General features: G+C 41.8%; 55 protein-coding genes and 1 non-coding gene across 90 annotated transcripts; 25 read left to right on the plus strand and 31 right to left on the minus strand.

The window, feature by feature from the left end:
• Positions 1-5,704: 5,704 nt before the first annotated feature.
• On the minus strand, positions 5,705-8,652 carry LOC122617124 (zygotic gap protein knirps). The gene is made up of 3 exons (XM_043792832.1): positions 8,381-8,652; positions 7,569-7,646; positions 5,705-7,335 (listed from the first exon to the last, which is right to left on the minus strand). The coding sequence occupies exons 2-3, from the start codon at positions 7,644-7,646 to the stop codon at positions 6,130-6,132; spliced, it is 1,284 nt and encodes a 427-aa protein (XP_043648767.1). The 5' UTR covers positions 8,381-8,652; the 3' UTR covers positions 5,705-6,129.
• Positions 8,653-26,514: 17,862 nt separating this feature from the next.
• On the minus strand, positions 26,515-33,004 carry LOC122616627 (cysteine-rich motor neuron 1 protein). The gene is made up of 6 exons (XM_043792157.1): positions 32,870-33,004; positions 30,856-31,356; positions 29,276-29,406; positions 27,352-27,548; positions 27,160-27,287; positions 26,515-26,964 (listed from the first exon to the last, which is right to left on the minus strand). The coding sequence occupies exons 2-6, from the start codon at positions 31,200-31,202 to the stop codon at positions 26,946-26,948; spliced, it is 822 nt and encodes a 273-aa protein (XP_043648092.1). The 5' UTR covers positions 31,203-31,356; positions 32,870-33,004; the 3' UTR covers positions 26,515-26,945.
• LOC122616376 lies at positions 27,782-29,043 on the plus strand. The gene is made up of 3 exons (XM_043791812.1): positions 27,782-27,841; positions 27,897-28,217; positions 28,707-29,043. The coding sequence occupies exons 1-3, from the start codon at positions 27,782-27,784 to the stop codon at positions 28,860-28,862; spliced, it is 537 nt and encodes a 178-aa protein (XP_043647747.1). The 3' UTR covers positions 28,863-29,043.
• Positions 33,005-44,380: 11,376 nt separating the features above from the next.
• Positions 44,381-58,318, plus strand: LOC122616621. The gene is made up of 3 exons (XM_043792151.1): positions 44,381-44,634; positions 51,042-51,367; positions 56,417-58,318. Exons 2-3 carry the CDS (start codon positions 51,283-51,285, stop codon positions 57,484-57,486), a joined length of 1,155 nt encoding a protein of 384 aa, XP_043648086.1. The 5' UTR covers positions 44,381-44,634; positions 51,042-51,282; the 3' UTR covers positions 57,487-58,318.
• On the minus strand, positions 51,512-53,338 carry LOC122616620 (putative gustatory receptor 77a). The gene is given in 3 exon segments (XM_043792150.1): positions 51,512-51,673; positions 52,150-53,295; positions 53,297-53,338. Coding segments are annotated over 3 exon segments (1,350 nt in total).
• Positions 58,319-79,676: 21,358 nt separating the features above from the next.
• LOC122616624 (vacuolar protein sorting-associated protein 26C) lies at positions 79,677-81,001 on the minus strand. Its single transcript, XM_043792153.1, has 3 exons — positions 80,849-81,001; positions 80,025-80,793; positions 79,677-79,966 (listed from the first exon to the last, which is right to left on the minus strand). Exons 1-3 carry the CDS (start codon positions 80,906-80,908, stop codon positions 79,845-79,847), a joined length of 951 nt encoding a protein of 316 aa, XP_043648088.1. The 5' UTR covers positions 80,909-81,001; the 3' UTR covers positions 79,677-79,844.
• On the plus strand, positions 80,956-81,574 carry LOC122616628 (coiled-coil-helix-coiled-coil-helix domain-containing protein 7). The gene is made up of 3 exons (XM_043792158.1): positions 80,956-81,115; positions 81,172-81,270; positions 81,326-81,574. Exons 1-3 carry the CDS (start codon positions 81,071-81,073, stop codon positions 81,437-81,439), a joined length of 258 nt encoding a protein of 85 aa, XP_043648093.1. The 5' UTR covers positions 80,956-81,070; the 3' UTR covers positions 81,440-81,574.
• A 4-nt stretch (positions 81,575-81,578) lies between these two features.
• LOC122616625 (distal membrane-arm assembly complex protein 2) lies at positions 81,579-82,590 on the minus strand. Its single transcript, XM_043792154.1, has one exon. The coding sequence runs from the start codon at positions 82,509-82,511 to the stop codon at positions 81,660-81,662; it is 852 nt and encodes a 283-aa protein (XP_043648089.1). The 5' UTR covers positions 82,512-82,590; the 3' UTR covers positions 81,579-81,659.
• A 304-nt stretch (positions 82,591-82,894) lies between these two features.
• Positions 82,895-88,309, plus strand: LOC122616618 (serine/threonine-protein kinase PITSLRE). Of its 4 annotated transcripts, none has more exons than XM_043792147.1 (4): positions 82,968-83,093; positions 83,153-83,350; positions 85,325-87,569; positions 87,656-88,309. In XM_043792147.1, exons 2-4 carry the CDS (start codon positions 83,286-83,288, stop codon positions 88,187-88,189), a joined length of 2,844 nt encoding a protein of 947 aa, XP_043648082.1. In that variant the 5' UTR covers positions 82,968-83,093; positions 83,153-83,285; the 3' UTR covers positions 88,190-88,309. The 4 variants fall into 4 exon arrangements, 2 of the variants coding, with proteins under 2 accessions (XP_043648082.1, XP_043648083.1); XM_043792148.1 differs by adding an exon at positions 84,131-84,498 and having other exon boundaries at positions 83,008-83,350; XR_006325917.1 differs by lacking the exon at positions 87,656-88,309 and adding an exon at positions 84,131-84,515 and having other exon boundaries at positions 82,895-83,350; positions 84,628-85,463.
• LOC122616622 (peroxisomal membrane protein PEX16) lies at positions 88,248-90,099 on the minus strand. Its single transcript, XM_043792152.1, has 3 exons — positions 89,970-90,099; positions 89,535-89,671; positions 88,248-89,473 (listed from the first exon to the last, which is right to left on the minus strand). Exons 2-3 carry the CDS (start codon positions 89,644-89,646, stop codon positions 88,554-88,556), a joined length of 1,032 nt encoding a protein of 343 aa, XP_043648087.1. The 5' UTR covers positions 89,647-89,671; positions 89,970-90,099; the 3' UTR covers positions 88,248-88,553.
• On the plus strand, positions 89,996-93,159 carry LOC122616626 (peroxisomal membrane protein PEX14). The gene is made up of 3 exons (XM_043792155.1): positions 89,996-90,253; positions 90,312-90,614; positions 92,526-93,159. The coding sequence occupies exons 1-3, from the start codon at positions 90,143-90,145 to the stop codon at positions 92,952-92,954; spliced, it is 843 nt and encodes a 280-aa protein (XP_043648090.1). The 5' UTR covers positions 89,996-90,142; the 3' UTR covers positions 92,955-93,159.
• A 596-nt stretch (positions 93,160-93,755) lies between these two features.
• LOC122616619 (mRNA (2'-O-methyladenosine-N(6)-)-methyltransferase) lies at positions 93,756-98,994 on the minus strand. The gene is made up of 5 exons (XM_043792149.1): positions 98,830-98,994; positions 95,612-97,460; positions 95,422-95,547; positions 95,223-95,351; positions 93,756-95,163 (listed from the first exon to the last, which is right to left on the minus strand). The coding sequence occupies exons 2-5, from the start codon at positions 97,444-97,446 to the stop codon at positions 94,494-94,496; spliced, it is 2,760 nt and encodes a 919-aa protein (XP_043648084.1). The 5' UTR covers positions 97,447-97,460; positions 98,830-98,994; the 3' UTR covers positions 93,756-94,493.
• A 152-nt stretch (positions 98,995-99,146) lies between these two features.
• Positions 99,147-100,915, minus strand: LOC122617186 (trafficking protein particle complex subunit 12). Its single transcript, XM_043792919.1, has 4 exons — positions 100,585-100,915; positions 99,935-100,519; positions 99,700-99,875; positions 99,147-99,641 (listed from the first exon to the last, which is right to left on the minus strand). The coding sequence occupies exons 1-4, from the start codon at positions 100,894-100,896 to the stop codon at positions 99,260-99,262; spliced, it is 1,455 nt and encodes a 484-aa protein (XP_043648854.1). The 5' UTR covers positions 100,897-100,915; the 3' UTR covers positions 99,147-99,259.
• Positions 100,916-101,846: 931 nt separating this feature from the next.
• On the minus strand, positions 101,847-106,069 carry LOC122616979 (homeobox protein SIX6). The gene is made up of 4 exons (XM_043792596.1): positions 105,414-106,069; positions 103,901-104,295; positions 103,319-103,836; positions 101,847-102,134 (listed from the first exon to the last, which is right to left on the minus strand). Exons 1-4 carry the CDS (start codon positions 105,571-105,573, stop codon positions 102,029-102,031), a joined length of 1,179 nt encoding a protein of 392 aa, XP_043648531.1. The 5' UTR covers positions 105,574-106,069; the 3' UTR covers positions 101,847-102,028.
• Positions 106,070-110,618: 4,549 nt separating this feature from the next.
• On the minus strand, positions 110,619-111,717 carry LOC122615795. The gene has a single exon (XM_043790915.1). The coding sequence runs from the start codon at positions 111,696-111,698 to the stop codon at positions 110,685-110,687; it is 1,014 nt and encodes a 337-aa protein (XP_043646850.1). The 5' UTR covers positions 111,699-111,717; the 3' UTR covers positions 110,619-110,684.
• A 145-nt stretch (positions 111,718-111,862) lies between these two features.
• LOC122615794 (hydroxyacylglutathione hydrolase, mitochondrial) lies at positions 111,863-113,446 on the plus strand. 5 transcript variants are annotated; one of them, XM_043790911.1, is made up of 3 exons: positions 111,863-111,971; positions 112,138-112,368; positions 112,516-113,446. In XM_043790911.1, the coding sequence occupies exons 2-3, from the start codon at positions 112,170-112,172 to the stop codon at positions 113,361-113,363; spliced, it is 1,047 nt and encodes a 348-aa protein (XP_043646846.1). In that variant the 5' UTR covers positions 111,863-111,971; positions 112,138-112,169; the 3' UTR covers positions 113,364-113,446. The 5 variants fall into 5 exon arrangements, with proteins under 5 accessions (XP_043646846.1, XP_043646845.1, XP_043646848.1 ...); XM_043790910.1 differs by having other exon boundaries at positions 111,911-112,083; XM_043790913.1 differs by lacking the exon at positions 112,138-112,368 and having other exon boundaries at positions 111,934-112,083.
• Positions 113,447-113,676: 230 nt separating this feature from the next.
• LOC122615793 lies at positions 113,677-120,089 on the plus strand. Of its 2 annotated transcripts, none has more exons than XM_043790907.1 (6): positions 113,677-113,796; positions 113,858-113,958; positions 114,030-114,796; positions 114,876-119,271; positions 119,337-119,792; positions 119,852-120,089. In XM_043790907.1, exons 1-6 carry the CDS (start codon positions 113,770-113,772, stop codon positions 120,087-120,089), a joined length of 5,985 nt encoding a protein of 1,994 aa, XP_043646842.1. In that variant the 5' UTR covers positions 113,677-113,769. The 2 variants fall into 2 exon arrangements, with proteins under 2 accessions (XP_043646842.1, XP_043646843.1); XM_043790908.1 differs by having other exon boundaries at positions 114,873-119,271; positions 119,857-120,080.
• Positions 120,090-120,298: 209 nt separating this feature from the next.
• LOC122616435 (protein ST7 homolog) lies at positions 120,299-122,709 on the minus strand. Of its 2 annotated transcripts, XM_043791886.1 has the most exons (3): positions 122,664-122,709; positions 122,258-122,604; positions 120,299-122,192 (listed from the first exon to the last, which is right to left on the minus strand). In XM_043791886.1, exons 2-3 carry the CDS (start codon positions 122,394-122,396, stop codon positions 120,718-120,720), a joined length of 1,614 nt encoding a protein of 537 aa, XP_043647821.1. In that variant the 5' UTR covers positions 122,397-122,604; positions 122,664-122,709; the 3' UTR covers positions 120,299-120,717. The 2 variants fall into 2 exon arrangements, with proteins under 2 accessions (XP_043647821.1, XP_043647820.1); XM_043791885.1 differs by lacking the exon at positions 122,664-122,709 and having other exon boundaries at positions 122,258-122,656.
• A 397-nt stretch (positions 122,710-123,106) lies between these two features.
• On the plus strand, positions 123,107-126,913 carry LOC122616964. Its single transcript, XM_043792569.1, has 6 exons — positions 123,107-124,370; positions 124,420-124,901; positions 124,972-125,651; positions 125,711-125,921; positions 125,980-126,126; positions 126,184-126,913. Exons 1-6 carry the CDS (start codon positions 123,245-123,247, stop codon positions 126,334-126,336), a joined length of 2,799 nt encoding a protein of 932 aa, XP_043648504.1. The 5' UTR covers positions 123,107-123,244; the 3' UTR covers positions 126,337-126,913.
• An 11-nt stretch (positions 126,914-126,924) lies between these two features.
• LOC122616965 lies at positions 126,925-129,604 on the minus strand. Its single transcript, XM_043792570.1, has 2 exons — positions 129,456-129,604; positions 126,925-129,362 (listed from the first exon to the last, which is right to left on the minus strand). The coding sequence occupies exon 2, from the start codon at positions 129,355-129,357 to the stop codon at positions 127,078-127,080; it is 2,280 nt and encodes a 759-aa protein (XP_043648505.1). The 5' UTR covers positions 129,358-129,362; positions 129,456-129,604; the 3' UTR covers positions 126,925-127,077.
• Positions 129,605-129,708: 104 nt separating this feature from the next.
• LOC122616966 (cAMP-dependent protein kinase type I regulatory subunit) lies at positions 129,709-145,588 on the plus strand. 7 transcript variants are annotated; one of them, XM_043792574.1, is made up of 6 exons: positions 139,003-139,099; positions 140,148-140,307; positions 143,843-144,202; positions 144,268-144,642; positions 144,715-144,851; positions 144,929-145,588. In XM_043792574.1, the coding sequence occupies exons 2-6, from the start codon at positions 140,299-140,301 to the stop codon at positions 145,011-145,013; spliced, it is 966 nt and encodes a 321-aa protein (XP_043648509.1). In that variant the 5' UTR covers positions 139,003-139,099; positions 140,148-140,298; the 3' UTR covers positions 145,014-145,588. The 7 variants fall into 7 exon arrangements, with proteins under 7 accessions (XP_043648506.1, XP_043648507.1, XP_043648512.1 ...); XM_043792573.1 differs by having other exon boundaries at positions 139,008-139,099; positions 144,712-144,851; XM_043792571.1 differs by lacking the exons at positions 139,003-139,099; positions 140,148-140,307 and adding an exon at positions 129,709-130,412 and having other exon boundaries at positions 144,712-144,851.
• LOC122616969 (histone-like protein 18C) lies at positions 130,497-131,672 on the minus strand. Its single transcript, XM_043792579.1, has 2 exons — positions 131,238-131,672; positions 130,497-131,153 (listed from the first exon to the last, which is right to left on the minus strand). The coding sequence occupies exons 1-2, from the start codon at positions 131,526-131,528 to the stop codon at positions 130,776-130,778; spliced, it is 669 nt and encodes a 222-aa protein (XP_043648514.1). The 5' UTR covers positions 131,529-131,672; the 3' UTR covers positions 130,497-130,775.
• Positions 145,589-145,733: 145 nt separating the features above from the next.
• On the plus strand, positions 145,734-147,896 carry LOC122616968. The gene is made up of 2 exons (XM_043792578.1): positions 145,734-147,440; positions 147,505-147,896. Exons 1-2 carry the CDS (start codon positions 147,131-147,133, stop codon positions 147,873-147,875), a joined length of 681 nt encoding a protein of 226 aa, XP_043648513.1. The 5' UTR covers positions 145,734-147,130; the 3' UTR covers positions 147,876-147,896.
• Positions 147,897-149,028: 1,132 nt separating this feature from the next.
• LOC122616970 lies at positions 149,029-149,835 on the plus strand. The gene has a single exon (XM_043792581.1). It carries the CDS (start codon positions 149,308-149,310, stop codon positions 149,509-149,511), a length of 204 nt encoding a protein of 67 aa, XP_043648516.1. The 5' UTR covers positions 149,029-149,307; the 3' UTR covers positions 149,512-149,835.
• Positions 149,836-150,020: 185 nt separating this feature from the next.
• LOC122617077 (COP9 signalosome complex subunit 3) lies at positions 150,021-152,477 on the minus strand. Its single transcript, XM_043792762.1, has 9 exons — positions 152,308-152,477; positions 151,946-152,194; positions 151,624-151,886; positions 151,371-151,565; positions 151,126-151,302; positions 150,707-150,838; positions 150,464-150,646; positions 150,326-150,393; positions 150,021-150,263 (listed from the first exon to the last, which is right to left on the minus strand). Exons 1-9 carry the CDS (start codon positions 152,360-152,362, stop codon positions 150,248-150,250), a joined length of 1,338 nt encoding a protein of 445 aa, XP_043648697.1. The 5' UTR covers positions 152,363-152,477; the 3' UTR covers positions 150,021-150,247.
• A 343-nt stretch (positions 152,478-152,820) lies between these two features.
• On the plus strand, positions 152,821-154,518 carry LOC122616654 (zinc finger protein 16). Its single transcript, XM_043792188.1, has 4 exons — positions 152,821-153,182; positions 153,236-153,761; positions 153,819-154,196; positions 154,254-154,518. Exons 1-4 carry the CDS (start codon positions 152,884-152,886, stop codon positions 154,386-154,388), a joined length of 1,338 nt encoding a protein of 445 aa, XP_043648123.1. The 5' UTR covers positions 152,821-152,883; the 3' UTR covers positions 154,389-154,518.
• A 726-nt stretch (positions 154,519-155,244) lies between these two features.
• Positions 155,245-198,602, minus strand: LOC122616653. The gene is made up of 20 exons (XM_043792187.1): positions 198,413-198,602; positions 194,320-194,506; positions 171,483-172,229; positions 167,057-167,193; positions 165,512-165,699; positions 165,346-165,449; positions 165,031-165,282; positions 164,512-164,642; positions 163,337-163,519; positions 162,190-162,219; positions 159,104-159,295; positions 158,625-159,034; positions 158,351-158,566; positions 157,964-158,297; positions 157,641-157,907; positions 157,403-157,586; positions 157,141-157,347; positions 156,882-157,083; positions 156,721-156,814; positions 155,245-155,375 (listed from the first exon to the last, which is right to left on the minus strand). The coding sequence occupies exons 2-20, from the start codon at positions 194,321-194,323 to the stop codon at positions 155,346-155,348; spliced, it is 3,912 nt and encodes a 1,303-aa protein (XP_043648122.1). The 5' UTR covers positions 194,324-194,506; positions 198,413-198,602; the 3' UTR covers positions 155,245-155,345.
• An 11,564-nt stretch (positions 198,603-210,166) lies between these two features.
• Positions 210,167-210,533, minus strand: LOC122617648. Its single transcript, XM_043793575.1, has 2 exons — positions 210,416-210,533; positions 210,167-210,359 (listed from the first exon to the last, which is right to left on the minus strand). The coding sequence occupies exons 1-2, from the start codon at positions 210,495-210,497 to the stop codon at positions 210,190-210,192; spliced, it is 252 nt and encodes an 83-aa protein (XP_043649510.1). The 5' UTR covers positions 210,498-210,533; the 3' UTR covers positions 210,167-210,189.
• Positions 210,534-210,676: 143 nt separating this feature from the next.
• On the plus strand, positions 210,677-211,131 carry LOC122617574. The gene is given in 1 exon segment (XM_043793486.1): positions 210,677-211,131. A coding segment is annotated over 1 exon segment (297 nt). The 5' UTR covers positions 210,677-210,797; the 3' UTR covers positions 211,095-211,131.
• A 7,758-nt stretch (positions 211,132-218,889) lies between these two features.
• Positions 218,890-219,258, plus strand: LOC122617962 (glycine-rich protein DOT1). The gene is made up of 2 exons (XM_043794031.1): positions 218,890-218,998; positions 219,035-219,258. Exons 1-2 carry the CDS (start codon positions 218,929-218,931, stop codon positions 219,256-219,258), a joined length of 294 nt encoding a protein of 97 aa, XP_043649966.1. The 5' UTR covers positions 218,890-218,928.
• Positions 219,259-243,370: 24,112 nt separating this feature from the next.
• LOC122615625 (fringe glycosyltransferase) lies at positions 243,371-267,585 on the minus strand. Its single transcript, XM_043790643.1, has 7 exons — positions 267,260-267,585; positions 261,478-261,882; positions 254,426-254,474; positions 253,147-253,249; positions 245,194-245,332; positions 244,186-244,360; positions 243,371-244,123 (listed from the first exon to the last, which is right to left on the minus strand). The coding sequence occupies exons 1-7, from the start codon at positions 267,389-267,391 to the stop codon at positions 243,888-243,890; spliced, it is 1,239 nt and encodes a 412-aa protein (XP_043646578.1). The 5' UTR covers positions 267,392-267,585; the 3' UTR covers positions 243,371-243,887.
• Positions 245,332-246,677, plus strand: LOC122615626. The gene has a single exon (XM_043790644.1). It carries the CDS (start codon positions 245,416-245,418, stop codon positions 246,556-246,558), a length of 1,143 nt encoding a protein of 380 aa, XP_043646579.1. The 5' UTR covers positions 245,332-245,415; the 3' UTR covers positions 246,559-246,677.
• A 6,654-nt stretch (positions 267,586-274,239) lies between the features above and the next one.
• On the minus strand, positions 274,240-275,211 carry LOC122618242 (seminase). Its single transcript, XM_043794520.1, has 2 exons — positions 274,571-275,211; positions 274,240-274,498 (listed from the first exon to the last, which is right to left on the minus strand). The coding sequence occupies exons 1-2, from the start codon at positions 275,172-275,174 to the stop codon at positions 274,281-274,283; spliced, it is 822 nt and encodes a 273-aa protein (XP_043650455.1). The 5' UTR covers positions 275,175-275,211; the 3' UTR covers positions 274,240-274,280.
• Positions 275,212-275,364: 153 nt separating this feature from the next.
• LOC122618239 (nardilysin) lies at positions 275,365-278,735 on the plus strand. Its single transcript, XM_043794515.1, has one exon. It carries the CDS (start codon positions 275,449-275,451, stop codon positions 278,623-278,625), a length of 3,177 nt encoding a protein of 1,058 aa, XP_043650450.1. The 5' UTR covers positions 275,365-275,448; the 3' UTR covers positions 278,626-278,735.
• A 142-nt stretch (positions 278,736-278,877) lies between these two features.
• On the minus strand, positions 278,878-279,911 carry LOC122618240 (seminase). The gene is made up of 2 exons (XM_043794516.1): positions 279,224-279,911; positions 278,878-279,156 (listed from the first exon to the last, which is right to left on the minus strand). Exons 1-2 carry the CDS (start codon positions 279,879-279,881, stop codon positions 278,936-278,938), a joined length of 879 nt encoding a protein of 292 aa, XP_043650451.1. The 5' UTR covers positions 279,882-279,911; the 3' UTR covers positions 278,878-278,935.
• Positions 279,912-279,999: 88 nt separating this feature from the next.
• LOC122618241 (seminase) lies at positions 280,000-281,074 on the minus strand. Of its 2 annotated transcripts, XM_043794518.1 has the most exons (3): positions 280,402-281,074; positions 280,311-280,349; positions 280,000-280,237 (listed from the first exon to the last, which is right to left on the minus strand). In XM_043794518.1, the coding sequence occupies exons 1-3, from the start codon at positions 281,009-281,011 to the stop codon at positions 280,017-280,019; spliced, it is 870 nt and encodes a 289-aa protein (XP_043650453.1). In that variant the 5' UTR covers positions 281,012-281,074; the 3' UTR covers positions 280,000-280,016. The 2 variants fall into 2 exon arrangements, with proteins under 2 accessions (XP_043650453.1, XP_043650454.1); XM_043794519.1 differs by lacking the exon at positions 280,311-280,349 and having other exon boundaries at positions 280,402-281,072.
• Positions 281,075-281,121: 47 nt separating this feature from the next.
• Positions 281,122-285,190, minus strand: LOC122618236. Of its 8 annotated transcripts, XM_043794507.1 has the most exons (10): positions 284,942-285,177; positions 284,490-284,878; positions 284,339-284,424; positions 284,172-284,273; positions 283,824-284,111; positions 283,546-283,753; positions 282,048-283,492; positions 281,809-281,980; positions 281,408-281,752; positions 281,122-281,348 (listed from the first exon to the last, which is right to left on the minus strand). In XM_043794507.1, the coding sequence occupies exons 1-10, from the start codon at positions 285,078-285,080 to the stop codon at positions 281,217-281,219; spliced, it is 3,306 nt and encodes a 1,101-aa protein (XP_043650442.1). In that variant the 5' UTR covers positions 285,081-285,177; the 3' UTR covers positions 281,122-281,216. The 8 variants fall into 8 exon arrangements, 7 of the variants coding, with proteins under 7 accessions (XP_043650442.1, XP_043650443.1, XP_043650444.1 ...); XM_043794508.1 differs by lacking the exon at positions 284,942-285,177 and having other exon boundaries at positions 284,339-284,392; positions 284,490-284,676; XM_043794509.1 differs by lacking the exons at positions 284,339-284,424; positions 284,942-285,177 and having other exon boundaries at positions 284,490-284,676.
• LOC122618235 lies at positions 285,088-289,073 on the minus strand. Its single transcript, XM_043794506.1, has 9 exons — positions 288,853-289,073; positions 288,406-288,797; positions 288,270-288,355; positions 288,116-288,217; positions 287,533-288,058; positions 286,042-287,483; positions 285,810-285,981; positions 285,412-285,756; positions 285,088-285,357 (listed from the first exon to the last, which is right to left on the minus strand). Exons 1-9 carry the CDS (start codon positions 288,977-288,979, stop codon positions 285,226-285,228), a joined length of 3,324 nt encoding a protein of 1,107 aa, XP_043650441.1. The 5' UTR covers positions 288,980-289,073; the 3' UTR covers positions 285,088-285,225.
• A 146-nt stretch (positions 289,074-289,219) lies between these two features.
• LOC122618238 lies at positions 289,220-293,043 on the minus strand. The gene is made up of 9 exons (XM_043794514.1): positions 292,829-293,043; positions 292,381-292,769; positions 292,237-292,322; positions 292,077-292,178; positions 291,499-292,015; positions 290,113-291,401; positions 289,886-290,057; positions 289,489-289,833; positions 289,220-289,419 (listed from the first exon to the last, which is right to left on the minus strand). The coding sequence occupies exons 1-9, from the start codon at positions 292,977-292,979 to the stop codon at positions 289,288-289,290; spliced, it is 3,183 nt and encodes a 1,060-aa protein (XP_043650449.1). The 5' UTR covers positions 292,980-293,043; the 3' UTR covers positions 289,220-289,287.
• Positions 293,044-297,101: 4,058 nt separating this feature from the next.
• LOC122616889 (carboxypeptidase B-like) lies at positions 297,102-298,285 on the plus strand. The gene is made up of 2 exons (XM_043792474.1): positions 297,102-297,847; positions 297,902-298,285. The coding sequence occupies exons 1-2, from the start codon at positions 297,102-297,104 to the stop codon at positions 298,254-298,256; spliced, it is 1,101 nt and encodes a 366-aa protein (XP_043648409.1). The 3' UTR covers positions 298,257-298,285.
• A 12,073-nt stretch (positions 298,286-310,358) lies between these two features.
• Positions 310,359-318,406, plus strand: LOC122617280. Of its 3 annotated transcripts, XM_043793075.1 has the most exons (4): positions 310,359-310,447; positions 310,724-310,906; positions 310,982-311,179; positions 317,071-318,406. In XM_043793075.1, exons 1-4 carry the CDS (start codon positions 310,369-310,371, stop codon positions 317,223-317,225), a joined length of 615 nt encoding a protein of 204 aa, XP_043649010.1. In that variant the 5' UTR covers positions 310,359-310,368; the 3' UTR covers positions 317,226-318,406. The 3 variants fall into 3 exon arrangements, with proteins under 3 accessions (XP_043649010.1, XP_043649009.1, XP_043649011.1); XM_043793074.1 differs by having other exon boundaries at positions 310,724-311,179; XM_043793076.1 differs by having other exon boundaries at positions 310,724-311,175.
• Positions 318,407-319,317: 911 nt separating this feature from the next.
• On the minus strand, positions 319,318-344,516 carry LOC122617278 (mediator of RNA polymerase II transcription subunit 13). 4 transcript variants are annotated; one of them, XM_043793072.1, is made up of 14 exons: positions 344,361-344,509; positions 342,092-342,665; positions 337,884-338,199; positions 331,187-331,280; positions 331,038-331,121; positions 330,181-330,629; positions 329,430-330,111; positions 328,162-328,590; positions 326,421-326,601; positions 325,747-326,330; positions 320,910-325,686; positions 320,732-320,846; positions 320,557-320,672; positions 319,318-320,495 (listed from the first exon to the last, which is right to left on the minus strand). In XM_043793072.1, the coding sequence occupies exons 2-14, from the start codon at positions 342,158-342,160 to the stop codon at positions 320,112-320,114; spliced, it is 8,280 nt and encodes a 2,759-aa protein (XP_043649007.1). In that variant the 5' UTR covers positions 342,161-342,665; positions 344,361-344,509; the 3' UTR covers positions 319,318-320,111. The 4 variants fall into 4 exon arrangements, with proteins under 4 accessions (XP_043649007.1, XP_043649005.1, XP_043649004.1 ...); XM_043793070.1 differs by lacking the exon at positions 328,162-328,590 and having other exon boundaries at positions 344,388-344,516; XM_043793069.1 differs by lacking the exon at positions 328,162-328,590.
• LOC122618689 lies at positions 330,848-330,989 on the minus strand. The gene has a single exon (XR_006326059.1).
• Positions 344,517-345,087: 571 nt separating the features above from the next.
• On the plus strand, positions 345,088-347,300 carry LOC122615938 (all trans-polyprenyl-diphosphate synthase PDSS2). Its single transcript, XM_043791125.1, has 3 exons — positions 345,088-345,834; positions 345,890-346,079; positions 346,312-347,300. Exons 1-3 carry the CDS (start codon positions 345,491-345,493, stop codon positions 347,116-347,118), a joined length of 1,341 nt encoding a protein of 446 aa, XP_043647060.1. The 5' UTR covers positions 345,088-345,490; the 3' UTR covers positions 347,119-347,300.
• Positions 347,301-347,521: 221 nt separating this feature from the next.
• Positions 347,522-348,620, minus strand: LOC122615940 (methyltransferase-like protein 22). Its single transcript, XM_043791126.1, has one exon. The coding sequence runs from the start codon at positions 348,495-348,497 to the stop codon at positions 347,673-347,675; it is 825 nt and encodes a 274-aa protein (XP_043647061.1). The 5' UTR covers positions 348,498-348,620; the 3' UTR covers positions 347,522-347,672.
• A 442-nt stretch (positions 348,621-349,062) lies between these two features.
• Positions 349,063-350,816, plus strand: LOC122616597 (DNA-directed RNA polymerase III subunit RPC5). 2 transcript variants are annotated; one of them, XM_043792116.1, is made up of 3 exons: positions 349,063-349,181; positions 349,241-350,311; positions 350,373-350,815. In XM_043792116.1, exons 1-3 carry the CDS (start codon positions 349,149-349,151, stop codon positions 350,727-350,729), a joined length of 1,461 nt encoding a protein of 486 aa, XP_043648051.1. In that variant the 5' UTR covers positions 349,063-349,148; the 3' UTR covers positions 350,730-350,815. The 2 variants fall into 2 exon arrangements, with proteins under 2 accessions (XP_043648051.1, XP_043648050.1); XM_043792115.1 differs by having other exon boundaries at positions 349,134-349,181; positions 349,223-350,311; positions 350,373-350,816.
• On the minus strand, positions 350,809-351,535 carry LOC122616599 (cancer-related nucleoside-triphosphatase). The gene is made up of 2 exons (XM_043792117.1): positions 351,405-351,535; positions 350,809-351,341 (listed from the first exon to the last, which is right to left on the minus strand). Exons 1-2 carry the CDS (start codon positions 351,445-351,447, stop codon positions 350,818-350,820), a joined length of 567 nt encoding a protein of 188 aa, XP_043648052.1. The 5' UTR covers positions 351,448-351,535; the 3' UTR covers positions 350,809-350,817.
• A 277-nt stretch (positions 351,536-351,812) lies between these two features.
• Positions 351,813-393,567, plus strand: LOC122618449 (IQ motif and SEC7 domain-containing protein 1). 3 transcript variants are annotated; one of them, XM_043794894.1, is made up of 7 exons: positions 376,911-377,142; positions 382,146-382,839; positions 386,950-387,501; positions 388,902-389,347; positions 390,051-391,351; positions 391,414-392,251; positions 392,403-393,567. In XM_043794894.1, the coding sequence occupies exons 2-7, from the start codon at positions 382,499-382,501 to the stop codon at positions 392,843-392,845; spliced, it is 3,921 nt and encodes a 1,306-aa protein (XP_043650829.1). In that variant the 5' UTR covers positions 376,911-377,142; positions 382,146-382,498; the 3' UTR covers positions 392,846-393,567. The 3 variants fall into 3 exon arrangements, with proteins under 3 accessions (XP_043650828.1, XP_043650830.1, XP_043650829.1); XM_043794893.1 differs by lacking the exons at positions 376,911-377,142; positions 382,146-382,839 and adding an exon at positions 351,813-352,571; XM_043794895.1 differs by lacking the exons at positions 376,911-377,142; positions 382,146-382,839 and adding an exon at positions 366,597-366,679 and having other exon boundaries at positions 392,403-393,566.
• LOC122618450 lies at positions 383,987-384,407 on the plus strand. Its single transcript, XM_043794896.1, has one exon. The coding sequence runs from the start codon at positions 384,103-384,105 to the stop codon at positions 384,349-384,351; it is 249 nt and encodes an 82-aa protein (XP_043650831.1). The 5' UTR covers positions 383,987-384,102; the 3' UTR covers positions 384,352-384,407.
• Positions 393,568-393,738: 171 nt separating the features above from the next.
• LOC122616903 lies at positions 393,739-450,784 on the minus strand. Of its 2 annotated transcripts, XM_043792491.1 has the most exons (8): positions 450,460-450,784; positions 418,532-419,284; positions 408,062-408,257; positions 397,550-397,808; positions 396,886-397,130; positions 396,586-396,813; positions 396,375-396,526; positions 393,739-396,300 (listed from the first exon to the last, which is right to left on the minus strand). In XM_043792491.1, the coding sequence occupies exons 2-8, from the start codon at positions 418,664-418,666 to the stop codon at positions 394,366-394,368; spliced, it is 3,150 nt and encodes a 1,049-aa protein (XP_043648426.1). In that variant the 5' UTR covers positions 418,667-419,284; positions 450,460-450,784; the 3' UTR covers positions 393,739-394,365. The 2 variants fall into 2 exon arrangements, with proteins under 2 accessions (XP_043648426.1, XP_043648427.1); XM_043792492.1 differs by lacking the exons at positions 418,532-419,284; positions 450,460-450,784 and adding an exon at positions 408,392-408,496.
• Positions 407,144-408,048, minus strand: LOC122616904. Its single transcript, XM_043792493.1, has one exon. The coding sequence runs from the start codon at positions 407,955-407,957 to the stop codon at positions 407,250-407,252; it is 708 nt and encodes a 235-aa protein (XP_043648428.1). The 5' UTR covers positions 407,958-408,048; the 3' UTR covers positions 407,144-407,249.
• Positions 441,804-442,537, plus strand: LOC122616895. Its single transcript, XM_043792480.1, has 2 exons — positions 441,804-442,040; positions 442,364-442,537. The coding sequence occupies exons 1-2, from the start codon at positions 441,804-441,806 to the stop codon at positions 442,535-442,537; spliced, it is 411 nt and encodes a 136-aa protein (XP_043648415.1).
• LOC122616905 lies at positions 443,223-444,431 on the plus strand. The gene has a single exon (XM_043792494.1). It carries the CDS (start codon positions 443,751-443,753, stop codon positions 444,051-444,053), a length of 303 nt encoding a protein of 100 aa, XP_043648429.1. The 5' UTR covers positions 443,223-443,750; the 3' UTR covers positions 444,054-444,431.
• A 606-nt stretch (positions 450,785-451,390) lies between the features above and the next one.
• On the plus strand, positions 451,391-453,040 carry LOC122615854 (islet cell autoantigen 1). The gene is made up of 3 exons (XM_043791007.1): positions 451,391-452,111; positions 452,194-452,433; positions 452,495-453,040. Exons 1-3 carry the CDS (start codon positions 451,530-451,532, stop codon positions 452,906-452,908), a joined length of 1,236 nt encoding a protein of 411 aa, XP_043646942.1. The 5' UTR covers positions 451,391-451,529; the 3' UTR covers positions 452,909-453,040.
• Positions 452,997-455,816, minus strand: LOC122615853 (dnaJ homolog subfamily C member 2). Its single transcript, XM_043791006.1, has 3 exons — positions 455,384-455,816; positions 455,127-455,272; positions 452,997-454,659 (listed from the first exon to the last, which is right to left on the minus strand). Exons 1-3 carry the CDS (start codon positions 455,641-455,643, stop codon positions 453,119-453,121), a joined length of 1,947 nt encoding a protein of 648 aa, XP_043646941.1. The 5' UTR covers positions 455,644-455,816; the 3' UTR covers positions 452,997-453,118.
• A 500-nt stretch (positions 455,817-456,316) lies between these two features.
• On the minus strand, positions 456,317-487,372 carry LOC122615801 (adenylyl cyclase 78C). 3 transcript variants are annotated; one of them, XM_043790929.1, is made up of 25 exons: positions 487,172-487,372; positions 482,243-482,346; positions 475,825-476,185; positions 468,038-468,476; positions 467,678-467,975; positions 467,051-467,355; positions 465,808-465,949; positions 465,493-465,674; positions 465,217-465,418; positions 464,472-464,605; positions 464,313-464,402; positions 463,749-463,910; positions 462,151-462,287; positions 460,833-460,973; positions 459,926-460,484; positions 459,759-459,854; positions 459,558-459,697; positions 459,282-459,436; positions 458,500-459,176; positions 458,349-458,444; positions 458,047-458,227; positions 457,570-457,973; positions 457,281-457,509; positions 457,075-457,220; positions 456,317-456,939 (listed from the first exon to the last, which is right to left on the minus strand). In XM_043790929.1, the coding sequence occupies exons 3-25, from the start codon at positions 475,866-475,868 to the stop codon at positions 456,826-456,828; spliced, it is 5,073 nt and encodes a 1,690-aa protein (XP_043646864.1). In that variant the 5' UTR covers positions 475,869-476,185; positions 482,243-482,346; positions 487,172-487,372; the 3' UTR covers positions 456,317-456,825. The 3 variants fall into 3 exon arrangements, with proteins under 3 accessions (XP_043646864.1, XP_043646862.1, XP_043646863.1); XM_043790927.1 differs by lacking the exon at positions 487,172-487,372 and having other exon boundaries at positions 456,317-456,941; positions 457,076-457,220; positions 482,255-482,333; XM_043790928.1 differs by lacking the exons at positions 475,825-476,185; positions 482,243-482,346; positions 487,172-487,372 and adding an exon at positions 470,583-471,098 and having other exon boundaries at positions 456,317-456,941; positions 457,076-457,220.
• Positions 487,373-487,587: the final 215 nt, after the last annotated feature.

Raw genomic sequence — 487,587 nt, forward strand, 5'->3', positions numbered from 1 at the left:
CGTATCAGTTAACCACACAATAACCCGGCGACCGTTCGCATAAGTGTTGCTAGCTGCTGAAGAAGCCTTAAGTGTCAGCTCAGGTGATTGCTGGCTTGAAGTGCAGCGATTCTGCAGTTCTAAAAAGGAGGCATCGGTGGAAATGCGCTGAGGAATGGCACCCAAGAAGGTCGCACACGTTGCAATCGAAGCACTGGTGCTGTGGTTGTTTTGGTGGCCCAAAGCTAGATCGAGATCCGTCCTAATGATGTCAACCCTTTCCACAGCTAGGCCTGGCCCAGAACCACCAAGCACTGGACAGCTGGCTTTGCCCCATTAGACTAATTTAACGAGCTGTAACATAAATTCCCTGTCTCCACTCGATCGGTTGCAGCTAGAGCTCCTGCTGCGGTGGTCGATACTCAACGATACTCAACGATACAACGTGCATCGTGGGTTTTCCCACTAAAAATTTTGACTTTTTGACTTCTTTACGAGCTATCAAAATCACTTGTGGCCCAGCCTCACGCAGACCTTTAAATCTAATTTCGTTTTTCAAAAATAAATAAGGGTAACAAGATAAGACGAGGCACTAAAAAACAACAACCAATAATCAGGCAACCGGATAGGTCATATACACTCAAAAAAGTACTCATACCTTTCTGTGGAAAACTCCTGAATATTCTACATTCGTATTGTACCTTATCAATTTTATTTATATGTTTATGAATTAGCGTCAAAGGTTTTAGGGTGACTGTCATATGTTATTGAAAACAATTTGTCGTAAGTCTTCTAATACACAATTTGTATAACCACTCGTAGCTGTACTGAAAATATTTGTACTTTTACCTCAAGCTATTGATAGAATTTTGTTAAGTGTTCTTCTCGCGATAAGGATCAGGCCCCTGAGTTGATTTGAGCTCGAGTTCGTTAGGCGTTTTGTCCTCGTAAATGTTCGAGGTGCTGGCTGCACAAATTAATATTGTGGATTGTGGTGTGCGGTCCTCCGAGTTCGGTCGTCGGTCCTCGGTGGACATGGGACCTTGCTGGTGGAGAGAGGCACGCTGTCGGGGGCCAAACACAGCGAAGGTGAAGACAAAAGGACATCATCAGGCGGCCGAAGCAGAACAATGGGCAAATTTGTCGTAAAGAAGCAGGCCCCAGAGAGAAAGTCCACGAAAGGATTTATGCAGCTGTAACCGTGTCTGGGTTAGGTCAAACTGGTGATGATGTTGCTGATGATGATGCTGGTCCCCTTGCCCGTTCTCATCATGATCATTTCACTGGCAATGCAACCTCAACTTTATCGTTGGCATGCGTATGCTTGACCTGTAAGTTCACTGGACACGCATGCGCCTCGAAAAGCAAAGGAATCATTTGAAAGACCTGCACAGGAATGCTCGAAATGCAATTGATGGTCGAGGAGTTACCCTACAATTATTCACATACTCTCAGAACACATTTTAATCAATTTCTTTGGCTTATTTTGAAATTACGATTCAGCTATGGTTGCGTTATTTCCTGTAAGTTTATTCAAGTACATAAGTGACATAAAGGTTCCGATTTCGGCTCATCTTGGTATTAATAAAGTCAAGTTGTATGACCTAACTTGATCGTTGAACCCCCTTCGGGCAATATACCCCAAGACAAGTGGTCACCAAAAATAAAAAAAAAAGGATTGAAACAGATACCAGAAGACCGGATCAGCCCGTACCTTAATCGCAGCACTTTAATCGACACGCAAAGTTCGTTTAAGTTAAATAAACGTTTAAACGAGAACACGGCGCGCGAAGGGAATGGCAATGGAAAAGCACAGCCAAAACCAAAGGCACCAGAATGAGAATGAGAATAAGACTGGGAATGGGAATGGGTCAGAAACAAGCGAACGGCATGCGCTACACGCAAAACTTGTCCGTGGACCAAGACGAGACCCCAAGGAATCAGAAGAAGGGCCTCCAGTCGGATGAAAGAAATACATATATACAAAGTACAAAAGGAGGCAAAATCGGAATGCGTGCCCCGGCTGGGTGTGTACGAAATGTTTAAATTAAGGTGCATATCAAGTGCACCAGATCACTAATTACCAGCGCCAGTTTTAAGCCAACTCCGAGCCGAGAATCCCTTTCGGCCAAGTCCGATCTCGTGTGAGCCAAGCGCCCCCAAAGCTCGAAGTTTGTTTTTCCATTCGATGCGTCCGTAAGTCCAGCTGAAAAGGGGGTTAAAGGTGGTGGCGGCGGAATCCAAATCAATAAAGATGAGCCTCCGATTGGCAGTGTGCCATGTGATTGCCCAACTCGGGCTCTGCGTTCTCCCCGGCTACATTAAGTGGGTTAATGTCTTGCTGGGTGGAAGAACAATGGAACTGTCCGTCATCCGATCGGATCTTGGGATAGCACTGAAATGCAGTCGGACTACGTTTAAGGAAAGAAAGACAAACTGAACTCTTTCACCGCCGAGGTCAAGTGGAAAGTGCAACACATCGCAGTTCATTAATTGCAACTCTCTTAATATATAGATAAAAGCCAAAAAGGATTAGAGAAGTAAAAGTTGTTATATACGGTTTAGCAGTACTAGAACAATCTTTTAGTACCAGAACCACTTTTAATGTAAGTTTTAGTTTTGCTTCCTCAATCCACGACTCCTTGAAAGTTAATGATCTCGGCTCTTCAGTCCAACTGGCAGCTGAAGATATAAATATGATGCGGTATGTCATAGTTTGTTTTGACTATTTGTCAGCGAGTTGCGAGTCTACGAACACGCCCCTTACCCTCTAGAGAATCTCGGCGGTAATTAAGGCCGCTACCGGACGCAAAAGCTGTTCAGGCATTGACTCTGTTCAGATTGCTGACTTGCCTTTAACAAAATTTTATGCAAATCTTTGCATAATTTCTCATTAAAGACATGTTTCCACCATATAATGTGTCAATAATATTTGCGATTTTTTTCTATATTGTTTCTTCAATTCCATTGTCAGCGATCGAATGCAAATTGGGAATTTATTTTTTCAGCGCGATGCCACTTCACTCCGGCTGCAATTATTTAATTTAATAAACATGTTCTTACTGCGCGCGTATTATATATGTCTTGCATGCATTAATTTGAAAGCTTCAACCGACGGAGCATTAGCATTGCGAACAGTGATAAATAATTAAATGCGAATACCCGTAGAAAAAGGCATTTGCAGGTGCTTGTCTTGAACTATTTTTAAAGATGTGCTCAGCCCGAGTCGCAGCTCAAGTCCGAGTCTTTGCCCATATCGCCACGAACTCTATTAGTATTGCATCTATCATAGATCACCAGACAAGCACACTCTTACACATGGGACACTACATGGGGTCAATAAAGCATCTTGGAAGTCCCCTTTGGCGCCAGGTAACTTGATCTAGCCCGCTTGTCTGCGGACATTTTCGATTGGCGCCTGCATTTTGACAGTCAATAAAATTTTGAAATGTTATACTTTCAGCCCATTTTAATGCTGAATCGATTTTATTTCCCTCCGCTTGTCTCATTCTTCTCGTCTTTCTTGTCTAAATGGCTTTTTGATTGGAGAGATTTGGGCGACGAGGCAAATGAACCACTTTTTCAGTTTGACAGCCAGGTGAACCCCAAAAACGAAAGTCTTGGGCAACGAACTTGACGAATGATATCGATATACCCTGGCATCGGGCTAAAAAAACTCAAATTAGCCGAAAGCTTTGATATTATTGAGGGCGTGTGCGTCTTAACAGTCATACAGAATGCTGAACTTGTTACAAGAATTTTATCGAATGCTAAACAAAAGACTTAGGAAGCGAACTTGATGTGACGCCATATCTAGACGTTAAATCCAGCCTATAAGTTCGTTAAATGAGATTTACCTAGCTTCTTTCGAGGAAAAGTCATCCTAATTTTGATCTCAATTTAGTACTATTTATAAGTAAGCTCTATTGGGCAAAAGGAATCAAGTAAAGTTTGGTTGCTCGAAAACGAATTTTAAATTTGCTGTAACATTTTATTTCACAATTATTTAACATTTTTTATTTCTTATTAAACCGCGAAATGAGCGGGCATATTATTTTCAAGCTGAACTAATAAATTTGGACTTGCTGTTTTAATTTTATGTGAAACCCACTTAAGAGTATATTGACTCCCATGGTTGGGGTTTATTGTATTTATTTTATTTCGTGTGGCTCATTTTACTATGACTCTTTAATAAACTATAAAAATAAATTTAGAAACAATGACGACAAAACACACGTCGGAATGCGATCGTCCGCGATACAATGGCGTGCGCTGCTCATCTAGCCGCCCCTCCGCCCCTTTTAGCCCATATATAGGCCCCATCATGCATATTGATGATATGCTGTTCGCCCATCTCTCCGATTCGGCCCAATACGTTCCAATCCCACTTGGATGGTTTATTGTCACTGACGCCTCATGGGCATTACTTTTGACGCAGCCAATGTCGAGCAGCCAAAATGACGATATTTTGCATCCAAGAAAGTCGGGGATCCTGCATAGTTCTCGTGCCGCGGTCGACTGTCCCATTCATCATCGGGTGGATAAGGCAGTCAGTCAGTCAGGCCGACGCGTCGGGCCATAAACAAAGTGCGGCCCGATCGGTCAGTCAGCCGCCTAATTAAGTGATTAAAATTCTGGCCATCAACGGGGCGTATGACTTTTGTATGTGTTAATATAAAGTTTATTATTTGAAGCAGCACGTGGTCGCATTGCCAGGCAGAAGGCAGAAGGCAGAATCGGCACTGCCGGAGATATCGAGTCGGCCCATATCGGAGGAGGCACAGGCATAGGCCTAATGCTCATGACCGCAGCATATAAAACATGGGGCGTAGGGGGCCTAGCATCGAATTTCTGTGCGTAACATTTGTGGCATTTTTAATTTACTACACAACTACTCAACCGCCTTACAGCAATCGCGACTGCAATGGCCGGGCTCAGCAAAGCACTTAACGGCTGCTATATCGGTTTTATTATCGGCCATCGCCGATCGACTTGCAACCGAATGTTGATTGAATTTATGCCAAAGCATTTGTTTTCCGTCTTTGTTTGGTGTTGCCATTGACAGGCCACGCCCATTTTGACCGTGGTTTTCGAATATCGCGCCAAAGACACCGCCGATCAGATAGATACACTCGTATGCTCGCATGTCCGAACAGAACTGATTTTGAAACAAGAGCGGTAGCTGAATACGTAAATAATTTATTGGCTTTGATCCTATAGGAATGTGCGGTAGCCGACGAACTTTGTTGACAGCTAGCAGATACATCCGAAAGATAGTTTTCACCGGGCTTATGGTCCATAATAATGTGGCTAAGTGGGGTATAAAACCCAGAGAAGTTCGTTTTACTTTAAGGTACGAAGAGTATTTGAGTATTTTATAAATGGGTTTTTAAGTTATTTAAGCTGCATGTTTTGTAATTTAAATACATTTTGCAATGAAGTCACAACTAAAATTAAAACCTGGAAATGAAAACAACACCGAAGTAAACCGTGTCTTTGAATTAATGAGTGTCAAGTCCACATTGTAAAGAATTTAGTTCAATACGTAAGTAAATACTTCGTTAATGTATTTAGTATTTCTGTGAATTAAAATAGAAAGTCCTGAAATACAGCCAAAAGAATTAGGAACCACAAAAGTTGAGTTTTTAATAGTTTTTATTTTTCTTTGTATAAAACTAAATGCCAATCATTAGACATACCATAACTAGGACAAAATAGAATAAAATACTTAGAGACAATAAAGATCATTCTTAGACTTAACAATTTGTATGTACAATAGCATTTGGAGGGTGGGAATGATTACTACTTCTACGGCTCTACCGCCGGCTAACTTTAAAATACAATTGCGAACAAGCTCAAAGATATATTTACAATTTTAACGTTTTCATAAAAATAATTTTTGGATCTGAGCTCAATAGGTGAGTGTGTGTGCGTGTGTGATGGTGATGGTGTAAAGGTGTGCGTGTGCGTGTGCAATGCAACTACCTGGTCAAGCTGTCTCTTTCCAGCAAAACCTGTCTGTCCCTATCTCTTTCCACGTCCCTAAGTGTGAGCGAGCACACGAATAAATTTACATATTCTTCAAGTAACAAAAAATAAACAACGAGGGTTTTTGGGGCGACTCCGCCCACTTGTTTTTTCGCCGTGTACTTAGACACACACGAATATTCCCCTCATGGCACTGGCCGCATTGTGGGCCACCGCGAAGCCACCGAAGTGAGTGGCCTCTGCACCACCCAACTTCTGCCGCTTGACTTCCGCATGGGTGGTGGTGGTGTTCGGTGAGTGGGCGCCGGAGTGGGAGGAACTGTTGCTGCTGGTGGTCAGGCACTCGGCCTCCAGTTGGTAGAACTTCCGGCGCGGAGGCGCCTCCACTTCTTGATCCTCCGAGCCGCTGTCGTTGAAGCTGTGCACGGAGCTCCTTGAGGTCTTCATGCTCAGATCCATTGGTCCTTCTTGGGCGGAAACAGTGGGGGGATGCACTGGCGCAACGCTGGTGGTTTCGCCTCCAATGGAGCACACCGAAACGGGCGACAAGCTCTGCATCTTGGCCGCGAAACTCAGGGGGCTGCTGCTAGTCGGCGTGGTAGGCGTGGCGCGGATGGCAATGGGATGCAGGAGGCTTCCGGATGACTGATGGCTATGCACGGACTGAACGTCCTCCTCCAAGCAGACATCGATGGGCGACTGGCGGGCCGAGGAGGTGGGCTGCACCACTGGTGTCTGGCTGGCGGGACTAAAGCGGTTCTGCGACTCAACGGAATCCACGCTCTGGCGGTGCTTGTACATCTCCTGGCGGTAAGCGGCATCCGCAGCAGAGGCCGCTGCAGCGGCAGCACTGGCGTGGTAGCCGGGGAAGAGGAGGGGCGGGGGCAGCTGGAAGGGCGACTGATGGGGTACACCACCCATCATGCTGAAGAAGGGCAGGGCGGCGGATGGGTCGGGCAGATAGCTGGGATAGCCCAGCAGAGGCATATGTGGATGACGCGGCACCTGCTGTTGCTGCTGCTGATGATGGTGGTGCAGATGGGCGGCCATGTCTCCGAATCCGGGTGTGTGTGGCGAGCCCACCGGGGAGGAGGCCGACGGGGCACCACCCACCGATACGCCACCCGCGGTAGGCGCCTTGCCCGCCGCTGCGGCGGCCTGTTCGTGCTCCTGCAGCAGGCAGTGGATCTTGAACCAGTTGGAGCGACGTCCGTAGCGGGATCCTCCCTTCGACATGCCCACGTTGTAGCACTTCCTCAAGCGGCACGCCTTGCAGGTGGTGCGGTTCTTCTTGTCGATGATGCACTTGCCCTCGTTCTTGCACTCGCTGATGGTGCTGATGTTGTTATAGGATCGGCCGAAGAAGGACTGCAATGGAGAAGGCAAGAAGGTGGGTTAGTTAAATGGTATGCAACTGATTAAAGGAAGCGCAGAAATTCATTCAAGAAACTTTGGGCAAAAGTTATACACAGCGATCTCAATCGCCGATTGCCTGTTTGTTGAATGTGTATTTACAAGAAGTAATTCCCCTAACCCCTTGGGGCCTTCGGAATACCTTCTGCTAGTTAATTTGTCAATGGATTTTTTAAGACACAACTTACCTTGCAACCCTCGCAGGTGAAGGCGCCAAAATGGAAGCCCGCCGCCGGCTCACCGCACACTTTGCATGTCTGGTTCATCTGGAAGATAGTAAGGAAATCCCGCGTTAGTAAGGGCTTAATCCACTGGTCGAGAGTTAAATGTGTAATCCACAGTGAGGCGAATGGTACTGGACACTAACCAAGTTGAACACCATTTTGGAATGATATTTGTAGGAATTTTGTATGATTTTCTCACGATCGCTGTGAGGATCTGCTGTATGATCTGTTCGCTTGAAATGCTGCTGAGCAACTGATGGTGAGCTGTAGGCGGCCCAGGATATATATAGGAAACTGAGGAAAACTAGACAGGATGGGCGTTTTTTATGATCACAACAGGCCAAAAAACTTAAGCTGCCGGATTATGCAACCCTATGCGTTCATTTTCATTTTTTTCGCGCTGTCCAGTCATAAAACTTAGGTAGATTTTCTTTTTTATTCGAAGTCATTACGAGTGCTGCAAAGCAGTGTTCCCTAAAAAAATGCAGCAGCAGTCCAGACCTTGACGTTCGGCCATAAAAACTCACGCCGATTTTTCCCGAGTCAAACAAAAAATAGAAAATTCGGCTTATGAAAATTGTGATTTTTTTTCCCGCGGCCTCGGGCCGCAAAAAAATAAGGAGAAGGTGGAAATGTGGCCGTTAGTTTTTCGCGAGAAACAGTAAAAAATAAAAGTAGTGCACAAGGGATCGTAAAATTTGCCGACGGCCGCGACCCAAAAACAAAAACCGTGAATTGACTTTGATCTCTTGTTGTCTCCCTCGCTCAGAACTTACCTTTTTGTTTTTTTTGTTTGTTGTTGGATGGGCACTAGGTTTATGACCACTTTTTAATTGCAGCGATTCGCGATCGTTGCTGCACGTTTTCTCACTTTGGCAGTTTGTGTGTGTTGTTTTTTCGGGGGTTTGCAAGCACTTTTCAATCAGTCTGTGTGATTCAGGTTTTCAGCACTTTGATTATAATTTTCGATACGATATGATGTGTGGTGGATGGTTTGATCGTCGAAGCAACGCGGCTTGGGAACCCTTGATGTGTGTAACTGACACTTCGGCTACTAGCTGACGACTGATTTCTGGCTGAGAGGTTCGACTGGCAAGAAGCGTTTCTGTGTTTCGCCTACTGGCCGAACTCTTTGGCTTATGTACTCGCACTCACACAAAAGCAGACTTACCAGTTTTCAGCCCCAGCTCTCTGATAAATCACGGCTAAAACCACCACCTTTAAGACTCGGATCGAGTGAGAGAGCGATCGAGCACGCACACATGCGCATTGAGCTCAAACCGCACTTGAGCGAAATGTTAGCAGAATGTTAGCGCTCTGTTAGCGAATGAATAAGAAAACACTCACTCATTTCAGATCTCGCGCTCTTTCTCTCGATTTTGAGTCCCCTGTAATCGGGCAATTTGCATGGTTTATTTATTTATTAAAGATACTCGCGTGCTAAGGGCGGCGGGATTTCTCACTCACTCGAACACCACACACACCACCTCAACTTAGCCGTTGACTTCATTTTTAACAGCTGCTCATTTTTTTGGCATGGGCGGAGCCGTATTGGCCGCTCGAAATCGAAATGGTTGGAGGCCAATTCGCTTGGCGTTTTCTTGTCAAAGTCCGCCGCTATTTGAATACCATTAGGGTTTCTGCGAATGCATATAACCGCCTAGTTTGATTTTAATAAACTTTAATAATTCCCTTATACTGTGTGATTTACAAAATGATTCCCGATTCCAGCTTAGCAAAAAATACAAGTTAATCAATAAAAGATCAGCATTGATTCATACCTAAAAAATTGATAGTTGAGCAATTGCAATTGCGTCCGAAAAGTAATAAAAAAAAAAGAAAACTGTTTAGACGGGTTTTTTTCTGGATTCAGAATGAGTCATATAAAATCGTAATGGATTTGCAAGTGTATTCTAAAATAGTTGTTGTTTGTTATTTTAGGATTTATGTTGAAATTAAATAAATAAATTGATATAAATAATATAATATATTTATTTCATTCTTAGTAACGAAATATTTCGCATTAAATTAAATTAAATACATAATTTTCTCAGTCTCTCCTTTTCCTTCGTTCATCTCAATAAAAAACAAATACCAATCGAATTTAATTCTAACCCTTTTAAAAGTCAACTTCCAGCATAGTTTCTCCTTTGTCCTAACAAAGAGCCTTATGACGGCACTTAACTCTTTTTATGAATATTTATTGTTGTTTGCTCGGAGCCAAAGTAAAAAAGGAGCTACCTGTTTAACCCTTTTATGCCGCTAACCGAGTGCTTAACCCTTTTATGGATGTGCATTGTACGAAAAGGGTTGTTCAGAGCAAAAGACAAGAGCCTTGACTTTTCCACTCCGAAGTGTGGCTAGTATTATAAAATATAATACTGCAACCGATGTACTAAACTATGTTTAAGCTACTCTTAACAAAAAATCGTTAGCAGATTTCCCAGAAGACTTCGCATTTGACTTTCATTTGTTGCATCAGGGAGAGGAATTCCGCGTAAAAACGGGGAAAAACGCACAAAAGGCTTGTAAAAAAGTCAAAAAGTAACTAGAACCATCCTTCGAATCCGGCATCTCGATTTTTTCTCTCAGCCACCCACCTTTTTTCTAATCGATTCATTTTTATTGCCCACCGTTTTTTCTATTTTCTCACACCATAAAAAAGGCTCGTTGTCGAAAATTCCTTTCAGAAAAAGCAGTTGAGGCGTTTTCGCGAATTTCCGCGCAAGCCAAATGGGTAATTTTCCCGGGGTAATTAGTTAGTCCGAAAGGAGAGGAAAAAATGAGGACAATGTGACTTTAATCCGGTTTAATCCCCGGCTTAAGTTTTTTGCCGGCCAGCAATGCGTTCGCATCTTTCAAAAATAATAAAAAAAACCGAGCCGAGTGTCGCGTCCGCCGTCATAATTATGATCCTAGGATAATCTGCAGCTTAGGTAAGCTGATCCCGCGATTAGGTAACGAAATCGCTGGCTTAGGTACCACAAGAATTGGCCTAAAAAACTCAGCCTGCGTTCGAGCCACGTTTGCACGTTTTGGGCCGTGCGAGTCATAAAGTCAGGCCGGTCGGTCGGTCGTAACCATAAAAATTGTCGAGCAGCCGATGGTTATAACCCGAGCCAAACAAGAGCACCCAAATTCCACCCATCCATCCACCCATCCGCAATTTTTTAAGCGGAAAAGGGATAAAACGGCTGCCTTTCGGCATATGCGTCACCTTGAAAGACAGCGGGTCTGAACCAGAACCTCATATAAAAAAGTCAATTGTCGCGGCAGAGTTGCGTAAAAAATGAGAAAATTTCTCGGGAAATAGCCTCAAGATTACCTATTACCAGGAGGCTAAAAAATGGTCGATTGGTAAAAAACACAATAAAAAGTAACGCACAAATCTGCGATGACTTTTTGACTTTTCAACTTTGGTTCAATTGCCCAATGTCGTAAAAACGCAGAAGCTGTCGGAAATGGCTGCTACTAAATAGTGTCTAGGTATGGAAATAACCCCTTCGGATCCGCACTGTTCCGGATTTCTGGCTATATTGCTATACGAGTATTAGCATTAAATACTCAAAATGCCAGAGAAGCCACGAGGCCCCCGTTCGCATTTACATACATAGTTTTGATTGCATCATTTTGGCCAAATGACTGTATAACCAGCACATATCAATCAAATCGACCCCAGAGTTCGTCCGAACTTGTTCGGACTCAATTTTCGGACTCGTGTTCGCTCACAAAAGTAATTTGCATATTTTTGATTTAACAGCTCGGACTTAGCATTTTGTTTTGCCATCTTTGTTATTGTAATTATGTGCAAGGAATTTGCATTTTCGATATCCTACACAACGGGCTGGTCGTCCGACTGGCCCGGTCCACAAAGATAAGACTAAGCTGGATTCTGCTAAATATTTGATGGGCCACCTTTCAATTAGTAAATTAATGGCTTACAGCCCACAGACTTAGGCATAATGCCTCAGATAATCCAATGAATCACATCACGTTGGATAACAACGGAATCGAGCCCTGGACTGAGATGGGTTCATTATCTCCGATGACTGTTCGAGTTTCATTTTATAGTAAAAATAGCTTTGATGACCGGCGACGGGCGACGGCAGGAGAATCTCGACTTTTCGTTATATAAAATGGGAGGCGAAAAATATTTATCACTCACAACGGATTTTCTATCTGACATCGGTGTAAATTAAGAATTGTTCAGTTTAAGCACTATTATTATCCGGTCTGACTCGGAATGTGCTGGCGATTGATGGTAGTGACTGATCGTATGACTTTTTTCATATTTTTCATATTATACATCATTTGAAAAAGAGTTGGAAGTTGAAGTTTTTGGTTCACTATTTTTATACCCGTTACTCGTAGAGTAAAAGGGTATACTAGATTCGTTGAAAAGTATGTAACAGGCAGAAGGAAGCGTTTCCGACCATATAAAGTATATATATTCTTGATGAGGATCAGTAGCCGAGTCGATTTGGCCATGTCCGTCTGTCCGTCCGTCTGTCCGTCTGTCCGTCCGTCTGTCCGTCAGTCTGTCCGTCTGTCTATCCGTCTGTCTGTCCGTCTGTCCGTCCGTATGAACGTCGAGATCTCAGGAACTACAAAAGCTAGAAAGTTGAGATTAAGCATACAGACTCCAGGGACATAGACGCAGCGCAAGTTTGTCGATTCATGTTGCCACGCCCACTCTAACGCCCACAAGCCGCCCAAAACTGCCACGTCCACACTTTTGAAAAATGTTTCGATATTTTTTCATTTTTATATTAGTCTTGTAAATTTCTATCGATTTGCCAAAAAACTTTTTGCCACGCCCTCTTTAACGCCAACAAAACCGCCAAAAACTGTATGTGCTGAAGACTCACCTTCGCATTTCGAATAACTGAGTAACGGGTATCAGATAGTCGGGGAACTCGACTATAGCGTTCTCTCTTGTTATAAATAGTTTACTTCAGTTGTAGCAGTTTCAACAGTATATTACAGTTTTGGGTACACCCCTCTCAAAGTAAACATACACATCGATATTTTTTATGCATTTTATCATGTTTATTTGTTTTAGCAAAATACATTTTTGTAGGTTTGCGAAATATTTTTTAGTCGAAGCAACCCCACTTCTTGATTGGAATAATACTATATATATTAGATTTACATTTTGCACACATTCTCGAAAAATTATAAATTCAGCTGGGGGCTAGGAAAAGTCAATAAAACTTGTTTGGCTAATTTCTCATGGCATCTGGAAGTTCTCGATGTCTTTGATATGCGGTTGGTTCGGTTTCGCCTGACAAATGTCTTGTGTTTAATTGTGTTTCAGTAATGTCTTCATTACGCTTTCGATGTTCCTCTCACCTAAAACTCGTTTCGATGGTTTAGCGGGCTTTGTATATGATATATGGCCAGCGTTTATTGATTCTCTCGGCGGGAATTCTTCAGCTTATCACGGAATCGGACAATTGATATTGTATTGGAATTATGAAATTATGAAATTATGCAAATTCCCAAAATATAGTTATTGATGGCAGCACGAAACGCGAACAACGCTGGCGCAAAGGGGTTGAAATCGCTCCTAAGACTTTTGGCAAATATGAGATTTATAATCGAGTGTGACAGCATAAATAATAATTACGCTACAATTATGACAGTAGGGTTTATCCGACTGTGCGCGGATGGAATGGGAATAGTTCTGATCTAAGCCTTTCGCCAAATCTGCGAGTTTTCCGTTGGAGTTTCCCTCAGTTTTAGTTTCAGTGCGAGTCTGGCTTGGACCAACGCCAAACTTCCCACGGATCACAGTCCGGAGATCTAAGATCACTAACGATATGTTAATGCAAACCGAAGTACCCACATGTTTGAGATTAAACTCTGCTCCGGGACTGGGCAAAACCAACGAGCGGAAGTCGGAGCTGCGGTTTGGCAATCAAATTTCCAGCCAGGCGGGAAATGCGGCATATTTTCCAAAGCGCTTCGCGGTTTTTCACACAGTTTCCGTCGCTGGCTGTGGCTGGCTGATCTCAATTAAATCCGCCTGACCGGCGACTCGGGACTTGTTTGATCGGATCCTGGCTTTGGAAATTTCACAGATTGCACAAGTCGATGAGACAGCGACCTCGCAGGACTTCTGCGGCTGACTGCCTGGCACAACACCGACCCGTAATCCTGGTCTAATGCTCGATAATCTATCTAAGCCGCAAGCAAGTTAAGCTAACTGGGAAAAAACGCAGTCAATGAACAGCCTGCCGGAAATTCCTCGTTTCACTGAGCATCGTGATCTCGAGCGATCCGTCCTACGAAATCGCCCTTACTACGAAGCCAGATTAGTCAATATGACTTTGGTTATACCCATGTTGGTCTATAAGATCATAATTATCGCGGCGAAAGCAAGCAAGCTGCGAGAAAATAATATGAAAATAATCATGATCTTTCTGCGAAGGGAATTGTAGTACCAAACGCGATTACATAACTTCCAAAAGCAGTAACTACATTTCTTTTACTATGCGATAAATACTCATACTTATTATGGCGTATTATATGCTTATCCTAAATTAGATTACACAATTCAAATCTATGGAACAAAAGTGATAGAAATTGAAAACAAAGTGTGATTGCAATAAAGCTTTCCAATAAATATATAGAATTTTCTTCAGATTACAAGCTCTTTTCCTATTTCTGGCACGATCGGCTCGATCATCAAGCCCAACTTTGATTCCCAGACAATTGCAACCAGTCCGTGGCCCACACACATTAGTTTCCTGGAAACATATTTCAATGAGTATAAATATGATTTCTCCTATCGATTTTAATGATCGCACATAAAAAATCTGACCGGATACCCCGGTTCCACCCCCTCTAACTTTTTAATGCTTAACTTTGATCACTGAGGGAAACTAAAGGGTTTCCCCAATGAGCCATGATCTACAGGCAATGTCTTGAGCTGAGAAAAAGTGTGACATTTTGTCAAATCAATATGTTTGAAAATCAATAATACGTCAAAATTATGAGGTTCCCCTTTTAAAATTGTTTTATTATTAATAAACAGATAATGCTTACTTCCTTAAATGCCTGAAATACCCAACCTAACATTTTCGACTGTCCGTGTTATTTGTATATATGTATTTTTCCAGTGTAGGGAGTCATCTGCCGTTCCATACCAACAAGTGCAGCAAACGCCCCAAAAGCGGCGGCAGCGCCAGTCGTCAACGTCATCGTTTGCTTTAAGGTTGAGTACAAAAAAAGTACTCAGTTATGCAAAGCGCATTTATGCAACGATATTCACCCAATGACGGGGAGGGGGAGGGGTTGATTGGGGAAAGGGTTGCCAACCAACGTCGACCATTGACCATCGAACGATCACTTGAAATACGCCTTGGCATTCAGAACGCGCTGCATTTCCTGCCCGCCAGGGGGTCAAAAAACTCGCCCACACTTCATAGACCCGGCTAAAAACTGTTGAATGAAATTGCGTAGTGCACTGAGACAAAAGACCGTTTCAAGAATGAATAAATAGAATGCATAGCTTTAACTATGCACACACCTCCACATTGCCGCAATGCTAAAACATGCTACAATTTTGTATGTAAGTTGTGGGTTAATGTAAATTGCCACTTTAGTTTAGTAAATGTGTTTTCAAGATAACTTATTCTATGGTTCCTTAAATTTGCATGCCAACCATTATTACTGGCCCTTTTTTCTCTATGTGCCTGCCCTCAGTAAAGTTTCGCCTAACTGTTATACTATTAATTAGCTGTGTGCCCTTTGGCCGATTTAAAATGCACCACGTCGACCCGTGATCGGCAATAAAGACGTCTGGCTGGCGCCGGTGGCTAGAATTTAGGGGTCTACATGCGATTACCCTTCGATTTCCCAAGTTTGTCGAGTGAGTGAGTACTAGACACCCATGCCCAGTGCCACTTCATTCATGCTGATCTGTTCCATTTCCAATTAGCTGCACGTTCGCTATGCTAATGACTGCATTTTCCATCTTATCATGTCCTTCCGCCAGCTTTTGTGGCCAAGACGACTCGGCTTTGCAGCGGCACTTTGAGCCGGCTTTTTTGACAAACTCACATGTCATTTGATTTTATGTTCACACGGGACAATTTATATGCTAATTTGCAGTGCGCATCCGCATCAAAGGAGAGCCGTTGACGGTTGCCTCTGATGAAGGTGTTAGAGAAGTAATTACGCTGCATTTAAATGCTCAATTAGTGCGAAGACAGTACCGCATCGGCCGTCTTTCGGCCCACAGTGAAGCCCCATTAGGTGGTTCTTTTTTTTGATTCTGCACCACCCCAGCAGAGATTTTCCCCTCATTGATTGCTGGAACCGCGCACATGTCACAAACGAGCGCATCGAGCTTCAAACGCTTGAAATGTGGTTTCTTTGCGGTTCAGCATCGTTATGCACCCACCAATGTGGTTTCGCAGGCCGCATAGATCTTGGCTAAGTAGGGATAGAAAGAAGCGGTTGTCGTAGTTCCAAGAAGCCCTTAAAATATGAGAAAAGAACGAACCAAGATCCATGGCATTCCGCAACTCTTATATTAGCAGGTTGCATTAGTAATGATACCTTAGTTTTACTTTGCTGTAAATATCAGGAATATTAATATCATTATTCCACTTATTTATTATCATTTTCATATTTGGCTTAAAAAAAATACCCCGCCTGTCAGGGGAAAGTTGGCCTTACTCTGATCACATCTCACTTTCGCTAGACGCACTCTAAGTCCCTTATCTCTGCAGCTCCGTTTGCGCATCTCGACCATTTGGCGATCTCCTTCCTCTCAGTACCTTTCCAGGTCACTTAGTCGTAAAAAGGAATTACAAAAACTAAACACTCATATCTAAGTTATTCAGCACTAAGTGGTCTCACCTCGGCCACATCCCCATCCCCATCTTCGTCCTCGTCCACTGCGAAATGCTTTTGTCACCGACTTTCCCAAGGCCCCAACTGGTCGCATTCGCTGCGATCGAAGAGTAAACTCCTAAATTATAATAAACGTGTAATCGTAATGTGTGCTTATGAACATAATCTTCTGGTGATTTCGCATGAATTAGCGATGCTAAATGTCAAAACGAAACGATATCAGTGCAGTTCAAAAGCATCGCAGTTCGGCGGTCCGCCAACCGGTATCCCAATCTCCCTGGTCGTCGTAAAACCTGAGAAAAAGGAGGAAACCAATCTGACTCGGCGATTGATTCAAATGTGCATGCGAACGCATTTCGCAAATGCCAAACACACATAAAATCCAGAGTTGACTTTCTGTAAATGGTGCACCATGGACATATACTGGCCATCGTAGATGGAGTCTGAAAATCGAGCTGGTGCTTAAACTGCACGGAAATGCAAATTAGTTCAGTTCCACTTTTAAAGGAAATCAAAATAGACTTTTGGTGTCAATGTTATGCATTTTGGGCTGCAAACTGATCTTCGTTATTAGGGTGTATTTAAAATGTAATAATAGATTTAAATGTTAATTTAATTGAATATTAAGATATTGATTAATATTGACGGCAATACGCATTCCCTTTATTTGTACATCATGTATTTACAGACATCACTAACTTCACATTACTTCTGTTTACTACAATACCCCATAATATTTCTCAGTGTTTGGCCACCTGGGAATGGGAACGCGGCGGGCTTTTGCACTTGTTCTGGCAGCAGCGGGCAAATAAAAACCAAATTTGCATAGCATTTTGTACACGGGACTGTGCCTGATAAACTGGGCTGCTCCAGGCAGGTGGCCCAGGTCCCATGTGGCCGATGCCCCCGATCCTCCCGAGGAGCTGCCACTAAAGAGGAACATTTTGATGACCGCGTTGAACTTTTACGACACACTTTGTGGCTATTTATGCGGTCCATCTATAACCGACTTGGGTGGTATATCGAGCATTTCGGACCGCCACTCATTAGCCGCGCTGGCTATAAATATTTTGATTTGTGGCAAATGCAGATTTCCGCTCGAGCAAATGCAGGTACGAAGGGGGCATGCGATGACCCACGTGGTGGAGAGACGTTTTAATGAGCCAAAAAGGGGAAAAAGCCAGCGAAAAGTAAAGAAAGGAAGTAGAACCCAGTTGAACTTTGACTTGGAGTCTGTTCAAGTGTTTAATGGCCCTCGGACGACGCGAGGGAGTTGCCCAGTTCCAGATGCAAAGTGGAATGCAAATCTTGTGAAAGCGATCGCGCCAAATTGAAAATCATATTTGTCTTGACTGGCACTGCCCCTCTTTCTCCGTCAGCATTACAATCGAAATGTGGAACAAGTTCAATGGAAAGGGCCTTAGGTAAAAATTGCGCAGCCTCACTAAAAGAAATCTATTCCCATCAAACGGAAGTCGATTTTTTCAGAGTTTTAGAGAAAGGATAACAAGTTTACGAATAACCAATAATTTATAAATCATTTTGGTTTTCTTATCAACGCATGCAACACATTTAATTAACCAAACGGTCCACTATATTTTTTAAATTGTAAGAGTCTTAAATTATTCGTTGCCTTTGGTTTTCGTTCCCTTCTTTGTAGTGTAATAATTCAAAGCCAGGCCAAGGCGAGTCGTAGTCACAGGCTATCATCAAGCAGCCGGCCACATCGATCTGGCCCAGAAGCAAAGTCAAACTCAAACCCAAAAGCGAAAACTCAAAGGCAAAGCAAACCGCACCCGCACCACCAGGGCAACAAACAAAACAAAAGGAAAAACAAAAGCAAAAGCAGCAGAGCACCACTCGTGATCATTGTTTGATGTCTGCTGGATTTTGCCATTTGTGCCACGCCGTGTGGGTGTGGGTGTCTGTGGGAGTTGAATGATCTTCGCCCAGGCGCTTTCCCATGCCCCAAACCCCAAACCCCAAGTCCCCATCGCGAGCCCAGTTCGAATCCTACTTTCGGGCAGTTTTTGGAGCGAAAAGATCGGCAATTAATGATCCCGAATGTGGTTTATCTGGAGGCTGTCAAGTACTATATACTAAAATATCCGCCTGCCGCGAGATCATCTTCGTGTGTGAAGGCATTCCGAACCGAAAGGATTGTCAGCTCGTTGGCCTCGTGGTCACCTGGCTTTAATTTGAACCCCAAACCCAGACCCAAACCCAAACCTAAACCGAATGCCAACCAGAAAGCCCGAATCCGAATCCCGAAACGATAGCCACGATTCGATAAGTTTTTCTCACACACGAACAAAGCAGCGAACAAAGGGAAAAGTGGAAAGTCAGAGGCGATTGCAAAGATCGCTGCGATCAAATATGTTATGGAAAATTGAGCACATACCGCAAATCGAACGGGAGGAAGAAGAAGGCACTTCCATTGGCGAGCATTGGCTCACTTTGATTTGTTTATTTCGAAGCCACTCGAAGTACAGTGGAGACTATTCACAACGCTCCTGCCATCTAAGTTGATGGCAAATATTAATTAGAGTATAAAAGCATAAACACAAGCACAACACAAGCCCATTGATATAGAGTATTTGTAGCCAACGTTCAAATTAAAAGTGTCTAAAAATATTTCATTATTGAAGTATAATTTAATTTTAATTATACAAGCAATAACTTAAATCCAATTTAGATGGATAATTAATGTAACATTTATTTTATTTGTTTTTTCCCTAAGGTCTCAGCATCATATTTTATTCCAAAAATCCCTCCCCGAAAATGCATCTTGTAGTGTAAGGACTGTACCTTCGCTCGCAATCCCACTCCAACGGCACACAGCTCCCTGGGCAGCAGTTTTCCGCTTGCTCCGGCTGCTTTTCTTGGCCACATCTTGACCTTTCACTGGCTCCGATTTGCCGGAAGCGCTCACCCAAAATATATCACCAAGCGAATATCTACAAAATGATGATTGGAGCAGCTCCAGCTCCAGCTACAGCTTCAGCTTCAGCATCAGTATCAGCATTTTTGCCACAGCTCCAACAATGAGAGGGCACAGCTATTGTGGACTGGACTTGTGAAATTGTAAACAATATCTGTAAAAATAAAAACGCCCAACGCCGCCGAATGCACCGCCGAATGCACCGCCGAAAAAACGTATAAAAATGCCCATTGTTGTCTTACAAATGTAATGCAGTCGAAGTCAGTCAGTCAAATAGCCCGGGGCCATCAGCTCGACTCCTCCGATTTCGGGGAGCATTTTTGGAGGCTCTGCAACCTTAGGAAGCTAGAGTTCGCATTTTCGGGGTTGGGCCCCATCGAACTTGAGAGCTGCCCACTGAGGGTCAAATGCGGTGAACTAGTTAAATCATTTGAATAATCACCGAGCATCGGTTTCGAATTGAATTTGGGTTGCAACGGCATTGTTTAACATCTTCATGGCTGTGGTAGCCCAACGGAAGGTGAGCCCAATAATGGACCAAAGTTCAAGTATGTTGTGGAATTAAAGTCATAGAAGCTCCTCAATCTCAAGCTGATTCCAATTTAAATATGACTTAACGGAAATGTAATATATTTTCTTATAAAAGGTATTTATTGGAGGTAGTCAAATTAAATCATGTACCACTTCCTTTATAATTTGTTGTAACTACAGTAAAACTAGGGAAATTGGTAACTCAACCAAAAAATTCTTAAAATAAATATATGCTAAGATTGTACGTCAAATAATGGTAATTCGAAATAGAGCAATCAACCCTCCATTTGTCACCTACATATCTGGACCCAGAGAACCCACTGCTCACACGTTCCGATAAGATCAAAGGGAAATTCCAACGGATGATAGACAAGTTGTGGCCTAACCATAAAATGCCGTGAATTACTCTATTCCGATCCCGAAGAGGGGCTATCGTTGCGAGCCATCTCGTTGGCCAGTGGGTCCGGGCAGAATGCATCAACGTGCACTCCTTACAAATTATGTTTAATTAAAATTTCTGTATTAAATATGACACAATGCTCCGAATTCCAACGCGAAGCGTCTGGCCAATGCTCAATGTCCAATGAAAGGGGATTCGAATGCGAATGCGAATGCGGACTGTAATTATTATATAGCACCCGGGATCAGATCCATCCATTCCACGACCGTTGAGTGCAGCATTTATGATTTTGTTTTATTTATAAAATGCCCAGCGATCGCTGGCTGCAACCGATGATGATATTTACAATTTTCCCTGCTGCCTCTTAATATCATTTTTTCCAATTTCATTTCGTATTTTTTTCCCTCTTACATTTGTCGCATAGTTCGGATCTTGGCCAGGTTCAAAAGCATCCTTTGTCTTTGTCTGCTGGCCTTTACCTTTGCCTTTGCCTTTTGGCGGGGCTCGAAGGTTTCGCGCCCGGCGCAACAGCATCGGATGTCCATATCTGGTGTTATGACAAATGCTGTATGTAATTATTGGTCGCTCTGATCGCCAAGTGTGTGTATATATATGTATATCCCATAGCATCGATCTTCCTCTTCCCGGGCAGCCGCAAAAAGATATCAAAAATGTCGCATATTAATAACGCTCTCCATTGGCGGACGCAGGACACGAAATGCGTTTTGTGCCTTAATTAACCCTTTTTAAATTGGGCATAATTAGGGTGGAGCAGGTGCACTGAAAGAAATAGTTCAAGGTATTTTTAAAATATCAGCACAATATTTTATAGTTATTATTTGATGTTACAGAAAAATGTACGGTGAAGTATAGGATTTAATTAAAAAATTTAAAGAATATAAGTTTGAATAACATTCTACAATTAAAAGTTCTGTAGGATACAGGTGCAGCTTGCCTAAACTTATGTAGGTAATTTATATATTTTGAAATTTAAATTATTGGAAATATAATCTAAATCATTTTTTGTAGTGCCTCTGACATCCATCGTGTCATCATTATATCATTCACATTCGTTAATATTTTTGAAATATTTTCGCGTAATTTGTTGATATCAATTTACACACAGCCGCTCTTCAGTCTTGCCCATAATTATATCATTTCGATTGATCGATGCGCATCGCTCCTCCGCCAGCCCTATATGTATGTACACTACATATCGGGGGCCATAATGGGATGCCACAGATTCCGGACAGATTTCTCATTGTTCTCAATATGAGAGTTATTTAGTTGCTGGCAGTGTACGATCGCCGCAGCTCATTATTACTGGGCTCCAGTTAGATGACTTGGAGAGGAGAAGAGGAACCCCATTCAGCACAGCGGGTGTGCCTCGTACAATATGTAATTAAAGATCTCTCCCCCCACAGATTCCCCACCCAATGGAACCCCATCTCGTTCTCTTAGCAGCAGACAGGTGCAGGTGGGTTTCGTTACTTGACGATGATAAATGTGTCGCATGAGCCAGACATAAATGGTTTGATTTGGTGGCAGCAGCCCCATCTCGAGGTCCTCCCATTCCATCACAAGTCGTCGGCACCATCGCCTTCGGGCATCGGAACGCCTCGATACCGATACCGAGAGTATTTAAAGCAACTTTCACACTACACTCAATTGTCTGTTTTAGGGCCAAAGCTCCCTAAAAGGCCAGAACAAGCGCAAACTCAACAGGCAGGAGCAAAAACTAAGAAAACTTATAAAATCAAGTCGCATCTCAGGAAGGTACTACTTCAACAGTCGCATACCCTGGAGAGCTCATTTATTATATGTTCATTTATTATTTTATTTTATTTTATTTATTTCCGTATATGTTTATTCTATTTATCTTCGTTTTACAAAATATTAATTTGCGTAACAGGTATACTTAGTCAGGGTATCATCACTAGCTAAGCATAGGTATTTCTCCACCGTTTTTATTTGTATGCTGCACAAATTTGGACACATGTTGCATGGTAAATACGAATACAACGTAAAAGGATACTTTTTTCACCGGTTCTGATGCCAACTCGAATCCCGCAAACGCCAATAATTTATAATGCGCACAATAAAATGTTATCAAACAAAAAGTATATATACACAAACAAGCCCAAGAGGAATCTGCGCAATCGGGGCCACAGGAGGGACAATCGAGAGTCGACAGGCTGAACTAAATGCCGCACGCCTGCGCATTCTGAACACAGTGAACTCTGCAAAAAAGTACAAAATGAGTAAAAGGGTGAGGAGGGTGAGGAGGGGGAGGAGGGGGAGGAAGAGGAGGATGGTCCTTCGTGGCTGCGATGATATATGAAATCATATAACAGCAATCGGCAGGCCACTACAACAGGAACCACAGATCGCATAAAGTGTGTGTAGTTTATTAAGCGCGCCAGGAAAATGACACAAAAACCACATTGGCCAACTTAGTTGTTGTGGCTCTGCGCCTTTATAATTTATGGGCCTTCAGCGAGTTGGCTTAGAGAATTTGCCACAGTTTATTTATGAGACACACAGCCCGCGCGAGAGATCAATGCCTCAATAGATATGGAAATGAAGTCAACTCCATCAGCTTTGATGTGCAAAACAATCGAAAGACGAAAGAATGGCTCGAATTAGCAAACGAAGATGGATATTCTCAGCAGCAGTAGCCAATAATAATGATCCTCTATATCATTTCACTAGGGGAAAAGACTAAAAATTCGGATTGGTAGTAGTATAAATAGAAATTTGGACAATTATGCTTCAATCAAATGAGCAACTCAAGGCGATAATAATCGAAATATAATGTTAAAAAATATTAAATGATTAGCAGCAAATACTTCTAGGTAAGGAGGACGTTTGCATTAAATCAAATAAACTTAATCAAAACATCAAAACCCTCCCTCGTAAATCACTGTTCTATTAAAACATCGTAAATCAAATCCATAAAATTTACAATAATTCAGACCGTTGCCAATCATCAAAAAGCTGCTCCCTCCTTCACTTTTGCATTCCAATAAAGCACCTTCGTCACATGATATTCGAAACAAAGGAAAAACAAAAGAACAGAATAAATAAATAAGCCAGAGCCATATTTAAATAATTTGGCGAGGCATTCAATCTATATTTAAAGCGAAAATTGATCATAAAGTTTGCAAGGCACGTTTCGAAATTAAATCATTTTAGTTGATCATAAGCAATGGCTTCGTGCAGTAAAAACAAAACAGAAACCACAAAAAAATCATCAAATCAGCGGCCATCTCGGCTTTTAAATGATTTTTATAACACTTCTACATGGCAGCTTTTCAATAAAACAACAAAAAATCAATGAATTTTATGGCGTGGCAAAAATTTAATGACATCAATCGAACTCCCTCCCCATTGTTTCGCTTTTCTAATATACAAAAAGGCTTTAATGGATTTTTTGTTCGCCTCGATTCGGTTTCGTATTTCCATTTATTTAAGCATATAAACGTTACCATAAAAACAACAAACATGGGCTCCCTGAAATCGTGTTAAAAGTAGACTAATGGGTTTTAATTTAAGCCAACGAACCTTGTAAAATGCCAAGCTTTTCTTCCCCCTGCAAAAACAACGGAAAAGTCAACCAAATAATTGAATAATTGTACGCCGGCCAACGAGTGAGTGTGTGTCTTTAATGAACTTTCTCCGCCGTTCATTCAAAATTAAATCACTTTACGCACTTTAGACTCCGCCTTTCCAGAGCTTCGATAGCGCAGCTCCGAGATTTTTATCTCCATTCAAAGCGGCGCCTTAAACAAACAACAATTTGCCCGTTTTTTGATTTTTTCTATTTTGTCTACACTCAAACGCATGTATCTTGAAGATACATTTGCGTGCCAATGGCGTAATTTACCACTTAACATATCAATTGTGCGGCTATTAATCAAACAACAGACGAGCCGGGGCTTGGGGCCTCTGACTCCGACTCTGACTCTGGATTCCTGCTTTGATTTGTACGCATCGGTTGTCAAACAAGTGAGACAAAAGCTGAAAAGATGTATAAAACTTCACGCACATATGTACCTAAAAAATCTGTGAATCAGTCTAGGATTTTATACATTTTATTTGGTCTCTTTATTTAAATTCTTTTACAAAATTGAAGGTACAGAACTTGTATTCGTGGTTTATCATTATTTATTTCATTTTATATTAGTTTCAGCAATTATAAAATATTATAATTCAACTAAAGTCTTCTAGCCAAATAAATACGTTTTTCTAAGTGCACCAACAGATATTTCTCATATCGTAAATGTCCATCAAAGTCCACAAGCAGCGTGTCAAATCATAATAGGAGCATAAAGAGTAGAATTTTTAACACCTCACTCCTCCGCACTGGAGTTTTTTTTGTTCGCTCCCTGGATACTGGATACAGTGGCCCCCCCTCGTTCCATTTTATTTCACTTATTTTGTATTCAACCCGGTCTCATTGGCAGTTGGACATCCCATCAGAGGGCGATCGATCGATAAATGCTGCGGCATTCCTCCGGCACTCGCCCCGAAAACTATTCCATTGAGGCTGTCAGATGACGCCGTCTAATTGCTTTTGTTTGCTCCACTAAGGTGCCTAACGAACTCGAGTGCACGGAGCCACAGAAAATATAACAACTCAATTCGAAAAGCGAAACAAATATCTCGAACTCCTTCACTTGATAGGTGGCGATGAGGCTACGGAGTGGCGGGAAAACACTTAAGCGCCAAAGTGTATCTTTGATCTTTTCAAGATGAACAACTGACCCCACTCGACTGCTGTTGATGGCCGATTTTTGGGGCAGAAGGGCTTGAAATTGGAATTGGGGCTTTAGAGCGCTGCTTTATTCACCAGGTTGTTCTAAAGGCTTGGAAACAGAACCAGGGAGTTAGTGGTTCCCATGTACTAAGTAATTTTTAGGTATCTTGGATAATTAATTATAATTAAAAGTTATTTGCTCATTCCGAGAATTCTTCACTTATATGTTACAAGTTACTATACCAAAAAAATCTTATATCAATATGTATGTTTTTTGGTGGCATAATGTTACAAACATTTTTTTTTAAATGCATTACATTTATATATTTTAATTTTTATTTATTTAGGTTTGGAAAGGCAGATTCAGAATGTTGCATTTGTGTAGCTTTCATAAACAATAAAAAAGTAATTTGATTAGCAAACGAGCAAATGATAAAAGTCATTTAAAGTATTTATTTCGTAAACAAATCTAAAAAAAACAAAATTAATAAACACTACTTTACTCCTTTTTGAAATTCCCATAATCAAAATTTTAGCCGATTCAGCGCACGAACTTGTGCGACACCTAGCGCCTGGCAGCCAAAGCCCTGAATTCTACATGTACTACTTGCACGCTTTTTACACCGTCTTAACATGTTGCATACTTTACAGATAATACAATTCTTAGGGTATTACACATTATGTAATTATACCTCCCATGTAAGATATATGTAAAATATAAAGGTTGATAATAAAAGGTAACAAAATGTTGTCTTATTTTATATGCCAATAACTGAATTGGTTCGGATTCGTTTAAATTTATTTGAATTTCTTCGCCACTTTATTTTTTTAAATTCATAATTTTATGGATATCACTAGTCGATCTGGCCAAGTCCATCTGTCCGTCATCCTCTCTGTCTCTATGAACGCTGTGAACTTTAAAAGTTAGAAAGATAGGATTAGGAATTCAGTCTTGTTATACAAGTTTTGCAACGCCAGTCTTACGCCTGCTAACCGCTCAATACTTTTGAAATGGATTTTGGTTCTATTTTATTATTTGTTTCGCCAACTTCTACTGATTTTTTACGAAATTTCTACCATGCACTTCCTCTTTCATAGTTACAGGTATCTGATTGTCGAGAAAATCTACTATAGTGTTTTTATACAGGCTGATGTTGTAACAGAAAGAGGTTTTTTAGGCGGTGGTTTTATCTTTCATGATTAAAATTATCGCAATGATCATGGTCGGCTGATAAAAACACATTTTTAGTTACTTACGGAAAAAGATTGTAACCAAAAAAAAGAGATTGCTTAAACCATTATAAGATAGGTTCCAAGGAGATATCCTATTATTATATACCAGTAAATCCCATAATGAAGAAAAACCACTTTTGCCTTATTTTCTGACCACTTATATATTTTCGATGCTGTTTCTGTTAGCAAAATTTGTCATTCGGCTTTATTGTGTATTGAATGGCTTGACTTAGGCCTATGGGAAATTCCAACACCTTGCACATTTTGTAATTGTTATTTTTTTAAAGCAATAACATTTTGTAAATGTTTTCCATTTTTTGTTTTGTATATTTTCTTTTCGGGGGCAGTAGGAATAAAAATTGCAAATTTATACATACGTACGCGCGTTCTAAAAACAATAAAGTAACAAATGTCTTAGGATGCATACATTTTGTCTATTTCTCATATGTACTTTTTCCTCTTGTATATGTATATGTTGTTGTATATGTACGTTATTTATAATAGCCATATAATTAGTTAGAAGTAAGCATACTATCTGTACAGAGATTTCTCATTTTGTTTTATTGAGTTAAGAGCTGAGAGCGTGGAAAATCGCAATGGAGTCTTCAGGCCTCAATCCTTCAAGATGATGCTGAAAGCAAGGGAATTTCGCCATTAAATACAATTTTGAGAAATCACTACAGCTTTGAAAACGTTATAAAGCCATCAAAAAGTGTGCAATAAACCAATCGAGTTCCTAGGTGAACAAATTTAATGCGCACAGAATAGAAAGATGCATACTTTTGGACACCTTTGTATATGATTTCAAGCCCATGGATATAGTTACATTCGTTTCCTTAGAGATTTTCGCTTTCTGCGCAGTTTTTTGTATGTGAATTTGCTCGGTGAGATTTTGTAGTCTTCATCGAATTCCTGTTCGAGTTTTATTAGGTTTTGTAAGTTCAGCTGGCAGTCCTGGCGGGAAACCAAAGCGTGTTAGAAGGACAATTTGTGTAGGAAGGACGATTTGTGTACCAACCTCTAGGTTCTTAAAGTGCCAGCGAGAATCGTCGGGGGATCCTCCATCGCTGGTCAGTTCGCTGAGACAGGTGCGCATAGTTGGCCAGCACTGGCAGCGTTTATTGGTGATCTCGCAGCCCGGCTCCAAAACAATCGAATCGCTGTCGGAACAATTATCGTGCTGACTGTAGGTCAGTGCGGTCAGGTGCTGCAAATCTATTTGGAAAAACAAGCAACACAAACACGATTATTAACACCAAACGGATGAAAAGATGAAAAGAGAAACATTTCTGGGGCGTATTAATCACACATTAAATGGTAATTAAGCCCCACAATGAACTTTGATTCTTAGCGCATTAAAAGAGATTATGGTGGCTTTTATTTATTTTAAATTATGCGGGGCCTATATAAGCCGACCCAACTCTCAGTTTTCGCTTTAGTTTGGCATAATGCTTGCCCGGTTTTCATTTTTGGTGATATTTCTTCGCCTGCAATTGGGATTGGCAAAGGTTTGTTGTAATTGCCCCGCATAAAAATTAAAAAAAAGAAAACTTTACCCGCCAGAACAACTATGACATTGTAATCAAATCACTGAGCTGCCAAATTATAGCCAAGACATATGTCAATAGCTTAGAATGTCTACTTGTGCGACAAAGGACTGGCGTAGTATCGGCAAAATTTAGTTTAAACCAAACCATCGAGCACTTTGACGTACTGGCAACATTTGATTTGATGAAAAAGGATAAAAGCCGCATGAATATAGCCGATATTAAGATGGACGGATGCAAATACTTGGGCTCGATGTACCAAAACAACATCGTTGGCAAATTGTTTAAAAGGCTCAAATCTGTCAGCAATTTACCAGCCAACTGTCCGGTTTTAAAGGTTAGTGAAATATACATCCTTCAACGCTCTTTGTTCAATTACTATAGTTTACCCGTTCAAATTTGGAAATGGTTTAGGATAATATTTCTATGAAACATTAGCTTTCCATTTACAATTTGAGAACTTCAGCTCTTAGCAAAACATGTTTCGATGACAACAAGCCAGGAAAGCAATTTAATGAAATAGCACTTCCGCTTGTTTTTTAGAGCTAGCCAAACTTTGCCCCTGTCCAGCAGGATGAAGACAAATATTTTCCCTTGAGATACAACTTTCAATAAATAAAAGCAAATATTTGTCAACATTTCGTGTGGTGGCACTCTTGTCCAACGAAACTATTTAGAATTGAACAACATTTTGCAGTTATTTCATTTACCATTTACCATCTACCATTTTCCATTTTCATTGCAAATTGCCGCACAACCGGGCCGCATTAATTCCCCAAACACGATTATACACAAAACCCCGATTCGATGCCATCAAATTATGCAGGGAAAACTGTACGAGATCCGCAACTATACATTCATTTCGGACGAATTCCCGCCAGGAGCTCCGCAGTCCAAATGGCAAGTGCGAATGAAAATGCTGAAGAGCTCCGCACTGGTTGCGGACATATCAATTGAGGGCGCTGTGGTCTATAATACGTGATGTTAATGCATAATGGATGCGACTAAATACGAATGCTCCATAACCATATCCCGCTTGCTGGAGCTGCCCCCTGTCCCTATTTATTATTTTTGTAAGTGCTAAATGCACACTGGAAAAACTACACTCTTTTGACTTTTCGGTTTTGACTTCAAAACGTAGCTTTCTTCTGCCAAGCAATAAATGAAACTGTACTGCATTAATAGCTCATATACTCACTGAAGTTTTACTGTCCCAAGACAATACGATTTATAAGAAAATTACAATTAAATGAAGTTGAATTTCAAATTATTGCAAGGATAAAAGACTTTTATTATTATCTATCTGTGAGTATTATTATGTTATCTGTGAGTAGTTAGTTAGGAGACCTTTTCTGAGTGCACATTTGTAGTGTATAGATAAAACTAAGGACTCACCCATGCACACGCCCAATCCGCTGCTAATGGGCAGCTTGGTCACACACTGCAAGGGCGGCTCACATTGACCGGAAAATCCGCCCGGGCCGCCGCAGGATTCGCCCAAAGTTTTGGCGCATATGCGGCAACATCTGCGAATAGTTGGAGGTATATGACATATAGTATAAATGGATGTGGGCATAATCCTCGCAATGGACTATGGATAGAAGGAATCCCAGTGGTAATTGATTAGATTCCGTCTTCGATTCGATAAGCGTTAACAATTAGTTAACACTCTGTACTGAGAGTGAGATGAGGAGAAGGAGCCATCTGTGTGCCTGATGTGAATTCCAATCAGTACATTACGTGACTCACGATGCGAAATGGTTGGGAATTTAGACGAGACGCTCTGATGTCTGACGCTCTTAATTATATCAATGCCAATTATTAAGATCGTGGTGAGCTTATAAATTTGTGACCATTTCATGCTCAGTTAAGTAATAGTTAGTATGGAAACGTCACACCTCTCTCCGAAACCATTTAACTAAACTATTTAAATGAAATAAAAAAATGAGGTATGATGTAATATTTATGCGAATAATGATCTAATATGTAATGTTATAGCAAAGTTTCGGTATTTGTAGTGAATAAACAAGAGAGAATGCTTTCTGATACCTGTTACTCAGCTGGTGGAAGTGCGAAGGAAAAATTTCAACACTAACTGTTTTTTTGTTAAATCGATGAAAATTAACAAGACTAATAAAACAACAAAATTGCAATAGACTGCGTCTATGTCCCTGGAAACTGTAAGCTTAATCGCAACTTTCTAGCTTTATAGTTCCTGAGATCTCGACGTACATACGGACAGACAGACGGACGGACAGACGGACATGGCCAGATCGGCTCGGCTATTGATCCTGATCAAGAATATATATACTTTATATGGTCGGAAACGCTTCCTTCTGCTATGTTACATACTTTTCAACGAATCTAGTATACCCTTTTACTCTACTAGTAACGGGTATAATAAGAAGTTTATTCAATCATAAAATCATGTGAGTTTAACACTTGTATAAGTTGTGAATATGTATACCTAAAATAAAAACGTTGATAATCCCGTTGGGCAATCATCCAAGTTTTAGGATTACGCGCCATTAAATTGATTTCTGTTGTTTTGGCCACCATGGTGCATCCAACGATAATGTTACGAAAATACAGCTTTTTTGTGTGAAATGCAATCAAAACAACGAAGCTTTGTGCATTAAACCTAATTCAGAGTTTGCCTATTTATCTTGGAAACCAACATATTGGTAAAGGTACAACCCGAAATTAAAACATGTGTTAATTGGTTTGATTACATCACGATTTCCAAAAAAGGTTAACCAAAACAAAATGTAGGCCCTATAAACAAAAAAATTAAAATTAAAACATTAATACCAAAAGTCACAAGTTTACCAGATTACCAAACCAAAATGAAAGTGTAACAGAGCCAGACCGCTGGAATAAAGCCTGATATCAATTTTCCCATTGGCTTACATACAAAATGGATGGCATGTGCAGGCCGGAATCGTTTTAATTGGAGCTCTGGGAGCGGGACTTACTTGCAGGGATCCCAAAGCATTAGTCCTTTTCCGGGGCAGTCGGGTGAGCGGATCACGTCGCACTCCTTCGGATTGCAGTAGCATTTGAGGCCATTTACCACGTGGTTGCTGCCGCCAGATGCTGCCATAACCAGGAGCAGATAGCACCACAAGTAGATGAGCAGCGCGCTCACGTTCAGGCGGCCAAAATAACTTCCGTTCGAGCGCATCCTAAGCGGAAGCTTGGCATTGTTGTGCTGCTGTTTGGCATCGACCCCCTTCTTCCGCTCCCCCTCTGACGTCCTTGTGCGTACATCCTGCTCCAGGACCACGCCCCTCCTCCCCACGCCTCTGGCACTTCCGCCCATTTATAGGCAATTTTTATTGCGCCCTGTTGGCTCTACGGTGCGTTCGCGTTCCACTGCCTCCAATGATGACGATGTTGTTGATGATGAGGATGCCTGGCAAGGATTCTGGAGCTGGATTTGACTGCGGGACCGGCGCAGGCAATTTGCATGTTGACTGCAAAGGGCAAGAGCGTTCTTAGATGATTAAAATGCCATAAACTGCGGACAGGACCTCTGTGCCCAATCCCCAAATAGCTCCAGAATTGGCGTTTTACAATTGAAAATTTGCGGAAATCGCTCGCCGGTCTAATTTCATTAAATTTTCATTGACGTCTGCCTACTGTTCGATGGTCATAAATTTGTAAAATGGTTCCGCAATTTCGGTAAATTGAAATATCCTAAAATGGCGACACTTTATGCGCTAATCAAATTATTCATGAATAAGAACACTTTTGAACTCTGATAAGCAACATTTAATTTTAAACACCACTCATAAATTCCATTTTCTTTTTCTTTAATGTAAGGGAAGGGTTTCGAGCGTTAGAATAAATTAAATACGAAATAAAGTGCATAGTTTTCTACCAATTTCGTGTTGGGCCATAAATTAGTAATTAGAGGCTTACATAACTTTTAGATGCAATACAATTTAAATTAACACGGTTTTAATTAAAATTAAGCAAAACCAATTTACTGTTATGTAAAATGCATTTTAGCAATCTTATAAATTTGTGATTTAAACCGATTGTAATGCCAGAAAAGCTTTGTTAATCAAAAAAATTGTAAAGGTCAATGTGGTGCTTCCAATGTGATGCTATATCCACAGAAAATGTTTTTTAATTGACTATGAAAACTTTCACAGAAACTTAATCAGATTCAAATTAAAAAGTCATTTTTGAAAGCAAGCTCGACTTATTTGTCCATCAGTTGGAAAAAGTTTCCCCAGCCGTGCTCCCAATTAAAGTTTTCCCATTCAACTTGATGACACCATCGACATTTTTTTTAATCAATGTCTGCTCAAGCTGGCTTCAAATCGCACTTCGGCGACTTCGCAGGCTTAATTAACCAAAACGTGGTCAGGGCCAAAATCAGAGCCTGGAAAATGAACCGCTGCCCATGCAGCACAAAAAAGGAAAAATACATCGAAACAGAAAACAGAACTTTGGAAATTAATTTCAACGAATCCCCAAAAAGTGTGCCACATGCCAAAAAGTTGTTGAAAATTCAACACAGAAAGAGACGGAACGACGCCTTTGCGAAAGAGACAGCATGAGGGGGAAATCGAATTTGTTGGAACACATGCCTAACTAATTTGTATTTAAACGTTTGATGTTCTGTGACTTCTACCACTCCACACTCATACAGAAGCGTACAGGGCTAGAATATATTGTCGGAATTGTTGCTCACTTTATTTGCTGGGAAATCAATGGAAAAATAATAAGCTTTCGGTAATTGCAGCTCGGTTTTGATCGCTGTTTTGTGTATTTTCTCTATTTTTCGGATGAGTAATGCTTTCACTTTGCCTTGGCCGAAAGAACACTCGAAGTTATTGCCTTGGCTGTTGTTTTTCCAGTTGCCTGTCAACCACTTTCAATTTGGCATTCAATTGTTGTTGTGTTTTTTTAACAACGCCACTGACACAGTCACAAATTCTCCTCACAAACACACACTGCACACAAACAGAAGCACACCTCGTTACACCTAACGATAGACGTTTAGGACTAGCACTCGATGTACTATATACGCTATAGTAGTGCCGTGGCCCTTGTTGTTGTCGCTATCCTGACGATAAACTCTCGGTTCCGACGCTTTCCAATGAATTTTTCATGCGCTTTTGTCTGCCGCACGCGGCCATTTAAGGCGAGAGACTGAACTAACCTGCTGCCGCCGTCGCTGCACAGACCATTTGCCAGTTAGAACGGACATATATCGCTCCGATTTCGGGATTTTCCAGTGTTTTTCTTCTTGTTTCTGGTGCCCACAGAAGAATATCCCCCTATTTCCTCTCACCACGCAGGCGCTTTCGCCGTTGAGCCTGGAAGGCACTGTAATCAGACACAACACGCGAAGGACCCTCGTCGTACTTCTGAATTTCGGGTTCACACGGTGGCTGTTTTCGGAATAATCCCGGTAAGAGATTGAGGAAAATTTCCCACTTTTATTTGAAACTGAATTCTTCGGCCTCAAGCGCTATTTAACTCAGAAATTTAACATTTATTTACTGTATATGTGTTTATAGATGTTAGCGACTATTAAGGTCTCGTTACAATATAATGCGCAGGTATTTAATCATTATTTTGTTTTATTTTTAAATGCTTTCTGTCGACCTAGATATCATTTGTTACATTTGACTCATTGTTCTAGGGTACCCGTCCTATAACAAGGATTGAATTAGATGAATATCCATTCAAATAGTTGAATACAGGGACCAGTATTTTTAGATCCCAACTTCCGATGGCGCATAAACAGCGCATTAGCGAACAGTTCTTGATGATAATGGCGCGACGAGAGCAAACAGCGGATGCAGAAACATCCTTCATATAAAGTCATTTTTGTTTATTATAATTACAAATAAAGAGCAGGATGCAGGGTCTTAAGACTAAGCTGATTTCGGGAAGGGCGTAGCCGAGATTCTCTGACAGGGCCTATCGCGAAAGCGGGCTAATGGCCAATTTAAAAGTATGAAAGTCAGGTCGTTTGTCTTGTGATTATTTTGTATACGTTTTTTTAAGCTGCTCGCAGTTTAGGCCGCAACTGTGATGATGAGACAGCCGTAGCCGTGTCAGCTGCTAATAAGCATCGCTCTAAGCAATTTGCCTCCAATAAAAGCCACACACCGCACAGGCCTATCGAGTGAAGACCGCATCCCTGCCATTTTAGCCCCCCTTTCTGGTAAAAAGCAGGGCAAAAACTTGCAACTTTTCCAATTAGCGTAAAACAGACGTTTGAGTCCAAAAGTACACGAGAGAGTTCAAGTCCGAGCTGCAGAGATGTGGGTGGGTGCCCACGTACGCCACCCTCCACCCACACCGAAATTTCCACCGAAGATGAGTCCAATGCCACAGTAAATGTTGCGTAAAACAACTGCGGACCCGGGCTGCCGAATATACCCATTCCCGGAAACGCCACTGAGCATCCACCCAACACCCTCAGATTTACAATTGGGCAAAAGAGCAATCGGGAATTATGAGCGGGCAAACTTTTTCAGCAACAATAATGGAACGTAAAGAAAACGCTCAACCCACCAAACGTAAAAAATTTAAGAAAAAAAACTAAACCAAAAATATGAAAATTTCGGTGCAGAGTTGAAAAAAATTGGTAATCAATGCGATGTTCCAGTGGGAGTCAAAACATCCGGTCAAGACGAAAAAGTTATATTTTTTTAAACAACATGTTGAATGCCTACAAAAAGTTCCTCTTTATAATTTATAAATGCAATGGAGTTTATAAAAAGAAAATGAAAATACAGCAAACAAGAACATATTATAAAAAATAATGTTAACAAAGCATTATTTGTACATATAAATAGTTTGAGCTACAATTATATACTATCAATTATGGGGTTCGCACGGTAGGGAGCTTCATTCCTTTACTCCTGAATTAATCTTGATAATATATTCGAATTAAAGTTTCAAGTTATAAAATTTACTTACTATCTTTCGATTTACATGTAGGTGTTTAGTAGTGCATCTAAAGCTTTTCAATTGAAATGCAATAGTACGTCATTTAATTTATAACCGTTTTTTCCTGTGCGGTTCGATGGCCACGCAAAAAATATGGAAAACTTATGCGCTCAACTTGATACGCTGCAAAAAGTAAATGTGCAACAATGGTGCGTGAGAGGTGGGTGGTGAATTGGGTGGTGGTAGCAGCAGCTTAAATTGTAAGTGCCCCACCCCATACAATGCAGAATTTCTGCTATTAATTCTTGAACAATTGCCAGAGGCAAAAGTTTGCTTCAATGGTCGGGGAAAAAAGAACGAAGACTGCAAGTGGAAAAGAGACTTCCCGCAGTCGGTGCACACATTTATTTTCAATGTTTCATTACTTAACAACTTTTTGATGACAGTTTTATTGGCATTTAAACAAAAATTGAAGTGTTCTCCTCAGCCATACATATTTTCCACAATTTTTGTTCTCTTTGCTGGGTTTTTGTTTTCTGAGTACGTCATAAAACATTAAACACGAGAAAAACGCACACAAAAAGTTTTCTACGATTGGAGAGGCTGCGGCTGGAAAATGAAACCATCAAAGCCGGGCGGAAAATGGCGATGGAAAAGGAGATTTTCATGTTTAAATCCACGCTGGGTGGCTTGTAATCTGCATTATATTGAGGTATTCAACTTCTGATAGAAGCAACACGCCCTGCAAAAGTTGGATAAACTTTAATGCACAAACACAAAAATGTGATTCAAATAAAGTTGCACAGCCTGAGTATGCTTCAGAAACATCTAAATGTTAACTTCAAGAGGGAGAGATAAAATCAAGACAAAGTAAAAGATTTCAATAGGAGATATAAATTGAGATATTCTGTTGAAGTACAATTAAAATCCGTCGGCATTTTTAGGCTCTATTTTTTCATTGATTTAATGATACCTACTTCAAACACATGAACTATTTTTCATCTCCTAATGCCAAATGTATTCTACGCACTTGAAATGGAGAAAATAATAAAATAATTGGATGTGGTAAGATTGTTGGTACTTTTGTATTTTAAATAAATCGTTTTGCCAATGCAAATCTTTGGAATGGAAATACACCTTTTTTAGGTAAAAGAAACAACATATTTTAAGTGAAGAATTAATAATTGTATCCCGAATATATTCATTTTGTGTAAATTTAAAAACTTTTGTTTCTGATTGTCCACTAATCAACGTTGATCCTCAGCCCGCTCGTATCGTCTTCGTGGCCAGCCAATTAACCACTATTTCGTAATAAATTTGAATTACAAATTAATGCAAGCCAATCCTGGCTGGGGAAAATATAAAAACCAAATTTACGCAACGCCCCACAATTTATTTTGAGCCATTTTTTAAGGGATTTCTTCGAGGGTAATTTGCGTGTTTTTTTCGCCGCTTGGATATTACTGTCCCCGGATTTTGAGGGTTAGGAGTCTGCGGATTGGGGTGCAGAATGTCCGCAACGGCCGAGTAATTTGCCACTCGTCCGTTTTAAATTACATTAGTAGAGTCGCGCACAAGAAGTAGGGAGTTTTGGAGGGATAGAGTTCTGGTCAAATGCATATTTCGCGTTTCAATTACTTTCGCGGAGGGGGAAACGCTGAGGGCGGCGGATTCCGGCACTAGCGGATATTTTTACTCCCAGACAACCGCAGTTTGCTTAATGAAATTTGCATATAAATTGCAGGACCCAAAGTTGGAAGTTGAAGGTTGATTTCGATTATTTGATGGGCGACTTTCATGGAGTTCATCGCAACGCAAGCTCGCCATCATCATCCATTGTTCCATCTTGTTTTTTACCCGACCTCGTCCGTTGTTGGCTTCTTTCATTCCGCACGGGATTTATTCTTTACTTTTTAGGTTGTCAAAATGTCGACTTGTTTATCTTTTACATGACGCAACACTGTGGCATCGCTATCATCATCATCATCATCATCATCATCACCATCATCATCGTCGCCGCTCCGTTGCAATGTCATACGGATCCGGAGCGTTGTGGCATGCCGCACGCCAAGTGGAGCGCACTGCTGCAAAAGTATGCAACTGCATTGCCAACCACCCCCCCAAAGCCACGCCCCTTTAACCGCCCCAACAGCCACGCCCCCTTGTCGCATAACCAGGCCCTGGAAAATGAGTGAACTAAAGCTGGCTGGCTGAGTGGCATTTAATGCACAGCTAGGACACAAAGTCGGGGCAGGCGGAGTTCCCTTCAACCGCAGAAATGACAGCACACGCGGAATTTTGGCTTTTGCACGTGGCCTCGAATGACAGTTTTAGACGGGGAAATGTCCTGGCAGGATATCTGCCTTACCTTTACCACAAAATATGATCTCCGGATTAAGAAGAGCTACTCTTTTCAATAAACTGAGGAATTCCACATCTTTTAAATTCACTAATTTTCAACATATGCTGGAAGGTGAAAGGATGCGTAAAATGCAAAGTTATCAACAAAACTCTTCATTAAAATCCGACGAAACATATTAGAGTCCACTGCTTCAACAGTTTTTTACACTTTTATTTAAAATATAAAGAAAGGGAACCTAGCTAATTCACATGACTTGCTAATGCACACCAAGACTTGCTGAAATGAGAGAAAATTACAATAAGGCAACTTGCCAAAAACTTCGCCTGAATGCAAAAACTAAGCCAAAAATCCGCTTATGCTCGCTGTGAGGAATCGCTGAGAATGTTATTTTCTATCGCATAAAACACAACCATTGGGGCCATTTTAAATCAAGATTTTACGAGGCTTTAAGCCAAATAACACGCTCGCCTGCCCGAAAATCCTATTGTGTCGACCATCAAACGCAGGTGTTCTGGCCAGGTGAACCAGTCTACCCGAGGAGGAAGCGCTAGCGCCCCGGTGGCATCAATATTTGCCAAAGGGTTTGGCTCCTGATTCCGCTTTTCCGCCTGCTGCTGATGTTTCCGTTGCCTGCGGCACACTCCGTAATATGTAATGTGTAATATAGATGCCATCGCCCATCTCCCAGCCCATCCGCTCCTTTGTCAACTATGTCATATTTCATTTCGCACAAGTCTTAATACCTTAGATATGCAAACACACACGGAGGAGCCACAGTCGGCCAGGCCGGAGCACTTAATGTCGAGCCCGTTCCGTTGATTTTGCGAGCACATGCAGCCAAAAGCCCACATCCAACATCCAACATCCATATTCCCGCACCCTGCATCCGTCCGCATCTCCGGCATTTGTACGCTTGCTCCAGTTTTGAGCATGCAAATTCCGGGCCAGCTCCTTCATGCCTGGCCACACATGTCGGCCAGGCTCCGCCCCCTTCCCCGGCCACCCACTACACTGGCAAAAATTGTCTTTGTATCTTGAGACTCCTTGAACTGGGAGTCAGCTAAATGGGAAACATGTACCAGACCACTGCGCAGATAAACATTCTAATTTAATGCCTAATTGGCTTTTTGCTACTCCTTAAGTACTCTAAGTATACAAGCAATTGTGATAATTACTTAATTTACATTAGCCTTGAACACGATATATTTCACTGGTGTCTTGCTTATTAAAATATAGTGAAGGAAATATTAAGCTATTAAGCTAAAAAGGAGATTGATCGAAATACACATGTGGAAAACTTCTTTTTCCTCAGTGCGTACTCTCTTATTCTTGAAGAATCCTTATGGTTAGTCAACATCGTCATCGACTCAATGAGCAAATGAAATTTATTTCATTATAAAACAGGCCACTTTTCAGGAGCCGTGGACCAAAGACCGAAGAACTAGACCAGACGAGACCAGTCCAAGCCAAACCAGACCAGACCGCACAAACATTTGTTTTAGCCTAAATGCCCCGCCCATTCCAGTCGCCGCCCTTCGCCGCATGGCCAGCCGCATACCAGCCAGCCGCAAGAAAATTTTATTTTGAAATATGCTTTCTGAAATTATTTCGCTCTTATATGACAGGCGGGTTGAAAGCAAAAATTGCAATATTAATTTTGTGTACAACCTTACAAGGGGCAAAAGGCCAATGCGGAAGGCGGACCCTTGCCCCGAGTATTCCGAGTTTTCCGGGTTTTCCGGGTTTCACGGCTTTTCCGCCCCTCTGGACTGGGAAAACAATGAGCCAGGAGTCCATAATGGAAATTGGTGGTAACGGCCCTTCGGGGTCGTCTTCTCCATCCGGACTTCTCCATCCTCGCAGTTGTCTTTGTCAAAAAATACGGAACGGAGTCAAGGCGGAACGGAAACAGGTTCCGGAAACGGTTAGACAAGCGACGGAAAGACGTAGATCCTTCTGTTAACTTTATTATTGCACTGCAGTCTGTGTGCGGCTGGATTCAGAGATGCTGGAGATGGAAGGAAGGGGGTTTTGCGAACACTAAATTTGTTCGGACAAAAGTGTCGCCTGGGAATTAAGCTCATCAAGGCCTGATGTGCCACCAGGATTCAAAGTCCGCAGCTAGAACTCATCCAATTGCGAAAAAGCGAGCGATAAGACCACAGCGGACAGTAGGAAATCCGACACTCCATTTTCAGAAGTACTCCTTTGGGCATTGGGATTTCTATATGCGTATTTAAGATAATTTCAAATACTCTATTAGCACTTTTTATATACTTCGTAAATGTATCACAATAACTTAAAATCTGATAGGTAGACTTACAAAAAAAATCAGGCCCGAAACTGTGGTACATTTTAAATAAAAACAAAAATTTTTTTATTAGTAAACAATATACATTTTAAATACATAGTAAATACTAGAATGATAGAAGTGCTCTATTCCCAGCGCCGTAGTTTTCACTTTCCCGACTTCCCACAACGTTTCTAGATAGGGGGAGGAAACATTTATTCTGAAAGATGGCGGCAAGAAATGCTGGAAAATAAGTGAAAACAAAGCAGACAGCGAAAAGAACGCAAAAGATGGGGCTAAATCTGGTGTTGGCATTGGTTTGGCTTTCTGCGAAAAGGTAATCAAAATAAATGAGCGACGCTTTTTTGGAGCGCTGATGAAGAGCCAAGCAAAACCAAGGGGAAAATCCGTGCTGGACCGCAGAATATAACTCGTTAGCCGTAAATGATGGCCAAAAGCAGGGCAGGTAAGGGGGCAGTGATGGGCGAAAAAGGGACCACGAAGGCGGGCTCCCTCGAAATTATGAATTGTTTGTCTAGTAGGTGTCAGGTGCTTACCTTGTGCATCTAGCCGTAATCACTTGGGTAATCGCTCAAATGCACACACAAAATGATGTTGAAATTTTCCCCAGCTTTTTTTTGCCCGCACCTCTTCTCCATCATCGTCTTATTACACACTGTCACTGTCAAGTGTCTCTTTTATCCACTGAGACTTTCCCGCCAAGTTCAAAATGGGCGGCAAAAAGGTGGGTGGCCATGCGCTTCGGCTTGTGACCTTGGTGTCGGCCCACATGGGAAAAGAGTGTGCCACCAAATAATTGATAGTAATGGTTTTCTTAATAATTCATTGCATTAGGGTGGCAAGGAAGTTGATGAGATGGTATTTAATTAATGTGAAATTATTAAGATTGAAACACAATATGTATATTAAAGAGATGTTAAGTTTTTTTTTTAATACACTTACTATTAAACTATTAAACGATTTTAAACAGAAGAAAAGACAGTGCTATCCTCTCATATATTGAATACAAAACATCTTTAATTATAGGTAATGAAATAAGATATATTGAAATTCTATTACTACAAAACCGACTTAACATTTTTATTTAGAAATTGTACGAATCTTAAATAAAATAACTTCGTTTCATTTTTCTTGACTGAACTTTTTCGTCCTTTTACCGTATTTCACATTAACAATCCCTCTTTCCCATTTTTCTTAGGGTTTTTAACCTTTTCAGGCGCCTCACCCCGCAAAGCGTTTCAACTTTCCCCTTTTGGCTTTATAACTCACTCAAGTAAAGTTCCTTTCCAACGATTTCGTTGTGCCGCACATCTTTTCCCTTTTACATTTCCCCTTCATGTCTTTTCCCACTTTCACTCAACCAAGTTAAGTGGAACACGTTGATTTGCTGCTTTTAATTTGTGCCCACCTTTATGTAGTCAAATTCATCTTGGCCCACTTAAGTCCATGACTCGAACATTTATTGTAGGCAACATTTTCCCTTCCTATTCTTTTATGTAAGCTCCTACTGATGAAAAAACTGAGACTTTACTAACAGATTTCTTGACACCTCGAAGTTTCATAGAGTTCCGCCCATAAATTATCATTTGGCAGCTACACCAGCTCCATACAACACCGAAACTGCCACGCCTCCTTCTTAAACATCCTGTAGGATCCCAAAAAGACAATTTTGGGTTGGGAAAGGCCAAGTCAATGGGGTTGGATTGTAGGGGATGCACATCATTATATGCCTCTCACTACCACAAGTCGTTGGCTCTTATCAGCGCTTCCTGCGGGCCGATTTAGCAAAAACAGTCGGCTAAATGGATCCCAGTTAACTTGGACTTGGCACTAAGAAAAAATGTACCTTCGACCAATTCTTTCCATCGGCAAAGAAGAGCTTGTTTATCGCTTGCACAATAATGCTCAACGAAGATAGAAAATGTATATTATTTATATAAAATGTAGAGCAGTCTACATTCATCAGCAAAATATTTTTAGGTCTACAAATTATTTGCTGGAAATGCCGATACGGGGCTCATTTCGACATTGGACTCTGTAAGTATTTTTAGAAAAGAGAAAAAAAGAAATTGAGGTTTTTTGCATGAGCGCTTTCTCGGGCGTTTAAAATTTTTCCTTTTAAATATTTTTTTTGTGATAAGCATTATTTGGAATCCAAAGTGTTGAAACAGAAATAACTTAAGATCTGAGACTCTATTGATACCGGTAACGTACACTAGTTAGCCTGATCTCAATGTTTAATGCAAATCGAGTTTGCTTTAATATTTTCTTGCAGTGTCATTCCGAATCCCCGAAGTTTGAAACAGGACTGCGAACTGCGGCTAGAAACTCTGCTTTAGAATGATTCTGAGGCGTTGGCGACAGAAGCTGACACGTTCTTTAGCCCCTTATCATCGTTTATTGTTGCCTCGTATTTTATTTTTGGGAGTTTTCGGGCTGCAAGGCGCAACAACTTTCGCCCAGCCTTGGCTCGTTATTATCCTATTAGGATGTGACGGCAAAAGTTTTCATCCAGCGAAATACACAACACCAACAGCATCAGTACCACGCCAACTGCGTGCTTTCTGCGTGGCCCACATGTCGTATACATAACGCTTTTTATATACTTTTGCCGTTGAGCCGGCTCAAAGACATTACAAGCTCGTTAAAGTGAAATCAATGTGGTTGTCTCCGTGTTTTTGCTGCTATTGCCGTGGCTGTTCATTTTGATTCCGTCCGCTGTCCTCTTTATTTAGCTATGTATTTTTATTTCATTATACGGATTTTGCCTGCCTTTCTGCTGTTATCTGCTGGCAGTTTATGCGACAACAACACTCTGGCTAACTGACCATGAAAACGGCCACAAGGAGTGGAATGCGGCAAAGCAGCAGGGAAGCGACAGACTTAAGTAAAATATACCCGCACTCACTGCAATGTCAGAGAAAATCTAATGGCGTCGAAATAAAGAAAAGTGTCAGATTTCTTCTCTGGCTTCGCTAACTTTTCTTAAGCGAAAGAAAATAGAAGGGTCAGTGTGAGTTGGTACTTGGAACTTCTACTACCAGCAAATAAATTCCATTGAATCTGTGGAAATCATAACAAAGAATCACAAAAATCACAAAGAAAGAGAGAAAATTAAATTAAAAAATAAATATTTGTCATATTTAAAACAAATAAGATTATTAATTAACTTTTTGGGTAAATAAATAATGCCACACACAAACAAAGCCTTGCAGCTTTCACATTTCCTAAGATCGAGGTGTTCATACGGACTGGCGGACGGACATGGCCAGATCGACTCGGCTAGTGATTCTGATCAAGAATATATATGTACTTCATATGGTTGGAAACGCTTGCTTCTACCTGTTATATACTTTTCAACGTATCTAATATACCCTTTTACTCTAAAAGTAACGGGTATAAAAAGGCAGGTATGAAGATATTTGATCGTTAATTTCAGATCAATTTAAGTTGTGATATAGTGTCATCAAATTAATGACAGGGTAATTAAGTATATATTAAATGTTTTGGGGTCAGCATGAAATGTTTTAACCTGTTAATAATAATGACGGCGTTTAAGGCACCTCAATATTATACTGATGCATTCATCTATATAATTTTTCCCGATCCCAATTTTAAACAAATTATCTTGAATGAAAAACAAAAGGCAAACAATATCAGACGTAAACATTTCGACTTGAATAAGCCACTTAATATCATCCAAATTCCGCATTCCCCCAATTCAAATAACTTCCAGCCAGATCGAATCAATACATTTATGCCAGATCTGTTAATATGCAAATCCAATAATTTCAGAAGCAGTATTCCCTTGACATTGTTGTAGCTTACCAGAAACCAACCTACGAATGCGAATCGTAAAATTACTCATTCGGCAACGCGCCGCTCACTTAGCAATTAGTCACCTGAACAATCTGCAAGTACAAGCGGATTATACCGACTGCCAAATAAATGCAAGCGAAGATCTCTGCAGTCGGAAGCCTTACACTGAACAAAAAAGTTACACACAAAATAATCGAAAATCTTTAAATGATAGATATCAGAATGTAAATACATCTCAGCACATCAAGGTTTTATAAAATAATTTAAATAGCATATTTTTGTTTTATTATCTGTTATATATTATTATTATACCGAATGAAATCATTGTCTCAAGTGCATGTAAAAGTAAATAAATTGCGGCATATTTTGCATTTTACATTAATCCGCAGCTCTGCTGATTCGATGGGCGTGAGCGGGTGTTGTCATGATATTCCATTTCGCATTTTGCATTTCGCATTTAGCACTTCACATTTAACATTTTGCATGGCGCACACGCCTTGGCCTGAAAAAGCGGAATGAAGGCAACGATCTTTACGCTCTTCGCCAGATTCTTCGGTTTCCCAGATACGAACCCACATCCACCACCAGCCCCCACCCCCAATTAATATGCGTGTGATCGATCGCCGCTGCAGTTTTTGCGAATTTGCGTATACGGGAATTTTCGCACGTGATGCACTCGCCGAAATTCCATCTGCTCACTTGCTCTGAAAATTTATGACCTGTTGTGTTTTGACGTTGATCTATGCTTTTTGCTTCCAATCAAGCAGCTTTCAGAGAGGGAAAGCTTCCAGAACGGAGACAATTGTAGATTGTAGAGAAGACGTAGAGGAGAGCGTATGAAGACTTGAAGAGCGAAGAGTAGAAGAGAAGAGTGGTAGAATGTAGAATGAGAAGCCGGCTGCCGGCCAAAGATCAACAAAAAATAAGATTTAATGCATGGCTGCGAAGAATGCGGGCCAAAAGAGAGTGAGCTTTTTCTCCCGATCGGGAAATAACGCTCCATTCTCTCCCCCAAAACCCCAAACGCTCTCCACAAGCTATAAAGTTTTTGTGGATCGAGCTTGGAAACTCAGTTGAATTTCAGCAGTGATCGCGAAAGCCTCATAAGCAACAAAAACGCAAAATTCATGCACCCACAATTAATTTTCGTTTTGTGAAGTGAAGTGAACAGAAGCAGTGCTAAAAAAAAGAAAAAACTAAAGCTAACCGAGCCCAATAAACGCCAGAAAAATAGAAAATACATACAAAACAAGTGTAGTGCGAATAACTAAGAGCAAACCATGTGAGCAAGCAGAATTTATGCTCGAGTGACAAGAAAAAAACACGAATTTTACGTGGCAGGTGTGTAGAAGCGCATTCCGCAGATTGTACATAATCTATATAATATAGGCACTGGGGGAATCTGCGACTAAGTTGAATTTTTCGCTCCCCTCATTCTGTACGCATTACCTTCTTTATAATTTTTTTCCTACCGCCGCCGACGATTATATAAGCCAGCATAGAGAAGTAGAAGGGTAATGACGGTAGCGTTGTTGGCCCATACAAACACCCAATATGGCTATACAAACAAACACCGACACGCACATTGGGACACGTCGAGCGTACATAGATAAGATAGCATAGCTAATAATATAACCAGGGGAAAACTGTACAATAACGTCATTTATAAAATATTTATGGATTTGGCGTACGTTTTTTTTCAATTTCTTCTTTGGATTTTGGCTCCTAAGCAATTTCCAGATGCTCCTGCGCAAGGGTATATTTAAACATTATTCGCACGCATTTGCTAAATAATAAACAAATTATAAATAGGTAACTTAATAAAAAGCCCGATAGCGAAAACAGATGAAAACGGCCAAAACGGCAAACACCAGATGAGTAGAATACACAGGGACAAATAGTCGGCGCGACTGACTGACAGATCGTCAAATGCTGAAAGCTTTTCGTATTACTCTATGCTCGATGGATGTATCTTTGTATCTCGGCATCGTTTATCATGCGTCTCACTCCCACTCGCTGGCTGTCACTCGGCCTGGGTCGCGTTTTTATTTGTATTTAATTTTTTTGTATTTTTTCCGATTTTTTCACTTTTTGTTTACACTGAGAAATCAAGGTTAAAAGCGCAAAGCCGCGTGCGTAAATGGACAGAAATTAGGCAGAGTTGGTAGGGAATTTATCGCAATGATCAAACAATTTGATTTCATTAGCCATATCATGTCATGCCAGTACCTATACTATACAATTCCCCCTGCCCTGCGACACGCACAGTCCATTAAAGACTTATTTAAGCTTGGCAGCCAACTACTCGCAGCAAAAAATACAAATAAAACGAAAAAACGAAAAAAAAAAAATAAAGAAAGAAGCCGGCCAAGCTTTAAAGAGCCGAAAGCGAAAAAGCAACGCCGAATCCGAGTGTATGAAAACCAGAGCAAATAAATAAAAGCCGGAGGGAAGTGCTTACGTGACGGAGTCGAAGTTCCAATGCCCTGGGGAAAATGCTTTAAGATCTGCTCGACAAGAGTTATTATCCCATATTTCAGATTTTCAAGGCATGCCTTAGCATTGTCTTCCCAAAAAATGTACCAAACTGCATCATATTTATATCTTCATAATAAATTAATCAAATATATAATTTAATGGGTGCAGAAAAAATGAGCGGTGCTCAAGTTTTGATAGGTTTTAAGTCTCTGCTAATTACACAATCATGCAAACTTATTTATGTTTACAGCTACGTTAAAAATAACTGTTAAACAATTCTGCGGTTCCCCGAAATAAAAAACCTAAACCTAAAACAAATAAGCAACGTCGCAAAATAAGAAACTAGAGTAAATAAAGAGAATCCGGAATATGGGAACCAGCCTTCTAGATGTAGCCGAATTTTACATACTCTAGAAAAAGTTGAAGAAGAACAAGTGACATGGATTTTATTAATCAGAAAAGAAAAGAATTTAAAAAAGTATGAAACAGTACCACAATTATACATTGGTTGAACATTAAAACAGTTTCTTTTCCATTTACTAAGGATCTATGTAAATCTACTTCAGTTTCAGTATAGAACAGTAGTTTTACGATACCTTCAACGTAAATTCAAGGCAATGCGAAATATTCCTCTCTTTCAACTCCACCCATCTTTTCAATCCTTAAACTCGTTAAAGGCTTAATAGAAGCCCAATGGCGCACCAGTTGCGGTTCAAAGCGATTCCCTTTAGCAGCCCAGCGAAATGCAAATGGAAGTTCAGCAATGGATGGGCAATCCCAATTGCCGTGGAAAACTTTACAGACTCCACCTCGAAAGAGTATTCTGGGCAAAAAGCGAACGGCAGCGGCATCGGCATCGAGCAAACTCAGAGGTCAGAGCGAGGCAAAAGCGACCAAAAGCATAACAAAACCGTCGTGAATCGAGACGAGACGACGACTTCAACCGGGCGGACTACACTGCGATGAAATCCGATACCGTGTGGCGTCAATTGGGAGCCACTTCGATACATCAAAAAAAATTGTGTGCTTCTGTCAGCGCTGCGAAGTCGAATGCAAATTTGAAGAATACTTTGCATACAATTTGTTTACATTCTGTAGAAGGGAATCCTATCCGTGAACTTGGATAACTCGGATAATTTGGATACACCAAAGCAAACATATTACTATGTATAAGCTACTCGAGATTTGACACAAAATGTGAACTAATATAATACTATTTAACAAGATGATGTTAAATATGTTTGTCTTGTCTTTTACCTTATTAATAATACAGTGACGGAATATAACACAAACAAACGAACCTCAAATGGAGCATTAAATACGAATAAGCATAATAATCCCATAATAGGTATTTTTAATTTTATTGCACCGGGAAAAATGGAAAAAAACCAACCTAACTTTTATGATTCGAGCGAAATTCCTACATGTAATTAAATTCATTTAATATTTTTCATATGGTCCGTAACGACGTATTTGACTCAAGATGAGACTGTGACGTAAAAACTATAAATTTCCCACTAAATTCCACAGCAGAAAGCTGATTTATTTAGCATTACGCATAATCACTTGACGTCATCGCTATCAACATTTTAATTGACCATTTACGATCTCACAAGTGCAAACTAATATTTGTAATCATAAATAGGCAGTAGATACAAATTGTACTCTACATTGATTAAATTAAATATATAATTGCGTTTAGATAGGGGCGTTTTTAATACAACAAACAAAAAATTGCTTAGACTATATTACGTTAAATCTACAGTCAACCTTCTTTAACAATTTTCACTTAACGAACCACAACAAAATGCTGTAACAAGCATCTTGCATATTAATTTATAAAGGTCTATGACTAAAATTGTTATATTAATGGAGCTAAAATTGGCGAACGGGCATACTTTGAAAGCTTTACATATTTCAGTCGTTTACTTGAAATGGTTAGTTTCTTGGACTTCTTTGGTGTGAAATACTTTTATTTTTTATCTAACAGATAAGATATAGATAAACTGGCCTGAGTTTTGAGAACTTTTCGAGCTGTGTACTTTTCGCTTAAAGTTTCACCAGCCAGCTCCGAGTTGCAATGCGCCGGAAGAGGTGAGGAGCTTTATGGCAGTAGCGGTGGCTATGGCAACAGAAAGAGCCAAACTGCCCGCACATGAGGTTCGCTCTTAGCCCCACTTAGCCCCCAAAAACCCCTCTCTGGGCCCCATAGTACCCATTGTAATCGCTCCGCTCCGCCCCGCCCCGCCCTGCAGTCTCCCTCCTACAAAACGTACCTTTCAAGTGCGGGCTGCCGATGCTGCTGCTGCTGTTGTTGCCGATGTTGTTGTTGCTGATGTTGCTGCTGGCTCATCAAAAAGCCAAAAGTTGTTGAACGTGAAATTATTGTACGCGAACATGAGCAAATACCAAGGCAGATGTGTGTGTTCGCAAGTATTTATGCACACAGAGCCCGTCGGGTTTTGCATGTGTTGCCTTGCCGCGGCAAGATAAACAGCTGAAAAGAAAAAGCTAAAGCTGGAGCCAAAGCCAAAGCTAAAGCCGAACTGGAAGCATCGGATAGATGCATCAGATTTCGCATTCAAGTGAAATTTATGGCAATAATAAAGCTAAACTAGCGTTCGAGGTAAAAAGATGATGAACTATGCAGAACCGAGTACAAAAGGAACTGGAAGTTGCCATTCGTCAGCGTTTCATACTTCATTTGCCGTTGCCAACTCACAATCAACCATTCAGCCAACAACCTCCCACTTTTCAGACCCCTTGACTTTATGCGGGAAAAAGTTACTTAGCTGCTATCACAGTTTAGTCATCTACACAAATATGCGATTACCGCACAAAGCGCAAGATACAGATACATAGAGTCAAATACTGCTATATAAGCTGTACAAGATATAAGCTCAAAAGAATGCCCGAAGGTGATCGTACAGTTAAACGAGTCTACATGTAAGCAGTTCTCTCAAAAGTAAATATCAAATTTAAAAAGTCTTTAATTTCTAAACATTCTAGACAGCGCGATTTGGCTGTTCGATTTGTCACAGAAATAAACCATCTTATCTTCAAAACGGAACAGTGATCTATGCCATACCTGTACATATATTCGATTTAGGTAAAAAGTTATAATTGTTCTCAGGAAAATATGTACATTAATCCAACCAATGAAGTTAATATTTCAGCTTATTTAGCTTTGGTAGACTAGTTACGTAGAAGCCCCATGTATTGATGCACTCCAAACTTCAACAAATTTGGAGATGAAAATTAAAATGTCATATTTTGTAGTATTGATGCAGGGAAAGTTCTACCCAAAAATGAAAGTCTGGAGGCGAGAGCGTAAAAAAGAAAACAAGTGACAACAGGAAGCTGAGATTAAAAGATCCGACAAATACGACCCATATAAGATAAGATCTGTTTGGTAAAGCCAACGAGACGATAATTAAAATTCCTCTAGACTCAAACAATATCTGAGCTGATTGTTGTCGGGCCAACTTCTCGGAATATCCCATTCAGTTCTGTTGCCATTTATATATCCAATTTTCGGGCTACTTGTTCGCTCGATTTTCCCTATATATTTCATTTTCTGTGGGTTCATTAATCTGGAATTGTTTATGGCTCCGCATAGCCAAATAGATGATGTTTATGGGGAACTCTCTTTGGAGCGTCAGCACACTTCGCAGGTTACTGAACCTGCAATACTCGTACTCTCGTTCGGATGAAGCTCGTCCAAAGCAAACAAATTCCCAGAAATTTCTATGGTCGCTAGCACTCTGTTTTCACATGTACATAAGTACATACATATATCGCAGTTCGATATGTAATCAGCAGTGGACTTGTAGACGAACTTACTCGGGAGTTATTCTCTTACATATGTATGCATGTACATACATACTTGCAACAGGAATCTGGCATCTCGGCTTTATCGGCCAAGTGGAAAACAACACCACAATTAAGGCGTTTTCCTCGAATTTTGTCTACCTGCCCCTTCTGTGAGTAATGCAATTGTGCAACTGATAAGATAAAGCCGAAAGGCTCTCATTTGCACATTTGCTCTGACGACAAGCTGCTGTTTTCACCCATCGGAAATTCGATGAAAGGAAGTTCAGTTTCCCCAGAAATTAAACGGAGCTTCTGTGCATTGGGCACACAGCTCGTATCTTATAAATCTTCAGCCTCGTTTAAAGGAGACTGGATGGATACGTTTAGAATTTGATTGAATGGATATGAAAAGCAAATCATCGTCGGGCATTCAATACCAATATAGCACTGTAAGAAAATGCGGCGGATCTTTTTAAAGATCTATCAAATATTTTGTGATTCCCATAATAAATACCAGTATAATCACAGGTTTTAGTAAGACCCAACTGTTAAAGAAAACTTAAGGTCTACTTCAAGTGTGATGTGTAGAGGCAACAAACGTATAATTATTTTTGCTCAGTGAGCACATGCAAAATTTGTTCGATTTGGACACGTAGGCGGACCTGGACAGGTCTTTTATGGACCTGGGACAAGCCAGCAGTGACCGACCCCCATTTCCCCCATTTTCACCCTTCTCGAAAATGTGGGGCTGTGTGCCTTTATCAGTGCCTTTTCAGTGGCGGCCCATTCAGCAAAGCCAGAAAACACGCACAAACATTTTCAGTTGCCGGGGAAATGGTGATCCCGACCCTCGCTGATACCCCGCACACACCCATACGTCCCAAAACTGAGAGACCCGGCACTTGGTCATTAAAACTACTCGCAGAGCCAAAAAAAAGGTTGCTATTTTTAGCAGTGACGAACCGGCAAACCAAAGCAAACCAAATTAAAACCAATCCGAAACCCCGAAAGAATGAGAGAGCATTTGGCTGTAGACTCTAGAGGCACCTTCTTATTAACGCTTCGAGTGTTTACTGCCTTTCTGCCCTGCTTTTATTCCCCTCCGAATGCAATTAAGTTAGAACTCGCATTTCATCGAATGTGAAAAATAACAAATCAAATCTGTAGAGCAGTTATAGCGAAGGAAACAAATTTGTAAAATGGGAACTCGATTTATAATGGCATTCCGATTGCTTAGTCTCTGTATTATTTTTTGAGGTGACAATTATTTGAAGATTTTCAAAATCGACCAATTTAATTTGCAATACAATACATATAGGTATTTACTAAAGTCAGCTATGACTTAATATTAGTAACATAAGTAATAGCAATAAGCATTAAACTTAACTGAAGAAGGCACAACAAATATTTCTGCACACGACAGTGTACTCTAATTTTTCGTTTCATTCTCTTTTCAGTCGATTTGCCGAGAAGATGCCAATTGATTTTGATTTTCGCAAATTATAACGAGACATTTATATGATTTGATAGCTGGCCAGAAATTCGCAAACGATTCTCGGCGACCAGGCAAGGTCATATCGATTGTCATCAGCTGCTGTCGGCACTCCCCACCCATCACCCACACCCCACCACCAACCGCCCACCGAGTGACACCACCCAACAGCCCACTGAAAAGCAAATAACTGAAATAGCGCAAATATGCCATACTTGAATGCGCCAAGGAGGTGCTTGCACCAGATGCTAATAATATATGTGCTAATATTTGTTTCCAGTGCAACGACACGTAAGTAAAGTCACCCCTTCCATGGGATTCCGTATGCTATTACTACATATGTACATATATGTACATACATACATTTACCCAACCTTAACAAGGGAACAATTTAATTTATATTTATTTATGGCCATTGTCTGGGGAGTTTGTCAGCTATTGGTTTAGGACTTTATCAAACTGTATCAGTATCATGAGGTATTCTAGTATCGCACCCACGATGCAAAAGAGTAACGCATTGTTCAGCTTAAACAGTCCACAGGCGCTGACAGCAAATATATGCTCCACATTCTTCAGATACAGGCCGTAGTAGTGCATCTGGGGAATAAGATACATTAATTAAAGTCTGGCTGAAGATAAAAATATGACTTGCACACAAACTGCTTATCATATGCTACTCTTTGACCCATAAAAGACGAGAAAAATGAGCTGTAATTTCTTCTTCTATTTCTTTTCTACCGACAATGATTGGTGAAATTATTAGAAAAATCAACCTTATTATATATTCATAAAAATTAATGAGTATACAAAACCCTTATGGAACCAACGTCGGTATTTCTCTTTGTAGATTTTTAAGCTTTATGCTTGCTTCGAGCACCGTCGGAATTATTTTAGTATTCCAATCACTTTCGATAACTATTTTATGATGTGCGATATACAATCAACACCTGCTGAATATAAATGGCACTTATTAAATAGAAAGAAATAAATACTCGTATACATTCAACTATTAGCATATAATAACACCAAATTGTTGCAGCATAAGCCGATATAGTTTATATAGCTCAACTTACAGTGTGCCTGAGTTGCTTCACAATGCTTCTGGATGGAAAGGCCAATCCTCCGCGTTTGAGGATTTCCCTGGTACAGTTAAATCTTCTCTCTGAGTAGTATGTGGGTAAAATAACCAGCAAAAGATTGGTGAAGAGCCCCAACAAAAAGACGATAGCGAAGTAGTTTAACGGAAACGATCTTCCATATTTTCTCAAAATAAACTTGCTGTACTTCATGAAGTATGTGAAGAACAGGTGAATCATACACTCCAAGGGCACATATCCCAAAAAGCAGACGGCCTGAACTGCGCACAATGAGCATATGGACCGGTGAAGCTTCAGCAATTGCTGATGTACATGAAGTAATCTCCACAACTCGAGGGCCAACCACTTTTGTTGGCCTTTGTACAGCTCCTGCCGGTTGAGCCAAAATCCGGCACTCTGGGCACTTTCAAAAATATGCTCGGCATCCACCAGAATTCTGGCCAGCAGTAGATTGGAGTGTCGAACGAGGTGACCCAGAAAAAGTAGCGCTAATGTGTACATCCCCAGGGAAAGCTGCAGGATGGCCTGGCATACGGTTATGAAAACCAAACAGCAGGCGTACAAGAAGTTCCTTCTCACTTCCGGATCATCCTTGAGTACCTGAATGGGCTGAGCCAAGGCGAACATATAGGAACTGAGTAGCACCACCACTTCTAGCAGGTGTCCCCTGGTGGCCAAACAATCGATGGAATCCTTCAGTTCCCGAGTGTGCATCAGTCTCCTTAACTGCCTTCGACACTTCAGCAATCGATTGAGACACCCAATAATCTCCGACTGCTTGGAGCAGTGTATCCACAGAGTCATGAAAGCGCAGACCAGAAGCAGGACATATCGATTAAAGCCAATCATTAGTAGAATTCGGTTTTGGCGCAGAAAGGCCATCCTTTCGAAAATGCACCAAAAGGCTATGGGTGAAAAACAGCCCACAAAGATCAGCATCACCCAGCCGTGGATGCGAAGATAGAGGCTCTGTCTGACCCTCTTAATGCCTCGAGGACTCCAATTGGCGGTGGCCATTAGGCCAAACACCCTGGTCAGACTGTACAGTACACCCAGGGCCGACATGCCCAGGAGTAGAAGCCAACGCGGCATCGCTGTGACTCGAATGTGTCCAGGTTGGGGACGAAACTGCTAGTGCTAGTGGGTTACCCAAAGGCAATGGCATAATCGAATCACAGCCACGGGCAGCACTCAAGGCGATGCACTCGGAGAAATTGTGTGTCACTTTAGGAGTAATTTGAATATTTAAGAACATTTTTCTTATTTTTGCAAATTGAAGTTGGTATTGAAGCTTTCTGCGATTAATATTGTAATATATGCAAATATTAAAGACAAAAAAATTGTATCTTGGTTTTAGCTAAGCTCTCACATTCCATCTAAAAATGTATCACACTAGCTTCTTGCTAATTTTCGCAACATTATGAAGTCTAATGGTAAGGGAAAACTACGATTTATGAACAAATTATTTCCGAGTGTGGTTACGCCAGCTATTAGCCTGATTGAATTTCGTTTAGCCAAGGCGTTCACTCAGCCAGATAATCTGTCCAGATAACACACTCAGTGAGCAGCCCAATAGTGCCACAACAAAAGGGTTTCGCCGATACATGGATGCATGGATGCATGGATGGATGGGTGGATGGGTGGATGGCTGATTGGCCAACAAGACGGGGGAAATCCACATTGGAATACTAGGATGGAAATTAGGCAAAATCTGAGAGTTTATGGTCTGTGGCTCACTTTCCACCGGTAGATGGATGCAGAATGTATCTCACAGAATCACTCAATTTTCAAGTGGCTTCATGTGTTTGCGCCTTCCATCTGCCGGTTCTCACCTGTAAATGGGGTTAAACTGGATTTGCAATCAGTGCCGAACGCAGATAAAGCTAACAATTTAAATTCCTGAAACAGTTGGCCCAGTCTCTCTTTATCCCTCTCTCCCTCTCTCCCTGTCCCCTGTCGACTGAAGATCTCGTATCTTCGCATTTGTATCTGTATCTGCAGGCCACAAAGCCAGGACGCTGTCGCTGGATTATTAAAAAAGTTTTTCGCTTTTAAAGAGTTTTTCCCCCTCTTGGCTGTTTTTTCCCCTTTTTTTTGCATTCGTGCTACATGAAATGCAAAACACTCGAGTGTCTATATGTGAGAGTGTGTGAGTGTGCGAGTGTGTTTTTGTACTTCCATCTTTTATGAAAACTTTCCACGGCTGTTTATAAGTTTCTCACCGAAGACCCAAAGTGGCAGCAATAGTGCAGGGGAAAATATATAGAAAAATAGCCATCCATGTATGTACACGCCTGTGTGCGCTTTTGTCCTCCTGCTCGCATCTTGTACATGGCTGTAACCCTGGTTCCAGATTCTATAGCTTCTGGTTCTGGCTCTGTCGCCTGCTCCGACTTTATCTGAATAGGCAGCCAAGTGTGCGGTTTGGTTTTAATCTAGGTTAGGTGGCCGGCTAGTCTGACAGCTTGCTCCGCAGCTCGCTGCAAATTGCTGTGCAATGTCCTCGTCTGACGGCTAATTCATTCACATTTTTTTCGGTTCTCTCCAACAGCAAAATAGGTATACCAGCAATTCAAGCCTTTACAACATATATTTTATAACACATGCACAAGTAGTTTCACTTTTTACATACGACACAAGCGTTTTGTTTTCGTTCATTATGGCTGCCGAAAAGGAAAGGGTATTTAAGATTACTTTGTTAGAAAACAACAGAATTTAAGTTAGTCGAAGTAAAATCCGGTCGGGTTCTGGAACAACAGCAATGAAATGTGAAGTTTTTTATTAAAAATGTAATTAACATTTTTTAAATAATTGATAAATTATTATTTTCAAAAAAACTAGGAAGTTGGTTACGAAAGTTAAAAATGATAAACTCAAACATTCTGACCATAATAAATACGGAATCAATTAAGAGCGAAACCAAAATCCCGAGTTTTTGCACATATTTTAACGAAATCAAGTTGAGCAGCTTTAAATTATTTCCATTTTTTGGACATGCCTCGTTGAAATCTAACCTCCCGCCGCCAAACTTCAAAGTCGAACTGCGGATACGAGGGCGGCTGACAACTGTCCCAGCTGTCCCACTGATAACACGACAGCGTCAGCGAACAAATGCGAAAAACAACGAACAAGTAAAACTTTAATTAAATAAAGTGTAAGAAGTTTCTTGAGCTCCTTGAAAGCAGCCGCCGTAGACCCACCAAAAGTCCACCGACCCACCAAACAATCGCCAGCCCAAAAGCATTCTGCTCCCCCGACATCAAAGTGCAGGGCCCGAAGAAAAACCGAAAAAGTTTAGTTTTTAATATTCGACAGGCTGCGGAGGTTCTTGTGCTTAAAATCAAGTAGATTTTTCCAGCCAGATATTTACTTTTGTCCCGACCCCCGAAAAGGGAAAATCCGAGGACCAAAAAGTCAAAGGGCACGGAACAGAAAGAGAAAGATGGAAAATTCCCATTATATGGACGAGTGAAAATGACAAATTAACTTGAACAATGAGCGAACACATTTCGCAGAAAGGAGAAAACTCCAAAGGAAGGAACAAAATGAATAAAAAGGCGGTTTAGTCTCGCCTATAGAATAGAAAATTAATGGAAGGCAAACAGGTAGACTTAACAATCAATGGCAAGTGGAAAAACTTTAATTGGCATAAGTTTACCAGATTACTTCTATACTCGGCAGTTCCGCGCCAATGAATCACCTGGCTGGGTAGGCAATGGACATTCGATCCGATAAGTTGACCTTAATGCATTCCGTTTTTTATTGTATTGTTCTGTTGGCTCTGTAAGAAAAGGGTGTATAATCAGAAAAAAGATGTGGGTGAACATCTGAACATATTCTCCAAAGTGACAGGATGAGAATTTGATTTCTCTTTCGCCTTTTCTACAATCAATATTAAACGAGAACTAAACTTAAATATTAAATATAATTTGAACAAGGCTTGAATCAATTTTGTACCACATTTATGTTTACCCAGACACAAAAGCTACACCTTTGCTCAAAGCTTACCTTTGTGTACTTTTAAAATCAGCTTACCAACCGAGCATCTCTTTTATTTTCTAGTGGGTAAATTTAAGCACCGCACTTTGCCATAAATAAGACAGCACTGCTTGAGGTGACCTCCATTACCCACCCACGCATTTCGCCCACTCCTACTTAAGTACACCTAAGCTGCAACTGAGACTTCATGTTTTATTGACCACCACTAACGGCTGCAATTTCTCCACCCATAATTTCGTTACAGTTGACCAGGAGCTCTTGCCGGATTTGTGTGAGTCGGTTAAATGCCCGCCGGATGCCGAAATGCAGTGCCCGGCGGACAGTTCCATACGCCACAACCTACTTGCGGTGGACCTGATTAAATCGAATGCGGTGGAGTTGCCCATCGGAGGTGAAGTCGCGTCAGCCGCCGAAGGGGTATCCTACAATAGAGGTCTGATCTCTGATGAGGATTACGTCCAGTGCTGTTTGAACCGGAAGTGCATATGCAAGACCTGTTACATTCCGGACTGTCCTTTGGATGCAGACGACGACGTGGTGACGGTCGAACTGGTGCCGGAAAATAATCAAACGCCCGGAGAATGTTGCGGCACCTACGAGTGCCATGCGGAGCCGAATTGCACGGTGGTGCGGGACACGGACTTCCACTGGCTGAAGCAATGCCAGCGATGCAAGTGCGAGTCCGGACTAAAGATATGCCACAAGTCCTGCGATGAGAGGGCCGAAGGTGTGTGCCAGTCGAAGATTTCGGGCATGTTCTACAAGGACGGAGAAACGTGGACGGAGAACTGCAAGACGTGCGAGTGCGAGAAGGGGGAGCCCAAGTGCACGATGTCCTTTTGCGGCAACCTAAACTGTCCCAGTGAAAGGCAGGTGATGCTGAAGGACACCTGTTGTCCGGTTTGCTGGCCCAAGTGTGCGCCGATGCCGCACGAGAAGCAAGACGATGAATCCTACGCGGATTATGTCGATGAGTCAGAGACGCCAGAGGTGGATTCATTGCCGCCGCTGCTGCCTGATCCATTCACCACTCAGCAAAGTGCTGAGCTGATAGCCACTAGCACCACCACAAGTAGCAGCAGCACAACCTTAACCACAGCTGCACCACTGGCCACCACAATAAAGTGCAACAACGCCTTTGACCAACCGAAAGTCGTTGAGGTAGTAAACCAAAACAACTATTATTTCTACTGGCTGCTGCCCTATTCGGTTATAGCCTCCATTGCGATTGTGGTAATGAGCTTCTATATTTATCAGCAGCGTGCCAAGAAACGTTCCTACGATCCGGTCTCCATTCTGGACCACAGCATCTAAGCTTGAGACCTTTCGAAATACTAACAATACTACTAAACTTAAAACTAATTTAGCTCTAAGTATTCCGCCTTTTCCAATTGCACGTTGCTAGCTTTTTGAGTGTGGCCAGATGGGTTGGAGGCGAAACAATGCTTTACTTCCAAGCCTGGCCACTCTTAACTAATCAGTTTAACCGCTTATATGGAATACCAAATACCCAAGCCTTTCTAATGCCTCTGCCTTTATTTGTTTGGTATTGATCTCATTTTAACTTTTTACTTTTCACTTGCAACGAAAACAAAAAATTAATCGAATGAAAACTACACGAAAATATAAGCAACGAACTTTAGCAGCAACAAAATCAAAGTATTCTTATGAAATTACGCAAAAATATTAAATTACAAACGAAACAAGAGTTACTATTTCTAAACGAACGCAAATGATGTATGTACATACTGTATGCCTTCCTCTTTCCATGGGAAGTCAACTTTTTAAACTTAAAGCTTGATTTAAGAGAAATATAATACCAAATCATGTTTAAAGCGAGTAAGCAAACACTCGAAATTATTCGAGACACGTCTTAGATATTAGTTTTAGCTTCTAAATTAGGAAGTATGTGATATATATGCTAATTAGCCTATGTAATTTTTCAACAAAGGCATGCTGCTGTTCAAAAATATGGAAAACAGTATTGCAACACAAGACCCGAAAGCCCCTAAACGAAATGTAAGGCATCGCAATCGCTGAAGGAGGTTCTACTTTAGCTAATGTCATAACGTTGCCACTTAAATGTATACTATAAAATCATTATTTAAATTTATGTTAAAAAATAAACCGAAATTGGTATGCAAAGCGATGAAACCAATAAAAATGATTGTTGTTCATTATAAAAGGGATCATAATTTATGGGACATTGCATGATTGGTGTACTGAGAAGGCTGTAATGGAGACTAGACTTTATATTCTAACAATTTTACTCTAGAATACAGTTTTATTTACATTTTATTCACCCAAACCAATTGACAACTCATTAAAGATCGGCCCATTTTATACTGAATATAGGCAAAAGGTCGCGAATCTTTCTAGCTGTCATAAAGTAAAGGGCAATCATTTCAACAAATAGCCCGCAAATGTACTTTATTTGTATACGGTATAAAAAACTTGCCGCAAAAGTTTTGTACTCATTTTAAATTCGACCTTCAGAACCGAACGAAGACAGAGTGGCAAAAGGTCGCTCCTTGGCAAATTGTATGCTAAGCATAATGTCAGGCCCTGATATGATTTATAATATGTAATAAGTTCCAGGGCAACTTGAAGTGGGTAACATAAAATACGCAAAGGTGGGGCTGCGAGAATGGGTAGAAGTCTGAATAGACCCTTGGAAAAAATTCGAATATGCATGGGAATTGGGTCTTTGGCGGCTCCTTGTTGGGCCTTCCCGTTTTGCCTTTGTTACGTGGGCGAACCACTTCACGCAAATGGAAGCCCCACCATGTCATACATTTTGTTTAGATTTTTATCAAATACTAAAATGCCATGAACAACGTACATACCTAACCGTACACTCAAAGAAACAGTTCGTTTGAAATTTAAACATAAAAATGAGTCTTTATGTAGCATAAAATATTTAACAAAGACTCAATTTGTATAAACATTGACAAGAAATTTGCACGGATTTTGGATTTTAAAAGAAGGTTATCAGCTTTGGGTTCTATTTCACAAAATCGGTTAAGCATTTAGTTTTCCTGGCTCAAAAAAAACTTATCCCAACAGATATGAACTTAATAGGGATTAAGATAACAACGATGAATATATTTGTTTGGGCATTTATTTGTGTAAGTAGTTGCGTTGGTGGCATAGTGATTTACGGAGGCATACACCTAATAAAAATGCCACTCGAAGGAGGATAGTGGCGTACTGCATATTGGTTCGATTCATCTAAAGCAAAGCTAAATATAACGCCCCACTTGAGCCCCCTGCCCCATTCGCCGCCCTGGAAGCACGTGTAAGACCCAAACAACTGCAGCCGTCAAACGTTTTGTAAGGATAACGCAGCGGGCAAAGGACAAGCAGATGAGAATCGGGTGGAGGGAATATACATATAACAAAGGGCCAACACAATAGACTTCAAGAGTTTGGATGACACTTTGAGTTATTTTGTTGTTGATGCTGTAAAAGCACGAAAGCAAGACCCAAAGATATGGGAGGGTAGATTTATTGAAGCTCGGCCGGAACAGCGGCAAAAAGCATCTGGGATTTGAGGGGCCTTCGATAAGCGAAAGGACAAGCGCCCACGACACAGATTCGCCTTTGAGCCGCAAAGCAAAAAAAATAGAAAGTATAAAGTGGGTGAAAAAGTATACTGTTGAAATTTATATCTCGGCACCAGCATTCAACAGAGCAATAATCTAGGACCAGAGGAGAACTGGTTTAACCCATCGATACTGTGCCTTTAGTTCTAAGAAATCGTTATTTTAAAATACGAAATGTAACTTCCTTGCTATATGTATGTACCAGTCTAAAATATAATGTGTACGTTGGATTATGTTAATTTAATCAGTGAGCTAAATGTATTTATTCCCAATAATAATTTCCACTAATGTCATTTACAGCATTTTCTTCGTAAAAGGACCAACTTAAAAATGCTGTAAAACGCGTTCTGCAGATCTAGTTTTAAGTAACTGAAACTAAAAACACTTCCTTAAATTTAACCAAACTCGATTCATATTAATGTGCCTTATATTCAATTGAACTCCGACAGGTCGGTTCTCACCCACTGGTCAAAAATCGGTTAAAAGAGGAGAAACACTAAAAAGCATCGGAGACATCAAACTCATGTCTCGAGAACAGCCATTGGCAAACATTGCACAAAAACTACACAAAAGCGAGGCGGAAAGGAGAGGAAAACCGAAAAGAGATTGGAAAGTGCAGACAACAAAGCCGTCCAACAGGAGAAAGAGTTGAAAGGAAATGGGAAAACATTTTCACCAGTCAAAGGGCAATGGAAAAACTATTAACTGAAACAACCGGTATCAAGCAAACAGTAAAGTGCTATTGTTTCCTGGAACGCTTTAATTGGTGCTTAGCCATCAAAACTTATGCTGCCGACTAACCGAAAATAATCACATCTCAATTAATTGTTGGTTCACATTATTTAAATTTAACTTTTATTTAACTGCCACTGCTTTTTCGTACTCCCGTAGTCAAATAAAATTGAAAACAAACCAAATCGGGACAAAATGGTATTGGCATCTATGTCTCTGGAGTCAACTTTCTAGTTTTTATAGTTCCTGAGATCTCGACGTTCATACGGACAGAAGGACGGACATGGCCAGATCGACTCGTGATAAAAAATATACAGTCCGAAACACTTTTTTCTGCCTGTTAAATACATTTCAACGAATCTAGTATACCCATTTACTCTTCGAGTAGCGGGTATTGTGCATTCGAATAGAAATCGGAAAGCAGTCGATTTGAATTCATGTTTAATGGAAGAGCCATCAATTCAGATCAAAACTGGCCGTCATTAGAAAGAGAGGCATAGTCGAATAGAGAAAGAGATGGGTAGAGAAAGAGAGAGAGAGAGAGAGGGAGAGCAGCAGGACTTGTCAGATGCCATAAATGCAAATGATTTATTTATTCAAAAAGGCTAAAGCCGAAAGCTAATAAAATCATCAAAGACACCTTGCCATTGATAGTCACAAATGAGTCTGGCCAGGGATCTATTTGAATGCATACATATAAAGATTATGTGTGAAAATGTATACTTGCTTGCTGGCGGATGTTCGAAAACCTCAATCCATATATCAAAAGCACATTAGCACGAATTTGAATTGGCAATTGGTATTTACATGGCGAGCTGTACATACAGATGACAAAACCCCAAGCACATGTCAAAATTAAATAATGTACGCACGTTTGCTGACTCGTCCTGCCTTTTCCATGGCCTTCCGCCCACTTTTCCATACCACCTCCCACTTGTAGACACGGCATTGGCATTGGCTTTTATTTGAATTCAGTGCGTGCGACTGTCACTTGTCTGTTGTCTGTTACATTCGCCGTGTAAACACAACCGCAGGCAATTTTGGCAATTTGCGTCAACAGGCGAAACACGGAACCAAAACCTCACCCAACCACACCAAATACGAGCTCAACCTATGCAGTGGAAAAAAGTTCAATGATTATTTCACATTTTATTGCATGAACTTATTTTGTTGTCGATCATAGGGTTGTATTTGCCTATCCCAAATAACGAAGATTTGGAAAATAAAATGTTAATTATAACCAAAAAGGATTAAATATTCAAAAAAGCTAAAATACAAAAACTGGGGATTTGATTTAAAATTTTAATAAATTTCGAGTTCATCTTCAGAGCTTTCTCTTGTCTCACAGAGTATCTATACCTTTTCCCTTCAATATTTCCTTATAAATGGAGATTCTCTGCAGATATTGTTGTAGATATTTTTTTCCGTGCTCCAGCAAACCCCGAAACCCGAAAACAGATCTGGCGGCCAGGAGACAAACGTCTCGCCTTGGCTTAAGTCGAGAGGTAAATATAAGCCATGGGGGCTTTTGCCTAGACGGGCCAGATAAAGGGGCTATGATGGGGAAGGGGAAAGGGAAAGGGAATGGGCAAAAAGCGGGCTATGTAAAGTCGCCTGCACCCAAGAAAATGTTTGCTTTTGTGCCGAACAGGCAGCACACAAGGGCGGTACATATAAAACAAAAGCCCGAGAAGAACAAAAGGGAGACAAAAATTACAAAATACTGAAACAAACACAGGATGGACTGGCAGGCGAAATAACAGGTGAGTAGCTAGAATACCCTATGGATATTTTATTAATATATAATAAGCAAGGTTAATGAGATACAGAAGTCTTCCCTTTACTTTACACACTCCCCTGGAGCGCTTCGTCACTGCAAGAACTATAATAAAGATTATGAACTGTAAATACTATCATATTATTATCTAAGCAATATCGTACGAGTCTATAAAATATTCACTATAAAATAACCAAATTGGTATTCCCCGACGTATTAATTTAATTGCAAATTGCACTTAAAAATTAATAATTAAAAATGTTTCTGTTGCAACGTTATGCAATTCTACTATTCCCTCGATCCCATGACTCCTGACCTCATTTTACAGGGTGCATGAGCGAAAACACAATAAATGGCACAGATACAAAAAATTTGCCATCTCAAACATAAACACTCACACACGCGCTAACAGTTTCACGTAGACCAACATACTGACACGTGCACATACATATATATCTATATGTATATATAAAAAGAGAGACATGCAGTAATGTTATATTATGTACCAACCATATATAAATATTTGTGCAAGGTAAGCGGAATATTTTATATTTGCCAACGCTTCGCGACGTACCAAGTCGGGAACGAAATGAAAATCCGCCACATTACGTATACGTACGTATACGTAACCTATCGAGGATGCTTTGCTGGTTGGGGAATTCGGATTCGGAGCGGTGGAATGGCATGCGGAAACCTTAAAATCGGTTAGCGCAAGCATCTGCATGCACCGCGGAAATAAATCAAGAAATAACATTTACACGTTCGTTTTATGTTGTATTTGCCACGTAACAATAAAAGACTCAACCCCCAATCTCCACTAGACCAATTTCCACACAGTCCAATCCCCATTCGCGTCCCCATCCTTCAAAGCACGTAAACACCCACTAGACAGCCGTAGGATGGCAGTCCGGGAAGTTCTGGGATTTCACGAAGAGATTGGGGGACAAAAGGACGACGGCCAAATGCTGCAAAGCCAACCAAGACAATGCCACAAAGGAATTATTTACTACGTGATACAACACTGAAGTCATTCCCGGATAAATGTGCTCTGGTGCTCAGTTTCCCGCCACTGGTTTCTCGGTTCTCGATGGTTCTCTTCGAGCCCAGTGATGGTAGCGTGATGGTCGCCTACAAATGTTTATTTATTTACGCACTTCAGTTACGGCCACTTTGAAATTATAAAATCGTGTAATTTTGAATTCATTAGCTTGGTTACTTATTAGCCAATGGGAAATACAATACAATCACAATAGTATACTTTAAATATTAAAAACGAAATTATTATTTCTTTTATAATATTTTCAATCCTTAATCGTTAGATCCTTACCATTTTGTGTGTTATATTTATTTCAATAAAACAAAAATATTTAAAACTCTTTCACTAGCCTTACATGGTTAGCATAGTTACCTACTTCGATCGAAAATAATATTTTTGCCTAACCAAAAGAAAAGCACATAAAACACGTCATGCTGCCATAAATTGTTTATGAGCTAAAATCGAGATTCTGTTCCTCTTGGTTATGCAAATATTTTTAACGACACTTTGATTAGGTAAAATATTCACATTTCATTGACATTTTTTGTCGGTGTGAGTTGTCTGAAAATCACTTTAAATCGTATTTCTCCTTTTAGAGGCTCTCTAAATTAGATTAAAATCGATTTTAAATGAACTGTAAACTAAATGAAAAGCTTTTTGACATTCTATGTTATTTACAAATATCAGTATTCGTAAATAAGATTCCTGCATTGGTTTGACACTTGCATTTAATTCAACATTTATTTTACACATACCGATGTTGATAATAGGTTTATATAATTATAATAATGCCACTAAAGCAATAAGGTATTCCATTGAAATCCGATTTTATGATAACTTCTTACTAAGCTTACACATATTTCCATAAAATAAAAATTTTGATGATGATACAAAATTCCTTTCTTTCTTAAACAGATCTAACTTTTTTAGGAAAAAATGTAAGCCACCAAAACAAAACTTACACTTTTTCCTACCCAATAAATGGAAAATTTGCAAAATTACAAACTAAATGAATACTTTATGAAGTCGTTGCCATCGGGCATTAACTCATACTTCAAGGGGCGTTGGGCATTAAGCTCCAATCACGCTGTCATCCTTAGCCCGACTTTCGAGTGCTAAAGGGAGTGAAAGTACTATTAATACATAAAGAAAGCATTTCTCAGCCATAAGCGCCGAAAGGCCATCGTCACGGCCATCCTCATCTCCATCGCCCTGGCCGTAGCTTTGGCTATAGCTATAGCCATGCTATAGCCATGCTATAGCCGTGGCTATCTGGCGGATCGGACAGGGGCGAAAGGCACGCGGCGCATTAAGCAAACGACCGCGGCGAACGTTTTTGTTGTCGGGCAGCTGCAGAATCGCAATAATAAAATTTTGCCGCAGCTGGAGTGCGAGGGCGGGAAATTGGCTTTAGGATGAGCGGTGGAAAGCGGACGCCTGCACCACCAACCGAAACGGGGGGGAAGGAGGTGGGAAAATCTCCAACGCAGTTGCCATAGGAGAGTGGAAAGCCGGTCGGGCTAATCAGCTGTGCGCACGCTAAGTAAGTTTATTAGCCTATTATTTTGAATTGGGTTTCGTCTCGCATTTTTTGGGCCATTGTCCGTTTGCTGGTCCACTGCATCTGGCTGTAAGCTGAGCTTCATTATAAGGCCACCATTGTTCGGCTGCTGCATTGAACGGGAAAATTGCACTTTGAAGAAACTTAAGCTCGGCGAAATTACAGAAAAAGATATTAATCTTTAATATGAGCCATCCTCGGGAGAGTATTTTCTCGAAAGCCATTAGTGATAAATAAATAAATATAGAAGTTCAATTTTGTGATAACAATAATTTACAACATTTTCGACTGCCAAAATTATGTCTTTAAAACATACAAACACTAGGATCAAAGCTTTTCTGGATTTGATGGAGATTAAATGTACAACATTCGTATAATTGCACTGAAGATAAAAACATAAAGGACGAACATTACCAGTGTTAACAAACAAAGCCAAAAACGCTGAAGAAATCGACCCATAAAATATCCGCGAGTGGCGGATATGCCGGGTCCGCTGAACAATTTATTGCATTTGTGACCTTTTTTGTGGGACAATCCACAAGAATCCAGGAGAGCTGAAAAATCTGAGAAAACCTAGGCGCCAATTTCCAAGAAGACCATTGAACTTGAGCAATAAAAAATGCCCCAAAAATATTTGCGATCTCGCAATATTGTTAACACATGTTTGGCAGAAAATGGTTTTGGACATTTTTTTTCAGAGAGAAGATATTGCAATGTTTCGTTTCCCCTTTTCATCTATCGAACATAGGTCAAGAGTTGTATAACAAGAATCTATCAATTAAAAGGAAAATATATACAAGTGTTCAATAGAAAGCGTTCAACGAATTCGAATTTCTGGGCCAATAAAAATCAAGTGGTTTTGTACCAGAGATGAGGCTTTAGTTATATACTCTGCTAAAGTAACTATTAAATAATATACAATTAATGTGTTTACACACTTTTTAATATAAATGTTTGAGCTGGTCCACATAGAATTGTAATTGGTGTAGACTTAATTGATATATATATATATATTCTGTATTGTATAGGTATACGAACCAAGTGCCCATCTCTATAAAAAGGAGACAGGGAATCCGGTTAATCCATTGAATGCGTTTGTCAACCAAGGCCGTTAAAGGAAATAAACACGAACACTTTCGCCCATATAGAGAGCCACTTGTCAGTACTAATTGACAATAGAAACTGAAACAGGTCGTCAGGGAAATGGAGGGAAAGTGGGTGAAAGCGTGAAGTGACCAAGTGGGTGGAGCTTTTCAGAAATCTCCGCCCGGGGCACGAGGACAAGTCGACCCTTGTTGAAACTCAATCAAACACCCACGTATCCGCTGGAAAGTTCAAACAATGAAGTTCCTGCCACTTTCGAGAAACGAAAGTGCTGCTGATTCTGATACTAAGGCCGATGTTGATGACGATGCGAATGCTAAAGCTGTTGCCTGGCCCCAGTTAAATAGACAATTTTGCACACAAATCCATTTAATCTGGAGATAAATAACATTTAGGTCCGGGCTCAACAGCCAGTCCGTGCTGAATGTGAGACTCTATATCAGCACTTGGAAAAGTTGTTATATACAAAGTTCATAATGTTTAAGGAAAAGACGAAGTAAGAAAATTTGTTCTCGGTAAGCAAGGTTTAGAATATTTTACTTTGTTTAAGAACATTTTAACCTAAACAAAGTTTAAGGTTTATTTTTATACAAGGTTTATTTTTATAAACCTGAAATATGAATATATATTAATATAATTAGGTTAAAACGTTAGTTAAACTGATTAAATCGTAAAAGCATTGTTAATTAATTAGTCTCAACAATGTTGCGAAAGAAATTACTTTAGAAAGATTGGCTCTGCTTAGCCGTACTCTATGTTTTAGACCTTATTGGCGAAATAATGTCGTACTAATTTTTGTAGTGCACCCGAGAAGCCCAAAAGGTCCTTTCGGGAGGCACTTAACGCACCCAGAATTCTTACGCAGCAACCTAATGAATCCCCCGCAGATCCTGCGGTCCGCCCACAAAATGGTTGCCCAGGACCTTCGGCTCCGTTGCGTTTCCGTTTTCCCTTCCTTCCGCATCCGCATCGACATCCATATTCGCATCCGCATCCGAATCCGCACGCATCGATTTGTGAGGCGGCAATAAAATCCACTGTGATTAGGTTAAAACTGTTGACTTTCAAACAGGGCTCTCTCTCAGCAGACTGTGCTCGGTCTGCTGATGTTTTGCCTTTCCATTGAGGGCGAATCAAAGTGGTTAACCCCCCCCTGGAAGCCCTTCGAATGACTGGGTAAATCGAAAGAGATAAAAATACCCAAATAGCATTTGGTACCAGCATCAACCGAAATGTGATTTTGTCGTACTCCCCCCTTCGTTCTTCGAATCTTGCCATCCGCCCCTCTGTGTGACACTCATTTATTTAATGGTTTTAACTTCCAATTTTCCAATTGTCAGGCATGCAGTGTGGTGGCCATTAACCAGGACCCAAAGAAAAAAAGTGCCACAATGGAAAGTGCTTTTGAATAGAGAGTGAATAGTTAGACCACGTTAAGAGCAAAGTTTGACTGCCCTTTTAAAGTGAGAAAGTGAAGTATTAGGTTTAATTACAAAAAAAAATGTACTTATTTTCCATTTTGCCGACATATAATATTTATAGCCGTTAATCGTAAAGTAAACATACATAAGCTTTGTTAAAAATTATGTTACAGGGAGAAGGAAGTATATATTTCCTTGATTAAGATCACTACTCGAGTCGATCTGGCCATGCCTGTCTATCTGTCCGTCCGTATGAACACCTCGATCTCAGAAACGTTAAAGCTAGAAAGTTACCTTGTTACCTCTGTGAAATAATATGTACAGAAATTCACCTTAGAATTTGTATAACGTATTATATTATATAATAACTTTTTATATAACCTTTGGATTATTATACCCTTTTGGAGTATGTATTAAACTGGCTAATAAGCTTGAACAGCACTTTATCTATTAACAAATAATGCAATTATATTAATGTGGCAATACACAGCACACAAGCCTTCTATTCGTTTCTAAGTAATAAAATTTATGGCATTCATTATAGTTTCTTTTGTAAGTAATATATCATGAACGTGGAATTCTATCTAGTCACTATTGGGATTGGCGTTATTCGGTAACTTTTAACTTTTTTAAAACAAAAGGTTGATTCGAAATCAAATCCCTTATGTTGTACCGCCCTTTAAAAAAATACCTACAATCTAATACTTATACATTTGTTAATTGTCTTTTAATTGTGCAAGAAATATACTTCAAAAACACATATACCATAGGTCAAGAGCTCCGATCACCATTTATGAGCTTAATTATCAGATTATTGTATTAAAAAATCAGCACAACAAAAACAAATTCATTTAATTCAAGGAATATAAATGATAATTTTAGGTTTGTTACCAGGGGAATCTTAATTGATTACCCTCAACGTTCCGCTAAAATAAATAAATACATTTTCTTTTACTTTATGACACCGAAAGTACTCAAGTTCAATTCGATTTGGATTAGACCCAAACATATTTGCAAACCAATTTCCATCAATTGTTCTGCATCAGTTAACTATTCAAATAGCATTTAACCGTAATCAAGCGAGCACTGCTTTAATTATACAAATACTAAACCGTTTACTCTGACTTCATTGCAGCACATCCATCAATAGCAAGCAATTTCTAAAATTTAATTCAAAATACGATTGAATGGGAGTGTTACACAAGTGTTGAGATCTACAAAATTAACAAATCAAACGCTGCAAAATATTCGTTATACCTTAAAAATGCTTAATGTGCTGATTCTGCACTTGATTTGTGCCACTGGAAACGGAGGAAAAATCAGAAATGGATAAAAGTCCTTAAAAGCTAATGAGTTTCAAATAAATATAATAAATGTGTGCACGTGTGCGAGGATATAAAATGCAAAATCAGTAGGACAGGATAGACAAAAAAAACACAAACAAATGAACAAAATGGCACACTAAAGTTTACAAATGCAAATAAGATACTAAGCAAAGTCAGCAGCATCAAATATGTCATATGGCCAGGAAAAGAGACAGCAGCATGCGACAGACAGAGATGGAAACGGAACCAGATAGACAGATTCAAATGAAAGAAAAGGGACGGGTAGACGGCAAGTGAAAGGGAGAGCACGAGCTGACAAACGAAAACATTTATGATCGCTTCGTCCGTTTGTTGTTGACTTTTACAAAAGAATGGTAGAATATTTTTTAGCTATATGTGAGTATGCAAAATATTCCACGGCATTCAAACGCACCGAAAAAAATCCACGATGTCTAAGCCAAACCAAAAAAAAACTAATGTAAAGAGGAATTAATAGTGTTTTAGTAAGAGAATCTCTCCTAATATTGAAATAAACCAATGCAATTACAATAAAGATTAATGAAATCTAAACTAACTTAGTTTTTTAATCTTCTATCTTATATTTACGTTTAAAACAGCAAAATATTTGACGTTTAACCTTTGAAGACATATATTTGCTATAAAATCCTGATTTTTCCCGTGCACGTGTTTGGCACACGCATACACATGTAGCTACAAGCTGTAGCTCAAACACAGGAAATGTAATTTGCATAAGAATAACACACAGACATGGGGGAGGGAAATTGGGGAAAGCAGGAGGCGAATCGGGGGAAAACCAAGTGAATGTGGCTGCCAGGATATAGAGGGGCATATGGCACACATATTGAAGTGTAGTCTATATGGGATGCGATGGGCGGGGCCTGAAGTGTCCTTTAACGAGATTTGCATCTCATCATAATAATGTAAATGACGAAGAGGGCCAACAGAGGAAAATGTATAGGGTAAGCAACATTTTGGGCTGGCCGCAGCACAAGTTTGGCCAAAAGGGTTTTCTATTTAAGGCGGGATTACATACATTACATATCGCAATGAGGCCCATTCACTTTGGCTCAACGGAGACGAAGCGATTCAATTAGCTTAACCACTTTGGACTTAAATTGGAATTTGGCCGGCAGCAACAGTTGAAGTTGCACAATTAACTTTAATCCTGGATAAAACCCAATGTATTTGGCTCATGTGCCACAGGCCGAATTTAAAGGAATTTTGTTTGCTCCATTTTAAACTACAAATTTGTCTGTGCTCTACTCACTTTATGGTATTGAAGTAATTGATGTTTTCAAATAGTATTTTTTGTTTGTTTGCTTTCAATCCGATTTGCAACATTTTTCATTGTGTAGAAAAGTCAAACTCTCAAAAACAGACGTCTTGTTGTCATTAAGAGAATGGCAAAAAATAAATCGATGACTGCAGCTGAGTTTCAAGTGGAACATTTTAAAAGTGTGTTTTAAATATCTCGTATTGGAGGCATTTGATTGCTCTTAAGTAATTTAAACAATTTTATTTTTATAAAAAGCAAATTGTTGACTTATATGAAAATTACCGTTTTATTAACCCAACTTACTCTATTATATCTCTATATTATGGCTAGTTTTATATCAACCATTTCTTGTATGCACTTTAAACTTATAGATAATTCGGCTTTATTCTTTATTTATTATTTTCAATGTAAATATTTAAGCTAATTATTGTTTAAAACTCCTTCTCGGGATTCTTTTATTGTCATGGAAAAGGATTCACTCTGTTTTTGAATAATCAAACAATATTGCTGTTTTAATAAATTATTCCCATTAATGTTACTTAGATACTACATTTGTGATAAAATTACCTATTTGCATGGAAATGAGATATGTATAAGAAAACGAATTAGCTTTCAAAACTTAAAAGAAAATTGTTCAGCTTATCTGGCGACTACGAAGTCATTAAGATATAAATTGTATGTGATTTCAAACCTATAAATTCCTTTTAATAAAGCTTTAAATAAAATGTTGATAATACGGAAAATAAAGCTATATTAAACCTAATTAAGTTCTGTGACATTTATTTTAAGTCTGTCACTATCCAATCGAAATCTCTAGCCTGACTCCCAAACACAATAAAATACAGAGATCATATCTCATTGCACTTCATATCTTTTTGATATAACCTTTTGTTCGTTGTTCTTCGGACGACAAAATCGACTAAGTAGGTTGAAATTGCTACAATTTCAAGTTCATCTCTCCGATGATTTTTTCGATGATTCTTCAAGTAGTTCCTTATTGATGACCATCAGTCGGGAATAGTTTCCCATCAAGGAAATCCCTCCCACAGAAATTCCTCGAACAAGCTTTCAGCATTCCCATTTCGCCATGGATGCCAATCATTTATCCACTTTCGATATCATTCGAGCTTCAGATTAATCCGGCATTTGTTTCGGGATATTCTCCTAAAAGTATCACCTTATTGATGACCAATGGGGTGGGGATAGTTTTCGGTGTCTAGAGAACCCTTTAGTTTGGCCCGTCACCTACGGCATGGCAATTTATTCCTCAACACTCCCGCTTCGAAAGGCAGGGCAAAGTTTTGTTTCTCGGTTTATGGGCAATGGCTTCCAGCACTCCGGCATCACGGCAGCACGGCATCACGGCACTACGGCACTTCGGCCACGTCCAATATCCAACCATGCACGCAAAAGTTTGCCAAAAACTTCTCTGGAGTCTAACAAATTCAATTTGTCAGGCCTGGCGCGCCTCGGAGTGCGGCTAATCCATTTACAATTTCAAAGTAAACAAACAAAATGTATCCTCAGCTCGAGCTGCTCGGCATCTGAATCTCAGCATCAGCATCAGCTCGACGAGACATTTAGCCCCGGTTTGAGTTTGAATTTTCGTTGGGATTTCCAATGAAAATGCAACGGAAAGTTTTCTACCAACAGCCAGCAGCTTCATTCGGTAGTTTCTGCTGTTCTCCCTGCCTACTTTTCACACACTCGAACCAAAATACTTAAAACGTTCTCTAAAACAAAAACTAACTGGGAACATCAACAGTGAGTATTGGCAAATTATTTTAGCAAACAAGGTACATTTTACGCACATCCTAGTGTTCTTTTTCAAAGTGCTTAAAGCAAAGAAAACTTATTTTCGTTGAAATAATTGGATTTCCCACCTGTCTCTTGGACTTGAAGGAAATTCATCATAGTCCTAGCGGAATTTAGCTTATCTAATTGAGGTAACTATTTCCTAAGTATATACCGAATTAAGACTTAGTTTTAGTTTCGAAATTAAACAGTTTATATAATTATTGATTGTGAATAGTAGTAGATTAGTAAAATTAGTTGAAGTTTGGGAACGTTTTAAGCAAACACGAATGCCTACATATCTAGCTAATGCAATTTTTCGCAGTGCAGGTGAAACCAACGACACGGCACTTGAGTAAAATAAAAAGACCCATTCTTCTTACGCTTTTCGCCTTTGCCAAAATAAACAGTCAGATGGTGGAAGGCTCCGGAGAAAGTTTATTTGCCTTTAAAGCTGCAGTTGGTATCCTTTAATATTCTACTACATTTTTTGTTTGCCCCTGAATTGGCCCAAACAAAAGGAAAACTGTGTGGCAAACTAAAGCTTTGCGTTTCTGGTGCGAAATACTTATTCAGTGGGCGTGCCAGAGCCGACATCCTATATTTCAGTTGGAATTGGTTTTTAAGGCTTAAGTTCTTAAGTCTTCAAAATCACATTTAAACCTTGATTTATGAGTTGTGAAGAGGGAATTTATGAATACTGAACGTTGAGTAAATATTGCTGGATTTAGCTAATAGCTAAAATTTGAATTGCTCGCATTTGGGGCATTTGAAATACGCTTACACACCCAGGGGCTCGCCTCGATTTGTGTGCCAAATTTATTTGAATTTAATCAACTGCTTACAATTTAATTGCTTTTCCTGGGTTCATAAATGAATAGCTGTTCTTATACATTTGGAGAGAGTTTACCTATTAAAATGCTAACAGTTAAATATATGCAATTTTTATTTCTCCTCCGACGTCAATGCTCTTAATTAAGACTAAAATTGCTCGAAACCTAAGAGAAACAAATCGGTCAATTAAATATCGCGCATACGAACCGTGAACACGTTTTCCCCTTAACCTGAATTTAATTAAAACTGACCCAGCATTTAATGACTTCCGTATGCCACTTGCAGTATTTATTAAAATAACAGTCTTTCATAGCTCATAGTCAAGGTGGGTAGGAGCCTACTTTGTAAATTGTTCAACGTTATGTAGTTATGTAGTAGCGCATACGCCCCGTGGACAAGACTCCTTTTCGATTGCCGGGAATTAACCTGAAAATTCAATTCAACGGTTCGGCATCCAGCAAGAAATCTATATATAGCTATGTACATATGTATATATATTCCGAAGACCCTTAACGTACATACGTATGTATATGCGCCTCTGTGTTTTCCCTGTATTTTCGTGTAATGCCACCGGCGGCAATTTCTTGTACAACAATTTGTGAGTCTGCTGCGCTCAGCACTCACGTAATGAGCATAAACTAAAGGCACAAAAAGGCCAACACCCACACACTTACAGGGCCCACTAACACCGAGATGGCTAAGAGAATATCGCACTGCCGTGCACATAATTGGTGCAAAAAGTTGGAAAATTATCACGGAAGCAAAGCCGAAACACGTACATACATCACCGTCGGCGGACGCGAGATGGCATAATGTGAGAGGGCACTTCCTCTGATCCTGCACTTCCCAAAAGCCAAGAGTTTACTTTTAACTAGATCAATAACTGGTTATTTGTAGGCAGTTTGTATGAAACTAAAAGGATAGGAAGGAAATAGGTCAAAAAAGCTTGTTTTGAATTCCTGTCAGCAACATATTTTTGTTATCCAGTGTTCAACCGGTCTGGCCGGTTTTATTAATGTAAAATTCAAAAATAATACGTTTTTGTTCAGTGTTTTCCCATCACATTTTCACGTTTTTAGGCCATTTTAAGGCGGAACACCTTGTGACCCCGGCTGAGCCTTAAATAACCATCGCCGGGAGCCGGGTTCACTTGCCCTTTGGGCGGCCAACGGCCAAAATTTATTGAAGAAAAGGCGACTGAACTAATCCCCGACCCTAATTACTCATAGAAGCCGTGGGTTACAAACCTTGTCCAACAATTACATCCGTGCAAAGTCCTATCCGATAAATAAAAAAAGCCGGAACGGAAGGGCGGAAAATGTTTCACTTTATGTTAAACTGAAGAGTTTCCGCTTTCGGGTTTTTGGGCAAGCAATTAGCTCGGGCATAGTGATTACAAATTTGAAAAGCTTAGGTCAAGTTGATTACATGACGATTGCAATCTTCAAATGTTGCTTGTATTTACTGAGTCTGGACAAATTTTAGAAATGCTTTTATTTGAGTAAAGACAATACATTAGTCTGCAAAGCCTATGTGCACTTAAATTCATCCGGTCACTGTTGCATTAGTTTATTATAAAAAGTAAGATTGTGATAATTATATAAAAATCCGTTGATTAATCGTGAAAAATGGTATATTGAACTCCCTTTATTAGTGATTAGTAAGTTACCCTTATTCAATTGAGATGTATCACTCGGCGACACGTTAGCTTACCTAGAATAATGCAAAAAGTAAACAATTTCATACCCTTTTTTCGCAGCAGGCAAAAAGTTCATTTCGTTTGCCCCAAAGACATGTTGATTCACATTTAATTTAGTGTAAAAAGCAACTTCTTTTTCATTATTATTCATGTTTACCAACTAATAAAAAGCAAAACGTTTCACTTTACGCCGAAACTGGGGAAGACTTTGAGCCCCATGGGCGACTCAGAATTACACTGGCCAGCAAGAGTGCTATTAAGTGAGCATGGTGTGTGTGCGCTGGCCATTAAAAAGTTTCCTTTACCTCGACCGCCATTCCCCGCTTTTCCACTCTCCGGCTGCTTCTGTTATAGTACTTACTGGGTGGATACTGCTCCCGATTCCGATTCAAATCCTGGTGGTGCTGCCATTGGCACCTGTGTGTTGCCAGTTTCCAGTTGCCAGTTGCCAGTTGCCGGTGCAACTGAAAATACGTTTGCATATGAATTTTTCAAAATGTTTTTTTCCGCTGACCTCGTTTACGGGTCAGAGCAGCTATGAAAAGTTTGCCCTGCAAACTAAATTGCCGTTTGCAACCGGAGGAGGGAAGACACGGTAGCCGGCTTTGAGTTTTCCTTTCTTTCTCCTCGTTTTTTATATTTTTAACATTTTTTCTTTTTGGGCAGCACTGCGCTGAACCCACTTCTTGTTTTTTTTCTTGCCCCTTTTACACAGGCGGTGCAGCATATTGAAATGCGATTACAGGGGTGCCCTGGTGGCTCGTGGATTCATGTTCATTAAACATGCATAAACTCACACTAGCGAACACCCACTTACACAGGCACAGTGACACGGACACGGAGAAAGTGAGACGGAAATGGCTAGGAGATAGAGATAGCATAAAAGTGTACGCTTGGAAAAATAACTGAGAAGTAAATTGAATACCTATTTAGTAAGGGATGACCAGAGGAAAAAGTATTAGTTTTAGCTGAAACCACACTGAATATGTGTTAAATAAGATGTATTAAATAGAAGTTAATAACAATACTTTAGGATAAGATATTTTATTTGATCTCAATGGTCTTTTGTTATCAATGAAAGCTTTTAAAAAATACCTTCTTTTTAGTTAATAATTCTCAGAACAACAAACTATTTACAGTGTAGGAAAGACAGAACTCGTAGGCAGGACTCTAAGAAACTAAAGCATTTCCAGAGCAGATGTCCCTAGGCACATGTAAACAGTTTAAATTTTCAATGCTATGTGCTAATTTAAAATCAATTACATGACGTGACGACGGCACTTTCCCCAAAAATTCAACAACAAGACCTCCAAATCCCCCTGCTAAAATGTTCAAGTGCTGGCAGTGAAATTACAAACAATAGGCAAGCAAATAGCAATTGGAAATGCGTACAAGTCAGCCATGTTTGGCAACAGTTGGTGTGAAAAGTTTGTGCCTGTCGAAAGAGAATTTACTTACGACAGAAAGTTTCTGCCAATACCAATACCAATACGGATGGGAAAACATCAAAGCCCCAGGCAACGGCATCTATTCTATTGGCAACCGTTTTCACCACACTGAGGAAAATTATTCTACAGCATGAAAATGATAATAAATACGGGATGTATTTTAAGTGAATGCACTTGAACAATATAAGATAATAAGGAACGGTTCCCATTTTATTATTTAAATTATATTATTATAAACATTTTTCCCTTTTGCAATCCATGTAATTCGGTAAAGAAGAATGAAAGAAAGTTTTATTTCAAGATAGTCGACATAACAATACCTGGTACTATACGAACCTTTCAGTACCTGTTACATTCTTTTCACCAAGATCATTATACCCTCTAATTCTATGAGTAACGGGTGTAAATATATAGGCTTCGGGAAAAACTTTTCTTGGTGCTACATTTGGCGACTCAGCAAACTGCCGAATTGAAGCCATCTTTCTGTGGTTGGGTGGGTTTAGTGGTTTCAGATGGTTTCGGGTGGTTCTTGGGTGGTTTCCCTTCAAGATGAGGTAAACTTAGTGCCATGTCTTCTTGCCTCTCCGAATTCAGACACACATATGTACGTTTCCCTGAAAGCTGGGGAAAATTGAGACCGGAGGAAAGCAACAGTTTTTCGTGCACTCAAAAAAAACTTAAAATGTGGTGGGACAGATAGCTGATGAACAAGACCGATCCTTTTTTGTTGATGTCACGATGAAATTTAATATAAAAATTTAAGAAAACTTGATCAAAAGGTTAATAAGTTGAAATTAAGACAGGAACAACTCATACATTTTGAAACTGAAATAGACAGCGTCATAAATAATAAACAAAACATCATAACCTACGCATTCACAAAATCAAATGGGCACTTTCTTATGGTCCGTAAGAAACGAAATCAGCTGGAATAGCATTATTATAATGGTAAACATAAGATTATACACCCTTTCGTAAACTATTTTTGCTCCATTGATTTTCATCAGAGTGTTTTTACAACCGCTTTTTTATAAGTATTTGCGATTCAACAGGCCCACATTTTCCCGGACACTTTCCATTCCTTTTCTTTTTTTTGACTTAAATAAATACATTCAAGTGGATATAGCGGTGGGTGTCAGTGCCACGTTCTTTATGGTAAAAAGTTCAGGCCGTCAAAGAAAAGTCGAGTGGAGTCGGCTGGGTTGGGTAAATATATGTGTTTGTTCAGACACACTCGCACAGAAGTACGTATGTACATAATTTAGTGAACTTGAAACTTGCCTCCTTGTCGTCCTGCGGCATATATATGTGCATACATACAAATACACATATTTGTATATCGGATGTCAAGGAGCTGGCCCCTTCAATAAAAGCAAATCGAGGAGGGATATAAAGAAGGAGCTGAGGAAAATTTCATGCTAAGTAATTTATATCGGCGCGTACAGTGGTTGCCAAAAATCTGAAGGCCAGGATTCTTGCTCCATTTAAGTTTATTTAATTAAAATTAATTGCTACCGCCTTGCGCAAAATGAAATTTTCTCCAATAAATTAGGTCCGCAACTATTACTCATAAATTAAGCAGGACACCCAGAAAATTTTAATTGAATATTTTCCAAAAGGGAAAGACCAAATCGTGGCAAAATATTTAAGCTGCAAATTGCCATTTCAGACATGAATATATGTTGGTGAATCTCTTAATAATAATATATTTAGAGTTACCTAAGCCTATAGCAGTGTTATACTATTATTATACTATATTATATTATTATACTATCTAGCTAGTATACGATGATGTTTTGCAGCCTATTGTAAGGAGATATGCTAATCTAATTCTTTGTGGAATATTTTCTCTTAAATTAAAAAAGGTTTGTATAAAATGCCACAGGACTCGTGTGTACATGTTGGAGGAACTCACGAAACATAAAATAAAATGCATTATGTGTGTATGACGGCAGCATCAGCAAGAAAGGCAGTATCAGCTTATTAAAGATTTAAAAAATTTCCATGCAACTCATCGGAGAGCAGGAAATTGATATGCACTTACCGGCAACACGAAAGTCAGAGAAAAGAGTAAAAATATAGTGAGATATGGGAATGAACCTAGAGAAATTGCGATTCTGTGGGGAAAGTAGATTAGCAGCTGTAAAGTATGCTAAGAATAATACTGGAAAGAAATGAAAACCTAACTCGAAAGTACTACTGCGAAAACATGTAATATGAAAAGTAATACTGTCGTACTATAAGATCTGTAATTTTATACTTTTAAATCTCAATTTAATATATATATCGCAATCTAGTATATATAAGCAATACTACAAGTTTTGAAATACTTCATCGAAATAAACGTTTAAATTAAAAAAAAGCCAACATAATTTAAGATCTTAAGCCCCACAAGGTGTGTTCTCGGTGTAAAAAAGAAGGATCGAGTAGAATGTGAAGACAATATGGACAGACCGGAAAGATAGTAGGGTTCCCCATTTTATCTTTTCCATTGCTTTTTGTTTAGCCAGCTGCGTGTAAATTGAAAGATAATAACGAAGGCGGAACAGGATACGGGAAACCAGGTGAGTGGAGTGGCAAAAATGAAGCGCAGCAGAAAGAAGTACCAGAATGCCAAAGAAAATACATTCCCCAACCTCACATCAATCACACATGGACTCTGATTGAAAGCAAATCGCAGGTAAACAATGGATATAATGATGATGGGAAAACGTAATCGATACCCTTATTCGTTACTCCTTCGAGCATTTGATTAAAATTTGTCGAGTTACCCAGTGTCAAATCAATCAATTTCAAAGACAACAAAATAATGTTTGACATTTAATATATTTTAATTGAGCTCTTGGTCGTTCATATATAAAACAGGAAAGGAAATCTCTATGGAAGGCCGAAGCTTATAACGTCATGCTGTAATTATATATTTCATAAAAATAATGGCACCTGGTGTATACAACGAAACTATGGTTTCTTTTCTAATATGTTAAAATATTTAGATTAAAATTTTCCAACCTACGTATTTGGTATACTCATCAATTGTGGTCAATTTAAAGCAGAATTATATATTTTCGAAGAACTGGAAACAGCAAATTTACATACTTTATGATGAAAAAGAACAAAGGTTCCTTTTTTTATTTTCGGTAATTCCAATGGCAGCTATGATCCATACTTATATACTACCCGCAATAGAAAGATAGAATTTTGGGAAATGCCGACAGCTTTAAAACTAAGAGACAAATTAACATACATTCATTATAGAAAATATAAGAGATTTAAATAAATATTTTTGTCTACGAGTAGTACATCAACAATATAGAATATTTCCAAATGCATTTGATGTTGCGGTTTTATTTCAAAGTTTAAGCATAATCGTTGATTTGTAAGTAATAATATTTTTATAAAAATACATTCTCTAAACTTAATTTTTGATCTTAAACATGATAAATTTAGGTAAGCAACCAACAATTTTTTTCATTGGAACAACAAGTGTATGTGGTCGGTATGTGGCTCGAACTTACCGAAAATTTTAGTGATTGGATACTTTTGGTTCACCACCACAGCACCGCAGAACTTTTGAACGATTACCTCAAAAGCAATTTCATTTTATGACACTTATCAAACGCTTCACGCAACATAAAGCAGGCAGACACTATATAATTCTCGTTATACATAAGTGCAAAAAAAATCGCATGCGAATTAAACTAGTCCAATCTGCTATTCACCTGGAAAAGCAAAAGCATCCTTGCAGCTGGCAAACTATCAGCTGATTGTGTAGGCGGGATATTTGAGTGTCATTATTATCTAAGAATCCTTATGGATATTCTTTTTTTATTTTATTGTACATATATTATTACTGATTATATTATACTGATTATATTATTTACTGATCATATCAAATACATCACTTATTTCAGAAGATTGTTATACTAAATCAATTTATATTTGATACATTTTTGAGATATATGTATGTATATTTAGCTTAAAAAAATGTATTACACTTTTATGTTCATAAACAAGCTGCCATAATGCGAAGTTTTTTCGTTCAGCGTCCTGCGGTAGTTACTTTGCTGGGCAGAGGACCTGCCGAACGTTTTAGGACTATTTTGAAGTTCTCGCTTACCGTGTAGTCCTCTTTAAAAACAACAAATAGATTAAGTTCAAACTCTGAAAAGAAAAAAAAATAATGCCACGCGTAATAATAAATAACCAATACGATTCTCACCGATTTTAAAATTCTTGGTGATCAACGTAGGGCAGGTGAATAATCTTGGCAGGACCAAATGGATGGGTAGTTCTAGCTTGGGCAGCACATTGCCATCGGCTATTTGAATGGTCTGTATTTCGGTGGCATCCTTGGAGTAGCCCTCGTCGCATCCACAGGTTTCCACACGCACCAACTGCATCTCAATGGACTTAATGGCCGCCTCCGTGTGCTGGACCGTAATGCTGCCAGTAATAGCAGTTGTTACGCAGAATTCGCTCCGGTCCAGACGCCCTGTGATGAGGAATCTCGGCATGGACAACCTCTCCTTGGCGCTGGCATTCTTCTGCAGTGAATCCGGACTCAAACTAAAAGGAACCACTTTCTTTGAATCCTCGCCCAAAGCCAGTGGCTTATATTGCACGCAGAACTGCTGGATTCTGGTCATGGATTTGCCCAGAAAGTTCCTTTTTACAGTGCAAGTTAGTTGATAATTCACGTTGATGAAAACACCGTGGTATGTTTCATATAGAACTCGCGGTTCCTTTTTGCACACCAAAGGCAGTTCAAAATGGAACTCTGAACGGCCGGCGCTCAGTTTCCCGGGCGCAGATAACTCCAGACTATTCTGGAGCAGATTAATGGGTTTCACAGAGTTATAGAAAGCATCGAAAAGACCAACGGTTTTAGCACTTAATTGGAGATTAACGATTCCCTCCAGGTACAATATAATTCCTTCGTGTTTTGTCTCCTGAGAGCACTGAAACTGCACGCAGCCCAATAGCATGTCCTAGGGAATATATATTTTCGTGAAATAACACTTTAAGGAGCCTGTAAGTACTTACATTTTCATGGTAAACCTTATTCTCTCTCTTTAATTTAATATCGAAGAGTAGTGAACCCATTTTAATCAGTAAATGAAAACAAATATAACAGCTGATGTATCCTAAGGCGATCTGGCATCCCTGGCATCAGCTGTCCAGCAAGTGGACAGTCCCGAAATCGGGAAAACGAAAACAATCTCGTTTTTATATAAGTTTAGTTTAAACATTAACATTTAATAACAAATGCCTCGCAATATAAATGCTGAGAGGGATAATCCCTGCTTAAAGGTTTGTATGCTATTTGTATGTATCCATAATTCCTTAAATATATATTTACAAAATAGGAACAGGAGCTTTCATTCAAATGCCTCAACAAAAACAACTTTGATCGCGACAAGTGCGAAATATATTTTGCCAATTATAACAATTGCAAGGAGTTCTGGGTGGGTTCTTCAATAAAAGTGATCGTCTTATGAACTAAATTTTTTTCTTTAATAGAACAAAGTAAAAAGCGAAAGAAGAGCGAAGGGAATAGCTCCATATTTGCCGCCATTGGAAGAACGCGATGCGATTAAAGCTGAATATATGAAAGGGAAGCCCCAGCAAAGCTGATATATCTTCATATTGAATACTTTTTGCATATAAACAAGCTACACATCAGGGAGGAAAGCTTTAACAAGCATTAGACGTCCTGTTGGAATCTTTAAATCCTATATTTAAAAAGTCCCTTTTAAATGAAGATCTAGATTCATATTTTGTTATTAAAAACATTTATATTCACCTAAACTTAAAAATCGCATAAATCCCTTATATAGGCTAAACAAATTTAGCCTTAGCTGTGAATAGCATCGGCGCCAACAATTTTTAAAGCGGGCATGGACTCCTCCAACATGACTGTGACCAATTCCAATTCCAGAGTCTCCTTGGGATCATCCAGGATCAGTAATTTAAGCTGGGGAAGACGATATAGGCAGGCCAATCCGTTGGTGGTGATTTGGGTGCCCGAAAGGTCGAGCACTTCCAGCTGAGGGAAGCCACCTCCCGAAATCCTATCCAGACACCAGTCATCAAAAGTTTTTACGTTGTGAAAGGACAGGAACTTAAGGGAGTCCAGGCAGCGTAGGTTCTCCAATCCCTCGTAGTAGAGTTCCATGTTATCACACCTTAAGGCCTCTACTTTATAGCGAGGATCGAACTTATTAGGCAGATTGAATTCTCCATCCTTGGTGGCTCGGCGCCAGTGGGTATCGTTGATGAATTTGACGGCCCCGCCGCGGTACAGTATGAAATGTGCCGCAGCCAATTCAGCGCCCAGAATCTTGTGTCTTTCCGGAACAAACTGCTGCATGTGTCGCTCAATGCGCTCCTCCCGGTTCTCCCACCACTGTCGTATGTTCCTCGGACTCAGATCGATTGGTTTCTGCATCATCACGATGAAATCTGAGGTTTGCTCCGCATTGGAGAACAGCTTTAGCTTGCTGCTCCAATCCTCCGGCCGGTCGCCAATCGGAGTGCGCCACTTAAGTTTCTGCTTATCCGCTGCCAATTCCGCGCGGATCCTCTTCACCGTCGCACTGACCTCCACCTCCTCACCCGGGTACGCCTGATTTGTGGGCACGGTGGATGTCGTTCGAATGCCACATCGCCCTAAGAAGGGAAATCCACGCGACACGCGCTGCAACATCCTTCGAGTGTGATTTCAATAAATAAATTTTTGTGGGTAAATGTACCGGAGATGCGCATATTATATGAACAGCGATGTGTCACGATGTTTCACGACGTGATCCTAACTATACGATAGTTAGGATAGGCTTTATTGCCTATCTGCTCATTTATTTATTAATTGATATCAAATGCATTAAGTTGTTTAATACCACAGGAATACAGAAAGCTAAATGTTATATTATGTATCCAACTCCACTAAACTATATGTTGCTTTTACTCACGTTACGTTTAAAGATGAAAGAAAAATAAGTGTAAATAAAAAAACACAATATTAAATCACACAAATATTGATTTAACAGTCAGATTTAAAGATCTGTTAATAAATTGATGGTTTAATTCAAGTATGTTTGTGACTCACGAGATGCGCGCGTGGAATCACAGCAGCTGACGCATCAGCTGCTAGCACTGAATTTATTGCCGAGTTGGCAGTCCAAGCTGATGCGACGCCATTTTGCTTTTGCGTGCTGTCAAACGCTGAATTTCACATTTCCACCACAAGAAAAAAGAAGAGAAGAAAGAAGCGCAGACGACCATTGCTGAAGTGCGTGAGATACCACCGAAAAAACGAGCTAAATCACTTAAATGCTGATTAACCGCCAGCCAATCTGTTAAAACCAACGGCAACTAGGCGAACGCCGCAGAAACCTGCCGACAATTACGTGAACCAACGCAAGGGCACCCGTGCAATTGGCATTTTAATTGGCGACTTTAGCTGCGAACGGCGCGCCGAAAAATGGTCAATTCATCTGGCAGCGAGGATGGCCAGCTGCGAAGCCCCAACGATGGGCATTATCACAGGTGTGTATTATCCTTGGGGTCCTGGGCAAACTCAGAGATTCGGTGTTCTCAATATGCGATTCATGGAAAATTGTTGCTGCATACATACAAATAGGCGTACATATACACACGGGTGCTGGTTGCGCGGCGGGAATTCCGCTAGAACTCTAGCCAGATATCTTGTGGTATCCCGCCGTTGACATCTCTCGCCTATTCATACAGCTGCGGTCATGATAATAGATAATAGAGTATTTTAAAAGAATACATCAAATAAATTTTAAACAAATGATTGGACCTACCAAGCTCGATTACATAAAAAGTATATATCTAAAATTATTAATAGTGAATTTATCTTATTTTTCCCTTTTTAAATGGCTCATAGAACAATTTAAGTACTTCCCAATCAATTCAATAGTGAGGAAATTTAATTTAAATAATCCGTAAACATGCCTATGACAAATCCAACTATTATTTTGACCACACGTGTACCAATAACTGTTGCATGTGTGTATGCAGAGGGTGGACAATTTTCCCCCACCATATTTATTAGTTGACTATAACGAATAGTACATGCTAATTTTTTAATATTGATACGAAAATTGCGTTTGTAAAAATAACATTCGCCTCTAATATATATGTACATGTATTTCACCCCAACATCCCTTTCGCGCTTGTTTGCTCTCCTTGATAATGATAACAAAAATACCAAACCAAAAGAAAACCAAACCAATTTATGACGATTTAAAATTTATTGATTTTATTGAACCGTTTAATTGACTTGAATTTTTTCGTTGCAAATAGGCCAAAAAGTGTGTACTTGTCCCATGACCGAGGCGCGCGATGGCCAACAACAAACCTAATAATAATCGTAATAAAAATAAAAAAAAAGAACCAACAAAGCTATTTAAAAAAAATGCAAAATTAAAACGAACGAAAAAAGTACAAAAAGTATGTGCAAATTCGAGTTTAAAACTGTGCACCTGCAGTGTCAACGGCAGATGGGACCAAATCTTCTCAAGCCAACCTACACTAATCTCGCTTGACACGCCGCTGGCAAGTTAAATGTGTTCCGAGAACCGAATACCGAAAACCCGAGAATCGGGATAGAGATCCGATAAGCTCCGAACCGACGGATCGATCGATTCGATCCCTCTCATGTGCTGCTGGCGGTAAATTGTAATACTCTGTAATAATCTCAATTGAATGAAACACACACAATATTGTATTTATACTACTTTGCTAATGCCTCTTTCCAAGTCCTGTCTCAATATCTTTCGTGTCTCTCTGTCTCTCAAAAGATAACTACTCCCATTCCCAGCAGGTTGCGCAGTCGGTCGTGTAAGTGTTTGCATTTTACAGCCCTTGGTAGCTTTGAGGCTCCGAGCTTCATGGAATAGTTACGGGATCCGGCATCAGGTAAGTACTCCATTTGATCGCACTCAATGGTGGGTCGATTTTCATTTTAGTGTTCATATACATTCATATTTACACAATTTATAAAAGACTAAGCGTAGAATTACTATTATCAGATCTACAGACTTCCTATTCGAACATACATTTTTTAATGACTCTATGATTACTTGTCTCCATGACTTCCAACGATGTTTATTTGCCCTCAAATCGACTCACCAAATTTTACTCGTTGCTGCTCAAATATGGAACAAAAACACCAATTATCTGAGCAACACCGAAACGATTGCCTCGAATAAATCACTTATGATTCGCTATACTGCACCACAGTTTTTGTATCTAATCTCGAAAGAATTCCAGAGCTAACGTGGACTCGAGCTTTTAAGGTCTCCAAGGGCTAGTGTAAAATGTAATCCTAACTCCGACTGCATCAAAACACGCAACCTGCAACGAGCAACATGCAACACGGTCATAGCAGCGCCTGGTCTACTGGGACTTCGGCAGGCAACGGTCCAGAATCATCAGCAGATGGGACACCACTTAAAGCACGACACCATAATTTTGAACTTTCTCTCTTTCTTTTAGCCGAGGCGAGGAGGATGAGCACGAGGGGGACGCTGATGCATTGTACATACAACCACCGCAGGCCAGCCGAGAATCGGGATCCGGTTCCAGGCGAGAGAAGAAGAAACATTCCCGCGAGCGTCGACGCCACAAGGAACGGGAAAATGTGGGCGGTGCTGCACCAGGACCAGAACGGGATCATCGATTTGACTATCGGAGCCGGGAGGAGCACTACCACCACCACCATCGCGAACGGAGCAGCAATGTGGCTGCAGCTTATGCGAAACACCACCTAAGTCATGCCTACCATTACCCCCAGCCGCCTCAACAGCAGCAACAGTCCCTACCTCCGGCGCCCAGCTATGCTGCCCACCATCATCATCATCACCAGCATTTAAGTGGAGCTCGAGCCGCTCCCCGCGATTATCATTCCTATCCATCGGGCTATCACTCGAGCAGTCGGCACGGCGACTACACTATGGAGGAGCCAGCGCGTCGCAGTAGTAAATATGCGGAGAGCAAGGATGCTGAGAGCCTGGAACAGGATCTGCGTTCCAGGCTACTAAAAAAGCGGCATAACTACGTTAAGGACTATGAAACGGAGGAAAACTTTGAGCATCGGGTCGAAAGAAGTGATCGGCGGGAAGGAGGACGCAAGGAGAGAGAGCGGACTGGGCGAAGTACCCACAAGCAAAACCGTCACGACCGAGTCATTGAGCTGCTGGACAGTCCCGGACAGGAGCACCACCATCAGCACAAATCGCATCGCAGCAAGTGGCGCGAGGAAGTTGAGGTCAGCAGACAAAAGATGCCCGAGGACTTAGAGCTGTTGGCTCGCAGAGAAAAACTTCTTGCCGCTGAACGGGACAACCGGCAGCGAAAGCAGACGGCTCGTGAGGAACTGGAAGCTCGGCGAGAGTTGCTCCGCGAGCGAAACGAGCACAGCGATGCACTAAGTCCAACAACAGTAGCTGCAAGCGTAACCGCTGGTTTGAACATTCATGTAAAGAGGAAGTCCAAGCCTGATAGCTATGAGAAGGAAATCAAACTCAAGAAGCGGCGGGAGGAAGATATCGAGGTTATCCGAGATGATGACGATGAAGAGAGCGAAGAGAGCGACTCAAATGAGGAGGATCCCGAGGAGGACAGCGCAACAGAATCTGGAAGTGAAGACAGCTATGCTAGCAGAAAAAAGAGCAAGATTAAATCCAAGTCACAATTGGAAGACGACGACGAAGACTTACCCTTGCCCGATAGTCCACTTAGCGTGGGTGACCTATACAAGTCACCCAAACAGCGTCAGCGATCTCGCTCTGTAAGCTCTAAGAGCAGCTCCCAGTCCAGTCGAAATAGTCGATCCAGATCTCGTTCTAGAAGTCAAAGCAGCCTGGAGGATGAAGTAGATCGGCGAGTCGCGGAAGCAGCTGCCTCACCCAGCAGCAGCACGCGCAGCGAGGAACGTGGAATGACCCAAGAGCAGCCTGAAGAGAAGCCCGAGGAGAAACTCAAAGAGAAACAAAAGTCTCTGGAGGAGCAAATTCCGTGCGATGACAAGGGCGTTCCACTGCCCAACTATTATCCCGGTGTACAGGGCTGCCGCTCTGTGGAGGAGTTCCAGTGTCTAAATCGCATCGAAGAGGGAACCTATGGCGTGGTATATCGAGCCAAAGACAAAAGAACCAATGAGATTGTGGCTCTTAAGCGTCTGAAAATGGAGAAGGAGAAGGAGGGATTTCCAATAACATCACTCAGGGAGATCAACACTCTTCTCAAGGGTCAACATCCGAATATTGTGACCGTTCGCGAGATCGTGGTCGGATCAAACATGGATAAGATATTTATTGTGATGGACTATGTGGAACACGACCTGAAATCCTTGATGGAAACGATGAAGAATCGTAAGCAGAGCTTTTTCCCCGGAGAAGTAAAGTGTCTGACTCAGCAGCTCCTGCTGGCGGTGGCCCATCTCCATGACAATTGGATATTGCATCGTGACCTGAAGACCTCCAATCTTCTCTTGTCCCACAAGGGCATTCTTAAAGTGGGCGATTTCGGATTGGCCAGGGAGTATGGTTCGCCGATCAAGAAGTATACCTCACTTGTTGTGACTCTCTGGTACCGTGCACCGGAGTTGCTCCTTTGCTCGCCGGTTTACTCCACGCCCATAGACGTCTGGTCGGTGGGCTGCATTTTCGCCGAATTCCTGCAGATGTTGCCGCTCTTTCCGGGAAAATCTGAAATCGATGAGCTTAACAGGATCTTTAAGGTAAGATATGAATGGTTTTGACATTACATTAATTTTTAAAATCACTTGCTGAATGATCATTGACTGTCAATTTATTGTTCTTTTAGGAATTGGGCACTCCGAACGAAAAGATCTGGCCCGGATACACCGAGCTACCCGCCGTGAAGAACATGTTGTCACAGAACTCTCAGTTTACCGAGTATCCCGTCTCTCAACTACGCAAGCACTTCCAGGAGAAGACCTCTGAAATGGGTTTGTCGCTGCTGCAGGGTCTGCTGACGTACGATCCGAAACAAAGACTGAGCGCCGACGCGGCACTAAAGCATGGCTTCTTCAAGGAGCTGCCATTGCCCATCGATCCCTCCATGTTTCCCACGTGGCCGGCCAAGAGTGAATTGGGAGCCCGCAAGGCACAAGCCTCATCCCCCAAACCACCGTCCGGTGGCTCGCAGTTCAAGCAGCTAGGTCGCGATGAGCCCATCGCTGTGGGTCCGGGAAACAAGCTCTCATCTGGGATTATCACTGGCAACAAGAAGAGCCACGGAGCTGGTGGATCGTCGGCTAGCACGGGATTTGTCCTGAACGCTGGATTAACGCAACGCCAGTTGGCCATGGGACCGGGATTCAGTCTGAAGTTCTGATTCTGTGTGTTTTTAGCCCATTACGATTACAATTAATTGTTATGTATAGTTAGCGATGTAAGTGAAAAATTTCGTTTAATTGTATGTGTAAAAATATTGTTCCATATATAATTTAAAAAGCCATACAAAACAATTGATGTATAATTACTTTTCATTTCAAGAGCGGCAATCCCGAGTAGGAAAGCTGACTATAAACGTTGTGGAATTTAGTCACTAGTTTTCAACTTGAGTTTTAGATTTATTGTTCAATTTTCCGGGTCTAAAATTCCAGAGACCACAAGTCAACCCTCTACACTCCAAATGCATCCACACCTGTAACTTTAAAACTTAGCCTAGGGGAATACTTTCGCTCTATCTGAAATGCCTAAGTAGACCACAGATAGAAGTAAGTGGTTTGCCACGTGGGAATGTAATCTTTAAGGGGTTTAGCCACCACCTTAGCAATTGGCACACTTGTGGCCACAAAGTCGAGGATCCGCTCCAGTCTGGATTTGGTGAAGCTGTCATAGAACGGCGATCGGACCATGAAGTACATGATGTTTATGCATCGCCTGCTCAGCTCAAGTTTTTGTTGCTTGGACATGAGGTCGCGATGCTGACGGTACAGGTGTATGCTATACAAATCCATGGATAATGCTACCATATACTGTTTCCAACTTCTCTGTCCGAACAACCCCATGGCGACCAGGTGGATTAGCGGCTTCGATATATACAGGTATTCGGCTTGCAGGAGTTTCCGCGGAATTTGCGTTTTCACCGCTTCATTGTTGTCTATATGAAGCTTGAAGTCCCGATATTGCAGGGGAGGAGCACCCTCCACCTTGCGAATAACACGGCCAGATCGCTTTAATTGGAAGGTGATTGAGTGCTGGGAATGCAACAAATCGTTCGACAAGGATACAGCCCCATCCCCAGAATTTTTTCTCTGCTTGCCGACGGCCCTTCGATTCAGGGCGGCGATGGGCGGTGAGGTTATTATATCCGAGGTGGAGTGCTTCAAGATAAAGAAACGGCCCGCTGCCTTGAACGCCTGTATTAGCGCTATCACCAGCCATTTGCCGGATTGACCGAAAAGCCGGCGGGCTGATATCTCGATGAAAACCTCGCTATATTCAAGTGTCGTCAACGTGACCTTTAGACGGTAGCAAAGTTTAGATTGCAGCTGGATCACAGAATTCGCCTCGGCATTGCGTGCTTTTTCGATGATCCGATCGTTATAGAACACCAGCATATTGGACAACGTGTACACCAGCTCACTGACCACATTTGATGAAGAAATACGACCTGGAAGCCGGACCAAAGAGATTAATCTATACGGTCTATGTAAACAAGAATTTCACCTTACCTGCTATAAAGTAGGATACCCACTTGGCTGTTGTCTCGAAATCTCCCACCACATCCGGGTTTTTCGCCACCCACGCCTCGTACGCCTTTAGCATGCCCTTCAGAGTGTCCATTATATCCAGAAATTATTGCCTGTTTCTTTAAATAGTAAATAAAAATTAAGAGTTTCGGACTGCAGGTAATCAAATCGGTCAGCTGTGGGTTCTGGGCTTTTGGGCAAGGCGTTAGTGCGTTCATGCTAGTACAAATTGAAGGTGACGCAATGTACATACGTATGTGTCCAGACAGAGAGACCGTCGATTAAATGAAACGCTCTTTGGAATGTTAAAACACAGAAACTTACATTGCTAGATTCTTTTTAATTGGAGCATTTCTCACCCAATTCTTCAGAAAAATAAATTTTCAAAATTCTTATTTTTATTACGTCACAAAATACCTGAATTTGATATGCCCACCCCTTAATTAACGCGTTTGTGACTTCAAGACACCCAAGTGCTCGGTCACACTTTTGTTTTTGTGCACTTTGCAATCGAATTGCTCGTGAAAACGGGTTCACTTCGTTTTCGTGTGGATTGGCTAGTCAAGATTGAATTAAGAGTCGATATACAGATGTCCAGCAACAATACGGATACTGGGGACACCACCATCATGGCGACGGCTACCTCGGTGCAGCACGATGTCGAGGCCGGCGCAGATGAGCAATTGCCCCGAGAATCGCTGGTAATATTTGTATAACCCCTCAAGTTTGCCTAATCTATAATCCAACTAATCGCCGCAGATAACCACTGCAGTCAGTTTTCTACAAAACACTAAGGTGCGCCACACGACACTTATCCAGAAGCAGCAGTTCCTACGGTCCAAAGGTCTCACTTCTCACGAAATCCAGTTGGCCTGCGAACGGGCCGGCGTTTTCACCCAAGACCCCAATAATCCCAATCCCAGCCCGAACACCGTGATCAGCATTGGATCCCAATTGCAGGCGCTGCAGCCGCAACCGACTGTCTTTGCCCGGATCAGGGAAATCACCCATTCGGCAGCCCTGTTTAGCGGAGTTATTTATGCAGTCTACCTTTTCTGGAAGGTGAGATGCCGTGGGTTCCCTATTTTGGGGATTTTATTAAAAACGTATTATCTTTACTCCATTAATTTGACTGTGAGTTTAAAGATATTGCTAATGCTTAGCTGCATATATACAGTTGCGAAAAAAATAATAGCACCACCATAACGTATTTTGTTCTCGATTAAATAAATTAAGGTTGAGGTACCGATAGTACGAAATACTGATTTTTCGCATAATGCTAGATATTTTTCCTATCCAAAAATGAAAAAAAAAATTTGAATTGTCCATACCTTGATTTTTAATAATTTTTTTTGGGCGGCAAGGTCTAAAATGAGGCGAAAACAAAAATAGCACCACTATCGATTTTTTCAAATATTCAATACTTGTCGGCGGTTTGTTTTGGTGAAAAGCACATGGATATAAAACTTGACATTTCTATTACTATATCCAACATTATTTTTGAAACATACCTTAAAAAAAATTATTAAAATGGGACGAGGAAAGCATTGCTCTTCAGATAAGCGTGGCATGGTCAAAAAACCAATTTCTGAAGGAAAATCACACAGAAATATTGGTCTAATCCTTCAATTCTAAATCAAAATGATAGGAAATGCAATCACCTACAACAAGAATCCCGAAAAACGTGGGAGAAAACAATCATTGGGCACCCATCTCTTCAAAAGGCTAGTGCCCGAGGGCAAGAAGGATCCATTTAAAGCTGCTACCGAACTGAAAAAGGATCTCAACATATCCGCAACAGTGCAAACAGTTCACACATGTCTCAGGGAACATGGATTAAAAGTCTGTAGTCCCAGAAAGGTCCCTCTTTAAAATGGGAGACACATACCCAAGCGCATTAAGTTCGTCAAGGAACATTTAAATTGGTCTTGCGAAAAATGGAGGAACTTCTTATGGTCAGATGGAAGCAAGGTGGTTTTTTTTGGTGGTAATGGATCTTAATCGTATGTAAGACGACCTAAGAACACCGAATATAAGCCAAATTACACAGTAGAAGCAATTAAACACGGAGGATCCAGTATAATGGTATGGGCTTGTTTCTCGTACTATGTAGTCGGGGCTATACCATAATATACCATGGTCAAAAACCATCTGGGATCAACATGTGTTTGTGGATATTTTGGTGACGATGATGCTACCCTTTGCCGAATACAATTAAAAGACTATGATCCCAAGTAGACCAGCAGGAAAGCCAAGGATTCGTTCCAAAATTAATCTGTTCCTGTTTTGGATTGGCCTGTGCAGTCCCCAGGCCGTAATCCCATCAAAAATTCTTGGTCAGATATGAGAAAAGCAGTTGTAGCTTTAAAGCCAACTAACAACGAATAACTTTGGGTATAATTAAGGAGTCCTGGTGCAAAATATCCCTAAAACGGTGCCAGGACCTGGTTGAGTCCATGCCAAAACGTTCCGCAGCTGTTATTGCTAATAAAGGATACACTACCAAATATTAAATTAATGGGATGGGCGTAGTTTTAATATACAATCACTTGTTATTAAGGAATTTTTTACTGTTAAGTTTATATTTTATGTTTAAAGCATTTTTTATGAAGTGGTGCTATTATTTTTTTCGCCTAATTTTGAAACTTTTCATAAAGTTCCTTAAATAAGTTAAGAATTCATAGAACAATTGCGATTTTTTTTTATTTTCTAAAAAGTGAATTGTTTAACCTTTCTAAAAAGGTATTTCAGCTCCTTTTAAACCCTAAATTGTAGGTAGGAGACTTATTCAAAGTTTTACTGGGCCAGTGGTTCTATTTTTTTTTTCGCAGCTGTACATATTTGATGACACTTTTACGACACGACGTAGGATTTACTTACGCATTTTTTGGAAGTATTAGGACGCATAAATAAGTTTTTCATCAGTACAAAGAACATTTTTGTTATTAACTTTTAAAACCTGTATAACTACAGAAATACATTGCGCCTTACCTGTTTGGCAAACCCAAGAAGAAGGCGGTCGATGAAGTTCTGGACGACATAGATAAGAAGGTGGACCAACGCACCAACGACCTCAACAAGGAGATTTCAGCGGTCAGGGATCTGATCACCACCCAACAGAGGGAACACTCCCAGCAGCTGAACCGCGAATTTAGTAACTTCCGCAGCGATCTGGATGCCATTAAGGGCCTGCTTTTGAACCGAAAGCAGTTTGCCGGTCCTGTGGCCCCGATTGCAGTGCCATCCATTCCCGCCTGGCAATTGGCCGGCTCCCCGCATCACCATCACCGGCACAGCGGGTCGGACGACAATGAGAAGGGCGATGATGCTGGATCCGGGTCGGGCTCATCGGAGACCGAGGTGGTAACCAAGAATAGTGACTCCAGCTTGGAGATCATGTAATGCAATCAGAATACGAGGTTGACTATATAGACGTAGTATATAGTTAGCTGTAAATTGAGTTTTCCCTTAAATGCCTTTAAGAATTTTTGGTTTTCTTGCTTCGCGTTTATAGCATTTAAGTTATCTTTATAGTCAACAGCTAATCCATATCCAAAAGTACATACACAAACTCACATATACACACTTATGCGATACGATGTCTATACAATGTAATAATAAAAAAGTTTACATAATAACAGGTTTGAATTGAAAGAAACTGTTTAATTAAGCGCAAAAATGCTTTTGTGTAGTTTTTTGTCTATCGGTACATACGGGGTGGGGATAGCATATCGGTTTAGACAATAAATTTCGACTTAGACGATAATTGGTTTCTAAAAAAGTTTGCCGAGTGCGACAATAAATTTCGACTTAGACGATAATTGGTTTCTAAAAAAGTTTGCCGAGTGCGACTTTCTATAAATTGGCTAAATTCCCTTAGGTAATATTTAAGATTATGTTGAGCGGAGATTCTCAAATTGCAATGTAGCTCTTTAAATACTCCACCCAGATCCTAAACGGATCTAAATTATTAATTTATTGTGCGGTGCGTAGTTATGGTTTTGTTTTAATTACAAATTTGGTTCTCTGCGCATTCCGTATTTCTCTTTTCCTTCCATCATTAAATTTCCTTCACTACTTACGTTAGTTATCGATTTGTACATACGATAATTTAGTATTCAAATAATGGTTTGCCATTTTCTTTGAAGTTAATGTATTCTAGTAAGTTAATAGTCTCACAAAAGATTGTTAAGGGCGTAATAGTTCATTTAAATGTGTTCTTTATTTCTTTTTTTGTTTTGTGAATGGAAAACCATTGCGAAATACCCTGAAACAAGGATAGAGAACTGTACCCCTACCCATACTAAGTATGCATTATTAGAGTCTTTTGTTGGGTAGCGTGGCCCTTGTTTGTTGGGTACAATCGTATAAGATAAGCAACGGCCAGGCCGGGATTTATCAACTATTTCAAATTAAATATAACATATTTACAATTAATTATACCTTGCGATTGAGGCAATACCAGTTGCCGAAGGCCAAGCACTCTGTACATTTGAAAATTAAAGCTTTGACAAAAAGTTGAATGTGTAACAAAATATTTAGTGTTTTAAAGCCTGTTGTGTGTTTAACCCAAACGTAATTTACAATTTGGACAGGCACAATTTGATTAGCACCGAGCGATGCGTAAAGTTACAAATTATTTTTTTTAAATAAACTACAAAATATTGCGTGATATATGCGTTTTCCTGATTCCAATGATACATTTTGAAAACAGAATAAGATAGTTGTACTTTTTCGGAAAAATAGAAATTACTATTCCTTTAGCTTCCGTTTTTGATTAAATTAGAGTAATCATCCGTCTACACAAAACTAAACCTCGGAACAGGCAGCATGGCCGCTAGTGTGGCATTAAGCCCAATTGGTTTCTTCTTCCTCAAATGTATTCCTAATTTATCCTAACAGAAAGTGCACAGAAAATGTGAATCCCAAAATGAATCAAATCTAGACAGAGTTAATGACAGCTTGCGTGGATGCAGAACTACTAATGCTATTGGCCTGGCCAAATGCAGATCCCGCTCCAGCACCCGATGTACTAGTCGTTGCCGTAATGCTCACCGCTGCCGTTGTAGCGGATGTCACTCCATCCGGATATCCGCCCGAAGCAGGAGCCGGTGAAAGGGACATCGTCGACGACGAGGGCGAAGAGCAATCGCTTTGCACACTCATTGTGGGCGAGGCGGCAACCAAATTACTGCTATTGCTGGTGTTGCTGATGGTCATCGGAAATTGCGGCGGCGGATTCCCGGTGGGCGTGTGCGGGGACAATGGCGACATTGAGGACGATGTTGCGGTCAGCGACGGACTGCTGCTTGTGCTTGTTGTAGGTGCTGCGGATGAGCTGTTGCTATTGACTCCACTGATCGTACTAGAGTTGGATGTTGGAGCTGTGGATGCGGCGGATGGTGGCGTCGATGGCGATTGCTGGCTAGAGCTTACCCCAGATGCTGCCGCCGCAGCAGCTGCTCGTTCACGCTCTCGATCTCGTTGTGGCCTGAAGGCCTCGCGCAACGCCTCCACGCGAATTTCGTTAGGTCCCCATCGTGCGTATCCGGCGCTATTTTGCAACCACACCACCTGGGTGCCCTGCATGCACTTAATCAGCACATCAGACCTATGGGACATTAACAGTGGTAAATAAGGATGAATGAGAACGGCATAGTTTTAACCCACTTTTGCAACATGTGCTGATAGCCGTGCCTGTACTCGTGTGCCATGCCCAATACAACCATTGAACGGCGCTTATACATGCTGTCGTCCAGCTTGGAAATGCTCTTCCACTCTGGCAGGAACACAATAAAGCTGTATTAAGTAAATCAAAAATAAATTGTATTACACTCGTAGGCAACATAAACATGACATTTAAGTTCACCTCAGCGGTTCCATAGTGTCGGTGAGCAGTTTGTCGATGTGTAGCAATGAAGCCTCAATCAGCTCCTCGCAGTGGGGAGGATTCACTTGGAAAGACCCAGAAACGGGCTTGAAATCCAGAAAGGGGCTATAAGGTCACACATCAATTTCACTTAAATACAGCTCTTTAAACTCATTATTTGACTACATACCCCCTAGAACCGAAGTAGGCATCCGTGTCGGCAAACGCGGAGCAGTATTGTCGAAAGTAGGAATTGAATGGCGAGGCGAAGCACTCGAAGCTTACACCAAAATGCCGATGTAGGCACTCGAACACTGGCACTGGCAAGGCTGCTTGCGTAAGCTCCGCCTCCTGGGAGGAATTCAGGGCATTGCCCAGGAAAGTCTGGTACCTCTTGAGCAAACACCACACCCGGCCAATGAACAGATCAAACTTTTTGTCGTCGAAACAGTTGTGCCGGTACAGCTGTTCCAGCTTCTGCAGATAGGTGAGATTGATGTACTGAGCATCCGGCTGATTGATCGTGGCGGGCGTGTACTTGATGATCATGTGGTCGCGATCCTGTAAGTACTCGATCGTCGGCATCCGAGGCGATGGGACGGCAAACTGTATGGGATAGCACCACACTTTCTTTAGATGTGGCGGCGGCGGCGGAGGCGTAGGTTCCGGTATTCCGTGCTCTTTGAGCAGCTGCAAATGGCGCTCACGGATCTTGCGGGCATGATCAGCCGACAAATGATAGATTTTCACGCACAAGGTTTCCACGGAACTCTTGACGGTCTCAACCAAGTGGGGCTCACATTGCCGTTTTAGGTGGGCCAGACGGTCCTGAAAATCTTCATAGCTCGCACCCACGGTACGTCTTAGCCATTGGAATGTGTCCTCCACATTCCACTTGACGACCTTCTTGGATTCCGCAGGGGCCGATCGGGATTCTATTATCTGCTTTGCTGCCTCTGCGTAGCGGGAAAGCTGTTTCCTGGCATCCCCTGTGAACTTGGGCTTTACTATCTTGATAGGTATATCTGACATGATCTCGCGGTACATGGAGCTGGATATCTCCGGCAGGCAGCTACTGGGCAACAGTGGGTCGCAGCCGGTATCTATCACCTTACGTTCCATCAGCCAGCGGTTGAAGGAATCTCTGGGTGCCTTTATATTTTCTCTGCGCATGCACAGATCTTCGTAGGTCTTTAGCAGCTTCATGGTGAAGGCTGCCCGTAAAGCCTCTACCTCAGGATGCGGTTGCGGCAGAAGAGTTGGCGGTCGCTCTACGATCACGGCATTGGTGCACACCTCCAGGTCCCAGGGACCGGCCAGAACAAACTTCTTCATTGGAGGTCCCCCGCCCATATGATGCTGATTGGGATGGATGTGCATGTCGTCCGACGGCCGCCGCTTCAGGTGATGATGCTGCTGTTGCTGCTGCTGGTGCATATTGGGGGTCATCGGCGTTGGACCTCCTGCATGGCAGATACCCAAAGGATCGGTCAGCGGATCAAAGGGTCTGGTGCCGGGCATCTCCCACAGCGATTCGCCGGTGACCTTGTTCCAATAGTATGGTCGGTTTTCCCTTTTGGACCAGAATTTCCGCCATCCCTGGTTCACTAGCTCGGCGGTAAGCTCCTCGCCATAGCCCCCGGGTCCCAAGGTAGGCGGACCTTGCGGCGTATGAGCCATGCTCTCCAGCGGTGAGGGAGCATGTGTTTTCGTAGGCGTCGAGGGTGAGGAGCAACTGGCCACCGGTGAACTAATCGCGCCAGCACCCAGATTGTCCGGTAGAATGGGTCCCGTGACCGTGGGAGCTCCAGCCGTGGGTGAAGGTGACATGTTGTTGGAGGCACTCGCCGTCAGCTGATCCCAAGCACTCTGTGCGGCGGAGGAGGCGGACGATGAGGATGATCTTGAGGGCACGGGAGAGGATCCCATTCCAGGAGTTCCCGTCGACGCTATCACGGAGGACAGCAAGCCCTCCGTCCCCGCGCCCAGGTTGTGTATGTTGTTATTGTTGCTGTTAGCTGCCATGCTGCGAAATATTTCTGCAAGAATGAGGTAAACAAAAACAAATGTTTACAATCGGAGATGAGAGTGAGAGCACAGCCGCGAAAATAAAAGATAATCAATGGCCGGTGATGACGAATTGGGTTTTCGGAAAATAGCTAGTAATACGCTTGATTAATATATTTGATGACTAATCGGCCAAAACAATAGGTGTTTTTACTGATGCAAATTAATGATTTAATAACATTGGTTTAACACGCCCGGATAATCTACATTTATGTTTTATACAGCGTTATGTTCTTTAATATTTTATATGTACTATCTATTAATTCTCAGCCTAATAACATTAATCTTAATTTTTGAAATCCCCTTAATTATGGCTTCAACACTTAAGCTTAGTGTTTACCATAAGAAGACTTTGGAGACTTAAAAAGTTTATGGTCAACTATACTACAAATGAAGGTTAAAACACGCTAAATCCCAGTTTGGCTAGAAAATAGCCAATGCGACACTGTCACGATGGCAGATAATGAAATGAGCGCGCGCCGGAATCGAATCGAAGAAACCAGAACCACCACCAGAGAGCTATAACTGCCGTTAGTCAGCCAGTCGACAACAGCCACTCAGCGGAGCGAGATCGGGGGCACGCTAGAGTCGGACGGTATGATGCGTGGGGATCGTGGGGAGTAGTAGAAACTAACACTAAAAGTTGAGCTGATGAATCCCAAAAAAATAACAGAGCGCCCTTAGCCAGAAAACAGTTATCCATGCCCAAACAAACGAGGCAAAGAAGGAAAGAGAGGCGGCGCGCATGAGCGAGAGAGCCAGAGAGAGCGAACCAAAGCACGAATGAGAAATCAAAACAAATTGCAAAAGAATAGAGATTTTCTGCCTGGGTTATGTGTATATGTTTTGACGAGCGTGTACCAAGCGTATGCGCACCGCCACAAGCGGAATAAAAAATATACAAAATAATTTGCTGCACTCGCACACACACACACTAACACACCTCCGCTGACACACACACCCGCTATAACTGCAGGCATTATGCACGCCATATAAACAATTGCGAAAAAAGTTACACTTGGTTTCGTGGCCCTCGACGGCTACGTCATAGCACTAAAATAATGGCGCGCTTTTTCAGTGCACCCACAGAAAGTCGCTAAAAATTAAAGGAAAATATAATATCAATCAGGGAAACTTTGCAACGCGCAATGCCAGGCGGAATCAGGCAACTCGTTGCTCGACGGGGTAAATAAACAACATTCTGGGTGCAACGAAAATTTCTCTACACTTTCTTTTTGCACCCACCGAGGCACAGGCACATCAATATTTTCCATTTTATATACTGCCTGGGCATCGTGTGGCCGCACTGCTTTGAAACTCCCTGAAACGCCTTAAACTCACCTAGTTTCAACTATCCTAGTCTGATAAGCACGCGCTACGTGTTTGCAAACATTTAGGCGTGCTCTTTGCGTAAATATTCCCGCGATTTTCTTTGCAATTAAAAAAATAAGTTCTTCTCAAATTCTTTTTCAGCGACGAAACTCGGAGAAGTTGAATCGAGATGGCATTGTGGCGATAGGCACAAAATCGATTGACTATTTTTTTTTTCTGCTTATCGCTTGACATCCGCGATTAATCGCTTACGATAGTTTCATGATTTTTGTTCCCATGTGAAATTTTAAATCTCTTGACCACAGGTTCCATTAAAAACATCAGAATCTGTTTGTACATTATTTGATTCCTTTAATACTTTTCAAGCGGTTTCAAAGGGGTGCTCCCTTAAGTTGGGCCAAAATTCCGCTCGATTGGAATGTTTAACCTTATTTTTACTTTAATTTATCGTCTGCAATTTTAGACAAATTTCTATGCTTATGTTGAGATCCGGCTTGTATCTGTTAATTAGCCGCAGCAAGTTATACTTTTTCGCCTTAGAGTTGTTTGATTCTAGTTCATATAGAGTCGAAAGATTGACCAGCAAACTTTCGTTCAGTGACTTCTGGGGATTCAGGTTAATAGCGCGCTCATACAGATTTATAGCATCTTTTAGCTTTCCGGCGTAGAGGAGGCACACTCCCATATTGTTTAGGATCATTGTGTTGCCGGTGTCCAAGTGCAAAGCTTTCTGGAATATCACATAGGCCTCGGGAAAGTCGTTTTTGGCCACAGCTATTAAGCCTTTATCGACCAAGTCTCTAAGATCAGGAGAAGAGTTTCTAAAACAAAAACCATATTATTTAACTGAAAATCGCGTTGTTTAGAGTCGGTACATACATTTCCCTTAATCTCCTAGAGACGGCTATCTTCTGCTCTGCTCCAAATATGTCACCAATTTGGAGATAAATGCGACCCCAAGCGGAGTACAAGGAACGCCGATCCTCCTTGCTCAGGCTAGACCGCTTTAAAAGAGTTCCCTCCATTATGTCGTCTATCATACTGAATTTCTTCATCTGCAGGAATTAAATGGGTAATTTTAGACTCATTTAAAGAAGACCTTTCTTAAACGTACCATTAATCCACAGTTGATGATTGAATGCAAAACCCTTTCGCATCGCCTTTGCCAAAACTCATCTGCCGTCTTGTTGTGTAGATCTGTATAGTGCTCCTTGATTTCCCGGGTGGTCACATGAAGTTCTGAAAGTCTGTCCAAGGCGACGTGGGGTTTGCCCAGATAAATGGGCAGCTCTGCGAGTAAAAGCCGGAAAGAAAAGCAGGCTATGGATCCACTCTTGCCATTGTACATTTCCGGATAGAAGTCGTAGAAGACATCGGGGCTAGTAAGTTGTCCGAAAGGTTCTGCCTCGGCATTCAACAGCTCAAACTCGCCCAACTTGGCAAGAAGTGCGAGTCGCGTGAACCACAACTGCAGGGAGTGGGGCGAGTGTTTGGCTGGCTGACCAGATCTCCCGTAACCCTGGCCATAAATGGTAAGAAGACGGCCAGTAAGATTCACGGCAGTGCGATAGCAACCAGCGTGGATTAATGTTCTCAATCCGCGCTCGTCCTGAGTGACATCATCGACGCGAAGGATCTTTCGGTAGGACAACTCTGCCTCTCCAAGGTGTTGGGTCACCGCCACGCTGATGGGATCTACCTGAAACAGTCAATATGTGTTTAAATCGTTATTAAAATTAAGAAGAAGTATCGAATGTTACGTACCAAGTCATTTTGCAGATGGATGCCGGGCATAATAAGTTTACCAGACTCGTGTTCCCGCGGCAACTCCCATAGATTTCTTACGTCGTCACTGACTTTTACGGAATCCTCTCCTGCCTCAGGTGTCTCAACATATTCAGGTGGCTGAAAGAACCCGGTGAATGTGTTGGACATCATGTTTGCGGCGGAACTGGTGTTACTGGCGCTGCTGGAACTCCCTTCTGGTGGCAAGTCCTTGCCCTTGGGTTTGCTTGCCAGCTCATCGAAGAAACTGGGCGGATCGTTTGCGAAATATTCGCTTATTTTATGTGACATGTCTTTCTTTGATGGTTTTTCGATAAGTTGTTAGGGATGTCACTATCGCTGCTGCCAGGGCAAGTGCTATCGGCTATGAATGGCGCCAATAGTTCAATAGTTTAAAAATAATTAGCTAATTCTTTTTTGCGGACGCTACGTGTTGATGCGAGTTTTGCATGATTAAATCCACACAACGGGCGGGCGTACAAATTAGTATATTTTCATCAAATTGTTTGAAAATTGCTCTTCATTGGCTAATTTATACCAACTAATAATTTATACCAATTAAGTCTATCAGTTTTTTCAAAAACAGGATTTGTGCTGCTCGGCAACATAATGATTCTTATTAATAAAAAATGATGGCTTACAAAGGTATGGTTTTCTTTTCGTCAGATAAAAGTGCTTAAGTAACTGCGCTTTTGAAGCTAGTTAAGAAAAATAAACTAATAACATTTATTCTGTTCAATAGAAAATGTTCAAGAATGGTAATGTGATAAGATTATAGATAGATTCGTTTAAAAGTATGTAACAGGCATAAGGAAGCGTTTCTGACCATATAAAGTAAATATGTATATTTTTGATCGGGATCAATAGCCGAGTCGAACTGGCCATGTCCGTCTGTCAGCTAGAAAGTTGAGATTCAGCGTGCAGACTCCAGAGACATAGACGCAGCGCCAGTTTGTCGATTCATGTTGCCACGCCCACTCTAACGCCGAAAGTTGCCACGCCGACACTTATGAAAAATGTTTTGATATTTTTAAATTTTTTTGTAAATTTTTATCGATTTGCTAAAAAGTTTTTTGCCACGCACTGTCAGTGCTGAAATTTCTCCTTCGCACTTTCACTAGCTGAGTAACGGGTATCAAATAGCGTTCTATCTTGTTAATCCATTTGGATTTTCCTTTTATTTTTCTCATTTATTTTTGTCAAAATAAAATTATTTTCAAATAGAACACGCACAAATGTAATTCAAGTTTATTGATCTACTGTCATTTGTTTATTATTCAAGTTGTACAATACATAAAGCAAAATTAGTTAATTCTACAGCTAACAAAGATGGCCATTTGATGACCACTTTCCATTTGCCTTTTCCTAGCATAAAACGCTCTACACTCTATTTACACGAAAACAGCCTCGCTCGGATCGCAGTTTATTGCCCATTGAAAATCGTTTCGGGATAATAGCTGGGCGCATTGAACATGCGCGGGAATCCATTGCCATCCAGTTGGCCCACGGGCAGCACCGACATTATGTCACTAAAATTGAACAGAAAGCGTGCGATTAGTTTCTTTTTATTAATTTGTATGACTTAGTAGTCAAATGTCTTCTTTATATTTTTGAGCATTTATTTAATTCTAAAAATATTCATTATGGGACCATCTATTGAACCTCCCCTTCTTTGAATAGCTCAAAAATCCCTTAACAATTATCAAAGTAAGTGAAGTAATATTTTTCCATCCCCATGACTCCATTTTTTAAGATTCCTGTGCGTACTCTGAATGGTTCTAGTTTTGGAAGTGCGACTGTGTATTCCCGAACAGCTAAAAAGAACACATTTACTCCACTTGTGAGCTCGGGTGTGGTATGTGTGGTGTGGGATATGGGATATGGTATGGGTGCTGCAATTTGACGCCCTGGAGAGGCCAAGCGATCAACCAGCGGGATGCGGACGCGGCCGAGTATGAGGTTGAGGATGAGGATGAGAATGAGGCTGAGGATGCGGATGAGGATGAGGGGCACATGCTACACGCATGCGCTGCGTTAGGAGTCGGGCACGTCCCGAGTCCCTTGGCTCTATAAATATGCAGGGGACCGTGCAAGGAGCCAGCCGAAATTGGACATAAAACACGCTCAAGTGGGCGGACTAGAGGCACAAGTGCTATACGGTACGGTACGGTCACTTACAAACGATTTTAATGCCAATTCCAAAAGAATTGATTATATTCGTTCGGATTTCGAAGGTCTGTTCTGTTCTGGGGCGAAACACGCTCAAGTGTTGAATGAATTGTTTTACGAGTTATGAGGAAATGGAAATTACCATGCCGGGGTTAGATTCGTCTTTTAACGAATTGGGTGTGCTCAAGTTCAGGGAAATGTTAAGAAATCTAACTACACTTCAAGTGGCATTAGCCGTGTGGTAAGATTGAATGGCGAATAATGTACACAGTTCTATTAGCTCTTCTCAAAATGTTTGTTTTGGGAAATTTTAAGAAACTCTACACTTAAATCGAAAGTATATGTAGCAAATAGTTTTAACAGTGTGTAATTGATGGATTTTTGGGTTCCTAAAGTAAGGAAAATCCAATTTCGAGTGTCCAAGAAATAGGAACCTATTAGTAGTGTTGTTCAAAAAGGATTTAAATTATAGTTTGTTATTAAGCTAGGTTATACAGTGGGTTTCATGGATGGTATAAAATGATATATTATAATATCGACTTACGGTCTCTGCTGGGGCGTGCGGTCCCGCTGGCGGCGGTTCTTGAACCAGTTGGAGACCTGGGTGAGCGTGAGGCCGGTCTTCTTGGCCAGCGTCTTCTTCTCGTCGGGGGTGGGATAACGGTTGGTCAGATAGCAGTCCTTGAGGGCGTTCCGCGACTTCTCCTTGAAGCAGTAGACCGTCTCCTCGCCATCCCAGATCGTCTTGGGCAGGGGATACTTCTTGCGCAGGCGGTATTTGTCCACTGCGCCAAGTGGACGGCCACGCACCTTCTCGGCCTCCTTGTAGTGGGCCTTGAACCAGAGGTTCTGCAGATCCACGTGGTACTTGATCGAGAAGCAGTGCGTCTCCAGCAGGTTGTAGAGCTCGTGGAACTGGCCCAGATTGTAGGCCACCATGGCGCGGGCCCGGAGCACACTCTCGTTGGTCTTGAAGAATTCGCTGGGCGGCAGGCTGCAGAGGAATGTGGTCAGCTTCTCGATGTCGCCCTTCTGCTGCAGTGCCTCGCACATGCACTGGATCTGGGGAAATGAACAGCACGATATATATCTGAAAGGTCTAGGAGATATTTGAATGGCCTCCTACCTGGTCCGTGGAGAACTGCAGCATTTTGGCGTCGATGGGAAAGCTGCTCACTGCGGACATGTTGTGGGCGGCTGTGAGATTGGATATGAGGTGACCACCACTCCCGGGATTGCCCCCCAATCCACCGCCAGTTCTCTGTAAGCCGCCGCATAGATCCGTCTTCGTGTTCCCGTTGAGGTCTCCCAGGTTTCCACTGCTCCCGTTCTCGAATATTATGCTATTCAGGCTGGGATAGTGCGTGGGCGTGGTCGAGGCGGTGGGCGGCGGGGACTTGTCGTAGTCGTTGGTGATGTCCTGGAAGCGCCGCTCCAGCAGGTGATCCTTTTCCACGCCCTCGTAGGGCGCAAACTTATCTAGCTGCAGAACCGTTTTGCACGACAGGTTGCCCCGATAACCTGAGTATTGAATGTTGGAAACTTGTGTCAATCAAACTTAGTTCTAAAACGTTAGTTCTAAAACGTGCGAAATGTGGTTCCATCTTGGAATACTTATTTAAATAATAATTAATATTCTGCTTAAGGTTGTGCAACTCTGGATCGCATAATTCAATTTCTGGGGCCTCCAGATGAGTTCGTCTTTAAGATTTGCAAAGCAATCCGATTGTAGTGATTACATCTATGTGACACCTCGGATTAGCTACTTGTCCGTTCTTTCCCACGTGCCACTTCCATGGTGGTCAATGAAAGCCCCTCTTTCCCCGGGGACCCCAAACTCAGATGTGACTAATCGAATACCCGACATGACCAGAACGATGGCAGTCTTTCGACACCTCAGACGAAGGGGACTGCCACTGTGGATCATATTGAGCCCGAAAGAGACATCGGCAAATAAATAAATGCGATATGCTTTACACAGCTAAATGTGTGTGGATATGCAGTTGTGAATATGTAAATCTTATAACATTAAATACATTTTAATTGATGGGCGAACTGCGGGTGCCCTTCCATAATGTCGGATACCCTTTAGTTGAGAAACGGAAATTGAAGAGGTGCGTAGTTAGTATGAAAAACACTATGTAGAATATTACTAAGCTAGATCATTTTTAATTTAAACCAAACATTTTAGGGCAAATTGATGGTATTGAACAAAAATTCGCAAAGATCAAATAAAGCGTTTAAAGCCATCTTAAAATGGTTAAAAAAAAAGCGGTAATCATAGGCGGCATTTATAATTATGGAAAATGAGTAACATGATTTTTTAGATTTAACTTTGTAAGTTAAATTCAATAAAACGGAGAACAATAGACTTAAAGGCATTTAAGATGTGTCACAATAAACTGTCCGACATAACTGCATTACCCACAACATGCACCCTATCCATGCAGTCCTCAAAAATCAAAAATGTGTGCTGCTCAGCAGAATAAAAGTCCCAGGCTTTAATTGTTTATGCAGCGCCTCATTGACGCCTCTGTCCCGAAACACGATACCCTGGGTCTCTTGTCTCTGGACTATTTGCACCGATAAGACTAGACCTAGTTGGATCCGATGGGTGCAGAATACCAAGGCGGACTCACCAGTGTTTGGAAGGAAGAGTGATCCGTAGGCCATCGGGGAGCTGAGGTTATCCTGCTGCACAGCCGAGTGATCCGAGGATGTGCCGCCGGAACTCGTCGAATCCAGGTCCCCGCTGATGGAGACCGATAGATTGTTACCGTCCATGTTCTTCTCAAACATTGTGCACCTCACCGAATCGCTGAACAACGTTCAGATGGGTTGTTAAATTATAGGAGGTTGTTTTTACTTTTCTTTCTTGGCTTTTATATTCTTCAGTTTATCATTTTAGTTTCGTTTAACATTATACATTTTATAGAATTACAATGTTTGATCTACTCATTTACTTGGCACTTTGGTAACAGCTTCAGCTGTTTTGGTTTACTTTGAAACTTAAGGCCAATTAAACTGTCCTTTTAAGCTTAAGTTGACTTGACGTGACTTCGAAATTCAAATCACTCAGTTAATCCCGATTTTTGTTGTTTTGACTCGACCAGTTGAATCACTAATTGCATTCATTTCTTGTACGATTTCTTATCTATACTTTGTGAACATCTCCTGTTTTGTTCTTGTTGCTGACTGGATATTCTGCTCACTTATTATTTTGTATTATCCCAGGAACTTTGAATTTATTTAGATATTTCCCGGACCGATTCTTCCCAGCGACTTGACGCGACCGCTCTTCAAACTCGACTGCAAGCCAGCGAAAACTGCATTCCAAGGGTGTGTTTCGTGCCATTCCGTTCCGTTTCGTCGGCCTGCGGAACGAGTGGAATGAGGGATGGCAGCCGCTTACTGGCTGCAATCCCGCCAATTTAGGGGTGGTTCCGTTTCCGCTTTCCTTCCGCGGGCGGTGGGCGTGGCAGTCGGTAGCCATTTTGTCCCACTGCCTCGCCGCCGAGAAAACTTCTTTGCCTTTGTCTCGTTTTTGCTATCTAGGGGCAGAATGGGTCGTGGATTGGCAAACATCATGACCTCATTAGCGTTTTCGAGGGTGTCTGATGATTGCCGTGTGCTGTTTCTTGGAATTTACATCGGGTTTCTGTGATATTGCTTAATTTCCGAGCAGTTAAGACTTCTTCTCACACAGATGACCTTCTTGAGCTGGAACTTTAGATGCCTTAAATTACTAAGATACTGCTGTGCAATTAAAGGTTTAGTTGAAACAAAAATATGTTAAGGGTCTTAAGGACTCGATCAAGTTATCTAAAATAAAATGATAATTCGTATTCTAAAACACTATTTAAAACGACTTTTTGGACATTTACATATTTACGAATCCATTTTAATTAACTTAAATTGAAACATGTTATATGAACAGTGTAGTAAATTTAAATAAGGCTTACATATACATATGTGTGTATTTTTAACTTCTTTTAACTTAAGATGTACCGATAAAGCATTCAAATAGTTTATAATGTTGTGTTCACATTCAAATAGTTAATAATGTGGTGCTCATATTTTCTTGAATAATTTCCACATTTTTATTAGCCATTAAAGAAATAATTCATTGACAAACATGTTGAGTTCCAAGCTTGAATTTGTCTATGTATGCAATAGGTATGAAGTCAGACGCGATGCAATCTGATGCTCGACTGAGGCTGAGTTTGGGAAAATTCCTTCTGCTGCGCATCCAATGCGATCAAATTTCAATTACAAAGCGCTGCTCTCGACTGCATTCAGCGCAAAATGGTGTGATGGAATAAAATGAAATAAAGTGACATGACAAAGGTGACAATCCACAAAAAGGCCAAACAATTCCGTTGCCCCCGGGAACACGAACAGGAGCAGCATTAGGAACAGGAATAGGTACAGGCACAGGCACAGCCACAGCCACAGAAACAGGAGCACTCCTCGGATGGATTGTGATTGTAAGGGAATTGTCGACAGGGAATTTATTAAGCACCAAGCCGGGCCGGCAGGGTTGACGATTTCGTCACACTCGCAATGCCCCTCGACACAGTCCCAAAAACCCAGATTTGTCACACCGAAATCATCGGCACCCCTGCACAATATTACAGCTCATATCCCCTCTCTCCCCTCAACTCTCGATCGCACAGGTGTCGAGCGCTATGGCGGATTAGTTCCACTTACTCGGGGATTAAACAGTTTTGTAATAAGTTTTTCAATCCTCGAAGTGCTTTATTGACATATGGAAAGCATTCAGTTAATTATGATGGCGAGCAGCGGGCTGCCTTTGAATGGGAATGAACGTTACAGACTCTACTTTAGTTCGTCACATATCCAGGCACTAAATACTTTTGCCTTCTGGATAGTTTCCATTATTTGCATTTGTAATATAAGTATAAGTTTATTTGTATATATTTACTTTTCCCTCGCAGATAATTTACAATATCTGCACTTGTTATATATAAATAATGTTTAAGTTTAGAAATAGGTATATTTTCTTACATTTTCAGGACATGTAGTTCAACCTTTGACCAATTTGACCCGTTGCCAAGCAACGCCCCTTTGCAGAGGTGTGCCCTTTAATTGACCACAGTGAAAGGATTGTAATCCCATCCGCGCTAATTCCATTATTAAAATTAAAATCACGTGTCAGGACTTAGGCATCGCATGCAAGCGTCGGGCCAAACAAACGAAGCCTTATTTTATATACTTTATGATTTTTAAAGCTTGGTGAAAACGCGTCTCTTGGTTCCCACACTATCGTGTTTAGCTGAGCCAAGCTGAATTTCTCACTCGGTCGCCTGGTGTCTGTTTCAAAAAAATTCAAGCGCATAAAAGGCATTCGAAAGTACTAAAAGTTGGAGCCGAAAAATAATAGAAAACTTGAGGCTGGAAATATAAATATTGGATCTTAAAAAGGTTAAACAAATTCGGATAATGTACATATAATATGTAAATACTTCTTAATGAAAAACAAAAGTAAAATGTTAATGTTAACAAACTCACCTTTTGCCAGTGCTAAATTGTTCGTTTTCCATCTGAAATCTTGCTAATCCACACTTCCTTCATACAGAACCACTTCCTGGCTAATACTTTTAAAGTAGCTCCTCACGTTTCAACTCGGTTCCCACTTTTTGCATCATCCATCATTATAATACCCCCTAAATACCCGGAATTTCCAAGCACTTTGCGATAATCTGCAACTATTACTCAATTTTCCATACGACAATCCGTACAGCTACTCTCGAATTTATGTGTTCCCTAGTAACTTCTTGCATAACCATTTGTGGCTGGCCAGCCCATCGTTTTCAATAGTTTTTCAATGGCTTTCCATTGTAGCCTATTGTTTCGCCTGTCGACGCTCAACAAATTGCTTAACTTCTCGCAAAAAGAGACAGGACTCTTCAGGATATTTAGCAATCGTCATCATCCTGCGGCAAGAGAAGGGAAGACCTGCCCGGTTAATCCCGAAATTCCAGATTCGGGCTAGAAAATAGAGCAGAAAACAGCTTACCATCTGTAATCCCGAAACTCCCAACAAAGCGTTTTGTAAGGTGTCACCTTGTCGCTATCCCGTCTGCTCCCATTCACTCGCAGGATTTCTTTATCCTGTCGATCACTCAACAATGGGAACTGTGTGGGAGTTTTGTCTGGCGATGCCAAATGATTTTCGCACCTTTAGCTGGAAAATGTTTTGGGCATTACGCGTTGCACACAATGGTGTTTATAGAGACATCGCAGGACAATCCAATTAATACGATTTGGAAGCTAGAGATCCAATGAAGTCCAACCAATGTAATGAATACAATAAAATACAAAAATAATAAATAATTCCAATTAGTTTTATATCTACTGGCTAAGTCTACGCAGAAAGTTTTGTATAGGCAATACTGATATAAATGCTTTCTGACGCTCATTTAGAATAATTTGTATAATAAAATATTTCAGGAGCTATGTCGTGGGGGGGTTCATGGGTCAAAAATACGTGGCTGGCGTATTTTCGGAGACAACACGAGACACTCAAATTAATCCTCTTCAAAGGTAGAAAAACCAGGAGAGCAGTTCCAATTCTTCCCCGCCACTTAGTAACGCAAATCAATCAATCGCTACTTTCCTTCATTAATTTCGAACATATGCTGGGATTCTCGGTTCTCGAACACCAAACAATTTCCACGGCTAATTGGGCGGGCGAGTTGCATGGGTCCAGTCCACTTCCCCATTGAGAACTCAGAAGGGGGTGTAAGACGATCCTTAGTTGGCAACCAGCTCATTGTTCTCATTAATGAAAGCTTCGCTGGTGTTTCCTGTCTCAACTCGACCGATAAACAACAAACTACAACTTTTCCACTTAATACTCTTCAGCTATTTGTGTACACAGCGTACCTGGCCAGATTTGAATATGATAATTGATTGCAGTTCACTTTCTGAATAGGAATTCTGTTGAAAGTCGGAAACCTGACCAGAATGGCAACTGATTTCCATCATCTAGATCACATTTTTCGATTTGCTCTTTCTAAATTTGGTACGGAGAGTTCTTGGGAAATTTTGGCCAAAAATGAATGAAGTTGGAAGGATGAAGAACGAAGGTTTATGAGATAAAATCGGAACACCATTCACCACTTGGTTTTCCTAGGGCTGCCCAAGACTGACGGGTGTTTGTCATCAATGCAAAGAGAAACAATTATTAAAAATCTTATTCTATTCATCGTACTATTTATATTCAAGTTCTATATATTATGCCTAGCTTTTTATTGACTATATAATTTATTCAAGTAACGCCTTTCATTAAGCCAAAATTGTAAACTAATTATCCACAGCGAAACGAAATTCCCGCGGGACACAATTAGTGTATTTTGTATTTTTTATTTTGGACATATGCTTTCCCTTGCCGCAAAATGAGCAAATAAATCATAAATGTTTCATTCAGCGTAATTGAGCCCGAACTTACCCCTAAGTTTTCCAAGGGCAGGGGTGTGTCACCATGCCTACACTGTGAAACGAGAAAAACAATGTAATCCGAGAAGGTTTTGGAATGTGCGTAATATTGTGCGCTGGTTGCGAGGAGAAGGGGAAATGGGTGGAAAAACTTCTTCAAGTTTTAGGGGTTGTTATGGCTCCGCCCCCTGGAACAAGTGGAACCGAACTGCCAGCGACGAAACAAAATGGGAACGGAATATTTATGTTTAGGAAATTTGGTAGGGGAACCCATTTAAGTTGATCTTTTTTAGTTGAAATATTACTATTTAAATGACAATGTTGTTCCAGTATATATACATATATATACATTTATACAGAGTTGTTAGAATAAATGAAAGAAATATATTGCGCTTTTTTTAATAAAACGATAAAACTCAATAACAATTTAACAGCAAACAAAACGAAAGTCAAACATCTTTGGCCAGTTTATGGATCTGGCGATAGTTGACGTCCACCATTCGAATACTTCCCCCAACTGTGGCCAGCGGCTTCATAAAGTTGTTCAGGGTGGTGGCCACCGGTTCGAGGATGTCCCTCGCAGAACACAGTACATTGTACAGGAAAATCAGAGGCGGTTGAAGGTAACCGTTGAAGAGCATGGTCAAAAGGGGCTTCAGCATGTAGTCCGCGGTCATGTGTAGTAGTCCAACGATCAGGGTGTTCACCAGGGAGTAGAGCACGAATCGGTAGCTCTGCAGGATGAAGGCCACCACGAAGGCCACGGCGATGTGGAGCAAGCCGAAGAGCTCCGCCCAGAAGTGGGTGGCATAGGTGGTGGCTCGGTCGGCCAAGACAATGGCATTGATCTTCGGATGCGTGTCCGTGGTGCTTAGATAATCGGCGCATCCGTGCTCGAAGGGATAGATGCCGATGCAGGTGTGCCGGTTGGCTTCCTTGCGATTCCACTGCGGCTCCGGCAAATCATCGATAATGGACTTCTGGCTCTGCGGCTGGCACTTGCACATCTTGTCCAGCGACTCCACCAAACGGGCCAGAAAGCCACCTTTCTGCTTCTTCGCCTGCGATGCTTTGTGGGACTTGGTACGAGCCTTTGCCTTGGGAGCAGATTTCGTTGGAACGAGGATGTGGGGACGCCGCTTGGAGTAGCGCTGGAACTCGATCCTTTGGGGCTTGTTCTTCGTCAGGCTAAGCAGACTCTTCTCCGGCTCGGCGTGCATCTCGTACAGAGTGTGTGGTGAGCTGCCGGAATCCGTGGACGCGGTCATCTCTCCACACGCTACATCCTTGAACATGTTGTAGTGGGTCTGACTGTTTTGATATGCGTCAGAATCGCTGGAGGAGTTCATCCGTGGAAAGATCTTCTTTAGGGGAGACTGCAGCTTGGCCGTTACCCCCACATGATTCACTTTGATCAGGTTGGACTTGGAGGTGGAGCATTGTGGGTCGGTTGATTCGGACATAGTGACTTAATGTTTTAAAGTAATGTCGTGCCCCTTCAAATCTAACTGACATCTTTTTCGATCGAGAGATGTGAATTTTTTAAACTCAACTAAAGCTTAGCGTGCCGAAAAGTACGGCATTTTAAACTTATTAGCTTTCTAACGTAAAAAATTACAGATACTTTTCGGGCTAGTGTCAAGAATTTATATTTTAATTTCAAAATTATTTCTAAGGTGCAAGGCGATTGCAGGGATATTTTTCATTTCCGGTTTGCGTCAACACTAATTTTGGTGGTACGGCTCGGTATATTCTCGGTAGATATTGCGCTTTGTCACTGATTTTTCTACCGGCCAGCAAACGGTCACTCTCGTTTGAACGGAGCAAATTGGAAAAAAAAATACAACTGTAATTAGGAGCCATAATTAATTCATATCAAATCGCACACGCTTTTTTGTCTAGCTAGCCAAATACAGAAAGCATACACAGACGGAATGATCGCCTCCGCCTGGCGCAGCGTGGCCACCACAGTGGAGACCCAGTTGACGGCCACCTACTTCCGAGGTTCGTCCAGCAATCTGAAACTGCTCCTGCGTTCCTGGCGGACAATTGCTCGAGCGGATTCCCCTGGTTTCGGAGTGATTCAGCGGCGGTTTCTGGCTGTGCCCGTCATCTGTCCAAGTCTCGTCAAGCGTAATCTATCCGTACATATGTGTTTAATCTAATCTCTGCCTGCGCTGCATTTCCATTTCCAAATATCTACGCTTGTTGTTCGTCTGTAGTTAGTCAGTGTGGTTATCTGTTGGGCCATCTAAATGTGAAACCATCGCCTCGTTACAGTGCAAAAACTGCGCAAAGTCGGCTTTAGAGGCATGCACAGCACATTGGAGGACGTGAAGCTGGAGGGCATGGAGATCAAGATCCTGCCGGCCCTGCAGGACAACTATATGTATCTGATTGTGGACACGAAAACGCGCGAGGCGGCCGTAGTGGATCCCGTGGAACCGGAGCTGGTCATCAAGACGGTGCAGGAGCAGCAGCTGACCCTCAGCAAGGTGCTCACCACGCATCATCACTGGGACCACGCTGGTGGCAATGAGAAGCTGGTCAAGCTGTGGGAAAAGGAGCTGGACGTGTATGGCGGCGATGACCGCATTGGTGCCTTGAACAAGAGGGTGCAGCAGGACGACACTTTCACCATAGGCGCTCTGAATGTGAAGTGCCTGTCCACTCCGTGCCACACCACCGGCCACATTTGCTACCATGTCACCGCGCAGGAGGGAAGTGGCGAGGGAGCCGTCTTCACCGGCGACACCCTTTTCCAGGGCGGATGCGGACGCTTCTTCGAGGGCACTCCCGAGGAAATGTACGAGGCACTGTGCACAAAGCTCTCCGCTTTGCCGGACACCACCAAGGTTTTCTGTGGCCACGAGTACACGCTGCAGAACATGAGCTTCGCCCGTCACGTGGAGCCCGACAATGAGCTCATCCAGCAGAGGATCGAGTGGGCCAAGCACCGGCGCGCCTCCCAAGATCCCACTGTTCCGTCGACCATTGGCGAGGAGAAGTCCTGGAACCCCTTCATGCGAGTGCACGAGGCCACGGTGCAGAAGCACGCCGGCGGAGCCACCGATCCCATCGTCACCATGGGCAAGCTGCGCAAGGAAAAGGACACCTTCAAGGCCTAATCGGTTTTCTCGATAATATCGAAACTTGTGATTTAATATTGGATTTTGATGGTTAATAAAATTAACGCTATATGTGAAGTGCAGATAATGAAAAATGATTTTGCAGAATATAGAACATTTTATCCAGTTGTTGTATGAATGTATATAGTCAAAAGTTATTGATTTTGATGATTGATCCAACTATATTTACAGAGAAATGAAAGTAACATTTTTAAAATGAAAATTTTTACCAAATTTCAACGGTTTGGGTTAGACGTTAGTCCGTTTTAAATTAATCGAAATCACCTTTGGTATTTTTAGCGACTTTCCGCCACCGATCTGGCAACACCGTTTTGCCATTAACACAAAAATCGCGGCGTCTGTCCAATGGGATTTTGAAATAAAAACAAGCTAACAGCATAGCGCGATGAACGCAAACAAACGCAGAAGTTCGGTGGGTATTTCAAAAATGTAGTTAGCAAGACGCACTCATTGTAAATCTACACTTCTTGCAGTTGCGCAAGGCGCCGACCAAAGAAGATGAGACGACCACAACATCCGCGATCAAACAACAAATCAAGCGACGCATCAGTTTCAGTGGCAAAAAATCCGTCAGGTACGTACAGTGTGGGAATCGAGTAGATACATATATGCGATATATAACGCACACCATCCTCTCTTACATAGGGAATTTGTCAACACCAAGGAGACCAACAACTGGGACGACTCATACGAGGTGTCGGAGAACCATGCTGAGGACAGCTCGGGATCGAAATGCGCAGTAGGATCAGCTTCAGTTGCAAAGGTTCCCGAATCTGCCGACAAGGAGAACATTCCCTTGCGCAGCATTTGTGAGCGGGAGCGTGTCGACCTGTCCGTGAATCTTCAGAACAGCGTTGATTTCACGCTGTTGCCTTACGAAATGATGGACAAATCCAGGAAGACCACCTCCTTCGCTGTATCCTTTTGTGTGTCCTCCGAGGAGCGAAAACTGTTGCAAAGCAGTCTCAGCGACCGCCATTTGGGGGACAAGACCATGGATCTGATGTCTGGATCTCTCGTTAACCGCATTCAAATCCCGGCTAGCGTTTGTGACGAATCCTCCTTCAAATTGCCACCCAAAGAGAGAGAGAAGGGGGCATACACGCCAGCGGTCAAGGCTGTGAGTGACTCCTTCATGGACATCACGCCATTGGGATTTACTGATCCTACTCCAGCCGCTCCTGCTTCTGCTGCTCCCGCTCCGGTTTCCGCTCCAGCTCTTGTTACAACTCTGTATCCTCCAACTCAGCAAAGTTCAATGGAGCTGGAAGACGACAGCATTGTGAGGGAGATGCGTGAGTTTACCAAAAACCAGACAAAAACACCGGCGCAGAAATCGCTTTTCATAGATATAGAGGAAACCAAGAATAAAACACATGGAGCAACTGGAGGTGTATTACTCCCATTAAATGGTTAGTGTTATCATAATTAACTTCCTTTACAAAAGATTCTATTCATACTGACTTTCGGTTATTTTACTTTATTTAGCAGTTTCCAATGACCGAGATCGTTCGCCATCAAACTCATTTGAGAGCCTTAACAGCACCATGAACTTTACGAGAGATGAGTCCATGCTGATACCATTCGACATGATTTCGGGGAAAAACATAAGCAAAAAAATCAACTTCCGTCAACTCAACGAAGACCTAGAGGCGGGTAAGATCCAGATTTTTCCAAATGGGCCAAAAACGCCGACAACGGATCGTAAGGACAATAAAAATAGATTTTGGCGTGGCCTGGAACAGGAAAGAACAGAAGATAGAAGTCCAAAGAATGATATAAGGAGCATAGTGCCACGAGGAACGTTAAATTTCAGTGAGAACATGACCTTGTCGCCGACGAAAACAAGTCCAGTTCGAAAGGACAACGAGCAACTGAAGGTGGTGGATGAGAAGCAAAAGTATCGACTGTCCCAGGCGGATGAGATGATGCTTGACAATACAAACTTCTTGGCTCATGCCAGACTGGGCGACGAAACCCAGTCGAGAAATACGTCAAAGAACTCGACGAGGAGGGAGACTACTTACGAAAACCCGGAATTGAATTTGGAATATCCTACGATAAGCCAAGACTTTCAACCGATTCCGAGTTCCAAGCCTCGTAAGACTGATTTTATAGCTGAAGAAATGCAGATGAGTCAGATAGATTATTCTGCTATTCCTGAATTAAAAACTGTTCCCACACGACGCACCTTGCATCTCAATGAATCCATGGATCATGAAGCTACGAAGTCTACGTACGTGAGGAAGGAGATTTCGGTTACAACGCAGGAGACTATCTACGAAAAATCCAGTAGCAACGAGCAGAACACCAATCAAAAACACATCGGTTGGGCCTTCACTAAAACCAAACGCAGGGAGACGCTCTTGATGCAAGAAAGTATGGAGGAGGACATCATAAGTCCTCTCAAGGATTTACATTTAAAGCCCAACGCGGCTCCCCGGGAAACAGGTCAATCCGAAGTAGACCATACACTTTATTTAGCCGAAGCACTGAAAGAAACGTTCTTAAACCAAAGTAAAATTTTACCTATTAAAAATGTTTCCCCTAGAAATAACGAATTCAAAGCGAGGAAAACCCTGCTTTTAGAGGAACCCATGGAAGAGGAAATGAGTAGTAAAGTCGTTCACAATTCCAAAAGAAAAACTCTGCACTTAGCGGAACCTCTGAATGAGGAGGAATTCATTTCAGACAAGCACATACCAATGAAAGAATTTGAGCTTAAAAAAAACAAATCCAAGGGTCGGCAAACTCTTCTGTTAGAAGAGCCTATGGAAGAGGAAATATTTCTTAGTAACAAAAGAAACAAGGCAGGACCTCTGGAATTCAGTCAACTAAACCAAGGCAAAAGTTTCGCATCGAAAAAAAATTCCAATGCTAGGCAAACTCTCCTGGTCGAAGAACCAATGGAGGAGGACTCCGAATGTAACAGTAAAGATCCACAAATTTATAATAATGCCAAACCTGGAGAGGACGACATAAATAAGATAACCAAGTCCAGACAAACTCTTCTTATGTCAGAACCCATAGAGGAGGATATGTGTCTTCCACTGCTAAAGAATAAGTCAACAGTGACACAAAAAACAATAGATAAATTATCTGAGCAGCAGCGAACGAAATCGAGGCACACTCAATTATTCTCTGAGCCCATTGAAGAAGAACATATTCAGGAGCACCTGGCAGCAGGAAGGGAAAATGGTCCAGCTAGACAACAAAGATTCAAGCCAAGGCAAACGCTCATCATGGCAGAACCCATTGAAGAAGATGTTGGAGAGCCGGGAGCTAAGTCACTTGCGAAAATGGTGCACAGCAACACCACAGGTTCGTCAACTTCCAAAGGAAGACACACTCTTCTGATGTCCGAACCAATTGAAGAAGAATTAACTAACGACCCGCTCAACGAAGAGAAAAAAAAGAATACCAGCACCAATGGGACCCTAATGTCGAGACGGACCATTCTGATGGCGGAACCGATAGAAGAAGAGAGTAATACGTCTGTCGCTGACAAAATCGGCCAATCTCATTATAAATCTAACCGTACGGGATTTTTGAAAGAATCCTCTGACGAAATGGTATTCGAAAACGCTCGCCAGCCAACCAAACCGCGTCAGACTCTGCTGATGGCAGAGCCTATACAGGAAGATGTGTTCAATCAGTCAAAGGAACAGCCGAAGCCACATCCTGTTTCTAAAGGTAAGATCACTCGGGAGCACTCAAGACGCCACACGCTGATAAATGCTGAACCCATTGAAGAGGATTTGGACTTACGTAAACCGCTGGAAAATTCTAAGGAGTTATCTTTAACTGCCAGAATTATTCAATCATTCGCGGAACCCATTGAAAATGCTATATTTTCTATTACTGATCAAATATCTAAACATCCATTTCCCGAGTCGGCTCAAACTCTTTCTAAGGCAGAGCGTTTACAAAAATATTCGGAACCCGCAAACAACCTCCACCAGAAGCCGAGAAACACCCTTATCTCGCATGATTCTATTCAGGCGGATTTGAGAGCCGGAAAGGAAAACCCTTCAGTTGGACCTCTGAGATCTAGATGCAGACAGACCCTTACCATGGCAGAGCCCATCGAAGAAGATATGAGTATCCACAGTGTGGCCGAGCAAAATAACCCCAATGAATCACATTTTGAAGCTATAAATGTACAACAGTCTGGTGGATTGAGGAATATATCTGCCAAAACAAGAAAAACCTCGCATATACCGGTGCCCATTGAGGAGGATTATGTTCCATACCCACAGCATAATGAATCTAAAACGGTGATCAAGGGCAGAACTACGCTGTTTTCGTCTGAGTCCATGGCAGATGTATCCGCTCAACATACTGGAAATTCGAAAATTAAATCAATGGGTTCAAAGGTATCAGCGGAGCCCATCACGGAGGATTTGGCCTCCAAAAGGCCCCAGTTGTCACAAACCGTGGAGGTGACTTTACCCAGAGAGAGCCAGGTTCCTGTGGCTCCGTCATCCAGAAGACATACAGTACTGTTATCAGAACCCATGGAAGAGGATGAGCGGAGTTTTGGTCATAACTACCCCCCAAGTGAACGACAAATTTCTAAAAAATCAGAAAAACCAAAAGGAAATATCAATTCACCCAACGAGTCTGTGCAAAAGGAAGAGATGGGCACTTCTCCCAGTGCTAGGACCCATCAATCCATGGCTATGTCTGAATCAATGGACTTCCAAAGTCCGGCATTCAGGTCGAGGGGTCCGGACTTCAACGCAATGACTCCGGGAATGTCGTTGACTGAATTTATGGATCAGGAGGAGATATGCAAAACCCCGATTCACAAGAGAGTGCTCATGACTTCTCATCGCAAAAAATTGTCCATGTACCAACCAGTTCCAATAGACCTTGAGGGAGATGCCTGCGGCTTTGGCACTCCGAAAAATCCCTGTCAACTAAAGCGCCTACCCACGCATCTCACGCCAAATCTTCCAGAGTCCAAGAAGCGACACACGCATTTGCTTACGAATCGCAACATTGATACCGAAATGGAGGACGAACAGGATGGTGCTTGGGGAACGACGAACATTCAGATGAATTCACGGACAAATAAACTACGCAGGACCTTTACAGTAGAGCAGTTGGATGCGTCGGTGCAGCCAGTTAGGGGCTATAATCCTGTTGTAACTGAATTGGACAAACAGGGCGGTCTTGATATGCTAGTGCTGCCACGAAAATCAGCATATGACATGGATCTGGAGGAGAAACCCATAACTATCTCCGATGTGAACAATTTCTTCCAGGAACAAAAGGAGGAGCAGCGCAAGTCTAGCGAAAGGGAGAGCGGCAGCTCCAACGATAGAACCTTCAAGAGCTACGCCGCAACGAACTCAAAATTCATCAATCTGACCGGGAACACCACAATATTTGCAGCCGCAGGAGTTTTGGGTGGGGAAGTTAAAGAGCAGCCCCACCAGTTAGACAACGAGCAGCTAAGTCTGGTTTCCACGCTGGCGGAGGAAACAGACGATGATGACGAGGAGGACGAGGAGCAAGAACAAGACAAGCATCACTTAAAATCTGAAATCTGCGAAGGTCAGCTTAATCCAATGGTAAAAGCTGGCAGCGAAGGCTGCTGCAGAAAGTGTGCGAATTGCAATCAAACTTTAAGCGAGACGAGGCTTAGTAGCGATTCATTTATCCTGCCACCCCAGAAATTGTGGGACTTTTCAAGGCAACAGCAACGGCTGCGCAACATAAGACAGAAACCGTCTTGGAAGGATGTAAACCGTTACTGGGAGATCGAGGAGGAGGCTCGGCTGTCCAGGAACCAGGACTCTGACGATTCAATGGAGCAGACCAGGGTGGAGGAGGAGCCAACCAAGTGGAACAAAGCGGCGCTTCTAGAAATGTGCAAGATGTAAGTACCGAATGCACTTGAAGTTTTGAAATATTTATTCAACATTTACTATTTTTCTTCAACAGACAAACTGGTCAACATAAGGCCATAGCCAAACCCCCGGAATCTTTCTTTACACGACTCAAACGTTTGCTGGTCGAACAGCAGCCCAACTGGATATTCGACTACCAACGTAAAGTGTCCCAGCAATTGATATTTTACCACCAACAGCTGACCACGTTCCGAATCGTGGTAAACTACCAAATTGAAGACTTGGTGGATGAGTCGACCATTAGCGTGTGTTCCATTGAATTAGACAATGAGGTGCCCACTCCAAAGGAACAATGGTCATCGCGTGAACACTTTTTAAACTTCCACTTAAGTCTCAGGCTGCCCCTGAATCCTGCTGACGAGATCGATGGCAGTGATGAGACAGCTTTTTTAAAATTTCTCAGCGGCATTGATCGGACAATTGCAAAGGTCAAGCAACAGTTTCACAATGTTTTAGCCCTTCTAGCACAGAAAAGGGCGATGCTTTTAAGGTAAGTCCTTCTTTCTGTGTTATTTAAATACATTTTTAATTTAATTGGTACCTTTTTAGAGAAGCAAATCGAACTATTGTCAGAAAGATAGTACGAAAATGCATCGAGCAGGAACCCGTTGTGCGTCTCGAGAAGATCAGTTTCCTTATTGAAATTGGCAATATTGAAGACATTTCCTTCACGGACATCCTACGCCCCGAACTGCATCTCTTCAATGAAAACATTCAGTATCTGCCCAAGGGAATACCTTTTCTGGAAGCCTTTCTTACCGATCCCGAGCAGTACCTTAGGAAATAAATCTGTATATTAGAATATAAAATAAATATTATATAAAATATGTATTATAATAAAATAAATGATTTCGTTTGCGTTCTTTAACAAATTAAATTTGAAAGTGTAAATGGCAAAGACGATTCCCACTCAAATTCAGTTAAATTCCAAAAACAAATAGAGCAGTAAATAAAACAAATAAAGAGTTGGAAAGGATTTTGTTTGAATTTATGTTTACTCGCTTCTCGTACTCGTTTACAATAATTAAAATAATAATAAAACTTAAAAATAATTTAGTTTCCTCTTGCGTGGCTGCTGAAAATTCGTTTCGTTCATCCGGATCACTTGGAAGCTGGAACTAGTTGAGTGCGTGTTTGCTTGCATTTGCTTTGTTTATGTTTATTTCACGAAGACAACACAGACATATTAAGATCCAAAATATATATATGTTTTATATATATATATATATTTATATATATATGTATGTTATGTATTTAGGGTTTGTGTTTTGAGTGATTTCGTGGCTTGCTGCCCGCTGGTTTCTTGGCCAGATGAAGATGGATTCGTGTGAGTATGTGTGGGGTTCCTTGTTTTGTGTGAGTGTGTGTGTGACGTCATTCGAGGGTGGAAAGTGGAGGAGTGGGTGACCTCCGGCTTAGACGCGTGACAACTGCTGCAGCAGATTGCACGGCCAGAACGCCTCGATGCGCTCCTTGAGCAGCTGAAACGGATACGAAATCCAGGTAAGTACGGTCTGTGCCAAATGACCCATGGGCTCCGGATACTGGTGGGTGGCCAAGGCCAGCAGGGCGGTAATAGAGCATAGTCCCGCCGTGAAGAGGATGAAGAAGGGCAGCTCCTTCTTGGGATAAACGGACACCTCGTGGAACGCCGGCAGCAATTCGCGATCCGCGCACTCTGTGCACGTGGGATATGGATAGAAGAGGTGGCCGCGCTCCAGCGGATACGGCAGCATGCGAAACGTGCCCTCCCAGGTGCAGTGCAGCAGATTTAGGGCCCCCTCCACCTGCTTCCAGTGCTTCAGATGGAAGAACGCATAGGCCAGTGCCTCTGAATCGCCTCGCTTCAAAATGTGCTCTGGCGGTAGAATAAGTCGCTTTGTCTCCAGCAGATACTTGGGCACATGCGGATTGAACTCCACCGCCCGATGAATGGCCTCAACGGCGCTCATTTCTGCAGGACTTAGACCTCGCTTGGATGCAATGTCTGGCGAAAACTTATCGGCCACGGCCCGCGCCTTCAGCAGAGCAGCTGTATAGCAGATGGTCGCCGATTTTGGCAGCGATATGTCATCGTACTTAGCCAGAATGGCATGGCAATCGGCGTAGGCCTGCATTTCCAGCAGCGTTTCGATTAGATTTTCGTGGATGTTCAGTACACTCATGATCGAGGGTATCTCCTTGGTAAGATCGCGAAACATCTTTGCTGCCTCCTTCAGCTTGCCTAGCTTGCGGGCGCACATGGCTAGTCGTCGCTTGATGTAGATCAACACATTGGTGTCCCGCCGATGCATTCCATCCGCTATGGCGCCCTGGTGTTGGGTGGCCTGCGACTTGCGGTAGTTGATCTCGGCCACCTTTAGGGCTGTCTTCAGGATCTTCTCTGCCTCCATAATGGTCATGGCTTCCTCTTCGGCTAGCAGTATATAGGCAGGCGCACATTCTGCATTGATTTCCAGTGCACTGTGAGCGGACTTGATGCGCTGCATGGGATTACGTTCGCGCCAGGCCGTCTGCATGATTTCATACTCTTCCTTGCGGGCATCGCCCTCGCAGGTGAAAAAGGTCTGATGGTCCTGGGCACTTAAGTTCATATCGTAGTAGGTCAACGGCTCCTTGCTGGTTGCCCAAAAGAATCTCTGGTACTCGGCGCCGCGAAAAAGATTGAGGGGATTCCGCCAGACCTTGCACTCGGGCATTTGGGTGCCCGTACTTGTGGTGGCGCTACCACTGCCTGATGCTCCTGTTCCTCCCGATCCTCCACCGCCTGCTCCTCCATTGCTGCTGCTACTGGAGCCACTGCTGCTGCTGCTGCCACTGCCATTGCTCGACTCTGATTGCCCATCGCTGCCATTTATCCAGGGGCTTATGTGGTTGATGGAAACTTGCTCTGCGGAACAGGCATAGTAAAACAAAAACCAAAGTAAGCGGAGGAAGGGGAACCCCACTACTCACCTATAAACGAAGTGCCATATTTCCGGAAATACCACCACTCAAAGATCAGGATCAGGCCCGAGATCAGGCTGGAGGTTCCTGTAAGCGCCACGTAGAACTTGGGCGTCAGAGTGCTGAGAAACATGGACGAATCCCACATCCTGCTGCCTGCTGCCCCCTGCCTGCGAAGTTCTGTATTCGACGCTCGTTTAGCTTTGGCCCCAGCTCCGTCCGGATTTTTGCCGCTCACTGGGATTAACTTGTGACTGGGGGTTTGCGGATACTCTGTGCTCTGGCACTGACCACCGCCGAGGGGTTGGATCAATTGACGGTTGCCTTTCCTGGCGCTATCCTTGCGCGAATCCTTGCTGCAGATGAGACTTTTTTCCATAAAGTATTTGAAAGGGGGTGAGCGGGGGGTAAATACCAACGCAGCGTGACCGTTTGTCGTCGCCTTCGAAATGCCGCTGTGAGTAATGTCACTCTGAAAAGTTCTGGCGGGAAAAATCTCCAACCATGTTATTTCAACATTTTTCTAGAAATATTCCTAGCATCTGTTACAAGCCATAAAAATTTCAACATTTCTTACTGATATCTATTAACGATCTAATTTTTATATATTTTTTTTAATAGATTTGTTAAGTTTTTTCTTAGATGGACAGACTTACATAGTAATTCTTAAGGATAGATTCGTGCTTACGATGAAGTCCAGTAACAAGTTAATAAAAAAAACCGGGGATTTTATTTGCAATGCTTAAGAGAATTACCTTATGTCTATTTAATACTAATTATTGTTAAACATTTATTAAAATTTAATCTCGAACCATATACTTTTTCCGATAGTTTCCCGCCTATCGATAGACTCACCTGCTCTCCACTAAAAAAAATGGCCGCTGTGCTGCAAGTGCACTTTTTTTTATATTAGAACAATCCGATCGAAACGAGCACGCGAAGCCCTTAATTTGGAGCTCCTGTTGAACGGAAACCCATCAGAGGGGCAGTGGAATCATGGAGCAGGTGACGGATACTGCAGTGACAACACCGGAGCCCACCCAAGCAGAGAAACCACCGCAAGGAGTCGAAACATCGGAGACTCTAGAACCAAACACAGCGGCGTTGAAAACGCTTTCAGAAAGTGCGGGTCCCACTGATTTGGAGAATGAGCTGGCCAATCTCAACGGATCGGAAGAGGGCCCCGGCTTGGACGAGCTGAGCACGCTGGAGCAGGAGATAGCTAAGCTGCATAACATTCGACCGCCGGATGCGGCATCTGAAGCTAAAGAATCCGTTACTCCAAGTTGCGGAGAAAACAATAGTGGTTTGGAGCCCCGCATGGCCCCAAAAGAAATTAAAAGTGGGTCCCCATTAATCGAAGATGGCCACGATGCCTCAGGCAACGGTCAGTCCAGCGATTCCCCCTTGGAAGAGGTAGATCTTATTGCCCTGCTCAAGGGTACGGACACAAGTCATGGCCAGCCCACCGGCGAGGAAAAGTGCGCGTTGGAGAAGGCTCTTTCCGATCTCGACGGCGTTGGTGAAGACGTGGATGTAGGTGTTACCATCGAGGGCGAAGGGCAGTTCGAAATCATGGAAATTGACGACGATGAAGGGGAGTCATCCTGTCGAAAAGCCAGTCCCAAGGTACCTGTGTCCAAGCCCATCAAATCTAACTCCTTGACTTCTATTTCCAAGCATAAGCTTTCCCCGGAACAAGCCAGAGCTGTAGCTCTGGAACAGATGGCCGGTCTTAAACCAAAGTCACGCCGTAAGGAGCCGCCTCCACCGCATTCTGTGGTCAAGCCAATAGATATTGTCAGCTCATTGAACGATGATTGGGACGACTACGATTCTGAGGAAGACAAGCCGGCTTCCTCGTTGGTGACAGAAGTTATAACTCTACCTCCAACACAAGTAGTCACTAAAAAGCCACCAGTGCCTGTGAAAAGGGTGACATCCCCAGTTAAACGCAATCCAAACTCGCCCATTTTGCTAAATAACAAGATCAGCGGGGTAAAAGTAATGTTAAAGACCGTGAGCCAAAAGCAACTGGCAGCCTCATTAAGTCCAGCAGTGGAGCAATCCAAACCAACAGTCGTTGTGTCACCTTCCAAGGAAACCGAAGAGCCTACCACGGGTACAGTAACGTCGAAATTTAGAAAATCATTCTTAACAAACATTTTTAGGGTTCAAGCGCATGCGTGTCATTAAAAGGAAGATAATCTGGGATCCCGATGTACCGGAGACGAAAAAATCATTTGCGCAGTATGCCAGCACGAAGGCAACGGGCAAGGCGTCATCTCCAGCTCCCCCTTCGCCAAAAACAACTGTCAAAAGCATTTCTCCCACCACGACGACTAAGAAGGAGGTGGCGCCCAAAAAACGTTCAGCCACGCCCACTGCTCGGTCCTCTAAAGCTGGGACGCCAATCGGAGGAACAGAGCGGGGTCCCTCGCCCGTCAAACGACGCGCGCAAACTCCGAACACAGGTCTAGCCAATGGAGGAACCCAAAAAAAGAAAAAGGTCTCTGAAATCGATCGTTTGATGGGCGATGAGGGCGCTGCCAATATGATTCATGCGGTGGAGCATGAACAGCGGGAGTTAAGTGGTGGTGAGGTGTCCAATAAACCGCTGATGCGCAAACGATCCATGACCATAACCGGAAGGGTAAGTACCTCTGCCATAGACTCGAAATACCTATTGATTGTTAATCGATATATACGATTCCCTACACAAGAACCAGGCAGCCCGAGTTGCAGTGGAACCAACACCACCCAAAAAAGAGACAGCTCATTCGGCCAACAAACGAACGCCTGCTGCGGCTGATTCCGTATTTACTAAGACCACCGCCAACACATCTACCAGTAAGCCTCGCGCCTCCGACTCGTGGGACTATGTTTACAAGCAGCGCGCCAGCGAGGAATCGATGATCATGCGTAGGCGCTCCAATAGCTCCTACTCCAGCAACGCCTCCGTCAGCCGAAATTCGCTGGACAATAAACCTGGAGCAGCTAATCTGTCTGATGATGCAGGCGAGGGCTCTGATCCATCCTTTAAGTTTGTAAAGCCCGTAAGCAAGTCGAACCAAAGGGGAGGTGAAGATACCTCCTCGCATACCCTGGCTAACGATATGAAGGCGAACAATGGTAGTGAACTGGTGTGTCTGCGCAAGGTTAATAAAGTTGCTCACTTGGTCATCCACACGCAACGAGGAAAATTTGGCCATACGTACAGTAGGCAGTTGCTGGAGCAATTAAACGACGCACTGTCCAGTGTTGCCCGCAAAGGCGAATTCAACACTGTGCTGCTTACCGTTGAGGGTCCACAGTTTTGTCAGGGCATCGATTGTCAGGAACTGATTCAGGGATCTTTGGAGAAGCGAAAGGATACTGCCAGTCAACTGGCCGTAGCCCTGAAGTAAGTATTTGGAATGTACCCATGGATAAACGCTTATTAACGAAAACATTTCATTTAAGATGCTATTTACGCACTTTGGCAACATTTCCCAAACCCTTAGTGGCGGGCATTGTTGGCAGCCTGATTAATTTGGGCGTTATGCAGCTTCCATTTGCTGACTATGTGGTGGCCTCTGATGATTGTTGCTTTGAGACTAACTATGCCAAATTGGGTCAACTGCCCGAGGGCTATGCTCTGTGGCATGGTCACCAAAAGGTGTCCAGTGAAGTGGTAAGTAGTGATAACCCTTTATTAAGCGTATTTAAAGCTTATCTCATTTAATCCTCAGCACTCGCGTTTGTTTCTTCTGGGTGAAAGACTGTTCGCAACGGAACTTTTGGGGCCACATAGTTTCGTTGACAAGATCTGCAAGACCCGCAACGTCAATGAAGAGGCTCTGGCCATTGCCAAACAGATATCCACTAGCTCTGCCGAGGTATAACCCTACTTCGAGTGTTTTCTAAGCCAGTAACTAATATCAAAAATTCCGCAGATGTATCGCACGCTGAAGAAAGTCAACCACTCCGCCATCAATGCTACGAAATTCCCACGTCTGGATGAGGAACTAAAAGTTATAGGCGAGCAATGGGTTACTGCCAATTGCTTGGCTAATTTTAAAAGTTATCTTAACGACGTTGACTTTTAGAGCATAGATCCATAATTACCCTTTACCATATGGGAATGGTAGAGAAATTCATACAAACAAACCATTTAAAATGTAATTTATACTTTTAGTTGAGTCCTTTTAGGAGTTTTATTCTGGACCATGAGACTATCGCCCTAAGAATTTTTGTACTCCTACCCATAAACACACGTGTAAAATGTTGTATCCTATTGTAAAGTACGAACGCTGTGTAAATTGTAAGAAATTCGGAGGCAGGAGTTATATCCTGTTCTATTATAGATTGAAAGGAAACACGTTTAATTAAACGTCCGTTTATTGGGAACCTGTGTTCTTAATCAAAGATAAGTTTATGAATGTTGGAAATTTTATAAATCTTGAACGGATCCCCAAATAAATTTATCTCTTACACGTTATAAATTTTAAAGGTTTCGAATTTTTTGTTGTAATCCGAAATTCTCAGATAGTTCACTTTTCAATCAAGCAATGAAGTTTAAGATCCCATGCAATATACCTTGTGTAATATGAAAAAAACTGTTCAACATTAAAAATAAAATAAGAGAAGCTGCTCCAATAAAAGGAAGTTATCAATTAAAATCTATTTGTCGACTGATTTATTATGGGGGGCTAGAAAAGGTTTCATTTGAATGTACAATGTAATGCATGCAACTAGTTTAAACTGTTATTTATGTTCGACAGCACGTTTGCGGCTGGCTAAATGCACTATAACGCAACTCAGTTCCTGATAGCCCTCTGAATGTCCACCTAGTTGTGCTTGTGGACCTCGAAGTAGGCGGGAAGCTCTGCTTGGAGGCGCAACAAACGCACATAGGTCAGCAGTTTCCATTCGCTCAGCGGCTGATCCTCGGGATGCACAAAGGTGGACATGTATGTAACTAGCTCCTGTGATCCGTCCTGGTCGAGATCTGCAACAAGCATCGAGTGGTCTTGATTGTTCAGATCCGGTTGGCACACCGCCTCCTTGCGGTCGTGGCGGCAAAACTGGACGATGTTGCTTTGCGAGGTGTTCTCTATGTGGGTATCGGCCCCCACGAAAACCACTAGTAGCACGGTCTCTGTAATCATGTTCATTTTGTAGCTTCCACCGGGAGAGATTCCACTCGATTTGGTAAGGTTTTTAGTTGGAGATGGCACTCCGAATGTTTCCCTCTTCTGCTTTATGTGCTCAAAGACATCGAACTCCTGATGAGGTGGTTGAAACTCGTGATCTTTTGCATCCGTGCTCCTTCTTAGACGTTGCTGCTGCTGTTGTTTTTTTGCCTGAGCCTGAGACTTTTCTTTATCCTTGATGGCATTCATGTTCTTGGTGTGATTATTGCTGCCACTCTTCTGCACATTGTTGCTGTTACTGGAGGCGGAGGACTGTTTTGAAGGCTTAACCAGGCCATGCCACTTCCAGAACTTCATCACGAAGCCAGACATTTGCGATTTGGTATTCTTGAAGTGCCATTGGGCGGGCTTCATGCCGTACATTCCGCTCTTGATGAAGTTTTCCACCACATGGGGTTTGCCATCGCGGACTTCACTTAGGACAAAGGTGACATTGCAATCTTCCGGACAGCGTCCTCGATTCTCCACCACGAGCTCCCGTCCACTTAGAGAATATATGTTTCTCTGGGCATCTAGCTCACGACGCTGACCGTGGTTCCTGTGCTGCGAAATCTTTGAAGTGCCTAGTCGCTGGCCTACAATAGATTTGTTGGTGATCAGGGCATACAGCTCGGCCAGACTCTTAGAACGCTGCTGCTCCGTACCATTGCCCCGCTGACAGGTGAAGCTCACGTTGCCCGCCTCGAGCTTCACGTTGCTCAAATTGTCGCATTCGTGGATGGTGAAGCCCTCGCCAATAGGTGTTCCTTTTCTGCCCGACAGCATGCGCAACACATTGCGTGCCTCTATTTTTTCCGGAGATTCATGTTTGGGCTGTGCAAGCGATTTTGTACGCTGTACAAGTGACAAACTGGTCACGAGAAGGAGGTCCAGCACTCCATCTGCATCCAGATCAGGCAGGATGATGGGAAAATCATAGGCATCAACCTTTCGGGCTGATCGCTCCTTAAACCACCAAAGCCATTCACCAGAGACGGGATGAAGGGCTCCAAGTTCGCCGTACTCATCGAGTACTAAACAAGCTGGTTTCCCATTGCCATCTATATCAATGAGGGTACAATCGAGTGCTACAGGTTCATCTACCATCTCTACAAACCAAGCCACTGCTCCGGAGGAGCCAATCAAACAGATGATACCATTACGCCGCTCGTTACCTGGGCGGAACTCCGGAAAAAAGGCATCACCGCGGTACATGAATATCAGGTTGTTTTCCCAGGCTCTTAGACCACCGACCACATTAACTCCTCCCTTAAGTTCCGCCTTTGTGTAGTTATTAAACCAGTTGTGGGTCCTTATCCGGTCTCCGACGGCTGGACAGGACCCAGTGCCATCCGGATTACCGCAGGGTATTAGCCATACAAAGGATACGATAGCAATGAAGCACAGCAGTAGGCTACCTATGAAACAGCATTTTCTTGCCGGTGACATGGGGGTCCTTTTCGACAAGTCGTCACTGGTCTGATCATGGTCTCCCAAGATGGCTACATTATCTGCATTTGCATCGAAATCGCTGTTGAAGTGGGACAACTCCGAGCCCACTCCACCGTTATCGCTCAACATGACGGAACGGAAGGTATTCTGCATGTTGGTAGCGTAGCTACTGCCCTCCAGTTGGAATTTCTGGGTACTCCCGATTGGATTTCGAGTCACAATCCTGGTGGCCGTGGGTGATGTTCGAGTATGTGGTAATTTCAGGGCTAGTGTGTTCGGCGGGATGCGTATCCTTTGGGCGTGGAGCTGCTCCGGCAGACTAGGCTGATGAGCTTGCTGAAGTTTCTGTGGCAATTTTTGTCTATGATTGGCGGCGTTGTGGATCTCTATTTCCTCGTCCGATTCGGAATCGCTCATTGCCTGACTTAGCGGAGCATAGATGCCCTGGTGGCCAGCGGGAGGCAATAATTCGGAGTGCAGCATTTTGGCTGTAAAAAACGAGGAAAAATCCGGAAAAATCAATACCAACTGGCCAAAATAGAAAATAGGCCGAAAAGGAAGGAAATCCCATGTAAACACACCTCCGTTGATTGGCTCAAACACGCTTTGACATCTAACATCCACATAGCTACTGCTTTTGATCTTTATTGGATTAGAGGAAACATTAATTCCAGCGAACGAAAACACCCTCCAAAAAAAGCTTTTCTTTTCGCAATTTAAATTCGTCCGATTTTTATGCACAAAAGCTGTTATCGATAAACTGTGTTGCGCAAAGTAAAACTTATCGATATGAGCGTGACTAAATAAGACGCTCACCACTACATGCAGCACAAAAAAAAAAACAACAACGTTTTACGTGCGTGAAAATTGGTTAAGTTTTAATGAAAAAAACTTAGTTAACTTATTTTTTGACAGTCATTAAGCAATCCATATGCTGTGGAGGAGTGTGGGGCTAAGGGCTTTAATCAGAAGAACAGTCCAAAAACGTCCGGAAACGTGAAGTTTGAGAAAGTGAAAACGGGGTTGTGCTGTGTGTGTGGAAAACGGAACAAAACGGTGCCAAAAACGCAAGGAAAAGCTGCGAAAGCGGTGCACAGCGGGTTGATAAAGCAGCAGGTTTAGACAAAAACGGCAACCAAAAATATAGCCAAATAATCAGTGCTTTTAACCGATTTGTTGGGGAAACAATAACCAACATCCAGTAACCTACCCACACAAACATATTGTGTACATAATATATACATACATATATACGTATATTTTGCGTAGTGCGGCGCTTGTAAAGCTGTTTCCCATCCCCATATCATCACCGCCATTCATTGCAAACACACTCCGGAATCCACGCCACCTCCACACCGTACCACATGTCCTACATGATGGCCAAAACGCTGGAGGAGCAGAGCCTGCGGGAGTGCGAACACTACATCCAGACCCATGGGATCCAGCGAGTCCTCAAGGACTGCATCGTCCAGCTGTGCGTCTGTCGACCCGAGAATCCCGTGCAGTTCCTGCGACAGTACTTCCAGAAACTCGAGAGGGTGAGTCAAAAATGCGTCTTGATTTTGAATACACAAAGCACCAGTGATATTGCGACTGGTTATTGGTAGATAAAGTATGTGGCATTTTGCTTAGGGATTAACCTTTATTTCCAAATAGTACAATCGCTTATCGTTGCTTGAGGATCAAAGCTTGGGCCTTCCTGGCCTACGGCCTTGCTTTATCGGTTCTGCTTTAGATTCCTTGCCGCCGGGTTTCTCAATGACCTGGTTCACTGGAGGTTCTTCAAGTCCATTGATTCTAGCAACGCATATAAGCATTTCTTAAGAAATTTTGTCTGGTTTCTTAACTCAATAAAGATGCCGAAAGTGGGAGGGTATAGGTGTGGGAGATAGGACCTTCGGTTACATCATGCACTTGGGCTTTGAGCTCTTGGGCTTAGCACACCTGGGCTTCGGCTTGGCGCACATCTTCCTGGGGCGGGGACATGCTTTCCGGGGTCTGGCGCTTTTTTGCCTCGGCTTGGCGCAACTGCGACGGGGCTTCGAGCACTTGGCCCGCGGTTTTGGGCAACTCTTCCTCATCCTAGGCTTGGAACACTTGTTCTCTCTCTTTCTGGGAGTGCAGCCATTGCCTTTGGTGGCGCTGGCACCGAAGAAAGTATCTGTGGGTCCACTTCTTTCAGCGTTCATTCTGTGCTCGCTATCCCTAGAGCTCGGAAGGCTACTTCCACTATTGGACTCTACCAAATCGGGCTTCAAATGAAAAGTGTCCATTGGTTCCTGTGGAAGTGCGTACGAATCGACGGTATAAAGAAATTTTATTTTATACGGTCTCTACGGTTGCATTTAAGATCTATAACTTACCGCAGAGTACTGGCATCGATGACGGAATGACATTTCGTTCCATCGGGTTTCGGCTGCCCGTTTTATCTGGTGATCCGTGTAATAATCTCCATAGCGCTTCTTAAAGTCCCTCAGAAAATTAACGTAGCCCGACGATAAAGAGTTCTCGTTCTCAACCTGGTTGAAATCTTCGAATTCTTCGGAGGCTACGGACTTCTCCCAATTAACATCATCAATTGATTCTTTTGAGGATTTCACTGTTTTCGAAGATCCCATCTCCTGCTTACTATCCTTGAATTCCAGACTGCTCATTTTGTTATCGAAACTTAAACTTTTCACAATCAAATTTGGTAATCAGAATTATTAGAAAAATACATATGAAAAACTGTACTTAATTTTATCAGATTATTTTAAAAAGAAATACTTGTTTCTCGTACGAAAGTATTATACAAACTGATTGTATGCTGGTTTCAGCTCGGTATCATGAAAAATGGATTTGAATGGTGGATCTCCAGCTGCTATGATCATGAATATTAAATTTCTATACCCCGATACTAGTAAAGTGAGAGGGTATACTAGATTCGTTGAAAAGTATGTAACAGGAAGAAGGAAGCGTTTCCGATAATCTGAAAATATACTTGATCAGGTTCAATAGCGAAGTCGATCTGGCCATGTCCTTCTGTCCGTCCGACTGTAGAACCTCGAGATCTCAGGAACTATAAAAGGTACAAAAATTAATTGAAATTAAGCATGCAGCGCAGGTTTGTTGATCCATGCTGCCACGCCCACTATAACGCCCACAAACCGCCCAAGTCTGCCACGCCCAAACTTTAGAAAAATGTCTTTATATTTTTCCAGTTTTGTATTGGTCTTGTAAATTACTATCGACATTCTTTTTTCCACGCTCCCTCTAACGCCCACAAGCCGCCCACAGTTTTGAAAAATGTGTTGACATTATTGTTATTATATTATTTGTCTTTCCAATTTCTATCGATATGCCAAAAATATTTTGGCACCACCCACTCCAACGCTCAAACAGCCTCAAACGAACACGCCCACACTTTTGAGACATTTTTTAACTTATTTCCATTTTATTCTTTTTTCCCCTATTTCTTTCAATATGCCAGTAAAATGTGACTGTGAGCAACGGGTATATGATAGTCGGGGAACTTGACTATATGTTTTGAAAAAGGTTTTGGATTTGTTTCCGTTCTCTTATGCGTATGTCTTGCCAATTTTTATCGATATGCGATATGAAGTAACGGGTATCTGATAGTCGAGGAACTAGACTATAGCGTTCTCTCTTGCTTTTAAACTAGTCCTTCAAAACAAAAAATGGAAGTTAACTTTAATAACTTTGAGAGCTTTATGTAAAAAAATATTTTTCCAAATGTGTTCCAAATTATAATGTTAACGGAAAATTAAGAAGTACAGGAAGTTCCTCGTGGTGAAGGAAGTTGTTTAAATTAGCCTGTGCGATTAGGTTTCTTTCCGGAGTTTTAACCCCTTGATAAGCAACAAGCGGCATTTTGCTGGTCTTTTGGTTGCCGCTTAAACGAAAATCAATACAACTTGGGGTCTATTTTCGAGCGGAGTGTAAAAAAAACCCGTCTATTGGCGAATTTCACAGCGCGAATGCTTTATTTTCGGCCTACTCTTTCGCAGAGCTGCATTCTCTCCGTTCATTGGAAAGCTTTAAAGTTTATTATGTGAGGCAGGCTGCACCAAAAGTTTGCAATGCTGCAATGTAAATAGAGCAGCGCACCTGTGGAGGTCCTTTCCACATCGTCTTGTTCCTCCTCTCACTTGCCAAGCGACCCCTTTTTCTCCCAACTTTGATTTTGAGTACGCCTGTATGTGTATCGGACTCTCTGGGGCAAGTTGCCTGTTGAATGCCGGAACCGCTGTCAGTTGGATTAGCATCCTGACGCTGTGCAGAAGCATCCTGCTTCCTCCTAGTTCACTCCGCTTGTTTGTTTTTTGTTTTGCCTAGGTGCGCTATGGGCAACCAGTTGAGTGTAAACAGCATCCAGGATGCGGTCATCGATCGCTTCCGCTCGGTGGCTTTGACCACCGATGCCAACGGCGCCATGCGCATCCGTTCGTTCTCGGAGGGCGTGGTGACCACCACCCACCATCATCATCATCATCAGCATCAGCAGAATCAGCAGCAGAGTCCGCATTGCAGTGGACGTGGTGGACGCATCCTGCGCGAAAGTAGCATCGATGGCGGGGTGGCCATGTTTGATGCTCTGCTCCGTGATGATCATGAACACCGGCTGAGTTTGGATGCAGTGCACCGCATGCGGCATGTTCGCACCTCCTGTACCACAATTCCCGAAGAGGATGCCATCAGCGATCGTAGCCTGCAGATTCACCTCTCCACTCTTGCCCGCGAGCGTGAATTGGAACTTGAGCGGCAACGAGAACTCGAAGTAAGTTGGAAAGTCGGAAAAGTTTTCAATGGCGGAAATCGGATGGCAATCACTGCGAATCTGTGCGGGAAAGCTTTTGGCGGAAAAAGGTTTAAAGTGTAGGAGTGTGCGCATAGTAGAAAGCTTTGATTTCAATTTGAATTGGAGTCTTGCTGATTTGATTTGTTACTGCAAATAACGATGTCGTTAGTTCTGGTAAGCTATTAAAAACGAGCAGAAATTTATAGTATTTATTCAGGGAGTTCTAAGTAAAATTTAAAAGTCGGCTAATATCTCAGAAAGTATACTATATTTTAAGGTTTATGATTTTGTATTACCCAAAAAATTGCATTTATTATAAACATTTCGTTTAGGACAATATTTTATTAACTTGTGCTAGAAGCACATCTTGCTCAAATATTTAATATTTTTTCTGTGGTTATCTGTAAAATTTCTATCTTATCTTTCGAAACAAATTTTTTCAATGTATAAAATACGCTGAAGAAAAATAAATAACAAAAACTGTTATTAACATTGGTAACATTTGGCACAATTTGTTTGAACATTGTTAACCTATCTTTTGCAAAAATGATGCGTTGGAAGGGTTGACTGTAAAGTCAACAAGAGAGAACGTTATAGTCCAGTTCCCCGACTATCTGATACCCGTTACCCATCTAGTGGAAGGGTGAAGGAAAAATTTCCACACTGACAGTTTTTAGCAGTTTGAGGGCGTTTTTTGTCAATTTGAGAGACACAAGGTAAATCAAAAAATTATAGAAAAAAAATTTGAAAAGGGTATTCCCGCTCACCTGCTACACGTGCAGCTTTTTGCCAGTAAATGTCGAGTTTGCTCTTGAAACTCGAAGGGAATGCTAACGAAATCAAAGTCCTTCCTTCGCTTTTTCCTTGGTACTTTTGCCCATTTCTCCCGTGAAAGCTTTTCCCTTCGCCAGGACTTGCGTCACAACTGCGAGTGTATGTGTAAGTGGGTGGGCGGGTGTGCGAAAAACTTTACTTTTGGCCAGTCGTATATGTATGTATATATTTGTGTATATATAGAAAGGTTCCCTTTGCTGTGCGTGTTGGTGAAGGTCATCCTGTCGTCGTCGAGATTGTGTTTGTGTCTGTGGCTGCTAGAGTTTCGTCCTTTCGTTTGTCTCAGTCACTTTTTGGCCACCGTCAGTTGCCCATCGTCGTCCCCAATTTTTGATTTTTCGCCAATTTATCTGCTCAATTTACTAGTTACCATTCACCTTTTGCGGTCGTTACTTTTCCGACTTTCTTGCCTGATTGATAGCCACGCGAATTCCGGGGCCCCGTTCATCGAATTGTCCGGTTTAACGGCCGTGTTAATGCCGCTTTTACGGCTGTCATCGCTTCGTCCAGCGCTGTTTACGCCGGCTTCTGATTAACAGCGGAATCGTGCCAAAAACTACGTCGGATACTTTGTTCCCCGTGTCCGCCGAACTGGGCCATAAAGTAAAGACAAACAACAACCAATTGTGTTGGCCAAACGCGGTCGGAAAAAGTGCCAAACCGGAAGTGAAAGGAACTCCACCAGCGAAATGGTGGGTAAAATTTGAAGTGTTAAATACGGGTAGCTTGGGAAATATTTCGGTTAGGATTGGTTTGGGATTGGTTTTTATAGTTGGGAAGGGGTTGTTTATTTTCCTATTAGAGTTTTGGAAATTGTTGATTTAGGAAAGTAGTATCATCTTTAGCACTTTAAAATGCAGCACTGCTTGGCGCCATTCTTTATTTTTCCGTTATCGGCTTGAAAGAAATCCAATACTCTTTCTAAGATATTTATTAAAATTATTGTAAATATTATAGTCTGATTAACAAATTTCCATTAAAAAAGACAAATTGTAAAATTTGGAAAACAATTTTTTAGCCTCAATTAACTGTTTCTCTCCTAACGGGAAAAAAAATGTATAACATTATAATAATTTTAAAAAATAATCAAGAAATTAAAAAATCAAGAAAAACACTCAGGAGTCAACTAACTTTTTGTACTTAATTAGAGATTATTTGCTTCTTATGCGCAGAAACAATTTCTATGATATTTTTAAGTGGGTGCGGGGAAAGTGATTGATGATTAGGATCCCCTAGGGATTTTGGCGGATGTTTTCGATATCGAAATTCGGCACAACTTTGTGAATAATTGAGTAACGTGAAGGTAATATAACCCTCGTTTCGTCAACCTTTAACCCCCTCCCGCAGCTCTGGTTTCGCATAAATAAATTATCGTTTATTTAACGTTCGAGTTGGGGGCGGCATTTATCGGGTACCCCAAAAGTTGTATGTAAATAATACGAACAAAGGTACTCTATACACATAAAGAATACTTTTAGACGGAGGAAAAGCGGTTGGCCAAAAGCACATCCGTATCTGCCGGATGTGTCGACCTTTTTTGTGTCTGTGTGTGTGCGCCGATCCATTAAGGGGCTTATAAGCGCAGCTCCATTCGAGTGTCCATGAATAATTTGGCCAATAAAGAAGGAAAACGGTTCTCAAGCGCAACAGTTTGCAAATTATAAATTTCTCGGGTACCTTTTCATATTTTCCTGGGCCACTGACGTCACTGGGTAATATTGAGGGGAATTCAGCTGTCAATTTGCTCGATGGCTGCTTGTATCAGTTTCTCTTGACAGCTGTGACAACGACAATTGCGGCGTGTCCTTTTCGGCAGGACACTGGCTGGCCATCAGTGGGCAGCTGGATAGCACAGAATCGATGTGGTTATAAATACGCCTTCTGTGTGTCCCCAAAAATAATGTTTATGCAGGCCAACGCCAACAAAGGCCAGCACGGGTGGATTCAGAAAGAGTAAAGGACCAGAGGGAAAATTTTCCAGGGGGCGTGCCAAAACAAAAAGTTCACTGAATTGGAAATTTCGCTGAGCAACTTTCGTGGCGCCGGGTGTTGGGCGGAAAAGCAGGGCGCAGCTATGTGGGAAAATTTAAAACTCGAGTGCAAAAGAGTAGTATTACTCCTGCGTCAATTAGGGCGCAAAATTTTAATTAATGCGATTATAAAACGCAGTCACATATACAAGCACGAAAACCTGCGGAGAGCGGGGACAGAAAGCGAGCAGACAAAAAGCTTTTCCGCATTTTAGTGCACATAGGGCCTCCCGCATCCTGCTGCTCACATGCAGGATGGAGGAATCCTCCCCTCAGATCCATGGAAACTTTGCACGTTGACAAAGTGAATCCAAGTGTGAAGCGATAGAAAGTTATGGCCAATGTATTGTTTGTCCCGCATTTAATCAGTTCTTGGGTGCTTGGGGCTCCAACAGGAATTTAAAGTGCCAACGAGCCACAACGGCAAAAGGAAAGGAAAATGAGGGAATTTTAAATGTCCCTATTATACATAATTAATTTCTTCAGAGCGATCAATTACGTAAAGTACATTGTCTCTTATTTGGATGCACACGCATTCTTAAATTAAAACGGTTGAAAAAGTAAATAAATTAAATAAAAAAAAAACAAATGTAGTTTTCTTAAAAAATCTTAAAAAAAAAAAACCTTTTTAATCTACAAGTGCCGGTATATCCCTAACGGAAAAACAAAATGTGCAAATTAACAGAATTGCAGAAACAAATTGCACGTTCGATGTAAAATCTGTAAGCTGGCATATGACAAATGTAAAAATCCCCACAGAAAAAGCTAAACTCAGTGCAACGTAGTGGTCTTCCTGATTGACATTTTAATTTATGAGACAGCTAACTAGGAAGAATATAAATTCTGACTCACCCAAAAGAGATGCAATTCAAAATGCCACGAAACTTATAAAAATGCAGCCAATTGTCGTCGGCACTAGACTCTCTTGAGAGGCTTTTCTTCTCCAGGCGGTGCACAAATTGGCATACTTAGCCTGTCCCGTGCCACCAGCATTGCCTCAAGGTTCCCCACACCCACCCAAAACCACCCACTCGAATTGCAACTGCCACAGTGGAAAACCCAACTAGGCGACTTCGAGGGCTCTCGCGTCGTGGACACCTTGAGTTCTCACTAACGAGAGCATTGCTTCCATGTCTTCAAGTGCCTAAATCTGTGCCCTCGTCTTTGGGCGCTGCCAATGCGCCATGTGTAACTGCAGAAATCTACGGGCTCTCACCCATGCACATCATAATTGTTAAAGTAATTATTATTGATTTTATTATTAATTTATCAAAGTGAGTGCGAACGAATTTGCATGTTTATGGGCTCGAGGAACAATAAAATGCTGGCGTATCAAATCAAATTTGTTTGCGCTGCTACCTTGAGCACATAACATTAATATATAAAACCGCCTACAATCTTTGGATTTCTCTTTGTTTTCCACTTCTCTGTTTTTTGCTTGTCTTCTTGGCACTGGCGTTCGAATTGATTTGTCCGATTCTCCCACTTTTAATTCAATATTTTGGCAAATATCTCTCTTGGCCACTTTGCTTGTAGCCATCATTAGCTGTTCTGTTGTAGTTTGTTTTTGCCGAGTATGATTCCTATTTGGCGGGTTGTTTTTTTCAATAATTCTGTGGGCCTGTGGCGACTTTTACTTTCCTCTACGTCGCTTGTGGTTGGTAGCTTTGTGGCTGCACTGGGAGAAATGTTTCAGGTTTTATAATACAATTTAAGAAAAAGTGTAAACAATAATACAATTATTGTTCCCAAAATATCCCTGCCCACAGGGACTTGCAGTTGGAAATGTGTTGTGTTCAGCAAGAAGCAAGCATTAAATCTCAGTGCATATATTTATTTAAAATTTCGAAGTTAATTTTTTTCTTGTTCAAAGTTTTATTGGCATTGAAATTTTGCCATGTCATTTTCGGTCTTAATTAATCCTCATATTGTTGCTCATTACACCTACCTCTTTTCTTCCTGCTTGGCTTAGCATTCTTTCTACATGAAGAAAAAAAAATGTGGTTTCGTGAAATTTGAATAAAATTGGAAATTAAGAAAATGCTCATTTTGGAAATAGAAAGAAGATATTTTAGAATATTTAGTGTTGTTTTTATAGAAAAGTAAAACCTTTAAAATAGATCAAAAAATATATGAACATTTTTATCACCTTTTGTTTTCTGTGTATTTGGTCACCAAAGCTACTGGCCATTACATCGCGGATCTTTCGACTGCTTTGAAACCTACCACAAACCGCAAAATGGTCGGCAATTCAACCGCCCTACGCCGCATAACGGTATCGCCCACCCCCCAGCACACATAGATACAAATACACACACTCACACACGCATGTGAAGGCAACTAGTGTGGAAAGATGAAGCCGCTGCCCCTGCTGACGACGACGCAACGTCGACTGCGCCGCCAACGTCGATTGTCGCAAGTTGAACGCGAATTTCGAATTGAGTTTTCAGTTTGTGTCGCGCCTCCGTTTTGTAAATACGCGAAAAAAGACATTCGCCAAGTCGAACAGCAGTAATAACAAGAAGAGCTCACAGCAACTAAATAATTAAAACGGAAACAGCGGGTAGACAAACAAAAACGAGAACCATATGAACTAGAATCGAATTAATTAAGCAATTACAAATGGCAGGAAAAACAGCAAAAGCAGCAAAAACGCAGTCAGCTCAGCAAAAAGGAACAAAGTGGAAAAATTAAATTGGATACTAGCGGGAAAATTAATTCAAATGATGTGGATAATAATGTGGAACGCGGGGGTCTAGTGACGCACGATCTCATAGATATATTTTTAGGATTCCTTTTTATATAATTTTATATTTTATTGCCGTGCCCGCACATTTATGCCAATTAAATTCGCGGCGATTTCTTTTAATAGCCCCAATCGCGCTAATATTAATCATACGCAGTGGTGACCAATCTAAACACAAGCTGACTATTTGAGTTTCAAGGGCTGGGTTTGTTTTTTATTTTTCCATGTTGTATGAGATCAAAAAAAATATATTTTTTATACGTTAAAGCGTATACGTTAAACAAGATTAAAATCTTCTAAACAAATTCCAATATTAATCATACGCCGTGGGGATCACGATTCTTTACTTGGTCTATTTGTATTATTATCCATTTTTAAGGTGTTGCTTCATATATAGCCAATTAAATGAGTATTTTACAATATTTTGCTTTTGATGTCCAACAGCTTGAGCATAAGCACACCCACTGAGAACCGATTATTATTTCTTGTCCCTTACATTCCTTTAATGTGTTTGCTTATTCGAAAGTCCGCTTTTTGGCCACCCAAAAGTATTTTTAATTTAAAGAAAATTGTTTCAGAGCTGTTCGGAGCATTTTTAAATATTTATTTTTATAAAACTTTGACATTGGATTTGTCATTGCTGCTGGCGGCTGTTTTTGCTCGCCTGTCCACGCCGCGTATACGTAATATCTGTATAATTCTGACCGCTCTTCGCGCTTTTGTCTATGTTGTCAGCAGCGGTATTACAAATCCGAGAGTGCAAATCTCCGAGATTTTCCACAGAAATCCCACGTCGCGACATGCGTTTTCCAAATACTACATCTACTACTACTGTTTGTTGTTTGTTTTTATGTGTCCATATTAGAAGCGAAGCGTTTTCACAATTTGTTGTACATAAGTAGCACAAGCACCAACACAGGGATAACTGAAGAACCAAAACCCACACACGCACACTCACACACCGACACCAACACCAACACCAACACCAACACAAAGGAGCATACAAGCACAGAAAAATGCCTAAGGTTTGCCATAAATAAATGAGTCTGTTAGTGGCTGTCATAGATTGTAGACCATAAGTCTAGTTTGTACTTGTATTCAATAAGCGCTCATTCATGTACGCAAGCAAAAATAACAAAACAAAAATATTTAGAAAATACACCCTCATAGAGGCAAACATTTAGTATTTGGTTGCACAATTGTATGCAATTTACACTTTAGCTTTTCCCATTTTTCTCTGTGGGCTGCCCCCCCCCAGAAGTCGACGCCGCCGTTCGTTTTTATTTATGCTCACATAAATGCAACAATACCACCATGTGCACAATTGCAAGCGGCGACCATTGTACTATAGACATATGTAGATGCACGACGGCAATGTGTTCTGGGTCCTACCTCACAGCATGTGGATTCATTTGCCGCCTCATCAGTGTTTCATTGTCGCCGTTGTAATCGGACTTCTTTTTTCCCACTCGTGAAGGTTTCTTCTCCAGCAAAGAATAATGCGTGTAATTTATTGAGTAAAGGGATCAAAGTAGAACCAAGTACCCCTTATCAACCTCTTAAAGGATACATTGAACTATTTGTCTTCGAGATATATAAACGCTTTTTAATTAACAACATCTGGAATTAGCTTTTGAACTATTTTCAATCATTGTTTTCGTGTAACTATTATACCCATTACTCGCGGGGTAATCTCGAAAACTATAAAAACTATAAGGAAGATTAGGCATGCCAATTCTCGTGACGCTCACGCTGTGAAAGTTTTTTTTGTATGTTGCCATACCAACACGAACCGCCTAAAACTATCACGTCCGTACATTTCTACAAACTTTTATCGATATTTAAAATAATTTTTTTTTTCTCCCTCGTACTTCCACTAGCTAAGTAACGGGTATGTGATAGTCGAGGAAATTAACTATAGCGTTCCCTGTTGTTTGTTGTAGCTGTGTTGGCAGACAAGATTATTAAACATAATTGATTTGGTAATAGGTGAAAACGTGTGGTAATTAGTCATTGTTACCCAACCTTCACCGCATCTGGGCCCACCCTTCACACATGGCCCCACCCTTTCCCCAATAATTGTCGTCATATAATCAAAAGCAGCATTTGTCATGATTCCCATAAATGTTGTTTGCTGTTTTATTAGCGAACTGGTTGATAAGGCTGACTGGTGACAAGACTCCACTTTAAAGTCAGAGCCTATGAACGTGAACATCAACGAGCACCATCCAATCAGGCAGGGCCAGACCGCAAAGTCAGCCCATCCGGGCGGGGATTGGATTCAATTTGCAATTTGCGAAATCGATTTCCGTTTAATATGTCACAGGGAACGACGCCAAAAGCTAAAAGCAGCGCTGTTCCGACCCGGGAAAATCGCGAGCAATATCGGAGGGTCAAAGGGTGGAAGAGTGGGTTGACTTGTGGGCTGTTGGTTTGGTGTTCTTCATGGCCACGTCCCCATGGCCAGGGCCAGGGCTACAAGTCGACTGGGCGCCGACTCCGCGTCTGCACAAAGGTCACGGTCATATCGCTGGCACACGCGTCTTCCAGTTGCCGGGTTCTCTGCTCTGGGCCATCGGTTCTGGGCGCTCGGTTCTCTGTTCTGGGCGATGTCCCTGGCAAAACTGCCATAAACAAGGTTGCAGTATTGCGAATGCAAAAAAGAAGGGGAATGTTTTGATAGTGCCACCCAGTAAGCTGACTGCAGGATACCCTAGAGTGAGCCATTCTATGGCTCATTGCATTCAGGGCAGCGCTGAACTTTGGGGCATTGTGATCAATAATATTCAGCTAGTCTACTTTGTTGCTGCATAATGTAAATGGTAAAGTCACCAAGGAGTACACATAATGAGTTTAGCAAATATTAGAAAGCGATAAAATTTATTAATTATTTTTAAATATTTTTTAAACTATTATGGTATAAGAACAACGGTGATAGAACTTGTGGTTTTTAAGTATTACTTTTAGTTTTAGCAGGGAATCAGCTACATTTGCTGAGCTTAATTAAAAGGCATTTGTATTCCTATCGTTGATGTTTCTGGGCGGCAGCGCTTGATTATCTTCTGTTTTGACACTTGCCTTCAGGTTCCTTCAGGTGACTGGCAGCCACCCAAGACATTCGTCAATTTATGGAGACGACATTCGATTTGGCCGGGGAATTCGTTGAGTAGTTCGTTATCGTCACCAACAATCCGTGATCGAGCTCATATTGCTTAGCTCACCTATTAACTGCGATTTTCCGCTTTTATTTTCCATATTTTTGTTTATACTATTCATGCGTACTTCGTGCGATTTTGGCTTGGTTTGTTTAGACAATAAAAATTAATGAGCAGCGTCGTTCATTTGAAGTTTTTCCCGGGTCCCGACAATGTTTATGGACGGCGTAAAACCATTTCGTTCAAGAGGTTGCGGTCGGATGGGGAAATCAAATCAAGTGCAATTACTTGGATGTTAAAAGCAAATACTTTGATATAGCTACGAAACATGTTGATTTTTTGTTAAAATATTTTTAGGATTAGGCGGAACAGAATTATTTGTTTAAGGTGCTTGAAATGTTATTTAATGTATGGAAATGATAGAGATTAATTTATTGATGTAGAATAAAATAAACAATGTTGTATTGCTTGTATTACTATATTTGTTAGCGGACCATTTTATAAAATAACGCTATTTACCAATCCTTAATGCCATAGAGCCTTAAGTTCTGATCTTGAATGTCACATTTAATCCATATAATGCCTACTTTGGCTAACAAAAATACCATCTGTTCGTGTAATATATTGTAATGGACTAGCCTATTTAAAGGCCTAGGTTCCTAACGCATTTCAAATGAGGCCATAACTGCCAGGGGCGGCCACTTGCTGCAGTCACAAGTGAGTGACAATTTAATGCAACTTAATCAGCATCTTTGGCCAGCTGGCCATTCCTGCTTGACTGGTTTGACGTCACTGTCGGAGACGGACTGCAATTGGACAGACGGACCTTGCAGCTTTGGGTGCACTTTGGAAATTTGTTTAGGGACAGGGACTCGAGACACCGGAATGCGCAGCAAGAGTCAGGATGTAAAGCTCTTCAGCTCCCCCGGTTGGCTCTTTTGACTGCCCACGCAGTGATGGAGCTTATGAGTAACGGATGTGGGCGGGTGGAGCTTTTCCAGGCGCGTCTCCGGACAATATGCACAATGCTGCAGAGAACAACCACTGGTTGCAGTTACCATACATCCATCGAGAGTGACGCACATTAATCTGGCATTTAGTCGCAAACGCTTTTGGGCAGTTGACTGCTGCAGCTGATAATTAAGTTTGCACCACAGAGATTTCATAAAGTAAGAGAGTTTTAGGAAAACTATCGAACTTTTTTTATTCGGCAAGGGTTATCTTTAGAACATATCACTAAGTCAGAAACTAGGCAACATCGGGCCACATCTCCAGCATGGCCTTTATCTGTATTAAGACTATTATTACAACTCTGATGTTCAACCAATATGATAATGAATCGAAATTTGTGTGCAATAAACCAAAGCCAAAATACTCATGATATTGTTATTTTTATCTTTGGCAGGAACAAGTCAAACTGGATGCCAGTAGACAGGTAATCAGCCCCGACGACTGCGAAGATCTCAGCCCGATGCCACAGACAGCAGCTCCACCGGTTCGCAGGCGAGGTGGAATCTCCGCCGAACCCGTAACCGAAGAGGATGCCACCAACTATGTTAAGAAGGTGGTACCCAAGGACTACAAAACGATGAATGCCCTGTCCAAGGCGATTGCCAAGAACGTCCTGTTTGCCCACTTGGACGAGAGCGAGCGATCCGATATATTTGATGCCATGTTCCCTGTGAATCACATTGCCGGCGAGAATATCATCCAGCAGGGCGATGAAGGCGACAACTTTTACGTGATTGATGTGGGAGAGGTCGATGTAAGTATATGATATGGCTTTGATCTCGGCTTGAATCCTTATCAACATGTTCCTATCTCATCCAGGTTTTCGTCAACTCCGAACTGGTGACCACCATCAGCGAGGGCGGAAGCTTTGGTGAACTGGCCCTCATCTACGGCACTCCTCGCGCCGCCACCGTGCGTGCCAAAACCGATGTGAAGCTGTGGGGCATTGACCGCGACTCCTACCGCCGCATCCTTATGGGCTCGACCATCCGCAAGCGCAAAATGTATGAGGAGTTTTTGTCGCGTGTGTCAATTCTGGAGAGCCTGGACAAATGGGAGCGCCTCACAGTGGCCGATTCTCTGGAGACGTGCTCCTTCGATGACGGTGAGACGATTGTCAAGCAGGGAGCCGCTGGCGATGATTTCTACATCATCCTTGAGGGCTGTGCGGTGGTGCTGCAACAGCGTTCTGAGGTGAGTGACCGTGATCAGATCTGGGACACATGAAGAGAGCCACTCTAATCAAATGGTTTATCTAATCAGCAGGGCGAGGATCCCGCCGAGGTGGGCCGTCTGGGTAGCAGCGATTACTTTGGCGAGATTGCTCTGCTTTTGGACCGACCACGTGCGGCGACTGTTGTGGCTCGCGGGCCGCTCAAGTGCGTCAAACTGGACCGGGCGAGGTAAGTGCGGTGGCTTCGGTGCTAAGACAAATAAAAAGGTGCATGTTAATGACCTTACATTTTTGTTTCTGTCGCAGATTTGAACGCGTTTTGGGACCCTGCGCCGACATACTCAAACGCAACATCACGCAGTACAACAGTTTCGTATCGTTGTCCGTTTAAGGCCGCCACAACGACAACTACCCCTACAACAAATCAACAATAAAAAGCAGCAGCAGCAAAGAAAGCAACAACAACCGACAAAACAAACAGAAACAACAACGCAGCGAACGTGGAAAACCAACATGAAGACGATGGGAAATAGTTGGATAGATAAATAGAAAACAAAACAAGCGCTCAGCAGCATAAACATGAAGTCGTAAACTATATAAGTGTGTAAAATTAATTGTCACAGAGCCATTGGATTCTCGATTCTGTCGCAGATCCAGAGTGCACGGGGGCTTAGGGCCAACAAATATTAATTATCCGATTCTGTATGTTGTGCTGAAGTTATATAATAGTGTATGTGTGTGTCTCTGCGTGAAGGTTACGGCGGGATGTTCCACACCCCGCAACCCCCGATAACGGAGATAGCTTTCCCCAGATTCATCTATTTAATTCTCTCAACTTCTTTCAAGTTCTTCGGCTATTTAGAAAAAGAAAGCTCATTTGTATAATCTATGGGACATGCTGCCTCCTGAAAAAAATTTCATTAAATATCCAACAGACATCTGAATGTTTTTTAAAAGAAAAGTAAACAAGATGAATATGTGTGTAATAACTAAAATCATACAAAAAGGCAACACACACATAGGCACAAAACACAGACACACGAACTCATACACTCTCATACGAGGCATGAAGTCAAGGAAAGAGTAGGATATAAATGAAACAACTGTATTTCGCTTGTATGATTTGTTGTTTCTTGTCTAGAACAAACAGACAACGGCAGCAATTAATGAACCATTTTAATTTTAATGTTAGTAAATTATTTTTAAAAGTAAACGCGTAGCACATGAAGTCAGCGAGCCGTTAACCTTTTAATTAAATATTAAAATCAGTGAAAAATTCATGATTTTCCCACATGTTTCTTGTTTCTTCATCGAAAGGTGTTTCGTAATCTTAACATAGTTTTATAATTTTTTAATAACTAATTTAAGCTTGAGCACAGCGAATGCCTAGTTTAAACTGTTGTCAAAGAGGTATTTCCGTTCTTCAAAAATTGTACATATGTCATGTTTAGAAAATACTTTTATTTTCTTGTATTGTAAGGCTGTAATTTTTGGAGTTTTGGTCTTTCAAAAGACCGGTACAATACTTTTTGATCAAGCAAGTAATAATAGTTAAAAGATTGAAATTATAATTGATTGATTATAAATAATTCTTGAAATATCTGCAAAATTTCAAAACTAATGTACTAGGCATTTTCAACAACTGCCAGCTAACGAGAAGATAACTTTACAACAATTTAAGTCGCAGAGTATGGGTTTGCGTGTGTGTTGGGTGAGTGTGCGTGTGTATCTGTGTGAACTAATAAATATTACCCAAACGAGAAGTTGCATTTACAACACTCACAAAATACGCAGCCAACAAAACGATTTGTGTGTATATATTTATAAAGCTTATATCTGCTCGATTAATCTTAAAACATAATCTACAGATGTCGCCTCATCACACGCACACACTCATCCACTCACTCGCAACCAGAAAATCATAACTCAACAATGCGATTTTGAAATGCACACATGCAGAGATGAAGCTAAAATTTTGACAGTTTTACAGAAAAGCCAGAAGCTTAAAACGAAAATATCTGTGCTGATATTTCAGCTATAAGACACTGTTAGAAAATGAGCAAAATGCAAAAGGTTGAGCCTAGAACATTTGTAAGGGGTCTGCGCCGTGTGCAGACCACGCCCATTTGGGCGTAGATGGAACCCGCCGGCGGGTTAGAAACGAAAGTAAATGGCAAATTCTTAGGAGTGCACGCAAGAATCAACTTTAAGCCGAAGTGCAGGAAGTGGAGGCATTGAGATCGAGTGGAATACAATTAAATTACAAGCATAATATTATCAATGTAAAATCGTATGTAAAAAAACAAGGCAGAAATCCATAAAAAAAATTGACAACAAAACAAACAACAAAAAATAAACAAAAAAAAATACAGAAACTACGAAATAAATACATTTACATAGATGTTGCAAAAATCAAGCGAATCGAAGCTCCTCCCATGGATTCCCGTAACCCTCTCTGTAGATTTGCGTATCCTGTCAGTGATCTAGCACTTTCGGATCAGCGACCCCATGTTTCTGGACGCCATCTTCTTTATACCCACACTATTTACTTACCTGCTTATCGGACTGCTCATCGTCATCCTGTGCTTCGTGGTGGTCTATATAAGCCACAAGATCTATGTCTCCGTCTACGACAACCTGCCTCTGGCCGCTTTGCCCGGCAACTCACGTCAACAGCTCCTGGGTCTCCGTCACTCCAATCATGCGATGACCATACGGGAATACCTGGACACCTCGCTCCGCAGTCCACGCTCCAATCAGCCGAGCCTACGGTCCGTTTGGATTCAGAACAGGTCCCAGATCTTGGAGACCTCTTCGGGTAAGCTCAGTGCCAGTGAGACAGTTGCTCGGCCTACTCTTCCCCCTGGACTCTCTTCCTCTAGTCCTGCGTATAGTGCTCTCCCTGGAGCCCTGTTATCTGGTCAGCGCCGAGTTCGATGTGAGCTCCAGCCGGAAGGCCATCAGTTTCTTGTGCAACTGCCGGGATCAGCCCGTGTGTGCTGCCGCAGAACAGAGGCCTTCTGGGTCCTTACACATAGTGCGGTTCTATGACCACCTCTCCAAGATCCCGCGCCTCAAAGTCATGCTCAAGTGCAACCAAAGGAGGCCGGAGCCGAGGCCGGATAGTCGGACACAGTTAACCCTGGACGACGTGATCCAGGAGGCCAGAGATAACCAGGATGCCCGGTGCACGGATAACGCCGCCGCCTGCCGACCTGGTTCCTCACGCCGGAACTCTCGGATACCGGATTAAAGGGATTGGAGGGTGTGGCCCTTGGATAGGGGCCATGCGTCGTCTGTTCTAGGCTGCTTTCGCGGTATAACTTGTTTTATTAAATTGTATACAAAGATCAATGAGCTGGAGGCTACATGGTCGACGGGTGGTTCAGTGGGTCGGGCACTGAGCACACGCTAGTTTATGATAATCGCGTGACAACGAAGGTGAAAGCCACCGGAACAGGGGCGCACAAATGTGTGGTCAAGTAGGGCTGTAGGTGATACTTTTCCGGCCAGTGGTATTTAATTTTTTTTATAGGATTAAAATATTTACCAGCCACTCACTCCAGGTAATTAAAATTTTCAGCCTATTTTTCCCATTAATGAATTCAATAACAATTTTAATTTTCCATTCGTCCTGCATGCATTGAATTGACTTATTTAAGAAAACACATTTTTCAAATTTTTTTAATGCTGAACAAATCAAAAGTTTACAGCTCGTTAGTTAGTAAATTTGCCATACATTGTTACGTTACATTATATTGAGTGGTATTCAATAAAATAAGTGGATTGGGGATACTGGATGAGTTGATACCTTAATGTAAGCCCCAACTTTGATTTAGAATTTTAGTTAGGAAACGCAATTCATTTTCCCTACTCCCATGGCACGAAACTTAACTTGTGGGGTCCGCGTTTTTTGGGGCTTATCATTGTGAATGTGGAATTTCTTATCAGTATTTAAAACGCTCTCCAGACCCAGCCGTTAGCCTGGCTATCAAGCATTAATTGCCAAAATCACTGTCCCCAACCCGATCTCGCCACCTCTACGAATCGAGAGACCCCATGCATTTGTTTGACGCCATTTCATTCTTTATTGACGCGGCCAATTAAGAATACAGCGTTGTTGATTTGATTGCAAGACGAATATGAATGCGACTGGAATTCCTCCATGAGTTATAAATAAAGCTGGTTCCCGAAAAGTGGCCAGATGTAAAGAGCGGCTCTCAGTCGAAAGAATCTCCAAAAATTTTAGGCTTTTTTATTCGTGGCACAAGTAACAAATTCTATTGCTCAAGAGGCTTATCAAAGCAACAACAAAAAGGCAAACTGGACGCACAACATATAGCAATATCTACAGCGACAACAGTCTGGCAACGAAGCGTATACGTAATGCCAAGCAAAGTTCCATTCATTTAACGCTCTCGGCTCGTTTCAGTTCTCGGGCAGGTGTCAAGCGATGTACACACGAAACGCCGACGCGGTCACAATTCCAGAATATCATATACATGCTATATATGCTCAAGTGGCTAATTAACATACGCGTTGCGACCCGTCTCTTTACCTGAACCTGAGCTGTCTGGACTACACTCTTTCACATTTCTTTACGGGGAAGCGAGTACAAAGTCACAACAAATTTTCAAATTCATTACTCTCGGTATATATATTTCTGTATCCAAAAACCGATCGTCATGCTGGATCCCATTTCGGACGCACCGCTGGTCTTGGCCTACGTCTTCATGTCGCTGCTGGTGCTTATTCTGTGCTTCATACTGGTCAATGTGGTCCACAAGCTGCACCGCAGTCTCAACGGCGAGGTATCATCGGGTCTGGTTTCTCCTACACAGCAGCTGAAGACCTCCATCATGGAGCTAGACGCCATGAAAACCGGTTAGGATGGGTGCAGCGCAGCTGGCTATGAGTGGCGCGAGAATCTTAAATCTCATTCGGATGTCGGAGCTCCGGTTTTAATTCGGGCGATTGGAGCGATGTACGAGGAACGACAGCTGCTAACCACCCACACGCACGAACTACAAAACCTAGACGCCTGTTGATATATTAACCTAAAGCAATTAGTCGTAAATACACGAAACTAGGCTTACGAGTAGAAATTAACTACATTTAACGCGCTGGTCCTCTAGTCAATTAATTGTTCGTTTTTGACCTAAGGTTAGGTTACATGTACATTGATATTGTAAATAAAATAATGTGAACGATAACTGAACTGCAATCAAGGTAGATTGGGGGCAAGTACAAAGCACTTAACCGGTCCGTCCGGACAGTAAAACGTCGCCTGATCGATGCGTAGAAACACAACAACAAGGCCCAACAGCCTTATCGTTGCAGTATCGAGACGTATTATTTGTGAGTCAATCAAAAGCGTGATAAGGAATCCCTGACTTAGTCATAGATTTATACATAGTTTATTTAAAATAGCATGTTCATCTTTAAATTTGCAATAAGAGCGCAGTTTCTTGTTGTGGTAGCTGAATGAGTACGGACTGCATGGATCGTCAGCTTTCTGGCCCAGGGCCTCGCGGCTTCGACAAGATCTGGTAAACGGTGTTGGTGATTTGATGAGCGTAAAAATGATAGCAGCAGGCTGCTGGTGGTTCTGCGGCAGTGGCATCATCAATCTGTGGGATCACTGTAAAAAAGGAAATATTATTAACAATGCTAGCTGCATTTATATTTAATTTATATTCTTACCCCGAGAAAGTCTTTGGGTGCTGCGACGTTAGGTCATCATCCTGGCTGCCAAGAGCCTTTTTCACATACTGCAAATTGGAATTTAAAGAAACAACATATAGCGTATAACTAATGACCTAACAATAGTTTAAAACCTACCATTGGATTTAATATGATCTCCTCCTCCATTTTGTTGATCTGTCTAACTTGATCCAAAACATGTGTTATATTATTTTGCACGTTGAGGAACATCTCCGGTGAGTTGTATTTCTCTGGGTCGTCTTTGAACAACACCATACCGTCCTTTTGATTGATGCTGGCATAAATTTCACCCGATTTGATCTGCAATTGGTTATTAGATTGGATAAAACAGAATAATCGAATAAGAAGACAATTGCTTACCATGTTGAGAATGTAACGCTCGGCTTCGACTGCGCTGGACAGTTGGACACGACTGGCCACATCGCTCAGGGAAAGGGTCAAAAAGGTTTTAGTAAGCCGCTGGATGTTTCGCTTGTACAAGGAGGTGGCTACCTAAAGAATACCCAATGTTGCAATTATATAGTAATTTCGGTTTCACCGTATATATATTAATGTTAGGCATTTTCTTTCGGAAAACTTCTTCATAAATTAAAATTTTTATATATACATTTTTTTTATTTTGGTTGGAAACTAAAAGTCCGATTTGTAATATTGTCCCACTCTAAGGTCTATTCGTCTTCACTTAGATGCTTTTCTTTTTTTTCGAAGACACCTTTGTTTATTGATCTTCAGGGAAGAGTCTGAAATACATACTACAGGGAAGAGGGCGAAATACTTGCCTGCTTGGCCAGTCCCATATTGTTATCACGCGTAAATGCTTCACTGTACTTGAGTATGATGATGCGCAGCTCTTCGCTAGACGAATTCGCGTACACATTGACCAGGTCGTGGTAGTGATTGGCCATCGGCTTCATAAAACGGCTAATAACCTGTGTGTTTTTTGGTATATACGCTATCTGCAACCGAAACAAGATTTCAATACAAAGAGACTGATATGAGAAAGTAACTTTGTTGGAAAGCTCACCTTGCCCTCGACGATGAGTGAAACCATGAGAAACTTTTTGTAGGCCTCCAGCATGATGTGCGACATGGCCATTGCCGGAGTGGTGATGCAGACCTCGAAGAAGTACAAAGCTCGCTCGTAGTTCTTCACAGCCGTGTATATCATGCCGCCGTAGTAGAAGTACAACAAGAAGTACTTGGCATCGTTGTTGGCATCCTAAAAACGAAAACTATGAGTTAAAACAGTCTACAAGTGCATTTTTAACCGTGAATACCGCGTGCTGGGACTGCTGCTGCTGCTGCGTCTTACACTCGGCTGCCACGGTGGAGATGTCCGTGATGTCCGCGTCCAGATACGGCAGCACCACACTGAAGTTTTTCGCCTTCAGGCTGAGTAGGCAGAGATCGGCGTGTATGGGGGTTAGCTGGGTGTCCAGCTGTCGAATCTGGTCGATAGCACGCGAAAGGATGCGTATGCCCAGGATGCTAAGGTTCTTTTGTACCACAAACTCGGTGAACAGATGGCATGTTTCGTAGACTTAATGGGATAAGTGATTAGTTTTTGGGTACTTTTCTAATAGAAGAGTCAAGTCTCACAGGCGCACACCGCAAAGCGCAGCTGATCGTTATTGTTGCGCTGCACAAAATCCCGCATCAGCTGGATGAGTTGCACCGGCTCCGGATTCGCGGTGGATGCACTGTGCAGCTTGGCCAGGAGCACATAGAGCACGCCCAACGAGTGCTGCTGCACGTCTAGCGTCTCCAGCACGTTGTCCAGGATGCTCCAGTTGCGGGCTAGCAGTGACAGCGACTCCGGCAGCTCCTCAGCCAGCTCCCGATAGCTTCCTGGAATGAAAAGCCGGTCAGCAAAGTCAGTTGTGAATTGCTTTACTATCAAAACAAAGGCGGCAACGAGTCCGGTTTCTTAGGGATCATGATCCGCCGGTCGGTCAACTTACCGGACGCACTTAGTGTGCGCACTTGATTCACATAGTTTTCCAACGCGCTGCCCATATTAGGTAACTCCGAGACAACTTTTTGGCCTATTAACTTGCAAAATTGCGAAAAATAAATTCGCGAAATAACAAATGACTGCCGACTAAATAGAACTGGGACTAAAAACGATAGGTATTTGGATTTCGATTTCTTTCAACTATGAACTATCGATGGCCTAAAACAGCGTTGTTTAACACTGGCTTTTGAAATGTCACGCCATCTATAACTTTTTGCACTACTACTCAGCTGGAAAATTTAGAACAGGCGCACAAATTAAATGACTATGCCACTTTTTGACTTTTTGTGCACTTTGTATTTATATTGATGTGTGCATTCGCACATTTGGTATTTGAAACAAATATAAAGCAAGAATCAACCGTAAGGTCTGGTGAAAGTAAAACTAATTAAAATCTAAAACTAATTATTCAAATTTCGATAATACACCCGCGATAGTCCTTCGCATTGTCGATAACACTTTGTTGCTATGTTATTGAATTGTTGTTGATCAATATACTAAAACGAAATGTAACTAAGAAAAAATGGATAATTCTACTCGTATCGTATATGTATGCTGCCTGTGCCTTCGTCAATATGATCTCCAGGAGGATCTTCGAGGACATCTTGTCTACTTTCATGGATATGAGCCCGTTTCGGTGCCCAGTGTCAAAAACAAAACTGCGAAGACTTCAACTACGGAACAACCTGCAGTCGGCAGAATCAACCAGGATAAACAAAGCACTGCGGAGCAATCGAAGGACTCAGAACCCCCGCCAAGCGAACTGCAGCCCAAGCCTTTCAAGGACTTTCGACTGGTGTTAAGGGCCAACATGCTAGAACCGTAAATATGTCTATAATATCACGAAAAGCTTCTGACAAACTCGTTCGTTAAAGGTGCTCCTTTGGAAAGGAATGTCCCTTCAAGTTTCAAGATGCTGCCAAAATGCAGCTCCACTCCAGTTGCCACAAGGGCGGCAGCTTTTCCTGCTGCGAATGTGGAATGGAACTGCCAAATTGGCGTCGGTGCTCGGCTCATCTGTGGAAAACCCACCAGGTGGATGTGGATCTACTGGAGTGTCCCGTCAACGAATGCAACTACAAGTCACCCATATCCGCACTCGTGTGGCGACACATGCAGGTTCACAAAAGGTGGCGACCCAGAGTGCTCCGCTCATTGGCAGCTGTTCAGCGGAGAAGGAAGCTTAAGGAACAGCCAACGGAGATGACCGCGCAACCTGCTGCTCCGCCACCAGCTTTAACGAAGAACAAATACTACGCCGAGAAGACCTGCGAGATTTGCAACCGCAAGTTCGTCAATGGCAAAACGCTCTCCAAACACGTGAAGACTGTTCACAATAAAATCAAGCCATTTATCTGCAATGTTTGTGGCAAAAAGACTGCCCGCAAGGCTAGCTTAATAGTAAGTTCAGTCTATATAGAAGTTAGCCCCCTTTATGCTACCTAATTGTCTTCCAAGATTCACATGCGTCAGCACACGGGCGAGAAGCCTCTGCAGTGTGGGGAATGCAAGTTCTCCACTCGCGATCCCAGTGTCCTGCACAAGCATCGGCAGCGTCATGATAGCCAGGACACACGAAACAACCTGAAGTGTAGTCAATGCGAGTACTTCTGCATTCAAGCCAATGCTCTCAAGCGCCACATGCGACTCAATCATGCAGAAGCCTATCGGGACTTATGCTGTGATATTTGCAGCTTCAGTTCTATTAATGCAGAACGACTACAAGCCCACAAACAGGATCATCGACAGGGCTTGATCACAAATTGTGAGGATTCTATGGACGCCCGTGCCGCTGGTTTCAAGTATCCTCGTAAAGTGGGCGACAAGAACGGGGAGGTGAGCCCTCTTATCTACTCTTAAAACTTTTGACTTATTAAAAATAATATTTTGCAGATATCAGCTGACTGTTTTATGCCGCTGGAGAGCGTGGATTCATTGCCCCATGAACCAGCTTTGGATACGGGTGGTGTTACCATACCAGCTCCTCCATCTGAAGATACTCAATTCCCCACGTATTTAAAAGATTAAAATAATAACACTTTAAGTTGGTTGATTAAGAGTAAGCGTTGTTTTGACTTACTTCCCATTATTTTATTGATTACTTTGTGTTCTTATTTGTATGTCCTATGTATTTATTTACAATTCCATTTGTTGTATATGGGCGTGTCCAGTGCGCTGTAAAGAGTTTTGTATAAAATAATGTTCTCATGCAGTTTGTTTTGGGGATTTAAATGCTTGTTTATTAAGTTGTTCAGTTTTCCATTTTAATTTAATATCATTTTAGAATCTGATATGATTTTTTTGTTCAACATTCGAATTATTTAGTCATGCTGGTTTACCGTGTTCCGATTAATTAGGCTTTACTTTAAACTAATTTAAAATTTAAAAATCTACTCTGCCAGCGGTAATCATCCGGATTCAGTTCGGTTTGAAGATCAGCGCTTTTAAATCTATGTTACGACAGAAATGTTTTCATTTGGGCAGTTTCGCTAATAACTTGTTTAAGTTTTGAATATTTATTTTAATTATTTCAATAGTTGAGCTTCACTTTGTTTAACTTGTTTCTTTACTCTTGCATTTAATCAGCTGCAGGATTTCGCAGACCAAGTGATCTGGAGAATCCAAAAGTTATGCACCTCCTGTCTTCTTGTTCGCTATAGTAATGAGAATAAGTTACCACCGAGTTATATAAAAGATTTTAACGTTTATTGTCTGAGTTTGATTCGAATATCAAAACATATTCACTATTTGAGAGTGCAACTGAGTAGTACAGCAAAATGGAAAATAAAACACTCAGTATAAAATTGTTAATATCATACAGCTTCTATTTGTTTTATTTACAGTTCTTAAAGAGGAAGAAGAGTTTCAACAAAAATATCATTTCGACTGATTCACACTCTGCTGTGTTGTATTTTCCGAGTCCCTGATCCCTGCTCCCTCCTTTTTGCCAGGCCGGGCATTTTGCTTTGCTTTGATTGCCGAGCTTTAGATCTTGGTTTCAACGACGGGTTTTTTCTTCGACACAAAAGGGATGTTCAAAGAGAGAATACAAAATAGAAAAGGATTCGATTAAGTCAGCTGCCAACGAGCCCAGAGCCAACATACGAGGATAACCATGCAAAGGTTGGTTTGATTTTGATCTGATTTGGTTTGGTTTGGTTTGGTGGTGAGGGAGCAGGCGCTAGATGATGTGGCATGAAGCGAACTGTGCACTTTGGAGACAACAACATTAACAACAATGGGCGTGAGTTTTGAATGACTTCGATTCGACTGGGTTTTTTGAGTACTTTGAATACGACGAGATACCTATAAATTGTTGGCTTGATTTAGCTTTGATTATGCTGATATTATCCATGATCACTACAACGTCTATTAAACAACTAACGAATTCATCTAGCTTCTATGTATATTGACATATTCGACTAACCAATGTGTCCCTCTGGCGACTAAATTACGTTTACGATGCATCCATCAATCTTAAAATGTAAAACATGTTCCACTTACGATCTACTCTGGGAGTGGTCGATTAATAATCTTCCTTTCGTCAGCTTACTCCATTGGATTTTTACTATTTTTTTGTATTTGATTTCATGACTTGTTTTGTGCGCCGCATAATAAATGCTGTGTGAGTTTCTCAAACATTCCCCAAAAAAACTAACTCTTCCCCATCTAAACTCGTTTCCTTTATCATCATTTGTCGGTTTCGACTAGCATAGTACGATACACTTAAAGGCTATTAGGAAACAGTTGTATCTACATAGGTTTATGAGTACTCTGTAAGAACCAAAGACACGAACATAGTGGAAGTAATAACTGGTCAGATCTGTCCGATTTCTGGTCCTCGTCGTCCTGTGCTACGCAATCGTTAGTATGTACAGTGTGTTTGTTTTTGTGGGTCAAGTTTGGGAAATCATATCGAAAATACATACGAAAAATCCTAGACCTAGAAAATTGCTTATAAAATTGCGCGACACTAAAAACCAGAAGAACACGAGTCATCTGAGTCTTTCGATCTATAAAATAGATATTAATACAAATAGAATCAACAAAATCCTGCGATCTGTAGCGCATACGCTCTCGTATAAATGCAGTTTAAAAAACAGGTGAACGATTTTGATTCTGGTTGTTTGATTTTGATTTCGAAAAAGAGTTGCCTTTGTCTTTTTATCGTTTCATTGTTGCGTTTCGCTTTCGCGTCAGTTGAGATTGTGGTTTCTGTTTCTTGGTTGACTTGTGGTGGCGATACTTGTTTCTGTTCCGGGGCACAATTCTGCACGTTAGTGGCCGTCGAGCATCAGACCGTGGTAACACGATCGATCTCCACGTAACGTACAGAATTGTCGCTTTGTCAGCAAATCACCTCCTTTTCATCCAAAACGGCCGTGTCCATCGAGCTCAGCGATTTGAGTCGCGTCTGCAGCACCGAGGAGCCACGCAGCTTTCGTTTGATTTTCCTATTTCGAATGTGGTAATGTAATAAGTTAGCGATATAATTGACATGTGCTGTAATAGATCACATACTTGTAGGCAAAGGCAGCGAACGCACAACACGAGAGCACAAAGATCAGGCAGAGCGTGGCCAGGATCTCGGCGGGCAGTTTCATTAAGGCCGAACACTGCAGGAAGGTCTCGTCGTCCCCAGAAGGACAATGGACTACGCCATCACACCAAACACTAGCATTTACACAGGCACCCAGTTCGGCACACTTAAACTGACAGTCCTCTGCAAGGTTGGATCAATTAAATCTCCATTTGAATCAAGGTCGTCTATTAAGCTTACCCGCCATGCTAAGTGTGGGCCTGGGAATCAATTCCATCCAGTTGAAGGAGTACTCCCCGTTGCCGGGGCGCAGGAACTCGACGCTGATGGCTCTGGATCGATTGACAAGCGCGAAATTGGGCCTTTCATTCCAACCGGAACTAAAGATCTCCACAAATTCGTAAGCATTTGAGTCGGGACTCAGTGGACAAGCCACAATGGTTAGACCTAATGGATTTAAGAATTGTAAAGGTGGACAAAAATTGAACATCTTCTACCATACCCTCTGACGTGGTTAGCACAGCTCTAGACTTGGTCTCACATTTCCAAATATCAGTCTGAACATAGGTCGCGTTCAGTGTCTGCATGGGATTGTGTTTACTCAAGAATATGGCCTTCAGTCGGACGTATAAAAACTTATTGCCATTAGAGGGCTCAATTAGCCAGGGTCTCGAGCGGCACTCCACCTGATAGAAATAAAAATGTGATTTGTGTCCTCTAAAGTTTATGCATCTACTTACGTCTCCGAAGGTCATATCTATAGTGCCACTTGGTCCGAATTTTCTGCGTCCATCCTTGCAACTTGTTGGAGCCTTGACAAACTCAAACATTCCCTCGAAGTTTACCGTATCTGGATCGTCCAAAGTGGTCATGTTGTGTGCGATAAAGTGCACCTCCACATCGCGACTTGTAGAAGTGTACTCCACCGGCAGGTGGGATTGGTTAGAGGAGTTGCACATGCAGCCTCGATGAAGTAAAATGGAATCGTGGTAGGGTCGTTCAAAGATCTAAGATAAAGTAATCAATGAGTAAGATTGTTAGGCTTAAAGTGGGTTAAAGCTACCTCGACTCTAACACTGGTATCGCCATAGCAAAAGGATCGATTGATGTCCTCATCCACACGTGAAAAGCAAGGTCTGTTGGTGGTTGTAACTTTTCTCATCTTGATTCTGACCCTTTCGCCGCGTTGTGCCTCGAATTTGTAGATGCATTTCAGGTTTCTGGTTCCGCCCCTTCCAAAAAGGAATATATTGCGCACACTGCGGAAGATGGCAGGATCCTTGCGATCCATCATGCTGCTGAGGAACTTCCGGTTGCAATCGTGTTCCCCACCACCCCAAGGCAAACCATCCTGATGCAGGTCAATGAACTCGTACTTCAGTTTAAAATCCAGTGGTCTAAAAGATAAGGTTACTAGGGATTCTGACAAGTACTTCCAAAGAAACACCACCTTAATACTGTGGATTCAGTGTTGCGTAGCTCGAGCGTAATGCCATCGCTGCTGGACACATAGCTCTCGGATATTGTGCAGGGTCTTGCATAGGTCTCGTTTATGTTGGACCGATCACAAGTGCGTGGAATTGTGCCCCGACAAAATCTGGCGATCACACTGGTGGAATTATGGATATAGTGACCCAATGTGTTATAGCCACTTGTCTCGGTGGCACTAAGAATGTGGAAATTATTGTGACTTCCCCTGTGTCTAAGATGCATCAGTTACCTACCAGTTCAAGTCTTTGCAAACGGGTGCATCCCTTAGAGTCCCATCCCAGATGCGCAGCATTCCACTGCAATCCTCTTGCGTCTGCAGCACGCCAATGGCGCCCACGGATGTCTCATCTATCTGGCCAAACTCCGGATCCAAGTTGAACTTCAGAACGGAGATCCACACCTTGAACCGGGAAAGCGGTTGATGCATCCCCGACTGACTGCTCGTCCTGCGCGACAAGCTCAGGTGGTCAAAGGTCTTGAAGACGCCCAGTCCTTGAAGGTGATACAGGCACGTGGAATTCGGAGCCAGCGAGTGCTTGGGACTCTCGAGGATGCCGCGACCTGCACCGCGAATCCAAAACTCGCAGGGTTTCTTGTTTTTCGAGTACGTGGGACTCTGGATGTCCACGAATTGAACCTCGACCTGCGAAGGGAAAAACAAAGTCAAGCATTTTCCTCAGATGACTGCCTTGCCATTTGGTGACCCACTCACCTCCAGCTGGAATCCGTAGAGCGGCAGAACCTGCGACGAGGTGCCGGTGAAGGTGCCAAACGGCGACGTGCTGAACTCAACCAAAAGCTCCGGGCCGCTGGAAACGGCCGCCGGCACCGCCTGACCACCTCCGCAGAACTTCAATATGATGGGGTCACGTGTGGTGTAGCCGTCGTACACGGTCACGTAGTCCTGCGGGTAGCGAAAGGACATCGAGAGACAAGAGGAGAACGAGAAAGAGAGCGGGCGAAAAAGAAGGAGAACAAAGTGGGTGAGGAGAGAGCGAAATGAGTGGATCTGCGACAAATGTAGGTGGTGCTTGTTGATAGCTACACGGTGAAGAACACTTTCTAAATTGTATAAAATTGCACATTTTTGTTCAACAGCAATAGATCCTGTTAAGTGTACTTTGTTTAATGACAAATCCCATCTAGGAGGAGATGTTTTTAAACATGGCAATGGTGATCAGTGTGAGACATAAAAGTGATATTAGTTGTTTTCGGTGTAGTGATTGAAGTTAAAGGCCGAGTGTGGCAAAAAGGGACAATATGGTGGGGGGGCGGTCTAGGGTCGAACTGAGTGCAAAGGGACGGTAATTGCTGTAAAGAAGTGGACCCAAAGTGCAGCATCTCTCGTATTACTTAATGGCTACTGTACGTATACGTGATTTTTGGTTACATTCCGCTCGCCAGGAACGATGGCAAGTAATGGTGCGGTGTGTTAGTCTGGGGAAATTCAGGGAAATGTAAAAAGGACTTGGAACTGGCCTAAAGAGTTGAGCACATTGGCTTTGATGTGTCCGACACTTGATGCACACTTAGTGTCGAGCATTTTAAGACCATTTAAAGTTTGTTTGAAATGGATGAAACACGATTATGCGGTTTACTTGAGTGCTTAACTTGGTACTAAAATTACGGGTTTTTGTGATACCAAATGATAATTGGCCGATTGCTGGTTGCAATTTTGATTGCTAAAAAGTTATTTTATATTAAAATGTAGTGGAATATAAAACTGAATTAGACTGGGTTCAGGCTTACTAAAGATTGTCTTCGGAAAGGATTGATTATATAAAGTAGTAAGTACTTGGAACTGCACTTCCTTCAGTTAACTTTGTAATAGATACTTCATTGAGGTTTGGATTCAGTAGGTAGCAGCGTAATGCCCAATTTTACATCTCCCATAAACGAAACACGTTCATATTTGTGCGGTTTTTACTGGCGTTGGAATTTAGCGCATAATTGTGCGAATTTTAATTGAGTTGGCCTTGCCAACGGGGATTCTGAGTGGGTGTAATGCCTGCCTTTCGGACCAAGTCCTCGTCTACCTTTGGCCAACGCATGACAAATTAGTTTTGTGGCCGGCGACTTTTTGCATTCATTTAGCTGAGGTTTCTGTTTCCGGCTCGGCCTTGTTTGTGCAGCTGGCCGCAAATTTAAACTATGCCCGAGACCGCAGACCAGATTCCGGGTCGGAGCCACAGTCCGCACAGCCGTGAATGTGGTCCAGGTAATTTGTGACCGCAAATTTATTGAAAGCGCAGCATTTGTACAAATTAGTGGAGACACAAATGGGGGATACATATTCGTAGGTATTTCCGCTTTTTGTGCACCTTACTTTTTTGGTCTGTATGTGTAGGCAAGAGAAAAATTACCGGTTCCCAATTTTAAAAAATGTATACATTTTTGGGTGATTTCATTTCATTGGGGATGTCATGTGAAACCAATTAAATGCATATTGAAACGCCTCTGCAAAACGAAGAGCTGTATATTCCTCTCTTTTATCGGATGAATTGAAGTACATTTTTTACAAAAATGTGATAAAAATTCCAAATCGATCGTTTATTTAATAATTTTTAATGGAATTCTTTTTCATGTGTGTACCTTTGTTCTATTGCCCAGTCCGCCATTCCATTCGTGGATCACAGGCTGCGAGGATTCCGCCATCCGGCGATTATTCACACATGCCGCACTGAAATGGCCAGCACTTTTGGACATTTTGGCTTAAGAGTGCGAGACAAAAAGTTGGAAAAAAGAGGGAACTGGCAGAACCAGGACAATGTAGGCAGAGTGCAGGCCCAGTCCAGGATCCTGCAATCCTTGCAAATGGCGCTAACGTCCGAGCGGATTGCTTTCCAACTGAATAAGCAAAAAGTGAAGGGGTTAGCCCTCTTGGCCTCCGGGTTAGGAGGCAGGGATTGGCACGCCTTGCTACCATAACGAGCATTTAATGGGGGAACTACCGTAGGGATCTGGAGCACAGGGGTCATCCTCCCCTTTCTTAGCTAGCAGGGATTTTGTTGCGAAGCTAAATTGAATAGTTGCTGATGACTAAATGGGCAACTAAAAGCAAAATTCCTCGACACGGAAATCGTCAAAACGTTTTAGTGGGGATTTCCCCATCCCAATCCCGCAGTTTGGATTGCAGATGGTGTATAGGGGGTGGAATGTCTTTGACCGCTGTGGCGGATCAACTTAAAGCGCTCTGAATGGAGCCCGGAAGTGGGAAATCCATCAAGAGTAGCATCCTTGGCTCTTCTGCTTTTCTGTATGATGAATGCCCGGGGCAATTATTTACATGGGACCCAGGCACGTTCGTCCACTAATGTCCTTGATGTCCTCGGCTCTCGGTGTCCTCAGACCTCAGACCTGAGACCTCAGAACGCAAACCTCCTTTGTGTGCGATTTATGATGTGCGTGCCAAGTGTTCATTAATATAAATCCAATGACAGATTCCTCCCCTCGCGCGTGTGCTAATGAATATATTATCTAGTCTATAGATATTCCATATATGTCGATTTACCCAGATCATTTTGATTTGTGGTTGGTTTGCTGGGCTTTCAACGGGCAGTGCATACATTTATCTTGATTAATTGTTCTCGAACAGCGAAAGATGGCAAATAATTGTTGCTAATAGTGGGGTGGATCAATAGAGAGAGTGAAATGGGGAGTGTGTGTGGGTGGTTGGGTGCCAGAGGTTAAGTGCTCACTAACTATGTTACGACTAAAATTGATTGGTGGCAACATGAGTTTTGAATTGAGTCGCATTGAACTGAACTGAGCGAGAAATGTTCTGTAGTTTTGCATTACCGTGGATTTCCATTTGGGCTTTACATTTTCCTATTGGAGAAAATATATACATATTCATATTTATAGGTACTTCAGATTTACGCATTTTATAGCAAATTCTAGTTTGGTGCAATTTGAGAAACTGAGTGATTCCAGAAGAGAAAGTTTTAAGTTTTTTTTTGAGTAGAGACTACCTCCCACAGAAATGTTCGAAGGATAAGTAACCTTCTCTGATTATTATTTAAAAATTTCCGGCAGTCTGCATAACGTCTTTCAAAGTATATTAACTTAATTTGGAAAACGGTCGAGGGAATCGCAATCATAGAAGTTGTCTGGCACAGTTAAGCGTATTCCATTTTCTTTATCTTTTACATATCTTTATCTTTATCATAATTAAGGTACCATTATTAAAATCCTTCAAAGCATATCCCTTTCGCCAGCTTATTTTCACACTTCGTATCCTTCATATTTCACATTTTGCCGACTTATTCCCCATTAATGCTTCATTTTGCATACACAACGCTCATTAAGAGCTCATCCAAAAGTTGTCCCTTTTAAGTTGTAGGCTTCATGGACAGGAGTCCAGCACGAGTTCCATTCCTGCTCTGCCTGCCCGAAGATAAACAAAAAGAAACGCTACAAAATTAACACTTCCCGCGACTGGCCAGAGAAACCTATCGAGTGCTCAAGGCAATGTCGGACGGAGGAGTTCGTCCTGGTACTCGGAGGAGGACATGGCCATCGGACAATGCCGGGGCTATGACAGTGGAAATTCAGAGGAAAAGTCCGCAGGGGTGCGGTTGCAATGGAAAGGGGAGGGCAAACAACTGATTTCAGATTTTTGCTCATTTCCTTTTCAATTTGACGTTTTTTGCGCAGTTTTTCCACCACTTTTCCACCCACTCACTCCGTCCGAATATTTCCATTGGCCTTGTTTGCCGGCCACCGGACAACAGAGGAAGTAATTTTTATGCTGGACCCCCTCGTTAAAGTTGGCAAATGCAAACACAGAGGGGTCCATCGTAGGGAGATTTACAGATAAAGATAGGGGACTCAGCCTCAGATATAGATACAGATACAGACGCAGATACAGATACAGATACAGATAGAAATAGAGATAGATAGAGAAAAGGAGGAGCAAAGTGCATTTAAAGGCAGATTTAATTACCTGAATGTAGTCGCAGTCATTCCATGTTTTCAGCCTCGGCTCGAATTTCTTATCCTTGTCGCTGGCACTCGGCGGTGGTGCCATTTTGTTCGCCGCGGCCGTTTCCTGGGTGGAAATCCAGACCAGATTGCCCTTGGGCTGTTTGACTAGAATCAGGGCGTGTTTGCCATGGGGCACGTCGTGCTGTGTGGACAGGAGAATTAAATGCAAATTAATGAGCCGCAGTGCACAGAATGTTTTGTTTGACAGCGCCATTCCTTTTGTGGGATCGGAATAGGAACCGGGATGAGAGGATTAATTGGAGCATTTAAATTACGCAATTTTCTGGTCGGTGTTGTAAATGGTGATTGATCTTCGTGCCTTACATTTGATTGTTTTCGTTCCCAAATGCGTAATTTATGAGGCGCACGGAAAAAGCAAAATGTGTGTAATAGTATATCACTTGCAACGAAGTATTTTCAATTTTAAAACAGTGCACCTAAATGCTTAATCTTTATGATGTACTATACAAAAGGTAATTCTTTTTAATTTTTTTTTGTGCCTATTTCTGACTTTTATTTATATTCTTATTAAAATGTATACAGGTTGCTTAAATTCTGACTATACTTTTGTATCTTTCAGTAGAGCATAGAAACATTTTGTTTCTATTTATTTGTAACTTGCCTTAATAATACCTTAAAAGCTCAGCTATTTTTGTACAAGCCAATTTTGCCCATTACTCCCAAATATACCCGCATTAAGTTCAATGACAAAGGCAGTGGAGCCAGTAAACAATTTGTAATTTTAAAAGAACATCCACAGTATGTGAGACCTTTAACAGTTGATTGCCAATGGCAACGAGTCGTCCTGCCACATATTAAAAATTCCAAGCAGGCTAGGAGCGCTTCAGACGGCAGTCTCTGCTCCTCCAGTTAATTATAATAAAAGCCCATTCTATTTTGGAATGTAAATTGCCATTTTATTTTTGTTGCCTTGCCCCCCTTTTTTGAACTTTGCTGTGGCATGAATAAAAATAAGGCAGCGTGTATTTTTATGACCCAGAAGGTAGAATCCCGCGCTAAATCCTGCGTTGGTTAGAGGTGCCTAACCTTTTTGACCTGGCACGGCTTGTAGCCCCAGCACACCAGACTAGACCTGACAGGAGTTTAATTTCGTTTTAATTATTATCTGCTCACCTGTCGCACTGCGTAGTAGCAGGTGAGGTTGCGCGGATAGATGCCTGGGAAGTTGGGCGACTGCAGGCGACACGGCTTCTTGTCGCAGTCGCTGAAGATCCTGGAGCAATACGTTCCGGGTATGAGGTCACCTGCAAAGCGGAAAGCAGATGTCACAGCCAGAAATAATATTCAATTAGTCATTAAGGACGGTCTGTCGTGGGGATCTGTCCAGTGTATACCCATGTGGAAGAAATTTATTCTTAAATTTAACCAGTTCTTTCCTTAAATGTGTGACCAAATTGCATCACATACTCGTAATTTTAATAATATTAATAAAATAATATTAAAATAAAACATTTATTTTAATAATTGTGAGTAGTACTTGAAATGCAGGTTTCTTTGAAAGTTATCCTTTCCAACGCGACTTCCTGCAAATCTAGTTAGGCCTGCTCATCCACTGACTACAAGTCATTGGTTTTAATCAGTCTTAAACTATATAATCCAAAGATCATTTCAAGCCCTGTCTTCCCAACTCACCCAGATAGTACTTGGGCTCCGTGTAGTTCTGCTCGTCCTTGGCCAAAGATTTCTCCAGTGAGGCCATGAAAGTCTTGTTGTTGGCATAAGCGCTGAACAGACTAAAGTCCTGGCCATACCGGTCCGAACGGGCTACGCTGGAGTTGGTAAAGTCCTCCAGGATACCAGGAGCGCCTTGTTGTTGCTGCTGCTGCTGCTGTTGCTGCTGCTGTTGATTGAGAAAGCTGCTGCGGTTGTGCCACTGGGCCAGCTCTAGAAGGAAAAAGGGAGGATTAGGGATTTGGAATCGACTCCAGTCCCTGCGGTCGCACGCACCTGCCAGCTTAATGCCCCCGTAGCGGGTCACCGAACTGTCCCTGGACAAAACCTTGTATCTGATGCGAAAGTCGAAGTTGTAGCCACTCTGATCCCTCGCCAGTCTGTGGGTTGTATTTATAGACATAAATCGGGTCAGTAAATTATGAACGCACTCGGGACGCACCTGTTCAGCCGAATGGTGAATATCAGGGAGCGGGTCTCGCTGTAGAAGAGCACTGGTCCCCAGGAGCTGCCACACCACATTCCGCCGATGGGGGTCCGTGCCGACTCCGCTATCTGCATATATCCGTCCGGACAACCCTCATGCACGTACGAGGTGAACCTGCCAATCGTGAAGCTGTCCAGGGTGACCTAGGGCGATTCGCACAATAAACGTGTGAGCTGTGTGAGTTGGGGTGCCCAAATAACCATTAAGGTTAGGGTACTAACTGACTTTCCTAATTATAATAATATTGTACATGGTATATATCACAGTGCCAACAGCAAATTGGGAGCATTAACGATAAATGCCGCCAGATTTATCATGTAAAGTATTATGTATTATGCTTTAAATGCCTTTATATTAATACAAAATTAGATGAATACAAAATTAGAAATTATTAAAGTCTATTGATTTGGTTATTTTTTAGTGTTATGATCAAGACAATAATGTGTGTATGTAGTTTCTGGCCTTTTTCAATTATTATATAACCAATAAATGTTAGCTGAACGATTTGGGGGGGGGAGAAACGTTCCTCGGACTTCCGGTTGCCCGAGTCTAGTCTATGTAGTCCCCCTGCTGGGCACAAAATATTTCCCGGATGTGCCGAAGGGAGTGCCAGTAATAAAGTTTCGGTCAGTGCTCGTAGCTCAGTCGATATCAGTGCCGAATGCTCTTGGGACGCACTCGAGCATGCCAAAGGCTCGACTCTGGCTGGATGCCGGGTGCTTCTCCTTGTTGCCTCTGCTGCCACTCCCACTCCCACTTCATCGGCTCCTGCTCCTGCTCCTGCTCCTGCTCCTGCAGCATCCTTCATTCCAATTGGAGGTGTGAAGTGGCGTAATAACTAACAGGCGCCGGCACTTGCTCACTGCCGCCCCCAAATAAGGGGAGTTGTCAAGGGGAGTTGTGCAGGATTTGCTACGCTCCGGCGAGTGGCTTTGAAATCAATATTGCTTCTGCCACCTACTGGCCACCACCCAACACCCAACACCCAAAACCCAACCACCCAATCGTGGCCCGATCCCCTATCCTCCCCACCCAACCTCCGCCAGCGCCTTTGTTGTTGCTTATCTTTTAATGGCGTAGTTTATCCCGTTACAAAATGAAATGTGAAAGGCAATCGCAAGTGGCGAATGCAGAGAAGTCTCCCCCTTCACCGCTGCAACCCTTGATGCACTGAGATAAATTTAAACAATGCTTTAAACATAAATTGCATCATCATTCTGTTGATGCGTTATAACAAAGTGTAGTTTCCTTTGCGATTCAGTATTTTTATTTTGTTCATAATATAATATGAATAAGCAATTATAATTGTTTAAAATGTGTTTTAATTGTTTTAAATTTTAAAGTACTAAAAAGTATGCAGTAATACGAAGAAAAGGTTTAATATTAGTTCCATTTGACATTGACCAAAAATACAATAATACTGCACACTCCTAGACCCTTTAAAAGTAACTTAAAGATCATAGTGTGGCATCTTTGGTGCCCCGACTCGACTCGACTCACCTGCACCACATCGCCGTGTTGTCCACCTGCCGCCGTAAAGGTTAGCACACACACAAAGGGCACGCGATCCTGTTTGGGACGGTGCAACTCCAGGGCGTAGGTCTGTCCAATGTCTCCGTAGTAGGTGCGATTGCAGCCTGCAAATATATATATTAAATGCAATTAGCGATGGTTCGGCAATTAGTTTGTTTGGCCCACGCGCTGCCAAGCAACCGCAACTGGCGTTCCTTTCCAAAACCCCAAACCCCAAAAAGGGGAGGAGCGATTATCATCCAGGACTTGGCCGTGGGGAATGGCATTTGTCACGTCATAAATTATCGGCAGACCAAGGCAGATGCTAACACAAAGTATCAAATTAACATAACATTAACTTCACATGCAAACTGATTGAAACGCAAAGTAAACTAATCCATTTGCGTGAATAATTTAAGGTACTCAGCTTTTAATGTATTCACATTTCGGAAGAGGGTGGAAAATGTTTGCCACACAATTTGTGGTAAATTTATTCAACTTTATCTTAAAGACTACATGTTCTTGTCTAAGTATTTTGTTTACTGAACATTAACTTCGGATGCATTAGAGGTTCATTTATGCTACATACATTCTCGTATATGTATGTGTTATAGGTCTAATTTTAATAAGTATATTAAACACATTTTATTTCCTGTAATTATATCACCGTTCTTAATTAACTGGCAAAATAAGCTTCCTTAAATTCCTTTAAAAATGTGTTATCAAGTGCGTGCTTCAATATTAGTTATGTTTTGAATAGCTTTCTTTAGTTTCTTATTTTGAGAACATTTCATTGTATTGTTGTTTACGCCTTGCTAATGAAAATATAGAAACTGTTTTCCCAGCTTTCACTCGATTACATATTCCGATTCGGAAATCCTTTTCATAATTGAATAACCACAAACTGAAATGATTTATGCTTGTGCGATTTGCATATATGGAATTAAGTCCTGCCTTTTGTAGTTGTCCCCAAAAATGAAGGGAGAGTCATAGCAATGGTAGTTTGCATAGAAATTGGCAATTTCTTTTGGATCCCTTCAGAATGCATCTCTTTTCCTCTGGCGTTTCAATTAGTTTTATTAAAAATGCATATGCATCAGGCAGAGAGACTGCCCTCGGATAAAATAATTCAATTCGGAATAAATTGCTCAAGTGTTGCTAGTTGTTGTGCTCTAATTGCTTTCTGGGCATTCAATGAAGTTTATAATGCGCTCAGCCATCAATAGTCAATTAGATAATTATAGGATTGCTGGGGAAATCAATTTGGCTCGCTGTAGGCGTGCTCCTAGTTTGATTGCCTGCCTGATTGCCAGTTTGTCAGTCTATCATTCTGTCATTCTGTCTGACATGCATGATAGTCATTTTCCATTGGGCGGGGGTGTGCTTATGATTGCCAGTGCAATAATAACTAATCACTGGCTATAACCATTAATTTATAGTTTTTAGGTGGCAGATGAGAATCAGTACCATTGAATTCAACTTTTTGGTAATCAAGCGTTGAGTTTTTGTTTGGTTACAGGCAAAAGAATTATTGCAAAACTATTTTGGCTTAATTAAATGAAAACAGTGTTTATTATTTATTCCAACACATTTTTTATAATCCATGCGAGTTCCAAGCAGTTTTGGGAGGTTTGTAGAATATGCTGCTTAGTCTCAACATTCTAGTTTTTATACCCGTTACTCGTAGAGTAAAAGGGTATACTAGATTCGTTGAAAAGTATGTAACAGGCAGAAGGAAGCGTTTCCGACCATATAAAGTACATACGAGTATATTCTTGATCAGGATCAATAGCCGAGTCGATCTGGCCATGTCCGTCTGTCCGTCCGTCTGTCCGTCCGTCTGTCCGTCTGTCCGTCTGTCCGTATGAACGTCGAGATCTCAGGAACTACAAAAGGTAGAATGTTGAGATTAAGCATACTGACTCCTGAGACATAGACGCAGCGCAAGTTTGTCGATTCATGTTGCCACGCCCACTCTAACGCCCACAAACCGCCAAAAACTGCCACGCCCACACTTTTGAAAAATGTTTTGATATTTTTTCATTTTTGTATTAGTCTTATATATTTCTTACGATTTGCCAAAAAACTTTTTGCCACGCCCACTCTAACGCCCACAAACCGCCCAAAGCTGCTACGCCCACACTTTTGAAAAATGTTTTGATATTTTTTCATTTTTGTATTAGTCTTATAAATTTCTATCGATTTGCCAAAAATTTTTTTGCCACGCCCACTCTAGCGCCCACAAACCGCCAAAAACTGTCAGTGCTGAAGACTCCTTCGCACTTTCACTAGCTGAGTAACGGGTATCAGATAGTCGGGGAACTCGACTATAGCGTTCTCTCTTGTTATAGTTCATACGGATGGACATACGAACATGGTCAAATCGACTATATATATACTTCATAGGGTCGGATAAGCTTCATTATACCTGTTACATACCTTTCATCGAGTCTGGTATACCCTTTTACTCTACGAGTATTGGGTATCCCTTTTTGCCATTTGGCTTGAACAAACAAGTGCAAATATATGTGACCCAGTCGATAAGCTCGTTGTTCAAAAAGCCCCACGAGTTGTCTCTGTCGCTGTTCATCGCAGCGATTGCCGCCCACTTTGGTCACCCGTCTCATTGAATGTCATTGAAAAATACTTAATTAAATTCATCAACGCTTGACATGGCGCGCCCGGCTGCAGCAGGAACAGGAGCAGGACATCCCGGCAGAAGCAGGAGGATGGAAATGATGGGCTTGCTGGCAGCCAATTGGCAAAAGTGAGAAGTTCACTTCTCCGCCATTATGAGGGCCAATGGGTGGGTAAAGTGGGTGGCTCATTGGGATGGTTGCCAATCAGAGTGGTGCTCCATGTGCGAGTGGGGAGTGCTTAATTACATTTACACATGAAGGCCGTGTTTACAAGAGCGTCCAGTGAATGGATGCAGCGGAGGTAGATTATTGCCGGATGGTTATGGGGTTTGACAAGCTTGAATGCTTCCAGGTTCGTACCACCCTGCCCGCCACGAGGATTGCGGGCGGAAGCCATTGAGGACCACACCAATCGATTTGGCGAGGGATCTCCGACCTTATTTGGTTAATACTGCACGGTGTGAGGGTATTCTTATGAAATTTACGGGTTTGAGCTCCAAAGACGTATAGAAACAATTGTACGCAGTAAAGTGACAAGAGTACAAGAAATATACGTGGCGTATATTTGCTTTGTGGAAAATCTAGGAAACACTGTAGGAAACACTGAATGGAATTTAATTCATAAAGGGCAAACACGTAAATGTCAGTGCTTAGTTAACTTAACAAGAAAATGCGCTATGCCTGATTTCATAATCGATGTACCCGACTCTTTCAATTACGCGCTCTTCACCCACCGATTGCCTGGTGTATTGAACAAACAATACTTTCGCAGGTCGTTTCGGGCTGCCTCTCATTATGCTCTGCTTTACATAATTACCTTCGACACATTGTTATGGTGCCTTCGCTTCATTACTCAACTTTTCACCTTTCTACACTGTCAAAGAATACTTTTAAATATCTTTATAATATTTACTTAGGATTTCTTTAAACCAATTTTAACAAGAGAGAACGCTATAGTCGAGTTCCCCGACTATCTGATACCCGTTACTCAGCTAGTGGAAGTGCGAAGGAGAATCTTCAACACTGACAGTTTTTGTCGGTTTGAGGGCGTTAGAGTGGGCGTGGCAAAAAGTTTTTTGGCAAATCGATAGAATATTACAAGACTAATACAAAAATGAAAAAATATCAAAACATTTTTCAAAAGTGTGGGCGTGGCAGCTTTGGGCGGTTTGTGGGCGTTACAGTGGGCGTGGCAAAAAGTTTTTTGGCAAATCGTTAGAAATTTACAACACTAATACAAAAATGAAAAAATATCAAAACAATTTTCAAAACTGTGGACGTGGCAGTTTTGGGCGGTTTGTGGGCGTTAGAGTGGGCGTGGCAACATGAATCGACAAACTTGCGCTGCGTCTATGTACCTGGAGTCCGTATGTTTAATCTCAACTTTCTAGCTTTCGTAGTTCCTGAGATCTCGACGTTCATACGGACAGACGGACAGACGGACGGACAGACGGACGGACAGACGGACATGGCCAGATCGACTCGGCTACTGATCCTGATCAAGAATATATATACTTTATATGGTCGGAATCGCTTCCTTCTGCCTGTTACATACTTTTCAACGAATCTAGTATACCCTTTTACTCTACGAGTAACGGGTATAAAAATCTGTATATATTGAACATTTATTTTAGCTCGACGGAAAAAAAGCTTTTGGGTATGATATGAAATCTTTTAAGGTAATGTCCGTTCTCAAGTAGAAGTTAACTTCCCCGAAACTGCCTATAATATTAACTATCGTTGGCGTATCATCGTCAATCGTTGGCGCTACTTACGTGTACAAAATCGCGGCTCGTCACTCCCATCGCCGCAGTCGTTCAGATTGTTGCAGTACTTGCTGAGTGGCACGCATCTTCCGTTGGAGCAGCTGAACTCGGCGAGCGAACAGCCCGTCGAGGAGGAGCCGGGTGCCAGTTGCAGATTGGCAGGTTTGCCGGGTCCCAAGGAGCTGGAGCTGGCGCTGGAGCTGGATGGGAAGCCAGCTGCTCCGGATCCGGAAGCGGGTGCAGCTCCTCCTCCCCCGGCGGCGGCTGCTGCTGTGGCAGCCATGCCCAAACTGATTCCCAGGCAGAGGAGCAGCGTCAGCGTCGCCGGAAGTGGATGTCGCCGCTGTTGATGTTGCAACTGGTGATGGGGCTGCTGTTGGTTTGGTTGCTGCAACTGCTGCTGCTGCTGCTGTTGCGACTGACAATGGCCGCTGCAGCTGGAAGTCATTGTGGATGTAGCTGGTGTTTCTGTTGCTTTAATTGCGCGACATTGTGTTGCATTTGTCGACACTTTCAGCAGCATTTTAGCTGCTACATTTCTGTGTCGTTCAGTTGGCAGACATTTCTTGTGTCTCTTCAGCTTGCATCTTGTTTCTCTCAGTCTGCTGGTTGCTTTTGTTGTTGCTTTATGGTTTGGTGTTGTTGTTGTTGCTTTTGCTGGGGCAGTGTTTGTTGCAATTATTCGTTGTCTTAGTTTCTTTGGCCTTTTTCTGCTTTTGTATTTCTGGCGCCATTTCAATGTCATTACTGTTGTGTCTGAAATAAAATGAAAGAAATGCAAAATGTTCTTAGTATTTTGTATACTGCCTTATATTTTACTAGTCAAAGTACGTTACAAATACTTTTGAATTTTGAAACAGATTATTTTATGTCTGTAATAATGAATTTAAATTTAATTAGGCGGAATCATTATTTTTTTCTTGTATCTTCCATTGCCAGTTCACAAAGGTAGCTGTATTTAACTATCACACCTTATTTGCACACAAATTATCAATTAAATGTCATGGTCTACTCGCTTTAGGACAGTATAATATTTAATTAAATTCTGCGCATAGAGATTAACAATCAAGGTACTTCAGTAAAATATTTGAAAATATTCAAATGCCTGCGGCAAATGAATTTCCACACGCCTCGCTGCCCGATTACACGCCAAATTTATGGGCAAATATTTATCGCTGCGCATACGAGTATATATTATGCATATATGTACTATGTAGTAGTCGGATTCGAACACTGGAATAAATTCGCCTTCGACCAGTGAAAACCATAAATATTTGCAGCGTAAACAATTTATCCTTATGTTTTTGGTTTTTTTGGTTTTGCACAGGCAACCTTTATTTTTGTGTTTTATTTTTCGGTTTCACTGCGACTTACTCGCGTTTTTTCACGCAGGGCTAAGGACGAATTTTCACGCGCGTTGCACATTATGGAAAGTTACGAGTAGCTTTTATGATTTTCTCTTTTTCGTGTTGTTGCGCCCGCTGAGCGTGTAACGGTTTTATTTTGTCCTTGTTTTCCCGACTTTTCCACGATCCACTCTACACAATGAATATATGTATATGCATGGCGGTCTGGCTGGTCCGCAAGTCGGTCGGAATTGATTAATGTGTTTTCAGTGCAACGTTTCTCTGGGTTTTTCTGCGAAAAAGGGCTGTTACTGGGGGCTGTCGATTGCAGCTTGCCAGTGATAATGACGAGTAGAAAAACAACAGCCGCTCTCCTCTGTTTCTCCACCTCTGCAAATGATTTATGAATGTTGTTCGGGGGGCTTGCCACGCATGACCCCTTAACACTGCCCAAACAGCTAGTAAATGAGTGCCACTACTGGGAAATTATAGCATTCGGCCAGTGAGAGCGAAAATTGCAGAAACCAGAAAAAATGGAAATGGGAAAAAATTGAAAAAAATGGACACAAAAGGAAAAAATAAAAGTAGTTGCATAATTTTAAATTAGATACTCAGACATGGTGCAGACGAGGTAATGGTTGGGGTTCAATGGAGGTTTCGCTGGGGGAAATGAATTCTCGGGGACAGATTCAGTTCAGAAATTCAGTGGCGTCAGCAGACAGCAGATGACGCGGGCAACCAGACGGAAACTGATGCCCATGTTTTTGCCAGCCAGCTTGTTGCACCAGAGAGCACGAAAACAGCAGAGGTTTATTCGGAATCGAGGGCTCTGGTTACTTCCTGGGAGTACTGGGCACCATTTTTGGTAATCTCCCCAACGAACAAGTGCAGTTAAGTCAGTTTCAATAAACTTTTTTTACAAATTGGCTTCGGATGTGTTTTCATATCAAGATAAATGAGCTGGCTTATGTGGTTCTAAATGAATTATTGATTTATTATTCTTTCAATCATATGTAAATGTTTTCGGAATATTTTAATTGTGTGAAAACTAGTGGATAGTAGAATTTCATGCTAGTTAAAAAAAGTTCACTTCTTCGCACACCTATATTGCTTTTGGTAAATAGACATTTAAATAATAATAATAAATCCTATGTATATAAAGGCACTACTTAAGCTAAAGTAACTATTTGTTCAAGCACTTTCTACTTAAACCAATACGCCTGTGGCGACTGTAGCGAGGTCAGCAGGATGTTTTTAACAATTTTATGGCCGAGGACCACTGCGCCACTCCTGCCAATCTCGTCCTGCATTTTGGCTATTACAATGTCTGGCGTCAGTGAATTTCGCCACGAATGCAGTGCTAAAATAATCCCCCTGGCAGGGTTTGGAAATCTGGACGTTGTCTAGTCGTGCATTAAATTGCTAATAAGTTTTAATGTGGGCAGCTCTACCCGGCCAAATGCGCTGTCTTAAAGCAAAACATTTTCGTTTAAATGGCTTCCCCTTAACTCAATGTCAAAGCTATTGGCTGCGATTTTTCACGAGCAGAGAGCGTAAACAGAAGCTGTTTTTTCCTCATTTTTATCCATCACTTCCCTGCAGTGGCTTATCAACCCAGATATAGCTATCCCCAATGTGTTTACGAGCCAGAAGATGGATATGGAGCCTGCTGCCGCTTTAATGGATCTCAAAGGGATGGCGTCGATATCAACTTTCGTCAAGCCCTGGAGTGTGTGAATGTGCCTTCCCTCTTGGCCTACCCACCCACAGTGACTTTCGTAACCGCACTTTTTGCGTCCTCCACCTCCACCCTCACATATGCAAAGTAGTTGCACATAAAAAGTGTGGGAGGACCTGAGAATTCTTGCAACCAACGGCTGGTGTCAGTTGTCGTTACTGTTGCTGCTATGTGCTGGCACTGTCGGTAGTCATCATCGTCTTTATCATCATTGCTCCGCCACTGGCTCCTTCGCTCATCCGCAAAACTTTCTGTGGCGAGACGGAATGGAACTTGACTTGTGGTACACAGTAAAAAACCAGAGAGTCATTGTACTGTTTTCAATACAAATGAAAAATACTTTTTGACTATCTTTCAAGATATATGATTGCATGTTTAATCGCTGTGCATGTCACTCACTTTTTTGTGTTCTATGATTCTTCAGATTTTCCCCCTCACGAAGTTTTCCAAATGGCACTGCAATGGCGCAGCGGAAAGGGAAGTGCAGATGCGCACGCACATGCACACAAATTGCATTTGTGTTCGGGTGGCTTTAAGTTCCGTTGCATATGCGAGGGCGTTCTGGCCGCTGTGGTTCAATGCATTCAATGGCGACCCAGACGCCTCATTAGCGCTGGTACTCGCAAGCCAAATGCCAAATGATAATTGCAGCAATTTGGCCCCGAAAAATAAGGCGAGACAAATTGTATCGCACAACTTTCAAAGTTGGTCGACGCAAATTGGAGAGTCGCTTTTTGGGTTACGCGAAAGTTGGCAATGGGGCTAAATTGTAACGAGCTAAGCCCCAAAACTCAGACACACACACAGACGTACCCGAGAATTCCCAAGTTGCCCTTCTTCCATGAAGTCAAATTTCTTTTCGGCACGTCAAACTCAAGCTCACGTCATCAAAGTTTTCCCTGGCAATGTGTTCGCCATTACGACCGGAAATGTCACTCAGGACGGTGTATGTTTCTGTATGTGTGTGCATACAGAAAGCGCGTCAAAGTTATTTAAACACCAAAGTGACTTTCATCATCTCAAGTTCCATCGCAAAAAAAGGCTCTCACATGCAGAAAGTCCTTGCCGCTGCTTTTCTTCTTTGGCAAAGGACTTTCACTAAGCCGCTTAGTGGCACGAATGGGGGAGATCTCGAATCCAGGATTCTGAATCCTATCTGAGAGCCTCTGTTTGCGGGCGTGCTTGTTTACTTAACATGGCTAATGAAACTGGAGAGAGCTGGAAGCTTTGATTTCTTTTGGCAGAGTTGTTCGTTTTAAGTATAAAAAATTCCATTGGAAAAGGGAACTAAGATATAGTTGCTTAAGTGCACTGCGTAAAAAAGGAGATGTACCCATTTAGACAAACACCGAGATTACAACAGCTGTAAAAATATCGAACTGACCAAGAAAGTGATTTGTAAATAACCTAAATACAGGTTCCACTGTCTACTCAAAATAGTAAATAAAATTGTAATCATATATATGATTGCGTTTACTCCTTTCAATTCCGATTTATATTTAACTGCTCCATGAAGTCATAAAGCTGGCACATGAGGAAATTAAGCTTACTTATTGAACATTCGAGATGTCAGAACTTAATTACTCGAACAGCACGCAACACTTGAAGCCATTATGGGGGATTTTCGGTGAAAATTGATGGCATTTTCCTTACGGCTGTCACTCGACAATAAAAACTGCGAGCATTCAAAATCGTTTCAGCCATCCGGGCCGAATGTTTTCGAATCGATTCGGTGGCTTCCATTGTTTAGCCTTTGATTGTCATTCACTCGGCGCGGCGTTAAAGTGTATTTTAATTTGATTTCATTGTTCGCTGTCATTTGCCGTCATTTGATGGCCGGAATGAATATGAATTGAATTGGCTGCGATAGAACGGGGGTTTTGGGTGGTCTTTTTCGACTCTTTCGGTCCTGAATGACATTCGTTTCATTGCGTTTCAACAATTCGATTAGCACCGAATTTTGGGAAAGCCTGATGCCCCCGACGTCGGTCCATTCCAATGACACGGCTTTTTAATTAGTTTTTAGTTTAGGGGCGGACTGCCATTCGATGTGGGATGGCTAATTAATATGACAGAAGCAGGACAGGAAGCGGGAAATTTGATTTTCAATGAAGGGTTTCAAAGTGATTTGGGACTAAACCATTGGGTATTTAATGAGGGGCAAGAGACTATGCTTCTAACTAATGGGTCACACAAGGAATGAATAAATAAAGGCACTCGAGTCTTGGTCGGTATTTACGAACGTAAAAAGAAAGCCAACAGAACTCTATTACATATTTTATTTGAACCCACAAAACACCGCATTTAATTTAATAATGCATGACCAATATGTTCAACAGTTCGTAGGTCTGTGTACAAAAAATTCACCCATACGTGTTCAAATAAAATCTTAATAAACGAAAAATACGACCACTAGCCTGCTGGCTTTTAAATTAAAAATGTAGAGAGCGTGACGTGGGCTAGTTTAAATGGGAAATATCAAGCATACGCCGTGCTGTTCTACTCGAATGCATTGATTACTTTTGAATGATTTTCGATATATGTACATATATATGTGTATATTCCAAGCATGACGAGTAAATATTGGTACAGCCCTCGGCAAATTTGGCAAACGTTTGATTGATATGCGTTTAAATCGATTGGAGTGCCCCGACGTTTGGCAGAGAATCTTGTGCATATGTCATTAATTTTAATGCCCAGCTATGCATGCACACGGGTAAAGGACAGCCCCCGACATAACTGTCAGGCCTGTCATCGCTGCGTCCTTCGTGCTCGTCCCCCATCGTCCCCCATCGTCCTCCTTCGCCATCAACCATTCATCGTCGTCACATCTCCGGTTGATTCCGCTTCATGCCGCCAAAGTTTTTGTTATTATTATTTCGCTTAGCAAATATTCAGAATGTGTGCGTTGATTCTTCTTCGAGCGCATTGCATGAATTACTTTTGCCTTTGTTGGAGCAAACACAATGCCTAAGCTGATGACTGGAGCCTGACGCTGATGCTGATGCTGATGTGCGTGCCAAGGATTTGTAAGCTGTGAAACATTCAAGGATGCGCGACCCACATGTATGGAATGCGCACGGAGAATAAAAAATAAATCTAGTTTATATTTGGTATGATTATATACATACATATATATTTAACTAAAATGAAAATTTTTTAAAAATGAATGATAGACATTACTAAATAAGTGACTACATTTTTTTTAAGATTTATGATTTTAAGCATAAAGAAATAATCAATTTTTAATAAGATCAAATATTTTAATCTTAACTAATTAATTAAGTGCGGTAATATAAATTTATACCATGCTTGATATAGCAATGCAAAATGTATCGCTTTTAACGTAGGAAAGATTAAACCTGATGGCAGCTCGAGAGAATTTTTTTCCCGTGCACTCGCAACAACTTAAAGACAAGGCCTAGCAAATGGCGATGGTGGCTGAAAGAATTCTCCCAATGCAAAATATTCAAATCAGGATGGAGGCCGGCGCGTCGTATTTTGTATTTTGTATATTGTAGCTGCTGAACATTCTTCACGATGTCTGCTCACATCTGCCGTCGTTGGGAAATGGGAAGGAACAGATTTTCGCAACCGCTTGGCAATAGGGCATAGTTCCGCAGGAGTTTGAGTGCGTGGTGCGAAATTATGTTTCGCCTCCTGTTATTTAAAGGGTACATTGTTGTTCAGCCCAGTAATTTCTTTTCAATTTAAATTTACATCAGAGATATGCCTCAACTTGTTGAGAGGGAGAAGGTGCGGATTTAAGGGGCTCAGGTTTTTAGGTAACTTGGTTTAAGTGCCGAAAATCAATGCCAAAAAGAAGCCGCTGAGCGTTAGCCACTTTTGGCCGAAAGGCAGATGAATGGCGCACCCACAGAGCCGCTTTTTTTGCCTGCACGATGTGGCTTGCTTTCAGAATTTTGCAACAAATGGCAAAGAGAAATCGAAGTAGAAATTGACGGAAGAATAAAAAATCAAATTTCAAGTGCTAGTCGAGAGCTATTTGCATAATGCGACTGCTGCATGAATAAACCATGTCGAACCAGGCTCTCCCAATTCGCGGAGTTTCCCCTCCGGCCCCCGTCTTTCCACTTTTCCCCCATTTTCTGGGTTTCCCCTTTTCATTTCCACTGTCTGTGGAAGTAAAACGTTTAAATCAAATCAGGCAAGGAATGTTTTTTATCCCAGCGAAAGCTGCAGACAGCAGAGGTTATGATGATGCCCACATATATGTATATCCTTAAGCTCATACAGAGAGAAAAGGACTTTGGGGCCTGTATGGATAAATCCATATTCAAATTTTTAAAGTAAGAATACATTTTACTGAACATCTTTACCAAAGCAAGGCAAAGTAATGTATTTTAATGGACTATAAATACTTTGAGTTATGTATTCTATACAATAACTGTTAAATTAGGGTCATTTTCTCTGTGTGTGCGATAAGGACTCTAACGCTTGATTGAACATTTTTCACCCAGAGCAGCTGCAAAGTACCTTTCCGCATACCCGAAACCTTGTTCCCCCGCCTTCCTAAGGGACAATTTATGTGGCTTTAAGGACGAAAGCGTCTGCCGATGGGCCTTTGCCCTCATAAGTATGCCATGAAAAATGTATGGCGGCGTGCATAAAAAACGTGCATAAAGGAAAACCCTTTGCAAAAATACACACACTACTGACAATGAATATCAAATGTCAATGACAGCCGCAGCGTGGAAACTATTCCGCAGGACGACCAGCACCCAGGCCAAATATGAAATAAATCACTGGACGGGTTATTGACACGTAAGCAAATATTTGCAGCCACCAAGGAAATGTCAACTTGTTCCTATCGACCGAGTTTGCTCCACCCCCGCTCCACGGGCTTTCCACCTTTCCAGCTAGCAAACATGTCGGCATGCAAAGCAGTGGGAAAACTCCGAAGAACTTTCCCCCGGAAAACTGGCAGCCGCCTGCTCGTCAAAACTGCGCTAGCATGTCGACAGCAAAGTCCACTTAATCCAAATTCTGTAAAAATTGTCAGCGTTGGGAAATGGGGAGCTGCTTTTCCTTCAACGACGTTGACTTTCCCGGCGATAAGGACGGCAATGTCAACCAGCTGACGTGTGTCTGTGTGTGTGTGTGTGTGTGTGTGTGTGTGTGAGGACATTTCAGTGGGTGAGTATGTGTGCGTGCTGTTTGCTTGGCATGCCATGTCATCAATTTCGTCTTGAATTTGTTTACCCGTTTGGCCTGGTGACTGTCGTTTCTGCGGAGTGCTGGGAAATCTAGGAAAACCGGGATTGAGCTGAGATGAGGTGGATATTTGCCGTAATTTGAGAAAGAACCGTTTACGGTGCAGGAAGTGTAATATGCTTTTCTACCTCTAATAAGGATGCTATCAGATGGAGAGGGAAAAGGTATTTTAGAACAAAATTAAACTGGAACATATGTATGTTTCGTATTAATTAATATTTAATTTAATTCCATATCTCCAACTATAACTTCTTATATAATATAAAAGAAAACAAGAATGCTACATATCTAGATCTACATTTCTGAAAAAAATCCAGTTCTGAATACTGCAAAAATCATTAAAACTCATTTTCTTTCCCTTTATAAATATTTCCCATAGCATCCTCATCTTTTTCTTCCTCTATTTAATTCTATTCATTAGCAAGGTTACATTCACATTTTCTCAAAGTAAGCTATATGAAAGCAGTTTCTAACTAACTCCCTTCAATAGATACAGGTACTGAATTTTCCGATGAACAACTAATGGCCAAAGGGAGGGCGAACATTACTCAGGCTAACGAGTGAGCGACGTCACAGTTCAACAACATAATCAGGGTCACGATGCTTTTCGTCTATTTTGGCGATGTCTGCATCCTCCAGTGAGTACACGCAGTTTTCTCCCTGGTGAAATGTTCCCTGCATGTCCTTAGAGACCCACACACAGGTTGCCACTTCGTCATCCAGGATCCTTCAACTCATCGCATCTTTCTGCGTCCCCCGCATTCCGCAGTTAAGTGATTGGTGAAATGTATTTGCATAATTTTTACAGATTTCTCAATGGCTGTCATGCATAATGCTCGGTAAAGGACCTGCCGAGCAGCAGTTGCACTGATAGCCCAGGTCCTGGAGCCAGAGATCCTTGGTTAGCCACCTAAGCCACCATCCCATCCCCCCTTTCACGAGTTGGCAAACATGCCAGCTAAGCTTCTCCTTTGCCGATGGTGATGGAAGTTTTTTGCATATGCGAATATTTTATGCAGATTTATGTCAACTTTTTCGGGCCACGTGTCCTGCATCCCGGCCACGTGCATTTATTGAATTAGTCTGTGTGTCGGTGAGCCGCCTGCCAGCCAGCGTTGTAAACTGCCCTAAAATGTTGTAAATTTTTCGGGCATCAGCTTGTTCTGACACCGGCAAATTCGGGGCGTGGCAGAGCAGGAGTTGGAGGTAGAAATAAGAAGAGAACACGGGCCCAACTGTCAGGCAAACAACGAAAAGTTGTTGTGCCCTACTCAGAAAGGCGCCTCCTGGCCACCCATCTTCCATCTACAATCTACCATTTACCATTTGCCCACCCAACCAACACCCACCCACACACGCATGCAAGACAACAAACATTCTCATTTGTTGTTGTCGATGTCGCCTGTCGCCGAAGCCTGTTTCCTGTCGCGTTGCGACCCACTCCCCACCTCCTGTGCTGCTCTCCTGTGACCAACCACTGCCCATTTTCCCCGTATATTCCTTGCATATCCTGTAATCGTGGTGTAGCGAAGGTATATTGGGGCTTTTATCGGGAATGCTGCAGGAGAAGCTTACTTTATATGTTAGCTAAGTTTTCCCGTTCTTCATACAAAAGGTTTGCAAGTCTCGCATCATTTCTTAAGGAATAATTAGTTAGAACTCGCTTTTGTTTACCTTAATATCATATAATCACCTAAAAAGGGCAAACAATTATATTATACGTTTAATATAAGGTACGTTTTAAGTTTGTTTTTTGAAGTAGAGGGTATTCTTCAGGGGAAGAGCTCTCATTACTTCCTATGTTTTCCATTTTTTTAATAGAAAGAGAAAACTTATCTCCAACTTTATGATGATTTGCACAAAGAGACAACAGAGAAGAAGGGCAGGAAAAAAGACTTCAAGTTGGAGCTCGAGATTGAGAATGAGAATGAGAACGAGTGGGACGAGATTCGGGACGGGAGCAAGTTTTCCTTCTTCAAGTTGTCGCTGCGACTTCTTGTTTGTGTTGTGCGCAGCTTTTCTATTTTCATTTCCTTTATGCCGTGTGTGCGAGTTTCCCCCGTTAAGTTGGCCGAAGACTGAAGTGGGACAACACTTAATTTTGTGTAAGTACTCACTCAGCTCATTAACTGAGCCAGAAAAGGAAACTGGGCCTCGTCTCGCACCGGAAAATGCAAATACCGAAATTCAAAAGCCCTGGCCCCAGAAACGCAGGGGAAATTAAATTTAAGCACCGAAATGGACGAGTAAAAAGAGGCTCCCGGAGAAGCATGAGCAGAATGGCTAAAGCAATTTACCAATGGCTGTGCGGCATCTTCTTTGGGCCAAGTGGTGAAATGGGTAATGGGAATTACAGGACGGCGGGGGAAGGGTGGGATTCCGTTTAGTTAGCGCCAAGTAGAGCCATCAATCAGGAAAACACACTCACGCACACTCACGCACACTCACGCACACTCACGCACGCTCGCACGCATGCAATCATTGTGAATTGAGGCGGGGGTGTGGGGATTTTCCGGCGCTTTCCTGGGGCTTTTCAGATGCGATCGTTGACCATAACTCAGCTTGACGCTCCCTGGCAGTTTGTGGTCAACAGCAAAGCCAAAACTGCAGTTTCTGCCGCTTGAGTTATGGCCATAAAATGGCATTCAAAATTGCGGAAATGCCAAACCATGAATTTCTTTGAAGCAACTGAATGGAAATTTTTTTGGCAGAAAATTGCAGTTTCTCAACAATGAAATGGTTGTGCCATTGATATTGAAACTATCACTTAATTTCAGTCTTCTTAGATTAATGGTGTGTGCAACTTGAATGGAAGTGAGGTGACGCATTGAAAGTTTTAAATTAGTTTTAAGATCAAGATGCCATTAAAAAGTCCCATTCGCAATGCTGAAATGACAAGCAATAAATTTGTTGGTGCCAGCTAAAACAGCTGAGAAAAAAGTTCTCTGTGTGCATACATATAATTTTTTTTTTTTTATTCCTTCTATTTCTCTCGGGAACTTACGGCTTCTACAAGAGCTTTCCATCTAACTCTATTTTGAGCTGTCTGTTTTGCACTTTCCCATGTGGTGTTTATTTGGGCTAGTTCTTGGTGAGCGGCTCTTCTCCAGGTTGCTCTTGGCCATACGTACAATATTTCTTATTAAATTACCTTTAAATCTAAATTGTTGCTTAAAAATCGATCTCTGAAGAAAACTATTCCGTTTGACAGGCAGACTGGTTAAAATTAAGAGGATAAATATGAAAATGCGATGCGACGAAATAAAAATTTATAAAAGTCTAATTAAAGAACTAATAAAAATGTATTTGATTAAGTACTAACTGAAAAAAAACGTTTTAAGATATTAAATATAATGTCACAGTTTAAGACAGAAGTATGTCAAATTAGATGTCAAGTAAATTCACTTTGCCCCGGGAAAGCAAACAATTTCCGGAACTCGTTCTGCCAAATAAACGAGACCTGTCAGATAAATAAATCCCAAAGAGTTTTTCTTCTACAGCACCTGTGAGACTTCCCACGCAGGATGTCTCTTACGACTTCAGATAAAATACGTCTTCCGAATTTTCCATCAGGAATTTCAACACAACTATTCGAAGCCCAATAAACCCTAAAATGCCGTCTAGAATATAAAATTTTTTTTTAGAATATCGTTTGCAAAAATGGAGATATGGAAATGCTATTTGAAAACAAGAAATGAAGCTAGCTTCGGCAAGCCGAATCTTACATTTAAAAAACGTTCGTATAAGAACAGTTTATGGACTCAAACAACGAAACTATTGCAGTTAATTTAATCAAATTAATACTCAAAATATATAGCTCCGAATAACAGTTGATGAGAATAAGAATAAGAATAGATGATCCGAAACAATAAAGCTAGGATTCATTTCTCATTAATTAGCTAGAAATTTTCCGAGTGTTTCTATGCCAGATTTGGCTATGGCATACATTAAACTTAAGCCAAAATTATATATTGGCAAAAACTTCAATATACCGAATTTGATAAAAACATTAAAGGTAAATTTTTTCTTATTTATTTTTTAAATTTATTTATCATGGCAGTTGCATGCTTTAGTGGTCCGATTTATATATACATACCTGTACAAGATTCATGCAGATAGCTTTATGATTGAGCGTATAGCTTGCGTAAAAACGGATGGAATATAAAATATATTTAAATATACTTTATTTGGTCGCGAATGTCTCCCTCACTGCGTTGCAAACTTTTGACAAATTTAAAAATACACTCGGAAAGGGTATAGTAACAATTACCCAACAAAAGATCGATAATATTTCAGTTTTACTACTTATCTGATTTAATTTGCATGCCCATCGGTAATTTTATATTTTAATTACAAATTGGGCAACATACTTCAGAATTGTTCGTCCGATTTTAAAAAGCTTTTGGCGCTTTATCATGAGAGTAAGATAAAACCACTTCAAGTAATTACAATGCACAGGAGGGCAGCACAAATTACAATATGCGAAGCCATCCGAAACACAAAAAACAAAAAGCGAGCATTACAATATGAAAATATATGTAGATGCGCCGACCGCAAAGCACACATAAATATGTATAAACAAACAAAACCACAATGGCAAAACAACATTTCACTTAAATTAGAAGCGAAAATGGTGGAAAAATAATTCAGAGGAAGTCCCCGTCTGGAAGGCACAACCACACGATTTTATTTCAGACAATAATATCTGTGTCAGCCACAACAAAGCAACAACAGCAGAACTGCGGCAACAACAACGGTTTGAAGAGGGGCATGCCCTGTGTCACGCCCCCTCAACTCGCAACCCACTTCAACCTGGTGGCCAGGTAAATGGCGGCTAAGCACCAGGAACTCGAAAACTTAAATCTCCGTGTAATATTTTTCCATAAAACCAACCGAGGAGTTGGGAGTTCTGGCCACATATTTAATGCTGCAAGTTGAACTGCCAAGTGGGCCAGGCCAGCAGGTGCTGATAGGACTCATTCGAGTTGCAGCAAAAGTTCCATGGAGTTGCCGGAGGAGCAGGAGCAGGAGCAGGGGGGGCTGGAGGAGCCACTGGAGTAACTGGAGCATGCAAAGCACATCCGAGTGGATGCAATGGGTCTCCGGGGAGCGAACGGAATGGCTATTGCTCTGCTGCGACAGGTTTAAAGAGGTCAGCCTGCTGAACGGGCTGAACAATGCTTAAAACGGACCCAACTGGGCATTCGGTTTCTGGCCAGGAAGCGATGGTACGAGAGTCACCAGCAAAAGTTTCCCATTCAACCAATTAGCCAGAGATTATTTCATCGATTTTTGCTAACTCCCTTTGGCAAACGGAATTGTCAGGGAGCGCAAAGGATGCAAACTAAAAGGCACAGGGAAAAATGAAAGATGTTTACTTCCATTCCATGTTAAACCATTTGGCACAAAAGGTACAAGTTTTGTCCATATATTAAAATAAGTGATTATTTATTTGGATTGCCAAGTATTTTGCTACTTTTAAGTATTTAAAAAATACAATTTTTAGTTCTTTCTTTTTAGCTCTTGGAGTAATATTTTAATTTTAACTGTGCAAGGACTGGACAAAACCACTTTTGCGTGCGCCCAAGACAAAGACAAAGCCAACTCAGCGGGTGATTCCGAATCCCCCATCCAGCTGGGATGCCGCCCGCTGCTCCGACTGGCTTTTGTGCGGTCCAGGATCCCAGCACTGCATGTGTGATAAAAAAGGATAAGAGGGAACTTTAGCACGCCCACCCCAACGCCCCCGAAAACTCCACAAACACCCCAACACCCCAACACCAGGACGCCATCCGCTGCCAAAGCCAAGACAATATGCTCAGGGCTCCATGGATAACTTCGTGGTTTGACAAAGCGACGACGACGGCGTTGGCGGTGGCGGTGGCGTTGGCGTCGGCATTGCATGAAAAATGGCACTTGATAAGGTGCCCGGGGTGTGGCAGCAGGACGCAGGACGCAGGACGCAGGACGGAGGAGTCATCCTGTCGAGCAGGAAGTGTGAAGCGGCGTGCATAACAAAATGGAGCAGCAGCAGCCTGCAAGTCTGGCTGGGTGTGTGAAGGCTGGTGTTGGCTGCTGTTTTGGGAGCAGCAGCGAAGTTGCATTTTGCCCCGCGGGCTGCCATTTGTCTCTCCACGAGTTCCTTTAACCCCCTTTTTTCCCACTGAGTAAATAGCAAAAGGCGCGTAAGGATCCGCTGCCGAGGACGTCCCACTTCCACCCACTCCTGTGGCTTATGGCCGTAAGTAAGTGGCTCTTGGTTAGTTCGTTTGCGTTGCCACTTCCGCATCACGAGCGCCGTTGTTGTGGCTCCTATTCCAGTGAGTCCTGACCAGGGCCGTCTTGTCCCAATTTGGCCACCAGTTCTGTTTCCCAATTGGCTCAGCCAGCGGAGCATGATGACCTCCGGAAATCGCTGTAATCAACCTAATGGATAATAACCAGCGGAAGTCATAATTGTGCAGCTGCAAATGCAACTGCCACTCATTACTGTCAACGATCATTACCGAAAGTCAGCGCACCGAATCTGGAGCAGGGAAAAGGGGTCCTTGCAGCGCAGCTCTTATTTATAGCCATCAATCTGCAAATGGTATGTGCTTCTTTGTCTTTCAGTAAAGGATTTTGGTTTGTGTTGTGAATTATAAACGGCTTAGCTAAGGTAACAGAATTGCAACCAAAACGAGAAAACTGCATTCATCATTATGCCACGGAGGAATAGTACCTTTTGTTTTTGTTTGTTTAAGAAGTTGTGACAGCAGGAACAGTGAGCTTAAGCATTCTCATCCCTTAAAGAAGGTTTGAGTATTCATATCTTTCCATTATTACGAAGCTTAAAGTATTTTCGAGGAACTGAAGCTTAGAATCAGTGCACGACCTTCGGGTGACAAAGTGGCAGTGCAATTTGCAACATAATGTCACCATGAGGGCGTCTCGCAGGATGCTCAATGTGTGTGATGGCCTAATCAAGGACAGCTTGCTAAGGGAGCCATCTGCCGTCGGGTGTACCGTGACTGCACTGCCAATTGCAGCAAATCAGCGCGGAATTACCTCATCGATGGGCGAAAGAAGGGCGAATCGGACGACAAGATGACTATAGCATGCTTTTCTGGGCCCACAGCTGCGCACGTTGCAAATTAACTTAATGCTGTATTTCCTTGGGGGGCTGAGGGGTTGGAGGTGCGGGACGCATCCTGGTAAGTTTGCTTGTCTGCTTCCGCTTGGCAAAAGTGTCCTTGAGTGCTGCTAATGCCGCACTGCCATGGCGGGGGAAACGGAAACTGCCGACGAGACAAGTCGCACATACACTTAACGAACGGGCTAATGGCTGACTCCTTGCCTCTTGCATCTTGGTACTTGGCAACTTTTTGCTTGTTAAGTTTTTAATAAAATAAGAGATTCCTCATTTCCCCAAGTTTTACCATCCCCTTTTCCCCGGAGAAGCTTCGAGTGGCTGCACTTCATCTAGCCATAGATAACTTGCCGCATGAAAACATCAACAGCAATTGAAGCTCTCCCCCTTCCGCTCGCCAGCGAGCGGATATTATAAATTTTCAATTTCATATCCTTGCTCTTGACTTGCTGCCTTTCAGCCTTTTAGTCGGCGTCTTGGGTTCTTGGTTCTTCGGTATTTTTGCAGCGCTCTAATGAGTTTTCCCTTATGCCGAAGCGCTTAAAATGAAAATATGTTTGCTTTGTGGTCCTGCATCCTTCGCATCCTATCTTCACATCCTCTCATACCTCAGGCTAAGGTAGTAGACACAAAATGTCTTTGATTTTCATGAGACTCCGCTTTAATGCATTTCAAATATAAATACCGTGAAGTGCTGAATCATACCATTCGTTTTAATGTAAATAGATATATCTTTCTTGCAGTTCCCTTGGCTTTTATTCGCCTAAACAAATACTAAAATATATTAGGACATGCGGCACTACTTTTGCGACCACTGCTGTAAAAGCTCATACACTGCATTTCGATGTGAGGCTTCTGCTCAAGTACTTCGGCACTTTACTTTTTCCTTTTTTTGCGATCTGATGAGAGCGTATCCTTGAGTTCTTTTCAGGTCCTTTTGTTTTCTCCTCGCAAGATTGGGAAGGTGCTGAGGCATGCCAGGAGCAGGATAAATTCAAAAGGTAGCGCCCGACCGTGTGGCCAGGGATTTGGGGACGGTGGATTTATGTTCCATCCATTCTGCATATGCTGATTGCTATTTTCTCCATTCACGTTTTGTTCGCCTTTTTGTTGCCGCTCTGTGTGAATTATGCCATCGATTTGGGCTGCCTCTGCTAATATTTCCCACAAATGGAAACTTCTGGAAGTGCTCTTCAAAGGCCAAATAAAGTTAGTTCGTTCGCATGCCGAGCCACTAACTCAGAACTCCACTTCAATCCTACTTTAAGGTGAATTAATTATTATGCATATCAGAAGTGTGCCTTAAATTGAAATTGTTTATTCTACAATAATGTGTAAGATATTCAAAACGTAATATTTAAAACTTGCAAACGAGAAGCTATTCAATTAGGTTTAACCAAGAATGACAAATGACAAATTTTCAAGGAATTTATTGATTTTCTTCAAATGACAAGCACTTTAAAAGTCATCGAAATCTGATTGCCCTTTTAAGCTTCTCTGAATGGTTGTTTAAATTTCATAAGCGTGTAAAATACTTCCGAAATCAAGCGCTTTTCCGCTTCTGTAGCTTCAGTATGCAAATGGAAAATTGTGCAAAAGTATTAGTAAAAATTATTGGCAGTCGCGTTTCATTTTCACCCATCCTTGGTTGCAGCTACGCAAGTCGTATTTAATTTAATTGCGCATAATTTGCCCTTTTTATTGTTGTCGTGAAGGGAGACTGTATATTATACAGTCGGATGACGGAGAGGTGGGTGTGGAATATGAATTACAGGAAAAAAGAGGAAAATGTCAGGCGCGCAAAAATGTCAACACGACATGCAACAACATGGACCACAACAACTGAACGTACAACAACAGTGGGGCAAAATATGCAACTGGTAGAGGAAAAGGCAGGTGGGCCGCAGTTGTGGGCGTGGCCCTCTGGTACTTGCTATACGAGTAGTACATGGTACCGGTACAGTAGTTTGCAGCTGCCGTTGACACAGATTTAAGCTCGCAAAGGCACACACACATGGTCCCATTCGCACGCATATGCAAAAATGTGGCCATAAATAAGCGTTGCACACTTTTAAGCATGCATTAAATGAAATTGTGGGCGTGGCAGGCTGAGGGTGATGAGGGGGTGCGACTATAGTTTCATTTGAAGAGGCACCTTTTAGACGATCCGAGAGCTGCCCCAAATCGATTTTGGATAGGCTATTAAGGCGCATATTGCATAGGCCACACTCGAGAGCGCTCATTTGGGGAGGCGTCCATGGAAGGGTTCATCCAAGTGGGCCACCCAAACCGATGCGACTTGTAGGTGGTTAAGTGCTTCAGCCGGCTTGGGTGATAATGGTGCAGCATTATTACAGCGTTCAAGCACGATATAGTCGAAAGTGCAGCAGGAAAATTGTAGTAAGTCCTTTTGGGGCTTTGTTAAATAAATTGGTCGATTAAGGACATTCAATATTGGGAAAGACGAAGACACCATTTACTGGATTTTAATTTACAGATTTCTTATTATGAAAATGAATCCAGACTCCCCTGTCCAGTATAGTTCCCGACAGTGCAGCTGCTTCATTAGGACCCGCCACCCACCGAGTCCTCCATTTCCATCTGCTGCCACTTGAGGCGTGAAAGTTGAGTTTCATTTGAATGTAACCAACTTTATCACTCCGAAACGGATTCAGCAGGAGGAAAGAGGATCAAGTTGAGGCAGTGATGTTTGCACAAAAACCCTCTGACCGAGGGAAAATATCAACACACACAATAAATAAAAAAAAGGGGAAAACGGAGGCAAATGCATCGAACTTACACGCTTGTACATTCGCCGAGCATTACTTTGCATAACACATATTTCCGCTTGCTGATTTCGATTTAAATGCAGTTGTACTTGTTTATCGAATTTTATTTGGAAAAAATGTCCGTTATTCAATTGTAAATTCAGTAGAGCTTATTTTATAACAGAATAAATGCATATTTCTGTTTCTGTTGTGCGTTTCGTGTTATCATAAATAAAAAGCAAATTGTTTTGTGGCCGTAAAAACTCTGGCAGATCTCTGCCGGCGAAAAACTTGTTTATTTGCAGGACCCTCTGTGTGTGTGTGTGTGTGAGTTTGTTTTGTGTTTAAAAGAAAATTTCTCTCATTGCCAGTTTGTTGTTTTCGCCTCTTTGTAATGCGTAATGGGGCAGCTGGTGCTGGGGATTTGTGGATGGAGCAGGTTCTGGAGCTTTATTAGAGCCAACTTTCTGCGAAACGTGCTGGGGGCATCCGACAGGATATATGTAATAAGGATATGCTCGCCATTAACACGACGTCTTTTGAGGCAAATCCTCCGGCAAATAAAAATAAATACAACACATAAACAGAGGACATAGGACAAAGGAAGCCGATGAAGCTGGTAACGACGGCATTTGCTTATGCCTGCCATAATTCATACCGAACAGTCCAAACAAATAGAAAAACACACACGGTTACACTGGAAAATATATCTCACGTTTTTAAAATCTTTTCTCCTTCTAGGATGAAAAATCTTTATAAAATAAAAATATTCACTATTGTTTATTATTCATAAAAAAGGTAAAAAAAACTATAACTTAAAAATATTAAAAAGGTTATTAAAATATTGTTAAGTATCACCTATTCTAGTCAATTTCTTCACATCCCTACATCTTTTGTGGTTCCCTTCGATTCCCTTTTCCCTTGGCAAGAAATATAAGGAATTCGGTGGTAAACGCTTCAGATACAACTAAATAATTTTGAACTTTTTCCCAGTGCACCACAACACGAGAATCATGCCGACTTTGATAGAACAATTAAATGGAAATTGGTAGGCAGACATGGCACACGCTTAGAAAACGACAATGAGACGAACGACATGGCATCGTTTCCAGAACTCGTTTATGCCACAATAATAATTCGAAGACATTTGTATAAATTTGCTATTGCATTTTATTGGCCCGTCCTGTGAGTCATAATATTTGCATACGTGTGCGCTTGGCATACATAATGTGCGCCTTTATGGCTCGTTGCGTATACGCAACGTGGCAAATCAATGCAATCAGTTCGAGAAATTGACCAAATATTGTTGCTAAGACAAAGCCAATGTTCGCCTGATCAGGCTGTTCAATTATATATATGATACATACATCAGATATGTCGGTTACCGACTGGGTTTCATTTTGACTTGGGACCGAAATGTTTTTCCTTTGCCCATTTTGGAAGCCATAAATTATCATTAGGTTGCGGAACTTTAAAAAAAAACTGTTGACAACGCAGAGACAGCAGCGGTGCAACAGCAATTTCATTGACACACTTTTCCGCATTTCTTCTCTGGCGGAAAACAACGGAAAACGTGGACTAGCAAAATCGATGGCCTGAAAAAGTCGGGGCGAGAATAAAACAAAATAAAACCGAAAGCAAAGTCGCAGTAAATCGCACACAATTCGCCACCCTCCGCACTTTCCCTCATTTTCCCTCGAATCTGTGGCAGTTGTACGTGTCATTTGGCTGCAGTTTTATTTGCTTGGCCATAATGCAAGTTTATGTTTATGGTCCTGCTCCGAAGGGCTCCTCGTCTCTGGTGTACCAGATGGAGCAGCCCCTGACTCTGGCCATTGAAGTTAGCTGATCTTGCACTCGGCTAAGCGGAAAACACACAAAGCATAAAGCTGGGCGAAAAACAAAAAGTGGGTTAAAGGCTATGCCTTTTTTGAGCGATAACAGTTTTACCCTTAAATTGTGATATTTTTTCTTAATAAAGGAATTTCATTAAAGATAAATGGTTAAAGTTTCCTTGCTGTCTAAATATTATCAAAAAATATTTTTCCATTTGCTGCTGTGTCCAGCTCTTATAGGCTCTTATTAGGCCTAATTTAATTTCGAAAAAATATATTAGAAAACCCAGAAGATAGTGGTTATGTTATTTTTACTTATGAGATCAGAAGATTTATAGTACTTACGCAGCTAGGAATACCAAGCTGCGAACCGAAAGATAAATACCCTTATCTTTCATACCCTTTCACATTGGGAAACTTAGGCCGCTGACCCTAATCGTTGGCACATGACGTCGCAGCGATTTTCACGAGATGCTGCAAATTGTTAAATATAGATTTTGCTCGGCATTTTGCAGGATGAAGGCAGGATGAAGGACCTGGACTTGGGCACGTTTCCCTTGCGTTGCCGAGCAATGAAATGGTCCTAATGCCATTTGCAAGTGGAGCGGATGGGAAAATTGTGAAAGTGGAGGCATTTTCACAGGCTGGATGCTGGATGCTGGCTTTTCAGCTGGCAGACAGACGGGCGACAGTTTTTTCGTGGCGAAATAAAAATGGAAAGTTGGCATAAAAAGTAAACAGCAGACTGTTCGAGGGGAAGTGGCGCTGAAGGTAACTAAACGGAAAGCAAAAGCCAATGCTGCAAAAACGAAATCAGGTCAGGGATTTGGTTTCAGAATGCTTCTCTCTGCAGTTTTCCTTCCATTTTTGGTGTTGCTTTGTTTCGCTTTCTTTTGGCTTTCGCCGAATACTTTTTATTTGGGTTTTTTTAAGCGGTCCTGGGAAAAAGTAATATTGAAACTACGTATACGCTGCGGTGGTACCGATGCAAGCATTAATTTAATTACAGCTAGCAGACGACAAACAACAAATTGAACTGAAAAGCCGGCCAAATGAGTGCGCCACATATTCAAGTCTCTTTATGCTTTGTGTGTCACTGGAGCAGTCAGTTGGCAGTTGGCAGCTGGCTAAATGGGGGTTTCGGGTTGGCCAGAAGGGGGTGGGGTATTTGCCCGACAACCGCAAGCTGCATTTTTAATTGCGCACACGTGCGAAGCAGCAGCCCCAGGAAAGCCGAAAGGGGGAGGGCTGGGAGGTTGGGAGGTTGGGATACTGGGGTCTAAGAGGAGCAGCTGGAAAAGCCGCCCGGAGGATGTGGCAGCTCTACTTGAACTCATTCGGCGTGGAAATTATGGCACGCTCAAGTTGATTTTGACAGGCAGCAGGCGCAAGAATTCCCAGCACAAAACTCAAACGCAAACTCACATCCTGGTATGCATCCTTGAATCCTAGAAAATGTTCGTCACAGGGACACTTTTGAAAAACACTACTAAAGTTTCTTAGAACTTTGTTAGGTATTTTCTTGTTAACTATTAATATTTTAGTTTGGCTTTAAGCTCGCTACTCAATAACATTCAATTAAAACTATTAACAAATGAGGATTTGATTTAAAATTGGGGAAATGGAAAAGGTTTGTTGCGCTCGATATTGCTTTTTATTTAAGTCAGTGGAGTAAGTCTCTTAGGTATATTGGGAAATTGGTTTTTACTCAGCTGGTTCTATTAATGTCTCAATGCATTTAATTCTTTTAAGTGATGCAGTGTAGAAAATTCGTGTGCATTCGTAGCTGTCAATCAATTATCTAATAAGATCAAAAAACATGAAAAAGGCATTTACATAACTTCAAATATTGGTCAATACGCAAAGCTTGACTATAAGCTTCTTCTATTTGCAAGTCCACACATTTCTCCCTGTGCAGCAATAAGTGTCTAACGCGCAAGTGGCAAAGCAGACTGCTGCTCCTGGGCAGGCTCCTAATTGATATGCAATAAACATTGGCCACCGAACGGCAGGCGAAAAGGCAGGCAGTCGAATCGATGGTGGAGCTGGATGCTTGACTGACAGACAAAAGCTGGCACAACTCCGACAAGTAAATCCGGGCAGGACTCTGTTTGTACCCGCACTTGCCACTTTCTCAGCTTCTGTTTTGTTTCCTTTCAGACGCTCCCATTTCCGTTTCCGCTCTGTCTCCTCTCCCTCGCTCCTTCTCTCCCCTGCCTGTCAGACTTTCAAGCTTAATGCGCTTAGTTGTTCTGACTCCATCTGCGTTTCTGTCTCTGTTTCTGTTTCTGGCCTGGATCCGCTCTGTCTTACTTTGTTTCACCGAATGCGGGGAGCAATGTTGGGCATTGTGTAACATTTAGGAAAATTGAATTACAATGTATTTTGGTAAATTTAGCAAAAATGGTTGCCTCCTAATTGAGTCTGTGTGGTCGGAGCTGCTAACGCTTGAAATGTACGCAATGTGAATTGTGCTACAAGCCCATTGAGCCATAATTAAGTGCTTATCTTTAGTCGCTGAGAATGCTGATATAGCTGGAAACTGTCTGCAGTTAAATACTTAGTACAATTTACTAATAATTCGATTTTTCAGTTCCATTGCTCAAGCTTCACATTGTGATCACTGGCAAATTGACGTTGATGAATCCTTTGGTAAGCAAAGGGTTTCAGATAAGATTTCTTAAATGTTAACTGTTCGATTTTTTTTTTAACTCGTATTATTGACATTGAAATCCTGCTTAGCTCATAGATTCTTAAATATATTCATTTAAAATGCAATGGTATTAATTACTTACTCATAGCGTCAGACGCAACAATGCTGGCTGTTGAACTGGCTGCCGTTACGTAATGGCTTTGGTTAAATTTTATCACGTATACGCCTAGGTGCGCATTGTAGGTTAGCACCAATGTAGAGTGGATGAGGTTTATAGTAATAATTCACAGTTAAATTTGAAGTTTGCGCTTCGATTCGCGATTCCTATGCTGAATTACACACAAAACAGACAAAATGGACAAAATAAAGTAGGAATTTGTTATAACAGACGGGCACGCACACATTGAGATAAATGCCAGCTGCTGTTTTTGATGTAGATGTGTTTTTGTATTCCCACGCTAGTCCTACAAATTTGTCGCTGCTTTTGATTGCCATTTAAATGTGCATATTTAATTTGTTTATTTATCGGATGGAGCGAGCCTTTAGAGGAGAAAAGCACGCAACTGAAATGCAATTTAGGTTTTCATTTTAATTTATTTATGGCCATTTATTTAAATTCTTCCAAAAATATTTGCCAGAACGCCATTTTATTTGAACGCCATTTTGGCTTTTGTTGTGATAATTTATGCAAATTATTTTCGAGTTCTCCGAGCCAGCTCAGTGGAGCATTTCTCAGTCGGCCTTTCCCTATGGCTGCCGTTTAAATAATTCATTATTGATTGGCAAAAGATGTGTCGAATGGATAAACTTTGACTGAACTCAGATGAATCGACAGAAATTGATTTAAATTTCAATGATAATTCGTGTTGCCTAACTGTTACATCGATTGAAGTATTTAAGTGGATTTATGGAAAGGAAATAATTATAATTTGTATTAATATTTCACTTCGCCCTGTTTAATATTAACATCAGTAACCAAGATATTTTAATTAATCTCACATACTATTCAAGTCGACAGCACCACTAAACATATATCCCCCTAAATATTTAAATTATCGCCTGACTGAACAGATATCCCTTGCACTCCCTTAATCTGCCTTTGAGCCAAAGGATTTTCTCCGCCCCTTTAACTTTGTAAATGGAATTTGCGTGCAATTAATAAATTGTTGGCTCGCTTCTTGTGGAATTTATGCAACGCACAAAATTAATATTAACGCTTGAGCGTGTAATTGCCGCTTTGCTGCGAACAGAGAGATTAAACCCAAACGGTTGATTAAATTTTTATGAGTACAGTTTATTTATTTACTGTTGTAACAATATAATTTACCACTAGTTAGTTAACTGAACTATTGAAGGCAAATTGCCAATTAATGTGCAAGTTAGCATGACACGCTCTCAACGGCTCTCAACTTTTAATTACCCTATTTTCTTTGTCAAACTTCGGAAATGGCTTTCCAAAGTTTTCTTTCGCCTGGTGCCGTTTCAATTATTTTCTTAGGCTTTTACAAGTCTCAAGTATTTATGTAGCTCTTACTACGAACATTTGCTAGCAAACACAAAATATTATATTTGTTAGTTATAATAAAAATTTAATAACATATCATTGGAAATATAAATTTCAAGTTAAGGTAACGAGTTGCTCAACTCTTGAGAAAAATTATGTATTATATAGTATTATTAACTTTACCTTACCTTCATAAGATAACTTAGAAATTGCTTAAGCCCTAAAGTTTTATATTACATACATTTTTAAAGACCTTAATGAAACTTATATACCCTATGTTTAATGTTGCACTGATATATAATGTCATTTAATTAAAATATAAACGTCCGCTTTGATAACCGCTTATTATACTCGTTACTCTTGGAGTAAAAGGGTATAGTAGATTTGTTAAAAAGTATGTAACAGGTAAAAGAAAGCGTTTCCGACCATATAAAGTTATACAATCTTGATCATGATAAAAAGCCGTCGATCTGTCCCTGTATGAACGTCGAGATCTCAGGAACTATAAAAGCTGAAGAGTTGAGTTCCAAAAACAGCGCAAGTTTGTTGACCCGTGTTGCCACGCCCACTCTAACACCTACAAAACTGCCACGCCCACACTTTTAAAACATTTTAAAATTTTTTTTATTAAATAGCTTTTTTCGAATTTCTATCCATATGCCAGAAAAATGTGAAAATTTCCTATTCGCACTTTTACAAGCTGAGTAACGGGAATCCGATGGTCGGGGAACTCGACTATAGCGTTTTCTCTAGTTACTAATAAAATTGACAGCTGGCGAAATTATATTAGGGTGGAGTTGCGGCGCTTTCAGTTAGTTTCACTTTTTCCTGAACCAATGTCCAATTACAGTTTTGATTAATTTAAAATAATAAAAAAGCCGCATATAAGCTTTGCGTAAATCCTTTTGGAGTTGCCGAACCTTTTCTGAACCGCAAATATTATAATGTGCCCTTATCCCTAACTGATTTTCAGTGGTCCCACTCATTCCCAAATTTTGGAGCACTTGAGCGTTGCTAAGCAAGATTTATGAGCCGCTTGAGGGGATGTGCCATTGGCATAGCCGTAGCCCTTGCACTGGTTATTTACTGTTTTTCTTTTTGGTATTTTGTATTTGCCAAGGTCTTTCCGTTTGTTTGCCATCTTCTGCGGCCTCCGAAAAGTTTTCAAATGGCCTTGCTCTTTTCGGGCAACTCCAACCCTTCCTCCTTGAGCATTTGTTCTCATCTACGGGCTGTGGCAGTTAAATAATTTAAAACATTTGAGCATTTTGGGGCAATTTGGTTAATGGCCTGTGCCGGCCAAAGGGTTCGAAGTCTCAAGTCTCCAAACGGGCTCGTAAATAACGCCAAGCAAACGATAACGATTGGGCTGTCTCAGCTGCCTAATGTGCCCTATCTGTGAAATCCGGCAATAGGGGATAAAAAAGCCAAAAAAAACCCAAATGTACCTTAGAGGTTCAGAGCTTTAAGAATATGTGACGCAAGTCCTTGTATCGCTCGTTTATGTGGCGCACTAGTTCAAGGACTTGTCCAACTCGCTCCAACCCAATTACGCAAAAACTGCACCGCTCACTGCCGAACGAATCACCGGTACACAGAGAAAATGCAGAGCTATATTAATTTAAAAATATATTTAAGCGTACAGTTCTATGTTTATTCGAGCATTATGTTTATCTTTATTAATGTTATCATTATATTCATAATGTCCGAACTGCCTTGTTTTGTTAGTAAAAAACATATAATAGTTAACAAAAGTTATTGATTGAACATATTCTTATGACAACTTTTTTCCGACGGATACTTTGATACTTTACTGCAACTGAAACGTTTTAATTCTCGACAGTATAATTTTGGGGTATTGATACTTTAAAATTATACACTTTTTAATTGCTGGCAAATATTAGGAATACTGTACGAGGTCACCCTTATACCAATGTGTTTTCTCCTGTGTTCGTTCGTACGGCAAAACAAATGGCATCCAACCTGCCCTGGCAACCTTTAACCCTAAAAAGGCGACCCGACCTAGAAATGTGTGTTTGCCCGCTCTCACATCACCATAGGGGTATCCTTTTCTGCACAAAGCTAGCGTGCCATGAATTTTTGTTTATGCTTGCGGGCAGAAGATAAACACACTCACACACACCCCTACACTCTCGCCATGAAACACACACATGGGCCGCGCAATATGTGCCAATGCCAAAGGATAACGCGGGGTGCATATATCCTGGCTGCCGACTGACGACTGACAACGACATAACCACAAGCAGATAGCGCAGATTATGCAAACGTTCAAGGACACCGCTGCACCGACGTGTGTGTTGGTGCGAGCCTTTCAAAGTGGCGCCTGCAGGTTATGCAACACTTTTGTGTTTGCTATTTCGCCTCTCCCTCTGAGGCCTCTGTGTTAGTGTTAGTGTGTGTGTGTGTGTGTGTGTGCGTAGTGCCTTTGAGTTGTTCCAAACTCTGGCTTTAATTGCTGGCAATTTGTCAGGCTAATTTGCTAAATTTGACACCTCGGCGAGCACACACACTTGCAAATTAATGACGTCAAAAATACAACTCTCGCTCTCTTTCGCTCTCGCTCCTCGGTCAGCAGTTGTGTGTGCGTGCCAACAGCAGCTGGGTGTGTATGTGTGTATGTGTGTGCGTGCTGTGTTCACTTTCACTTTCATTGATTTTCAAGCATCGCAATAAATGCTGGTCACCACACCAAAAACACAACACAACTCACTAGATATTCCACTGGTTACAAGCAGAAGTGACACCTTTTCTCTCAGGATTTATTGGCCAACTTTTCGCGGGAAATATTTATTTTTAGCTTATATATAAATTTATTTTTACTGAACACTTTCTCTGGATTGCTCTCGGGCGCGTGGCATTATCGGTTCGCTGAAAAGGCAGCCCACAATTTTCCACGTCGAACTGCGCTCGCTGCCAAAACTGAACTGAAACCGTGCTTCTGCCAAAAGCGTTGCCATGACCGAAGTGGAAGCAGCAGCATTTCAGCGAGTTTGCTGCTGCTGCTGAAAACTGGCTGTGAAATACTGGTAACAGTACAGCAGTTGGCGGCGCATGCGCGTTACCTTCTTTAAATTTTCCTTGCCGATTCCCGTCCCCTCTTTACGTCACTGTTCGCATCACACTGTTGCGTCCTGTTTTTCACTCTCTTGGCAGCTTTGTTTACATTGTTTGAGTGCTGGGGTATTTTCCCATTTTCGTGCTGGCATCTATAAATAAAGTTACGCATACGCCACGTGGGCCTAAACGAGGTGAGAAGCCATTAATAGCGTGATTGATGGTGGATATCTATTTTAGGCGTTAGCTTGAACTTGATCCAAATCATCCATTATTTGCAGAGCTCTATTTTTGTTTACATTATTGCCTAAAACTCAACTGACATCTAGATGGATTTAGGTATATATAACAGAAAATTTTTGCCCGTATTTTTTTTATTACCCAGAAGCAGAACCACAAATTGTTAGTTGCCCACGTGTCGAGCAAATTACTTTCTACAACTCAATTTGAAGGCCACAAACGCCCCAAAGAATAACTCGAACACGTTTTCTATTGTTAATAAGTGTGTGTGTATGTACTTTTTTTGGGTAAGCAATTTTCACGCTGATTGGTTTCCAGTCATTTATCGTTGTTGCCTTCGCCTTTCATTTATTTAGTTCTTGGGCCAAACAGAAAAAGTCAAAGAGCCGAGCCAAATGTCAACCACCCTTCGCCGCACTTTCGCCCGTTATCCCTTGTTGGTCCTTTGGAATTTATTAATGAAATAGCCCCGTCGTCCTTGGCCTGCGAAACATTTTCAATTTCCAATTTTCCACTTTCGGCTTTTGGCCTTCGGGCGAAAATGCGTTTGTCAAATTTCCCATCGAAATAGAAAGAGGTCAAGCTTTATTTGTACCACGTATCGTACGCAGTTGCAATTACTGCATCAAATAATCGTTAGCAATAACTAATTAAAAGTTTACCCAGTGCGGATAATTTCATTTCATTGCTAACTTGTTTCCTGTCGCAATCGATTACATGTTCTCCTTCCCCTTCGCAGCCATGAAGTGGAATGTGGGTCGTAGATAACAAGAAGTTAGCCACTTTCCATACTAGGGGCGTGGCAATTTGTGTGGGCGTTGCGGTCTATGTACGGAATTCTCTAGGGCCAAAAGTAAAGAAATGTTTGAGACAAAGTCTAATGCTGGAAAAAGGCGAAGTATATGGGGTTGGATTGCGATTTTTATCAATGAACGATGGCACAAAGTTATTATACGAAATCAGTGGGCGGCATTTTCCTTTTCGTCCTTTTCGTGGGAGTATTGTTGCTTTTTTCGATGTGATGCGTGCCATTTGGCCAAGGATATTGGTTGCGTATCCAAACGTTGGGAGTCGAGGAAGATTGAATACTCTTAGGAGAAGAAATTGTGGCTATTTTATTCCCGGATTTTCTTGTAACAAAGTATTTTTTTAAACAAATTTAACCAAAACTGTTTATGATTTAAAAGAGTAATCCTATGAATCATACTATTTTTATTAGCAATTGAGAAGTAGTTTCATTTGAATAAGAAACATGAATTTACTAATGCAGTCGGAACAGATTTAAGGTTTAATATAAAGATATAAATATTTAAACTCTTGTACACTTAGACATAGATCCTATCTTCCGGACAATTTCGAAGAAATTGGGGCTTAGTTAAGGGTATCGCAGACGTTGACTAGAAATCGGGGATAGAATTTAATTCAGAGAGCCATCTGTGGCTTAAAATGTCGTCCTCTTTTCAGAGTTACCCATCTCTGGCATCTCTTCCCCATCGTCCTCATTTGGGAGGCAATCCAGTGGCCAGAAGATACTGGCAGTGTTCGAACTTTTACGACATCAGCATCGAGTACCCGGCTAATCATAACCGATAATGGCCGAGAGGCGGATTTTCGTGCATTCAACTATCCATCCGGTAGTTAGCAAGTTTTTTTCTTCGATTTTTTGGCGGGTGACGAGCGTTTGCTGCTCATTAGGGCGATACAGTTGCAAGACTTTTGGTCCTCGCGAACTTGCTCTTTATGGCGGTGTGAGTGTGCCGGCGCACTTACACTTAATTGAATCCTGCGGGCATGGTGTAAGGATCCCAGTCGATGGGCGGTAAGGTGGTTGGGTGGTTGGGTGGTTGAGTGGTGGTGAGCCCCTGAGGCATGCGGCATGCCAAAGCGTTTAGCAACCAAATACGCTTTACTCCCGATTTTCCTCTGCCCCTTGGAGTCGCCCAAGTCTTTGTTGTTGTTAGAGCTCACATCCTGCCGCCGGCGCATCCTCATCTCCATCGCCATCATTCCGTTCCCATCGACATTCACATGCACATCCTCATCTTCATCCTCATCCTCATCCTCATCCTCGTCCTCATCGCCATAGTCATCCTGTGAACCATGGAAGAACGAGCCACTGAGCGAGGAAGCGAGCGGCTCTAATTCAATTAGCAAGTTCAGCGCCGAAGCGGCAAATGGCTCGTTAAACACGCTGTGTTTTTGTTGCTCCTTACCCTCACTCTTTAAATGCACTCGGAAAACAATTTGAATCTATTTAGGACATTTTTATGTAATTTTGTATTAAGGTCCTTTCTACACAAAGAAAGCTACATTCTCATTTATAAACTGTCGCAGAAAGGTTTTAACTACACATTTTCAGGATCTATAGATCCAATTTTATATGCCCCATTATTCTCCCTTTTTTATACTTCCGTTTACCTAGTTTATTCAGATAAAAAGTAGGTTTCGTATAATTATGGATTACCTTAAAAAAATTGGTATAAGTAAAAACTTTTTGTAAATTAACTTTGTGTAAACGGTCCATTCCCTAATTTGTTTGATTACTTTTTTAATAGCTTAATGATAAAAATCCGCTTTGATAATAATATTTCCATAAAATGTAATAACTTTTCCTGGATTTGCCTAGTGTATTAGTTCAAATGTAGCATTTGGATGGCCGCCCCATCTCCTAGCTTTCGGTTTTGTCCTCCTGCTTAATACCACTTCACTTGTGTTTGTTCGTTTTTTAAACATGTTTTATTACATTTTTTCGCTAGCAGGCGCCATTTCCATGGCACCGGAAGTTGCCACACGCACAAAGAGACCCACACACACACTCACAGCTATAGAGTGTGTGGCAAAATGAGCAATGAGCAAATGAGCAAAATGTTATAAATTGCCAAAAGTCCGCTTTAGCGTTAGCTCCCTGCGTTTCCGGGGTTTTTCTTTGTTCTCAGCGGTTTTTTGTTACCCTGTTTGGTTTCAGATAATGCACGGTAAAATCTTGCCCACTCTGGTAACTGACCACCCAAATGTGTGGTCTCAACTCCCGTTCCCGCTTCCCACAGGATAATTATGAGCTATGTTTGGAATGGCCTGCTCACAGTCTTACCTACGATTAATTTATGCACAAATAGCACGAGCAAATTATTCGCTTTGTTCCGCAAATGTTTTTCAAGTAAATTGTGTTTGGTCAGGAAACGGAGGAGTTGTAGACTTCGCCCAGCGTTTCATCTTCCACTCCAATATCTATGGAGATTAACAGGCATGTGGTAGTGGCTTCCTTTTCCGCACTCTCTTCCCCCCCACATTCCCCATCCATTCTCCCCCCATTCTGACCATAATCGCCTTTTCTTGCCAGTGGCCGGCATATGCCCATCGTTAGCTGGATATCCTGGCTGTCTGGCTTGGTCGCAGGACCAGCAAACGGGATACCGATTTACCAATCCCTTTGCCCTTTGCAGCCGCTTTCTGCCGAATTTCCCTTTTTGCTTTTCACACATTTAGTTGGGTTTCAGTTTTTCGCTTCGACCTTTTTTACACCCTTTCTGTTTTTCCGCCAGCTGCAACGGCAACAAAAGTCCATTATCCTCTTCGGCGTTATCGGTAATCAATTTCTGTGGACCATCGACGGAAAAAATAGTTTTTAGCCTTCTAGCAGCGGACCAACAAGGGCGGTAGTTTGCAAAAGTAACAACAACAGTAGCAATTGTTAGTTTTGAAATATGCACGACCCTAACCCGCTCAGCCACCCAATCGCCACCCAATGGCCACCCAATCGCCACCCACTCAAGGCCCACTCACACGCATGGCGTCTAACAAAAGCTTTTGAAGTGCTGTTTGCTGTTGCAGCTGTATTTCCATCACCCATGACCTACACTGTCAAAAATACTTCAAACTTACACATTTTGAGATACTTTTGCCAATCATTTTATGGGATAAGGAGGATACTTTTTTCTCTCAACGTCTCTAGACAAATATATAAAACTGTTATAAGTTATAATTTAAAACCATTTTTAGAGTCCAAATAAAGGCCCTTTGATTAAATACATATTTACTATTTCTATTTGTATTTAAGGATTAATTTTCCATTCAAAATGGCTTTACCTAGGAGTATTGTTTTCACTAAGCGTGATGTAAATGTGAAATAAAGAACACTTAGATATTTTTTAAAATTAATTTGTAAAAGACTTGAATTATTTTAAAAGAAAATTCCTGTTTTTAATCAAAGTGAAGCCAACTAAAATGCATTGTTAATTGGCCGCTATTTTGATTTCCGTCTTTAAAAATTTTTAAATTGTTTAAACAGTTGATTTTCTCTCATTTTTCCTGGTACATGTAATTTCGTGCATGCAATTCAGTCGCCCCCGACGAATAATTCAATGGCAATGTGGAGCAATTTTCGGTGTTTCTGTCGGTTGCTGTTGGCCAGTCACTTACACAGTTGTCGAGTTGTTGAAAGTTTGATTTTTTTTAACGAGCTTTTCGCCATTGCCGTTGATGTTGCACTCGCAATTGGCTACAAATTGGCTTGTTGAATTAGGAGCGAAGTCGGAAATGGGGGAGGTTCTAAATCAGGACTCAGCCTTGCGCTAGATTTCAGCTGCAAGTGGTTCATAATTGAATTCGAATAGCTGCAGGAGCATCTGCCAGGGATCTGCTCTCACAGATACAATTACGTTATCCTTATGAACGTGCCCTCTACACACGTACATACGAACACCTCTCCTCCAGTTCTGTCGGATGAATTATGCAGATGCCTCTGCAGCTGCTCCTTCTTTTGTCTGGCTGTTCATTTCAGCGCAGTCCTTTATTCTGACGAGCAGTATTAAAAGGCGGCGTCAGGGAAAAAGTGAAACTGTAGCTCCGTCGCTCGCCCCAGTGAAAAGCGCTTTTCAATTTGGGGGCCTGCCTCAACAGAACTCAAACCATCTGAATTGGACTCTCGGCTTTCACTTTTCAATTAATTCTTTTGGCGGCCGAGTTGTGGTATTTTATATAAGCGCTCCCTGGTTGCCATTTCAATGGGCTGAGGTTCAGCAAACGGGTTGGTTAGAGTGACCGGGAAGTCTGAAATTTAGTTAGTATTGGGAAAATTGGAAAATTCCATAAAATAAATATCTATTTATTTAGATATACCTAAACAAGATAATAAGAAACCAATGAATACGAGTGGATTTGAATTATACATATGAAGTTAGTTGCATTAAATATAACGTTTTTTTAAGAGCCCTACCATTATTATATATATTGCATATATTAGCTTCAGTGCGATCCTCCTGGGAAGTTACCTGTTTTGCATTTTCCTAGGGCCAAAACAACTGGCTCACCATTTTTTTGGCTCTGCCTTTTCTATGTGGGTCAGTGCGGAATTTGGCTGGCGCTCAGAGAGCCTGCCAAGCCATGTGACTATTTGGAGCAATTGCAGGGGGCAGCATAGTCCGGGGAGAACACTGTCCAAAACCACGGCAACAATGTGGGCCGAGTGTGTCGATTAGCCAAATTGAAAATGACAAGCTGGAGGCGAACAAGAAGCTCCAGAAACTGGGCCAGGGAGCAGCTTATTATGCCGAAGATGATGCAGTGGTGGTCTGGGACGCAATGGTGGTCTTTGGAAAGGAATCCACCAGGAAGTGGGTCAACTGTTTACCGAGGGACTGCCAATAATGGCGCAAAGGGGAGAGTGTGAAAAAATAGGACAAAAAAACAAACAAAAATGTTGATATGTACATTGTATATGAATGTATTGGTAGATCTCAATTTTCAGCGGACCACTCGGCGTATAAGTAATTTTTTTCTAAGCGGCTTACAGTGCATGGTCCACTCTGTAGTATTTTCAGGACGAACGACTGGGGTTCAATGCTAAATCCGATATGCGATTTATTTTGGTTAACTGCACATCCAATAAACTACAGAAAATCGGAACATGTATGGGGTTAATCGGGGGAAAAGCGGTGGAGCGCAGGAGAGGAGCAGAGGAGGAGATGACGTTGTGTAAATATTGACTTTTGAAAATCGAAATCGTCAAAATGTTCATAAAAGTCGAATGGAAACCGTTCAGCGCAGCAAATATTTGGCTCTGTGAGCAGACATGACTCCACATCCTGTCCCCCAAGCTCGTTTCACGATTCGGGGTTCGGTGTTCGGTGTTCGGGATTCAGGATTCAGGATTTTTCGACTGCGTCCTGCGGATGTGCATGACCATGGCAACTTTGACCAGCAGCCGGCAGTCGCTCGCTTTCTCATTCTGACTTCAGCTTGCTGAAAATCACAGCGTATAAATAATGAAAACCGATTTAATTTTTAACAGCTGCAGTTTGTGTGTTGTGGAATAGAGAGTGTGGATGGTCATCGCGTGCTGGACCCGACTTCTTTTCCCCTTGCTGTCGCATGCTGACCATCTCGCCATCCCTCAGTCCAAAACCCGGCTGAATCCCAAATATGTATAGAAACTAACCATAGTGGAACGACTTAAATGCTCAAATTTCACACTTCATTTGGGCACGACTTGCAACCATGGCTGGGATTTAAAAGGATTTGTCGGGGGTTTCGCTGATGAAATTCGTGCCATCAATTATTGACATGCACAGTTGGTTGCGGTTTGTGGTCGAAATATCAAAGGTATGGGGTTACATTGATTTTTTGGGTTACCGAACTTGAAAGTGTAACACTATATAACTCAATCATTATTAGGGAAAATATTCAAGTTCAAGCTGAGATTAATTAGTACCACAATATTTTCGGCTTTCTTCATCGTAAGTTTACACATCAGGTATTTCAATACGTATTTGAACTATTTTGTCGTTTATTATTAAAGTATTATCAGAAAAAGAGAATAGTTTATAATCCTCCTTCGACGATTATCTGATACCAAACTTTCCTTTTTCTTTTCAATCAAGTCAACTTATTAAAAAATACTCAGTATATGAAAACTAATTACCGTTTTATCTTGAATTTTAATTGAAGAGATATGAATAAACAAAATAATAAAACATGAATTTTCGTAATTACGACCACACACCTGTTTCTTAATTTAAGTTGAAAGCAACTGCTCTACAGAAATATGTACACTGGATAAAAATATGACTTAATACCTTATTTCAGGGCCGCCTTAATTGGTAACGAAACTTGGTCGGTAAGAGGTAAGTGATTCGTTTTCAAGTTTAAAGCTAAGGACAACTTAGTGCAGTTTTCTTAGCTGCTCGATGGAATATAGCTGACAGCAAAGTTGACATTCATTATGGAGGACAAAAAGGAAAAGAAGGAGACAAAAGCGGAAGCTGCTTGGCTCGCCATTTTCTTCTTCCATTTCCGCCATTTCGTCGCCGGGACAATGGCAACAGGCGCTGAATTAGCAGCGGATCGTAGGTAGTGTGAGGAGTAGAGAGAGTCCTGTCCGATCCTAGAACTCCTCTGGAGCGTCCTGCCTCCGCTGTTGCCCCTTGGCTCATCAGAAAATGTTTGAAATGAGTTTTTATTAGTTTTTGTTGCTGCCATTTTTTGCTGTCACTTGTTGTTTCCATCTTTCGCTCCGTTCTTCCCCCTGCATGTGAATGGGTGTTTTTTTGTGTGTGCGTGTTAATTAAATTTCAAATGCACAAAAGAACTAACGACACGTTGAGAGGAGCTTTTCGGAGGGAAGGGGGGATGAATGGCGGTCGAATAATGCCAAACCCATTCTCGCTTTAATTGCATCCATGTGTGTAAATGAAAATGTTTGCTATGTGCTTTTCCTCATATTTTCCATCTTGTCCCTCTGTTTTGGTATTTTTGCATTTAAGCAACACGAGTTGCAACAACAAGGGATGTGTGGCAAGTTCAGCGGCAAAGATTTAGTCGGACCAACGCCAAGTTTCTGACCATAAACTTTATTCCGGGGCGTCCTAGTAAAATGTTTTCCTCTTTGCAGCCTCTATTTCCTTCTTTATGTATGGATGTTGTTTTGTTATGGTTTTAATTAAGTTTTAACTGGCTCTAGACCAAAAATGCACCAAACCACCCCATATCTGAGCTCCAAGCTCTAGGAGTTGGTATAATTTACCCTCAACACGTGGAGAAACATTTGCTTGTTGATAAAAAATCTAGTGACTGGTTTTTCTCAAAATAAACGGTGATGGTTACAGCTTACTCAATTTACTTTAAATTGATAATATTTCTCTATAAAGGTCTGTTTTGGTTTAAAAATGTTCTCATAAATTTTCGACATAAAATATATTTTACTGGGTTTTATAGCTTTCAAGGGGTATATTGATATTATTTGAATGTTTTCATCGCCGTAATGGAACATTCGCCACCATTAAGAATATTTATATTCTTGATTGCTTTTAACAGCCGAGTCAATATAGCGTATATACGCACACTAGTCTCTCAGCTTCAAATCTATGTGTATGCAACTTTCTTAAAGGCTTCTTTTTTTAATGGTTGTATATACATCGGAACGAACCATCTTGGAAAACTATATTAAATAGCTGCTTTGGGAATAATCGAAAAATTATTGACAAAAAAAGGAATAATAAAAATAACTTAAAGTATAGCTGCCGCGGGAACCATTAATTTAAAATAAAAGTAAAGGCATCACAGCTTTATTGTTTTGGATCGTGTTCCAGTAGGGTATACATTAGTGGAGCTTAAATACGTAATCACTGCGAGTGTCTAAAAGATTCGTCTTTACAATGCTACTTTCCTTTCTTGTTCCCTTTAATAACTATAAATTTTAGTGTATAAGCCTGTACACAATGGAGCCCGAAATCCTGCAGGCAGCTTTCAACTTTCGGTTTCGCTTGGCCTGGCGGAATCTATTCCAGGCTTGAGAAGAGAAGACGAATATTCGAGGCTGCTGCTGCTGACATGCGCCGGGGAAATTGATTAATGCGACTTGTAAATGGCGCCAGATGGGAAACGGAATGGGAGCGGTTAGTAGTTCCCCAGTTCCCCTGCCCGATGTAAACGGTCTGCAAATGTTGACTCGAAACTGCAGCAATTTGTGGCAGAAGTTGTTGCGCCAAAAGTGTCACATGCAATTGGGCCCCAAGTCAAGCGGATGTTGAAAGGACTCTCGGTTATGGGAACACCTATTAGCCAACGACCTGCGTCCTTGGGGTGCGTTTAGTTAATAGCCTACACCATAATTAACAGTCGCCAAGTAAACAATTTTAATGTTCGCTTCCGAATGAAAAATGATTTTTGGCCTCTGTGGCCTGTTTCACGTGGCAAGGCATCATAAATTTACGGCCCGCTCTACGGGTTCGAAAATTTCATTATGCGAAAGTGAGTTCCGTTAATGTGTTTTCAGCGGAGGCGATGAAGAAAATGCGGAAAACTCAAGAGAAGCCCCGGCAGACATGCAAAATTATGCACAAGACAAACAGTAAACATCACCGACGAGAAAAGCGGGAGCGACGAAGAAATAACAAGGTATTTTATTAAAGAGCCAAAACTAAATGTGTTGATATGCCAGTTTTTTGGGTGGTGTTTCTAAAACATTACTTCACTTACCTAAATTTCTGTATGCGTCATTGACAAAAAAATGTACCAAACCTATGGTTCTGGTTCCCATATGAATTAATAACAGGACAAAGTCCGCCCGTGGAACTTATTTTATTTATATTATTTTGATATTGTTATCTCAACGTTTGTGAATAATGTTTTGAGGCACTGGCACAAAACCGATCTCTGATTTAATTTGTGGGAGAGGTAGATGAGCTTCATGCTTACATTGAAATCTGGTAAATAAAATTAGGATAATAGTTGGTGAAAGTAGTTTGTCTTAGCACAAGGAGGATAAACGTTATTATACCCTCGGTCAAGTGACCCATTGCCATTAATAATGCCCCCGAAAGATATGGGAAGTAGATCCTTGATGCATGAAACGACCATCAAACTTGTTAAAGGTAAATAATACCTTTGGTATCTGCGTTTGATATTGCATGCAATTTAAACTAATACAACATGCACTAGTTACTGGTTACAAATGTCTGCTCGAGTCAAGCTATAAACTTTTACTCGAATAGCCGCCAGGATGAACAGGAGCCACTTAACCAGTTAGAACAATGTACCAGTAAAATAAGAGTGCATAGATTTTGTATTTTCTGAATACACTAAAATAACGCCAAATAACGGGTAGTTAAAGTAACTCCTTGGGACTAACTTTTATTTAAGAAATATTAATATGTCTATTGTAATCTACATTTATCAAGTGCGTTTTCACTATATAGCATATATGTATATATACGGCGGGAATAAAATTGCCCCTTTTCCTACAGCTTCATTTAATTTATGCCAATAAATTGCTTCAGCGAAAACAACATCCATTTCCGGAGGAGGCTGTCAGCTTACAACTTAATGCCAACACCCTGGACTTGCATATAAATGCTGGGTAAAAATAAGTTTGCTGACTTCGAATTGGCTGCCTACGCAGCAGGTCCTGTAACGCGAAATTTGCAATTTCTGCATTAAGTCAACAGGGCGAATGAGTGTTTTCCATGGGGAGGGAGTGCCAGAGGGAAAGCTGAGTGGAAAACCCGGGAGAAACGCTGCTGGTGTGACATTTGTTTGGTTTTAATTTCGGTTCAAAGGTTGCCATGGCAGCCAGACTCCCGCTTTTGCAATTCCCCAAACCAAACCCTACGGCCGATGAAGTGTTTTGGGTGGACCATAACACTATGCTGTCGTCGCAAATGGTGAATGCAAAATTGAAATATTGCATGAATTGCAGGAATGCACTAAGCCATGAAGTAACCACCAGCCTCCCACTTCCAGCTTTCCAGCTCCAAGTGCAAAATGGGCATGTCCAACACACGACGTCGTGCAACTATTTAATAAACATCAGCAGGGAATGGAGGCTCCATCCCTCCGCCATCTGGGAGCCCGCACCTTCTCCACTCATTTTGGCTGCGGTCGGAGGAGCTTTTGATGTCTCGCTCGGTTGCATTTAATAAGCTGCCGGAACGCCAAAGGGGAGGAGGGCGTGGCCGGGTCCTTTGACTCCAAGTCAATGAGGAAGCCCTATGGAATTCCACGATCACGGTATCTGGCTTGCAGATATACACTATCATTGGCAACAGTCGGGAGTCAGCGTTGAGCTTATGTGGTTCTTAGGGTTTGGAATTCAAAGTGCTCTTCAAAATTAAATACTAATGCAGAAGTAGCTTTCCGGTATCCCAAATGTCTGAAGTAAAGTTTCAAGGTAAGCTTTATAATTTCTTTCCAGCAAATTTAATTCTCCATATATTCAACCTCGTTAATGTTGAAATCTTGTTTTTTCACGCAACACACTTCACGTTTGGGGCAAAGACCTACTAGTCTGTTTATGAAGCATTCTTTCTGATTCACACAATAAGCGAGAAGCGAAGATCTCGTAATATTTGCATTGGTTTCCTCACAAACTAAAAGTAATAAATACTTTTTAATTTTCAGGGATGAATTAATATAACGAACTTACGAAGTGGCTTGTATATATGGCCCTGTACAAATCCGGTGCTAGTTGTCGCTAGTAAGCAAATGAATACGACCTGTCTAATCATTGTGAGGGAACAAAGTGAAGACAGGATATATTTTCGAAATTATATATTTTAAATACCGAAGCGGAGAAAATGTAATAGGCTCCGTTCTGGTTGAATGTGCCCATTTATGCATGGCATTTTCCAGACCTTCATAAATTATATGCCCTTCGATTTGTTGTGCAATTTATTGGATTCCTGCACAGTTTACTCTCTGAGTGCGAATGGAATACAAAGAAAATGCTGTTTGCGAGTGCTGGTAAACAAAGAAAACCCACTGCCAACAGCTAAGCCCGGCCCTTCTGGATCTTCCAACTGCTCTGGATGGATGCCAGCTGCTTGTTCGGATGGGTGGGAATCCACAATAAACCAGGTCCAAACCAGGAACGGAACTACGAGGAAGTGACGAAGGCAACGGCGACGGAGCATCTGGAGCGGCAGCAAAAACCCAAAACTATTTGCACTCAACGGCGGCAACAAATGTTGCTGCGGTGTTGCCTTGTGCTACTTACGGCTGCCACTTGATGGCGATGTGACTGTCGAAGCCGATGTCGGTGTTTTTGCCCCAAAATACAGCATCCTCGCCAGGACTCCAAGCCAAAGTATTCCTCGCCGAGCTGAGCAAATATGGAGGCGCCTGGTGATGTGTTTACAAGTTTGTGAATTGTTGTCATTGTCGTCATCTGGTTGGGCTTCAACTCGCTCTGCGGCCCCCAATCTTGGCCAGCACTCGGGTGCTCAGTCCTCGCCCGCTTTTCATTACCAATGGCTGGGAATCCCCTGCCCCCCCTTTCCTGTCACCAATTGCAAACATCAATCAAGCTGCATTATGCAAATATTCGCTTGAAAGTTGCAACAAAAGCACATCGAGCTAGGGAGAAGTGAAAGACGACAAATGGGAAATCGGAAATGGGTTGGGTTTCGGTTCGGGTTTTGTGTAGGGTTAGTGTTTTTCGGGCGCTTGAGATTGGATAGCAGCCTGTCAGACGTCAAAAAGCAGTTGCTATCCGTTTTACCGCCCCCCATATACCATCATCCATCCCTGCTGTCAGTTGCATTACTGAGACAACAAGACGAGGGTTCATCAGTTACACTTGGAGAAAATACTGCATATAGCCTTTTAAAATGTATAGCTTAGTTTGATAGAAATCGAAGTATTTTCTTGAAGAAATACTTTTATCTGGTTTTAATTTTTTTATACTGGCACTTACAATTCCAGGTTAATAATTTGGTGTAGTGTGGAAAGGAGTTTGAAAGAACCCCCAAAAAAAAACACGCATATCAATTGTACATTATTAAACTAAATAAAATATAAAGAATTCAGTTTATTTCACTAACATTTTTGAAGTGAAAAAATATTAACATTTTCCAAGTATAGAAAAAATTAAAGAAAATTGGAAAAAGTACAGGAAATAGAAAAAATAGAAGTCAGCTGCCAATAGTTTGACTCGACGGTATTCATTTCCACCGATTCTTTGGCTCGCCGTTCGCCTGAATTAAACGATAACGAGTTTTGGCTTCCATCGCTTCATTTTGAAACTAAGAGCAAGGGAAGGGTTGCCGGCTGCCAACTCCAGAAAAGCTAAGAGCCAAGAGCAAGGAACCGGAGCACTGGAGAACCACAGAGCCAGGAGCCAGGAACCGTCTTGGTTTATGCGTTAACTTTCGCGACTTTTGGGGTAGTCAAAAGGAGAATCGGAAAAAATATATGTATGAAATGCATTGCAAAGAACAACAGGTCGAAACTAAAACGTCTACAGCAATTTATGCCAACATTTTAATGACCAACTTCTACCCACATATCTCTTTACATACATACATGCATTGTATTGGAGTACCATGCTAAATGCATCCATATTTTTCCGAATTCCATTTCTTTTGCTTTTTGCAAAAGTTCCAACGGAAGTGGAGTTCAAAATTATTTTGCTGCTGACAATAAACAAAGGTAAAATCTTCCAGGATTTTGCAAAGCGGCGTGGGGGGCGTTGGGGGCGTGGGAGGCGTGTCTCTCGTCTGCAGTTTGTTTAGCTGGCAACACTTTGGCGGAAACTTTGCATAAAGTTTGCGTTTGGCCTTATTTTTCGTCCCCCTTTTCCCCTTTTCGTTTTGGAAAAATCATGAGGCAAAGTTTTTAAATTACTTTTACGATTTCCGAACAAAATGCAAGACACACAAGAGGGCAAAAATTGCCGTGTGCCGTTAATTGCAAGCAATTTGCAATGCATTAAAAGTTAAGGCCAAGTCTGGAATCGGGAAATTCTCGGCTTAAACGCAGCGAACTCCGAAAATTGCAATTTAATAGTAGTTTCGCTATTGAAAGTTCTCTACTGACGGAACACAGTTTGAAATTAACATGCAATTTTGATGCTGCTGCAACTTCAATTCGTTCCGCCCCCGGCCCACGCCCACCTTTGCATAATCCTTCAGCTGTTAAGTAGTTCTGCTGAGGGAAATAAACAATTTAATTAGGCAGCACTGTTCTGGCCATGTGTGTCTGCGAGTGAAATCAAATATGCGTAAACATTAGCTACAAGATTGCGGCAGATTGCCCCTGCCTCCGAAACCCAAAAACACACGCCTAATATCTACACACATATCTAAACACGACGCAGGCATGCGTAATTAAATTTACATGAATTTGATATTGAGCACACAGCTCACACACACGCCGAACACAAACACACGCATGGGTGAATTGCGCGCGCGGCCTGCAATTAACATTGCCTACTTGCCGGCGCAGAAAGCAGGAGGCTTGGATTTCTGTTGCCTGCCTTCGAGCGCTTGGCTTGCAATAGAAGTCTAGCTTCCGAAGGCGTAGCTCTTTTACAGTTCTGGCCAGGATATAAGCACTGACAAGTTTGATTTCATTTGATTTGTATGCTATTAAGGTTATATTATGTCAAAAGTATTCTCCTGATTTCTTGCGAAGGAAATCGAAGCAATGAAATATGGAATGTCATACCTCGTTGGTCTCGCAATTAATTCCCAATCAATTAGTCATAATTTTAAATCTCTACACAGTTGAGGAACAAATTGGGAGACACACAAGTCGATACAGTGACAGACTACTGAGTCATAGCAGCCGTCTAGCAAGACGTCTTATCCCCGCTCGACCTCTGAGACGACTCAAAAGACAAGGCTTTGCCAAGACATTCGGACAGCAGTAAAAACTGCTTTGTATATATGCTCCTACTTCACTAATTTGTATATAGTGTTTGGTTACCCCTAGAATATTTCTCCCCTGGGATGTTAAGATACAATATTATGATGTACGGATTCTTCACTTAATAAATAAACAAAAAAAAAAAATAATAATTTTAAAGTGTTCTGAAAAGTAATGGATATCGTAAGTTTAGGATATGGTGTAATTGGCAAAGCTGGGAAACCGAAAAAGGTATTTATTTTGAAGAACTTCCAGTCATATCTTTTGGCATTATGTTAGGCCAATATTTGTGCCCTCGGATGTGCTGCACATGTAGAAAAGTATGAAAGTGAGACAACGCACTGACACAAATGAACTGTGGCAAAAGTTCATTGCGAGGGAAAAGTTTTGGCATTTGTGATTCTCCGTCCCTCCCTCCTAATTGGCTGTGACCCCGCCCCCCTTGTCGGGCCCAATGAATCTCTAATTTGGCGCATTTTGGAGTTCATAATAATTAAAATTACGCGCTGTCTGCAATGTTGCTTGTACCCGCCGTTGTTGTCCTTGTTATATGTATTATTTATGGCTTGCGAAACTTCGTCCTTGCGACTTCTGCCTTTGACTTGATGCCAACTTTTTGGTTTTCGTTCGTGACATTCATCAACTTTTTGCGTAAATGTCACCAAATCAGACGAGCGGAGGAAAAGAGTAATAAATGGAGATATAAGTCAGTGCTTTTGTCACTTTTCGAATCGCATATCTGATTATGAAAAGCGATTAATTTCTGTGAAACATTTGCACTTTTCTGGGTATGCTGATTGAAAAAGCGTATATGCTGGCGAACGAGCTGTTGGCAAAGCTGTTGGAAATTCTGTTCGACAAGCACACGACAACAAAGCGACATTTTGTTATTATTTTTGTTATTATTCCAGCTCTTGGCAATGTCAACAGTTTTGCGCTTTTATCTGTATGCACAGCAGCCGGGCTCCCACTCATCCGCCCGCTCTGCCTACAGATTCAGTGTGTGTTTAACATAAAGCGATTAATTGCTTTTCATTAAACTCAGCTCGTATTCCCCATCTCGTTTGCCACTCCGCCTTTTGCCAGCTGTGCTTATTTAACTTTTAATTTGAAGCCGCGCTCTGTGGCATTTGGAAAATGTGTTTACCTTGGGAAAACGGCGTGTGCCTGAAACTTAAGAACGGTCTTAAAAAAGGCTTGAATGTACTCTTTATAATGTGGGACGATTTTTCACCTATTTCACACTATGTGATTCATTTTTATGAAAGCGAAACAATTTGAAATGAATATCTTACAAATACAACTTTTAATAAAAAATTGCCAATCTAAAGGATTTTACGTTTTTAGAATCAACACAGGAATTTTTGGCGATGCAGTTGAATAAGCATAAACATAATTAAAAAGAGACAATATGAATATATAATTGATCACAATGTGGAAATGTTAAACAGTGAATTAGTTGTTAGTTGAAAAATTGTATCTTACACAAAACAGAAAAAAATAGTTTTATCTAAACCAAAAATGTAAATGCAAATGTTGCCTTTGACAAATCACTTCAGCTGACATCAATAACTCAACTAAATGTGCACCAATTTGTAGAAACCCCTCGTAATGGTCCGTTAAGCAGTCTGCACTGTGAAAAATGTCATCTACAGCCAGACAGGTGGGCAAACAGTCAGTCAACTGGCAAATATTTCGCCCAGACAACGCCTAGTCAGTGCAGGTCAAAGGTGGCTGGAGGTCAAGGCCGGGGCTACACAGGCGAATTTGAGCAATCCTCGGCTAGACGATAGGACAACAAAAACAGCTGGCGAAGTAATTGGCGTGGGCCTAACTGCAGGGCACTCAACCAGGCGAATATCCCTGGCCAATACCATCACTAATACCAAAATAAGCGATATATCATCTTATTTCAGCTGTCTGCTGACCAATCGTCTTCTTTTATGGCCCCGGGAAAAAGCCATCAAAAGCAATAGAAACTTTACAACTTGCAGACATCTTTTGGGTCAGAGACAAGAATTTTGAACTCGACTTGACTTCATTGATGGCCAAGCCAGTGTAACATGTTCGTGTATGTAAGCGTGTGTTTGCATACGATGTGGAACATTGGCCCTAAGTCCTCTTTTGGACATTGGCCATCCGATTAAGTTTGCACACCAGCAACAACAGAAGTGCATTGAAATCGGGCAAACTCTCGGCCTGAAGTTTCCGAAAAGCATTTCCTTGTCACCAACGAACTTTTCGACCCATTGTGCGCATTCTGCCCGCATTCGGCCAAACAAGGACCCTGCAGGACCTGCCTTGGCCCCCCGAATAAGCCATGGCTAACAGAATGCTGTTATTAACCACGTGCTTTCCTGCAAGTTGGCGATTCTGCGCAGTGAAGTACACGGTCCTCACTGTCTGCACTCTCTGTGCTCCGAGCTGTTCCCAGTATTTGGCCCACGGTGCGTATGATTGATAAACCAAAAACCAAAATAAATATTTGCCAGCCTCCGCAATGCATAAGGGGCCAACAACTCGGAGACCTCAGCTTGGGAGTGGTATTTGGGGGGTTTTTTTAGGCGTTGGTCGCACGTCGTCGAGGGGCCGTGACCCCCCAAGCACTGGGGGCGTTCCTCCAAACATCTGTGTTATGGGCACAAATTTACACACATACCTACATACCTACATACATATATATGCTCAATACAGACTGACAGCAGTGACCTTGAGGAGGCTTTTGCATTCCCTGTAAAGCTGCCTTCAGAGAGCGCGTGGCTCTGTGTATTTGTGTGCGTCACGTGGAAGCAGTTTGGCTTATATATTACAAATATATGCGGAAATAATATATAAGTGAAGGTGCTCTTATTTTGGGTGAGCATTGGCCACCTCGGCGTTGTAAAGGCTAATGGAAATTTAATTTCTGTTTTGGGGGGGGCATTAGCATACTCTGAGCTGCTGCCATGATTATTATGCTTATTATTTTGAGGACCAGCCTCAGGTGTCGATTAAAGCTGATTAACTGACACGGAGCAGCTGTCGTGAAAATTGCGGTTTCTCTACCAACAACTGTCAATGCATTGAATTACAATTTAATTGTGCAGGCTGCACACCCACAGGATGTTTCTCCAGGATTAGCAACTGTCAAAGTGACAAACTTGGGCCAAAGGGGTCCTTCCCACAGTTCAACCAGTTATTTATGCCTTTTGAGCATTTGTACTGAGCACTCGGAGTTCTACAGTTCAAGTCATATGCAGTGGCAGCCACACACATAAATTGCATTTGACAAGCTCCGTTGACTTTTATGAGCATGGATTGTCTTTGGCCCTCCTACTAATTAGAGTCATGTCCTGGGGGTTGGAGGAGCTTCACATTTGGGGTGGTTCTTCGTTTAAAGGGGAGCCATGTCAGTGGCAGACTGCAAAACTGCAACCGCAATGGGAAAACTTTGCGAAATAGAAATGTTGCAAAATATTTTGAAGTCAAATCCCCTCCCTTCCACTTCTCTCGCCATTTGCGATCGCAATTCTTCATTTTCCATTTTTCTCCGTTCCGGCTGAAACAACTTTTTGTTTCGTTCAGGTTAACTGCGCGCGAATTGTTTTTTGGCCAGCAGAACTTTGTGATTTAACTTTTGAATAACTGCCAAGAAGGGAAAGGGGCTTGTGGGGAAAAGCTAAAAGAGAGAGTGTGCCAAAAATGTAAGTGAAATTCTTTTTCAGCTGACTCAGCAGACAAAGGATACTTGCCGGTGTCATCCTGTTGACTAGTTTGTCATTTGCGAGCGCACTCAACGGCCAAAGGATAGTCAGCATCCAGGAGTTCCTGTCCCTGAAAATTGGGATACGTTTAATGCTCTAACCTTTTTATGCAAATTACTTTTTCCTCATTCATCCAGTTCCTGGTTCCTGGTTGTTGAAGCACTTTCCTTGCTTTTAGTCACATTTGCGGCTAGAAAGGCAAACATGCTTTCTGCTGCGTTCTCAACTTTTCTGTCCAAGTTGCTAATCAACCTGTTTGCTTAGGCTTAGGACTTTGTCCAGGACCTGGGCTAATGACCAGGGGATTTTTAATTTGTGCACACATGCTGAAACGTGGCGTGTAATTAATGCGGGCAAGATCCACCGCTAATCTAATTAAACAGTATTTAAATGGTGTTCTTTAGTATCACTTTTCGCAAGTGGTAAATTGTGAATTTGTATTATATAATTTTCTTTGAGAGTATTCATTTTCAAAAGGAAAGTAAGAAAAGAAAGGCGGTGCTTACCATACATATCTTCTTCTTTTGCTACTGTATTTGCATTTCGTAAGTGAAGTTTGCTCGGCTATACATGCTGCTTTTTATGGAAAGTTATGAAAAATATAAATTTGAGAGCAAAAGTTCCCGTTGGTGGTCACTAGAAGTGGAAGGGACCAAGGCACGCGGTTGACCGACAATTTATTACAATCACGTCAAAACTCATTTGAATGGCCGGCATACTAGCCGCAGTTGCCGCCCATAAATCAGATGCTGCACTGCAGCTGATAATGCCGAACGTCGCGGAATAAAGTTGGGAGCTGGGCGGAAGTATAACTCCACTGTGGGCCATCTGCTTAATCGAATGGCTCGCTGACTTCTGGCGAAAACAAACGCTCAAAAGCAGCAGGATGCGCTGCTCGCTGGTTTGGCTTTCTGTTTCTTGGTCAAAGGCAAATGGACCAGACGTGGGGGAGCCCACATTGGAAGGCCGCATGAACCACAGCGAAAGCTTCCGAAAATTAAAAGTGAAAGATGCCTAAAATGTTACATAATTCTCAAAGAATCTGGTGTACCCCCTACCCTAGGACTCAACGAGTAACGTTAAATGGAATAATTAATTCCATTTACCCAGTTGATTAACGACTACTACACACTTATACCACCCAACGACGGTTTTTTAAGGTCAATTTAACTTAGCAACAATTATAGTTTTAATTGTTTTAGTAGATTTATATGGTAAGCATCATTTGCTGTCTTCCTCAATATGTGTAACTCCGTTTTTACCTTTCAGAAAATACATTGTAATATGAGTAAAACAAGTTCTGTGCCAACAATTGGAGACTAAATGAGACTGTTAACACCCGCTGCAAACGACATGATTAATGGTATTTTCGTGTCTATCTAGTTCGCTAGTGGGTTGCAAGCTCAAGATCAAGATCATCTGTTCCTCTGCCATGGGTGCAACATGACTTGGCTGTATTCAATCCAGTTAGTATATAAACTGGGCTGCGGCTGGGTTAAAGGCATCAGTTACTTGGAAGTCACTACCAGTTACGGATATCCAGTTCATCATGCGCTTCGCTCTACTTGCCTTTCTCCTCATCGGAGTGATCTTTGCCATTGTGTCCGCCGGCGGAGGCGGTGGTGGCCAAGGAGGTTGGCAGAAGAATGGCGGAGGAGGAGGTGGTGGAGGCCAAGGAGGCTGGCAACAGAAGAATGGAGGAGGCGGCGGTGGTGGCCAAGGAGGCTGGCAGAAGGGCGGCGGTGGCGGAGGAGGTGGCAAGCACGGAGGTGGAAATGGTGGTGGTGGCAAGCACGGAGGCGGCGGTGGAGGTGGAGGAAAGCACGGAGGCGGCGGTGGCGGTGGAGGTGGAGGAAAGCACGGAGGCGGCGGCTGGTAAATACCAAAGATCCCCAAGCGAACCACCGAAAGTACTCCAGCTACTACTATTCAAGACCTGGTTCAAAGTGAATTCTTTGCCAGCTCCTAAAAGCCAAACCTATCTCTCCTCTTTTCTGTACGCAATTGCTTAACTATGTGTTTTCATTACTTCCTTGTTTAATTTAAAAATAAAATTCTTTTCCTGCAATACAAAAAGCCAACATATTTTACTGGGGGTGGTCCACTCTTAAGCACTTCAAGTACTCCCAACCCTAGTTTCCTGCTGCACATAAAAAGCATTTTCGGGACTTTGCCGTGCCACTCAAGAGAACCTGCATAAAGCTGCACAAATTGACTTGTTTATGCGATAATTTCGTGGAGAAACTCCAACAATTCGATTATTTAGTGATTTCGAGGGATTTCTAAAGATTGCCAGGGGAAAGGCTCAGAGAAAAAAGGGGGGAAAACACTAAAAGAGGATAGTCTGGGCAGCTCACAGCTGTTTCCAGCTCGACATGCCTCGGAAAATAAAACAAGATTTATTTAGTCGGTTCGGCATTAACTGTTGCCCTTTTGTTATGGCCAAGATGCCCCTTCGCCGACCGACAGGAACTCTTCTATAACGACTTTGTATTCATGTGTGTGTTCCGAAGGAGCCAGCACATAAAACTCGGATGGGTTTTCTTTTCATTAAAAGCGGATTTACGCACACACACAAAGTGGGAAAAAGGTGGAGGAAGACTCAGGACGGAGGACTGCGACGGGAAGTGAGAGCAGCTTATTGCACAATAAACACGAAACCAACCCCAACACCAACCCCAATCCAAACCCCAACCCCATACCACAGATGCACACAAATTATGAGGCTGGCCAAGTGAAGAAAAGTCCCTTTGGTGTTCGGATGCTGACTCAGATACGAGGAGTTTTTCTTTCTTCAGCATTGACAAAAAAATGACCAAATGTTCCACATTCAATACACTTCCACATATTATAGGTGAGAAATTCGTATTAATAATAATTTCATAAATAAATTACTTTTAGTTTTTTTGTTGGATTTTACTTGCAATTTAGTAAAGTTCTTTTTATGAACTTTGCTAGAGTACACATTTAGATAAAGCTAGAGAGAGAGTGTGTAAAATCTTTTTCTGTGTAAGAATTGAAGAAGATTGCGAATCCACAAAGGCAAGGGATATGTGTGGTGGCCTTTGCGAGTGCTAGTCGTCAACTGGTCAATGTTGTCACAGACGAATGTCAACAAGAGATAAGCCATTCATTTTATTCATTCATTCTGGGCCAGCCCCCAGATCTCCGCTGCCCATCGTCCTTGGCAGTTAACTACTCCGTAATTTGAGACTTGTTTGCTGTCACTCGAGACGAAAATAATCGACTTTGCCACGCCGTCTACTCGCTATCTAGCCCTATCGCAATCCTCAAGGAATTTCGGGCGCGACTAGTGTCCGATTTCGGTTTGCGAAGCGAGCAAATAAAAACACGTATACGCAGGGTGGGCCCTGTGGTCCTAAGAATTGAATGCCCTGAAGAATACGTCAATTACCGTGGCCAATGGTCAAAATAAGCTGTGTATATAAGCCCCATCGATTGGTGTTGTAAGCCGTCAGCAGCAGACGATATATGTGTTGGATATGATGCATTTTTCAACTTCTTCAAAAATGTTTTATCATAAGAAATGCTGCACTTTTATTGTGAATTTTTTGTTACTACATTTAAATATCGTGTGGGCTACCCAATATTGTAATACCATTTCCTAGGGCAAAAGAATAGGAAGCGAAAGTCCAGATGTGATATTTTTTGTGCCATGGCTTGAATGATTATTTTTGTGTGTGCGCATGGGAGTAAGAAACCCAAAGTCCTTTTGCTAATTATGCCACAGAGTTTTGCTGTTGACTTCGCCCTGCTCTTGGAAATAAATGATAGGATGCTTGGTCAGCTCATTCACATCCTGGCCATGTTTGCTGACCATTTCTTGGGCTTTTGGCCATTTGCCCGAGACAAAACAAATGTTGCTGCATCCGGAGTAGACTCCTTCTGCCTGGCTCGGCCTTACACATGTACCCGACTTCGTCCTGCGGCGACCGCCTCCAGTTTTTCTGTGTGGCCACGCCAAATGCATTTTTCAACTGCTGACCAGGGCAGCAGTCGCAGCACTGCAAAATAAACTAAAACTAAATATGTATTTAGGCCATTAGCGTATATTATTAAGAACCGATTAAGTATGGATAACTTATCGATGAAATATTAAAAACCTTCAATTTGTTCTTTACGGTATGTCAAAGTAATCTGTAAAAATTAAAAGCCTGTTATTCAAACTGACAGTCTCGAAATACAATTTTTTTACATTAAATAGTGCTTAAATATGACTTTTCAAGACTTTAAACCCATTTAAAATGACATGTCATGCGAGACAGTGAGTGGGAAAATTGTTTGGAGTGTACTGATGACTCCAGTACTAATGTTTCTAGTCGGTGGTGGGCCGCCTCGTTAGCCACAGCAGCTTCAACAGGGCTGGCGGATTTCGAGGGAAAATGGGTTTGGGCCAAATGTTGCACGGTGAAAAATAACAGAGCACCGGATGTGTCGCCTTTCGTTCTTCCCTCCTGCAACATCAGTTGGGTTGAGTGCTGTTTGACTTGCGTATAAATGCAATTTACAGTTGCAGGCGACGCCTCATGAATTTTAAGGAGCTGGCAACTTGAACAGGCTGCCACGCCCACTCGGAATTACTTTTTCCGCCTCTCAGACCCAACACCATTTTGTGTGCTGCGTGTGTTTGCTTGGGTTGTGTGCGATAAATGCGTTCCTTAATTGTGTGAACTCATTTCTGATAGGTGGGCGTAGTGTTACGGAATGCTGAATGCAATGCAGAATGCCCAAATGGATATTGAAGAATCGAAGAAGATCGCATATTGCGAATACGTCTACGTTCCGGGTATTTACAGTTTGCTGGCCCTTTATTTATTGCACATGTTTTTATTGAATACTTCCCAGACAGGCAGTCGAAGGGTGGGAGGGAGCGTTATAAATATTTATACCCGTTCGTATAATACTGCCGGCATTGTCCGGTGGGCGGGTACTGAGCCAGGAACTCCCTTTGGCCGATGGTTTTTAAATTGATTTCTCGCATCCGTTGTGCCAGGGCCGCCACAAACAGTCAGCGAGCTTCAGCTCCAGTTCCAGCCATACAAAAAATATATATAAATATATATATGTAGCTACAGCTTGCCAATCCCATGACCCGCGATGGCCAAGCATTTATCTTGCGACCCTTTTGGGACTTCGCAGCCCTTTTTGCCTTGGCCTGAAATTGGCTTGTCCGCACTTAAATAATAATCAATTCTATTAAATTATTGAGTAAGCTGCTTTCGCTAATTGTGGGTGGCGATTGGGAGGCCAGCAGCAGTTATTACAGCTTAGTTGGCCAAAAACTTTTCCTATTTTCCCCTTAGCTGCGTCCTTGGTCTGTCATCGTGGCTGGATAAACTTTATTGCCAACTTTATTTTCGCATTTCCTTTCAGGATTTCAGGATTTGTCATTGAATTCCCCGGAGCTTTTTTTCTTTCTCTATCTCGATATTTTGACTGTTATCTGGCGCATTACTGTGATTATTGTCGTTTCGAAAAGGATGTGGCAGCAGGATACGTTAGCAACATGTGCCTCATGGTTGCAGTCCCTTTTCGATCCGCTTTTTTACACACTTATTTCAACTGGTCTGAATTAAATTGCTTGTCACAGATAAATCAACAAAGGTTGCATATATTATGCGCTTTTTTATTTCAGATTTAATAAACGAGATGGCGAGATGAAAAATGCAATAAATATATGTATATGGCACCGCAGACAGCCTGACGTCTGTTTAAAATAAAATATTTCTTTAATAGCTTACAACGAGATTTCCTACATGATATATGCATATATAATATTTAATGAAGCTTTTTTGGCTGGTCTGTCGCATATAAATATGTTTTTATATGACACGACTCACAAGCAAACTGTTATTCAATATATTTATTGGGAGAATGTTTTAAATAATCCCAATATGAATATTTTTTACAACATTTTAAAATTTGTCGAAGAACTAACTAACTTAAAACTATTATGTGCAACTTAGTGTAATAAAATTAAATTTTTCTTGCTATAATTTTTGTAAATAAAATTAAAATTTGTTTACCAAAATGAGCATGTAAGACAAATTATAATTTAGTTATATTTAGCTTGCATTTTAATTTCTATTGACTTAGAAGAAGTAGAAATTATTTCGGCAGGAGATCATGTGGGTTATGCTATTTCAGTCTTCTTTTGGATTCTGTTTAAACAGTCTTGTCCAAGGGCCTATGGTGATATCCAAGATGCCTTAAATAATATTTAGTCCGAAAAACATCGCATTTTTTTTGGGATCTTCGGATCTCTTCCGATGTCTCCTGGCCCCGTGTACCAGGGAGCTTTACAAATAGGTCTTACGATCTTACTATGAAGGTTGAATTCTGTCGTTATGCCGCAAACTTGCAATGCATCAGATCGGACTCAGTATGAATATATAAATCAAGCCAATGAAGCCGCTAGGTTCTTGGTGTGGGTCTGATTGTGCGCAACGCTGAGTTTTGGACCCTTTGCTCTCTCATTATTTTAGGCAATAGGTCATTGAAGTGTCGCTCTGTAGAGCAACACTTTGTTGCTAAGGCTTAGCTTGCTCGCTGGCTTCAGCATCCAGTTCAGCTATCTTAGCTCCCCGCGGCAATTTGCTCCAATTTTATTGGTGTGCTCCTCCAATAGGATCCACAGGATCCACAGGATCAATAGCCGAGTCGATCTGGTTGTGTCCGTCTGTCCGTCCGTCTGTCTGTCCGTATGAACGTCGAGATCTCAGGAACTATAAAAGCTAGAAAGTTGAGATTCAGCATGCAGACTCCAGAGACAGACGCGGCGAAAGTTTTTCGATCCATGTTTTCACGCTTAAAACTGCCACGCCCACGAAAAATGTTTCGTTATTTATAAATTTTTTGGTAGTCTGCTAAATTTCTATCGATTGCAAACCATTTTTTTTGCCACGCCCACTCTTACGCCCAGATCTGCCCAATGCACAGTGGTCTGGCTTATATGGGAAGAGCGGCCAAAAATACTTCTAGCAGACATATCGTTGTGAAATTTTTACTGTAAGTTCTTTGAAAAATAAGAATTGGAAAAAATCTAAAAAATGGGCGTGGTCGTTAGTATTTACGCCCACCAAAAAGTACATTTAAAAGTATGCTTCAATTTTGTTAATATAAAAGAATATTATGAAAAATATATTTTTTTTTAATAATAATTGTTTATTTATTAAGGCATACGGGGAAAACTTGGAGCCCCTTTGTGTCCTTCTTTTCTATTAATTTAGCCCATTTGGGCGCGCCGGCTAACTACAGTTAGCTTTTTCTATTTTACAATGATTTTACTACAATTACATAACAATCACAGATAACATATAGGAATTAAGATAAGCGTCAGCTTCTGCTGACCCTTGTCACAGGAGATCGGGATATGAGATCCCTCGGTTGTCTTCTATTCAGCCTTCTTAGTGGGCGAGATCTGTTTAGAGCGCTGGCCAGCCGATTTCTGTGGCGCTCCAACCTGTCATGGTATCTGCTCGAGTGCTGGTTTATCTCGTCAAATACCGTTGCGAGTTTCAGGTCTCTGTGCAGGGTGGTGTTTCGCACAAACCACTCGCATCCGGGGATGAGTCTTGCGACCTTATTTTGTATAGCCTGGATCCTTTTGATTTGGCTGTCGCATGCCAAGCCCCAGATTTGGCACCCGTACTTCCAGTTTGGAGCTAAAATCTGTTTGTAGATTGTCAGCTTGTTGGATAGCGACAATTTACTGCGCGGACAAAGTAGCCAGTAGTGCTTCGCCACCTTAGCACGTAGGCGCGTTCTAATGTCGGTCACATGCTTGGCAAATGTGAGTCTGCGATCCAGAAGCACTCCAAGGTATTTGGCTGCGTTCGGCTGTGGTACAAGGGCTGCCTCGATGTAGACGGGCGGTGGCGTTCTCCGCTTTAAAGTATAGCAGACGTTGTTGGATTTACTGCTATTTGTGCCAATGTTCCAACGTCTTGCCCGTTCCGAGAATCGATCTGCAAAGTCCTGTATACCATCCGCTGCGTCGTGCTCGCATCGGGACCTGTAGGTGACGCACACGTCATCGGCAAATGTGGCCAACATTGAATTCCCGTAAAGGCTTACATCCAGCTGCGGCATGTCGTGGCTATATAGGCAGTAGAGCAGGGGGCCGAGGACACTTCCTTGTGGAACACCAGCTGCCACATTGTGCTCGGTGGAAATTGCTGAATGGAAGCGCACAGCGAACCTCCTACCTTCCAGGTACGATTTTAGCAACCCATAATATGGAGCAGGCAGCGTCTGCTTGATTTTTAGCTGAAGTCCAATGTGCCACACTCGATCAAACGCTTCTCGAATGTCCAAGAAGAGGCTGTTGCAATATTCCTTGCTGTCGTAGGCAGTCAGAATTTGCTCGACGACCCGATGGAGCTGCTCGACGGTACAATGGCCAGCGCGAAAACCGAACTGGTGCTCAGGGGTAATCCCCTGGGCTTCCATAATCCTTACAATCCGGACAGCAATCACTCTCTCAAACACCTTCGAAATTGAAGGGAGGAGACTGATCGGCCGGTAGGAGGCGGGCTCCCTTTCCGGCTTGCCAGGTTTGTGGATCATGGAGATTATCCCGAGCTTCCACTGATAAGGGAAGTATTGCAACCTCACAATAGCGTTGAAAATCAACGTTATGTAGAGGATTGCTTGACTGGGCAGGGCCTTCAATGTGGCGTTGCAGATGACGTCATGTCCTGGTGCTTTGTTGCTACTCTGGCGCACAATGACTTCGGCTACCTCGCAGGGTTCAAACGGCGTGATTGGCAGGTCCATTTGAAGCGCTCGGTTTAACCGCTCCTGAGTTTCTTCAACCTGTTTCAGGCTGGCAAGCTTGAATGGTTGAAATCGCTCAGCGAGGTGCGCAGCGAATACCTCCGCTTGTCCCAAGTCGGTCCGACACCATGTCCCGTTGCTATCGACTAAGACAAAAAACGGCCGGCAGAATTTATATATATTTTTTGAATAAACTTAATTTCATCCATCAGTTTCGAAAAGTGAGTTCACTTAACATTTAATGCTCAAAAAGACACAGGAAAAAGTGCAATTAAAAGAAGCGTCTGTAGAAAACGTAAGAAAAGAATGGGGAAAAATATAATAAGCACAATTGTTGACACAAACATAATTGACAAACACAAATGATGATTACAAAGAAACATCACAAAAACATAGGACAAGCAGCAAAATACGGCGAAAACTTAACCTTGAAGACTGCAAGACATGTTGAGTTTATTATTGTTTACACGTACATATGTTTGCAAATATTTGCAGCTAGACTTACGATTTGTATTTCCTTAAAACATTGACTAATACAGTGATAGCACTCATTCAGGGGGAATTGAGGGGGGGGCAATATACAGTTTACTTAAACTAGGGAAATGGACGTTCACATAATACACAAAAAAGGTATAATCCATCAAAAATTCACCAAATATGATAAATCAATTCAATGAATTTCACAATTAGAATTTATTAAAGTAAATACCTGAAACTTTAAAATTCATTTTAAATAATTGACCACACGTTTGACCACTTTGAAATTCACTTTTGTTGTGACAAAAGCAATCAAAACTCCGCTGTGCTGCAAAAATGAACAGTTGTTCTCCCTTTACAGTTTATTTTTAGAATGTCCCGTTAGAGTTAAGTCAAAACGGTGTTGGCATACACATATTTGGACATTTTAGAGACAATCTGGTTAATTTTTTTTAAATATTTAGAAACATTTTTTTTTTCATTTTTGGCCTATGGGCGCAACCACTGTGCAATGCTGCCACGCCCACACTTTTGACAAATGTTTTAATATTTTCTCACATTTTTGTTATTGTAAATATCTCTCGATTTGCAAAAAAAAACCGCCAAATACTGTCAGTGTTGAAGTCTCTCGCACTTCCACTAGCTGAGTAACGGGTATCAATAGTCGGGGAACTCGACTTGCTATGGATTATGGATATGAAGGAACTAGAATTAACATTTGCTACATTAAGATACATTACTCGGGCTGCACCGAGCACCAGGCGTACCGGCAACGCTTCAAACCCAAAAGGGAGTTGGACAGGAGAATAGATGGCAACGAGCATAATATGTCACTGGAAACCACTGCCGCTACCACGAAAGGCTAAGGCGCCACAGGAATCGGCTGGCAAACGCCCTTAGCTGTAGTCGTACACCAATAAGGCTTAACAGATTATTCTTTGATCTCCTTCAAGAAGGGTGTGTGATTGTCCCCTGTTTGTTATTATTATAAATCTATAAATTTAGACACCAGCTGCAAAGGTCACAAAGGCGGAGTTGGAATCCCGTATGCCTTACTAAAATAAAGTGAAAACATTTTACATTTCTTTAAATATTTCATCCTAAAAGTATGCTTCAATATTATACCACAAATTTAACAGAGCTGTTAATAGCATTGTTAATAGCTTTGAATTTAAAACTCTGAAATGCCGCAGGACAAGAGAAGAACAGGAATACAAAAACTCTCAGAATAATGCAACAAATGCAAGTAAATATTGTTTATGGGTATTCCTAAACGCCGCACAGACAAACTTTTAATGAGTCGAACCAACATGGAGATTGGGGAATTGGTGCTTTTGAGTTTAGCATAAAATTTAATTTGCACTCCCCAAACTAAACTATGGACTGCAAACCCTTCTGGGGCTCGGGGGCTTTCGGCATTCCGAGTGCGGTTTGAAAATGATTTTGTAATATTGCACACAAGCGGGGCGCTCATCTGGAAATAGCTGAACGCATGGCACAAATGTGCATAAATAAACATTCCAGGACGAGCATTCCTGTGTTCCCGCAAAGGGATAATGCGAGTGGATGGGGGAGTTCGGTGGGTTTTGGTGGGTTTGGTGGGTTCCATGCAGGTAATAACCGGATGCAGCTAATTGAATAAAGCGTGTTTAAGCCGGGACATCGCACACAGGACATTGCACTCGGTCCTGGGATGTCAGAAAATCCGTAAGCCCCGACGGACTGCAGTCCGGTTCAGCTGGGAATTGCTCCTGGTCCACGGAAGCGGAAGTTGCACTCTGCCATGTGTTAGTGTGGCTTCGGATATGGCTTAATGGTTTAAATATTTAAATTTTAATTTGCTTAGCGTTAGCAGTGTATTCTGCGAATAACTCTTTATTATTATGAAATAAATAAAGTTGATTTACTTTAATCCTTGATTTAATTTCATTTAATATTATGGCTTTTTAAGACCTGAACCCCTTTCACTTCGTTAAGACTAAAGCAATGAAATTCCCCCGAGAGCTGCACTGTTTATTTCCGCTTTCTTGCGGTATGTGGCTCAATGGCTAATCCCGAATACATTCAGCAAATCACGTACGACACATCAGTTCCCGGACATATAAGTAGAGGAGCGCAGGCGACTTACCTGCTTTGATGTTTCAATGATGATTAATGAAAATAAATCTATTCAATACGTGCTAGGCTGCCGCTTTTGTCGCCTTCGGTCCAAGCATAATACCCTTAGGAGCCCAAAAAGAGACTTACAATTTGTTTCCCTTTGATTGATTTGTCGAAGGCAGCCCAAACACTTCCTAATTGTTAAACTCAATGATTGGCAAAAAATGGGGCTTATGAACTTAAATTTAAGGCGATTTTTGACATGTTGTTGGCACCGAGACCGGAAGTCCATGTGGAAGTCAGGAAAACAAAAGGGAGAATCGTTGTGTGAAAGCCCCTGGTAGGAAAAAGCCAGAGGAGAGGTAGGAAGGCAAAACAACAATTTGATTTGCCGGAAAATCAAATCAATTTCAAAACCGAAGCCTTGGGTGCTCGAACGGTTTACGGCTGACTGGGTTGGCTAATTATTTTGGCCGGTGCCCACAGACGACAGAGGAGCAAGGGGAGAAACGGCTGGAAGCGCAGGACATGTCCGGGGATCAGCATGCAAAGTCCATTTACCATCAAGTGACGCCTACACAGAAGACAGATTAACTAGCCATGTTGCCTTGTTGCCATGTTGCAGGGGTCTCTCCCCACTTCGCACCCAAAAAAGGCAGTCGGCCCAAAGTAGATTACCAAATTTAACACTTCATTGGGTATCCTGGTGCATGGACATGGCCCAGCCGTTGACAGCCCAGCCCGTTGACCCTTGGTCTTTGACATATTTAAAATTCCATTTCATAACCCGCAAACGCATCATCAATGGATATTTCATAAATTTCATTTGCCGTTTTTAATCAAATTCGCACTCATCGCGCTCGCAGTCCCATGAAATATTCAAGTTTCGGCTGTCATCCAGATGTTGTGGGCTGGCCGGAATGGGTCTGACATTCCCGATCTGGTTCGGAATCGTAATCGGCAGTGGGATGTGGGATAGGGATATCATCCAGCCCACTGTCAGCTGCAAAGGGCTTCGCATTTCATTCGCTTTTTGGCAGGCATTTTTATCGCCTTTCGCATATATGAGTTTTCTCTTTCCTACGTTGACAATATTTTTAATGAAGTTCCCTTTGCTTGGGATTTTTGTTTGCCGCCACCAAGTGTCAAATTAAAATAATCAGAACATGACAGCTACCGGTGTGCTGCGAAATCCCAGTCCCCCTCATCATTAATCCCACGCCCGAAAAAAATAAACTTGAGCCGCAGAAATATGTTTCATTAGCGCGAATTTCGGCGCATTTCTTGCAACTTATTTTGTGCGCTTCATTAAAGCGACAAATCCGATTAGGTCAGCCCGAAAGTGTTCCACTTCCAAATGCCCCAAACTTTTACTAAAATAAATTGAAAATCAAATCGAACGTGAACCGCAACATGAACATTAGGCGGCCAGCGACTAAGCATTTAATGTCAACCCCCGGGATGTTTCCTCATCTCCGCAAAAATCACCAAAAAAACCATAACAAACACCAAGCAAAATATATAAGCAAACGAGAAAAATAAGGCGAAACTGCCAGCCAGATCAGCGAATCTCTCGGTACCCTTCTCAATATTCTTTTCGCAAGGGTTCGGGCCGACTGGAAACTTGAGATTTATTAATTCTTAGAATGATTCCTATAAATTTGTCTCTGCATCTGGGTCCACTGACCATCGGATGAGCCGGGACTGGGGAACGGAAACTGACAGACCATGGAAATCTTGGGGTCGCCAACAGCATATTTTTATCCAGATGAAGTGCACTTTGGCATGGGGTAGGAGCGGGTAGGGGGATGGGTTAGTAAAATATGTTTAATAAACGAAAACGCTTAATTAATCTTTGCTATGGGGAGATACAAATTTCGCGGATACAAACCTTTTTCTTCTCGTTTATTTTACCCCAATATCCTTCTTTTGTTGCTTAGCTAGCTGAAGGGGGGATTAAACAATTATGATGAAAATGTTAAAAAATTTGTGTTTTATAACAGTGTAGAAAAATTACCCTTTACTCGTAGAGTAAAAGGGTATACTAGGAAGGAAGGGTTTCCGACCATATACGGTATATGCATATATCCTTGATCAGGATCAACAGTCGAGTCGCTTTTCCTATTTACATGAATATGCCACAAAACTTTGAAAATTTCTTGTTCGCACTTCCACTAGCTGAGCAACGAGTATCTCATAGTCGCGGTACTTCACTATAGCGCTCACTCTTGTTTTTGTTTAGATATTATATGAAAATATAAGCAAACGAGAACAATAGGTCTGGGACACAAAACCAACAAACCCAACGAAAGGTTAAAAATGTCTTTGAATTTCCAGCCCTCAAAACCAAATCCACTGGAATGTATCTTATCTGCCAATGCAACTCACACAACTCACACAAATATCGCATTTAAGCTATCAGTTTTTATGAAGCTGCGCTTGGATGTTACTATAACTATAGTTGCTGGTTGCTGTTAGGTAGTTGCGGCTTGCAACCGTCGCTGTTGCGGTTGCTTGTGGCCACAAAAGCTGCAACATGGATACTAAACCGTGGAACAAACAAAACTCCCATGCATCATGTTTGGTTACCTAATACATTTCTCATATTTTCGAGAAACAGCTGAGCTTGGAGGAGGAACGCCAAGCACCTGGCATCTGTTGCTCTACGCTTCTCCTCCCTCAACAACGTCCCACTTGCCATTTGCCATTTGCCACTTGCCACCTTCCACTTGTAACACCAGCCAACATCCCCCATGTAAAAGTGTGGCCCTACAAATTGCTTCCTCATTGGCCTCAGCAATTAAAAGTAATGAAAAGTTGTGCAGGGCAACAAAAAGTCGCTCCACCACCTCCCGTTGCCCATTGCCCATTGCCCAATGCCACATCGTCATCCGCTGCTCCATCATCAACGGCTTCGAAGGTCTGGACTCGGTGGATTCGGTGGAATCGTTGGGCTCGTCGCATTCGGCGGATGCGGAGCTGCATTAAAGTCAAACAACGGTAATTATGCAAATTGCAAAATGGAGCGACTGCAGCAACGAATGCAGCGACAGGCAACGGCTGTCAGCTGGGTTCTTCAGCTTCAGATCCCTCCATAGCCCCATCCCCATCCCCATCGGCATCCCCATTCGCCACTCCAGATCCAGTTCCAGGCTTACTCCACTGGCCACACATCGACCGCGACGTCGCCTTCGCCGGGGCAAGTGTTGCCAGTAGGAAATCAAATTAGCGCGCCACACCGGACAGCTCAGGCTACTCGCCTACACTGCCAAAAAAGTACTAGTTAATTTAGGATATATAGTAGCTTCTACTTTACATTCAATTGGTCTTTCTATCTAAAGTGTTGATGATACACTACATTTTTGACCAAATAATTCTCGATAAATATTTTTCAGTGCAGTCCTAGCTCCTGTACTAGATTCAGACCGCAGATATGGCCAGTTGTTGCTGGTGTTGCAGTTGTTGCGGTGACCACCGGCACGCACAGCAGCAACTGCACCACTGCAACTGCACAACTGCAACTGCACAACTGCAACTTCAGCTGCAAAGCGCAACTGCTCTGCATGTGGTGCTCATATAAGCAAATGTGATTATTGGTTTCGAGGCATAGAAACAGACCACAAATGAGCGAAGGATGAGGACGAGTGGGTCAGGAGGCATTCGGCTGGAAAAGGAAACTTTGGTCAGCGGAAAGACAGAAAGTACAGGAAATGGCCTCAAGCGATCATCTTCTAAGCTTTTGCTAAGCCATAGCAAATTTGTCCCTGATGTGTATGTGCACGTTTTGCAAACGCTGCAGTTGTGACTTCCATCCGAGTGTCCAACAAAGTGCCTGAGGATTAATGCCAGCTGGAGAATTTCCAGGAAGGCAAGTGTTGTGAAAATATGGGAAGATTACTCATGCAGCTACTTGCTGAATAGGGAAAATAATGTTTGTGTACGATGCTCCCCACAGACACGGATACGTAGTCAATAAAACGTTTTGAAAGCAAACAATGGCAAACCTAAATTTACTAAATCAATACCTCTTTTACTTTACCTAGTTTTAAAAATCAATACACATCCTACTATACCATCGGCTAATATTTTTAAGCGACCTTTAATAACAAAACTGCCTTCACTAGAAATACGACCAGTAATAATTGTCAAGTTCATTGCAAATCAATCAGTCAAGAATCCCAGCTGAACTTTTGGGGCCAAAACCCATTTGAACACCACGACTGACGCAATTTTAATTAGTGGCGGCGGCTCGAATTGGGAACGCAATTCCCGGCTAGGGACACGTTTTTGGATAACGGACGTTTGTCGACTCTAAGCCCTCTGACTTCTGGCCAGTCTCTTCGATTGCTTCAATGGCCCGAACTGGCTCGCCTCCAGGCCATAAACATGAACTCGTTTCGCTGTGTTTGCTGCGACTTTGCTGCTGCTGCCGTTCCTGTTGCGGAGTCGCTGCTGGGCCTTTTGGATCTGCTGCTGCCGTTGCAGCTGCATTAAACTGGCGGGCCACTTGCAAGTTTTATGGTCAGTCCGCCTCGTTGTCCGCCGGACTAAGGGGAAATGCAAAATAGCGGAAATGGTTCTGCCTGAAAGTGGAATTAGAAGGCGAAGTGGCCACCATTTGAGGTGTTGAAAATGGTCAGACTGGAAGGTGACGTCTCGGACAATCTGCCCTGGGTCCGCCCATGACAGCTGCGCTAATTGCAAACCGCCATAAAGAAGCGCAACATATTCAAAGTTCTAGATGGCGAAAGATTCCAGGCGACTGAACGACCCCTCCAGTGCCACAAATCGTGCTCGACCAGATGCACTTTCCAGAAGCACGCAGCGGCACTGTGGCAGATTAAGTTTGGAAAAGATATATACATATTTTTTTATTTATTAAGCAGTTCTGCCAAGTTTCAGCTTAGGAAGCTATAATTATCGGGCACAAGGCACATATAATTACCCACAATGTATAATCTCATTCAAGAGCAATTAAAGCTGCCTGCTGGAATTATGTTAAGTTGCGGACAGTGGACATTTCCAAATGTCTACTAACATGACTAACATCATTTAAGCTACATGTTAGAAGTTCTGTTTGAAAGTCCACCTCCAATTCTGCGGTTGTGTTCTGCTTCTCGCTTAATTGGCATCGAATTGCTTGGATATTTCAAATCCAAAAACAACATTGATGGGGCTGGGGGCAGCAGCAGCTCATCAATACAATGGTCCAATCCCCTTCCGCGGGAGCATTTTTCAAAGTCCGAGGCGCGTTAACAAAAATCCTTTTGAACATGTCTGTGCTCCTAATCAAAATTCCAAAAGTCATCAGCTCTTGTTTGCCGACTCCACTTTGGGCACCCAGTTAACTGCTATCCTCCACGGATACCCATCCCCATGATCGAGCCCCTCGATCCCCCAGATGCAGCTTAATGACTGTCGGCCAGGAATTCTTTAGCTGACTTGTGGTCCACTCGGCCAGCGAAACGCAACAAAAAAGGACGGCAGAAATGGATTTCTTTAATTTATAATTTATTGATGTTACCGATTCCCCGATCCCCCGATTCCCCGATGTCCCTGTCCTGTGAATCCAGTGAATTCCCCACAATTGCTCATTAGGTGCCGGGCATTAATCATCCGGGAGTGACCCAGAGAGACGGCCACTAGGTCATCCGCCTGGATGGGGAAAGTAAACAATTTAACGCCCTCGAGGCAAAGTCCCGAAAACTTGCTAATTATCAACACATTTGATGCGATGCAAGACGGCTTGTACGGAAAAGGGAAAGCGGGTATTTTAAAGTTCCTTTAAGTGGGAAGAAAGGATTTGCAGATATACTGGAAAAATGTGGCAAAGCAAAAATGTTTTTAAGTTTTCGACAATATTTGAACGATTTCTTAAATCGGATTTTATTATATTATTATAATATTATAAAAGATCAAGAAATACAAATATTCGAATGCTGGTAGGCGATTCCCAAAGATTCAATTAAATTTCTATTATAAGGTCAATTTTTTCATATTTTACGATGCATTTCAATTTGTTTCACGTGTAGATTGCGAGGGGGATAAGCCAGCAGCAGAAATCCAATTTCGTAGCACATCAGACTGCGCCACGCCTCCTTTAACGCCCCAAAAAAACTACCGAAGTAAGTGCTGAACCACCTTGCAGAACCCCTGCCCCCTCCCCCACCCAATCATCTTTCTCCCCTTCCCCATTCCTCACCACTCCTGCACCCCATGCACTTGCATTCCCTTTACGTCCTTCCCTCATTCCTTGTTTCCTTCCAGTGCGTAGCTGCAGCGCAAAGGAAAAAGTGATTAATTTTTGATATTGTTGAGGAGATTGCCTATAGGGGGACCGCAAAGGGGAGCAATGGATGAAGAAAAGGGAGGAGCGATGCAGGTGCCGCTGGAACGAGTTAGAGGCACCACACCGAAACAGGATACCCCTTTGCCTCGGGTTCTCGGGGTCCTCACCTCGAGTTTTACCTATATATATGTATATACCCTGCATAGCGTCTTGTTTCTCAACACTCCTTCGACGCGTCTCGCTTCAGTCTGCCAGCTATCAATCAGCTTTTGACATTTTTAACTGGAATTTCATGAAAATTTATTCGATTTTAAATTAAAAACGAAAAGAGAGTGAAACGGAATAGCGGGTAGAGCGAAAAGACAATAAACAAGGACCGAGCAGTCCTTGATCCTTTATTAGCCCACAAAGGCTACAAGGCGCCTACAAAATACCAGCAATTTGTGGAATTTACATAAAAATTTCTGCTTTAACGAGTTTTATGTTCTGTTTATTAGGTGTTCTCGCTCAAATCCCCAGAATCCACCAAAAAAACGAAACAAAACGCAAACACAGAACGCAGAACGCAGAACACAGGACGCAGAACAAATAAAGAACCTTAAATGGCAATTTAATGAACTCAAAATCCATGAAGTGAACGTCGAGTATTGGCCATCAAAATTCATTTGCACTCGAGTGTTTCTGTCTGTCAGCCAATACCAAAATCCCATCCCAAAAGAATCCCATCCCAGAGTATACGAACCCAAAACTGGATCTCTGTCCGTTTTAAGCCGCTTAAAACATCAGATGATTGCGGCTGATTAATCAGAGGCAAGCATTTAAGCCCCTAGCGATGGAGCAGCGTTTATTTGGCCCATAAAAGTGTCATTTATCAATTCGAATAAAAATGAATCTGTTTCTGGGTCCGCCACACGCAGTAGGTAGGCATTCCTCCACACACTTCATTCACTTTTAATAGATTTCGCTTAATTGGCCGCTGCTTTCTTTATGTTGCGACATCAATCAACAGATACTCAGAGCCCAATTCATAGCCTATTCTTCTACGTGTTTCCACCAAAATGCAGTTTCAGTTTCAGTTTTGGTTTTACATTGGCCTCGCGCATTCTCAATTTGGGTTTATTACCCATCCGATTTCCACTGATTGGGCTCGAATTTCCAATTTCTCCCTCGCATCAGTTCTTTGTCAATTTTATTTCTAATTGGAATTCGTTTGGCGAGGCAGGTGGGAAACTACAATCTAACCGCAATGCCATTAGGCCAGGACCAGCCTCCCACTCTCTCCAATCCCTTCCTCTTTCTCTCAATGTCCCCGAGCACGCACAAAATCAAATGGGACGCACAGAGCTCCTGTCCGGTTTCGTCCTGGCGTCGAACTCCTGTCAATATTTGCATTAATTCTCTGCGCTACGAGCACGCCTCCAAAACCCCGATTCGGGGCCTAGCAACAGCTGTCTGTTCAGTAATGGACACTGGACTACAACTAACCCAATAGCCAACTGCACGACTACACTGAGAACAACTGGGATGATTGTCAGCTTATTGTACACTTACAGCTTAGCCACATAGTAATGTATACTAATTCTTATTCATGGACCAAGGAAATGGTAAATTTCAATTGACTTTTAAAAACATTTATTTACGAACGTCTGTATATTTAGTTGAAGCTGTGTTTATCTTAAGTCACATTCTCAGCAATGATAGCATGTGAGATGTACACTTCAAACGAAATGCACTACCGAATGAACAACTTTTTCTTTTCAGACGAAGCTCCTTATTTTTCACCCCGTGTACTCCCAGGGTGCTTAACTCCTGCTGCCTGCGGTGGTCAGATGACTTTTATTCGTAAACTGAAACAGAAACTAAACCGAAACCAGGAAAAGTTGTCGAGCAGCAGAAAGTAGAAAAAGCGTTTTTGCTGCGGTCTCCGAAAAAGGGGGATGGGAATTCGGGCGGAGTAGAGTATATTTGAGCAAATTTTCTGCCTTGTTGTGGTCAGTCACCCCTAACTGAGTATCCGCTAACGTTTTTGGATTATATGGCTCGTTCAACTTGGTTTTTGTTAATTTATTCCAATTAGCAGAAGAATGTGACGCAAACTGTTTCCGATGGCCCAGCTGCAGCTGAAAAGCATCAGCATCAGCAGCAGCAGCAGCACGACTGACACATGTCATACATACACATACCCCCATTTCCTTCCCGTTGCCACCCCCGTTGACCACCAGTCAACCGCATTAAGCATACGCCACCGGACAAAAGGCAACTTTAACTGTGGCTTTTTTGCGCTTTTCCAGCTGCTTGATTTTATGGCTCGTGACAATTGTCCGGGGGGCTTTTTCAAATACCCCCTCCAGCTTCGCGATTCTCGCATTTATTGTGCAGCAATTGCATTTAAATTTGCCAGCGAATTTCGTTTAATTAACGTCAACTGGACTGGGGCTTGTGCCCCATGCCACTCGTCTATTGTTATTTTTCAATGAGGCTTGAAGCCTCGCCCTGAACTTGGTCGAAAAAAGAGTCTGCTTTTAGTTTCGATGATTTGCAAACTAAACGTATCCAAACTTTCCTGCACATGACTCGCCAAACTTTGGCCAACAATTTTCGGTTGTAATCGAAACATTTTGAACTGGTCGGCAAGGAGTTTTCATGCATAGCTTCACAAAATAGTTGGCAAAAACATGCTGAGCATCGTGTATTCTCTGTTAGTTTGAATAAGAAGAACGTTATGCAGATGAAAGTATACGGAGTCCTTTGTCTTCCTGTCAAAATATTGGGAATGCAGAAAGGGCTCCCCCACATTCAGCCACTTTTCAAATGGCGGTTAGATCAAAACAGCGACATTGCGAAAATTTATGAGCTACACAATACACAATACACAATACAAAAGAGCAAAAGAGCAAAACACACATGTGGCAGACACGAGACGGAATCGGATGAAATACGTACAGACAATCGGCCAGAGAGCGATGAGAACCCCTTTGGATCGCTGAATAAAAATGTGTTTGGGTATGAAAACGGAACGAAACGAATGGAAATATTTCATTTTATGCTCATAATAATGACACCAACTTCAGGGGGCTGCGACCCGAGCCAAAAATGTTATAAAATGGTTGATTATGTGAGCGATCCAGCAGACTTCTGTCTAAAATGTGTGAAGTTTATGAACTACCGAGGAGGCATTGTAAACAACCCAAACTCCCGAACGGCGCGACGGACATCTGGAGTTTTTTCAAGTGTCCGCCTCATAAAAAAGACATCAATTTCGAGTTTGTTTGGGCATAATAATAATCCAGGGGGCGGCAGAACGAGATCTACGCGAAACTCATTAACAAAGTGATCCAACAAAACATTGTAATTATGAAGACGCCGCCACAAAGAAAAGATGGTCCACAGTCCCAGAAGCAATCTTCAGATCGGACCAGCGAACGTGCTTCTCGATATGGCTCGGGGCTATTTTCAGCAGCATTCCGTAATTAAATACTTGAAATGGACTTGGCTGTGGACCAAGTGGAGGCGCAATAGGATCCGCATTGGGCTCTGTTTTTAATACCCATTAACTTTGGCGAGGATACACGGACACAAAACTAATGTACTTAAGGAAATGGGCAACTGCGCTTACATTTTAAATTTAAAAAAACATTAAAAATGATATATTAAATATTGACAACATAGTCAATGTAGCTACCGCTTTCTTACTACAATTCTATTTTGAATATAAGACTTGAAGCTTACTTATCCATATCTCCGAAGCCGTACTGGAGCTTCGCAATGGAAATGAACATTTATTCCAAGTGCATGACACAATATCCATTGGCTCACCCCCAAATTTGCAGTACAGAGTAGACCCTCCACTTGGCACTCTTTTTCGTTGTTTTCGCACATGTTTGCATTATGGTTCATAATTATAGGCGCTGTTCGTGTGCCAGTGGTCGGTCGGCGGAGTGTGAGTCTGTGTGTTTGAATGTCAGAAGTTATGGCTTCCGAAGTGGGCGTGTGCCACAGCCCCTTCGTACTCCGTGGGAGAACGTACGAAAATGAGTTGGCAATAATCGCCGCTGGCCACACCAACGCCAACGCCCACGGGGAGAAGAATTCTTCACCTCTTCAAAACAAGATGGAAACCGAGATAGTCCACCTTTCTACCCGCGACTCAAACTTAACAATTTAAAGAACTCTGGCGGCCTTTGTTTCTGTGATTTCCAGTGAAACATGAAAACGGCAAATGAACTACGAATGGTCGGCAAAGACTAACTACTCAGGGCCACTTCAGATGGGCCAAAAGCGGCTGATAAGACGAACGAGGGGCACAAAGAGCACAAAACCCATCCCGAAACACGAGAGTGTTGACGACCCAAAAGAGGCACTTTCAAACGAGACTTGGTACAGTAAGGCCTCCATAGCGAGTCATAGTTAATATGTGAAAAAAATGATGCAGATTAGGCAAGTCGCGTTCCTATAACTTAGCTGTCAACAGTGAGAAGCGCATAGAAGAGCCCTGTTACCTCCAAGCTATCAGAACTCGCTGGTAGCATAAGCATATGTATGTTAAAGTGATATATGTTAAAGTGACCTTGTTTATTTCACGATTAAATTGAACTCGATGTAATTTTACTGTACTTGAGGGAATTAAGAAGGAGAATGTGATGAACTCATACCTTCCATATTCTTCTTCTGCTTTTTACTTTTTACCACTCGAAATGATGTTAATTTCGACAGAGCAAACAATTGAAATGAGACAAAACACAACCTGGCGCTGAAAGGTGTACCCAATCGTCCCATCTCTGTGCACCTCTCTCTCACTCCCCATAAACGCAACGCCTTCGGCTGGGCTTGTTTCAAGTGCGTGCCAAAGAGGCAAGAGGCAAGAGGTAAGAGGCAACGCCTGATTAATTTGAACTGATAAGGCTGTCATTTGCTTTTGTGGCTGATGTGTACGCTGAAGAAACGTTGCGCAGGCGCAAAGCATTTTCCAGGTCATAGGACCGACAACAGAAAATTCCCTTTATCTTTATCGCATTTTGAGTGAAACATGAGCAATGTTGTTACTATTGTTGTTGTTTACCGCCGGCCACGTTCGAAAACAATTAGCCCACAAAGCAAACGGAGAGCGAATGAAAGGAGGATAGGCCCGATAAGCATCGAGAAAAGGTTTTAACGCATCGTCAACAACGCCACCAGCAACCACAAAGCCCAGCGGCGACTTTTGACAACTGGCAAGCGGCAACATCGGCAACATCGAGCCGCTTGTCCGCAGTCCGTTACGAATTCGGCGTAAACTCGCGGACGGAATCTGCAGGGCTCGGTGATCGGAGATTCCTCTGATGCGCCCTAATAAAGTTGTTCAGCCAAGTTGCTGTTGCATTTGATTTTGCTTTTGGTTTGGCTCTTCCTGCTTGCCACTTCTGCTGACCGTTAAGTATGTTTGGCAAACGCTAATAGCCTGCAGCTGTGCTTTGCAACTATCTGTTGGCTATCTGCGATCGTAGAAGCAGTCCCCTCCTCTCCCTGAGTCGGGTGGAAAGCGCCTGGAAAAGCACCGCCCGACTGTACATAATTTAGCCAAGTTGGGGCCATAAACTGCAACGGCAGCTTTAAATTATGAGCGGGTTGGCAGCAGCAACTGCAGTTCATTTCGCTGCCTCACATTTCCAATTATAGACAGGGAAGCATATTTCACTGGCTGACTTGGGTATGCGAATGGAAAAATACCCTTGACGCAGAAAGCGTTTATTTTAAGAATGGAATGATACTTTTTGGACATTCTACTGCTATCTAATAGTTTTGAATTCCTGTTTGGCAACTCAGAAAAAAGGTTTAAAAGAGAGTGATTCTTATTTATATTCAACATTATCAGAACTAGGCCCATTATACCCATCCACTACAGGGTATGGTCTGCCCTGCCACTCACCCCGGCCTGGCAGTTGATCTAGTCTGCTTCTCGTTTCACCTGTTGCTGATGCCAAGCTGATGGCGATGCTTGTGATGGTGCTGGAATAGCGAACCCCATTCCGCATCCACGCCCGATCGCTGGCATGCACAACATAAATTCAGGGGCTGACACACTTGGGTTCCGAAGGCGAGCTGGAGCCCCATCTCCATCTAAATCTCCCCAGGAGCTCCTGCTGCTGCACTAATTTATAGTTTGCGGACTAGGCTGAGTGACTGACAGGCAGGCAGGTTGAAAGAGTGGCAGGCCAGAAGGACGCTGCGACAGACGGACAAATTATTTGCTTGCCGTCGCGGCCAAAAAAGGTTTGCTACCGGTTCCATAAAGGCTCGCAGAGATTCGATTCAGAGCTCCGACGTGGCTGCAAAGCTAAGGCATTTCGCTGGCAGGCCAAAATCGAATGCAAACCCCGAGGTTGACAGGGCTGGCCGTCGATAACAATCGCTCAGATACACTGGGCACGCAGTGAGGCCTGCGCATCTACGAGATACTTTGCGTTCTTTATCGTCGATCAGCTTGTTTCGGGCATTTTCTCGTGTAATTTTCGCCTCGTCGCCTGCTCTGCATACAAATGAGTCCGGAAAAAGCCCTTAAAAATACAGAGCTTATCGGTGGAGCACTTGCTGTTTGACAATCAAATCCTTTTCCCAAATACCAGCCAAGAGATTCAATTAAAATGATGATTTTGCATAAATCGGGAGCATGGGAACGGATTCGGGGGAGGCGCCACAACTTGTATCTAATGAATCACTTGGCCGCAACTAACCGCAAATTAAATAGTCTTGGACAAAAGAAACCCATCCGCTGTTAACTCGGTTTCGTGGGCGGCGCCAACTCGAAATGAAAAAAAAATACTCTGCTGCCTTTTGTTATTGCCACTGGATTTTCGGTTACGACTTTATCTTTCATTTGCGCTTAGATATGATGAATGAAAATCCCAAAATTAATACAAAGAAAAAACTATCCAAAGAAATGCGTGTGCCAGAAAACTAATAGTGGGAGCTGTAGCCCTCGGGCAGTAAGATTTTCCAGACTGAAGTTCATTAAATTCTGAGATCCGTAAAATATGCAAAGGCGTGCCCGAGCAAAGCAGATTATCTGAGGGCAACTGCAGCAAACTGACTTTTAATATATGATAATTAATTCATTATCGATGCTGCGACTCCAGACGGGCAGCCCGACAGCGCTGACAAGGATTTCACTTGCAATTAAAACGAACAAGGCACAAAAGCTTCAGTGCCACTACCAGCCCCAGCTTCTTGTTCTCCTGGCAGACAGAAAGGCAGACGGCAGCTTTCATTCATTAAAGCGCGCCCCAAACTGAGCCCCGACATGGACTAAACACTGATTATCTGCATATAAGCCAACTAAAAACTGGATACAGCCACTGGACCACTCTGTCCGCATCAGCAGCGAAAAGGCAAAAAATAATTGCCCAGAACTGTTTAACATATCACGAGAGCCTGGACTCGGATCGGGGGGAAAACAGCCGTCGAGTGAGTCTTTTATAAAAATTCGCAACATGTCATTGGAGCCGAGATGCCGTATCGTGAGGATTGGAGGCTTGGGCACCCTCAACTCAGTCGGCGGACGGAGAGCATTGTCTCTGGCTCTGGCTCTGGCTCAGGACATGGACATGGACATCGTCGGGCATCGACGTGGACATGTCAATGTCTATCTTTCTGCCGCTGGCTCACTCGCTGCGCTGTCTGCGAACCGTGTACCGTTCCGTCTCTGATCCATATCGACCGAAAGTTAACGCTTTAGCGGATTAAACATGGCTTTTAGCGTTAATTAACAACGAATTTTCGCAAAAATGCAAACTGCGCAGAGCAGCAGGAAGCTGCGCGAACAACAAGTAGACAGAATGTTCGTTGACACGAAACTGATAAGCCGGCCAACCGCAGTAACATCGATGGGCTAACAAGTCGAAAACATCGAGGTTCAAGGACCCTCGAGGAAGATTTGCAATCCGAATTTCTGTCTGCCATTTTTTCGAATTTTTAATGGCCAACATTATACAAGTGCAGCAGACGTAAAAACCATTATAAGCCAATTCTGTGCCAGTTTATTTATTCTTTGGTTGATGCAGTTTAAGCCATTCAAATGTTTGGCAAAATGTACTTGGACATGAGAAATTCAGTCATCCATTGGAATATTTAATCAGAGTCAGCCACTCTGAAAACCATTTACCTTTAAGAAACCATCAACAAAAAGGTTTGTTAACATTTCTCAAAATTGTTTCGCACCTAATAACATTGAGAAGCGCAAAGAGGAGTACTGTTAAACTGATAGCTCATTACCAAATGAATTGACAACAGTCATATAGTATATTTCAGGACTTTATCACAATGTTAGAAAAGTCAATCTTCAAAACAAAAGTTGTAATAAAATATTCTGTTTTATTCAAGCAAACTAAAATTTAACAAAATGGTTTAAACATTGCTTAGTTAATTAATCTACTATATACATGCATTTTGCTTGATTAGGCAAACATTAGACTGCATTACAGTATTACACAGCAGAGGGTCAAGCGGTCTCTCTGAAGCTAAGATATCTTAAACCTAGACTAGACCATTAATTTAACTACGCACTAAGTCGATTGGAAGAATCGCGTGTAACGCTATAGGGAAGCACTTGGAAGTGTTGGAATTGCAAGACCTACAGCTACAGTATTTCTTATACCATTAGGAAGCACATCTGTCCAGCTGAAAGCTGCTCAATACACACATATATACAAAGAACCTTTCGTTGCTCGTATACATAAACTTAATGTTAAATCACAGTGGCGAGATTTGATTTTGACGCCTGCCCCATCGGTTCACAACCGACCAAGTGCAGACGTGCGCCTGCAACAGCCAAAAGGATCCCCAGGGACTTCGGATCGGGATCATCCAGTTCATCTGGGCGGGCAGAAGCTGAAGTAGGGGAAGAGCTGGCAGTGCAGGGAGTAGAAGCGCTTGGGATCGGTCTTCATATCGAAGCCATCCACCTTGATCACGTTCCACTGGTTTTTCATGTGAGCATAGCTGAAGGACACCTGGTCCTGGAACGTATCCTGGCGTATGAACTCCATAGGCTCCAAGTGGGAGTGGAAGTTGTCCACCACGGTTAGAGGCACTTTCAGAAGGTGTTCTGTTGAAAAAATTAAATATATAAGTTCAGGGTCTTTTCTCATTTACTCCGTGCAAACTCACCTATAATAAAACCCATTGTGACATCATCCGGAAAGCGTATCTTGTCGCCAATGCTGATAAACTTGCCGCCACCTGCTATGGGTAGCATTTTTAAAGTCAGGGCTCGACTGAGGCAGAAGCCAGCGCCGCCAGTGGCGAACCAGAAGGTTATCTTCTTGTTTGTTGTCGTGTTCTTCTGCAGATCGAAAGAAAGAGGAGGGGAGGGGCGAGATTAACGGAAGAACTGGTTTATGAATGGGTCCCCCAAAAAAGAGGATGAGTGGACCAAAGGCTAAACTCAAATAAATATCCTTTTTCCTTCGCCTTATTTCTGGTTTTTGGCAATGGCCCAGAGAAAATTGACTCGAATTGAAACACAACAAAAAAAGCTTAAGACCGAAACGTGGCTTGATTAATTGACCATGTAAATGGACATGTGCGAGCTGGAAACTTAATACATGGGTCTGGACCAAAAGTAAGCCGAGACTCGACAGGATCTTTCTCCCGCAAATGAAGCGTAAAGTTTGGGGTTTTTTAATTATGCACGCTGCTGTGATCAGGGTTGGATTGGCTTGGTGTGCCAGATTTTGAACGGATTTCTGACCACGCAGTTGCGTTGCTTGGCTGCTTTTGCTCACATCCCTGGCCAACGTGGCTAAGCCGAGAAAACTATGGCCTGCACATTCATTACGGGATCGGTTCGCGGTATTTCAAATGGATCGGTCTGGAAAACGGGTTCAAATTCGGACTTAAACTGGGACTCGGATTCAGGTTGGTGCTGCTGCTGCTGCTATTGCTATTGCTGTTACTCTTTTGCCGCGCGAGATCATATCGGTTATTAATGATAGCTTGCGCTGGCAGCTGGAAGCCAAATGGCGGCATAGACAAATGGCCCTGGTGGTAACATAAATAACGGCCACGGTTCGGCTTTTGGGCCGGGCCAGAAGATGGAGAAAGGCGATCGCAGCCAGACTTGTAATTACGAACTATATAGGAAAATATGCAGAAATAACTGGCATTTGCACTTACGCTGTCCAAGTGGATCTCCAGCGGGGATGAGATGCTCGGCTTGCCCAGATACCAATCCACACTGGGACTATACTCGTCCAGCAGTTTGACCAGCCTCGGCACATTGACATAGTTGTCATCGTCGAAGTGACAAAACCACCTGGAAAACAGTAACAGAGAGTTCAATCAACTAAAATTATTATATTTCGTTTAAAATATCTTAACATTTAAAGGCGCGCAAAAATGCCAGCTCACGTGGATTTAACACTAGAGGAAATGACCAGGATTGCTTTGGGTGTGCCTGAGTTGACCCACGTAAACGTGGCTGTACTCCAAAGTCTCATAAATGTCCTTCTCAAGAAACTCAACTGCCAGAATGATATGGTGAGGATTAGTGGCTTCGAGGGCAAGTGTATGGAGCGTATCCTCGAGCAGTCCAAGATATCCCCACTGCCCTTCGATGTGGAGGCAATCGTTCCCATTTCCGAGCAATTGGACAAGGTGCAGGAGTTGGAAAAACGCATCAAGCAGCTGGAGTGCAAGTTGGAGTGTCACTTTCAGCAGATTCGCATTTGCAACAAGGCCAAGGACAAGAAGTACAAGATCAATCATGCCGAACAGTACGCCTCTCCTTGCGAGGATCTGTGCACCGTTTGCGACGAGGACAACAAGATAGCCTGCAGTCTATTGGGCAACATGGACTTTATGAAAAAGCTGATGCGACGCATAGCCACACCGATTCTGAACCGAATGGAGGAGGTCAGCCTCAAGCTGGAGAAGTTCTACATTACACTTCAGTCTTTTCTTAAACAAACCGAAGCTCTATTTACCCGCTTGGAAATAGTCAAGCAATGTGTGGTGGAGATCGAGGGTCTGAGGACTCTAGTTCAGGAATACAACCTCACTTTCCTGGGAACCATGGAGGAACTGCAGGATATGCTGGACAGCAAGCTGGACAAGGTGCATATGCCTGCTCTAAAGAAGTATATACGAGATCGCTTCGATGATATCGATCGCCGGCTGAGATTGATTGAGGATAAGGATGCATGTCCCAGAGCCGCTGGATTTATCAATACGGGGCTATGCTGTCTATCCTGTAATAGTCCCAAAGTGGGAGTCGAAGTGGGTCCTCAAACAATGGGACTATTCCCCGACGCTCCGGTCAGGCACATGCCTCCCAAGTTGACTGGGTCACCGGTCAATTGCCAGAAGACCGTGGTCTGTAGATCCGTCGAGAAGGAACCCACCTTAATGGTGCGGGTAAACAATCTCGATTTGAGTGTCCTTGCACATCGCCTCAGTCGTCCTGCCTCAGGAAAAGTCTGCAAGTTGCCCGAAGCTAATGACGCCATCTATGGCGTTCGCAATTCCTGTATATCCGGTTAAACCCTCTGGCCAGTACTAGTATAACTTACTGCTAGTCGCCATCCAAATCGATTAGTTTATGCAATAAAGAATACAACGCAAGGCTGTGTCCGTTAAGCCGCGTATAAGAAGTGCACTAATTTAGATTGCAATTACTCGGGTTGAAGGTAGCAGCTATGTCTGTAAAGTCAGATAAAGATCTCAAGTCCACGAGTGCAGCTGCAGTTTTTATAGTGACAAACGATCAGCCATATCCGGTAGCCCACGGTGGACTAATGATGGCATTAAGCGGACAGCGACCAGCGGCAGCTGAGAGGTCCACGCTGACCATCATTTGCCGACCATCGGTTTGCTATGGGTGCATTCCCTGTTGTCGAGGGGATCCCCTTAGGAAGATATCGGTGACTTTGGGCTCCGGAAGGGCGAGGCTCGAAAAAGAGAAATTCGCAAGTCATACTCTGCGGATTTCCGAGTAATCAGATTTAGTACGCTTTTTGCTGTTTGAAAGCATATATTTTAGTTGTGATGTTGTGGAGATCTAGCAGAGAAATGCTATATGTTTAAGAAGTGATATATATTGAATGAATATTAAGGTAAAGTCGGACCATTTAGGATCTTAATCCAACAATGACTTTCTTTAAATGGCTCCTTTTCGTTATAATATTTCTGTTTAGGTGATTTTCCTATAGAGTATTATCTTCTTCGACTAACAACGTACGTTTCTTGGGGTTAAGCGACTTTCGTCGAGCTCGTAAGTATTCAATAAAATCGAATCGAACTTGGAGGATTGGCTTGTCTTGGTCTTTTTGTCGTCGCGTCTGTTGGGTAATTTAATATAATTTTTATTGCATAAGACTAGAGTAGACAAGGAGGAGGAGCTCGTGTGTGTGTGGTACTCAGTTGATGCTACTCCTAAAGCCTGGCATTCATAAGTTGCCTGGCTGTATGATGTTGCTGCTTTTGTCTACGACTTTGGCTGCTATTGCGGCTGCCACATGCGATACCTGTGCGAAAAGGCCGCAACTCCCCGAGTTTTACCCACCTCCTTATCCCTCCGACATCTATGTCTCCCCCAGGCAAACCTTAGTTTCTTCGTGACGCATAAAAATGCGCGTTTAATTTGCTTAATTATGCACAGAGCACAGCTCCTCCGTTTTTCAGTCCCCATATACGCTTTTCATAGGCAGCTGCTTTCCCTGCTTCCAAATTGAAATCTAGACGCTGGTTTATGTTTGTTGTCGTTTAATTAACGCCAGTCCCCCTCTTTGATTTCATTGGCATTTATGAAAATGTTTTCATTCGGTGGTTTTTTCGATTCGGGTTATCAATTAGGGGATCGCTGATGTGGGGTTTTCTCTGATTCTCCATGTCGAACACAGCTTGTTTATTTTTGGTTTGCCGGCTCTCTGTTCCTTTGTTTCTCTCTGAATCGGATTGCACTAGAGTGCACTGGCAGAAAATTATATGCATGAGCTTAATTTAATATGTTCTTTTCATTGGCTTTCATATAAATTGTATGTCATATATGTAAATTCCTTCTTTAGTTTCATTCTTTAATTAAACAATCATTGTTATCTAATCTTCATTATAGTTGCATCTCAACAGAGCTACTCTAAATATTATTTTCAGTAAAATCCTTTTCAAATATCAATAAACATCTTGCACATTTCTGCCAGTGCATCGGAGTGTGTGGCCGTTGGCCGCGAATAAGCTGAAATGCGAAACGAGTGCACACTTTAGTTTATTTCCATAGCCGTTTTCCAATTATTCGCGCTGCTGCAGCAGCTGCCTCTGCCATATAGCATATACTCGTACATAGCTATAGGTTTAGCCGATGCTGATGTGGGCAGATTTCGATCAGTTCGCCAGCTGGGCTCTCGCTTTGAAAAATCCAGCCCGACCCACACTTAACCCCCTTTCACCCACTAAAACATAAGGAAAAAAGTTTCAAAAAATAAGTAAAAACGCTGGCGGGGCGTTGGCGGCTGCGTAGTCATTCCACATTGCAGCGAAATGAGTTTATGTCTGGGGCCACAATAAAAAATGATTGACGGGGCACTTCAAGTCGGCCAAAGGAGATATATCTGGAGTTGCAGGCAGGCAGGCTGCCCAAAACACGCGGGCTTAATAGATTTCGCATTAAGAGAGCGGCAAGGCAACTTAGTAACGAACGAGCGTGCAGGCCGCGCTAAAAGTATTTTGACAGCCGGCCAAAGATAAGCGATCGCCAAAAACCTCGTCAGACGACGATGACGAACTGATTTCATTCGGTTTCGGTTTCGGTTTCTGTTTCTGTTGATGTTTTGTTTTTCGACTCGAGAAGTCGACTCCATTTCGGAAATGAGACTTGGACAGGCTCGCCTGCAATTAGCAATAAGTCAGCTGTCATCTGCCTGAACAGCAGAAAGTATCTTTCGGTCTCGCGTTTCGCGGATTGATACAAATCAATGTGTCATTTATGCATGTCTGTGGCTGTGGGGGCAGACAACATGATATTTACATTAAGCGGCCGTCCGACCACTTAAGCCAGCCGAAATGTTTGCCTCATTAACGGACTGCATCGAGAGTCGAAGAGGGAAATTAATCTTTTCCTTTTAATGCAGCTATCAAAGCTTTCCAAGCACAGGGGAAAACAGAATTTCGTGTGTAAATGGATACATTCATTTATGTATGGCAATCGTTATAAAATGATGCTTTTACTTCACCGTGCATGTTGTGGTAGCCTTCAAGTGCACAATTTTTAAGTAAATATATGCTTAATACATTTTTATAGAAAAAAAATAATAATGTGATTGATAAAATTGTAGCTAGCCAGACATGTGATGATGATCTATGTGATCGTATTTCATATTATTTTTTATCATGTTTTGTAACGATTAGATGGTTCAACAGTAGATAATTTGACTTATTACCCGTGTTTGAACATATGATACTTTTTCATCCTTTTTTAAAATGTATTTTAGTACATTTTCTTGTGCACCCAATGAGTCAGATATCTACAAAGCCGTGCGCCTGCGCATCTACAAAGGCATTTCTCCCGGGCGGCTGGACAAGCAATTGAAAGGCATTTGTCAACTGGCGTCTCTCCCGAGGCTGACAAAGCAGATCATTAATTCTGGGACAGAGAAGCTGTATCTTTGTATCTATATATCTTGTGGATGCGCGCACTTGAGCCCGCAAATTGAAGGCAATTGCCGGCGATTATGCGAATTTCTGTGGGTGTGAGAGTGGGTGTGGGGCTTGTGTTGGCGATAGGCGCTAATTGAAATGTAGACCAAAGCAGTGCAAGTCCACTTCCCGGATGTGGAGTAGCAATTGCATTTCCTAGTCCAACTCCAGTATGTATATACATATGTGTATGTTGCTGCTGTCACTGTTGCAATTGCAGTGAAATTGCCTGTTTCCGCTGCCACAATTCCGACCAAGATTTGAGCATTTTTTTTGTAATGTTTCTCATGTGGCGACACAATGTCAACAAATGCATTTTGCGTTCTCCCTTTCACCATGGAATCAATTGAATAATTGGGATTGTTGTGGTGGTTCTGCCACAAGTGGCAAATAAATGAAATTGATGCGTTTCTAAGCGGCAAGAAGGGGACGTGTTGGTGGTCGCCCCTTAAAGGAAAAACTGTTTAGCTTCACACGCATCTCTTCACTCTCTCTATAAATAGCTGCCCCTGGCCGCAAAAAAAACCGTGGAAAAGAGGGAAAATTTTCTCACACATTGCAGCCAACATAAGCATCTGGATTTCCCCACTCACATATGTAGGCAACCCTCCAGCCAACAAAGTGCATTAGTGGCATCAAACCGCGATTAAAACTGTCGCAGCCATAGATGGATATACCAATACGAGTGCGAGTACGATGGCGAGTGACTCTATTATTTTATGGCTCAATGTGGGATTAACCCCAAGTCGGTGCGGCTGGGAGAAAGGGCCCGGCGTCGCCGCCTGCCCTGGGAAATTTCCTTGATGAACCGTATCGAAAACCGAGCGAATCCAATTCCCACGCACCCACAGACTACTTTTGGAGTAGCATGCAGCAGCATTAACATCATCATCATCAGCTGGGGCTTGATTGATGCTCCCCAAACCGATCCTTCGGCACCATTTCTTGTTTGCCCCATTTACATCTTATGCTGTGAATATTACGCATATTACGTGTTGTAATTACACCCAGGGTCTGGGGTTCCCGAAAAGAGGCGCTCTCATTATGTCAAAATGTTGATTACGAAACGTGCTCGGTCGCTTGGTCGCTTGGTCGCTCGGCGAGAGAGTATCCGTGAGATGCGAATGAATGGCGAGATGCGGGGCAGCCTCGAATTGCAATCAGATAAGTGCCCGTTTATACAATTGCCTGACAAGTTTCGCCAGCCACATTAGGTGTGGCCAGCACAAGGCACACACCCAAGTCAGCCAAGAGATAAATAAGAACTTGAGACAAATAAATCGAAAGAGATTAGTTCGGGCCGGGCAGCTTTGAGACTGGAATTCAGCGTCGAGAAAACACACAAAACTAATTAATAAAAAAATACCCCGTGATTGGGGCCTAAGCCAAAGGCAAATGTCGCACACGCACACAGTGGGGCTCATGGAACCTTTGGCGCCTCCGTGGCCTGGAATTTCTATATGCTCACGTAATTGATGATTGCTGCTGCTGTGGGTTTTTTGTGGGAGTTCCAATGGAGTCTTGACTGGCAGGCCAGGTCATCGCCTAGCTGTCTGTCTCTCTATGACTTGCAGTTGCTATTGTTGCTGCTGTAATTTTAATTAAATTGCACTAATTGTTTGGTATTATAATGGATACCCAACACCGACAAGCAACAGCAGCAGCAGCCAGCCACGCCAGCCACGCCAGCAACACCAGCAACGGCAGCAACAGCAACTGCAATTAGCCATTCAAGGCGAGCGAAAGGCAGTCCTCCAGCCACCGCACAGTGGGCCAAGTAATTCATGTTTTATGGCAAATAAATTCACATTCACAATTCGCAATTAAAAACAACCCGATGGATTTGCATTTGCATTTAATATTGCTACTTTTAAACGGGACGCCCCACGGTTGCCGAATCCAATTGCGAGCAACATGTTGCTGCCGTGCGTAAAAGTCGTTCAGCGGCAGCAGCAACATTCAGTTGTAAAAAGCATGGGGGCAGCATGAGGAACAGCAGTAAGCAGCAAGCAGCAAAGCACAAGCAGCAAAGCAGTAAAGCAGCGTGGCATAATTGCCAGTTCGAATGCACTTTAATTAACCTCTTTTTCATGTTGTGCTCGGCTTTTTCTTTGGCCAGGCTGGGATTTCGATGTTGCTGCCTGTTGCTGCCTGTTGCTGCCTGTTGCTGCCTGGTGCCTGCCGGCTCTTAAACGTTGCCAATCAGCCAGAAGGATGCCCGGACAGTTTCCTGTGCCACCTGATACCATTTCATATCTCTTTTAGTCTCATTTTTGCTTTCTTACTCGCCGGAGACTGGGACTCACCAGCGGCAGCAGCAACATAAACAACAGCAGTCGAAGCAACCGAAGCAGCCACTGCCTCATCTTGCTCATAACTGCACATTTTCATTGCTGGCCATTTATTTTGTTTCAACAATTTGTTGTAGTGCCTGTTGCCGCTGCTATTGATTGCATGCTCCGCGCTCGCATAATGACAGTTTCAAGTTCTAAGCCAAAACGGCCAGTCAACTTAAGATGAAAGCCAGCCCAGCCATGCCATTCCAGCCCATCTCAGCAGCAAACCCAGCTAGTCTCGTCATCCTCATCATCTGAAGTCCAAGCATGTCCAAGTTGTTCTAGATTTCTTGGCTGCAGTTGCTGCTGCTTTTGCTGTTCGGCGTAATTACAAATAAGCGCAAAAAAAGCGAAAAATATAAAGGAGGGAAGAATTTCTAGGCTGCTCCTTTGGGCGCTAGTTGAAGTGTCTTTTCTGGTCCGCTCCTCTTTCTTCTCGGACTGCGGTCGCTGGACAAGTTTTGAGTGGATGTTGCTGCTGCGTCTTAATTGCGCAAATTAGAACGCATGGCAGCTGCAGCACAGTACAGAGCACCGGGGACCAGAGAACTGGGTGTTTGTATTGGTTTGTATTGCCCATGGATAGAATGATGGGCTTCTCCTGCGGTCGCTTATTAAAAGCATTAAAGTCTATTATTACAGCAGCAGCTAACCACAAGGAGTCATTGCTCTCTCTCTCTCAAGTTGTGCAGAAGAAACGCATCGAACGGGCATTAAGCCCTGTAAATATGACAACATTTTAGGGGAGCCAGTCGAGATGCTGCTGCTGATGCTGCTGCTCCCTGTGCTGCAGATGCAACTTGCAACATGACCTCTTAACTCGCCAGCTAACGCCATAATTCTGCGTGAAATTGAAGCCGAGCACACGTATGGATATCCAATCAAGGGGAAATTACGAAGTGAAGACATTTTCATACATGAATATACATAAATGATTTTCAGCATCAATATCGTTCCTAATATATCAACTTGTACTTCAGTATCTTCTTTTTTATTTAATAATGGTGCCTACATACACTCCATATCAGTTGTCAACTATTTAATTTCCACCATAGGTATTATCTATCATAACTAAGTTTGAGTTTAATGTATGGCTAATACTCACTTTTTGCCACTCTCCAGGAAGACATCCAACTCGGCGGACATTTTGCAGCAAAGCGCCTTGCGAAAGTGGCCCTGTGAGCATTTCGTGTTGATGAGATGGCCCTCTGAAGGTAGGAAAGAGAATAAGAAGGGAAAGAGGTGAAAAGGCTGATAAAGATTGGTAATTAAGCGGGCCAATGCAAGAAACAGAAGGAGCCGATGGTCGGTGGTTGGTGGTTGGTGGTTGGTGGATGGTGGATGGTGGATGGTGGCTGGTGGCCGTGGGCCCACTTCTATGTTAATTAACTAAAAGACCAGGCTTCGCGGCCCCAGAACGAACAGTAGCTTGTTAGCCGAGAATGCCGCTCATATCCAGCGGATACATTTTGTATCGTTTGACAGCCGCCGCCGCCGCCGCAGATAAAGATGCCCGAACAAAAAAAGCAAAAATACGTATAAAAAGCGCAAAAGCAGAGCAACGCACAAAAACTTTTGCGCCTTAATTGGATGAAAATTGTTGAAATATTTAAACACAAGACAACTGGGGGACTGGAACTTATCCTTTGTCCAGCCAGCTCTGCACATAACTCAAAATCCCCGAGCGTGTTTAGCCGAATCCTTTTGGCCTAATCAAAATACCAAAATGGGTCTGCATGTCTGTATCTGAGTTTGTGTGCGAAACTTGAGATCGTCTTGGGGTCTTAGGTTCTGGGGTCTGAGTTTTCTGTCTGCAGCGTTCTCCATCCTCGGTCCACTGTCTGCTGGAGTATGCAAAATGGAAATACAATTTTTTGAGCGAAATTGAAATTTGAACTTTTTTTTAATTAAAGCCCAAGAAAATCGAAGCGCAGCCCAGGCTGCAATTCAATTAAAATGCGGGTGAGTGATGAAGCTTCCTCACTCGCTGTGCTCCTCTATGGGATATGGAATTTATAAACTTTAATCGGTTTTCGGATGGTCCAGACAGTGGCCAATATTAGGCGGTGCCGATGGGCGTGGCACTTGGCTGATGTGAAACTTAATTGAGAACGGCCAAACCGAAGGCAACGGATTGAAAAGGCGAGGGATCGGGTTGATTTTTTGGGTTCCAAATCGGGATCGAAAGGTAAGAGGTCGGTTCGACGGTCTGTCGGTCGGTCGGTCGGTCGGTGTTTGGCCAGGTAAAAGGCTGTTCTTCTTTTGTGATAAATTCGATTTTCTCCCTCGCTTGGAAATATAATTTTTGGGCAACAATAAAAATAAGACAAAATAAAATCATCACGATGGAATCGGTTAAATAACTAATGGCTTCCTCTACTCACTTGTCTTCTCCTGATAGTAGTGATCATCGATGTCCGTGAAGAACCAGGTCTGTAAAATAAAGGAGAGGGAATCAAGTTAGTCGCTCCGATCGATATTTGCATAATTGCGGTTCATGTAAATTACAAGAAATCGTAGCATGGGAAACGTTGTAGTCTTTGCAGTCAACAGCCTACTTTTTTCACTCTTCAGACGACGGCATAATTATTCAAACACAAAAAACGCGTTTGGTCAGCAGCTTTTACAAGAAAGCGTCCGGCAATCAGATAACAAAATTCCCACACACCCTGATGTCTTCAAAAGCGGTCCAAGAAATAACTCAAGCAAAAAGGCCCACAGAAGAAGCGTCTTTTTTATGCATCGCTGACTGCGGTAGGGTTCTGAATTCTCAGGAGGTAGAACACAATGTGTTTCCCGCTCATTAGTGGCTTTCTCCAACCCAAGCACAAAATCTCCATCCGAGCCACAAAATCTATTTCGCGACATTGCCCCAAGGGCTTGTAAGTCTTTGGTCTTAATAAATTTGTTACTCCAACAACTCAATTGGCTCCAGTTTTCGTTTTCCCTTAATAACTTTTTGCCTGTGCCTTTGTGTCAAATCAGGCGAAAATCGCTTTAAAGCTTTGACAAGCACACGAACGGGACTATATAGCCATGGTTATAGCTGTTGTTGTTAGCCAAGTTGCTGTTGGCCATGTAGCTGTCGTCGTTTTGCGAAGTAAGAGGCACGGCAACAACTTGGGCAAACAATACGCCCGCTCCACAAGCATTTTGAGCAACGACTTGTAACAGTTAGAAAGTCAACGTTAGCCAGTTCGCCTCCACTTGGAGTTGGAGCTGGAGTTGGAGCTGGAGTTCTTTATCCACAACATTGGAAGGCACACACATCCAACACACCAGCACAAGCCAGCAACATCGACGTCGCTGAATTTTCATGGATTTTTACGAGATTTCCTCTTTTCCAGCTCACTTTTTCCACTTTTTTCTTTTGAGAGAGTCGTCGGGATGCTTCCCCGCTTTGGGGCGAAAAATGTTAACACCATGTTGCCGGCTTGTTGTTGCAAGTTGCTCCTATTGTTGCTGCTGTTGCTGGTGTTGCAGATGCTGCAGTTGCAGTCCGCACTTGACTAGCTTTTAATTTATGTGACTGTTCCAACTGTTGACAAACAGCATTACAACGTGTTTCGCAAATTTATGGCGAAACTTGGCCGCTCTGATGGAAGTGTCCCATAAATAGAGTTCTTTAGAACGCCCAAGTAATTGAAAGAAGCTATTGGAAATGCGAAGCCGGAGAAATCAGGGAGTAACAGTGTCTCTTGAACCAGTAGAGATGCCAAGCCATTGAAGGTTGAATGACAAAGTATACAGAATCGAACATGGCTGGGTTTGCAAACCAAAAAATACAATCTGAGCACCTACATTTCATTTCAATTTCGCCGTGTTATCTAAGATTGCTGCACAATGTGTCATATAAAGATTTTCCATAGATTTGTAGTTAGATTAATGTGCTCTTGTAAATCGCTTAAAGTCCAGACGAAGTATATTGACTTCATAACTTTGGCCAACACTTGGTAGCAGAAATCTGCAGAGTTTTGCCGGATTTTCATGGCGTGGCATGCACTCAATTGGAACGAAGCGATTGCCACAACAATTCGTTATGTTTTCGGCGCCCAAGAGGGAAAAAGCCAACAGTTAAATAGGCGGCCCAGGAAAAGCACAAGCCAAACACCACACCAGTTGGCCAACTTCAGTTTTAGCCGTTGTTTTAAGTTGATGTGGCTGTTGTTGTTGCTGTTGCTGTTGCTGTAGCTGCAGCTCCACTTGGCCAACAGAGCAAAAGCCGCAACAAGCAATGCATTTTCAATGGCGTCTGCGTTTCTAACTGCAGCTGCGGGCCAAAGGCAACTGTGGCCAACCATTTGGACAAACCATTCAAGCATTTTTGGCCGTTGGCTCTCGCCGTCCCCTTACCAATGTGCTTTGTTTTTTCTCGGTCGCGCTAAAATTTAATGCCCACCCCAGCAAAAACCCCTCCCATCCCCTCCGTTCAATGCGCCCAATCCTCACCTGGAGAGCACGTGGGGTGCGGTCAACTAGCCGCGCATTTGGTCTGCGGTTGCAGCTGGCCTTACATCTAGACCAGGCCCACGCTGAGCAACTCGGCGATTCCGAATAAACCACCGGATCGGCGGCTTTGTCTGCATTTTTCTGCATTGGCGGCTGGCCGAAGCCGAAGGAAAATACGGAAAATTATAATGTATGGGCAGGGGGCGTGGACAATGGATATGCTTTTCCAAAAACTGTCCGATGCACCTCGAAGTCCAAGTGAAAGTTGTGCCAAAATGAATAGTCTCAGGGATGTGACTAATTTCGTCGAGACTGCCAATGAAGTTGCCGCTGGATAGACGGAAAATGGATTTATTGATCGAATTTAGGAAGTTACCCATTACCCGTTTCCAAGCTAGTAAAAAACCCATCAGATTTAGATGGCAAAATTTTGGGCAGTATTAATTTAACCAATGCCGCTTTGGGTGGTGATAAAAAGTTATACAACTTAATTTTTAGCTCATAACTTTGTTATACGTTTACAATTTCACGATGAGTCGAGACAAGATCAAAAAGAATGACAAATTACCACATACTATTTTACATCTTTCAAATAACTTGGCAAATAGTTCAACTACATTCTGAGGTCAGTTTTTGAACAGTTTTAGGTCATGCCAAGCACTCAATCTTGAACCTAAATACTCGATAACAGCCTGAAGATTAACCTCTTTGTACCTACAAAAAAATCCGTTTAAAAACCATAATTTATTCCGAAGAAGTCATACCCCTCCGTAGACGTAAGTGCTTCCCATAACTATAGGCTCATCAGCAGCTACGCACACGCATCGTTCAATTCAGGAAGCGACCACAAGATTCTGGGCGTTTCGCATTTTGCGTAATCTTCTCCAGCTCCAAAAACCACAAAGCATGGGATTTTAATTATGGGTTTTTGGGTTTTCTCTCTTTTTGGTTTTGTTTTGTTTTTTCACCCTCCCCCGAAAACACCTGCTGACCCCGGGCCTTGAAATCTTTCTACACCTGAAGAGCCATTAGCCCTGGGCAACTGAGTGTTAAATGGTCAGAAGAGACACAGCAAGAAGCAAATGAATCAATTACCTGATTTGTAGTGAGTCAAAGCAACTCTCTGAAATCGAACAGAGGAGGTATCCCGAGAGGTATTCCACTCAGCATTCAATTAATGCGATGGCAAAGTGATTAAGAGCCAATCAACCGGCACATTTTGAATTCGAATTCGAATCGAGTTCTCTGCTGTTCTGTGGATCAACAGAACATGCCATCCCATTTATATGAGGTGGATATGTGCATGCTGATATGTTCACAGCGCAAATATGAAATGTGACAACGAGCAAAGAACCATTAAAGAGGAAGTTGCATGCGGGCCTTTGAGGGTTAAAAAACGAGATGAGTTGGGTGGGCGGGTCGCTCGGTCGCTTGGTCGCTTGGTTGGTTGGATGGATGGACATCTGACGAAATTGTGTCGCCGCCAGCAACAATTGAAATTCCAATTTATTGCGAATTGAATTCAATTGAAGAGCATTGAGAGCACAACTCAAACAGAGCAAAGGCCTCGCAAAAGTTCAGGCACGGGCTGTTACTATACGATAGCCCATGAATGCGTTTTATACCGTCGCTCTCAGTATCAACAATAATGCACAAAAACTAGTGCTGAACACAGTTTTCATTCGAGTATTTATCATAAGATTAGCATTACCCCAAAAATTTTGTCATTTAACACAGAAAAATCTTATTATGTATCTTATATATTTATATAAGCTTTTTAGCGTCATGTCCCACTGTATGGAACAACTGCTCCGTAAACATTCGCTTGGTTTTGAATTGTATCTCGTGCGTTGGCGGCACACTTTCGGTACGACTATAGTCATTAATTGGCCTTTGATTGGCATCGCATGCTTAGACACATTGTTCCGAATAATCCGAATGAATCCGAATCCAAATCTAACCAGAGCAGCTCAAATAAACGCTTAAATACTTAACCAAAGGTCGGACGAAGTGCGGATGGCAGTTCCATGTTCTGCGTTATGAGCAGCTGACACAACCAGATCTGCAGTACTTCATACAGTGGGCCTTCTGGTGATTCATCATGGGGCCTGGACGGGAATGGCTGTCAACGTCAAAGAACCGTGAACTAGGAACCAGAACCATGTGCTTGGAGGCCAGTGATTCAGCCGTGCTCAAACTCAGAGTAGCGACATTAAAGCGCAGAAATGCCAGCAAAGGAGCCGAGTTTATGAGATTTAAGCCGCAACTCTGGGACATGGCGCGTTTAGAATTTAATAGCCACAACTGGTGACCGGCATCACAAAAAAGCAACAAAGAATATCAGCACCGAGTGGTCTATCTGCGTTTTACGACATTGTTTTTCCAGGGAGCCGGCGAGCAACTACAGTGAGCCTAATAAAATGCGACGAGCTTTAAAGAAATCTTGTTTTTCCCAGAATCAACGAGAAAAGAAGAAGCAAAGTGGTTAACTGGTTCCGTTTCCATGCGAATCAATCAAGCAATAAGTCAGGCAGCCAAAACTGAAGCTTCATTAAAAGTAAATGTTCAATCTAGACAAGCAAATCGAGACAACCACCCACAGGAACACTCCGTGGACAAGCTGTCAGTCCGTGTTCGCCGATCTATCCGTAGACTGGGATTCCGAGATCCAGAGATCCAGAGATCCAGTGCTGACATTTGACATGCGTCCGCTGCCCCAACAAATGAGGCAAAGACTTCTGCGATTGCTGCCGCTGTTGGTTGCATGCAAATCGGAGCTGCTGCGGAAAACTGGAAATCTGGTAGCCAACGCTAGTCCAAAGTCAGAGCAGGTCGAGGCAAAAGTCAGTGGAAAATATCCAAGCGGGAATAAATACGAAAAAACGAAAATGCAAAACGATTTCCCTCCTTGTCTTAGCCGCATTGGGCATTCAATCAAAGTCGAGCTGCAGTTACGGCTCTCCATTTTTGGCCAAAACTGTTTACAGTAATTTATGCTCATTTGTAAGCATGAAAAATTTGAATCATTCATCAAACGTCCGACAAGCAATTGGGTGGAAAGGGGGTATTGTCAAGTACCAGATCTCTCGATCTTTAATGGAAAATACGGCTGCCGCGTTTCGAGTGGTAAATAAATAAATCTCTAAAGAATTGGTTATAATATAGCTTATTAACAATACCGTAGTATTAATTATTTACAAAATTGTATGTATTAAACATTCGTTGGTGTTACAAGACATCTTCCATATGAGTAAAACCTATTTCTTTGCTATCTATACTTTATTTAGGAGCTAGCAAATTTGAAGAGTAGTCCCGATTCTTAGGTATAAAATAGCTCTCTTGAAAATTTCTTACCAAATGTACTATTTGTACAATAAATTCCCATTTATTTCTCAAAGAAATCCTTGCAAAGTAACATTTCCAGCTAACAAACAGGCGAAGCCCAAATTCTGCTTTAATCGACGGTAAAAGTTGCTCCCCACGGATACCTTAGATTGTTATTGTACGCACTCCCCACAAAGGAAGAGTACCCACAACCCAATTGATCCCCAATCCGAGCCATCTCAAAAAACAAGTTCAGCGTTGATTCGACATCGGGTTCGCTAAGTCAGGCTTTGCCCTTTTATGGGCGCTGTCTTGACAACAACACACAAAACATTAATCAACGGCTCCAACAACAATGACAACAGCAACAAAAGCAGCTACAACAACAACAACAACAACAACATCAGCAGCTGCAACTAGCAATTACAACAAATTGTTTTCAAACGCTGCTGCCTGCGCAGCCAATCAAATCGAACGCAACTTTGAGTTGTTGCCTGTCGCTGCTCCACATTGCTGTTAACCACACGGCAAATGACGTGCAACAACATGGGGCACAGATTTTCCATCAAAATAATTGGCCACAACCGAAAGAAAATCGAGGAAAAAGATGAGAGGAGCTGGCCAATTGTTGCCGGCGATATGTTGCTGTCGATGCTGCCAAATATTGCAAGTGCACAGACGCGACTTATGTTGCATGTTGCATGTTGCAGGGTGAATGTTTCCCAAGCGTTTAGTGTGCAAATTGTGGCAGCCAATCGATGGCGATGGCACAAACGATAACAGTTTCCACCTAAAATAAAAAAGGCTTTAAAGTTTAAAACGCTCTTTTATTTTTTAAGCTTCTTTCCGCTCCTGAGGGGTTTGCAAATAGGAGGGGAAAAACCCCTTTTATTGCTGTTGCTGTTGAAAACGTGCTCGTCAAGCATTTTTACAATTTTCCAAAAGGTACTGTACACACACGGGCATATTCCCTCGGGGGTTATTTATTTGTGTTTTCGGTTCATGTTTTTTTTTTTGGTTTTACTTTTGTGCCGTGGTGATGTTGCTGCTTGGCTGCAATGCCAGCGAGGAACGTCGAATGGAGGGGACGAGTGCAGTTTTGTGTAAACAATAACAAAACACATTTGTGACGCGTGATTTTGCATAAGTTGGCACTTGGTTCAGACGATATTGCTGCCACAACAGCAACCAAACTGAACAATGACTACAATAAATATCCTTTCACAACATGAAGCTCTCTGACCGCACGAAATTCGATTATATTTCGGTTTAGCAGTTTAGCAGTTTAGCACTCAATGAAATCCTAAACATAAGCGATCGTTATGGCAAAGCAAAAACAAATGCTATTAACCCTGTTCGTAGTCAGTAAGCCCCAAATGAATGAAGACATTTTTATGGCCAATTAAGCGATCGCCAAAAAAAAGAATCATAAATCGCCAGACATAAAATGAACCAAAGGAATCAAATCAATTCCCGCCAGCTTAAAAACTCATTATGCAAATTGGCCAAGCCCAAGCCCAAGCCAGAGTTGCCAAATCTTGCAAGCAGATCTCGTCCAACCTTTGGAGCTCACCCCACTTAGCCAATTGTCGCCCACCCGCCGACCTGGCAGCAAATTAGCTCCAGCTAATCGCCGATCGATAGATCGATGTGGCAGACTCACCTGATCGCGGGCCAACTGGAACCAGGTCTTGATGATCAACGCCAGCCGGGTGTCGTGATAGTTCTTCGTCGTCTTCACGCTGATGAAAATGTCATCCAATTCGGTGACCGGCGGTTGGGGTGTCGCAGTCACCGCTCTTTGCGACAGATCGCGGAGCAGCTCCCCATTCCGGCTCCTTCTGGCCAGTTCGGTTAGCAGCGTGGCCGTGGGCCGCTCACTGACCTCGATATCGCTGAAGTTGAAGCTGCGTATGTCCTTGCGGATTATGACCGTGGTGGGCGAGGCAGCCGGAGCTCCCGCCCCCGGCTGAGTGGGCGTGGAGGACTGCACGTATTCCTGCAGCAGCTGGTCGCGGTGTGTGGTCAGGGCTTCGCTGGAAAGGGCATCCACCTGGCTGTGCGGCACCTGCAGAGAGAGAAAACTCGTTAGGCTCATGCAAGCAATAATTACAAATGTAAAAGTAAATGGGCAAGTTCTTCCAGAATAATTGAAACTATCTATGTATAGTTTGAGAAGTCATTGACTTGAAAAAAAAAACAACTTTTTCCAAGACTAAATCTTAAGCCCTGGTGTTCTAAGAAAGACACCCGTTTTTCCCAGTGTGAGCCGGAAGAAATATAGCAAGTGGCGTGGGGTAATGTAAATTTGTTGTGTAAATCGCACGTAGGGCAATAAAAAGATGAAGACGCCCCCGCTCTATCGGAGACATTCAACTCGAACTCCAGCTGGAACGGGGACTGGTGACTGGGGACTAGGGACTCCCATTCCTCTCCAGACTCATCTTCGTGCATTTTCACCTGGCAAACAAAGGCGAACTTCAATGGCAAACAACAATGGCAAACAAATGAGCGGCAGCAGGCAAAATAAACAACGGCAACACCACCATAAATGCTGAGTAAGAGCAAACAAAATGGGATCGGGATTGGGATTGGGATTGGGACTGGTATTGGGATTGGGATTGTAACCGGGGATCGGGATTGTGATTGGGATTGGGATCGGAATCGGAATAGGGATGTTTAGAGGAAGAGGAAGAGCAGAAACCCACTGAGATTGCTTTGAGTCGGAGTGAACTGCTTGATTAATTTCCACTGATAACAGGTTCATTTGCTTTTGTTGTCGGCTATTATTCAATTGGTCTTCTTTGAGAGTTTCCCCCATTGCTCGTTTTAATGGCCCTCCACGAAAATGGGGACAGGTGGGGCGTGGAGTTTTGCCTCGATTGAGCCGCAGATAAAGGTCTGCTCGAATGGGAAATACCGCGGGCGAAAGACATCCCAGTTCTAACACTCTATGCAAATCGTAAGGCAACTTCCGCTATAAATCTAAGCTCTATCTTCCCCGCTTTGTCCCGCCAAAAAAAGAAGAGATTTCTCTTTGGATCCCGCTGGCTTATATTGCTTCACACGATATTGTCTCGTTGATAGCCAGTCCACAAGTTTGGCTCATAGAATTTTATGGCCGCACGATCGACAGCCAAACGGTGTTCAATATAATGGCAGCTCCCTAATGAGGAAATCGGGAGTGAGACGATGACAGTGGCAGGTGTAAACTGCCGTCGTCGCCGATGGGAAACCGAAACTCAAAATCCGAAGCAATTAAATTGCTGAAATATTAATTTGGCTGCGGCAGAAATTGCGAGTATGGGAAATCGCATTGGAGATTTGCTCAAGAAAGATAGCAGAGAAGTCGTGACTTGAGTGAGGGATTCGGGTTAAAGCCAAAACAGTGAAAGCCACTTGGTTATATAACGCAGAGAACGCCTCTTTCAATTAAGCGGGTTCCGTAAATTCAAGGTTTGGATCGGATTAGAATGTGCGCCAGTTTTCCAATCCCCGACATGATGCAAGTGGCTTAACCGTACAAGTATGCAAATCAAGTACACGGACTACGGACTACGGACTACGAAGACAGCAATGCCTTGTGACACTTTTGTGGGGATTGCGAATTACTCGAACGTGATGAAACTGAACAAGCCCCGATACAGATACATAGATACATATAGCTACAGTTGCGGATTCTGATTCAGTTGGAAGTACAGAAACACGTGTGCCCATATATGCAGGCCGCCTGCGCATTGTACAACTACAAGATAAAAATACAATAAACAAAAAAACGTACAGAAAAGAATGCCAAAAAAATAAATAGTATGAAAAAAGTTGCTAAAAGCTAATGTGTCTAATTGGTCTTTAAAAGGTATCACTTTTCATTAGAACACCTTTATTTCATTACCATATTAGTAACCTTTTAAATTAAACAAGAGAATCCATTATTTTCGAATAGAGCTGCAATTTTTTCTTTGAGTGTACTACATACAAGTACCGGGTGAAAGGTGATTCAATAGATATAAAGCCAAACCCAAAATCCAAAACAAATTTAACACGGTCTACACAATAGCAACAGCTGCCCCCCACCACGCCCACTCGAATGACTAATGCTTCATTAGCCGTGTGATTAATATGTTTATAAACATTTCCATGTCAATTAATAACGAGCAAACCATAAGAATCGAGTGAAGAGGTGCGAGTGAATAATATGAAAGGGCGCCAAATGGAATCTACCCCTCTCAGGCGACCTTTGTGAAGATTAATTGAGTTAAACTCTGGTCGCCATAACGGAAAACATAAATCAGCGAAATCGAATAAATCGAAGAAATCGAACAAATCAAAGGCATTCCCCAAAAAATGCAATCAGAACCGTTCGTTCGCCTCCAGCTGAGCGAGCGGGAAAATCTTCATTAAATGCTGTTTAACAATATTATCCGTAAGATACGAATCTAAGATAAGATACACACAACAACAACAACAGCACCAGCTAACCAGCCAAGCAGCCAGGCTTCCGAGCATCCGAGCATCCAGGCTCAATTAAGCGACCACCAAAAGATACCCAGATACCCAGATATGGGTATCTTTTACTCCGTTGCCAAGCTGCCTAAACTACTCCTTTTATCAGGCGCCTTCCGCGGCTTAATGTCGTCAACTTTTTCGGGCTGATTACATGAGCGGCGCGCAGAAGGATGGTTTTGCGGATCGAGGGGCACGGAAAGGTAGCTGCAACCAGCTGCATCAAGTTGCCATGGGAAGTGAGGAGTAGGCACCTGCTTTTGACCAGGCCGAAAACAGGAATCACATCATCATCATCGTGGTCTTTGTCTGTCTGGCTGCCTCGAAGGCTCATTGTGGCTGTTGCTTTCCGCAAGCTGATTTGCATGCTCCTCAGCTCAAGAGTTTGTTAATGTTATTATGTATTTACCATGCACTCGGAAAAAACATTTGAAAGTCCCTACTGGCCAATAAAATCGACCTATTTAGGAGAAAATTTGGATCTCGTAATAGAATAAATCGTTATTGTGCAACTTCATATCTCTGAAATGCTAGTAAGTAATCTATAATCTATATCTTTGTGTCATCAGTATGTTGATCCCAGTGTAGCCACAACAAACTACACAAATCAATCAGCAACTGATGGCCATTTGGCGCGCCACTTTAAAGAAATTCATAAACAACCAAATCGTTTGACGATTATTATTCATTTCGTTTCATTTATGATTTATGCGTCAGCAACACGCGACATGCCAACCTGGCGACCTGGCGACGTGAGTTGCAACTGTACATGAGACATCAGATACTGGGAATCTTGGATAGGTGGGGTTTGTGGGGTTTGTGGGGCTTTCGGAGGCCCCCATGAAAACCCCCACCTAATTTCGAAATTATTGCTTTATCAGACGAATGCCAAGCCCAGTTTAGCGCGAGTATGTGTCCAGTCAACTGTTTAACTGTTCAACAGTTCGAAGAATCGAGCCAAGACAAGTCAAGTCAACAAGCAGCAACTTTTGCGCAACATTTAGGAACAAAAAGAGAACACTCATATACGAAGTACGAAAAGAATTAAGCAAATTGTACTTGGCATGCAGTTTTTTGAACTGGGACAAGTCACAGACCTCCGATGGGACAGAACTTCAATTGAAAAGACCAACAAGAGCAACAAGAACAAACAACAAGCCAGCAGTTGTCGACAGTTTTTTATCCGGCTCAGCATTTAGTAGTGCGATGTGTGTAGCACTAATTCCTGCCAAGTTTCCGGTTAGCCCCGGAGCAGAAAAAAAGAGTGGAGCAACTGGAAGAGCCACAACGTCAACAACATTGTCCGAATTAAAACAACATAAAGTTTTTAATTACACTAGAAGCAGCATGCGAAAACATTACAGAGGAGCCTCCACCAACTCACAGAAGCCCCCAAGCCCCCAAGTTGGGCAATTGAGTTGCAAATTGAGGAGCCGGAAGGTGGTGAATGGGCCAGGGGACTACATGGGTATTTTTGAGGATGCTGCAGCTGATTCAATTATGAGCTCTTAGCTCTGTTGCCTTGGATCTTCGATGGAATGAAAAATGTAAGGCTTAGTTAGGGAGTTTTGTCAGCAGAAGATATAACTGCGGCATCATTTAGCAAATAAAGAAATTAATTAAGGAAATTAAAGGAAATTGAAAGAAAAAAAAGGAATTCGGATTTTGTTTACCTATTTCTTATTGTCGCCAATTCATTTGAAGAGTTCATAAAGTATTGAAATCCAAGACGGTGGGCACATGCATACTTTATTCCAATTTCAGGGGTTTTAAAAATAGCCTGTATAAATAAAACCATGCCAAAAGAAGTCACAGGAATACCGATTCTTCTACTATTTTGGAATGCAATACGAAGCTACATAAGTAAGCCAATTCCCACGGACCTCAACTATTTGATATCTGTGATCCAACTGACAAGGTTCTTCACTGGACGAGTCCGTCGAGACTCACCTCCCCCCTCGCAACCCACACGTTGGTAATATTAGCACACAATATTTTAATACCCAAAAATGTGTGCAAAAACCAAGAGTAAGAAGAGAACAATAATAAATGGGCAGAGCAGACAGGGCTCAGAACCCTGACATGCCCTGCAATCGGGCAACTGAAAGCTTTGGCGACGCTCTGCCGACGGCAAACCAAGAAATTCAGGCAAGGCTGACTGCCTCTCGGTAATCGAAACTGGGAATACTCTTGGGACTGAGAATGACGAGGGAGAACTATCCGTTCTAGGAAGGATTGCCAAAGGTGACTTAAAAATACATATATCAAGTATATTGTCAGATTCCAATAACGCTATGCTAATGCTAGCACATCTTTAAACATCAACTTTAATAGAACAGAATAGAATGGAATCCTTGAATAAATCAACTGCAAGGTTGATTAGAATCCACACAAATTTAGAAAGGACTTAAGAAACAAACCACTAAGCTCAACACTACCTGAACCATCTTCAGCACAATTTCTAAAGCAACCAAGTCTCTAGGTTCAAACATATGCTCTGTTATACCGATCCTCCTCAGCAATCGTAGGGTATATCCTTCTTAAACACTTCCCAGCCAACATTTGCGCTTAATTATGATACCCCCTATTAGGGTATAAAAGCGCAAAAAGCCAAGCACCGAAACTGTTTTATATGCAAGGCAAGGGCGTAAAAGGTTTTTTAACGGCCAAAGCCGGACGTTCGACGCATGCGCAGCTGCAAAACGCAAGTCGCCGGCGTTGATTTATGAAAGTGCACGAATCGACGTCGATCGGGATCGTCGGCATAGGGATCGGGATCGGGATCGGGGTCGGAATCAAAGGGGGATAATGCAAATTGGCTGGCCTGTGCAGCGTTGCAACTTATGCAGATCAGCTTGGAGCACACACGTATGACAGTTTCGCAGCGCTAACAACACCCACGCATACTGGGAATGTGTCGCCCACTCGAACTCGCAACTCACTTGGATGCCCGGATATCCGTAGGCGCTCTGGTAGAGCAGCAGGGTCATATAGACGACGGCGACGGCTAACATCATGGCTTGCAGGATTCGCTTGAAACGTTGCGGTGGCGAGAGCACAGTCAGGCTCATCATACGGTTACGGACCACTACGCGCACATCGAAGCACCGCCGATTCGATCACTGGGCAGGTTTTATATTTATATATTCCAATATCAGGTGGTTCTTTTCCTTGATCGTATGAATTCTACTCTACTCGATGTCTGAAATTACGATTTCTTGAGTTATTCTCGATTTCGCAGCACGCGCGCACTGACGTCTTGCTTGTGGCAAGCTTGGAAAGCAACTGATTGTGGAAGCGCGATTCGAGTTGGCTTGGCGGCTCTGCTCGCTCTCTTCTTCCAGCGAAAATCGTAAACAAAACAAAAACCAGAAAGACCAGTAAGCGGTGAGAGTATCGAGAGAGAGAGAGAGAGAGAGATTTCTCTTTAGCTGCTCCAATTGGAAACGTAAGCCGCTGCAACTGCAGTTTTCCAATGGGAGCAGCTGGCGCTCTCTCCGAATCCGATCGCCGCTCGCTCTGTCTCTCTCTCTCTCTTTAGCTTGTGCCACAGTAGCTGCCGAAGGCAATTTTGATTTGCTCGTGTATCGCCCCCCCCCACCTCGCCTACTTCTGATCGGAATCGGGGATTCGGAATCGTATAAGACAGCCTTTGAAGGTCCCTTTTCCAGTTGGCGGACGTATCCTTAAAGTAAGCATAGCCCAACTGACTTGGCAGCGCTCCAAATGCGGTGACTTCTTGGCTTTGTTATATACATATATCCCCACTCCCCTCCCAACTACCCCTGCCACGCCCCACCGCCCCTCGGCGACGACAATTCCATTAAAAGTTGTACGTTGTCACTTTGCGTTAACTTATCTGTGGAGCATGTTGTGCGATCGCATTTTTATTGTCGCCATTGTCTCTCGCTCTCCCCATCGCTCTTTCGCCTGGCTTCTTTACCCTGCCCACACAGGGAAGCCTACACACACTAAAAAACTACACTCGGAATAATAAGTAGAGGAATTTACGAGCATTTAAGTTTTCATTGAAAAACAGAGAGCACAGGGGTTTTTACATAAATATTATACCTTTTAAATATCGTGTGAGCCTGTGGAAAACTGTATGGTTAAGTGGATAGTATAGTATGGTATAAAATGTAATTATTTGAAAGAAAAAAAACAGTATATAAATTACAGAAATAAAGAACATTTTATAAAAAAATGTTCAACCTATTAGTTTACTAATCTACATCCTTTGCTCGCTCCGTGCATCAAATGCATCCCCATCTCATGTGCGTCGGCAGCGTTCTGCAACGTTTCTTTGTCGCTCGCTTTTTGTGTAGCACTTGGCCTGCTCCCCACTTGACAATGCTTTGCATGCCGGGCACCATCCAGTATCTCCCCCCTTTCACTGCGCCGCCTGCTCCTCCTGCTCCTCCTGCTCTTCCTCCTGCTCCTGCTGCTTCTGCTGCTCTCAGCCCATTCAGCTCGATCCCAACCCATCCCAATCCGAATCCCATCCTGCTCCTCACCAGCTTGTCATATTCCATGTTTGTGGCGGCGACAAAAGCTTTTGCGGCCGCCTCTGCCTGCGTCGACTTCGCTGCGCGCACAATCAGCAACTCGGCATCTTGTTCGCTGTCCCTTTGTGCGCCTTTCGCCTGAATTGCATTAAGCAGAGTCGACGGTGCACTGCAAGAAAATACTGAATTCATATTTAATTCGCTCCTAACAGCATGCAAGCAAATGCAACCTTAAATAGGGTTTACATTCAGCTTAAAAATCAATCCAACACTTTAATCCAACAACTTTCAAGATGGTTCAAGACTCCAAATAAGTTATATATAAATATATAAACTAAATATATAAACTAAACTAGCTAAATCCGAAGTTGAAAGCCTTTTAATAGAAAAACTTAATTTAACGCAGTTGAAATCGAGTTTTTATTATCATGTGAAATAAACATAGAACCTAGAATATTCTTCTGCAGTGTGCTAACGAACTAAAGTTTCGATTCTTATACTGTGTATTAGTTTTCAGATTTGGTTTCACTTGGGTATTTCTAGCAGTGCAGGGACGTTGGTAGCGGCGACGCAGGCCATTCCAACCTTGTTCTGCCACAGAAAAAGACATCGCTCGGCTGAAATCAACCGCTCGCTTGCCACGAAACCCTCGGAACCCTCGAAACCCACTCCCCATTCCTCCGTATTCCGCCCACTCCCATTGCTCATTTTTAATGTGCAATTCCGTATGTACAGCTCGTAGCCATGGCCACCATTCCGCTCCCAATGGATGTCTGTGTGTGTGTGTGTGTGTGTTTGCATAGCAGCTTGGTTGCTAGTTAGGCATGTGCCACCTCCAGCTCCAAGCTTCAAGCTGCCAGTTCCAAGTTCCGATCCCCAGCCGCCGACTTCGGCTGAAAACCCCAGATCACAGCTTAGTCTTATGACCAAACGAGTGCAGCTCCGTTTATCGGCCGGCCTAACCTTGTTAGGATTGTAAAATGTAAACCGAAGGCGTTGCCTCGGACTCAGTGCTCTACTCGGACTTACACAGGCCGAACGACTCTAGGATCTCTCTAAGAAATGAAGAGATAATTGCTCTCCCAATAGCACTTTTGATATCCAGCTTACAGTATGGAATTCCCTTTCTTTCAGTGTAGCCTAGCTCTAGCTCCTTCACTGATCGGCTGGGCATGCAGCTAAATTTCGCTCGACTGGCACACGCTCAAGATGCCTCCATCCGCGTCCTCGTCTTGGTCCTCAACCACGGTCATCGTTAATCGAAAACGGGCTGCGCCGTCGCCCTGCGGTTACGAGTGTCGCCAGGCCAAAGCGAGCCGCAGATTGAGTGGAGCAGGGTAGGAAGGGGAGTGCTTTCGGGGGATCCATGAAGGGGCCTTTAAGCCTGGCCAACAACTGTGCGCGTGCGCAGAACAGCCAACCCGGCAATGTGTTCATTTCGGTACCATATTTCGTTCGGTGGTGCAGAAATTATGCCCGGTAGTCATGCAGCTCCAGCAACTCATGAAGCAATACACCGGGAAATAAACCTGAATATTTATTTTATTACCTCAGCATCCAGAAACTGGTCTTGTTTTATCAGCAACCATTTCCCTACAGGATCAGAAAGTCTTGCCAAATAAACAATAATAATACAGAATGGAAGCATAAATATAAATTACATGTAAAATACATGAAAATAGGTAAAACATATTTTTCCTTGTGCTTTCGCTAATCGCGAGAAGGTCGAAATTCAAGCGAGTATTTGACTGATGGACTGACGCAGTCTCTGTGGCCAACGTGAGTGACTAGTTGACTGCCAGACACGCGGCTTGATTGGACGCCTTGTCCACGTCCACGTCGGCGTCCAGATTCAGATTCAGATTCAGATCCGCGTCCAACTCCACAACCGCACTCGCCTCAATGTCCGCCGAAATGGGAAACGGGAATGGGTGGGCTTACGTTTGGACCCGTCCACGAAAATCGGAATGGGCACTGAGTACTGCACACTGCGCTTCGGAATGGAGGCAAATCAGGGACACCAAACGACCGACACCCCAGCGAGACGCAGCGGGCACACATTCGTCATCACAGTTGCGGTCAAGATAATAGCACTTCTTCTTAAAACATATTGTTATCTTTCCGATATTTTAAGAATATGTGCATTGCTTCAAAATAAAAATTACCAAAATAAACCTGATTGAACCAGTTGTCTACTACTTCCGAAAAGTTCTTGTTTCAAGACTAAACATTAACATTCCTAGCAATTTAAATAGCAAAACAACACAATTATATTTTCGGCTTAACTTTCTTACTATGTATGCCCTGCTCCTATATCAAGCTTTCATGACCACTTACTGGCTGACCTCAAATTTTGTGCCCAGGTGTATTGCACATCCATCCATGTAAACATGCACTATTCGCATTCGATTTTGATGCGTATTGATGGCTGCCCGACCAACGTGACTGACGCTAAGCAGCTCCGAGATTAATGGTTCCAAATTAGTCAGTGTCGCTTAGTGGAACGTTGAGCTCGCCCCTCCGACATTTTGGACGTGGAAAATGAACAGGAAAAAGGGGAAGTCCACGGCACTAGAAGCAGCTTAAGCGGATTCATTAAGACCAACCGCTGGAGTCAAAATAAAAGTCAATTACGATTCATCACAATGAGTTCGTACAATTGAAGGTAACAGATCAGACCGGAGAAAAGCCAGAAAACAGAGAGCAAAATAAAAATTAATTTCGACATTGTGTTTACAATATCATCGATCAATAACTGTCAACACAGGGCAGTGTTGCCCTATGTGAAGGGTATATGAGTTATATGAGTTTGGATAGGCAGTTAGATGGGGAGTAGGATAAGAAAAAGAGTTCCTTTTTTTGGTATAGGCACTTTGCCACACATTTTAGGTAAACATTTCGAGAATCGCATAGAAGGACACATTGTCATAATCCCCAATTCTCAATCGCGATTTTCTTTTACGAATCGCAACGAAGAGCACATCGATTTCGGCTCGAGCACGCCTCCAATTTCGCTGCACCCATAATGTAATACAAATTACATTCCTTGTATTTATTTCTTTACCGATTTCTGGGGGTCTTCGATTTGAGATTGCGGGCGATGAGAGTGGAGATGCGAGAAACTGGAGACCACCTGGCGTCTGCAGACCCCGCTAATTGCACTGTGTGTACGCAGGGCACAAAGGAAAGTTGCCAGGTGATGATATCAGCATGATCAAGCACTTAAGTAAGTACAAATGATTCCCTCTTTTTGTGCTGCTCCCTTGCCCTTGCACCCCCAGTTAGTTAGATGGTACGGAAAAGTTTACAAATTGTTGATTCAACGCGGCATGAAATCGGCTTGAAACTTTGTACAACTTTAATTAACCGATTTCTGCCGACACAGCGCGGGAATGGTGGTAAAAGTCATAGAAATAAGTTAAATTACATTTAAGCCGATTAAAGTTCAGCTCGCTTTCGGCCAAACGATTCGATTTGTCTCGTTTGGAAGGGCTAAGACCGCCGATGACCGTTCGATCGTATGGCGGCAGATGGTTTCACTCACAAAGTTCATTAAAAGTGGCCAAGTTAATGCGCTGGGCAAACAACGGACATAAAACTGGAAACCCCGATACGAAACTCAAGCCTGAACTCGTTCCATGCATACTTGGGCGGTGATTTTTCCCAAAACCTAATTTTCAATTTACCAAAACAATTAACAACAAATTTTATTGGCTTTTAAGCCAGTCAAACACTCGAAACAGTGAGCGCATCGTAAAACCGGGAATATGTATCTCACAGAATGCCGCTATTGATCCAGCATGTTTGTACAGACCCGAAGATTTGTTTGCTTTTCTATTCTTCTAAAAGTACGTGTGTATCTTTTAATTAACAGATCCCGGAATGGGATCTATAAAACAGTTGTAACCGAATCCGCTCTACCTATTTGATTTGTTTGATTGGCAAATGGCATGTATTTCACTTGGGTTCGGGTCGGTTTTCTTCGCTTTGCATTCCCAACATGGCTTCATCTGTAAATCTCTCGATGGGCAAAGTAGGTGCCAGCCAGCATGTTGTTTTGCATGTCGAAATCAGCTCCTATCCTACAGGCTACTCCATGCTGTTCCATGCTGCTCCTTGCTGATCCACGTGGGCCAAGTCGCGGCCTAGCCACTGCAACTGCCACAACGTGCCATAAATTTATGGCACTACTAAAAATAGTAGTGGTAAATGGTAGTCATGGAGTGCGCAGTCCGGAGTATCTGGGCATCTTCGTGCTGTTATGGCGACTCTTACATTATGTTGCCTTTGTTTCCATCGCGCATTACATGGGAGAAGGACGAGAATTATATGCAAGTGAAAATGCCATTTAAAAGCAGATAAATAAACTTAATGCGAACCAGCGCCGCAGGAAAGGATGAAAAGTGTCATTTCTGTGGATATTTATGTCTGTTATGGGGGCATTCCATAAAGTCCAGTGAGGAATATCCTGTGGAGCAGATGGAAGGGGAACCCGCCTCCACATCGCAACTTACTTGGCCAACTCTATTATTAGGCCCAGCTGAGAACCGTTAAGCCACAATCTACCTGTGACCCCAAATTGGCCCTTGCGTGCCACAAAACAGCGTCTGGGCCATCGCCATCGCCATCGCCATCGCCATCGCCGTCAGATCTCAGCCCTTAAATGCTGCGTTTGCGAAGCGCAAAGGAAGCTATAAATAACAATTAAATGTATTATTAAACTAATTCGAAAATGCAGCTACAAGAGGACGAAAGGCAGTCAGTCATGCGATCTCCAAACCTGCCACATAAATTTTTGGTAGCCCCGCTTTCTAGCGAACTTGGTCGGCTAATTTACATTTCGCTGTTGTGTGTCCGTGTCGCCGTTGTTGAGTAAAAGTACTCAAGCCGTCGAACGTCGTTTTTAAAAAATTGTGCCCCACGGCCAGAGGACCCAGCCCCAGTTTTTAGGCCCCGTCATCCCGGGACCAATCAATTATGGAATCGGTCAATGATCAGCATGGAGCTGCCGACTCCCGCCTGCACGCAATGGCCCAAAGGAGTCGGAGTCGATGGTCACTCGCTGGCCGGTGGACCCTGGTCGCGAAAGTTCCAACAACTAACTTATAGTGTGATCAATTAAACTCTTTAAATGAATACTAGGAAATTAAAAGTATTTTCGAACCAAATATTCATATTCATATCCAAATTCGTATTTCTTTTATAAGAAGAGTGGAGTGAAAATCATTTTTAACGATATATAGTATTTTATTCATTCATTTCCTTTCAACGCAAAAAGAGTCATTGAATAACGTACTTCGGTTCTAATATCACGATGTAAATGTCTAATTTTTAAACAAAACATTGATATTTAGATATATACAACCCTACAGATTCATCTACCGCCTACAAAATATTAAACAAAATCCAAAATCATATTGCAGTATATTAATGCAGAATGTTTATTTCGGTGCTCTGTTTAGCGGGATAGCAACAAATTAATGCTTTTCTCAATGAAAGGTTTTACGAAATGAACATCTGTATAGACACCGGGAAACTTCCTGCTGGCACAACCGATCCCAAAAGACACAATGCCGCAGACTTGCTTATTGTAAACCAAAGGACCTCCTGAATCGTAGGTGCAAGCATCCTTTTTTCCCAAAACTGAGGCGCAAAACATGCTGTCCGAAATGGAAACTGCGTAGAGGGAATGACATTTTGTCAAAAAAGTACTTCCATTTCATGAAGTTACATTGCAAGCTTTCTCACCTGCTTCCCGATAGACGTCGCGGCACACTTTTTTTTCAATCACAGGCACTGAAACCGTTCGCAGCATAAGGTTCGGACCCATGCTGTCCGAATGGGTCATTCCCCAGCCGGAAACGACCAGGATCATTCCCGGAGTCAAGGGCGTAGAGCACAAGGATACAGTTGCGATGTTTTTTCCCACCATGGGCCGATTCAGCAGCACCACAGCCACGTCCATGGTCATGGAGACCATTTTAAACTGCCCCGACTTGATGATGCGCTTTACTTGACGCCGAACGCCAGTGTCGCTAAGTCTCGAGATGCCACCATCTACACTCCAGGCTTCACTGAGCTCTCGGTCCTCAAAACAGTGCGCCGCCGTCAGAACAATTAGTTCCCTGATTAAGGCACCGCCACAGATGAAATTATTGTAGTAGCGCATTGCCATTAGGTAACCGCCCAACTTCTCGTTGGTGGTTACTCGGCCACCAACAACGCGGGTTTGATAAGCCCGGGGCATCACTATTTTGGCCAACTTATTCACGTCAATGGTCTCGTTGTACTTCAGGGCATAATTGTGCATTGAAATGCCAATCAGCAGCAAGAGAATCTGGAGACGTTGCATTGCGAGCGGTGAATGGATTCCAAAAGCCGCTTCGTGTCCGACCGTATAAAAGTCGCATTAGGCCAACTAATTGAGGTGTAAAATATTTTGATGAGAAATATTATTAATAAATTAACGGCAACCGCTTGATGCTCTTCTAACAAGTCAGCTAGCAAACCCCTTTAAAATATCTCCGTTCGTGTGCCAACTCATATGCTTCTGTCTAACTGTCAGAAAAAACACCTCATAATGTACATAAAATATATTTTTTTAAATTATTCGTTTTGTACTGAGCATGTGTTTTAGGCCACGCCTCGGTCTAAGAAGGATCACGAAACAAGTTCAGAAATGGCTTACTCGACAGCAATATCCAATGAGTACGGCCTCAGTGGTGGTCCAGTATCACGAAGCACCAGACAAATCTGAAGGTGACCGAAAACATTACCGTGCCCTGACCTTATCGAATGGATTACGTGCTATGCTAATATCGGACTCTTATATTGATGAGCCGTCAATTCATCGTGCTTCCAGCGAAAGTTTGAATTCCTCTATAGAGCATTTCCACGGAAAATTGGCGGCATGTGCAGTACTTGTTGGCGTTGGATCATTTAGTGAACCGCGACAGTATCAGGGATTAGCTCATTTTGTGGAACATATGATATTTATGGGATCTGAGAAATTCCCCGTGGAGAATGAATTCGATTCGTTTGTGACTAAAAGCGGAGGCTTCAGTAATGCGCATACTGAAAATGAAGACACTTGCTTTTACTTTGAGGTGGATGAAGCTCACCTGGATAGGAGTATGGACCTATTTATGAACTTGATAAAGGCTCCCCTAATGCTCCCTGATGCCATGAGTCGCGAACGCTCTGCCGTCCAGTCGGAGTTCGAACAGACCTATATGCGAGATGAGGTGCGGAGAGATCAGATTCTGGCGAGCTTAGCTAGTGAGGGGTATCCACATGGCACATTCAGTTGGGGTAATTTTAAGACCCTTCAAGAGGGCGTGGATGACAGCAAGCTGCACAAGGAGCTTCACAAGTTTTGCCGAGACCACTACGGCTCCAACCGAATGGTAGTTGCCATTCAGGCTCAGCTGTCGTTGGATGAGTTGGAGGAATTGCTTGTTCGTCATTGTGCAGATATTCCTACTAGCCAGGAGAATCCCATTGACGTTTCCCAGTTTAATTACCAAAAAGCGTTTCGAGAGCAATTCTACAAGGATTTATTCCTAGTTCAGCCGGTTGAAGATGTGTGCAAGCTGGAGCTAACTTGGGTGTTACCCCCGATGAAGAACTTTTATCGCAGCAAGCCGGACATCTTTATTTCCCAACTCATTGGTTATGAGGGAGTTGGAAGTCTATGTTCTTACCTACGACATCGTCTCTGGTGCATTAGCGTTATGGCAGGAGTTGGTGGTAGTAGTTTCGACTCCAACTCAATATACTCCTTATTCAATATATGTATATATTTGACGGATGATGGATTCGATCACATGGACGAGGTGTTAGAAGCCACATTTGCGTGGATTAAACTTCTAATTAATAGCGATCAACTTCAAGCTTCCTACAGGGAATTTCAGCAAATTGAAAATAATAATTTTCGATTTCAAATCGAGCTACCCTCTATTGACAATGTTCAAAGCATTGTTGAGAGCTTCAACTACCTGCCCTCAAAAGATGTCCTCACAGGACCTCAGCTTTATTTTCAGTACGAGGAATCAGCTATTGAGCTTCTAAGACAGCATCTAAATAAATTTGATTTTAATATAATGATCTCATCTTATATACCATATGAAGAAAATGATTACGACCAGAAAGAACCTTGGTTTGGAACTCAATTCAAAACCACCTCTATGCCCTCAAAATGGCAAACTATGTGGGAACATCCAGCGACTTTAAACGAGTTGCAATATCCGCAACCAAATCCCTTTGTAACCACGGATTTTACAATACATTGGGTAGAATCAGGAAGACCACATATTTCCAGAAGTCCGAAGGCCTTGATCAGAAATGATTTATGCGAACTCTGGTTTCGCCAGGATAACATTTTCAAACTTCCAGATGGGTATATAAACCTGTACTTTATTACTCCCCTAGTTCGTGAAAATGTTAAGCAATATATGCTGGGAGTACTTTTTACCTATTTAGTGGAGTTCCGAATGGCCGAACAATTATACCCAGCATTGGAGGCTGGTCTAACTTATGGCCTATACATCGGTGATAAGGGATTGGTTATGCGTGTCAGTGGCTACAATGAAAAGCTTCCCCTGTTGGTAGAAATAATATTAAACATGATGAAGACTATTGAGCTGGATAGTGACCAAGTGAATGCATTTAAAGATCTTAAGAAGCGACAAATTTATAATGCCCTAATAAACGGAAAAACTCTCAATCTTGACTTGCGACTTAGCATTTTGGAAAACAAACGTTTTGGCATGATTTCAAAATACGAAGCCGTTGATGATATAACCATAGAGGACATAAAAGTCTTTAAAGATAATTTTCATAAAAAAATGTATATAAAAGGTTTAGTACAGGGAAATTTTACGGAAGATCAAGCCAAAGAGTTAATGGAAAAAGTACTTTTCACATATAAAAGCGAAAGTGTGGACAATCTATCGGCCCTGGATAATCACTTACTGCAAATCCCATTGGGATCACACTATTTAAGAGCTAAAACGCTTAATGAGGATGATTCGAATACAATTATAACCAATTACTACCAAATAGGGCCGAGTGATCTGAAACTGGAATGTATCATGGATTTGGTGGAATTAATTGTAGAGGAGCCGTTTTTCAACCAATTAAGGACTCAAGAGCAATTGGGCTACAGCTTGGGAATTCATCAACGAATTGGCTATGGTGTGTTGGCTTTTCTAATCACAATAAATACCCAGGAGACGAAACATCGGGCAGATTACGTGGAGCAACGTATTGAAGCCTTTCGGTCTCGAATGGCTGAACTTGTCTTACAGATGAGTGATACAGAGTTTATGAACATACGAGAAACTCTAATTAGTGGAAAAAAACTGGGCGACACAAGTTTGGATGAGGAAGTTTTGAGAAATTGGAGTGAAATTGTCACCGGAGAATACTTTTTTAATCGAATAGAAACGCAGATACAAACGCTGGACAATTTATCCAAGGAGGATGTTTTAAACTTCCTCTATGATTATGATAAAAATAATTTAAGAAAACTCTCTGTTCAAGTAGTGGGAAACCATACTCAAACATCGGATTCGACAGCCCAAGCCAGTCGTTCCGGATCTTTGAGTAACTTTTTAGACGATGTACAGGACGATATGGCAAATGAACTAGTTTCAGCTAAGCCAATGACCGATAAGATCAGACTTGAGTTTTTAGGAGAGAGCGATGACCCTTCAAGCATTAAGGATATTTATGCCTTTAAAAAGTCTCTATATGTATTTCCGCTGTTCAACACCAATCCCAATCTTGCAAAAAAATCATAAAATCAGAACTTCCAATAAACCTACTTCGATTACCACTGCTTAAAAGACTTCATAACGTTGCTCAGCATGAAAAATGCTTAAAAAATGTTGTCTTGTTGTAAAGCATAACCAGAACAAATTATGATTCTCTCCTAATTCATTGTGAATATGACTTAATGCCGGACTACGGCATCCAATCTTACCAGTGAAAATATTAAGTATTCCAAGCTAGATATGCCTATAAATTACCGAGGCTAATCCGATAGACCGATATTAAAGGAGAGACCACATTATATTTTAAAAATGATTTCCAAATAAAGAAAGCTTATTTTTATCGCTTTGCTAGCAACGCATTAATGCTCTTTTCGATAAAAGGCTTCACGTACATAACATCCGTGTAGACGCCAGGATAACGTTTGCTAGCACATCCGATGCCAAAGGACACTATCCCACAAACCTGCTTTTTGAGCACCATCGGTCCACCGGAGTCAAAGGTGCACGCATCCTTACGTCCCAGCACAGCAGCACATATCATGCTATCTGTTATTTTAGCTGTAAAATAATAAAGTATATAAGATAAATAATACAAAAGCCCAATTTATGTTCCATTTTAACTTACCCATGGGCTGATAGGCAGCGCGACAGTTCTTTCTGTGAATAATTGGCACTGTCACCGTACGCAGTAAGTTTTGGGGTCCACGTCCCCGGGGAGCGGTCATGCCCCATCCGGAAACCACCAGTTCTACGCCTGGGTTAAGGGTCACCGAGCATAAATCTAACTTACCGATGTTTTTACCCGTCATGGGAGTTTTCAGCAGCATGACCGCTACATCCATATTCATGTCGTCCTCTCGAAATTGTTCGGACAAGATAAAGTCCTTAACATGCCGTCGAATACCTTTCTGATTGAGACTGGACATACCGCCAGCCACAATCCATTCGCTTGGCTTCATTCGACCCAGAAAACAGTGAGCAGCAGTTAGGACGATGTTATCCTTGAGCAGTGTACCACCACAAACAAATTCGTCTTCATAAAGCAATGCTGTTAGGTATCCTCCTAACTTGGAATTGGTGGTCACTTGACCACCAATAACGCGAGTCTCATGTGGTGAAGGAAGTACTATCTTAGCCAAATGTGAAACATCGAGGGTGTGATTTTTGCCCGGTTGACCACCTACATCCGGTAGGGAAAGCACAATTTTCTCCTGTTGTTGACCATATACTTGGACCGAAATTAAAGTGCAAGCCAGCACGCAGCACGCCAGAAGACATGTCATTGTTCACAGGGAGTGGAGTGGAATGCCACTTCCTCAATGAACGTTGCGCCCAAATCAGTACAGAAGTGTGGCGAATGCAGCTAATCCGAGACAAAGTATCAGATAATTTCTCATTACATAATTTTTAAAATTTAATCACCGATTGGCCAGCAATAACTTAATGCTCTGCTCGATAAAGGGCTTCACATACATAATATCCGTGTAGACACCGTAGTATCTTCTACTGGCACATCCTATTCCAAAGGACACGATGCCACACACTTGATTATTGTACACCAACGGACCGCCGGAGTCAAAGGTGCATGCGTCTTTTTTTCCCAGCACTCCGGCGCAAAACATGCTGTCTGTCAAATTAACTGAAAATAAATAATGTTCTTTGAAAAGCTTCTTATGACAAAAGTATTGTCTACATAAATGCGGGTTAAATACCTTTTAAAAGTATATCAAAATGCTTGTAACTTTCCCAATCTAAAGCAACCAAAGTTATTAACCCGTTATTGCCCTGCAATATTTCACTCACCCTTCGGCAGATAGGAAGCACGACACTTTCCTTTATCCACGATTGGCACTGTCACCGTACGCAATAGTTTCTGTGGGCCAAACTCACTGATATCGGTTAGACCCCAACCGGAAACCCGGAGTTCTGTGCCTGGCATTAGGTGTTTTTTGCACAGTACTAGCTTTCCGAGAGTTTTGCCCCTCATGGGTCTCTTCAGCCGCAATATGGCCACATCCATGTTCATGTCATCCTCCCGGAACTGGGCCGACTTGATGACTTCCTTAACTTCACGCTGGATACCTCCATCATTGAGTTTGGAGGCGCCGCCGACGGCCAACCAATCTCTGATCTTCACCCGGCCCAGAAAGCAATGCGCCGCTGTCAGGACGATAAGGTCATGGAGCAGGCTGCCTCCGCAAATGAAGTTCATTTCGTAGCGCAGTGCGATTAGATAGCCACCCAGCTTTCCATTCGTAGTGACCTCACCACCGACGACACGGGTCTGGAAAGCAGGAGATTGCACTACCTCTGCCAACTTTTTCACATCGATGGTCTCGTTGAGGTCCTGGGCAAGGACTTCTGCGCTGGTCAGAGTGGCGGCCAGCAAGCAGTAAAGCAACAGGCGTTGCATTTCAGACGAGGGGTGGAGAGCAAAAACACCAGACTGTTTCTGACCAACTACTCTATTAAAGCGTTGAGAAACAACTTAAGCCAAGCCAATGGAAATAATTCAAGACTTCGTCGTACGGCAATTGAGTTTAATTGCTGGTAATTGGAAAGTGTACACTGTGGTCTGTGTTTGTTTGGCAGTTGTTAATTGAGCGGCGGTTGCGGATCTAGGAGAAGCTCAGGGGTCTGATCTCCTGAAGGAGCTGGCGAAGATAGTACATCTGGTTGGCATCGCGATTACGCATATCCGTGGCATGTGGATACATGGAGTTGATCAGCTGATGCAGATCCGAGTAGGTCTATTGGGTAGAGATATTAAATACGTTTTCTTATAATATTATTGACATTCGGAGCTCACCCCAATATTACGCCAGGTACTTTTAAAATGCAGCTTTATCACTTTGCTATCGTCCGAACAGAGCTCCGAAACTTCAACGAAGGTCGAGACCTCGGGCGTCACACGGACCGTGACCTCCGAACCATCGTGTACATCCCTGGTATTTCGTAGGCAAAGCACGATGTCCCGATCTCTCGCTAGACGATTCCACTGGCTGCGGCTAAACTTCATCAGCTTAATGTGGACGGCGATGGCATCGTAGATATGCAACTCAGCCGCCAGGTGCTTCTGCGAAAAATAGCCCTGATCGATGTAGAAACAAGCGTCGAGCTCCGCAAACACGTTCAGGTTCATGTCCTGAAGGCGCTGTAGTGAGACGTAAAAAGGAAATGAATTATCTCTGGAGGTTAGACATATTAAACCTTGCGAAGCTCGACGAAGTCCGAGATGGGTTTATCGATATTTATATACTTGAAGGGTCTAGCAATGTACTCCTTGGGTATATCAATCGCATGGCACCGGATGCCATCCTTGCTTATGAAAAAGACAACACGCACATGGTGGGTGTCCAAGGTTAAGATGATCTCATCGGGACTGCAAGGCAAACACAAAATAGACTAATTATGTTAGGCTCAGCTTAAGCGCAATCATAATCCCCTACTTCTGCTCGTTCTTCTCCAATTCCCAGTGACTGAAGGGGAAGTGCGCGTATCGTCGATAGGCGAATCCGAAATGTCCCAATCGATCTGTCTTCAACGTAACCACCTTACTTTCCCTATCGAAACTCGACTCCAGAATGAACTCGGTAGTCCAGTGGGCGACTTTTATGGGCTCTGAACTTTCCGAGGGCCGTTGACTATCTTTACTGGTCTTAAGTAATTGCCCACCAGTTTCGCTGGTTTCACTAAGTTCGTACTCTATTTCCATCGGTCGAAATACGCTTAGGTTGCTTTCCTCCAACCCTAATTGTCTGACAGACCGTCTTCCGAAATAACTCTGTCGATGAGACCGAGTCGTAGGCAGGGGATCCGGAAAAGTTTTCCTGCTCATTCTGACGGCGTAGGTGTTTTGATCCACTATTCTTTTCGGAGCATCCATGTATTTGTTCTTAATGCCTTCTAATGTTCTTAAAAGGCCAATCATGGTAGTATCCTCTTTCGCACTATCAATGCGGCCAGCTTTCACATGCAAGTCGGTCACCAAAGGAAACTTTGGATACAGTCGCTCTGGATTGGACTGGTCTTCGTAATTGAAACAGAACTCCTCCATTTGAGAAGATCCCACTGAGTCGGTCAATCGCCTTTTGTAAAGTTGAACAAGCGGTGTTTTTTTTAACGCCTGTGCTTCCATCTTCTCATCCTTGAAGTCTAGCGGGAACTTAAGCGAGGATATTATTCTGGGTAGACATTGATCCTGAAGAAGGCGAAGATCTCTTCTTGATATTGGCTCCTCCAGCAGCTTAAAGTTGTTGAACGTACTCTCATATCGTGTCTGCTCCGTTTCCATAGCGCTCTGTCGCACAATTGCTAGAGCAGATGGGCGATAGATATTGATGGAATTTTCTCGAGCCGGCTGGTGGTATGTCGGCTTGTTACTTTCTGAAGACTTTTCTTCTCCCGTGCTCACAGGCCCTGACGTGGAAGTCACTCCGTGTACCGATTCGCTTTGCTTTCGGAAGGACTTTCGCATATATTTTTTCTTTTTATCTAGCTTTTTTACCAATTCCTCTGCTTTAACTTCCTGCGGTCGCTCCATTTCACTCTCAAAGAATTGGCAAACCATGGGCTCTCCCCATATACATAAATGATTGGGCACCTTGAAGGTGAGAAAGTAATAAGGTAGCTCGTTTGGTTCCAAATGCAGTGGAACTTCCGAGGCTTCCTCGAAGACGGTATTACGCTTTGTATCTGTACCGATTCCCCATTTGGTAGACCGCCTACTAGGTTCCTGTTCCTTCGAACCGTCCAAAATATTCAGTGACTTCCGCAGTAGGCGTCCATCCTCATGCAGCGTTATATTACATTTCTCAAAAGCGGTATGTTTGGCTTTTTGCACAAACACCAATGAGACTATGCCTCCTATGATGATAAAACGACGCAGGTTCACCTATAAGCTCCATTTCAAAAAATCAAATCATTACCATTGGCTTAGACACATACCTCTGATGGCTGTAAGTTGATATTGTTTGGATGGAAATATCTATTAAAGAAGTCAGAGCAATCTCTTTTCTCGTGCTCCAGAAATATCTTGTGGGGATCAGGAAACATGCCAGCTGGAAGCTCTTGTGGCATTTTTGGCGGCTTTGGAATCTTTACTCTTTTCTTCTGAGGTTTCTTTTTTTCCTTTGCTTCGGCGTCGGCGATAAAACTGGAAAAGAATAAACGTTGCGTATTACGATAATATGACTTTATTCCTGACCCTGTATATGTATATTTACGATATGGCCTCATTGTAAGCCCTCATTTCCGTTTCCATTCGGGTCACGAGTTCCTCCTGTATATCCATCTGGGTCATCCATTCGCTCATTACACTATCTCCGATGTCCACCAGACCGCAGTTGGGGCTCATGGAACTATCGATGGCCAGCTCGAAGCTTTTGGTCAGATGGGAGAGCGGATCGAAGAAGGTGCGCACACACCGCAGAGTAAGATTGTCGCAAAGCACACTAAGTGGCAGTTGAACAGTTACACCCACGCAGTTCAAATTGGAGCGCATTAGCGGTAGCCTTAAAATAATGATTAATGAATCTTCAGATACTCGTAGTCCTAATAAGACAATGACATACTTCAAATAATTGAATCGAATGGGTACATCCTGCAGTCCCCATATCTCCAGGTCGAAATTGCTGCATTTATAGCAGTAAGATGACAAGATACTGTCCTTGTTCCTACGAGAGAGGTGCAAAGTTTCGATCAAATCGATGAAGGAAAATAGAAATTCGCATGGCCCTACGTCATCAAGGCATCAGGAGAACAGACCACGCGATAGGTCAGCTTGTCAAGGAACCTGTCAATTTCCCCATAAAGTTCATTAGGAATCTAGACAGAAAACTAAAACACCTTGATTCCTAGAACCGTAGTGCTAATATACAGTAAGATTTTACCTTATCCAACTCACGGACTTGAAATGTTGGCAGACGTAGCAGCTCATCATCGTTACGAAGAACTCTCCCAACCCTTTCTATGGTTGCCAGGATTTTCCCCACTGTTTCATCGTAGAGCTTTCCTATGTTTGGCTTTAATTTTTCCAAGTTTTTACGGGTCATGTCGTCTCTATTAGGTGCTTGAGAGAGTACACTACGATCGTCCACGGAAAGAACCCAGCTTACTTCATCAGCGCAGGACTCTTGCTCCTTATAATTAAGCTGGAATATGAATTTTCGAATTTCGGCAGGACGACTGGGGTTAGGCAATCCATCACAGGCCAAGTAACTATTCCATTTGTCGTTACGCAACTTTTGTTTCTGAAGTTCCCCGTGCTCTTCGATGGCATCTGGAGAAAAGACTTGCTCAAATTCTAAATATTTTACAGAAAAGCATTATTGCAATACTCTACCATCAATAAAGGCTACACTTGTCCTAAGATCCGCCAAACGCTGCATATACGTATTTCTTCGGGCCATCCACTCTTCCTCCGAAAGAAGTTCCACTGTTGGTTTTTGGGAAACCGCGTCCTGGTTTTTCTTTTTTACCATTTTTTTAACAAGTTTTTTTGTGTATTTTGTATAAGTGTATCTGTGTCAATTAATGAATGTAACTGACAGCAAAGACATTTTTTAAAAATGACTGTAATCCGACAATATGAATCATTGTAAAATTTATACAGAAATCTTGACAATCCTAGGAGTAACTCAAAGGACGAATCTCATTCAGAAGCCTTTTAATATAGACGAAAAGCATCGCGTCTTTATTGGAACCCTCTAGGGAATGGGGATTTAGCGAGTAAATGGCCTGCCCAAAGTCATTATAAGTCTGCAGTTAGGGAATTGTTGATACCAAGCCTAAGAAGATGAAGTAAATATTCACGTTAACGTTCCGCCAAGTGTCCTCGTAACGAAGCTTGACCACATTCACATCATCCGAACACATCTCGGAGATCTTGACAAAGGTTGTCTTCTCGGGTGTAATACGCATGGTGACCTCCGAATAGTCCGAGTTGTCCTTAGCTATCTTCATGTCCATGACGATGTCACGGCGTTGGGCGAGGCGATTCCAGCTGGATCGGTAGAACTTCATCAGCTTGCATTGCAGGGCCATGGTATTGTAGGTGTGCAGCTCCGTAGCAATATGCTTGATGGAGAAGTATCCATTTTTAATGTAATAACTAGCATCGTTTTCGGCAAAAATGTTTAGGTTCTTTTCAATGAGCAACTGAAAAAGAGAAAATAGGGCTAAAACAGGTTATGAACTCTCCACATGCCTACCTTTCTCAAATTGCGAAAGTCCGAGATCGGCTCAACAAAGTCCAAGTACTTCACCGGCTTGGCAGTATATCCTTTCACCAGATCAGTCACATAGCCCCGCACTCCTCGGGCTGTGATGTAGAAAAACATTCGCACATGAAATGTGTCCAGACTCAGTATGATTTCATCTGGACTGTATATGGTGGGATTTTATACAAAAAAAAGCTACTAAACGATGTGTTAGACCACGTACTTATCCTCACTTGGCTGTAGACACCAATCGCGGAATGGAAAGTGCTCGTATCGCTTGAAGGCCAATCCGAAAATACCCAACCGATCCGTCCTAAAGGTAAGTGTGTTTGTTTCCAGATCTATCTGTGATTCCATTATGTACTTTTTCGTCCAGTGATCTAGCCATATTGGAGGTTCACTGTCCACAGGACGAGTCTTGTCCGAATCATCAAACCTTGATGACTTTCGGGTTGATCGCCGTTTCATCGCAGAACCACTTCTCCTAGTTTTCGAAGCCCTTGACATGTCCATCTTATTTTGTAAATTAGTATTTTTAAGCTTTAAATCTGATGAACTTATGGCAATCATTATATCTGACTCATTTATTTTGGTTTTAGCATCTAAACCACTCTTTTTGCCATTTAAATGTGCAAAAGAAGACCTCTCCCTAAAACTTAAAGCACTTGATCTTCCATCAATATTTTTGTTTTCCGACTTCTCAGCCTTTTTCTCGGACTTCTTCGACTTTTGAAGATCAATTTGATCTAACAATTCTAGGGGCCTCTGCAAGTATTTTTCTTTGATGGTCTCCAAAGTGGACACTAGTCCACACGCCGTGGCTGTATCCGCAGAATTTATATATGACAAAAAGTCACCAGATGAGAACTCTAGAACACCCGCCTTGTCGAAAATAGGAAACGTCCTTTCTGGGCGATCTTGCGATTCAAAATCAAAGAAGACCTCCGCTGGTGTTTTAGCCTCTATAGTTGTTTCGGTATCAGACCTTTTTACCAGGCGGTTTGGCTTTGCCTTAAGAGCTTCGGCTGTTAGATGGTCTTCGATAAATTCGCTTGGAAACTTAAACGAGGAAATTATGAGAGGCAGACAAATTTTTTCCAGCTTCATTATTTCTATCTTATTTAACGGCTTCTCCAAATTGAAATCCGTTATCGGCTCTCCCCTGGAAGGAAAAGGTCCATAGATAATACTCTGCTTTAGAAGGGATTTGAGAGGTGGTGAAAACTGATTAGCCAATGTCGATCGCACACTGCTGTCCTCCCTTCTGTTCAATTCCGTTGATATACGTATGGGAGAAAGTAAATTTAGCGTCACGAGAGTGGCCCGATCTGGAGTCCGTGTTGGGGTCTGGAGCTCCCTTGAATAATGGCACACCTCGGGCTTGCCCCACCTACATAGATCTGGCGGCAACTGCAGGGTAACCACAAAGAACGGCAGCTCATCATCATTCAGCTTCATTTGGGAAGTACCGAGCGTCATTCTGGTGTACTCTGTAAGTCGGGACTTTCGAGAATCTTTTTTGGCCACCACTTGGGGTATGACCTCTAAAACACGACCCTTCTCATGCAGGACGATATTGAACTTCTCAAATTGCGTTTGATCCGGTCGCCGCACGAATGAGATGTTATAGACTCCGCCAACAATAATACAGTCCCTAAGATTTACCTAAAGGAAAGTTATTTAAAGATATTAACCTTTGGAAACATCTACTCACCTCCTCAGGGGTCAAACTAAGATTGTCTGGATGGAAATAGGTTCTCAGGAACTGCTTGTATTGATCCTCTTCGCGAAGAAGGAACTCATTGAATATTTCGGGATACATTCCCTGAGGTACAAGGGGCACTGTCTTCGGGACCTTCGGGATAACTATCTTTGGACGCTTATCACCATCGCCGCCCTTGCCAAACTTGGCCTCCTTGGCAGCCTGCTCGGTTCGCTCGACAATGAGCTGCATTAGCTCCTCATACTCCGCCCTCCTCCGATTCATGATGCTCAAAGTCTCCTCCTGGATATCGTTCTGCATCAACCACTCACCAACCACAGATTCCTCCATGTCGGTGAGTCCAGCATTAGGCATGAAAGCGCTGTCGACCGTCGAAGGTTCGTAGCTTTTGGCTTGCGGCGAGTGGTGGTCAAAACTGGTGTGGACACAGCGGATGGTAAGACAATCCCACAGAGCACTTAGGGGTACCTGGACCTTGACACCCGTTTCCTTAAAATCGACCATCATTAGCGGCACTCTACAAGAGAGATGATTGAAAACTACTATCCGGATGAAAGTTACTGCGGGATCTCACTCCAACTGCTGAAACAGAATGGGAACGTTGTAAAGACCCCAGAGATCCATGCGCCATAGATCACATGAGTGGCTCCATCTAGCCACTATTCCATTAACGGATCTTAAATGAGATTTTAAATGTACTTAACACACAATGCAAATAAAACACCTACTTCATATAGGCCTTTTGCATGCGCAATATGCGATAAGTAAGTCGATCAAAGAGGCTTTCAATCTCCAGTTGGACATCTCTATAGACCTGTGAGTAGCTCATTGGATTAGTAGCTCTTAAATTGGATATCCACCCACTTCCATAAGATCGGCCAATACATTTTTATGCATGCGTTCCATTTCCACCTCATTATCCATCAGAATATCCACCTGCTGCAATACATCCATACACTTCCTTAAATTACTCTCAAAATAAGCACCAGGATTATCAACAGCGGTTCTCTGCAACACTGGTCGCGTTAAGTCCTTTTGGTAAATATCTTGTGTTAGAATACTACGCTCGTCCACCCCCATTGTCCAGTCAATAGAGTTTTTCGATTCGACTTCTTCGAAGTGACGAATTTTGGCCAAGAAAGTTCGAATCTCGATTGGGGATCGGACCTTGGGCAAGCCATCACACCGAAGAAACTGATCCCAACGGTCCTGATTCGACCGCTCTTCCTCTAGCAGTCTAAAATGCAGGAGAGCCTCTACAAAGGGGATCACGATTTTTACCAACTCTATTCGAATTGACCAATACTTTACTTCTGAATGTAGAACAGGCTGCGGCAATATCGTGCATTCGACTGGTGTAATTCTTTTGACGCTCCATCATTTCGGCTTCGCTTATCAGAGTCGTTGTTTCCACATATGTACCACTTTCTTTTCCCATCCTAACCTATTTCACCAAATAACTGGTATTAGTATCCTCCTAAATAATTTTTGTTTTTTTATTTGTGTGTATATTTTTGGTGTTTTTTGGTTGAGTACATGTATACATCTGAAAGTTGAAACAAGGATTGTGTAGAAAAAAAGGTGGGGTTGCCTTAAAATTAATTGATAAAATAAAAATATCGCGGAAAAACAAAAACCAGTTTTTGAAAATTTTTGATACTCAACAAGAAACACCATATACATTTTTATGCACTTTATATTTTACTCAAGATCAGATAGTATAGATGTACAAAATATATTGAAATTCTACGAAAAGCTTAAAAGCCGTATTTCTTTGAGCATTCGAGTTACATAATATAGAAGAATAGAATCCTTATTCCGCACTTCTGTGGCATTCGGCACCATCGAGTTTATAGCCTGATGTAGATCCGTAAAGTTCTGCAGTTTATAATGTATATAATTGTAATATAATTCCATATACATTTGATAAGAAACCGATCTACTTACGCCGATATTTCGCCAAGTGTTACTGTAGTTCAGCACAATAACATTCACCTTATCTGAGCAATTTTCTGAAATCTGAACAAATGTTGTTTTCTCTGGAGTAATGCGCATAGTGACCTCGGAATAATCTGAGTTGTCCTTGGCGATCTTCATGCCCAAAATGATATCGCGTCGCGGGGCGAGACGATTCCAGCTCGATCGGTAGAACTTCATCAACTTACAATGGAGAGCCATTATATTGTAGGTGTGCATCTCGAGAGCCATGTGCTTCATTGAAAAGTATCCGTTTTCGATATAGAAACTAGCATCGTTCTCGGCAAATATATTGACGTTCTTGCTAATAAATAACTGCAGAGAGAAGCTGTTGAAATAGGAATAACCCCCTTTGCTGTAGGCTTACCTGACGCATTTGCCGAAAGTCTGATATTGGTTCCACAATCTCCAGATATTTAAACGGTTTGGCCGTGTATCCCTTGCTCAGATCAGTCACATAGCCCCTAACTCCCTTGCATGTGATGTAGAAAAATATACGAACATGGAACGTGTCGACGCATAGTATGATCTCATCAGGGCTGAAAAAAGGGAAGTGAGGAATATGGGTACGCCTGTGGATATTTATAAACGCACTTTTCCTCATTTGGCTGCAATGACCAATTACGAAATGGAAAATGCTCGTACCGCTTAAAGGCCAATCCCAAAAGTCCCAGCCGATCTGTCTTGAACGTAATTCTATTGGTCGCTCTATCGATTACAGTGTCCTTAATGTACCTAGTTGTCCAGTGGGTTACTTCTTCTTCGGTCACCTGATCAGTCGTTGCTTCTTTTTCTGAGCTGACACTAGCTCGATCCGACCTTTCCGTCCTAACACTTACCCGGATTCTGTCAGGAGCCTTAGACAATTTACGCTTTCCGGTCTGTCCTTCTGCTATATCATCCTCCTCCTTTAGGGCCAATTTTTTTTGCTTCTGTTTCTTGTCCTGCTCGTCGGGCTGGCTTAATAAGTCGACAGGCTTTTCCCGGTACTTAGATTTAATGTTGTCGAATGTTTTCAGAACTTCGAGCGCAGTTGTGGGGTTAACAGGACCTGGTTCCGAGTCATCGTCGGGAATGGGATATTGGATCGGATCAACTTTTGGAAAGTGGGGGAACATTCGTTCTGGATTATTCGTCTGGGAATTATAGTTAAAATCTAAGATCTTAACTTGATTTACGGCTTCCTCTTGACGTTTGACCAAAGCCTTTGGGCCCTGTCTGAAAAATTCTCGTTTTTCATCTTGAAAGTCCGCGGGAAACTTAAACGATGAAATGATCCGGGGTATACAATATCTTTCCAGTGCTCTAATTTCCAGATGGTTCAGTGTTTTCTGCAGCTTGAAGTTCTCTATGGGAGCTTCGGCTGTTGGAGCCGTTCCGACTTTACTCTGTCTCAGTAATGACCGAAGACTAGGTCGAAATATGTTTCCGGAATCACTTGAAATTCGACTGCCTAAGTTGAGCGCGCTCTCCCTACCGGCATGTTCCGAATGCTTTATAACACTTTGTAATGTCGGCACCCAGAGGGATTCGCGCTTGTAATCCGTCGGAATAAGATCCTGCTCGGTCATAAAATGGCAAACCACGGGCTCACTCCACTTGCAGAGATCCGCGGCCACTTGCAGGGTCACGATGAAATATGGAAGTTCGTCATCTTCCAGCTTGATTTTGGTGCCCCGGTAGGTCTCCCTGGTTTTCCTGGCTACTTTCGAACTCCGTAGCGTATCTTCCTTTATATCGGCCTTCATTTCTGTCAGTATGTGAACCACACGTCCATCCTCGTGCAAGACGATGTTGAACTTCTCAAACTGAGTTTGGTCAGGTCGCCGGATGAACATAATGCTGTAGATGCCACCAAGCATGATGTGCTCCCTAAGATTTATCTTAATGAGGTGTGAAGGCATTATTATTATATAATTATATTAATGACCCGAAATCAAATAAAAGTAAACAAAATGAATTAATAACTTTTTTACTCACTTCGTACGGCTGCATATCTAAAAGCCGTGGATGATATACCTCATCGAGATACCCTAAGTACTGGCTATCCTCCATTCTTAGGAAATCTTCGTAGATGTCGGGAAACATGCCCGTTGGAACCTCTGGGGGTTCTTTCGGTGCCTTGGGAATTATGATTTTGACCGCCTTGTCGGGATCAGTTTGTTTAGCCGCCTTAGCTGCCTGCTCCGTTTTCTCGGCGATGATCTCCATCATCTCCTCGTACTCTCGCCTCCTGGCTAACATCAGACTCAATGTCTCCTCCTGGATATCGTGTTGCATGTGCCATTCGTTGACCACCGAGTCCTCTATGTCCACTAAGCCAGCGCTGGGATAATTGACCGATACTGTAACGGGAGTATCGAAGCTCTTGGCATTTTGCGAAATGTTATCGAAATCCGTGTGTAAGCTACGAATAGTTACGCAATCTGTAAGTACACTCTTCGGTATCTGGACTTCAACACTCGTGGCACTAAACTCGGCCAACATTACTGGCAATCTAATAATTATTCCGTGCTGTTACTAATTCAGAAAACTGCATTCGTCTGGGTGTTACTTACTCCAACTGTTCAAAAATAATTGGCACATTTCGCACTCCCCACAAATCTATTCTCCAAGGGTTACATATGTAGCTCCACACAGCAACCCGACTATCCTTGGATCTAGGGCATATAAAGGTGGTCAGATAACCAGATACCCATTAGATAGATGTATACAGACTCCATATATGCATCTTGCAGTCTCAACACTCGATAGGTTAGGCGATCAAAGAGGTCACTAATTTCCCTCTCGACTTCGGTGTAAACCTATAGAGAATGGGCTCTTACTTTAGCTGAATAACTTAACTTAACTACATACACCTACTTCAATTACATCCCTCTGCCTTTTTTCTGACATTCGCACCATTTCAGCCTCGCTGTCCAGCATTGCATCCATTTGCTTCAATGCATCCAAACACATTTGAACATTCCGGTCATAGTGTGTGCCCGGATTATCTTTGTTGAGCATCATCAAACGTCGGGTTCTGTCCACCCTGAAGATATTCTGATTCAATATGGAGCGTTCGTCCACCGACAAGGTCCAGTCCATCGAATTATTCGTTTCAACGTCATCGTAAAAGCGCATTTTGGAAATAAATGTTCGTACTTCGACGGGAAGATAGGGACGTGGCAACCCATCACAACGCAAATGATGCTCCCAGTGCTCCCGGTACATTCTTTCAACCTCCTGATCATAGAAGTCGCGTTGGGCACCTGTATCCGTAGGTATTAATTGTATTAGTTTAGTTTTTTGTTCATTAATTGATACTCACCCTTGACCAAGTCCGCACTAACAGTGAAATCATTAAGGCGGCTCATGTACTTAGCTTCTCGATCCATTACTTCATTTTCGGATATCAGAGGAAATCTGAGAATCGGATCCGCAGCGAGTTTGACCGTGGACTCACTTTTTCTTTTTACCATTGTAATATCGTTGGTAGTATGGTAAGGGAAGTTTGGACCTACTGATTTTGGCAAGAGTTATTTATTAATAGTAGCTACTCCGTGCCTACTTGTTCCATTCATAATAAAAGCGTTCTCAGCGAAAAATCAACCATCAGTATATAAACTTAAATAACAATATTGTATTTTAAAATATTAATGCTTTTTTTTAGAATTTTAATTTCCAAATTGTATGTTCCTGTGTAAAGTGAAAAATATTCATTTCAACAAATTTGAAGATTTTCTCCTCTGCCTGAGATCCAGAAACTGAGAAATCCCATAATCTAATGCCAAACTTTGGCCGCAACTTGGCCACCTAGGTGTGGATGTGGGTGCAAGGGTCCGCCCAACAAAGAGAAAAACGCAACTCCCCACACGAATGTGAAAGATTTATCTTGGCCTTTGCTGCATTCGTGCCAAGAAAAAAGCATATCAACCTGAGACCTGAGAGTGGTGAAAGTGTAGATGCAAAGCTGAGGATAAGCCCCAAAGTCGAGTAGACTCAAAGCTTAAAAGCCAAAAGACACAAAGACAATAGCTCGTTTCCAATAAATTGATTAAATTTTATGTTGCATTGTGGGCAAGCGTCTCTCTCCCAGGCTCCATTTACATACGAAGAGCATGTTACGTGGCATGTCAAAGCCCGAAGACCATCGACATGTCTGATCGATTACATTGATGAATGAATTTCAACAAGCCATTCCAGCTTTACTGGACGTCAAAGGAGCAGGACAACGACGTGGACATAGTCTCCTCCACAGGCAGCAGCATTCCACATCCGCCAAAGCCTGGATATCTCGCATCTGGTATATATCTCGCATCTGGCATATGACATCTGGCTTTGTTTATTTGTTGCAAGTTGTCTTTTATAAATAAATGTTGATCCCAACATACAGCCATCACAGTTGGTTACCAATTTAATGAACTTGGCTCGGCCAAATTGCTTTACATTTCATTCGCCTTTAGTGGCCAATAGTTTTGACACCTTTACCTTTAAGTGGGCCCCTACTTACTACTCAATATCCATGGATCCCCTTTTTTTCGAATTGGAGAAAATGACGAGCAAATCACTTGACTGCCATGCAATCATTCAATTATAATTTGCAACCAGTGAACAAGGAGCAAGGTCTACTGCGAAGTCACTCCACAAATAATAACGATTTCGTAGCCCACAATTGGATGACTTGCCACGTAGCTCTACGGATTGTTGCAACTGGCAACTTGCAACTGGCAACTTGCAACTAGCTAACGAGTTCGGCCAGCAATTTTCGTCCCCCAATCGAATCGAATCCAATCCGCGGCGATCCAAAATTGCTAGCGCGCAACTAAATCGAAATAGAAGAGCTAGTCAGCTTCGCGCTCCGGGCAAAAATAATTGACATCTGTATAAGTCTGCCATTTGAGCTGGAGGAGTCGGAGGAGCACTGGATAACAAGTGGCCAAGTTGTGCTGTCCGCGAGTTTGTCGTTGTCTGCCAGCCGGTCTGTCTGTCCGTTTTTCACCTGCACTCCGATTGAATTTCAACTCTGATAAATTATACCTAAACTGATGCAGACTCACATAGAGAGAAAAAACCATGTATGTGCATCTATATTACCAAAGGATGTTACTTGATACGGAACCTTACTGCTTTGAAAAATCCATTATATACGAAATCAACCAAATCAACAAAGTTGCTTTTTAATACTTTTATAGTTTCCATTAAATTTAAATGCATTTTGTCAACTAATTATAGTAAGAAGTAGTACTAGTAAGAACAAAAAAATATAAATGAAATAATTTGCTTCAATAAAAGCTGGGAATTTTATTGAATCAATAAATTAAACATAATTTTTTATCACAAAAATATATTTCATTTATAGTTAGATGCATATGTAGTTAAGCTGATCTTGATGAAATAAATGCCCGAAGATACACATCATAATGATACAGTTGGTGCAGTCGTTTGAAGTCGACGACTCTTCTGGAAGAGACTCTCCGGAAAAGTGTCACTTGGTAACTTGCCCCTCTGGTGCACCGGTGGACCTGCCCCTTTTAAAATTAGGCGGCGCTTTCTAATCGAAGTCAAATGGTGGCCGGCAAGAGGTTGGCATGTAAATGTTGACAGCAACATGTTTACCGTTTGCCGCTGTTTAACATGGTAAAACACCCCACCCCTTCCCCCGACTCGCGTTTTAACAATGTGGAAACTTTTGGCATTTACATGAGAATTGTAAGCGCAAACAATTTGAATTTTTTGTATCTTTTCCTCCTTTACCCCCAAAAACATAGTATGAGCGTAGAATTTGTCCGGCAAAAACGAGATGCAGCTGCGGTTGCTGTTGTTGCTATTGCCATTGTTGTCCGTCTTGATGGTTGAGCAACAAATTGAGTCTAATTAATTTTCAGCAAACTGCAAAGACTGAATACATTGTCTTCCTTCATACCCGAGGAAAACTTGGGGCTAATTAGCATTTTCAATAGAATGCTTTTTAAAGAAGTTTCTCTAACCAAAGGTACCGCAAACGACATCATTTTATTTTAAAAATTGTACAACATTAAAACTTTGTTTTTAACTTGTTTGCAAGCAATTCTAAAAAAAGGTTAATTAAACTAGAACAAAACTACTCACTATTACAAAATATTTTCCTAGTATATATTACCAATTCCGAATGTTTTGTTAAACAATAAAAAACGTATAGACCGAAACAATTGTGAACGTTTATGCACAAATTAAAAGAATACTAACTATATACTTTAGGGTATTAACAGTGCTTCTATTCCCCCTTCATTTGACCATATTCCTTGGTTCGTCTTAACGGTAGATGAATGTTTGAACAATGCACTGCCAAAATATAAAACATACCACTGTTGGAAATAAATAGCTGAGTTCTCGAAAATCTATGCAAAGCGACATCAAAAGACGAAACGGCCATTTATCTAATGCCTTAGATATGCAAATCACCAAAATTCTTGACTTTGCTGGCTCCCAGTTGATTGGCTGCCCCCATAAGCTCCGCTTAATTGTTGCATTTCCATAAAATGTGATCTTTGTTTGGGCGTACCAGCAGCTACCTCCAAAGGAAAGTGAGCGTGGAAAGTGGAAAAATACATATGCATACATACATCCATTTATGATGGGTTTTTAGGTCTCTGTGTCAGCGAAGGCTCGTTTTTGGTGGGAACTAAACTTGGCTTCAACTCCAATTGAAACTCGAATTGGAGTGAAACAGTTGCGGCTGCCAAATTGACTTCTCGTGTCGGCTGTCGCATGCCACACCCAGGCTGCGCAGATATCGCCTGACAGCCGGCTATCCGCATTTGCAATCCCCATTCCGGCATCCGGATAGCTGGCCAATGGTATCGGTATCTGGTTTATATGGTGTATATGGCGGATGGCCAACGCCGGTGGCGAAAACTCAGCACTCGACTGGTCTTATCACTGGACAGGCGACGCTGACAGGCGACAATTTGCATGGCGACCAGGGGATCTGAACTCGGATCAAAGAACACTCATTACGAATGCGACAATCGCTTCCCTCGGACAGTTGGAAGTTGCGGGTTTTGAGTTTTGAGTTACCAATGTGATGCACTGAGCGAAGTTAGTAACTTACAGATACAAGACGTGCATTTAAACTTCGACGAATTGATTTAAGTTGGAAGAGTACTTGTTTAAGGCCAAACAATAAAGAACATTACATTTAAAGTAATATATTAGGTATACTAATAATAATATACTAATATCATATATAAATCCATTATATCACTTTAATTAAATGAAATTATTAAGTAGAGAATTTCCAGCACTAGGCTAACCATCTATTTATTTAAATTAAAGAGCAAAACCAATTACAGCTGAAGTCGATCAGTTCTTTGGTGTTACTCTGAAATATAGGAGTTATCTTTATGGGGTTAATAAATCAGTCAATGTCGTGGCACTTCTGAGCTATAGTCTCTTAGAACAGTATTTACCTTCCTAAAAATAAACAAATTTCTTTTTTTGATATTGTGCGGTTCTTTCAACTTGTCTAGAAAATAATAAATAATTTTACGATAATATTAAGTGGTAGCAAGTAAGTTGCCAAGCCCTTATAAAGAGCTACCCTCTTTGGTAATCCCATCAAAATGTTTTTGCCACTCTTCTTGGTAACTATTCTCATAAGTGGAGGCCAAGGAACTCCAGTCCGTTCTCGTCCAGAATATCAGACGGACGATTATTATACTTATGAAGAGATACAAAACTACCTAAAAGGACTAGCCGAAAGCTATACTAACCAAGTGGAATTGACAAACGTTGGAAAATCCTACGAGAACCGAAACCTGACCACCATTACAATATCCAACGGAGATGGGCGGAAAGACAAAAACGTTATCTTTATAGATGCCGGATTTCATGCCAGAGAATGGCTAACTCATACGGCAGCCCTAAATATCATTGATAGGTTGGTTGTGAGCTTCGAAGAGAACAAGCACTTCCTGCAGGACTATGACTGGGTTATTTTACCTTTGGTGAACCCTGATGGCTACACATATTCGCGATCAGGAAATACGTTTACTAATGAGATTATTGATTGCTCAATCCCGTATACTAAAGATCACCAAGTTAAATGTTGGCGAAGGAATCGCGAACCCAACAAACACGGATGCACCGGCACCGATCTCAACCGGAACTTCGGACATGGATGGGGTAAAGGAGACTCCTCGAGTGATCCATGCAAACCGACATATAAGGGTCTTTCCCAATTCTCGGCATCGGAATCTCAAGCAGTGAGAGGAGTTCTTCTCGACCTGGCAGACACCGGACGTGGCGTATTGTACCTTTCGATTCATTCCGCTCTTGGCGAAATTTTGTATCCATGGGGGTCGGAAGAGTAAGAATTCGAAAATATATTTTGTAGAACAGATCTAAATCGAAACTGTTTCAGAATCAAGGCTGCAAACTACAAAGAGCATGAGGAAGTGGTCCAAGCAGGCATAGATGCCATGGCCAATGGAAACTTTCAGTTCCCCTCATCTTACAAACAACGTCCTTCATATAGCCTCTACGTTTCCGGTGGAAGCTCAAGTGACTATGCTTATGCAGTTGGATTTCCCCTATCACTTACTTGGGAGCTTCCAGAAGAAAGAGGCAAATTGACTTTCGGGTTCCATCCGCCAACGAATCTTATTGGGGAACTTGTTGAAGAAACTTGGATTGGTGTACGCGCCATTGCAGAAAAAGTTATGGACAAGTATCAAAGCAATTGGAATTTTAATAGGACATATGATATCAAATATTGAGCAAAATATATATTATTGTATCCTTTAGAATTCCGAAATAAATATTTCTGCTGCTGATACGTTGAAGGAAAACTATTTTAAAACATTAAGAAACATCCATATTCCTCAAACCAACAAGCATTTCTTAAGTGCCTCTGTCCCCGTCTACTTGGCAGAATAGATACTTTTTCGGTTAGCGGGGCGTATGAGTAATGTCAGGTCATCATTGTGGCGGCAAGACACTGCCGCAGCTGCATTCCAACCCCCACCAAAGCAAAACCAAATGAAATGCAAATTTTAAGTGGCCCATGCAGCTGGAACTGCAGTTGAAACTCGAGTCGAAAATCGAGCTGGAAGTCGACGGAACGGACGGAAAAACTGGACTTGGGCGTGGAGTCCAGAGGGGAAAGGAGATCGCAATGACGTGGCCGGATTGGTTTTAAATAAATGTTATTATTTCGATAAGTTGGCGTGTTTTTGCGGCTGTGCCCACATTTAATTATGCCACAAACCGGACAGCAAAAAAAGCGAACGGCAACCAAAATCAATATCACTTCGTGCCGAGTTTTTAATGAACAATTGTCGGGGCACACAATTTTAGCACATTGTAAATAAGCAATTGAATTGGCGCTGGAGTGGCGTTGCAAGCTGTAAGTGAGTGGTACGAGCGCAACGATATCTGCTCTCTGATCCCAAAAAAAATGAAGGAAAAATATAAAAGACACAGGCGCGAGCCTCCCGACAGTCGTCGCCCCATTTGGGCTGCATTTGGCGGGCTGTTCGTTTTAATCAAATTCACATTAACAACAGCAAAGGCTGCAACTTGAACCACTGCAACACCAACTGCAGCCAAGACAGCAAATGCAGCAATTTTAGCGCAGCTGCAGCAAAGAAGGCAAGTCACAACTTTGTATGAGACACGCTAATCACTTGGCTCTCAAATCGGGTATAACAGACCAGGTGCTATCTTTGGTAGGTCAAGATGTGTGTGTCTATGAATTCGAGTGCAAAAAATGCGGTTAGAACTTAGCTTATTAAAACAAAATGCAGACAGTCAGTAAAAAAGTATAACAATTATTAAAGAAAGAATTTTAAGTACTCACAGCTTTTCCTATACAAAAATGTCAGTACACGTTGAAAATAAAATAATAATAAAAAAAAAATAAAATAATATATTAGAAAATAGCAGGAAATGGATAAACGATTTATTTAACACTAGTTCGGAGGTGAAGCCCATCAATAAAACTACTTTTGTGAATCCCGTATTTCCAGCAATCCCTTATTAATCCCATTTATTTTTATGGTTCACATTTTTTCATGATCGATAATATCGTCCCTAACTTAATTGTCATTGTATCGCCATCTGAAGCACCATTAAGCCTTGTTTTATCTACCTCCACGGAACCATGTTGGTCGATTGAATCGATCTCTGCCGACGTTCAGTTATGGATGTTTATAGTTTGTGTCTCGGTACACGCCCCAAAAACATTGGCAAACACAAAAACAATAGCCGCCTGCTTGGACAAGTTACCAAAAATAGACCAAAGCCGGTGGAACCGAGCGAAAAGGCAAAGCCAACTGAAATGGGTTTGCAGCTGAGATGAAGAACAAGTTCGGTGTGGTTAGTCGGAAACTGCTGATAATTGCTGTGGTTTTATGGTCGAGGGTAATTCTTACACATATATAGAAAATAGCTGAAGTGCAATTCGCGTTGGACATTTACGGTGATGGAAAAAACCGGACCATACCGAAAGGCACCGATAATTGAAAATGTAGTTCGAATGCGTTTGGCGATAATTTGCATGCCCAAGGTTGACGCCTCTAATTGCAGGCAAAGAAATCCACTGGGCGGTGCATCAAATTGCGGGTTTATGCCTTTCCGAATGCCGGTTCGTTAAGCGGATCTGACAGTTATTACAATGTGCCACGCCCCATAATGAACCTAGGACGCCTAGGACGCAGCACTAGGGTTGTGCCACATGGTCAGGCGGATACTCTCTGATAAGCCATTTGGACGGACTTGTTTGGTAGGTAGGTAGGAAATCGCGATTCGCGGCCGCATGTGGCAGTGCAATTTATGGGATCAACAGACCCGTTAGTGCCAAATTACAAATGGGCCTGTGGCAGCCCAGTGCAAAAGAGACGTGGCAATAACCAACAAGACATTAACCCTAAGCAGCCAGTTGCGGCGCATGCCTCGATACCTCAGATACCCCGATGCCGAGATACCTCAACTGCCCCGATTCCCCAATGCCCCAAAGTCGGTGCCCCAGCTACAATGCGTTCTGGCCGCATATGCTCCATCGCCCAATAATTGCCAGCCTTAAATCTGCTTCCCTCCTTGCACTCAACCAAATTTATGGCTACCTCCCCAAAACTTTACACATGTATAAAAAACGAAAAATATTAATCAAAAATTAGAAGGAAGATGCACTTACACTTTATTAAACAAATGTTAATATGATAATGATAATACTCCATTAAAAACTATGTACAGATTTATGTTAGAAATGTTTGTGAGTGCAAATTGTGTTAGATCTTTTTCTGGAAAGCCTAATGTGGTTAGTTATCAATATCTTTTAAAACATTCCACTCATATTTGCCGAGTGCAGTTGCACACAATCTTTGGCGAGCGGCAAGGGAAGCTGGAGTCCAAGCCTGTGGTGATTTGGCCAGATACGAGTGCAGTTGCAGTTGCAAGTTGGAGCTGCGGCGATCCAGCGTATTGCCAGAACGTCAGAGCGACGGACGGACGGACGGACAGACAAACGGCCAGACGGACGGACAACCCGACGGACGGGTTTGCTGGCCACAAAAGCATAAAACAATAAAGTTGGGCGCTGCGCAAAGAATAATCGCATAAATCATGCGGAATCGCGGCGGCGTCTAAACTCCACTAACGGCAACGAGGCTAAAACTCCGTACCTCTGCAAGAAGTTTGAACGGCACAGTGGCTATAAAGCGATTGGGTACTGCGATTGATACTGCGCAGATTGTGTGCTTAAAACTAAACTATTATTGCAGTATATAATTTTACTTATTCTTACTGCTACCATGCTGAATTGATGGCAATTCCGAGCTGGGGATGCATATAAACTACTGATGACGATCAGTTCATTATGGAGTAGTTTTAAAAAATATTGTTTAATTAAGAATCGATTAAATTACCAACATAAAACAGATTATATACTTTCGGAATTGTGTTTATATACTTGTTTTGCATTAAATGTTAAAATATGAACAAGCTAGCTATCATCTGTCGATGTAGTCCCATTGATCCAGAACGCTTTACATGCATATAAGCCACATCATTAAGACCCTAACTTATGGAGTCAGCTCAGTGAATTTGGAAAATGTAAAAACTAGATGGGCAGTGGAGCAGCGCTAATCCGCGTTGACATCTCGCCCGTTGTATATGAACCGCTTGGCCCACTGTGCCACAATGCAGCGGCAACACTTTTCTTGCCTTAAGCCAAATTTATAGCGATCTAAGTAGGTATAAAGCGCTCATTTTGTGGCAACAACAGCAAATGTGCAGCGACGACGACAGCGGCGACTTCGTTACGTTTTCGAGGAGTGGCCAACAGGAGTGCGGCTATTGTTTTGGCCAAAAGCCTCCAAGAGAAAACCCCCCAAATCTCCTTCATCTGCTGCTATTGTTTTTGCCTTTGTAATTTCTTTATCCCGTTGGCAGTGTGGCTCTCTTTGGCCAAGAACAATAGAAATGCATTGCACGAAAGCCGCCAGGAGAGAGTGGGCCAAGAAAGAGAGCTCAGGCTGAAGTTAAAGCCCAAAAAACCTGCGGCTAGTCCAAAACCGTTGACATGCACAGGAAACAATTAATGTATAATCCTTAATCCGATAGCAAAATCGTAGTAGTAGCAAAACAATATTTCAGATTTGTTCTTATTGGATTTATAATAACAATCTTCGTTAATAATAAAGAATCAAAATATTATATATATTTGCAAATTGTTTAGTTTATAAGCTAAATGTTTTCTCCGTGTGTTAGAAAGCGGGCGCGGTTGCATATGCAACCAAAAAGGGGGAGAGTCGAAAGGCGGCTATAATAGGGTTCCTACCTCTGCTCACTCGTGCGCGATTTAAAAAGAACTTCTTCCTGGGACTTTCAGTTCGTTTCTGTGCTCGGCCTTCGTTGTGGTAAACAGTTGGCCAACACTCAAAGGGGCGGGGGGAGCAGTGAATAACTGGGACAGTTTGGGACAACCGAAAAACAAATCCGCTTAAAGCACAGCATTACATACGAAATCTTTATAAAAAAGGCTTTTTAATTTTTTAATGATTTAAGTTATATTTTTTTAAACTTAAGCTTTTGGAAACCTCTTTTTTTCATTTATGGATATTAAAGTTTCTCTGACAAACCCTTAGTGATGCACATTAATATCTTCATAGATGTTTGACTCCCCAATAATAACGAACTGGTGACCATCGGCTCTGGAAATTATTTTTCAGCTTGCCCAAAGACCAGCAAGAATTTCCTTTTATTTGATTAGCTCGGCGAGAAGCCTACACTCCCGATTCAAGCCCAACCAATTGGCTTTCTAATTCCGGCCAATGGGGGTCACTTTGGACAACTTGAAGTAGGGAAATATCGAGAAAATCAGCCATTAATCACTTGCTATGACAAAATGCAAACCAAGGAAATGGATCGAATCCTTGGGAGGGTTTCCAAGAGAGGCCAGTGGTAAGACGTGTGGTATCGGGGTGTTAGACAGGTCAAACCGGTTTAATGCCGCTCCATCGCCTGATCCTCCCGCTCGACCCCCCATCTTTTCCAGCTCCTGCCGCTGCTGCTGCTGCTCCTGATACCCGGCTCATTATTATGCGCGCATTGTGCGTGGAAAGGCAACAGGAACTGGGCATTGCACATGGGCATAGGAATTTCAAAAGCCCAGGGCCCAGACCAAAAACTTGAAGCGTGCTCCGATTCTCAATTGCTGGCAGTATGGCACGGTATGGTGCATATGCCTCCAGGGACAATTCATGCAGCTGACCGGCGGAAAAAGGGGCAGCAGGGGGTTCACTTGGGGGAATCGTAAAAGGAAGCCAGTCTGGCAAAACTGCAAACTCGCAATTAAACAAAGCCCTTGCTGCACAGACAACGCATCCCGGTGGCAACGTGTCGGCATTGCATGTTGCTAGTTGCAGCAGCAACATCGCAGAGGCAACAACTCCGCCTCAAAGGACTCGAAACGCATTTCCGCCGACGCAGACGACTCGCTGCATTTTGCATTTTATGCAAACATCGCGTATCGGGCCGATCTCGTTTCGACTTTGGGTGGAGACCATTCCCATCTCCATCTCCATCTCCATTGGCCAAATGTGGTCTTGTCATATTTAGTTGGCAGAACAAAGCGTTCGCCATAAGCGCTTGCAAATCGCCAGCAAATCGCTGGGGAAACGCTATGCTCACTGAACATGCTTCATTTTAAAGCGTTTTTAAACGCTAACAAAACGGAACACAACCGTAAATGCATACGAGTATAACTTTAGAGAGGGGGGATATTTGCATTTAGGCGTTTTTTTCACTAGGGAATTCAGAGGAATGGCAGTCATTGGAGCTTCAAAACTCACTTTCTATTCAAACTTACAACATTAATGTTACTTTTTGGATGTTTTACGCAATTATAATTACCAGTCGGAAAAGGCGTCACATATATTTTTTGATGATAAATGCAAAACAAACTGAATATTAAAAATAAGTAACTTAAGCCTAATTACAATAAACTGTTGTTCTTTAAGGCGCTTACATGTGCCACAATTTTAAAGTATAAAACACCAATTAGTGATTCCCTCAGAGTAGTCAACCCCAATTTCAGATCCTTTTGACCTATAAATCCTTTTCGTTTGGGTTGAAGCCAGAAATTGCTCAACCTGAGCACCATTCTCCCAAAAACCAAACTGTAACCCAGCGGTTGTCCCAATTTGATTAAAAAAAAACCTGAGAGGAAGTGAGGCGTGGTAGAAATTCACTCGCCATGTCCACAATGCAAATGAGGTCCTTTCAGCGATCCTGGACATTGGTGCCTTGAACAGTTCCATCTCCATCAGAGGCCTCATCATCCTCGTCGCTGTGACAATTTAACACACAAATTCAGTGAAGCGTCAACTTGGGCAGGCATAAATTTACAAAATTCACCGCTGCCAACTCTCCCTCGCCGATATGTGCTTTAATTTTCCTTTTTCTTTCAGTTTTCCTTGCCAGTTTCCTTTTTTTTGCTGTACGAGTCAGTGAAGCGAAAAACTTTACAATCCATCAAATTAATGGAGCAATGTGTCACGAGGAGCCCTCTGGAGCAGATTCCCTGCACTTCGGACTGACAAACCGAGTGATACTGCTCCTTTTGTTCCTGCTGGTGAAATGTCATCAACTTGAAATTGTAAATCAAGCAAAAATTGATTGAACAAAGCGCTGCGCTTGAGGAGCCAAAAGAACTGAACAATGAAGTTAAAGGCCCGGGGAATGGGAGATGTACCCGTGGAGTGAAAGCCAAGGAGACCGACACTGACAATCTGTTGAATAGATTTGTGAACAGATTATGCACTTCCACCTTTCAGATGCCACAACAAACATCCTTTGAATGAGAAATCAAGGATTTGTGGTGCTTTTAAGCGATAGCACTGGAAATAGGCGTTTAACATTTGAGATTTGATCCTTTTTGTTATAATCCTTCCTTCAACTCATTTATTTCAATAAACATGTCAATGAAATGTACTGATTAATGTAAGAAATATTTGCATTAATTAATAAAGTCCTAAAACGAATCCACATTAATGCAATTTAAATTAATTATCTAGAAATCTATTTAAATTTTACGAAAACCATTGTTTTGACCAGTTGAAAAAATCTGGATATTTCTACCCATTTAATAATCGTATTTTATCTGTCAATCTGTCAAAAGTGTGTCCACTCAAAAAAGAACGTAGGCCTCCGGCAGTGACAAAACTTTCGAACCTTTCACCTGGTACCTGATAGTACGAAATACAATTAACACAGATAATGTGCCGCTGGGTCAGCCCACTTGGCACCACATGGCCACTCCACCACATCTCCACATCACCACGTCCACCGAAAAGTCGAAAGGCCTCCGAGAAGTGTCCCCACCTTGTCCAGGGAACTTGCAACTTGGGAACTGGGCGCTTGGGTGCCTGCAACCGCCTTTCACTACACAGAAGTGGCTTTAATGCAGTTTCCTGGGCAGCGCGGCGATGGCATAATGAAAGTCCTACGCCATTGCCATGGGTGAAAAACTTTCGCAAATATGCAAATCGTCCCACTGCCATTTGCACGTACAAATGTAACGAACATTTTATAGACTTATCACGCGACACGCGGCCGACGAGAGCGGTCCATAAATCTAAACGATATGCGCCCCATTGCCGCCCACTTGCAACTTGCCACTTGCGATTTGCAGTGCTGATGGTGGTGCTGCTGCTGTTCATATTGCTGTTGGTGTTCAGCACTCAGAAAAATTACGCTCGATTTCATTCAATTCTAGAAAGTATACTTTCAAAAAGTTTAATGGTTTGAGCAATAGTAAGGTAACAAAAAATATGTCTAATCATGTTCATCAGCTTATTAATAATCGAATTGTTTCTCTATATACCCTCAATTGTATTCTAAAGGATTTTTAATTATTCGGAAACCTAAGATTCAACTTATTTATGAGGCAAATTTCCTTAAAGTAGTAAGAATAAGAGCCAATAACGTACTATTTGACTATTTACTATCTATGACTATTTGACTAGTATAATCATGGGGTTTCTTTATATTACAATTTGAAAGTGCGTTAAAACGACGTAAAATTTAATATTAGTTTTTTCCCAGTGTGATGTTTGTGCTTCTGCCTCTGATTTCGACTTTTGCTGATGTCGACGTCGTCACGAGTGGCAACAATTAATTTTCATACGCAGACGCAGTTGGCCGTCGTGGCTTTGGGGCTGTGGAGATGTGAAGATGTGGAGAAGTGGAGTTGAGGCTACTCTGGCAGGACTGAGAGTTGGATCCGCAGACATGTGGACGGGAGGCCCCAGAAGTCAGAATGGCTGGCAGGGAGCGGATGGCAGTTTCAGAGTCTTCGACAGAGGCGACAAACAAATTGCACATCGATGCGACTGAGAAGATGCCGACTTGTGGCATTCTAGGAAAATAAATTTAAATAAACGCAAGCTCTCCCTTCCTGTATTTTATTTTCTTCCTTTCTCAGAGGACAAAGCGATAGCGAATGAGAATTGAAAATGCAAATTTGCGCGAAAATAAAATCAAGTGAAGTGGCAGAAGCAGAAGCAGCAGGATAAATTGCTGAGCGGAGTGGAGTGAAGTGGTTTGGAGTTGGGCCACAAGTGTTTTAACAATGTTTGCATGGCGCATTACGTGATTTGGCCTCCGCCCACAGCTCACCGCCATCCCCCAACTCTGGCCGGCTCATCCTAAACCCAATCCCAATCCTTCCACTTGGCTGCTCCTTGCGTGTTAGTACCGTGTTTAAATTTGAATAAAACGCAGTGCGAAGACAGCGCAAACAGCGAAAACAATGCGAATCCTAGTCCAGAGATCAGGTGATCTTGGAATACACTGCAATTGGGAAGTGAATCGGCTCAATCGGTCCAATTAGGACATTTTTGAGGATTAATAGATACTCCTTATTGTACAATTATTTTCCTCTAATAAATGTAATATCTATTAGATATCATTTGCATTAAAATATGCAGGGATAGTTAGGTCATCTACCTTGTTTATTATTTTGTATGGCTCCTGATAATGCCAGGTCCCTTAGCAAAGTAGTGATACCCTTTTGTGGGTACAGTATACCGGCGATAAGAACATCGCATCGAAGTGGGTGTTTCTTGCGGCTGCTACCACTCGATCCCATTGACGCCTCCGCCTTCGTCTTGGCCTCTTACTGGCTATCATCGCCTCCGCACTCCATCCTCTAGACTCCAGGTCCCTGTCCTCCAAGACCCGCCAGCTCCCTTGTCTGCGGAGCGACACTTTCCGAGGCTCTGGGCGTCGATAACATTCTTGGCCGGCGACATTTTGCATGTCTGGGGCTTCCTTCGCGTCGAGAGTCGATAAATTAGCGCATGCATCTTCATTTCGATGGTTGGGAAGTGCATTAGTACCGGTGAAAGGCTTTAGCCGGAGACCTGAGGGCCAAATCAAGAACAATGGGGGCAGGATGCCCACAACTCCCTTCAACAACAGCGTTCTCCATTTTCATTCCGCTGCTGAGTCATTATTAGAATCTGCAGCTGCGATTGCACCGGCGGCTCAAATCCAATTACAATGCAAAGTCAGCAGGCACACACACAATGGTTCGGGATTGTTGGTGCCCAAGACGCTCCGAACCTGAATCCAGTTGCCTCCATTTCGATCGGCAATTTGGTCTTAGCTCCGGACATGGCCGAAAGCCGCTGGCGAGCATTGTCCACTCTCTGTGGGCCTTTCTGCTTTATTATAGCAACGCTTATACAGATTAGAATAAATCAACTTGTCCCCCCGCGCAACGACTAGACTCGTTCTGCTCTCGTTTTGCCTGTCCGGCGATCGGAGAACACTACCGGCAACAACAATCTAAACTGGCCAGTTGGTTGTATGCAGCTGCCTTGGTTGTGCAGAGAAAAAAACATAAAATCTGGTAATTTACATAATTTTTAATACACTGGGTATATTACCAGTTATAAAAGCCGACATTGGAACAAGTGCAAAATTAACGAAAAAGTATAGAATAATGATTCTATTATTATGAAACATTTACGATTATGTTTATTGTTTGTTGTAGTGTAGTATCTGAAGTCCAGACCCTGGACTGACCACCCTACTCCCCAGAAAGTTGGCCGCGGATCCCCATTAACTGCGCACCGACCAAAAGGATGTTTGCGGAGATAAGCAGGCAAATAAGTTGGCTTACGCTAGAAAAGGAATTAATAATGCAGAAATGATGGGCTGCACTTTTCAGGTTGCAGGTTGTTGCACGACCGGACGACTAGGATCGGAAATGCAGAATGTATTGGGTATTGGATATTGGGTAATGGAGAATGTATAACAACACCATCCAAATGATCTTCGAAGGAACTCGCACTACTCGCTGGTGCGGTTGGAACTTTTCCTGGAGCTGCATGTCCATTAAGCGTATATTTACATATGGTTTAGCCAGGTTAAATATGAAAAAACGACGAAGAGCGAATGAGAAATTTCAACATTTTCTGGCATATCGATAGAAGTGGTGGATAAAAATAATAAAATTGAGAAAAATATAAAAATATACAAAAGTGACAGTTTTGGTTGACCGACCAAAAGTTGATCTTAATCTTTCTAGCTTTTATAGTTCGTAAGATCCCGACGTTCATATGAATGCACATGGCCAGATTGACTCATCTATTGATCTTGATCAAGAATATATATATTTTATATGGTAGGAAACTAACTAACTACTAACATTCACATTTAATATATAAAATCTTACATATACATACATATATAAAAAGACCTGACGAGACACAAGCATTTCCAAGTTAAGTATCGTCGAAGGTCAAAGTTGTTGAATAAATTGTTTACAACTTAATAGCCCTATTTAAACTTTTTTGTAAGCCCCAAGCCGCAACTCCAATGTTCCGTCCAGTGCATGGGAGAACATAAACTCCAACACTTGACCGACCAACAAACATTGGACCCAAGCAAATCCTACAAATTAAACGCATTCAAGTGCAAGATGCAGGAATTTTGATTGGGTCAACCGAGTCGGAGAACTCCGCGCGGTAGCTGAAAAATGCCATAACAAAATGTGTCAAGTGCCAGACATAAATGCCTAAGTAAGAGAGCTCCGAGAAGAGTAAAGAACGGACCCCGAGATTGGGGAACAATGATGCCGTTCGGCATCCTCCTGCTTGGTTCCATGGCCTGCGGCCCTTTTGCTGAATCGAATCGAATCGAATCGAATGGGATCGGGCTGAATCGCCTTGGATCCTTGAAACAATAAATTTTCGGTGCGTCACTTTTTGTTTGCTTCTCCCGTTGGCAGGCTTTTGGTTCTTGTCCCGAGCCTTTCAATTAAAAAAGCGCAATTGGGGCTATACGGGCTAGCCAATCGCTGGGACTTGTACTTATTTGTAAGTTGCACGCATGCTGCTCCAGCTCTTTCTTTCTTATATCGAAGTCAACGGTCCCTTCTGAGTTTCCATTAATTTACATAAAAATATCTTAATTGCGAGCCAGCGACAGCGGCAACTCGATTCGATTCGATTCGATTTTTTGCGCTTATCAATGCGATGTCATGTCGCCGACGCCCTGAGCTCAGAATCCTCCAAGTGTACACTAAAAAAAAATTCTATATGTTAGACACAGGATAAATAAATAAAATAGAAAACTCCTCATGCTTGTATGTGTACATACAAATGTAGAGGATACACACAAAATGAATTCGAAATTGCAATAGGGTAATATTTTTAATATAAGTTAGTGAAACAAATTTAGAGATCAGAGTGATCTCTCCTCCTTTCTGAAAAACGTAAGATCGCCATCTCGATCCACATGGCATCCACTTGCACGGGACAGCAACACATGTCGGGCGACACTTGCAACCCGCCAGTTGTGGAGCATCCGATGTCCTCCGTCCTGCGTCCGCTGTCCAATGAGCCCGACGACTCCTTTGTCCATGCATAATCGCTGATAAATGTGGCTTTCGGTGCTGCAAAAATGATTTGTTGATAATTAATGCAGTCGCCTTGGGTGGGGGCAGCAAAAAATGGGGGACAAACTGCCCGAAACCCGTTTGCCGCATGCCGCTAAAGAAACATTTCATATATGTATGTATAAGAACAGCAGCCAGCAATTTGTGCCATTGTTGTTGTGGTTGTTCTTGTTGTTGCAATCAGGCCTGAAAGGCAATCAACGCACAGTAATTCATGCCGCCTGACAGCACCAGCACCAGCTCCATTCTCCAGACCCCGACTCCAGACTTCAGACTACAGGCTCCATCTCCAGATTCCAGATCCCAGTTCCCATTCCAAAATAAGCCAAGTGAAAATTGTTTCCTACGATTTTTCTGCGCCTGCGTCACGCAGTTAATTGTAAATAGTGGATGGGGGAGGTGAAGAGGGAGGTGGGGCCAACATGATCGCAATTAATGGGGCCAAAGTTAGTCGGCTGCTTAATCGTGGACACTTGATCAATTTGGCACGCAATACGATCGGTAAGGAAATAATTAGGGAGCAAAGGAGAAAGGGGGACTAAAATGAAATTACCAGATATTCTGAAACTAAGTTCAGCAAATTTTCTTAGACCTAATTTTTTGATTTAAAAACAATAACAGTCAGAAGACAGGTGCTTACAGGCACAACTTAAATGCAACTCTGTTTATGTCGCAGCCCTGGTAAAGGTATTTGTAACCTTAACTAGGCAGCCCTGGGAGCTTTTAGTTTACGTATTTTATTTCTAACTTCGTTCAACGTCAATCGATTTAATTTAGCAATTTCGAACATGAATTTGAACAAAGCCAGAAATGAAATGATTACGATGTCCGAGCAAGTGTGCAAGGATGCGGAGCAGTGGCAAAGGGGGATCCAGAATGGTCAGGCGGCCATGAGGCAAATCAGGACCATAAATCTTAAGCTATTCAGCACGGAGAATAAGCTCAACAATGCGGACTCGCGTAAGGAGCTCCAGACCACGGAGAAACGAATCAACCAGTTGTACCAACGCCTCCAACGTCCTCTCGCTACGATAGACAAAATATTGAAGACCCTGACCGAGATCAGGGACAACACTGCCAGGATGTTAAGCCGCTTGACCCTATTTTTGGACGACGATACACTGGCGAAGCACAGGATAACGCCCAAGCTCGAGAGTTCCAAGCTTCTGGTGGTGCTGCAGTTTCTAAGCTACCGTTACGATGCGGAATGGGAGGTCAAGGAGATGGTCGTGAGTAAGTCGGCGATCGGGCATGGGATCTTCCTTTTGGTTCTATCAACATTGGGCCAATCCCAGACAGAGTTAAAAAGTAGCTAAGTTTCCGACCCTAATAAGTATATATATGTTGGAAAGTATGTATGTGTGCAAAAGTCACATAGCTTACATATACTCCTGCATAGCAGAGAGTAGGATAGAGAGAAGATGAATTGCTTATTGTAGCTTATCTTCATTCTGTCTTTTGTAGCTTTGTGGTATGTGGCTTTGTGTGTGTACTCATGATCTACGCGTCGTCAGTCGATTTATGAAAGCGAGCGTGTGCAGTTCTTACAATAAAGTGACACAGAAAATAAAACATCAAAGTGCCTATTTATTTCATGCTGGTCTGACAATATTTAAATATATAATTGAATTCCACAATAATATTAGCCAATTACCATAGGTTATGGGCCCAGACACAAAATAGCATTGAAATAATTAAGTCTTTGATTGTTAATAACAAGCTACAATAAAAAGTGAAGAATAATACATGTGTATATATATGTACATACATATATGCATTGAATTGCTAATATATGCATATACATATTTAATATAATTACATACATATAGTTGTATGGCAGTTTAATATGTGCGCGTCTTAAACGTTTATAATAATTTCACAATTTCGTCGCATACACATAAGCGTTTTTTTTTCTCGCGCGAAAAACCGCGACGCTGTAGCTGGTGTCGGTACCAAATTTTTTTTTTCTCTTCTTTCTCTCTTCTTATTCTTGCAGTCACCGCATTTCTAAGAAGACAAACGAATACAAGTTGTGTGTATTGAGTAAAAAGGAAGAATGGATAAAGGAAAGAGAAATATTAAACCTTTTGATGGGGAAAAATATTCAATTTGGAAGTATAGAGTGAGAGTGCTTTTAGAAGAAAATGATTTATTGAGTGTAATAGATGACGAACAAAATATAGTGAATGATGATATTAAAAAGGCACAAAGACAAGCAAAAAGCATAATTGTTGAATATCTGAGTGACTCGTTTTTGTTTCATGCAAATAATGCATGTACACCTAAGGAGATTTTTGCTAAATTAGACGAAATCTATGAAAGAAAAAGTTTAGCTTCACAACTCTCATTAAGAAAACAACTATTGGGGTTAAAGTTAAAGGGTGATACTTCGCTACAAAATCATTTCTATTTGTTTGATAATTTAATAACTGAGCTCATTGCGTCAGGTGCAAAAATAGATGAAATGGACAAAATTTCACACTTACTTCTAACTCTTCCAACATGCTACGATGGGGTCGTAACTGCAATAGAGACACTATCTGAAGCAAATCTGACTTTAGCATTTGTTAAAAATCGACTACTTGACCAAGAGACAAAACTAAAAAAATACAAGCAAGGACACAAGCGCAAAAGTTCTTCAAGCGATAGGCAATAACCAAGTTAAAGAAAATAAATATAAAAACAAAGGAATGCACAAAAAACAATTGAAGAATAAATTTAAATCGAAGCCGAAATGTTTTCATTGTGGAAAACCAGGACATTTAAAGAGAGATTGTTTCTTATTGAAACGGCAGGCAGGAAATCTAAATGTTGGTAGTAATATTAGTGGACAAGAGAAGCAAGCTCAAATTGCAACAACCAATTCTCAACGAGGCTTTGCATTCATGATTAGAAAGGAAAACATAAATAAAAATATGGGGCTGATTGAATTCATCCTGGACTCCGGTGCATCAGATCATCTCATCAATGATATGTCGTTGTTTTCTGAACATGAAAACTTGCAAAATCATATTGCCATCGAAATTGCAAAGCGTGGAGAGTACATACATGCAACTGCAAAAGGAGTGGTTAACCTTACCAGTAGTGGAAGGGAAATAACGCTGAAGAATGTGCTGTACTGTAAAGAAATTCCACATAATCTATTATCAGTGAAGAAGATGCAAGATGCTGGAATGACGGTTGAGTTTAACCCGGATGGCATCAGAGTAACTAAAGATGGTAATCTAGCGTTTGATGGAACATGTGAGTACAATGTACCAATAATAAGATTTAACATGAATAGTAGAGTATACACATCAAAAGTTAGAAATAGTGCTGAGTATCGCTTGTGGCATGAAAGATTGGGTCATATAAGTGCAGGCAAATTCTTAGAGATAAAACAAAATGAACTATTTGAAGATATAAATATATTAAAAGACATAGAGCTAAATCAAGATCTATGTGAGGCTTGTATAAACGGCAAGCAATCTAGATTAAAATTTAATAAATTTAAAAACAAAGAAAATATCCAGAGACCTTTGTTTGTAGTCCATTCCGATGTCTGTGGGCCAATCACACCCTCTACTATTGATAATAAAAACTATTACGTTGTTTTTATTGATGAATACACACATTACTGTGTGACATATATAATTAAATATAAATCAGATGTTTTCTCTGTATATAAAGATTTTATCGCCAAGAGTGAGGCTCATTTCAATTTAAAATTAGTAAACCTTTATATAGATAACGGTAGGGAGTATCTTTCAAATGAAATGCGTGATTTCTGTGTTGAAAAAGGCATAAGCTATCATTTAACGATTCCTCATACTCCACAATTGAATGGTGTGTCAGAGCGGATGATTAGAACAATCACAGAAAAGGCTCGATCAATGATTAATAGCTCTAAGCTTAATAAATGTTTTTGGGGTGAAGCTGTTTTAACAGCAACATACTTAATTAACAGGTCCCCAAGTAGAGCGTTGAAAGAAAAGAAGACACCATATGAAATGTGGCATAATAAAAAGCCAATCTTAAAATATCTTAGGATATTTGGTTCAACAGTATATGCACTTAATAAAATGCATAAAAGAAAATTTGATGACAAGTCAATTAAAACAATACTTGTCGGTTATGAACCAAATGGGTACAAATTGTGGAATGAGAAATCGAGACAATTTATGACAGCTAGGGATGTTGTGGTGGATGAAATAAACATGTTAAAGTCTAAGTTGGTACATGAAGAAGACTCGGAGGTTCAACTTGAAAGTGTTGATGATTCTTTAAATGAAGAAAATGAAGAGTCAGATTTTCCAATGGTGGAAAATGATGAATCTGTTGATTCAAGGATGAATGTACAACATAGTGAAAATTCCACATGTCTAAAGAATGCCGATCCAGTTATAGAAACTGGTGATGAAATAAAAGATAACAAATGTGAGCAAGAAATCAGACGCAGTGAAAGAAATAAAGGTAAACCTAAACTATCGTATAGATTTTTAGAAAAATGTCTAATGAATACTCAAGTCTGTTTAAATGATATTCCCAGTACAATTGACGAAATTGAATTTCGTGATGACAGATCTTTTTGGGAAAAAGCCATACAAGATGAACTTGATTCACATTCAGAAAATAAAACATGGAGTTTGGTGCAGAAGCCTAATAATAAAAACATAGTAGATTGTAAATGGGTTTTTAGTATTAAACAAGATGAGTTTGGAAACTTAGTAAAGTATAAAGCAAGGCTAGTAGCACGAGGCTTTACACAAGAATATATGACTGATTATGATGAGACATTTGCACCAGTTGCACGAATTACCAGTTTTCGATTTTTGTTGGCCCTTTCAAACCAATACAATTTACAAGTCCATCATATGGATGTGAAAACAGCATTCTTAAATGGAACACTAAAAGATGAAATCTACATGAAGGCTCCAAAAGGGTTGCCATACTGCGATGAGAATGCAGTATGCAAGCTTAATAAAGCTATTTATGGCCTTAAACAAGCCGCAAGATGCTGGTTTGAAGTTTTTGAAAATGTGCTTAAAGATGTTGGATTTGAAAATCTAAAAGTTGATCGCTGTATCTATATTTTAGATAAAGGAAATTTCTTAGATAATATCTATATTTTATTATATGTGGACGATGTAATAATTGCCACTAGTAAATCCGAAACAATGTCTAAATTCAAATCATACCTTCTAAATAAATTTAAAATGACTGACTTAAAAGAAGTTCGATATTTTATCGGAATTAAAATTGATAGAAATAAAAGTCAGATATGTCTCAGTCAATCTGCATATATAAAGAATGTGTTAAGAAAGTTTAATATGGAAGACTGCAATGCAGTTAGTACACCTCTCCCAAGCAAACTGAACTATGAGGCTCTACAATCTGAAGAATCATATGAGGCACCATGTAGAAACTTGATTGGTTGTTTGATGTACATCATGTTATGTACTCGCCCAGACTTAAGTACATCAATAAGTATTCTAAGTCGATATACGAACAACAATAATAAGGAATTATGGCTATGTCTTAAAAGAGTTTTAAGGTATTTAAAAGGAACTGTTGATTTGAGATTGAAGTTTGAGAAAAATGTACAGTTTAGTAATATTCTTATTGGATATGTTGATTCTGATTGGGCAGGAAATGAGACAGACAGAAGAAGTACTACTGGTTATTTATTTAAAATGTTTGAAAGTTGTTTAATTTCATGGAGCACAATGAAACAAAAATCTGTTGCAGCTTCATCCACCGAAGCAGAGTACATGGCCTTATTTGAAGGTGTTAGAGAAGCCTTATGGCTGAAGTCTTTATTGGTTGAAATTAAGCTAGAATTAAATAGTCCAATAGATATCTATGAAGATAATCAAGGTTGTATTAGTATTGCAAATAACCCAACTTGCCACAAGAGAACTAAGCACATAGACATTAAATATCATTTTACAAGAGAACAAGTTGAAAGTAAACTTATTTGTATTAAGTATATTTCTACAGATTTACAACTTGCTGATATACTTACTAAGCCGTTACCATCTGCAAGATTCATTACATTGAGAAGTGGACTTGGACTCTCAGAATGAATTAAAACATAATATTCTTGGATTAAACTACAGAGGAACCGGACTGAACTGGGGCTCGTGAAATAAAGTAACATTTAATTTAATTTAATAAATAAAACTGTTTATTTTATAATTTTGAATTTCTTACAAAGACGAAATAATGTTAATTTTTAGTTAAAATTGTTTGCAAAACTGAATTAATGTAAATAATATGTTCGATTGATCTGATTGGGTTTTACTGGGTTTCCCCAACTCCTCGCAGCGAATGCTGGATCAAAATTATTCCCCAGAAGGACATGCACAGTCTTGTTAGTAATAAAAGTACAGCAATGTAACTTTTGAGGTGGCGTGTTGGAAAGTATGTATGTGTGCAAAAGTCACATAGCTTACATATACTCCTGCATAGCAGAGAGTAGGATAGAGAGAAGATGAATTGCTTATTGTAGCTTATCTTCATTCTGTCTTTTGTAGCTTTGTGGTATGTGGCTTTGTGTGTGTACTCATGATCTACGCGTCGTCAGTCGATTTATGAAAGCGAGCGTGTGCAGTTCTTACAATAAAGTGACACAGAAAATAAAACATCAAAGTGCCTATTTATTTCATGCTGGTCTGACAATATTTAAATATATAATTGAATTCCACAATAATATTAGCCAATTACCATAATATATTATTAAACTGGATCAAGTGGATCTGTCTGTCCGTATGTCCGTCCGTATGACCGCTGTGATCTCGGGAACTACACATAAAAGCTAGACAGTGGAGAGCATGCAGATGGCAATATTGTAATATTATTGCCACGTCCACTAACACCCACAAACCGCTCAAAACTGTCACGGCCACACATTAAAAAAATGTTATAATAAATTCTTTGTCTTTTGGCCAACTGTAACAACTGCAAAATGCTGACACGCCCACAAGTTTCCAAAATGATGTGCTTTCTTTATTCCAAGCCAAGAAAACATTTTTAATTTTCTCCTTCGCACTAACACTACCTGAGTAAACAGTATGTGCAGATCGAGGAATCCTCAGTTGTTTTTTAATAATCATCATAGTCATCGGTATTTATGTCCCTTGCAGACGACTTGGAGAGCATCAGCAACTCCTATGAGCTGGATCTTGTGATGGATTGCTGGACCACTTGCAGTCACGCCGGTGGTCTGGAGTTCTCCAACATGATGCGCGAATATTACCTGATCATTGATCGCCGGCAACCTTTGGTGAAGTCAATATGAAACGAGAAAATATCCTATTTCCGAGATACCAAGAGAGTCAATTACATACATTTAAATCCACTATATTAAGAAAACACGTTACGTTTTAAATTTGATGTTAGTTTTATTTGAAAAATTGTTTTTTAGTTTGTATTTGTTACCGCCTGTTTGCCAAACAAATCTATAATCTGTAAAGAAATTACAAAAAATTTGTTGTTCCTTTTTTGTGTCGTTTTTGCTTTGCACATTTAAAATTTGACCCATTTTTTGACCTTTGCTATTTGCTCTTCGATTTTGCTCTTGTTTCGTTTATGACGTGGTAGCAAAACAAAACTTAATTGTAATTTTACTACAACAACATTTTGTTTTTGCCCTTTAATTCAATTGTATATATTATATAATATGCAATTCTGTAGCTAGATTTTGACATTCATGTTCTCGTACAAATCTCAATATATATTTGTATATATATATATAGTGTGTGTATGGTGTCTATAACATGCGCTCTTTTGTTTTATAAACAAATGTCTGTCCTCACTTGAAATTGCTCCACGTCTTTCGATTTTGGGGATTTGTTTTGTTTTCGGGATTCATCGGTCGAATGTCCTCGAAACTAATTTAACTTAATAATTGCAAACTAGGCTAGGCTAGTAAATGTTTTCCTCGACAACGCTTAATGCACTTTTTTGTTTGTATTTTCCTTTGCTTTGTTGTTTAATTTTTAATTAGTTCTCAAGCCCTAAACTTGTCCTAAATTAACTTTACAATGAACGTGTATAACTTGTAGTCGCTCGCATTTCCTCAACTTAATCTCCAAGTGAATTATGGTTGTCCTTAGTTTAATCTAATCCGTATTTAGAAAATGTTCAACTCGTAAACTGAGTTTTATTTATTAAAAAACTGTTCCCATTTTGGTTTTAAATCCATATCCATATATATTTTTCCTTTTGTTTTCTTTATTATTTTTTTTTTTGGTTTCGTTTGCTATGAATGCTTGTTGTCAATTGTTGCGGTAAATGTTTCGAGTTGGCTTTCATTTTTTATATTTCTGTTTTAAAGACATTTGTTGTGCTTTACACTTAATTATTGCTATAATTACTTGCTTTTATTGGCGCCCGGGAACTTTGGTTTCCCGGGAAATGAATAAGAGAGTGTGTGGCAACTGAAACCTTAGCTAGGAAAAACTTGGCAAGCGCGGTAATATCGATCTCTAGAAAATGATTGTAAGCGGTTCCTTATTTACAGCGTGCACTTGCGTGATATATAGATATGGGTGTTCTATGTGGGTTCTGGGTTAGGTGGATATGGAGGCGAAATCAAATGAAATAATGAACAATCAGGTTTGCAAACAAGTTCGGTTTATTACACAAATAAAAAGAATACTAAATGAAATCGAAACTACTTAAAAGATATGCATGTGGGGTGTTGTGTTTCTATGTTGGTGTTGGTGTTGATAATTACTAGAAAACGTCTTTGTAATCGTAGGTTTTGTTGTTTACACAATTTACGCTAATTAAAATACACAGGTAAAAATAATTTCATTGTTTAATAATTGTTATCTTTCTTTACTTAATTGATTTTGTTTTAAACTTAAGCCTAGCGAAAATCGTTTAAACGTGCAAACTCAATTGTGGTTGTTGTGTTGTTGGTGAGTGTAGAAAGCTTTCCCGTTCTTTACAAACATTATTATTAATTTGTACACATTTTCGTTTAAGTATTCCATTATAAGAAAATTGGCTATGTGAGTGGTGTGTGTTTGTGTGTGTGTGTTAGTTGTTTGTGGGTTGGGTTCAGTATCTGTGTGAAGTACAAATGTTTCCCTAGGATTATACGAATACAAGAGACAACAAAAAACACACGAAATTAAAAACTTTTCCTAACCGCTCATCCTAATTCTACTCCTGTTCTCGTTCTCCACTTACTCCTACTCCTTCTACGTCCTTCTTCATCTGCGCTAGGCGTCCAGATATATATAGTTTTTATATATGCAATTTACAGTATACAGTTTCAGTTAATTATATGTTTTGTTGTTTCCATTGTGTGGGGCGTTTAATGCGTGTGTTCGGTGTTGTTTTACACTTCCTTCTTGTATAATTTAAATTTAAACTAATTCTCGCTTTGCACAAAAATTTACACAATTTATTGATTTAATTTATTAGATTTAAATAGGGTCTCCTCCTCTGCTTTTCCAATTTGTTGTAAACTAATTACTAATTGTATAATTACACTTCTGTTTTGTTTTGTTGCTGCTGCTGCTGGTTTGCTGCTTACGGCGAATTGGTTGTAAATATGTACAAACTTTGTTACTTATGCTAATATGTTTCTCGCGTTAACTCCACTCCGCTATTGTATATATATGACCTATATGCCTACATGTGTGTGTGGTTGTTTGTTGTTGTTTGCTTTTCGCTATTCCATTCGCTCCTCTTTGTATATTTATAAATATTAAACACTAATCGAACGCCAGCCTATGTATATGTATAAAAAATAAAATTAAACAAACAATTCTTGCACTTGACACTTTTACAAATTCTCGACGACTAATAAATAGTAATGCTGTTGCTGTTCAAAACTTATCGGTAGACGATAATGTTGTATCCGCCGCTCTCATCGGTGATCTGTTTATGTTTAGTTTTCCTGTTGATTAAGCTAAGTAATCTGTGCGTTGCGTTAACTGCTGCTATTGCTCTGGTTGTTCTGTTGGTGTTTTTGGATTCTGTTAACTTCTATTCATGGTTACTTGGTGTTGATTCTGTTTAAGATCCTTTCGGTTCTGTATTCTGTTGTTCTTTCAAGATTATATAGCTAGTGGAAGTTCTGCAAACGGAAGCATGCGACTGCGTTTGATTGATTTAAATTTTAGGGGATCCGAGAACCTACTGATCTGAGAATCTGAGATCCCTGATCTTAGGCTATGGCAGCCGTCAGATAGTACAGATCCATTAGCGTCTGAACATTTATGGGTAGACAGGAGAGACGATCGTGTGTGTTGGAGTCAAGCGCCAGCCAGGAAAGGGCATTGTATCCCTCGAGGACGAAGCGCAGAACATCCGCTGTGAGAATGGAGTCTAACGGATGATCGTTGGCTGACTGATGTGCATTGGTCGAGTTGAGAATATCATCGGCAGACTGTATACTGGGCACATGGAGATGTAGGGCTGTCTTCAGAAACACGGGGCAAACATCTTCTAGATGCGGACAAGCGGACCAGAACCAAGCGGGCATGCGACCGGTTGGCGCCGTGGACACCATGTATCCCACTGATATTGGCTGCTGGTTAAGTGAACCAACCTAAAATGGTAAGGAAAATTAGTAAATGTTTTAAGTCAGTGGAATATAATGGATCACCCACCTCCTCTACTTCCTGGGGCGGCGTGCATTTGAAGTTATTACCGCCTGCGCTCTGCCAACTCCGATTGTCATCCATGCGACCGGGACTACCATGATTGGAAACTCTGTCCATGTGAGCTGTTTTAAGATAAACCCTTAGTATCCGCATTCAAAGACCGAAATTAAAAAACACTTACTTTCCCAAAACAGATCTCCAATGTCCGCATCGCTAAAGTCCTCGTTGCCCTCTTCCTCGAAGGTTAGGAAGTCGTCATCTACTTGGGGCTCATTTTGGAACTGGCGCGTAAAGGGCTGCGAGCAAAAGAATAAAAAAGCAATTATAACCAATCGTGTTAGATTACGCTGTGGACTTACCGCACAGACGGCGCTAGTGGGAAAGACCAGGATGTGGGTGCAGGTCACGTCCTGTGGAGTAGCTAAGGGGTTCTGCATGGAAATCTGTGAGAAGCGCTCATCTGGTGTAAACTGATCGGGCATCACGCGCAGCTTGGCATCCGGCTCCAGGGTCACAAGGCAAGCACTCAGGATTGTAGGTGGATACATTAATGTACATTGTTTACACATATCCTTAAATTGCTTGGATGCCTTTTGCAGCTGTTGCTTGCTGAGCAGAAAACTCCACGACTTTAGTTCACTGTGTCCGATCCTTCCAATGCGGCCGATCACCAAACGCCACATTTGCGATGTCTGCGAGATGATTCCCATGATGAAGTCCATCAATTTCCTTAGGGCCACATAGCGAGCAGGAGCTTTTCTTCTCCGAGCTCGATTTGGCACATCAATATTAATGCAGATCTTCTCCAGCATCTCGCCCCTTTCATCGGTGGCGGTGGCCAAAAGCCAAGCCTGATCCTCGCTCAGGCAGTAATTGCAATACATCACCGAATAACGATGTTCATTCTGACCATGCATACTTCCCGCTGATCTGGAGAAGTCCGTTTTGTCATTCCTCTCGTGCATGGGTGCAAGAACAAAAGGAGCCGTGTACATCTTGTAAGCCCGGCGATTGGGTTCATCCTTTGTCTTGAGAAACGCTTCCATATTAGCCGCCGTTCCAAAGCCAGTGAGACTTTTTACGGATTGGGCATGCACCAGATGGCGCCGGCACTGCGAAAATATGTTTAGAGCAAGGCACCTAATCTCGTCCGAGAAACGCTTTCGATTGCCGCACGGTCCCAGTTCCATTACCGATTCTAGCGATATAATCTGTATGTTCATCTGCGATCGCACTGAATCAGGAACTGCTTTCAGCAGTTCCGCATAGCAACGAAGCAGAGCAATCAAAGCCAAACGCTCCAATTCGCAGCTATCCGAGGCGAAAGTGAATGGATTGACCACATAAAGGACAATGGCTGACGGGTTGATGTCCTCCAAAGTCTCGCCCATTCCCAATGGATCTCCAAGGATCAAAGCGGGTTTGGTATCACCTGCTGCAGTGACTCCTTTTCCCACTCCGGGTTCCTGTTTTATTTCGTTGGTCTCCATCGGTTGGACTTGAGGTTCTGTACCGGGCTCCAGCTTGATATTATCCGTGCTTAAATCCCCGCCAGGTAATCCGCTGACTGCAGAGCTATTCGAGGAGGAAGAGCTGCCTCCTTTATTGTGCGAGTTCCCAGTGCCATCGGGTGGATTCAAGAGCGTTTTATCATTTGGCACTCGACTCAGATATGGTGCCAACTGGTGAATAAAGGCAACTGCATACCGACGAATTTGCTCCGCCAGAGCAGCGTGCTCCAGGGTACGCAGCCAATCATCTAACGGGGTCGTTTCCCGATCTGCGGGCACGTTGTTGCGAGCAGCGCCTACTTGAAGGAAGCCTTCCCATCCTCGAATGGGTGTGTGTTTTCCCAGCTTACACATCTCGTAGGTGCTGCTTAGTTCCCGGAAATAGCTGCGAGTGCAACTCACCACATGCTCGTTGTCGGGACACACCACCACGTAGACAACATCCCGGGCATAAGAGTACGGTTCCAAAAGAAACTTATCCCAATAGTGGATGGAGTGCGGTGCCACCGAGATCCAATCTTTCTCGTAGCCCACCACCACGGATGGTATCGGTTGCGGCTCACATTGTCCGGATGCACGGCCTGCCAGGCGATGGAATTGGCGCCAGGTTAGCGGGCCACTAACCGTGTTGTACGAACTGGCATCCTTGGAACCTGAGCCGCCCCTCGATTTGCAATGGAATGCATTCTGCAGCATCGGCTGTATAGCATTCATGGTGCGTACAATCTCCTTATTGCTACGGGTGAAACCGACGGGAAGATATGGCCACTTGTGGACTGTCAACCGACCAGCACCAATACCCGCTAGCTTGTGACGCAAAGCAGGTGTTGGTGCATGAAAAGCTGTGAGTTGCTGTTGCTGATGAGAGCTACTGCTACCATTTCCATGGAAGTCCATCATGTTGTCCATACGTTGGTTTTCGAATGCCAATCTCGACTGCTCCAGAGCCAAACTAATAACGTCGTGTGCATCCATAAACTCTAGAACATTTGCAATTGATGCCAATGAAGCAGTAGGTGCTCCATTGGTGCCAAAGATCCTTCGTTGACGGGACATTCGCCTCCGATGGGACTGAAGTGCTCTGTGCACCGAACTACTAGATGTTTGGATGATAGAGCACTGATCCAATAGCAGGTCAAATACAGCATGAGCCAATTGCTCCAGTTGACCACTAGGCAATCCTCCCGCTCCGATTTTTTCCAAGGCAGAACTCGATTCTACAGGTCCCTGCTTGATTTGGTTTTTCCTGCTAAGACTCTGGATGATACTGAGCAATGTAGGCTGCTTATTCCTGCCCGGATCATCCGCGATGCCCGTGATCTCCACCTCATCTTCGTAAAAGAGTCCAGCGCGATGAGAGAGTCTTCGATTAACCACTGCACTAAAACCACACGTACATTCCACGGGATCATCGTCCACATAGCCGGTGATATGGGGATTACTGCTGGGCGGCGTGCAAGACGACGAGTTCGAGCCGCCATTCGGACCATGGCCATGTCCGGAGCCAGCTCCGGGCATCGAGGCTGAGGCTGGCGAACCCCCAAAGGCACTGATCATCCGCATGCCGCCAAAACCGGCGGAACTGGGTCCATTGAGCATTCGCTGTCCAGCCGCAGCACCTCCAGCTCCGGAAGGAAAAGGATTAAAGCTAACCCCTGGAAGGGGTACATATACTCCGGAATCTGCTCCGCGAATATTGCCGATCTTTTGTGTATCCGCATTGCACACACACACACTGCTACTATCGAAATTGTGATCCCGAAACACATTCAAGGCGGTATCGTAAAGCAGTATGTTAACTAGGACAGAATTTACTTCCGGTAATTCCTGAAGCAGGGTCGAGGATCCGACTGTCATCGCTGTTCCACCACTGGCAATGCCCGCATCGCCAGTGTAAGGTATCATACCCATGTGCCCGCCAGCTCCTGTTCCGTGACCCACACCTCCCGCTGCTCCGCTGCCCATACCATGCATGTGTGGATGCTCCTGCGAGTGAAGCGGCCGGTTCAAGTAGGAAGATGTGGAGGTAGCGGGACTAGCCACAGCCAAGTCATAGGGATATGGCGGTGGCGGATGTGTAGGAGTTGCCCTCGACATTGGACTACTTCTGGCGGCATACGGACCTATTCCGGGTCCAGGGGAAATTGGTGACATCCCCGCTCGGTGCATAAGCTGCTGCATGGATGCCCCAGGTGGTGCTTGTGGGCAGTTCAACTGATTTAGCAAATACTGACTGCCACCGCTGCTCAACGGTTGAGGAACAGTGGATGGCGTTAATGGTGTCCTCGGCGCAGCTGACAGGAGATCATGAAGATGCTGATGCTGGTGCTTTTGATGAACAGCTCCTCCCGCTGCCGCCGCTGCTGCCGCGGCTGCAGCTTGTTGTTGCTGCTGATTCTGGAGCTGGAGTTGCTGTAGTTTCTGCTGATGCAATTGGATGCGCTGCTGAAGGGCCTGATGTTTCTGGTGCTGCTGCTGTTGAGCTGCCGCTGCTTTAGCCAATGTGGCTGCTCTTGATTTGTGACTACTCCAGGTGGGTTGATAGAAGCATCCCGTAGGCAGAGTGAGCGGCGGTTGTGTCTGACTGGGCAGGTTGGTCAATGGAGCATATCGCGTGGAGCCTACAAACTTCTCCTGTTGCGGTGCTCTGTACACATAGTCCCAGTCATCAATGGGCTCTTCCATTGGGCTACCCAGCTCTAGGTTATACTCCTGCTTCACCATCTTGGAGACAGTCTGAATGGCCACCACGGTGACGGGAGCTTGAACGGAAGCCAGCATAATACTGTTGCTCGGGTTGCTACAGCCTGTTGTGGTGGTGTTGATACTACTCGTGGTAGTGGTGTTGCAGGTCGTGTTGATACTACTGGTTATACTGGTTGTGGTGGTGTCCACACTGAGATCCGTCATGACCACGTCCGTTTGGCAGGGACTCGAGTTCGGGTGCTGCTGCTCGTGAGATGGTGGTGTAGGAAACATCTTAGTAAGATCCTCCGCCTGAATATTGCCCGCTCCCGAGGACGCAGCTGCTGCTGCCGCTGCCACGGCCGCACTGGCCACCGCTGTGCTCCGTTTGAGGTCTTCGATCGTATTGGTCACAGCACTGCAGCCCCCATTCGAGGGGTTATTTGAATCCGGCGGTGTGTGGATTTGCACGCTGCTGCACTCGTCGTTCGAGCTAGTTTCAAACAATTGCTCCAGATCATTGAGTGAGGGATTTAAACCTTCAGCTGTGAAGAGATTACCCCCGCTACCACTTCCTCCACCGCTGCTGTTGCCGCCAGAAGATTTCGACGTTTCCTTGCAAGAGGGGGAATGCAATCCGGGCTCTGTCTTAATATTCAATCCCTGGAAGAAGCTGCTGCCATCGGCCTCTACATCACTGCCACTGGCAGTACTGTTGGCAATGCCCACTAGTCCTCCGCCGGAGCTGCCAGCCGCCTGTCCTCCACCGCCTCCTCCTGCTGAGCCTGCGGATTCATCCAATGAGAGCAACTGCGAGCCATAAACGGATCCTGGTGAAGGCATCACGGGCTTCACGTGGGTTTGTCCTTCGTAGAGGTTCTTGGCATACCTAGGTCGCCGTTGCTTTTCCATTTTCGGACGCTTCACTGTGCTATAGTCCCTGTAGTTGTGAAAATTCCAAAATAAAGCGATGTCTAGAAAGACAAAAGAAAGCACTTACCAGTATTCCTGGTACTGAAAGTCGTAGATGACCTCCTTAAGCCACTCCTCGTCGTAGAAGCTGTCCGGATCCTTTAACGTCAGCTTTGGCGGGTTGTACAGTCGCTTAAAGTTGTTCAAGGCCTCCGTGGTGGAGGTAACACCTCCGACCCCCCGACCTTGACCCCCAGGTTCTTGCTTGATGGTCATTGCTGCCAATGGAGTATGCTGCTGCATCTCAAGTTTCTTGACACTAATAGTGCCCATTCCATTCCCTCCAATTGCATTTGATGGTCCGCCAGATTCGGCGCCGCCAGCTGATGTTGCTGCCGTGGGTGTGGCCGGTTGCTGGGCGGGCACACTACCCGGACCCGTACCAATGCCTTGCCCACCAGCTGCTCCTCCACCGGCCGCATGATCCGTATAGGAGGGCGGTTCTACGCTGGGCGTCTGATGAACATAAGGCGAGGCCGTAATGCTCTTGTTGTCGTGCTGGTCCGTTGGCGTGGGAGCCGGTGTATTCTTGTCTAGAAGGTGGTCTATAGGCGTCGGCGGCTGTTGCAGATTGGAAACGGAAGTTGGCGCATGAGGACTCATATTGAGCAGCTGTGAAGTGGACAGAGATGGACATCGTGTTAGTGAAACAAGTTGGTTAGGGGTCAGCACATTTGTTTTTGGGTCGTCACTTTCACTCACTTGCTCAGCGGGCGGCACGGATGTCGGTTGCGAATGCGCCGAATTCGGATGCGGAGAGGGAGCTGGCGTTGCCGGTGATTCCACGGAGGCCACCGGCATCGATGAATCGCCACCCAAGGAATTGCGGGAGTACGTCGAAGCTCCGCCATGTGGTGTTCCATGAGGTGTATTTCCCAGATGTCTGTCGGAATAGAAAAACATGTATATTGAAATTAGCATATTGGATAAATCATTTTAAGATTAAGTGGTGTCTCATTATTTATCGAAAGGTTATGTACAATGTCTTTTCTACGTATAATATAGCTATGTAAACAAAGGTATGCGCGTTTATTAATCATTTAAATATATATTATATTACTTGGGATACTTCAGCAAAAGAAGTGCCACAAAAATAAACATAGCAAAATAAATCATAAAACCATATCCATTGTTTTAGGATTAGATGTAATAACCAAACCGTTACAGCTGCAAAATAATATGGTTTATAAGAGGTGCTCTTTGCTAAAGTTTATTTGGAATTCCAACTATTATGGTGTCATAAAAGATAAATAAATAAAAATAAAGTTTGGAAATCTATTTATAATTTAAGACACTACAATTTTTTGTTCAAGTAAACTTTAAAAATACTTTGCACACCCATATTGTTTAAATAATATGTGCTTATGTTATTTACAATATAGAACACCAGCAAATAAAACTAAAATCATTCCACAAAATGCATCAAACCTTAGAGAATCGAAACAAAGATACATGCGGGCACCAAAACCAAAGTATTTAAACTCAATCCAGTATCGAATACGAGTATTTGCAAAACGAGCCATGAGAAAATGTGAACGACAATGGGGGAGTGGATTTCGGGGTGTACGAGGGTGGGGGGCTGTAGATTACTAAGCTAAGCTAGGTGCTACAAAACGTGTTGTATGTCCTCGATATGGAAAATATTATACAATTTGTTATTAGGCCGTTGCTTGCAGTATTTTGTGTTGTAGCGTTGCTTTTTAATTTGCTTTGAATGTTTCTAGCTAATTTACCAATTACCAAGAACGATTAAGTGAATTGGAATTATAAATTGTTATTTCAAGATGACGACGCGTGAATGTTTGTGTGTGTGTTGACTCCTTTTTTTTGGGGGGGGCGTAATGAATTAAATGCGCACACTTTTAATTCCAGTGTGTTTCGCAAAGGGCAGAAATAATATTGTCAAAACCAACCAACAAAATAATAAAACATTAATCCAAAGGTTAACAGAGCGTGTGAACCAAGTGGAAATAAAATTATATTAATATGGATAAAGAGCGAAAGTAAGAGGACGGGTGGTATAGATACAGTAACAGCCAAAAAAGTAGCACTCGAGACACCTTTCTCTAAATATTAAGATTTTCAGTTTTATATTGCAAAGGTGCAACAGATTAACAAATTATAGATATCAAGTAAATCTTCCCAAAGAAAAGGACTAAATTTGTTTTTGGAATACAACTCATTAAGATTTTGCTTTGTAAACATTTTCCAATTTGTATTATTTTTTGGATATTTAAGCAAAGTCAGCCGTTCTAGAGCAATACAATTCGAAAGTAAAAGATCTCAAAACGTTTTTATATGAAAGTTGATCCTATAGTGCTCTTATTTGATCGCAACGGTATGTTAAAAAAAGAGAAAACTGATTAGCGTTAACCTAAAATATAGGCAGCACTGGCTATAATGAACAGACGCCACTTCACTTCACTCCACTCAACACACAAACCTTTGTTTTGGTATATTGGTGTCTGTGGTGGTGTTGCTGTGGCTTTTGGCTCTAAAGGTGGAGGCCGTGGAGGAGGCGGTGGATGCCAGCGAATGGAGCAACCGCTTGTGGAACGGCACATTGTGACGCCGGGGAGTGGCCGCGGAAAAATTGGAGGCGCAAGTGTTGCCCAGGGAACTGGAATGATGCGATGATATGGCTGCTGTTGCCGGAGGCCCAGGTGTTCCCGGTCGCTGCTGCTGCAGATGCTGCTGGTGGTAATGCTGCTGCTGGTAGGACGACGACGACGAAGATGATGAAGATGACGAGGACGACTTATTGCCACTGGAACTGGTAACTGCTGCTCGCAGCGCAGGCGATCCCAGCGGTTGCTGCGGTCGCTTGTTGTTGCTGATGTTGTTTATGCTGCTGCTGCTGTTGCTACTGCTGCTGCATAGGGCGCTGAAATTTGTTTTTTGGTTTGTTTCGGGTTTAGACACTAGCAACACAACATATTTAACGCTTTACGTTCGTAGCTCTGTCGCTTGGCTGACGTTTTTATTATTTGTTGCTGCTGTGTGGGTTAGGTAACTCAAAAGAAAGTTGTATAGAAAAAAAAAAGAAACGGAAAAAATCTATTGCCTATCGCATGCAGAGATAACAATAAACATAAGGTCTACTACCGCCTTTAACTGCATATTGTTTCTAGGCTAAAGATACTTTTTTTTAGCATGCCATCAAAGCGGGTTCGTTTTGGTTTATTGGGTTTTTTCTAATTTCCGAAAGGAGCACAACATCTCCACTACATCAAGTTTATATCGATTTTATATGCATTTTAAAAACATTGTTATTATATTAGAGGCAGCAACAAGATATTAAGGGGTCACAAAAAAAAACAAAAACCGCACGCAAGTAAAAGACGAAAGGGTATTTTTAAAATCTCTAGATGGGAACTTGTTCGTTTTGCAAAATGATTGCATTACATGTGGAACTATACAAAAATATTAAAACAGATTCATGGTAACAAGTAACGATAGCATATGCCATATACGTATGTATATCTTTATGCTCTACTATTTTTTGTTAAAACCTAAACAGCTTCTTAAAATTAAACTTGCGAATAGCACCCAAACTAACAGAATGAAATATTTTCTCGGATAATTCCAGACTCTTGAACTACAATTTGAAAACTTCTAGAGATTGGATAAATACCCTTGCATATAGAGAGAAAAAAACATGGCAGGAATATTCCACTATTATTTTAAAGAATCTAAAAGGTCGAAACTCACTTGGTGCATATGCAGGGTGCCTTCTGCATGGGATCCACAAAGTTCCAGAGCTTTTGACGTTGCTGTTGCTGCTGAATCTGCTGCTGCACCAGTTGCTTTGAGTCCTGCTGCTGCGGTTTATTCAGCTCATTCTCGTCGCCATCCGCAGATGTTGTCACAGTTCCCGAGGCGCTAGTAGAAGAAGCAACTGCTGCTGCCGCCGCTGCTGCATCCACATGGAGCGTGTTCATCACGCAATCTTGCCAGGTTCGTTCCGGCATTTCCACGGCAGCCGAGGCGGGTATGTGAGTATTGTTGGTATTGAAGGTGAAGCCCGAGGTGGGCCTTTGATCGTAGTAGGGTTGGAAGGCGAGACGTTCCAGGGCGCTGACCGCTTGTGGAGCTGCCTTGCGGGATATCTCTTTGGCGGCAGAAGATGCAGTAGTTCCAACTCCTGCTCCTGTTGGAGCATTTAGGGAAGCTGGACCCAAGGGAACCGCTGTTGCAGATGGAGCTGCGCCCATTGCTGGAGGAGCAACTGCTGCTCCAGGTGGGCAGGAAAGCGAGGCCAGAACAGCTATATCAGCAGCCGCTCCACCCACTGAGCTTTGCATCTTCTGCATCTCGACGAACTCCATGTGCTCCATGTCGTCCAGGTCTGTGACTAGTACGTAGTTCGTGGGATGATACATCTTATGACCACCTGGGGATGAAAATTAAACCAATTAGATTGCATCCCTGGAGAGCAATTAATCTAAAGGTATTTACTCACCCGACACCACTTCCACCACGGGTGGCACATCCGTGTTGTCCTTATTGCACAGCGGAAAAAACGAGGCCCAATCCTCGAGGATCTTCTCGGCTATGGGATCGCTGGCCTTATAGCTATTGCCGGTGAGTATGCCTGCAATTCCAAAGGGGGCCAGCATCACCTTACGCGCGTGCGGTGGTGGCGCTGCCTTGGCCGCTCCTTCTCCGCTGTCCAGTGCCTCCATGGCGGCTCCATTTGAATCCTGACCAGGATTAGGCACTGCTCCGCCTGCTGTCGGCGTAGATCCATTTGAACCTGGCGGAGAACTGGTCGCTGCAAAGGCTGCCGCAGCTTCGGCCAAATGCTCCTTGGTCAGCGGACGCACGGCGGGATGCTCGCGCAAATCTATGGAGGCACAAACGGTGTCGCCGTGCACAAAGAACGTAAATGAGAAGGACAAGTGCTGGGAGCTGCAAAAAGAGTGGAAATGATTAGCAAAGTGGTTTCATGGAAGAGTTAAGCCTATAAGCCCTATATTTTGTTTAAAAAAATTGCTTTTTGTTTATTAAAAGATTATTAGAAAAAGAAATATTTTACTAATGATAATAATCGAAAATTCATAGCTATGAATAAACTGAATAATAATGATTCATAATTTGATTCGTTATGAGAGAATCAAATAAATGAGAAATGTCGCAGGAAGAACGATGCAATGCCACAAGCTTCAATGTCATTGCACAGAGTTCCTGTTCATTATTCTGGGATATTGCCGTATTGTGAACTTGATACAATTTTCAGCATTTTCACAAAAGTTAACGCATATATCCGAACAGTCTCTGTATATGTATACCGAATCTGTTGCACATCCAGGCACATACCTGCGTCCGAAGAGACGATCGCTGGAGGTGCAGGGTTGCACAAACCATTTTCCAAAGCGGACAATGTCCTTGGTAAGCACGAATCTGAGGTAAATTTTGATTATAAACATTAGTTTTTAATTTTATATTTATTTTCTGTATGGGTCTACCTCTCCATGAGATTGTGCAGCGCCTTAAAGAGCAGCGATCGGCACTCGTAGGTGAGAGCTCCTTTCCAGGTGCCATTCCACAGCGCTTGGTTGGCTAAGAAATAAAATAAAAGAAGCAAGTTATTAATATTATTATATTCATTTTTAAAAAATCCTTCATGGATTTAGGGTAAAAGACAAATACCTTTTCGGTGTTTTAAATATCAAAAATGAATATGTTTTACTAAAAGGTACTAGGATTTATATATGTACACAACTTTTTGACAACAATTGACATAAGATATTATAACTTAGGTTATTGCCATATTCAATGTAGTCAAGTTTACTCAACTTGGGTTGGCGTATAAAAGTCCTTATTTTCTTATAAGTAAAACGTTCCCAACTCCAGTTCTGAATGCATCTTTAAAAGCCGGGTGTATTTATCTATTTTGTCAACATCTAATTTATATTTGATTTCGGGGGTTCATTGAAATGTAAAAGTGGAAAATACCCAAAACAAGTGGAAGAAATAACCAGAATTAACAGCAATAAGAGAAATAATGCGAAGAGTCGTCTACAACGTAAAACAATTAGCCTCAAATTACCCCCCTCTCTTTCACAACCACTTTTCTTCTCTCTTTCTTGTACAGACGCGCGCACGCCTTAAGAAAAGAAAACTTTTAAGACTATTCAAATTTGTTATTGTTTTGTATTTGTTTTCGTTTTGCATTTTTATCATTCTTTTAAGAAAATGACAAACAAACTTAGAGCGAGATGAGTAGAATGCCAGAAAGAGAGAGGCAGAGAGCGGGCCAGAAATAAATAAGCAAAGCGGTGGATAAAGATAAAAATATGTGTACAACGGAATATGTAAAAATGCAGCATGAGAAGAGAAGAGATGTAAGAGGTGGAAACAAAAAACCGCCAAGCAACAAAACAAAAATCCGAAGCGGAAGTGCAAACACTCAAAACATAAAGAAAAGGCAGTGAGTACAAGATGAAGACTGTGGGGAAAATAGGAGGGAGGATTTGTAAAAGAATAAAGGAAAGTCTAGAAATTTTTGGAAAATTTCCAAGCATCCACCCCCACCACTAACGGACACACACACACTTTCAAATATACATATGGGGTAAATCTCTCTTTCGCTCTTTCTCTTCGATTCCCACGCTTGCATTGATTTCTACTGCTTCTTCTTCGTGGGTCAACAATGTTGCACGGATAATTACGTAAAGGTAAACAACATGGACAAATAACAAACGAAGCAAAAATGGCTTAGCAGTATAATACCTATTTTTGTTGTATTTTATGGCTACTGTTTTTCCCTTCAATGAGATCAGCGTGAGTTTTTTTACAACGACGCTTAAAAACTCACAAGCACACTTTGGCATACAAGGGCAATGTACGATTATGCCAGTGTGTGTGTGAGTGCGTGAGAGAGTCTGCATCCTCTCTTCATCCTCGTCCACCTCCTCATCCTTACCACTATTATTATTCCGCCATCTACATGTTCCCATGCCTATGCTTCCAATTTCCATCCTGCAGACCGGCTCGTCTTCGTTTCTCTTCTTCTCTCAGGTCACACACCGCACACACACATTGACACACTACTCAACGGCGAAAAGTTCAAAGCTCGCCAAAATTATAAATAAGTGTCCGCAAGGGTAGGCCTGTCGAAACAAAAGCAAAAACAACTGCAGCTTCAGCCACTCTCTCAGCAAGCAAACAAATAAAAGGAAATCAAGAGACGAGCGAAGCGAAACAGCAAACAAAAAACAATACACAGAAGAGTGACTTCAAGCGATAGCAAACAAAATACAATGTTCTCACATAAGATTTTATGCGGTGGTAATTTAGAGAAATTCAAAGGATGTTTTTAAAATTTCCCAACATTACGAAATAACACACAACAAAGTTTTTTTGAAATGTGTAAGTTTTGAAATACAATACTGTATTCTATTACAAAGCAATTGGAAAGTAAATGGTTTCTTTTTATGGGATTTATAACTGTAATAACATTATTTTCATAAAGCTTTCTTTAGCTTCCATGGTCTGTGGTATCTTCTCCCACCACAGCTGCTAAATATCCTCATCTTTCCCTTTTTCCTTCTTCTTAGCTTCGGAACAGGAATTGTAATCGGGTGAATCGGAATCGGGGAATCGGAATCGACGGCGACTGCTCAATGCAAATTCCACAAACACGTAGAAGCTGTCTGTGTGGGTGTATTTTTTTTAGCACGTGTGGTTTGTGCACATGTTGCTGCTTCTCTCCCTCTCCGTTGTTTGTAAAGAGATGGTAAAGAGGTGGCAAGTCGCTCTGTGAAAAGTAGCGAGTAAGAGAGAGAGTGATTGTTTGGGAGACAAAGTGCCGCTAGGCGTGCACTCGTTCTTGTTCACCCACACACGCACACTCTCTTTGCTGGTCTTTTTGTTTGTGGCCCAAAAAAAAACATTGCTATTTTAGGTTAGCATTTTGCAATCGCAACAGACCTCCCCTCTCGCGAACACTCTCTCTAAGAATGTGTGTGAGAATTTCACAAGAACTGTGACGTGTAATTAAGAGAGAGTTATTTAGCAGTTTTTCATTTGCGTGACACATAATGAAAACAAAAAACGAACACACATAACAACAAGCAGCAACAAATGTTTAATCAAGGTCAATAATCTGAGCGCACACACATTCAAAATATGTTTAGTAAGCGCAATAACAAATCGAAAAGCCAAAAACCAGGTAAAGCCACACGAATACAAAAGACTTAAAAAAAAAAAACAACTACAAAATAAGCAAAAAAGCGCATTGTAATTAAGCCCACGATTGCAAACCAGTTTAAGCTCATTGGGAGCCAAGAATGGCAAAAAGAGAGAATCTCTCTGCGACTCTCTATGATTTACAGAGAGCAGCACGTAATCATTGGCTCCAATTGTGAAGCACACACATACATCTGCCCCAGCACACACACACGTAAATGTGACAGCTGTTTGAGGTAAAGCCGTATGCCAAGGGTGTACAACAACAAACAGTTTGAGTACAATGACAACAAGTAGTGTGTGCGGGTTGTTATTTTATTATTTTTAAACATAAGTGCAAATTGGGGGTGTCCTTTAATTCTTCAGGGTGTAGGTGTGTTTCACGATCACGTCTACTGTCCTTTAAAATGGTCAAAAAAAATGGCAGAAAAGTCAAACAGCATCAAGGGAAAAAAACCCAAAAGCAATACAAGAGGCATGCAAATTAGTTTACTATGGGAGTGAAAGGCGTATTTAGAATAACAGCAAATACTTGAAAAACACATGATACATTCATACATATTCAATTAAAAAGATATTTAAATATACATATTCAATTTCAAATTACTCAAAAATTTCTGGACGTACTTTGTTATAATTTAAATTAATAAAATTGAATCGTAAAGAACATGTAATCTTTAAAAATATTATGCATTATCGTATTATTTTTATTCCACTGTGCTGACTGGCTGAGATTTGCGGCGTTGCCGTTTTCATGTACAGCAAATCTGAGAGCTAGTAACAGTAACAAGGTGCTCTCCCTTCGCCTCTATTCTCTCTTTCAGAATTTCATTCACACGCATTTGCGGACACGCACACACACACACAAAAACAAGACGACAACTTTTTTGCCAGTTGTGTTGTTTACGGCTGAAAAAGCTATAAAAAGTATACGAAAATTCGACCAAAAAACGTAGACAAAGTAATGTCAATGCAATTAGTCAATGTCCTTGTCATTAAAAGTGCAATAAATAAAATAACGCAATGACAAAAGCTAACACGAAAAACAACGCAAAGTCTCATCAGCGGTAAAAACGACGTGCATTCAACTCTCAACTCCAGACGGTAAAAAAATATGCGCCTCAAAAGGGGGTTAACGTATGACTGCAGAACAAGCTAACTGTAAAATCAGTGGGCCACAATGACGTAGGCAGATAACAAAAGATACATTCGGACTTCCTTATCTCGTTCGGAAACTTCAAAGAGAAACGGTGGGTAAATGAGAACTTCTGGAGGGATACACGGATGCGAAATTTGTAGTTCTAAATGGAAATAAAATTGTATGTTTGATCAAAACACTATTGAAAAAATTATGATCTCTTAAATACACAGTACGACCTATAAATAATTATGCATTATAAAATCTATAGAATTGCACGATTTTTTATAGTTAGGGTAAGGCTACTTATTAAAACTTAAAAGGTCCAATTGAAAAAATTGTATTTACTCGACTCTCCATTGAAAAAATAATAATTTCTGGGAATTATTATAAGGTAATTACATATATGTATATAAGGTAACTATTTATGATTTGAAGTAATAGCCTTCTCATTTTGTTTGTGCTTTATTATATTAAGTTGTGGATAATAAGGAACCATTGAATTTTAATAGTTATTCTTTGAAAGACTGTGATATCTTTAACATTTATATTTAATAAGATAACGGGATTACGGATCTCGGGCGACCTGCGGTTGCTTAGTGGGTAATGGAATTTGCCATAGAAAAGCCGAAACCTCTATTCAAATTCTACGTTGAACAATGTACGTAGTGTAGTACGTAGTTAGTGGTCAGAGATAATGAGGCAATAACAAAAATATTTAATAAATAGTAGCCACACGCAATGGCTGATAAGAGACGAAAGAAATGGAGATAGGGTGAGCGAAAGAGAGCGAGCTTCTTTCGAAGGCCAGTTGTGTGTATTGATATTGAACAACCCTCGAAGGAGCAAGCGTGAGGGGAGCAGAGCAGAAGGGGGAGCGTGAGAGCACCTTCCTTCTTCGTTTGCATAATTACCAGAGAGCGACGAAGAGCGAAAGAGAGAAAGCTAGCGAAAACATTGCAAATGACAGGTGACGTTTCGGCATTACTGCCTTCCTCTTTCCTTCTTTGATGCACAAGAAAAAAACTAATAAGATTTAAGGAATATTAAAGGGTTTTTAATAACAAACTCGGAAAGTCGAGTTCAAATATTTTTAATTATATTATAATATTATTAATTATTATAATATTTAGTTAGAAACTTATTAACATTTATGTTTAGAGGACACTGGTTTTGAATAATTGCATATTTAATCCTAACATTTACATTACGTTGTTTAAAAAAAAATGTATGTATTTAACACATGGAACATTTTATTTCCCGTGTGAAAGTCGACGAAAGAGAGGAGACAACCGCCTACGTTTGACAGTTGTTGCTTTTTTCCTTTTATTCTTTCTCTTTTCTGTTGCTGACGGTTCAATACGACGCCATGTGAGTTGAATGACGCCAAAGGAAAATGAAAAGGCGAGGAAGAAAGATTGCGAAACGGACGGGGATGGAGAAAAACGTGGAGAGAATCAGGAGAGCAATAATAATAATCATCTGCCGCAATCGAAATGTATTTTGCGTGTTTATCTGTTTGTTTGTTTGTGTGTCGCATTTGTTTTGGCTTTTCTCACACAGATGCACCCACACACAACCGTCAAAGAGATGGCAAATTTTGTTGTTGCAATTGCATGCGATGGATGCGGCCTTGAAGCTTTATTAAATTCATCACCCACTTGGATGTGCGAGTGAGAACGGGTATGTGTGTGTCAGTGTGTGGAGGTGAGAAAGGGAGAGCAAGAAAATAATACAATCGATCTTAAATGTAACACATAGCATTCAAACTGGTAAATAGTTTTACTCATTTAGAAACTTCTATGAAAATGTCATATTGTATACCTCGTAGCTAATAGCGGACTACTTAAACCTTTGTGCTTTACGGCAGATTGTTGTAAAATTGTATGTATTTTAACGCTTTATGGTCAGCCCTAACTAAAGAAGTTGCTACTCAAGCGGGTAGGAACTATATACATACATATGTGCAGCTGTGTTCATTGAAATAGCAGTGCTTATTACCTGAGAGTCCTATGATTTACACTTTTAATACTTGGTTGCATAGCCGTTGTTGCTTATCAGTGTCTTACACCTGCGCAGCTGGAGTCAACCAAATCCTGGCAACGTTTAGAAATCTGCACCAATGCATCCTGCACAATTTGCCAAAGCTTTAGAAGTTGGGGAGCTCTTCGACACATAATGTTTAATGTCGTTTCACTGGATTTCGATCGGTTTTAGATCGGGAGATTGTGCTGGGCATGGCATAGTATTATTTTCGACTCATCAGTCCAGAGGATATTACGCCATTTGAAGACCATTTGAAAAGGACTAAACTTATTGAAACGAACTTTGTGTCGATTCTCTGTATCTGTGGTTTTACGTGAGGCATCACAATTTTCGGGCTTCAAATCATATTAAATGGCATTGGATACCATTTTCATAGAACATTGAAGAATATTTTTAATTTCTCTATATGTTTTTCCCTCCTACCTAAGCTTAAGAAGCAACTTTCTTTCTTCTTGGGAGCAGTGCTGTCATATATTATTTTAATTTCCCTTTCAAATATACTTATCAACTTAACCGAACTAACATTTTACAAAATATTGACCATTCCGGGACTTTTCGTTGGACAAAACCAGACACTGCTATTCTAATGAACAGAATAAATGTTGTGAATTCGCTCGAGAACGTAAAGATAAAGATATTTCTATTTTCCAAAAATAAGTGAAAAAATCCCTTACGAAAAGGGCCATGGAAAAAAACCATTATATATCTTAGTTTCTCATGCACTGCTTTTATAATGAACACAGCTGTATGTATATTTCATTAGAACCATCTCAGGTCTAGAAACTTACCCGCCACTCGGAGCAGCTCGGCATCGACCAGTTCACTAAGATCGGGCTCCTCGCCGTACCAGAAGATCCAGAGCTCTTTGGCGGCGGCCAGCGAAAGGGGCGGGTGGACCTTGGTCGACGTGGTCATCTCGAAGTTTAAGGCATTCGGGTCGGCGTTGTCCGTCTTCGTGGATTGGACCCTCCTCCACACACACAGCATGTCCGCCTGGATGCATCGCGAATAGGAGCGCAGGATCGGGTCTGCCAAAGGATCGCTCGATGCGTTCGGTCGCTCCCCGTTAACGAACTTCCGCCACTTTATTCCACATAAATCAGTCTGTAATAGGTTGATAGAGAGTTAGCAGGGAATTAGTCATAAATGCGTATGTAAGCAGGTAATGGTAGCCAGACTAATTCCAAATAGGTTCTGTAATACACTCTACTGATAACTATTGCTTCACTATCTATATCTGTAGGGCAGCTCCTATCATTTGTTTACCCTGCCGTGACAAACGTTCCGTGTCTGTATAATCTCCTTATAAATGACGTACGAAAAATAGTACATTCCTAATTTAAGACATGTTATGGCAGACACCTGGGGCGAAATCTTAAAAAAAATTACTTTACTAATAATAAACTATTTTATTTCCAAGGCGACCTTTTTCAGAATTTCCAAAATCATCTTGAATAGATTCATTAGTGTAATAAATGAGACAATAATTATACATATAAATATTTGTTTATTGAAATGAAATGTATTGTATTAACAGTGAACTATAAAATTATTCTCTACAAGTCAAGGCTAAAGTGATCATGCTCCTTTAGATCCAACCAGTCCATTCCAGATAAATAAACTGTTGTAAAATCGTATATTCTATTTTTACATCGATAAATGCTTTATGTCTTAAAAATAGAGGCTTCATCATCCCAACCCATCTGACTCACGGAGATTTTAATAGTAAACTGCTTTATCGGATGTTGCATTAAACGCAAACTCTACCAATGACGTTAGATTGAATTACGAATTGCTAATTTTGTCACGATTTAAGAATCGATGGAAAGTCAAGCCAAAAATATATAAGGCTGTTAAATTTTTTTGGAAATACGAAACTTTTCTACACAATGTCTTATATTTTTAATACATCTTCAAGAACAGTTATATAAAGACTTTTACCAAGTGTATTTCAATCTATGCTAAAACGATAATAATATTGAATTGTTGCCCACTAATTTACCAGTGTTGCGAAATATTTTAAAACACACACACACATGTAAAATACATTTCTCATTGCACTTGGCAGCAACCACGAACAACAACAACAAAAACAGGCAAAGCATAAACGACCAAAGCGAAGCTCGAAAATCTTCCGCTGCCTCGCAACTCAAAACAAAAGCACGAAAAAAACGGCAGAGGGTGGGAAGGAGGAGCTGCAGCAGAGACATGAGAAACTTGGGGCACCGAAGAAGAAACAAAAAGCGAAAACGAGAGAAAAGCGCGGAGAAAAAGAAGAATGAGTGACTGACTAACTGGGCTTATGTAGCTTGCTGGCTTTTTAGCTTTTTTTAGCCATTTGAGGTCGTCATTGGTTGCTTCCGTTGCAGTTGCGTTGGCTTTATACAGCAGCCCCAATTTTACAAACGAAATATACTAGACTTCCGCACAAGACTCGAATTTTTCATTAATATAAGCATTTTATTATCATCTGTTTCGTGGGAAGAAAGGGATAATCCCACCAATTGAATTTTAATATTGTATATCAATGTAAAATATTTGGCAACAACGGAATATATCAACATGGCTTAACCAAATTGTAAGTATCAGTTAGCAAAAGTCCAACTAAAACCACAAGCCAATATGAAATAGTACCTTTCTAAAACCGTGACGAACGTAATTGAATCCTAAATCCTATTCGAAATAATTAAATTCGGAATGCTTCAATTTAAATGACGGACCAACACAATTATGTATCGCAATGAACTTTAATATTGGCATATGCAGGCGTATACCTCAACAAAGTAATTGTCAACGAATATTAAAATCGCCAGATTTGTGTATTTCAACATTTTGTAACTGTGTTCATAGTTGAAGACAATTCAAGTGGGGGAAACTCGAACTATAGAGGTTTTAGGATGGTAGAATTTGTGTAAAATAGAAATAAGTTGCTGCTGTGGCAAGTGGCGAAAGAGAAGGCAAGCAAGTAGTCTAAAATCAATGGGCCAAAGCGAGATGGCGCCAAAATAAATAACTGCACCTTCAGACACCCACACACCTTTACATACGTACTGACAGGCAGGCGGACGCGAACGCACACAATCAGAGCCGAAAGGTATTCCCCCAAACCGGCCATTCTCCCCAATTCAATTCTCAAGCCCTCTCTTTTTCCGCCGTCTTGACGACAAAAATGTATGTTCCACATTCTTCCGCTGCTTGCTTGGCTGCTCTTCGTTTTTGCCATTTTTGTGTGTGTTTTCATTTTCGCTCTCATTTTGACTCGCTGCTTTTTCTTCGCTTCGAATTGGTTTGTCTTTTATTTTTGGGCGAGTTATCTCGTAGGTTGATTTTTTCTATCTTTTATCTATCTTCCTCTCCTTCTCGCTTTTTGCAATCCTTCAACGAGAGAGGAGGAGGTCTCTGACTGTTATCATTCCGACATTTGCCTGTGTTTGTGTTTGTTCACGCGCGCGTGCCTCTCAAGTTCAACTTGCTCTCGAGCGCCGTCTCGCTCTGTCGCCACGCTCTCCATCTCGCTCAGAGAAAGTTTGGCGTTTGTTATTGTTTCGTTATTTCGTTGGCGTCGGCCCTCTCCCCCTTCTTGACCATCGCTCTTGTTGCTCCAAACTCTGCAAGAGAGTTGTAAGCAGACACAGGCAGAGAGGACTAAAGAGAGCGGGGAAGTGGAGCAGGAGCACGTTGACTTGTATTGTACGCATTGCCGTCGTCATCGCCTCCTCTTCTTCCCTGACTATTTCACTCGGCTTTTCTGTTTCATTTTTTTTCGGCTTCTGCGTCCCCTCTCATTTCTGCTATCTCCTCTTTTCGACACGAGATTCATTAAAGAAATATGCCAAAGCGGAGAGACAACAGCGCAATCACTAACTAGTTGGGCCGACAAACTAGTCGTCGGTCGTAGTCCCCGAGTCTTCAGTTTTTAGTCGCGGGTCTAGAGTTTCAGTTTCGACGTTGGGTCTCGGGGAAAGGAGAACCTGTTATGGGCCAGAAAGTCACCGAGCCGCAGTCACGAAGCTACCCACAAAGTCACAGAGCAACAATTGCTGTGGGCTGCCACAAAGACACCCGTTTTTACTGCTACAGTAAATCCCCGTAATCTTCTACTTTTATTTACTACAGATATCTAGCTATCTGCAGCGTCCTATACAATAAATACATCTATAAACTCTAAGAACTAAAAGTATCTTTTTACAATCAACATATGTATATATATTTAGAATTTAAGCAACATTTAAGCTGATTTTTTATATGATTCTTTACGACAAGTTGTATTTTTAAATTTGTAATTAATTAAGGCAACACATATAATTAAAGTCTTTAGGAACACGTCTGTTTTAATTAACACTACCAAAAATTCAGGTACCATTTATATTGCCTTTTAAGCCTTTCAACAAAATGACAATTAAGTGATTAAACTCATTTCAAAAGTCTTCATTTTGAATACCTAATGATTGGTTTGATATTTAAATTTTACAAGATAAGGAAATTACTTTTTAAGTTTGAAACATTACATGCCTTTGGAATTACCTATGAATAACATAGTCACAATGTAACATTTAAATATTACATTTAAAGGTACATCATTAAAGAAGAATTGACCATTGGAATGAAATAACCGCCACACAATATAAAACTTTAAAAAGTTCCAATTTGTTCAGCTGCAGGTTTAAAAATATTTCTGTGCGACTGCATACTGCTGTAGGACATTTGCGAAGCATCTGCAGCGATAACGATAAACAGCTGTGTCTGACCGGCGGCGTCTACATTTTGGCTGCCAATCGATAAGAGAGAGATGACGAGTGAGGGTGGGGAAGAGGAGGATCCCATGATCGGTAATTTAAATGATTGTCCCTGTTTGGGTGACACACCCCCGCTAGCCAATGAGCCCCCTACACACCACCCCTCTTAAATCCACACTGACCTAGATACTGCAGCAAAAAAATAGAGCCCATTGCAAAAAATAAAAAACAATTGCACAGAAAAACAACATAGTACTCACCAAGGCATAAAAGTTTGTGTGGCAATCCTCCAAACTTGCACCGTTTGTCTGATGATTTTGATGCGTCATAGTTCTTGGCTTGTTTTCTTCGCACAGCAGCAGCACCTCATTTTCTCAACGTTGTTTGCTTATAGTGTATTGCTATTATTGTTATTTATCCGATGTGTTGTTATTTGTTGTTGATTTTGATATTCTCTAGTATTTTACACATTTGCTTGCTGATTTTTCTCCTCTTTTTTATTATTGATTCTGCTGCACGCACACAGCCACACTCTACACACACAACGGTATAGGCACGGACACACACGCGAGAGAGACGACACACACGGATACACAAATAGTGAAGAGCTCTCTTTCGTCTCGATTCTTTACTTTCGATATTTTGTGGTTGTTGTTGTTGTGGTGTTGAATTTTGTTTGTAATTTGCTATTTGATGTTTGCTTTTGATTTGATTTTTATTATGTGTATTTTGTATTTATCTGCTCTCTGGGGAGAGATTTAAGCGTAAACGTTGCTTTGGCAATGAAACACACATACTGTAAAATTAAGCATGTTGCTTTGTTGTAGGTTATAGCTGGAATATAAGAAGAATTAGACTTTCAGTGCATTTTTTTTCCCGCTCGGTATTTGTTTCCTTTTCCGTAATAGCCTCATTTATGAGTTAATTTTCTTATTGTTTTAACTTGCTTATTTGTTGCTACACTCACTCACACACACACGCACTTAGATCACAATTACAAGGGTTCGTTCATTCGTTGTTTCATTCATGCAAAAAGAGAGCAAGCCGAGAGAGAGCGACTCAGAAAATGACTTTTTTCAACCAAAGGCAGCGAGTATACACCACACACACACACATTTACTTCCAGAAACACAAAAACGACGATGAAAGTCGTTGGATTTTCGTTAATCGTTGATATAGACAAAAAAATAGGTAAGAGTTTGCGGCTATATTCCAATTCAGGCCCAGCTAATTTTTGTTTTTCGGAAAAGAAGAATACTTTTTCAGAGCTCAAATTAAGATGAATAATACGGAAGCACCAACACAAACACTCGCGCGTACTGTGAACACATGAAAGTCGAGGCAGCGGTTATTTTTTGGTTTCAAAATATTACAGTAATATAAAATATTTATTTGTAATTAATCTATTACTCAGGCTTGAGTTTCTTGCGCTGTATTTCGTGTTTTTTGCGCACAAATGACGAGTCAGAAATTTTCGAACCGACTGCGAACGCTGGTCGCCACACACAATGGAAATTTTGCTCGCCTAGCTTTGAATCGGCCATATATATGGTATATAGCCAGTATGTAGTGTAGTTGTGCCAGCGGCGAGTGGCGAGAGAGCAGAAGAGGCGAGTAGCGGCCGAATTCGAATAGCGGCTTTTGCTCTTTTTGCAGAGCAGAGAGAGGTGAGACGGAGAAAACAAGTTTTACCAGCTAACTGCATTTGCATTGGTGTGCGTGTGCGTTAGTGGCGGCGGCGTCTGTTTATCTCGCTCTCGCTCGCTCTTTGTGCATCTCTTGGGGATGCAACCATTTTGAGCGAGAGGCAGACAGAGAGAGACCGAGCACATAGATCGATTAAATTAAGGGAAAAATCTCAAACTAAAACGAAACTCGAAAGAAATCCGAAATTCCATAAATTATGCACTATACAACACTACACAGTTACACACACGCACGCAAATATGTAGTGTGCGAAACGTGATACATAGACGGGCAGCAGCATTCCTCTCACAAACACACGCACCAAATATACACCTACATGGCAGAGCAACCACTTTCGTAGTTTTCCTTTCGCCCCGTTTTCTCTGTTTCTGGGCAGTAATGTGTGTACACATCAGATTTTCTGATTTTGACTTTCGGCCACTCGAAATAGCCAAAAAAAAGGCCATCGATAACTAAAATCGCACAGTTGTTGCATATTCCTCTTTCATACACTCTCCTCTTTTTCCAGCTCTTCTTTTCAATCACACACACACACTAGCATAGGCACATCGCCGGGGCAGCGACCGCTAGAGCAATTAAAAACCATTAAACATTTCCGCTGTCACTGCTTAAGCCCGTCTTGAAAATCATGTAATGATTTTGCGCCACAATTATTTGTCAAACAACGGCACTTCGGCATTATTATTTCTATTTCATTTGCTGCAGATCTTCTTGCACGCACACAAACATACAGCAAACACTCACACCCTCTCACTTCGCATTTGCATTTTTCAAACACTTTTCTACGTTTTAATCTTAATTTTCGGTGCTCCTTTCGTTTACCGATCTAGTTGTAGATTGACTCTTTACATATTGTGCCACTTTCTCTTTCGCATTCGCATACGGAAAAATCTGCGATCGATTTTTATACCAATTCGCAACAAATATTAGGGAAAACTTGCCGTCGGCGGCAGGGCCAGTGTTGCCAGGTAGCACAGACAGAAACGTACTAAAAAGTGGGCACAAAAGCGATATAAAATACCATAGAACACTAATTCTACAATATGGGAAAGTTTAAAATGTTACTTCTAAATTTAAGAAGGTATACTTTATAAATTGTTATGTAAGTCTAATATATAATAAAATAAAATCTCTCTTTAAATTAAGTTATTTAAAAGAATCCTTTTAACTAGATTGCTTAATTGCGTAAACGGGTAAAGTAATAGGAATTAAATGTAAGACTAAAATTAGTTCTATTCATTAAAACTGTTCGTGTTAAATGCGTAACTGATTGACTGATGTTTCATTTATGACAATTCTTTCTTTTATAATTAAAAAAAAAATGTTTTATATGGAATACGAACTATGGTTTATGATGAAATAAATTTTATTTTTATTTTATTTTGATTTTAACAAATTAAATTTAGAACTAAATTCTAAACCTAATATAAACTTAGGCCTTCGACTAGAAATAAATTTATAATTTAAAAACTATCGAAACGGACAAAACAAATTTATATTTGTTTTGTCACCATTAGCAATTGCATTGCATGCAGTAGCCTTTTTTGTTTCCCATCCCTAAGAGTGACCGTACTCCTCATGGCCAAAAACTGTGCACCGAAGCGGCACTGCCGTGCGAAAACCTGTTCCCGCTCAAGACCGCCGTTAAAACACCCTCCACGCCGCCCCCTCGGAATTCCATGACACTGCGTGGGGCAATAAAAACAAACAGAACGCTTGGCGGCCACCTGAGAGCGGAGCAGCGACCAACTGTAAAAGTGGGCCGCCCGGGAAGAAGAAGCGGCGGCGGCAGCAGGTGACGCCGACAGCGACGTTGGCAGAGACTGGAGCAGCGACGGACCGCGCAGATTTCACTTTTCGACGAGCGGTTCAACGGAGCGGAGCTAAGAAACGCGTTTTTCACAAGCAATTACAAATTTTCAAAAATAGACGAAAATAACTAGAGAATTGCCATGTACCGCACCAGTGGGTTAAGGATTATGCAACAGCTGCGCCGCAGGATTCCCGCCGAGATGCAAGCGGTCCAAATGGTCAGAGCTGCGCCTGCGCTGCAAACTTTCACTTCTCAGCGTTGGACTTCGACGACGACAGCCAGTGGAAAGCATGCCAGTCCACAGGTTACGACCCCACCCCCGAGACACGACTGGAATAGGGCGGTCAGCGAGGCAGAGCGTATCGTCGGCTATCCCACATCCTTCCTCAGTCTGCGCTGGTTGCTCAGCGACGAGATCGCCAATGTGGCGCTCCACCTGCGCAAGCTGGTGGGCAGCGCCCATCCGCTAATGAAAACGGCCAAGTAAATGTGATGAAGGGCTCATAAGGCGTTCTAATTTATCTGAATCTCCCTTTAGGCACCTGCTCTACAATGGCAAGAATACGATGCAAGCTTGGGGATTGATAGTGCTCCTGGTGTCAAAGGCCGCAGGACATGCACCCAGTGTTCCAGACGTGGAGCAGGACAAGAGTGCCGGAGTGCTGCACTCCCAAAGAGCTTTGGCTGAGGTCACCGAGATGATACGGATATCACATCTGGTTCACAATGTAAGTTTTGGATTAAAAAAATGCATTCGAAAGTGACTCGTAAACTGAAAGTGGTTTGTATCCAGAGTCTGCGTATGTTTATGCAAATGAGTTTAACTTTCCTCAAGTTTATTTGACGAAACTGACGAAATGAACATCGATGTGTCATTGAAGCAGTAACGGATATTTCATGCTTAAAACACAAAAATATGGTAATGGATTCTTAAAATACTTACGTTTTATCGCCTATTAGAGTGTGGTTAATCTGCAATCGAGCACCCAGGCTGGCCAGGATGTGGACACCTACGATGACATGTCGTTTGGCAACAAGATCGGCCTGTTGACTGGCGACTATCTTCTGGGCCATTCCAGTGCGGAGCTAGCCAACCTGCGCAACCAGGAGGTGGTGGAGCTGATCTCGTCGGCGGTGCGAGACTTTTCCGAGTCGGAATTCATTGGAGAACGTGATGAGCAGAACAACCCGCTGCCGTATAAGCCAGGAACCTTCCAGCGACCATCTCTCAGCGTTGGAGTGGATTTCAACGAGCACGACGTGATGACGCCAATGCCGATAGCCCAGGTTCTCGGAAATCCAGAGGAGGAATGGGAGTGCCGTAACATACTAAATGCGGGTAGCCTGTTGGGCAAGTCTTGCCAAGCTTCACTAAAGCTGGCTGGACAAAGTGAGGAACTGCAGCGGCATGCTTACCGCTTTGGAAAACATTTGGCACTCGCTTGGCAGGCTTGCTTGGATGCCGAACCTTTTCAATGCCCCCAACTCCCACTGGATGTTACTTTCAGTCTTGTTAGTGCCCCAGTTCTGTTCCACTTGGAGCACGACCCTGGGATGTATTCTCAACTGGAGGCTGGCAAGCAATCGGTGGATAACATCGACTACGACAAGATCCACAAGGCCATTCTAGCCGGGTCCGCTTTGACCAAAACCAAGGAACTGCAACGAAAGCACACAGCCGCCGCCCTGGCTGTTCTGCAACATTTCCCGGCGACTGACGCTCGACAGGCTTTGGAGAACATCATTCTGGCCATGCAGGATCTTTGATCCCAAACAGTAGTTACTGATTTTTCACGGGTTCAGGGCTTAGGATAGTTGTATTTATTCCGTTGGGTAATTTTCATCAAAGCAGACATTGTTGACTAATCTTAAATGGTTCATTTAAAGTAATGTTAAATGTTGTATATGTTTTTATGAAATCTAAGTACAAGCAAGTACAAAAATTATAATTTTTAAATCGTTTTGTATATCAAAAGTTCATTTACTACACACACTATATTCAAATATAGCACATACAACGAGGGAAAATATATTTCGTCAAGTAAAGAGTTTTTAATACATATTTACTATTACATAGAACTGGATTTTAAAACCTTTGAGACTATATCATTCACTTTTATTTACAGATACTCAAAATACATATCCAATCCATAATTCTCAAAACAAAATTGTTTACCAGCAAACCGTTTTTACAAAGCCATTAGTTTAATTCCAGCATCTCAACTTAACGTAACAAAGCCATAATTTTGTAAATTATTAAGGTACATTAAAGTGCAATTTGAATTTAAGAAGCAGAACGACTGATGAAGTCTTTAGAAATTTTAACGATTGGTGATCTTGATGAGAACCAGTTGCTTGCAGCGATCGTACTCGAAGTACTGGGGGAAATCCAGAGGCAAGTGCTCCATGATCCACGGCTTGTTTAATGTCTGTCGGACGAGGTACTCGTACATGGGAGCCACCGAATCGCAATCCTCCAGGGTGAACACATAGCGCTTCTCCAGTGCCATGTATATTGTTTTGGGTCTCCCAGTTTGGCGACCTCGATCGAGGAGATTATCCAGGACGGAGATAAAGGCATCGGTAAGCGTATCGCAATAGATGACATCGGCAGCTAGGATTATATCACTGTTGTCTATGGCCTCCAGGAGATCCTGCGACTGATCGTTTTTTGACGCGAGAAAATCAAACTCCAGAACTGAGATTGTACCACGAAGGATTTTGGCATTTCTTTGGACATTGCCGCGGATCAGCTTTAGTATGCAGCCCAGATCCACATCCGTGCAATAGATCCCTCCGGGATTGTGTATCCCGGCGGCTATGCTGGTCAGGCCCACACCAGCTCCTAGTTCCATTAGTGTTTTTCCGGAAAACTCATCCTTCTTAGTGAAAAGGTAATCCGCCAGAAGAAGGGCTCCCCGCCACACCTGCAAGCCCACCAGTCGAAGCTCCGTGGCCTCGGAATGTTCCAATTCGATCACCCCACGTTTTGGCCTTGGCACTTCAAGGTCGCCGTCCTTATCCGTCCTAATCCCGGCCAGCTTCTCCTCCGGATAGACGAATCGGAACTTCGACACCACCTTACCGCCGTCGCGGGTCGTCTGGTAGTTGTTTTCTCCGTAGATCTCCGATGTGACCGTGAACATGATCGTGTTATGTATGCGGCCAAGAGCATAGGGTATACAAATTTAATGTTGCGGTCGGTCGAGACATCTTCCCCGGGCGTCGTGGTCGATTACAAAATCGGTATCGCCAATCGGCAGACTGAAATGTCTTTGCACTCTGTCTTTGCACAGTGGGTCGGGTGGGCAAACTGTGCACATTTATGCTAATCATTTCGAATGAATAATTTAGTGTTTCATATTTTGGTCAAGTCAATTAGGTATGTAACATCTTCTGAAAATGTTATATGTTACATACTATTTAAATCTAATTTAAGGCAAGCTCAGAACATCACAGCAAATGAAACGTACATTTCGGTCGATCTCATATTAACTTACAATTATAGGTACTGATTTGTGTTCATCATTCTTAAGAATAGAAGCAGATAACTACACTTAAAATTACAAATCACTAATTGTCAGGCGTAGTTGTGATTGTTTTTATGGTGATGCCATTTATAGCCAGAGTGTGTGAACCATATTTTCGAGTCATGTAAGAGATAGTCCGACTAAACGTAGCCCACTGTGACAATCAGCTGTTCGCAGTGCTGGCTAGCAATGCAAAGCAACCTGGTCACACTGTCCATTTAGGCGTGCACCTTCGGCAGAAAAAACTATCAAATCGAATTTAAAATAATGGAAGACGAGGACGATTCCGTCGTGGAGGAGGTGAGTACGTGAGTGGCATTATCAATCCAATGAGTATAAAGTCCGACAATCCCCGCCAGATTCCCGTCTTCTTGTCGAAGAACCTGAGGGACAGCTTGTACCTCTTTCAATACCCCACGAAAACGGAGCTCCCGAACCACGATGATTCCGTGATTGTCAATTGCTGTGTAAAACCAATCGCCCAGGAGGTGAAAGTGGACTTCGGTCTGGACATTGAGTCGGCCCACTTCGATCGCTTCAAGGGCGAGCAATTTGCGGTGGCTGCCGACGGAAAGAACACCTATGGAGCAGTGCCCCCAAAGGGTCAGGAGCGACCCACCTACAAACGTGGCATCATGGACAAACAGGCCTTTACAAGCTCGCGTTCTATAACCGATGTGGCCAAGTACATAGTGGGAATCTTTACAGATCGGGAGGTGCACCTTTCGCCACTCACTTCCATAGTCCAAATGCGCCCTGTTCTCACCCACTTCGATAAGGACGACAAGCGCAAAAAGGCGGAACAGAAGGCTCAAACGGAAGACACGGACGATGACGAGGTGCTGCAGCAGGTCACGGTTAAATTTGCTCGCGGTAATGCCAAAAACAGTGGAAAGGAGCAACGTGCTGGCACCTACGATGGTTTCGTCCAACGAATTGCCGATGAGCCTTGGTGCGAGGCCTACTGGCACTCGAGGGCCACGCCCACCGCCGAACTGGAGCGCCAAAAGCTCTTTGCCACCAGTCATCACGGCAGTTCCTCTTTGGCTCTCGCGCCTGGCGAATATCTTCGAAAGCTTCTGCCCTACGACGAACATGTGCAGACTGTAGCCCCAGCTGCTGCTTCTGCTGCCGCCCAAGTACTTCCCGTCTACAACAAGGCCATGCTTAAGTCTATGCCGCTGCTTGAGCAGCTTACAGTACTATTGAGGGATGCCCGGATGCTTTCGTTCAGCGATGTCATTAGTATTCTCGCAGAGCACGTGGATCCGCATGTGGCTGCTGACAAGGTGCTGGCTTTGCTGCCCCAGGTGGGCATCCTACTGCACGGCAACTGGGTGCCAAAGTCCGAGGTGGTCTTTCCCGAGAAGGTGCTCTCCCATGCGAACGGTGTGTCCGCAGAGCAGATGATTCGCGCCAGAGATTATATAGTGAGTTCTTGTACGGGTTGAACGATCACTCATGTAATAATCGTCTAAATTCCATCTGCAGCTTTTCCGTTTCTCCCGCACGCCCTACCTGTTCCGAGCTCAGGTAATGGCCGCCACCCAGTTACCTCCTGCGGAAACACTTGACGTTTTGAAGACTGTGGCCCGAGTGAATAACACAAAGCGCTGGGAGCTGCTACTGCCACCCGATAAGGAGTTCGAGCAAAAGTATCCGGAACTGGTTAGCCGACAGGAGTACCACTGGACCGCTTCTGAACAGCACTACAACGAAATGGACTGGGCTAGGGAAACCAAACGTGTTCGCAAACGATCGACGAGGAAGAGCGAGTCCCAGTCACTGACCTCGTCCATGCCGCCACCCGCAATGAATTACTCAACAACTGGCTCCGTGGATGCGTAGCATCGGATGATGATCTCCCAGAGGCGGAGGATCGGAAGCACAATTATACATCTAGGCACTAATAAAAAGACCAACAAGTTTATTTTTGTTAAAGAAGTGATTTTGTGATCTGTTCTATAATTTCTCCAGCCAAAATGTTCCTATTCGATCTGGTCACCTGGTAGATGTTCGATCCTGCTGAATTTCTCAGCCGCTCCACCAAATCCACTGTTGATCTCTCGGGTATGGTGACCAATAGGGTCCGCTTTTCCTTCAGAAGATCAGCCATGGCCGACTCAAACCGCTTGCTAAGCAGCTCCATTTTGCCCACTTCATCAACGACCAGGAGATCCGGTTCTGGTTGGGAATCCTCGATACCAAGTAGTGGCAGAGCGAGACTTTCAAAGTCCCGCACAAACACAGAATACTTTCCCACTTTGGGGCGCCGCAGCTGGTCTCCCGGATTCTCACGAGATAGGATTCCCCGTTTTCCGGACAAAGTGACCACATCAAACCCGATTCTTTGGCTGATTCCCTCACCTCGCACTTCCTCCGTATAGAATCCTTGAAGAATGCGTCCTTTATCTCGCAGAGCCGAGCAGATTTTATGGACCAGTGTGGTTTTACCTACTCCTGGAAATTATAGTACCAATTATGTCTAGATTATAGTGAATATTTTCATAGTATTGCTTGCACCTGTTGGCCCTGTTATTATAACAGTTGTACTTGCGTTTTTCATGTCGCCGTATTTTTGGTTTAGGATTTTAAGGAATATTTTTCAGAGGAACTAGATCAACCAGGAATGGATCAGTGACAGCTCCAAAACGAATAATTTGTTTTTATATGATTTCTTAAAAAATTAAAAATAAATCACTTTTTAGAAATTCTATGGAGGATTACCTTGAGATATTTTAAAGCATTTTATGCACCTCTTAAGAATTGTATAAAAACTAAAAGTTTAAAATCAAACGGTCGTTTTCGAATGTCCCATCTGATGCGGTATATTTTGTATGGACACGAAAGGGTATTTAGATTGGCGTGCTCTATGGTCCCACTGCCGGTATGCCGCGGCGCCCCCAGCACGGCCACACTGTTTCCAAACGTCGAACGAGGAGCGCGTTGTGTTTGTTCGTCGCGCGTGAATTGAAAATCCGTATTTCCGAGAATATCCGTAATCTCCCTCCGATCCGCACCAACTGTTGCTCGCGATTTGTAGTGCGCTGGCTCCGCTTTAGAGGCAGAGAATAATATACCAAGGTCATTCAATTACAATACGAGTGAAGTTCTCAACTCGCCGCAAGCTGCATTTTCAGTTCTTTATTGTGAGATTCAAAGTGGTTCTGCCTGTTTCGCTGTTTTATCACCCCTCCTCCACCTCCCCTCATTCGCGCGAGTGCGTGTGCGTGGCGCGGGGCTATAATGTTTTGGCCACAAAAGCATATCAAATAGGAGTGCAGCCGATCCCCGCAGAGGTTATTAACAAAATATGTCCGAGGCCGATCTGAAGAATCTCTCCCAGAACTCGGATGGCGACCAGGAATTGCTGCTCCATCAGACCACGCAGTCCCTTCTGATGGCCAGTTCGATGATGTTTGTGGAAAACCCAGGAGGGGCAGGCGCATCCGGCGGGGGTGTTGCCCTTCCTGGAACCGTTTCCCTGCCCCTCTCCATCGCGATGCCCCATCACCATCTCCATGCGATCCCCTACAATGTGGACGAGCTGCTCAGGGAGAACAATGCCCTGCACGCCAAAATCAAGGAGCTGAGTCTGGAGCGCGATCGGCTGCTTTGTGAAGTGTCCAATCTACGGCTGGAGCTGGATATGTCGGAGCTCAAGCGGATGCCCATCGATCTCGATGATAAGTAAGTGCCTTACTATGATAACCAATTGGTAACACTATCTCAAAACTTGTTATATTTTTTATAAGGGTGAATTTAAGGCATATAGCTTTTCCTATTGGACATTCAGATTATGGGGTCTCCAATAGGAAAAGATGGACTTTTTATAAGCGGTTGCAAAATCGTTTTCGGTGTTTTTAGGAATATTTGCTGTTCTCAGCACTTTGATTTCAATTACAAATGTATTTCAAAAGAATTTTGTTCCATAATGTTTTTGATTTGCCAACGACCAGTTTGTAGAATTTGTATAATTCTTAGCTAAATACTCGTTAAAAAATTAAGTTTTATTTGCATAATTCCCCGTTTAGTGCTTGCATAAAGAGCCAAAACATTCTATTAAGTAATATAATCAGTCCAAATATAGTAATCATCTTTAAATTTGCTACATTTTGGAACCATATGTATATATTTAAAATCTTTCAGTTCCCCTAAATAATCAGCTGTTTCTGTTTCTTATCTGAGCGCATTTCGCTTTCAAGATTCATGTCAAGGCCTTTGATGTTTCTTTGTATGTTTTTATTTATATCATAATTAAATCTGCTTATTTTTGGAGTTTCAACGCCACATGTTTTAGCTTTAGAAGAAATATTCACTCTAAATGAGTGAATGTGCTATTTTATTATATTATGTGGCTGTGTGAGAAACATGAGCCGAAGAATCAAATCTTCTTAAGCATTTTAACAGAACCACAAAAATATTTGAATTTTTTGGATCGCCATTTTTGGCTGCATTTCCGTGACCCCCGACCCCAATGTTTCCTTGCCCCCGGGTGTTGCTGTTGAGTCAACTTCTGGTTGAGTCACATACATTGGTCCCCTTGTCCTTGTCCTTGCCACCTTTGCAGCTGCAGGCTGACAAGTCCGAGTGCGACTTCTGGTTTTTGCAACCCCTTTTTGCACTCCCGGCTACCTGTGGGCTAATCGACACAGTCGCGGTCGCAATATTAAGTGCGCGGTGCCGATTGGTATTTCCGTACTTAAAAAACGCATGCTTATCTGTACCAGAACACTAGATAATGTTGTATTTTTTTCGTTGCCAAATTGAATGAGTCAGTTCTGCTGTTAGAACTACAGTTGCTCTCCGCTTATCGATCGACCAGAATTCTCTATTTGTTTAGTTCTATCGCCCCGTGTTTCCCTTGCTGATAACTGATGTGAGTGCTACTTCGGGCGATAGGAGCAGTCTCAAGAAAATTCAATGTTAAGACCGAGTTTCGATCGGTTGTTTGGGGTCTTTCCTGGGGAGATTAACCCGACAAATGCTCGGGCAAACAAGCAAAGAAATATTATACACCATACGCCTGGCATTTGCCATTGACAGCCGAATAAAGTTGGAAGTATCTCAGTATTCGTACCTGACTTTGCTTTGCATGCGGTCATGCCCCACCGCAGACAATCTTTTAAATACAGATATTTTTCTATATATGTTCATACATACATACATACATATACATATATACAAAGTGGGCGCAAATAAAGCGCAGTTATCTTTTAACTGTTTTCTTTATTTTCGGGGCTTCTTGGCCTCTAAGGTCTGCTAGAAGAATCGTGGGCTCTTCCAATTATTCGCTTTGCGTTTTCTGTATATATTTTATTTCTCGGTTTTTGCAGCTCACCTTCGCCAAATCATTTAAACACAAAACACCAGAAACTTTTGCACTGGCGTTCATCGAAGTTGCAGATACTCTTTGTTTTGTTTATATATTTTTTCCATTTTACGTGTTTTATAATCACTCCAGATATCTTATAATCACATAGTTTTGTTTCACAATCATACATATGTATAGAGTAGAGCTCATTCATTTAAGAGCTTATTAATTTTAATAAAGATATTAAGTGGGTTAGTTAATAAAGCATAAGCAAATCAGGACAAGCAACAGAAACACTAAACTGTTTCATCAAACGCCCTCTATCTGTAAGGTACGTTTTCTCATTTGTACCTTTATTCTTACCTTTTTATTAGCGAATCTAAATGTAATGTGGAAATGCTTACCAAGGCTTAGATCCACTTTTAGATTAGTTGTACAAGATAAGCTGCACGCACCCAGTTGGTATATCATCTTTTATTATGGGAAAGAGTATGTCACGATGATACATTAAACTCAAGATCAGAGATGTTGTTGAAAATGTGCGGGCAGCTCTTTGACTTTTGAGTAAGGTTCCGCTGAGCCGTGGTTGTTTCTTCTCTCTGGGTAAACTTCTTCACTTGGCCAGTACACACTCCACTCAAAGTACGCTGTGAAAAATGAAAACTATTCTTAGGTGTATTTAAAGTGTTTGTGACTCAACATTAATGTATTTTACCTATTATCATCATTGTAAACAAACAAATAAACCAATTTAAATGAATATACCTATCTTTGTTTGGCAGAGAAATATTTATATATTCGTGATCTTTGTAAATATCAAATATTCCATTGAAATAAAAAACGCTCGTTAAAGATAAAGTGCGAAATAATCGTATTATTTAACAGTGTAGTCACAATGTCGTGGTTTAGCTTGCCGCAGAGTTCAACTCATTAGCCAGTTATCATCATCTAATAAAGCAGACACACGCACCACACAAAAATGGGAAATATGGAAAAGGGGGGTAGAAAAGTGCTTTCAACTTTGCTCTGGGTCTCTTTGTGATAATTAAGCGAGTGTAGTGGAGAGTCTATTAATTTCGTACGCCCCCCTTTAAAATGGTCATGGGGGAGGGGTTTCCAGGGGGTGGGGTGGTCAAGAGGAGGTGGATGGGATAACGTTTTCCGACTACTTAATGAGTGTGTACTGTATTCTGTGAATTTAGTAGGTGAAGTAGTTCTCTGGCCTTCTTACCACTACTACTCTTCTGATTCATTTGCATGCAACATTTGGAGTGAAGACTGCGGTTGCCTTATTACAAAAGGGGCGTAGTTGAGGGGGATACTAGGAAACTGGAAGTTTGATTGTCAAAATGGGAGCCATGCGTGCTGCGAATATCTTTGAGGTTTGAGAGCAAAACTTTTGTTTTAATTAAAAGATATGCCAAACGGACATGCAAGATGGGGGTTGGATGATCTAAACGCGCCAGCAGATGGGAACTACATTGAGAAGGGGGTGGAGTTGCAGATGAGATAGTAATTGCATTAATAACATACTGATTTTTAAGTGATTCCCTTTGTAGTCTTGGTTTCTATCACAGATCCAGATGGTTTCCTTATTGCGGCTACGTTTTTTAACCCATAAAACCAATTCAGTAAAGACGGTACTTCTACTTTTCCGGGTTTTTCTTATGGGTGCGAAATATTTATTGTGGTTTGTATTGTGACTTTGATTTCCAGATGGTTTTTCGATTATTGATTACTATTCTCAGGGTTCCAGAAAAAACGTATACAAATGTACAGAAATTTAAGTTGTGGTTTATTAAACTACCTCATTGTTTTTGTAAACCCTGTTACTGGTTTAAAAACCATTTGCGGTTTTTGTTTTTCGTGTTGTAATAATCCTATCTAAAATGTAATATGTAATCCTTGAATATATAATATGAAGCTTATAAAATGGTTTTTCTGTTTAAGGCCTAGCCATTTATGAATTTATGTTGATCAAACACAAATTGAATACAATTCTCTCTTTAGCTATTTCAATTATTATGACAAAGTACTTACCCATCACCAGTAATTTCTCTCAATTATTTCAGATGAGGAAGTGTTTAGATACCATAACTTTCCTCCCAAAGTTCTCGCTTGCAAATTAACACAATTAAGTTGATCGCTTTTCTGGGTTATTCCAGTGATCCTCGAACACATCTGGATAGTTCTTGGAACCATGTGTCGGTGCTTCAGACTAGACCATTTATAATGCATGCAATAAACGAAAACGAATTTCTCGGTTTTCAATCGAAAAGTGAGATCATCGACAGGCTGGCCAGCCGAAGAACAATAATTAAAATCATTTATATGAAATGTTTAATAAACAATGTCATTGCCAAACGGTCCAGTCTCATGTGTTCCAACTAAACTGTCAAGTCACAGCTGAAAAAAACGCTTGCGAAAAATTCCAGTTGGCTTAAAGTCTTTGGGGGATTAGTTTCCAACCCAACCATGTAATCAATTAGAGGGCGTCCCTCTCTGGGTTTAGTCTTTTGCATATGTTACGTACTTTTTTCCTTTTTTCTTTTTATTTGTATTTGTGCACAACTCGCGCAGCTCGTTACGCAGATACTAAGATACAATGATTGATGAGACATGCGTTCATGTTGTTGTCCCTGCCTAAAGTGACAACTTCCGAGTCGATTTTCCCCATTCAGCGGAACTCGCTACCAATTCCAAATCCAAAATGCCAAGTCGAACTCTTATTGCTCCAGTGGCTTGTCAATCGTGTTTGGCATTGACAGCGGCCCAGTACGCTTTACATGGCTATAAGTCCCGGTCTTGGCCATCTTCTAGTAATTTTTGCTCGGTTCTGACGGCTGCGCATGCGCCCCAAAAATGGCCATCATGGTGTGCCTCTGATTCGAACTACAAACTATAATGGTCAAAAAAACTGTGGGACTCGCTTTTGTCTCGCTGAGTGAAGGAAGTTGCGCTGACAATAATGTTCAGCTACTCTAATCGTGTCTATAGGAATAGCTCGAATTTTGGGGGATGGTTCTACATGGTTGATTTCGGTGGGAGAACACGATTGCATGGGAAATGTTTCATGGTCCAACTTGATGACTTTATTTAATTACTTATCGGTGTTTTAATATCTAAAATAAATTTCTTATCGACAATGTACACATTAGTTTACGCAGTTTAGCTATCCAACGAACGTCACCTTTGAATAATTGTATTGTTAATGACATTCCCTTGTTTGTATCCCATTAAAATTTGTCACACGTTCGAAAATCAATAAATGTTTCATTAAAATAGTTCTACCCAGTAAAATCATGATGATTGATGCTTGCAGCTGTGTTGTGTAACTCATATAGCCTATGACTAATTTTTATTTTTGAGACTATTTCCAATTGTTACTACCGTTTATTGTTGCAAAAAAAGTTAACAAACCTCATCAAGAACGAGTTTGAAATCCATCGAAGGCCATAAACAGTCGAACGGATTTCCTTTAAAGGCTAACAAAAATCACATAAAAACTAATATATGCAGAATGAGGTTGTAATATAACAATCATAAATGAATTTAATTTCGTTTAAATTTTTTGAAAAATGAATGAATAGCTATGATTTTAAGATGATGTCTATATATTTTATTAAATGTTTATTGGACCATTAATGTGAGATTGTTATTAGTTATTGATTAATAAGATTTTATGGTTGCTGAATAACCGAATAACTGAATAACCAACAATTTTAAAAGGTCTAAATAACCATTGATCTAATCATCTAATGGACTATCCATTAGAGGCTTTTACTATGTAATTATATGATTGTTTCCACCCCAATTAACTTTCATCACCATTCCGTGAAGCCCTTGAGTCCCCTGTCTTCATAGATAGATGGTACTGGGTGGTCGTTCCAAGACAGAGTCTTTCAAAACGTCTAGGGCGACATCTTTCATCTGCTTATCTGCACTCCACTCCACACTTATCTGTGCTATGGTTTCAGTGCTTTGACTCACTTATCTTAAAATAAAATACATTTTCGCCTGCTAAACTGGCAGACAACTTCCGGTTGTGGTTGCATCCCCAGGGCAAGAAGCCAACCCCATCCACCCACTTTGGAGGTCACCAAACGTGCCCGCTTTCAATCAATTAACACTGCCTGGAGTCGTAAAGAAATCAGCAAAGTGGTGGAAAACAAATAAGGGGAATTTTTCAAAAATAAGAATAACTAAATGCAGCGATTCCCCAAAGTTTTTGACATATTAATGTTGTAAAATTACCAAACCATCTAGGAAAAATATTGAAAACTATTCTGTTTCTTTCATTCTCTAGGCGTGAACGTGTATTTTGTGTACATTGACCCAAATTTGGAGAGATCCCTCCTCTGTCTTTCGGTTGCTTTTCATCGCCATGGTTGAGTAGCGTACTTGGGCCCCCTGCGACCCCCTTTCAGGCATGCCGCATGCCCCAAAAATGCGAGTGCCAAGAAAATGCGTTGTTGCTTAATTTCCCCCCGTTTCTCTCTCCTTTATTTGCCAGAGTGCAGCGCCCTGGCTTCCTCTTCCTTGGGCTTAATATTCAAATTTTATTTGTTGCTTTTCAAGAAAAATTAAAAGCTCAAAAATTCAACAGCTGTGGCTCGTTGCGTTTCAGTGTTGTCCAACCATTTTACTAACAATGTACAAATTAATAAATATATTTGAAGTGATTCAAAATCAATATAGATTTATTAAGGTATCTTAAATGCATACAAATTTTAAACAAAGGTATAAATACATTTTGTATTATATTAATATAATATCTACCAGCTTGATATCTATTATATCTATAGATATATATTATATCTACTTCTCGATATGCAGTTCTTTCTAATCTGAAATTCTTCAATAAATATATTTTAAACAATTTAAGGTTTTTTTCCCCACACTCATATTTAAAAATTAATGTGCACATAAATTTGTCTAATTTTTGGCTACTAAAAACAGCCAAAAAAAGGGTAAACTGTCTGAGCTGTTGTGCTGCATTTGTTTGAGTAGGCAGGCGCCTGCAGAACCAACACCAAAAAGCCATCATACAAATTCATTGCGATTTATATGAATTTTTGTGTGTTTTTCGATTGCGTTTCTTCGAACTCACTTTTGTCTTGCTCATCAGTCATCTGGAAACCAGAGCCCCCAGGCCCTTCTGCCCCCCAATATAAAACGGCTGGCATTTCTTGACCTTACTATTCCATTGTCTGCGCAGCCAGATCGCCAACGTCAATGGACGCAGTTGCGCAGACGCCAGAAGATTGGCGCTGCTTTTGTTTATCATTATTATTTTTTTTTTTTTACTTTTATTAATTTTATTGGTGACCCAATGGAGCGTCGCAGCGGCGCCGTTGAACGCACTCGGCCGAACGCCCACAATGTATAATAATTTCGTGTTTTTAAATGCTGTTTATGTTGAATCCATTCATCGAAGGGGAAAGACAGCGTAGTAGCGAGCCAAAAACGTAAAATGAAATCGAAAACGAGTCGAAAATGAGAGACACATGCAAATTGAATATTTATTTTTGTAAGGCGAACTGACCACTAGAGACCTGGCCACTGGTTATTGCACTGGGAAAAATGAAGCACATCTATGTTAGTTGTGGCACAAACCGATTTAATAAGAAGGACACAATGTACCACATTTAATTAGAAGGAACACTTTTAAAATACTATTCACCCATTTAAAATTCATTTATGTATACTTAGGGTATTTTATAATATATTGGCCTCAATTTGTGGGCTACACTTTTCTCTGCGCCTCGACAACCCAACGCTGATGCTGAGTTGGTTAGCAACTAACCAACCAGAAGATAGCCATTTATATGTGCCATTAATCGATTGTCAGCAGCCTCGTCATGGTCCGCGATCGCCATTGCGGAGAGTGTAGAGTGGATTGGAGTGATTGCAAGGGGAGGGGACACCCGGAGGGGCAGGTGTGTTGACTGACAACCAGTTACCTGTCGCCAGATACCCTGAAGTGGCCAAGAAGCTTTGCCACTTTGTTGGGGGATAGATCCGATCGTATTACTAGAGCTTATAAGATCAATTCATGGGGAATCCAAATATATTTAGTTTCTTCTCGACGAACAATATTTGTTCTTTGTGTTGCGTCAGAAATCCAATACCATAAAATGGTGCATTAAAAAGTTTCGTGAATGGAAAACTTTGTAAGCCAGCCCGTTCCTTGTTATTTCTTGTATTCTTATGTGATTTCTTAAGTTATTCAACTAATTAAAATAAAAGGCAGGGCATGTGAGGTTCGATTCATTAGCATCACTTGCGTATTGATTGCCGAGTTTCATTTTGCGTCTGTGACTGTTTTTAATAAGTTGCTCTTGTATTCGATTTCTGTTTTGTGTTAAACGCTTCGAGAGTTGCATTAGCGGATTGCATTACCCACTTGAGACCGCGCAACTGGCAATCATCACTGCCATCATCATCGTATCAATACATCGATGGTCATTATTAGCCTCCACTTTTGCCGTGGGAAGGCAAACAAATGTTCGCTCAATATATATTCATTCGCTGCCGGATTTCTCCTACACCTGAAGCGATTTATATACATACATATATAAATAAATGAAAGGGGAGGGTGGGGGATCCGACAGGTGAAAATTGAGTTACCGTTAATTGCCACGGCGTCTACGACCTGCAAGTCTGGAAATATGTATATGAACACCCACCTCCGTAATTGCCACACTTAATTAACACCCAACCCTTCGCATGACAAATTGCAGATTTTTTTTACATATCGAATCTTGGGAAATATCGCAGGCTCTTCCCGTCTTCTTTTTGGGTGTTTTACTAACTCCAACTTGGAATTAGAAATTCGTGTTTGCCGCATTAACATGCCGACCAATTGAAAAGTAAAACATTGGAAACTGAGGGTAACCAAGCCAGCAAGCGCCCCCACACACACTCGTGAGGCTGAATTTTCCTTCTCATGGCCGTCGAGAGCTCTAAAAATAGAGTTTAACAAACTGAAAAAATATTCCACCACATACAACGACACGCACACACTGACAAAATTACAAATTGTGGATGGCGGGGATGGCGGGGGATGGAGGGGATGGTGGAGCAACTCTCTGGTCCCATTTTCACATTTCAATTTAACGAACACACACACATCGCTCTTGCCTCTCATTCCCATCTTGCATTCAGATGCATCCTCGAAAACCTCCGCTCTGCAATCCGCCCTCCCCAATCCGTGCGATGATGTGAGACTATGCCAAAAGGGAGCAAATCCCAGCACACTTTTTCCGCGGGGTCCCTACGTCATCGTCCTGTGCAGTCACCATCCTTATACCTTCCTCATACCGTATACCTTTGTCCTGCGATTGGTCGCAATTCGTTTGCATCAACAATCAGGGGTGTGGGCCGATGGGATTGGTTCTTGAGAGGTTAGAACTCGCTACTGCTTATGTAAAATGAACCGCATTAATTGGCAATCAAAAGAAGATTGTGGTGAACACGGTTCTAACTATTTCATAGTACTTAGGTGAGATGATCTCTTTGATCCCTAACAGTCCCACTTTCATCTGGTAGAACACAATGGGAATGTTACCAATTAGAAGTGTGATCCATCCTAACTACTCTACTTATGAATATCAAAGCTACGGCTTTGATCCTCACACGAAACACTTTCTTCTTGGAACCGAATTTGAACCCCACTGCGTAGGTATTTTGCTGCGCCACTGTGAAGAACCGCCGTTGGGGAGCAAAGGGAGTTTCCACCGACTGACTGATGAGCAAGTTCGCTGGCATGCATTCTTTGTCCTCACGGAGGATGAAGTGGGTGTCTGGAGGGGTGGCGTCCTGAATGTTGCAAGCTACGTGGAGGATGCCAGCGCCTGCCACTTGGGCACTTCTGTAATAGCATTTCTGTTTGTTTTTGTTCAGCTTCTAAGGCTAAGCACCCGCGTTCCCTTTTCACCATGTCAAGATCTCTGGTGGGGTATGTGGAATCGGATGCTCAGTATATACCGGAAGGGTGTTATATGAAGTAAACAAAAGGTATATACTATTATCATCCTTTGCATTTAATAGATTCGTCAATGACTTCTATCAAGTAGTAAGTATCACGTATCGAGAAGTCTGCAATAAATTGCTCTATCATGTCCGTTTCCGTGTCCTGATCAAGGGATCAACCCATAAACCCCGTGAACAGTCTCATTATATCCCCCTCGATGTCGTTTCTTTTGTGAAACTTGACACCAGTGTGAATCAGGAACTGCATATGATTGCGTAAAATGCTCTCCATGTAAGACTTACAGAGCCAATGGAAGTATTTTCCTAAACAAAATAATAATGAATTGTTGTCTTACTGTTGTTGATAGATTCTAAGTTCAAAAGCGAATAAAATCCAATATTTCAACTCTGGTTAGGGTATTCCCGAGTTCATTACCTCAATGTTTATTATTTTTTGCTCGCTGACTTTATGTGTTACCATGCGCCACCCCAATGATGTTATGCATCATGTTCTCCATGATGTTTTCCCTGCCTTCTCCTTTCCATCCCAACAAGTCTCATTTTCTCTCCTCCAGTTCATCTGCATGATGTGTCGTGGGTACATGGAGTGCTCTTTAGCGTTTGCTGACATTTTCTCTTCTTTTGGGATTCTTTTTCTTTTTTGCAACAGAAACAACGATATGAGGGGTATGATATGTATAGAATGATGTAGCATGTTGCACATGTTGAATATACATATGTACATATATAAGTTTGCAGTTGGGACGGTCACTGCTCCAATTCGTCTAAAAATGTAGACATGCATTTTAATAATTAGTTTTTATACATTTCGCTCTTGGCTGCGTTATGTGTGTACTTGTTTTAACCAGTGCGTTCTGCATCTTATTTTCAAGAATTTAGTAGGGCCTTGTTTATAGCCTCACTTGTTTAAGTTAAACGAATGGGAAAATTATTTTAAGTGTGTTTGATACCGATATAAAATAAAGAATATATCGCTTCAAATCAAAACATGTTCTTTAAATGATAACATTTATAGATTCCCCTGTTGATCTGAGTTGTTGTGATCCTATTCTCTGTATCTCATCATGATCATTGATTGAGGGCCCATTTATATGCTGACATATCTGACAGAAAGCTAATACGGCTTAAGGCTTGCTCTTCAACGTGCAGTTTGAATAGTATACACACGCCTCGCTAATAACTTGTCATCTTTCTGGAACTTCATTTCGGACTAGTTCGTTCCACAAGTTCCCTAGTACATTCCCTCGACGTGATATATGTCCACCACCTCCGACTCCACCCACCAGCCCTGGGCGTTCTTTCAATATTATGACATCCAAGAGGGAAAATCTTTTGTTGCCATTGCGCTTAATTCATCTCGAGCATCTCGAAGTTGGTCTTTCCTTTCGCGCAGTAGTCCCTTTTCATATTCATCGTCATCATCTTCATCTTTTCCGCGTTTCATTTCCATTTGGAGAATGATAAAAAAAGAATGTGAAATTATTGTGGCTGCTCTTTTTTGTTTATTCTTCATAAGTTGTGGATCCCCATCCTCGGAACTTCAGCTTTTGTTTGTTTTCGTTGGTTTTAGGTGGGACACTGGTCTAGTGGGTGGGGTGGGATTAAAACTTTTCCTTCTTATCTGTCGAAAAATTGTCCTCTGTTTTTTTTGGTATCCTCGTTGGCAGTTGCATTTTTGATGCGATTCATTGTCAGTTGACCCAATTCGATGGGCGTGGACCCGAGGGCAAATAGCTCCCACACTAACACCCCACTTTCTGCTCCTTTTGTGCATCGAGAATGACTTCCCCCCTTTCCACCAACATTCCCTTCAAGCCCCGCGTTGCAGCTTGGTGAAATATTCGTGTCTTGAGAAGCCATTCATAGTTTTGAACTTCTTTCCAAGTTGATTTCTGTTCACACAATAAAAGGCACGAAGTGGGATCACTGGGTGGCGGCATCACTGAGGGAAATTTACATTATGTGAGAAATATCCAAACAGTAGTAAGTTTCATTTGTAAACTATCAATATTGCTTTTTAAACCAAAATCCTTTTTTAGATACCACATCAAATATACTGTGAAATTTTAGTATTATACAAGTTTTTTCCCAGTGTAACTAACAAATGCAGTTTGCAATTACGCGCTGTCGATGTTGTTGGCGCTGCTGTTGTTGATTATTAAATACTTTATTGCTCGGGCTGAATTTGAAAACTGCGCCCAAGAATTAAAGTTGAAGGCGCTGTTTATTTTGTGCAGCAGTGAAGAAATGGCGGGAAGAAGGGGTTTGCAGTAGGAGCTGGGAGAAAGAGATCTTTGTGTGGGTTAGACTGCATTAGGTTGCATGCAACGGGGCCATAGAAAGTGCCACCGAACCGCCGAACCCACTGAACCCACTGGTAGCTTCCCCACGGAAAAGGCAGCGAGACTTGAGCACGCACCAGACACGCAAAATAAATATGGACATATGTGCGGGAATTTCCAGTTGCGGATGGAGAAGGGTGGTGCAATTGGAAGCTATCACTTTTCTGGGTTTTTATGCTGCACTTCTCTAATCATGGGCACAAACCATATGGGAACTGTGTCTGCGCCTGGGATTCGAGTTTCATTGGTAACGATGTTGTCGGGTGACCTCGGGGTGATACTACCTATTGTCAAACAATCCAAACTATGGTAACTATGGTAATCACCTCAATTATTTGGCTCAGTGCGATTACCCACTTTATAACTTAATAAGAGTTGATGAACTGGGTTAGGGAAAAGTTTCTCACAGACTTTATGGCATTATTTCCATTAATACTAATGTTTGGTTTTGAGTTCATGAAATAAATAAACCTTATTATAATATATTGTGAACTAAGAAATACGTAGTTCTTTGCGATCACTGCTTGTTATATTCTATTTTTAGTAAATATTGTTTTCACTTAATTTAAAAATAATTTTTGAGAAGTGTTTATTATCCAGCGTACCAAAAATGATTCCTTTTAGGCCCCACTTTTGACCAGTGCATTTTCTTAGGACTTTGGGATGGCAATGCCGTGCGCTCTCGATTTATAACTCTCTTCTCGTCGGCTCTCTCATCAGCATAAAGGGGTTGATGTCGGTAAATTTCCGTTGTTATTGGTATTTTGCAAGGATATTCAAGAAGGGGAATATTTGAGGACATCCTGGCGGTTGCATTTGCATAAAACATATTTTTCGAACTTCTTTCTAGAAGTTGCTTCGCTTTGTTTTGCTTGGTTTTCCTTTTATTAGGATTTAAACAAAAGCCGCTAGTGAATTGCAACCCTCTCTTGACACGCGGCTCTCTCTTGACTGCCCCCAATTTAATTTCTCCCTCTCTTTTATGCTCTCCGGAAATTGCCTTAAATAGTCGTTTTAGAATGATTTTGAATGTTCACTAAATTGCGTCATAAAACTATTTGCAAAGCGTTTTCCAACAGGCTTTTCTCAGGCTCATTAAAAGGTAGGTGGAGAATTCCCCACGTTGGGCGCCAGTAATTTGGAGCTATATTTTCGCTGCATTTTCTCCCCACACAGTTGCATTTTGAATATTTTTGCAACCCCCTTGGAAAGGAGAGAGAAAAACAGAAGGAACAGAAAAAACAACCCGCAAACGACATCTGTCTGGAAAACTCTCTACATTTTCTCTCAGTTCTCACTCTCTCGTTTTTGTCGAGCGGAGAGTAAAGGAGCCGCTTTGGCTGCCGTCGACGCCTTCAGTAATGGAAATATTTTACCCAGTTCAGTACTCCATTTCAGTCAGTTAGCCGACGTTAGTTTTTCGCAGACGCTTTTCCGCCTAGCAGTATTTATACCCAACAAAAATGTCTAAAATTACCTAATTAGTAGGGAGTATCCCGCAGACTGCTTAAACAATATAAATAACACACTTAACAATACAAAACAAGTGCCGCAGAATTTTCGCAATTTAACAACCGCCACGCCCCCCGCCCCTTGCGTACGTGTATGTATTCGCCTGTCTGCCGCCTCTACCGCAGTCGACGTCGCTGCCACCGCTTAAAAATCCCCAAAAACGTCCCTTGAAATCATATATGTACATATATATATATATTTTATATACCCATCTACACTCAACAGCGATTAAAAATATATCGCGGAAAAAATATAAAAACGAACTTCAAAGTGAAATTCGAAATTCCTCACCCTCGACGTATTGATTTTTTCGTCATCTTCATATTTATCGGTGCCAAAGTGTTTGTATACCGTCCAAAAACAAAACACACTCACACACAAGAACCTAGTTCCAAACACAAAAAATTCCAAAAAAAAAAAACGATTCCGTTTCACTGAACATTCTGCCTTAAATTTATTTACCTAATACATAATTGAAGCGGAGTGACTAACTAGGGAATTAGTTAGTGGGACCTGTTTTAGTTCCCCCAATTCGCCACCCCCAGAAAACAACAACACATCGGCAGAATGAGCAGCTACACTGCCGCCCAGTATTACAAGACCACCAATATGATTACCTCCAATGAAATTTACTGGTAAGTTGCTTCTGTCTATCGGAATTCTTTATGAGGCATATTTTGGTAGAAAATAAAAGTTTGAATCGCAGTAATATTACACACTTTTGGGTAAATAATGTTGGTGCCTTATGCCGTACAAACAATATATGTATGTACATTTGTGTCTTTTTAAGCTATTATATACATATAATAGAATATAATACATATAATAGAATTATATTCTATATAATAATAGAATTGGTCGTAGGTAAAACCAACCTTTATATCCTGACAAATGTTGCATTTAAAAACAAATTGTTTAAGTGTATGTGAATCATAGTTGTTACGAGGACTGTTGGGTTCTTTCCTAATTATCCTTTAATGTTTTGTCGAGTGTATTATCCTTTTTGCACTTGTAAGAGCTCTGTCTGCCCACGTCGCCCTCTTTTTCCACTCCCCAGATTTTCGCTACTAAAGGGCCAGAGTTCAAGGTTCGATTAGTTTTTCCCGAGGACAATTGTGACGCAATTGCTATTTCTTACTCTCATTCTCTTTATCTCTCTCTCACAGCTTTTCGAAGCTAAAAAAAGTCAATGGCATTTCGGTCCGCTCCGCAGCATCCAAGCCACGCCCCCGCCACCGCCCACGCCCCCTCCTCCGTCCCCCTTTTTCAGTGCCATCAATAGTGCATTTTTGATGGGCTAATGCCCACACACGACGATTGCCTCACACTCGAATGGAAAAACAACAACGAGAAAGCGGCATATCCATGGCTTTTGATAACAACAAAAGGTCGAAACCGCCTTCAAACGCCCACGTCCACGCCCACACAACTCATCCAAGTTTTCCCATCGTGGGCGTACATCTCTCTCTCTCTCTCTTTCTCTCCTCTTCTCCCTCTCTGTCGCCCACGAAACGGTTGTTAATTTGCCGCACTGAAGTATGCAAGTGATTTTCCGACTTTTGCCGTCTCGCCTCTTTGTATGAGAAATACTTTTTTTTCCCTGCACAAATTTTTACTTTTATTTTTAAGCAGTGTTTTGGGACTTTGTTTCTGAATAACAAATATATTTTGCTCGGCGTTATGCTACTGAAATTGTTTGAAATTGCCAAAAAGTATGCAATATAGTTCGCCAACAAATGCGGCGTAGTTCCACAGTTCGCTGCATAGATGGCGCATGGTGATGGTGGCAGCGGTATAAAGCGAAATATTCCGCTCTCTAAAAGTGGAAAAATAACAAACATTTTGCGAATAACAACGGCAAGCTGAAATACCGAATAACAGGGAAATTAATTGCCCTTACGTTTTGGAAAAAAAACATAACAACTGTAAAAACTGCATGTAGCAGCAGCTAACATGCATCATTTTGAGTATTAAATGTTAAGACAAAGAAACATAATTACATAACAACAAATTGATATTTAATTATTAAAAAATATATTCAATTAATACGTCAGGTAAAGCCAGGCACAGTAAAAGTGAACAAATAAAAACATAAATCCAAATTCCTCAAGCTCAACCAACTTTCCAGAAAATGTCCAAAATTTCTATTTATGTGGCATGGTCTGTGCAGCACCCGAACCTTGAACTCTGGCATTTTTCGTGCACAAAATACATACGGTATATATAATGTCGTTTTGCACGGCCTGAAGTGGGACGAAGGCACGCTCATGGAAATTCCAGCGATAAACACGTGATTATATGTACATAACCGTCAATGGCTCTGTGCGGCACAGACAACATTATCTAATCCAATGATAGTGCCCTCGAAAGAATAACATTTGTAGTTAGTGACCAACTGCCTTTACAATATCCGGGTTAGTTCAGTTATCGACCAGATAAGCACAGGTGTTACAGCTCGGTTCAGAAAAGAAGAAAACGCTTTTTCATGTAATGTTCAAAGGTGTAGTATACGAAAATAAAAATATAAGTAGACACTAAATTCGAAAAAATTTAGCTTTCGTGGTTATACGATTGATTTATTTTATAGATTCTTTATAGCATGACAATAAAGTTTTTTTTGCACTTCCTATTGCATGGTTATATTTGCATATGGCTTATTATCTTGCATAACAAATACGTAGCGCAATCCAGCCTAATTAATCGTGGGTGCGCTTTACAAAACATATTTAATAAACGATCATTGTTAATATATATCCAGACAATGCAAGGTTCAAAATAAACAAGCATCGAAAGCTTACATAATTTTATGTGTGCGATCAATATTTGAATCTCGACTGCCAAAACTTTGCATATACCTAATTGGGTGTACATATGTAACAGATAATTAACTTAGTTTTTAGTCGTGAATTCCAATTCCAAATGAAATCTGTATTTATAACAACCAAAGATTTGTTGCAATGTCAAATTTCGAACGGAGTTCTGGTAGTTTTAGGACCTATAGCTAATGGCAATTTTACTAGCAGTTTCTCATTCTGAAAATTATAAACAAAGGCGGGGGCTTACTAATCAAATTGCACCAGAGGAAATGTATGGAACTGATGCACCCAGTCTCCCTTTTTGAATTGAAGATATATTCGAATGGGTAACAATGAAAAGGTTCAATTAAAAATAATTGCATTTCTCCCTTTTGATTTTGTTTTGGGTTTCCTTGTGAACGCGTGTTATTTAATACGAGTCTCGGCATTATTCCGATTACTAGATAGCATCTACTGTTTGACAACTGTTTCTCCTCCATGCGATGGGAAGTGTTTTTGTATATTATTTCTCCTCTTTCTATCGCTTTCCTCCTGGCTCCACTTGGATCATTATTCTCAGATTTCTTACCCCCGTGCCCCTCATTATAAATACTACCAGTACTGTGGCTTGCAGCAGACTTTTCCAGTAGTTGAAAGTCGTGGGATTATTTAACGACTTTCTCACTTTTACTTCTTTACCTCCATTGTTGGATTGTCGCCGAGCTGTGCTCTGGCTGCCCTATTCCGTAAGGTGATTACTCCGGACAGTGATTACCTAGACCACGTGACCCACACCACTGACGTTTCCACTTTTTCCGACGTTCAGTGGACGGCTCAGTTTGCTTTGGTCCAGCGCTAATTGAATGCCAGACTTTGGTGGATTGATAAACGAAAGAGAAAAAGAAACGTGCACGTTAAAAGCAACCTGCTCTTTAAGGTACACGGTAAAAGCGTTTAGTAATTCTTCTGGAAACTCAATCGAAGGTTTGATCAAGAAGTATTCTCCAGAAGTTACTGGGTAAGATTATTTTTGGTACACCTTTAATATAATTGATGGTTATCTGGTTAAATAATGAGAGTAAACTGTTAGAAAAGTAGGTGTGCAACTTTGAATCGAAATTTTAGCCATGTTAACACAGGCTTGAAGGCAATCTGCATTTTTCTGTATGTAGATGAGAAACTAAATCGATTACTTCCCGTTTTCAACTGGATCCCCAGGTAGTGCATCCCCTCGTCCCTCATCCCTCTTCCCCATCACTACTTTATAGGCTTCTGGGTTTGTAGGCCTAATGCAAAAAAGTAAATAAATTTAGATGAGGTGTTCCGAAATCAAAAAACCCGGTGAGCATCGCCGCATGAAAGCATCTAAATTAAAAGGCGAAACCAGTTGGGGAAGTTGACGTCATGCATGTGGGCGGCAGAGGGGGAGGGGCCATTACTGGGGCCAGAGGAAGGGAAGGGGGCGGGCGGAAAGTTGCCGGTTGCCGGTTGGTACACACCAAGCAACTAGCCAAGTTAACCAGTTCTTGCAGCAGTTGCTGTTTCTGATTCCATCGCCGTCGTCCTAGTTATGTATGAGCCAAATTTCTTGGAGCCGGCTCTTTTAGTCGGTTGCTACTCGCTTCTTGAATGCCTACCAATCGCCCTGCACCCGCCACGCCTCTTTTCCAGTCGGGCAGAGAGTACGTGCACAACAAGATAAAAACTTTTCGGATGTTCTACAGTAAAATGGGGGATTTCAGTTGAACACTCATGGGGTTTAACATACAAAATATTTTAATATCTTAATTTAAATTAATTAAAATTATTTATTTGGTTTTCTTATTCAACATTTATTATAATGTGTTAAACAAATTTTGGTCACCTTTAAAAGGAAATTCCAGTAATTTTCAGCAAATATTTAGATTACCGTATGGTATTTATAAGTCAACAGTGTTTCTTTCTGTGTAAGCTAAGCCAAGAATCAAATGCATAGATTTCCCTTGTTGTTTCGTTTTGTTGTTTTCTGCTGTTGCCCAATTCAAGCAGAAATTTCAGACTTGCTCGCAGACGCATTGTTGTTTCCAGTTGGCTCAGTAATTTGCATTGAATTGAAACTGACGAAACGCAGCCTGGCAATGCAATTACTAAAGAATAAATCAGGCCTTTTATTTGACTTACCCTGGAAAGGGTTTTAAAAAGGCAGTAGCTACCTGATGAAGTCCAGCGATCGGTGGAAACCATTGACCAATGGATCGGAAATCCAATGTGTACATAATTACTTGTTGTACATGTGAGAAATAAGATCTTCGGCTGAGGTATTGAGTTAAAAGAAAACAACATATCAGGCGATCGATGTCGTAATTATAAAAAAGGTTTACAAGAGGACGAGTTTGTGTGTTTAAATATTCTTGAGCAATATGGTCGAGAAATTGTTTTATTAAATATAAATCCTATAGAATATGCAAAGCCAGTGGAAATAACTGACCCATCAAAAGCAAATTAAATAATTACTATTAACCACTCCCAACAATTATGAAACTCGGTTTCTAGCGAATTACCCAACAGCAGTCTATTCACTATTTTAAAACTCTTTCAAGTTCATTAGCTTCTGTTCAAAAAGGCAACGAGCAATCAAATCAAGTCGAATACCACGAAATCTGAAGAAAGGCAGCCAGACATTCACCAACCATCCAGAAATAGTAAATGAACAAATGAAATTCGCATAATGATGACCATTTGTGTGGATTATGTAAAGCTCTCGAGATTTGTCTTCTCCAAGCAATTTCAGCCACAAACAAGATGAGCCAACAGAAGGGCGGGATATGACGATACGAGAAGAGTGCGAGAAAACAAAAGAAAATTGGGAAATTCAATTGGCAGATAGGCGGACGAAAAGTAATAATAATAAGCTGCTTATCGCTTGTAAACATGAATTTTCCAAAGAAAAATTCAAAATGAAAATCAATGAAAGAGCCGCGAGAGTGGTAATGTTAAACAGACGCCTACACCGAGGAAAATGCGTAGTGCGGCAGAAAATAAAATATGAATTGAAAAAAGATAGTATTTTTCAAAGCCTAATCATCGAAGTAATAATCGAAGTAATAATGTATTTACAAGTAACTGATAATCATAGATCAGTATAGGCACATTATCGATTATTTGGTTATATTATTTTCTCTCAGCTGATGTTGCGGTTGCAGTGAGGGTGGTTGTTTTCAGTGGGCGTGAGGTACGTGATTTAGAGCCTAACGAGCCGAGCAGCGCAGAACCCTTGTGGGCGAACTTTCCCAATGTGCCACTTGAGCAGCGAGCGACTCACAACCGCCGCTCGTTGATTGATGAAGGCGCCAGTGGCGGTGTGGAAGCAGCTCCACAAAATTAAAGAAAAACTCAACCACTGGGCTGCCCGTCGAAGGGGGGAACAACAGGGGGTGGTGGTGCAAAAGGTGGAAAGGGGAATTGTTGGTTGTTTTTTTTGCCTCCATTCATGGCCAGCACCACAACAAGTGACGCGCGGTGGGCAAGGCGAAGTGCAAGTGAAAGTGAAGTCGCTGCCATTCCGATTCCGATTCCGATGCCAATGAGTGTGAGTACTCGGCTTCATGAAACCACAAAAATTTCCCACTAACATAATTTTGTATCTTTTTCGTATCGCACAGCGCCCCCTTCTGCCCTTCTGCCCCAGCTGTTGCTCTTTCATGTTTTTCTTTCAACATTTTCATTTGTATCCCATCCCGTCACTGGTTCATCTTCGTGCGCTATACTTTTGATTTAATTGAATGAAATGACAAAAAATATATTTGGTAAAATCCGGATATCGAAGCTTTGGATACTCTTGTAGATCGATTTTCTCTTTGATAGGTGTGATGTGATGATTTCAATTAATTGATTTTGTGATAACTGGAAACATAAAACTAAAACATGTTATTACAAAATCTTGAAAGCAAACTTCTTTATACCATGTTATATTTACCGGTAGCTCCATTTGAGAAAGCCGGAAACAGTATGATGCACCAACCATACTGAAAAAAGAAAGATAGATTTGCTCAAATATTACGATTTCTTGGAATTGATTTACAGCATCTTTACCTGTGAAATCTGTGAAAGTAAATCCAGGAGTAATAGGTCTACTCTAAGTGCCCCTTGGAGTGTATGGAGAAACTTCCTAATGACAGGGGCGGGGGAATCTCGATTGTGATGTGACGGGATCGTGATCGTGATCCGATCCCTGGCCCGATATTGGCCCTGTCAAGCTTCATTAGCTGCGCTCCAGAGACTCCGCCGCATTGTCTCGCATTTTGTCTCCCAGCCAGACCTGCGTTCACTTTCTAATGAGCCCGAAATGCCGGCGATTCAGTGGCAGTGGCTGCCTCGTAGTATAGGCAGTAGTAAGCCGTGAAGCCATGACCGAATGAGCAATTCAATGGCCCCGCCAGCGGCAAGTTGAAGGTAGGAATCGGTTGGCTATATACTATACTATACTATACTGGGGATCGTGGCGGGGACCTAAGCTCTCGCAATCGTTTTGCTGGCTTTTCTGTTTTGGGGCGGACTGAAGGTCTCTTGGTTGGTTTGGCTGGGTTGATGTGAATACTGTTTAGGTTCCTCCTTCCCATCTGCCCGCCCTTCGTGTGTGTTTACAAATTGGGTTCAAAATGCCTAAGGTCAGGCGAGCAGCGCACACAACGTGTGGGAATTGGGGGTTTTGGTGGGGGCCAAACGAGGTAATCGCATAGTTAGTAACTACACACGACAGAGCTTTCGCGATGCTTAGTAGGGAAATATAAAATGCGTTTCATATGTGAGGTACTCCGGGGCAGTGGGGAGATTAAAAGATTGCTGGGGATCTGAACGTGGAGATCGTTAACGTGGTATTAGAATTAAAAAGCAACAGCATCCCATGGAAACTATTCTGGGAAACGTTATTTAATATTTATGAAAATATTGATTCACTTGTAATTATTCAAGAAAACGTTGCTCTAAAGGTTAATTGTCAACAATAACTGCTAAGGCTCTGAGCACAAATACAGCCCACTAATATCACATAAATTCACCTGTTTAAAATGACTTTGCCGGGAATATAAATTACTAGCAAATTAAAGATTTCTGCTCCCTGTTCTGGTCGCACCTGCGACCTGCGACCTGCTGATGGCTTGGACTAATTGAAATACCTGAGGCAACCCTCGCAGCACTGGGCTCTGGTTGTGTTTGTTTCTTTGGGGCTGTCATCATCGTTGACGGCTGTTTATTGTTTCATAACAGCAGAGACTCGGCCCAGACGAGTATGGCAAATGGGTTTGTGTACCTTGTACCTAATGCGTTAATATCAGCCCGCTTTTGGAGCAAGGGATCGGGGTGGGGGCTTCGCAGGGAACAACTGTGGCAAAAGTTTTGGTTTTATGTGTGCATATGTTTACGACTTACGAGTTTTAACGATGCCGCAGCTATGACAGCGTCCGCAGTACAGAGAGATAAAAACGAGGTCACTTTTGTTTTGATACTATCAGATTTCCAATGGATTTCGAATTATTGGCTCTCCTTGTTTAAAAATGGTGCAATACACCATTGTAGTGATTTGGAGTAATGCTTTGCTTTGCTATATAACTATACAAATTTAGAAAAATGCGATAAATAAGAAAAGTGTTTAAAAATTGGAAACACCATCCCATCCTTTTTTAAATACGTATTTTAAAAAAGTGCTTTAAATGTAAGAGGCTGTTTAATTTAGTAACATTTAGTTACTTGGGAATATTTATCCATGATGCTTAGTAGATATATTCAATAGTTATGGACGTGGTCGTGTTGGTTGACTTTTGGGATCTAGTCGTGGTCATTAAAAGCATATGATAATTGTTTTCTGTGCAGCAGCAGGTTTCAATGAAAAGTCAAAACAGGCCGCAGGTCCGGATATAAATGGTTTGTTGTCTGAAATACACATACAGATACTCCGATACTCGGATACTCGGATACTTGGATACTTGGACTCAGCCATACAGTCATCGGGCTTAACGCTTGGCTCAGTCGCTGAGCGGGTCGGAGTGAAGCCAGTGAGGCATTACGCTGCCCATTTTGTTAGCGGGCCGCCGCAAGCGACTAACTACCAACTAGCAAGTTTCAGGGACCCACTGCCAAGAGAACTACCAGGCCGCAATGCCGCACACTTGCGCACATGCCTCTCCATATGGCACATACGAACGTCAGCAGTGAAAAACAATAAGAAAACACAGCCAGTAAAGCGCCCCCGCTCGCCCTTCAGCGCTCGTTTAGTGCGGTTCGCTCGGTTCGTGAGTCACCTGAGCGTAACGTAAGCCCAGCTTATTGTTCGTCCGACTACGGGCAGCCACAATCGATATACCCTCTACTTGGGGTATTGTCATTCGTTGATCGCATCTGCAGAAAATTCTGGGGTGGTATTTCGGAGGCAATTAGCTGTGGTGGGTTTCGTGGTTGCGTTTTTCCAAACTATCTATTCAAAATCCAATCTACCCGTTTACACAGTTTTCGCAAATGATATACACTGTTGGTGTCTTACAATGTATTATATTTATACATATATTTTCCATTTAGCGATGTATGTTTTATTAAGTCCAACGTGATCGCTATAGAAACATAAGTTCTAAGGTAGTTGCATCAAGATGAGATTTGAACAGCTAAAATTTAATGAATAAAGATCGGCTTACAGGGTACTAAATCATCGACCTTCCAACACAAAGACCATCTTTCATGTTTTGTTTTTGCCACAGCACACGCTTTTAATGCAGGGTCTACCTGTCCCTCTCCCTCTTCGCTCTCGCTCTTTCATTTTCTCGCTCTGCTCTCCTGCAAGTTGCAGCAGCTGTTTTTTCCGTTCTCCGTGAGCCGAGCTTTGCTCTCTGCGTATCTTATTTTTTTTTTTTTTTTTTTTTCAATTTTGAGTTTAGCTTGCGATTGTGATTGGATGTGTGTGTGAGATTCGGTCGTTTGCATATAAATTTACACCTCTTTACGACTGTTTTTCGATTTATGTGTGTGCGTATTTCGGATCTGTTTTGCAATTACCCAATTTGACAATGGAGTCAAGTGGGAAAATCACGGTTTGCTCGAGCCCCAGCGTTGGAAACTTTTTCAAAACGCTTTTAGATCCGAGTCGAACTCATTTTCGTTCGCTTAAATATGCAAATATCGTGGATAATTGAGCGGTTTACTTTCTAGTAGCTGCTGCACTTCTACAGTGGGTTATATGGAGGGTTATATAATGACAATTAGACCCACTGTGACAGCACACGTCAACGCTTATGAAAATGTGAGAGCTAAGTACAGGTAAATGCACAGGTGTGTGCGGGGCTGAAACTCATATAGAGGTAACTAGTAAATACATATAGTATATGTATGTATGTATATGTATATAGTAAATACATATATACATTGTTTCGCTAGTTCTGTGCCTTTTTTATAAGTGAGCGGTTTTCAATACTGGGAACTATACTTGTAATCCCTAAATAATACAACAAGTGAATTTCATGCTTAAAGGTGTTATAATTTATGCGTAAAATTATATTTTATGCATTGATTTTTTGTTTAGTTGAAATAAATTATAAATAATTTTCAATAATATTGACTTTTTAAATGTTGTTTTTATTATGAAATCTTTACTTTTGGATATTTTGATTCAAGTCTTATTTTAAAATTACAGGCACAATCTACAATAAGCCAGTTTTAAAAATTGTTTCTGAATAGGCATTTTTTGTTTTACTAGTAGATAATAACAGTAGACGGCAGCTTATTAAATTAGTGGTCAAGGGAACAAGTTTTCTGTATGCACGTTATTTTAAAATTTTGATCTTTGAAATCAGATCAAGTGGAAAATAACAGCTTAGTACCCCGAGTATTCAAAATAACAACAATATTAGCCAGTGTTTTAAGTGGCCCACAAACTTGGCCAATAAGCAATAACAAATACAAATGCAAACAAAAGCGGTAGCAGCAACAAGCACTCTTTCCACGCATACACCTGCATTTTACATCCAACTCTCTTTCTCTTTCTTATCTCTCTGAATTCGAGGCTCCCACCGCAGTTTTGTTTGTGGCTCAGTTTCATTCAAAGCATCGATGAGGCAGCATACACGTCGCTTGCTCGCTCGTTTTGTTGTTTTTCCGTTCGATTACACCTTTCTCAGTCGCCGATGGCAGCGCTGCCCGCGCTTCGCAGTTGCCGATCGTGTGTGTTTCAATATATTCCAAATATATTGTTTAATTAACGCAGTGTGGCAAGCGAAAAATACGAAAAAATAAATATTTGAAATTGTATTTTCAATAAATTGAATGAAAATTTAAATTTGAGTGTGAGTGCTAATCGAGAAGAAATCGACACAATAGTTTAAACAAAAACCCAAATTTCCCAACACGCATCACCACTATTTGTTGCTATCTGTTTATTAATTTGACATCGTTGTCACCCTGACATGCCACAAAAATAAATCAAACAAAAACACAATAAAACAAAACGGAAACAAGCCTCAATTTTTTAATGTAAAAAAATATATATAATTAAAGAGAAAACCGCCTTTCTCCGAGCGTCTAGTGTATCACAAAAACAATAGTGCCGCCACAAGCAAAAAAAAATACAAATAAACTAAAAAACAGTAGCGGGTGCAAGGGGGAGAAAAAGGGGTTTAGAGAGCGGGATCGCTGGAAAGAGCGGGATCCACGGCCACTGCCCCGTTACGTTTCGGCAAACACACAAAAACAAAAACTGAAAAATCCGAAAAAAGCACCTCATAAATCGCGTGTGTTTTTTGTAATTTCATGTGTGGATCCAACTGGAAATTTCTATTATTCTGTAATTGAATTCGAGGCACTTGCTTCGGCAAGTTTTTAAAGTCGAAAGAAGCAGGCATTCCTGGAAAAATCCGCCCACGCTGACCGTCAAAATCGCTGAATCACTGATTTAGCATAAAGCCAGCTGTAAAGCGGTTCACCTTTTGAATCATCCTTTGTTGGCACTTAAAATGCAAAGCTTGTAAGCACTTGAAGTGATTTAAATGGTTCATAAAGATATTTTAAAAGCACTTAGAACTTCTTATTGTGTCTCACATCTCATTTGTTAAAGAACAATGAAAATGTTGTTTAGAGGCGCACTAAAGTCTTCTATGAAGTATAAGCTTAGTTTTCAGCTTAAAATGTATGGCGATTCCTGATTTTGAAAAAATATAAAAAATAACCCAACTCTCTTTTCTGAAAGTATCTCACGAACTGAAATATATACATATCTAAACATTTCCTATTGGAATACTACATTTAGTTTAATTTTTAAAAGTACTAAACGTTTTTCACTCGTTTTGAACGGTGTTTGGTACTTTATTTTCGAGATCAGCTGATTCAGTGAGGTAAACATGGCTTGGAAAGCCAAAAGCCTTTGATCCGATTCAATAAATGTTGAATCAGTCTTTGAACTCTCTCTTTTCTTTGCTCACTCTCTTATCCCGTTAATTCAAAAAAGTGTGATGCATATTCCAGTGCTTTTTCGCTGTTTTTTTTTATTTTGAATCACTTTGCTATTGATTTGAAGCTTTTTGTGTGACGTTTGCTCTTTCGGCTGCAGTGGTTGGCTCTTTGCGTTGCCTTTCGGCCAGGCTTGTATAATCGCTTGCCACCCAATTACGCTGCGTCGCCGCATTCAATGTTTGTTGCACATTGTGTTTCCACTTCCTCTTCCGTTCGGAGAGAAAACGGAGACACTGAGAGAGAGAGAGAAAGAGAGAAAGAGACAGAGAGCGACTGGAGCCGGAGAAAGAGAGGGAGTACATTCGTGCTTTTTGTTACGTGCGCCGTTACTAATGACACGAATGTGAATAAAAGCATTGAGCACGGGCTGTCCCTCTTCCTCTTCTTCCGCAAACGCCACCCCAACCCGCCCATCCCTAAAACACTGAGAAAAACTACCATGATTACATGGTAGAATTACCTAATTGCATTTTAAAGTTTAAATAAAAATATATGCCTAAAGCATTTATGATTTGAATATATTTTATGAATATATTATATTATTTAATGAATTCGAGAATATAATATTTTTTCCGCTGCATAAAACTCCCCAGTTGTTTCCCAGTATTTGTTTTAGAGCGAGAGCGCAGCGATATGCGAATAATTATAAATTAAATAATTATACAACACAAGCAAGAAAACAGCTTTGCAACTGATTGTGGCTGCCGACGCTGTTGTTTTTTCCCCCACCTGCACTGGCCGCTGTTTTTGCTGCTCGTGCTGTGGAACACCTGTAAAACAAAGGCAGCTCTATCTGCAACAATAGACGCAACTCTAGCAACCTAAAGCAATCTAAGCCAATGTCGATGTCGTGCTCCAGAGCGGATGCAGCTTTATATGTAGCCAGCAGAGCCCCAAAGCTCTGTACACATAGCATATACTACACAGTGATTGCTCTCAAAAGTCCACTTTCGGAATACAATTAAAATTTATAGCGACAGTAAACCAAAAACGAGAGAACTATATTGTCGATACCCTCGACTACTACATACCCATTTCTCAGGTAGAGGGACCATGGGTCTGCGATCTGCATGCTCAATTGTAACATTTTACACAGATCATCTTGGATAGTAGTCCTGCCTAAGAATATATATATGTATATACTTTATAGGGTCGTTCTTTCTGCTACATACTTTTTACTTTAGTATACTCTTTGCGAGTAGAAGGTATGCAAATTTGGCAGGAAAACGTTTTTGATACTTTTTATTAGACAAAACCAAACTAAATTTATTAAATGGAACCTGTACGATCTATTAAATCGAAACAATAATATAACAAATACACTTGAGTAAAAAAATAACGTTAATAAAAGAATATTCAAGATTTCCATTAAGTTTGATATGTTCTTACGAAAAATTCAATTACAACGGCTCAAGCTATACAAATGAGCTTACAGAAATGTTGATATAATTATAACCACTGCCATTTAATTGTAATTTTGATTAGTTTTTTACCTTTAAAAAAGTCCATTCAGAATACAAAAACCCAAGCCTTTACTGCCAAGTTCTTTGAATATAAATTTCCCCTTATCTGCCAATTAACCAAAAACCACTGCAATTTAAAGTGAACCAGAAAACCAACACAATTTTCGTAAAAACTTTAAAACAGCGAAAAACTTGTTCAACAAAATTGCAATTACAAACCAAAGTTCCTAAGAAACGAACGAAACACACAAAAAAGAAAATCAAAAGGGAAAACAAGTTGGGACTGTTCTAGTCACAGCAAAACACATCAGCAGAAACAACTAGAAAAGCCACAACCACTAATAGTTGCTAAATAACACAAATATTCAGCTCTTAGCATTAGGTTGTTCTTTTTGTGAGTTTGTGATTTGTATTTTGTTGTATTTTCTGTACTTTGTGAGTGGGCCCCGGCAGCAGCAGCATTCTCAGCGATTGTGATTGAGAACTCCCCTGAAGCGTTTGTACCCGTACACATATTGGCAGTAGGCGACTTGTTTTGGCCAATAATTCCATGACTTGTTCCAAGGCTGGGCCCGAGTCGTGAGATTAAGCGAAATTCGTTTGTTTGAACAGCTTTTTACTCGATTCATTCGGTTCGTTCGGTTCTTATGGATGGTATATGGTACGAATGTATATGTACATACATATGTATATTCCATATGACGAAACACAAAAAACCAGAGACAGTGGCAAGTGTTGTCACAATTGTAACAGAGATGTCTCGGGATCGTTTTCGAGCTCTTGAGACTCTCGAAAAAGGTTCTTGAACTTTACGACGAAGTGTATTTTAAAAAACAAAAATCCACTCTGAAGAAAGTGTGGGGTTTATAGCCCGAGATTTCCATACATACATATTTATAACCATATAGAGATCTTGATCTTGGGACAACAACGCTCTTATACGTATGCCTGTGCGGGGTGTATTTCCCTTTCTATTCATTGTTTTCATTGCGAATTCTCACGCACTTCGCACATAAGCCTCATATGATTTATGATCACGCGGCCTTTGCCTTTGTGTGCAAAGTGGATCAGGTCAGTAGATTGCTAATCAGCTAATCAGATCGTGGGTGATCTCAAATAGTAAACCTAAACTTGGGCCCACTGCCAGGTGCACTTTCCCAAGGCACGTTTTTGGAGCCTTCAACGTGTCTGAATCAATGTGGAATATGTCGGAATATATCGGAATATATCGGGGTATGTGCAACTGTCTGCGCTTGCTGCCAAATCGATGTTGTTATGCCCGATGTCTGCGTGTCTGACATATTCAATTTGAATATTGTTTATTCACCAGTCCCGCTTCCACTTCCACTCTCTCTGGCCTGCTGTTTCGCTTTTTTCCTCATTTTTTCAGCCTGCTTCTAGTCTGCAGTTGACAACTGGCGACTTTTACTGGCGATCGACGATCAACGATCAGCAATCGACGTTGACCCAAAAAGCAGAAAAGCCGCAAAGTTGATTGAATGCGATTGCAGACTGTAAACTGCGACTCTCTCGTTGTTGCTTTAATAAACAAATACAATTCTGTTTCTGCAAGTATCATTCGCCAGCCTGTGGGTTCATCTTAAAAAGTGCGGTGTGATGGTTCGATATGTCCAGTATGATCAGGGTGTTTGGTGGCTTTCAGCAGTTCCAAATAATACTTCTAAAAGTGGGGCATACAAGTATGTTCAAGAAACAATACATGGTTTTCTGTCAGTAATTTTCAGAGATTGATGCGTCTAACATCTGCATCTAGCGTGGTTATTTAATGATTGTGTTAAACGAAATGCTCAAATTAAGTAACTGCTGACTCAGTTGGAATTTAAAATTGCTTCCAATTAAAATGTTTTGACATCTAACTGAAATCCACGACAGCCCATATATGTCAACTTAATTAATTCCATAACTATCCGTATTTGACGTGTGATTCATGTACAAAAGGTGAATCAATGCAGTTGAATGAAGCTAAATGCAAAGACACGAAATTCGAAAATGGTATAGAGTGTATACAACTATTCTTAGGTAAGTTTTGGCTATCTGGGGTATACAACAGTCTGTAAGTTTCCCGAGAAACTTATTGTTCTAAGTGATCTGTGAATTCTCTGGCGCTCTCTCTCTTTCTCATAGTTTCATATATTGTCATACTGGCTTTCTAACCCCGACAATTGCCAGTCATAAAGCGTGTTCTATGAATTTTTTTTATGACAAGCGCGCTTTTTGAAGGGCACTCTCAATCGTTGACGTTTCGAAACGCTCGCGCTTTACGGGGCGTATACGCAATACGCGAACAACAAATGTGGTTTTGACTAACGGAAGTGTCACGGTGAACAATTATTATCAAACAAAATGCTTTATCTTAGGCTAAAACACTGACTTTGAATTGTGACCGAAATAGAGGTAAAAAACAAAAAGAATGTAGCCGCGCGACGCGACACTTGGAATTCCAAAACTAAACCAAAGATAAAATGGCAAAGCATGATGCGCAGCCGCTCGTAAATAAATTAATACACCCAATCAACAAAACATCGAAACGACAAGAAAACAAATCAATTTGCAAATAAATAACCGAAAGTAACCAACCAAAAAGCGAACACAAAGGGGAAATTCCAATAATAATAATAAAAAACACAATTGCATGTCGACGGTGAAGGCGAAAGTAAGAGCCGTCGCCCCCTTCACCCTCCGAGTCGCATGAAGAATTCCACAAACCACAATGTCCAGGTGTGACAACCACAAATCCCGCCGCCAACAGCTGCCCGTTCCGGCGCCCCTGTCGTCCTCCCACTCTCACTCCAACTCCTCCTCGTCCCGCTCGCAAGGACACCACCACCACATCCATTCGAGCAACTCGGATCTGGGCGGCAGTGAGTCCTTCCTGCAATATTGCAGCGACAGCGAAAAGAGGCCACCGCCTATTGTGGTGGTTGTGGGCGATGGCAGGAGCCGGGTGCGTCGCGTGGTGCGCACCGCAACGCGGCACGTCACCGTGGTCAGTCTCTCCACCCGGCACAAGGAGACCCAGACGCACACCTCGCACCATGTGACGGCTGTCAGGTAAGCTTGGGGCGATCCCCAAAAACGCTTCTGAGTGTGGACTTCGATCCAGCTGTGCAGACACTTAAAAAAGAGTCTACGAAAACTACGTTCGATTTCTGGGATAATAAATAAAAGTTAAACTTTGTTTGCAACCTTGATGCATTCATTAAAAATGTGTAAAGCAAATTAAACATGTTAATCCCACCATGAATGACCGAAGATATGTAAAAAGGTTTATTGCTATCACCATTTGAATATTTTAATGTGATGAAGTGGGATTTGCAAAAAATATAATATGTATTTCGTTTGTCTTTCACTTGTTTTTCAACGTTTTAAGGGTTTTTTATAAAAAAAAGTATATACTTGAACTATATATTTTTTTTTTGTAAACCCAGTGTTAAAAATCTGTTTAAAACAAAATGTAGTTGACAAATTTTAAATATTGACAGACGAAAGTGGGCATTATATAAGCAATCTAAATTATCTTACGATATATCTGCACAACTTTGTTTTAAATTAAAAATGTGATTGTTTTTCAACGACTTGTAGGTAATCCGTTTCCTGCCAAATACATTTTTTTTCGAGTCCAAATATTTGTTCCAAGTGGTGTGCTTATCGCGCCCATTTGTTATTATCCCTTATCTTTATAGGACCTCCACATTGTTCTTGGGTCTGCTGTTGTTTTATGGGCTGACTATTCTTGGCCCAGTCAGCAAGTATCGGTAGAGATAAACCCCCTCAATTATTTATTAATACGCGCGGTATCGGAGTGTACTGTAAATATTTATTACCGGACGTCGAAGTCTTTGATTTTATAGAATTCCTTGAAGGAAATGTAATTCGATTTAGTAATTTACGGAGCTATTGGTACCAGTGGAGTGTAATTATACAAACAAAAATGTTCTGAGAACTTAGGGTTTTTCAAAAGCCTTAAATAATAAACATGTTGGGTTTGAAACTTGTCTAATATGGGCTGTGAACTCATGTGGAAGCTAAGATAGGCTACCTTCGAATTCAGCAAACAGAAAATGTTGCATACATATAGGCTTAACATGAAGTACATGGGATCCACATGTAAAATTGCTGAAAATTACAGAAACAGTAAAAGATATATAAATATAATATATAAAATATAGTATGCCAAAACTTTTAAAAACAAAACTACCAAAATCATTGTATCCGTAATTTTCCAGTCAAGTTTTATTTATTTTTGTCTAAATTTTGTACAAATTTTTGGCTGTCACCTGGCTTTCATTTACTGAAAAACTACAAAAAAAAAGAATGACCATGGAACTATTTGTTCGGCACAACCTTCAAAAGGTTGAACACTTCGCGACCTTCGAACTGAAATATTTCCTTATTATCTACGCCATCGTCGTCCTGATGATCCTGGGTGTCCCACTGGCTTTCCTACTTCAAAGCAAGGTATCGGCAAGCGAGAGGGATCGTTTTCAATTGGAAGCCAATCGATCGCGCGAGAATCCACTGAGGGGACAAGCCCGGCGACGAATCCGGGATTCGAGTGCCTAATAAGCTTTTAATATTGATGTTGATATTCATGGAAATACATTGAATGCGGCGCAGCAGCGGTCTGTTTGTAGTTTTTCTAGTCTCAAACCCCCCCACCCCAAAGTGTCTGGCCCGCTTGTGGCACACTCCATAAACGTAAAACCCCCTTTCAAAATGCACATAAACCCGAGAACCCGAGAAATCTAATGTAAAATCAATAATAATTACGCCGAGTAGGCCATCGGCGGTTGGGTCACGTCAACCGATTTGGACACTTGTTGCATACGAAAACAGGAGGAAGTCCGGTGCAGTTTTGGCTCGCGAGTGTCAGCTGAGATACAAGATACGAACTAAGATACACGAGATACTCAGATACTCAGACAGATACACAGATACTTGTTGGGATGGTCAAACAGACGGGCAGTCTTGAAAATTTAGCTCCACCATGTGCAACGTGCAACGGCAAACAATTAGGGCGACGTATGGCAGATGTTTTTCCTTCTCGAAAGCAGGACTCTTAAAAAATCTGAGGGTTGCGAGGAGGGGGAAGTGGCTACAATAACAAGCCAGTTCGGCAGGCAAAACTACCTGCCGTTGTTGTCCTTTCAGGAATTGAAAAAATGTATACGTACATCCCAAAGAAACCCTTGCAAAGCCACGCCAGGTGCAGCTGGAAAACTGGCGAAAAGAGTGTAGAAGAGATAGGCAGCAACAAGGATGCCCCTTTCAATTTTGTGTTTTCGTTATCCTTCGGCTTTCCTGCTGATCCTGTTTCTCGACTATAGGTGCAAATATGCAGCTGCCCTCGAATTTTTAAATCGATCTTCTGGGATGGTCCCGCTGCGTGAAGATTTCTGGTAGTCATGCGTATTGCTTACGTAGATAATGAATTAGCTGGGATTTTCTGGCAAATTGAATTAGGATTTCCAAGCTAAGGGAAAATCAATATAATGTTGAGGTGAATAGATTAAAGGAAAAATAATGTTCTGTGGCCTCATGTTGTGGAAATATGTGGGAAAGTATTCTAAAAATGATTTAATGGCACAACGAATCTGATTCAATCCCTAAAACAAAATTAAAATCGAATGTATTGCGAATAGTGATATTCGCAAAACAGTATATTCTGAAAAAAACCTTCGTAAATGAGGCAAGTTCCACATCCTTCAGATATCACTGCCAAACGTATCCTTTGAAATTTCCCCAATTGTTGCTTCAATCCAATAGCTTTGACGATCTCTGTGCCGATCAATAAGTTTGTCATCGTGGGCTAATCACTTCCCTCACTTTCCTTCCAACATATGGCGGGACTCTCTCTTTCTTACTCTACCTGTTTCGCTGCCTCGTTTCAATAATGGATCCTTTTACGCTTAGGACTTCTATTCTTTGAGTTAGGGGTAGTACAATTGTTCTTTTTGGGTAATCCGACGAGGGCAACACAAAACAGATGCATTTTGTGTGGGATTCGGCGTATATGTACGTGTGTAGGATGATCATGCACACGCACACGCACACGCACACGCACACTAATTTAATGAGCCATGCGAAACACGTTTTTGGAGGGAGCGAGATGGCTAGAGAATGAGATGGGTAGACAAATATACAAGAAGTATCGCTGCCGACGCGCTTGCGCAGTTAACTTCTTCCTCTACTTTGGTGGATCGTCGATCACCTTGTCGAGCGGCCGTCGAATGCTCGGTTTAGTTCAAACGCGAGCATCGCCGGGATCGGACGCTACCCTGGCCCACTGTATACAACCTATATAGAGCTGCCTTCCGCCGGGATTTGGTGTTTTTAGTGCTTCCCCTGACGCCGGACCAAACGACCGAAATTTAATTTGAATATCATTGTAAAGCGATCGCGGGACGCGTATTAATTAACGATATAGCGGCGATATTGAGATTCTCTCAGTCCATAACTGTGTCACAATGTGTCTGTAGGAAGACCACACCACCGCCTAGTGCATAAATCTTGAACGTTTTGTGATATTTTCCTCATCATGATCATTTGCATATCGGGTTTTATAATTGGCGAAAGGTAGGAACCCATTGCCTGACCCAGAAAACGAAAGTTCTCCTATCGTCTACTTAGATAAGCAAAAACTTAGGCTTGGTTTATTTATAAAAACTGGAAATTCCTTAGATCCCATGTTGATATGAAATTGAAGTGCCTACTTTAGGTTACCTTTGATTTCACAAATTTCCTATTTTAAACTATTTGGATGTCAAAGGTTTGGTGTATATCTCAAGAATAAATTGATTTCTATTGAATAACCTGTTTTATTCGGTATATTCATAGATAACTTCTTTTTATGTACATATGTATGTGTACTTACGATACAGTTTAAAAATATATATTATTAAACGTTTCATGTATATACACCAAAATTAAATTGCAGCGTAATGTGTAAATTAAACAGCGATTACTCTTGACTCAAAAGCCACACTTGTGCTTTGAATGTTTGCTTATCAATTTCGATAGCGAAGCTTGATAAAGAAATTATTTATATATAACGCCTTAGTTTTGTCGGTAGAAACGGACTGTTAAAAACGTATATTAGTTTCCGTCGAAACCCCAATGCAAGTAGTGTTCTAATCGGAGTCCTCGTTTTTGCACTTGCAGCTTTCCCCAGAAGAGCCTGGAGCGAAGTGGTTCCACCCAGTATGAGCTGGCTGGAGCGCAACAGCCGGGATCAGCCAATGCCTCCAACTGCACAGATAGCGGCAGTGTTGGCGGCTATGTTTACCTGCAGAATCACTACGCCCCCGGCGCCCACAGCTCCTCAGCCGCCATCAACTATCCTGCGCAACAGCATCCCCAGATGGTCTACCAAATCCAGCAGTATCCCACGTGCCATCAGCAGCAGCAACAGCAGCACCTCCAGCAACAGCAGCACTTGCATCAGACCGGCGCAGGTCACTACATGCAGGTCTCGGCGACGGGTGGTTGCCAGTATCACCATCATCACATGCTCCACGGCCACGGGCATCATGCCCACCATCACGGTGGGGCGGTGGTCATCGCCGGCAGTGGTGTGGGCACTGGCCTGGGATCAGGAGCCACCAGCGTGATCATGCAGCACCAGCAACAGCAGCAGCAGCAACAGAATATGCACAAGAAGAACTCCATCCGGAACGGCGGAGATGTCCTCAAGCGAACGCGAGCTCAGTCGGCGTAAGTATTTTCTCCGGGGATGTTGACAGTTGGGGTGCATTCAGCTGGCAATTATGTGCAGTCAGAAAGTAAATATTTGGGGGGCCCAAGGGAACCGTTTCTTATCAAAATGTATAATTTGGGTGGATAATTCAGAAGGTTTCTTAAATACTATTTTATCGAAATGTGTACTTTATAAGTAGAAAAAGCATGACATCCGCAAAATAATGATAAACAGATGGTTCTATTTTTAATACGGTAACCAAATATTATAGCATGACTTCAGAACTACCATTGAATAGATAAGTCAAATCTATGACTTTATTTTTAGACTCGGATTTATTGTTCTAGAAAAAGTGACTAAGTTTAATAACTAAATCATTTAAATTAAATTTATTAAATCGGAGACGTACACTTTTCAGTTTTCAGAGATATGAGCGGAAAATCAGCAATAAACTATTCATAGCCTGAGCTTATTCACAGTTTTGTTGTTATCAGCTATAAAATATTTGCCATGATTAAAAATTCATTATCTTGAGAATGTGACCTGTATACAAACAAAAAACGAACGGCAATGCTTAATTTGATTTCAGTGCTTAAATTTTCTTTATTTGAATTTGGGAATATACTCCCTCTTAAAGAGACAGTTTTTACAGACAGTTTCGGCATGAATTGCATGATTAAACCATTTCACCATTTTTGTGTAAACAATCCATCAAGCTGAGGGTTAGCAACAGAAGCTCGTCTGCTTATCTAATTAGTTATCTGTAAAAAAGTAAAAGTGTGCCTGCCTCCGGGGGATTGACCATTCGTCAGCTGAATGAGTTTGAACTTTGTCCGCTCGTTGAGCACTTGAAAAGTCATCATTGGATATACAGGTGGTATCTTAGATTAGGAGCCGTCACAAGATAGCGACGTCCATGCAAATATTTGTGCTACTGCAGTGCATCTTCTCAAGTGGGTCGAGGCAGCTGCATAATGGCAAATTCGGAAAGTTCTTGTTGCTCGATAGTTTGCCATTGGGGGAATGTCCCAGAATATGTTTTCAAAACAATCTTTATAGCGCCATGATGAGTAATTTCGACTGTCTGCAGATGGAGTGGAGTATCGATCGAAAGTAACGATTGCTTGTGGCGCGAGGCACACAGCAATAAGCAAAATTATTGCCTCTCGAGAGGCGAATGTTAATCAGGTCGATAGCCCAGAGGGGCGACAGTGACGACGCCAGGGAGAATTGTATTTCAAAGATACTCGTGCGCTATCTTATCGGGCGGGGCAACAAAACATTCGGTCTCCGGCGTAGACTTTTGTCAGTTATTTGCAAATTTCCAGCCAAGCAAGCACACATCGCACCATCCATTCCAACACACCGGATGCCTCCAAATACTTATCGGATATATCTCTTTGATCTCCCTCAACAGCTACGAACTCTCACAAGATCTGCTCGAGAAACAGATCGAGCTGCTGGAGCGCAAGTACGGCGGAGTGCGAGCCCGTAACGCAGCGGTCACTATTCAGCGCGCCTTCCGTCACTACATGATGGTCAAGAAATTCGCCTCGATCACGGCGATGGCCAAAGCCGAGAAGCGTCTGAGCCGACGGATGGTGGTCACAGCCAGTAGTCTTGGATTGGCGGAGGAGGGTGCCTCCTCCTCGTCTGCCTACGGAAGTGCCACGGAATCTCAGCTCACCGAGCAGCAACAGCAACAACAAGCGCAGCAGCAACAGCAGCAGCCACGTGTCACAATCATGGCGGGTCCGGCGGGAGCAGCTTCTCCGGGCTTATCCCGGACGCCACCAACGCGATCGCTTTCCATGCGGGAGCGACGTCAGCTGGACTGCAGTCCCATACCGCGTAGTCAGTCAGGTGAGTGAAGATAAGGGACGTCTGCCACCTGGATAGCAAATAGTGTGACGAAAATTGCATCAGCTAGGCCAATTATTTTTTTGCAAGTTAAAGACTAAATATAGGTACTATGGCCTAAGGTTTCGTATAAAGAGCTTCATGTAAATCCTTAAGATTTCAAACGCGTATATTACTTAAATCCAAAAGCAGCCATTTCGCATGAAATTTTAAATGCAGTCCATATTGCTGTTCAGTTTGTCTTGAAGTGTCTAAAATACTAAACAATTCCCCGAATTTACTTTGACTTATTGGTTTACTTTATCTGTTTTGTCTGACCCTTGAGGTGATTTCAAAATAAATATAAGTTTAACGATCTCAATGAATCTTACAACGTTGACTTGAAATTGACATTTACAAATAACTGTAAAAAAATGTGCAATTTAAAATGTTTTATTTTCAACATTCATAAAAAACATTATCTTAATGGTCAAATATGCCATAAAAAACCATAATTGCGTCTTAACCTTGTTTTATCAAACTCAACTAGATATGTTAAGCCTATATATTTAAAATTGAGATCACAAATAATATATATTCAAATTACGCGTAAAGTGTAAACAGAAGTGCTATCCTGGGAGGTACTGGTTTCAAAACACTATTATCCATGAGGTCACAAAATCGTAATACTTTTATAAACATTTTACTAACATTTTCCTATTTGCAGGAGCGTCTCCCGCCTCCATATCGAGCTCGATAGTCAGCACATCGGCTCTAGCCTCACATCCACATGTTAACCTGCTGCACGCGGCAGAGCCACATTATTATAATGCCCAGGCACTGCCTCAGGGGGCTGCTTACTACACTAGTTACCATGGATCACCGCACGACATAAGCTATGCCAGTTCGGCGGACACCTCGCTAAATGCCTCGTGGGTAAACACGAGCGGCCACTCCCCGCACACGCCCTACTATTCGGCGGCCCAGATTTATATGAGACCCAAGGGCGGCAGCACCACGCCCACGCCCAGTTGCAGTGGCAGCACAGGGAGCGGCAGTGGAGGCAGCGGGAGTGGCAGCAGCAAGAAGGTGCCTCCGGAGGTGCCCAAACGCACCAGCTCCATTACCGCACAACAGCAGACACAGCTTCTTTTGCTGCAGCGCCAGACACCGCCACCTCCTTCGCTGCTGAGGACCAATGGCCTGTGCAAAACGGCCGAGAACGGCAGTCTGACCTCCGTGCAGAGTTCCGGATCGGATTCGAGTGTTACCTCAGCGGAACGCAACCTAAACAGCGATTTGGGCTCGGATCGCAGTAACTCACCGCATACATGGAAACGAGGAACAGCCCTAAATAGTTCCCAGCAGTTCTCCACCCACTCGGCAGATTCAGCGGGAGCGGTGTCTGGTGGAGGAGTTGGAGTTACTGGAGGGGCCGGTGTTTATGCCGCTCAAATGCAGGCCGCCGTTGCAGCAGCTACAGCGGCAGGAGGAATACCACCAGCTGATGACCATGCCATCTCCTCGCACACGAGTGCCGCTCAGTATGAGCAGCATGAGCAGCAGCAACACGAGCAGCAGCAGTTGCAGGCGGCAGCTGCAGCTGCAGGAGTGGCACAAAACTACAAGATGTCGGAGACGATACGCAAGCGACAGTATCGCGTTGGACTCAATCTGTTCAACAAGAAGCCGGAGAAGGGCATTACCTATCTGATCAGGCGAGGATTCCTTGAGAATACTCCACAGGGCGTCGCTCGTTTTCTCATCACCCGTAAGGGTTTGTCCCGGCAAATGATCGGCGAGTATCTGGGGAATTTGCAGAACCAGTTTAACATGGCCGTGCTCAGTTGCTTTGCCATGGAATTGGACCTCTCCGGCCGGCAAGTGGATGTGGCTTTGCGAAAGTTCCAGGCCTATTTCCGCATGCCTGGAGAGGCTCAAAAGATTGAGCGGCTCATGGAGATCTTCTCACAGCGCTACTGTGAATGCAATGCAGATATTGTAGGGCGACTGAGATCATCAGATACGGTGAGTCTAAGAGCTAATTATAATTTCGTACGATCTCTTATTTATGTTTTCTTATTTTAAAGATCTTTGTCCTGGCTTTTGCCATAATCATGCTGAACACGGATCTGCACACACCCAATCTAAAGCCGGAACGTCGCATGCGTGTCGAGGACTTTATCAAAAATCTGCGCGGCATCGACGACTGTCACGACATCGACAAGGACATGCTGATGGGCATTTATGACCGTGTCAAGTCCGACGAATTTAAACCCGGCAGCGACCATGTTACTCAAGTGATGAAGGTCCAGGCCACTATTGTGGGCAAGAAACCAAATCTAGCGCTGCCCCATCGTCGTCTTGTCTGCTATTGCCGACTCTACGAGATTCCTGACGTGAACAAGAAGGAGCGACCTGGTGTGCATCAGCGCGAGGTGTTCCTGTTTAACGATCTGCTGGTCATTACCAAAATATTTAGCAAAAAGAAGACCTCCGTGACGTACACATTCCGCAACAGTTTCCCGCTATGCGGCACCGTTGTCACCCTGCTGGACATGCCCAACTATCCGTTTTGCATTCAGCTCTCCCAGAAAGTGGATGGAAAGATCTTGATCACCTTTAACGCCCGCAACGAACACGATCGATGCAAGTTTGCCGAGGATCTTAAAGAGTCAATTAGCGAGATGGACGAGATGGAGTCGCTGCGCATTGAGGCCGAACTGGAGCGCCAGAAGTCGGCGCGCAATCGAGCACCTGGCAATGCGGAGAATCGTGACAGTGGCGTGGCCGATGTGGAGGTCTGCCCATGTCCGTATCAGTCAGGATCCCAAGCAGCTGGTGAACAGGCTCCAAACTCCGCTGATAACTCGCAACAGCTGAAGCGCAGTGCGCTGAGCAACAGCCTTCTCGACATGCACGAACAATGTGAGTTTACCTCATTATACGTAGCAAAAACGCTTAGAGCTTAAGTTCAAATGTGATTTTTAATTTTTTTCAAAAGCATGTATTGTTCAGTAGTTGCTTAGATAAAAAAATATGTAGACTTTACTGACTGGTTTTTTGTATCACCTACCAGTTGGCAATGAGAAACCTCAGCGTCGTGGCAGCGTTGGCTCCCTGGACAGCGGCATGAGCATCTCTTTCCAGTCCACTACAACCTCCAGCGCTTCGAGGGAAAATGCCGCTGCCATTGCGGCTGCAGCAAATGCAGCTGCAGCAGCCAAGATGCGATTTAACATGCCGCCAACGGCAGCGATTGCCGCGCCCAGCAATGTATATGCAGCGCCGGGAATGCAGGCGTATACCCACGCCAACTTTGTGCAGCAGTCACAGGCCGCTTACATGTTGCAGCAGCAGCAAATGCTCCAGCAGCAGGCACAAATGCAAGCTCAGGCACAGGCCCAAGCACAGGCCCAAGCTCAAGCTCAGGCGCAGGCGCAGCCGCTTACAGGCCGAATACCGGGTCGCGAGCGAAAGGCATCGCGGACGGATGAGAACGGACGGTCGACGGAGGTCTAAGTCATCTAATGTACATTTTAGTTATTGAGCAAAGCGATAATTATTAAATATATATAGCGTATTGAATGAAATATCTGTATAATCCGAATCGAAACGACCCGAACGCCATTTTCTTCAACACCTAACCCACACACAGCGTACGAGTATATAGTGAATTCTTAATGTTCCTTCGTTCTCTGCTAATATTAGTGTAAATAAATTAAACATTTGTCAGTTTTACACTATCTACACACTTAAAATAAGTTTCTAAAACTACTTGTATATACATCAGCATACTATAATACACCCACAATCTATGAAAATTATTCTCTAAATATGCATATGTATTATTGTATAACTCTAATCTTCTCGAGACACTGTAACACCAATTTACCCATGGGCAACTTTTATGCCCATACCCGTTTCGATCTATCCCTTTACGAATTACAAACAGCGATTGGCGAATGTAGTTTGATTAGCATATACCAACAACACTACCCCGATAAGTGCGCGCTATGTATATTATATATTTTGTTTACCCTTCATTTTCTCTGTGTAACTAAAAAATGAAGTTCGTGTATACCGCGTGTGTGTGTATATACCCTGAATATTAATTTTAAAGCAATTAGCTATAATTATTCATATTTATAGAGCCAAAACTACCCAAAACCTAAAATATTAAATACGAATATAACAAACACGAAATATATGAAAACTAAACAATATGTATATGAAAAAGCAAAAGACTTAAAAATTTCAATAAATGAAAAGAAATAATACCAATGATCAGTTGATCGTTTTTATTTATTAGCTGGGTGTTTAAATAAATGGAATCGATACATTTTCAGAATTTAAATATTTGGTTGCAAGGTGAAATTGAAGTTCGGAAACCCCCATGAAATGTAGGAAGACATTACATTATATATTTACTTTAATATCGTTTTATTAGTGATTCAACTTATTTTGTATTATTGCTGACTTTACTAATTAAGGCCTTGTACAAAAGTATTGTATTTCCGTTTTAGTTCTAAATTCTATGTTCGTAGTACATCTCTGTTCTCTTGCGGTTCGCGTCAGTATAGATAGGATTGCATTTTGGGCGTTGTTAGTATAAACAATTGTTTTGAATAATGTACACAAAAGTAAGGATAACATAGTGATTTTGTGGATTTTTACATAAATCGGATTGCTTAAACAGAAGCCGCTTGGCGGTGTCTCTCTGGTTAAAAGCGAAATACGAACTGGCATAAGAAATAATAAGCATTAAAATTAATCTAAACGTATTTTGGCACTGTAAATTAAAGTTTGCTTCCGATAAAACCCTAAAGAAAGATACATACAAATTGCTGCTATCGTCGAATGGGGAAATCAAATGGTAATAAATTACACAAGATTCTTGCCAAATGCGGACAGTAGATAACTCCTATCTAGACCCTAAGATCTTGTCGTTTGATTAAGCTAAGAAGCTAAGAGGCTACGATGCTCCGAAAAACCCACAGCGATGATCTCTGTTGGGGAGGAGGAGATGCCTTATCTCTGGCCTAGACCATTCCGAAGTCGGTGCAAACGGATGCAGTTGGTCCTGCCGTCGCTGGCTGGTTGTTCTGCTGCTTCTCCTGCGAATTATTTGCCACCGCTGCCGCCGCCGCCGCTGCTGCCATGTTGAGTTCCACCAGGGTGTCGATGCTGTTGAGGCTCACACCCTGAAGGATCTTTCTCGCTGCCAAGGACGTAAAGTTGAAGGACAAGTCGGTCAGACTGGGAAAGTTATAAAGCTCTTCGCCGCCGTTGGCCAGTACGCTGCCCATTCCTTGCTCCAAAGATTCCTTGGTCAAGCTGAGTCGTCTATCGATGGCCTCCTTATCAATAGACTTATCATTCGCCAGATCTTTTAGAGCCAAGTTGGGCTCACTACCCAGTGGATTGCTTGATTTGTGTAGCAAGTGGGCCAGCGCCAGTTCATCGCCATTCATAGAGCACTTTTGCAGCTGACATACGGACTCATAGCACAGATTCTTGAGGTCGGTACTACTGTTCATCATCATGTTGTTGCTCTGCGAGGCACCCACATCCTTTGAACTCTTCTCGTAAAAATGCAGGTTGCCCACCGAGCCGGCAATCTCAAAATCCTGCTTGGCTAGTGCTGCCAGTTTATGAGGAGCATCCGCACTAGGCGAATTAGGTTGGGATTCATTCTTCAGCACGTTGTTCTTGTATGCAATGCCATTGGTCAGCTGGAGGCACAGTTTTCGACTGTTGTTCATGGTGGCATCGTTATTGGTGTTCTTGGCGTACTTTCCTCCATCATAAACAGGGGTCTCCGGTTCAACAGCACACGTGCTCTCCGGGGAACACTCACTGATGAAGGATATGGAGTCGCAGGTTTCCGAATTGGCCTCCGTTTCACTAAGTGGCTGCTCGGAAACAGTTTCCGGCTTAACAGGCGTAGATGTAGCCACTGGAGCAGCGGAAGTCTGCTTGGACAGGGTTTTCTTGATGATCTCTCCCTTCTCGTTCGTCATCGTCTCATTGTTGATGATAAACACATTGGAGTTCTCCAGCATCTTGCCGTTCTCCAGGGTAATAACACTCCTTACCGGTGAGTTTTGGACAAAGATCTTGGTGCTGGGTATGCTTTGATTGCCATTCGAGGTGGTAACCTGTAGTGTAATGGAGTTATTGCTGTTGGAGGTGGTAACACCGTTGCTTCCACTCGCCGGATAAATTTCCTCCATGATGCGACTAGGCGTACTGGCTCTTTGTCTTTGCGCCTGTGCCTCGGCCACTCGTGCCCTCATGGCCTGATGACGTGGTGTCCCCCGTGGAGAACCGTTTAGTAGAAGAATCGAACGAGAACTCCCATTGTTACTGCTCGATGGTGGTGCTATCACCGCCGTATTGGTGGAGCATTGCGAGTCCAGACTAGAGTGGCCGCTGGTCTTTTGGCTAAAGGACACCTTGCCGCTGTCAATACTCGATGGACCGCTGGCGAGCATCGAGGTCGTCTTGCAGGACTCGAGGCTCGAGGGACCACTGCTTTGCAGGCTCCGGTATGTGGCCTTGTTGTCCAGGCAGCTGTTGATGATCAGTCCGTCCGTGTGGCGCTTGGCCGCCGTCGCTTTCAGCGTGGCGGATCGTGATGGCGAGCTCTCGAAAATGTGTTTCCCAATCACCGACTTCTGTGCCGTCTTTGGCGGCGTTGGTGTCACAGATCCTCCGTGACCATGACTCAAGCGCGACGAATGATTTGTCTTGGCCGTGGTGGTCGGAATCGACTGCGTGGAACGAGGTAGCGAACTGCTGCAGTACACCGGCGATCGGCGGCGGATGGGCGAGCAATCCCTGGAGGAAATCAGAAACGTCGACTCGCTGGACATGTGGCGTCGATGGCGACGGGGCAACGTCGAGGAGCGCTGGCTCAGCTCTGAGCCGTCGTAGAACGTCGAGTTGGACAGCGTGTGAGCAACGGGCATGTCCTGTGGAGGGAAAATAAGAAAGTCGTTAGTACTTTGAAAGTGTGTGGCCTACTCCTAAGTCACTAAGGTCTTACGTGCTCGGCCGTTTGGGTGCCGACGCTGTGGAGGTGAACGGCTCTGGTGTTGAACCACTCGGCAGGAGGGAATTGGGCCGAATAGGTCTCTATCTGCCGCTGTTTAGCTCGACCGCTGCGTCGGAAAAGTCGTGAGAGCAAAGATCCTTTTTCTTAAAAGGGGAAAAAAGCGTTGAGATTGGTCCATCATTTTTAAGATTCCTCAACTCACTGGGTGATGACGAATCTGTGCTTTGGTATTCCGAGCTGCTGCTGTCCGTGGTGTTGAGCGTTTGGGCGTAGGTCTTGGACAGACTTCGCGTGGAGGCGCAGCGTTGCAGGCGCTTCGAAGAGCCAAAGAGCCGCAAACTGTGCCGGCGTTCCAAGCTGCGCGGGGTCGGAAACGATGCACTGCGTCGCTTGGCCGCCCTTGGATAGATGATCTTGTCATTGGGATTGCCTGTAAGTAATTTATTGATCGATTGTAGATTAGACTGACTGATTTAATTGAGGTGGAGATGTGTGTAGTTACCGCCACAGATCACATCCGCCAGATTCGTTTGGATGCACTGGTGGGTGAGGTCGCCGTCCCGCTCCGTTGAGATTTCTCCGTAGAGAGAGTGCAAGGCCTCGGAATTGGACATCAGCATTGTGCGTGCCTCCTGGGGAACCACATCATCACCGTGCTGCTGCTCCTCCTCCGCCAGGTGACCATAGGCTAGGCTGCCATTCAACTGGTGGTGATTGCTGCGCGGTCTCGATCGACTTCGCCGGCGTCTGGAGAGGATTGGGATTTGGTCAATGTATTTGTATTACTATAACGTTGAAAATATATTTATTTCATTAAACTTACTTACGGTTAAAGAAGAAATAAAAAGAAATGCTACGAGGTATATTAACAGACTACACAACCACGAAAACATATTGGCAATAGGTCTATTAGACAATACTAGCAGTCTTAGACGATTAAAAAGATTTCACACGCTAGACTTGTCACATAGATTCGAAAGTTAAATTTAAGTGGAAAATGTAAATAAATGTAAATATGTATATATATTGTATGTGCTCATTGGAGCTCAAGCAATCCTGTCAAGTATTTTTTAGGTGCTATATAATTTGCTTATTGTCATAGTTCTAAGACAGATTGCAAAATAAATAAATAGAAAAAAAAAAAAAAAAAAATTAGGTAAACTAACTCTGGTGTGTAGATGAAGTATCCCTTGGAGGTCTGGTAGATCTTCTGCTCCTGCATCAGCTGGGCGAGGGAGTCGTAAATGACCTCGGTGGCCGGCGTGGTCATGTGTGGGAATCGGGCGCCCAGTTTGCCGCGCACATGCTCAATGGTCGCCGACTGGCCCTCGGCGGTAAGGTCCATGATCACATCGCAGAGTGCCTCTGGAAGCGGCGTGAACTGTCCCTGAACTGTTGGCGTCACAATGCAATCGTCAATGTCACCTGGAAAATGTCAAGGAGACAGTTGGTATGGTCAGAGAAAAACCAAAAACATGTGCAACTGGCCTGCTTATATGGCTAATCACCGGACGAACGACTGCCCCATTTGGTCACCTAAACTGCTCGCATTTTTTCCAACGAAATCGGCTTTTCATTTGCTGGCATTTTGGGTGGCCACCTGGGAGAGTTGCCTTGACTCGCTTGGCATTTGGCCACGTTCGATTGACGGGGTAATTAAACCGCCTGAATTGGGTTTTACTTTTTAGTTATGACCTCTCGGCTGCGAGGAGGTCATGCGAGGTCCGCTGCGATATGCATGAGATGGCATGAGAGACACAACGGCACTTACAAGCTTGCAGAGTACACAAGTCTTCAAAATTGTAAATACCAATTTCAATTTTCATTTTCATTTTGCAGTCAGGACAGCCACTTAAGGTACAATAGGTATGAAGAAAAATCAAATTCAGGTACAAAAAGGTACACATTATATTCACCTTCATAGCATATATGTATATTCCATACATCAAAACTAATCATCAAGGACTATACAAAAACCTGAACTTACCACCAAAGCTGACAATATTTTTCCGCCTGTAGTTGCAGCATCAGCTGCTGGCGTCGCCTTATATGGTCGGCGCATCGTTCACGCGGCGTTTACTTAATTAAAACGCTGTAGCATCAGCCAGAAAAATCAAAACAAAGAAAAGAGCTCTGCACACCTTGCTGTCGTTTCATTATTATTTTTACCTGCGGGTGCCGCATCGTGCCCGTAAATAAAATGCGCCTCCACAAACGCTTCCTACTTGCAACTTAACCTCTAAACAAGTGGCAAAAAACCAACGACAAGCTACGCCCCCGAGGCAAGTGCATAGTGGCATGCCTCAAAATTGCAATAATAAAGAGGGAGATGATCGACGGAAACAGAGACAATGACATAAGACCAAGACGGCTTGATGGCGGGAGGTGTGATGACTGCAAAATCAGACCAAGTGTGTGACGACCTCCGCTTTGGCCAGGCCAAGAGAGGCAAGCACAGCACAGGCACTGACACAGGCAAGCCTCTTGGCCACAAACGTCCTTGCGGCAGTTGCATAATCAATTTTTCAAGTTTTCACTTTCCGCTGCAGCCTGCAGCTGTAAAACTACACAGTGAATAATGTCACCTAAATAGGCAAAACTGTATATATATTGTTGATTAAAGGTTTCAAAGTAGAAATGACTTATTTATTTATCAGCCCAAATATTTTATACCCAAAACTAGAATTTAATTTCTGTTTTGCCCAACATCCTTTAGCTTAAAAAGTGTATCCCTCTAAGGCCATAACCTGGACTACTCTTTTTGATTCGCGTTTTAACGTATTCCTCTCGGTGCACCAATACCCGGCAGCAATTTGCGCCAGCAGCCAGAGACAAAATAAAATGCCATGTGGGATGCACCGTCGTCAAGGACAATTAGCCGCCATATTCAACGCAGCTTGCAGTTGGTTGGCAGTTGCAAGTTGTTAGTTGTGAGTTGTGAGCCTTGCAGAAAAACAGAAAACAGTCGCCTGAAATCCGCCTTTCCCTCTCACTCGCACTTTCACAATTTGCAAATTTGCTAAGCGATTAATCTTTGGGCCGCATTTGCGGCATCTGTGTGTGGCGTCACTTGGAGCTGCACTCAATCTCCATCTCGCCAGGCCCCAAAAACATTTGTTGTCCGCCACTTACACGGATGCACTCCCTTTTTCACCAGCCGAACGAACAACCCACCAACTTGGCCTCCAGTTAAACTCGACTTGCGGATTTATTTGAACGGGCTTATCATCTGGCACACTCGCCTCTTTATAATACATTTCCCATTTGATTTCGCCACTCCGCAATTTGCCATTCGGCGCTGTTTGGCAGCAACGCCCTGATCATAAATTTGCCAGTAGTGCAGTAGCCAAATTGGGGCTAGATAAACAAATATGAGAGATGGCTGGGCAAACACGAGTAATATATGGATATGGATGGAAACTCTTGCGGCTTCCAGATGCCGCCAGTCATCCAACCGTTTTGGGTTTCTGGCCAGAGGGGCGGACTTTGAAATGCTATTTGGCACAGGGCGCAGTTTTATATTCGAAGGCTAAACTTATTGGGAAGGTCACGGCTTTAAACATAAATTTAATATCGGCTAAAGTCCATAAATGAAAGAGTCAAACCCATGATGCCGCTTGAATGCCGCTTGAGACATTTGAATGTTTGTGGAAGCTTTTGGGAATGAAGTGTTTGACGTGGTACCTTTAATAAACACCATTTTTATGGGAACATTTAAGGTTTGAATACTAATTTATTTAAGGTGTCCGTGACTAATTGGGCACATTTATTTCACCAGTTATTTTAATTAGCTGTACATGGTACGAGCATATAGCATCAATTTGCTTGACGTAAAAGCTTTTTGATCTCATGCGTGTCATATATTATATGAGTGTCGCTATCATTTTTACTTATAAGGATTATAAAACATGCCAAAAACATGCTTGTAAATCAAATAAAACATTTAAGTGCGCTTGTTGCTTGTTCTTACTTCTTATATAATATAAGACATAGATATACCATTTATATATCTATTATTGCATTGGCTGCTGTATGTATGCCATATATATATATACAGCTGCAATAGAAAGAAGGCCTTTGAAGAGTTTGATGCAAATAGCTTTAGAACTGAGGTACTAGTGAACGGAGACACGCACAAACATGGCTATATAGACTTGGCTGTTAAGCATTATGTATTAGATATGACTTCAAGCCTTTTTGTGACCTTTTCTTTTCATCCACAGATTTACTTAGGTATCTAATCTTCTCTCTGCGCTTAATATAATTAATTGAATTAGGACTATTAACTTATCTTCTTTATTAAGTCCATTCGTGGAGGATTTTTCTTACATTCCCCGACTTTTCTATGGTTTACCGATGGTATATGAATAACTTGCACCACACTCTTCCCACATCGAATATCTGGCCAAGATCAAGGCCTCTGCTGCAATCTTGGGTTCCCTGAAAATCCGACTGCCCCTCGAGCACGCGCAACCCACTTTCGATGGATGGTTGCCCACTCGGTGGCTGGTTCGATATTCGTACCAGTATATATCCTCCGATGGGGGAGTGTTATATGCAATTTGTTCGGCTTATCCGTGGGCTGGATATTAGCCGGCGGTTGTTGCCACCCCGTTGCAATTAAAATTAATAAACGAATCGAAAGGCAGCTCGTGACGCCCCCGCTTTAAAACATAAGGCCAGCGACACTGGCATTATCAATTGGCATTTCATTTTGATTTCGAAGTGCATTTCTCCAAAGCCAAATGCAGTTTCTATCGCCGGGGACTTCGGCGTTTATCGATTAAGGAAGTGTTAATTTATTTGCTCCTCTCTTTCAGTTGCTGCCCGTCGGGCAGAAACAAACTGAAAACAAAGCTGGTTGAAGGGGGAAAATAGTAATAAATAGCCATCGATAGCCAAAAATTATTGATTATTTCGAAATGGACAGCGTTATAAGTTTATGATGCTGCCATGGCATCGCTGGCGGTTATGAGATCAAACAGAAAATCCCCCACTGCCATTCCACTGGAAAAAGCTAAGCGAAAATGTGCCAACAACACGATAGGCGCACAAGATTTCCTCTTTATTTTTTAACGTTTTTTCTTTTTCTAATAATAAGAGACAGCCGCCAAGGAAAAAAAGCATACATCAAGATTATTGTTACTCGCGGCAATTGCATCACAGTAATGGCCAACAAAGCAGCTGAAGACAACAAAAAAACAACAAAAAACAGAAACAAAAAATGGAAATCGCAAGCAACATTTTTCATTTGCATAAAAATTCATTGCAACTACGAGTACAAGCGCTAAAAATGTTTGCTGCATGTTTGAGCCCCATGGGGCATCGGGGATGATCGGGGGTGGATGCCAAGGAGGGGGTGGGCCTGCCTTTAGTGGGAGGCTGTGTGGAAAACAACCTTCAAGCTACAAAACACTTGACTCCGAAAAGGCAAAGCGAACAATCCGGGATCCGAAGCAACCAAGACTACGCCGCGTTGACGGCGCTTTGGTTTGATTGAACACAAGGATATGTGTCCGCCGGCTAAAATAGCGAAATAGCGGCGAAAAATCGCAATGTTTAAGTAAAAAGCACAGAAAAACCTAAAAACTAAAGCAACAATAACATAAGCCTGGGCAACAACAATTGCAACTGTGGCCACAATTTGAAACCAAAACGCAACACTTTCACTCTACTTAAGACGGATGAAACTGAGGCAAAAAGGAGGCGGCTCCAGGAGGTCGAAAAGTTGTGGAAAATTGGCGGGGAAAGGGAGTTGAAAAATAAGGGGAAGTGGAGCGGGGTGGCTGGGGGGAGGGGCGTTGGGGCGTGGGGCAGGGACGGCAGGTTGCTTTTCAGACACCATCTATAAAGCGTTGGTGGGAAAATCGCGGCAATCGTTTTCACGTCTTTTTCATATTTATTATCATTTGCAAGTCTCGTTTTGCTTTGCTTTGCTTCGGTTCGTTTCGGTTTTTGGTTTTCGGTTTTCAGTTTTTTTCGATCCAAGCTGTAAAATGCAGATGAAGCTTAAGAGAAAAAGATTTTCCAGCTTTGTCATCTGGGACAAAGACAGTGTCTTTCGTTTTCACTTGGCAATTAATCAATCAGTCTAGCTAGTCAGAGTTTTTGGGCAAAACTGATGTGGTGGGCACCAAGTTTAAAATCAGTTAGTCAGTGAGAGTATTTTATTGGGATTTACAATTAGGAAAGTCGTCAGCGAGTCGTTAGTTAGTTTTGGTTGTGTTTCGAAAAATTGAAAGAGTTTTAGACTAAGGACAATCTTTTAGATAATAATTTAATAAATGTTCGAGTAATAAAATATGACATTCAAAATTTTAAAATGACCTTCTTGACACTAATTTTAGATACATGAAATGGAAAAAAGGAAAACTGAAAAATATTTACTATATTTTTGGTATATGTATGTATATACCATATATATACCTAATAATATTATATTTTTTTTTTTAGTATAATAGTTTCTTCCCAATCAAAGCCTGGTTTCCTATATTGCTCCCATTTCAACTGCCATTCCTGGAATAAATTTTTACATAAGGAGTCAGGATCACCACCCCCAAGACCGCCCCATTGTTGACCCACCTTACCCCTTTTCATTTCCCCTCTTCATCAACATCTGGAGCAGTGCAGCAGGAACAACAACGAAATGTCTGGCGGCCAAACGAAGGCAATCACGATTTTGTGTCTGAAACGTTTTTTGCGCGTTTTCAATTTCCCATTTTGGTTTTCCTTCTCGTATCGCTTGGGGTGGTGGGTGGTTGGTTCGCGGGGGGAAAGGCCACGCAGTTGCTGGCAGAAGGAAACAGATACGCCTGTCCGCAGATCGTACAAAACAAAACAAAAAATAAAAGCACAAATGAAAATAAAAATAAAAAGGAGAGCTATGGCTTTAAGTTTTTGGCCGGCGCTTGTTGCGTTCGTTGGGGCGACGCTAATTGTTTCCGTCTGTTAATAAAAATATTTCAGATCAGTAACAAATTGAAAACAAGGCAATGGGGATAACAAGGGGGAGCTGCTGTTTATGCAACGCCTCACGAAATGCAAATTGACATTTACGTGGTTGCAACACCAGCAACCAGCAAAATGCCAGACAGTCGGACATTGGGCCACCAGCTTTTTTATAGCCAGGTAAATAAGGAGCAACACGATTTGCTCACAAAAAAGCAATACTACATAAATAACCAAATTCAAGCCCAGTCGGAGGAAAGAGAAAAATAGTTTGGCGACACTTTTTACCGTCCCTGTTCATTCACCGCTGTGTGTTAAAGGTCAATGAGTTTGGGCTTGGGTTTGGGTTAGTGGACCTGAACCTGGGAGCCTGCCAAGTCTTTCGTGTTGTGCAACCTCCAATTGGAAGTTGCAGATGATGGGATAAAGTCAGGCCCTAGAATCGTGTCGCATTTGGCTAAATGGCCAGCCATTTTTGGTGCGTCGGAGCAGTGGAAAACAATGGCGGAACTGTACGATTTTCCGCAGAACACTTTCCCGCTAAATGAGGGAAAATCCGTCAAGCGTAGCCAAGAGCTAAAATCAAATAGGCTGACCTCATTAACCGAAGGGTTTTACGTAGAAGCGGGTAATCAGCGGTGTAGACAGAAGAATGGGGAGAAGACCAGCCTCGGAAGAAAGAGAACAATAAAATTACAATAATCGCTTGGGTAAAGCTCTTCAGAATGGTGATGAGGGCGGTGTTCAAGCGACCATGATGATGATGAACTTGCGAAGACAACTCCCCAATGACAATGACTCCCATACTTTTTTTTTTGGCAAGCTTGGTTACGCTTTAGAGAATTTCTCCCCCTACATAAGAAGGTTAACAAACCTTTCAAGAAATTGGCCAGAGCTTAACGGTGAAATTATACACCATAAAATCTGCACAGTCAAAAGAAATATATGGCACTAAAGATTGCTTACATCATCGATCAGTATTAATTAGAAATTGGTTGCATGACGAACACAGCTGCTTATTATGAGAATTGATAACAATTAAACAAGTCGACTTTTGTAAGCCCGAAATCAAGGTGCAATTATTGTTAATAAATTTAAATTTAGTTTGATCATTATGTGTGTATTTTGTGCATCTAAAATGGTAATATTTCAACGATCGCCACATTTTCATTTCATTTTTCCACTGTATTATCAGAGATCTCATGGTATCCCATCTGCATGTGATTGCCTAGCAACATTTGACAGACACTCGATTTTCGCATTTGCTCGACCGCTCGGCTGCTGTTGATTTGGCTGATTTCTACCGACTTGCGATTTGTTAATGGCTCGAATATTAAGTTACAATTATCTGACGGACGGGCGATCGATGATTGTGGCTTCTCTCCAGATCCAGTGTCATGGCCACATTTCACTTTCAGCGGAGATTCAGCGACGAGAAATCGTGATGAAATTGATTTGCGGCTCTTTATTTTTTATTCGCCATCATAGTTACCGACAGCTCTCGCTCTAGCTGTCTCTCTCTGCACCGATATCTCCCATTTATATATTTTCTCGGCATCTGGGAAACTGCATAATTTTTCCGCTTTCCAGCTATTTTGCATTTGCCATTTGTCTATTTTGCCTTTCTGGCGCTTCCACCGATATTCCGCTGTCAAATTGCCAAAGCGGCAAGCGACGGCATTTTCAACTGATTTTCCCCTGCTTTCCCCCCAATTTTCCCACCCACCCGAAAGAAAGAAAAAAGCCGAGTCTCCAGTTGGCTCTTTAACACGAAACTGAATTTAATTTGCTTTTCTTCGTTTCTTTTGCATTTATTTGGCATGTTTGTAGTCTAATTGAGCGAGAAATTGCCGTTGATTGATTGTTTTGCATGCAATGTGTTATTTGTTATATTTGTTATTGTTATTGTTACTGTTACTGCCATTTCAATGGTTGTATTTATTTCCCACTTCGCAATGCTTAAGTGCGATTTAATCAACGTTCTGCAATTGTTGTCCAACAATTTGCCATGGAGAGTTATAAATCTTTTCCCCTTTAAGATAAATGCATGCTACTTCTTTTGAATGTGTCAGACCAAAGAAAACTACTAAACTTAAACGCAGAGAAGACTTTAAAATGTTTAAAGTCGACTGGTGTCAAGACCTTACAGTTTGTTAAGCATGGACAAGCTGTAAAATGTTTAAATAATTTTTTAGTGGCATCCAAACAAGCAGCATTGATTTATCACTGCGCTTCAATATATTGTGCATACGGGTATAGACAATTCCCTAGATGCAAGACTGTAATATTATTTTAATTTAAAGCGACAACATTTTGAAAGTTAATTGTTGAACATGCGCCATAAAAGTGGTGGACAATGTTGGCCACAACATGTACAATAAATAACCATTGGAGTGTGTTTAAATGCATGAGACTCAAATTTATGTCATTATTAATTTTAGTAACTATACCTATCTTTCTGAATTACTGAGTGCTCTATTGGACCTTGTAATTACAATTTACGTGTACAAAAAAAAAATTTAAAATTCTAAGAACTGAAAACCTGCTGCCATGAAAAATGTGTTTATCTTATTCGCATATCGCATATATCGTAATAAAAAAAAGGTTAAGTAAAACCTTTGAAATACTTTAGAAGCGTGTTTTTCCTGAGCCTCTTGAGGATTTTGTGAGTGTATCTAGCGTGGCAATTGTTAGGTCTCCTTGTTGGCCAATGGAATTGTCATGTTTATGGTAATTAACAGTTAATGGGTTCTACGCCATTGCAGTTGTTAATTAGCAAACATGGAGCGGATTCTGCAGGCCGCTCCATATGTTGCACACTGTCTGCATTTTTGTGTGTGTTTTTGAGTGCAGCTCTTTGTTTGTGCAGCGATATTTCCTCAATTGAATTTCACAAAGATAAACCGACAGTATAACCCCCAACCGAGAAAATATATTGCTGTGAGTTGTGGCCACAAATCGCAGCTTATTAATTCCCCTAGCAAAGTTCGCCAAAGGCCTCAGAGTTTCCACAACTTCGACGATCTCCGGCTGGTTGGTCATTTATCAAATCATAGACTTGGTTGCCAATGGACTTTTCGGCTTTGAACCTCGTCGCGATGGAAGTGTGAAAACCTGGAGGTGAGAAGGTGGAAAATGGGCAACGGGCAACGGGCAACGGGCAACGGCAACATCGCATTAACTGCACAGGTGTCCACTTAATTGACAGCTAACGAGGCACAGAGGAGCAGACCAGTGACCATAAGCCGGGCCAGACGACACATAAATATTTGATGAAGTGCATGTCGCTTCGATTACAGAGAAATAATGCGTCGATTGAAGGGAATATTCGCTCAAATGTAAAATTGCATAAAAATATATCTTTCTAATATTCTACATTACGTCGTACTGTTTCCCTCTGTATTAAATTTAATCAAGAGAGAACCCTGTAGTCGAGTTCCCCGACTATCTGATACCTGTTACTCAGCTACTGGAAGTGCGAAGGAGAAATTTCAACACTGATAGTTTTTGGCGGTTTGTGGGCGTTAGAGTGGGCGTGGCAATCGACAAACTTGCGCTGCGTCTATGTCTCTGGAGTCTGCCTGCTTAAGTGTGTCTTTCTAGCTTTCTAGCATTTATAGTTCCTGAGATCTCGACGTAAATACGGACGGACAAATGGACGGACAAACGGACGGACGGACAGATCGACTCGGCTATTGATCCTGATCAGGAATATATATATACTTAAGACGGTCGGAAACGCTTCCTTCTGTCTGTTACATACTTCTCCACGAATCTAGTATATCCTACTAATCTACGATCAATGGGTATAATTACGTGTAAGCGTGTGTATTTTCAACTGTGTAGACTAATATATTGAAAACAAAGTGGTCAGGACTGGGTTTATTACAGGTCTGGCCTCTTGATTTATTTCGCTGGTCAGAATGGAGGTGGCAAGCGCAGGTGTCCCTTGTTGCAGAGAGGACAAAAGCCCAGACTTGATGGTTCCCCATTCCATGCAAAGGAATCTTCATTTTTGGCTTGAGGATTGCAATATTCGTTGAAAAGGGGTAAAAAGCTATTTTTAAGGGGTTCCTTGTGGGTTTGTTTATATCTTTCTGGGTTGGGAGTAAAGAGACGAGTTCCTTTTTTCAAGTCCAGATCATCATCCGAATTACAGCCACATAGGTTAGATCTCACTGGTTCCAGCAATCTCTGTCTTCCCCCACTATGACGTTCCTCCTCCATCAAAGACATGGGTGAGGGAAAACGCTGGCAACTCCCTCGCAGGTGATTTATTTGGAGTTTCTCCTCCAGATCGTGCTGGGCCATTGCCAGGATGCGCCAGATGGACGCACCACCGGGTCCATAACGCTCGTTGTACTTTCTCTGCTCTTCGTACATGAGGTACCTTAACTGGTTGAGTTTTTCCCAGCGCTCAAAGTCTATTTTTCGCAGTTCAAACGCAGCTTCCTTCCTCTTTATGGTTTGAAACCTAAGGTTGAGCTCCTCATCAGACATCCCTTCCACCTCGTGAGGCATCATCTGTAAACGTCCTGCCCAGAAAAGAAGTCGCCGTTTGGCCAATTCGCGCTGGCGATTGGAACGCGAATCACGAGCATGCTCCTCTTGTGCTGAATCATCCATTGATCTACCTTCTACCTTTTTACCCCCAAAACCCACGAATTTTGGCTAACCAAGTTCTGAAACTAAGTACTAGGCTTGCTACGATCTAAAAGGGGGAGACTCACCCACTGAGCTGATTACATAAGTGGCTGGTGGCTTCAGGACACTTCGGGCAAAGGCTCCTCGCAGGACCTCCAGGGCACAGGGCTCAGCCGTAACCAGCAGCATTCCAGGCGCCACATGTCCTGCGTATTTCAGCGCTCTTGTGGCAGCAGTCAAAGGTCCATTCCACCAGCATTGCGCATTGGCAGCTAGAAAGTTCTGGAAAACATGAAAACAATAAAATTCAAAGCTCACAAAAGGGTAGTGGTAACTGATGATAGTAAAGCAGTAAGCCACAAAATTGTCTTAAAGCATTTACCATATATACTGTTAGTGCATTAAAATTTTACAACCTATACAGGAGGCCCGAAAGCGGGCATTTTCCACCGACTGGTCTTTACATATATTTCCAGTGGGAGTCTGCATCTCATCAGCTAATTGACAAATTGCGGAGCACCGCGTGGCATAATTGGTGTGGTGCTGTCTGGCTTTAAGAGCTATCCATCTGTGGGCGTAGCGAGCGGTAACTGCCTGATGGCTGGCAACCGTCAATTAGCTAAAGCGGATCGTTGCCACGCCCCCGAAATGAAGGCGGGAGGGATGGTGAGGCGCCACAAAAAGTACGACCAAAAGCCGCTGCCTCATTGCTGGGAATATTTTTTTTTTGGAGCTGCCAAAAGCGAATCGAATCGCATCGAAACGAAACAAAATCCTTAACACGTTCTGGCCACATTGTTTTCTATGGAAAAGAAAAGATATGTAAAGGAAAAGTGTGAGGTGTGCGGAAAAGTGGTGACTGGGGCAGCAAATAAATGTCCAATTTGTGCAGTGACAGGAACACTTGAGGCACGTTTTTGATGTAAACACGGACAAAAAGGGTCGAGAGTCACAGCAAAAAGCGACGGACAATGGAGGCGGATGAGGATTGGGACTGCTACGCGGACTGGGAAATAAAGGCCAAGAGATCGATGTAGCCGCTGGAGTTTCACGCTTTGTGGCTTTCTGTGTCGCTAATGAACATCATCCAGTTTGAGCGATTTGACCTTTTTCTCGGTGGGCCATAGAGGGCACCACGGGGTGGGTATCTCCCCAGGTATTGCCATTTCTTGTGGTCACTCCTCTTGGGCTTTAATGTCGCCTGGGTCTGGTAAGCCGCTTATATAAGTTGCATGGCGCCACTGCCTCCTGTCTCCTGCCTCCGCCATCACCGTAACCATCTGCATCTCCACCTCCATCTCGATAGCCAAGATGCCCATCCATGCCCATTCCAACCTTCCGCCTGGGGCTGCTCAATTAATGCATGAGAAGGCGAAGAAATTAACTCGTCATTGCCTGCCCTTCAGGCTTTTGCTTTGGCTTCGGCTGTCACGCGCCGCCAGATGGCGCTCATCGTACACTCAGCGAAAATCCGGCGATCCGGGATATCCCTTGTTATTTTTAATACTATTTTAAGATATCACTCTTCGGCCTGATTGTCCAGGGTTCACTTGTACTATTATCTCATGCATGTTGGTATCCTCAAAGATGTGAACTATGCAAGAGCAATTAAGAGAAGTTGTGAGTACGTCCGAATGGAAAGCAGTTTTAGTAGCCTACAGCTTTGTTGAAATGTAAAGGAATTTTTAAAAGATCTTTTAGGCATTTCCTGCTAATCGCAGATCTTTCTCATGGTGCAGTTCATCCCCCAACCATCACCATAATTATAGTGCTGCATCATTGTAAGACACGAGACAAAATGCCAAAGACAGTCATCAACAGCCTACTTATAGAGGCTTTCCATCGATCAAAGGGATCTGGTTTGGAGCTGCGCTTCGAGTTGGGTGTCTGAGTTTCTCATTTCTCGGAAGTAATGCAAAACTTTTAATAATCAAATCAAATGCTTACGCCGGCCTGTGTCGCGCGTATGAAAGTCATTTTCACCGCGGGCTGAATTTGAAGTTTCGCTTTTTGGTTGCTCTTGATGTCGTTTCATGTCTTTTATTATTATAAACCTCTTTTTTTCTCGTTTGTATGTTTGTTTCGGGTGGCGGCTTTCGTTTTGGGACTTTTACTTAATTTCATGTAATAGAAAACTAAACAACAAAACTCCCACAAAAGTAATGCTCAAAGACAAAACTATCACCGAGATACTGTAGTGGCAGAAGGCCTCATGTGGGGAGCTTGCTGCTGCTGTGCTGCAACAGTTGCTGGAGTTGTAGATCTCTCGTGTGTGCCGCATAAAAAGATAATAACAATATACAAACAAATGCGCAGTCAGGGAGTCAGGCAGCCCGAAAGCCGGAGATTGCCAACCGCTGCGGACTAGGGGCTTAATAGAGTTATGATGAAGTATAATAATCCTTGACCTTTCCACCAGCCAACATCAAGTTGCAGCTACAAGTCAAGACCGCAGCTCTTAGGCACACGTCAAAACGTTTTTGGGCTCTTTGTGTTTTCCCCCTCCACATTTGCCGTTTTTATTTGGGGAACCCTTCATTTGACTTTAAAAGGTGCCATTTAATTTCGCTTATGGGAAGCGACTGGCTCCCAAAATGAAAACGTTTCGCTTTTCTCCAAAGGCATGTGAAATAGCAACGTAAAAGGGTGACATGGATTTATTTTTTGATTCAGGGGTTGTATATTTCAGTAGCGGATTAACGTTACTGAAACTATAAATTTTAACTATATATTTAAAAATATTATCCGGGTCGAGGTCACGTTTAATTATTGGTTTCTGACGTTTTTTGTTTTGACGGCACAAAAATCATAAACGTTCATATTGCCTGAGAATTTTTAGTTTTCAGTATTAGTCGCAATTTAGTCTGGTTTTATCTTAATGGTTCGATATCTATCATGGGAGAGGCCAAGTTTTATTATAACTGTTACAAACCTTACAGATTTAAGGTTTCGCCAATCTAAAAGTTGTAATATTTAAAGTGTTCTTCGTGGTGGATATTAAAACTTGCTTTTTGTTATACTATTTGTCATAATTAATTACTTCTTAATGAGCTTAAAATGTTAATGACTTCGTAGATAATAATAATTATTTTGTGGTAGCTAAAAGCATAACGAAGACTTAGTAAGTTAATTATTTTCAGTGCTCGCCAGGCAATTTATTTAATCTTCTATTCCCCGTTGATTACTTTTGGGATAACACTTATTTTCTGCACTCCCAGCTGCAAATGAAAGCGCTCGTTTCCAATTATTTGAGGATTTCTCACGTCCATAACTTGTACATGAGCGCCCCAGGACAGTTCCTTTGTTTGTGCCTTATCCCTGTCATCATTGTTTATTTGGCTCTGGTCAAGTGCCAGACAAAACCGAGGGTTGAGTCCATAAAACGGAGCTGCTGTCGGAAGCCGCAGCCAGCATAAATACAGGACGAACAGTGCTCCGTCCAATCAATGCGGCTGGTCCTGATAAGGATACAAATTGCATGGCCATGTCCGAGTGACGCCCACTTCCCACTCTAGATTCCCAACCACCCTGCCTCCACCCTGCGGCGGAATAAGATGTGTGTTCGGCTGAATGACTGCGTTTTTCTCGGACTTGAACTCGATTTGCACTGCACTTAAAATTCCTATCGGATTTAGGGGGCGCTGCACCCCACAGGCAATGACTTTGGTCAGCTATCGAGGGTTGCCAGGATGCCAGGATGCCAGGTTCAACGACCAGATATCTACTACTTTTGGCTAAACATGCGATTTGTTTTATTAGTTTTCCTCGAGCAAATACAGACCCAACACGAGCACAAATACCAACAGCTGTTGGCAAAAGTCCTTCCTAACTGCAAGCCTTTCTGCCTGCCAAACAATAACAGATCCCATGGACTGTGGCCTGGATATCTAGCAAGGCATCGCATCTGCAACTATTTCAACTTTTTGGCAGCCCATTGCGGTCGCTATTTTTGTTGCAATTAATAATAAAAACTTTCAACGGGAAAAGCTAAAAAACTGTCTCAAACTCTCTTCGTATGAATATGCCCGCTTTGTGGGGAAAAAGTTTTGCAATTGCTAGAACTTCAAAAAAGTAAAATCTAAAAGGGAAATGAGCAAAATCATATGAAATGCTTTCGACCAAATGATACCTGATATGTGAAATGCTTTTTCTTAAACGTTGGAAAGCACTGTACGAATTTCCTAATGTTAATTATGCTGACATTGTACGAATTTCCGAAAAATTAACATATGGCGCCCAATGTGGGGCAGTAATAATATTAAAGCAAAGTTAACCTGTTGATAAACAAGATCTCCTACCAGATCGGATATGGCATAAATAAAACTATTTTCAGATCTAACACGATCTATTTCCACAAATACGAATACGTCTTGGCACCACAAACAGTGGGTATATTTATGAGCTTTGCATTGACATATCATGTTGTCCATGCACAAATATACATACATATATACATATCCAAAAGCTATCAGCAGTGGAAATCAGCACCTCAATTTAAAACCAAAGCGTGAAAAGTGTATTAGAGGTTGACGTGGGGCGACGACGATGACGAAGTCGTCTAGGAGTACTGTGGGAACAATCCAGTGTGCTGCAGTCAGTTCAATTCTACCCCTTGGCCCCTGTAAAGCCTTCCAATATCCGTATTTTTCACTGCACCTGTAGTTGGTTCTGCAATGGTTTTTATGTGATTTGCCTTTATTGTTAGTGCATTTATTATTATTGTTGCTGCCTTTTGTGTTTCGGCGTTGAAGCTTCGCTGGCACTTGCTGAAATGTCTGGCCAAAATGAATACCAGGGGGCATTCGAGGTCTATTTGGGGCCTTTGTACTTCGAATGCGGTGTCTGTCATTCAGTTGCAAGTAGTTAAACACCATATATATGAGTGTGTATAGCATTTAGCACGCAACTTGCTGAATGCAGCATACCAGCCATACTATATAAGCCTTGTCATTCAATCTATCAGGCAAATCATGCGATCAGGGGTATTCATCTAGAAGATTGCCCACCAAGTTTCGCGAAATGGCTGTCAAAGTTGCTAATGAGAATCCAACTGAATCTGACTGCGGTATGAGTGTACTGTGAAAATGATTCAAGTCTAGCTTTAATTGTTGGCTTACTACACCTTAAGCGAGGAAAGCGTTATTATGGGCAATTACTGCTCGGTAGCAGAACAATTACAATTGTAATACATAAAGAAATTTAAATTTCTCGCGGAAACTTGGAATCTATACAGATTCTAGGTGAATCATTCTACTCCTAATTAGACCAGTAATTTGTTAGAAAATATATATATATAGATATAATTCGTTTTATTTCAATAGTTAAGATGGGTTTTTCTGTCCGAAAAATTAAGGTTTCAAATAAAACCACTTTTGTTGCCCTTTTTACTCCCCCTCACTGCTGTATGTATTTAAGTAAAGTTACAATAACTCGTGGCTTTCATATTGGTTTGCTCTTGTATTTCCAAAAAAAACCTCCTACTCCCGAATAAACATGATCTCGCAGACGCGGCGAGAAGCATGAAGATTGAACTACAAGTACGTGGCCCAATGTTTCGGCTTTTATTTAATGCTTTTGGCTGGTGCTGCAATCTTGGTCCCCTGGCGTGACCGAAAGCAAATAAATAAATGAAGGAGAAACGAGAGCTTCAACTTGAACTGAACTGAAGTTGTTTGCCACTGGACACCAATGGCCCCGAGCGACCTTGTCGATGAAAATTATGCAAGCGGAGGGGCAAGCGAATGGCAAGCAGATGGCGGCAGGTGGAGCGGCAAGCGATCTCTGTCCAATGTTTGTCAATCAAATTAGTCGCCGATGATTGCAGTCTAAATTAATGAAATGCAATCATAAGGCGCACGCCAACCAATTAAACCCACTGACGACAAAAGTAAATTTGCGCTTAAACGATTGCACCATCGATTCAATTTCATTAAGCCCAATCAAACCAATCGAAGTTGTGAGGGAAGGGGTTAATAACAATTCAAATCGCTTTTCTTTTTGCCCGTTCGTAAGAGCCGCGTGCCGATAAATCAATTTGCTTGGCTCTGTGATTTGTCTTTTTTTTTCCTGCGATTGCCTGAAACTGAACTGTCCAGCTGGAGTAAATTGATTTCGGAGCTGAAGTTCTACAGGAAAATATTCTTTAAATGTGAGCTGTACTTTATCGTCTGAAAAATCGGTCATTTAATTTACTAAAAATGACAAATAAATAATTGGTTTGTATACTCAGTTGGTATTTAACATTTTCTTGAATAAGAAAACAGCTGGAAGGTATACTAAAAACAGTTGCTTTAAAGTATATCATCAAAAGTACTCGTTAATTTCAAAAGTGAAATTGTAAGTTTAACATATCAAATTGAATTTGAATTGGGTAATTGTTAATTTTTTTAATTTATTTTCAACTTAAAGTTTGGTTTAAAGCTTACATACTTTTTTATGTACATATATATTCAATAAGTGATCTCATAAAATAATATACGACCTGCTAAACAATATATAACAGATGCATATGTGATTAATGATTCCCATTGCAACTCCCAAAAGCCTATGAAGGATTTTACATTGTATGTCACCTGAACGTGTCGCACCCAAGCTTCCTTTTCCAAATCGCATGTTTCATAACGATCACAGGTTTACCTTCGTTCTATACCGATCAAGATAATTTCGTTCTCATACTCTCTATTTCCCAGTTATTTTTCCAGAGCCAGTTCTGCTAACAGTTCATTTATGTTTTTTTTTTATTTCCTAATGATTTTATGGATCTGCCTTGCAATTCTCAGGTTCGCAGAACGGCTGAAAGCAACTCCCGCGCTCTAGACATGACGCAATCAGTTCGCATCCGTTGAGCTATTTCAAAACTTGTTGCCGGCTTATTAATTTGGCTCGGAGCACCGAAAGCACAGCTAAAACAAGTTGATTTAGGTGAAGTAATTTGCGTGCAGCCAGACACTAAACACTGAAACCGAACACTAAACACGGCAACAGAAAGCAACAAAATGAAGCAAAAAACCAGAGAAACAACGAAATAGTTCAGAGATCAGCTCGGGGCACTCAGGAGATCAGAGTTTGAAGTCAGGTCTGGTCCTCGACTGTTTGTTGTTCGATACTTAAGTTTTTTGCATTTAGTTTTTGTATTTTTGCCAAGTTCCAAGTTTCAAGCCACGCCGCACGCCTGACAAATTTGCGCAAATAATAAAAACAGATTTTAAATGCCTGGAAATTGAGTCTGGCATTGCGGTCTTAAATCAGTTTCCTCTCCAGCTGAACTGACATTTAGAGTTTGGCTGGAAAAAAGGCAACGAGATCCCAAACTCAACGCTTAAATAGGAGAAACTTTATGGGCTTTGTCTATATTCAGCGCATTTATTATTATTATTGCTAAAACTGTATGTTTTTTCCAGCTTTAATTATGTTCATTGTTATGCTGCACATGGTCGTTAGGAAAGTAAAGACTCCCATATGATGTATCGATCTTTTAATTGCGACAAAGCTATAAAACTAAAACTAGTGTCAAAATGTTTATTTTTGCTTGATAATAATAATTAGTTACCATGGTAAATAGTTTCTGGTGAATAAGTGTATTTATTAAGTGCAAGATCGTGTTTCGTCATATAAGTTAATATAACAACTTTTGTATGTTGAGGTTTTGTTACGCAACCCCTTGGGATTTTGCACTACCTCCCGATTTGTGTATAATTTGTTGAGATCGGACGGCTTGTGCACACTTTCCTGGTGCGCTTCGTCACTACGTGGACTGTGACTTCCACAGTGATAAAGTCAATCCCCTAATTATGAGTAATATTGTAGAAAAATTCGGCGAGGCCTCAAGGTTTTCAATAAAGTTATAATGGGTACTCTGTTTTGGGCACAAAATATATACATATTTTTTATACGCTCATTTAGTAAAAAGGCAAAAAATTGGTTCTTTAACCTTATCATTGTATTGCTAACGTTTCTCAGAGGAAAAAAAAATTTTAAAATTATGGCACGCCCTAAAACTTGAGCAACATCACCGGAAACTCTTGCCCATTCGATATGGTCGGTGGTTGTGCAGAAGACCCGCCTTAGGGAATGTATAATGCATATTTATACATGTATATATCTCCCTTCCTCAATTCGAAGCGCCGGCACCTCAATCTACATAATTCACACTTCATTGAGCTTGGAAACTTACGATGAAATACTCGGTAGCTGCATTATTGCTGCTCCGAATCGAACTCTTCGGGCTTCCCATTCATCACTTGGCATTTCCCCATTCAAGTTCTGAACATTTTTTCCATCAATTTACGCACTTTTCTCCAGCTCTGCCCTAAATGCTTTTGGCCCCTAAATCTTTATATATATGTATGTACACATTCACAGTTCTATTCAGAGCACGCTTTGCATTGGCTCTTATCTTCGGGTAAACTTCACAGGCCGAACTGAGGCACGTAATATTAATTAGCCCAGCTCGAAACTCATTCGAAATACCCACAAATTAGTGCCAACGACTGTTATGTTGTGCCTTCTACTTACACACAAAATAACTTAAAAAAACTATATTAACTCAAGGGAATGTTTATGCGACACTTTTTAGTATGCAAAATGCAAAACCTAAAAGGCAGCGCAAAAAACAAAAAATAAAAGAAAAATACAGCATAAAAGCACAAACGAGAACAACAGAAATTGAGCTTAACAAAAAACAAAGGAGACAGACAAAATAATAAAGCGGCACCGCCTTTTCATGTTTCACACTTTTTGGCAGCCAGCAATTAAATTGAAATTAGCCGGCATTGTGAGAAAAATTAAGTTATTCATAGAAAGGTGTTGGTGGACATTGTCTTGCAGAAACTAATAATAGACCTTGTAAAACGCACTCTTATTATACGAGCCACTTTAGTTACTATACTAGTAACAGCAAAACGGGTGTATTAGAATGTAGAATAAATAATAAAATTAATTGTAGAATAAAACTAAATTAATAAACTTTAAAAATAATGAATGTTTTGATTGGGACTATAGTAACATTGATTATACATCGTTTTAACTATTACTGACTTTTATGCCTAACAATTTTTCCCTTTTGAAAAAACGACCCTAAATATTTGATATATTCCTTCGATGTGTTTAAAGCGTATCAGTAGCCAAAATATTCAATGATTTACCAGCATTTAACTTATCACGGAGCACCACATCAATTAACACTTCTTACTTGAACTTGTCAGAATGACGTCATCCCGATTGGCAATTTGTGCAACAAACAATGGAGAGAACAACAATAAAAATCAGCATCTGAAAAGCTCAAAAAACACGTCGGAAGCAGCAGCATCGGTCACAATAAAAGACCGAAAAAGCTGATTTAAAATTTTAATTCGTTTTCCAGCCGGTAAGAAACGAGTTTAAATGTCACCGAAACGAATAAAGCTAATAACTTCGATCGTCTGCCTAAGGGTTCCATGAACTCATAAGTTATTTTGGGTAGTATCTAGGGGCGAACGGCTTCCTGGCCAAAAAGTTTCGGAGACTTTGGCTTCTTTTCGAAAGTCATCAATAACAAAAGCGGTGGGTAATAAAGAAAAAGGGACAAGAAAATGGCAAATGTTGCATGTGCAATACGTTTGTTGCAAGTGTTCAATGCTTGTTTGTAGCATGGTCTGGGTTTAGTCTGGATGACGCCCTGGAAAACGGAACCCAGCAACCTGTTAGGGGGATTTGTTGCCCCGTTCCGTTCCGGGCCATTTATTTTCATGGGAAGTGGTCGCGAATAAAGGCGAAACACCACCGCCACCCCAAAAGCCCAACGTGGCGACCTTGAGCGGGAGTTACAGTCCATCGTCACCTCCGTTCGCTGTCTCTTTCTGCCGTAGCATAGTGCCCTCTTCCTCGCTCTGCCTCACGCACATTTTGCAGTTCAAAATGGTCAACCAGACGGCAAACCAGTTCCTTGCACATTAAAAGCAGAAGGGGCTGAAAGCAACGCGGGGGCCACACTCGGAAAAACACCAGTTAAGAATCTGATTGAATCAAAATATTCCCTAATTATATTTCAATCATTAAAGCGAACTTGCATATGCTATACATCATATCGGAATTTTTTTCAGAGACCTTTAAAATCAAACAACATTCAAGGCAATGGCATTTTTAAGAATTTCAATGCATATTCTATCAGTTCTGTTTAGTTTTCTAATTGGCAACTTATTGGCCAAAAACTTTAAAATCATTAAGGATTCACGGATTTAAAATCCGTTCTCACTTTTAAGTTGTGTTTTCGCGAAATAACCAATAAATGGTAAATTATAAGCACGTGTTTCATCATGGGAATTAGTTTTAAATACTAAGCGCATAATAAACGTCAAGTAGTTCTTACGCAGACATTGACTCCTATGTAAGCAAAACGTAATACATATAAATATTTATTTCATATATAAAAGATATTATATAAAGGAGTTTGTCTGACACAGTTTCTGTGGTCTACAGCTTTTTCAAACCAGAAAGTCCTAGTCATGTACAAAAAATGGGAGGACTTCATAGGAAAACTCGAACGGTGGTTTTCTCTCTGTGCACCAATCGAATCTCACCTGAAATATCATATATCCCGAGTCGTACATCCAAAAGTCCTCGGGCGTGTGGCCGGGCTTGGTCAGCTGAATGGCCAGGCAGCGCTGCAAGATCAGACGGCAGCGCTGTGGACCACCGGGTGACTTGGTGCCCATTTCTGTTGGTGTCTTTCTGCTGACGGGTTGCTCGGTGGCTTGGTTTCTTGGTTGCTTTCCCAGGTTTTTTGTTAGCCGTCTAAAAATAACGCCAAGAGTTCAGACTTAAGGATCTGGCACTGCGCGCGTGTGTGTGTGTGAAAGGTTCTTTTAATGGTCAAGCACTGGGCAGTGAACGAAAAAAAATACCACACGGAGGAGAACGCGATAAGAACCAAACCCGTATTTGCAGAGTTGTATCTCTTTTATCTTTTTTGTTTTGCTCTTGGCCAGGCTACACATTATTTTTGCACACTTCTTAGACCGGACTTCTGTGGCTTTTTATTTGGGAAATGAACTTTTCACATCAACATTATATTATCCCAGCATCTCCACCGCGAACGCGACGCCTGCGCACTAAATCACTCAGCAGTACTCACTCTCGAATGCGAATGCGAATGCGAATGCCAGTGCGAGTTGCGAACCACACCGAACTGAACCGAACCGAACCGAAACGACCGAGCGACGAATCCAAACTGAAGTTGCGGCGCCAAGAAAAGTGGTCTCACGACCGCTCTTTCGCCGGAGAGCGAGAGCGGCGTTTGCGGTGAGAGCCAACTCGCCAACTTTTTTTGAGACCTGAAACGATAGAAAAAATCGGAGAGCCCGCTTTAAAACCTTGATTATTAAATCAATTAGGTGTACGAAAAAAGGAACAGAAAAAAAAAAATAATACTAAATTTATAAACTGGAGTCAGGCCGCCGAGATCGCTATCTTGTCGTCGTTCTGTCTGAGAGACAAACGGGCTATGCTCCTAATAACATCATCACATCATCATAGTCGTATCATTATCGTTAACTGTAAGCCGTGTTTGGCAACTGTTTTTCAGCCACACAGTGGGCCTTTGAAAATTGTCATTCTGGATAGCAGAACAAAAAACTTAACACAAAAGGTGTTCAAAAATGCTTCTTTATTAAAAAAATGTGGCATGTGACGTTATGATAGGAACTTTAATGCAGTTGTAAAGGCGCATAATATCATTCTGTGACATCACTAGGAATAAACCCATCTTTTGAGCCTCCACTGTATTCTAATTTGTTGGCATTTGTTTTTGCATTGGGTTGTGTACATTTTGATTTTTTGAATGTGTCTTGGTTGGCGCTTGAAAGTCATTTCCTGCCCGAATCGCCGGATGAGCAGATGACTCAAAATGGGTTAATTAAAAACCATCTAGCAGTGATTTTATTTGGGCCGATGAAAAGTCATGTGCCCAAAAGAGTTGTTCTCAATAACCCAGATCTCATTTAGAAATCCTACGGCGGTCATATTCACTAATGGACTTTGAGCGCATGCGAAATCTAGGAAATGTCAGAATAGTCAGTCGCATCCATAATTGCGTATACGTCATGTGCGCCGACTGTCAATCACAGTTTTCATGCAAATTCGTTCGCTTTCCGCTTTCCGCCCTGTCCAAATGCATTAAGTGGAAATGCATTAGGTTGACTGTCTTTTTTCGGTGCGTCAGACCAACGGAATTTGCATAAACAATTACGATTTAATGAAATTACACGATAAGGCGAATGGCGACTGGCGAATGGGATTTATTTTAATTTCCAGCACTACCCGTAGCCGCATTTGTGGAGCCATCCATCTTCCCAATTCGGTCAGAGCGCACGCCACGGCCATAACAAGAAAGTTTTGGGGGAAGACAGGGCCAGAAAGCGAGATTCGTTTGGTTTGGGGCCAATTAAATGGTGAGATCACCGCCCACATCTCTATACTATATATATACATGCACATACACATATGTAGATGTACGACTCTACCTTTACGATCTACAGCCACACAGATCAAGTGTGTAACCCCCTTCCTTTTGGGCATTTTCTTTTTATTATTTATTTATTGCGGCTTGTATTTGTCGACCCATTAAGCGTCGGCCTTTGTGAGAAAACACGTTTCTTCTGGCCACATTCCAAAAAAAAAAACTAAAATATGAGAATTTGCCAGCAGCTTTTGACTCCGCTGGCAATCATTTGTTTGTCTTACAAATCACTAACAATTTGAATTGGTGAAACGCTGACCGCCAAGCTCAAAAGGTGCTAAAAAACTTTGCATAAATTATTATTAACAATTATAACCAGCAGTTGAGCTCCCAAAAAATACGACAGGTTTACCATGTTCTTTGCAGTATTGGCCCTCGGGCTCTTTTTTTAAAACAGTCAGAGAAATATGTCAGCTTCGGTTTTTCTTTCAAAATTAAATTGCTGATTTGATGAATTTAATAGAAAACCAAAAATATACCTGTCCCCTGAAACAGAAATGTTTTCGTACACACTTTGACAAGGCTATTAAAGACTTCGGACCACCTTTCTTTTTTGGTTTTAAGATACTTGCCGCGAGCAATTCTCATACTTTTGAAGGCTTTGCCTATGATTCAGTAATTACATTTGCACATAAGCACATTGAAGTAAGATTTCGAGAGGTTTTGGTCAAGAGCCCGTTTGCGAATGCGCAAAACAATTGAGCAAATCCTTGAGGTTCAGCCTTGAACTTCAATTGAAGATCGTCATCGTTATGCTTTTAAAACGGCACGAAAACAAATCGTTCAATTACCAACTGGCCAGCGTTTTCTAGAGGTGAACTTGAACTTTAATTTCCGGCAGAATGAAAGTTTTTGTCTTACCCTTTAATATGGGTAATCGAGTAAATAAATAATATTTTCAAGTCCGTTGGAATTTCCAAATCAGAAATTTTGAGTGCTAGATCTTCAGTTATGCCAATGCGAAATCAATGAACTTTGCTGGTGCTATGTTGAAAGACAATGTAGCTAATTAGTACATTAAGGACTAGCGTATTTATATGGATTTTTTATGGTTTTATAAATATTTGGCTTAAGACCAAAACAATCAAACTTTATAAAGTGATTTTCAACCCGTTTTTTAGCCGTTACTCGTAGAGTAAAAGGGTATGCTAGATTCTTTGATAAGTATGTAACAGGTAAAAGAAAGCGTATCACTAAACACTATATATTCACTTTTGAAAACTGATTTGATATTTTTTAATTTTTGTTTGTCCTATAAATATAAATCGGTATATAACAAAATTTTGGCTACGCCAACACTTTTGAAAAATTTCGCTTTCTTTAATATTTTTTTGTTCAAATTTCTATTGAAATGCACGAAAAATGTTGAAATTTCTCGTTTGCTCTTCCACTAGCCGAGTAACGGGTATCTGATAGTCGGGGAACTCGACTATAGCATTCTCTCATGTTGGTTTTAATGACGTCAAGGGATTAGCTTATTTCTTCGTTTTAACACTTCCTTGTAAGTTTGCATCTTAAATGAAATGCCTGCAACATTTTTTACGACTCGGATTTCTGGATGGGAATCCTTTCCTTCATTATAATGAGGCTTTATGCCGCCGCTCACCTACACCTACATACGACATACTCCCCCGTCGATTATATTTGACAGCTTACTTTCAATTGCGACATCTAGTTAGCGCAAATTTAAGAGTGAAATAAAACAACACGATCGCAAAGAGTGGATCGAACTGGGGATCATTCAATGGCAGACTGGATGGTTGGATGGATGGATGAATAGCTTAATGAAGCAAGAGCCTGTTCCGCGGTTCGTGGTTCGTAGTCCGTGGTCCGTGGTCGCTCAACGCGATGCCAGGCTTTTGGCACTCCATCCGATCCGATCCACCCGCAAAGCACATCACCCAAAAACCCCCCTTTGTACCGCTTCATATTTCAGTTATACGGTTCAACGACAACGACATCGCCAGGTTTTGCGGGGGAAGCGAGGAGTAGGGGCGGCGATCCAATTGCCGCAATGTGGCAAAGCAATCGATTTAAGCGCCGCATAAATTGAAGCTGGGGCTCCAACTTCGAGGAAAACCAATCCAAAAGGTTCCTCCATGTACAACATGATGAATTGTTTTCTTTGTCGACTTGTCGACTGCTGCGCCGCTAGTGGGCAACTTGGAAACTGAAAACTGTGGCAGAGAAGTGCAAAAAACTGAAGGAGATCGCTGAATGACGGAGTGGGGCTGCGAATGGAGTGGGTGGTTAGGGTGGTTTGGGGGCAGAAAAGCGGTGCGGAAAAAATTGCAAATTGTATCAAAAATTTAAATATTCGCTTTCATTATGCGGCGGCAGCTTGCGCTCTGCTAATAGACCAACTGCCATTGTGTTTCTTTTCTTTTCCTTTTGCCTGGTTTATATCTCTTCAACCAACTGCCAACTAGGCATTTCCCTATTCAATTTTGACAGGCGCGTTTTTATTCAAGTAATGAGCTGCATTTGTGGGCAGGGAAATTAAGTGAAATATCTTAGAGGTAGGGTTTTCAATCGTTAGGCTCGTCTAAGGCCATCAAAAATAATTATTTGGGAGTTGTTAATAGATCCTAAAAGACATAAAGATGTAAAAGAATATTTAAGTGAAGTAAAGAAAAAAAATGTAAGGCGTTTTAGCAAGTGAAATAAAGCGACATTTTTCATTTCCAAAAGCACTCTTAAATAATTTATTGTTTTCCTACCGCATTATAAGGATTTTTCTTCCCCAATCTGAAATAATTGTATGACCATTCTCATTGAGCCCACTACTCGTATACGTGATGTGAATATCTTTCGCGTTTACCAACTGATGAAGGCTGTAAAACCAGTGAATAATTATAAATCAAAAGCAGCAAAAAGTAAAATGAGGAACACAAACCCAAGTCGAGGATTGTGGGGAAATACCAATCCAAAGACAAAAGCAAATTTGAGAAATGCCAAAGATGCTCGGCAAAGCCAAGAAATGACATGGCCATGTGCTCCTCACGGGATGCCATCTCATAGACGTGGAACAGTGGTCCAGACCACGACGGAAGATGCAGATTGCCGGCGGAGATGGGACTGGAGACGGAGTGCGAGTTGGAGACGGAGTGCGAGTTGGAGACGGAGACGGAGGCGGAGCAGTAGCCGAAAAAAATGTCTGCCAGGCGGAGACACTGCGGCAGACGATGCAATAACACCAGGAATTTTCATATAGAAAAGCTTGTCCAGTCTAATACTCTATAAGACGTTTTTCAAAAATGTTTTCAAATTACATTGCAAAACATTTTTATATCAAGATAATGTGTATATTGTGGTATTTTTGAAAAACAATTTAATATTCATTGCATAGAAATGCAGGCTTCGGTTTATGGTAATGAGCAATAAAGTACTTTTATTATTTAAACATATATGTACGTATCTTACGAGTATAAAAAATGAATGTATTCTATTATTTGCTTTAATTAGCCATTAAAATGAATGATTTTTTTAATGATTATGTTGCAATCATGACAACATATAATGAGTAAAGATGTCAGAAAATGTTGCTAAACTTACAATATTCCCGTATAAAAATTCGTGGGTATGGGTATATGCTGGCGGATATTAGTACAAATTTCTTGAATAATTTCAAAATGCATTTAATCCCGGGCTTCTTTTTCATATCCCAATTGAACGACCAAGCTAAAATACCCGATTTTGATCGATTCTGAACAGAAGCCGCTAATACTAACCATTGATAACACCACAGTACAATAAGCACTCCACACGCTCACACACACAGTCGAGATTCGTTATGCAAGCATCCAGTGCATCGCATCTTCAATTTCAGCATTCTTTCGCCAGTCTGCGTCTGCATACTTGCCGCTTCTGCTTCTCCGTTCCTGCTCTCCCGCTCCCCGTTCCGCTGCCCCCTCCCCCTGCCCTTCGCGCTGGCCCACAAAACCCATGGAGCATTCGCATTGATTGCGCCGCCTGCTTGGAGCTTCGGTTTGACTTTAAGTTTGCCGCGTGAAAGCAAACAAACACACAACAGGCTGCATATAAAAACGGAAAGGAAAGCGTAAAAAGTAATAAAATCAACTGAAATTGCTTAACACCCAGAGTAACGTTAAAATGGTTAGATTTATTTATTTGCTTGCCGCTGGGAATATCAAAAACGATTTAAAGCCTCTACCGACATCAAAAGTCGTATCATTAAATTGTGGGAATTTAATTACAATACATTTTTTGGTTTTAAATTTAACAGAAATTCGTTAGATACTTCTTTATCCGTTTAAAGTGAAATTCTTTTAATAATTTTTATAATAAAATTTGTGTAAGGAAGTTCATTTGTTTTATTAATTCGATCCTTAAAAAATCATAAAAGTGTTTTTTAAATCGTTTTAGATTTTCTGTAAACCTATTAATACCATTTTAATTGGGCTAACTAGGCTAAAACTTTAATAATATTTACGTTGGTTTTAAGAATCACAGTAATTATTTATTCTTGCAAATACCACGAACAAACATACATATGTATTATACCAAACTAATTAAACTCCTTCATGTAGCTGATATTGGATAGCCGCCACGCTCTGTGTGCAATTTGATCGGTAGGTGGGATTCGATTGGCTTCCCATTAATCCTGGGCCACAAAATGCAGTCTTCGCAGAGTTTTTTGTGTTTATTGCCGGTGGTTGTGGGCAAGTTTTGTCTTTTTCCTTGTCTCGTTTGTCAGACATTTGACAGTTGTTTGTTATTTTTGCACGTTGACTTTTCTCCGACTGCGTCTGTGTGTCATGTGGCTGTGGCATATTTTCCATTTTTCCCATTTTCCATGCCCCCACAGAGGTTGCCTAACAGACGCCCACTGTCCCATCGCCGCCTTCCTCGCGCCCCTTTCCCATTTTTGCTGCTACATTTTGGATTTAAATTTTTATGGCAAGTCAAATTTTTATTTTATTTATTTCTTTGCAACCCGCTGCATTTATTGCCATTTTCGTAGTGAGTCGAGGAAGTTGGAATTTGCATAGAAAAATGGAAATTAACAAGACCATTTGACTGGCTGTCCATCTAAGTCGGGGTCTTTCTATCAGGCCGTCTCTTTCACTCCGCCTGCTTGGGTGCTATCCTGCTCTAGTGCAAAATGTTTGTTCGTCCTGTTTGTACATTTGTCCGTGTCTATATTTAGCTTTATGTAAACATGTTTGACCAACTGAACTGACTGAATGACTGACTGCCTCAGTTGGGAATGTAACTCCCCCCCTAAAAGTCCGCTCCCTCTCTTTCTTTACCTGTGATGTAATCTCGGTAATGCATGCGACAAACTTTCATCTCGAATTGCAAAATCCACGCAACACGAAATAAAAGATCGCAAAGACCGGCTTACACTGTTTGAATAATAATTAATAAATAATACTTAAATCGAAGAGGTTTCCTCTCCTCGAAGAGGTAAGCTTTATAAAAAGACCATTTCTGTTGTGGTTGTTGTTTATCTTAAAAATGTTTATAATTTCTGTTTAGCTGGGGATCTCAATCTTTGGCTTACAGCAGCTGAAGTGAAATTTCTCGTACTTAAGATGTTGCAGATGTTTCCTACGTGACCTCGAAGACAAACCTCACGTACAAGGATTTCATTTTTTTGTTGACTTGGCCAATATACACCACTTATATAAATAAGTATTTGTGTACCTTGTATCGTGGAAAGTAAAAATTGATACATGCATTGTCAGCACCATCAAAATCGGTTTCCTTATGGATTCCAATATTTTTATAGTCCAGTCACGGAAATTCGTTTAATGAAAGCCACGGCGGCAGGACAAAGAGGGACCTCTCAATAATAATATATTCCGTGCTGTTCTCTTATGTCAAGAGAAATCCTTCCTATGCTCAAAGTGATGTCATAATCAAATATCAGCCGACAGCCAACTGAAAGGGGTATCAGAGGGTATCTTCAAACGTCAAATTAATGCACGTTCACTGTGAAAAGCGATATACTTAGTGAGGAAAGCTACTACCACGTACCTGTGGTGAAAGAAGTATGAAGCTACCACCTGTTTTTAAATATATTTTATTTATTACAAGCTTACGAAAAAAAAACCATTCAGGGCTAAGCGTTTTTGAGGTCTTTCGTCACTAGACTGAAATTTTACCTTAAAATTTGTTCTGTACCAGACTGTAAATCATTTTTTTCGATGAAAACCTAAAAGCAAATGCGCCAAATTGAAACACAAACCCCAACGAGTCCAAGAGACAGTTGGAGCAGGTTAGTTGCGATGATGATGCGGATGCTGATGGGAACGGGGAGGCCATGGAGGGGTGGGAGCCAAAAGGAGTCACTAGCAGAGCACGACGAAATTAAACAGGCTTTTCAAAGGCGAGGGGGTGGTGGGAAAAGTAGCAGACAGCAGTCAAAACGGACAGCAAATACAGTAATTAGATCACAGCACAGACAGTCAAAAGAGTGCAGGGTGCGGGGATAGTGACGAATAAAACGAGAAGCTGGAACGTGACGGAAGAGAAGGAAGCAAGGAGTGGGAAATCAAATTCGAACGGAAAGATATAAACGAAGTGAGAAGTGGACTAGGAAGCATAAGGTAGGTCAAGCAGTTGGCCTGCAAATCGTTTTTGCTTTTACATATATTTTAGTGAGTGATTTAGCTTTATATTTAAAGAGGTATCTTTCACCAATACATATACATTTCATACATATTTTACACATAATTCATATTTTAGTTTTTATTAGCAATACAAAAAAATACGAATATTGCTCAAGTAAGCTGTTGGCTTTGCGTACAAGTGCACATAAAGCAGGCTCAACTTTTAATTAATGCAATAAATTATTTCCGTAGATCATGTCGCCCTATAAGGATAGAGCTATTTTGCAGCGTAACTTACAAATAGACGAAAACCACCCGCACCGCCCGCAAAATCTCTGGCTTCCTGCCAAGAAATAAAAAGAAATAAAAACCCATGTTGCATGTGAGGCAGCTTCCTAATCGACAACGATAAAAAGAAAAACAACAATGGACACATTCGTGTGTGCGAAAAAAACTATACTCAATTACTCAACAAACATAGTAACCTAGTTCATAAAAAACAACTGCAACAAATGCTGTTAACAGCAGCGGCCAACAAGAAAAGCAACAAATTCATTTTCGCCTTTGTTGTTTTGATTTTTGCTTAGGTTTTGTTGCCGCTTTCCACGAGAAAAGTCCTTCAAGCGTGGCAATCACATGGAAAACGCTTGCCGCCGTTGTTGCTGATTTATCGTTTTCATTTTGCAGAGCTTGTTGGATGTTGTAAAAGGAAATGTCAATTCCGCTGCTGCTGCTGCTGCTGCAAATGTGGCTGCCCGTTTGCCAAACAATGCCAGCGAAATAAAAAATACCCCACTAATGTAAGTCATATAACAAATTTCGTTGCTGGGCTACTTGGAAAACAGAATTTCGTGTGTCTTGCCAGCTAGCCGAAGGGCACTCTTCAAAAATATGCTTTGTTATTTGGCAACATGTCCTTTAGAATGAAATAATACAACAAGGAGTACTCGTATTTGCAAAATACAAAATGAAATAGGAGAAAAGTAACAAAAAACGAAGATATGTACTACAGATTATGAAAACCATAATTTCGAATTAATTTAATTTCATACAATTTTTAATCTTAACTTTTAATAGAAATTCAGTAAAAATTACTATTTTTATTAGAATAAATAAATATAAATATTTCATTTATATACGCATTTCAGACCGATAAAAACTATACAATAAATGCAATACAATATTTAACCAATTTATTTCAATATTCAAGAAACATGTATGTTATTGGAGATTCAGCTTTTTCTTAACCACACCTGATTTACGGTCGTGGTTGTGGTTTTCAATGACTTCTCAGTAGATATTTTTTCGAGTGCATTGGGGAACGAGCATCAGATCTGGAGATTCTTTGCCGCCCTTCGTGGACTTTCTCCTACCTCCGATTCCGATTGCGATGCCACCGATCTGCAGCCTTTCGGTGCCTCCTTGCGTGATGTCCAGCAATGTGCCCAAGCCTGTTTTTTCGCCCTGCTACCCCTGCCACCACGGCCCCAATGCCCCCATCTCCCTTTTGTTTTGACCCTGCCAGAATTTGTTAGCTTTAGCAGAACAACAGGAAAGCCAAGAAGAGACGCGACTAAGGCCCAAAGCGAAGCGCCGTTTCAGTCTGGGAATGGGATCCCATGGTTGGGTACTTACATACATACGAGTATGCGCATATGTATGGAGCCTGGAGCTCTTCAGGGATCGTGAGTCAGCAGAGTTTTGGCTAAGAAATCTGCTAAAAATATAAGCCTCGATGATGATTTATTGTTTGGCTTATTAGAACGAGAGGGAGAACTGCGATAGGAGATCGGATTTATGCTGTTGACTTTAAAGCGCTGGAACCGTGTCTTATTGGAGCTTAGTGACTCACCGCGGGCCAGAACTTTCCACTCTATGAAAGGTGGTATGCGAAAATGAAATATGTAAGTGGGTGCTTTTTAGCACATCCACTTCAGCTGGTAATTGGCGGCATTTCAAACTCAGATGGTCCTTAGTTCATTTGAAACTTGTGAACTGGCTTTTTCGTTATTTAAATAATAAGCTGTCATTGCTCGCTTTCTTATAAAGAACAAAGTGTTTTTACAGACTTTGCTTCGGTAAATGAAATAATAATTAAACACGTTCCCCTTCGGATTTAATAAGCATATATAGAAACAAAGATAATATCAAAATCTAAACAGCATGAAATCAGAACCATGTCAAATAGTAATACTCCTAAATGCATTTGTTCAATTCTACATCCATTTTTTAATAAATGACAATAGGTTTAGAAAGGGAGCTTGCATTTGTTTAATTCTACCTCCATTTTTTAACAAATGACAATAGGTTGAGAAAGGGAGCTTGTGAATAAATTCGAAATCACTCTGCCTTTCTTAAAATATTTGCGATTAAGAATACATAAAGACGAATCGCTTGTCCAGAGTCAAATGCCTTTTTTTTGGCCTCACACTGGCTTTCTTGGAAGCGCTCTCGATCGGATTCCGAGTCCAATTCGAGTTCGCATTCAATAACAGATTTATGCATTGGCCATGGCAATCTAATACGAGCCACAATAAAAGCTTGAATATGGTCATTTGGCAACACGTCAACAGCAACAGTAACAACAATAACAACTGAAGCCAAGGCAATGAACGAAACGTGCCTACGTCTAAAGATCGGCGATAAGCCCAAAAAGAGGGAGTTATAGACACTTTGGATAACTCGGGGGATAAGTCGGAGGGGAGGGTAACACCACTCTGTGCAAGGAAAGTTTTATTTTCAGTGCCCCAGGACAAATTGTTTGGAGGCGACTGCCACTAGCCTCATCATTCACGGCCATTTGCCTTCTATTAAAAAAAAAAAAGGTTAAATAGCTAGGATTTCATTTCAGATTTTTTTCATATTTGTTGTATTAGTGTACCTAAATGGCAGAGATTTCAGATTTTTACTACTGCATAGTTATATAGAAATAAAATGATGTAGAAAGGAAGAAAATAATTGGAAAAGTCAAATTTTGCATAGCAAGTATTTTTTCGACAGCTTTCTTTCACTCGATCCGCAAACAATTTTAAGAAGACTGTGTCAAATTCATTTGATTGCATATATATGCATAACAATCATTCGCGTGACTTGTGATCAGTGCATGTTTATGTTTATGTTTAAGGTCTGTAAATATTCATAAATTTAGTCGCTCATAAAGCCTTGGCTATTAAAAATCCTAAAACAGGCTTTGCGAACCCTGGTGGTGTTTTCCACCAGAAAAACTTTCCTCGAAATCTGCATACAAGCCGCGGTAGCTGAAAACTGCCTACTGTGAATGAGCAGCGATCTTCGTGGGCAGGAGAAGGAAAATGCAGGTGACTGGAGGAGATGTGATGGGATGGGATGGAATGGAATGGGGGGTATTAAAGTCAGGTTGCCGCATTTGGTTGACGATTTTCACGGCCGGTTTTTTCTTTGCGATTGTCTACGGTTATTTCTCCTTTATTTTTTTGGCTGTTGAATCCCATTAGCAATTAATAGTCGGCACGAGAAATTTGCATTGCAAAAGGAAAGTGACAAAAAGGCGAGAGGAAAATATAAGGAGACAGTGGCAGTGGCACTGATCACTGATCACAACTCGCCGATACGGCAAGGATGCCATAATTGCGTGTGAGTTTGGCCATTCGTTTCGTTGGCTAATTGTTATGTATGTAGGCTAGCACCACCGAACAAAAAGTGAGAGTGACACCTGTTATACACACTACACTCCAAACGTGTCCAAGCATTTGCGAGTGTGCCTCTTCGATTCATCAGGCAGGCATCGGGCATCATCAGGCATCATCAGCCTGGGTTCAATTTGATCCACCTGCCATGCCTCCAGATCGATCTCTTTCGGCTCAGACGCATTAAGTTTCATGTGCCGTCATTATTTTAAATTATGCGCACAAGCGAAACTCTTGCTCCAAGCCTAACGAAAATTCAAAAAACGAGACCCGGCATAAGTCGAAAACTTCATTTGCATCTCGAGTTCGAAGAGTGCGTTTCAATTGTGTGTGCGGAAAATTGTTTAACCCTTTTGGCCCCTGTCGCTTTCTGGACTTCAATTTGATGGATTGTGTGGCCACAGGTTGATGATTTTATTAGTTGGCGCCCAATCCGAATAGGTTAACGGTCTGGATTTTAAGTTGTGGCTATAACAAGGCGAAATTCAAAATCATTATCGAAAGCTTTTGAGGGATGCATTCGGAATTGGCATTTTTAAGTGTGGGAGGGGCGAAAAGGGTGAAGTGACCTAAATATATTTGGTTATACAAATAAGATTCATTCCGATATAAATAGGCACCTAAATAACCATACATTGCGCATTTAAAAGTATTCTTAACAAAAAAAAATGTAAATTCAGCTAAAATATTCTATATAATTTCCAAAAAATAATAATATGACCATGAACCTAGAGGATTTTATATTTTCTCATGATTTTAAATAAAATATCTATGCTCAGTAGGCATACTGGCAACTGCCCCATAACTTAGGTGACATAGCTCCATAATTGAATGGCGCCCTGCCCAGATAAATATTTATGCCGAGTAAATCAGTGTGGTTAGCCGCTTTATATCCAGCATAAAGTCCGTGTAAATCAGATCGAATGGATGTGCCACCTCGGCGGCGCAAACTCATTTCTCACTCCGTAGAAATGCACGAACACTGCTGAGGAGGAAACTCCCACTTCGTTAGAAACTATTTCCACCCGCTGATGACACATTACTGTCACTCAGCGTTATGAGCTAAATTTATTGATGCAGCACGGCAAGAAACCGCGCCCTCACAATTTTCTTCATGGCCCCAAAGAATTCCTAATGTTTTCTTCGTGTCAGCGCATGCCAAAAAGTATTTTTTCTCAAGAGGAGGCCTTCTTGCATGTGGAAATGTCACTGGGATCTTTGGCCCCATCCAACGTTTCACTGGGCGGCAGGGGGAAAATCTCTAGTGCAACGGTATGAAAGAAAGAAAAACAAGATCGAATGGAAAAGTCTCATTTCGTAATGATGTTGCAGGGAAATTAGAAGAAATCACACACGATAGAAACAAAAAAACAAAAGCGCTGACATTTTTGCTAACTGAAAACAACGAATTGCTGGGCGACAGGGAAAGCCCGGGTAATTTATAGGAAAATTCCTTTGGATTTGGTGTGCGGAATCATGACATAAATTAACCAGCCAAGTGTGTAGAGACTTGCGTGCTGAAGTGGTGCGGTGGTTCCGCGGTGGCTCTTCGGTGGGTTAGTGGTGCAAATGGGGCTGATGCAACCGCCCGCGCAGGTATTTAGTTGAATTATCATAATTATAAGCAATTATTCAACATTTTGCTAAGCGAATGTAACTAATCGTTTTTCTTCTTTTTGCGTTTCTTCTGCAGCTTTCTTCGCTCTTTTTCACTTTCTTCTTGCGCATTGCTCTTGTTTCTGCTTTGGACTGCCTCTGCCGTAATCATTTAGTTCGAAATCAACTTTTGTTTTTAATTTTATGTAATTGCCGCTTAATCGCAGAGCAATTAAAATGCAACGCAAGTTTCGGGGGCGTCTAAAAGTTTCTGAAGCGTTTCGAGATTTTGATATTTTCGGCTTTTATTTTGGTTTTTGGTTTTTGGTTTTTCTCAGCAGTCATCATGCCGCATTAAACGGGGTCAAGAGCTTCAACCAGGAGCAACTGGCAGGTTGGGTCCGTCCCAGTCCAACGGTGCCACGGTTTTTCCAGCTCCATCGATGAGACCGCATTGCGTCATCATTCATAATTCGCTGTCCACTTGGCTGTCCACTTCAGTTGCACATTTTGGCGCTCTATCTCGCTCACACGCTCTCCGCCGATCAAGTGCATATAATTATGCACCATACCCATACCCTATATAGTCGTAGTAGGGCAAGGTATAGTGAATCCCACGGTCGTTCTGGCCACTTGGCTATAAGCGTACACTTTTGTCCTGCTTTTCGGCCGTTTGATCACACTGCAGGATACTTAGGATGCTTTCTATAACTCATTTTCCAATCAATTTATGTATGTACAAAGAACAAACCGATTTATACAAACTGAATTGATGAAATTTGTATTGAATAGGTGCTTAAGTTCGACGCTTCAGAGCATATCAATGGTCGGTCGACTTCCTAATCAGTTTCCCCGTGTTCCAGGCGTTTCTGGGCCACCGAGGTTCGTGTTTGTTTGTTTTTCACAACTGGCGGCCATTTAAATTGTCTTCAAAAGCGCACATTACATAATTAAGACAGCAGCACACTAGCAACCAGCATAACCAGACATAGAAACGGTGCGGCGTTTTAAAACAGACCGACAATGTCTGTCAGTCCGGCAGTTGAGTTGCCTGACTGACAAGCCATCAACTCCAACAAAATGCTCAACACCTCGCCAAAGAGCCGGCGGAAAACAAAAAACAACAAAAACCAAAGAAACTGTGGAAAAAACAAGAGCCACTGCAGAGACTTTCCTCGCAGACTCTCTTTTTTCGATGCATCATCGCATAATCAAGGAGTCATAAAAACCAATAATCATTATTAAGCAAAACAAGCCAATTAATGCAGCAAGAGTTGCGACGGCGGCACCACCAGTAATTAAACGAAAATAAAACGCCAACAGATTTGGCCAACATTGCAAATTAGCCAGGGGCGAAAAACAAGTCTATTATGGGCGCATTTTATAATATAATTATAGCACAGCAGCCGACATTTCCCCCGCTGCCCCTTTTCAAATATATATTTTTTTACTGATTTTGCTATTTGCGTGTTATAGTAAAACGGTAAAACTACGGTTACAGCGGAAGGCCAGAAAGGAAATGGCAGTTCAAGTTTTCAGTTGAAGGCAATTTTAATTATCCAAACACTTGGGATTCCCGATTTTATAGTATATAGTATTTTTGCAAATTACTATGTATTCCTATGTAATTCTTATATCGATGGTTCTTGGGAAACCGTAAAAAGTTGCGATGTTATAATGCTACCAAGACAAGACTGATCTAAAAAATATATGAAAATTCCATAGCATTAATTAATTATCAAAATATTTTAATACCAAGCCGTTTCTTACCCTTGCAAGAAAGTAAACTTTAAACAAAACCTAATTATAATATTTATATTGGTTAAAAATTGGCAAGCCAGTGCAAGCGAAACAGATAATTATATCAGAAATCGCTTCAATTACGAATAAGTCATTTAAGTTGATTAATAAATATTTATGATTTAAATACACGCTTTGTTATACTTGCACATATAAAGGAATGTAATTTATTTGCTTGATTGCCCTGTTATTATATTTTCATTTGGATGGTTTTTCATTAAGAGTATCAAAATTGGTCGGCACGAGAGTGGGAAGCATTCTGAAGTCCCGCGTGTCCGCTCCAATTAGTGTGGAAAATAAAGTGGAAAAGTGTCCAATTGATTGGGCATTTGGGCGAACTGGAAAATCAAATCAAACCCAGGTGGGACTGAGAATGGGTGAGAAATATTAAACGAAGTGCGTCCTGCTGCCGCAATTCACCGATCAAGTTTGCTCGCATTGAAAATTAGTGAAAGTTGCGCCCAAGTTGTAAGTTGCCTGCTGACCAGGTTGTTTTGGGCTTGAGTTTTGTTTTGGCTTGGGTCTTAGGTAGTGGCCAGTCGGAACGGTAGCCAAAACCTAGGGCAATATCGTGTCTTCGATCTCGGCCAATTCATAGACAATGATCAATGGGTTTCGGTGCGAAGGAAAGAAAGGGAAAATGGAAAACCTCCCGCGGCGAGTGCAGGTCCGAAGGGCACCCGGAGGTCAGAGCTAATTGATTGGGAAAACCATTTCTCGATCCGACGTCTCTGGCCGCCATTTACAAGCTTGGTATACATATGATCCAAGCCATTGCTAATCTGGTTAATTCCCCTAAGTGGCCAGCGAAGATCCAGAGATTTAACAATAATCAGGTAATTGGTCGGTTGGATTAGACAAAGCTTAAGTATGTGGGGAAATCGTAGTCGTTAGTTAAACGAAATTGGGGTTTCTAGCTTAAGCCAATATAAAGGATTGTAATACTCAGGGAAGTATGTATTGGGCGACAGTTTTCATAACACCTATGTATATTCAAGTAATATTACTTGTACATTACCCAACTTGACCTATGCCAACTCTCGCCTGTTATTTTCCCATGACTAATTCAAACTATTTCCAATCTCCAATCTCTAAAATATGCATTAATTCGTTGTGCATTTCAAATTGAAACATTTCTCAGTGCGTTTCATCCCGAAGTTTTTGGCTTGGCATTTGATATGCCCCCCCCTCCCCGTGGCTTAAAACTTAATGCCATTTGTCAAGTTTGCCTGTTCGAGTGCTGAATTTTTCATGTGCATTTAATTAGTTGAATTATGGCTGCGAAATGTGGCAACTGGCAACTGGCAACTTGCGGCACTGCAGCCAGCGGCAGCATTAAACATTACAATCTAATAAAAAGCCGGAGAAAATAAAACTTAAAAATACATCTTAATGAAAATGAAGTAAACACTCAATGCGCGACCATATTGTGCGACAACTTTCGCGAAATTATTTTTATTGACTCCCGTCCAGTTGGGCAATGGACCGCTTGGGATGTCCGACGTGAAAATCGCACGAAGCCACCTTTCCCCATTTTCATCGATTATTTTGGCGGCCGATAATTGCAGAAGGAGTGAGGTGGGAGACGGAAATATCTATCATCTATCAAAGATATTTTTCTATTTCTAGGCAAACAAGCATTAAATATTTTGACATGTAACAAGTGACAGTGCAATCTGGTTGCGGTGGCTTCTGGCTTAAGACATTCAATAAATAATTTCGCACCAATATTATTAATAATATTCTTAAGCCAATCATATTTTCAATAACCACACTAAGAAGCATAAAGATAATTTAAAAATCTGTTAAGATTTAATTTAAATTTTGTCTAGGGCTTTAAAACACTTCCCATAAGTGCTGAAGAGAACGCCAGTCAGAACTTTTCAATCGTCATAACCGAGAGCGGAAACACCTCCCTCAATTCATTAGAATAATTGTGAAAAGGTAATTTCCAGCAAGGCTGATTACCTCTAATTGCCTAATACACCCTAATTGGCCACTCTCAGAGTTCTCAAGCCTTTCTCCGCGCTTCTCGAGTGCGTAAGGTGTACAAAAGTTTTACCTTGAAGATCTGAAGACCCATTGCTGGGGGCGTGTGTTTGGCTCCGGGCTGAAAACTTAATTGAAACTCGGCCCAGTTCCCCAGTTCGTCGATCCGGCCATCCGCCAGCGCATTAAACGTACGAAAACTAAACAAAACCGAAAGACAACAAAATAAAACCGCAGATAAAAAGATCTTGAGATTTTCCACAATTATTTTGTATTTTTCAACGGCAGCCCCGGCAACAACAACTTGACCCAGTTACATTTGTTGATGTTTTTTAGCTGCTTTTTTTTAGAACTTGCGTCTCTTTTTAATTTGGTTCTTCAGCCATCAGCATCGTGATTAGTGACAAGAATCGTTGGTAATGAGTGGTAGAAAACTGCTGGAAAATACTAACAAATCTTTTGTGGGCCGCTTTTGTTTCATTTTCCGAGACTGTTGGACCATAATTAAAAGATTGCTAGCGTAATTAGTCGGCGCAGCTGAGCCTAGCTGAGATTAATGTGCACAGTGTAAAGTTCATGTCTTCAGAGCAAAGTTCACTTGGGCAAGGTACCTGCACTGTATTACTGTATACATATATACTCTTGGCAAAGTAAAGGGCGTAATTAATTTTGAAGGACAAGTTTCGGAATCATTAAAAACGAATTTACTGAGGTCATTGTTTTATGCCCAGCGGTTCAACGGAGCTTGACTGCTGCTGGCCAAAAGGTGATTAGAATTAGGCAGGCCAATTTACCAATTATTTAATATTAAAGATCTCTCCGTTCTAAACTAAACCAATTCTAAATTTAAAAAAAAGTCACTTATCAACTTTTATAGATTACCAATTTTTGGCACACCATGCGATTAAACTCCCATACTAAAAAACCCTTAGAGTTATATTTTCCTTTTTTAAATTTGATGACAATATTATTAGGATCTTCATTAGATTCCGAGGAAGGTTGTGGTCTAGAATACGTTTTCCTACCTACCTCACATATTTTACCCATACTCTTGGCTGTTGTGATGCACAGGGCAAATGCACTTCCGGTGAAGAAAATGATCTCGTAATCGGAGCCCTTAATCAACAGCTTTTTGAAAGAATTCCGCAGACAGTCTTCACTCAATGGATGAGCACGTGCCCCCCGATTGGAGAATTGGAAATCTCTCGATGACGCAGAAGAAACCAAAGCAGAAACGGGAGGCCAGCGAGAGGGAAAGTGAAAAGCAGATACTCGAACATCAAAAAAGTCTAATCAGACCCAGTGCAACAAGTACACATCATGCTCGTGGTCTTCGAAGATTTAAACTCTCTTTCTGTGTCATTGACAGACGCGTCTCGTCTTTCGTCTTTCGTCTTTGGTCTATCGCAGTTTTTGGTTTCGGAATCGGCTTTTGTTTCGCCGTGGCTGTTTTGACTGACAAATGAAAATCTCTATTGGCTATCGCCAGACAATCAAAAGCCGCAGAGACAAACAGCCATGAGAAGTCGTCTGTCGACGGTTGCAAACTTTACACACATTACGGCCCGGCTAAAAGAAATGAAATGAAATGACAACAACTGCAGTGCCACATACGAATGTACTTTCACTCATCGGATTTTTTTAGTTTTTTAGTTTTTTAGTTTTTGGACTTTGAAAACGTCATCGTGTCGCAGACAAAATAACAAACAAACACCGGCCCCCAAAAAAGAAAAACAGACAAAATGCAAAGATCTCCGCCTGATTGATGTCAGCCAAATCTCATCTGCCGCGTTTTCCCAGGCTCAAAGGAAAAGAGGTTTTCTTGTCACTCGCTTCAAAGCAGAATAAATACACTTTGTCGCATCGCAACTTTGCTCGTATCCCTTGCTTGACTCGCACAAACTTGCGCAATTAAATTCAAATTTCTTGTTTTAGAATTCGAAGTCAATCACTTAGATGCACAGAAAAAATATAGTTTTAGTATAATTTTTTAGGTCAAAAATATTTTGTTAGATCGTGTGATATTTATGATAAATATTTACATTTGTAGTTAGTAATTTAGTAATTGCAAAAGTAATTGACTTCAATCTAATTATCTTGTTGTATTGAACATTCATATTTGCAAAAAGGCTGTTAAATTAAATTCGCATACCTCCAAATTTCTGCCAGTGTACAAAGATCTGCACACTTGCAACCCGGAGAGAAAGATGCAAATGGTCTTTTCTCCAATTTTCCACAGTCGACCACCCGCATGGACAGTGGGCGCCACGGACGTCTCACTTGGCAGAAACCGCACACACAACAGTGCTGGCCACAAATTTATGCGCATTTTGATCAAATCGCCAAAACGTCGCGTGGGCGTGGTCGAGTTATACGGGGCGGGCGGCTAGAGGTCCAGTACTTGGGTCCCGAAGCGTTTTTTGGCTTTTTTACATATTTTATTTTTATTTTATCGTTTTTATTGCCCCCTTATTTATTTCGTTTGTTTTGATCGTTTTCTTGCCAGCGAAAGTGAGTATAACAAGCCAGAAAAGGCTGCAAGCGATACTAGAAAATGAATAGGTGTTTGTTTGGTCTATCATTTCCATGGAAAGTATGCAAGAAGTTTAAGCTTTGGATACGAGTATGGGTATTGTAATCACTAGAAATTCTGCCGAACTTTATACATTTTTAAAGACGTGCCATTTGTTTCAATGCTTAGGATTAGGCAACTTTCTTAGTCTGTTGATATTTAGTTTTGTAAAAGTTACCCAGCTGAATGATTAATAAAAACAACTTTATCCAGATATTTTCAAAAAACCCCAAATAAATTTGTATCTGAAATACCAATGGCAGCAAAATTCATTGCTCATTCGTGCCACAAGATTTAGCGCATTTAGCCCGAGAACTTCAGCTGCAGACCATGTCGTATTTATAACCTTTTGCCACTGCCGATTCAAATATTTCATTCACAACCAATGAGTCCACACATATAAGAGCCCATATACAAAACAGCATGCCAGGCAAAATCGCAGCATGTTGCACCCCCAAACTTACAGTTATGGCCAAGGCCCCAAACAAACCGCAAATTCATGAGCTTGCAACTCAGGCGGAGATTTTGTGGATGTGGAAGTTGCAAAATCGAGAATCATTTGCTGGCGCTTCTAAACGTAATCATGCAGCATCGTCATCATCTCGCTGGTTAATTACGTGGCTCGATTGCTCGAAATTAATCTGTTTCCGCTTTGGTAATTTAATGTGGTGATTTCACTATAAGCAGATCAAGCAGCAGACGACAACTCAAACTTGACCTTAATTGCAATTTGTGCTTAATTTTAACATTATATATTTTGATGTTCTTCTGTAGCCTTCAATCAGAGATGAATATATTAAATAGGCACAGATTTTTAGAGAAAAATGGAATTGAGAGAAACCTGTGCCCGAAGTATCACTCATTGTTTTGTACAAGCAGTGAAGGGTAGCATTCGAAACATTTATCTTTCTAAGGTAAAATGCAAATTTTATTTTCTACTATTTAAAAATACTGGCGAATCATTGCAGAAAAGTACCCCACAATTTGGCCAACATTTCGCTGGCGGCCTCACCCTGAATTTTGCCAAAAGACAAAGGCGGCAATTGTCTCTGTTCGCTGGTAGATAACAATTGTTTGGCAGATTTTTAGCCTGGGCCAGCAGTTTCTTGTCAATTCATTGGCTTTAATTGCTGTGTTTGCCGGTTTGCCGTTTGCAGTTTGGAGCTTGGAGTTGCATGTTGTTAAGCCAGGCAGACACGGTGAATGATATATGGCCTGCGGCAGAGCATAGCCTATCCTCCTTGCTTTTGGCCTGGTCAAAAGATTGATGGTGTTATGCAATGCGAAACCCTTTTTATTTTACTTACTTTGAATAGAGGGAGAGCAACCTTATCGGCAATGCGCATCGTTGTGTGCAGCATTAAAAACTTTTTGTGGCCAGGCACGCAAATATCAAAAACTGAACTTCATTGAACCCCTCAAACTGCCATTTTCCATAAGCTTAACCAAAACAAAGAGAGACCCCGCCAAGGTAATGCCAAAATCCGCTTTGAATTAAAAGTGAAATAAAAGCGAAGGAAAAATGTTATCATTTGGCTAATTTTTTTTGTTTTTTTGGGAATTTTCCTGTTGCAAAGACCTAGAGTCACGCAAACGTGAAGCCATAGCAAAGTGCAAAATGTCGCGGTATTATAAATTGGGGGAATTGGGGGAAGGTCCTTAAGCTTCTGGTCGAAACCAAAGCGAAACCACCTGCTAAAAACTCACTTTTCGCCAAAAAATAGTGAAATAAATGGGAAGTATAGTAATTAGAATGGAGAATGGAGAATAGTGAAAAACCAAATAAAGTTTGTTTGCCGCAGTCTAGACAACAACTGCACTAGCTTTGCAGGGTGAGATTTTTGGGGTGTGGCTGCCAAAAAGGACATTAAGTCATTCAGCCACGTTTGCAGGGCCAAAAATTTTAGAGCCAAGGCGAAAAGCCAGACAGACAAGGCTGTTTCTATGTATATCTATATGCGTTTGTTTTTTCCATGTGTGCCTCTGCTTTGTACAAGTATCTATCTATGTGTGTTTGTTAGTTTACTCGTATGTTGCGGCAAATAATAGTAATTTGGCTAACACAAAAATTGCAGGCTTTGGGCGTCGTTTGTATTTCGTTATTCGACGCTTCTAGCCGTGAACTTGAAAAGGCTTTCCGATTCTCTTGGCCTGCGATTTTTGCCACTCCTTTAAAGATAAAATTAACAAGCCATGAAAAGGGAACTAGGAACTAGAAAAGGAAAATACACTCATGGTGCATTATTCCAAATTACATTTGAATATTGAATTTGCAACTTCCTTGGCCTTTTGTAAACAAGTTAAAGCAAAACACGAACATTAAATGAAGTGTAAGATAAATAAACCAGTAAATTGGTCAAGAAGTTTTCAAGGAACTTAATCTTAATTCTATATTACTTATTAAAATATTAAACCTAAGACTTAATTTTTGATAAAAAAAATTAAATACGATAAACAAATTGTTATTTGCAATTGTAATACAGCAACTTATCTGATTTTCCGATTAATCGCAGCCTTTGTTGCTTTAAATTACGATTTCCCCGCCCAATCGACTGTTTAATCAAGCACAACTTCACACAGAACACAGTTAACAACAGAATCGAATGGCAGAAATCAATGCTGGGCCATAAATATCTCTGCACTTGAGTTGCCTCCTTTCGCGTTTTTCCGACTCATGTGAGCCATGACGCAGGGAAAAGCGCCACGAAAGTCGGGGGGCGTTGCCATTGATTCGCGCATAGGGGGCGTGTCTTGGTGTGGACGATGGGGCGTATGAGTAATCCACGACGCTCATAATACAAACGCCTCCTTTGGCACTCGTAAAAGTGTTTGTGATGAGTTTAATTAAAGACCTGCGAGGGATTTGCATTCCGCCCAGCAGATGGCACAATGCGGAAGCCCAAAGAAGTAGACTTATTATGCAATTAGCATCAATTGAAACCAAGTCCGATTCCAAGTATACGATAGAATGCATTTGCTGGCCCAAAACCACTCGACTGGGTCAACCGCTCATCAGGAAAACGGCGGGGCATCCAAGGTAACATCATCTCCTATATTTTCCATTTCTATATCCAGCCTCCAAGCCTCCATCTCATCATCTCCATCGGCATATCTGGCCTTTGTTTACCCACTTTGATGCAACGTTTGTGTTGCTGTCAAACAAATAACGAAACGATTTGCTCATTTGTTGATATTTGCATTTCGCAACGGTCTTCGGGGCAGAAGAAGAAGTCAATGGATGCCTCTCCTCCCCACAAGAATGCAGATCTCAAGTGTGCTAAAGATTTCGCAATGGACTCTGCGATTTCTACGACCTCTGGGGGCTTGAACTCCACACGAGGAAACCACATATGTAAGCTGGATGGCTATGATGTAAATCGTAGCACAAGTCACAGCACATAAATGAACGTATTGCCTCTCTTCTGGAGGAAATACCCAAAAATTGTAACAGTTTTACTTTTTCCGGACCCTAAAGTCAGAAACAAGTATGCATTATATTTAACAATTGGTAATTATAGCAAGCTAACTAAATTTGGATTATGGTAAAATTAAAATTCAATTTTTACTTTCAAAATCTAAGAAATCCGTCTTTAACATAATAATTTGTAGCTCAGAAATTATAAAAAAAAAAAATTATTACGAGCTTACTCTATACGAATTATAATATTCTTAATATCTGTTTTTTCCCCTGTAAGACCAAAGACGCTGCGTCATCGGATCGAAGATCTGTTCAAAGTCCAAAGCGCCTAGCTATAAATAGGCAAACAACTGCAGACTGCAGACTGCAGAAACTGGCCGCCTCTTTGCAGATTTGTAGATTTTCAGAGAAGACTCCGATCCGGCTGCCAGCTGAAAGCAATCTGGCTTAATCATATGAGAAGCGACCAGGCCAACGAGCAGGGAATGTGGCACTGAAAACAAACGAAAACGAAGAAAATCGCAGAGAAGAAGGAGGGGACTAGAAAAACAAAAAACCCAACTGAAATCGAGTTTGGCTCTACTTAGTGGCCGCGTAACTCAACTTTACTCTCTTGGCCAAATCTAAAACCCAACTCCACATCTGCGGATCGGGTTCTCCGGCCCGTTCTTGTGTTTCTCTGGCGGATCGCATGACTCAACTGGAGATGGTTGAAAACAGAAAGATGCAGCCAAGTGGAGAGAAAAACGCATTCAAACAGAAGATGCTTCACAGGGAATTCGATTTACAGCTCAGGGATTTTTTCATATTTAATATAGTTCAATAATCTAATATGAATGGGAAATTTGATCTAGTGATTTTGTATACTGAGCTAATAAATTACAGCATAACATCCTTTCTTTAACTTGTAAAGAAGTTAAAAGGAGCATTAAATGGAAATGTGTTTTTTATGTCTTAAATGTCTTCTTTATATGTCTTTATAAAGACATATTATAAAATGATCAAAGAAATCCTTATTGTTCGATTGCAGTAAATTTAACTTTTATTTTTTCCAATTTTTGCTATAGATTTTTTAATATATTCGGACTGCATTGCATTACAACAGTTTCATTTTCATTTACTGTCATTTTATTGTGTAAATATCACTTGGACTAACAAATTATAAGTACAAAAACCAACCTCTTAAAAATGCCTAAACCAGTTTTTATTAAAATTGTAAACAAAGAAAAGACGTTTAATATATATTATATGTAATTAAAAAAAAAGGACGCGTCATGCGAATCTAAACACGACAAAAAAGAAAGAATCATTGAGCTTCTATATTAAATCAGAGTCATCGAAACCCAAAACAAGTTGAGAGCCGCCAAAGTGCGGAAAAGTGTGGAAAACTGAACTGGCTTTTCTGCTGGCTGCGGCAGAGGAAACGTTATTTCCAGGAAATGCACTTAGCTCTTTCACTGCGTCTCGTTTGTTTTTTTCGTTACCTCTCGTGCTGAGTGAAAATTTGAGGACCCAATCGCTAGGAACTTTCTTTTGATCAAGTGAGAAATTGGTGTGCGAAAAACGCCAGTTGGAAAAGCTTACTCACTCGGAAAATAGCATTTGCGAGGCGGGATGTGAGAACGAAAGCGAAACAATTCCGATCCGAAGATGCCAAAGCACAGATGCCAGAGAGGCCAGAAAAGCCCATGGAGCTAATTAAGCCGCCTCGCATGAGTGCTGTGTGGTTTTCCACGGGGCCAGAGGTCGGGGGTGGCTCTGCATCAAGGGAAAGCACTAACTGCAACATCAACATCCACATCAACAGCAACAGCAACAGCAACATTAGCAACCAGAGCAACAAAGATGAGAAATCGCTGGCTTCCTGGCTTCATGAAGAAATAAGTCTAGAGTGCCAGTTGGGGAAAAACTTGTTCATCTTTGGCTCTAACGAGCTAACGGAGCGACAAGCGGACCAACCGAGCTGATGGACAGACTGGCGGACATGCAGGCGGACGGACTCCGCGTTGGACGGACGGACAACTGTGAGCGATTCCACACAAAACAAGACGATAGGTAAACAAGCGAGCAGCAACAACAAGAGCAGCGGTACAAGTAGCAAATGGCAAGTGCAAGTGTAACAGCAACGGACTTTTGTACTTTCCTGAAGATGGCCGCGTGATCAAGAGATCTCAGACAGGTCTGAGCTGCAAGTGATTAAAACAATGTGGCGTAAAAAGGGCATTGAAGAATCGATAATAACGTATACTGATATCTTAGAAACAAATTTAGAAGACATACAAAATGGGAAATATAAACGCATATACAAATTGTGTTTACTAAAAAGAATAAAGGTTAAGATACAACATTCATGATAAGAACTTCTCTCCAAAGAACAACACATACAATAAGTTGGTATTTAAAACTTCTGTTTGGGAAACCAGACCTAATTCAGATGGGTTTATCTTTTGTGATTTTCAGCTTTAACAGACATTAAAAACCACCCGACTAAAATCTATACGTAATTCCACTCACGAATCACGCAGGCCCATTCATCGAAGATGGTTTATGTTGCTTGCCTCCAGGAGTGGGTGTATAGTAGATAAAGTATAGTAAGATGTGCAGTGTGTGTGCCATGCCCCAATGTGTGTGTTTCTGGCATGGCCCTGGCCAAAACAATAAACAAATAAATTACATGAAAGCGGCTGCCACAGTTTGAATCTCTTCAACAAGATAATCACAATGAAGCGGCACGAAATGTGCAGCAATGTGGCATCCTCATTAACCCTCCGATTCCCCTAACCCCAACGCTGCCGCACCACGCCGGGCGAGAAAGTGAAAGTCACTGCGAATCCTCGCAACAAACTGAAAAAAGCAGAAGCAGGCAGAAAGTAATTGGCCAGGTCGCCTCGTAGGTTAATTAAAACGCACTTTGTGGCCAAGAGGAGAGAAAAAGAGCGCTCTTTTAAGCCCACTCATCATCGGATACCTAGCCAGGCAAATCGATATGGTACGAGTATTCGTACTCGTACGAAATGTAAATATCCCAGTGACCACAAAAACCGCAAGATACGCATCCGCGAGATGCCTTTGAAATGTCTAAGACAAATTAATTTGCACGAGCCTTAAGACCGCGCACTTTTCACTTCTTCCGCAATAAGCAAATCGCTGGCGATTTTTCCTCTGCCAGTGCGAGGAGTGCGAGCGGGAAAGTATAGAAAGCTGCTCAATGAGAATCAATAAATTTGCTCAGGCGGCAGTGGCTGCCTCTTAAAGCCTGATAACTATATTTAAGTCAATTTTCCCCCTCTTTGCACCGCCCAAAGGTTTTTTGTGGGTCAGTCGATCAGGCGCAACTCGAGTTGGAAACTTCCATGTAGGGGGCTTCTAAAAGCGCATCTGAATTCGAGGCTGGTATTTTTAAGTGGTATTGGTGCACTGACCAATTGGGTCATCAGCCCATGGGTTGTTGCCCCCATCTGCTCCGACCAACCCCACTCACACTGCCCACCCAGAACTTGAATTCAAGTCTACACTTTATCAAGAAATCGCTTGCAAAACGTCGGCGTAATGTGCTCGTCCATGGAATTACTCATACGAACAAGAAGGAGAGACTTAAAATGTCAAACAAAGTGCTTAAAAATATATATAAATTTGTAAAACATAAAGAACAACATGAACATAAATTTTAGAAGTTCGAACAACTTAGCCAATTATTATTAGCAATAACCAAAAACAAACTAGTGGTCCACACTTTTAAAAAATAAATGGTTTTATTTGTTAGTTTTGTATTGGCTTGTAAATTTCAATCTAAAGCCTACAACCGCTAAAAACTGCCGCACCCAAAGTTTTGAAAAATGTGGTGAAATTTTTTCATTTTACTATTTGTCTTTCCAATTTCTATGAATATGGTATTATTATTATATTATTAAATAACTTTAAATAAATAAATAAATAAAACCATTATTATTTGTTTGCCAATTTCTATTGATATGCCAAAAATACTGTTGTACTTTCTCGTTCGCACTCCCTCTAGCTGAGGAACGGGTATCTGGTAGTCTCTTATTAAAACTAAGATTTAAGCTCACGACTTCAGTAAATGCAATGAGTTTACTTGATAGGTGTATAAAAAAGAACCTTGCTGCAGTCAGCAAATTCACCAAGGCAAAAGATAATTTTCCAAAAAAAAAGTATCCATTTAGAGTTAAATTAACATCAGTCTTTATTGAAACTACGAAATGATAAAGGTTTTAAATATTTCCAGTTGTACAGTACAATTTATGGACTTGAAGAACATTCAGAACAATTGGCGTGACTTAAAGTAGTTAGCTGATACCTTTTTCGTATCCTACACCTTGGCGATCACTTTCCCTTCGAGTGCCCACATGCACAACATTAAATGGGCATGGGTATAGTATGACAAACCGAATGAGTGGCCAGTCGGATGCATTTTGGGTTCGGGCCACTTGGCCTCGACGCGTGGGCATGACACGTTGGGTTAACTGAGTGCAGAGCCAAGAACCGGCGTCAACTCGGACGACTCAATAAACTAGCTTTTTGTTGGTTTATTGACAGCGGGACGGCAGGACAGCCGCACATTCTGCGATTGTGCAATGGGTGGCACATGTGGCACATTCCGATACCCCATACCCGCACTCCGATTCGGATTCGTCGCAAGTGGCAAGAATCTGGGAGATCGAGACCAACTGGCAGCTGGCCGGCAGACCTTGCCGAAACGGTAAATGTCGTACACAGAAATAAATATTTTATTTGTATATTTTCTAAACATGTGTTTTTTAAAGAATCTCATAGCTGTAGCATAATATGTAGCGCTCTAGTTTCTGATCGAAATAAAATATATATTTCATTATAATATTTATATATTAGTACAGGTAAATATGTTTCTGGATTTTCTTGATAAAAATTCCAAAACCGTCTAATTTATTTTTCCAAGTGTTAAAAAAATGTGTAGGTTTTTTAAGAGGGCAACTGTGGCGGAAACAGGGGGAGTTGGGCTAACATTACCGGAGGCCCACATTGACATGCTCTGAATACTGGGATCCAGCTCATTGTTGTTGTTTTTAATGCCGCATGTGGCACTTGCAGCAGCCACCACAGTCTTGAGAATGGCATTTTGATTTATTGGCTAGTTCCACTGCTTCAATTGCATAATCGCCGCCAAAAAGCATTTGCGACTAAAAAACTATATAAAACTGCACATGGCTGGAGTGGAAGTGGCGGGGAATCCGTTCATTTTCCCACAATTTGCAAACAATAATGAAAACCCAGCTCAGCGGCTGGTGCCCGACTACCTGGCTAATTAAATCAAATAAGCCAAGCAAGCGTATTAAAAATGCAAGCATCTAAAAAAACTGAAAAACGCGAGCAAAACAAATAAAATTGGGAAATATCACATAAGCCATATAACACGTCGAACGGTTAATGCTCTTGCTATGGGAAGCATAAAGCCATCACGAATTCGAATTACAAAATTATAAAAAACATTAGTTCAGATAAAAGTTCAGAAATAACCCTCCCACTGTTAATCTAATACAGGGCCAAGTTCATAGAATCATTTTCTTGAAGCGTGTGGAGGTCATTAAAATTAATTTTTTAAGGGATGGTAATATCTTAGAAAATATGGATAATATTTTTCTATAATTACATTTAATGCTCGATTAAAAAGAAAATTATAAGTATAAGATATTTTCGAAAGACTTCAACTGAGTAAGTTAATGTGTTATATTAAGGTCTTTATGTAATGTTTTTTATTGATTTATAACCAATACTCCTAAACCAAATCTTTTAGATACATTTTCCCATTAACTCCTGATATTGTTATGGGGGCTTCCAGAGGTTTCCTTTTTTCCCAAACGAAGCCGATTCCGCAACAATTAGACCCGGCTAAAAAGGGCAGCGCAACAAGATGGCAGCAGCGGCAAATAAAAAATTAAACTCGGCTGCATGCGACAAGTGGCCAAAAGTGCTTCCAGCCGGCCGGCAACGACCGATAAGAGACCAACAACTGTGCAACAGGCCAACAAGACAACAGAAATATGGTCACAGCGGCTGCAACAGCAAACTGCAACCGTAGTGAAGCGGGGTAACAACAAAATTGGCAACAAAAAGGCAACCAATTAAGGCCAATTTAGTTGCAGCAACGCCAAGCGGCAGCGACACAAGAAATAATCAGTGAGAAAATAGCAACCAGAGCAGCAACAACAATATCGCAGCATGCAAATGAGAGCAGCGACCAAAGTAACTCGATACAAATTTTGCAAAAAGGCAACAGCAACGGGTAAAAAATTATGTATGTGCAGGTATTTGCAAGAAATTTGCACTTTTTTTTCTGCACCGCGGGAACTGTGAGAAAATATGCAAGGGAAACTGAAACGAAAAACTTTGTGACAGTAAAACCTTCCTAAAAAGATCATTCCAAAAGAACGACGAAATTATATTATCTTTGTAGGCATTAGATTATATATTTTGAAAAATATCCAAACAAGTAACTAATTTGAAAGGTGTATTACAATATATTAATGGATTTTTTATGGTAACTTTATAAAGCATATCAGCATCTCAAAGATATTTCTGTTTTCATGATCGCTTATGGAATGAATGTTTACTACATTCCAAACTAGTTTAAATTGTATCGTAAAAAGCGAATCAAGTTTAGTTTGACTTATTTGTATCAACGGCAACTCGTCTTTTGTGGCTTTGTTTTTGAAAACCAAATTAATTAATGTTCGTAAATATATTGTTTGATTTTTTTAGTGATGAAATACTAAGCTCGTACTTGTTTAAAAGCAAGTTCAACAACATTTAACGATCTTAAAAATACTTTATAACAGAAACACAGGAAATATCAGAAATACGCAGAATTCCGTATTTAGCATATTCTTTTTCATTTGTTAAAATTATAATTGTACATTTAATATTTTAATATTTCTTTGCGTCTATTAGTTATGTCAATTTATTTGCAATGTTGTCGAGTATGCGTTATATGTATTTCCTTGAAAATTATTGGTACCTCAGCTTAGTTCTTTTTAAAGAAGTTATCCCGTAGTTTCATGTTCTTGTTGCGGGCTGTCTCAAGCGAGTGACAAGGAGACCTATATTAGTGTGGGAGCAGGCGATGCTTGAAGAGTAAGACAGACAGCTTGGAGCTGTTCTTATTTTATACATTAATGATTATTGCCGCCCGATGACAGTAACCACTACAATAACACCAATTGTGTCAGGTTGCAGAAGCAGTGACATCTTTTAACAGCCGAGAAGAGGAAGCGAGGTAGAAGATAAGAGAGCGAGATGGGCATAGACAGCTAACAAGGTGCTCGCTTGCATTAAACAATTGTTGGTTTTTTGTTGCTGTTTGTTCAGCCCAAGGCGGCCCATTAAAAAGCTTAGCAAGCAAGCAAGTGCCGTGACCTTTTCCCCCAACTTCCAGTTCTTTTGGCTGCCTTTGTTTTTTTTTGTATTTCGATGATTTCATTGTAGCTGCAGACTTTTTTGTTTGCCTTTTTTGTTGTGCTCGGTGGCCGCAACCGAACCTAATTGCACCATCGGCCTAAGATCTTTGGTGCACAAGAAAGAAAATAGGGATCACCTAAAGTTGATATTTGCCAAACTGGTTTTAAATTAACTAAATCCTTATTTAATGCTATTCAGCCATTTTTAAGCCAGCCTTAGTAAGGATGCACTTGAAGTTCTCAACGCAAGTAAGCTTTGACCATACATACATATAATAGAACATGTATTTTTGAAAAGATTTTCTGGACTAACATCTAGGTGCTAAAACGTTTTCCAAATGCTATATAAATACACATTTGTCTGAAGATTTTTAATGCATATGAAAAACCATCTGTATATGATAAACATGAATATAATCTTTCCAGTTAAAGACGATTAATAGTTTATTTGTGTATATATTAACTAATAAAAAAGAGGAAATATCTTCTAATCGAAACATCTGTTATAAATCCTTCACAAGGAATGTTGAGCTGACACTACTTCTTTTGAGAAATGTATGATTTTTGGAAGTGTATTCTTTGGGATCCCAAATAATAGAAGCCAATATGTCTGGGGACGTTTGTGTTGTTGTTTAAGTGTGTCTTAAAGTGCATTATCTTTCTTTTCGCCTTAATCAATTTAGGCAGATCACACACACACATACACTTTTAGGCTGAAAACATGCTCACACCCACATGCAGGTGGCAAAAACTCCACCTCACAACCCGTTTTTTCTCATTGCCAAGAAAACTACTGAGCTTTGCACATACATACATCTTCACTTTCTTCTTGTGCGTGCGAGTGTGTGTGCCTCTGTGTGTACAGCGTCAGAAAGTAACTGTATCTCATAAATAGACATTTAAAACTTGTAACATATGTACATACCTGTCCAGGAATTAGCAATGTCGCGTACAAAAGAACATGTGTTGCTTTCAATTTTGCAATTGCAATTTTGCAGTCTCTTAAATGGTAAACTGAAAACTCGAAGCTAAGCCACCGGCTGACACACACATATGCATATACATAGGATCCAAACAAACACACACCGCGATAATCAGAGGTAAACAAACGAGGAAAACTCGCGACGCGAACGAAAAGCACTTGCGTAAATATAAAAATTGGATGGTTCGATTGGGGAAAAGCGAGGGCCAAACAGCAAATACGCGACTCGTGGTCTGGAACGGAATGAGAAACTATAGAGTCTCGTCTCGTCCGCTGCGAAGTCCAAAGACGATCTGAATCGCGAACGAGATACTATATCTGAACTTCACTTTTCCCACACAGCATTTCCTCTGCCAGCTTCGTTTGACGCCGACAGTTCGCTTCAAACTTGTTGTGCCCGCATTATTGTAGATTGCAGCGTTGCATCAGAACTATGTTAAGTTCGTTAACAGAGTGTGACTGTACTTTGTAGCGTGCACTTTTATATACCGAAAATATACTGAAATTAGTGGCTCAGCGCCAAACTACAATTGTACCGTTATTATTAAACGTAAAAGAATTCGAAAGAAAAAAAATAATACATTTCATGCAAATGAAATTTTAGTTTTTCAATACTTACAATTGGTAAACGGAGATTATATGGTTGACAATTTTGGAGCTTACAAAAACTGTATTATATCATATAAGGACATACATATGTACTTTAGGGATTTTATGAATTATGAAATTTATTGCCTTAATAAGGTTATATGAGAATTGTGCCTATATATATAACTACTATTTATCATTTTTTAACTTAAATCCTTAAAATAGTACCTGAATGAAGGATTTTAGTGTGACCCTAAAAACTGCGCAGTCGACAGTGCTGCGAAGCTACGATTAAAATCGAAAGGCGATAGACAGTGGAAAATAACGAGACAGCGCTACCCCACCACCCAACCGCCCCCCTAAACAACCACCCAGTGACGAAAAATCATCCGTAGCTAAAAACTGGAACGGAAAACGGCGAAAATATGCTCAAGTCGGAGGTTCAGCACCAGTTCTGGATCACCAAGAAGGTGGTGCAGCGCAAGCTCGGAACGAAGGAGGACAAGCACGTAATATCCTCGGACGCGGAACTGGATTCTAAGATCGAGGTGTTCAAATCGATATCGGACACCAGCTTGAACCTGTGCAAAATCATTGACCAATACCAGGAGCGCCTATGCATTCTGTCGCAGGAGGAGTGCGTGTTCGGCAGGTTCCTCAAGGAGGCGGGAAAGCGGAGCAGAACCACGGGCGGAAGTATCGCCCACACGGCCAAGGCCGTATCTTTCGCTGGACAGCAGAGGATGTGCGTGCGGGTACCGCTCCTGCGGCTCCAGCACGAAGTCGATGTGTTTCGCTGCCGGGCGGTAAAGGACACGGAGCAGACCCTCCAGTCGATGGAGAAGGAGCGCACGGAATATCGCGCCGCTCTCTCGTGGATGAAGTCCGCAAGCCAGGAACTGGATCCAGATACGGGAAAGGGTCTGGACAAGTTTCGCACGGCACAGGCCCATGTGCGGGTGGCCAAACATAATTTCGATGGCTACTCAATGGATTCCATTCAGAAGGTGAGGCTGGTTCTAAAGGACTTATATTTGTATCAATGTATATCTAATATTATACAATGTAACTACCATTAATCCTTTCCAGATTGATTTACTAGCAGCTGCCCGCTGCAACATGTATTCCCATGCTCTGGTGGCCTACGTAACGGAGTTAAAAAACTTTGCACAAAAGGCCGCCTCCACATTCCAGACCATATCCAAAGCCTTGACTATAAAGCCCAAGTACGACTTCTGTGTGCTAAAGGAACTTTCTCAAAATGAAGGCTCCACCGAGGACGTTCCGCCAATCGAAGCTGTGGATAAGGACCAGTCATTATTCTTTGCTGTAACTTCATATTCATGAGCCCTCATTCAAGAACTCCTACTACAAATGCATTTCCTTACAGAACGAGTACCAGGATAAGCTGGAAACCCAGCCGGAAACAAAGGAGTCTGAAGAGGAAAAACCAAGTGCACCTGCCACTGCCTGCGGCGACAATGAATCCTTGCTAATTGAGCTTTCCAAGCAGCTGGAGGACAGTCCGCTTATCGATGCGCCGCTGGATGAAGAAATACCTGCCCAAAATAGCAGTAACAAGCTATGGTCGCGCTTGTTTAGCCAGCAGAATCAACAACCCATACCGAGCCAAATAGCCAGGGATTCCAAGGCAAGTGCAGGTGGCGCCACCCCGGTTCCCAGCAAATCGCAGTCTACTAACAATCCCTGGCTGGATCTTTTCGCCGACTTGGATCCCTTGGCCAATCTGCAAGCCTTCGATTTGAAATTAAGCGGCGGGCGCAGTGTGGCCGAGCAGACCTGAGCAGACTACCCTCCCGTACAGATTATATATTTATTGATCTGCGTATACCTGTGGAAACTAGCTAGTCAAAATGGAGAAACTTTGGATGTAACTTTTCGCTAAACGTTCAAAAACTTTTTATGTTTTATTTAAATAAAATTTATATGGGACACAGCAGCTAGAAGTGGATGAGGCGGACGAGTGGCAGGGGAAGTAGGGTAGGAGCCCCACTCATTTGACCGCCGCCTGAGCTTCCTTCTTGGAGTTAACCAGCTCGACCAGCTCCTTGACGCGACGCAAGCAATCCTTTTTACTGCGATTCGGTATGCAGGCGGCGATGCAATCCCAGCGATCGGGCGTCGTCGTTGGATAGGTTTTAATGGCCTGTTCGAGCAGGGCTTGCTCCTCCTTGGTCCAGGTTTTGGAGGCAGCTCCACCGCCCGAAGACCCATTTGTGGCCGGAGCTGGGGCTGCTGCTGCGGGAGCTGCTGGAGCAGGAGCTGGTGCCGTACCATTTTGCCTGGCCGACTGATTGTTCAACTTATGATCTACTCCGTTCTGTTTCACGTTCTCCTTGCTCGCCTGTGCAGTCGTCTCCTCGCCTAGGGTTATATCTTTACACGTCTGAACATCTTTCTTGGACTTTTCAAAACTGGCAAATGCCGCATCGTTGGCTTGGGTTTTCAAGGAGCTCTTCGAATGATCTGTGTTCTGGAGCGCCTTGGCTTTGTTAAGCACATCCCTGGCATTGACCAGAACAGTGTTACCCGGACTATGCTGGTTGATGAACGTGGCTATGACATCCCAACGCTGTGCAGTACCAGCGGGAAACAGATTAACCGCCTTGATGAGCAACTGCACGTTTTCATTGCTCCAAAGCTCATTCTTCTTGACCTCCTTAACGCCTTTTGGCGTGACCGCAGAGCTGGTGATCTTCTTGGCTTGTGTTTGGTTAATCTCCTCCAACTCGGCAGCTATTTTCTGATCGGCCGTTTGCAGGGCAGCAACAAACGACTCACGGCCCTTGGTTTCCATTGCCTTATTTAGAGCTTGCAGTTCTGCTAGATTAAAGGTTTCGCAAATCTTTTCGGTGCCCTCCATGTGCTTCAGTTGATCCTTGTCGTTCTTGGCATAATACTTGCAGTCCTTGACCTTGTCGCGCAATGTTTTGCGCTCCTTCTTAAGCACCTTTTTTTGCTGCTCGCGTTCGATGCGGATCTGCTCGATTCGTTTCTGCTCGGCCTTTTCAGCCTTCTCTTTGGCCAAAGCCGCTTCACGGATGGCACGATCAGCTTCTGCCTTTTGGGCCTGGGCGGCGTCCATCTTGGCTCGCTTGGCCGCAGCCTTGCGATCCTTCTCCTCCTGCTTGAATCGCTGAATACGCTTGTCATTGTTGTAGGCCAGATCGACGAGCGCCCTGATGCGGGACATTTCCTCCTTCTTGCGCTTGATCCGAGCTGCCCTGTTCTCCTTTTCGATCCAGCGACGTTCATCACGGTCCTGGCCCTTCTCCTTGTCCTCTTCGTCCAGGTAGCTGAATTCTCGCCATGACTTAAAATCGTACCAGAAGTTGTAGAACCGTTCCACCTCCTCGCGTTTGGCGTCCACCTGCCCGAAGGCGGGAACATGCGGCTTTTCGCTCCAGCGCCCGTTAAGTGTGAAGAATTTGTTCAAGACGCCAAAGTAGTCGTTATCGATGTCGTTCTGAGAGGGCAGAGAGTCATCAAACTCTGGATCCACCGAGTCAAAGCTGCGTCGCGGCTTGGATGTGCCTGAAATTAAAGATTAAGTATTTTAAGGTTAATTTTCTTGTTATCCGGGTAGTTTAAAATACCTATCTATATTGTAAAAGTAATTATAGCAATACAAATTCGGTTAAAAAAAAAAAAACTGCAAATTTGGCATTTTGTTTAAAAGAATTTCAGAGCAAACAACTAGTGCTATTTTTAGATATACAAAAATAAAGCTTCAAGTTTTGCGCCCTAAGACAATGGCAACACCAAACGAATGAATTAAAAGGGATAAGGAATATTAACTAGTTAGATCCAGATATTTTAAAATCTAAATTGATTATAAATATCAAGAGGATTGTAGGGCATGATTTTATATAACTGAAGTAAATGCTCCTAAACCTTATATCAAAGTATGCTTAGCCTTCGATTGTATAAATCCCGTCCAGGGCAATGGCCAACCCGAAGGACTCCCAAATAAGGACCTGACAAGGACATTTCCCACCCACCTAGTATCTCGTAGGCTTTGGTTATGCATGTGAAGTAGTCGTCATCCTGGATGACTTCCTCGCCCTTGGCTTTCCGCTTATCGGGATGATGCAGCAGGACCATGCGTCTATAAGCCCGTCGAATGTCATCCTCGCTGGCCTCATATCTAAAGGGAATGATCAGACAATACATTATAAGTTGGGGAGCGCAATAAAATATTGATAGAAAATGACCCGAGCACATGGAAATGACCACCACGTGCTGCCGCCGCACTTACCGGAGCTTGCCCAGACCAAGAATGGCGTAGTGATCCTGGTCCTTCCATTCCTTGGGATCCAGCGATTTTAGGTAGCTGATGTCAACCTCCTCGCCGACGCCCTCCAACTTCTCATCGCTTTCGCTGCGCTCCACGCCGCCGGGAGCTAGAAATTGGCGCCGTTGCGCAAAGTAAGCCAAGCCAACGCGCTCGATTTTGCGGCGAACGACCTTGAGCGGCAGCTGCACCTCCACCGCCGTCGCTACCGTACCGCTCGTCATCTCTGGTCAGGTCAGCTGCTTAATGTGCATTCACTGCCACTCCTGTGGGTTCACGTTTACTCTAAATTTGGCGATCCGCTGCCTTCAAATCGTCGAAATTAAGTTAATATAATCACACTTTTCCGCAGCACCGCATGTGTTTCGACTAGAGGTGGTGAAACATCGATGCCATCATCGATTGAAGCATTGGTAACATCGATTTGTTTCCAACTCCATATTCGACCACTGTTATCGATTACAGCCGGCCATGTATCGCTATTGCTGAGTGGTAGGGTTGCCCATTCCGATTACTGAAAACTAATGGCAACTATAGTATTAGCTTGGCGCCAAAGTGTGACCGTGCACAACGATCGGTTAATTTTGAAATATTTATTAGGCAATTAACTGCTTGCCAAGTTCACATTAAAATTCGACATAATGAAATACACTTCACTATCAACAATTTGTTAAAATGGGTCATTGAAAAAAGTATGTGTGATACAATAATTAAGTAAACTCCTGTTAATTGTATTATTATTTTAAAATATAACTTGCTGAAATTCCAAACACAATGCATTTCTACGATTTGTTTGTTTCGATTTATCACATTTAATTTTAACGAATTGTTTTAATATAGTAATACATCTTTTATTTTTCATAATTGATTTCACATATCATTAACACTTGTCCGCCTCTTTACATTTAGATGGTCGTAAAATATTATACAGATAAGTATTCTTACTCTATTAACATTTTAGCTCTTCTATCAAAAGAAACGGTTTGTACAATGAATATTTGATTTTCTATTGATAAAACTGACTACTAGCACTAGAAAAATAGTTGGTACCTATTTTGGTTGAATTGAACAAAGCTAGTAGGTTTATTGGCATTTCGTTCGGTTGGCATTTGTAGGAAGATCCAAATTACTTACTCTAAACAGATTTCAAACGCACACATACAAACAACAATTCTTAAGTTTAACGACTAGATTTGTGCTGAGATAATGCAAGAATTACAATTATTTGATCTACAACTTCGGGGAGTGTGATTTAAAAATTCTACTAAGTAGCTTCACTGTCGTTCTCCACCATTTAATTTTAGTGTTAAGCTAACTCCATTTGTATAAAACCGTTCCAAAAATAAATTCATCAGACACTTTATCGGCTTGAGATCGACTTAGACCCAGTGAGTGCGCGTACTCGGCTATAACGCATCGTTGTGGCTTTTCGATATCGTCGTCTCGATCTGATCGATCCGTCGGAACGAGGGCATATAGCTGGAGCTGGCTTGTGTGACGATCGAATTGTTGGAGGAACTCTAAAATATTGAATGGGAGTAATAATTTATGATATAAGACAGATGTAATCTTATCTAATGTCAAGAATTTTCTAATTAAATTAAATCATAAAAACCGCTTTAAATCGAAAGTCCAATGATTTTTGACAAATTTACCTTTTTTTGTCGATATGAACGTCCCCGAACACGGGTTGTATTCCGGCGCACTGGATTGACCGTGGTGGACTTTTGGGACAAGCGGACCGAGCTGAAAGTGCTTCCCCGATGTCCTCGACGGATTTGCGGAGAAGGAGTGCCCGTGGCTAAAATATTTAAATTAAATTATTCATCTAAACATCCTAAATAACCCGATTGGAGCTCACGTGTTCCGGCAATGGCTGTGCTGCGTTTGCTTGCCTGAAGCATTCCAAAAACCACGGCACTGAAGGATCCATGATGGGAGGTCTGCCGCTGGAGATTCGGGGTTTGGGCCAGGGGAATCCCGGCTGGCATGCGAACCGGTGAGATCAACTGGCTCTCCGATATTCCCTTGGGATGCACATAAAAGGTGGTCATCATGCCTTTGCCCTTCACAGCGATTTCACCACGTTTCTGTTGGATTAGAAAAGAAATGGATAATGATTTCGGATAGGAAAAAACACGGCCACTTACCACACACGTGTAACCTCTTGAGCACAGCAATTCCGCCGTGTTCTCCGGAACCTGAACTCGCCAATTCTCGCCCGTGGAGTCCATTCGTGAAGCCACATTGACCGTATTGCCCCATATATCGTAGACCGGTTTCCTGGCTCCAATCACTCCACTTACCAAAGGACCACTGCAGATGCCCACACGCAGCTGGAAGTTATTGAATGCATCCCCATTGATCTCCTCCAGCTTTTGCTTCATGGCAAAGGCGAACTCCACCAGGTCACAGACACTATCCTCGGAGGTCTCGCCGCGAAGTCTGAGATGCTCATGATTTAATCCCGCAGCCGCCATATACGTGGCACCCACTGTTTTTATTTTCTCCACCGATGCGAATCTTGGCTCCTCCAGCAATTCATCAAAGTCACCTGGTTTGATTTGTGCCGCGCGGCATCATTAGACATTTGGAATCGGGAAACAAAGCTTAATCAATCAACTCACAGATAATCTCGTTCAGGATGCGAATGCAGGCCTTGCCATTGTCGATGTCCTCGGAGTAAAAGTCCTGGAAATTCGGAATGGAGGCGAACATCACGCCGCAGAGATTGTGCATCTTGGAGTAGAGTTCGTCCGTGTGCTCGTCGGATAGGTAATAGGTGGCCACATGGTCCGGCAGGATGTTCTGCAATCAAAAGATTTTTCTATGTATACATGACAAATGGAAATAGCAAGTAGACTAAAATAAAATATGGTTTCATTATCCACTTCTTGTTTAATGGTTCCATATGGCTGCGATCTCTTACCTTAATTAATGTGTCATTCAGCGCGCGGTTGGATTTCATGTTCGTCAGTTCACGCTCGGCTTGTTCCTTCCATATGAAGTCCAGGCGTGAGGTTACCTGCGGAAATCGGGATGAGAAATGAGCCGGAAGCATTGGTCGCACAACCTCTTACCTCCACCAATCTAGCATGGTAGCAGACCATCACCAGGAACGATATTAGAAGTATTAGCATTTGGACTCCCAGGGGCATGCCCAGTCTTGAGAGCTCTACCAAACTAAATTCCTCGGTGGAGCTGAACTTCATCATGATCAGAGCGGTGTAGAATGCCACCATGCCCAAGGCCATCAGAGCCTTGACCAGGTAGTACAGCTTTAAAGCGGTGGCCAATGACACCAGGCAGAGCACCCAGGTGAACACCAAATACTCCGGATGGGCGCACACCCCCTCACCATCCGAGGAGCTTTGCATCACCGAAGGATCTGAATAGCTGAGGTTACTGAGGGAAACACTGTTCCCATTTGTGGTCACTGTAATATCCACCAAGGGAGTGGGCCCTCCACTGGCCGGCGTGCTAATTGTGATATTGTGATGGATGGTGGCCGACAGATAGACATTCAGCTTGAACTCCTTCTCCGTCATGGATGTGTTGCTGTATGGCGAAATCATGCGCGGGAATCGGGAGTGCTCGTCGCCGGTGTACATAGGCACATAGGAGGTCGAAGGACACAGGACCAGTCCAATGGCACTCAGCATGCACATGGACACAATGACGCCGCAAATGAACAGAGTGCGACGCTGCCGTTGGTGTACCAATTTCGCAGAGTTTGTCTTCAGGCAGCGGGGTAAACCTAAATAATAATGGTAGAGGGATTAGGAATGAGGAATCGTGGACTGAGCTTGGGCAGGTCATATGTTTGCATAATGATCTGATTAAAAACTTAATGGAAACTCACCTGGAAACTCCTCGGCCATGACCAGGACACAACAAAAAGTGAGAATTACGGTGCCCGCCGAGAGACAAATAATGAGACGCGTGCACCGTGGAATGATGATGACCTGGCACAGCACCATAAATATCCAGATGACAAACACACACAGCATATTGGATCTGAATGGAGTAGTTGGGGACGGTACCAAATGGCAGGGGGAGAAAATCAATTAGCAACAGTTCATTAATTAAGAAAGTCCTGGCCTTTGTTTGTTTTCCATTAGCAGGCCTGCACACGCACCGGAACATATCCTCCCGCAACTGGCAGAACTTCTGCTCCTGGCTCTTGTCCTTGAACTTGAGGGTCCAGGGATTTAGGTACTCGCGTCGGATTTCCTTATTCGAATTGATTTGAATGTTCTGTTCGATGAACTCGTCGATCTGGATTTCGGGGAATCAGGTTGTACAATAAGGTGACTGACTGCAAGTTGACCCCGCTTACCTCCTCATCGAGAACCGCCACCGAGACTCTATGATCCTCCTTGGTATCAACCAGTATGGAGTCGGCACGATTGAGTCCTTCCTCGGGACTGTTTAGCTTTTTTCGCAAAAATAAGTATAATCCGTGTTGTGAAATTATTGTTGTAGCATTAGAATAAGTGATCTTACATTCTTGAATGGAATCTCGGGTATCCAGTCGGTGGTGGACTCATCCTCAATGATCAGACCCTTGCTGTCGATGGCCTCCGCCAGGTTTTGAATGCTACTTGCTCCGGTCCTTGGTCGCAGCTGCACTTCCAAAGGGGCCGACATCATAGCCGTGGGCGAGGACACGGTGGACATGCCGCATGGCCCCGTTCCTCCGCCTCCGGTGCCACCTGCACCTCCCATTACGCCACAGCCGTTCCTAATCCTGCGACTGTCCATGGCCACGCCCTCGACCACATTGGGCAGGGAGTTCAGGGATATGTTCTTTTTCTGCTGCTGCTGAAGAAGTTGCGTGGGCTGCTGGGCGGGCACAGCAATGGTGGCCACGTACTCCAGACTCCGCCCGTCGATGCTGGCGCCATCGTTGCCCGTCGCAGTGACCCCCCCGATGCTTCCGCTTCCGCTGGCCGAGATTGATTTGGGTAGGGCGGTGGGCGTGGCGGAGGGGGCAGCGGCAGCGGCAGTGGCCACACTTCCCGCCAAATGGGCGCTGCTGCGCGTGCCAAAGCGCCGTTTGGGTCTGTTGAAGCAAGCGATGGGTTAGCAATTGTCGGTTTTATATGGAAATGCACTCGCAGAAAAAATGGAAAAACGCAAAATAAATATGTAAGTAAAAATAATTAGTAGTACAAATGCTTAATAGTCGCGAAAAACTATACTTGTAAATGGGAATCAGTTCAATAAATGAATAAATATCTGTAAATCAGAGGAACCCCTAAAGTTCCTTACGGTGCTCGGTTTACGGATTTTCGAAAGTATTACTTAAAAATGTGTTGTAAAAAAGTGAGTAAATAACATCTACTAGACTAAAATTGACCATTAATGATATATTATTCCAACATTTTCGCTTTGTGCGCTCTTCACTTACCTCAATGGCTCAGTGCGCTTGATGAGGAAAGTCTTAACGTTCAGCATTTTGAGGTGATTGTCCCGACTGCCACCGTTTCCAGGCTCCACCTCGTAGGCATCGTTTAGGCACTTAAGCGTCGCCTCCGAAATATGGACTCTTCTGCAGGAGGAGGAAGAAAAGGAGGCGAAACCAAGGCAGATTCCGAGGGGAGAGTATTAGCAGTTTGCCAGACTTCAGTTGTAAGTTCGGAAATGTAGTTGGCGAAAATTAAATTCAAATATTTGCATACGTCTTCTACGAATGTGCGTGGTGATTTGCCCAGAACCACCGACCATTTCCCAATTTCCACTTTTACCGCCCAGCTCTTTGTGTTTTCTTGTGGGCGGTAGGCCCTCCATAATTGGGTCTCCGCTGGGTTCCTTGGAGCCTCTCTATATTATGGCTGGTTTCTGGTTGCCGCCCTGGCCACCATCACATCAAAGCATTTTGCATTAAATTGAGCTTTTCATTTCTGGGTCTTTTCATTTTGTTTCGGGTTCTGTGGTCGCTCTGATTTCCCCCATTTTCCCTCATCTGCTGTAAGAGCTGTTTCTTTCTATTATTTGGTTTCTTGTGTCTAAACACGCCAAGCTTGCAAATTCCCGAACAATTGTTGTGAGCTACACAGGAGCAAAGGAGCTAAAGAAAGAGCCTGGACTAAGCCACAGGAACCGCAAATTGGCCAATTAAAACTGTGGCCAGGCTGAGACTAGCAGCCAAAGTCAAAGTTATTTGAATTACGTATAGTTGTACCAATTAATTTAAGACCGAGACCGTAAGGTTAACCTAGAACGTAAACTGTCAGATGTCCAAGCTACACAGCGTAATGCTTTAACACTTAAATAAGATATATTAAAAACCTATTTACATTAAAAAACGTTGTTTACTACAAGGTAACTTTGTTTACCAACTGAACTTAATATTTACAAAACAGTATTTTAAAATATATGTCATCTGTTTTTACGCCAATATTATTTTTTCATGAAGAGGTACTTTAAGGTTTTAAGTGTAAATGACAAACCATTATGCCTGACTTATAGATAGAACATGTGCTGCTGAATGTGCAATTGAACTTAGATCCTTTGACTTTTAAATCACATGCTTGGTTAACAACATAATCATTTATGCGTTAACTACGTTCTTAATGTGTAATTAGCCGGCCTTTTACTTAAATTAACCTGCCAACATTTAAGGATATTCCCCTACGTAGGAACTGGATATCTGGTTTTGTCAACTCATTAGGAATGTACTCACATGCAGCCGTGTATTCGGATTTCTACGTGACTGGCTTACTTACCCGGGAATACCGCCGGATTCCATGTGATTCGCAATGATAACATCATTAGACCAGACGTCAAAATGCCATTTCTTGTTGCCCAGAACGCCGCACATCACCGAACCGCTGTGTATGCCGATTCGCATGTTGAGGTCCACCTGTAATTTGCGAAACGCACTCCTTAAAATATGCACAGCAGGGATATTTCATCCACGAAAATACAAAGTACCATTTAAAATATGAATCAGAAGATGTTCAAAAATAAGCCCTGAACAGGAAATATATTACAAATTAATCCTTAAATTTCTGTTATTTTCTTAAATGACAGAATTTCGTCTAATTGAAATGTGAACGATGGGAAAAAGTTCTGAATAGTATATACATAGATTGTTTATATTATTATATATCATTACATATATTATTTTACTTTAATTTATGGGTTTTTTAATTGGGTCAACTATAGTTTAATTTTCATTTCTCTGCCAGATCTCCTAGCCCTTCCTCAAAATTTCTTATGAACTGTCATCATCAGTTCAGTTTAGTTCAGTTCAGTTTGGTTCACAGACTGAGTTGCCCAGTCAATCGTCAGACTGCCGCAGCAATTAAGTCGCCGTTCCAATTATGCAACTGCAGGCGGCATAAATCCCCGCAAACGAATACGGGATTCCCCCGTTTTTCTGCGGCATGCCTCAGGCTACCGGCGCACCGAAAAAATCAATTAAATTCCAGTGGCAAACTCGCCGTATGAAAATTTAACTCTCGCTGCTGCTTTTCGGCCGACTGTTGTCCGTTGCCTTTTGCTCTGTTGAGATTTGCATACAAATGAATTGTCAACACGTCCAATGTCCCTGCTCAACAGCTCCGCTCCTATATACTGTATACCATACTATATACGTGCTATAGCCTCTGCCCATGTCCAAACAAATAGGGGAATGCCAAACGGTTGAAACCGAACAAAAGAACCAAAGCACTGAAGTTGATTTCCTCGACTATCAGATACCCGTTTCTCATATCGATAGAAATTGGCAAGACAAGTAATGAAACATAAACAATCTAATATTATTTTGGGACGGACATGGATGATATGGATGATGGTATATCTAACTGTTGCACTTTCTTAATTTGGGAGAAACAAATTTAAAAGGGATCTTAAATATTTAAATGGTTCTGTACCAAACAGAATGGAAACCATAAGACCTCAGATGTCAAGTGTCAGTCGGTTTGCGTTTAATGCAGCTCGTGGAGAACTAGTATTTGTTCTTTGTCGATTTCTTTTCACGGAAGGGCTCGAGAAGAATTTATATATATATGTTAAAGGACACAAAAAAGGATCAAAATGCAATTGTGCCAATATTGATACATGTGTTGTCTGCGTGCTAATTTCACAAAAATGTAGATCTTTAAATTCTAGTTTCAATCATTTAAAGGATACAAGTGATTTTATTTCAAACCCAGCCCCCAAAAGTGCGCTACACCTTAAATGCCCTCCCTTCTTTTCACTGGACCATTTTGCTTCTTAAATTATTTAAATAACTCTTTGAGGGCCACACTTCATCGCGTCCGCACCGCTTCGCCTCGATTTGATTCGATTCGCATCGATTCGATTCGATTCCACTTACGTGTGTATGCAGGCGCACATCCTTAATGGCCTTTATCATGTGCAGGCCAGTTTCCACGCTGCACACCGCGTGATCCGGCCGCGTCTTCCAGTTGTCGCTCTCGAACTGCGACACACAATAGTAGCAATCGCCCAGCAGCTTCACACGCAGGCAGTGGTTGTCCTTAAAGGGAAAAGGGTGGAAAAGCATTCGCCGAATGCCAGACACCAAAGAAAATGTTTAAATATCATTTAAAGCTAAATGTTTTTAATCGCTCCTTACGTTAAATGAATTTGTAGAAAGAAATTTGTTTAAATGTGTTTAATTTCTTAAATTATGTAGCAAAATTAATTTCTTTCCTATTCTGACTTTGGAATAAATGGAACTTTTCGGGAACCACGTAATCATAAAAATATTTTAATTAAAAGAAAATGTGTATTAAATACTTCTTATAAATACCTTCCTCTTTTGAGTATTTAAAAATATTTGCTCTAGCCATTATGATATAATGTTATTATAAGCTATTTATTTTTCCTAACTGCATCGTGCATCTTAGCTTGAAATCTATTTCTTTAAACAACTCACCTCCGCAATGCGATCGAAGCGGGCGAACAGGTCGTTTAAGATTTTCACCAGCTGTTGTGCCGATGTCTTGCTGGCCAACTCGGTGAATCCCTGGGGGAACGAAAAGTAAAGGCGTCCAAATTCACACTATAAACCTCTGAGGCTATTTTATGCACCTACCTTAATGTCGGCGAACAAAATGCTCACATTGTCCATGGGATAAACGTACAATTTGTTGAACTGCGTCTCCACCGTGGGGTCTGTGCCCTTGTACATTTCGCTGCGAATTTGATTGTTCACAATGTTGGGCAGAACTGCGAAAAAGGGAGTGGAATGTTACGGAGTGGGGTTAGCACCAACTTGAACACGAGCCAAACGCAATATGTATTCGCTCAAGGACCCGCACACTGGAGGCAAAAAGCATCAGCGACTGCCTGCAGTTGTCAGGCAACAAGAAATTACTGAGAAAGGCTGAGGTTTCTCCTACCTGCGCTCTTTTCAGAAAACTGTACTTGGGAGTCCCTCGAAATAGCGCTTTCAACTTGTTAAGAGGGACATTTGCGCATTTGAAGTTTCAGTTTAAGTAAACAGCCATAAAATCTCAAAAGGAATGCAGCTAATATCAATCAGACATTTAAGACGAATAAATTATAGTGCGTAACAGGGCATATCATTAGAGGCAAAATTCTGTGCATAAAACTTTATTACATTTTTTTCTAAATTTCTAAATTTCCTTTCTCTTGTACTTTTTTACATGCATATGTATGTGTCTTTTGATTAGAAAATCACTCGTTAAGATCGGGCAACCACAGAAGATTTTCATTTCTTTGTGTATCTTTGTAGTACGTTAGTAAAAACTATTTTTTTAATGTGTAATAATATATGTATATTATAAGCCAACATTTTGATTTAACCATTAACTTACTTGAATCCAAAAGTTTTTGAGTGCGCTGGAGCTCCTTCTCCGATTCTTTTTTGTGCTCCATCGCCTTGTGGGTTTCTATGAATGCCAGTCGTTGTCCGCGATCCGTGAGATACTTTGTGTACATACCGGCCACGTTGATGGCCGTATAGAGAATGAAGTTGGCAAAGATCTGGAAGAGGACGCACTCGGCATTTATGGTGGCCTGCTGGAAAAAAATGGCACAGACTTTAGGCAAAAGTACCAGAACAATTTCAATTCCGATGGAAGGCCAATTACCTTTCCGTGCTGCAGTTTGATGATGGTAATTACGGCCAGGTGACAGCTGGCCGTGATGGTTCCGCCCACAACACACCACTTTAGAGGAAGTGGCAGCATCGCATATGGCACGAAGATGACGAACAGGATGTACCAAACCAGGTACTCGCGATCCGCAAATCCCACGCCTTGGCCAACGAATCCTGCAAATCGCGAGAGATGGAAAATCACTGCTACGCTGCACAGCATTTACGACTCATTCCGCAGGGGACGCCCAAAAAGGATTAGTCCTTTTGACGGTCCCTGCAGGTGACGCATGATTTACGACCCACTCACCCTGGATGTTGAAGAGCACCCATGTGCAGACCGCCGCCCAGTGCAAATAGTTGTTGGCGAAGCAGCGCCAGTAACCCAAAAAGCAGATGGCCATGTTCGCAATCCCACAGCAAACGGACCAAGTGATGGCCGTCGCCATGCTCTGAAAGCAAATTGGAAATGTAAGAGGCGCCAATATAGTGCTTAAATTAAAAACAAAAAGAAGAGAGAACGCTATAGTCGAGGTCCCCGACTATCTGATACCCGTTACTCAGCTAGTGTAAGTGCGAAGGAGAGTCTTCAACACTGACAGTTTTTGGCGGTTTGAGGGCGTTAGAGTGGGCGTGGCAAAAAGTTTTTTGGCAAATCGATAGAAATTTACAAGACTAATACAAAAATTAAAAAGTATTAAAACATTTTTCAAAAGTGTGGGCGTGGCAGTTTTATGCGGTTTGTGGGCGTTAGAGTGGGCGTGGCAACATGAATCAACAAACTTGCGCTGCGTCTATGTCTCTGGAGTCTGTATGTTTAATCTCAACTTTCTAGCTTTTGTGGTTCCTGAGATCTCGACGTTCATACGGACAGACGAACATGGCCAGATCGACTCGGCTACTGATCCTGATCAAGAATATATATACTTTATATGGTCGGAAACGCTTCCTTCTGCCTATTACATACTTTTCAACGAATCTAGTATACCCTTTTACTCTACGAGTAACGGGTATAACAAGAGCGAATGCTATTGTCGAGTTCCCCGACTATCTGATACCCGTTACTTAGCTAGTGTGAGCGTTAAATTGGGCGTGGCAAAAAGATTTTTGGCAAATCGGAAAAAACCACAAGACTTATAAAAAATAGCAAAAAATATGAAACCATTTTTCAAAAATGTGGGTGTGGCACCTTTTGGATGTTGGTGGGCGTTAGAGTGGACGTGGTCACCAAACTTGCGCTGCTTCTATGTCTCTAGAGTCTGCGTGCTTAATCTCAACTTTCTAGCGTCTATAGTTCCTGAGATCTCGACGTTCATACGGACAGACGGACAGACGGACATGGCCAGATTAACTCGGCTATTGATCCCGATCAAGAATATATATACTTCATATGGTCGAAAACGCTTTCTTCTGCCTGTTTTCTTGTATACTCTAGAGTAACTACGAGTAACGCGTATTATTAGGTAATAGACTTAACTACGAACTACTCTCCCTTTGTAAGTTTTTTTAAATAACACCTAAAATTATTTCAATTAAACGATTATTCCACTCACCGTTCCATTGTCGCTTTCAATGGGACCCAGTTTACTCCGCCGCATTATCCAGACAAAAGCCAAAACAATTTTTAGAACAAAGTCAACTACGTTCACAATGATAAGGGATTTCTGGCGCTGACGATGCGTGTAGGTCAGGTAGGATCGTTCCAGAGAGCTCTGCTTAAAGGAGTTGGTCAGCGAAGGACACAGGATTCCTTTGACCACGTTGCCACTCTTAAAGGCGGAGTACATCTCGTTGTTTAAAGGACGCTGCGACTGGCCAGCAATGCTGGCTAGGGAGTTTCCGGATTCTAAATCGTTTTCTTTTGAGGATCATAACAAATAAGAATATTTATAAACAGTATAATAAGACTTCTACAATGTGCTTACTACTTTTTGGGCCAAATAATGCAACACATATTTAAACCATACTAAGTGGTGTACATCCACCACCTTTAACTATTTTTCAATTACAAAATCAGATATTGAAACCCAAGAATATAATGTATATAGTGCTCTTGATATAACACAAACATACTTGGGGTTAAAAAAGGAAGAAACTGTTCTGAGAAGCCACTAAGTAACCAGGATACTAGGTAAAGTCAGCAAATCCACCAGGATTACTAGCTTTTCCCTTCCGCTTACCGAAATTGCTGTTGCCAAAGATGCTGCAGCTCTCAGTGCGGCGTTTGGGTCCGTAGGCCCGCTTGGCCTCCACAATCCGGACGGACTGCACCCGCAGAGGCGTCTGCTTGGCCACGCCCCCACGCAGAGGGCCGCCCTGCTGTTTCTTGCGCAAATTGGACAAAATTGATGTGGTGGAGGCACGCAGCGATGGCGGCAGGTCGCCAGTGCCAGTGTCCTCCATTTGGGCACCGTCGCCGGGAAGTCGGGGTATTTTCGACATGTCCGGAGTGGCCATCGCTGTGCTGGCTGCATCCTGCTGTGTTTGTGTTTTAGCTTGGCTTTAATTAGTCCTAAGTGCGTGGACGCACATTGACTTACCTCGGAGGACGCGGCATCTGCTGCCACCGAGGATGTGGCCGCTGCTCCAGTTCCGCTGACCGTAATCTGGTCGTCATCTGTGGTCTGCGCAGCAGGATTACTTAGACCCAGTCCATCAACCTCATCCCCATTCTCCTCCGCCTCACCGTCGTCATCCCCCTCTAGTTTTAGGTCGTCGATTTGCGCCAAGGCGACGGCTCCCTTGTCCACCGCCCGGCGCAGGACTACCCTCTCATCCAGGTCCCCTCCCTCTCCCGGAGAAACTGAATTCCCACCCATGGAGCCGCCTTCTGGTGGCGCCTCCTCTTTCGTGTTGCTTTCCCGACTGTGTTGCAGCGAAAACGCCGACGAGGGAGTCGCACTTAACTGGCGCAGGTGCACCTCGTCAGAAACCAGCTTGTCGTCATCCATGTTGGCCAACTGTCCCTCCTCCGCGGTCCTGGACAGGAAAGAAAGGGGATTTATTTACATATTAACGTCAAGAGTTTACCAAATTTGAAAGTATTTTAGTATTCGAAAAAATATTCTGAACTGTTCACCTAATTTTTATTAGAATTATAATTAAATATTACAACAATTATATTGAATTAGAATTAACTTTATGCTTACAGTGCTCGTCAATTTTCTACTTTCAATTTCAATCTTTCCTTTGAAGTTCAGGTACCGACAGATGATTGTATGCATTCGGTAATGCGAATATAAATTTAACAAGAGAAAACCAGCCGAAATTTATATACCTTGCAGTAATTCTTAAAAAAAACACGTCTGTATACTTTATATTGTGGTAAATGTCGTTAATGCGTTGCAAATCTCTGACTAAAATCGATATTCGGCCTTAATAATGGTCATATGTACAGTACATATTCATTAATGGCATTTGCGTGAGCAAATTTTCTGTTGAGATCTTTAAATTAAAGTGTAAAATCTGTCTTTTTCACTTCCATTCCCAATACGGGAATGCTTAAATTATTGATTGACGTAGTAAAGGAGCTGGTATATGCTTGCTTCTTTAAGTTCAAATGAAGGACATTGTATGGAATTTGAATTAGTTGATGGGGGTCCTCATTTTCGCTTAAAACCAACAATAATTAACAATAAGTGAAACTCTTTGTACAACACTCATTCATGTTTGAGTCGCTTTTTGTTGGCTTCAATGTGAAATAAATGTGTATAAATTAAGAAAATTAATTGGCCATACATAATGACATTTGAATGATTTAAACAATTTGTATTAACGGAATCGGAATTTTATCGGAATTGTAATTATTGTGTAGAAGTTTCCAACTGAAGCCATATTCATCTGAGTATTATTTATTGCAATTGCATTAAGACGAAAAACGAATTTGAAATTTCCTAAATAAAATTACACGATTGGTGGCATTTAAATAATTCAGTAATTAAATAATTTCAGTAATCTATGCTTCAAGAATCTGGCAGTAAGGGCCTTCAAATGTTTTTGTCACCCTTCGAAGGCCTTCGGAGACTGAAGGCTTCTGAATTATTTTATGTTGTCTGGAGTTGTTGTTTATGTTTCAGCTGATAACAGAGCGGATATGTATATATATACCTTTGAAAATACATTTCAATATGCTTTATATCAGCATATTTGATGTTTAATTCCCGGTGCCGCAGCGGAAACGCAAAATGGCAAGGCAAGTCAGCACGAAGGCGCTGGAAAATGGCGCGTTGATGTCTTTGTCATTATTCAAATTAGCAGTGAGACACTCACACTCGCGAATGCACCAATACACGTGCAGGTATGCGTACATATAGACACACACCCATTGTAATGCAAAAGTAGCACACTTTTCAGGGAAGTGAATTTAAATCCTAGCTAAAGGACGAAATACGGAATACCAATAAGTGAGGAGTCAAGTACGGCGTGTTGGAAAGCCATAGCCTTAAAGCCTAAAGTAGATATTTTCGATAATCTCTATCAATATTTTGTGAAACTATTAATACTACTTTTAGTCGCCCTAAATCTATTGATCCGCTTAATTAATACACCTCTATCATGGAAACGACAAGCATGTAAATATCCTTTTTGTTGTTTATCTTAATGTGATACATTCATTGGTTACATGGCCGTTATTATTAGATTGATGACAGGTCTTATCTGGCCAAAGAACTGATGTATTTTTGGACTTTTTTACCAGACAGCGTGGATTGTATTTACCTTATTTACTTGCCTAGCCCATGTGCATTGGTATCTTCCGATCAATACACCTTCCTAATCTCTGCCAGCCGCAAAGAGAAGCTATGAGAATAATGAGAAGGGTAGTTATGCAAAGCATATGCTTTTTTAAACAAGTAACAACGAAAGCCCCTGACATATATATATTGTGTGGCACCCACATCAGATGGAATATTCCGCCATGCGTAAAAAACAATCAATTCTAACACCACTTTGCATAGCGATACACAGATTGAATGTAATTCTCGGGCGGTAAAGTTGCGGATTTTAGCACCTTAGCAGAAAATCAACCAACCATTGAGCATCATCACCATTTAACATCTCCGCAGATGCTACTATTTGTTTACGCACCTGTAAGATGTTTGGTCCAATAAAAGACGGTATCACATGCCCGATCGCACCGGATTATGTTCTGTTTCACTGATTAACACATTGTCACTCCGGTTGCACTACTTTTCGATGAGTAATTCCGCAGGGAAAAGCGAGCGACTGAACCAAAATCCGGTTGAATCGAGCGGAGTTTATCGCCAGCGGATGGATGTGTTCGAGATAAACTTCTAATATAATTATCGCCTATATAAATGTGTTGATAATGGCGCAACAATATTCAAAATACAAAATCGATAAATCGAACGCGGGGCTGGGTGCTCCTCGCCCATCATTGTCAGGTTCGAATATGCAAATATGGAACCTATTCCGTGATTCACCCAAGGAACTTTGCACTGTTCACCGTGTTTCTCGGCTTGGCGTCATGAACCATGCAAATGTTGATCATCTACGCCGTGTGGTTACTGACATATGCTAGGTGCGACTGCTCAACAGGTTTTACTTATTATTAGTATTATTATTTTTTTGTGTTCTGCCGCCAGCGGCTAGCTTCGGTAAAATATTATATTTTCGCGTCTTTCACATCGGACTGGCGTTTAACAACTGAGCGAGAAAAAATCACCATCGCCAATCGCCGGGATATAATATGATACTGTCGAGCGCAATTCTGATTTTGGGTTGGGTGGGTACTCTCCATATTAACCATATTTTTCTCTTTTTTCTCTCGCGGTGACGCCAAGTGAAATCAGTTTTGGTCAACAATGTGGCTGATATGGTAATTGACTAGAGTTCGCTGCGTCAACTTGCCCGCGATAAATGATAATGATAATTATGATGGGTTTCCAAATGATAATAAGCTATTTCTAGCTAAATATTTGGCAGGACTAAGGTAAATTTTCCGAGTTATTAAGCATTATAGCCTTGACACAAACACACATACACAAGATACAATCGTTGATACAATCGTTTTTAAAATATGGGTAATGGAAAGTCAATCCAAGTGAAGCGTCATCTTTGGAACGTTTTAGACTTGCACATATTTTAGGTCTGGCATTTCAATTAAATTTCATGTTTAGCTTGAGGCCAGTGAAATGCATTTTAATTGAAGTGTCCCCAGCACAAAAACATTTGAAATTTTCTAATAACTGCTCAGAGGTTTTTTTTGTAAAAACGAAACCATACTTTTAAAATGGTTATTCCCCTCATTTTTCCCAATTTCCTGGCAATATTTCGAGGTGCGTTTATAAAGAACGAAAGTCAGATATAAAATGTCAGATGTAAAATGTCAAAGGCATGTCTGCAATGCTGGCTATTATTTATATAGACAAACAGTGGGGATAGTTTCAAGGCCCAATCAACCATTCCAGGCAACCATTCCCCACTTTTGGCCCAAAAGGGCTGGGAAATCGAAGGAGGAAAGGTAAGGGGGCAGTCCTAGTCAGTCCTTTTTATGAGCTTTTGTTGGCTTGTTGAATTTATGGCCATAAGAAACTTGTTAAAGCACATTATTGGGTGTGTAACAAGTGCGTGTGTCTATGTGTATATGTGTGTGTGTGTGTGTGTGTTTGTGGGCGTGTTTGCTTTCGGCGCTGTTACTTTCGAGTCGCAGACTCAGAAGAGGGGGTGGAAACTGGGGGTTTAAGGCGGCAGCTGCTAAGCTAAGTAGATTAAAGTCATATTTACACGTCTTTGCTATGTGTGTGTACACATGAAAAAAATATTTTAATTGGTTACGTCTTTAAAATTCTAGAAAATATTGCTTTGTATTATTAAATATTACATTACGTATTTATCACATTTAAGTAAACATATTTCCGTAATGCTACGAAAAAGTCACACTCTCACTACGCGTGTAGAACTACATCGTTATCCCTTTTTTGTAATTATAAAATGAGGACAAGTTTTATTTAACCTAACACAATTGTTCAACATATAATTACATATTTATTTCGAATCCTTTTTTTACGGTGTATGTGTGCCTCTGCGGTTCTATTTAAGTTTGTGCTCTGCGTTAAGTGGCAGCAATTAACACTTGACATATTTATGCTTAACCCGAGGGCCGCAACGGGCGGTTCTCATGCATTATTGTCATGCCCCGGTGCCACCGTCAACTACAACCCAACTAATGCCACCAACTACTTGGCAAGGTTGAGCCATCATCGATATGGTAGCAACAACACCAGCTACAACAACCACGCTGGCCATGTCTGGCCAGCTGCTTAGTTTATTTATCAAGCGATTAAGCCCTTCCGAAAGTGGGCCGGTCCATACTGTCGTAGGGGGCGTGGCTGTCGGCCAAGTGGTGCGAAAGCACTTCCTACTTTTTCAGCCGATGTATGAGAGTGCGGCGAATATTTAAAGATAATTAGTTTGAATTTGAGAATTATTTCTCGGGAAGATAGTGATTTGTATAATATATTTATATTATATATTTATATATGATATATTTATAATAAAATATATCTACGTTTTTTTAATAAATGGCTAGTAACATCAAATTCATTACGAAAAAACAGCTTATAAAAGCTATAACTTTTCCCTAAGTTGCCTCTAAACGTATATCATTTAATAAATGACGGCATGCCATGAGCATAATTTTATTGATAATTAATATCCTGCCCAGGTCAGGAAATGGCAATAATCAGAATGACAGCTCAGAAGGCCAATACAAACGCAGCAGGTGGCCAATTTACCGCAAAGACATCGGCCATTTCTGTCATGGATATGGCCATGTCTTTGGCAACTTCATTTGGCTAAGAGTCTTGGCCCATAAAAGACGCTTCTTCCAGACAGACAACCATCCACCTATATACATTCATACATATACACTTCTGTGGGTATGTGAGTGAGTGTGTTGGATTTGGGTTAATGTCGACATTGGTCAACATGGGTGTGCAATTGAAAGCGAGCAACAAAGCAGAAAATAGAAAAATTACTCAGCGGCTCAGTTTGGGTCAGATAAAATTAAAGGAGTAACGAAGCCCGCAAAAGGGACAAAGGACATGGTAAGAGAATCGTCCTTTTACACAGAAAGAAGGTATTATGAAATGGGAATACCCATTACTCGTTACCCATTACTAGTGACAATGCGAGGAAGAAATTAAAAATTGCTGATTCATAAAAATAAAATCAAACAATAAGTAATAGTTTAAGCCTGACAGTTTTCGGCGGAATCTACAGAAACAAACACCCGCCAACGTCACTAAAATCTGAATGCTTTATCTCAACTTTCTAGCTTTTATAGTATCGGTATCCGATATCTTGGCGTTCAGTGTACTTTAAATCAGCAGGGACAAAAGAAAATCGGACATGTTTGGGTATCAATCTGAATTGGACTGCAAATAATTCTTCCATTGTGGGCCCAAAAACCTCAGCTGGGACCTCTTGGCGGTTCTATAAAAATTCCATTATTATTCGATTTTCGCTCGTTCCTTCTTGTTAAGCATTATTATGCAGAAAATGCACTAAGCCAGGGCCACTGCTTTGATGTCCTTTTTTCCGCTTTGCGGTTCGAATCAAAGTGCCTTATTTGACGGCTGCTACTGATTTGGGTAAACACACTTAAAAATCAAAAGCAATCAGGAGCAGCTTCTGAGGCATTAAGAAAAAAGGCAATAAGCCGTGTAAGTGGCCAGTTTATAGGGCAGCAATCAAGCTAGCAAGAATGTTAAGTCTATTAAATTTGACAAATCGCCTGGGAGAAACCCAAACCTTAAATCCCTCGAATATGGCATGCCCAAGTACTCTTGACATTTGCCAAAGAAATCTCACGGACTCGTAAAAGTTGTTAGGACATGGCTATTTATGTTTATGGCTTACTAATTAGCTTAAGTCCTGATGCAGCAAAAGTTTTCCCCCCATTAAAAGTGGCACTGTGTAATTTCCACTTTTCCTGTCAGTTCTCCCTCCTTTTCGCGAAAACCCCCATTCCTGTCTCACTGTTGTTTGTCATTAAAATTCACATTTTATGGAAGATTCGGTTGCCTTTACCTAGTTTCTGCACTGTCGCCTGCTACAGAATTTGCCCCACCTTTCGATGCCTGCCTTTGTTTACTACGAGTGAAAAGAAAATTTGCATAGAAAAAGAAATTTGCATGGCATTAAGCAAACGCTTTAAGTCGTCCTGACATCTACAGCTGCTGCTATCCGAGGTTGAATTACCAAGTTCGACAGGAAATGTTCTCGGGCAAAATGTTAAATTTATGGCCAGTAAATATAACTTTGAAGGGAAAAAGGCCTTCACTTGTAAGTACTATTAAAAGATAGAGCTTACTGAACGCAATTGACTTTAAAGATTACGCTTTCGGTATTTACCACGTTTCATGCCCAAGCCTGCAATTATTCTCTGTAATTCTTGGGGTAGTTCCACCCTTTCGAACAAAATGTATTCAAAACGAAATCGAAAAGTTGATTGTCTGTGGGTTATTATGAAATTAAAATGGCATAATTCGATTATTTCACGAGCGAGCGGTCCTTTATGTTCCTTGTTTGTTTTTGCGAAGTGAATTGTCCGTGGCCACGTGGCGTATGTGCAATTTCCCAGCACTTGGATGTAGAAAAATAATGTTTGATCTGCTCACATTTTCTGGCATATTTCACACACTCATTTGGAGTCGTTTAAAGGTTTTTTCCCCTTAAGCGAGTCTATTGAGCTTAGAACTTGAGTGAAGACAGCATCTTTGTCAGACGCGACGTCTGTTGCCATAAAGCATTATTGAAATATGAGATTGACATTGAATACCAGCGGCATTGTTGCTATTGTCGCCTTTTGTCCCAGGCTTTCATCGGCTGCAATTCCAGTCGACAGCAAATGCGACACATTTCTCGGGGCAGACCCATTTAATTGATTATTGTAACATAAATAGAAGCAGAGCGAAATCGGCGCCGCTGTGGGATGCATTATCGGTAGTAAACTAAATACAGTAGAACTTCTTTTAAATTTTTAAATATAATTATAATATTATATATATACAGTTATTATAAGGTTTAGCGCTACATATGTAAGACTAAATGAATAAATGCCTTTATTTGAGTTTAGGGACAACTTTTCTCATTATTCGCTGAAGGAATAATAGACTAGTTTCAGAATTCGTATTGGTTTTTCTTGTGTTCTTTTATCACCTTTCAATTACATTTACTTTGTAGTTACATTTGTCAGGAGCAAACGAATGCAAATCGAGCCTTCAATAGAATCGCCATCGAGACCACTAACAACCTTTAAGCCCCAACATTGTGCCACACTCCTGGCCAAACTGTCAACACTCACCTGAGGCAAATGCGCTCCTCCTCCTCCTCGAGTTCCACGTCCATTGTGGCGGGGGATTCTGTCTACTGCTATGCTCGGTTTTTTCCTTATTGCCGCTCAACGATGCTGCTGCTCTCGTCAAGTGAGAGTTTTAACTGCCAACGGCAGCGGCACTACGGAATCCTTGAGGGTGACAGCAGCTCCTTTTGCCGGTGTCGGGCTTAAAGCCAACTCAAAGTGATTTAAGCTGTTGTCGATTTGCCTAATACTGCCATAGATGGAAGAGAACGAGCCAGGAGCCAATTTCCGCTGATGACTAACGTGTGTTTCTTGGTGCCAAAGAATTCGCTGGGGAACCTGCTCCCGACTTCGATTCCAGTATCTGTAAGCAGAATGCGGAATATCACACTTAGCATTCTTAATAAACTCGAGAATCTCTTAAATTATTTCGCTGCAAAACGGAAATAACACCCTCTGCTCCTTCATACATTCTACAACACCCTCCACGAGTCATTCACATTTAACAATGGCAGTATATAATTTAATAAATAGTTGCAGTTGACAGATTTCAAGTGGGCATGGGTGCGACGGAGTGGTGAACACTACACGTCATCGGGTCTATAAAGTAACACATACGTATATATGTAGTAAGTCTATATAGGGAATGGCGACAAGTGCAAAAGTGTGCGCAATAAGTGGCATAAAAAAGAAGCCAAAGGAAACAAAGAAACTGCACGAAACTGACCTGGTATGGAAGGTTGTATACTCTTCTTCGTAGACAATAAAGATAGATACTTAGAGAAACACATGAGAAACAATAGTGACATGCTCACTAATGTCAAGGGTATCTTTAGTCACAAATACATATACTCCTATATGAACTTCTTTCTGTTGCCTTCTGATGTTAACTAAAAATCGAAATTCTACCCCTTTAAAATCAGTTGTGTTATTCCTGTGCAAACGAAGCCCAAAGCACCAGTGCCATCTCGACAATGAAAATAAGCCAGGGAATGGCGAAATCGGTGCATATTGGCTTGTGTGTGTTTTTCACTCCTGCTTTGCCATTTAAACTGTCGCCTTTTGGTGTGAGTGTCCGCTTTTGGTGCTTCTCCACATAAGGCAAACACTAGAAATGTCAAATGTTTTGCCTTACCATGTGTGCCATGCCCAGAAGGAGCAGGATGCGAAGTAGGACGATCAGGGGAAGAGCGGCAGGACATGACAGGAGAAGCAGTCAGGGGCATTTGTCGTGCTGTTGGCTGTTTTTTATGTCCTGCCCATTTCCATAGCAATTGGGGCACAGGAAAAAATTAACGATTAAAAATGTATCAATCATTTAAGGAATATAGCACAGAAAAATACAAAAAATGTGAATCAATCAACCACCGGCAAAAAACAATCTGCACAATTTTGTTTACAACAATTTTTTGAATTTATTATACATATATGTATTAATCTAGCTTAAATAGCACTTAGTTTCATAAGGTTCAGTAGTGTCTAAAAAATATTCAAATTTTATTAGAGAAGGCCAGATTTTTTCATGTGCTCCACCATTGAAACTGAAAGCCACTTGAAGCATGCAACACCCAGGCAAATTCAATCAGTGCGTGCAACTCGCGGCCACTTGGCATGCTGTCTGTGGTTTGCCGGTTCCGCAATTGGATGCAAGATGTGGGCGGAATGTCCTGGCGGGTCCTTGGGCACAGCTTTTATTATTGAGTCATAAAACCAATTTAATGCCGTTAAAGAGGATGCATTTAACCGCTATCTCGTACAGGGTGTCTGTTAGTCCGTAGGCAAGCGTGAGGATGGCAATTCGTCATACTTAAAATATGGCAGATATCCGCATGATCCCCATATGCAGAGCATGCTTTATTGCCCTCCTTGAATATTTATCGGACTGCGAATGTATACTATATATATGTACATGTGTTATAGGTCTTGTTATGAGTTATGTGCATCCTGTTTCGTGAGGATATCCCAGCAATTTCCTCTCCTTTCATTTAAATTCTCGTTGTTTTTTTTGCCCGCGCCTGACAATGTAACCAGTTTATGACGCTGCTAGCCAAGTTTCCGGTCTGTCTAACACGGGTTCCCCCTTTTTGGATTGCCCTCGATGGCCGGAATGCTATGTAACCATACGAGGAACCAACTTTAAGGCGAGTGTTTCTGAATCCTGCTTAAAATGGTTTTTAAAAATATACTCTCAAAGGAGGGGAATCTGTGTGTGACAGTCATCAGCAGGTGAATGTCCAATCCCCATTCCTACTAAAATCCGTATATCCCTTGTGAGAATGTGGCCCCAAAAACGCCACTCAAATGTGAGAGTGGGTCGACTACATCGGTGGCCGGAGCAAGGACCTATCGCCAATGGCAGTAAATTGAGTGTAAATATTCCTACGATCGTTTTTTTGCTGATGCTGCAGTTGAGTTGTTTAAAAAAAGTTTGCAAGCTGGGTCAAAATGTCAGGCACATCGATTTATGTGGCACCTTGAAAACACTTTTTATGGTACATAGAAAAACCAACACTTGATGGGTACAAATTAAATGATGTTTCCAAATATATATATGACTTTTGATGATAACGCTATGAAATAAAATATTATTGGAGAAAATAATAATTCCAAATTATAAGCAACTATCATTACAGGTACATACTCGTACATACTGACTAAAATCATATATCTCTTTGTTGTGGGTATGCAGTTTTTACCCGAGTATTTATCGTCCTGATGCTATCTTGTTTGTTTTGGGCGAAACAGTTTGCAGCATCATGCGGCTGAAAAGAATTAAGTTTCTGATTCCTGTCGACACCAGCGACTCATTTACTCATCTTGCTAAAAGGGCAGTGGAGTGGTACTGCTGGGAAGGACCTGCAGCTTGCTCTTTGGATCTGCGAGCCCTTTGCTCCTTTCGCCGCTTGCCACACGCTGTCGCTTTATGTTGGACGAAGGGAGCGATGAGCAAACAAACGGACCACAGATCCTGCAATCCGAGTGCTCCTTGCCTTTGTTTATCCTGCTGCCAGGTTGCACCTTGCATATCCTTGCACCCTGGCACTCGCGCTTATGAATAAGCGCTTACTGTCCTGCAGTTCCAGTTACTGGCCCAGTTACCGGGCAATTATGCGCTTCCTAAAAATAAATTAATGACCAACCGACAATACGGAGCAACCGGAGAGGAAGCAGAAACATTGGACACTCCCGAGAGTGAACTTTACCGGCCCTTTTTAATTAATTACACGGCACGAGTCGCCAGCGAAAGAGTCTTTGATAAGTCCCAGCTAACAATGAAACAAACTTTTTACGATCGCCGTGAGACTGATTGCTAAATATATTTGTGGTTGCCTTAATTAGTGCGATTAGAAGCCATTAGTCTTGACACTTTTTTTCAAGAGTATGTGAGTAAAGGCAGACAAAAATACTTACTTATGTATTCTGATATTATTGGAATATATTACTTGAATATAATATTATAATATAAAATATAAAGGAGCTTGAAAGCTTTTAATTTAAAAAGAACAAAATATGTTAACTAATATGGTAAATATAATATTAAAATTTAGACAAATCGAACTTATTTTCTAATTTGAAAATATTATCTCATTTTAATTTTATGATAAACCAACCAGAAAAGCTAATATTTATACCTAGCTGTGTTCTTTTTGCATTTATGAATAATTGGAACCTCGATATAACATTCTGTAGTTTCAGGCAAGAGAAGCCGAATTTCCCTCTGCACTGCATTTTGATTTATTTTAATTTTTTTTTTTTTTATGTTTTATTTATTAGGTGAAGAATCCGTACATCATAATGATTTATTTTAATAACGTGCAAACCACCTCCCCACTTTGGTCATAAGCGGCGTATGAGCAATTTACCTGGCTGATCGTCCGAAATCGTTGCCTACTTTCGGGCGGTGTCTGCTTCTAGCGCCAATTTAAATGACCTTTCCACATTGATGAATTAAGATGGAATGGGGCAAAAACATAATTTATTATTTAATGCGTTTCAATTTTAATTGCATGTGTCCGAACGATGGACCTAATAGAATTGAAAATGAATATTGCCCGCGATTGAATTGAATCAGATTTCAGGAGTTAAGTAAATTTTTGCGCGAAATACGTTAGTCTGTGTGGACAGGTGGCGAGAGTGTTTGTGTGTGTGCTTTTGCTTTAGCCAAACACATTTTTACATTTACCACGGAGCAATTTATTTTAATTTCCCCACAAAATGTGTGCTAATCATGGCATTTGCTCGTTCACATTATGTGGTTGGTTTCCAGTTTTTGCAGCTTGTTCATTTTTGTTGCATGCATCAGCTGCAGCTGCATATTGCATGACTTTCCCTTAGAAATGTTTTCACCACTGCACTTTTGGGATTTTACATTTTATGCTTGTCATTGCCAATGAATCCTAAAGATTCCCGATATAGTGAATGTGAATTAGTGAATAAACCCTGATAATGGCGGGCTAATAAATCATTTGTTTAGCGATCATTATTTTTATATTCTCATATAAAACGTTTGTGCAAATCTTTGTATTTACTGTAACTCAAATAGCAAACGACAGGGCGGAAATAAAATTGTTACCCGGCCAAATTGTTTACACAAAAAAGAAAAGCCCCTCTTTTTACGAGACACCGGTTGAAAGGGTGTAACACCTGGTGGGGTGGGGAATATTAAAGTTTAATTCCACAACAAAGCCGTAAAAACGAAACAGGAAACATATACCCACAGGCCACATCAAACGCGTTGCACTAAGCCGGCCAGCTCACTTTGTATCCTGTTCGTGCACCAGAAAACAACTGAAATCTACATGAGTTTTTTAATATTTTTTTCGGCATGGAAAGTTTATAAGATATACTAGTAATGTCATAAATATTAAAATATCGCTACCCAATGCATATTGAAGTACTGTACAGCTATAAAAAAAATCAGTATACGGTGATTTCAATTTTAATCGTAATGTTTTTGATGATATATTTTGTTTAATGATATATTCAAACATTATAAAAATTAAATAAATACAAAAATTAACTATAAACCTACTTATTATTATATGAACCATAATTGTTTCTAAATAAAATATATATACATATTATGATCTTAACAATAGATATTTTTCACTGTGTAAGTTACCCCTTCTTCATTCTGAAACGCATACATATAAACTGATAACCCCTTTGTGTTTCGAAAATGCTGCTGTGCAATGTGAAATATTTGAAAATAAAATATGCTCTACGTTTCAGCCGGGCTAAAAGCAAATGCGAGGCACAGAGAATGGGCCAACGACAAACTGGGAAAAATGTAGCATAAATTAAGCGGAGAACAAACGCTGGAACATTGGCAGAGAGTGGGTTATCCTCTGGTCCATCAGCAGCTGACTTTGAGTGACGCTGAAGCGTGTCTTAATTATGATTAAAAAACAGGGAATTAAATGGTTTGTGTTTAGCCTTAATGTCTACATTGCCATTACGCCCCCTCCCCGTGAAAGCCGCTTCACTAGCTGGAAAATTAATGAAAACCGTTGTGAGTTTCAATTATGTTTTCGTATTTTCTTGCCACCTTCCCCACTCTACCATCTGTTTTCCCCTTTTCGCTCTGTTTGGACAATGACAAACTACTTGCATGTGTGTGCTGTTTACTTTTCTTTGGCTATGAAAATTATTATCTTCCCATTAATTTTGCTCTCTCGGTAGCGGGAGATTTTATCAAAAATTAACTCATTGTGTGTTTTTAATTATTCAATTATTATGACTTTACGGCTGTTTGCCTTGGCAGCCGTTTCCCATTTTTTTGCCCAATTTATATGGGCCCGACTCATTTAGCCGTATTTTATCGTAGCCGCAGCAAAAACATTTATCGGCCAAGTGAGCAAACAAGTGGCAAAAAGGGAAGATCTTCCAAGTGCGATAAACGACAACTATTTTTGATTCTACACTGTTTTTAGCGAGAAAGACGATAATACGTGTGCTGAGTTTGTACCATTGTTCCAAGGGATAAGCCATCATCGAATGGCAACCATAACTTGTTGAAGGACTCTGGAACTTGAATTGCAACAATGCTGGGCAGCGAAGTTACCAAAAATTTCTAAACATTTGAACTGACTTAAAGTTGGGGAAAACATAGGGCATGTTCGATGGCATTTACAAGTTGCATATACAAAGTTGTCACAAGAAAATGGCTTAGGCTTCGATGTTTATACCCGTTACTCGTAGAGTAAAAGGGTATACTAGATTCGTTGAAAAGTATGTAACAGGCAGAAGGAAGCGTTTCCGACCATATAAAGTATATATATTCTTGATCAGGATCAGTAGCCGAGTCGATCTGGCCATGTCCGTCTTTTCATTTTTGTATTAGTCTTGTAAATTTTTATCGATTTCCCAAAAAAATTTTTGCCACGCCCACTCTAACGCCCACAAACCGCCAAAAACTCACCTTCGCACTTACACTAGCTCAGTAACGGGTATCAGATAGTCGGGGACCTCGACTATAGCGTTCTCTCTTGTTTTTTACTGCAAGTTGGACGGAAAAAGAAGTTCCTGTAAAGAGTGTTTTTGCATAGTTATAAACACTATGGTTTGAGGTACACAGGCTTTAAAATATAGATATTTGAATGCTAAAAATGAATTTTAAAAATAAAAATTATTTTGTTTTTTCAGGACCCCATGGTAAGCTCTTAAAGGAGTTTGCGGTTGAATTCTACAACTATTTAGATTAAAGTGTCCTTTGAAAGGGAGCTGTCCGCATAATTTACCTTGATTGTCCACATATATCCCAGTGCACTTGAAAGTGCAGTTAAAGCTCCGTATTTGTCAACTAGTTTGCGTTTTATTGTTTGCCACTTCAGCAAACAAGACCCCCTTTTTTTACAAACTTTTAACCCGAATGCAGACTGTGATGTCGCCACTTTGAGCAAAGCAAATAAATAGCAAAGTGAATAAAGTGAATTCTTATCAGCTTCACAAGTAAATAGACAGCAAGATATTCTTGGCAAACACCCCAGAACGTTTTACTGCAGATTTGTTTTTTTTTCTTAATATTTGTACTCGTTTACTGTGTTTGGAAATTGTACATTTTAATGTTCCACATATGAATGGATTTCACTCTTGTTGTTGCCCATTTAAACTGAAAAAGAGTGGGATACTGGGGGTAAACAAATCCGAGAAGAAAGCAAAGTCAACCAACTAAAAATGTATGCGTTTAATTATGTATCAGTATCTGTATCGTTGTACTTTGAACAATTCGCAAGCGAGAATTTTATTTTATCACTTTTTTGTAGTTTTCTGCTTGGCTGGCGAACAGTGAGTCATTCCGAGGTTTGTATTATGACACTCCGCTTAAATGGATTTTTTGTTCGGTACCTTATAAGGCAGCCAAAGCCATTAAAAGCCGCCAGATCAGGCCAAGTCCATATCCACAACTCGCATTAGCCAGTGGGGTATGCTGCTTAAAGCCACTAAATCGTGGTATTAAGTTGGTTTAGCAAATTATCGGTTTTGAAATCAATATTTCTGACACCTCATGTGATGGACTAGCCAGAAAATGTTTCCTTCAGTCTGTAAATTTGTTTCAACAATTTGTTTATGTTCTGTTCATGGGCGTTTTGAATTTTATCTATTCCCAGGCAGCTTAAGTGATTTCTGGGGCAGACTTTTGTCTGATTTATTTGTCCATCGACTAAACGGCCAAATTTTGGGCAGGGGGAAGAAAAATTGCGTCTGCAAAAACAGCCAGGCAAATTGTTGGGAGAAAGTTTTCCCTCGGTTGTTGCAATTTTTCCGGGTGTTTTGCTTTGTTTTGGTTTGGCTTCCTCCTCCTCGTTTTCGATTGCAGCGCAGCCTTGGCAGCAATTTGACAGACATAAACAATAGGGGAACTTCGTTCACGGCGGTAAAATCGTAGATGTATTTATCCTCAGACGAATTCCAAATGCTCTAATGCTCTTAAAATAGGTTAATATAAATAAATCAAATTTATGGCTGTCAGATTCAAATGAATGCTTTCTGTTAATAATAGAAAACAATGTTAAGCACTTGCACTGATTTCTTGAACTAACTTAGTACTCAACATTCGCTAATCATACACTTCACCCCACATTCATATATCACATTTAATCTTATTAAAAATAAGGACTCATACAAATTACAGGCTGCAAGTTTCGATCACTGTTTTTCGATTTGGTCTGATATGGCACGGAATGATCGCCTATACAAATCTGACCACGGTTGTTTGCCTGTATTGAAACTAAAGTCAACATTTTGGCCGGCTACCCTGCCAAATTGGTGTGTAGTTTTTACTCTGGCAGTATCCTCCAGCCGGGATTAAAAGCAATTTTTGGCTTTGTGGCCGATGCAGCCACAAGTTTTGAGCCTGGCCATATCTAGACTGTAATATTTGCGCCTCTGCCAAGAGCCAAGTTGAAAGTAACAGCAACTAGGACAATTAGCACAGCCAAAACTGCTGGGCCATAAGTTTCCGTTGGCAAGACAACGCACACAAAAGTGAACCAAGTTCTGTCGTCTGGGGAGCGGTGTGTCAAGTACCTCTTTGTGTTCCAAGTCCCCATATTTTCCGTTGTTTCGAAAAACTTGCAAGAGTCTAGTCAAGATGAAACTAAATTAAATGCGGCTGAAGGGACAATTATTCTGCCATTTATCTCTCATATGGCATAAAGTTACAGAAAGTTATCTTTTTGAACTCGCTTTGAGCTGCTTAGCGACACGTGGCCTCCTTCTTTGCTGAGGTGAACTTTTTAGCCTAGGATGCGGTGCAAAGTACAACAAGAATTCGCCATGATTTTTTTCGCTTCTCCCCGACGGATACTTTACTCTTACTTACTTGTCGGTGCGGGGGCATATTAAATTTCCATCGCCACTCCATCGTCGGAAAGTTGAATGAATGTTGTTTTCAAGGCCCTCTTCCATTGAATTGCCTTCCTGGAGGCCCGGCGCGAATTGAATTAAATTGTGTGATTGAAGCATAAATAAATTCATTAAATACTTTGCCAAGATGCCATAAAAGCTGCCAAGTGCTGTTCTTGCAGCCTAATGTTTAAGTCAATCGATCGGATTTCCCCTCAACCGTTCAACAGGTCGTCGAGGAAACCTTCAATAAAGAGAAGGACCAGAACTTGACCTTCCCAATGCTCCCTATTGATTCAATAATAAAAATAACTGCAGAACGTTTGTAATTCGCTTGTGTGCCTGTGCATATATTTGCTTGAGTATCTACCCATGGCTTTGGTCACTTTCTCATTGCACCTTGCATCGTCTATCGAGTATCTTGTATCTCAATGTGAAGGCTGTCTCGCAGCTGCCTCATTATGGATGGATTTCAATTGGACATTCGGATTTACAATGAAGCCAACTGCATTGGGCGGGAGCCTATGGAACGCTCAATGAATGCGAGTGAGGTGTTTAGATAAATATGTGAGACAAAGGTCCTGCCTCTATACGCAGGTAATGTTAGACTGTATTCGAAAAAGATATTATGAAAATAAATGTTGATTATTTAAATAAGAGGCTATTCAAATAACAAAGCTTCACTACAAAATAAATATTATTAAGATCAAATAGCTATCCTCTCACAAACATATTCTATTTATATTTTTTAAGGACCCTATGTGTAAGCACGTGACTTAAGTACTCAATAAAATAATTCTCTTACTGAACTAAAATACAATTATAATCTTATTTATCTTTGTCCACTTTACCTTTCTTTTTTTGTAATTAAATTTTATTAAGCTCTTATTTAAAAAGTCCCTGCTTGCAGTGCGTTTAAATGAACTACCTATTAGCCTCTGTCTGACCTTTCAGGCAGGTGTATCTTTTTTAAGCCCCTGTTTTTTTCCTTTCGCAACTAACCGCTTATTATGCATCATTCTCATCGGCCGGGAACCCAGTTAATTTCACCTTTCAGGTCCTAATCCTGCAGACGGAATTGTTCGGACTTAATGTCCGCACAAGCCAACAAGCTTGCCGGCATAATGCGTCAAATTGCTAATTAAGAACTGCAGCAGTGGCAAAATGTGCCCCGATTAGTGGCCATGTCATTGGGGTCCTGGTAAAAGGGAGCAGAAGTCTGGCCGAAAGAAGGGAAAGGGTCTGAGCTTGCGTGTTAAGATATTTGATTATGGCAGACAACGGCACATACGCTCACAAACGCTTCAACACACACACATATCAATTAGTATAGGGTGTGTCCTTTTTTTGTGGTCCGAGAAGTAGACTACGCTACTGGTCACTCAACTATTAGTGCCGAAAACAGAATTTGTGTCACGTCACACTGACCCCTAACCAAAAACAAAAATAATTAAGAGCTTAAAGATAGCGACAGTCAGCGAGCGGACGATTAAAAATAGTCGGAATGGATGCTGCACACGCCTATTTTTAGGGTCACCCCGGGGTCAATCACTCCACGCGGCTAGACACCAGCGTGATGGCAAAAGGTGGCAGAAGGTGGCCAAAGGTGGCCAAAGGGTCTAATCCTCCCCCGATACGAGTGGGTCCTTAAAACCACCAATTTATTTGCGTTTTGCCCGCTGCGCACAAAGTTTTTTGGGCAGCTCACTGAGGCTGCAGTAATGTGAATTGATTTCCGCCGACTGCAAACAACACGGTTATCCATTTCTGTCGCATCCGTATCCGTATCCTCACAGCATATCACACAACAACAACCCACAGCAATGCACTGTAAGAAAGACCTCAATTCTATATTTGATTGCTGACCTACTGAATAAATTAAAGTGATTAAGAGACACTTTAAATTGAAAATTATTATTATATTAATTATATGACTTAGATAATAATTATTTGCGATAACGGGCAACAGAATATTTTAGGCGTTCAAAATCAATGATACCTCCCGAAAGCTTCTCATAAAATATTATGACTAAATGTATAAAAGGAACTAAAACTTAACATTGAATATAAATGTTGTCTTTCAGCAATATTTTTTTATGTGCATCTCTCCTCCGCGAATAACATTGTTAAAAACTTCTGGTTCGAATTTCACGCCAAAATACTTGGGAAAAATTGTTGATTTGATTTTGGCGATATAAAAACTTTTAATTAATTGGCCCCGACTTGGCAGTTGCTCTATCTGTCGACGATTTTATGGCAATGCACATCTCGATCTGGAAATGGGTCTTGGGCCATTTGAATTCGTTCAGCCAGCGAACGTGACCCAAAAGTTGGTGGCCCGTGTTTTGGCCATCTCACTCGGAATTCCGGAAACGGACGTGACAGTAATAGGTCATGCTCGATTCCCTTCGATTTTTTGATTTTCGGGCTCGGTTCCAGTAAAACGTTTGTTGTATTTTATTGGGATTTGATATTTTTGAGTAGTTCATAAATGTACCCTCACCTTTCGTGCTGAAAGTAGTGTCCGTTTTTATGGTTTTTGGTTAACAATGCGGGCTAAACTTTGTTGATACAATTCGGAATTCCAAGATTGATAAGACGTTAATTTATTTTCCATTTCAAATTCATTTTTAGGGACTCTTTTATTGACTATATCTTATAGTCATAAAATGATTGAGCTGTTACCTTTGTTTACCGCTGATAATAAAATTGTGTTTGCGGCACTTAAGTATTTAATTTTTATTTATTTTGAATTGCGCAGCACTTTTTAGTATATTTTAGAATTTTTAAATTTTAAATTTTTTATTTTTTTTACTCAATGAATGAGTTAAAACTTAACATGTAATTTTGTACAATATATAAAAAATCTTATTTTTCGTCACACTCTTGTTATAAACTAATTTGAAACTCTTTTGAACT

This window comes from Drosophila teissieri, chromosome 3L, assembly GCF_016746235.2.
Source record: "Drosophila teissieri strain GT53w chromosome 3L, Prin_Dtei_1.1, whole genome shotgun sequence".
NCBI classification, from domain to species: Eukaryota; Metazoa; Arthropoda; class Insecta; order Diptera; family Drosophilidae; genus Drosophila; species Drosophila teissieri.

What these genes read in the sequence shown, in the direction of transcription:
- LOC122618449 (XM_043794893.1), top strand. Translation starts at nt 352,195, where the DNA reads ATGTCCGAGGCCGATCTGAAGAATCTCTCCCAGAACTCGGATGGCGAC. An exon ending in CGAACGCGAGCTCAGTCGGC is followed by an intron (nt 387,502 to 388,901) that starts GTAAGTATTTTC and finishes CTCCCTCAACAG; the next exon opens with CTACGAACTCTCACAAGATC. An exon ending in CATACCGCGTAGTCAGTCAG is followed by an intron (nt 389,348 to 390,050) that starts GTGAGTGAAGAT and finishes TCCTATTTGCAG; the next exon opens with GAGCGTCTCCCGCCTCCATA.
- LOC122616964 (XM_043792569.1), top strand. Translation starts at nt 123,245, where the DNA reads ATGGAGCAGGTGACGGATACTGCAGTGACAACACCGGAGCCCACCCAA. An exon ending in CCATGACCATAACCGGAAGG is followed by an intron (nt 124,902 to 124,971) that starts GTAAGTACCTCT and finishes TCCCTACACAAG; the next exon opens with AACCAGGCAGCCCGAGTTGC. An exon ending in CAACTGGCCGTAGCCCTGAA is followed by an intron (nt 125,652 to 125,710) that starts GTAAGTATTTGG and finishes ATTTCATTTAAG; the next exon opens with ATGCTATTTACGCACTTTGG.
- LOC122615940 (XM_043791126.1), bottom strand. Translation starts at nt 348,497, where the DNA reads ATGTTCACGGTCACATCGGAGATCTACGGAGAAAACAACTACCAGACG.
- LOC122618450 (XM_043794896.1), top strand. Translation starts at nt 384,103, where the DNA reads ATGACCATGGAACTATTTGTTCGGCACAACCTTCAAAAGGTTGAACAC.
- LOC122615626 (XM_043790644.1), top strand. Translation starts at nt 245,416, where the DNA reads ATGCCAGCTCACGTGGATTTAACACTAGAGGAAATGACCAGGATTGCT.
- LOC122615795 (XM_043790915.1), bottom strand. Translation starts at nt 111,698, where the DNA reads ATGTCCGAATCAACCGACCCACAATGCTCCACCTCCAAGTCCAACCTG.
- LOC122618239 (XM_043794515.1), top strand. Translation starts at nt 275,449, where the DNA reads ATGTGTTTTAGGCCACGCCTCGGTCTAAGAAGGATCACGAAACAAGTT.
- LOC122616619 (XM_043792149.1), bottom strand. Translation starts at nt 97,446, where the DNA reads ATGGCAGCTAACAGCAACAATAACAACATACACAACCTGGGCGCGGGG. An exon ending in GCCTACTTCGGTTCTAGGGG is followed by an intron (nt 95,548 to 95,611) that starts GTATGTAGTCAA and finishes GTGACCTTATAG; the next exon opens with CCCCTTTCTGGATTTCAAGC. An exon ending in TATCAGCACATGTTGCAAAA is followed by an intron (nt 95,164 to 95,222) that starts GTGGGTTAAAAC and finishes AATGTCCCATAG; the next exon opens with GTCTGATGTGCTGATTAAGT.
- LOC122616653 (XM_043792187.1), bottom strand. An exon ending in CGAGCCGCGATTTTGTACAC is followed by an intron (nt 167,194 to 171,482) that starts GTAAGTAGCGCC and finishes ATATATTTGCAG; the next exon opens with GCTGCAATCGCACCTACTAC. An exon ending in TGTGCTAACCACGTCAGAGG is followed by an intron (nt 157,348 to 157,402) that starts GTATGGTAGAAG and finishes TAAATCCATTAG; the next exon opens with GTCTAACCATTGTGGCTTGT.
- LOC122616626 (XM_043792155.1), top strand. Translation starts at nt 90,143, where the DNA reads ATGTCCAGCAACAATACGGATACTGGGGACACCACCATCATGGCGACG. An exon ending in AATTGCCCCGAGAATCGCTG is followed by an intron (nt 90,254 to 90,311) that starts GTAATATTTGTA and finishes TAATCGCCGCAG; the next exon opens with ATAACCACTGCAGTCAGTTT. An exon ending in CAGTCTACCTTTTCTGGAAG is followed by an intron (nt 90,615 to 92,525) that starts GTGAGATGCCGT and finishes GTATAACTACAG; the next exon opens with AAATACATTGCGCCTTACCT.
- LOC122615801 (XM_043790927.1), bottom strand. Translation starts at nt 475,868, where the DNA reads ATGGACGTGGAACTCGAGGAGGAGGAGGAGCGCATTTGCCTCAG. An exon ending in GAGGAGCGCATTTGCCTCAG is followed by an intron (nt 468,477 to 475,824) that starts GTGAGTGTTGAC and finishes TTTCCTGTCCAG; the next exon opens with GACCGCGGAGGAGGGACAGT. An exon ending in TTGAAAGCGACAATGGAACG is followed by an intron (nt 465,950 to 467,050) that starts GTGAGTGGAATA and finishes ATTTGCTTTCAG; the next exon opens with AGCATGGCGACGGCCATCAC.
- LOC122617186 (XM_043792919.1), bottom strand. Translation starts at nt 100,896, where the DNA reads ATGTCACATAAAATAAGCGAATATTTCGCAAACGATCCGCCCAGTTTC. An exon ending in TCATCAACTGTGGATTAATG is followed by an intron (nt 99,876 to 99,934) that starts GTACGTTTAAGA and finishes TAATTCCTGCAG; the next exon opens with ATGAAGAAATTCAGTATGAT. An exon ending in TCTAGGAGATTAAGGGAAAT is followed by an intron (nt 99,642 to 99,699) that starts GTATGTACCGAC and finishes TTTTTGTTTTAG; the next exon opens with AAACTCTTCTCCTGATCTTA.
- LOC122616965 (XM_043792570.1), bottom strand. Translation starts at nt 129,357, where the DNA reads ATGCTGCACTCCGAATTATTGCCTCCCGCTGGCCACCAGGGCATCTAT.
- LOC122616979 (XM_043792596.1), bottom strand. Translation starts at nt 105,573, where the DNA reads ATGTTTGAGAAGAACATGGACGGTAACAATCTATCGGTCTCCATCAGC. An exon ending in ACTCTTCCTTCCAAACACTG is followed by an intron (nt 104,296 to 105,413) that starts GTGAGTCCGCCT and finishes TTCAATACTCAG; the next exon opens with GTTATCGGGGCAACCTGTCG. An exon ending in CGCACGCCCCAGCAGAGACC is followed by an intron (nt 102,135 to 103,318) that starts GTAAGTCGATAT and finishes GTTCAATTTTAG; the next exon opens with TGACATAATGTCGGTGCTGC.
- LOC122617648 (XM_043793575.1), bottom strand. Translation starts at nt 210,497, where the DNA reads ATGATTAGACAGGTCGTATTCATTTGCTTACTAGCGACAACTAGCACC. An exon ending in CCATATATACAAGCCACTTC is followed by an intron (nt 210,360 to 210,415) that starts GTAAGTTCGTTA and finishes TATTACTTTTAG; the next exon opens with TTTGTGAGGAAACCAATGCA.
- LOC122616599 (XM_043792117.1), bottom strand. Translation starts at nt 351,447, where the DNA reads ATGAAAAACGCAAGTACAACTGTTATAATAACAGGGCCAACAG. An exon ending in TATAATAACAGGGCCAACAG is followed by an intron (nt 351,342 to 351,404) that starts GTGCAAGCAATA and finishes TATAATTTCCAG; the next exon opens with GAGTAGGTAAAACCACACTG.
- LOC122618236 (XM_043794507.1), bottom strand. Translation starts at nt 285,080, where the DNA reads ATGGTAAAAAAGAAAAACCAGGACGCGGTTTCCCAAAAACCAACAGTG. An exon ending in TCAACTTACAGCCATCAGAG is followed by an intron (nt 283,493 to 283,545) that starts GTATGTGTCTAA and finishes TGGAGCTTATAG; the next exon opens with GTGAACCTGCGTCGTTTTAT. An exon ending in ACTTCGTCGAGCTTCGCAAG is followed by an intron (nt 281,753 to 281,808) that starts GTTTAATATGTC and finishes GTCTCACTACAG; the next exon opens with CGCCTTCAGGACATGAACCT.
- LOC122616969 (XM_043792579.1), bottom strand. Translation starts at nt 131,528, where the DNA reads ATGAGCAGTCTGGAATTCAAGGATAGTAAGCAGGAGATGGGATCTTCG. An exon ending in ATCGATGCCAGTACTCTGCG is followed by an intron (nt 131,154 to 131,237) that starts GTAAGTTATAGA and finishes GCACTTCCACAG; the next exon opens with GAACCAATGGACACTTTTCA.
- LOC122617962 (XM_043794031.1), top strand. Translation starts at nt 218,929, where the DNA reads ATGCGCTTCGCTCTACTTGCCTTTCTCCTCATCGGAGTGATCTTTGCC. An exon ending in TGTGTCCGCCGGCGGAGGCG is followed by an intron (nt 218,999 to 219,034) that starts GTGGTGGCCAAG and finishes AGAATGGCGGAG; the next exon opens with GAGGAGGTGGTGGAGGCCAA.
- LOC122616903 (XM_043792491.1), bottom strand. Translation starts at nt 418,666, where the DNA reads ATGGGCACCAAGTCACCCGGTGGTCCACAGCGCTGCCGTCTGATCTTG. An exon ending in TACTTCATCTACACACCAGA is followed by an intron (nt 397,131 to 397,549) that starts GTTAGTTTACCT and finishes AATCCTCTCCAG; the next exon opens with ACGCCGGCGAAGTCGATCGA. An exon ending in GCACCCAAACGGCCGAGCAC is followed by an intron (nt 396,301 to 396,374) that starts GTAAGACCTTAG and finishes TTCCCTCCACAG; the next exon opens with GACATGCCCGTTGCTCACAC.
- LOC122616905 (XM_043792494.1), top strand. Translation starts at nt 443,751, where the DNA reads ATGCCAGAGAGGCCAGAAAAGCCCATGGAGCTAATTAAGCCGCCTCGC.
- LOC122616597 (XM_043792115.1), top strand. Translation starts at nt 349,149, where the DNA reads ATGGAAGACGAGGACGATTCCGTCGTGGAGGAG. An exon ending in ACGATTCCGTCGTGGAGGAG is followed by an intron (nt 349,182 to 349,222) that starts GTGAGTACGTGA and finishes ATGAGTATAAAG; the next exon opens with TCCGACAATCCCCGCCAGAT. An exon ending in TTCGCGCCAGAGATTATATA is followed by an intron (nt 350,312 to 350,372) that starts GTGAGTTCTTGT and finishes TTCCATCTGCAG; the next exon opens with CTTTTCCGTTTCTCCCGCAC.
- LOC122615793 (XM_043790907.1), top strand. Translation starts at nt 113,770, where the DNA reads ATGAACGCAAACAAACGCAGAAGTTCG. An exon ending in AGTGGCAAAAAATCCGTCAG is followed by an intron (nt 113,959 to 114,029) that starts GTACGTACAGTG and finishes TCTCTTACATAG; the next exon opens with GGAATTTGTCAACACCAAGG. An exon ending in TGTATTACTCCCATTAAATG is followed by an intron (nt 114,797 to 114,875) that starts GTTAGTGTTATC and finishes TTTATTTAGCAG; the next exon opens with TTTCCAATGACCGAGATCGT.
- LOC122617077 (XM_043792762.1), bottom strand. Translation starts at nt 152,362, where the DNA reads ATGGGCAGCGCGTTGGAAAACTATGTGAATCAAGTGCGCACACTAAGT. An exon ending in CACTCATCGTCGAGGGCAAG is followed by an intron (nt 151,303 to 151,370) that starts GTGAGCTTTCCA and finishes TTTCGGTTGCAG; the next exon opens with ATAGCGTATATACCAAAAAA. An exon ending in AGCGTTACATTCTCAACATG is followed by an intron (nt 150,647 to 150,706) that starts GTAAGCAATTGT and finishes AACCAATTGCAG; the next exon opens with ATCAAATCGGGTGAAATTTA.
- LOC122616618 (XM_043792147.1), top strand. Translation starts at nt 83,286, where the DNA reads ATGGTCAATTCATCTGGCAGCGAGGATGGCCAGCTGCGAAGCCCCAAC. An exon ending in AACGATGGGCATTATCACAG is followed by an intron (nt 83,351 to 85,324) that starts GTGTGTATTATC and finishes TCTTTCTTTTAG; the next exon opens with CCGAGGCGAGGAGGATGAGC. An exon ending in AGCTTAACAGGATCTTTAAG is followed by an intron (nt 87,570 to 87,655) that starts GTAAGATATGAA and finishes TTGTTCTTTTAG; the next exon opens with GAATTGGGCACTCCGAACGA.
- LOC122616889 (XM_043792474.1), top strand. Translation starts at nt 297,102, where the DNA reads ATGTTTTTGCCACTCTTCTTGGTAACTATTCTCATAAGTGGAGGCCAA. An exon ending in TATCCATGGGGGTCGGAAGA is followed by an intron (nt 297,848 to 297,901) that starts GTAAGAATTCGA and finishes AAACTGTTTCAG; the next exon opens with AATCAAGGCTGCAAACTACA.
- LOC122617280 (XM_043793074.1), top strand. Translation starts at nt 310,369, where the DNA reads ATGATCGCAATTAATGGGGCCAAAGTTAGTCGGCTGCTTAATCGTGGA. An exon ending in TTTGGCACGCAATACGATCG is followed by an intron (nt 310,448 to 310,723) that starts GTAAGGAAATAA and finishes GATTTAATTTAG; the next exon opens with CAATTTCGAACATGAATTTG. An exon ending in GGTCAAGGAGATGGTCGTGA is followed by an intron (nt 311,180 to 317,070) that starts GTAAGTCGGCGA and finishes TGTCCCTTGCAG; the next exon opens with ACGACTTGGAGAGCATCAGC.
- LOC122615854 (XM_043791007.1), top strand. Translation starts at nt 451,530, where the DNA reads ATGCTCAAGTCGGAGGTTCAGCACCAGTTCTGGATCACCAAGAAGGTG. An exon ending in CAATGGATTCCATTCAGAAG is followed by an intron (nt 452,112 to 452,193) that starts GTGAGGCTGGTT and finishes AATCCTTTCCAG; the next exon opens with ATTGATTTACTAGCAGCTGC. An exon ending in ACCAGTCATTATTCTTTGCT is followed by an intron (nt 452,434 to 452,494) that starts GTAACTTCATAT and finishes ATTTCCTTACAG; the next exon opens with AACGAGTACCAGGATAAGCT.
- LOC122616654 (XM_043792188.1), top strand. Translation starts at nt 152,884, where the DNA reads ATGGATAATTCTACTCGTATCGTATATGTATGCTGCCTGTGCCTTCGT. An exon ending in AGGGCCAACATGCTAGAACC is followed by an intron (nt 153,183 to 153,235) that starts GTAAATATGTCT and finishes CGTTCGTTAAAG; the next exon opens with GTGCTCCTTTGGAAAGGAAT. An exon ending in TGGGCGACAAGAACGGGGAG is followed by an intron (nt 154,197 to 154,253) that starts GTGAGCCCTCTT and finishes AATATTTTGCAG; the next exon opens with ATATCAGCTGACTGTTTTAT.
- LOC122617124 (XM_043792832.1), bottom strand. Translation starts at nt 7,646, where the DNA reads ATGAACCAGACATGCAAAGTGTGCGGTGAGCCGGCGGCGGGCTTCCAT. An exon ending in TCACCTGCGAGGGTTGCAAG is followed by an intron (nt 7,336 to 7,568) that starts GTAAGTTGTGTC and finishes TCTCCATTGCAG; the next exon opens with TCCTTCTTCGGCCGATCCTA.
- LOC122618235 (XM_043794506.1), bottom strand. Translation starts at nt 288,979, where the DNA reads ATGGGAAAAGAAAGTGGTACATATGTGGAAACAACGACTCTGATAAGC. An exon ending in TATTGGCCGATCTTATGGAA is followed by an intron (nt 288,356 to 288,405) that starts GTGGGTGGATAT and finishes AGCTACTCACAG; the next exon opens with GTCTATAGAGATGTCCAACT. An exon ending in ATTCTGTTTCAGCAGTTGGA is followed by an intron (nt 288,059 to 288,115) that starts GTGAGATCCCGC and finishes TCTCTCTTGTAG; the next exon opens with AGTGCCGCTAATGATGGTCG.
- LOC122616628 (XM_043792158.1), top strand. Translation starts at nt 81,071, where the DNA reads ATGCCTCGCAATATAAATGCTGAGAGGGATAATCCCTGCTTAAAG. An exon ending in GGGATAATCCCTGCTTAAAG is followed by an intron (nt 81,116 to 81,171) that starts GTTTGTATGCTA and finishes TTTACAAAATAG; the next exon opens with GAACAGGAGCTTTCATTCAA. An exon ending in ACAATTGCAAGGAGTTCTGG is followed by an intron (nt 81,271 to 81,325) that starts GTGGGTTCTTCA and finishes TTTCTTTAATAG; the next exon opens with AACAAAGTAAAAAGCGAAAG.
- LOC122618241 (XM_043794518.1), bottom strand. Translation starts at nt 281,011, where the DNA reads ATGCAACGCCTGTTGCTTTACTGCTTGCTGGCCGCCACTCTGACCAGC. An exon ending in TGCTTCCTATCTGCCGAAGG is followed by an intron (nt 280,350 to 280,401) that starts GTGAGTGAAATA and finishes TGGTTGCTTTAG; the next exon opens with ATTGGGAAAGTTACAAGCAT. An exon ending in TTTTGATATACTTTTAAAAG is followed by an intron (nt 280,238 to 280,310) that starts GTATTTAACCCG and finishes ATTTATTTTCAG; the next exon opens with TTAATTTGACAGACAGCATG.
- LOC122618242 (XM_043794520.1), bottom strand. Translation starts at nt 275,174, where the DNA reads ATGCAACGTCTCCAGATTCTCTTGCTGCTGATTGGCATTTCAATGCAC. An exon ending in CGACGTCTATCGGGAAGCAG is followed by an intron (nt 274,499 to 274,570) that starts GTGAGAAAGCTT and finishes CCCTCTACGCAG; the next exon opens with TTTCCATTTCGGACAGCATG.
- LOC122616625 (XM_043792154.1), bottom strand. Translation starts at nt 82,511, where the DNA reads ATGTTGCAGCGCGTGTCGCGTGGATTTCCCTTCTTAGGGCGATGTGGC.
- LOC122616895 (XM_043792480.1), top strand. Translation starts at nt 441,804, where the DNA reads ATGCAACGTTTGTGTTGCTGTCAAACAAATAACGAAACGATTTGCTCA. An exon ending in GTAAGCTGGATGGCTATGAT is followed by an intron (nt 442,041 to 442,363) that starts GTAAATCGTAGC and finishes TTCCCCTGTAAG; the next exon opens with ACCAAAGACGCTGCGTCATC.
- LOC122618240 (XM_043794516.1), bottom strand. Translation starts at nt 279,881, where the DNA reads ATGACATGTCTTCTGGCGTGCTGCGTGCTGGCTTGCACTTTAATTTCG. An exon ending in CGCTGCCTATCAGCCCATGG is followed by an intron (nt 279,157 to 279,223) that starts GTAAGTTAAAAT and finishes ATTATTTTACAG; the next exon opens with CTAAAATAACAGATAGCATG.
- LOC122615853 (XM_043791006.1), bottom strand. Translation starts at nt 455,643, where the DNA reads ATGACGAGCGGTACGGTAGCGACGGCGGTGGAGGTGCAGCTGCCGCTC. An exon ending in CTTGGTCTGGGCAAGCTCCG is followed by an intron (nt 455,273 to 455,383) that starts GTAAGTGCGGCG and finishes CATTCCCTTTAG; the next exon opens with ATATGAGGCCAGCGAGGATG. An exon ending in CAAAGCCTACGAGATACTAG is followed by an intron (nt 454,660 to 455,126) that starts GTGGGTGGGAAA and finishes CTTTAATTTCAG; the next exon opens with GCACATCCAAGCCGCGACGC.
- LOC122616904 (XM_043792493.1), bottom strand. Translation starts at nt 407,957, where the DNA reads ATGGATGATTCAGCACAAGAGGAGCATGCTCGTGATTCGCGTTCCAAT.
- LOC122615625 (XM_043790643.1), bottom strand. Translation starts at nt 267,391, where the DNA reads ATGATGAGCCTGACTGTGCTCTCGCCACCGCAACGTTTCAAGCGAATC. An exon ending in CTACTATCAGGAGAAGACAA is followed by an intron (nt 253,250 to 254,425) that starts GTGAGTAGAGGA and finishes TCCTACCTTCAG; the next exon opens with AGGGCCATCTCATCAACACG. An exon ending in TGGAGATCCACTTGGACAGC is followed by an intron (nt 244,361 to 245,193) that starts GTAAGTGCAAAT and finishes TTCGATCTGCAG; the next exon opens with AAGAACACGACAACAAACAA.
- LOC122616622 (XM_043792152.1), bottom strand. Translation starts at nt 89,646, where the DNA reads ATGGACACTCTGAAGGGCATGCTAAAGGCGTACGAGGCGTGGGTGGCG. An exon ending in GGTATCCTACTTTATAGCAG is followed by an intron (nt 89,474 to 89,534) that starts GTAAGGTGAAAT and finishes TCCGGCTTCCAG; the next exon opens with GTCGTATTTCTTCATCAAAT.
- LOC122615794 (XM_043790911.1), top strand. Translation starts at nt 112,170, where the DNA reads ATGATCGCCTCCGCCTGGCGCAGCGTGGCCACCACAGTGGAGACCCAG. An exon ending in CTGTCCAAGTCTCGTCAAGC is followed by an intron (nt 112,369 to 112,515) that starts GTAATCTATCCG and finishes GCCTCGTTACAG; the next exon opens with TGCAAAAACTGCGCAAAGTC.
- LOC122617278 (XM_043793072.1), bottom strand. Translation starts at nt 342,160, where the DNA reads ATGACGCATCAAAATCATCAGACAAACGGTGCAAGTTTGGAGGATTGC. An exon ending in CGTGGTGGAAGTGGTGTCGG is followed by an intron (nt 330,112 to 330,180) that starts GTGAGTAAATAC and finishes TTTCATCCCCAG; the next exon opens with GTGGTCATAAGATGTATCAT. An exon ending in TTTCAGTACCAGGAATACTG is followed by an intron (nt 325,687 to 325,746) that starts GTAAGTGCTTTC and finishes TCACAACTACAG; the next exon opens with GGACTATAGCACAGTGAAGC.
- LOC122616627 (XM_043792157.1), bottom strand. Translation starts at nt 31,202, where the DNA reads ATGGGCGGAAGTGCCAGAGGCGTGGGGAGGAGGGGCGTGGTCCTGGAG. An exon ending in ATGCTTTGGGATCCCTGCAA is followed by an intron (nt 29,407 to 30,855) that starts GTAAGTCCCGCT and finishes AACTATTCGCAG; the next exon opens with ATGTTGCCGCATATGCGCCA. An exon ending in CGGATTGGGCGTGTGCATGG is followed by an intron (nt 27,549 to 29,275) that starts GTGAGTCCTTAG and finishes TTTTCCAAATAG; the next exon opens with ATTTGCAGCACCTGACCGCA.
- LOC122618238 (XM_043794514.1), bottom strand. Translation starts at nt 292,979, where the DNA reads ATGGTAAAAAGAAAAAGTGAGTCCACGGTCAAACTCGCTGCGGATCCG. An exon ending in GGCAGAGGGATGTAATTGAA is followed by an intron (nt 292,323 to 292,380) that starts GTAGGTGTATGT and finishes CATTCTCTATAG; the next exon opens with GTTTACACCGAAGTCGAGAG. An exon ending in ACTTTCGGCAAATGCGTCAG is followed by an intron (nt 289,834 to 289,885) that starts GTAAGCCTACAG and finishes TTCTCTCTGCAG; the next exon opens with TTATTTATTAGCAAGAACGT.
- LOC122616376 (XM_043791812.1), top strand. Translation starts at nt 27,782, where the DNA reads ATGCTTGCCCGGTTTTCATTTTTGGTGATATTTCTTCGCCTGCAATTG. An exon ending in TGCAATTGGGATTGGCAAAG is followed by an intron (nt 27,842 to 27,896) that starts GTTTGTTGTAAT and finishes TTTACCCGCCAG; the next exon opens with AACAACTATGACATTGTAAT. An exon ending in CCAACTGTCCGGTTTTAAAG is followed by an intron (nt 28,218 to 28,706) that starts GTTAGTGAAATA and finishes CAAATTATGCAG; the next exon opens with GGAAAACTGTACGAGATCCG.
- LOC122616966 (XM_043792576.1), top strand. Translation starts at nt 133,217, where the DNA reads ATGGGCAACCAGTTGAGTGTAAACAGCATCCAGGATGCGGTCATCGAT. An exon ending in AGCGGCAACGAGAACTCGAA is followed by an intron (nt 133,652 to 143,842) that starts GTAAGTTGGAAA and finishes TATCTTTGGCAG; the next exon opens with GAACAAGTCAAACTGGATGC. An exon ending in GTCAAACTGGACCGGGCGAG is followed by an intron (nt 144,852 to 144,928) that starts GTAAGTGCGGTG and finishes TTTCTGTCGCAG; the next exon opens with ATTTGAACGCGTTTTGGGAC.
- LOC122616621 (XM_043792151.1), top strand. Translation starts at nt 51,283, where the DNA reads ATGCCATACTTGAATGCGCCAAGGAGGTGCTTGCACCAGATGCTAATA. An exon ending in TGTTTCCAGTGCAACGACAC is followed by an intron (nt 51,368 to 56,416) that starts GTAAGTAAAGTC and finishes ATTTCGTTACAG; the next exon opens with TTGACCAGGAGCTCTTGCCG.
- LOC122615938 (XM_043791125.1), top strand. Translation starts at nt 345,491, where the DNA reads ATGTACCGCACCAGTGGGTTAAGGATTATGCAACAGCTGCGCCGCAGG. An exon ending in CCGCTAATGAAAACGGCCAA is followed by an intron (nt 345,835 to 345,889) that starts GTAAATGTGATG and finishes ATCTCCCTTTAG; the next exon opens with GCACCTGCTCTACAATGGCA. An exon ending in TATCACATCTGGTTCACAAT is followed by an intron (nt 346,080 to 346,311) that starts GTAAGTTTTGGA and finishes ATCGCCTATTAG; the next exon opens with AGTGTGGTTAATCTGCAATC.
- LOC122616435 (XM_043791885.1), bottom strand. Translation starts at nt 122,627, where the DNA reads ATGGAAAAAAGTCTCATCTGCAGCAAGGATTCGCGCAAGGATAGCGCC. An exon ending in ATATGGCACTTCGTTTATAG is followed by an intron (nt 122,193 to 122,257) that starts GTGAGTAGTGGG and finishes CCTGTTCCGCAG; the next exon opens with AGCAAGTTTCCATCAACCAC.
- LOC122616968 (XM_043792578.1), top strand. Translation starts at nt 147,131, where the DNA reads ATGTTTCTGGACGCCATCTTCTTTATACCCACACTATTTACTTACCTG. An exon ending in GATCTTGGAGACCTCTTCGG is followed by an intron (nt 147,441 to 147,504) that starts GTAAGCTCAGTG and finishes CTCTTCCTCTAG; the next exon opens with TCCTGCGTATAGTGCTCTCC.
- LOC122616970 (XM_043792581.1), top strand. Translation starts at nt 149,308, where the DNA reads ATGCTGGATCCCATTTCGGACGCACCGCTGGTCTTGGCCTACGTCTTC.
- LOC122616624 (XM_043792153.1), bottom strand. Translation starts at nt 80,908, where the DNA reads ATGGGTTCACTACTCTTCGATATTAAATTAAAGAGAGAGAATAAGGTT. An exon ending in ATAAGGTTTACCATGAAAAT is followed by an intron (nt 80,794 to 80,848) that starts GTAAGTACTTAC and finishes TATATTCCCTAG; the next exon opens with GACATGCTATTGGGCTGCGT. An exon ending in CACCAAGAATTTTAAAATCG is followed by an intron (nt 79,967 to 80,024) that starts GTGAGAATCGTA and finishes TTTTCTTTTCAG; the next exon opens with AGTTTGAACTTAATCTATTT.